The sequence below is a fragment of the Actinia tenebrosa genome, unplaced genomic scaffold (assembly GCF_029948245.1).
Source record: "Actinia tenebrosa isolate PJP-AT-01 unplaced genomic scaffold, QUT_ActTen_1.0 PGA_scaffold5__44_contigs__length_20552954, whole genome shotgun sequence".
Taxonomy (NCBI): domain Eukaryota; kingdom Metazoa; phylum Cnidaria; class Anthozoa; order Actiniaria; family Actiniidae; genus Actinia; species Actinia tenebrosa.
The window spans coordinates 14,750,936-15,324,450 of NW_028292582.1; the positions used below are offsets into that span (position 1 = coordinate 14,750,936).

General features: G+C 37.9%; 48 protein-coding genes, 3 long non-coding RNA genes and 1 pseudogene across 67 annotated transcripts in view; 30 read left to right on the forward strand and 22 right to left on the reverse strand.

The window, feature by feature from the left end:
- The first annotated feature begins 2,016 nt into the window (after nt 1–2,016).
- On the forward strand, nt 2,017–31,404 carry LOC116293934 (putative phospholipid-transporting ATPase IM). The gene is made up of 35 exons (XM_089037479.1): nt 2,017–2,249; nt 7,547–7,722; nt 8,240–8,338; nt 8,683–8,744; nt 9,379–9,451; nt 10,081–10,151; nt 11,373–11,455; nt 12,069–12,175; nt 12,475–12,556; nt 13,574–13,632; nt 14,335–14,409; nt 15,038–15,162; nt 15,868–15,957; nt 16,133–16,187; nt 16,766–16,829; nt 17,920–18,027; nt 18,768–18,835; nt 19,963–20,058; nt 20,305–20,368; nt 20,977–21,056; nt 21,571–21,615; nt 22,010–22,070; nt 22,671–22,703; nt 23,002–23,072; nt 23,298–23,395; nt 23,928–24,066; nt 24,143–24,433; nt 25,002–25,049; nt 25,149–25,244; nt 25,535–25,622; nt 26,609–26,688; nt 27,083–27,226; nt 27,776–27,859; nt 28,439–28,684; nt 29,507–31,404. Exons 1-35 carry the CDS (start codon nt 2,201–2,203, stop codon nt 29,957–29,959), a joined length of 3,663 nt encoding a protein of 1,220 aa, XP_088893605.1. The 5' UTR covers nt 2,017–2,200; the 3' UTR covers nt 29,960–31,404.
- Nucleotides 31,405–31,969: 565 nt separating this feature from the next.
- On the reverse strand, nt 31,970–48,133 carry LOC116294026 (uncharacterized). The gene is made up of 10 exons (XM_089037478.1): nt 48,009–48,133; nt 47,454–47,841; nt 44,007–44,185; nt 43,607–43,855; nt 42,101–42,349; nt 41,378–41,597; nt 40,439–40,757; nt 34,093–39,751; nt 33,383–33,988; nt 31,970–32,833 (listed from the first exon to the last, which is right to left on the reverse strand). The coding sequence occupies exons 2-10, from the start codon at nt 47,803–47,805 to the stop codon at nt 32,450–32,452; spliced, it is 8,217 nt and encodes a 2,738-aa protein (XP_088893604.1). The 5' UTR covers nt 47,806–47,841; nt 48,009–48,133; the 3' UTR covers nt 31,970–32,449.
- A 93-nt stretch (nt 48,134–48,226) lies between these two features.
- On the forward strand, nt 48,227–100,104 carry LOC116294003 (uncharacterized). Its single transcript, XM_031701525.2, has 15 exons — nt 48,227–48,512; nt 73,057–73,300; nt 73,739–85,792; nt 86,057–87,549; nt 88,341–88,983; nt 89,308–89,850; nt 90,051–90,240; nt 90,604–93,940; nt 94,193–94,696; nt 95,124–95,341; nt 95,771–95,925; nt 96,464–96,935; nt 97,209–97,337; nt 98,277–98,585; nt 99,035–100,104. The coding sequence occupies exons 1-15, from the start codon at nt 48,306–48,308 to the stop codon at nt 99,321–99,323; spliced, it is 20,787 nt and encodes a 6,928-aa protein (XP_031557385.2). The 5' UTR covers nt 48,227–48,305; the 3' UTR covers nt 99,324–100,104.
- A 12,514-nt stretch (nt 100,105–112,618) lies between these two features.
- Nucleotides 112,619–118,791, reverse strand: LOC116299288 (histamine H2 receptor-like). Its single transcript, XM_031707917.2, has 2 exons — nt 118,562–118,791; nt 112,619–113,785 (listed from the first exon to the last, which is right to left on the reverse strand). Exon 2 carries the CDS (start codon nt 113,757–113,759, stop codon nt 112,701–112,703), a length of 1,059 nt encoding a protein of 352 aa, XP_031563777.2. The 5' UTR covers nt 113,760–113,785; nt 118,562–118,791; the 3' UTR covers nt 112,619–112,700.
- A 2,300-nt stretch (nt 118,792–121,091) lies between these two features.
- LOC116299276 (uncharacterized) lies at nt 121,092–136,482 on the reverse strand. Of its 2 annotated transcripts, XM_089037943.1 has the most exons (12): nt 135,984–136,482; nt 134,738–134,816; nt 134,335–134,454; nt 129,631–129,747; nt 129,161–129,277; nt 127,630–127,755; nt 125,859–125,975; nt 124,992–125,453; nt 123,801–123,854; nt 123,080–123,251; nt 122,373–122,544; nt 121,092–122,063 (listed from the first exon to the last, which is right to left on the reverse strand). In XM_089037943.1, exons 2-12 carry the CDS (start codon nt 134,802–134,804, stop codon nt 122,052–122,054), a joined length of 1,536 nt encoding a protein of 511 aa, XP_088894069.1. In that variant the 5' UTR covers nt 134,805–134,816; nt 135,984–136,482; the 3' UTR covers nt 121,092–122,051. The 2 variants fall into 2 exon arrangements, 1 of the variants encoding a protein (XP_088894069.1); XR_016121342.1 differs by lacking the exons at nt 121,092–122,063; nt 122,373–122,544; nt 123,080–123,251; ... (5 more) ...; nt 134,738–134,816; nt 135,984–136,482 and having other exon boundaries at nt 129,259–129,277; nt 129,631–134,053.
- An 11,954-nt stretch (nt 136,483–148,436) lies between these two features.
- LOC116299281 (uncharacterized) lies at nt 148,437–151,281 on the forward strand. Its single transcript, XM_089038155.1, has 2 exons — nt 148,437–149,677; nt 151,216–151,281. The coding sequence occupies exons 1-2, from the start codon at nt 148,732–148,734 to the stop codon at nt 151,221–151,223; spliced, it is 954 nt and encodes a 317-aa protein (XP_088894281.1). The 5' UTR covers nt 148,437–148,731; the 3' UTR covers nt 151,224–151,281.
- A 6,432-nt stretch (nt 151,282–157,713) lies between these two features.
- On the forward strand, nt 157,714–166,123 carry LOC148906670 (neuronal acetylcholine receptor subunit alpha-6-like). 2 transcript variants are annotated; one of them, XR_016121237.1, is made up of 6 exons: nt 157,714–158,042; nt 160,776–160,921; nt 162,156–162,200; nt 162,972–163,081; nt 163,628–164,951; nt 165,031–166,123. XR_016121237.1 is itself a non-coding variant. In XM_089037346.1 (5 exons), exons 1-5 carry the CDS (start codon nt 157,982–157,984, stop codon nt 164,682–164,684), a joined length of 1,419 nt encoding a protein of 472 aa, XP_088893472.1. In that variant the 5' UTR covers nt 157,714–157,981; the 3' UTR covers nt 164,685–166,123. The 2 variants fall into 2 exon arrangements, 1 of the variants encoding a protein (XP_088893472.1); XM_089037346.1 differs by having other exon boundaries at nt 163,628–166,123.
- A 1,752-nt stretch (nt 166,124–167,875) lies between these two features.
- Nucleotides 167,876–175,943, forward strand: LOC116299280 (neuronal acetylcholine receptor subunit alpha-10-like). The gene is made up of 5 exons (XM_031707910.2): nt 167,876–168,015; nt 169,877–170,055; nt 172,161–172,205; nt 172,967–173,076; nt 174,516–175,943. The coding sequence occupies exons 1-5, from the start codon at nt 167,880–167,882 to the stop codon at nt 175,576–175,578; spliced, it is 1,533 nt and encodes a 510-aa protein (XP_031563770.2). The 5' UTR covers nt 167,876–167,879; the 3' UTR covers nt 175,579–175,943.
- Nucleotides 175,944–176,204: 261 nt separating this feature from the next.
- Nucleotides 176,205–183,802, forward strand: LOC116299286 (tRNA:m(4)X modification enzyme TRM13 homolog). The gene is made up of 14 exons (XM_031707915.1): nt 176,205–176,351; nt 177,140–177,183; nt 177,271–177,337; nt 177,920–177,982; nt 178,248–178,317; nt 178,629–178,735; nt 179,059–179,137; nt 179,224–179,312; nt 180,068–180,146; nt 180,346–180,420; nt 180,992–181,091; nt 181,487–181,695; nt 182,217–182,304; nt 183,191–183,802. Exons 1-14 carry the CDS (start codon nt 176,211–176,213, stop codon nt 183,366–183,368), a joined length of 1,389 nt encoding a protein of 462 aa, XP_031563775.1. The 5' UTR covers nt 176,205–176,210; the 3' UTR covers nt 183,369–183,802.
- Nucleotides 183,803–183,873: 71 nt separating this feature from the next.
- LOC116299284 (chondroitin sulfate synthase 1) lies at nt 183,874–189,130 on the reverse strand. The gene is made up of 2 exons (XM_031707914.2): nt 188,034–189,130; nt 183,874–186,249 (listed from the first exon to the last, which is right to left on the reverse strand). Exons 1-2 carry the CDS (start codon nt 188,784–188,786, stop codon nt 184,807–184,809), a joined length of 2,196 nt encoding a protein of 731 aa, XP_031563774.2. The 5' UTR covers nt 188,787–189,130; the 3' UTR covers nt 183,874–184,806.
- A 990-nt stretch (nt 189,131–190,120) lies between these two features.
- LOC116299292 (protein FAM219A) lies at nt 190,121–196,079 on the forward strand. Its single transcript, XM_031707922.2, has 7 exons — nt 190,121–190,299; nt 190,462–190,525; nt 192,570–192,642; nt 192,970–193,047; nt 193,448–193,517; nt 193,751–193,794; nt 194,399–196,079. The coding sequence occupies exons 1-7, from the start codon at nt 190,237–190,239 to the stop codon at nt 194,499–194,501; spliced, it is 495 nt and encodes a 164-aa protein (XP_031563782.1). The 5' UTR covers nt 190,121–190,236; the 3' UTR covers nt 194,502–196,079.
- A 794-nt stretch (nt 196,080–196,873) lies between these two features.
- LOC116299283 (SHC-transforming protein 1) lies at nt 196,874–207,956 on the forward strand. Its single transcript, XM_031707913.2, has 13 exons — nt 196,874–197,135; nt 197,255–197,325; nt 198,615–198,672; nt 199,510–199,540; nt 199,789–199,931; nt 200,789–200,840; nt 201,292–201,418; nt 202,149–202,257; nt 202,881–203,013; nt 203,474–203,689; nt 203,921–204,040; nt 204,943–205,133; nt 205,636–207,956. Exons 1-13 carry the CDS (start codon nt 197,001–197,003, stop codon nt 205,759–205,761), a joined length of 1,512 nt encoding a protein of 503 aa, XP_031563773.2. The 5' UTR covers nt 196,874–197,000; the 3' UTR covers nt 205,762–207,956.
- Nucleotides 207,957–210,039: 2,083 nt separating this feature from the next.
- On the reverse strand, nt 210,040–215,220 carry LOC116299289 (LITAF domain-containing protein). Its single transcript, XM_031707919.2, has 2 exons — nt 214,814–215,220; nt 210,040–211,408 (listed from the first exon to the last, which is right to left on the reverse strand). Exons 1-2 carry the CDS (start codon nt 215,038–215,040, stop codon nt 211,231–211,233), a joined length of 405 nt encoding a protein of 134 aa, XP_031563779.1. The 5' UTR covers nt 215,041–215,220; the 3' UTR covers nt 210,040–211,230.
- Nucleotides 215,221–216,814: 1,594 nt separating this feature from the next.
- LOC116299291 (coiled-coil domain-containing protein 87) lies at nt 216,815–234,623 on the forward strand. Its single transcript, XM_031707921.2, has 34 exons — nt 216,815–216,975; nt 217,099–217,168; nt 217,272–217,321; nt 217,426–217,539; nt 217,946–218,017; nt 218,413–218,441; nt 218,540–218,607; nt 219,410–219,491; nt 220,056–220,200; nt 220,506–220,589; nt 220,978–221,065; nt 222,076–222,118; nt 222,663–222,699; nt 223,276–223,354; nt 223,623–223,666; nt 224,059–224,117; nt 224,440–224,509; nt 224,979–225,032; nt 225,506–225,660; nt 225,947–225,971; nt 226,164–226,205; nt 226,649–226,750; nt 227,311–227,427; nt 227,648–227,808; nt 228,453–228,492; nt 229,153–229,263; nt 229,955–230,064; nt 230,442–230,557; nt 231,102–231,316; nt 231,769–231,894; nt 232,336–232,450; nt 233,112–233,173; nt 233,341–233,421; nt 234,214–234,623. Exons 1-34 carry the CDS (start codon nt 216,919–216,921, stop codon nt 234,376–234,378), a joined length of 2,988 nt encoding a protein of 995 aa, XP_031563781.1. The 5' UTR covers nt 216,815–216,918; the 3' UTR covers nt 234,379–234,623.
- A 1,113-nt stretch (nt 234,624–235,736) lies between these two features.
- Nucleotides 235,737–242,010, forward strand: LOC116299282 (ATP synthase F(1) complex subunit alpha, mitochondrial). The gene is made up of 10 exons (XM_031707912.1): nt 235,737–235,881; nt 236,174–236,258; nt 237,139–237,308; nt 237,554–237,894; nt 238,424–238,488; nt 238,679–238,762; nt 239,587–239,738; nt 240,191–240,523; nt 240,969–241,113; nt 241,611–242,010. The coding sequence occupies exons 1-10, from the start codon at nt 235,822–235,824 to the stop codon at nt 241,838–241,840; spliced, it is 1,665 nt and encodes a 554-aa protein (XP_031563772.1). The 5' UTR covers nt 235,737–235,821; the 3' UTR covers nt 241,841–242,010.
- A 1,631-nt stretch (nt 242,011–243,641) lies between these two features.
- LOC116299287 (tetraspanin-3) lies at nt 243,642–249,517 on the forward strand. The gene is made up of 7 exons (XM_031707916.2): nt 243,642–243,801; nt 245,216–245,407; nt 246,106–246,180; nt 246,303–246,401; nt 247,144–247,287; nt 247,958–248,041; nt 248,767–249,517. The coding sequence occupies exons 1-7, from the start codon at nt 243,754–243,756 to the stop codon at nt 248,851–248,853; spliced, it is 729 nt and encodes a 242-aa protein (XP_031563776.1). The 5' UTR covers nt 243,642–243,753; the 3' UTR covers nt 248,854–249,517.
- Nucleotides 249,518–249,964: 447 nt separating this feature from the next.
- Nucleotides 249,965–252,437, reverse strand: LOC116299290 (E3 ubiquitin-protein ligase TRIM45-like). Its single transcript, XM_031707920.2, has 2 exons — nt 252,405–252,437; nt 249,965–251,883 (listed from the first exon to the last, which is right to left on the reverse strand). Exons 1-2 carry the CDS (start codon nt 252,435–252,437, stop codon nt 250,066–250,068), a joined length of 1,851 nt encoding a protein of 616 aa, XP_031563780.2. The 3' UTR covers nt 249,965–250,065.
- A 324-nt stretch (nt 252,438–252,761) lies between these two features.
- LOC116299277 (uncharacterized) lies at nt 252,762–261,261 on the forward strand. Of its 2 annotated transcripts, XM_031707905.2 has the most exons (8): nt 252,762–252,916; nt 253,000–253,070; nt 253,264–253,320; nt 255,404–256,573; nt 256,975–257,055; nt 257,931–258,137; nt 258,451–258,552; nt 259,117–261,261. In XM_031707905.2, exons 1-8 carry the CDS (start codon nt 252,877–252,879, stop codon nt 259,252–259,254), a joined length of 1,866 nt encoding a protein of 621 aa, XP_031563765.1. In that variant the 5' UTR covers nt 252,762–252,876; the 3' UTR covers nt 259,255–261,261. The 2 variants fall into 2 exon arrangements, with proteins under 2 accessions (XP_031563765.1, XP_031563766.1); XM_031707906.2 differs by lacking the exon at nt 256,975–257,055.
- A 783-nt stretch (nt 261,262–262,044) lies between these two features.
- On the reverse strand, nt 262,045–265,549 carry LOC116299279 (fructose-1,6-bisphosphatase 1). The gene is made up of 7 exons (XM_031707909.2): nt 265,477–265,549; nt 265,016–265,185; nt 264,214–264,469; nt 263,804–263,947; nt 263,246–263,386; nt 263,006–263,125; nt 262,045–262,762 (listed from the first exon to the last, which is right to left on the reverse strand). The coding sequence occupies exons 2-7, from the start codon at nt 265,171–265,173 to the stop codon at nt 262,565–262,567; spliced, it is 1,017 nt and encodes a 338-aa protein (XP_031563769.1). The 5' UTR covers nt 265,174–265,185; nt 265,477–265,549; the 3' UTR covers nt 262,045–262,564.
- A 613-nt stretch (nt 265,550–266,162) lies between these two features.
- LOC116299278 (alpha-aminoadipic semialdehyde dehydrogenase) lies at nt 266,163–284,885 on the forward strand. Its single transcript, XM_089037986.1, has 20 exons — nt 266,163–266,396; nt 267,217–267,270; nt 267,790–267,855; nt 268,136–268,216; nt 268,918–269,041; nt 270,049–270,181; nt 270,655–270,699; nt 271,153–271,230; nt 271,710–271,767; nt 272,141–272,180; nt 272,754–272,795; nt 272,920–273,014; nt 273,604–273,688; nt 273,916–273,995; nt 274,248–274,274; nt 274,627–274,743; nt 275,393–275,490; nt 283,543–283,616; nt 283,813–283,888; nt 284,471–284,885. Exons 1-20 carry the CDS (start codon nt 266,196–266,198, stop codon nt 284,523–284,525), a joined length of 1,629 nt encoding a protein of 542 aa, XP_088894112.1. The 5' UTR covers nt 266,163–266,195; the 3' UTR covers nt 284,526–284,885.
- Nucleotides 284,449–312,136, reverse strand: LOC116290229 (myosin-IIIb). Its single transcript, XM_089037985.1, has 32 exons — nt 311,965–312,136; nt 311,713–311,778; nt 311,067–311,197; nt 310,433–310,535; nt 309,819–309,921; nt 309,583–309,739; nt 302,893–302,992; nt 302,383–302,505; nt 301,662–301,770; nt 301,027–301,146; nt 300,616–300,716; nt 300,338–300,424; nt 299,475–299,540; nt 298,599–298,715; nt 298,143–298,254; nt 297,740–297,801; nt 297,417–297,482; nt 296,623–296,703; nt 296,313–296,351; nt 296,099–296,184; nt 295,382–295,477; nt 290,676–290,767; nt 290,251–290,406; nt 289,608–289,699; nt 288,846–288,949; nt 288,582–288,680; nt 288,186–288,275; nt 287,009–287,126; nt 286,332–286,379; nt 285,927–285,971; nt 285,756–285,830; nt 284,449–285,447 (listed from the first exon to the last, which is right to left on the reverse strand). The coding sequence occupies exons 1-32, from the start codon at nt 312,073–312,075 to the stop codon at nt 285,442–285,444; spliced, it is 2,961 nt and encodes a 986-aa protein (XP_088894111.1). The 5' UTR covers nt 312,076–312,136; the 3' UTR covers nt 284,449–285,441.
- LOC148906671 (uncharacterized) lies at nt 291,251–292,792 on the reverse strand. Its single transcript, XM_089037988.1, has 2 exons — nt 292,252–292,792; nt 291,251–292,111 (listed from the first exon to the last, which is right to left on the reverse strand). Exons 1-2 carry the CDS (start codon nt 292,305–292,307, stop codon nt 291,766–291,768), a joined length of 402 nt encoding a protein of 133 aa, XP_088894114.1. The 5' UTR covers nt 292,308–292,792; the 3' UTR covers nt 291,251–291,765.
- On the forward strand, nt 292,846–294,919 carry LOC148906672 (uncharacterized). Its single transcript, XM_089037987.1, has 2 exons — nt 292,846–293,461; nt 293,550–294,919. The coding sequence occupies exons 1-2, from the start codon at nt 293,148–293,150 to the stop codon at nt 293,767–293,769; spliced, it is 534 nt and encodes a 177-aa protein (XP_088894113.1). The 5' UTR covers nt 292,846–293,147; the 3' UTR covers nt 293,770–294,919.
- Nucleotides 312,137–313,058: 922 nt separating the features above from the next.
- Nucleotides 313,059–315,166, forward strand: LOC148906673 (uncharacterized). The gene is made up of 2 exons (XM_089037978.1): nt 313,059–313,550; nt 313,874–315,166. The coding sequence occupies exons 1-2, from the start codon at nt 313,336–313,338 to the stop codon at nt 314,289–314,291; spliced, it is 633 nt and encodes a 210-aa protein (XP_088894104.1). The 5' UTR covers nt 313,059–313,335; the 3' UTR covers nt 314,292–315,166.
- A 148-nt stretch (nt 315,167–315,314) lies between these two features.
- Nucleotides 315,315–318,219, reverse strand: LOC148906674 (THAP domain-containing protein 2-like). Of its 2 annotated transcripts, none has more exons than XM_089037976.1 (2): nt 317,604–318,219; nt 315,315–317,193 (listed from the first exon to the last, which is right to left on the reverse strand). In XM_089037976.1, exon 2 carries the CDS (start codon nt 316,886–316,888, stop codon nt 315,740–315,742), a length of 1,149 nt encoding a protein of 382 aa, XP_088894102.1. In that variant the 5' UTR covers nt 316,889–317,193; nt 317,604–318,219; the 3' UTR covers nt 315,315–315,739. Both variants share the same exon structure in this region, with proteins under 2 accessions (XP_088894102.1, XP_088894103.1).
- Nucleotides 318,220–318,980: 761 nt separating this feature from the next.
- On the forward strand, nt 318,981–321,319 carry LOC148906675 (uncharacterized). Its single transcript, XM_089038095.1, has 2 exons — nt 318,981–319,064; nt 319,560–321,319. Exons 1-2 carry the CDS (start codon nt 318,981–318,983, stop codon nt 320,403–320,405), a joined length of 930 nt encoding a protein of 309 aa, XP_088894221.1. The 3' UTR covers nt 320,406–321,319.
- A 1,766-nt stretch (nt 321,320–323,085) lies between these two features.
- LOC116296790 (alpha/beta hydrolase domain-containing protein 17B) lies at nt 323,086–333,407 on the forward strand. Of its 2 annotated transcripts, XM_031704874.2 has the most exons (3): nt 323,086–323,866; nt 326,423–326,630; nt 328,546–333,407. In XM_031704874.2, the coding sequence occupies exons 1-3, from the start codon at nt 323,220–323,222 to the stop codon at nt 328,576–328,578; spliced, it is 888 nt and encodes a 295-aa protein (XP_031560734.1). In that variant the 5' UTR covers nt 323,086–323,219; the 3' UTR covers nt 328,579–333,407. The 2 variants fall into 2 exon arrangements, with proteins under 2 accessions (XP_031560734.1, XP_088893756.1); XM_089037630.1 differs by lacking the exon at nt 328,546–333,407 and having other exon boundaries at nt 326,423–328,525.
- Nucleotides 333,182–337,247, reverse strand: LOC148906676 (integrator complex subunit 14-like). Its single transcript, XM_089037628.1, has 4 exons — nt 336,151–337,247; nt 335,280–335,544; nt 334,944–335,009; nt 333,182–333,376 (listed from the first exon to the last, which is right to left on the reverse strand). The coding sequence occupies exons 1-4, from the start codon at nt 337,143–337,145 to the stop codon at nt 333,182–333,184; spliced, it is 1,521 nt and encodes a 506-aa protein (XP_088893754.1). The 5' UTR covers nt 337,146–337,247.
- A 198-nt stretch (nt 337,248–337,445) lies between these two features.
- On the forward strand, nt 337,446–345,372 carry LOC116296793 (2-Hydroxyacid oxidase 1). Of its 2 annotated transcripts, none has more exons than XM_089037565.1 (8): nt 337,446–337,543; nt 338,670–338,891; nt 341,350–341,501; nt 342,024–342,303; nt 343,504–343,702; nt 344,346–344,504; nt 344,595–344,664; nt 345,268–345,372. In XM_089037565.1, exons 2-8 carry the CDS (start codon nt 338,746–338,748, stop codon nt 345,330–345,332), a joined length of 1,071 nt encoding a protein of 356 aa, XP_088893691.1. In that variant the 5' UTR covers nt 337,446–337,543; nt 338,670–338,745; the 3' UTR covers nt 345,333–345,372. The 2 variants fall into 2 exon arrangements, with proteins under 2 accessions (XP_088893691.1, XP_088893692.1); XM_089037566.1 differs by lacking the exon at nt 337,446–337,543 and adding an exon at nt 338,456–338,544.
- A 1,173-nt stretch (nt 345,373–346,545) lies between these two features.
- Nucleotides 346,546–357,911, forward strand: LOC116296794 (apoptosis regulator R11). The gene is made up of 3 exons (XM_031704882.2): nt 346,546–346,685; nt 351,124–351,838; nt 353,990–357,911. The coding sequence occupies exons 2-3, from the start codon at nt 351,398–351,400 to the stop codon at nt 354,110–354,112; spliced, it is 564 nt and encodes a 187-aa protein (XP_031560742.2). The 5' UTR covers nt 346,546–346,685; nt 351,124–351,397; the 3' UTR covers nt 354,113–357,911.
- LOC148906677 (uncharacterized) lies at nt 347,917–351,139 on the reverse strand. The gene is made up of 2 exons (XR_016121271.1): nt 350,913–351,139; nt 347,917–350,036 (listed from the first exon to the last, which is right to left on the reverse strand). It is a non-coding gene; the product is annotated as an uncharacterized LOC148906677 (long non-coding RNA).
- Nucleotides 357,912–359,442: 1,531 nt separating the features above from the next.
- LOC116296788 (peptidyl-prolyl cis-trans isomerase FKBP8-like) lies at nt 359,443–370,129 on the forward strand. The gene is made up of 10 exons (XM_089037696.1): nt 359,443–360,500; nt 362,295–362,442; nt 363,703–363,790; nt 364,219–364,338; nt 365,108–365,182; nt 365,533–365,566; nt 366,231–366,287; nt 367,012–367,101; nt 367,990–368,193; nt 368,740–370,129. The coding sequence occupies exons 1-10, from the start codon at nt 359,634–359,636 to the stop codon at nt 368,821–368,823; spliced, it is 1,767 nt and encodes a 588-aa protein (XP_088893822.1). The 5' UTR covers nt 359,443–359,633; the 3' UTR covers nt 368,824–370,129.
- Nucleotides 370,130–374,561: 4,432 nt separating this feature from the next.
- On the reverse strand, nt 374,562–375,488 carry LOC148906678 (uncharacterized). Its single transcript, XM_089038096.1, has one exon. It carries the CDS (start codon nt 375,486–375,488, stop codon nt 374,562–374,564), a length of 927 nt encoding a protein of 308 aa, XP_088894222.1.
- Nucleotides 375,489–376,815: 1,327 nt separating this feature from the next.
- On the forward strand, nt 376,816–382,839 carry LOC116296798 (uncharacterized). The gene is made up of 5 exons (XM_089037893.1): nt 376,816–376,941; nt 378,137–378,867; nt 380,589–380,717; nt 381,064–381,101; nt 382,435–382,839. The coding sequence occupies exons 2-5, from the start codon at nt 378,159–378,161 to the stop codon at nt 382,837–382,839; spliced, it is 1,281 nt and encodes a 426-aa protein (XP_088894019.1). The 5' UTR covers nt 376,816–376,941; nt 378,137–378,158.
- Nucleotides 382,840–382,863: 24 nt separating this feature from the next.
- LOC148906679 (uncharacterized) lies at nt 382,864–384,269 on the forward strand. Its single transcript, XM_089037894.1, has one exon. The coding sequence runs from the start codon at nt 382,864–382,866 to the stop codon at nt 384,001–384,003; it is 1,140 nt and encodes a 379-aa protein (XP_088894020.1). The 3' UTR covers nt 384,004–384,269.
- On the reverse strand, nt 384,021–389,106 carry LOC116296799 (ADP-ribosylation factor-like protein 15). The gene is made up of 6 exons (XM_089037895.1): nt 388,936–389,106; nt 387,627–387,771; nt 387,340–387,399; nt 386,799–386,854; nt 385,715–385,867; nt 384,021–385,014 (listed from the first exon to the last, which is right to left on the reverse strand). The coding sequence occupies exons 1-6, from the start codon at nt 388,996–388,998 to the stop codon at nt 384,853–384,855; spliced, it is 639 nt and encodes a 212-aa protein (XP_088894021.1). The 5' UTR covers nt 388,999–389,106; the 3' UTR covers nt 384,021–384,852.
- A 1,251-nt stretch (nt 389,107–390,357) lies between these two features.
- LOC116296801 (endophilin-A3) lies at nt 390,358–405,113 on the forward strand. Its single transcript, XM_089037799.1, has 10 exons — nt 390,358–390,560; nt 390,750–390,818; nt 393,505–393,577; nt 394,243–394,386; nt 395,435–395,568; nt 399,055–399,121; nt 399,641–399,732; nt 401,035–401,138; nt 401,693–401,889; nt 402,645–405,113. Exons 1-10 carry the CDS (start codon nt 390,516–390,518, stop codon nt 402,776–402,778), a joined length of 1,059 nt encoding a protein of 352 aa, XP_088893925.1. The 5' UTR covers nt 390,358–390,515; the 3' UTR covers nt 402,779–405,113.
- On the reverse strand, nt 396,300–397,648 carry LOC148906680 (uncharacterized; the record flags this gene model as incomplete). The annotated part of the gene is made up of 3 exons (XM_089037663.1): nt 396,300–396,951; nt 397,021–397,179; nt 397,262–397,648. Coding segments are annotated over 3 exons (1,074 nt in total), but the record flags the coding sequence as incomplete, so codon positions are not given.
- Nucleotides 405,114–406,583: 1,470 nt separating the features above from the next.
- LOC116296806 (NADH dehydrogenase [ubiquinone] iron-sulfur protein 4, mitochondrial) lies at nt 406,584–408,827 on the forward strand. The gene is made up of 4 exons (XM_031704902.2): nt 406,584–406,750; nt 406,847–407,025; nt 407,567–407,640; nt 408,650–408,827. The coding sequence occupies exons 1-4, from the start codon at nt 406,595–406,597 to the stop codon at nt 408,751–408,753; spliced, it is 513 nt and encodes a 170-aa protein (XP_031560762.2). The 5' UTR covers nt 406,584–406,594; the 3' UTR covers nt 408,754–408,827.
- Nucleotides 408,828–408,847: 20 nt separating this feature from the next.
- Nucleotides 408,848–412,119, reverse strand: LOC116296807 (uncharacterized). Its single transcript, XR_004197164.2, has 3 exons — nt 412,019–412,119; nt 411,104–411,173; nt 408,848–410,613 (listed from the first exon to the last, which is right to left on the reverse strand). It is a non-coding gene; the product is annotated as an uncharacterized LOC116296807 (long non-coding RNA).
- Nucleotides 412,120–413,597: 1,478 nt separating this feature from the next.
- On the forward strand, nt 413,598–417,174 carry LOC148906681 (uncharacterized). Its single transcript, XM_089037796.1, has 2 exons — nt 413,598–414,173; nt 414,939–417,174. The coding sequence occupies exon 2, from the start codon at nt 414,957–414,959 to the stop codon at nt 415,644–415,646; it is 690 nt and encodes a 229-aa protein (XP_088893922.1). The 5' UTR covers nt 413,598–414,173; nt 414,939–414,956; the 3' UTR covers nt 415,647–417,174.
- A 73-nt stretch (nt 417,175–417,247) lies between these two features.
- Nucleotides 417,248–421,087, forward strand: LOC148906682 (uncharacterized). Its single transcript, XM_089037797.1, has 3 exons — nt 417,248–417,421; nt 418,234–418,669; nt 419,885–421,087. The coding sequence occupies exon 2, from the start codon at nt 418,269–418,271 to the stop codon at nt 418,656–418,658; it is 390 nt and encodes a 129-aa protein (XP_088893923.1). The 5' UTR covers nt 417,248–417,421; nt 418,234–418,268; the 3' UTR covers nt 418,659–418,669; nt 419,885–421,087.
- On the reverse strand, nt 421,086–431,651 carry LOC116296787 (uncharacterized). Its single transcript, XM_089037795.1, has 10 exons — nt 430,374–431,651; nt 429,280–429,514; nt 428,488–428,762; nt 427,473–427,629; nt 426,210–426,498; nt 425,175–425,292; nt 424,647–424,784; nt 423,750–423,863; nt 422,199–423,017; nt 421,086–421,630 (listed from the first exon to the last, which is right to left on the reverse strand). The coding sequence occupies exons 1-10, from the start codon at nt 431,392–431,394 to the stop codon at nt 421,413–421,415; spliced, it is 3,384 nt and encodes a 1,127-aa protein (XP_088893921.1). The 5' UTR covers nt 431,395–431,651; the 3' UTR covers nt 421,086–421,412.
- Nucleotides 431,652–431,980: 329 nt separating this feature from the next.
- On the forward strand, nt 431,981–433,842 carry LOC116296805 (U6 snRNA-associated Sm-like protein LSm6). The gene is made up of 3 exons (XM_031704900.2): nt 431,981–432,151; nt 432,679–432,792; nt 433,394–433,842. Exons 1-3 carry the CDS (start codon nt 432,061–432,063, stop codon nt 433,429–433,431), a joined length of 243 nt encoding a protein of 80 aa, XP_031560760.1. The 5' UTR covers nt 431,981–432,060; the 3' UTR covers nt 433,432–433,842.
- Nucleotides 433,843–434,916: 1,074 nt separating this feature from the next.
- Nucleotides 434,917–436,828, reverse strand: LOC116296804 (uncharacterized). The gene has a single exon (XM_031704899.2). It carries the CDS (start codon nt 436,574–436,576, stop codon nt 435,992–435,994), a length of 585 nt encoding a protein of 194 aa, XP_031560759.2. The 5' UTR covers nt 436,577–436,828; the 3' UTR covers nt 434,917–435,991.
- A 4,494-nt stretch (nt 436,829–441,322) lies between these two features.
- Nucleotides 441,323–459,438, forward strand: LOC116296792 (uncharacterized). Of its 4 annotated transcripts, XM_031704878.2 has the most exons (19): nt 441,324–441,518; nt 441,603–441,941; nt 442,062–442,140; nt 442,302–442,352; nt 442,799–442,840; nt 446,816–446,973; nt 448,202–448,225; nt 449,495–449,562; nt 450,359–450,451; nt 451,049–451,166; nt 451,627–451,656; nt 452,355–452,518; nt 453,364–453,542; nt 454,030–454,136; nt 454,292–454,445; nt 454,959–455,212; nt 456,668–456,711; nt 456,816–457,017; nt 457,293–459,438. In XM_031704878.2, exons 2-19 carry the CDS (start codon nt 441,881–441,883, stop codon nt 457,865–457,867), a joined length of 2,403 nt encoding a protein of 800 aa, XP_031560738.2. In that variant the 5' UTR covers nt 441,324–441,518; nt 441,603–441,880; the 3' UTR covers nt 457,868–459,438. The 4 variants fall into 4 exon arrangements, with proteins under 4 accessions (XP_031560739.2, XP_031560738.2, XP_031560737.2 ...); XM_031704879.2 differs by having other exon boundaries at nt 441,323–441,941; nt 457,296–459,438; XM_031704877.2 differs by having other exon boundaries at nt 441,324–441,941.
- Nucleotides 459,439–462,053: 2,615 nt separating this feature from the next.
- LOC116296803 (uncharacterized) lies at nt 462,054–463,739 on the reverse strand. Its single transcript, XR_004197163.2, has 3 exons — nt 463,642–463,739; nt 463,375–463,552; nt 462,054–463,237 (listed from the first exon to the last, which is right to left on the reverse strand). It is a non-coding gene; the product is annotated as an uncharacterized LOC116296803 (long non-coding RNA).
- Nucleotides 463,740–464,220: 481 nt separating this feature from the next.
- LOC116296786 (ubiquitin carboxyl-terminal hydrolase 3) lies at nt 464,221–474,326 on the forward strand. Its single transcript, XM_089038156.1, has 16 exons — nt 464,221–464,443; nt 464,547–464,607; nt 464,723–464,806; nt 464,945–465,034; nt 465,841–465,910; nt 466,118–466,206; nt 466,486–466,599; nt 467,219–467,332; nt 467,597–467,738; nt 468,494–468,545; nt 468,999–469,073; nt 469,907–470,025; nt 470,383–470,496; nt 470,868–470,932; nt 471,573–471,613; nt 472,054–474,326. Exons 1-16 carry the CDS (start codon nt 464,350–464,352, stop codon nt 472,203–472,205), a joined length of 1,476 nt encoding a protein of 491 aa, XP_088894282.1. The 5' UTR covers nt 464,221–464,349; the 3' UTR covers nt 472,206–474,326.
- Nucleotides 474,327–477,142: 2,816 nt separating this feature from the next.
- Nucleotides 477,143–495,554, forward strand: LOC116296795 (sodium/potassium/calcium exchanger 2). Of its 4 annotated transcripts, none has more exons than XM_031704885.2 (10): nt 477,143–477,255; nt 477,359–477,434; nt 486,083–487,255; nt 489,436–489,541; nt 490,365–490,810; nt 491,255–491,374; nt 491,769–491,888; nt 492,282–492,418; nt 493,138–493,378; nt 494,329–495,554. In XM_031704885.2, the coding sequence occupies exons 3-10, from the start codon at nt 486,410–486,412 to the stop codon at nt 494,335–494,337; spliced, it is 2,025 nt and encodes a 674-aa protein (XP_031560745.1). In that variant the 5' UTR covers nt 477,143–477,255; nt 477,359–477,434; nt 486,083–486,409; the 3' UTR covers nt 494,338–495,554. The 4 variants fall into 4 exon arrangements, with proteins under 4 accessions (XP_031560745.1, XP_031560743.1, XP_031560744.1 ...); XM_031704883.2 differs by having other exon boundaries at nt 477,145–477,255; nt 489,433–489,541; XM_031704884.2 differs by lacking the exon at nt 477,359–477,434 and having other exon boundaries at nt 477,145–477,255; nt 489,433–489,541.
- Nucleotides 491,248–501,663, reverse strand: LOC116296797 (uncharacterized). Of its 2 annotated transcripts, none has more exons than XM_031704887.2 (5): nt 501,416–501,663; nt 500,840–501,231; nt 498,157–498,330; nt 497,579–497,658; nt 491,248–491,384 (listed from the first exon to the last, which is right to left on the reverse strand). In XM_031704887.2, the coding sequence occupies exons 2-5, from the start codon at nt 501,192–501,194 to the stop codon at nt 491,364–491,366; spliced, it is 630 nt and encodes a 209-aa protein (XP_031560747.1). In that variant the 5' UTR covers nt 501,195–501,231; nt 501,416–501,663; the 3' UTR covers nt 491,248–491,363. The 2 variants fall into 2 exon arrangements, with proteins under 2 accessions (XP_031560747.1, XP_031560746.1); XM_031704886.2 differs by lacking the exon at nt 491,248–491,384 and adding an exon at nt 494,604–496,322 and having other exon boundaries at nt 501,416–501,661.
- Nucleotides 501,664–502,916: 1,253 nt separating this feature from the next.
- On the reverse strand, nt 502,917–504,150 carry LOC148906683 (52 kDa repressor of the inhibitor of the protein kinase-like; annotated as a pseudogene). The gene is made up of 4 exons (XR_016121351.1): nt 504,001–504,150; nt 503,602–503,698; nt 503,385–503,524; nt 502,917–503,286 (listed from the first exon to the last, which is right to left on the reverse strand). The product of XR_016121351.1 is annotated as a 52 kDa repressor of the inhibitor of the protein kinase-like (transcript).
- A 6,946-nt stretch (nt 504,151–511,096) lies between these two features.
- Nucleotides 511,097–573,515, reverse strand: part of LOC116305478 (uncharacterized) — a 78,439-nt gene continuing 16,020 nt past the window's right edge. For 2 of the 3 annotated variants that reach the window (XM_089038205.1, XM_089038206.1), the window contains 9 exons: nt 570,058–570,105; nt 558,762–558,809; nt 558,370–558,417; nt 551,491–551,538; nt 551,057–551,137; nt 550,455–550,502; nt 516,684–516,757; nt 513,533–513,653; nt 511,097–513,181 (listed from right to left, as the gene is read on the reverse strand). In XM_089038205.1, coding sequence (XP_088894331.1) covers nt 512,946–513,181; nt 513,533–513,653; nt 516,684–516,757; nt 550,455–550,502; nt 551,057–551,137; nt 551,491–551,538; nt 558,370–558,417; nt 558,762–558,809; nt 570,058–570,105 — 752 coding nt within the window. In that variant the 3' untranslated portion in view covers nt 511,097–512,945. The remainder of the gene's footprint in view (nt 513,182–513,532; nt 513,654–516,683; nt 516,758–550,454; nt 550,503–551,056; nt 551,138–551,490; nt 551,539–558,369; nt 558,418–558,761; nt 558,810–570,057; nt 570,106–573,515) is intronic. The other variant, XM_089038207.1, reaches the window with a different exon arrangement.

Consider the following 573,515-nt stretch of genomic DNA (forward strand, 5'->3'; position numbering starts at 1 on the left):
ATAAGAAAGCATATGAAGAGATAAAATATAATAAAGTTTACAAAAAATATATAATCTATGCAATAGAAGACAAAAAAGAGTCAAAATATCTATTTGGTTTAAATTACAACTGAAACGAGTTGATAAACGCAAAATCCTCAAACCAAAACTTGTTGATTATTTCTGATATCTCCATAGCGAAAAAGAAAGCAGGTTAAACATGTTTAAAAAAAAGTTGGCTGGTTCTGATTTGCACTGAGTATTTTCAAAGGTTGCTGAAAATATCACAGAATTTTATTTCTATAATTTACTCATATTTTTTTTTTAGAATCGCAACATTTTTTTTGTGGTATATAACAGAAACTAAAAGCAAACAATTTGGACATTTTTCAAATTACCTCGTAGCCGTTTTCAGCTGAAATTTTCATTTTATATCTTTAGTTTGATTGCTATTGATTGAAACCTGACGTTTGATGATGTAATTTACTCATATTTTTTCAGAATCGCAACATTTTTTTGTCGTATATAACAGAAACTAAAAGCAACAATTTGGACATTTTTCAAATTACCTCGTAGCCGTTTTCAGCTGAAATTTTCATTTTATATCTGTAGTTTGATTGCTATTGATTGAAACCTGACGTTTGATGATGTTATCGTCACTATGGTAACCGTTATTTTTTAATGTTGAATTTAATCAACTATCAGTTTGAAAAGACTCACTTGAAAAACCGCCAGATAGACCTGTTTTTCCATTAATCACAGCTCATTAATTCCCTAGAGTGTCATTTCTTTGTTTAACAGTTGCACATGGGAAGATGCATGAATATGGATACAACTCAAATCATGTATCCGAAGAGAATGACACGTGATGTGAAATAATGGGAAAACATTGCACCACGACTAATAATTTCTATTACAAATGGAAAATGAAATCTAGAATGAATGGAATATGGAAAATAAACGATAAGAAAACAAAAGTATAAAGTTTAGCATTTTAATTGGACTTCACTGGACTGCATGAAGTGCGTCACGTGATTTAACACAGGGATCCCAATATTCATAGGAGCTCTAAATTAAATTAACTTTTCTAATGCTTTGACAAGGAAAGCCATAAAATAGATAATAATAATTGCTTTTGAATTAGTTTCCATTTAAAAACTAACCCCTAAAAAAATTTTTTTAAATTGTTAATTGTTATCTTTCTCAGTTTTCTTTCACTTTTCCTTCATTCGTTCACTTTTATTTTGTGTATATTTTCCTCTACGTTTCACTTATCTATGTCTTTTTATCTATTAATTTTCACTTTTCTCACAGTACTTGGTAACTTGGTAGAGTGCATTTAGTTACACTGTTGAATAGTGAATAACTTATCTAATTTAGGTGATTTATGCTACTATTCAACAGTTTGACTAAATTCTCTTTAATTCCAAAGATCCAAAGAAAAAATGGTATGAATAAAGAGAGAGAGAAAGAAAGAAAATTCTCATTTCTTAAGGCGCGATTACACATAGCATTTCTTTAGCCTCCTTCGCAGTCGTTCTTAGGGTCGTCACGCAACGTTTCCCTCCCCACGTTGCGTGACGACCCTAAGAACGGCTGCGAAGGAGGCTACATTTCTTTCTGCAACTCGTCACTAAACGGCGTTGCGACATAAGTTCTATTAGCCTGCGTCACATCCGGAATTTTCTTCGTAAATACCGAAGAAAATTCCGGATGTGACGCAGGCTAAAGTTCTAGGAGCATTACAGTGTGTAACCTACAGCGCATATTTGAAAAAAAATGTTGCGAGACAAGTTGCAGTAATTGCTTGCTTGTCCGTTGCACCGTGTAAACACTCTTGCAACTTGTGTCGCAACGCTGTTGAGAGATAAGTTGCAGAGAAAATTGCTACGTGTTAAAAATGTTAGTAATTTATGGATGTGAAATCCATTTGTCAGAAAACAGTGACGTCATTCGACAGCCTTCTTAATTTTACAAATTCACTATATTTTATTACGGTATTCCAGCCTAGAAACGGATTGGCTTATAAAACAAAGCAGCATATATCTATAATTATCGCAATAATAATGGCATATATAAATTAACATTAACATTACAATGCCTTATTTGATGGTAAATTCTTTCATAGGATGTGTGTAACCGTTCATCGTTCATCGTTTTACTCTGACCGACTGCCTGACGGGTTAGATCTAGAAATCTGATACCCAGAAATGCCAGCACTATGCAAGGGACTACAACGCATCGACAGAGAAAAATCCAAGACATACCAAGTAAGTAGAATAGGAAGATTACAGCTAAGTCTCTTAAATTAACATAAAGACGAACCAGGCATGACTACAATAAACAAATATATATGTAGCTAAAAACATTTAAACGGAGTAGTTAATATTTGAAGCTTCCTCATAGAGTTGTATTTAAAGAATACTTCGTACAGAATAATGCTTTTTAGATTTCTTTAACCAGAAAAAAATGGATTAAGATTTCATAAAAGACTACCTGATCTAAAATTTGATGTTCTGTATGTCAAGTTTACGACAACGTTGCTGTAGCAACTGACGTGACTCAAAATTCACAGCAAAACTTGTGAATGCAAGTGTAGCTTTACTAGTATTAGCCAGTTCAATCTTTCTAAGTTGTAAAATTGTTTTTACTACGCCATAGAATGCATGCCAAGTGAGTTTAGGGATGCGAAGGGGTAACAGACACTGGAAATATTTTTAGGGATGAAGGATAGCAACTGAATAAATTTTAGGATAAGGGATACTAACTGGTTAATCATTGTAAGTCATAAATAAGTCATGTTCCGGTGAAAAATGAAATCAAGCAATTAAAAGAAATGATCTTGGTAATTTAAGAGATAAAAGATAACTGTTCTGATAATATCGAAATATGACTTTACCCCCTCCCCCAGAAAGGATCTCAATACAAACCAGTCGTGACCATAGGAACGTGGGTCATCATAGAAACGTTGGTTTCGGCAAGAAAAATTAAGATATGAAAAGTTCAAGAAAGAAAGAAAGAAAGAAAGAAAGAAAGAAAGAAAGAAAGAAAGAAAGAAAGAAAGAAAGAAAGAAAGAAAGAAAGAAAGAAAGAAAGAAAGAAAGAGAGAAAGAAAGAAAGAAAGAAAGAAAGAAAGAAAGAAAGAAAGAAAGAAAGAAAGAAAGAGAGAGAGAGAGAGAGAGAGAGAGAGAGAGAGAGAGAGAGAGAGAGAGAGAACAAACGAACGAACGAAAGAACATAACAACAGGACTCAATATTTTTTGGTGTTTATCATTTCTGTTACGTCATTGACACTGTCGTTCGGCGTAGGTTCTTAAAGCGAATATGAACTCATAAAAACCACAGTAATTGACAAACGGAACTTAATAAACGGTAACATATACCGGCTAACGTTACCGTTACTATGGAATCACTTTAAAGAAACCGAAGACTGTAAATAAAAGCAGAAAATAATCAGACAATTTGGCAACATTTTAGCATTATTAAAGCGATTATTTTCCTAATCCTTTCGACTTCCATTGTCTTCAAGATGGGTGACTTCCGAAGACGGAACTGACTTTTCTTTACTTTTAATTTAATTTTGCCTTGCAAAAAAATGTTGATTCATTTTGATAAATGAAACGCACAGCGGAAAGTGCGACTTACAGCGGGAAAAAAGATGAATTAAATTTTGTATTGTATGATACTTCCTTTCAAATGCCCGAGGTTTGTAAAATGGCTCTCTTGTATTTTTCTTTCTATCGCAAACAAGGGAGCACGTTAAAATTTTGATTGTGTTGGTTTATCTTCGATTTTATCGCACGTATTCTCAGATATAGCAAGCGTTCCTTGTATTTCTTGTTTACGCGCGCGCGCTACACTTCATGGCAGGCGTTCTTTGCTTTAGTCGGGCTAGCGAATTTACTCCGAAAACCGACGAATATTTTTGCGAGGAGCGGAGCGACGTGTAAAAAAGGAGGTCCTATTACACTCGTCATTCCCTTCCTTACATGATCGTAAGCCATTCGGATCGGCCGAAACCAAAACACTACGAGGAACGCCTGTCACAAGATGGATTGCGCGCGCTAGATAGATCAACCAAGAACAATGACCTTCCTTACACAAACAAAATTTTAATGTGCTCCCTTGTCGCAAATATCCCTTTTTTACTAATACGGCGGCCATCTTGAATTATGGGATGCTGAGGGCAGTCTTTTAGCTGTTTATTCGTGGGTGGTGAAAACTTGTTACTTGTGCACTAAGTCTGGGAAGCCTGAGCTGATATAACAAAAATCTAGTGTACACCTTCCCATAGATATGTAAAACTTCAACCACTGTAAATCTAAATCGCCTCTTCAATTTGATTGGGCGTAACGTTTACCCATTTCAGACCACGTGTCATTCTCTCGGAGAATAAGATTCGTTGTTTGAGTTGTGTCCATAAGCATGTGCAATATTCTCTTGGCATCTGATGTGTTATCTCGTGCACCATGATCGGATACAGGCTAGGGAATAACATTTGGTCCGAAGAAATAGAAAACCATTACGTCCAAGCTAAAAGGGTCTATTTACTGTAGCTTTACATAAACTTTAAAAACTGTGTAAATTAATATACGATACTTTTTTCACCTTTTATCATCCGAAATCACAAGCTAAAGACTGAAATCTTCGTCGGTCTTAAAATATTTACGACTTGCTGAACTTAACCGCAAACAATCATTGTGGTCAAGTGGTCATGATGAAAAACAATGGTGATGTAGGAAAAACTACTGGAGAAAAAAAAAAAAGATGCTAAAAAGCCAACTTTATTTTCGTTGAAGAGCAGGGAACAGTTCCTTAGTTTCCCGAGTCTAAAGTAATGTCGAATTGCCAATTTAAAAGCCTGATTTTTGAGAAGGGAAAAAGGACGCGCGGCGAATAAGGATAAGCATGTTACAAAGGAGAGAACCAGCACTAAGAAACTCTTTTGGCTGTATGATGATAGCATGGAGAAAAATACAGATATATCCTTTCGGGGGGACGGGGAAGTGGAAGGACATCTGGTTTATCGAAACCATAGCTACAGCGATAAGAGACGACACCTGTTAGCCCGCTCTACGGCAGTATTTATTGTATTTGATTCATAAGCCTACCTAGCATCGCTTTCTAAATCAAGCGTAACCACAGACACCTGACTAGTGAATAGACTTGTGGAACCTCTGAAATTAAATTTGGAAATGAAAATGTTACCAAATAATTTACTGGTAACGTCACTTGTAATGGGAAATGGGATTGTTGACTAAAGATCTTCTTTCCAAAATCTTTGACGATAATTTCAATGCCTCCTTTCAGAAATTTTCACTGAATAATGTAAAATAAAAAGAAGTGCATGTGTTTGTTTTAACGGCCAGTGGCAAATTCGCCGACGGTGGCCGCTTAACTGTTCTGTACCCGCCCCCTCCCCCCTTCCTCATACAAGCCCCGCCCTAGGTTGAAACCGCCATCAAACGAAGAATAAGATAAGTATGTTCCACGCTAAAAACAAACGGGAATCAAGCTGGTAGCAGTTAGAATACTCACTAAGCTTAATTATATTTTATTCATGAAGTATGAATTTAAAATTTGACAACTAATTAAGTCTGTACAGGGAAAAACACCATGGTTGAGCGGTTGCCGCATGTACTACTATTTTTTTATCACATATTTATTCAGCATAGGTGATGAAAAGAAGGATTTCAAAATTACTTCTCTTTTTATTATTTAACTGTTTCTTCTATAAAGCGTTTATAAATTTGTTCCGATGCAAAAACGACTGCAAAACCTGGATATTCATAACTGCCGTGGATGCTGGGCTTCCTGTGTACGCTCGTTCGTTTTCTTCGCTGTCCTAACGGTGCTTGAAAACCAAACAATCTTTATGCTTCAAAAACCAAGCTAAAAAACGACCTAAGCTAGAGCAAATGCTCACAACATCTCTATAGAGATAGTATTCCTGTCCTGAGAAGAGCTTATAGTGAAAGGGGAAAAAAATGCCGTGAGCTCAGCTTCGAGTTCCTGTTTATCAACTCGGCGAAAATATTCTGAAACACTTCTATTTTAGCAGAAAATAATTCGCTTTAATCCTAAAAACAAAATGCCTAAAGCGAAACGAAGAAGTACACGAAAAGGTAATGCATTTTCATTATTATAATATACTTAGAAATCTTAGAAAGACTTTATTTGGGAGTCATATTTCCTTTATTCAAGCTCGTTTGAGGTTTGTGAGGCGGGTTCAAATTAGAATATTTTGGTTAATAATCCAATCTTAAAGACTTTATTTTCACATTTATAATTGGAAAGGGCTCTAAATATTGGAGTACTTGTGGAGATTACTCCTATATTGAGAGTGAAATTGTATAAAATTCGCTGAAATTCTGAGGTTTAGTGCTGAGGTCACTTGATGATAAGCCATCGCTTAATGGAGATTTTGAGTTAAAAATTTTCAGCCTTATTTATTTAGGCATTTATATATTTATTTAATCTAGGTCTTAAAAGAACTGAGATCATTGACATCTCAGATCAACGATGTTTTACAACATTTTAATGATTTATAGTACGGGTTTTGTGTTATTCTAGTATTGATATTGAGCTCACAGTTTAGGTGAGGTCAGTACAAGAATACATCTAAGATTTCTTTGTTTGTAAATCTAAATTATACACAATACTTTTTATTAATTAAAACCATCAATTACGATTTGGTTTCTTTAGTTTGTTAAGATTCCTTGTCCAGAAAAGTTGTCTTTGAAAGCGGTTTAAGTTAAGGTTTAATTTGCGAATATGTAGACTAAATCTGTTAATATTTTATGGCTAAAGTACTGATACACTTTCATATACACTCAATTGAAGAATCGTTGTCGGGTTCAGAAACATAGAACTTAAAAGCTGAGACTGAAATGGCACATGGGAAGTACGTTAATTAGATGCATGCTGTGACCAGCAACCCGTGGCATCATCCACTGTTTTTAATACGCGTTTGGCATTCTAAACCGACTGCATGGATGGCGCAAATGAATAAATTATAATATAATTATGTCATTTCCCATGTGCCATTTTGGTCAAAGCTTTTATGTTATATGTTTCTGAACCCGACAACGATTCCTCAATTGAGTGTATACACTGTAAATGTACCGGGACATGTTATGCAATTGTCATGAAACCATATATACATAAAGGCAAAGTCTTTTCAAATTTTTGTATCATAATATTTCAGACTCCTATTTAATTTATTGTTCACAATTTGAACAAACCCTAAATAATTCAAAAATCTTAAAATGTTTTTGGTTAGAACTATGAAATCCAATACAACAATTTACTTTTTTGCACAATGTTTTCCCATTTCAGACCAGGTGTCACTCTCTTGAAATTGAAATTCTTTGCTTGAGATGTATCTATATTCATGTGTCTTCTCATGTTAAACATTATTCAACAAAGAAATGATACTCTAGGGAATGACACATGATCTGAATAATTTGGGAAAACTTAATAATTTTCACAGTTTACCCCCAAGCATAAAAGGGTTATTAGGACGGTAGAACTGTGAAATTAATTTTTTTCTACTTTCTTTCATCAGGACAGGCTGGTCGTGTTCTTCAGATCAACAACAGAGAACACAACGAGCAGTACAAGTATGCCGACAACTTCATCAGGACATCAAAGTACACACTACTCACATTCTTGCCTATCAACTTGTTTGAGCAGTTCAGAAGAATTGCAAACATGTATTTCTTACTGCAGATTATAATTATGGTAAGAATGGCATCTATATGTATTATTATAGTAATCCTTTTTCCATAAAAAGATTAGATTATGTGAGTGAAGCACAGGTTGCGTGCGTAACCTGTTGCCAATGCAATCTTGTTTCCATTCCTGGGCTCTTTTGTATATGAGTCAGGGTCATTTTCAATAGAAATAGTCCTTTTGTTGGCTGATACACAGACAATGATCGGCCAACTTACAGTCAGCGGATTGTCGACTACCACATGGCAGTTGGTCATAAAGCACACTATTACCCCTACCACGTGTCTATTTTTACTCTAATTTTTCTTATTTTAACAGGATGTTTGCAAAATGGCATTGACCTCTACTACCAGACTTCCTTGCGCACTTTATTTTGTTTGGTTAATTTGCACCAATTGTCTTACTATTCTCATGAGGGAATACTAATTTAAATACAAAAAGAATATTCACAAAGCATTATGGTAGTATTTGTCAAATGATGCCGTTATGCAAACGGCCTATAATGATGTAATTTATTGTCTTTCAGTCTATCCCTGCCATTACTGCATTAAAGCCAGAATCAACCGCTGTTCCCTTGTTGTTTGTTCTTGCCGCTACAGCTGTCAAAGATGCATATGATGATATTGTAAGTTAGAAACAAATTTGGCATCTAGAACCTCAGGTTTTCACTTGCAACAGAATCAGAGTTAGAGGCAGAAGCATAGTCGGAAGCAGCTTATGAAGAAATAAATTGGAATCACAGTCAGACGCACATTGGAAATTGAAAGGATTGAAAGGCTTTCTTTCCTTGGCTTATGCTTACGCTTATGACAAGCAGATTTCACTCAACAGTTATGAATGAACTGTTTCAAACTCTAATTCCAACTGGCTGATTCTGTCGCAAGTGAATACCAAGCTCAAGTTGATGGCTAAATTTACAGTTAGAACATTGCCAAAAACTTAGTCAAACTTTTCCACCTCTTCTATTAGAAAAGACACAGGAGTGACAAAGGAGTCAACAATAGGAAATGTCAAGTGTTAATAAACAAAAGGTAATGACAATCAACTTTGAGTGTTGACGTATACTCACCTTATCCTGTTTTACCATGGGATAATTAATGTGCAGATAACATTGAGGGGTGTGGGATTGTGGGATGTTGGGAGTTAAGTAACGAGGGCAAAACAATTGTCATCTCACGGGACCCGATTTAGGGTGGAGGGGTGGTGTTACCCGGTACCTACCACCTCTGGAAGTGAAATCTTAGATTTTGTCCCCAAATATCTCCAAAACTAAAAGCCAAATCACAAAAATGAATGGACTGTCCAGTCTGCATGCATGCTAAAAACATATTTGTTTACAGAAATTGCCGCTACAGACCCCCAGTACCGAGCATTTGAACAGGTCTCTGAGGGGGAAGGGGGTATATACCGGTACCCACCACCTTAATTCATAAAATCGGGTCCCTATTTTGGATGATTGTTTTGACCTCGCCCCTAACTGCCTCCTTCCTGCAAAAAAAAGCATTGGGCATTGTTTAATGGATTTAGTCATTAGAAATAAAATTTGCTATCAAAATCAGTCATAATGGCTTAATTGCAGCCAACTTCAGCCACGTTATTGTTAGGTCAATATCATTGTATTGTGCTGTTTTTCTAATTAATCTAAGTTCCATTTTATCATTTTAGCCTTGAAACAAAGAAATGGATGGAGATTCATGTAGGAGATATTTTGAGAATAGAAAACAATGAGCAAGTACCTGTAAGTTATGGTGCTAGGGAGAGACCCACACATCAAACAAACTTAACTGTGCTTATTAAGGGGTGGCTAACTCAAAGATTTAACCCAGAAATAACCTTTGGGCTGATCTTTGTCAGGACATGGCTAACTCACAGATCGAACCCTTAAACAACCTCTGGGCTGATCTAAGTCAGGGCTCTGGAACAACCCTGGAACAACCTCTGGGCTAATCCTGAAAGTCAGGGCATGGCTTACTCACAAATGTAATTGGAATTCAGGTTGTTAGGTTTTGCGGGGAGAGGAAAACCAGAGAACACAGGGAAAACCGTATAATTGAGGGAAAGGTCTAACAAATTCTACTCACATGCGATGGCAATTCCAGGAATCAAACCCCAGAGTGCCACTATACATACAGTACACTACATACATGTAGTTTATCAAATCAGTGAACTTGGGCTTGAAATACACAATGATGACATTCATTGCTGCTGACACATGCCATGGATACAACCAAGCACAATGGTTGCACAGAAAAATGCAGAAGATTCTGTGTATATCTCATGCACAAACAATAATTATTACATAACGATATGATGTTGTACCGTATGCACATGGTAGGATATCTTATTCACTTATATCCTCTTCTTCAGGCTGATGTAATTGTTCTTACTACGAGTGAAGAAAATGGTTTGTGTTATATTGAAACAGCAGAGTTGGATGGGTAAGTCCTGTTTACTGTAAATACATAATATTCACATTGTACAAGAAATAATTCTCTTTATTTGTTGTTGATGATAATGCTTTAATAATTTTCCCTGTAGCTTAAGGCTCGATTGACATGGCACAATTTTTCCTCACCACTGTTTCATTAATGACTTTTTATATAAATTATCATTATGGTTATTGTGTAGTTCCAAAAATTATCCATACCCCCCCCTCCACGGAGGAATTTTTTAAGACACCCCCCCTACCCCCCAGAAATTCCAATTATCTTCCATACAAACTCTGTAATTTTTGTTCTTTCTCTGACCCCCCCTACCCCCCAGAAATTCCAATTTTCTTCCATACAAACTCTGTAATTTTTGTTCTTTCTCTGACCCCCCTACTCTTCGGAAATTCCAAATGCCTCTGTGGGGTGGGTATGGATGATTTCTGGAACTACACATTATCATAGAAATGTATTCCATAAATTTTATTTGCTTATATCAAATTGTTAACTAAACTTCTGTTGTTCAGTGTTTTGTTTTCTCCATAATGAAGCATGCTTATTCAAGGTTCAAGGTTTCAAGGTTTTTTTATTTCCCAGAATGAGAATTTTATACTTTACATCACTATTTTAAAAAAATTAACTGGGAGGAGCAGAAGAAAACAACCCAAAAGGGTTAAGAGAATATTTCTGCACCTTGAAACTATATAACACTTTCAAATAAGAACTTATATGGGGGAAAGTAGCAAACTAAAATAGATTCAATACACATAAAAAGTTATAATAAAGTGAAGTTTGAACTAAATTAAAGTAGGAAATAAAGTTACATTGAAGCAAAACCTAATTAAAATCAAAATTCTAAAGCAACATATGTTTTTTAAGTTTATTTTTAAAGACTTTATGTGTTGAACTGGTTTTTATATTATGTGGTAAATCATTCCAGCTTGTGACAGCTGCATACTTAACACCAAACTTCCCATAATTCAGGTTTACTGTATGTCTAGTGTTAGCTTTCTCTTACAGAAGTAAACAAGTTTCATCAGCATGCATGTTGTGTGTGACAACTTTAAGGAAAAATAGTATCTTGTAAATCAGCCTTTCTAATACGAACCAGTCACCCTTGTTCCATGAATGAATCGGAGTTTAGAAGTAAATGTTTGTTGATGGAGGAAAACTACAGAAACCAGAATATATTATTTATTATAATAATTTATATTTATGGAATAATATTTTTAGTGAAACAAACTTGAAGTGCAGACAACCTCTTCCTGAGACAGGTGAAATGGGTGATGATGAAGATTTACTAGGCAATTATCAAGGTATGAACTAATGAACCAAACAAACTATTTATACAAGTATATTGCACCCTATAGTTCTTCCTATACTACTACCCGATCTTTCTTGAATTTTTGTATGTTGGTAATAGGCCTTTAGCAACAACAGGTCATGTGACCCTACCCCCGTAAAGAGAGGTGTTGTGTCAAAATGAACCAGAAATGGAAAGAGCATCTCGATATTAGTAAGAAGGCAAAGTTTCAGCTTAAAATATGACCTAATCAGGGCTTTCAATAACATTTGAAGTAGATGGATGAAACTCAGTACACGTCTGTTTCCACAAATTTTACTTCTTATTTATTAAGACTAATTCGCAAAATAGCCGGTGGTATGAAGGTAAGTACCCGGTGATAAACCGCCGGTAGCCGCCTTCTATTGAAACCCCTGCCTAATACAGGTGAAATGGCTTTAAATACAAAGTTGAATATTTTATAAGGATTTGTATGGGAAAATGTGACAAGTAAGCCTTGATTACATGCTCCAGTGATTTCCGGTTTACCACCTATTTTAATTTCATAACCGCCTACCAAAAATTTTATTGACAACCCTGGCTTTGTCATAAATATTGAATGTCATGATTATGTATTACATTGACAGGAGAAGCCAGCTGTGATCTCCCTAACAACAGACTAGACAAGTTCCATGGAAGACTGGTTTATGAAGGCAATGACTACTCATTGGATAATGAGAATGTTCTTCTCAGGGTAAGTTTTAACATTTTCCCTTGGTCAGTGTTACATGTAGACTTTCCATTGTTAACTCGTATTAACATTGCCATCTGACTGAATTAAGAAACTTGTAGCATGTGCAAGATACATCATAACCACCATCTTGGTTGACGATAACTAGGCATTCCTCATTACGTATAGTTCATCTTGTTTGGCTCTTGGGATCCCTGTGTGATCTACCTACCACAGGTATCCCGTCAAAGAAACAAGCGATGATCCTCAAAGCTAGTAATCATTTTGGTGTGGTTTATTGATAATGTTGTATGTACTTGTAGGGGTGTGTATTAAGGAACACAGACTGGGTGTATGGTGTTGTAGTGTATGCTGGTCAAGACTCCAAGCTCATGATGAACAGTGGTATGATAGTCAAATATTGCTACGATTTTAAGAAAATACACAATACACATTTTAATATGTTTGGCAGACATCATCATCACTATTACCACCATTACTACCACCATCATCAACATCATCATCAGCATCATCATCCCGCCAACTGGTTGGCTCAGTTGGTTGAGCATCAGACTTTCGTGCGGGAGGTCATGTTTCAAGTCCCGGCCAGACCAACACTCAGGGTCTTAAAATAACTGAGGAGAAAGTGCTGCCTTTGTAATTACATCTGCAAATGGTTAGACTTTCAAGTGGCTCAGATGACCACTTTAAATGGCGGTCCCATCTCTCCACACATATCATTACTAACCAACATTGGAGGGACATAAAAGAACCACTGAGGATGTAAAGAAACCCTGGCAATGACCACCCTCAGTGCCCACACCTCATACTAACCATCTCTCATGCTTGTAAATTGCATAAAAGCAATCTGTTATTCACAACTCAACGTAAAGTGCCTTTGATTACCATCATCACCATCACCATCATGATTTTCATCATCACCACCATCAACACCATCATCACCATCATCATCGTCACAATCATCATCCTCATCGCCATCACCATCATCATCAGCAGCAGCATCACCATCATCATCACCATCTTCATCATCACCATCATCATCACCATCTTCATCATCACCATCATCATCATCATCACCATCTTCATCATTATCACTATCATAACCACCATCATCCTCATCATCCCCATCATCATCACCAACATCCTCATCATCCCTATCATCATCACCATCATTCTCATCATCCCCATCCTCATCGCTTGATCAGAATCATCATTAACAATATTTCTATCCCACCACTATTATCATCATTTTCACGGTCATCCTTAACATATAGTTAACCTTTAACTTGTGGTCCATCAGAGTATTTCACTGAGTTGTATCACTGAATTGGTTCAGTTCCCATTGCTTTGGAAGCCTTAAAGTATGCATGCTGTAGTTCAACATATTTTATTTGATTCCAGGTGTTAGTAAATTCAAGAGAACAAATCTGGACAAACTTCTCAATAAACTCATAATCGGAGTAAGTAGTATAAAAGATGTAAACAACAAAGACTTTAGTCTTTAGTTACAACCGACATCAGGTTTCATTTTATTGAAGAAATAGAAAACGTGCGCGCGTGCTGTGTGCTGTCATAAAGCACGCGGGGGTTGGCAGAACACGAGAGAAGTATTAGTTTCTGGACACTTCTCGAGTGTTCTGCCAATCCCCAAGTGCTTTATGACTGCACACAGCACAGCAAGCAAGTTTTTTTATTTCTTTTATAAAATACAAATTACAATAATAGATAGGAATGACGCAACGGAAAGTGCGCGCGCGTGCAATGTGCTCTCATAAAGCACGCGCTTCAAACCAATCAGAACACGACATTCATAACAGTTATTTTATAATTAGTATTAGGTACCCTGTTTAAAAAAATTCCATGGTCAATCCTTCAGTGAAGTTGATGCTAGAACCTTATGATACTGTACAAAGGAACTCGGTATAAGTCGTTAGTCATTAGTTGCGCATTTTTACGTGGAAAAAAGATCGGAAAAAAATTCCAACGATCCAACATAGCTTGCGTGGCATGCGAACTAAACACTCGTTTTCTTTGGCTGCTCAAATATAGGTTTGATGACATACGGTTCCTAAACCCATTTTAGAAACTCTTGTCCATTGCATGTGGAACAACGCCCTTGTGCTATAACTCCGGTGTTGAAATTTTTACTGATGTTTTTGCAGATTGCCATCTTGTTAGCAGTTATCTGCGCTCTTCTGTCAATTGGGACAACTTTATGGGAGCATTTTATTGGAAAGGTAGGACCTATATCATCTTCTCTTTGTGACTGGTGATGGTAACGAGTGACGGTAGCTAGAAACTTGTGAACCACATCAGAAAGTCTTATTCTGTTGGCTCACAATAGACCTATCCCGACTTCACTTGACTGACCACGAAACAATGGTTTGAAGTTGAGACTGAACTTGATTCTTTTATTCATCAAGTTCAACCTCGACTTGAAACCATTGTTTCGTGAACAGTCAAGCAAATTCGGGATAGGTCTATTAACTCACAGATCGGATTGGAATCTAGCGTGTTAGGTTTTACTGAGAGGGAGAAAACCGTTGGTGGGATTTTGTGAATCGCAAGTAAAAAAATGTATGCTTCTTTCCCAACCTAATTTTTTTTAACGTGGTCCCCTTTTAAAACATGATACTGAATTTTTAAAATTAACTTTCTAGCTAGCTAATTTTTTTTGGAGTGGCCTCCTTTTAAATGCCATATTTTTTACCTGCCTCCCCAACCCCCCCCCCCCCCCCCCCCCACACACACACACACACTGCCCCCCTCCCAAATCCCACCAGCCCTCCCATGTGTGTAAAAAAACGAACGGGCCATTGATTCCTACAAGGGTGAACTGAGGCGTGCATAATTTTTTGTTTATAGAACTTTCAAGTATTTCTCCCGTGGCCATCTTTTTACATGGATAATGTCGTGTTTATCGGTATTACACACTGGCCGTCATTCGTCATGGTGTTAAACACTCTCATCCCTATATCTCTGTACATCAGGTGTGTACGTATAACGTGTTGCTTTTGTATGGCTTGGTAACGGCATGGCCAAATTGATGATTTTATTTGATCAATCACAGCGCGAAATCACTGCTTATCCAATGGAAATGCTCGATACAGTGCCATCACGATCTTACTGAACGCCTGTTTGCTGGTATTTTTCAAATGATTCCGTTTGACGTTAAGAAAAGTTGTCGTTGTGATGCGACGTGCAGTGGCCGTGAAGGTGCCACGCCCATTTTTTAGAGTTGATTTCGTAAGACTGAAATCTTTAGAAAAATTTTTCCATAGTACCTTCACGGTTGCGGCAGCTACACGAAACCTGCTATAGAGCAGCTTTTATATATTACTCGGGGAAACACATGTGGTACGGATTTGTCGTGCCGTGTGAGTGCCGTCTGCCTTTTTTTTTTTTTTTTTTTTCAAAGTCGCACATAATTTACTCCATGAGTCTTTGTTTTATTATCAAATTATTATTAAAATAAACTGAAGATGCATCCCTGTCTACCTTAAATAGAAACTCATCCATCTCAATATGCGTGAAACAACCCTAGAAAAATCGCTTTTTCTCTCATCCATAAATAACTCGAAAATGTTTCTGCACTGTTTTTCCGCTTAAGGTTCTTAACTCAGTATTGTGATAAACATACAGTATTAACCAATGAAGTACTTCATTGTGGTTTGCAAACGTTTGTGATTTGACAGTGTTGAGGTCATAAGAGTTGGACAAAGCTTGTGGATCAACTGGGACAAGGAGATGTATTATCCCGTGAAAGATTCTCCAGCAAGAGCAAGGTACGTTCATCTTAATTATAAGTTCCCACTCTTTTTGAATTCTTGGTGGCCGGGGCAGACGCGCGTACCCTGACCGGAAGTCAAGTTTCCCGCTCTTTTTGTTTGAAAGACTCGGGTACCTTTCACAGTAAAATTGCCATGGTTAGTAATGCATATTTTGATTTGGTTGTCTTAGAACTACTACTCTCACCGAAGAACTTGGTCAAATTGAGTATATCTTCTCTGACAAGGTACTTGTGGTTGAAATTGCTGTTGTTGTTGTTCCTTTTTCTTGTTTGGTGGTATTATTTTTGATTAATGATGATGATGATGATGATGATTACGTTGTTGAATGCAGTTGTTATTCATGTTGATGACAGTGATTATGTTTCAAAATCGTCCCACCCCAACAACAGCTTTTCCGCACGGTGCATTGTCGAGTTATCATCATTAACCTATAGACATTTTGCACCATCACGTGCCGGTGCCCATAATACAGCTTGGACTGCCTGTGGTTAGATAGCAGAACAATATAATCCCTGTGCTTTCGGGAATTGAATTCTTTCTCATGCCTGCCGTCACGTGATGGTGCAAAACCTCTATCAAAGAGTTTTCAGTTTTTGACATATTTCCGGGTCCAGCAATAAATATTCTCAATGATTAAACCTTCACCTAAAGCTATTCTAAAAAAACTTTGTGGAACAAATCCTGTCACGAAGAAAAAGTAAGAAAAATCTTTAAGGAACTGCTTTTCGTTTTGGACCCAGAAGTCGTTTGTCCATAATGACGTCACGCTCTATACTAATTGAAACATTGTAACGGTTTGTAGACGGGTACACTAACACAGAATGTGATGACGTTCAAGATGTGCTCTGTTCAAGGCAAGCTTTACGGTAAGCAAAGATCGTTTGCATATTTATGTAAATTACTTCATATATACATTTGATTACAGAAAGGTTGTAGTATACATTTATACAGATACCTAATGAGATGCAAGATATCAAATGAGATGCAGAACGTAAAACATGCTTAAATAAAATTGCTTAGCCACTACATTTTGTAGAAAATACTCTTTTAACTTGACTCTTTGCAATACTTAATGTGTATGATACAATAGAAAATAAATAAGACCAAATAAGCTTTTTACTTTCTGCATCTCGTTTGATATCTTGCATCTCATTAGATATATGTATAAACGTATACTACAACCTTTTTGCAATCAAATGTATATATAAGTATTTGAATATTATAAATGTAAATTTAATATAAACATAAATTATAAAAATATAAATTTTAACAGATAACTGAAAAAGTATTAACAAGGATCTATTCATAATTTTTGCTTAATACTAAATGCGTTTTTAAAATATCGTATTAATATAATTACTGTATGTAAGGAATTAAGATGTATCTTATTTACACATCTGCATATACACCGGTGTATACGACTGTATGGTTGTTTCTGTCTGGAAGGTTTTGGCTGAGTGATTACGCAAGGCTATAATTTTAACCCTAAAATCTAAATAAGCACAGTAAAGAACAATTTGAATTTCATTAAACCATTATAAGATATTAATTGGTTAAGTAATTAATATAAATAAAGAAATGAAAAAATGATAAAACAAAGGCAGGAATGAGTGGATGGATGAAAGGAAGAAAGGAAGGAAGGGTGGATGCATGCAAGTATGTATCCTTGGAAGGACGGACGGACGGACGGACGCATGCATGCATACACACATGGATGCATGGATGCATGGCATGGATGGATAGATAGACGGACGGATTGAGTGAAAGATGCATTAATGTATGGATGGATAAATTCAATGAAAATAAACAATTAAAGTGAAAATAAATTCTATAAAATTGTATATTAATGTATGCGTTAAATTAATATGCCTCCCTATAATACTATCGAAACAAGCATGGCTTTATTTTCTTCACTCCTTGTGCACCATGTATACCGTATCACTTGCACTGTATCAGGGAAATCCAGAACCACAGCTGATCCACAAGTCTCTACACCACTCACCGTGCCGTGCAGTAGCACCACGTGTCCTTACCATAGCTGCTTCTTTCACTGTCCATTGCATGGTAAATACTTCCTGTGAATTATCAAAACTAATAATCCAAACTTTTATAATATGAAACTGCAATATTAATTGTGTAGAATTTTCTTTAAAAAAAAACTTTTTAAATATTGATCGTATACTAAAACAATTTTCCGTTTGTAAACCGTTTTGAACTGGTGAAATGTTTTTCCCATTTCAGACCATGTGTCATTATTCCCTAGAGTATCATTTTTTGTTTAAGGGTTGCGCATGAGAAGACACATGAATATGGATACAACTCAAACAAAGAATCTTATTCTCAAGAGAATGACACGTGGTCTGAAATGTGAAAACATTAGGCCTAAATTAAATCTATTTTAAATTATTAAACTGTTTAGTCGAGTTAAACATCTCTGGCAGAAATAACAACTGAGGATAAATAATACTGATTAAACTCACTGTTTTTCCTTCCGTTCCATGGAAGGAATTCGTTCAAGAAATGCTCCATCGCTGCTGGTTTTTGCTCTAGAATCAGTTAAAGCGATTTCTGGCTAAAACACAAAATTGTTGGGCTGAATTAAGAGATGTGAGATGGCGATGTTCGGTCTCGTCCCCAATTAAAAGAGAATCAATTTCAGCTCCACAAACTGTGTAGCCTTTTTAGCAAGGCGTTCCTTGTAGGGTCGGGGAAGATTAGGCTGGAGCCTACGCAGCCTACACTAACAGTGCGTCACCCAGACGTATTTTGAACTTTTGAAACATTGAATTCTAACATTTATGTAGGGCGGGGAGATGAACAAGAAAACGAGCAAAAGACAGTCCTGAGTGAGAGCACATCACAAAACTCAGAGGTAATAAAAGTGTGCGTCGTTATTTGACATCATGGGTTCCTTGTCATTTTCTATCCATCTTTTTTCTTCTTTGCTTAATCTGTCTTTTAATTTTTTTTATTTCTTTGTTAACTGAACTGCAACAACAGGGACCGCTGATGGGGAAGTCACTGGGTGGGGGAAGTCACTGGGTGGGGGAAGTCACTGGGTGGGGGAAGTCACTGGGTAGGGAAGTCACTGGGTGGGTAAGTCACTGGGTGGGGGAAGTCACTGGGTGGGGGAAGTCACTGGGTGGGGGAAGTCACTGGGTGGGGGAGGTCACTGGGTGGGTAAGTCACTGGGTGGGGGAAGTCACTGGGTGGGGGAAGTCACTGGGTGGGGGAGGTCACTGGGTAGGGAAGTCACTGGGTGGGGAAGTCACTGGGTGGGGGAAGTCACTGGGTGGGGGAAGTCACTGGGTGGGGAAGTCACTGGGTGGGGGAAGTCACTGGGTGGGGGAAGTCACTGGGTGGGGGAAGTCACTGGGTGGGGTAAGTCACTGGGTGGGGGAAGTCACTGGGTGGGGGAAGTCACTGGGTGGGGGAAGTCACTGGGTAGGGAAGTCACTGGGTGGGGAAGTCACTGGGTAGGGAAGTCACTGGGTGGGGGAAGTCACTGGGTAGGGAAGTCACTGGGTAGGGAAGTCACTGGGTGGGTAAGTCACTGGGTGGGGGAAGTCACTGGGTGGGGGAAGTCACTGGGTGGGGGAAGTCACTGGGTAGGGAAGTCACTGGGTGGGTAAGTCACTGGGTGGGGGAAGTCACTGGGTGGGGGAAGTCACTGGGTGGGGGAAGTCACTGGGTAGGGAAGTCACTGGGTGGGTAAGTCACTGGGTGGGGGAAGTCACTGGGTGGGGGAAGTCACTGGGTGGGGGAAGTCACTGGGTGGGTAAGTTACTGGGTTGGGGAAGTCACTGGGTGGGGAAGTCACTGGGTGGGGTAGTCACTGGAATGGGGAAGTCACCACTGATGGGGAATTCACTGGGAAGGGGGAGGGGAGACTTAGCAAAACTGGAGCAAATTTGATGTAAATGTACAGTTTGTTTCGGGTGTATGTCGCAGTTTGAAGAAGATTTTTCTAACATTTTTATTTAATCGTTGAATCTCCAGGGGTCAAAAGTGGACTTATCAGGCAACAAGTACTACGATGGTAAATTCCAGTTCAACGACCAAATGTTGTTGGATGACATCACCAACAATAACGAGGTACCAATTATCTTCAGGACTATTTTTTAATGGAGCTGGAGAAAATAAATTAAGGGCACTGCTAGCTCGCAGATCAAACCCTGAAAGAACATTAGAAATCCCTAAAAATGGGGAGGACGGAGTTGGAGGGATAGAAAGGATTATCATCAAATGCGCTCATCTTGGGCTGCCTTTTTGACATCATTTGTTACAAGTTGGTAAAAATATAAACGCGATTTATTGGGTATTTATTTTGCCTACATGCAGGGGTGCCATGAGATAATGCGGTTACTTGCTGTATGCCACACTGTTATGGTACAGAACAATGATGGTAAGTACACATATGGCTTTTATGCAATCGCTTGTTTTTCTGCACACTCATACAGTGCGCGCTCTACGCTATTTGCTCATGTGTTCTTGAAAAAGACAAGATAGCATGATTCTAAAGATAGCATCAAAGATTCTAAGAATAGCATCAGATTCTAAAAATACCATCAAAGATTCTAAAAATAACCTTTTCACAATTTTAATGCGTCCCTTCAGTTCATAAGGGCTTCCTGAATATTGATTGGCACCAAAACACAATGCTTGAGACTCAAATGTGTGCAATAATAATGTTAGAACTAAGACTTGGTTTGAAAAATCTTCACGTTATCCGTGTACATAACTGAAATCAGTTGCCTTATTTGTTGCTATCAATAGACGTCACTTCCGGTCATAACTGCGTTTTTAATCTGGTTTGATGTCGTGAAAATAGTCAAATACAATAGTTTGAGGACTTATTTTTACATGTTTTGACTTAACATCCGCTAGTTGCCCCTCAGTCAACCGCTTGTTTGCCCCCAGTCAACTCCAAAAAATCACGTGATTGATAGTAAGATGACATTTACTTTTAACACATTTTGATTAATAAATTAATGAATAAATTAATTGTGTCAGGTGAATTACAGTATCAGGCCCAGTCCCCAGATGAAGCTGCTCTGGTTACTGCCGCAAGAAACTTTGGTTTTGTATTCAAAGTGAGTATATCTAGTCGATGGATATTTCATCATATCAATAGTGTCGGTCTGTCTGTCCTCTGTTCTTTTTCTTTGCTCTATCTGGTTGTCTGCTTTGTGTGAACTGTCTCAGTCTTTAAGTCATTCTGAGGGCAATTATGAATACCTGTGTGTCAGTCAGTCAGTTTGTTTGTCTGTCTGTCTGTCCATGCCTGAGTCTTTGTCTATCTGCCTATTTGTAAATGTCTGTCTTTGTTTGTCTGTGTCTGTCTGTAGTGTCTGTCTGTCTATTTTTGTCTGCTTGTCAATACCTTTGTGTCTGTCTGCCTGTTGGTTTGTCTGTGTCTGTCAGTCTATTTCTGTCTGCTTGTCTATACCTTTGTGTCTGTCTGTCTGTCTGTCTGCCTGTTTGTTTGTCTCTGTCTGTCAGTCTATTTCTGTCTGTTTGTCTATGCCTGTGTGCATGCTTTTCTAGTATGTTCTATGCTGTTTCAATAATGATGTTACAAAGTCTTTTATCATCTCGTTTTATCAGGAACGATCACCAACAACGATAACACTCGATGTCTTGGGCACTGAGGTTTGTTCACTAGTGCTATAGAACGTTATAAGTGTTTAGTTTATTCTGGATAAACGCTCATTTGACAAGAATTAAAATTAAAAAATAGATATAAAATAAGACTAAACATGGGTGAATTCCGGGTAAGGATGCAATGGTCTGGTCAGCGGTGAGATTCTTTAATGCCGAATTTTTCCGTCCTTCAGGCTCCCTCTTTCTAAGATTCCTATGTCCGCCCCTGCCAACTGTTTTTATCTAACTTTAATCGTTTTTGCTAACTAAAATATCTAACTTTAATCGTTTTTGCTAACTAAAATATCTAACTTTAGTCGTTTTTGCTATATCAGCCAAAATAACAACCCTTGCTTTGTTGTTAAGTACTCAGGGTTTGAATATGTTTTACTATTTATTTCAGGAACACTATGAGATTCTAGCTATTTTAGATTTTAACAACGAAAGAAAAAGAATGTCGGTAAGTAGAGAAAGAAAAAAAAAAGAAAGGATTAGAGCTACTTGATATATTCAAGTTATTGCCACATGCTTCCATAGACCCCATTAAAGATGATCAATAACACCCTTTATATATCTGTGTATTTCTCTGTTCTACCTGAAAATGAAATGCCATATAATCATACTTTGTCTTGCCTGTTATTGTTTCTGCTGCTAATGTTGTTGCTGTTGCTGGTGCCGCTGCTGCTGCTGCTAATGTTGTTGTTGCTAGTGTGTTATTGTTGCTGCTATTGCTACTATTGCTGATATTGGTGCTGTTGTTTCTGCTGTTAGTGTTGTTGCAGTTGTTGTTGCAGTTGTTGTTGCTTTGTTGTTGCTACTGTGTTAATGGGGCTGTTGTTGCTGTTGTTGTTGCTTTGTTGTTGCTACTGTGTTGTTGGTGCTGTTGTTGGTGCTGTTGTTGCTACTGTGTTATTGTTGCTGCTATTACTGATATTGGTGCTGTTGTTGCTGTTGTTGCTTTTGTACTGACCAAAAATAAGAACAAGATTCTATCATTAACATATTTGACTAGTTCTTGATACACGTCTAATACTAACACTGTTTCAGGTGATTGTCAGAACAAGTGATCAGTATCAGGCTATACTGCAAAGGAGCAGGTATGTTTGTGTAACAGCTACTAAAACAATGCCAGAAATACTTCAAACTCCCTTATCCGTATAAATAGATATCCAAAGTGGTTGTAGAATTTTGATTTGGGACCCATACCAAAAGATTGCGCACGCAGGATGTACAATTTATTGTATTTTGATATGCATTCTTCAACAGGATGGGAAGGTTGTGCGGTAACCCCCCCCCCCCCCCCCCCTCCTATATTCGCCACAAGATCACTAAAGCTCCCAGTCGTATCTATAAATATGGCTCATATCAATATATTTTGTGTTAATTTGTATTTAGATTCTATCGTGTACGAGTTATTGGACCCGTCTTGTAAAGAGTTGATACGCACAACCACTGAACATCTTAATGTAAGTATTTCCTCCCTCCAAGGTGTAAACAGATAGAGGAATTTCTCTCTCCCTTGGAGAAATTCAAAGCATAAGTTGCCCATATTTTATGCTAATTAAAATCACTTATTCAAACCCCACTTGCACTTGTGGTTTTCTTTGTATTGTCCTCATGAATTATTGATGAGTTTGAGAATGTTTTTCAAAGAAACTGTTTCATAATAAATACAATCCTATCTCTTGCAGTTTTTCGCGTGCGAAGGTCTTCGTACCCTGGTCACTGCATACAAAGACATTCCACACGAGGTGTATAAAGAATGGAATCAAAGATTCCACACAGCAAGGTACTGCCTATAAAAGAGCAATTTCCGTGCGACTAAAAAGCTCACAGCACGAACACGCTCATGACACGACAAGGCATACGCCAGACCAATCACATTGCGCTAGAATTACTCTCCATCCAATCAAATGCCAGGAACACGGGATGCGCTCACGGTCACGTCAAGGTCACGGTACCGCTATCGGCCACTTAAAATTCTAGAAAAATATCATGGTAACTGCAAAGTCACAACACTACCAGACCAATCACATTGTACGACAAAAAAATCAGGCAATTAAAATTCACGGTCTCAATTTCACGGTCACGGCAAGGCGCGAATACGGAACTGAGTTTTTCACAGTCATGCAATACTGCTCTAATGCATCTGTTATAGTCCTCTTTACCTGGGGTGTAATGTCTTACCATTTCAAACCAGATGTTTGACGAGATGAAAACGCGCGCGCAAACCTTAGCTTTTTCACACGAGCCTCGAAGAAAAGCAAACGAAGTCCTCTTTGTTTTCATGTTGTATCCTTACATTGTTTGTGACCTTGTAGTATCTCCATGGAGGACAGAGATGAGAAGATTCAATTACTTTATGAAGAAATCGAGCAAAATCTCATTCTTATCGGAGCTACAGCCATTGAAGACAAACTACAAGATGGTGTCCCCAGTACCATAGCAACACTAGCGGCAGTAAGTTATTCTTGTTGTATTTGAACTGTTGCCAGTTAGTTGATTAGTTTGCCTCATTTTCGCTGTGCTTTAACAGGCTGATATCAAGATATGGGTTCTGACAGGAGACAAACCAGAAACAGCGGTCAACATTGGCTACTCATGCCAGCTCCTCACGGATGACATGACAGAGGTGTTCACAATCAATGGTGAAACCATGGAGTCTGTCCGCAATGCTATCACTGAATATAAGAAGAGGGTTAAGCCACACGAGCCTGTGGAAGAAAGAAGTCTAGATGGCTCCAGAATGAATGCTGTGAAGGATGACAATGATGTAGAATTAGTGGCCTTCAAGGGTAACGATGGGACTAATAAACAAGCTAATGGGGTAAGATAATGCCATGTGGGATGTGAATAGATTACCCTACCTTGGGTGCGCGAGATCATCTCTGCCAAGTGCCCAAAGAATGTTGGATCGGAGACACCAAAAAAAACACTAGAGCGAGATCCCCTGGAACTGAGAGTGCCTGGGATACCGGGGATTTCAATAATAGCGACCTTTAGATGCGACAACAATAGGTTCCAATCCTCAGGAGATTGGAATTCTTTTGTTTTTTCCCCCAGATGGAGCTGCTGTGACGTCACATGCAAGCGGTCTATTGAGCTGCTGTGACGTCACATGCAAGCGGTCTATTGAGCTGCTGTGACGTCACATGCAAGGGGTCTATTGAGCTTCTTTGATGTCACATGCAAGGGGTTCTATTGAGCTGCTGGACGTCACATACAAGGGGTCTATTGAGCTGCTGGACGTCACATGCAAGGGGTCTATTGAGCTGCTGGACGTCACATGCAAGGGGTCTATTGAGCTGCTGTGACGTCACATACAAGGGGTCTATATAAGGATTTCTAGGATTGCTTCTAATACGTCTATACTCATTATTGTCTTCTTATCGTAGGGTAAAGGTAACGGTGAATACGGACTAGTAATAACTGGCAAAAGTCTGGTGAGTCTGGCAACACTATTATGTGGATAATATAACTGGAGCTTGACATAAAACTTTTTATGTACTTGCATATTGACGAGATTTTATCCTTAACTGTAGGTTCATGCGTTGGATAAAAGTCTTGAGTTAGATTTTCTTGAGCTAGCTTGTTCTTGTAAAGCCATTATCTGCTGTCGAGTAACACCTTTACAGAAAGTAAGTCAATTATAGGATACTAGTGTATACTAGTGTATAGGATATGATATCCATGTTTAGGTATCTCGGAGAACGCCGTCCGATTTCTCTTCTCTCCTCTTTTCTCTTCTCTTCTCTTCCCTTCCCTTCCCTTCCCTTCCCTTCCCTTCTCCTTCTCTTCTCTTCTCTTCTCTTCTCTTCTTTCTATTTTTTTTTTTGTATTTTGCATTCTCCCTATTTCAGTGTCCAAACAATAAATAGCAGCCCTATTGTTCTATCTTAAATAACTATTTTTCTTTCCCTATTTCAAGGCATTAGTCGTCCAACTAGTAAAAGCAAACAAAAATGCCGTAACACTGGCCATAGGTGATGGAGCTAATGACGTCAGTATGATTAAAGGTATGCGATAGAAAAGAGGATTATTTCTATTCAGGTAGACCTATCTATAACGTGATATCTTTGACTATGGAATAGCACGAAACAGGATGTTCTTGCCGTGAGATTTTCTGTCATCTACCATTTTCGCATCCTATGATACATTGCGGTTCTGGGGGGGGGGGGGGGGGGATACCCATAAATGCTGAAGACTGATCAGAAGATGTTTTAAATGCATTTTATGATATTTAAAGATGTATAAGGAACAACCAGAAACAAAGAGAAAGAATTTTGTAGTTTATAAGTTAATTTAAGTTAATTTGAGCAATTTATCGTCGTGGTGATTTTCCTGGCGGAGGAAGGCTTGGGAAGAAACGACAACCTCACGGCTGAAACCGAGCTTGATTTCCCTCACGCCTTCCTGACCAAATTCATTAGTAATGATTAGACCTGAGAATTAAGAAATGATTAAAGTGTTCTTTTTTGTTACCGCCATTTGCATTGCTACGCGGCCATCCCAGACAAAAATCGCCGCGTGCACTTTGCAATAGACTGCCGTCAATCAAACACATTGACGTCATTTACACGCGTTTGGATCGGCCCGGATTGGCCCGGCGAGTGTGGCTCATAATACTTGCAAACAATCGAAAAGTTTTGGCTCCTTTTGAATCACACACGCGTGTAAATAATATCAACGTGTTTGATTGACGGCAGTCTATTGCAAAGTGCACGTCGCGATTTTGTCCGGGGTGGCCGCGTCGCAATGTAAATGGCGGTAAGGGCCACTGGGTCATCAGTTGTTCAGTATACTGTCATGTGCTACCCTCGTTACATAAATATACTTTCTTTCTCTCTTTCTTAGCTGCGCTAATGGTTTTGCTATCAGTGGTAGTTTCGATGACGAGGGGGGGGGCTTGGGAACAAACGAAACCCTTCTTTCCTGACCAGATGTTTTAGTAATGATTAGACCCTTCTAAGAAATAATCTAAATATTCTTTCTTTTTTCCTAGCGGCACATATTGGTGTTGGTATCAGTGGCCAGGAAGGCATGCAGGCGGTACTTGCAAGTGACTACTCTTTTGCACAATTTAGATATCCTTTCTGAATATAATAAGCATATATTATGATATATTCTCATGAGGGAATATAATTATAGTGGGAGTCAAATGACGTCATCATGCAAACGTCGCATTGGAATTTAGCGTGTTTTAGCGTGTGTTGGTAAACCGGAGAACCTAGGAGAAAACAATCTCTACTCACATGTGATGATGAGCTGGGAATCAAACCCAAAACCCCAGAGACGAGTGTACTACCGCTTCACCATCCTTGATTCCCGACAACGACAGCAGAACGAAGAACAAACCCTCAGATTTTTAAATTTTAATGAATATCCTGAAGCAACAGCAAAAGTTTTATTCAAAAAAAAACATTCCGTCTAAAAAGCACATGGCATTTTGTTGTTATTTTATCCTTAATTCTGTACCAGATATTTAGAACGTATTCTTCTCACTCATGGACGCTGGTCGTACATGCGAATGTGTAAATTTCTCAACTATTTTTTCTACAAGAATTTCGCATTCACATTGGTACAGTTTTGGTATGCATTTTTTTCTGGATACTCTGCTCAGGTGCGAAAAATAATAATAAATATTTATCTTTATTACAATTATTAGAAATTTGGAAATGACGTCATTTTTTTAATGGTTATTACATTGCATCAAATAGAAATGCTTCAAAAAATAGCAACATTAATAGTAACAAGAATGGACACTATAACGAGATATCGTTATTCAAATTCCTAGGATGCATATGACGTCATAGCCGCCATTTAGGTTGACTTTAACGAAAGTTTCGACCTTCCCACGTCTAAGGCCATTAATTAGGGACTTTAAGATTTGCAAAATTTATGACGGCGACTTCAACCGGAAGTGTAAATAACTTCTCTTTGGGGTTCTATTCGTTGGAGATTTCATTTCAAAACATTGTCTTTAAAGTCAACTCATTCACAGAAAAGACAGACTTTGAAGGCGCAAAGCCTCAAAGTGAAGTTATTTACACTTCCGGTAGACGTCGCCGTCGCAGATTTTGCAAATCTTAAAGTCCCTAATTTTCATGGCGACGACGATCTTTTAAGATTTTCAAAATTAAATCTAATTAATTTTTATTTTAATTTTCAGACGTTATACGATGCATGGTTCATATCATTCTACAACGTTCTCTTCACGTCCGCACCTATTGTTTTCCTTGCCATTTTTGAGCAGGTACGTTCCATAGAAATTAAGGGAGACTTAACGATTATGAACACTGAGAGTGGAGGACAGGGAAGAGACTTGGGGTCAACGACTTGAGAACAATGGCGCAGGAAGGAGGTTGGAACAGGGCGTTTACATGATATAAGGAACTGTATTCTCAATTGAAGAAAAAATTTTTTCAGATAGCCAGATATCAAGGTCGCAAATCACACACAATAGAGGGGAGTCCTACACCCATGCTTAAAAAGACATCTAATACATCTCTTTACCAGCCTTCAGTAATAGGGTTACGACGTTAGGGTGACGTTAATTGACGACCGGAAATGACGTATTGACTGTCCGATGTCGATTTCGTCAGTTTCATCATAAAACTTTATGCATAAACTTTTAGATTTCCCAAAGCTTTTGGATTGTTTTCGTCCCACAACGCTTCATTTTCCACGTTGGTCGTCAAATTTATTCTTTTCAATTTCATTCTTTTCAAACAATTTTCAGAAAAATAAATTTGACGTCAGATTTAAAAGGGTCCTTACTATCTTATTAATATGCAAATAATATCCTAATGTCATATCTTTAACTCTTCTGCAGGACGTCAGTGACAAAAGCTGTGCGAAATATCCCAAGCTCTACATCCCCGGCCAAAAGAACATGTTGTTCAACAAAAAAGTATTTTGCTATAGTTTGATATATGGTACTCTGACATCCATGGGGTTGTTCTTTATGGCTTATGGTACGTTTCATAAGACTGTAGATGTTGATGGCAAGGATACTGAGAGTGTCAAGTTCTTTGGGACTGCTGTTGCAGCGGCGCTTGTTATAGTGGTCAATATTGAGGTAGGTTTCAACATCACCATAGGCCTTTTCCGAGTTCGATAAACAGGATGCATTGTGGTCTAGATTAAGTACAAACAACACCATATAAGGCATGATGTTTGTACAGAAGCTAGACCACAATGCACCGTGTTCGCTAGTTCAGAAAAGGTCTATAAAGAATGTATTTGATATATATATGAGAGAGAGAGAGAGAGAGCGGTTTGAGTAGATAGATAAACCTTAATTTATTCAAGTTAATTCCTTCATCAATGTTAGGGGGGTTTTATAGTAACTTACAGTATGTACACAGCACCACACACCGTAGCACTGAAGTGGCTTTTCTTAGGAATTCATCTAATCATTCGTAAATAAGGTTATGAAAAAGAGTTGGTCAGATAGTTATATAGATGTCTTTATTTAAATAAGGTGACTCCTTCAGCTAATTTACAAAAAATACTGTTATCAATGTAGGCCTTATTATACAGTGCGGTTACAAATATGATAATATCAGTATTATCGTCAGTCTCAAAAATATACTTGATTTTGACCGCTGTAGCCAACTGTTTGAGTATGCGCAGTGCAGCAATCTCGCGTTTGACATTCGCGCATGTGCGTAAGGATCCACTGGCTCGTGACTTCTCGAATCTTTCAGAGGAGAAAATCGAGCTAAATTTTGAATCAGTGAAAATCCTAAAACACCTACTAGCAATCCAAGGAGTTGAAAAGGGCAATTTAAGATCAGTCGAGGTAGATACTTTTTCAGAGAAAAGAATTTCATAGTAATTTTTTTTTCTCAAAATGTCTTTTTTTGCTAATGTTTTCTCCGCATGGTCTTATTTTTAGATTTGTTTAATGACTCAATACTGGACTTGGATTAATCACTTTTTCACCTGGGGAAGCATTCTATTCTATTTCATTTTCTATTTCGCCTTCTACTCCGAATTCGTCTTCTCCTATTACCCTCAAATGCATTACCATGGAGTGCAATACCATGTGTTTGGGAACCCTATGTTCTGGTTGTATTTAGTCCTCGTTACCATAGTAACAACTCTTCCGTCAATAGCGACGAATTTCGTGCGTGCAGAAGTGAGTCCTCGGTACAGCGATGCTGTCAGACGAAAGGAGCAAAACAGGGAACCCACAAGGTTAAGGCCGAAAGAATTCCGACCGAAGATAAACCTGCGAAGAAAATCTGTTCGAACGAACTACGCATTTTCACACCAAGAAGGGTTTGGTAAAATTGTCATGACACCTAAGTCCTTTTTTAGGAAAAAGTTTAAAGTAAATCGTAGTTAGTTGCCGGGTATCATCTTAACAAATTTGGCGTCTATCCAAAGGCTTCGCGTTCAAACTATCTGTATCTTTTTCGAATGGGATCCCTGTGGCTATAGATGGAAGTTTGCGAGTTGAAGCCACCTTAGCTAACCCCGCCTAAGGAATAGTCAAGAAAATCTCAAACCACATAGCGGCCTGCGGGGAAGGCTCATAAAAATACAAATTTAGGGATATAAATAATTGTGAAATCTAATTTTTTCATTAGCAATAGACAATTAATTTTATAAAAACAGTTCAATCCTAGCATATGTAACCACTTAGTAATGGCGTGTTGGAGGTTAATAAGCTGAGAACAAGTCTAAGCCTAGAACAATTTATGTGTGAGTGTTCAACATATAGGAAACTAAGATATTAGGCCTTCCAAGGTTGAGGAAAAACTGGATGGAGTTGACATTTCAGAGACATTGTGAGACTGTTTTAGGGGGCATATTTCCAAGATGGCGTCCGTTTAAAAATGGTTAATATAGTGGTACCTCTATTAAGCGAACGCCCTTAGCTAATCATGGGTGCCAAAATTTTTTCCCATATACTACAAAAATCACCGATGTGTGGAACAGGGCCGAGTTTTCTTATGACAGTAACGCCTAATTTGGTGTGATTGACCCACCTATTTTTATTGATAAATTACGAACATCCGACGTCAGTCTTTAGAATGCATGCCGACATTTTGGCTCCCTTTTGATCACATATATATGGATTGTTTGGGCACCCTTTATTAACCGAACACCAGGCAAGGTTCTGAATAGCTGACTTCTAAGCCTTCGCAAATGAATCAAATGCAAAACTGGTGCATTCTTTTCACCAATCTCGTACCCAGAGCCTGCGTTTCTTCTTGTCTGCGGCAAAGAACGAGGGCTCTGGCATATTCCATTTTTTGGGACCAGGATTTCTTTGTCTTCCGGTATAAGTGCATGCGCTCAAAGACTTGCCAAAAATTAAAATAATATGTTACCGACTTTAAAGCATGATTTTCATTTATTATAATTCACTACCGGAAAATTGCGCATGCGCCAAAAAGTGGATTATATCAGAATCGTCGTTTTTCGCCGCAGGCCAAAAGAAATGCAGGCTCTGGGTACGATATTGCTGTCCCACAGGACTACTGTAGTTAACCTTCCTACAGAGTGTTCGACATTCGTCTGTCATTTTGATATCTTACCTTATACACCAACTCACTAGTCCATGATCGCTATTTGTTTATACTTAAACCTGTAAACCTCACTAATTTGGTCTGCAGTCCTTGGTATACGTATATTTGTATTTTTTTGTCAATGTAGAACAGAAACGAAAGGGAAGCTAGCAGGACTAGTATGTGCAAGATAATCTGATTTTTCTATGACCAGAATAAATTACCGTACTTTTATGTATTTTTATAAAACACTGAAATTAAATCATTTCTAAAGAAATATGGCTGTGAGACTGCTATCTTTTGCTCGGCGGTCTGCGGTGTTACGAAGAAGGGGGAAAGGCGCAAAACTCTAGACCAGCGAGGGTGTGGTCATTTGTTTTTTAAACCTCATTGATTTGGTCTTCAGGCGCATGTTATGATACCACATTGAGCTTGAGCTATTTTTGAAATGTCAGTCTGTTAACCCACTACACCCCATACGAGAAAAAGGGCATATGATATTTTTCTCGTAAGGTGCGCAGTGGACAAACTGACTCATATATAGATCCTTTAGATAAATCCCACAATGCTTTTCCCCTGTGTTTTTTAATGACATAGAACGTTTGCGTAATGGGTTCATTTGACTTTTCTTTATTATTTAAATTTTTATTCCTTCATGAGAATAGTACGATAATAGGGTCTAATTAAAGTGTGCAAGAGAGTCTGGTAGTAGAGATCAATGACGCCATCATGCAAACGTCCTATTGAAAAAGTGAATTTGATCTCAAGCTCTGGAAAAAAAGAGCAATATGGGATTTATTAAAAGAGTCTATATGAGACACAAGTATGATAAAATTGTAAGATTGAAAGAATGGTTTTTTCTCTTTTAGCTTATTTAATACTCTAAACAAGACTAAGCGTTTTATACTCAAACTTGCACCTTTGGAGTAATGTTACACAAAGTGGATGGGTGTCTACGTACTCTACTAAATTACTAAATTTAGCTTAACTAAATTTCTAAATACTCTAAAAATAGACTTTACTCTGGAAAAGCGTTCTGCGCATGCACGGAAAATCAGCCAATCTTTTTTTTCATTTTTTGAGGATTTTTTTGTTTTTTTCAAAATAACGGTTTGTTACCATACGTAGCTGTTTTCCCCTGGTGTAGTCCTACGTCATGCTCGGGCTTACCAGGCTGAAGAAAGAAGAATCGTAACACAGGTATTCCAACCAGACAATTACTGAGCCTGGTAATAAGCCTGTTGTCATGTGTCCATACTAAGGTTTCTAAAGCTTCGTCGTTTGCGTGTGTATGCATGATTTATATACAAATGAATCCTCTATCAAACATCCAAGCAGAAGAAATCTCCTTCCACTTGGTATAGGTCACTCTCCGCTGACACAAGTCTCGTGGGCGCCGATACCGCCTTGGTGACCAGGCCTGCTGCATTAGTTGCCTCGACCATCACATATACAATGTCATCAGAAAACACGTTCTGAGCTTTGCCTATATCTACGGTATACCCAGTGTTTATTCCAACGTCCACAAATGATAAAACGTTTGTGGAATTTGGTTGTCTGCCAATTGCGACTCGGAATCCAGTGATGCTAGACTCGGTGTCCTGAAAACCTGACCAATGAATGCGCATTGTTGAGTTGTAAAGATGACAACTGGAGTGGATGCCGTAGACATCGTGTGTTCGGTCAGGACTGACGATCACTACACCCTGGGAAAGAGAAATATTAGACTTTAAGTGTTTTCGGTAACGTATTTGCCTTGTAATAGACCATTCCCGAATATTTGCTTGTCATGACTCACAAAACAATTTCAAGTCGAGATTGAACTTGATGAATAAAAGAATTCAGTTCAGTCTCGACTTCAAACCCTTGTTTGGTGGTCATCCAAGCCAATTCGGAAAAGGTCTATTGGGGCAATTGTTTTCCACGTGTCATTCCTTGAAAATTATTGAAATTATTATGGAAAGCCCAACGAAGTAGCTCAGACAAGAAATCTTTATTGTAACAGAAAAGACACGAAGCAACAAATCAGAAAGCTTTACACTAGACTGCACACTTAACTCAGTTAATATGGACTTTAAGATTTGCAAAATCTGCGACAGCGACGTCTACCGGAAGTGTAAACAACTTCACTTTGGGGTTTCGCGCCTTCAAAGTCTGTCTTCCCTGTGGATGAGTTGACTTTACTGACAATGTCGCCGTCTTAGATTTTGCAAATCTTAAAGTCCCTAATGAATGATCATTACTGTAAATCTTACCTTCTTCGGTGGAGTCACATCAACCAAGACACCATCAGAGGTGGCGTTTGTAGAAAGTCCAGCATTATTAACGCATCTTACAATAGTGTAGTACCGCTGACCTGGCATGAGAGTAAGACCACTGGCTTGGACATATGTAAGCTGAGTGAAGTTAGTAAAGGGTACGACATACTGTGAACTGTTCGTACGTATCGCAAACTGACAAATACCCAAACCACTTTCTGGGTCGATGAAGCCACTGACGTTGGTTAATAGAGTACAGTTTCGTAAACATGAGATGACGTCATCACGAAGTATAACCTGTCCGGGGAGGGGTGGGGTCAAGTCAGCCTGGACTCCCTCAGTTGTGTCGATAGAATAGAGCCCAGCTTGATTCCATACTCTTATCGTCACGTAATATTTGACTGAATGAGTCAATTTGCACTCAGTACACGTTACTTGTGTACTGTTTGTAGGAAGTGATTTCATTGGTTGGATTTGACATCCATTTGGGGTGGTACCAACACAGTATTCAGTGTTCTTAACCGAGCTCTCCGGATCACGTGACTGCCAGGTTGCAGAGATCCTATCGTCAGGGCCAATCCAAGCTTTGCTACCACGTGTGAGCTAAAGAAAAGAAAAATATTAAATCAAAAATCTTCCTAAAATGGAAATACAAACATATGGAAGAAAATCCAGATTATAAGTTGAGAAAGTACTTCTTTCTTTACCTTCGAAATTTCAGGAGGAGTGACGTCAACCACGAACCCATCAGACCATCCCTGTGACGTCATCCCTGCTTGATTCTTTGCTTCTACAGTAACATAATATGCGCCAATGGGAGAGAGACTAACATTTGCTGCAAACCCTTGTCTTTGCTTGCCTACGTCACGGAATCCAATGACGTCATCTTTCCCAGGAGAGGTTCCTAATGCCCATCGATAACCCATAATACCACTTTCGTCATCCTTGAATCCACGCCATATTGTTTTGACTTCAGTGCCTCCAGACATGAAATCGATGTCGTTGGAGACATCATCTCCATCAACTACAGTTCCTGATGTGGGTGGAGTAACATCAATAATGACACCATTGGACACCGATGTAACAGTAAAACCGTCTCGATTAGCACAGGTGATCTGGTTCAGGTACCGAGATCCAGGACTGAGGCTTAATCCATGACGAGTTTCACTTCCTCGTGAGCTGACTGTTTCTTCAAACACTATACTGTCATTACCGAAATAAGACCCATCACTTGAAACAGATTGCTGTATCAACTTCCACGTGCAGTTCTTGACATTTGTATCCCTGTCTTCAAACCCCGCCCACTGAGAGGACATAGTGTTCGTTACGTTCATGAAATCTACATCACGTCCAGTCCCGTCAATCACTTGACCACGTGACGGAGGTGATGTATCTATGATTATTTTTCTCGACGTCAAGACTGAAGCAAGACCTGCCTTGTTTCGCACGATCACCAAAGCGTAGTAATTGGCTAATGAAATCGGTGTAAATGACGACAGTACCGCTATAGTTTCACGCCCAACAGAATACCTTTCTGTTAAACAGTTACCAGGTGTTGTTCCAACACAGTATTCTGAATCCATTATGTCACTCTCGTTGTCACTAACACCTGACCAATCAATGCGCAAATCGACCTTGCCTGCTGATTGGTCAGAAACAACGAATGTGACGTCAACATCTGATTTGACTGGTGGTGTAATGTCTACAGTAAAACCATTAGATGATCGAGTTGAGGTCATTTCACTAGCAGATACTGCTTTGACTGTGATGTAATACTTCTGTCCCGTATTTAGTACGTCAAGGTCAGGTTCATCAGCTGCCAAGGTTACCTTATCGTGTAGACTCAATCCTGCACTCTTGTACTTCATCACATCTTCACTACCAGGCGCTGTTCCTATCGCCCACATGTATTGAATGACAGGGTCGTGTTGATCAGCTTTGAAGGCGTCCCAGTTTGCCCCAACGTCTTTTGTGCTTGTAATGTAATCAAGATCTTTTTTCTTCGCATACCCGTCCCGAACAGAAGCAGGTATGGGCCACTCAGACACGACACGGAATCCATCAGAACGAGACACAGCATTTAGTCTTGCACCATTGCTACATTCGATCATGTTATAGTACAAGCGACTGGCATTAAATGGCAAAGAGCTGTAGGCTTGTTTAGCAGACAAACTTTGCTTTTGCCCCAGTTTGAATGGCCCAGATATGTTTACGGAAAACAGTTCTTTGTCTTCATAGTCTACTATGCTCCACTTGCATTGCTTTACACCACTCTCTCTGTCTTCAACGCCTTGCCACGTCACCGTAACAATCCAGCCAAACAATGCGGTATCGACGTCATTACCAGAAGGGTCATCACCATCGATGAGTTTGCTAGTTACAGGCGGAGTCGAGTCAAGAAGCATCCCATTGGACGCTTGAGTCACTGATAACCCAGCACCATTGGTAAGTTGAACTGTAAGATAAACTCGTTCTCCTGGATTGACCTTGCATTCTCTGCAGGTAAACGATGTTTTGTTCCCTATATCAACCATATCTTGGATTTGACATCCCAAGGGCATGAGTCCTAAGCAGTATTCACTTTTGACTATGCCACTCTCGGGGTCAGATACCTCTTCCCAGTGTCCACTAACTGGTTCCTTTGGGCTGAAGAAATCCCAATCCTCACCACCCGATCCATCCTTTATGTTTACATCAGATGATATAGCGGGAGTGACGTCAATACGTAGAGGAAGAGCTTGAAGAGTAGCATTCAAACCTGCAGCATTCACTCCATAAACAGTGATATAGTAGATAACGCCTTGGGCCAGATTTAAGTCAGTTCTTATTGACTCTGTTGACAAACGATTGTTTGACATGGGTACAACATTGTCTCCTAAAGGCGAAGTTCCCACCGCTATCCAATATTCTTTTATTGGACTTTCCTGGTCATTGAAAGGTTGCCAGGTGATGGTGATGCTATTGTTGACAGCTTGATACTGCATGGTGTCATCACGCGAATACCCAGCAGAAACCGGCCCTTGAGGTACAGGTGCTGATACATCGATTATAAAAGAGTTGGATGAATGAGATGAAAACAGTTGTGCATTGTTGAAACATTTAACAAGGGCCTTGTATTCCTGTCCAGGTACAAACACTCTATTCGACACGCTGGTCATCCCAGTTGACATGTTCAGCACTTTGTTGATAAAAATGGTCGATGAAGTATTTGTCACATAAATATTGCAAAAATCAACACCGCTTTCATGGTCTGTAAAGTCGTTCCAATAAATATGAACTATCTCAGATCCAACGTACTTCTGATGTTCGTCTGCACGGCCAACGTTAACCGAGCCAGCATTAGGCGGTGTATTGTCCATTAGCATCGCATCTGAACAACTGCGAGACAATAAGTCAGCCTTGTTTCGTGCAGTCACAGTAACATAATACTTAACGCCTTGCCGAAGGTTCAAATCGGACATCGAAGTATTCGCAGTTGTCGATCCACCAATATTAATGAGTGGCTGTACTTGTGTTCCACATTTTGAGGTACCAATGGCCCATTTGTAGAACCACACTTCGCTTTCTGGCTCGGCAAATGCATCCCAGTACACAAAAATGTCGGATATTTTTGAGGTGTAGAAGGTGTTGTCATTCCTGTTATAAGTCCAATCAGTGTTGCCAGGAGATCCTGGATATATAATGCTTGGTTGTGGAGCAGTGTTATCAACGGTGACACCATCTGAGGTGATTTGCCTTACTGCTCCAGCATGATTATAGATCTTCAAGTGTACTTGATAGGTTCGTCCGTTTATCAGCGTAAGAGGGTTGTCGTTTTTAACATGTGTAGCAAGACCCACATCGGTAAAGGGAAGTGCTGCATTACCACTGACGTTGTCTTTGATTGCCCATTCAAATCTCTCTATCTGACTTTCTAAATCCCATATTCCTTCCCAGTTTGCAGCCATGCTGGTCAACGAGGACTGATATTTTAGATCTGGTTCGAGGACTCCATCGTTGACAATTCCCTTGTTTGGTGGTGTAGTGTCGATAAAAACACCATCCGAACTTAAACAGTTTCTTAGACCAGCATTGTTAACTGCACAAACTATAAAATAGTACACATCTTCGTGTAAGAATAGCCCAGTCGCACGAGCATTTGTCTGTAAGCCATTTTTCTTGAATGAGGCAACATCTGGAACGCCAGCTCGGTTCCTACTGATGCCATATTCATAGTATTTGATACCTGATTCAGGATCGCTAACGCCTTCCCAACTTGCTGACATCTCTGTCACGTTACTCTGATAATCAATATCTGTCTGTGTCACACCATCGATCACTCGTGCTTCACGAGTAACAGGAACTGTAACATCAACCATAAAGCCATCAGAAGAAACCTCTTTGCTGAAGAGTCCAGCCATGTTCTGTGCTTTGACTTTGGTGCAGTATCGCTGGCCGTTGACTAGATTAATGTTTTGAAGAAAGAATGACGTAGATGATGCTGGCGTCGCCTTAATGAAACTATTACCCGTCACGTGATAGTTGCCTTGGATACAGCTTCCAACAGCATAGTAATATTGTCTGACGCCAGTGTGAGGTTCTTTGAATGCTGTCCATGTTGCTTTGACATATACAAGGCTTTCTTGGTAATCATAATCTGAGCCAGCATTTGAGCCATCAGACACAACTCCAGCTTGTGGCGGGGAAGAATCGGGGATGACAAGAACAGAAGAAGCGTCTTTATAAAGAAGAGCTCTGTTGTAGGCACGTATTACCACACGGTACGTACTTCCATCTGCCATGGTGAGACCTGAGAACGATGCAGTTGTTGTCAAACTTGATCCAGATACTCGCGTAAAATCTCTAGCAGTAACATTTCTTGATGCTGGAATGACTGCCCATTCGTAGTGATTCAGCCCACTATGACCATCCGAAAACCCGTTCCAAGTTACTTGTAGATTAGTTTTACTTGATACATACACACACGCAGTTGAATTGATGAAGTCTTTGACTCCTCTAACCTTCACTTCGCCTGTAAACACAGGTCGTGTTGTATCCACTATGACTCCATTACTCTTTACTTCGGTTGCTAGGCCAACAGCGTCAACTGCTTTGACAGTAACAAAGTACTTTACTCCACTTATAAGGGAGAGTCCACTATGGCTTATTGATGTTTTCATTCCAACTGAAGTCCATCTTATGACATCATTATTCCTACTGTCAGTGATCTTGTACTGATATCCTACAATACCACTACCTTTGCTGCCGTCACTAAAGCCATTCCAGTTAGCTGATATAGTTGTACCATTGGACTGATGCTGGATGTCATTTGCATCGCCATCGTTTACACTTCCTGCAAGCGGAGGATCACGGTCTATCAGAACGCAGTTCGATGATGATTCTATAAACAGTTTAGCCTTATTGTAACCTTTTACAACAGCACAATAACGTTCTCCTGAAACCAAATTGAGTCCAGAAGCTGAACTAGAGCGGTTCAATGCAGTTTTCATGTAAGCTGTTATCAGGCCAGCTCCATCTCGTTTAACAGCCCATTCATAGTACAAAATTCCACTGTGAGGGTCTGTAAAGGCAGCCCAGTTAACACTGAATGTGTTGGTCCATTTAGCATACGTAACATCAACACCTGTTTGAGAACCATCATAAACTCTTGCTGCTATTGGCTTAGACAAATCCACAACTACTCCGTCACTTGTGCGTTCACTATAGAGGCCTGCCTTGGTATACGCTCTAACAAGCACTTTGATTCTTGATCCATCAGCAATATTACTAAAGACCTTGGAGGCACTGGTACTTACTCCGGTACTTGTCAAGGATAGAAGTTCCACCGTGTTACTACCACCAATAGCAACGTAACTGACTTTCCAATCGTATTTTTGGACACCGTTTCTAATTGTAAACCCTCCCCAGTTTGCTGTTATGGTTTTAGTAGACTGGTAGTCGATATCTGCTGTAGAACCATCTCGTACCCAGCCATTTTGTGGGACAGACGTGTCTATGGTTATAGCACTGGTACATACTAATGGTCGTGTGCCTCCTCTCATGTCCACTGCTTGTATCGCTAGCTTGTAGGTTTTAGTGTCTTGGAGTGTCAACCCAGTAATTGACTGCTTTGTGTTGGTATTTGACAGCTGTCCTTTGGTGCTTGTGGCAGTATTGCAAGCAGATGAACCGTCTAGTAAATACCATTTGAATGTCATACGTCCGCAGCTGATGCTGAAACTATTGACCTTAAAGTAGAGGACATTGGTGTTGTGTTGGTACGAGGCAGAGGAAGTGTAAGCCGAGTTCTGAAAGTCAACTGTACCAGTTGTAATTGTTATGGGATCTGTAACCGCTGCAGGGCATGAACCAAGTCGACCATCACATCTGCAAATGTTAATAAAAAATACTGTTTGCCATTGGCATCTTATAATTTTCCTTCCTTAATTAGTAATATATTAATAACCTAGCCAAAGGATATTAGAATCCCTGCATTCCTTTTTGCGTCGCTACTATAGGTCTATCATTCAAAAGCCCAAAGCAAAAGCAATGGAAAACAATGAAAAAGCAACTCATGGTTTTTGCAACTTCTTTTGCCAAATTTTGGGGAATGTCCAAGGATTTGATTACTTCAGTTCTATTACCGCATAAATTAGCAGTTTGTTTATTGCACTAAGGTGAAAATAAGTCATTTGCAGCCTGTTCTTATTGTTTTAAATAAAAACCTTATAAAACTCTTTGACTGAGTCCCTAGAGGAATTGTTCTGGTGGGCAAAACGATGGAATTTTTTTGTTTTTTTTGTTTTTGTTTTTTTGTTTTTTCGTTTTGTTTTGTTTTGTTTTGTTTTGTTTTGTTTTGTTTCGTTTTGTTTTGTTTTGTTTTGTTTTGTTTTGTTTTGTTTTGTTTTGTTTTGTTTTGCATAAGAAAAGACGGCCTATTGCTTTGTCCCCCTGAAAAATTCCTCTAGGGAAATCAACACAAGGGGTCTATATTAGCACATATTTTAAATGACAGTCGCTAACATAGATATGAGCAGTCGCTAACATAGATATAACATGAACAGAGTGGCTCACCTTTCTGGTTGGTCACAGATATCCTTTGCAGCTTTACAGATAGTCCCTGCAGACCTGTAAATATCCTTACATCTTCCATTACCTAAACACACAGACGTACTAATACAGCTTGTGCTTGGGTAAGATGATTGACAGCTGTAAGGCTGACCAACGCATCGTCCTCGAGTACACATGTCTTTTTTGGTGCATGTTTTCTTGTCGTCGCAAGGTACACTGGGACGGTTTGTCCAAGTTCCTGTTGACTTGCTTGAGGCATCGTACAGATCACACCACTGACATTGTTGGGAAGGATTTAACTGCTGATGATTATAATCCCTGCCTAGAATTGAAAGTAAGTTATCACAAGTTTTAGAGTGCAAATAATATACCCGTGAAATAGATAGCTAGCTAACTAATTACTAACTTTGTGCTATTGGTTGCCTAAATCTAATTAGTTAAAGAAATAGGAAAGCCGTGACGGGTTAACTAGTGCATGTGTGTTACTCGTATTTTTAAATATTTTTAAACACACTAACAAAAACTGAAACAATATTTTATTGTAGATGCTTTTCCTTCATATAATTTTACATGTTCGCATTTTCGTATCTATTCAATTGCGTAATGAGCTGTCACTTTAATAAACACCCGTGCCCTTGTCATGCCTCACTGAATTCCTATGTCTTGTCTAATTAAGCACTAACTATCTCCTATTTCATCTAACTATTTCACGGGTATATTATTTGCACTCTATTATTATCAAAATCATGATTAATACATAATGGTAATCCAACTTCGTGTCGTGCAATTCAGTTTGAAATCGAACGAGTGGTCATTTTTACTCTTGATTTTAAATATAGTAAAAAAAACCTGTCTTTTCCCTAGAAAATCCACTTCTTAATGCATTGTTTTGGGTTATTTTGTGTGTGTGATATGATTGATCAAATCACTTTTTTTTCATACCTCCTATCTTGCAAGTACATTTTCCATTGACAAACCCAAATCCAGTTTTTTGACTGCAGTCACGACCATTACACGTCTGGCAGTGTGAGTTACAAGTAAATGCTGTACCAGTACAATGACCATTGGTACACGTGTCTGATCGGGTGCATTTGTTACCATCATCACATGATACTCGATTTCTGTTAGTCCAGGTACTCGTGCTAGAGGATGGGTTACACCACTGTTTTTTTAAGAGAAAAATAAATTTGTCAAAAATTGGAGTACGAATAAGAAGATTCCTTTTATAAATTTGATCATAAAACATTGTGATGTTAAGTTCTATATTTATAAATTTGAGTAAAACGTAATTTGCTAATTTACACGAGGAAAGTTTTGTTTTTGTTTTTATTTCATTAGCCTTTATTTCGTTTGTTTTTCCGTTTGTTTTTATTTATTTGCAAGTTGCTTTTTTATTTGTCTGTCTGTCTGTGTCTTTACTTCAGCTGCCGGTTTTTTGTTTTTTGTGCATTTGTTGTATCTATGCTTGTTTGTTGGGTTCGGTGAGCATTTTGTTCGTTTAATTTTGTAATATTTACGTATTTTGAACTAGACATTTCTTTGTTAAAGTTTTGTTTATAACATTTGTGGCGACAAATGTATTTGTTTGTTTTTCTGTTTCTTTGTTTGCTCATTAGCCTATCTCAGATTTCTACTTTTTTGAGTGCTTTTAAAGAACCAACAAACCTGGCAAGGATTCCCTGGCTTCAGTTGTTGATTCCCAAAGCAAGTCCTCGCCCCATTATGCTGAATAACACAGTGACCATTTTTTAAAGGACAACCTCTTCCATCATTGGTTTCACATGGGAGGCATGAGTAAGGTGTACCACGACATGCACCGTTGACACAACGATCATCTTTGGTCTTGACGCTGTTGTCACTGCAGGGAAGGTTGTTGTTACTTGTCCATTGGTGGGGATTATTACTATTACATTGCTGTTAAAGAAACAAGTAAAAAAAACGTTTGAACATTTTCATGTTTCAATACAATGACCGAAAATTTCAATTATCCAACCAAATTTATATTGTCGTTCGCTTGGGATCCCTGTGGTTTTAGACGTTTTGGGATTCCTATGTCAAAGGCCAGGTTTCTAAGCCAAATTCAAGATGGCGGACAAATTCCAAGTGTTTCTTCGCTGTAATATCTGCAAGTTTTGATGCATATTTTCGACATTTTAAAGCTTTAAATGGCGGAAACATTACCAAAAAGATATCTATGCTGACTTCCAGATAAGGTAAGCTTACCAAATATGAATGAATATATTAAGTAGAAGGCCACACGAACGGCAAGTTTATTTGGGAGAAAGTTTACTGTTGAAATATTAAACCCTTTAATAGTGTTCTCTCCTTTTAATAGTGTGCTCTTTTACTCCGACGAAGGACTAGCGTCCGAAACGTCAGGACGTTTTTTTTTCAACTTTTCACGGTGTTAAATTTACCTTTTTTTCATTATTGTTTCATTAGAAACACCTACGCAGCTCACCGTGACTAGTTTTTAGCTAGTTATCTCCTTTTAATGGTGGCCGTAAGCAAATTCAGTATATATACTTGTATACTCCAATTTGGTCCACTTTCACTCATACTAATACATTCAATATCCTATGCTTACAACTCACATGTTGATTCTAGCATACAGAGCATTTTCAAATTAGGCGTATGATGCATCCGACTTCTTTTGCCTTTACTAGCAACCAATTTAAGCAAATTTATAGTCAAGCATTCGATCTTTTGGTAGCAAAAGATGACAAACATTGCCAAGGCTCGCGTAGAAGTAGTACACTCACCTCTGGGGTCTAGGTTAATTCCAGGACCAACCATAACATGCGAGCTGAGTTTCTTAAGTTTCTTCCTTGATTCGAGAGATTTCGACTATGTATTTTCTGCTTTTCTGTTTCTCCCCAAAAGACCTTAGTAGCTACAAGCTCCGATTCGATTTATGAGTTTGCCATGCCCTAACTTCATGGGCTGAATTTGAAAATTTAGATCACCGGGAAGGTTTTTTCAGGGTTTGGTAGAATTTGATTTGTTTTTGTTTTTGTTTTTGCTTTGTCTTTGTTTTTTTGTTTGTTGTTGTCTTTGTTTGTTTGTTTGTTTGTTTTGGTGATTATGCTAAGTAACCCTCAAATTTGAAAAAAAAAAAAAAGATAGAAAACTTGGACACGATACAAAACATCTAATCATATAGACAAATACCTGGCAAGGAAATCCTGGTCTCAAGGCAGTATGGCTGAAACATTTTTTTATTCCATTCACAGTAATAGTACAGAAACCTGGCTTGACTGTACACGTGTTCCCGTTGCACCGTTCACATGATAAACACGTGAAGGGTGTGCCTACACATCGTCCATTAACACAGTGGTCTGCTCGTGTACACAAGTTACCATCACTACACGGAAGAGCGTTGTTATTGGTCCAGGCTACTTTGTTTGCGCTGTTGCAATCCTGTTGGATTTGAACGAAAAAGGCAAGTAAGTAACACGTGTAATAAAAACTGGGGATTTTAGTGCGCATGAGCGGATCGTTTACTGTTACCGCTGATCAAACGAAACAAAGGCTCTGAAAGGAACATAGATAATTACATATTAGAATATACCTGGCATGCGTTGCTAGGGTTCTTTGTACCATATGCATAGCAACGACCTCCAATGCTGCACTGTCGTAGATCACAACGCGTACCAACTTTAGTGTAGCAAGCACGACATCGACATGTGTAGCTACCAAAGGTATTGATACAAGTATGCTGACAGGGTCTATTTAAACACTCGTCGACATCTGAAATGAAAATCATCTTTTAAAACTTTGTTTGGCATTATTTTATTTTAAGGTAAAGACTGTATTCCGATGAGGAAGCTTTACGGCATCGATGCTGTAATGCAGGAAAAATACTGTTTTTGCTCGAAAAATAATATGGCTACCTTCCGATCTTTCTTATATTTATAATTAATTAACTTAAAAGAAGAATAAAAATTAAAACTAAAATGAAAATGAAAAAAAAAATTTAAATTAAAAAGAAATAGAAATTAAAACAATTAAAATGAAAACGATTAAAACTATAACAATTAAAATTAAAGAAGTTAAATTAAAAAGTTTAAATTTGAATTTCCCAAAGAGAGAAAATTTATTCAAAGATGCATGTTTTGGCCTGCAACATCATGGCCGCCATGAAAACACTCAATAAGAAAAGTTTTGTACTGAAATTCTTGTGATAAAATTGAAGATTGGCTTCGCGGATATTATCCCACCAGGATAATTACTGTTTAGAGTTGCCTGCGTTTCTCGCAACACCGCAGACCGCAAAGCAACGCAGGCTAGGTTTAAAGTACAACCTCAAGATTTTTGCAGAGCTAAAGAAAAATACTGACTTAAGAATCCGGAGAGAAACCCTAGAAAAGCAATAGAGTAGAACTGTTCCATTCATTCACGTTTTCTTGAATGACCCCTTATATTCAACTCGAGCCTCAGTGATTGGTCCCTGATCGATTCAAAAAGGGGTGATATCTCCAAGTTTACTTTTACGACCCTCTTATTTGGGCTAAAAGGCCCCCCTCCCCCCTCCCCACCCCCGTCCCCACCCCTGCCTCTACGGTCCTTGTATCGCTGTTTAGCATCAAGGTGATAAGTCTTGAAATAATAGACCCTTAGCCAAAATGGCGCCGGAAAATGCGTAAAAATTAGTTAAAATTAAACTGAGCGAAAAACAATACCAGCACTGGATAGAGCACCTTTACTTTTCTATTATCGAAAAGTTCTGATTTTTCTCAACATCAGAAAAAAAGTTTTTCGAAAACAAGAAACAACTCATTTCTGGAAATTAATCTAATTGACGATTTGTGTTGTTCTCGTAATCTAAAGAAATGTTTGTAACCAAACTCAACGTGTGTCTAAACACGTTTCATCACCGTCTCAGCGATCCTACGTCACTAAGTGAAGAAGTTTTAACAATAAACAAAAGCACTCTCCACTGGTAAAAGAGATGAGTATGCATAAAAAACAACCTTTAACTAATGCCCCTGTGGAATAATGCTAAGGGGATTTTCCTACACGGATGAATTTTTATATTATTATTATTATTATTTTATTCTTTATTACCATCCTTTGGAAAAACTTTGCCACCGCCAGAAAATTGTTGGGCAATCGCGTTCGTAAATGACAACTTTCAATCAAGATAGGTCCACGATTCATTAAATTATGGTCTGATTGACAAGGAGTCATCAAAGTCGTTCGTTTGGTCGTCTGTCACGTCAACGAACCTTATTTGGTCGATTTGCCTAATACACTTTAGTAGACCCTAATTCCATCGTTTTCTTTTGTGTCTATTTGACATTACACGTTTACTAGTTTTTTTTTTTTTTTTTTCACGGGTTTAAATGCCTTCTCTCTAGCCTTACAAGAACACTAGCTGTACTATCTCAATATTCTATCTAAAATATTTGACCAATTTTATTTTCAATAACTACGAGAAGACACAGTTTAGAAATGTTAAATAAAGAACTGCGCACATGTGGAATGCAAAATAAATTTTAATCTCTTTTCACTCTTCTTTGAAGCCGAACAAAAAACTAGAAAGTTCAGGATCTCAATCGATTTTGGGGACAAATGCGCCGGAATTTTAGATCAAATGCAACTTTGTAAGCTTCAAATTTTGTTAAAAAGAAGCAGCTATTTTAGTGACTTTAGGCATGTTTGTGTAATGTTGTCTACATTAGTGCCAGAGAAACAAACTCAATACTGAGTTGCGCATTGCTTTCTTTTCGGGCACTGTTAAGTTTGTTCAAGGGACTCACGGGCTCCGAAAAAGGGTGGGGGAGCCTTTGAATCTTGCAGGATGACGTTGAACTTATTTTCGAAAAAAAGAATCATATTGAAAGCCGTAAAATTGGGTTCCAGCTCTGGCAGGATTAAAATGGACCCTTCTCAAGATTATCGTGGATGCAAGGCTAACATGAAAATACACAAGAAATCACATTTCTTTTGTATTTCCACGCTAGCTTCGCATCCAAGATAATCTTGAGAAGGGTCCATTGCATTACGTGAAGATGTTTAGAAAATTTACGTACTTGAATAGCCGTGCATTCAATAAGGAATCGTTGATTATATTTCTGTGCATTAGCCGTAACGATATATTAAACATCGGATGCGCCTACTTAATTTCTTAATTGTTATTTTGCTGATTTGGTTAAAATATATTTATGACATTTGCTGAAACACAACGTCAGTTAATCGACTTCCGGTGTTAGCTTACCACGTACCGTCAAACGAGCACGTTAAACGGAAGTCTGTTTTTTAAACCTTATAGGAAATTCTTACGCCAGTCTCGACAAGTCAACGGTAAAAACAATTTACTCGCGCTGTAACGGAATGAAACGTCACGCGTCACGCATGATTACAACACGTGAGTCATAAGCGAGTATAAATGGAGTTTCAATGTCATCTCAGCGAATCTCAGCTTGGATAACTAAAGCTAAAGGCACGTTTACATATTCTCATCTTTGAACGTTTACATTATCAATTTCGTCGCGTGACTTCAATATAACGCAACATACTTCATTGCCCATTGACCCCATACACTTTTCTCAGACACCCGTGTAATCAAAATTTTGAAGATAAATGACATTCATAAAGTTTCAAGTTATAGAAAGAATTTTTTTTTTGTTATCGTTAATCATGTCCAAACCAATCCGCCAAGGTTTTGTAACACAACATTTAATAAATGTTCCAATAAAGAGTTGACGTCGACATGAGATATATCGGGGATATAAGTCTGCACAAAAGTCACAATTAATCAGTTATAAAATAGATTAAATTAATGTCAATTACTGATACTGCCACTCTAGTCTAACATTATATTTTCTATGTCACTTGGTGATAAACGTTTTGTGATATGGACATACAGAAAATACATGAGCAAAAATATGTGTCGCGTTTCAATATTATAAAAAAGAAAAGTAATGTCTTAGATAAAACATAAAAATTTGAATAAAACTTGCAGGAGCTATAAAATATAATACTATATTTTACATGTATGAATATCAGTTCGTACCTCGCTCGCAGCATGTTCCCGTATATCCGGTCCTACAACCGCATCGGCCCGATAAAGGTGTCCCTCCGTTTTGACAAGCATTTCTGTTACAGTTTCCAACTTCTCTAAAATGAAAGGGACATTTTCCTCCCGGACAGGCTTCAGGACGTGTCTTGGCTCTTGTCCTGTACTGCGTCCCAGCGTTACCACATCGGTGCGAGCATGCTGACCATGCCGACCATGGACCAACTTGACAATTACGAGGAGGACATGGCGGTGGTCTTCGTCGTCTACGACGCCTTCTCCAGGCTTCACCATCGTGAAGAAGCATAACAAACAGCAGCAGTAACACTAAACAATGTTGTGCTAACATTTTGTGCAGTTACACGAGAAATTCGGCTGCACGAAGCTAAAATAAATCCAAAAATATTAAACTAGCATTAAAAATTAGCCTTCTACGATGTTTTCATTTTTTAGAGACCACAACTCGCTATGAAAATACAAGTCAATGAGCATCGCATACAGAGATCTGATTTGCATTATCAAAATTATGAATTAAAATCAAAATAGATTTACCGTTTAGTAAAAGAATTTCTTGCTTTTCGGCTAATGGACAAGATTTCAGTCACCTTCCAGTTCTTCCAAAGTAATGTAGAAATTCCGGATCTGTTTGTTGTTAAGAAATGTGGCAATCAGTATTTTGACAAATGAAAGAATTACGTAAATTGTCATCCCTTTCTGTGGGCGTTATTATCTTGGCTCATTAATGCAAATGCTGACACCTCTTCCGGTCGCGTTTCAGTTTAGCAAAATCTCGTAGCTGCAACGAGCAGTTTTTGAACAGTCTACTGACTGCTAAGATTCCAAGACACTATGCCTTGGTTTCATAACTTTTATTTATTTTTTCTCCTGCAAGGAGTTGTTCTAGTAAGCACCTACAAGATTCCATCCCTACGAGACAGTTCTACAAAATTGTCATTTGACTTGGGGAGATCGTGTACCTACTCCTACCAAGTGGCAATCCACACAGCCCGTGGTTCTCACTCTACGGAAAGCCAAGGACACGAAATTCACATGCTCGTGAGTATTTAACTTTAAGTAGTTTTATTTGAGAACTTCAAACCAAAAATACCCAATCTCATATCCTTTCCAGAAGGGCTTACATCCCTCTAACTTCAAAACATGCTCAAAGCGTATTGCAGGCGCACAGACGTTTTACACCAGAACTCTGTAATATTACGAACTTCGCTCCAAATTTCTTTGATTTTAACAACACCATTTCATTTCTACGATGGAATGTAAAAACTTTTGAAAAATATTATGTACTGTAAAAAATACTAATGACTGATTGTTGTGGTGTGACAAGTTGTATCATGGAGGGGAGGGGGTAGTAAAAAAATTGACAAGTTAGTTTTGAATATATTCATTAATGCGATGCATGCACCATTTATTACACGATTCTTAGAATTCTCTGATATAATCTTCAGTAAGTATTTGATATCGTTTTCTGAATAACAAAAAGAAGAATGCAATTTGTTCCGCGCAATTAACCAAACGGCTTCTTTTCGTAATTTATATGTTACGCATAAATATTTATGAATGATATATATAGAAAGATAGATATTTGAAAAATACCAAAAGACCTGTTTCTACAATTTCACTTTCATTTCTTTGAAATAATTTTTGGAACCTTTTTTGTTAAATGCATGCAAACTCACGCATGAAGAAGGAAAGATCTCTAACTGCCAACAAAACGCAATAACAGATTATTTTTTTTAAGTCTCTAGAGATATATCGGCTTATCTAATAATATATATTGATTCCAGAGCTATTCCACTGCAGTTCTCATTAAACCGTCAGTCCAAGGTCTTGATAATCTTAACATGTTCTGACAGCTCCCTTTCTCCGTAGGAACCGCAAAGAAAATAAACAGCTCTTGTTCTGGCGTGAAATATGCCAAAGGCTGTTTCAATATTGACAACTACGCACGAAAAACTTTCTAGTGTTTCTGAACTTATACAAAAATATTTGATGCAAAGTGAAAGTATTAACCAAACTATAGAATTTAAGCTTCGCAAGCTTTGGCATTAGAATAAATCGATTTAGGTATTTGATTTGAGTCAGGGAGTTAACATTCATTGCGCAATCTCAGATGCCACACATTCTTCGTGCTTAAGCGTTGTCCTGGAGACAATTTTATGTGGATATTTTCGTAGCTGTAAAGCACACAAATATTTTGATATGATTTTTTCCAAGTCTTTCAATAACAGCGAATGACGCAAAACATACCTATTGTCAGACCCTGTCAGTTGTTTTGTTTACAACCAGCTTTGCAAGTTTTTGTTCGAAGAAGTGAGGTGTGCATGTGCTTGAACAACATAAGATTGTGCTGATTAATTAAATTAAGTGATTTTAATAGTCGCTCACGTCATTTGGAAGCTGGTGTTGCGAAATGGCGCCAACATGCGTTTGTGCGGTTCGTGACAAAAACCTAAACCAAAATGGATTTGATTTAACTTGTTGCATTGCTTACTGCCAGTTAAAAATAAATGAAAAAAACATTTATCCAAGATGTTCCACTGTCTTTAGCTAAATGTCTTCGTCAGTTACCACGCATTCAATTTTATTAGAACAAAGGTTTGTGGAAATCATCCATTGAATGCTGGCGCACTACATCGATCAATAGATTCTTTAATAAAGAGTTTATCAAGGATCCTATGAAGCCGTACATACACTAGAGTGACCACAGTAAATCCGTGAAACTTTAGTAATACTAAATAGCACAATTTCATGCAAATTCCATTGTTTTCTATTGTTTAACTAGCACTATTTTGTACTATTTAGTATTTAGTGTTTATCACGGATTTACTGTGGTCACTCTAGCCATGCATGCAGCCGTAAATTAGTGTCTTCACTTCACCGAGTCTGACATTACACTCTTATGTAACTTATACCTTTTAACTTCTTTTAAACTACGATATCGATATAATTTGTTTCTACCACGTATTTTTATTTTTACCGAGTTTTCGCACTACTAGTGCATCATCAGGGCTAAAGTAATTCGTACTCGAGATATTGCAGATCAAATTTATATTTACATTTAAATTAGACATCCTTTTCCTTTTTTTTTTTTTTTTTTTCTTTCTTAGTTCTGGAAGAGTTGATTCCAAATTCCGCATTCCTTACCGCGTGAGTCACAAAAATATAACCGTCCACTCTTACAACAGTCTCTTATTTTCTAATCCGATGTTTTGCATTTCGTCACCATCCTTCATATTTTTTCCTATTATTAGCTTCTCTAGGATAAGAAACAGTTTGTCGCAGGCTTGTCGGCAGCAGGCGCCTACGCATCTAACTCTATTCGGATTCCTGGTTTTCCACAATCGTCTGGCTATAGCTTAGCACTTGGACTCGCCCCGCTGTAAAAAAAAAGCCGTAGACTGCAAAGTAGTATAGGGAATGGGGGTTCCAGCGCAATCTCAACACGGGCAAGACCCGTGTCAAAAATCCACCTACGGAAACAACCCACTCCAAGTGTGGTTGGGGGCAACAGCGCAAATATGTTAGTCTATATATGGAGTGCGAAGATTGTAAAGAGTTTGTTTATGATTTCTGTGTAAAGTGCTTGAAACCCAAGTTTGTACCTACTAAACCAAATAAGTATATTTGTTGTGGTAAGAAAATGCAAATAGAAGACGACACGTCAGCACAGTGTTACGAGTGCGGTAAAAATATTCGTAATGCCGTGCCTTGTGCTACCAGGAAACAATATTATTCCAACGGAGGTCGTAAGAAGACGCCATACAAAAGAATAAAATACTTTAGGGACTGGATGAGTCATATCCAAGGTTATCGACCGGTATATTTAGACAACGAAGTAAAGAAGAAAATCATAGACCATTTAGAAGAGCCAACCCCACAAAGTCTACGGAAGACATTGAAAAAATTAAAACTAGGGAAATATTACAAAGCTATTCCCTATCTTTTGTCTGAAATTACCGGTAAGTCTATTCCCGAGGTTTCTGATATGAGCAGAGCCGAGTGGATGTTTTGTCGGCTGGATAAGGATATTCCTTATTACCCTGACGTAATTTACGAAATATTTTACAAGATAGACCCCAACCACCCCCTGTTAGGATGGATTCCAAGAAGATAGTGAACGATTACGTCATATGTTTTCAGCCAATCAAAACCTTCACAATTTTCTTTCACATTTGTGAAAACGTTTCACATTTGTGAAATAGATTTGTGAAATTAATTTGCATATGAACCAGACAGCCGGCGTTCAATATGCAAATAGAATCCTGTCTTGCTTTTTTCAAAGCAGATGTTTACTGAGCAAGCTTTCTTTGAAGCTCTTCTTTTGCCTCCTGGTAGATCTTTTTGCGAGATTCCTCGGAAAGATCTCTTACGACTGTTTTTTTATTCCTTATGTCCGTCTTTAATTTCTCGTACTTTTCCTCTTCGGCTAAGATAAGCGAGAATTCTACGTCGTCTATCTTTCTGTCACGCAAAGCCTTTGAGACAAGGTCAGTGATCGTATTTACTTTAGCCCTTGACAGAGCTATTGTCGTGTCGTGTTTTGATATTTTGCTTGACAACTGTTTCATAATGCCCGTAGCAACAGCCGAAATAATACCACAGGCTGCCCCAACGCTGGCCAAAGGAACGCCAACGACTATTCCGGGTCCAGTAAGCGAAGTAGCAACGCCGGAGCCCGTTAACACAACAGATATGGACCCTGAAGTTATCGAAATCTTATGTAGCGTACTCCGGGCTCTGACGTACTTTTTTCTAACTTTTTCATAGTGTTTTGCCTGCCCTTCCAAGTAAGCCAGGATTAAGTTCGCTTTATTAAGCCTGAAGTTTTCGGCGTTTAATTCGTTAGGTTCCTTAGGAAGTTCAGGATAAAGTGGAGGCGCTGATGGTATAACATCCATTATATATACTAATGTACGACGCTTTTGGGAATGATATTGAGGAGCAGCCACATCACGATAATCGAGATTACTGGAATTGGAGAGCATTTAGGAAGATGTTTCCGCACGCGGATGCTAGTAAGTTCGAAAGAAGGCCCGATGGTATTTACTATAACGGCTCCAGAATGTACAGTAATGAGGATTTGAAACCTACGCTGGTTAATCAGATAGACGATCAACTGAAGAATTCTGGTTATGTTGAACATAAGCCTAAGCCAACATATGTTGAACATAAGCCCGCGCAAGGTTGGTCAAAGGAATTATTGCTTGGTACCAGTACTTATCCGATACCCGCAGTTTCATTTGATAAACACCCAAGCTTGGACCTAACGCTGAACATGCGGATTTCTAACAAGCATTCCTTTCCGTTAAAGGTGCGGGATATCTTCAAAGACGTACCCATTAATCATACCACCGCTAAGGAATCTCATGAATGGTTAAGCGGTCCTAACATGCGTTATTGGCCGCAGCAACTAAACTTTGCAGTTTGGTGTGCCACTAGCGGCTGTGGTGTAAGCGCAAGCTTGATGAAGAATTCAATATTTATGTTTCATTTTCACTTCACGGTTAGAAGAATACTGCATGAAATGGGTGTTATTGCGCTGCCGGGAGATGCCACGTTTTATCCAAGAGATAATAAATACAGCGTGCCGGCTTATGACAGACTTTGTAAGGAGTTTGACGTTGTAGGGAAGGATTTCCGATGCACTGCCGGCGCTAACAATGGTCTGGGGCATATTTGGGCTTATTGGGGGATTGGTGGACACGAGCTAAGTGATAAGGAAGTTCATGCGTTGAATCTACGATGGAACACTGGGTATCACAAAGAAACTCACGACAGTAGCACCTTCTTTGAACCAAACGCTAAGGCCACTAAGGAAGTTAGAGACGGACCTTTGTTCAAAGACGAGGGCGGTAAGTATGCAGGGGCTAATCCACTGATTATCAAAATTACCAACGACGAGCAAACAAAGCAATATCTTAATTTCATACCCCCAGAAGGTAAAGGACTAACCAAAGCCGGCCTTGCCCGTTTGAACCGCAGCATAGAAGCTTACGTGTATTCCATCCTTGGAGCTCAGGTAAACACCCGATCGAGTATAGTGGGGAATACTGGCGCCGCAGAAGAGACGCGAGCCGAAGCCTTGATCTTATTCGAAAGTTCAATCTTGGAGGGTGACATTAGCAAGGGCGTACAGCGTTACCAACTAGCTATACAAAATTCTAAGGCGAGGTTGGACTATGCAGTAGCCCCGGGTTGTTGGTTAATGCCTAGTAATTTATCTATAAATACTGGTTCTGTAGTAGGATACAACAACAAACTTCAACGAGCTACTAAGGATATGAAGTTTGGGGTGAATGACGTGAACTCTGACACTCTTAGGAACATTCCTCACTTCGTGGAGAAGCCAAAGAAGGTACACGCAGAAAGACCAATTCCCAAGCCCACAGCCCAAAAGAAGGTCCTGCCTACGATACCCGAGGAATATGACCATAACTTACTAAAGGCCGGCGTAGCAGCTGCAAGCGTTGGTCTAAGCTATTATATATGGCGATGAACAACCCCTACGTAACTGGAGTAGATTGTGTTTATACGACTTACACAGGCGAGAAAAAATACACCCAGGCATCTTGGGTTGATGTCACGGGCATGTCCGTGAATTTGAATTACTCAGGAAAGAAATTGATATTATGCAGCATTTCTTTGGGGGCCGTTAGCAGTGCGAATGTAGGATTTCGTTTCTGTGACGACAATGGAGTATTGCAACCCATGCGCGCGAAGACGAACAACAGAGAGCCCACGCATTTCTCAGTAGAGCCGCCAACGAATAGCGCCGAGAATCTTTCCGTTTGGACTTTCCACATGGTTGCTGATTGCCACGGAAAGGTAAAGCTGCAGATAAGAGTAGATGACACCGGGAGTGTTTGCATAAATAGCATAGAAAATCAAAGGAATACTGTCTATAACCACATGACCATCAGCACTTTGACGGTAATGAGCCTCTAGAAGGGAACTTGTTCCCTGTAATATATGAATCCATACGTGAGGGAAACGCGTTATACCCACCGCTTAGATGAAGAGGGATATGACAACGGCGCTTGGCATGACGTTGGACTGTGGGTTGAGGTTGGGGGCACTGCATTGGTCATTTGCACTATTAGCATTAATGCAAATACGCATGCGAATGTGGGGTTTAGGCTTATCGATGAGAATAATAAGCCCCTGCTTCCTTATCGAACTTCAACGAACACCAGGAAAGTTACCCATTTTTCGATGGAGCCCTACACTAGGTCCACTGAAGACCTAACGCCAGTGACTTTTCATATGCTAGCCAATTGTAAATATGCTAAGTTGCAAGTCACTTCTGATGACGGCAAGTTTGGGATAAATCGCATAGGTCGCAGGCCCGCTAATGCAGCCTGGAGTCATAAGCCCATTTCTACCATGAGTGTGTTGCCGTTGGTTCCAAATTACCAGGGCGGTGCTAATACCGTCTTTCATTATCCTCAAAGCAGGACACCGTCCGATGAGAAGATCAAGCCTTCATCTTCTTCAGGAGGACCACCCCAATAGCTACGACTAATATCCAGATGTTATTCCCTACAAACTTCAACAGTTCGCCGCCGGCCCTAAGTGCCAAGGAAACAACTGAACCCAGCAGCCCAGGAAGACCGGCTGCCATCTTTTTTCCCAAGTCCGTTAGTCCATTGCCTAATTTCTTTACGCCTGCACCTGTAGCCTTAAGCGCGGATAGGATAACTCCTACTACGCTTGAAATAGCGACCGCAAATGCCAGCGGAATGCCATACTTCAAAAGGGCTCTTTTTACCTTTTCCTTGGTGGTAAGCCCCAATTCTCTTTCCAGGTTGTCCTTTTGCGCTTGTAATTCCGCGACTCTTTCCTGAAGGGCTTCTAATTCCCTTTGTGCTGCCTCCCTTTCCTCTTCGGGACGAGTTTGGTCATTAATTATTTCCTGCTGCCGCTCTATTTGCCCCTCCAGGTCTTCGATGGCCTGATCTCTTTGCCGGATTTGCTCCTCTTTAGTGTTGATTTCGGTAATCAACTGCCGCCGTTCCTCCAAAGAGCCGGTTATGATAGTTTGCAAGTTTTTGGCTTCCTCCTTGCTCATATCCAGGTTTTGCAGGGCAAGCTCGAAGGCCTTTTGGGCTTGGTCTCTTTCGCGAAGAGAAATGTCTCTTTGTTCTCTAAGTTCTAATATGCGTTGATTCTTGTCGTCAAGTTCTCTCTTTTGAGCATCAAGGAGTAGTCGGTTTTGCCGCATATAATCTGCTTCCCTTTCCTCCATCGCTTGCTTTAGCTCTTCTACTTCCCTTATCGCCTCAAGACCTTTTTGTTGCCGCTGCATTATGGTCTTGAACTTTTCAAAGGCTTCGCTGGTGTTTTCATCGTTTTCTCTTAGTCTTTCCACCAAATTAGGTCTTCCTAATGCGTCTTTGATTTCTTTTGGGAGATTACTGGTGAGCCTGTCGGAGTCTCTCCTTTGGTAGAGATTATACCACTTATCCCTTCCTTGATACTGGATTTGAATTTGCCCCTTATCTCCGGTTTGGAAATTAAGGCGGGTCAAGTCCACATTTGGAAATTTCTCCCTTACGTCGTCTAAAAGCCCCCTTAGCATTTCAGTTTTTAGGTCCGTGGAATCCAAGTTTTGCAATTCTAAATATTCTGGAATAGATCTCCCTGGGTTCCTTGATTGCCACTTATCCTCTAAGGAACGCCAGGCCTCGCGGGCCCTACTTCCGAACCTATTTCGAAGCCTATCCCAAATATACTCGCGGGACACGTTGTCATTTGGGATTAACGTATCGTATTCTTCGTCGTTAATATCGACTTGGCCTTCTTCGGTGGTGGGGTCAAAATCCGTTCCTTCTACTTCCATTATATATGATAAGCTCAAAGTTAAACCCCAACGTATTACCTAAGCAGGTTGGCGGACTGAAAGCAGAACGCACCTTTCACCGGGTCACCTTTACCCCCAGCAGCGCTAAGCCAGGGGAAACCCTGTACGTAGGCGTGCCCCGCCTAACGGATAACCTAGTGTTGGTTCCTGGCACCCTGGCGCTAAGGTTTGACCTAGCAATACAACCAAACACTGCGGACGTGCGTTACGTCGTCAATAACGTGGGTAGAAACCTCGTTTCCAAAATACGCGTAAAGTTCGCCGGGGAATCCTTGCTGGACTTGAACAGGTATGATTTGTATACCACGTACAAAGACTTATGGTTGACTGCATTTGACCGCGCGCAAAGGATAGAGCAGGGAATCGCCAGTGATGCCATACGCAAGGTAAGAAGCGCAACCTCTGGCGCCTCAGGAGAAGACGAAATAAAGACGGCTTATGGTACTAAGCATGTAGTTCCATTAGATTTCGAAGTTATCACGAACCACGGCGCATACTACCCAAGGCAGCTAAGCGAGCTGCAGTTCGAAGTAACCCTAGCAGACACTACGAACATCCTACAGGGAAAGGACGTAAGTTCCTCAGCCGTCCACCCATACTCCGCTACTAACTTAGAGCTGCAGTATGAAACGGTATACAGCGAAGACTTAGCACGTAGCGCCGGTATGGAATACAGCTCCGGGAAGGCTTTCCTTTACGATCACGTCGTGATGTACAAGACGTTCAGCTTTACAAATAACGTCGAAGAGGTCATCAACCAAAGCATTAACCTTCCCAGGCGCAGCCTCACAGGGATAATGTTGCTGTTCGCAAAGACATACACGGCAGGAGTGCGTGACTCCGAGGCGTTCTTTAATCCTAACATCACTAACGTAGGCGTTAGCATTAACGGAGTGCCTAATAAGGTTTACTCACAAGGGATAAAGCCCGCGGATATGTACCGGGAAGTCGCACGTAAGTTTGGCGACCAAATTAGCCCCGAGGAATTCTTTAAGGATAAGTATGCGCTGTGGATCGACATGCGCACGACGAACGACGAAGACCTACATGGACAGGGATTGCGGCTGGTAAATACCCAGGACGGTATTACGTTGGAGATCAAGCGCACCAAAGACGCCAGCGACACTACTAAGATCAACGCATATATCTTCGTAGTCTCAGACGCGCAACTGAGTGTAGAAATGAATCAGCTAAAAAGCGTTGCCTACTAGGCTCGCGTTCCTTGAGCCAAGGATAAAAAATATTCCTTACGTATAATATGCTCCGCGTATTCGAAAACAACGAAACTAAACTGCAATGCATAGTGCAAGGCGATAAGCTGTACTTTAAAGCAAAGGAGGTAGCAAAGGCATTAGGTTATGCAGACACCAAAGATGCTATTAAAGCCCACGTGCGGGACAAGCATAAGAAGAGACTTAACGAGTTGGAGGTGAATCGCCTCCCTTCTGGTTCGCACCCCCAATCCCTGTATGTGACGGAGGCTGGTTTGTATCAATTGATATTCAGCTCCAAACTGCCAACGGCAGAGTCGTTCCAAGATTGGGTCTTCGAAGACGTCCTACCAACGTTAAGGAAGAAGGGGAAATACTCGTTGGATGGCCCAAATAAGTTGGTCATCAAGATCGAGGATGAGTTCGGCTTACATAAGAAGGTCATCGATAAGATACGCAGGTTTTACCCTACGCTGATATTAGCACCTGGACTCGGGGAGTTGCAAGATACCAGCAGTAAAAGGATAAAGTGCTGGCAAAAGGGCTACCAGGCAGGTCAACCCGACATCCTAATCCTTAACTCCCATAAGAAATACAATGGGTTCTGTCTGGAACTGAAGACGCCAAAGGGTAACGGCGTATTGTCCGACAAACAAAAAGCGGTATTGGCGCAATATGAAATGAATGGATACTTAACGATGGTAAGCAACGATTACGATCTGATCTGCAGGGAAATCGACCGTTACGTCGACGGCATTCGCATACCTTGCCCTTGGTGTGTTAAGGCTTTCAAATCGCATGAGACCTTACGAACGCACCAAAAGATATTTCATAGATATAATGATTCTTGAACAAACTCACTGGCGCGACTTGCTACATGGCATTTCATACGAAATAAAAAATTACGTCGTCTTCGAGGACATTAACCGTTTAAGGTTGGTCCTCTTAGACGGCAGCCAAGAGTACAGTCTTTGGGCACCCGACTGCGTACGGTACGTACTGCAAGGTGAAGAATATACACACCTGCGTACCTATGGTAAGGTTAACGGTCGATGGAAGTTTGACATCGAACGTCGCCCGGAAGCTAATCCATTATGTGATTGATTAGATATTGGTCTGCTTCGGCGGACCTCATTTTTTCTGTTATCTGGTAAGCGGATACGGTAATCAAGGCTCCCCCTATGAACGCTGCGATTTGAGGAATCATATATCTTCCTCATTTTTCCAAGCCTTTCGTATCGCCAGGTAATGGTCTAAAGGCTTGGGACCTTCGTACAGGCAACACCAAATATGTTGACCGCTGCGTTGACAACCACATTTATCGCAGATGCCGTCCCAATGTTCTCGGTTCTCCCATTTTACTCCTTCGTAGTCGTCAAAGCATACGAAATCTTGGTCTATTTCCTTCTTACGTCGCGTGAGCGCCCGGCTGGTTTCAAGGGGGCAACATCGCTCTGCTAAATCGCCGTGGGTTTCACAGACAACTTCTTCGAGGTGGTAACGCCGGCAGCGGTATTTATGCCAGTTCTCTTCAAAGAGGGGTTCATCGCATCGGTGGCAATGGCCTTTAAGGCAGACTCTATGCTCGCGGTGATATCGTAGGGTCTGTACAGTGGACAATTCCTTACCGCAGTCACCGCAAACAGTGCTGATGGTCTTTTGACAGACTTTCTTGGAAAGGTGGTATTGTAATCGTTGCTTGGAGCTGAAAGTTCTATCACATTGCAGGCACTTCATTATATAGATCTTATTTTTTATTGTTAAATTGTTAAGATACGGTAAGAGACAATTACATAGATCTTATTCTTTATTGTTATTTTGTTAAGATACGTAGGTTTTATTAGTATGATGAAAGACATAAACCATTCCTTGACGCCATTTAACAAAATAACAATAATTATCAAGACCTACCTTTAGAGTATCCTGCAGCCGCCTTAACAAAATAACAATAAAAAATAGATCCCTACTCGAGACCTCTTTGCGGCGCTTAACAAAATAACAATAAGAAATAAGGTCTATGCTAATTCCTTTGGTGGAAATCAGTAAGACCTTCCGACCTTTTCATTGAGCATCTTCTAAAGTCCTTTGTGCTTTAGTATCCGCCAAGCACCAATGTCCAACGAAGGATCCTTCGACGAATACCTCGTTACAATGACGACAGGTGTATTCTTTACGTGGCGTTGCGACTATACAGTCATCGGATGGTTCAGTAGGCTCCTTAGGAGGGAAAATGCAGTCGGTAGGTATTTCACACGTAATGCAGTCCATATATTGAAGGTCTTACAGCCAATCTAAGTGATGGTTTAACTCACTTTGGGTTTCGAATGCTTGTCCACACTCCATGCAAATGTAATCCATATATCTATGGGGGATATCGAATGAAGTCCTTAATGGACTCCTTAGCCCAGCCCGCCATTGTCAAAAGCGCGCCAAACCGTTCTGCACGCTTCAGACCGCACATTTCATCGTACAATTCCTGCACGCGCTCTTTTAACCGGTCTATCTCTTCCCTTTGCATTTCTATGGTGTCTCTTTTATCCTTTGCGTCAGCGGTAATCCTTCTTACTGCTTCCACTGGTTCCATCTATATATGAACCCAGATCACATACCTTGTAACGCTCTGATAGTAGGACCCACCGGCTGCGGAAAGACCCAGTTCATCGTGGAGCAGCTATTAGGACCCTTTAGATACCGTTTCGACTACATAGTGCTGCTTTGTCCCACCTACGTGAATAACCGCACCTGGGAAGGCATAGGAGTGAAAGACGACGACTTCTTCGTAGATATCTTAGACCCTAACGAGTTATCCAGCCATTTGAAGTTCTGGCACAAGCAATTCCCTAAAGATACACAGACTTTACTCATATTGGATGACATTGCCTGTGGGGACGACGCAAAAAGGCGCACCTCCGAATTAGTGAAGCTCGCTTTCAGCGGTAGACACGACAATATCAGCGTTTGGTTGCTTTCCCAGCAGCTTACCAGTGTCTCTAAACCCTTCAGGGAAAACATAGGCTCCCTGGTCGTATTTTATACTCCAAGTAAGTCTGACCTGGAAACCATCTTAAGCGACTACGGCGGTGAGATATCCAAGGAACAGTTACACGAATACATGCGGCATTTAAAAACGCACCAACATTCCAAGATGATCTTCTCTTTGAGGTTTCCGTATTCAATAAAGATCTCAGATCTTTAACTCCTAATGTATATGGAGATTGAGCAGCTCTTAGATGAAGTCCCCACACAGTTAGACGAAAGTAACCTCAAGGAACAACTTAACATCCTTGTGTCTTCGGGAAAGTGTAAAGAAATGATAGGCAGGGAACTTACCCATGAGCAGGTTAATAAGCTGTCGGAAGAGGAAGTCAAGAAGTTCCATAAGAGGTATGAGGCTGCCCTTGCAAGTAAGACCACGGACGCCGTAGCATACTCAGCCATTAAGTTCGCGACTAAATTGCTTGGACTTGCGCTGCCCATAGACGACGTGGAGCAACTACAGAAGGACATAAGCGAGGACTATGTTATCGCCCAAGAACTTAAGATAACCTGCGGCTGGTTGTCCTTGAAGTGCGGTAAGTTAATGGCAGTCGCCTCTGCGGCACTTCACGTAGCTCAGCATGTCGACTTGAAGGAGGTACTAGGTTCCTTCGGAACATCTTGGAAGGACTTCAAGAAGGACAGAGAAGTCGAAAAGGTCTTCCAGGCGGCACTTGCTGAGGTACCTGATCAAGTCGCCTCAAGTACCTAGTCAAGTCGTTGTCAAGTCACCTCAAGTACTTAGTCAAGTCGTCCTTAAGTCATTCTCAAGTACTTAGTCAAGTCGTTGTCAAGTCACCTCAAGTACTTAGTCAAGTCGTCCTTAAGTCATTCTCAAGTACTTAGTCAAGTCGTTGTCAAGTCATTGCCAAGTCATTGTCAAGTCGTCATCAAGTTACTTGTCAAGTCCTTCAAGTCCCTTAATATAAGATGAGTGACACCGAAGAACAACCACCCGTAGAAGATACCAAGATTACCAAGGCTAAATCTCCGGGCAGAGTCGCTGCCGGAAAGAAGCTCGCGGAGATGAATAAAAAGAACAAAGCAAAGAAGGAGGAAAAGGTGGAGGAAGAGGAATCCTTTATCAATCCTGGGTACGTCATTGGCGCGTTAGGAGTCGCTATAGCAGCAGGCAGCCTCTACTTACAATGGCGGGCTACGAAGCCAGAAGTAAAGTGGGAGGCCCCAACATATCGCGCACCTGTGGAGGTTAGAAAAAGCAAAATCCCTGAAATGGAGTAATAACCTTCTCGCTTTGTAATATAATGTCGACCGCGTTGTTGAAAACTGTTGAAGAGGCAGCTATCATTACTTCCATCGTTGCGGGTATTGGTTGGGTAGGTAAGAAAGTGCTCAAAGAAGACTTTACTGAAGACCCAAGCAAGAGCTTCGCTAACTTTGCTAAGATGACCGCTGCCGTAGGCGGGGCTATCATGGTAAAGGATTACCTACGGAAGGAAAAGTACCTGCCTAACATATAATGGTTAGCTTAGTCGCAGGTGGAGTCATTGCAGCTTTAGCATTTACAGGGGCTAATTATGGTGGTCAATATTTGGATAGATTAGTTAGAGGCGACAAAAGCGGTGCCGCCGAAAGAAAAAGGCACGACTTAGCGCTGGAGAAATATCAAAGGGACGTTGCAGCTTGGAATGAAAAAAGACAAGCTTACAGGGATTGGTTGGACAAGAACTACCAAGACAAGATGCAGGCAGACAAGAACTTCGAAAACACAGACTACGCCTTCAAACTTTATGCGCAAGCACACCCCGACTTTAGAATGAAAAAGCCTCAGTTCAAGAATTACTACCAGCCTTCTAAGAAACAAAAAGACAATGAATTGGTCTTTGTAGGAGTCGCAGGGCTGGCGGGAGGCGTGGCCTTGGCGTATCTAATATAATGATCGTCTTTTTGGAAAGCGACAAGAATAACTTTACTACTTATCTGAATCCTCCCATCCGCGCGGAAAGGGTTCGGTTGGTTAGTTGCTCTTTGTACAATTCTTGGTATAATTTAATTAATGGCTTTGTCATCGTAACTTCCGGCACCAAACAAAAAATACCAGATTCCCAATACACACCTATAACACTGGCTAAGGAGCTAGCAAAGCACGGATATACTCTTACCACAGGATTACCCCATGAAATGACATTTAAGAAAAATAATGGGAGCGCCAATCTAAAGGACAGTTCATTGGTAGAACTCCTGGGCCTTACTAGTACCACGATAAATAGCGGCAGTACATATGATGTAAAATGGAAAGTCGCATCCTCTTACGAAGTCTATTGCGATTTAGTCCATAGTTACAACAATGGAGAAAAGTCTTCTCTTATGTCTAAGTTCCTGCCCAAAGGTAATCCATTCGATCTGGTAGAATACACCCCCATTTCTTTAAGCTATGACTTGTCTAATTTGGTAGAAAGCATAAACATCACCATTAAAGTGGACGGAAAGACGGTGGATTTTAACGGACGTAAGATCAATCTTGTTTTGGAATTCATATAATGGGCCGCGTAGAGGACAAACTCAAAAGGATTTACTATGGGCCTGAGGGCTATTGGAGAGGAGCGTCAGCCATCAAGAAACTCGCGACCGCGGCCAGGGTATCAGAAGAAACGGCTAAGAACTGGCTAAGAAAACAAACCCTCTGGCAGGTTTATCTTCCCGTGCCTAAGTACATTCCCAGGCCCAGCTTCACCGTAAATACCCCCAATGAAGTTCATCAGGCGGATTTGCTTTTCTTGCCGCACGATAAGGTGAGAAAGAAGACCTATAGGTACGCTTTGACCGTAGTTGATATCGCAAGCAGATATAAGGACGCCGAACCCATAACCAGCAAGGATTCTGGGGAAGTCGCAGAAGCCCTAGGTAGGGTTTATAAGCGCGTCTTGAAATGGCCTAAGCTGCTGCAAGTGGATGCGGGGACGGAGTTTATGGGCGTGGTTACTAAGACCCTGAAAGACCACGACACTAAGATTAGGAGAGCTGAAGCTGAGTACCACAGGGGTCAGAGCATCGTTGAAAGATTCAATAAGACCCTGGCCGAGCGTCTCTTTGGGTACCAGTATTGGAAAGAGCTGGAAGATCCCTCCAAACGCAACAGGGAATGGACTCAGAGGCTCCCCCAGGTCGTCGCGGCTTTAAATAACGAGGCGGCCAGGGCTACGGGAATGAAACCCAAGGATGCCATAAAAAAGAAGCACGTGGAACACAAATCCTTCGTCAGAAGTTCGAGGGCGGTCTTCCCCCATGAAAAAAAATTAGGTAATGTCACAGTCCGATATCTCTACGGACCGGGTGAATTAGAAGGAGGATCCAAAAGAGCTACGGATCCTAATTGGTCTTTGGAAACTTACCAGATCCGAAGTGCGATAGCTAAGAAGGGTCAGCCCATCTTGTATTATCTTCATGATGGTCCCACGCGTGGGTTCGTCAAAGAAGAACTGCTTATCGTGTGATGTCCGAATGCTATCGTATGCACTCCGTCATCACACATCCATCGCTTACCGTCAAATGCAGACAGTGACACCTTCTCCTGCGTGACGTTATGTATCTGATGACCATAGCTGCGCAGGCTGTTCATCTTATGCCGCTGTTCCTTGCGTGTTCGTAATACGTTGAGGTAGGACTCGTGCGTAATGTCCTTCTTAACCACGTACTTTTTTAAGCCTTTAGCTTTCTTTTCTACACCGTCTAACTTTAGCACGCTGTACATCTTTGGTTTCAGACCCACGTATTCCACGATGGGTTTTCCTAACATTTCGTCTTTCATCTTCCCAATTACCTTCTTATTCTTCGCAGAGTAAAGGAAGTGCTCCTTCGGGTAACCGCTGGTGTCGTACTCGTCTATGTCGGGGAGGCAGTCTTTGTAAACGTCTTCCGTTTGCACTTCTAGAATTAGGGAGTCGGTGTCTGTGTACAGGAGGCGACAGCGGTCTCCGTACTTTGACTTAAGCTTATCGTAGTAGAACTCGTACATAAGCAGCTTCGATAGATCCAGCACCGTAAAGCCTGTGTAAACGGGCTTGTTTAGTAAGAGGTTTGCCCTTTTCATGTGAATCACGTAGAAGTTCAGCATTTCTACGTATCTAACGAAGCCTGGCTGTGATACGTATGCTTCTGCTTCCTCTTTGGTGCTGACTATTTTTACGCTTACGCGCTTGCGGATGTTCTCCATTGTCTTTCCGAACACGCTGTTGTTCATCAGTTTGAAGAGATTTTTCTCGAAGTCATTTTTCGCTGCGGTACGCTTTTGCGTGTTAAAGTCAATGTAGGGGCGCATCCAGGGTTCCTGCGTGAATTTTAGGACTCTGTGGATCTTCTCTACGCGCATTCCGTGTCGCACGTAGAACTGCAGGTTGCGGTAATGTACCACATACTTCTTCTTATCCATCAGGTTCATAGTTAGTTTCCTGTACGGTTTGTAACCAGGGCACATTTGCTTTTGCAGCGGACTTAGCTGCTTAAATGGTATCTCTATCGCTTCTGGTGCTAAGGGGAACTCATTGTGTTCGTCGTGCAGGTGCTCTGGGTACTCCAGATCCACTTCTAAGACGTAACCCTTGTCTTCCTCCTTTCCTACCTGCATGTAGAAGTCTATCGGCTTCACTGGATCCCATTCGAAGTCTCTCACAGGTAGGTACTGTGACATTGCCCAACCATAAAGGTTATTCGCATCCAGGTAGTAAATGTATGTGGTTGGTTTCTCTGGGTCGTGCTCTACTAAGGGGTTGTTTGCGCGGGCGTAACGTCGGCTGGGTCCGCATACGCCGCCACGAATACCGTCTTCCATAAACCGATACATGTCGTACTCCGTTAGGAGATCCAACTGCGCATTTGTCTTCTTTAACAAAGCACTCCAGCTGAGCCCAGGAGCCGTGTAGAAATTAGCGGGATCCAACCCGTAGTATTCCATTGCCATCTTTCGAAAGCTTTGGAAAACATCTGCGAGCAGCACTACGTCAGACCTTAGGTAGATGTCGTGGTATTCTCCCATATTCTCACAGGAGTACTTTTCCCACACATCTAACGCATGCTGGTACTCCTCGTCCTTTATACCGGACTCGTTTAGGGTGCTGTAGAAGCGATCTTTGGGTGGTAGGGGTTCTTTGAATCGATCCCAGGAGTCCATGTATTCGTATGGGTAGACTCCTTTCCTTTCCGCGCCGTATTGACTGGAAATGGGAAAGTTGGTGTTATACTTTACGAGGTTTGCTAAGGAGTCCGCCATAAACTGCTGCGAATCTAAGAACTTTAGCTTACCCACAGTTACGGACATGTAGCGCTCTTTGTTGTTGGGTATGCATTTGACGTCGGAGCCGTCTGTTCCTTGTAGTAGCAAATGGGAGTCGTAACCGCGGAGGTTGTGAAAGAACACCGGAATCTCCATGTCTGGATTTACTTCGAAGTTTATATTGCATTTCCAATGAGCCGCTCCTCTGTATTTACCCGTGATGTGGCAGTGATCCCTAACCTTATCCACATAGAAATCCTCAACAAATGCTTTGTGACAGTGAATGCAGTGCGTGGAGGGCTTTCCCGGCTTCTCACCTTTCTTAGCATACTTCCCGCATTTAAAATGAGCTTCTCCTAGATACTTTCCATCTTCATCCCACGCTTTCTTGGCTCGTCTTCCAAACTGAAGAAGCGTATGTTGGCAAATGTGGCATTTTTTTGCCTTGTTAAAAGCCTCCTGGTTCTCTTTGGTAAATTCCATCTTCTTTGGACGTCTTAATTGTTCTCTTATCTCCCCCTCCTCTTCTCGCAATGCTTCTAGAAACTCATTAGCTGCGTTCTTACCTCGGTAAATCACAGGAGGGTTTGCTTTACCATCTGATCTGACTACTATGTAACCAAAGGAGCAGATCTCGTGTAATCCTACCTTATTCGTGGCGCCACGTTTCTGCTCTTCCTTAGTTATCAACGCTTCGAAGTCTGCATATATCACGTAAGGCACTTGCATCTGCTTTTGATGGTCTGCGTATGAAAGCTCTTTGTTGGTGGGCATCTGGATCCGTTGCGCCACTTCTTCGACTCCGCGGCAGATCTCATCGTGTTTCTTTAGGGCATTTAAGGATGTAAATGACAGCAAGCAGCAGTCGCAGAAGTACTTTTTGCCTTTGTGCTTAGTATGTCTGTAGAATAGTCTGCTAATGTGTTTAACCCATGAGTAGTGTCCGCCGTGGTAGAATAAATGTACGCGCTCTCCTTTACTTTTTGACAGAACTAACGGTACTATCGTCTGCTCTCTGACTCCGTAAACGTTAATTGCTAGATCGTTTATTTCCTCAAATATGGGGATGTCTATCAACTGCATGGGAAATTCCACACCATCCCACTCTAAATCATCTGTGGGATACTTACTTGTCCTACAGGGATCCTTCTCTGCTGGATACAGTGCAGACCTGATTGCCCACATAAAGCATCGATTGTCTTCATTCTTCACGTTTACAATAGCCTTCTTCCTTTCTACCCACGTTGGTAGCGGTACGTAACTCCCCCCTCGTATGGGTACGTACCTGGCTATACTTATCTCTATTCCTTCAACCTCCTCTACTGTCCAACCCGATCCTTCTTTCGTGTAGTTAGACAGCGACTCCATTATTGCTTCTAAGGCTTCACTGAGTGACCTATCCAGATTCGTGGATTCTAATATCACTAACGACTTTGATCGCAACATTGCTGTCGTCATTACCTCGTCTTTTGACAAACTTACTTCTACCATTATGCTCGCTTTCAGGGCTCCTAATTCTTCTATACCTTTTCGGAGAGTCCTTTTAACCTTCCTTTCTGACTGACGCCAAAACTGTCTAACGTCAATCTCACCGTTACCGGGTATTGACACCGTGCTGAAGTTGCTTTGGGATTCCATCTATATAATAGGAAATATTTTATACCTAATACCAAGCACTTTTTAAGTCGTCGTAGTCGTACTCACAGTCCTGACAATGCCAAAACAATTTAACCTTAGTCTCAAACTTCTTACCACATCCACAATCATAACTGCTCATACACTTCGTCTTCATTTTCAAATGCTTTTTCAAATCCGCTTCTTTCTTAAAAGTTCTCTTACATTCTTCGCACTCCATATATAGACTAACATATTTGCGCTGTTGCCCCCAACCACACTTGGAGTGGGTTGTTTCCGTAGGTGGATTTTTGACGCGGGTCTTACCCCGTGTTGAGATTGCGCTGGAACCCCCATTCCCTATACTACTCTGCAAACTTGCCCCCCTTAGGGAGACCCTCCATATATGCTAAGCCTGTTATGGTGACCTGTTAGTTCACAGATCTAGAGTTACACAATATGATGAATATTACGAAAACATATTTTTACCAGAGATCTTTTAATTGAAAAGCCGTGCAAACTAGACATTGCATATAGGGAAAGATAAGCAACTACCTATTTGTTTGAAGTTAGTTATAAAATGTAACTGAAAAAGCAATGATCTAAAAACGAAGGATTCACAATATAGTTCGAAGAACAACCAAAAAGAGTCAAACCATGTTTTAAAGCATGTTTCTTCACTTCACTGAGTCTGAGATATCCGCGTTCCACTCTTATGTAAATTATGCCTTTTAACTTCTTTTAAACTACTAAATAGAATTTTTGTTTCCACCACGTATTTTAATTTTTACCGAGCTTTCGCACTACTAGTGCATCATCAGGGATAAAGTAATTCGTACTCGAGATATTGCAGATCAAATTTATATTTATATTTAAATTAGATATCCTTTCCCTTTTTGGTAGTTCTGGAAGAATTAATTCCAAATTCCGCATTCCTTACCGTGTGAGCCACAAAAATATAACCGTCGACTCTCACAACAGTACCTTATTTTCTGATCGAATGTTTTGCATTTTGTCACCATCCTTCATATTTTTCCCTATTATTACCTTCTCTGGATAAGAAACAGTTTGTCGCAGGCTTGTCGGCAGCAGGCGCTACGTATATAGCTCCATCCCGATTCCGGATTTTCCACAATCATCTGCCTAGATTTAGATTTACCCCGCTGTAAAAAGCCGTAGACTGAAAACCTGCCCCCTGGAGAGAGACTCTTTATCGCTTACATATGGTCAGCTCGGGGTCTAGAGATACACAATATGATGAATATTACGAAAAACTATTTTTTACCAGAGATCTTTTAATTATAAAGCCGTGCAAACTCAACACTGAATATGGGTAAATATAAAATACTACTTATTGGGTTTGAAGTTATTAAAGAGAAACTAGAACTAATGTATTAAAATATAGTTCAAAAAGGTACCGAAACATATTTCTCTCGAGTCAAGAAATCCAATCAACTAGTACTGAAGTTGCATTATTCTTTCTTTCTCTTGCCTAAAAATTGCAATAGAACGTTCGGATCGTCTCTCAACGTCATATCTTCTTTCTTTTTGTCAAAAAAAAAAAAAAAAAAAAAAAAAAAAGGAAAGAAAATAAAATCATAGCATGATTTATTTTTCTAAAACCATTTCTAAAATATTCTTAAATGTTGCTTAGGAGAACTTAAATATCTATCTCGACGACTTAAAAATTTAAGTTTGTTTGGAAGTAATTGACTCGAAGGATTGTCGATGACTCCCGGCGTATTAAAAAAAGAAAAACAAAGGGCTGCAGGATGTTTGTCACGAGATAAAGACATCAGTTTATTGATGTGAAGATTGAAGATTGGCATTTGCAACTTCGGTATTTTCGGAGATTTTTTTAAGTCCTTCAAAAACAACGATTGACGCATTTAGCAATTCATGCTGTCAAATGATTATTTACAGTATTTAAGCGCAGGGTTTTGTTGCAGCGTGTTCCCATAAACGAAGGTATGCCAATTAAAGGATGATTTTAGGGTTGCGAAATCTGGAAGAGTGTACGTGATAAACCGTAACATTATTACATCAACCAACCCACAAACTCTTACAGCGCAAACGTGCAAAATTACGACCACACTTACTGCAATGTTTACATGCGAACGCTGTGTGTCCGTGTTGCAGGCTGAAATTTAGTTTTTCGCTGCCGCCAGTCAAAATTAATGGAAGACACCGACTGATTAGGTTTGATTGACGGCAGCGAAAAACCAAATTTCAGCCTGCAACTCGTTGACACAGAATTCGCATGTTTATGAAAATTGCAGTATAATGTTGGATGACGACATTATTCATTGGAGTGTTGACCACGTTAAACCGGAACATTGCGATGCGAGGCTGGCTGGTTTAATCACTAAATAAGGCGTAAACGCTCGTTTGACAGCAAAAAAGCCCGTGCATAGAAGTATGCGAATACATTTGGTCAAAATTTTGCGCGTTGCCCTGCAAGTGCCTAGTAAAACTGTGATGAAATAAAAAAATAAAAAAAACTAAGAGAGATGCAAAAAGGAAAAGAAAAAACCGTAAACAAAATTAAATTACACCGGAAAGTATGACAACCGAAAAAGCTTTTGCCATTACTAACAGCAATGAGAGAGCGGGACTTTGACGTACAGAACGAGAAGTTCCCAAAGTAAAATAAACATCTGAAAAACATACCATTATTGCTTAGTTACTCAAATGCTCAAAATAGGGCAAACGCAGTTTATTTAGGTTATCGTGAGCTCGGTTAAGAAAATAGTCTTTTTATTATTTTTCACATTACTCAGCATATATTTCTACCCCATTAAGCTTCGCTACTGAATGCTATACTTTTCCCCCCTGGTTTTGAACATTTTAAAAAAATAGTTTTCGAAGCTATTTTTTGCTTTTGCATTGACAACTCTCCTTTAATGCCTTTCCATCCACGGTAAACACCTTTAACTCTCATTACAATCAAGCTGCGGATACTTTAGTCCTTTTACTGAAAACTTGTTTTACTTGTTTGTAGCCAATATATACTGAATATAGAATACTTTAATTTACTTTGTATAGCAAATTGCAGCTCGAATCGTCGAGAAATTATAACGAGAGTCTTGTAGAAGCCAAAACCAGGCTAAACAAACATGTTTTTCCTATTTTAGTCAATGCATTTCTTTTTTGCTTTTTTGTTTTTTGTCGAAATAATTTTTTTTCTTTACATAAAGAATGTTTTATTGGAGCTCCAGTCATCGAGAGTCTAGTCTTTTAAAAGTCAAAAACAACGAAAAAAGTTAACAGTCACGAATAAAAAGGTACCAAGCAATGTTTTTTTCTTTTCGTGACTTTTGCCTTATACTTGAACGCAATAAGGCACTATTGAGTTGTCAATATTTGTCGAAACAGTATACATACATGGCGAATGCATTAGCGTAAGGATTTAGCTTTCAAATGTTATCATGTTTACTGATCGATTTCTTGTTTAAATCGTGTCGCCTAGTTTTCAGACTGCCCCATGTTCTGGAGTCCGGACTCCAGCTTGCCAATCCAGATTTTCACTTCCAAACTTCATAAATTTAGGTTTGACTATGCTGGATGATCTGGAATTTTTAAACGGATACTTTTATAGTTTTATAGGTTCGATTCCCAGCGAGGTCGGAAATTAATTTTTCCGAATTTAATTCCAAGGGCTTTCGACCGGAATAACCTCGTTCCCAAGCACTATAACTTATCTATATTTCTATATCTTTTATAGTTTTGTCCATCATCACAGCTAAAAGCTTATTATAAGCTAGAAATAATAAATTTATGTATTTATATGAAGGTCAAAATCAGTCTGAAAACCCTTGAAAATCGGCCTGTCTAAAAGACCTCAGTGTGTTTTTATTAAAAACAACATGCGGTAGGTAACATATTGGAGACCTCTTAGTCCGATCATAAATCGATCATTTGCATTGTGCCGGAATAGCGCTTTAGACTGAGTTTTAATTGGAACTAACCGTTTAGTAACATCAAGATTGTTCCCGCTAATACGACCACTTGAAATTTTGGACTGTCAAATACGACCATTTAGAATGACCACTTTAACAAAAACCGATTTAAAAGAATTCGCATCAGTATCCAGACTTTACACTTTATAATGTGACCACTCCATTTTTAAATATTTTGATCCATTTCTCTATCCTCTAATGGTATTTTTGATGCCAAAAATAGCTAAGATCTTCACAAAAACAGGAACTTGTTCTTGCTCATTACCCACATAATTGCCGTTAATAACAGTCAATGTTAATCTTTTGAAGCGTAAATGATATCATAATATATAAGCTATATGTAAGCTTATAAGCTTATATTAATCCTTTGAAGCGTAAATGATATTATAAGTATTTAACTTGGGAAAGTCATTTAAGAACATGTTATAACGGATACCCAAAACCATATCAGAAATATATATATATACACACATTTTTTTCAAGTGTGGACCAACTTCTAAATTGATGTAACACTCAAATAAAGAAATATTTCACCATTCAACTATTCACTTCATGTACATGTAGAATCACGTAGAATTCAAGTATTTATCGCACTGAGCAGTCTCCCGATCCCTGTTCTCGCTTGCTCTTGACGACAATTGAAAGAAATCTATTTTAGCTTTGATATGATCAAATAAGGAAGGCAATGAGAACTGAAGTCCGCTGAGTACCGACATATTACAGCACATACCGACCAGACAACCAAATATCATAAGGATTTTACAACTTTGGTCATTATAACAAAATAACTTAACGACCAATTCTGCTTATTCTGTATGACACCAAACTAAGTACAAGATCTTATAACATTCAGAGTGTCGAAAAAGATGGTCTCAACTTAGGACCTAAGTAGTATTTTTGGTTAGGAATTATAATAAATTCAAACCTCACAAATCATTGCTTATTTATTTAGATGTTTGACTGTTTCCATGTTTGGAAGAAAAAGGTGGAGGGGGAAACATGTCCCTAGAGGAATTGTTCTTGGGGTCAAAACAATATTTTTTTTGCATAAGGAAAGACGGCCTACGGTTTTGTCCCCCAGAACAACTCCTTTAGGAATTCAATGCAAGTGGTTTATTAGTCTTTGCATTCTAGTCTATCTAATAAACTTGTTTCTACGTGTATTTGAGTTTTTTTAAACGGTGCCCAGCATACTGCTTTAAAAGTTTTTAAATATAATATATTTTTTTTAAAAACCTTTCTTATATTTCATGAACATTCACGTGCAAAAAAAGATACCGTCGTCAAATTTAAAAAAAAAGCATGATAAGAGTTAATCATACTACAATGGTATTTTTGCAAATTATTTCTCTTATACATTCACCTTTATATGTTTGCTATGCTGAGATAAAGACAGACAGATAGACAGAAAAACAGACAGACAGACAGACAGATATGGACGGACACATATGGACTGACTGCAGTGAGGCATTCAGTTAAAGCTTATGCGTTTCCACAACGTCGCACGCGCAAACAATACAAAGCGCGCGGGAGCATTTCTAAAACAATTAACTTTCTGAAACTTCCGTCTTACTCAGACAGATAGAAAATGTACCAAGTCACTGATTTGACATGCCGTAAAAAGAATCCAAAATCATTTTTAACATAAAATCCTTCTCCTTACTTCCTTCAGATTGATGTCATTGCTGTTGCAAGACAAGGCAACGACAGTTCACTTCACATCAACCAACTCAAGGTTTACCAACCTCGTATTAGAAGACTACGTGGTAGTCATGTCGTGGTCAGGCATCCTGTCAACGAGGAACTTGAAAAAAAGTTGTCCAATCCTTTCTACTTTCGTCAACACGATCATGGAACAGTAGTTGATGCTTTGTTTCCAAGAAGCGACGAACCAAGAGTTATAGCTCTCAAGAAAGGTAAGAAAAGCTAATATACAATTAAATCAATTATATAAGATCAATGCCTTCAAAACACAGAACACAGTAAGTTTTAGTTGGGTACGGGCTAAATAAACCCTAAAATACCCCTCTAATCTCAAAGCACGGTTCAGTAAAAGATTGGGTTGCGTGTGCTGGATGTTGCTGATCAAGAAAGAGACAATAATAATTACCAAAACAAATATCATCAACCCATATACAATCTCTGGATTAAATCAAATAAAAGAAAAGAAAAAAAAAAAGAAAAGTAGGTAGAAAAGTAGCTCATGGATCATATTTGTAATTTAGGATCCTCTTGTAAATTTCATTGCTACCAAGGTCAAAAGGTTATGCAGCTTATGTCTTTTTCCTTTGGACATATTATTTATTTGTCAAGTGTGACCATACTTTTTGTTTCATATTATCAAAACCAAACAGGTATTGCTGGAGCTTTTCAAGTCCACCTCAAGTCTGTAGGATATGAAAGCTTGGCACCGATTGAAGAGCATGACGACTCTGGTGTCTACAACACAAGGTATACTACCCTTCTTACCAACGATTCTCATACAACTGTAAGAAGAGAATGGACCAATAATGATTACTTCGAGTTTGCAGACGGTACTCCTGTTGGTGGCGAGCACAAGGCAAAACAAAAGTATTTAAGTACAGTGCACATAAAAAATGGGAAGATCCACAAGGTAGATCGACAGCACCTCGGGATATTTGAATCACAAAAAGGACACCCAAGAGCTGAAAATAAAAAAGAGTACCAAGAACAAGACCAAGATATTCAGGTTTCTACGACTGGTTACAACAAACTCAAACTGGTTCGTTGTGACGATGTTCGCAGTAAGGAAGGACACCACCGTTCCAGACGCAGCGCTCAAACACCAGACAACCTGGAAAAAGACATACAGGGACTTCATCAAGAAAATCTTGTTTTCAGAGACTCCCATAAGATCGACTGGAAGAAAGTTGGTGGTGATAAAGTAAAGTTCAGACCCTTTTATGAACTCATGCGGTGCTTTACTGACCCAACTGTGAAGAACAGAGAAATAGCGGAGTGTTCGAGAGAGATGCATAAACTGGCAAAACACGATAAAGCAGCGTTCAACAACATCTGCAATTTGGTTCTACAGCGAAATCTTCAAAACGTGACTTCCTGGACGGTGCTTGTCAATGTGGTGGCCGGGCGTGGTGGACATCGAGCACAGAGTGTTCTAGCACAGGCCCTCATGTCAGAGTATCCACGCAGATTGACTCTTGATGAATACGAGACTCTGCTAGAAGGAATCTTTTACATACCCAAGGGACCAATACATAGTGAACTGTTTAATGCTCTATTCACACAGGCAGCAAGAGATTCTAATCATGGTCATAAATCGTCCATGGCAATGCTGGTATTAGCTGGACTTACCAAACGTGCACAAACAGCTGGTTATAATTCGACTCTATCAGATGTGGTGGCAGCGCTCATTCATGACAGCTATCACAATAAGTCCAATGTTCATGACCCTGACAGCGTGGAACATGAGTCCTACGTTAGAGACCATATATGGGCATTTGGTAACCTCGGTCATTCATCTGGTCTACAAGTCATGCTTAAACATGCAGACCACGACAGCTCAGGTGTGAGGTCAGCGGTTGTCTCGTCAATGCGTAAGCTACCTGCAGAAAGTACAAACAGGTTCTTGTTGGACACATTATACAATGATGAACACAACGATGTCAAAGCAGCAGTCATGGATGTTTTTATTGAACGACACGAGGACCTGACAGATGAAACCGTCCAGGCACTCGAGCATGCAATATGGCACGCTGAAGATGGTGATGCGCTCGACGCATCCGTTCAGGAATTCCTAGAAAACCACCACAATCACCCGAAAACTAAACATATCAGAAAACGAAGAAGCATCTTACGGCGACAAAAGCGTGCTTTGATTCCTGCTCTTCGCCCACGTGAGATCCAACTGGGTCCAGATAAAAGATGGACAAAGAACTTTGGAGGAAAATACCTTGGAGCAGAATCTCAGATCCAATTTCGCAACCAAGTAAAACTCAGAATTGGAATATTTGGAGGGAATTTCGAGGTAAACCTTGACAATTACGCAAAGATAGAGGCTCAAATTTTGAAATGGGGCTTTGATATTGTGAAGGGTAAAGCTGCTTTCAAAGCTTCTGCGAGTTTCAAGAATGACATTCCTAAAGATCTTATTCATGCCATCGCTGATGCAGGTGACGATATTCTCTCAAAGATCGATGACATCACCAGTATAATTTTTGAGCAGATTTCAAAATTCAAGAACAAACTCAAGACAAACATCCCACTTAACATTCAAAAGCTTGTTGACTTCGTAAGCCAAATAGTCAAGTTTGTCCAAAATCTGTTCAAGCCTTTAAAGCCAATTAATCTGATGAAGAAGATACTCACTTTTGTGAAAAAGGTTGTTGAACGGCTGAAAAACTGGAAATGGATGCTAGATAATGTGCAGAAGATACAGATTACCTTAAACAAACTGACTCTAGTGGATGATTTATTTAGACAAGTGATTGCTGTTTTGGACCGAATCCTAGATATCGTGAACCGCATTACTATCAGACTTCCTCATAACCTGCCTTCAGATTTCAAAATAGAAGACCTCCTAAAGTGGCTAAAGACAGCGTCTTTAGATCTGCAAGACATCAAGATCAAGGAGTTCTTTAAATCTCTTGGATTCTCTGTACCTGGAGGGTTCAAGCTGCAGTTGCCATTCAGATTTACTCTACATTTCTCTCTTTCCATGGAAAAATTTACAGCTATTTGTATGCGACTTGTGAATTTTGCTAACAATTTCTTGGACATATCATCTATCTTTGATGTGCTGAAAAACCTAGCTTTACCACGACTGAATCTTCCAAGACTCGAAGGAAAGTTTCCTGCCATACCTTTCAAGTCCTTTAACTTTGGTCTAAGCTTTGACTGGAAAATCAACTTGAATTTCAAACTAAACCTAAAGGAACCAGGGTTCTTAAAGCTAATTAACATCCTTGGCAAACTCAGTGATTTCTTCAAACAATTCAAACTTCCATCGTTCGACTTGGAAAAGTTTTTTGAAGACATAATGCCTGGAAAGGATATGGATCTAATTAACACTATTCAAGAACTCTTTGGTGGAAACTCTAACACTACAGCTGTTGGCAAGGGGCCTGATGATATTTTAGAAGACTTTGTGAATCAAATCTTGAACTTCCTAAATTCATCCATGCCAAATATAACTGCCATCAGTGACGTTACAGACTTCTTTCAAGAACTTGGTCCGGTCATGAAAGATTTTGCTGAGAAAAGTACCAAAAAGATTTGCAAAGTATACAAATTTGCTTTAAATTCATCAAAAGATTTCAAAGACTTTGGAGAAAATTTAGAGAAAAAAGGAATAGTGATTCTCAAGAAAGTTGACGAAACTACTCAAGGAGCACTACAGGAACTAATGAACTACACAATTATGGTTGACGGCTTGATTGACGAACTTGAGAAAAACTTTACAGTTGCATCTCGTGGATTTGTTTCAAAATCTCTTCAAAAATTATCAAAGAGCTTAAAGGATATCCAGTTGTTAGCCGACCAGGTTGTGGAATTTGCGAATGGAACATCTTCTAAAGTGACTGGAGTATGTATGAAGGGTGCGGACTTCTCTGCTGGTATTATCGATGAAGTTCAAAATGCTTCACGCGACGCATTGGCAGAGTTGACCAAGTTTGTTGGCCCTGTTGCAAAAGGCATCAGAACTATTGGAGAAGACTTGAAGACAACAGTTACTAAAGTCGAAGAGTGGTACAACGAAAACATGGCTGTACGTGTAGGTAAAATATCCAAGATAGCCCAATTACTAGCAGATTTTATGTCAATGTTAAACACCAACAAAGGATTTTTAGGCAAAGTTCGAGAAATCGCCATCAAAGTGAATAATGTTTTGACTCACATGCGTAACCTTCCGTTGTATGCCAATAAAGCACGCGAGACCGCAGATGATATCATACAGTTTGCTGATCGAGCTCAAAGCTTCAAGGATGAAATTTTAAAGCTAGACATTAGGAAAGAATTTGGCATCGATTATGACACAAAAGTCCGTGATCTTTGCAACAAGTTCAAGGCCATGGCAAGTCAAACACTTAATAAAATTGGAAGTTATGATGTTACTGCAGAGGTGAACAAATTCTTCACAGTCGAAGCTGATAAACTAATCAATAAAGCAGTAACGAAGTTTAGAAGGATCAAGGAACCTATTCATGAGATCCAAGGCGAATTGAAAGAGATATCATCCATGGTTAGCCAAATCATGGACGTCCTGATCAATCTGAAGCCCTTCACATCAAACTTTTCTCCAATACTTTCAACAATTAATAAGCTACCAGACTGCCAGCAAACTGTTACTATATTCAAGGAAAGCACAAAACCATGTGTGCGAAAAGCTATGATCGTTGGAAAGTATGTCATCGATCAGTACAAAGAATTGCGCAAAGAAATTGAAATCCTAAAAGACATGATATCAGAAACGTGGAGAAACTTCAAGATACAAAAGTGCATCAAAGGGGGAGCCTGTATATCAAAAGCTTTTATCGATCAAGCAAAAGGAATTAAAGAAAAGGTCGATGTCTTAAAGGACACGTTTAAAGAAGCCAGTGGATACACTGACATGCTTGAGACTTGTAAAGCTGGTGTTGAGAACATCACAAAGATTATCGATACAGTCAAACTTCTCATACAGCAAGTGAAAGACTTTGATTTGAGAGACGATGTACAGAAAGTTAAAGATGTACTGCGTCGGGTAACTGGAAGAGATGTCACTGAGGATTCACAAGGAGGCAGGGCCAGAAGAAGTATTAAAGGAGCTAAGGAGAAAGTAAAGCGAGTACTAGACTATATAAGAAAGGCAAAGGAAACAAAAGAAAAGTTAGAAGGCATCTTACAGAATACTTTTAAGGCCATGAAAGCTGTCTATAACGATGCTGTAGTGGAGCACGTGCAGAAGATCCAGGATGTGCGAAACAAGCTTCAAACTTCTTATGATTTATGGAAGAAAACTAAAGACATTAACACCATCATTCAAGCTCTGGACAACATAATCAAAGAAGCATCAGACTACGCTAAAATAATGCAGGGAGTCACGACCAAATTTTCTAACCCAGTGGTGAAACTACTTATGGATACTGGAGAACTTAGTGATGTGATCAAACCACATATGGACAAATATATTGGTAAAGTAAAAGAAGTGACGGACAAGGTAAATAGATTTTTCGACAAAGTAACCGAGTTCCAAAACAAAATACAGCTTCGCCAGAGAGGTCTTGATCTTTCACAATTTAAAGAATGGAGCGCGTATCCCTATTGTTCTGCCGACGTTTGTGTGCGATCTCTGAGGAGATCTTCATCCCTTTACTACAGCACAATCTTCACATGGAAATTTCCCCACCTCGATGACCTTTCGTCAATGAAAGATACCGGAAGATGGCTGATTCCTGGTTTGTTTGGCGATTACAAAGTTGAAGGCATCACGCAACTATCGCAGTCATCAATAATACTCGGGATGTACGGGGTCTCCGCGAACAAGGGCAAGGCTTCAATTTTAGTTATTACAACTCCTGGCAGCGGTGTACGAAAAATAATTCAACTAGGAAGTCCGCAATCTCCATTTACCGAGGAAATTGGTGGTGTTTCAGTGGCGCGAAACAGTATTTGGATCGCTAGTGGCACTTCAAACAAGATTCATCGCATCAACAAAGGATCGGTTACTGGAAGCATGTCCTCTAGTGGTCCATCTTGGATAGGCATATCCAAAACTTATAGAGTTGAGGGCACTGCCACTTCTGTATCATTTGATGAAGCTAAAACAATGCTATGGGTTACTGATGGTGTTGCTGGGAAGGGATACGGCTATCGATTATCGCCTGACGGGGATCTGCTATCAAGCAACATAGCCCCTGATCGAGTATTAGTCATCAGAGAAAAAGCACAGGGTATGGCAATAGTACGTCAATTTAATACTGAATACGTAGTCGTATCAAGATGTGCCATGCGCCCTGGATTTCAGTGCAAATTGGAGTTCCACGACTTAAGTGGGAGCGACGAAGTTGGCGAAAACACTTTATCAAGAGTTGTCCGTACTCCATCAGGATTAGAATCTGTTGAAAAGGTCAGGAATGATCTGATCGCCATCGTGTTTTCCAGCGCAACTTACAGCGACAGAAGTAACATTGAAAATATCGGAGGAGACATTGAGGACAGGTACTTCAGAATGAAGCTCCCAATCTTAAAAATGACTTTCGGAATCACTGAAAACTGCTTATACTTCAAAGTCATGAAGGACTGGATTATAACACCACGAAGGCTAATTCCTTTTGGTGACTTACGATGCGGGGCTTTAAGAAAGCGAAGTATAGAAAATGAGCTTCTTGAGTCAGATGTTTACTCACAGGAGCTTGAAGAAGTTCATACACGTAACAAGAGAGCCACAGGTGAAATGCCAGCTTGTTTGACATTGATGAGGGGTAATGTCAGAAGAGGATATCAGGAATTCATGCCGGATTGGAAGCAGGTCATCATCGTGTTTGGCATTCCCGTTACACTTTTCGCAGGCGCCGGTGGCTATTGGTTTGTTGACTACCAAGCTCAGTTATGCATGAGGGACCGAACTTTCAAGGTGGGTTTGATTCCTGGTGCTTGGATTGCTGTGCACGTCGGAGCAAGTGTAAGCATTTGGATAGTTGAAGGTGGTATCACCATCGAAGCTATACTATTGGAAACATACCTTCTTCCTGAGTTGACAGTCAAGATTGACAAGTGGCCATTAAAAGCATGCATTGAGCTGAAGATGAGAATGACACCATTGAAGATACGCGTGTGGTTGTGGTATCGATTCCGTCTTTGCATTAGAATCCGATGCAAGTGTTTCAAATGTAGTATTAAAATAAGGTGGTGTAGCAAAAAGACATTCGCCGAATGGTGGTGGTCCGCGAGACAAATTGAGCGCACTTTGTTTTCGACCTGCAAGGAAGACGTAGATAGAACTCCACCAATAGCAGGAACATGCAGTGCGAGACAAGTTGGGGAGAAAATGTATTTCGTACAATGGCATGGATTCAAAGAGGACACATCAATCAACCATTACTGGGTAAAGATAGGATCCATTGTGGGCTCTGGTGACGACTATGGTGCAAATGTTGGAACATCGTTGAGCACCATCGTTAGAAATCTGCCAATCATGCACGGAAGGGACGTCTATGTTAGTGTGAGAGCCACTAACGACATGGGGATGGACAGCAGACTGGCCTTATGTCCTTTCTTCAGAGCAAAACGAAGAGGACCGCAAATACGCTATGTAAATGATGGTTCTGAATTAGGCCAAGACAAGGATTATCAGTCAGATGATTATGAACTAGGAATGAATTTTGCTTGGGCTAAAGGTGCTCAAAGTATACTGGATGTAAAATGGGGTATTTCAACTTCTTCAAAATGCACTCTTGATGAAAAGGAAGTGGACGTCTACGGATTGATGCCGGTTGGTGAGACCAACACCATTCAAACATCGGGTTTGAGTCTGAAACATGGGCAGAAATACTATACAAGGGTTGTTGCTACCAACTCGATTGGATTAAGAGCGGTCATGTGCAGTGATGGCATTGTGATAGATACAACACCTCCTGTGACAGGTTACTTGTATGATGGGTCTGGAGAACAAGATGCTGATTTTCTTCCGTCAACGAAACGAGTTCGAGCCAAGTATCAAGCATTCGTAGACAACGAGAGCCCTTTAGCTAAGTATGAGTGGAAAATAGTGTTGTATGAAAACTCTCTTGATATTACTCCGTTTGTGAGCATACCACTCCCGCAAAGAACGCCTCTTATGGAGGGACTGAATCTAAGCCCAGGGCAGAAATACAAGATTGTTCTGCGAGGTACGAATGCAGCTGGTTTACAGACTTCTGTTGAATCCAATGGTTTCGTACCGGACAACACTGGACCTGTTTGTAACGTACCTTCTGATGTACTCTCTGAAAGCGATGACCAGGATGTTGACTTTGTTCGAGAGCTCAAGAGCATACAGGCAAAGTGGAAATGTTCAGATTCTGAGAGTGGAATCAAGAAGCAGTTCCTTGCTGTGGGAACTTACCCAGGAGGCGATGATATCAAATCGTTTGATGCAGCAGAGAAGTACGACGCTACAGTTCTTGAAGATGGGAACACTTTTGTGCAGCTGGATGGCTTTGACATTGAGCCAAGAGTAAGATATCACGTGACAGTAAAAGTACTCAATGGGGCTGGAATTCGTAGAACAGTTTCATCTGATGGTATTTTGATTGATACAACACCACCCGCTGTTGCACCTCAATTCATCAAAGACGGCTTGGAAGGCAAAGATCAAAACTACACAAAGGAACGTTTCACGTTTAGTGTTCATTGGGAGCAAGCTTTCATTGACGCAGAAAGTGGTTTGTCTGAGTATCACGTTGGGTTGGGCACAAAACCCGGACTCACAGATACTAAGAACTTAATATCTGTTGGGAAAAGAAACAATGCAACGCTTACAGGACTGCTGCTTGAAAGTGGACGTAAATATTTTGCCACAGTTGTAGGATGTAATGGAGTACAGATGTGCGTGAATGCCAGCAGTAATGGTGCTATTGTTGATTACGTTCCTCCCCATACTGGTAACGTCATTACTGGCTATCAAGGACCACCTGTTTTCTTTCAATGGAACACTAAATCAGTATGGGCGCGATGGAATTGGTGCCCAGCAGACGAAGTAAGGACCTCTACGTTCATAGACAAAAGAAAGTGTAGTAACGAAAGTTTCTATGACGTACATTCTGGTATCGATAATTTTGGCTTATCAGTCACTTCCTTGGTAAATGAACAATTACTAGCTGAAGTGAAGAAAGTTGGGCGAGTGCGCATGAGTGGGAGATCTATTGAATTAGAAGATGGAATATATTCAGCCGTGGTCCAGGCAACCGACAAAGCTGGAATGAACTCTAATGGATATTCAAATACTTTCATCGTAGACAGTTCTCCTCCCGAAGTTTTGATTATCCAACATGGACATCGTGGAAATATGATAAAGTACACAAGAGAGAAGGACTTAATGTTTAAAAGCTACTTTGAAATCGAAGATGATCTCACTAAGATTGTATCGTACAAAGTTTCTATTGGAAGTTATAGCGGAGCAGATGACGTTGCCAGTTCTAATACTATTGTCTTACCACAGCCAAAGTATTCAATAGCGGTCAATTGGACTGCTGAAGGACCTATCAAGCTTGAAAACAACAGAAAGTACTACGTTACCGTGCAGGCATTCAACAGCGCAGGATTGACGGGGATTGGCTCTTCAGATGCACTTCTCTCAGATTCAGAAGCTCCGAGAATCGCTTTTGTTATGGATGGATGGGGAATGATGGATGCCAAGTATCAAAGCTATGCTTCTATTTACCGTGCGCACTGGCATGGCGTTATTGATTTTTCTGGAATACATTCCATATATCTTGGACTGAAAAGCACTTACAGTTCCAGCGCATGCGATGTCATCCCATTAGAGCTGGTACCAAACAAAGCAAACTCTCACATTTTATCTGGACTAAGTCTTAGATCAGGATCAAAATATTTTGCGTGTATAAAAGTCGTCGACAACGCTCAAAACGAAGCGCTTTTCTCTTCTGATGGCGTTATAATCGACAGCACTGCCCCACGCACTGGTACTGTAGTGGATGGAAAGTCAGGTCAAGACATTGATGTGCAAGTTGAAGGCTCGATCTTGTGGGCCTCGTGGTCAAACTTTACTGAACAAGAAACACAGATTGTCGGATATAAGCTGGCTTTTGGCACGGCACCTGGAAAAGTAGACATTCAAGAGTTTACCGACGTGGAACTCGTAGAGAGAGCTGCTAGTACAAGGATGAAGGTGTCTGAACTACGAAGTGGTCAGCGGTACTACGCAACGGTAGTAGCTGTCAATAACCTCGGAATACCAAGCGCTAAAGTATCTTCAAATGGTGTATTAGTTGATTTTACCCCACCAGAATTCATCAGACCAGTAACTGATGGTGGTATTACAGGAAAAGATGCTTCATATACAAACCAGCAAACTTTATCGTGTTCTTGGATTTGCGACGATCAAGAAACACGCCTGCAATCTGTTGAAGTGGCCTTCGGACTGCAACCTGGAGTAACCAACGTGAAAAACTTCACAAGAGTTCCAAACAACCAGAGAAAGTATGTCTTCTCGACAAATCTTCGACCAGGAATTAAATACTTTGCAATGGTCAGATGCACAAATAGAATCGGGTTTACTTCTATATCTACTTCAAATGGGGTAGCATACGATAATTCACCTCCCCTAGCTCAGTTCATCGACGATGGAGACTATCACAATTCTACGAACAGAGTAGACCTAAAGTGGAAATTCTACGATGTCGAAAGTGGAATCAGAAAATATCAAGTTTTCGTACATCTTGCCGATAATTCAAGCAGACAAGGTCCATTTGAGTTTTCGGATGCCGTGACGTCGACGACAGTAAACCTGGACTCTCCTCTTGCTGTTGGAAAAAAATATTTTGTAACTGTTACAGCCTTCAACGGTGCTGGTCTAACAGCGTCTATAACATCTGATGGATTTAAAGTAGATGACACCCCGCCTCTGTGTGAAAACGTTTGGGATGGAGATAAACCACCAAACGCAGATTTACGCTTCATTGGAAAAACAAACAGACTAACAGTATCTTGGAACTGCTCTGATAGCGAGTCACCATTGATCAAGATTCAGTTTTCTGTTGAGGAGGTAAATTCACAAGCGGTTATTCTGCCCTTCCATTCATTGAAACAAAAGCTTAATTCAAGTGGTACTACTATTATTACCGGTAATGGCAGATGGAATCCACGATATCTAGAGGGTAAGACCTACAGAGTTGGGATAGAACTGACCAATGCTGTTAAACTTAGCTCCCTTTACTGGACCAATGGTGTACTTGTTGATACTTCTCCTCCCGTATTCAAGGATCTCAGACTCAGATTCAAACCAATAAATGATGAGTTATCAGCGAGCTGGAATGTGAAGGACGAGGAAAGTGGTGTTGATAAGGTCCAATGGGGCCTGGGTAGCAGTCCGGAGAAAACTGATATTTTGAACCTAACGTTTATGGACAAAGCCATCAACAGCCTCACAGTTTCTGGTTCACAAATACGACTACAACTTGGAAGAACCTACTTTTTGACTCTTGTCGCAACCAACCTCGCAGGTTTAGCAAGCAGAACGGTGTCAAATGGAGTTGTGATTGATCGTACTAGGCCCGAAGCTGGTGTTGTGACTGCACAATACGTTTTACCTTTGAACTATGACAGAAATAAGAACATTGTTCCCGGGTCATCATTTACGGTGTCTTGGACAGGATTCGTAGATAAAGAAAGTGGAGTTTCTCGATACAGCTGGGCTACAGGAAATAACTTACAATCGCTTCTAAATCTGGATGACAATAAATATAAAAACATTCTGCTCGACGAATCTGTTGGCGGCGTGCAGATTAAGAACGTAACTTTGGTTGGCAATACTACATACTACGTGTGCATCAGAGCAACCAACGGCGCAGGCCTACAAACAACGGATTGCTCACCAGGAATGAAAGTAGTCCTGGGTAAATTCTCGGCTGGTGTGGTTAACGATGGTCCAAGAAACTCAAAGCAAGACCTGGACTTCCAGCTTGACGATAGAGCATTATGGGCTTACTGGAGTGGATTTGATGATCCTGTTTATGGAGTGTCTTCATATGAATGGTGTATCGGGGATCACCAACCAAGTCAATCAGACAGTAGTGTATGTAAATGGCCTTACATGAAAGTACCCCTGTTAAGGAACTATGCACATCGTTTCTACAATCTAACACTTACACACGGCACGACGTATTACGCTACCGTGAAAGCTATAAATAGTCGAGGTGAAACAGTGCACGCAACTTCGGATGGTGTTCTCGTTGATCGTACCAGTCCTGCGGGTGGATCTATAAATGTTTGTCCCTCCATTGGTAAAGATACCCAGTACATGACTTCACTGTCTGCTCCTACTGTTACTTGGGAGATGAAAGACAATGAAAGTGGCCTGAGTCACTTTAGAATTGGAATCGGTTCTTTTCCTTTCCAAGACGATCTTCTGGATTTCAGGAAAATTGGAGCTCTTGAAAGATCAGTGGATTTAGACGAATTCAATTTTACAGCAACAAATGGCTTGTCGTACTTTGTGGCGATAACAGGCGTTAACATGCTTGGACTTGAATCGTCACTGATCACTCAACAAGTGGTAGTGGACACGACCCCTCCATCTGTTGGTGTGGTAGTGGATGGTAACAGGACCAGTGAAAATAAAGATCTGGACTACCAAACGAATAACCAAGTGTTGGCAGCTTATTGGTATGGATTTGAAGATGGTGAAAGTGATATTGTGGAATACCAATGGTGTATTGGTTTACAAAAAGGTAAGTTGTGTTTCTCAATTGATCACCCAAACATGTGAATTAGAGATATTTACCTACTTCATGATAGGTATTGGCCTTTGCTCCACGTAGTGGAACCGAGGGGCCAATTTTGTGGCCTGGCTCATGCATTAATATCGAATCATTACCATCGCCATTGCCACGTACAAAGACAGGCACAATTACGTATGATTTTTCGTCTAAAAAAAAAGATTGACAAAACTGTAAACATTTCTGATCGTTGATTTTGTTTGTTTCTTTTGCCAGGCACTTGCAACTTGAAAAGTTTTTCATCATCCGGGCTTTCTACCTTTGGCGCAATATGGTCCAACCTAAGGGAGGGAGAGCGGTACTACTTTACCGTACAGGCCATAAATGCAGCAGGACTGATACAAACCTCTTCATCTGATGGTGTTACCATTGATACAAGTGCACCAATCATTAGTGGAGTCACCTTATCGAGCCCGTCTGATGACATCTCTTTGGTAAAGCTTGGAAACGTCACAGCTCAGAGCAGTGGAAGAGTACTTAAAGTTACTTGGGACAAAGTGACGGATACTGAGAGTGGTATTTCCAGCTTGATGTACTGTGTTGGAAGAACGATCAATGAATGTGACATCATCGACTGGACCAATCTAGACGTGGAAATAAACTTTTTTGTACAACATTTTGAAAAGCCGTTGGCTGCTGGGACGGTACTATATATTACTTTACAAGCTACTAACGGAGCTGGATTAAGTGTGAATGCGAAAACAGATGCTCTTCTTATGGACTCTTCTCCTCCAAGTGTAGGGAGTGTAATCGTTGGAAACGTACCTGGTACCAAGTATCTTCAAAAGGACGAGGCTATTGAAGCTGATTGGGGTGGATTCGATGACCAGGAAAGTGGCTTACACCATTTTGAATGGGCAGTGTGCTCAAAAATGGACGGCAAAGAATGTTTAACTCCATTTATCAATACAGGATTGTCTTCACAGATGAAAACCGATCAACTGGAATTGAAGCCTGGTGTTGCATACGTTCTTGTGGTGCGGGCTTATAACAAAGTTGAACTGCGAAGTGAGGCAAAATCCAATGCCTTTGTTCTTGAGAACAAGCATCCAGTACCAAGATCCGTGCTCGATGGCATTTCGTATGGCAAAGACATTTCAATACAGAGCTCAGTCAACACCCTCGCAGCAAACTGGGAACATTTTATTGGCTACAACTCAAGAATAGCAAGCTACGAGATATGCGCGGGCAGCAAGCCGTTGACATGTGATATCAATCCCTACCAAGATGTGGGAATGACGCTCAAAGGGGAGATAACAGGACTCAGACTTGCTCACATGAATACATACTACATCACCGTTCGTGCTACTAACGAAGCTGGCTACAAAGCAACTGGTTCCACAAATGGCGTCAAGATTGACAGCACACCGCCTGCGGGAGGAAAGATACGAGATGGATTTGGCGAGGAAGACATAAATTATCAAGCTGATGACTCCTTCATTTCAGCCAACTGGGATCCGTTTACAGATACAGAGTCAGGAATAGAGAAGTACATCTGGTGCGCGGGTACATCCAAAGGATCATGCGATGTCATCCCAGAGACTGAAATACCAGAGAGCACACAGAGGGTTGCACGACAAATTAACCTACCACTCAGCTCAGGCGTGACTATTTACATGAAACTGAAGGCGATAAATAATGCAAGAGGAGAGACCACTGTATATTCAGATGGAGTAACAATAGACAACACTCCTCCACAACTAACAGAGGTAATTATGCCATTGTGTTGTAGGAAGAATAAATAATTCAGAACATGTATTGCAAATTGAAGACACATGATAGTAAACTTAGAAACAATCCCAATCGAGTCCCAGATGGGAATCGAACCCATGACACTTCGTATACTAATCGAATGCTCTACCATCTCGCATTCATTTTTTTAATACCTATATTATTCAGAACATGTAAATTAAAAATAATAGAGAGTTTTAGATTGACTTTTTTTTCTCCCCGCAAACGGCAAACGTGACCACGTTTTCATAGTTTTCGTGTATTTTAGTTTACCTTTTACTAACCTTCTCACCAAGCGCAAATTCTCTTTTGTTTTTCTACTACTTGGACTTTTTTTGCGATTCTTTTTCAGTAATTTAAAAGAATTTTTTACTGGTCAACTGACGTTTCACGTTTGCCGTGAACGTAAATCTAAAACTCTCTATTAATATTTTTTCGACCCCGGAACCCCCTCTGGGCAGATCTACGTCAGGGCATGGCTAACTAACAGATCGAATCCAGAAACCAACTATCGACTGATCAAAGTCAGGTCACGACTGATTCACAGATCGACTTGGGGCTTAGCGTGTTACGTTTTATGGAGGGAGGAAAACCGAAGAACCTATAGAGTTAAACTCTCGCGATTCAAGGGAGACAACTCTCATCACAGGAGACAAACCCTAGACCCAGAGGGTAGAGGCAGTGCACTACCATTATAACACCCTTGATTCCCTAGTAAATATTGTTTTAGTTGCATGCAATAATAATATTTCATTTTATTTTTTTTTAGGTGAAAGATTTGCAGTCAAACAGCACGCTACAAGATAAAGACTTTATAACATCTAAAGTAGAGTACTGTGCAGCCTGGACTGTTCGTGATTATGAGAGTAATATCAGCAAAAGTGAAGTATCTGTCTGCTTGGACCTGAACCATAATGATTGCATTGCCTCGTCCATTGATGTGGGTAAGAAGACTCTTGTCTGTCTGTCTAATCTGAAGTTAGCTGAAGGTGTCAAGTATGTGACCATCGTACGCGTAACGAACAGCGTGGGACTGAGTACTACTCGTGTATCTGATGGTTTTCTATTGGATTCCACTCCTCCAGTCACAGGTGAAATTAGCCACATCACAAATGGGTCCAATTCTCTTGAGAGTTTTGGAAGAAGTTTCACCAGCAAAGATATTTCAGTTCGTTTGAGTGGTTTCTGGGACAAGGAATCTTCCGTTTCAAAATATTACATTTGCCTAGGCAAGTACTCTGGAGGATGCAACATGGTCAATTTTACTGATATTGGTAATCACACGGAATACAAGTTCACAGGAATACGTCTAGAGCATAATACTATGTATTACGTATCTGTTATTGCTGAGAACGAAGCACGTCTGCGAAGTGACATCGCGTCATCAGATGGAGTCTTAATGGACGCAACAGGTAAAAATAAGTGTTTCTTTGCCTACACAGTCATATCCTTACCAAAGCAAATTGTATTTCTTGTCCGCAAATGAGCAAATACAGAAAATAACAGGAAAAAAAGGTATCGTTTTAAGTGTTCTGAGGTTGACGATAACTGAAATCAACAGTTAAGATATAAACATTCAAGAAGAACTGATGCTTATAAATTGGCCTTTTAATTGTATTGTAATGTAAATGTATTGGTCTCTTTTACTAGTCTTATAAAGATATTATTATTATTTTTTTTTTTTTGCTAGAAAATATAAAACTTTAATTTGTAACCAGATTAAATTTTCTCCATAGCTCCTTTAACTAGTGGTATGCTTAACGATGGTGACACAGTAGGCAAAGACATCAACTTCCAGCAATCAACCACTGACATCAAAGCACACTGGACATCGATCGAAGACCCTGAAAGTGACGTTGTAAAGGTTACGTGGTGTGCAGGTTCAGTTCGTGGAGTATGTGACATAGTACCAATGAAGATCATATCTCCATGGGTACATAATGTACATACCATACTAGATTCACCCATGAGAAATGGACAGAAGTTTTTCGTGTCGGTAAGGGCAACAAATGGTGCAGGGAGAACAACAACGCTGTCTTCCGATGGCGTGACAGTCGATAATACTCCACCTGAATCGGGTGTAGTCGTAGACGGCAACTCTTCAAAGGATATCAACTACCTTTATGGAGATGACGATGTGCAAGCAAACTGGTCAGGTTTTGCTGATAAGGAAAGTAGAATAGAGCGATATGAGGTTGCTGTTTGTGATGCCAGAAACCTAACTGTCTGTCCACAACCCTACACCACGGTCTATAATACAACGCAAGTGCGATTTGCAGGTATTTATCAATGAAATTATTTTGTGTACATTTTTACATGATGTGGTGCCATGATGATGAGGAAGAGTGGAAGTGGGAAAGAGGGAAAACCGTTTGTGCCCATCCGTTGAAAATCACAGTTTATTCCTAGATTATCTCTAAATGAAAAAATGGTGATAATTTTTTACTATGGTAACAAGGTCGATCTTTGGTATTTACAGGATTGGATCTTGATAGTGGAGCCATGTACATAGTGTTTGTCAAGGCAACCAACTTTGCTGGTCTGCAGACAGTTTCTACGTCAAATGGATTCACAGTCGACTTTAGTCCACCAAAAGAAAAAGAGGCTTGGCTGGGACCGGGGAACAAACACCAGCTTTTCCAATCCAGAGACAATCAACTTCATGTCAGGTAATATAGCTAAATAATTACCAATTTTTTAAAGATCTTTCACACTTATGGAAGTGGAATAAAAGGATCACGACTTTTGTTGAGCATCGTGATTTCCACCGAACGTCCTGGATCTGGGGGTGGGTGTGATCGTTTATAGGTGTTAATTTTTTAGGAATTCTAATATGTAAGAGGTAGGGTGGGGTGAGGTAGCAAACCACTTATTCCCTTATGAGTCTACCCTCAACCATCCATCCCCATAAGTCCAATCTGCATCAAATCCTATGCATCGCTGTGCTATGCATTAATAAGTAAGAAGAAAACAATTCAACAAATTTAATTGGTACTGATGGATTTTAATACACAACATTATTTTTATTTTAGATGGTCGCCGTTTGAAGATTTCGAAAGTGGAATTGTCAAGTATGAAATTTGTGCCAGCGTGTCATCCATTGAATGCAACAAGACGAACTTCGTGAACGTTGGTCAAACCACCAGTTATGTACTTTCTGGACTGAAACTAGATCATGGGAGATCCTACCATGTGACAATAAAAGGCACGAATGGTGTTGGATTGTCTGCCACGGTAAAAACAAAACCAATTCTAATAGACACCACCCCACCTAAAGTCATTGACGAGGTTCAAGATCAAAATACTTCTGACAATAGACCAACAGTTGCACCAAATGGATTCAATAACAATAGTGTGCCAAATGACTTATTACAAATGCCAAGTTCAAGTCCAAGCTCTTATATCAGGTTTACTTGCACTGAAGAGCTGCTTAGTGTAGACTGGGACGAGTTTGATGATCCTGAGAGTGGAATGTGGAAGTACGAATGGTGCGTCGGCACCAGAAATGGAGTTTGTGACGTCTTACCTTTGACGTCGGCTGTTTTGAGTTTAAGTGGCAAAACAATAACGACTCGAATATCCTCAGGAACGGAACTCTTTGCAACGGTCAATGTAGTAAATAATGTTGGATTGAAAACTGTTCTCAACTCTAAAAGATGCTTGGTTATAACTGTCGCTCCAAAAGTGGTTGATGTACTGGATCTGGGGGTCTCAAATACAAGTGACCCCACAGATGTGGATTGGATGGCAAACATGAAAAGTCTGACCTTGAAATGGAGTTTGATTGGAAAGTTTCTGGACGATATTTCACGCATGCGTCTTGAAGTAGCAGTAACTTCCACTTCTCGCAACAGGAGTTTACCTAGACTGAATAAAAGAGAAGGTTGGAATGGCGAGCCTTTTGCTCAGGACTTCATGAACGTCCATGGATCGCAGCGAAACGTGACTGTTGAGAGTGTACAGCTGCAACCATGGATACAGTATCGTGGGGTGGTACGGGTTTGGAACGAAGGAGGAATCTATGATGAGACTAGCAGCGATGGTGTTCGTGTTGAGCCCAGAGCACCTTTAGCTCGTCAACTGTTTATTCGGGACAATTCACCAGAAAACGAGCGAGCAAGATGGCTACCAAATCTTCATTTACCTCCCATCAACGAAAGTGCGTTGGACAAAGAAGTCATCTATATTTCTTCACCAAGTGAACTTTCAGTTGCTGTGAGCACTGGAATTAATGCCACAAATTCATCGCAACTAGCCCTTGAAGACGATCTTCTGGAAAGTGGCCATTTCAGTCCCACTCAAGAATTCAAGGTCCTCGTTACCAGAGTAACCTCAGATTCTAACGAAACTAACACTACAGAGAATAGTTTAGAAATGAAAACACTACCTGGTTTCTCAAACCCTCAAGGTCCATGCTGTGCCAACTACACATCAGATTCCCCCAATATGTTGACAGACAACCACTACAAGCCTACTTTACCAACACAGAAATTTGGGTCATCTGTTGCTTTGCTCCCTCATGATTACATAGCCGTTGCTTCGTCCGACAAGTTCTTTATCTTCTCGTCCAAAAACAGGACACTGAAGAAGGAGGTTATAAAAATGACCTCGGCTACTGCTCTTTCATACTCTAAAGATCGGCTTACTCTAGCGTCTAATGGAATGATAAAAGTTTACCGATACGATTTCTCAGAGAAAGGGGACATAAAACTCCAACCCGAGGCAACTATTTCGAGCTGTAAGACAAACCCTTGTGTTTCCAACGAAACGTGGCCAAATTTGGATGGCAAAAAAGTTGTCATACAGAAAACGACCATTGCGGCAACAGGAAGAATAACATCCTCGAATAACAGCGTGATTGGGATCTTCCGTCAAATGAATGGAGCATGGCAGCTGCATCAGGAATTGGGAACTGCAGAGAATGATCAATACTTTGGACGAGACATCGCAATGAATGACGGCGTGTTAGCAGTGTCAACAGGAGGTCTTGCGTTACCCAAGGTTGTCATTTATTCGATGACTGACTTCAGTGTCATCATGAAAATTGATCTCAAACACTCGAGTATTAACATGGTGGAACCATCTCTTCGACTGACGAAACAAAATGAACTGGTTATGGTCTCCAAGGCCAAAGCAAAGTCTGTCGTTCTTAGGCTGAACATTCCATCCAAGTCCTTTAACTTACTTTGCACGTATGTCCCTCCAATTGAAATTCAATCGCGACTTAGCGGTAGTTTTGACTTGATGGACAGAGACGGTGGGACTATTGTTGCACTTGGGATGCAAACATCACAAGGTCGTGATGGAGTTATACTTATAGCTTTCAACGGTGTATTCGCATATGGTCCAGACCATGACCAAGGCAAGTGCACTGGATTAGGAACAATTCTTTCAAGAGAAAATCACCCTCGAGTTGATGATGGGATTCCACGTGCTAGCGTAGCCATGTACGGATCTAATATCGTGTTTGGGACTCCAGGGATTCTTACATGGCCTAATGTTAGCGTAAACTATGGGACAGGTCGGCTTTATACGATCAAATATTGCCCTAGAAACTACAAACGAGTCAAGATATCCAAGGTGAATGGTGGAATCGAATCATACCAATGTCAAGCCTGCGAGGAGGGTCGCAGGTCACTCGGAGGGATCACATCGATTTGCACAGTTTGTGAAGGACGTAAATGCGTGTCACCTCTTGTTGACGATCCTGTTCATTTTACCACCAAAATGTGCGACAATCAATTGTGTCCTCTCAACGAACAGATCATCAACAAGACCAATGGAATTAAGATAATCCAAATGAACGGTACATTTTTCGAAGAAGGTGCAGTCAACGAGTACACTATAAAGTTAGTTGAGACAACTCGTGCAGGTATGTCAACAACATCTGAATCAGAGCCGTTTATTATCGATACAACATCTCCAGTGGTGGGTACTGTGTATGATGGCCTAGGAAGCGACCAAAATATGAACTGCTCAAGTAACGAAACGTTCGGCGAAGATAGTCAGTGTTCTACACGTAGCTTCCAAGATACGGACATTGATTACACTAATAATACCTCCGAAGTTCACGCTCGATGGATCGACTTTGCTGACAACGAGAGCGACATAGCAGAGTATTTCTGGTGCGTAGGATCAAAACCCATGCTGGATGACATTCGGCAGTGCGAGAGCACAGGACAGAGACAAAATGCCAGTCACTATGGACTGGACTTTCAGCAAGGTGACACGTACTATGTTACCGTGGTTGCATGTAATAATGCTCAAAGATGTTCAGCAGGTCATTCAAATGGTGTGACAATTGATACTACTCCACCTACCATGCAGTATGTACGAGATGGTGTACTTGGTCCTGATATGGACTACCAGGTGAGTGAAATCTATCTAGATTACGTCTTTTTGCATTCCCCCTTTTATAGCCTTTGAAGATCATCGTGAAATGTGTTGAAACACAAATGCAACTTGCTTGAATAGTCCACTGTTTGATTTAAAATAGTGGACTATTGCAAATCCCAGAACCATTTTCATGCGAACCGTTTTCATAAGAACATGTCTTATAACCATTTCAACTCTTTTGGTCGGTATCTATTTCTAAATGAAGTTCTTTTGTTCATTTTCTAGGTGTTTCTGGACATTATCTTCGCATACTTCAAAGCCTCTGACGAAGACAGTGACATAAGCTCGTATGAAGTGGCCTGGGGAACCGCACCTAATCTTACAGACGTGAAAGACTACGAAGAAATTGGAAACACAACTACCTGGTTTGCCCAATTCAAGGACAACACGCTGGAGAAGAAAAAGAAGTATTTTGCAACCGTAAGAGCATCCAACAAGGCTGGTTTATTATCAGAGCCAATGTCGTCTGATGGCATAATCGTTGGAAAGTCTGAGTACATATTTGACAAGAATGCTTCGGCATCGTTCTTTTTTGACACGGTCAACATGAACCCTGATGGAACCAGGAAAGATGGTGGTGTTGGGAAAACGTACGGGACATTGGATGTTCCCGAAGGAGCTGTAGATGGCGAAGTGAAACTTAAATGCTACAGTCTGGATGATAAAATGCTTCAGTCCAATGCTTCTGAAGATGGTCCTGTGTCAAACCCTAGCATTACGAAACCAAAGGTATATTCATATCTGAAAAACACACAATACTCCTTTATTTTTAGAATCTTTAGAATTACACTCCATGACACGTGACACATGGCAAAGCCCTAAAATAAGCAACTGATTTTTACACCTTTGTTCTGTGGTAACCTCTGAAAAGACACCTTTAAAAAGTAGATGTAACTGAAGAAAATTAATTTAATTCCAAGAGAGAAACGTAAAACATTACACCCAACGCAAAGCGGACAGTTGTATTGGATAAGATAACAAAATGCTGGTAATACTTGGGCTACCATCTTATCGAGTTAGAGAATCGAGTTTTAGTCACTTTATACCTCAGAAGCAAGAGCTAAGTAGTAAACAGCAACGCTTTTGAACACACAGGGACCTTCCAACACCTTTTCTCTTGTACCTATTGACTCCGCTGTTAATTTTTTATTTGTAGCAATTCATGCTCGGCAATTACAGCTTCCAGATCAAAGCTATGGATCCCTTAAACGACACTGTTCAAGAGGGATTTAAGTTTGCTAAGCCGATCAAGATCTCTATGTTTTATGATGTGGACAATTTAGTGAAAGCCAACAAAAGAGTGGTGAACAAAGAAGTCAATAAGGAAGACATTGATCCTGTGCTGTATTTATGGGATTTAAAAAATAACACATGGTAAGAGTATTGGTAGAAGTTTTGAAATTCATTTTCTTTCTTTCTTTCTTTCTTTTTCTTTCTTTCTTTCTTTCTTTCTTTCTTTCTTTCTTTCTTTCTTTCTTTCTTTCTTTCTTTCTTTCTTTCTTTCTTTCTTTCTTTCTTTCTTTCTTTCTTTCTTTCGTTCTTTACCTTTTTCTTTATTAAATTTATTGCATCCAACGGCAACTTTGAAGTGTTGTACTTCAGAACTTTTTGATTTTTTTGCCCCCTTTTTTCTATACCGTTTTTGTTTTTCTATCATTAAAAACGATAAACGTTTTTTATTTTTCTAATTTCTACTTTAACTTAAGAAAAGTTTAAGTCACTTATAATTCTCCTCTCTTATGCATGATTTTTCATTCTATTGTTCGTTTTATTCAATTTTGTGCTTCTTACTTTATGTTTTAGGATGGATGCATCTCTGACTTGCCCAGAACCTTGGCAGCACGTCAACCGTACCATCAAACTTCTTACTGTCCAGATCTGTCATTTGACCCAATTCGCTTTCTTCTGGTCGTTCGAGGCAGAGAATGGATTGATGATGTTCGACAAGAACACTTCAGGTAATTTTGTTCTTCTAAAAAAAACTTTGTCATACCTTAATAAGATGGTCCGCATATTAATTACAAATGTATTATATTCATATGTAATTATACAGCTTCTCATTAATCCCATATAGGCAACTGTCCAATTATTTTCTTAATTAGACAGGTCTGTCGATATGGGATTAATTAGGCAGCTATATAATTAATAGGTAATGGGATTTCATGCTCCCCAATCAAGAATAATTAGACTCGAAAAATTCCTGCCTACGGCCTCATCCAATTTTGCCAGTCCTGAGAATTTTCCTCGTCCAATTAAGGCATGGAGTCCTATTACATATACTAATTATGAAATTGGGCTGGGAAGAAACATGTAAACAAAGTTTAGGAAATTTCATATCATTGTGACATTTCGCTTGTTCAATTCACATCGCCCATATTTCAGTTCGTGCATGTTAGATGCAAAAGCAATATTTAAGAAAACGTTCACCAACCTTTCCTGACTGTTAGCTGTATATCTGGAGCCAATTATGTGATATATGGATTGTTTGATTTTTAGTTTATAATGAGAACGGCGAAGTGAGCGTTCAACGTCAATCGAGAGTCCAACAGCTCGACCTTCCCATCAAGCGATCTAAAGGCGCTTCAGGAGACATCGACGTCTATTGGTCTTTACACAGTAACGAATCCATTGATGGCCTAGTGTGGCCCAATTCAGGGCGAATAAGTTTCTCAGAAAGTCAATGGAATGCCTCTCTCCGAATTTATGTTGCCAGTGATGAAATAAAGGCAGCGGAGAAAGTGATTTGGGTTCGAATGGAAAATGCAACCGGTGGCGCGATTTTGGCATCACGTGATGTGACTAGCAGTAAGATGGTTATTCAGTCCAATCTAGTCTTGGAGCCTGGTCGGAACTATATGTGGATTATCATTGGCGTCTGTATAGGAGTGCTTCTGATACTTATTGTACTTATTATAATTGGTATCCGAAAAAGACAAAGGAACCAGAAAGAAAAAAGACTTCATAAATCGTGAGTATCAATCAAATGAAGATGATGATGATTATGATTATGGTGATGATGATGATGATGATGATGACGATGATGGTGAAGTGGTGGTGGTAGTGATTATGATGGTGATGATGATGATTATCTTTTTGATGGTGATGATGATGACGGGAATTAACAGTGGGGTTCAATGCAAATCACTCGTACGAAGCAGAATTCAACTTTTTGTACAAATAATGCTCCAACTTCTCGTACGAAGATTACCCATTTTTTAAACTTTATTTCTATATTTTTCAGAGTGACAAAGAGAAGTATAAGATACAAAGTAAACTACGCGGATGATTCGATAGACAATCTGGAGATCGAGGAGATTGAAGACGATGCGCTGCAATATCCACCAAGTGACCTAGTACTTCATGAACTGAGGTACATGTCCATTTTTTAAGTTGGCATAAAACTAAAGCATTTGCTTGTAGAAGACCATTTTTGAATTCGTAAAGAATCCTAGTCAACTACGATGCACTGCACCCCTATGTTATTATTTACATCGTTCGCCAACAACGTTCACGAAAATCTTCCATGCCCTGGTGATGCAAAATGTCTTTCAAATTCACTATGCAAAAGTCCTCAAATTTCCAAAGTTTTCATCCTTTTCATTCCACAGAAAGCATTGTTTCCGGTGAGCAGTGCATTGTAGTTGACTCGGATTCTTTAAAATACCATTTTGTTCCTTGGTTATAGACTCATTTTCTCAGGGTAAGCCTCATTTCACCCTCAGAATACTCACAATTACCAACGGTAAAGTAAACAATGCATAACTTCGGCAATGCACACCCCACACCACAGACCCTTGCAAGAGCACATGAATATTCTACACAAGAAAGGATAAACTTTAACACCCGGAAATAGTGCAATTTCACATTCGGTAAATACCGCTGTGTTTTATGACTAAAGGCTCATCTACACAGGCTTTGCCTCGTTTAAGAACAAAAGTTTACTGTGATGTAAAGAATGTACAATGTTTTGAAAAATCTCACGTACTCTTAATGGTATTTGTGAATAGCTGACTAATAAAGGAGGTTAAAACTCTACAAATGAGTATTTGACCTTTAAAGACAGTAGTGTGGATTGAATGTGAAACTATGTATTGAGGCTATGTATTGCACTGTCACGTGATGACAGCCATGACAGGAGGCACTGCAGCAATATAATCTATCTTCCCTGGGAAACTAAATTATATCTCATGTAAATCAGATTAGAATAGATTCAATTTGCCAATGTCCTGCATAGGCTGCCATCACATGATGGTGCAAAGCCAATATTCACCGATTATGCCTATTCAAATCTACGTTTTTTGTTGTTTAGAAATCCTTTGACTAAAGAAGTACAAGGCCAATCTGATAACGCATCAAGCACGTCAGTATCCGATGACGAGCAGCAAAAGATCAAAAAGCAGCCATCAAAAAAGAGAAAATTTTCCATCAAAAAGAAACCAATAGATGATCACCATGAGTTTGTAAATCCTTGCTATGGCGGTAATCTTACTGATGACGAGCTAGAGATGCAAGAGATTGTGCCTGTACCTGGTATTGTCACTGAGATGGCCTATGCTGACGTCAAACCAGATAGTTCTGGCCAATCAGAGGTGGAAAAGACAGGCGCTAAGGAAGATGAGTAAGTGAATTTTCATCATTTCACTTTATTCTTCTTGCCTTTTTTACTTGTTCCATTACTTTTTGTTATCCTCTCTACTTTTTTGTTCTTTAGTTCGTTGGTTCGTTGATTCGTTCGCTCATTCGCTCGTTCGTTCGCTCGTTCGTTCGCTCGTTCGTTCGATCATGAGTGCGTGCGGGCGCCTGTTCGTTCGTTCGTTCGCTCGTTCGTTCGTTCGTTTGATCGATCGTTTTCCTTCCTTGGTTCCTTCGTTCGTTCCTTCGTAGATTCGTTTGTTCGCTTGTTTGCTCGTTCTTTCTTTTGTTCGTTCTTTCGTTTGTCCCATCCTTCGAATTCCTTTTTCCTTCCTGCTCTCTTTTCTTCACTTCTTTGGTTCTTGCTTTTGCTATCTCTTTCTATTCATCGTCGTTTCTTTTATTCATGCATCGTCAATCATTCATTCTTTCCAGGAAACAGAAATCTGGTAAAGTCTTCAAAAGGTCAAGTTCAAGAAGTTCAAGCAAGCGCTTGCGTCCTATTAAAGCTTGGGAACTTGCCCCCAGCGTCAGCACAGAAAACCTTGTTTCTTCCGGTGAAGAAAATGACCAACCACCTCCTCCAAAACTCACTGATTTTGGAGATTCTGAGCCCGAGCTTGAAAGCAAGGAAGTCAGCGGTTTTCTTGCTCCATCACGCGGTGACTTCTCGGCCAGTCTCCCAGGAAGCTCAAACGTTAGCTCGGACGACGAAAACCAATAGAGAATGATGACAAGAGTCTACTAAACGTATTTTGCTGATATTTTAACCTAATAACGTAGTATTGATAGTTTAAGACGATACATTTAGTTTAGTGTGTATAATAAATATGTAAAGAGCGCTTATTAAGACGACGACCATATAATTTCGAAGTTTATAGACAACAGAAAAAATGCTTTCCACAATTCATGCTGATAAATATATTATCTTAGTACTTTTGTTATTTTTCTACTTTTCTAAAATTAGTCTTACAAGTTTATTTCTTTTGATACTCTTTTTTGCTTTTTTTTCAAATTTAATTTGGTTTTGTCTTATACTTTCTTTTTGATACTCTTTTTTGCTTTTTTTTCAAATTTAATTTGGTTTTGTCTTATACTTTCTTTTTCTGTTGTTTTGTGTTATGATTTCGTTTTTATTTCCTCTTTTACTTTATAGTTATAATATTTTGAAACAAATGATAATGAAATAAACTGCACCAAACGTATCTTCTTTCGTAACATTCACGGAAAACAATTTTATTCCATTTTCCATTTAATCCTTCAAAAAATTCATTCATGTCATTCATTCATATCGCCAATTACCAAAGGTAAAATTATATTAAAAACGAATAAGCTCCATTGTTTGTCAAAAAAAATTATTTGCAGTTATAACAAAACCTACACTCAAATGCGTTTCGCACCACAAAAAAAACAACTCTCATTAATACTAATCAATAATAAAACAGCTTTATTATGTAATCGAACAACCTCGATATTTTTGAATAAATACATCTTTCAAGATATCATTCTTTACCATTCATTAATATCTTTTCAAATCGTTTCACAATGGTCCAAAATTGATCAAAACCATGGGCTATAGTCCATGCTTCTTCCCCAAAAATGCCTCAAAATGACCTAATTTGCATTTTTTATAAATAATGCATATCTTATAAAAAGGTGTGAAAATGGCAAAAAATTGATCAAACCTATGGGCTATAGTCCATGCTTTTTGCCCAAAAAATGGTTAAAAATGACCTATTTTGCATTTTTCATAAATAATGCATATCTCATAAAAAGGTGTGAAAATGGGCCAAAATTGATCAAAACCATGGGCTATAGTCCATGCTTTTTGCCCAAAAATGCCTCAAAATGTCCTAATTTGCATTCTTTTTAAATGATGCATATTTTATGAAAAGGTGGGAAAATGGTCCAAAATTGATCAAAACATTGGGCTATAGTCCATGCTTTTTGCCCAAAAATGCCTCAAAATGACCTAATTTGCATTCTTAATAAATAATGCATATCTTATAAAAAGGTGTGAAAATGGTCCAAAATTGATCAAAACCATGGCCTATAGTCCATGCTTTTTACCCAAAAATGCTTCAAAATGACCTATTTTGCATTTTTTTTATATAATGCATATCTCATAACAAGGTGTGAAAATGGCCCAAAATTGATCAAAACCATGGGCTATAGTCCATGCTTTTTGCCCAAAAATGCCTCAAAAAGACCTAATTTGCATTTTTCATAAATGATGCATATCTTATAAAAAGGTGTGAAAATGGCCCAAAACTGATCAAAACCATGGGCTATAGTCCATGCTTTTTGCCCTAAAATGCCTCAAAATGTCCTAATTTGCATTTTTCATAAATACTGCATATTTTATGGAAAGGTGTGAAAATGGTCCAAAATTGATCAAAACCATGGCCTATAGTCCATGCTTTTTGCCCAAAAATGCCTCAAAATGACCTATTTTGCATTTTTCATAAATAATGCATATCTTATAAAAAGGTGTGAAAATGGCCCAAAATTGATCAAAACTATGGGCTATAGTCCATGCTTTTTACCCAAAAATGCCTCAAAATGACCTAATTTGCATTCTTTTTAATTGATGCATATTTAATGAAAAGGTGTGAAAATGGACCAAGACTGATCAAAACCATGGGCTATAGTCCATGCTTTTTGCCCAAAAAAGCCTCAAAATGACCTATTTTGCATTTTTCATAAATAATGCACATCTTCTTAAAAGGTGTGACAACGGCCCAAAATTCATCAAAACCATGGGCTATAGTCCATGCTTTTTGCCCAAAAATGCCTCAAAATGACCTATTTTGCATTTTTCATAAATAATGCATATCTTATAAAAAGGTGTGAAAATGGCAAAAAATTGATCAAAACTATGGGCTATAGTCCATGCTTTTTGGCCTAAAATGCCTCAAAATGACCTATTTTGCATTTTTCATATATAATGCATATCTTCTTAAAAGGTGTGAAAATGGCCCAAAATTGATCAAAACTATGGACTACAGTCCATGCTTTTTGCCAAAAAATGATTAAAAATGACCTAATTTGCATTTTTCATAAATAATGCATATCTTATAAAAAGGTTTGAAAATGGCCCAAAACTGATCAAAACCATGGGCTATAGTCCATGCTTTTTGTCCAAAAATGCCTCAAATTGACCTAATATGCATTTTTCATAAATACTGCATATTTTATGGAAAGGTGTGAAAATGGCCCAAAATTGATCAAAACTATGGGCTATAGTCCATGCTTTTTGCCCAAAAATGCCTCAAAATGACCTAATTTGCATTCTTTTTAATTGATGCATATTTTATGAAAAGGTGTGAAAATGGCCCAAGACTGATCAAAACCATGGGCTATAGTCCATGCTTTTTGCCCAAAAAAGCCTCAAAATGACCTATTTTGCATTTTTCATAAATAATGTATATCTTATAAAAAGGTGTGAAAATGGCCCAAAATTGATCAAAACTATGGGCTATAGTCCATGCTTTTTACCCAAAAATGCCTCAAAATGACCTAATTTGCATTCTTTTTAATTGATGCATATTTCATGAAAAGGTGTGAAAATGGACCAAGACTGATCAAAACCATGGGCTATAGTCCATGCTTTTTGCCCAAAAAAGCCTCAAAATGACCTATTTTGCATTTTTCATAAATAATGCACATCTTCTTAAAAGGTGTGACAATGGCCCAAAATTCATCAAAACCATGGGCTATAGTCCATGCTTTTTGCCCAAAAATGCCTCAAAATGACCTATTTTGCATTTTTCATAAATAATGCATATCTTATAAAAAGGTGTGAAAATGGCAAAAAATTGATCAAAACTATGGGCGATAGTCCATGCTTTTTGGCCTCAAATGCCTCAAAATGACCTATTTTGCATTTTTCATATATAATGCATATCTTCTTAAAAGGTGTGAAAATGGCCCAAAATTGATCAAAACTATGGGCTATAGTCCATGCTTTTTGCCAAAAAATGATTAAAAATGACCTAATTTGCATTTTTCATAAATAATGCATATCTTATAAAAAGGTTTGAAAATGGCCCAAAACTGATCAAAACCATGGGCTATAGTCCATGCTTTTTGTCCAAAAATGCCTCAAATTGACCTAATATGCATTTTTCATAAATACTGCATATTTTATGGAAAGGTGTGAAAATGGCAAAAAATTGATCAAAACTATGGGCTATAGTCCATGCTTTTTGCCCAAAAATGCCTCAAAATGACCTAATTTGCATTCTTTTTAATTGATGCATATTTTATGAAAAGGTGTGAAAATGGCCCAAGACTGATCAAAACCATGGGCTATAGTCCATGCTTTTTGCCCAAAAATGCCTCAAAATGACCTATTTTGCATTTTTCATAAATAATGCACGTCTTCTTAAAAGGTGTGAAAATGGCCCAAAATTCATCAAAACCATGGGCTATAGTCCATGCTTTTTGCCCAAAAATGCCTCAAAATGACCTATTTTGCATGTTTCATAAATAATGTATATCTTATAAAAAGGTGTGAAAATGGCAAAAAATTGATCAAAACTATGGGCTATAGTCCATGCTTTTTGGCCTAAAATGCCTCAAAATGACCTATTTTGCATTTTTCTTAAATACTGCATATTTTATGGAAAGGTGTGAAAATGGCAAAAAATTGATCAAAACTATGGGCTATAGTCCATGCTTCTTGCCCAAAAATGGTTAAAAATGACCTTATTTGCATTCTTTTTAATTGATGCATATTTTATGAAAAGGTGTGAAAATGGCCCAAGACTGATCAAATCCATGGGCTATAGTCCATGCTTTTTGGCCTAAAATGCCTCAAAATGACCTATTTTGCATTTTTCATAAATATTGCACGTCTTCTTAAAAGGTGTGAAAATGGCCCAAAATTGATCAAAACTATGGGCTATAGTCCATGCTTTTTGCCCAAAATGGTTAAAAGTGACCTATTTTGCATTTTTCATAAATAATGCATATCTTATGGAAAGGTGTGAAAATCGTCCAAAATTGATCAAAACCATGGGCTATAGTCCATGCTTTTTGCCCAAAAATGGCTAAAAATGACCTAATTTGCATTTTTCATAAATAATGCATATCTTATAAAAGGTGTGAAAATGGTCCAAAATTGATCAAAACCATGGGCTATAGTCCATGCTTTTGCCCAAAAATTGTTAAAAATGACCTAATTTGCATTTTTGATATATAATGCATATCTTATAAAAAGGTGTGAAAATGGTCCAAAATTGATCAAAACCATGGGCTATAGTCCATGCTTTTTGCCCAAAAATGCCTCAAAATGACCTATTTTGCATTTTTCATAAATATTGCACGTCTTCTTAAAAGGTGTGAAAATCGCCCAAAATTGATCAAAACTATGGGCTATAGTCCATGCTTTTTGCCCAAAAATGCCTCAAAATGACCTATTTTGCATTTTTCATAAATATTGCACGTCTTCTTAAAAGGTGTGAAAATGACCCAAAATTGATCAAAACCATGGGCTATAGTCCATGCTTTTTCCCCCAAAAATGGCTAAAATGACCTATTTTGAATTCTTCACAAATAATGCATATCTTATAAAAAGGTGTGAAAATGGCCCAAAATTGATCAAAACCATGGGCTATAGTCCATGCTTTTCCCCAAAAATGGCTAAAAATGACCTATTTTGCATTCTTCATAAATAATGCATATCTTATAAAAAGGTGTGAAAATGGGCCAAAACTGATCAAAACCATGGGCTATAGTCCATGCTTTTTGCCCAAAAATGCCTCAAAATGACCTATTTTGCATTTTTCATAAATTATGCATATCTTATAAAAAGGTGTGAAAATGTCCCAAAATTGATCAAACCTATGGGCTATAGTCCATGCTTTTTGCCCAAAAATGCCCCAAAATGACCTATTTTGCATTTTTCATAAATAATGCATATCTTATAAAAAGGTGTGAAAATGGCCCAAAATTGATCAAAACTATGGGCTATAGTCCATGCTTTTTGCCCAAAAATGCCTCAAAATGACCTATTTTGCATTTTTCATAAATAATGCACGTCTTCTTAAAAGGTGTGAAAATGGCCCAAAATTGATCAAAACTATGGGCTATAGTCCATGCTTTTTGCCCAAAAATGGTTAAAAGTGACCTATTTTGCATTTTTCATAAATAATGCATATCTTATGGAAAGGTGTAAAAATCGTCCAAAATTGATCAAAACCATGGGCTATAGTCCATGCTTTTTGCCCAAAAATGGCTAAAAATGACCTAATTTGCATTTTTCATAAATAATGCATATCTTATAAAAAGGTGTGAAAATGGTCCAAAATTGATCAAAACCATGGGCTATAGTCCATGCTTTTTGCCAAAAATTGTTAAAAATGACCTAATTTGCATTTTTGATATATAATGCATATCTTATAAAAAGGTGTGAAAATGGTCCAAAATTGATCAAAACCATGGGCTATAGTCCATGCTTTTTGCCCAAAAATGCCTCAAAATGACCTATTTTGCATTTTTCATAAATATTGCACGTCTTCTTAAAAGGTGTGAAAATCGCCCAAAATTGATCAAAACTATGGGCTATAGTCCATGCTTTTTGCCCAAAAATGCCTCAAAATGACCTATTTTGCATTTTTCATAAATATTGCACGTCTTCTTAAAAGGTGTGAAAATGACCCAAAATTGATCAAAACCATGGGCTATAGTCCATGCTTTTCGCCCAAAAATGGCTAAAAATGACCTATTTTGCATTCTTCATAAATAATGCATATCTTATAAAAAGGTGTGAAAATGGCCCAAAATTGATCAAAACCATGGGCTATAGTCCATGCTTTTCCCCAGAAATGGCTAAAAATGACCTATTTTGCATTCTTCACAAATAATGCATATCTTATAAAAAGGTGTGAAAATGGGCCAAAACTGATCAAAACCATGGGCTATAGTCCATGCTTTTTGCCCAAAAATGCCTCAAAATGACCTATTTTGCATTTTTCATAAATTATGCATATCTTATAAAAAGGTGTGAAAATGTCCCAAAATTGATCAAACCTATGGGCTATAGTCCATGCTTTTTGCCCAAAAATGCCTCAAAATGACCTATTTTGCATTTTTCATAAATATTGCACGTCTTCTTAAAAGGTGTGAAAATGACCCAAAATTGATCAAAACCATGGGCTATAGTCCATGCTTTTCCCCCAAAAATGGCTAAAAATGACCTATTTTGAATTCTTCACAAATAATGCATATCTTATAAAAAGGTGTGAAAATGGCCCAAAATTGATCAAAACCATGGGCTATAGTCCATGCTTTTCCCCCAGAAATGGCTAAAAATGACCTATTTTGCATTCTTCACAAATAATGCATATCTTATAAAAAGGTGTGAAAATGGGCCAAAACTGATCAAAACCATGGGCTATAGTCCATGCTTTTTGCCCAAAAATGCCTCAAAATGACCTATTTTGCATTTTTCATAAATTATGCATATCTTATAAAAAGGTGTGAAAATGTCCCAAAATTGATCAAACCTATGGGCTATAGTCCATGCTTTTTGCCCAAAAATGCCCCAAAATGACCTATTTTGCATTTTTCATAAATAATGCATATCTTATAAAAAGGTGTGAAAATGGCCCAAAATTGATCAAAACTATGGGCTATAGTCCATGCTTTTTGCCCAAAAATGCCTCAAAATGACCTATTTTGCATTTTTCATAAATAATGCACGTCTTCTTAAAAGGTGTGAAAATGGCCCAAAATTGATCAAAACCATGGGCTATAGTCCATGCTTTTTGCCCAAAAATTCCTCAAAATGACCTATTTTGCATTTTTCATAAATAATGGACGTCTTCTTAAAAGGTGTGAAAATGCCCCAAAATTGATCAAAACCATGGGCTATAGTCCATGCTTTTCCCCAAAAAATGCCTCAAAATGACCTAATTTGCATTTTTCATAAATAATGCATATTTTATGGAAAGGTGTTAAAATGGTCCAAAATTGATCAAAACCATGGGCTATAGTGCATGCTTTTCCCCCAAAAATGCCTCAAAATGACCTAATTTGCATTTTTCATAAATAATGCATATCTCATAAAAAGGTGTGAAAATGGCCCAAAATTGACCAAAACCATGGTCTATAGTCCATGCTATTTGCCGAAAAATGGTAAAAAACGACCTGTTTTAAATTCTTCATAAATAATGCATATCTTATAAAAAGGTGTGAAAATGGTCCAAAATTGACCAAAACCATGGTCTATAGTCCATGCTATTTGCCAAAAATGGTTAAAAATGACCTATTTTGCATTTTTCATAAATAATGCATATCTTATAAAAAGGTGTGAAAATCGTCCAAAATTGATCAAAAACATGGGCTATAGTACATGCTTTTCCCACAAAAATGCCTCAAAATGACCTAATTTGCAGTTTTCATAAATAATGCACGTCTTCTTAAAAGGTGTGAAAATGGCCCAAAATTGATCAAAACTATGGGCTATAGTCCATGCTTTTTGTCCAAAAATGCCTCAAAATGACCTATTTTGCATTTTTCATAAATAAGGCATATTTTATGAAAAGGTGTGAAAATGGCCCTAAATTGATCAAAACCATGTGCTATTGTCCATGCTTTTAATCTGAAAATGGCCAAAAATGATTATTGAATATATAGAAACTTGTGTTTACTAAACTTATTGATCAAGATTTTTATTATCAACCATAGAAATATCAATCAGAAGCATAATGCACCTATCAGCGGCTTCCCCGTGGGGTAGACCCCCGGGCTGACCAGGGAGATGGGTGGGAGAATATAGGAGGATCGGATCCAGCTATTCCCCCTGGGGTTGGGAAAATTTGCGACATTGGTTTTGTGGTTAAAAACTGAGGTGGGGGATTGTAATGAAATTATTTTCATTGTGGAGATTATCAGGGGGATTGATTTTACTCTCTAGTAAAAGGAATAGCTCCTGATTTTAAAAATTTTAAGACCACGGACGTTTTTGGTTGTGCTGGGTTACCTGTGTTATTCACCAATACCCAGATGCATCTCTACTCGTCAAGATGGCTGACGAGGTGAGAGAATTCCACTGTGAAGTTTGTTTTTTGACATTCTTTGTTGTTTCATAGATACGAATTCGAAGGCAACTTTATTTAATTTTTACTTTTAAATGTGAATTCTTCAATTGACGAGATTTTTTTCCAATCTTTTCAATGAAAAACTACCTGAAATATCGAGCAAACTGTACGGCTTACGCGTTGAGTTCAGTTTTCAAAATACAATAACAGTAATTTCAACCAAAATGAGGGAGATTGTAGATTTGAATGCCTCGACCAGGGGACATTGAAAAGAACAACTTCCCTACCTCTGGGAAAAATGATCAACATTGTTTATGAATTTTTACAATCTCCCTGGTCAGCCCGGGGTCGACCCCACGTGGAAGCCGCTAATAGGTGCATAAGATATATAGAGGATATTACATGGGCGCGCGGAGATACGAAATTTATCTTCGAGTGTTGAAAAGATCTCTCACAAGTGAGCGCAGCGAACGAGTGAGAGATTTTCAACACGAGAAGATAAATTTCGTATCTCCAAGCGCCCATGTAATATTCTGTTTATTATATAATTATCAATGAAAGTATGTTTTGGCTTTTTCAGGTAATTCTTTTCGTGTATTTTTGAATAGTCATCGCAATGGTGTTATTTTCACACGTGAAAATAACATGTTATTTTCACGTGTGAAGATATCAATTTTTCGAAATAGAGAAAAATAGATATTTCATTGGTAATTATATAATAAAGTGGATTTTCTCGCTATTGGGAACATAAAAAACGTTTAGCTTTTCACTCTAAATATGCACAAATTTTATCATCCTTTGCTTAAAGATATAGTTATCAAATCAAGGTATTTTTTTATATGGCGCTGTAGGGTTAAACACACACATGTCTCAACTTCATATGTACTGAATTTGATTTATTCATCAAAAGGTTTCACAGGTACCCGATACACAGTAAAATCCTAAAACAAAGAGCATTACATTACGATGGTACAATACTGCAAGCAAGCAATGGCAAAGAACTTACCAATTGATGAACAAACTTATGGCAAGCCAATGGTAGCAATATTTAATACACAAATAAAATATTTAATCCACGAATAAAATATTTAAATCATGGCTTAAATATTTAAAAGTGTAAAAAATATACTTAATTTAAACTTTAATTTTTTTATTTATTCCTTTTTTAATTTTCTGAAGTTTAAAATTTTTATTTAATTCTACAGATTTTTATTTAAACTTCATAAATATCTTTAAAATCAAAATTATTTATTTAAACTTTACATTTTCATTTAATATTCCTGGGACGGGCTCGGCCAAATCTGTCTGGGAACGAGAATCGAATGCTAAAAACAAAAATGGCTACGATACCTGACCGATACTATTTTTAATGACCGATACTATTTTTAATATATATCAACGATCTTCCAGCTTAACTACAGTCCAAAGTTCGACTATTTGCGGATGATACTATTGTGTATATGACTGTGGCTATTGAAACTGATGCTGCCACCTTACAGAAAGATCTTAAACTTCTTGAAGAATGGGAAAATAAGTCGCAGATGTCTTTCCACCCTGACAAGTGTAATGTGCTTTGAGTCACATGGCGTAGGTCTGCATCTTTTTCCTTAAGGGTCTGGTTGTGTAGGACGTAATCATAGATTACAGGCTTGAAGCTTAAGGAAAAAGATGCAGTTAAGCACCTTGGTGTCACTGTACATCATAAGCTCTCTTGGAATGAACATATATGCTCTGTATTCAAGAAAGCAAATTCATCCATAGGCTTTCTGAGACGGAACTTGCAAATTCACCAAAAACACATCAAGCTAACGCATACAAAACCCTTGTTCATCCTCAAATTGAGTATGCGTCTACTGTGTGGGACCCTTTTACCCAAGTGAACCAAAATAAGATCGAAATGGTTCAGAGAAGAGCAGCCAGATTTGCTTGTAACAACTACAGCCGCGAATCAATTGTACCGCAATGTTGGAAGAGCTTGGTTGGCGCAGTCTTAAGCAGCGCAGAGCTGACCAGTGATTAGTTATGCTGTACAAATTTATAAACAACTTAGTTGATGTAGATCTCTGTAATGAACTGATACCCTTGACAAGAAACTCAAGAAATAATCACAACAGATCCTTTAAGATTCCTCTCGAGAAAAAAACATATATACAATACAGCTTTCTACCATGGACAATAAATCAATGGAACAATCTACCCGCTGAATTAGTCACAACCCCAAATGTTAATGCATTTAAAAGTGGGGTCTGTAAATTAGAACACTAACTTTGATCCTGACCTACCCGAGCACTTAAGCCTCGAAGAGAGGGCGTGCTTGTAATTTGGTAAATGTAAATGTACCAATGGCGTAAACAGAAGCGAAGAGAGGAAAAGAGTTTTTCTCCGACCTTTTCCCTCTCTTCACTTCTGTTTACGCTGTCACCCATGGTAGCCATTTTTGTTTTTAGCATTCGATTCTCGTTCCCAGACAGATTTGGCCGAGCCCGTCCCAGGAATATTAAATGAAAATGTAAAGTTTAAATAAATAATTTTGATTTTAAAGATATTTATGAAGTTTAAATAAAAATCTGTAGAATTAAATAAAAATTTTAAACTTCAGAAAATTAAAAAAGGAATAAATAAAAAAATTAAAGTTTAAATTAAGTATATTTTTTACACTTTTAAATATTTAAGCCATGATTTAAATATTTTATTCGTGGATTAAATATTTTATTTGTGTATTAGATATTGCTACCATTGGCTTGCCATACAAACTGCACGAGAACATAACATATGAAGCTGATGATCACATTACACTAATACTACAAATTACAACGTGCACACGACGTGACGCGACAGCGACATTAACTGGTTAGCGGACCCACACTGCACAAAACGGGGGGGGAAGGGGAACAGGAATTCTATACTGTTGAGCTAGTGGCCTCAACAGGCGCCGTCATATGATCCAAACTCAAGTGGAACCTCGAGCGCGGCGACAAGCATTGTATCTTATACGTATTAATAAATTAAACTAATGGGTTACCGGTTTTTGGGATTTTGTTGAAGTAATATTGATATGATATATATTTGATCTTTGGTTATTAGCACCATTACCATGAGTACCACCACCGTCACAATCATCATCATCATCATCATCAGCATCATCAGTATTTTCATTATCATCAACATCAACATCATTATTATTATCATTATCATCATCAGCTTCATCAAGAGCGCCATCATCATCTTCAGCACCAGCATCATCGTTAGCAACACAAACAACGCCATCATCGTTATAATCATTATCATCCCCACCATCACCATCGCCACTATTTTCATCACCACCATTATCACCATTAACAGCACCATCATCATTATAATCATCATCAAAACCATCGCCACCAATATCATCGCCATTATTCTCATCATAATCATTACCACCGCCATCATCTTATTATCATGGTCATCATCGTCGTCATTTTCATCATCATCAATACCATCACCATCACCATCATCATTAATATCATCACCACCAACATCATCATCATCACTATCATCATCGTCGTCGTCGTCAGCAGCAGCAGGACATGCAGCGCAGTAGTATAGAAACAGCAGCACAACCTATCATCATCATAATCATCACTACCATCATCATCATCAGTTATCTCCACCACCACAACCATAAGTGTCATCATTTCCTTCATTATCAACTCCGGTTGGCTCAGTTGGTTGAGCATCGGTCTTAAAATAACAAAGTATAATAATGAGGTTAGTACTTCTACAAATGGTTACACGTGTGACTTCATGTGGCTTGCATGATTGCTAAAGGGTGGTGCCGTTTACCCGCACTTTATCATTACCAATCAAAAATAGGGGGACGAACAACAACCGTTGACGACGTAAAGAAACCTTGTCAGTGACCACCCTCAGTGCTAGGGCCTCCACTTACCACCTCCACAGTACTTATCACCTCTCCTGATTATAAGCACTTTTGAGTACACACCAAATTAAAAAAAACGTTGTCGTGTTCAAAAGGTTCAATCATCGAGATCGAAAGGTTTGTGGGTAAACAGTTAATGAGGCTAATATTATGCACAGTGCAGTCCTGATGTTCTGCAAATCTCGAAAATTGGTTCAAGTTACCGAACAAAGAATCTTGTCACTCCTCATGCGTGTGTCTGTATCCAAACGCGCTCCAAATGCCCATGATATCGACTACCCATAATACCCCTCGCTCTTAACTTCGATGAAAAACTTTGTTCGGTATTTTTGATTCCGGTGCATACATAAAAAGGACGTTATGATAATCATTTATGATCATACACCATTATTCTCACAGAGGAAAGAATATTCTTAGCGGCATAATTTCCCCAGAAATAATGTAGTTAACTTAATACGTAATCAGCATGCCATCTTACGGCAAACTCCAATTCGCTTGGAGAGTGTCCAGAGACGATCCAACGACTTCATACATCGAGATTTTGACTCTCCCTACAGCGTCTGCTTAAAGCGTCGCAACCTATTTCCTCTTTTTTTTTTTTTACTGCCTTGAAACCAAGGACCGAGTTTTCTTTTTATAAATTCTATAAAGGATTTTTTCTTTTTCTTGGGCGTCGGGTGTGCGGGAGGGATTTCTGGCGGGAGGGGGTGGGAGGGGGGCGGGGTTCTTTTGGCGGGAGAGGGAGGAGGGGGGTGTGGGGGAGGGGAAGGGGGGAAGGGCTTTCGTCTCGGGGGGGGGAAGGAGGAACGGAAGGAAGAGGAATCCTCCTTCGGGCTTTACTCTAGGCTTTTCTTTCGCTTTTTTTTCTTCTTTCTTTCTGTCCGTCTCTTCTGTCTTCTTTCTTCTTCTTCTTTCTTTTCTTTCTTCTTCTTTCTTCTTTCTTTCTTCTTTCTTTCTTTCTTTCCTTTTCTTTTTTCTTTCTTTCTTTCTTTCTTTCTCTCTCTCTTTCTTTCTTTTCTTTTTGTTTTCATAAGTACTAGTTACAAAGCTTATAGATAAATAAAATAATAAATTAGTTCAAAGCGTGTTTTAGTACTTTGCTTGTCTAGATATATTGTCAAACCAATTCAGTTTCTTAGTTTTCCTGGACAGTCATCCGCCGCTCTCCGCGACTTTGGTTCCCGCCATTTTGGCCATTCGTCCTGACGACAGAGACAGCAACTCTGCTCTCTTGCAAGCCACTGGCATCTACAGACTCGTTGTCATAGAAACGAGGAGATAACCACTGCATGACCGCGTCCACGACTGCGCTTTTTAAATGAACGTTGGTCTTGAGTAAGATGATGGGGTTTGCTACCGCATTGGCGTATAGTATCATCTCCATCCACGGGCTGGTTATCAAGAAGTAGTTCTTGTTGTTGGAGAATCGAATGGCGGACACGACAAGAAGTGGGAAGTAGCAGATAATCAACGCCAGGATGACGTAGAAAACAACCATGGAAACTGAGTGTTCTAAGGCGATTTGTCGCTGCTGTGAAGTGCTGAGATCAGCTACTTTCTTCCCATGTTGTTTGATCCCTCGGTAGACGTCGAGCTGAAGGACAGCAACAATCACCATTGTCACACCAAACTGGATGAACACAAGCTGGTAGCGGTGTTTGGGCTGAATGACATAGGTAGCAACGAAGCTTATAGACATGCTGATCAACCACACAAGTGCAATCGAAGCAATAGTGCGCTTCATTGTGAAGAACGTCCTGTAGTAGGAGGGACGGTGTATCGCAAGCCAGCGGTCGAAGGAGATTAGCGCCATCGTTGTCAGCGCAACGCTACGGTACAGGAAAATTAGATAGGACCTCAGGCCTTCAATCGGCGACTTAGCACAAAAGTTGTTATTCAAGACCAAGAAGAATGACCTATAAACAGCCATTGGCTGGAGAATAGACACCAAGAGTAAATCTTTCAGGTTAATACTGCAAAGAAGCAGCCCTGATCCCCGACGAAGACGGCGCTTCCTGTAAACAGCGACCACGACGAGGAAGTTTAAAATCGTTGACATCAGGACACAGATGATGTTCAATGGCGAAACCACTAAATGAGACTTTTTCAAGTATTCGCTCTGGAAATGAGGCGAGATCTCGGGAAGATAGCACTTGACGTTCTTGGGCACCTGGGAAGAGTTTGAGGCTACCATCTTGACTTCTTGTTAATCTGTAAAAACTGAATCCAATCCAGAAAGAAATTTTTATCATATGGGTTTAACATCCACAGTGTTAATCCCTAGGAATCTTGCCAGAATACGTAATACGGGCTTATCAACTCTTCCTTTCCTTTTTTATCAAGTTGAAGGACTGGAATAACAGGACAAAAAAACAACTAGCCGTTGCACCGATCGAGTTGGCGCCGACAATCTTCAACAAAACGATGGGGGCACAAAACACTTAGCAATATAAGTCGTTCGTAACAAACAAATGCTCTTTCGACACTTATATATTGCTTAAATACATCCGAGCAAGCCTCACAATTGAAAATTTTTGATTGTTTTCTATCACGTACGGATATAATATTTTGAAAGATTGATTTAAAACTTTTCGATAGATATGTCAAGCAATCATTCCAGCCGTTAGAAAACTAAAAACATTTTATGTCATTCAAAATTCTATATATTACATCACTACTTATATCTAGCATACGGGCAATATATATTAAGAGAGGAAGTTTTTTTCAATAATGAGCAATAATGGCAAAAAGTGCCATAAACTAGACCTTTGTATGAGTTCTGATCCCAATGTTCGTTTTGGGTTAACACTCAAAACCTTTTTTTAACATGTCTGTTTGAAGCAGTATTTTCAACAATTGTACAAAGATGTTTTGTTGCATTTGTGTTAGAATGTAGCTTTGTCAGACTTTTTTTATAGAAAATATATGGGAAATAAGCAAATGAAGGCCTAAACCTCATTTTCGAATAAAATTTTTGCTTTGGGTTAACTATTTGATTCCACTTTCATCGGTCATCTCCACTTCCAAACAAGTTAAACTTTCTAAATTAACAAGATTTTAGCCTTGTACAACAGCCTTTCTTCAAGAAGATAGTTTTTTGGCGCTCACTGCTTGAATACGAAAAGAATTCTCTCTTAATACATATCGATATTTACTGCTTACGAAAAAAGGCAGCAAAATATAAATTCAATGGTGTGATTTTTAAAAAGAAATCTTTAAGAATCTCATAATAACTGATTGATTTGATTTTCTTTTGGGTATATATCAGAATTAATTTTTTGTCTCTTATTTTCTTCAATACTGAGCATGAAACTAGCAAATATTTTATCACAAAATGCAGAGAAACGCCTTCTTTGTTTGAGTTGTATCCATATTCATGTGTCTTCTCATGTGCAACCAAGTGCAAACCTTAAACAAAGAAATGATACTCTACGGAATGACACGTGGTCTGAAATGGGAAACATTACGCCCAAGCCGAGGAGGTATATTGTTAGTAATTGTTTTCGATAGAAAATGTTTTTTAGAGCGACCTCATTACTATACTAATTTCAATTTATTGAAAAATCATTTGTTGATATATATTTCAAGAGAAACGTGAACTGTAATTGCAATATTGATTTTGTAGATGCAAAACAAATTACAGATCGGTAATTTTGTGAAGAAATTTGAAAGTGTTTTTCTTAAAGCTCTCATAAGATATTGGTGATGTATTATTTGTTGGCTATATAGGATTGCGTTTTTGGGGTTCTTTAAGAGGTCCTTTATCTTGTTATTTCCGACTGACTATCATAATTAACTCTTCCTGTTGGTCAATTACAATATTTCTCCGCCATTTCAGAAAACCTGAAAGAGTCTCTGTCAAAAAAGTTAGTGAATAAAATAAAGCTGACCAAGAGAAAATGAATTAAGAGAAGGAATCCCCGTGCCCCCTCATGTGCACATTTTGATGCTATTTTAGAATGTATTCTAAAAATATCATCCAATGATATCATTTATTTGATCGTTTGATTTTCTGCACGCGCATAGTACGCGCGCGCTCTACGCTGTTTGCTAACGTTTTCTTGTGCTTTTGTTTTATGTTCAAATCTTCCCTCAAGATGACGATGTAGGTCGAAAGCTTTGGAAAATAAATGTAAAAATGCTCCAGAAAGTTGAACAAATTACTACTTCAATTTCCTGTCGTATTTGCCGAGCTTTCGACGTGCACATTCATATTCAGGCCAGATTCGAAATAACGGAAAAACCCCAAAAACGTAAGCAAACAGCGTAGAGCGCGCGCAGTAAATGCGCGTACAGAAAAACAAATAGTTTTAAAATAGCATCAAACTGTGCACATGATGGTTACAAGGCTATGTAGGGGGGATACCTTCTGTTAGTTTATATTCTCTTGAGCTGACTCCATACCCCAACCGATCAAGTTGACGTCAAAAACACAAGCATTGCTCACATTAGTGCAATATGTTTGATATATAGGTTAAAAATATAATATATCGTGTCGTGATTTTGAAATCTTTATATCAATCGGAGAAAAATACGTATTTTAACTGTTTTAACACAGGCAGTAGACATATAAAAAAATTCCTAAAGGAATCAACAAATACACTAGATAGTAAAATATTCATTTCGACAAGGAATATTCATTTTGATAGATATATCGTGAATGGTAAAATAACGCACTACGCATGCGCACGGCAGTGCAGAAAATTGGTGTTTGACTTGAATTCAAATAACGATTTGATTACGCGCAATAACCACGACAGATCTATTATTAGATCACTAGTCCGTGCGAATCCGGAACAATTCTTCACCGAAAACGAATTTTTTCGAATACGGTCTCCAGAGAGGAACAATTTGAAAACGCCGGCTAGCCGTATTAGTGTGGACGGATAACATTTCGTATCCGAAATTTTTCGAATACGATGGCGTCATGATTGTCATGGGAACATTACGGGAAGGCTAAGAATTCACCGCGGGCTCAATTTCAGCTTCGGGGCACGTGCTCAGATGTGCAATGAAGCGTTTTTGTCGCCTCTGATCGGACTAGTGTGGACGTGAAACATTTTATTCGTTTTCATGTGTGGACGTAAAACTTTTTCGGTTTCGGTGTGAAAGTTACGGATTCAAATTTATCCGGCATAGTGTGGACGGGGCCTGAATAATTCTAATTTTATTCTAAATTCAAAAGTAACCCATGGTAAGCTCGTGAAGTTTTTTGAGTACCAATGAACTAAAGATGATATCGGAGTTATGTTTTGTGCAAACAAACTGTTGTCTTTATCAATTGAATTATTGGCTTCTTATTGGCTAGAATCCTTTCTTTTCCGATTTCTCGTTACGAAATTTTTCTACGATTGAGATTATCTGGACCAAGTCTAATGGATCCAATATATGACAAACCAGGCTGTTTTCGGATTCTTCTTCCAACGTGATGATAAATACGACAATCTCATATCTCAAGGTCCAATAAAAAGAGCACAAAGTAAACTAAGAATACTCAAAATATGCTGCTGACTATGAAGTGATCGAAAATCCAAAATGGCTTCCACTGCAAACAACATGCGTGGATTCTTCCAGTGACGTCACTTGGCGAATACAATGGATTCCATGGTTACGGGAATTACCCAAAACGATTGGCTGAGAAGCGTTATCCGAAAAATGAGAAATCTAGCCACTCCAATAGCTCTTCACGAGCTAAAAAGAGCTCAGTTGGGGAAAAAATGTCAACTAGTTTCGCATTCGATTTGATTACTTCCACTGAAAATGTATGTTCATTAATTCTATGAGTCAAGTTGACTTTTATTTTTAGATAATCATGGTTGAGTAGAAACTCGTTAACAATGTCTAGCGACAATATTCTGGTCATTATTGAGTAATTGTGTGTCCCATTCACTACACTTCAGACAAGAGGGTGTTATATAAGTAAAAATGAGATTTAGCAAAGAAAAAATCGATTAATATAAAAACATTTTCATAACGAGTATCTCTAAGCAAACCAGGCTAAGCCAGCATGTTTTCACTATTCTAGCCAATACATTTCTTTTGGTATAAATACAGAATACTTTTCTTTACTTTGCATAGCGAATTGCAGCTCGAGTCATCGCGGTAAATTATAACGACAGTCCTTTAGAAGCCAAAACCAGGCTAAACCAACTTGTTTTACCTATTGTGGTCAATACTGACATCCCATTTTTGTAGAAATACAGAATTCTTTTCATAGCGAGAGTCTCTTAGAAACCAAAACCAGGTTAAGCTAACGTGTTCGGGAAAAAAATTTAATCGCAAAAAAAGTTAAGAGGCAGTCCGCGTAAGGATCGAGCAAAGCTGGAAATGGCCCAAAAATCGCGCTACCTCAAACTTTGCCTGAAGAAAGCCTACAATTAGCCAGTAGTACACAGGTATAATTTATCTTGGAAAAAATTCATTTTTAATTTTTTAGAAGCGAAATTTGAATTTCGCTCTTTAACGGGACGCGAGAGGGTGAAATTAGTGACCTTCAAAATTCGCTCCAAGAAAAACCAAAAGGTCTTTTGTAACCAAACTTTGAACGATTATTTTTTGTGTCTTTTCAGTGAAGTATTAAACTATATATTTTGACTAGATTTATTGGGAGATAATCTTCTCTAAATTAGGCATAGTTTGTTCTTTCATATAGAAGTGCAAAATAGCCGAAGTTCAAACAGTAGTGTTCTCAAGATACTTGGTTTTGGACTATTTGAAGTCAAATAGCACCAACGGGAGAACTCGATGACGTGCAATCGAAGAACAGAGAATATCGCAAAGTGCATCACCAAAGTGCATCTGTATTTTACTACGAAAAGAGATTTATTAGCTATACAATAGGTAAAACATTGGTTCAGCCTGGTTTTGGCTTCAAAAAGACTTTCGTTATAGTTTACCGCAATGACTCGAGCTGCGAGTATTCAGCATTCACAGGCATTCATCCCAACTAATCTTGCTATCTAGGGATCAAACCACAACTGAACAGAAATCACTTACCCCTTATAAAGATGACACTGAGCCCAAATTTATTGATGAAGATCTCGACCAGCTAACTCCATGAAGGTTGACTGTAAACTGATGCCAATATGAAAAACTAATGTTTATTAAGTGTCAGTTAATCGACGCAAGTATCCGTCAAAAGTGAGGTAGATTTGGTCATGAATTGCTCAAGTAATATCCTGAAAGGACGAGGCAACTTATATTGATTAAAGCTAGATGTTTGAGCGAACAATGTCAGATTCGTTGAGTGACGCACGCGCGAGGTAGCATATACAATGATTTCATCTGCGCGGTACAAACATCCAGATGATCTGAAAAGCCTAAAATAATTCGTTTCAGGAAGATTTACACATAAATAAGCAACAAAAAGCTATTTTCTTCAATTTAATTTTTATAATAAAATTAAGCCTTTCTGTAGAAGAAAGCGCAATCTTTCTTCTTGAGAGCTAAATTCTCGAGAAATTATTGCATCGAAAACCTGACCGGAATTACAGCTTGAGGCTTGCTCTCGCTAGAAAGAAAATAATTGTATTAAAGAGTTCTATAAGTGGAAAATAAAGAAACGAAAGAGAGTCTGTGAACGGTCATTGTTAATAGAATAAGTCAGTACGCAATTGGTATAGTATGTACAGCAAAAATAAAAACAAAAACAAACAAAAAAAGAAAAAAAAAGAAAAAAGAAAAAAAGAATTAAAAAAAAGAATTTTTTTTAATTACAATTTTTTTTAGATGCCCTCGAGCAACCTGGATTAGAAACAAAACCTAGAAAGATTTTCGCAAAGAAATGAAAAATGATAGCAATTTACTTCAAAGATAACCTTTATTATGAAAACTTGATTAAATCGAATTTAGTTTTGGCCGATAAAAAAATATGAAAACGTTTTGCAAGTAAATGTTGATTTTATGATTTAGAACATTTAGATGACCGGCCGAAATGTAGGCACTTTCTTCCCCTTTTATTTCTCAAACGTTGTTTGAAAAATTTTGATTTAGAATACCTAAATGATATAGATACAGGAAAATGTTATCTTTAAAGAGTTTTTTTACTATCTTTATCTCCTTTTTCTTTCTTTCTTTCTTTTTTTATTTTTTATTTTTTATTTCTAATTTTTTTTTAATTAAAATTTTTTGTTTCTTTCTTTTGTTTTTTCTTTTTTCGTTTTTTTGTTTTTTGTTTTCTTCTTGGGCTTTTTTTCTCCTCTTTCTTTCTTATTTCTTAAACGTTCGTAATGATGCCGTTTGTTGTATAACATTAAGTACACGACATAAAACTATTTTCTTTAAATTTTCTTTTAAGTTTTTTTTTTCAATAATAAAATTAATTTAGTTGTTGAAATCTTTTAAAGTGAAAAAAATTTTTTTTAGTATCTTAATAAAAGGTTTTCAAAACCATTGCCACAAGCAAATAAAGCGGAAATTTATTTGCAATTTAAGAATTAAATCATATTTTTAATTTAAGAAAAAAAGTTCTTAGGTGATTTATTAGTGATCGAGGAAGCTTTCAAACACGTTCACCGCACATTTCTCGGAACTTCACACCTGTTCTTACAATAAGAATGACGGACGTATTTTTTTTCAAAAATAAATTTTTTAAGAGGTTTTAAAGCAGACGTATGTGATTAAGCTTGAACTTAATGAACCGGACAGGAAAATTGAATATCGAAAAATAAATCGAGAACTTAAAAGAAAATTGAGCCCATTTAAAACTATTGTATTAAATTGGAAAAATAAAACGTGTTGAATAGACCTCCTCGGCTATGACGTAATGTTGTCCCATTTCAGACCACGTGTCATTCCCTGGAGTATCATTTCTTTGTTTAAGGTTTGCGCTCGGTTGCACATGTGAAGACACATGAATGTGGATACAACTCAAACAAAGAATATTATTCTCAAGGGAATGACACGTGGTCTGAAGTGGGACAACATTACTCCGAGCCGAGGAGGTCTATTGGTTCAATCATTAAGGCTAAGACCGTATTGTGTTCTGGGTAAACCGATAATGACGCTAATATTGCTTTCGAGCCTTGATTCAAGTTACCGAACAAAGTATTTTTTCACTCATCATTCAAGTGTCTGTATGCAAACACTCTCCAAATGCCCATGATATCGACTACCCAGAATACTACTCGGTCTCAACTTTGAAAGCGCGATTCCAAAAATACAATATAAAAAATAAGCTCAACGATAGCATGTGGCTACTGCAAATGTTTACATGTATGAAATATCGAACTGGTCTCGAGGGAAATAGTTTTGTTTTCCCGAGAGTCTCGATGGGTTCCCAAGGGGAAGCCGAGCTTTATTATATGGCAATCGAGAAATATCGATAACTTGGCAGTTTACGAAATAAGAACTTTATTGATTAAGTATAAGCATGTTATTTAAATGCACGAAAACTACAAATAAAAGTTCACATACGGTCTATTTTACTAACAAAAAGCATTTTTTAGCCGCTTTTTCTCGTATTTTCCGAATCCTTTTTCTTACTGAAAGTCTGTATTTCTTCTGTAGAAATTTCTGATCTTTTTTTTTTTTTTTTTTGCTTCGAGCTCCATTTGTACTAAAAAAATTCCTGCTCCCGCTATGTTGTTTGTGATTCGTGCAAAATATCACGTCTCCAGAAAATGTACACAAGTAATGTTCCTTAGTGAATTATTTTTTTTTTTATGAAAAAAGAAATTGTGAGATGAGTTGATCGTTTGTTCGAAATAATCACGAATAAGGTAGTTCTTTTCACCTTTGGAGGGATATTTTCCCATTCAGACCAAAGTAAAAAGATTTTCCTCGATTAGATTCAAAGTTTCCTTTACAGCAGGCGAGAACTTCTGCAAAGAGCGACATCAAGAGCTCGATACAATTGATAATTAATGTTTAATGAATTCCAATAAATGACTAATAATAAGCGTTAAAATGATGGATACACAGAAAGATAATGTTCAATGATATATAAATAGAATTGATTTTGATGCTATCATCAAAATAAGAGTAAGTATATTGTTTCAAAAAAGATAACCTCTGGTGTGCCCCAGAGATCTCAATTGGGGCCAGATTATTATAACGACGAAAACACTGTTAACTCACAACGACTTCACGAATATTTCACGACTACTACATGGATCACGTCATCAAGCACAAGAAAGCGAAGCTCATACAAGTGTTTACTTAGCTTATAAACTTGAAACTCCGGATCAGGTTCTCGTGTCAAGCACTAAACACATGAAACATTAGACGTCCTTTGCAGAAAGTGCATAAAGTGCATAAAGTAGACAATGTTTGTTCCAAAGAAAATCGTGTTCCTGTATTATAAATTCTGGAATAGTTGACAAACTGCGTATAAATAGTATACATCCAGAAATATCTGGGTTTTTTTCTTCTCCCCCCTTTTCTCCTTCTCCGTCTCCTTCTTCTTCTTCTGCTCCTTCTCCTGCTCCTTTTTCTTATGGTCCCCGTCTCTTTCTTCATTATTTTTGCTTCTTCTTATCTTACTTCTTTAAAAGTTCCACTAAAAGGAATCGCGCAAGAAACACGAATAACTATTTGTATATATATTACTATTCTATTGATATGAACACTAAAATAACGATGAAATATATATAATAGAACTCTTTAGCTTGGGCGTAATGTTTTCCCATTTTGGACCAGGTGTCATTCTGGAGAATAAGTTTGTTTGAGTTGTATCCATATTAATCTATCTTCTCAAATGAGGTGTGAAATGGGAAAACATTACACCTGAGCTATTACGACGCCTATAAAGACGCATTAACGAACGATCAAACCGATCTAAGTTACATAATAAACGAATGAAACCTACGTGAGCATTGTAGCGTAGACGGAATCCTCTTTTTCCGTGGTTATGATCGGAATGGAATTCTACAATAGCAACATGTCCTTTGATGTCTAAAACTTTTGGTTGAACATAAGATCCACAATGTCTACAACCCACTTGGTTGTACAGTTTGTCTAGAAACATTAAATAGTCGTATCTGTTGAGGAAGGGAAAAATAATAATACTATACTGGAAACAACACAAAGGAGGAAAAAATCGCATCATTGGTGAAGCAGCAGCAGCAAAAATAATGGCAACAGTGGCAACAGCAGCAACAACAACAGCGGCAACACTTTAATGCTGTAAAAACAGCAACAACAGCAGTAGTTACAGAAACAGCAGCAGCAACAACAGCAACAACAACAACAGCATCAAGAACAACGGCAACAGTGGCAACGGCAGCAAAAACAACAGCAGCATCAAGAACAACGGCAACAGTGGCAACAGCAGCAACGGCGGCAAAACCAACAGCGGCAACATTTTAATGCTTTAAAGACAGCAACAACAGCAGCAACAACAGCAGCAACAACAGCAGCAACAACAACAACAGCAGCAAGAAGGACAAACAGTGACAAACAGCGACAAAAACAACAGATTCAACAATTTAATCACTACGTAGCAAACATCAAAGATAGCAACAGTGACAACAGAAAACATCGCCAATAAGAGAAAAAGACAACACTGGTACTTACGCACAATTTTGATCCAACTCCAGAAACATGGTTTCAATAAGAATGGTAATCACATGATAGACTTTCGGCAAACTGATAATCCATTTACAGTCTGAGTTTCGAGGATAGGGTTGAGGGAAATTAGGGGATTGTATAACCCCTTTAGATGACGTCAGAATGCCTCCGCATCTAGCTGAGAAATAAGTATCAGAAATAAGCATATATACGACTTCAAGTCAGAATTAATACAAGGCATAAGCAGCAATAACAACAGCAGCAGCATCAATAACAATTGTGGCAAATACAGTATGTCGTCACTATTCAGGATCAGGTTGACCTTTGTTTTTATACAGAGGCCAGACTACCATGCAAGAGAACTCCTGCATTAAAACCTTTATCAAGAGATACCAAAAAAAACACAATTTTCATTAGTGCAGTTTTCGTATGACTGTGAAAAGTTCACGGCACAAACACGGTCGTGACACAGCAAGGGATACGACAGACAAATCACATTGCACGAGAATTTACTCTCCATCCAGTCAAATACCCGGAACACGGCATAAACACGGCGCGGACACGGTCACGCCAAGATCACGGCACTTTTAGACCAATCATATTGCGCGTGAAAAAATCAACCAATTAAAATTCTATAAATCATCACGGTCACGGCACGTTACGCTTACGGCACTGAGCTTTTCACAGTCATACGAAAACTGCTCAAATACAAAACCGTAATACTTACGCTCCTTTGTAGGTGAAGGATAAAAGTAAGTAATTGGTATACGCTGTTTCGAGCCTGTTATGATGTAAAAAAAATGAGAAAAGATTCGGAAATTTGAAAGGTTCGGAATACGATTGAAGCCTCTCAAATGTGCACTTTTGTTTAGTAGAGACTATATTTTTCTCGCATCAGAAAAAATATATGTATATAGCCGGCTGAAATGATAAATCAGCAAATTGTATTAATTTAAGGAATATTTTGAAACTGTGCTGTGATATAAACACGCTGGGAGCGGTAGAGCAGGAGAAAAGCAAGTTTAGGATCAGGAGACGTAGACAAGTGCTCTCATACTTTCCTGCTCTACAGCTCCCAGAGTTTTTATATCACAGTACAGAGACATAAGCAGCCGTTTTATATTGCTTTTATAAATTTTTTGAACGATTTTGCGCGAGCGTGTCTCTATCCTCCTATATAAACACGGTAGCCATCTGAAATATTTTATTAAAGATTATTAAAAAATCAAGTGTCTTTTTTCCAAACAAAGTTGTTTCAACTATGATACTGAATACTGCATATGGAATTGCTTACTATCAAGCACGTGACTTTTTGGAGTTGACTGGGGGGCAAACAAGCGGTTTCTGGGGGGCAACTAGCGGATGCTAAGTCCAACCATATCAAAATAAGTCCTCAAACTATTGTATTTGACTATTTTCACGACATCAAACCAGAAAACAAGAGATCAAAACAACCTCCAGGATTCTACAAGCCATCAAAAAAGAGCTATTACCGGGAGTGACGTCTATTGATAGCAACCTATAGTCCCCTTCACAGTTCCCTGCGCCATCTTGAAAGGTAGCCGTGCCTTTGCATAGAAGCGAGACCAACGGTGAGCTTGCAATGATAGAGACCTTTTTTAACACCTTGGACAATTATTCACATGTAATGGCACGGCTACCTTTCAAGATGGCGCAGGGAACTGTGAAGGAGACTATTGCAGCTTGAGTCATCGTGGCTTATTTTAACGGGAGTCTTTTAGAAGCCAAGACCAAGCTAAACCAACCATCTCTTTTTGTAGAATACAAAATACTTTTCTTTACTTTTGCCTCGAATCTCAATATGGTAATGCGTTATGCACTATGGAGTATTCAGTAAAACAAACTTGATTGAAATAGCTGTAAAGGTACAATATATCAAATTTTATTTTTGACTCACTCAAGATCCTGAATGGAGCATGCGTAGTAGTCGTTGTAGATGATGTTGTTCTCCGTGTGGGGCCTACTATGAATTTTACTGTAGCATTGGTTCGTGGATTAAAGATTGTGACATACTTTGTAGTTGGTCTAGTATCTTCTGTTATTCTACTAGTTGATGTAGTTGTAGTTGGTCTAGTATCTTCTGTTATTCTACTAGTTGATGTAGTTGTAGTTGGTCTAGTATCTTCTGTTATTCTTCTATCTGATACAGTAGTTGGCTGTGCTCTTGTATGTGCCTCTACTTGTGCTTGTGCAAGCGAGCCATTTTTTGCCGTTGGTTTTTTCCTAAAAACAGTTGCTGCCGTAAACTTTTTTGTTGCTACAACAATAGTTTTAACCAGCAAATTTTCCATTGTCGTCGTAGCATACTTTGTTGTCCTCCCCTTGGTAGTTATTAGAGACTTTTCGGTAGTTTTGAAGTCTGGAAAACATGTGCACAGTTAAGATACGCAATTTTTATTATTCAATTCATTTTGGCGCGCACTTTGATTGAATAATGGCAACAAGGGTAGCCCTTACGCAGACGTTCTTAGTGTCTGTCACGCAACGTTTCCCTCCCCACGAAACGTTGCGTGACAGACACTAAGACCGTCTAAGTAGGGGGCTACAACAAGGGTGGCATAGGGATAAATAATTTGCTTTTCACCACTGTGAGTCCCACGGCTCGGGTCATGGGTTAAATTCCTATGGACGACACATGTGAAGAGTATTTTTGAGCACACGCCGACTGCTTTCTCTCGTGTCAAGAAATTTGAAAATCACTTCATATCGTGCAAAAAGAACTTGTGCGCGTGCGCAAAGACAACACGAAAAAAGCCATGCTTACCGCAGAATTCTTCGTCGCTTTTATCGCCGCAGTCATCAGTATGATCACAGTGCCAGGTCGAAGGTATGCACTTGTTGTTCTTACACGTAAAAAATTCAGGAGAACAAGTTGGTGCCGCTAAAGATGAAACAAAATAATCAACCATTAGAATCCTTTTTGGCATCGCTAAAAACAGCTCCGCCATGTTGCGTGTCCAGGTTTGGCGGCTAAGATAAATTACTATTCAGGGTGGTGGTGAGTTGTTAGGCAAAGTATAAGTCATCGCTGGAGGCTTAAACCAGCCGTGGTTGTTTCAGGGGTCGATAAAATTGATGTTTAAAAACCCTACCCTGGAAAATAAAGAAATGGACAAAAACTTGAGGCTGGAGGAAGAGGGATGGTACAAAATGAAAGACGTCGCTCTGGAGAGAGCTGTGGCGGATTTAGGGGGGTTCATTGGGTGCAAATGAATCCCCCTACCGGCTGGTACCTTGGATTTTTTATATATTTTTAAATAAATAAATAAAAGTATGGTAAGTCCGCTTTTTGATGGATAGGTTATCCTTATCAGGAGCGCCCCTAGGCCAGTGATGTGCCTCATGGGAAAAATGATGATGCAAGAGAACGTTATTGTTGTGACGAGATTTGCAAAAATTAACACCCCCCCCCCCCCCCCCCCTCTTAAAGTCCTGTATCCGCCACTGGAGAGTGCGTACATACGCGTATTAAGAGATGTCGCTGCATGAGGAGAAGGATGATACAAAGTCTATACAAAGAATCGTCTCGGGTGTTGGGGAAGGTGGTCTCGAAGTAACCCTAGCTGAGGAAGAGGGAGTGCACGAAGTAAAAATTGTCGTTGAAGGAAAGGTACTTGGAAAGGAAAGGAACTTGGAATAGCCCTTATCATAGTTGAACACGCCACCCCAACAAACCAGCGGTTTCGTGATGAACGTAGCATCAAAACGAGACTATCGGGTCGAGTTTCGGATAATTTGCTAAGAAATTTACTACAAATCTTCGAGAGATCACTACATTTTGATAGATATCTTTGATATACAAAGACTTTTGTAGTCTTCCTAACTATGGTCAAACACTATATATCTTTTGGATGTACGAACAGAGTTTTGAAGGCAGAAGGCAAGGAATTCGATCGGCATTTGCCATCGAGCAAAGTTCGTAATTTGCCGCAGAAAAGCCACTGAGAAAGAACACTCCAAGTAACACAATGTCTTACATTTGTAGCAATAATTTCAAAGCTAAATGCTTTTTAAGCCACATGGAGGATAGGGAGATTTGTTAGAAGCCAGTATCTATGCCACAAAGTTCGCTGAGATAGAAACGAGTGACCGTTCGTACGGCATAATAAACGTAAACATATTGTAATATACATCCAAAAGCTATTTAGTGTTTGACCATAGTTAGAAAGACTACAAAATACCTTGTATATCAAAGATATATATCAAAATGTAGTGTTCTCTCGAATATTTGTAGTACATTTCTTAGCAAATTATCCAAAGCTCGATCCGATAGTCTCGTTCTGATGCTACATTCATCACGATGCCGCTGGTTTGTTGGGGTGGCGTGCTCAACTACAATAAGAGCTATTACCACGGTAGAGGGAGATGGGTACTTAGAATTACCGCGGTAGAGGGAGATGGGCACAAAGAATCACTGCGCTTATGGGAGGGGGGGGGGGGGTAAGGACAATCAAGAACTAGGTAGGAGGGGGGTAAGGACAATCAAGAACTAGGTAGGGAGGCTGGAAAATAAAAATCTTCATACCCAAACTTACAGCAGCCTACGAAATATTCGTCGCTTCCATCATCGCAGTCAGGATCTCCATCACAAACATATGACTTCGGGATACACTTATTGCTGTTTTCACACTGAAACTTTCCTGCTGTACACGAGCTGTAGGCTGGAAAAGTAATGATAAGAACATTAATCACTATGTCATAGCTTATATAGTATGATTGGACGAAAACTGTGCTGTTATACGCGCATTTGATCATATTATACATGCTAATTTGCGCGTTAAAAATAATAAAATTATTATTATTATTAAATGAAATGAGCACGTTGATGACGTCATTTGCTCGTGCGCAACCAAATTTGCAAAGAACTGAATATGTATGAAAATAATAATATTAATGATAATAAAAATAGTAATGATAATAATATTTTATATTGAAAAAACGTTTTTATAAACATGATTTCCTAAAAGGACCAAAAAAAAAAAATTGTTCATAAATCATTCGTCATCTCCTCCAGGCCGTACTACGAAACAGAACATGGAAATAACTATTTTATATATTCCTTAAATAAAGTAATCTCAAAAATATTCCTAGAAAATACGAACGGTTTGTAAATATGTTTGCGATAATAGGAAGCAGTTCTTACCATAAATTTTTGAGAATGTTGTGAAAATTTTGAGTTATTTCAAGATATTCAACGTCTACAACAATCTTTAGTTTCCCATCCATAGCTGGTTGATATGTTAACGTTTACCTACTCATCTCTTCCGCCAAATGCTTCTTCCAATTGCACAAAATATTTCGCTCTCACACACATATTTTGAATCGTTTGTCGATATCTTCTTCCATTCCTTAGAAAATTTAACTACTTGAAGCCATCAAGCAGACGACTTGAAATGTTTGAAGCCAGTACCGAACGATAATCAAATTTAGATTATTCAGATTGTGCATAATTAATCTTTATTATAGTGTTATTCCCCTGAGTATTATTTCTTTCTTTGCACGTAATGCTCGAGAAGATACGATATTTTAATATGGATAAACTCAAAAGACAAAATTTATCAAGCAAATTGCTTCGTGCAACAAATTATACCGTCTGCGTTGTTACAACAACAAAAAGCCCTTTAAACGTTACGGCATGTCGTATCGTGTATGTGTAGTATAAGTCAATACCGTAACCGTACTAAATTCTTAAGGAAAGCCAATTTATTGTCAAATAGCGTTTTCCACAGACGACTTCATAATTGTGTAGCATGAGATTGAAATGCGGAGTCCACATGCTAACATACTTCAACAATGTTTCGTAGTCTTCTTGTTTCCAATTCATGAAAGAAATATGGTTTTTCGACTATTTTTTCTTTTCCGTGAAATCGAAGCCTTTGTTTGCAATGTTTGTCGGCATTTCGATCCCACAAGGCTTTGCGATATCTATTTTTAGTAGACATGGAAAATGTTATTCAACAGCATGTCGTGCAGTGAAAGGCGCGCGCTTTTTTTTTCTTTTTTCTTTTGTCTTCCTCAAAACTCAATAATAACCGCGTGATAATAACCATTTGAAAGACATCTTACCGCAGTCGGCTTCATCGTCTCCTTCCTTACAATCCTTGGTCCCATCACACACCCATAATTGTTTAATACATCCTCCCTCTTTACATCTGTATTCGTCGGGTTTACATGTCGTGGCCGCTGCAAAGGCAACAAAAACTCAGACTCAAAAGAAAATAAAAGTTGTTAGAAAAGATGATTATTATCAATATTACATACTCGATTCTGATTGGCTGCTGTGTTATTCTTAACCAATAATACAGCAGAAATAATAAATTTGCACTACAGTGTTAATGTATATTATCAATATGGTTTCTCGTCCATTTTGGAATTAATTTTCAAATTTGTATTTAATTTTCGCCTGAACTGGCTCACACTAATTTGAAGCTTTTTGAAAAACCCTCTTGTGCAAATTAATTGCAAATTGCACTCCAAGCCATTTATTTTGGGGGGGGAGGGGTCAAATGTATAATCCCCTCGATACAAATACTTACAACAGTCTTCTTCGTCTGCTTCATCCTGACAATCAGCGTCACCATCGCATACCCACGTGGACCTGATGCACAAACCGTTAGGGCACTGGTACTCATCCGGGGCACATGTTAGAGTTACTTTTTATAACAGAGAAAGAAAGCAAAACTAAACTAAATAGAGAATATTGGATGAAAACAAAGAGGTTATTAGAGTACTTTGGTATTTAAGGATGACGTATGTGGTGTATTTTGTGTTTATTATTATACGATCATCATATATAATTACATGTCAATCAATGCAAATCTAACATTTCCTCCCTTCTTAGTTATGAATCACTGTGATAGAAAAAAAAAACTCAATAATAATGTCTCTGAATGTTCATCTCTTATGACTGTCCTAATATTGTTCATACATATAACGTTTTGGTGGGCTTCTGTGCCTTGTTGGGTATCGATGTCCTTTGCCTTGTCCTTCTTGCGCCATATTGCTCTTAGCGGGGGTAACTGTCTTGCTTGTCTGGGTTGTGCTGACTGATGACTGTTCTACGTCTGATGGGCAGACATCTTCTGCTGGTCTTGGTTGAGAGTTGCAGTGATTTTCATCATGCTTCCTTTCTTGGATTTGGTCTGTGTGCCTTCTCCAATAACTTCCAGCTTCTGTTTTGACTTCTTACATCAATGGTCCTAGTTGTGTGTTGATGGTTCCATTAACCCACTTGTCTTGTCCTCTGTAGTCTCGAACTGTCACTGGCTGTCCATTATCAAACAAGCGTATAGGTGTCTTCTTCTCAAGTGCTTTCTTCATTTGTTTCTGCTGCACTGTGCTTTTTACATCTGGCTTCATCAAATCCAGACGTGAACGTATGTTTCGACCAAGGAACATTTTGGCTGGTGTTTCGTTAGTGGTAGCATGAGGTGTGTTGCGGTACATCAGTAGGAAATTTGCTATCTTCTTGTTTAAAGAGGCTGATTCTGATTTCATTGCCTTCATACTCTGTTTGAAGGTTTGCACGAATCTTTCTGCTTGTCCATTCGTTGCAGGATGGAACGGTGCTGATCTAAAATGGTGAATTCCATTGCTCTTCATGAATGTTTGAAATTCCTCTGACGTGAATTGCGGTCCGTTGTCAGAAACGAGCTGCTGTGGTACGCCGTTTCTTGCGAATACTGAGCGTAGTACCTCAATAGTGCTTGTTGCTGTGATCTTGTTCATTGGAAACACCTCTGGCCATTTAGAGTGTGCGTCGACTATAATCAAAAACTGTTTGTTCATAAATGGTCCAGCAAAATCGATATGGATGCGTTCCCAAGGTGAACTTGGCCATTCCCACGGGTGAATGGGTACCTTTGTTGGGTTGTTTCGTACTTTGTTACAACCAGAGCAGGTTTTGGTTATCTGTTCAATTTCGGAATCGATTCCTGGCCACCAGATGTGACTTCTAGCGAGGGCTTTCATTTTTACTACTCCTAGGTGAGTCGAATGGATGACCTCCAATACTTGTTTCCTTAGGGTGTCTGGAATGATTACTCGTATTCCCCACATGAGACATCCCTGATACGTTGTGATTTCATCTCGACGATTGTAGTACGCCAGTAGTACCTTGTCGTCTGGCTTAGTTGACCATCCAGACATGGTCTGTTCATAGACTCTACTTAAGATCTTGTCTCTTGTTGTCTCTCGTCTGATTGTTGCGCTTGTCACTGGTAACTGTTCAAACTGACTTAAGTGGAAAATGTCAACAGCTTCTTTCTTTTGATGCTCTGTGGTTACTTCGAACGGTAGTCTTGAAAGGGCGTCAGCGTTAGTGTGTCGCTTAGTGTTCCTATACTCTATGTCGTAAGTATAGCCTGATAGAAACATAGCGTATCGCTGTAGTCTTGTAGCTGTGGTCACTGGTATGCCTTTGGTTGGGCTGAAGATGGTTACTAGTGGTTGATGATCCGTAACCAACGTAAACTGTCTTCCGTAAAGGTAGGTGTGGAATCGTTTGATTCCAAAGATGATTGCTAATGCTTCTTTGTCAATTTGAGAGTAGTTTTTCTCTGCTTTCGTTAAGGTTCGAGATGCGAATGCTATTGGTCTCTCTTGTCCATCGATGATATGGGACAGAACTGCGCCGACTCCATATGGTGACGCGTCGCATGCTAAGCGGATAGGCTTCTTGGAATCATGATGACACAATACCAAATCTGACGTGACCATCTCTTTTACCTTCTCGAAGGCTTTGTCACATGCTTTCGTCCACTGCCATGCTTTACCTTGTTCCAGTAGCTGATGGAGTGGTCTCATTACCGAGGCTAGGTCTGGTAGAAATCTGTGGTAATAATTTACGAGGCCAATGAATGCGCGAAGCTGAGTGACATTCTTTGGTGCTGGAGTATCACGCACTGCTTTAATCTTCTCCTCTGTCTTGTGTATTCCGTGCTTGTCTATCTTGTGTCCACAGTATTCGATCTTATCTTGGAAGAACTGGCATTTGTCTAGGTTGACCTTGAGTTGGTACTGTTGCAGACGGCTCAACACACTTTCCAGATTGTTAAAATGTTCGGTATTGTCCTTACCAGTTATTATCATGTCATCTAGGATGCATTGGACTGATGGTATTCCTTGCAGAATCTGTTCCATAGTCCTCTGCCATATTGATGGTGCAGACGCGATTCCAAACAACATCCGGTTGAACTGGTATAGACACTTGTGCGTATTCACAGTTAAATACTTCTTTGAGTTTTCTTCCATCTCCATGTGTAGGTAGGCTTGCCTCAAATCGATCTTTGTGAACTTTTCTCCATCTGCTAACGATGCGAACACATCTTCTATCCTGGGTAACGGGTACTGGTCCACTGCAAGCTGGGGATTAACTGTGAGCTTAAAGTCTCCGCAGATTCTTACTCTTCCGTTTTTCTTGAGTACGGGAACTATGGGTGTGGCCCATTCGCTTGTTTCCACTTTGGATATTATTCCCATTTTCTCTAGCTCGTCTAATTCTCGCTCCACCTTTGGTCTCAAGGCATATGGTAGTTGTCTGGCTTTCAGAAATACTGGTTGTGGTTCATCTTTGAACTTTAATGTCGCCTTGATGTCCTTCACTTTTCCAATCCCTTCTTCAAAGACTGTTGGATATTTGTTTAAGATATTGTCTAGTGCGTTGTTGGTACTTGCAGGTTCCTTATTCAGTGTTAACACGTTGTTTATCTCTTTCCATTCTAATTGTATCGCTGCTAACCAATCTCGGCCAAACAGTGCTGCTGTGCCTCTCTTGACTAGATATAATTCGAGGTTTTTCTCTTGATTGTTGTACTTTACCTTGACGCGTGTGATTCCTAACGGATGAATTTTCTCTCCTGAGTAGGTTTTTAAAACAACTTTTGTGGGCTCAATTTTAGCCTTGCCGACTTGCTTCTCAAATTCATCTTTAGACATAACTGAAACTGCTGATCCTGTGTCAAGCTCCATTGATACTTTCTTTTCATTAATATTTAATGGTAGTTGAATAGCCTTAGTTTTCTTCTCTTTTATCGAATTAATGTCTAAGCTTCCTACGGGAAGTTCATTGTCACTGTCCGACTCGTCTTCGTTATCGGCATTGTTATCGAGGGCGTGTACATTCCGGCGTGTATAGCGGCGTGTTTGTTGTCTGCGTTTAGCTAAACATGCTTTCTCGATATGTCCTTTCTTCTTGCAAAAATAACATGTAGCTTCTTTGTATTTACATGAATTAGATGAGTGACCTGGTTTATCACATCTAAAACACGCATTATCTCTTTGTTTAAGCTGATTTTCGGTTGGTTTTCTAGGCTTTGCTTTAGCTATCTTGTTTACACCAACTTCTTTGTGCTTACCTTGTAATTCAATGGCGTCTTTCGCGGCCATTTCCATTGCTACGGATATTGCGATAGCTTTTTCCAATGGTAACGTAGATTCTGAAAGCAATCTTTTCTGTATTCCGGTATTACGGATTCCACATACTAATCTATCTCTGAGTGTGTCGTTCAGGTTATTGAAGTTGCAGTGAATCGCCAACTTCCTTAGTTGTGCTGCGTAGTCGTTTATAGTTTCTCCTTCGTCTTGCATTCTTGTATGAAATCGGAAACGTTGAGTGATTACAGACGGTTTAGGCGATAGTTGTCTCTCCAAAAGGTGTACGATGGTATTATACTCAAGCTCAGAAGGCTGTTCTGGGGCTGCTAAATTCCGTAAGACATTATTACTTCCAAGTAGCGTAAGAAGCGCGGGAACTTTTCTCTGTTTTGATCTCGTTGACTGTAAAATATTGTTCCAAACGCTCGATGTAGGCACTCCATGTTTCTGTAGCTTCGTCGAATGGTTCTATTCTTCCAATAAAGGCCATTTTTGTTTGTGAAAACCAAGGAAATCTCACATTATTTCAAGAAGAAGTCCTCCGAATTTTTACAATGTGGCCATCCTCGTCGCCAGTAATTGTGGTGTATTTTGTGTTTATTATATAATTACATGTCAATCAATGCAAATCTAACAACGTAGCGGTACTACACTCGTTCTCGTACCCAGACCCTTCTCACCAAAACATCGAAGGCTCTGGTAACACACAAACCGGAAGACCCAGATTCTAGGTCGTCAGATATGCGCATGCTCCACTTATTCATACTTCCGGTATAAATTCAAACCGTTTTTTTTCTTCAAAAACGAGGTAGCTAAATTAAAGTTCCCTTATTCTATTTTATATTGATCGATGACGTAATACTTACGACAGTTTTTCTCGTCACTTCCATCTCCACAGTCATTCTCATAATCACACACCCAAGTCATCGGGATACAGTTGGAGTTTGCACATCTGAACTTGTTGGGTTCGCATTCGAACTCTTGAGCTGCAAGTAACAGAATAGCATAAGCCCAGTAAAGAAAAGAGGGAAAGACGACGCGTTAGCCGCGAACGCCACCCATGCTACCCATATAAACTTTGGAAAGAAAAAACATCTACTATGGGTTTTACCAAGGCAACGAATAGCGAATTTGCGGAAGTTCTCTAGCACTCCGCACATATAAATCAGGAAAAAAATGGCCGCTTGATTCCAAGTCACACACATTTCAAAAGAAACAAATCGCGGTGCATCATGGTATTGTTTAAGTGGGTTTGAATAACTCTCTTACCCGACGAAGATGACCACAACAAAATTCCAACGACCATGAACATCGTACTCTTGAACCCTGGAGCCATATTGAGTCACTTCTGCAAAGTTAACATAATATAAAGGTAAAGGTAAATGTAATTTAGTTTACTTCAACGCGCACGGGGGGGGGGGGGGGGCAGGAGGGGGGAAGGGGGAAGGGGGGAATTGCTCTCGAGACAGGTAAAAAAGTAAAAAAAGTAAAGTCGTTTAACGGATTCACTCCTTCTACTACACTAAACACCCTCGATTAAAATCTAGGTTAAAACTGTAGTACTCTATGACACCACATGCGCAGTAGAGGTCACAAAATCCAGGCTTCCTATTGCTTGAAATTAGTTCCTTTTGTTCTCGATTTTTTTGATGAAAAAAACGATTTCACTTTTTTATTTGTTCTTATCATCGTTGTTATCGGAAATATTGTCTGGGTAAATGTTGTGATAATCGTATTCACCATTTTCCACACATCGGTTCACTGGTCAAACACAAAGCGCTCAAGCGAGGCGTCAAGGTTCTTTCAAAGGATTATTCAAATTTGAACCTTGCAACCCCGACTGAATGCTTTGTGTTTGACCAGTGAACCGATGTATGGAAAATGGTGAATATGGGGACCGAAATTCGAAGTATTAAATTGAAATATGCGACGCCATTTCAATCGGTTTTAATACTTCCGGTCAGCGGCTAGACCATTTGACTTATGACCTCGCTGTCTCGACATGTTAGTAATCACTCTTAAGCTGTCTCTAAATTAATACCAAAAATAGGGCATATTTCTTCCTATAATTAAATCAATTCAACTTTAAAACATTCTTAAATGATTCACATTCGAAAAGCTGTCCTTCATAAAACGTCAAATGCATTTTGGTGAAACAAAAATATCCTCGAGGCTGGCGGTGTGTAGTTTGTTTACTATCGAGCATGAAGTGTAATTCTCACTTCTCGAAGTACAGAGCATACCATCACATGAAGATTGACCTTGTAGTTCACTAGATGAAAATACAACCTTGCTACAACTCTCTCTGTCACATACGATTAAAAAATGATTGCTTTATCTACTTTTTATGTCGTTAATTCACAATCTTGGATTATTCCTATGAGTGGTATTTTATAAGTTAGAATTTATTCGCTTTTATTGAGAATTCCTTAATATCGTGCAGTGAAACAATACCTAAGATTCAAGACAAATAAGAAGCTTAAAGGCTAGAGCAACAGTTTGGAATTAAACATACCTGTTAATCTAAATCCAGTAGTTGAAAACCAACTTCGGAAAATTCCCCTTACGAGTGCACAAAAGCAAGGCTAGCTTGTCCTAGCTATGGTCTTTTCTTTTCTTTTCTTCTAGTTGTATTATCCTCAGTAATAAAAAAAGCCGACAGCATTCGATTCTGTGGCCCGTACGGTAAAGTATCAATCAGCTACTTGCTACAGATGAGAACTATCCGTCATTCAAGGTCAAGACTTCATGTGTGTCTAGCAGAAGTGATAACCCGAGCGAAGATTCGCGCCAAGCCGAAATGAGAGGAGCGATTGTCGTCTAGATGTTGGGTCATAGAGATATTATATTATCCTCTTGATGTGGAACATTACCTCGATTATCGCCTGGTTTCACTAGCAAGCTGCACACGCACACACCTTGATAAACTTTGAGTCAAGTCAGCCTAACATCAGTGTTCAAGAAGTAGTCAACTGTTCCCATCAGTGATATTTTTTTTGGCCCTAAAGTTTAATATATGCGATGCGTATCGGCTATACATTCTTAGGTAATGCGCGCGCGCTGATTGGTCGAAAACTTTGCTTTATTAGTGAACGGAGCATAGTGCCGACGCCATCTGCGTGCGCGAAGTGCTGATAGATCCTGTGACCGTCTTTCTTTTTGCGTAAAAAAAATTAATTCAATATCAAAATAAATTAGTAACTATATAATAAAACGAATAAGACAGCTTTTTATGTGCTCTGTTCAGTGATAAAGCACTTAGGATTCGCCGTAAGCACTCAAGAAGTGTGCTTCTTTCGTACTTACGTCACTTCTGCGCGCTGTATTACTGAACGGAGCACGGAAAAAGCTGTTTTATTTGTTATATATATATAAACAGAAAGGTTGTCATCAAAAGTGGCTTGTTGGTCACGTTGTACCACGTGACCAGGTCCTGCAAAGAGCTTATTCAAAAAACAAGGTTCAAAGCAACAAGTGTTAATAAAAGGTTTCAGCAAGGTTTTCTTCGCACGCAACCTCAAGGGCATGACAAAGCCACTCTTGTCTTACCACCCCCGAGGGGGAGGAGAGGCGGGTGCCTGTTTTTGCGATACTAGAGGCAGGGCTCGTGGTCAGGACCTATCTAGACCTGAAAATTTGAATTGTAACATTAGGTTTAATGCGTTTTACCCAACCAAACTTTATAACTGATTCATTATTTGTTTCTTTATAAATTCAAGCTCAATTTATGTTTATTATATGCTAACGAGCAAAAACTGTCAATCATCGATTGCCCCTCCCCACCCCCATCCGATGTAACACCATGGCTCCTCCAGCTCCCTCCCTAGATACTTTTTCTTCCACGGACACCAATATAGAAACTATTTGCTGCTGTAGTTTAGTTCTTAGATTTCGAAATAACGTCTGGCAAACGTCCACCATCAATGGCTAATTGTATACACAACTTGGCCACCCAATTTTTCCTCCATTGCTCTCTTACCCCGGGAAAATTGCTTTAATGACAACATGTTGTGACTTTTTGATAATTTGTTATATATATGTTGTAATGTGGTGTTATTAACTTGTATTTTCATTATATAAACAGTCGAGAACATTTTTAAACGTTCAAACAAGTGTTATCTCAGACCCCTTAGGCAAAGTCTAGAGTCCTTTACTGATCTATTTATCCGTCTGGAATGCTGTGGTCTTCTCGACAAATTCTGATCCCTTTTGATTAGAATATAATTAGATTTTAACAAACTTCGAATTTTTTGTTGGTAAGAAATTTTCCGTTAAATCAAACTTAACAGAAAAGTTGTTCAAGTCATGATACTTTCTATGCCCTAATTGCCATCAATTACCTGATAATATATGGAGATTGAAAATTTGCGGTTATTAATATAACATTCGATTCAATGTAACCTTGGTGTGTGCATCCGCTTTCTGCGTTACATTGTTTCGTAGTTAATTTTTAATTTCCAATTCTGGTGTACTATGGAAAAGTCAATAAATGTATTCTTTATTGTTTTACAAAAAAAGATGTACAGTGGCCGCAATAGGTAAAACATGTTGGTATATTAGGCCCAGTTGAAGCGTCGGATTTCATGTGTCGAATCAAATGCAAATGACCAAGACCTATTGTTTGAATGCACTTGTATTAAATTCGGCACATGTAAAGTTGGACGTTTAAACTGCACTTTAGCCTGGTTTTGGCTTCTAAAAGCTCGTTAGAATTTACCGCGATGACTCGAACTGCAATTTACTATACTGAAAATGCTGAATATGCAATATTCACAAAACAACCCTCTTTTATAATTGCTGTATAAATTTAAAAATTCAGTCAAAAGTATATATTCACTGGGAGAGGCTTCGCTTGTTTTGCTGTTCTTACCTGGGAATTCTTACCAGACGAGTTGAAATTAAAGGCATTAAAGAATAACCATCTTGTTTTTAGTCATAAAAAACATTTTGTGGTTTTATTTTAGCGCGAAATGATCTGTTTTGCGGTTTGAGATCACTTAGTAAGGTTTCATAAAGTGATAACAGTTGGTCAAGAACAGGAATTTGATACTGTATGATATTTCAAAATCCGGTAAGAAATCTAACGCTGAGGTGGTCTGTGGGCTGAGAAAGAAGTCCACTATTTCAGAACTATACCTTCACCAACTTCATTAATGAAAAGAAAATAATTTCAGATTTAAAAATGCATAAATGCATAAAGAAAAAAAGAACGTGATTAATAAATATCAACGTGTGTGAAAAACTTCGAAGGAATTTTGAAAGCTGTTAAAACGCGGTAAACATGAAAGAAAAATGCAGTAAAGTGCTTGTTTTCCTTTTTCCAAATTGAAGCAAGAGGTCGATAAATAACATTGTCGTATCCAAATCCTTCTTAGCGAAAAATCGATTTTTCGTTACGAGAATGAATGCTCTAACATAGTCTATCAATTTAGTCAAATTTACTACCATTCCATCTATTTTAACTTAACGCCACTGCTATTACCTTTAGTACGATATCTTTCTTTAATGATAAGGTTCGAGTAGTTTTTAAGAAAGAATCACACTTGAATATGACGGGAACTGAAATCTTAATTCCCAGAAATGTGGAATGTGAAATATAAAGCCCATTTTTCTTACCAGGGGATTTTTTTAGCCAAAGTGTCAATTTAACAAAATCAAATGATGATACCTACTAATTATATGCGCAGCTCGGCGGTTAGACCAAACGTACACTATAGCGCCACCTGTACTATACTAGTGTTTAAACACTACAAGAGGAATAAAGATTGCAAGACTGTTTTTTTATGTGTTATGTAACGAGTGAATATTTGAATAGGGTAGAAATCTTCTTGGGAACCAAGAGTGGCGTAGCGTTAATATACTTTGCGCGCCTTTCAACTATGCTGTCTAAGGTTCGATTCTTGGACTAGGCAATGCCGTCACATGTGAACAGAGTTTTGATGTCTCTTTCTCTCTACATTGATTTGAGAGATTTTTTCCCGTTTTTTCTAGCTTCGATATGTGAGTTTGCCTGCCCATGACTTAGAACAGCCCAGAGGTTGTTTCAGGGTTCGATCTGTGAGTTAGCCATGTCCTGACTTAGATCAGCCCAGAGGTTGTTTCAGGGTTCGATCTGTGAGTTAGCCGTGCCCTGACTTAGATCAGCCCAGAGGTTGTTTCAGGGTTCGATCTGTGAGTTAGCCGTGCCCTGACTTAGATCAGCCCAGAGGTTGTTTCAGGGTTCGATCTGTGAATCTGCCGTGTCCTGACTTTGATCAGCCCAGACGTTGTTTCAAAGCATAGATAAAGAGTTTTGAATCAGTGGCTGGTAAAACTTACAACGGCCTCAATATTTGAATTACCTTTTGAAGAAGTCGAATATAGGTTAAAATACAAGCTTTAACAGCGTTTCAAGGATCGTTTAAAAGGAGTTAACTGCGGCTTAAAAGTAAAATATCTGGACCAGGTTTCATCTATGCGCTTACTTTTATCACGCAAGAATTTCTTATTTGGTGTACGCCGCTCAGTCTCACCAAATAAGAGTAAAACTATCTCTTTGTGAGCCAAAACCTATTGGATCAAAGTGTTGCAATAAAATAGTATTAAATAGGTTTGAGATTTGCACTCTAATTTCTTACCAAAAGCGAACTTTTAAATGCCTTTCGTGAAAGTTTAACAAATGGAAAATAAATGGCTAGTGCATGAGAATGTTACTTACCTCTCTTCTAGTCGTTTCTTGTCGCTTTAGCACGAGCTAGCTCCAGCAAAACAAGTGACAAAATGCCACCGCGAGCTACACCACAAAACGCTGTACCTCTGTGTAACTTTATACCCAGAAAAGAGTTTATATATAATGGCCCTTTGCAGTTAACGGTCACGTGTCTGTACTGGAATGCAAAATTTTTGTTTTCATTTTAAATTGGTGATTCTTTTTAGCTACTTGTAAAGAACTGAATGAAAACACGTGTATCCAGTGTGCTACGAAATGCAGTTTTATTACGATCTCTCGAAACAGGTTGTAGAAAGTTTGTTTGCAGTCCAGTAAATTTCACCCATGGGAATCAAAATGTTCATTCATTTGCTCTCAGTGAATTAATCAGCACGTGATTGCTTAGCTGCAAAGGGCCTTAATAGTCCCCTCCACAGCGCCCTGCACAATCTTGAAAGGTAGCCTTGAACGGTGAGCTTGCAATGATAGAGACATGTGAATGATTGTTCAAGGTGTTAAAAAAGGTCTCTATCATTGCAAGCTCACCGTTGGTCTCGCTTCGATGCAAAGGCACGGCTACCTTTCAAGGTGGCGCAGGGAACTGTGAAAGGGACTATTATCAGCCTACAACAACAAAGAAAATAGCGAAAGAAAGCGTAAAAATGTTGTGCAAAAAGCAAGAAGCTCACAGTGTTGCAAGATTTACTGCATGTACATGGTACAACATCAGTTTTTTTAAACATATCGAAAAAAGATAGGTTTTTGCGCATGCTCCCTTTATATGCAAATTGTATATGAAAGAAAAAGTATAAAAATCTGATTGATCTAGTTAATTTAAGGATGATAGAAAAACTAGTTCTTAAAGCTCTTTTAACGCGGGGAGTGGTTGCCCAATTCTCCAGAGCCAAGGGCTCATGTTTAATGCGCTCGAAGGTGCGCCCTCTACCCCCTCTTACTATCAGTGCTCCTTTTTACGGGTATTTAAAGCTACACAGAACAGAGAGAAGTCAAAACAGACGTGGAGTTCCTGAGGATCGAGCTATGGACCTCTAGCTAGAAATACTGAAGGCTTCGAAAGTCATCTTCACAAACCGACACGAAATTTCTCATCTGAAACACAGGAAGACCACAAGTGCAAGATTAGTGTTGCAGCAAAAACATCATTGTCTTACTCATGACTTATAAAAAGGTTATTGCTTGATTCAATTTGAAAACGATGAGAAATAAACTCAAATGCCTCCTATGATGTCACACTCATTAACATATTGGAAGTGTAAACCTAGATGCATCACTCAAATCATGTTAAAATATTTTACCACTTAACTATTTACTTCAAGTAGAGTGAAAAAGTGCTGAAAATATTGATTTAGGTGTCATAGGCACTTAAGTTTATATTCAAAGTCACGGAATTGGTCGCTGATCCTCCCATCTTAGCTAAACGGCTGACTAATTCTTTTGATAAGAGTTCTATACTCTCACAATGTAAATGGTAGCTCACGTAGCTCAGTGAAACAATGACTTGCCAGTTGAGAGGACGACAACCGTATCCATGTTGTTTTGCACAAATGAACCTTAGACAGTGCGTGTCATGAAGACATTCAAATTCAAAATTCTTTGACAATTTAAATCTAATGAAACGGTGAAGCATCCTTTGATTATATGATTCGTGTCTCGCTCAGATTACAGATCGGCCCGGGTAAATACGTATCTACTGATTATTCAACATATTCAATGTGTAGTTCTAGAAAATATCCATACCTCCCTCCCCCACAGAGGGAATTTGTAAAAGAACCTCCCTACCCCCAGGAACTTCCAATTTTCTTCCATACAATCTCTGTAATTTTGTTCTTTTTCTGACCCCATTGTGGAAGTTGGGAACTTCTGGAACCACGCAATATAGGCTTTCATTTGGCTCAGTTTTAAGGTAGCAAGGGTGAAGAAGCGATAAAATATTTCTCCTTTACCACTTTCGAGTCGGGTTGTGCACGGGTGCGATGCCGTAAATAGACTTCGGGTACGGAATGTGAATTCCTTTGTTTTTTAGTGAATGCGTGCATATAATTTCCCTTAACAGTCTTTTGTCATAGAGTGATATTCATAAACCCGTGAAATAAATATAAGCGTAATAATCATTAATACAAATTAATTACCCATTAGACTTTAAACAACGAAGTAATAAAATACAGTCAAGCTTTCACTGCAATACTTAGTTGTCTCACTAATAACCTCTATTACACATTAATATGCGTTAATAGAAGTTAATAGCTAAATTTTGTTTCACGGGTTTATGAAAATCACTCTATCGTGCTTCACTTGCTTTCTTGTGTTAGTGCCGGAGGGATACAAGATGTTCAGCATGCTTAGTTAGTATAGAAAATTAAACAAAAGGGATTTATTTAGTTGCACGAAATTCAAAATTAGTGGTAAAGAAAACTAGGTCTAATCAGATTTGTTTGATAAGTTTTTCTCTCTCCCTTGACACTAGATGATTTTTCTTACTAGATATTCAACAAATGTTTACATGTTGAACTGAAGCAATTAGTTAAACTTTCATTAATTCGAATTTGAAACGGTTCAGTTCTTTGTTCATAGGGCTTGATTTCCCATATTGTCTTGCTTACTACGAATAAAAAGGCTTTATCTAGATACACCCTGGGATTTATCAGATACATACCTTGAATACTATGTTATAGTCTTTGAATGTGTAATGAAGTCAAGCGTTGGACTTGGACATTCTCTACTATAAACTCTTTATGAAGAAAAAATCTTTCAATAAAGGAAATTAGAACCTAGCAGGAATCGAATAACCCAAGACCTTTGGCTTACCTACATCATACTTTATACCCTAAACTGCATAGCTATCTCATGGACTTTGTTGAACAAAATATGTTATATCTGTTTTCATGAAGATCATTCCTCTTCTCAATCATATGCTGTTTTATTTTTAATAGCGATGAATTTTCAAATATACACATTTGAAATATAAATCCATGATAATTAACCATCTCTTATGTACGAAAACCTTAAATTTATACGGCCCTAGGGCTTTATATGGTTTATTGCCTCCGTTCTCGTTACTTAACTCTAACTTAAGGACGTTCATGGGGAACATCTCCCATGGTCAGATTTTTTTAAAATTTTGCATGTAGAAATGAAATGAAACGAGGGGTGTGCCCGACTTTTTTTATTTTTTTATTTTCATGATATTTTGCTTATTAAAACATTGGAATGACGTCGTTGAACAATACAAATCTCTTATGAAATTGCTGTATATTTATGCACTTATTTATTGTATCACAATTTGCTCTTTTAAGTAAAGCACGCAGTTGTGAATAATGAGGCTTGTGCTCCCAAGGAGAAATAAAAAAAAACAATTAGACATAAATTTAGACAACAAAACTAACAAAAAAGTTGCGGGCAAAAAGGCAGAACGTTATGCTCGTTTGTTGAAAAGACGGAGAGATTCGAAAACGAATAAGTAAAAACCCTTAGCAAAACGGTTGACTAATTCTTTTAACTTTGACAATGTAAATGGTCACGTAGCTGAGTGAAATAATGACTTTCCAGTTGAGAGACAACAACCGTTGCTATGCTGCCTTGCACGAATGAACCTTAGACAGTGTTATTTCAAAATAACATATTTCTAAATGCCCTTTACCATTCTAAAAAGACTTCACATTTTTTAAATTTTAAATAACCTAATGTGAAGACCGTAAAGAGATGCACCAGTAAAAGTGTTTCCTCTGGGACAACACCGTGATTCTTGCATTCCACATCCTACATTTAAAATTCAAAGTCAGTCACTGAATCAGTCATTGAGGACAGGGCAGAGAAAACGGTTTTTGGCCTTTCGCCATAAGGACAACTTTACATATTTAAGCTCAATATTTTGTAAACACGTTCTTTTGGAGCCAAATAGCAAAATATCGAATGCGACCAAAATTTATTGAATGCGTATTTGAGATATAAAGCCGTGTACTTTGGGAGAGGTGATATTTTGATCAGCACAAAAACTGACATTTTCGTGATTACTAATAAGTAGATTTATACTCTAATTCGACAAAATTTCGATCACAAGTTTCGAGCAGCAGTGACACAAATGAAAGGCTTAAAAATTTGGAGTATTAAACTCAGTTAAATAAAAAAATCGTGAAAGTAGCGGGCTTGTCAATTTTCTGCCCTGTCGTCATTGAGCATGTCAAAGGGCGGTCACACGGTTAGTTAATCTATAAAATAGCACTACCCGGAGAGTTGCTCAGTCGCGTCTTCGAATCTAGTGAGAAGCAAGTTCAAGAAATCAGGTAATTTGAGTAGTGTATTCTCTGGGTTGTCTCCGCAATACCTAACACGCGTACCCTAAATTCTAATTCAATCTCTGAGTTACCCATGCTCCGACTTTGATCAGACCAGAGATTGTTTCAGGGTTCTATCTGTGAGTTGCTGTGCCCTGACTTAGATCAGCCCAGAGGTTGTTTCAGGGCTTGATCTGTGAGTTAGCCATACCCTGACTTAGATCAACCCAGAGGTTGCTTCAGGGTTCAATCTGTGAGTTAGGTCAGTTAGCCATGCCCTGACTTAGATCAGCCCAGAGGATGTTTCAGGGTTTGATCTGTGAGTTAGCCATGCCCTGACTTAGATCAGCCCAGAGGATGTTTCAGGGTTTGATCTGTGAGTTGCCGTGCCCTGACTTTGATCAACCCATAGGCTTTTTAGAGGTTGCCTTTTTGAGCACTATTTTTTGTTATGTTCTAAAAGCGATTTTCATAACAACGATACTGTAGGTCTAAGAACAATATTCGTAAATTTTCCGCTAACAGAAAGTGGAGGCACTGGTCTATTATTAATTTTTGCTCAAACTTATGGAACCATTTTTTAGCAATGATATGCCTCCACACTAGCTTAATTAAGCATCAAGTTTTAAGAGCTAATCTTGAATATTAATTAATTCCTCTTCTTTATATTATCTAATTAGCATTTTTTTAATAGTATTTATACTCTTTCTATCATTATTATTTAACCTTTCAACATTTATAGATTGTTATAAGTTATAGGCTTATGTAATTTTTCTAGGAGGGAAAAAACTTGTAAACCACTTTATTGCGGATACTGATATCCTCAATTAAGACTAGCATAACTTAGATTGTTTCAGAGTTCGATCTGTGATCCGTGTCCTGAATTAGATCAGCCCAGTATATGTTCCAGGGTTTGATCTGTGAGTTAACCACGCTCTGACAAGCAAAACGGTTGCTTCAGTGTATCGATAAAATTTGAAGGTTTCTTTAAAGGCTTTATAGCTTCGTTTACGTTCTTTTTTGACGACAAAAATACGTGGGGAGTTTCGAGGCAATGAAGCGGTGACGCATCAAGTCTCGTGCAGACTGATGATTGACACTTATCACGCTTGTGTGACATTATAAGATATTTTGATTTATCGGAGAAAAGGAGTTTACTTTCAAATTTGTCACATCGATAATAGTAAAATTGCGAAGTTTCGTAATGATTGCTATTTTAATGCCGAAGATATAAATTTTGAAAACTAAGAATTTTAGTGGCCACTTTTGCAAAGAAGTGTATGTGTCTACTCTGATAACAAGGCTGTTAACGCATGCAATAGACTGGACAACGAACATCAGAAATGAAAAGAGCACCTTGATATATTAGTAAGAGGGCGAAGTTTCAGCTCAAAATGTTGCCTATAGGAGAAATTTTAACGAATAAAAAGAATACAATATCTTATGGGGATTTGTATGGGAGATACCCTGGTCCCAGAGGCTCGACGATTTTTCTCCCGGCCACGTATATTTTGAGCCGCGAAGCGGTGATCGAGCTGCGAAGCAGCGAGGCCTCGTCGGAGCCTCTGGTAGGAACCGCATAGTTGATTGATCAGGCCGCACCAATAGAATTACAGATTGCTCAAAATTGTTCTGGTTCACTGATTGGCTGATTTGAAGTCCAGTTTGTGATTGGCTAAATTATTTGTAATGAAGGGTAGGGAGGTACAAGTATACATTGCTCATTATCTTATGTCAGTTTGTTTGTAATGTCAAGAGATTTCAAGGTGTTATTTTATAGTTCTAGCTACAGTGAACATTTCTCGATGCCACATTGTATATCCGAAGCGCTATTCGACGAAATATTGTCAACAACGCTTGAAAAACGGTTTGAGAACATTGAAACGTTATCGGAAGAGCAAAAGACAAGGAGAACAAAGGTCATTGACGATACTAACTGAACAGGGTACAGAGGTTAGCTTGATAATTTCACGCAATAACCATTGAAAGCCGATTTTAAAATCAATATCCATTATAGAGTTGGTGAGTGTGTGTAGTCATTTATACGAGTTTCTTCCTTTGACTACCGATAAAATACAATAAAAAATACAATAAATATCTACAAGGCCTAGACAACTAATCAGTAACACAACGGGTGTCGATCACATCAATATCACGACATATTGACAGAAATTTGACAGAGCATTTGGTCTTTAACTTTGTAACTTCGTAACTCTGTAACTTCGTAACTTTGTAACTTGTAACTTCGTAATTTGTAACGCCAAAAAAAAAAAAAAAAAAGAAGAAGCCAAAAAATTCAGAAGGTCCGTCGTGAACGTGAACCTCGGCATCGAGAACAACAGCTAGTCGTTTCACAAGATTTTCGTTGCGAGACTTTGGGCCAAAGAGGTGAATTCTTGGTCTTCCAGACGTAATACTACATTTGCAAAGTCGACAGGACTTTGAAGGATGTGAGATTGCGCTTTTCAATGGAGTATTTTTGTTTGAATTTCGTTCACAATTGGTTGCGATTCGTGTTGCTGAATGTAAACACCGGACTGTCACTTTGACATATTTGGACACGTGTACATGACAAAAGCACTTAGGTGGACTCCGCAAAGTTATTTTGGTCAACTACAACCTCCCCTCCCTAAATACCAAAAGCGCCACGGGGATCTCTTGTGTGATTGGTTAGTTCTAAATGATTGATTGACACTTTGATTTAGCATGGAAATGAGGTTGTATGCGGTTCCTACCAGAGGCTCCGACGAGGTCTCGCTGCTTCGCAGCTCGCTCACCGCTTCGCGGCTCAAAATATACGTGGCCGGGAGAAAAATCGTCGAGCCTCTGGGACCAGGGTATATGGGAGATGACAATATCAATGAAAACAAGACGCTCCTGGATCGTGCACTGGGCTGCCCAATGTGCTGGTATGATGGAGCTTATTTAACACCTAATCTTACTTATGTACCGTTTTTTGGGAGGATCTGGTACTTTGGAACATTTTAGGTGTATTTTTGTTTTTGTTTTAGTGGCGTCTGACGAAATAAATATATTTATTACATGGCCAAATACGCGACATAAATTCGTTTAGAAATATGTTTAAATGGTTATTTGCTTTTCGCTAACCGTTCTGAAGTTCTCGATCTCTCCATTATTGATTATATTCTTCAAATATTGTTTTTTTCAAATATCTAAACCAGTGAAGTGGAAACGTGAAACTCGGTTAGTAAAAGAATTCAATACTTAGCGAAAAGTATTTTCGGCCAAAGTTACCACCTCTATTACCGCGTAGTATTTAACGATATATTTATGTATATGCCTTCAAGATTAACTAGAGACTGAAAGCCGTATTTTCCTTTAAGCTCTACTAACCCACGATTGAAGCCAGAATACTGCCGACTGGGTAGCTGTATTAATACTAATAAATTTCTGATCTACAATCCTAGAAATATTCTTTTACTGCTCAATTATATTACTTCTAAGCCCGGAATTACATCCTCAGCTGCTAAGCCAATCTATGAGCCCAGAATCTATGAACGTCATTCAAATCCATATATGGGTACTCTAGCGCAAGAATGCACATTTCGCGAGAAGGAAGGTACAAAAAAAAAAAAAAAGGCATTTTACGACTGGGCTACCACAGGCAACCCAGTAACAAGGAGCTACAAGGTTTGCTTGTGTCTAGGAAGGATAACAATGTCTTCGATGAAATTAACTGAATCATTGAATTAACAGCGATATCGTTAACAATCATGTCCAACCTCATCCTGCTAGCATTTCAATTTTTAAATATTTTAAGGTGCGTTTATCATTTTTATGTGTCTAGTTAGAGTTTCGATAGAAACCTAGAAGGAGTTAATCATAACAATTCGACATTTTTATAGATGGACAAAGCATTAAGCAATAGAAAACGAACTTGACATTCAAACTTACCGAACATTAAAGAGGAGTCCGGACCTCTGATATAGAGATCAGTTTCTTTTTTTTTTTTCCCTGACAGAGAAATGTGGTTCAAGTGGGGATGCGCAGTGTTTCTTGTGGTGGGTATCCATCTATCAGTAACAGAAGCAGCAGCTCGTAGGAGTAAGCAATGCTCTTATTCTGGATACGCGCCCGGTGGCCCTGTCCCAAAAATATCGAGCATAACAGCAAAGAAACCTGAACAATTTGAAGAATCTGTTCTGGAGAAGGCGCTTGAAATTGGCGAAACGGGAGGAGAGGTCGTTGAAAAAATTCTTGAGTTGCACAAGGTATCCCCACAGCTTGCATTGACGTTTGGAGCTATATCGATCGCTTTAGGAATGGCACAGAATGAACCATCCCCTCAGGATATCTTGGACAGAGCTCACGAATCCGTCCAATTTCTTGCGGATGACGTCAATGAACGATTGAATCAACTACAAGATTACGCCGATGTCAAAGACTTGCAGCTGGAAAGAAGAGTGATGACCAGAAATTACAAGGAACTTTTCGACCAGTGGCAGGAATGTCTGACGTATCAAACAAAAAGAGAAGCTGACGCCTGCCAAGGTCGTGTCGAGAGAGCCGTCAAAAGCGCCCGGTATCAGTTCCAGCCATTGCAGTCGATGTTTGAACGAAAGGATGACAAAGGAAAGATATTGTACGACCCGAATTTCTACTATAGATACGTGGGTACTTGGCAATGGATGGAAAAACATAAAGGAAAAAACGTTTTTTACCCCAGCTATGACGAAGTTAAACGACTGGAGATCGGGCTCATCCCATTCCGAAATTACGTCACTCTCCATCTCCTTGTCCTCGAGACACTGATTAGGACACAGGAAGCTATGGGAAACGAAGGATGTAATGACTTAAAATTCTATCTGCAAAGAATGGTTGAGAGGTCTGATTACTACATTGGTTATGTCAAGTGGGCCTACGAATGGATCTATATTCGACAGTACGAAGAAAATATGTTTTTTGGAATACCTGGAAGAGGTGGGGGACGTTCTGCATCCCAACGTGCCGAAGGATTCCTTGGTACTGAGAAATGTTCAGGAAGAACGTGCACCGTGGAATGTTCCCAGATAATAAAAGACAACGTCTGTACTTTTAGAAATGGAAGCCCAAAGGATGTTGAAGCAGAAACGAAAAATATCTGTGAGACACATTTAGCCCAAGTTAAGGAGCAGCTCAGTAAATTCTGGAAGGAGCAAATCTTAGATTTGACAAAGATGTGGGAAAAGTACGGTCAGCAAGCCAAGAATAAATTGGCTTCAATCACATGTGAGTAGACAACAGCTTGTTACAGCGTTTAGTTGTCATAAATACGTATACGCTAAATAGAATAATAGCCAGTATTTTAAAGGGGCACTTGGATGAAAACACCCAAATTTTTGAGTCCAAATAATTGAAGTATTTGAGGATAATATGAATCAATTATGACTTTGAAAACCAGATTAGTAAAAATTTTAGCCTGGGAGCTACTTGCAGTTGGGAGAGAAATTTTGGATTAAAAGCGAAAAGAACAATAGGGTTGAGTAAATGCCGTCATTTACTCACAATTTAGATGCTGAATGAAATTGATAATTTTTACCCGCCACTTTTGACTGTGAAGAAAATATGTTGCTTGGCTACTATTGGGGCCATATAGATAAGTTTAACCAAGTTTCAAGTCATTCCAATTTTCATCTTTTTTTCATCCAAGTGCCCCTTTAAAGAGGGTAAAGACGATACAAGGACAAGCTGGCTTCAATCACATGGGAGTAGACAATAGCCTGTTACAGCCTTTAGGCCGGATATTTGGTCATATCGCCCCATGTGAGCGAATCCGGACTTATGGTGGATTCCAGATTCCAAGTGCTGGATTCCGGATTCCAAAGCCTAAAATTTTGTGGATCTCGGATTCCGGATTCCCTTACATGGGACGAGTCATAAATACTCAGAATAGAATAATAGCTACTATTTTAACGAGGGTACAGAAGTAATAACCAGGAAGAGTTAATGAGGATCTAGAATTGTTGATTTCAACAATCAGGAAAAGCGGAGGACCTGGCAGAAACCCTCGTAGCATTGGAGAGGACTATACATCAAACGAAATCAAATCATCTGGCACCTATTTAAAAAAACGTTGTCGGTCTGAGCCTAAAAAGAATTTTTGCGCTTTTATGTTTTCTGGCTAAAATACGAACAATCCTATTTCTAACATAAAGGTCATGCTCCATAATTCAATCTAAAAGGAAGCAACATTGTTCGGCTTTCAATATCTTACATGTTTTGCAGTGTGTTACATGGTCTCAGATTTAAGATTTTCTAATCTCCGACCGAGAATTTTTTTTAATGGTGTATTCGTTTTTGCGTTTTCGGTTTGTAGGCGAACACGTTTACGATAAATTTAATTGAGAATCAATCAGCCAATCACAATAATATTTGCGTCAAATGAACCAATCAATCAACCAATTGGCTACTCTTAGGGCACTGATTTATTTAAGATAGACGGTGATAATATTGAGGATGATGTTGATGATGATGATGAACTAGGGGGGAGCACAGGGTGCACGTGCACCCCCCTCCCCTCCCCATAAAAGCATAAAGTCCGCTCATCCATCTCCTTTTTTTTTTTTTTCTTTTTTGTTCTGCTTTCTTAAAAAAACGATCAATGGTCCGATTATATTCGATGTGCACCCTCCCTGTAAAAGTTCGGGTTACGGCCCTGGATGATGATGATGATGATGATGACGATTATTATTATTATTATTATTATTATCATCATCATTATTATTGCGAGATTAACTTACTTCTTTCTTTTTCTCTCTCTTTCTCAGGCAGCTGAAAAGGAATTTTGTTCAAAGGTTAAAATCCTCTATCGCTCGAGGAAGCGTAACATCAGGGCCGGGTTGTTCAAAGCTGGATTAGCACTAATCGGGCTTTGAACAACTGGGCCCAGAAGTTAAAATAGGCTATCAAGTAACTACAAAGAAACTTTTTTGTTGTGTGATAAGTAATGGTTATCGATAGAGAAGCCAGGGAGGTACCATTTCTCAGGTTAAATTTTAAGTCCCAATGATGAACCCTGTAGAAAGCACATGCTCGTGCTTCTGTTTCCCCTTGGCCCTGTGTCCTTAAGCAGTCCCAGTGATGAACCCTGTAGAAATCCCATGCTCGTGCTTCTATTTCCTCTTGGCCCTGTGTCCTTAAGCAGTCCCAGTGATGAACCCTGTAGAAATCCCATGCTCGTGCTTCTATTTCCCCTTGGCCCTGTGTCCTTAAGCAGTCCCAGTGATGAACCCTGTAGAAATCCCATGCTCGTGCTTCTGTTTCCCCTTGGCCCTGTGTCCTTAAGCAGTCCCAGTGATGAACCCTGTAGAAATCCCATGCTCGTGCTTCTGTTTCCCCTTGGCCCTGTGTCCTTAAGCAGTCCCAGTGATGAACCCTGTAGAAATCCCATGCTCGTGCTTCTGTTTCCCCTTGGCCCTGTGTCCTTAAGCAGTCCCAGTGATGAACCCTGTAGAAATCCCATGCTCGTGCTTCTGTTTCCCCTTGGCCCTGTGTCCTTAAGCAGTCCCAGTGATGAACCCTGTAGAAATCCCATGCACATGCTTCTATTTCCCCTTGGCCCTGTGTCCTTAAGCAGTCCCAGTGATGAACCCTGTAGAAATCCCATGCACATGCTTCTATTTCCCCTTGGCCCTGTGTCCTTAAGCAGTCCCAGTGATGAACCCTGTAGAAATCCCATGCTCATGCTTCTATTTCCCCTTGGCCCTGTGTCCTTAAGCAGTCCCAGTGATGAACCCTGTAGAAATCCCATGCTTCTGTTTCCCCTTGGCCCTGTGTCCTTAAGCAGTCCCAGTGATGAACCCTGTAGAAATCCCATGCACATGCTTCTATTTCCCCTTGGCCCTGTGTCCTTAAGCAGTCCCAGTGATGAACCCTGTAGAAATCCCATGCTCGTGCTTCTATTTCCTCTTGGCCCTGTGTCCTTAAGCAGTCCCAGTGATGAACGGTTTTTACACTTGGTCACTTGAGGGAGACAAATAGAACCTCACTTTTTCCATCCTACTCTTAAATAGATGTGTCATGCTACTCATAACCAGTACCTTGGCACTGCACGCTTACTGTCATTTATAACAAGCAGCACAATTTTAGGGCAGTTAAAATGTTTATTTAATATTTAAGCAATAAAGATAAATTCCTTTGAATTGCATGAACGTAGTAGTACTTGCAAAGGTTAGATGTGTGTATATTCCTTTAAAAAAATCATGGGGCACGGCACGGCACGGCACGGTGATTCTCGCGGGCAAATGCAAAGTTGCAATTTGCCAGTTGTTAAAACAACTTAAAAAACTCATGAATAATTCATGAAGGAAATACAATAGAAATCATGACCGTGAAGGAGGTTTTATATCTGATATAGATTCGTCTTCATTTGCATAAACTTTAACTTGGATTTTCTCTATCAAACTTGGTTCATTTCGTAAAGAATTCGGTACAGTATGAGAACATACATCAGGAGTTTTTTAAGCCGTTTAATAAACTCGCAGATCGTGTTTTATCGGGTCTAAAACCACTCGGCTACGCCTCGTGTTTTATACCCGATAAAACACTCCTGCTCGTTTATTAAACAGTACATACAACACACACACAATACGCCCATAAAAATAGGGGGTCACCGTCCAATCCTGCGAGTAAAATGCCTTAGAAGTCCATCATTTTGGCAACTATCGTTAGCTACGTGACGAGTCAAAGATGCTCAGATCCTCAGATGCAAAGATCCTCAATTAGTGAAAACAAAAAATAATTCCAGTAAGAAATTTATAAATTGTATTTGTAGCTAATCTGCTTTCAAAACATTTTTTTCTGCAAGGCATTAAAACTGACATACACTCTTTTTTGAGGGAAATTACATCTCGAACAAAACTGTCCTTTTTTCTCGTTCTTTCGGGTCGAGATGCAGAAAATGTCGTGTTTCAGGTGCGATAAATAAATTTCGTTTTTTTTTAACTCTGGGAAACCCGGAGAAAATCCCTCGAAGCACAAGAGAGAACCACAGGAGCCTGGTAATCGAACAGAATCGTATCTATTGATGAGAGACAAGCGATCTTATACAGTTACCAGTCACTTTATAGGTCTTTAAAAAAAGCCTGATAACAATTGTAGCTTTTGATCCATGTATATAAAGTATTTACTTGTATGTATTTTCATCCAAGTGTCCATTGAAGATTCATGATTATCAAAATAAGATTATTATCGTTGACACGACGTCTCGAGATCCAAGAGTGTTTTTTAGAAAAATCTCTCCTCAGTTCATCAGTTTATTTTTTGTCCTATATTTTAAGTGGCACCGATGCCCTTTCTGTGCTATTAGTACAATTAAATACATGTCGAATTAATTCTAAAAGGAATTTTTAATTAAATTTTCTATTATTCTATTTGAAAAAATGAAAGAGGGGTCAGAATCTTTCCGCATGTTTCGTAGAATGGCTTATATTTTGATATAAAAACAAAAAATAAAGGTCATAGGGACTTAAAAAAGTAGCCCTATTAGGGCTCTATTATGCCACGTTTTTGTTGACACAACTACTATAAGTGCATCACCAAACCAACTGGTAAGTGCGTGTGTGGATTAGCTTAGCGTGGGCACCACTCGTGAGCAGAGGTTGTTAGGTCTCTTTCTTAAATCGACGTTTCCCCTGCGGTTTTCCGGTTTTCCGTCCTTAGCAGAAACCATTGCCCTAAATTCCCAGACATTCTCAGACGTAGATCACCCAAGAGGTTGTTTCAGGGTAGCAATAAAATTGAAGGTTTTGTTGCCAAGTTGTGGCAAATTTGTCATTGGTTTTTAACAACATCAACCAACATGGTGGCCACGTCTATTACTGCTAATGATCTCAAGCTGCCCATCTTGATAGCGTGAGCTTGCGTCACTCGTTAATGTATTCCTATTAACACCTCTTACAACCACTTAGTGGTTTATAGTCGAAGAAGGAAAAAAAAAAAAACACGAAAACTAACTAAAAACTGTCAATTAAGCTTGCCTTTTGGTGACACCCGCTAACTATACATACTTCAGCTGGCAATGGTTTTAGAAATGAATTATGATAAGGAACTTAAGAAGTTTTAAGACGGTTCGAGGTCGTATATCTACAGTAGGGGCGGATCCAGGAACTTGTTAGGGGAGTATCCAAAATGATTAAATGTATATAGAGATATTATGCATCGCTTCGAAAAGGCGTAAAGAACTGTCGTGGTACAGTCAACTCTCGTTACAGCGGACACCCTCGGGACCGTCACTTCATGTCCGTAATAGCGAGCGTCCGCAATAGCGAAAAATTATTACGGCCATTTCTTTGTCAATATTTTTGTCGGGGAATTTTCTTCTGTCCGTAATAGCAAGGTGTCCGTAATACAGGGGTGTCCGCAAGGCGAGAGTTGCATGACCGTATATTATTTTATATTGCAAGAGCTTTCAACCAATCAAAATACGGACAATTTTTGATAAAAAGTATTACTAAGTCGATATCGTCTTGTATTTTTGCATATCAGTTTTTATCTTTGTTTGTTTGTTTTATTTGGTTGTTCAAGTCATTTTTTGTTCACTTGTTGTTTGTTTGTATGTCAACTGTTTGCTCATTTATTTTGTTTGCTGGTTCATTTGTTTGGTTGTTTGTTTATTTGCCTGTTCATGCGTTTATTTGTTTGTTAGTGTCTTATTGTGAGTAATTAATTGCTTGCCCATTTGCTTATTCATTTGTTTGTTCAATTGTTTGTTCATTTGTGGTGGTTTGTTTCATTTGCTTGTTCACGTGTCTGTATGTGTGTAGTCATGCCATGTTTTTTGCTCATTTGTTTGTTTGCTCATGTGTTTGTCTGTTTGTTCACTTCTTACTCTATTTGTCTCATTTTTTTGTTCGTTCGTTCGTTCGTTCGATCGATCTCGATCAGCGTATACCACTGACTAAATGAAAACCGTGGAAACGTAACGGAGTGCATATTCATGCATAAAAAGGAAAAACGTCATGGCAAAAGAGAGGTATGACCTAATCTCTTCAGTCTCCGCCTAATCTCATCCGGCCAAGACTTAAACAAACATGAACAGAGGATCCTTGAATATGAGTCCTTTTTCCAGATAAATGAGGACAAAGTATAAATAAATATTTGAATTTTGAATTTTTTTGTCTAAGCCGCAAAATAGACGCAAAGTTAATATGGTATTATTTATTCAGGATCAAACAAGATTAATGGCTTAAAAATTATTCTAAAAACACTGTACTGTCGTTCCCAAATAGGGTGGCTGTTTAATTTTAGCGACATTGTTACAAGATAATAATAATAAAAAAAGAACAACATACGGCATAATTACTTCCACCAGTGTACGGGAGATCCAAAAATCTAACCAGCTCGAATAGACCTCTTTACCTAGAGTATCATAGTCACTCAGTCACGTCGTTGGAACTTCGATCATGGTGCCGAAAAACATGGTCGCCATAAAATTGCCATTAGCCTCGCCGCAAAGAAGTTAAGCATTTTATTTACGTTAAACGTGCCATTCTTATTTGACAAGTGGAAAATCAGTGGAAATAATAATAGTAATAATAATAATCCCCATGTAGTAATTAAATAAAACAATATTTGTCTTTGTTGAGAGGTTTTGCAAAAAGGCGTTAAGTGAAGAAAGATATACAGGTGGTCATGTCTGCGGTTGGTGTTTTTTTCTTTTTAATCTGTTTAAAATTGCAAGTGTAAATGGGCTTTTAGTATCATGATCTCCCACAATTTAACCACAAGTATTTTTTTATTATTAAACCACTTAATATTTGTATCATAGTTGAAATCCTGAAACAACTGACCCATTAAAAGTGGACCATCTTTCATTTGTAGCCGTACGTTTTCTCTCCTTTATATCTAAGTAACAATAATAATATTATTAAATACGAGGGTGCCAATGGGGTCAGAAGTTAACTGAAAACTGGCCAAAAAAATAGTAGTTAATTGCAAAATAGCCTAAAAATAGTAGTTATCAGTTAAATGATATTTCATTATTTTGGTTAATATTATGACCAGCGCTCGTGAAATTATTGCAGTTAACTGACATTCGGCCGAAAAATTAGTAGTTAACTGACAATTGGGTACTAACCCTATTGGCACCCAGTTAATGCCATGTTCATCCAACAGACCTTTCCCGAATGCGCTTGACGTAGTGCTCTCTAATGTGTTCAGACATTGCCTGTATTTATAGATAAAACCATTAAAAATGGGATTTAACAATGGCATTGAATTTCCACTGAGTGTGGCTCTTCTGAATTCCAATTAGGATTTAGAAGTTCGATAAGTCGATAGACCTAATCGGCTAACGTGTTGCTATGTACGTTACCACCCAATTCAAACCTTCTGGGAATAAGTTTCATTGTTCGTTATATTTTGGTTTCAGAGTTGAATTCGCAGAGCAAACGCTCCTATTCCCAGAAGGTTTGAATTGGGTGGTAACGTACATAGCAACACGTTAGCCGATTAGGTCTATTTGCGGTGAGAGGAAAACCGGCGAAAAACCCTCGAAGCAACCAACAAATGAGACTAAGCAAATAGAAAAAGCAACGGCTAACAAGAAACTCTTCAAGCTCAATCTTGGCTTGGAAATATGTTTCAAGCAAATTAGTAGGAATTACGAAGAGCCAATCGTGCAGCCGCTATAAAATATTGATAAATGTGGAAGAAAAACTGTAATGGTCGATCAGAGCACAGATCTTTACAATCTTTATTATTCAATGAGATGTATTTAAAGCTAAAAAGAATATCAAAAGCAAATTAATGAATTGAGCCATATTTTCAGCCAATCAATATATTTACAAAAGATATTGATGAGGAAGACAAAGTAGCGGCTATATTACCATATTTCATAAGTCACATTACTTCTAATATTTAAGTGCAGATTTTTGCGCTGATTGATGTTAAAGCTGAGATTTTCTGGTTTCCTTTTGGCAATATTTCGCATGGGAGGACTTAATGTCTCGTTAATATCAATAATGAATGATAATAATGAGCAATGTAGGTGGCTGGAAGGCCTGTTTTAATTTCAGCCAAGGGCAAAGTTGCAGAAGAGTACGTTATAAAATCATATAAACGCTGATAAAATTATTTTACCATTGAACTATATATTCACTGAATGCATGGATGGACCGACGGATGGGTGGATGGACCGACGGATGGGTGGATGGACCGACGGATGGGTGGATGGACTGACGGATGGTGGATGTATCGATGGAATACTATTATTCAGTATATTTTCATTTATAAATTAGCTCTCGAACAGCAGACGAACAGTCTAGTCCCCAAAGACTAATTACGTTTGCAAAATTCCACAAAGGTGAAGAGGGCTTTTGTGCATTTAGCCTATCATCAATCTGCTGGTTGCATCGTAATCACTTATTAACAAGTGCAGACAAATATATCTTACGTCTATATACAGTAAGACAACGAAGAAACGAACAAAGGTTTCAACGGTATACATAGAGGGATCCCATATATTGTAGAATTGTTTCTGTTCTTAACCAAGGAACAACTAATAGAGAAAGAGAAAAGAAAGGATATAAGAGAATGAGAATTGGAATTAGCATTACTTTTCTGTGCGTATTAGTTCTGCAGAATGGAATCGAAGGTAAGGGTAAAGTTTTTTTGGGTTAAGAGCAATCAGCTGAAAAAAATTGAACGACATTCAAACGATCACATATCAAAGAAAAACAACTCAAAACGATTTTGATAATATTTTCAGCATCAACTTCAGCCACAACCTTTCGGCTCATACCACCAAGTAAACGTTTTCAACAGATCGTGGCTCGAAAAGTTTCAATTTATATCAACTTCAAAATAAATATGTTAAGTGTATGCATATAGATATAGATCTTTACCGAGTGACAAAAACACATTTCATAAATTCAAAATAAATGTTTGCTTTTGCACTGATTTAAGCATTTTGTTGGCAATACACGTTGCCCGCCTTTTGCGAGATTATACCAAAACTCCCCTAGTGAGAAAATAATTGTGTTTTTAAGGATCGCTAAATAAACTTGTGTCCAGAATCGTTAGATAAATAATTGGTGTGATATATATTATATAAGCGTTAGCGTGTTGATTAAATAGTTTCTCGTTTTAATCAGGAAGTGACAAAAGACCGAGGCATCCTCACGCGCGCGATGAAGTGATTTCATACCTCAAACAAAACTCTGTTTAGCGAATACCTAAAAAATAACCAGGAAAACTGTGAAGGATGCATGAGAAATTTGGCCAAAAGCAATTTTATTTATTGCGTTTACCGAAATTGGGGAAATGTTTTGCATCTTTGTATTGAGTTATATAGCATATAGATCACAGTGATATTGAAAACTTGAGCTTGGATTTCCACGGATCAAGCGTCAAGTGCTTTTGCGTGTGAGGTTCAGACAGACACTGAACAGAACAGATTGAACTTTAATAGTAATGTTTGCTCTTGAGATGAATTCAAATTCAATCTTATTTTTTTAACAAAGAGTTCTTAAAACCTCAACAAGTAATATGATGTTTGGTGGATTATATGCCCAATTTCAACCCACAGATGAAAATTTATCAATAATAAATGTATCTCTCTACACCACCTGATAATGAATGTTCAAAACTATTTATTTTTTGCATCATTTTGGTCTGGGTCAGATTCGAAGTTCGCTTGCATTTTTTGGATATTGCGTTTGAATGCATCACTGATTACTCTATAGAATGCTTGGCAAAGAGTAGGCAAGTGGTGGAAAGATGGAGAGAGAGAGAGGAAGAGAGAGAGGGAAAGAGAGCCGGAGAGGGAGAGAAAGAGAGAGAGAGAGGAAGAGAGGGAGAGAGATTAATTCGATTATTTTTCAATATAGAAGAAAACCAATGTATAAAACGGGGGAAATATCTTTTCAAGCAATAACTAATGACCAAAAAATCATTATAATCAAAATGATATGTCCAAAATTTGTGAAAAAAATTATAAAATAAAAGTATTGAAACATAAAGAATTGACAACTTCTTCGTTTGTTAAATTAAAGATTATTTTTAAAATGAGATCAAGCTATGGTTTTCTAAGATCAATTCTATGGTTTACTCATTCAAAAAAAATGTCGTTGTGCTTAATGAATAAAAGATCAAATTTTCTTTTTCTAGAAAAATCATTTTAATTATAATGACAATTAACCGAATCTTATAAACCACAGCGCCTCGTAAAACCTTTTTTTAAATTTCTGATATATATTGAAAAAAATAATAATCTGCACTTTATAATTACGGGTTTGGCAATTATTTTTGGTCCAAAGTACAATTAAATTGCAAAAATACAATTACGAAATAGGTTGTCTTGGAGATGTTCTTTTTAATAGAAACAATGGTTTCTTCTTTCGCTTGTTTGTCTACGTTTATCTTTCAAAGCGTGCGCTTACCAGGCAAATTACCCTAAAATGGCATCATTATTCGCACATCAGTCATGAATTTCGTGTGTTTTTTTCTTTCATCTTTTTTTTCTTTCTCTCGGATTAAGGCAATTAAGGCAAATGGATCTGATGGAACTGCATCTAATAAAAGATTATATCCATAAATGATAAAAATGGCAAAATAATTATTTAGTTTATGATAATATTGCCTGAACAAACGCTCGAATACCTCCGTGGAAATGTTGTTTACAAAGCTATAAGTTGTCTGTAAGGTTTTTTTTGAAAGCAAGATAAGAAATACGGCGCGTTCCAAAGAAAAGATGTACGGTTGCTTCTTGATTCTTTAAATTTTTCCCACCCTGCGAACTTTTGATCTGTTGCCACGAAGAGCATACTTTATTTTTTTCACAAGGTTAAAAATTGCACGAACACATATCTTGCACGCAATGTTGGATGTCACGTTATTATTATTATTATTATCATTATTATCATCATTATTATTATTATTATTATTATTATTATTATTATTATTATTATTATTATTATTATTATTAGAACTACAACCCAGATCAATCACATTTGCAACGTGTACCTTTCGCACGCAATGGCGGGAATGTTCTTGACTAATGGAATACGAAGGAATACGTACGACTTTTTGGTGCCTTCAAATTATATTCAACACACCACGGAGTCGCAACTAGTAACCACTAATCCTTATCAATTTATCAGCGGAAATCATTGATCATTCTCTCTAGAATACTCTCCCACTCGTCCACTTTTCGTTTTCTCTTTTTCATTTTTTTCAACTATGAGTAATTGGAGAGGTTTATATAACCAATACATTGACCGCTAGAAAATCATTGGTCATTCTCTCTCAAATTCTCTTAGCAATTCTCTCCCACTCATGCACTTTTCATTTCCTCTTCTTTTTTTTTTTTTTTTTTTTTTCCAAATAGGATTAATGAAAGAGGATTATCATTTAATGCTATTACGTAAAATCACGAAGTACTCGCACCTGGTTCGAGAAATTATCCCCTTAAAAAACGATACAGATCCCATCGTTGTTACTTTTGACATCGCCTACAGCCAGCTGGTAGAACTGGTGAGTAAAATATCTTCTTTTTTTTTACAGTTTTATTGGGTAATAGCTATAACTAAGGTTGCTAGTTAACTGATAGACGTCTTTTGTGAAATTTTTACTGGGCTGAATGGCAGTTTCTTAAATTCATTCATTTATGAATGATTGAGCATGGAGGCCGTGTTTCCCCTTCACTGTAGGCTGGTAGCGAAATTTGTGAGATCTATTCAGCTGATTAAGATGTAATACAAACAGCGAAGCACTATAGTGTAGAATTAGAACTGAGTTACGTTCTGTGAAAAAAAGTATTTGTCTTTGAAATACAAACGCGTTAATTAGGATTTTTTATGGAACGATGTTGCACCCTGCCCAAAGTTTTTGTTTGTTTGAAAAATTGATTGTTAAAAGTTTGCAATTGGCGCACGGTGAACAAGATTTTTATCATATGACCAGTAAAGCCCTGCTCGCGCGCTATAATAAAACCATAAAAACTGAAACAATAAAATGTCACGTGATTGGTGCTGCACGGGTTGACGTGAGTGGGCCGGAAAAACCTGTCCAGCCCTCCTCGGTTGTAGCTATTTTTGGCAGGATTTTTCAGCCTTTTTTTACAACAGAAATTTTGTCATATGGTATAATGCTTATTAACTGAGTTAGGTCGGGCCGGACGCCACCCACTCAGTCACTAAGTACATAGAACGAACGAACGATCTTTAATCTCCGCCTCGGGCACTACATGGTGAGCTATGCAACCATCATACGAAGTCTTCTCTGTCGCGCGCCTTCGTTATTGCATTTATGAACTCAATAACTCGATTCTGATTGGTACAGGGGAAGTACAATTAAGTTGCTCAATTTTGTTGAGTGTATTATAAACAAAAAATCGCAGAAATTGAATAACAAATTCGTATCCACCAGGTATATCGCTAGTCTAAGGGACGGACCATTAGATTTTAGATTTTTGAGGTGAGGGAGGGTGGGGATTTTTTTTGTGCAGGAATTTTTTTTACGCCTCATAGCTGTGCAGGAATTTTTTTGGACATAATTTGGAAATTTTTTTCTGCTAGTTTTCTTATGCACGATTTTTTTTTTTTCAATCTTTAAAGCTGTTTATTTTTGGTTTGTGCCCAACCCCCCCCCCCCCCTCGAAAATCTAATGGTCCTTCCCTATGATAAGCTCTAGTCTTATAGATACCTTATAAATTGTAAATAAGGATGGTAAACATACTGAATCTTTGTTGATTGATTTCCGATACAGGATAGCAAAAACCAGATCTTATCCAGCTATATCTGGGTCCGTCAGGTATGATATTCATAATCTGTGGTAGATAGAATGGGATAGATGGAATTAATAATGATGGAAAGGGATGGATGGAATATTATCATTATCTGTGGTAGATAGAATGAGATAGATGGAATTAATAATAAGGGTGGAAAGGGATGGATGGAATATTATCATTATCTATGGTAGATAGAATGATATAGATGGAATTAATAATAAGGGTGGAAAGGGATGGATGGGATATTATCATTATCGGTGGTAGATAGAATGAGATGGTGGAATAACTAGAAATAGGGTGGAAAGGAATCAATGGAGTATCATCATTATCTGTGGTGGATATAATATGGTTGGAATGATAAGGATGCGAAAGGGGATGTATAAAAAATGAAATGGTATTGATTGTATAAGAAAAATGAAATAAAACAATGAGGTGCAAAGAGGTGGATATTAAATGGAATTTTACTGCGGTTTTCCATATTCTGCGAACTCAGACATTTCAATGGCTTGTTGTGAAATTGGTTTTTACTGCCGCCAGTCAAAACATAAAAGATACCGACTGATTATTTTTGATTGAGAGCAGCAAAAAAAAAACAAATTTCAGTGTGCAGCTTGCAATTACCGAATTTCGAAAACTGCAGTAATTGAATGAAACCTTAATTTTTTTAAATTGAAATTAAATGAGGATAAATATAATGGGATTGTTTGATTAAGAATGCGTAATGAAATGGAATAATTGTTTTTGTTATGAAGATTAACCAATGACACTTATAAATAATTTCAATTTTCGAACAGTTTTGGACCAATCATCGACTAAGTTGGAATCCAGAAGATTTTGGCGGGATAAAGTCCATACACGTAGAACCAAAGCTAATCTGGGTACCGGATATCGTTCTCTATAATAAGTAAGTTGCCTAGAGTAGCCTGTTCCGATTGAATAGCGAGCAGGTTTCGCGGCAGCTATATTGGAGGGCAAAATAATAGAAGTTTTCTCCCGTAGGAAATAAAATATGTATGCATTTTTACTGGTTTTCTCTATAGTCTTGATTAGTTTTAGCGCTTGCGCTAAGCTAAGCTTGACATTATAAAGTTGTAAAGTTATTCTAAAGTTATCCCCATCATTATCACAACCATTACCATCACTTGCAATATCATTATCACTATCATCATCATCATCTTTGTCGTCGTCTTCATGCATCATCATCATCATCACCATCATCATTACTATCATCTCCACCATCATTATCACTATCATCATCATCATCGTTGTCGTTGTCATCAGCATCATCAACCTCATCATCATCACAATCGCCATCGTCGTTATCGTTATCATCGCCGCCATCGCATGACAACTTCATCGTCATCAAATGAAACTAAGAAAGACTCTTTCGGGGGGTGGGCTGCAGATAAGTTTTGCCACAATACGTTAAACAATGTTGTTCACTCAACAGCATCAATGAGAACACGATCGGAGAGATGTTCAAGTTCGACACCAAGATCATCATACGCTACGATGGCTACATCGAATGGTACGCACCAACACTCATCAAATCCATCTGTAAAATCGATATCACCTACTTCCCTTTTGACCGACAGACGTGCAAGCTCGTGTTCGGTTCCTGGACCTTCACCAGCGAGTATCTTCTGCTTGAAGTCAAAGGCAACGAGCCTGACCTTTCAAAGTACACTCCTAATGGTGAATGGGACTTGATCAAAGTCACTAGAAAGAAAAATGTTGTTAAGTACTCGTGTTGTGTCTACCCTTATATCGACATCACTTATTCGATATACATCCAGCGACGGCCCATGTTCTACGTCCAGAATCTCATCATTCCTTGCATTCTTTTGGCAACCCTTTCAGTGCTTTCTTTCTCGTTGCCGCCTGGTTCTGGAGAAAGGATCGCTCTAATGATAACATTATTGCTTGGCTTGACAGTCTACATGTTGATATTTACCGAAAACATCCCCAAGACATCAGAAGTGGTTCCACTGATTAACAAGTTCTTTGTGGTGGTTCTTTTCGAGGTAGCAGTTTGTCTGCTTGCAACTTCAATCACCCTCCAGTTTTATCACTATCACGATCCTGAGCGAGATATTTCAGGTTGGCTCGAGTTTTTCATATTCTCTTGTCTGGCTAAAGCACTGAGAATGAGAATCAAGAAACAAGCACCGTCCAGATTCAATGCTATTTCGAATCAATCCCTCAAGTCATCGCCCGTTGAGCAAGCCAGTCCTATATTGACTCGCATTCACAATAAGTGCAAATTCTGCAATATGTCACCCGTTATTGGCTCTGGCTATAGGCCAACTATTCCCAAAGATGTTATCGAAGATAAACTAGACAATATCGAAGGCAAGCTTGATGAGATTCACAGAGACGTTTCTATAACAAGGAATCAAGAACGCTGGCATTTCGCCGCCATGGTTCTAGATAGGTTTTTCTGCGTCATTTCTTTTCTTATTATTTTTATTTCTCTTATGTCGTTTTATTTATTGATTCCCTACTAGTATGAAAACAGCAAATATATCTTTCAAGATTTTCAATCCTACCAAGGGACTGATAAAATAAAAAAATACACGGCAGACATGTTGGATGATAAAACATGAGACTAGTGACGAATCTTTTGTTAAATGAACTACTTCGACGATACGGCGTCCATTTTGGATCGCAAGGCATTATGGGGCATCCAGTGGACAAATAAAGTTACAGTTAAGACGTCGATTGATATTAACATCGCAACACAAGAAAACTAAAACAAAAGATGAATCAAGAAGGTACATAGATCACCTTTACCAATAAAAGAAAGATAAACTTTATATATTTTCCGTCATCTTTGTTTTATTTTGCCCCTAGCAAGATGTCCGCCGTATTGTCGAACCAGTGCAACCATGCAAACCAGTAATCTTTAAAACAAAAGGTAACAAGACATATGATAATGATACCCAAAGCTAAAGGCAAACCAGAACGACGTTGCCATTGAAGCAGGTTTTCATCCCATAAAATCAATAACTTTATAATAGAGCGTTTTCGCGTGACGTCACAGCGGCTATTATGGGGTACCAAAACAATATATTTTCTATCCTCCGGGAATTGAACTCCATTTTTTATGCAAATACTGTGCAGAAAGTTTCTATTGTTTATGGTTGCCTTCTCACGTGAGTGAAAACGCTCTATAAAAAAGGCTTGAAAATAAATTAAATGGGCAGGGCTCCATTTGCAAAATCAAGTGACGGGAGCCAGATGGATGACTGACCATCCAAATAACTTATTAGAAATTATAGTAAATTTCCAGCCTTCACGAAATAACAACGTCCCTTGTGATTGGTTAGGTTTAGGGGCGGGGTTGGGGAAAGGTCATTGTTTTCTATTTTTCTACACATGTGTGCCCTCTAATGGGATCACATCTTGCAAATTCGTGAAGGACGACCCCCGTACGGAATTGATGACTTCCTTTGAGCCAATCACCGCTAGTTACGGCACATTCATATAAGGAATGCGCATTAGCCATCACTATAGCAACATTTGCGTATATGCCTTAAACCACGTGATCTCCAAAAACGCGCAATGCATTATTTCTAGTCTTCTCAAAATGGCGGTCGTTGTGAAAGAAGTATAACTACATTACTGCTCAAGGCTATTTTTCGGAAATGTTTTCCAAAAAAAAGTTGCGTAAAATAAATAACGCTTCAAGATAGAAAAATCGGCACGTAAAATGAGCTTCAAAAGCTAAACATTCTTGATAATTTACTTTACTTCGACGAAGGACTGTCCAAAATCTCAGCATATTTTCCAACCTTTTTTTACAAGTGGTTTACGTTTCCTTAATTTTTTCTAATTTTTTCCTATGTGCTCATTATATTCAACACACCATAGCCCCTGCTATTAACCACTACTTATTATCAGTTTTTTGACTGTGAGTAGTAATACCAATTCCTGTTTACATTGTATCTGGCATATATATTTATCTAAAGGCTTATGTATTGGATAATAAAATAAGCTTCTTAGTAAAAATGTTGATTCGCAGGTTCTTGAATCTAGCTAACTCACAGATCGAACCCTCTGAAACAGCCCGGCACTGCGCTGATCAAAGTCATAAACAGGACTAACTCACCGATCGAACAACTTGTCGCGCAACATTTACTTTAGTATTCAGTCCACGCGCTGCCAACTCACTCACGGCTATCTTTTTTTCTTCTTTTCTTGCTTTTATCATTTTTTATCAACTACAAAAGTTTTATCTTGTCTGTTTCAGTAGGTTTAGAAAATTTTTTGCAGTTGCTGTACTCTTTAAACTTACTTCTTCTATAGTCGGCGCCGTTTTGTTTGCGCGTCAAATCGGCGATGGACATGTTACACACATCGATTTGGTGAAAATTCGTCATATTGTGTTGCAAGTTTTTGAAGCCAGATCAAAAACTTGCAACGTGGTGCAGATAGAAAAATTGCGCGAAAAATCGTCCTCGGCGCTATGTTACACGAAAAAATTTTTCGTGCAACAGTGTTGCGCAAAAAATCGGCGTTGCAAGTTGGTCCGTGTAACACCACCTTAAAGGCGCGATTACACGAAGTAATTTTCTCTGCAACTTGTCTTGCAACTGGAGAATCGTTCTCATTGATAAGCACCACTAGTTACCGATGCACGACATTCAAGACTTGATGTATTTGCTAGTGACGGTACGTGATGGGTACCACAATGCAGAAAATAACGTTTTCGCAATCTTTTGACTCAACTTCCTATAATTTGCGTCACCTACATAATTTTTTTGTATCTTATTCCCCAACTCATGTAACTATAAGAAACAAAACGCAAAGTCTTAAAAAATCGCATGATTTGGAAAGGAAAATGCGAAATTTGATTATCGCCATCAACAGACTTGATTGAGAAATGAAGAACAGTGCTAATCGTTGTGTTATATCACTATTTACAGGATAAGAAATCGCTTTACGGTAAACCGATTATTTTAAAGCGAGCTTAACAATTGGAATCATCTTAACGTGAGTGGTTTTTTAATCCACATAATGAGCGAAATGAAGAACCTTCAAGTTAAAACGGATACAATTGTGGAGCAAAGTCAACTAACTACGCTCAGTCTGAAAATTATTCATTAGTGGCGGGTTTCACTTAGCGCACAGACCAAACGTGCCCTAATTATGCATATTTTAATCAAACCACAGAAACATATGGGGCTAATGATAAGAAATACTTCTTTATAGATATATAACTTAAATTGCTTTATATAGACCTATGAATGCGTGTTAATGCTTAAAAAATGGGACAAAAAAATTTTAAGATGAACTTGAGGCAAGTAGAATTAACAAAATTAATGGCATTCCAAACAAACCATTAGATGTTGGTTTGACTTATGATTACTAGTTAGAGATAGATAGAGAGATAAAACATTAGCAGGTATGACGAGTTTTTCAAAAGTCATTCAACAGTGTTAAAGGTGGCTATCTTTTGGAGCAAAGCGACTAGTCAGAGCCACAGACCTCAAAGACCTTGCAAGTGTTAGGTAAGCTCGTGTTGGCCATTTTTTACAAGTGATTTAACTTTCTTATTTTTCCCCTTGCGTTTTTACCAAAGGTTTCCTGAGACAAATGAATGATAAATCCCGTTATCGATCAACCCGAATTAGTAATTTTTGTTTCAGAAGCGATAATTTTCTTTATCAAAAACTTTCTGCTGCGTTCTCTTACTCTTTATGCCCGACCTACTTTTTAGTCTTCAGTTAGAAAAACACAAACCGTTTGGAATAGAAAGCGAGTCAATGGATCTTAAGAATACAGTTGGTATAGCCATTATCTGTCTTCTGGGATGCACACTTCTACAGATAACAGGTAATGATCTATGGTCTTTTTATGTTTTCCGAAATTTCAAACAAGACGTCGAGGCGACAAATTTCTTATCCAAAATATGTGCTTGCAAGAAAAAATCGTCATTTAATGATGACGGCTTTTTAATCTAATCCATATTGTATAGCATAGTCATATATTTGAATCGCCGAAGTTTGAGATTCGAAAAATAAACTTTGTGTTAAAAGTAATCAAAGAAAGAAGTTGTTGCCAGGAAATCACACATGGAAATGGTTAGACAGGCATCCTGGAATGATAAGGGCATCGCCATAGCTGTGCATTTGAATAAGGACAGGGGTTCAGATTGGGATTTTCCAACAAAGCAAAAATATGGGTTAAGGTTAAAGACATCAAAGAAGGGAATGTTTTAGGAAATTACACGTGGGAATGCTTAGTCAGCCATCCTGGAATGATAAGGACACTAGTGGGTGTGTATTTGAGTGACCGAAGTCGAAGGTTTAGGATTTCCCAAAGGAACAAAAGTATGGGTTAAAATAATCAAAGAAAATAAGTTATGGCCAGGAAATCACACCTGGGAATGGTTAGACAGCCATTCTGGAATGATGATAAGGAAACTAGGCTTTCCCAAAGGAACAAATTAAGTATGGGTAAATAAGTTATGGCCAGGAAATCACACCTGGAAATGGTTAGACATCCATCCTGGAATGATGATAAGGACACTAGGCTTTCGCAAAGGAATAAATTAAGTATGTGTTAAAGTAGTCAAAGAAAATAATTTGCAGCCAGAAAATCACACCTGGAAATGGTTAGGCAGCCATCCTGGAATGATAAGGGCACTAGCAGTTATGTATTTGAGTAAAGTCGAAGGTTTTGGATCTCCCAACAGAAAAAATGTAAAAGAGGTAAACAAAGAAAAGCAAGTCAGCTATGAAATCCAATCGGGAAATGGTGAGACAGGCATCCTGGAATGATAAGAGGTATCGCCAATAGCTGTCTACTTGAATATGGTTGGAGGTTTGGGATTTTCCACCAAAACAAATCTAATATAGGTTTGAATAGTAATCAAAAAAATTCAAAGAAATTTTTTCCAGGTAATTAAACATAGAAATGGTTGGCCAGGCATCGTGGAATGATAATAACGCCATAGAGTTTGAACATTCAAAGGAAAGGGATAGATTTAGAGAGTTAGATTTGGAGATAGATCGAACGCAGGGGCGGGTTTAGGGCTGGTTCACATTTCAACATGAGCATAAAATAAGCATAAGAAATATAGTACTATTGTAATTCTTATGCTTATGCTTATGTACGCCCGGTTCACACTTTGGATTTCACAAGCATAAGCATAAGCATAAGAAAATGGAAAAGTTTCCATTCCTTATGCTTATGCCGGCTCTGCTTTGTGCAAGCCCGGTTGCGTTTATTACGCTTATATTTATATTATGTTTATGCTTATGCTTATGATTATGCTCATGCTTAAAGTGCGAAACCTCTAATCAGATAACAGCAAAAATAAAGCCATAAAGTCCTTCGAAAATGTTTTGCTTTAAATTAACTAATCCCACATTTTGAACCCCCATTGCGCCTAAAAACTGAATGCGCCCGTCCGTTTCCTACATCTGCTTCCTTTCTTGAAAGCAAGTTTGTTTAACGCTAATTCGTTTAGTTATTGTTATTTTTTATTTATATTTATTATTATTATTATTTTATTTTATTTCATTTTTAGTTATTTTTTTCTTGCTATTTTCTCATTGGTTTGTTTTCTTCCTACACCACTATATCTCCGACGAAGGACTAAAGTCCGAAACGTCGGTCTACTATCTTTCGTACCTACGGTGATAAAATTATCTACTACGACACATTTAGTTATTTTCATTTTACTTTGCAGTGAATGGTAAAGAAATCGTACGACCAGCAAAGAAGAATGTGGAGGATCACGAGTTAAAGCTATTACGTTACATAACGAAGAGGCACAAACTAGTTCGTGAGATTGTCCCTGCTGGTGCAAACCACAACTCTCCTCTAGCCATCATCTTCGACATTGCCTACAGCCAACTTGTTGACTTGGTAATATGTTTATCTACTATGTTTACCTTGCTTATTATTATTATTATTATCATTATCATTATTATCATCATCAGTATCATCATCACCAGTATCGTAATCATTGTCACCGTCATCATCATCAAGATCATCATCATCATTTTTTCTACTGAGTCCATCTAGTGATCTCTGAGAAAAGTTCAAAAACTTATTTTTTGTAAAGGTTGAAAAGTTGTTTTTTTTTTTTGTTCGGTAGTTCTTCTCACCAGAAGTTAATAACTTAGGATTAGTCTTTAAAGTATCTTATCCAATACTCCAAATGATAAGTACGATTATTTAAATGGGTTGGTAAAATTAAAAAATTGACAAAACGTATAACCTCGAAGGATCGCGGATTCTAATTATCCGAAGTATATACGGAGCAATTCCTTTAATACTTATATAACTAAGCGAGGCATATCAAATGATCATTAAAGCGTTTTCAGTCAGTTCATTTAACTACAAAACAGGGAATAATCCTTCTAATCGGCTAGATTTTAAGGCATTTTAAAATGCGTACACCATATATCCGTAAAAAAGTTAACTAACAAAATTGTACAAATTAGTGGAAAGTTTTGTAGGTCTACTGAGTCTAATGAGCTTACTAATTTGTGCAATTTTTTTACAAAGGTTTTCACGAACGGTATGCACTCTACTCTATTCCGTTTGGCGCTGAATTTCCTCTTTTGAAAAGATATCTATCAGTTACATATAACCGGAGGCCATTCAAATCAAAGCGTTTTCAGACACGGTTTATTAGCTTGACTGCAGCAATAATCTATTTAATGCATCCGACTAACACATCACATTCTTTCTTATCCGCTCTTAGCTCGGTTCTTTTCCATCTCCTATCTTGAAAGTACTTGATATCGTTTTAATAGGTTCTTGATGACGCCGATTACATCAGTTGCTGTTCATATTCAGTCTCAAATCAAGTGATTGAAAAAATCCTGAAGATCCGACCATGTATTATGTCATGACAAACTAGTTGTCAAGATTCAGTTTTACTTCTTCGAACCTAAAACATTTAAACCACTGGCTTGAGATTAATTTTATACACTATTTGATGTATTATTTTTTAACGATATTAAAACTGAACAACGTCTCGTTACTTTTTATCAATCAATGACAAACTAGTTGCCAAGATTCAGTTTTACTTCTTCGAACTCTAAAATATTTAAACCACTGGCTTGAGAATTTTATACCTTATTTACATTAGTAATGTATTATTTTTTAACTAATTTTAATTAATTTTAATTTTAATTCATGAGACGTTCAGTTTTAAAAGTAAAACTGAACGTCTCATGGATTTGTATCAGTCAACGCGGACAGACTACTGTAGTTGCAAATATTATTTACTTCTTTGAACTAAAAATATTTAAACCACTGGCGTTTGTTGAATTTTTTACCCTATTTTAATGTATTATTTTTTAACTAAAGTAAAACTGAATGCCTCATGAATTTGTATCAGACTAGTTGCGTGTTATCTTAAGGTTCTAGTGGTTTGTAGCAGGGTTTGTCGACGTCAACAGATGTTGAGCAAAAATGGATTGAAATGGATTAAAAGGTTTATTCAATTCATATAAGTAAGAGGATAATTTCTATTTAATGGACTTCAAGATAAACTGGCTCTCATTAGGATAGAATCTTGACCTATTAAACACGGCATCTAAAAATTATTATTAGGTGCTATTTGGTTGCTAGTTTTCGTAACTCATGTTATGGATAGATGGACAATTGGGTGGGTCAGTGGGTGGGTCGATGGGTCGGTCGGTCGGTGGTTCGATGGGTGGGAGGATAGATGCACAGACTCGCGGTGGAACGGTGGGTGGGTAGAGAGATAGATTGAAGAATGGATGGATAAATGAATGAATGAAAAACTGTACTATGAATCAAGATGAAAACTAAAAAAACTGAGGAAAACATCGAACTTGATATTCGATATGCTCTCTTTGGTTGAAAGAAACGTAACTGCTCACTAGCTTTCGACAATGAGCATCCACAGAATGTATGCGTTTAACATTTTTTTCTTCTAATATATATAACTTGTCATTAAAAACCAATAAAACTGACCCCTTTTTGTTTCACAGGACAGCAAGGACCAGATCTTAACCAGTTATATCTGGGTTCGTCAGGTAACAGACTTTATGACATAGCGATATTTTAGAAATAGTGTGCGATCATAAACCATAGCTGCAGACCACCCCTTCATCAGTCAATGGAAAATTGGATAGCCCAGTCCTAACCCCCACCCCAGCACCACGGGCAATGGTGATGCACATCCATTCCAGCGAGAAGAAAAGAAGGAAAGACGTGGCCGCCATGTTGGTTGACATGACAAAAGACACCATTACGCCAAGATTTTTTCGTCAGTCAGCCATGACGTCACATACGCCCCACGAATTCGTCTTTTGAACGCTAGTCCACGGTCACCAAAAGGTTCGGACATCGTTCTCGGATTCCCATACAAATTCTCTGAATTTTAAAAGAAAATTCAGATCGATTTTTATAGTTACTTTTCCAAACAGCAGTAAGAAAAGCTTCAATCAAATTAGAAAAATGATATTTTCTTGTATTTAGAGAGCTAACTAAACAAACCAAGTAAAGAATTTGTTTAGAAAGTTAAATGTTAACTTTATTTAACCAGGGTAGCCTATTCATTGACTATCAGCTACGAGGCTGGTATCCAGCGGCGCCCCAGTGCGGCCTTCAGTACATTCGTACAAAAATCCGAGAACAAACTCCGAACTTCTTGGTGACCGTAACACAATCCAACACGTTTTATACCAGCGTAATGGCTAGCGCTAAAAGTAAAGCCCACAATGGACCTTTTAAAGTCCATTGAACATTTATATTTTGATCGATAGTTTATATTATTGAATTATTATCCGAACAGTTTTGGAACAACACACGTCTGGCATGGAATCCTGCTGATTATGGAGGAATCAAATCTCTGCACATCGATCCTAAACTATGCTGGGTACCTGACATTGTCCTTTACAACAAGTAAGTCAGGCTTATTTTTGATCCTTTTGATCCTCTTAGGAATGGTTGAAAACCAGAAGCTGAAAACCACCTATTTTCGTTGACCTGTTTTCGTTATGGCGTATGATTTAAAATGATATTGATTTTTCGTGTTTTGATGTATTGCATGTATAGGAATTTTTATATGAGGCTTAGATTTTTTTCAGCTTCACAATGTTTTTGTTTTGTTAGTAAATATGAAGTACAATTTTTTTATTGACGAGTTTTTATGCCATACATCACACGAACTTTCGAGTCGCTCGATCCTCGAACGAGTGAGTGATAAATATAGCACAACAAATCGATGGAATAGAAAAATATTTGAACTCTTAACGTGTAATAATTTCTTTATTACACATTTAAAAGCATTAAATATAAGCACAACATGAGAAAATACTAAACTAAATGAGAACAGAGAGTCTAGCTACTTACTTCAATAGTCGAGCAGAAATTTCTTGAGCTTCAATACTGACTTTAAAATGGATAATTCCTTGTCGTATGGACTTCTTTGACCCTTCATAAACTTTCTACATAATTTTGCGTCTTGGGTCGCCCTTCAAGAGTGTTTTTGTTTTCGTTTTCTTTCAAAAATTCCGAGATAACTTCGTCTAAACTTATTACAAATCTTGAACTTGAACGCTTGAACCGCCATTTTCCCCAAGTTGTTTAAAAGAGGCGGGAAACTAGACGCGCTTGCGCATGGTCTGCAGAAATGTAACAATGATTGTGATTGGTCAGAATTTTACCTCCTGATTGCTCATTATCTTTTCTTAAATTTTTTGAGTGAAAATTAGCAGTTAATTCAATTTGATTGGATGGACAGTGGTTTCCCTTGCTTTTAGATCCATTGGGATTTGGCGGGCAATTTATTATACATCATTTCACACTACATGAATGTTAAATTCCATGCCCTGTCCCGGGGGACTGGAGGTAGGGGGTTTAATAGCGCAGCGCAACCGTGACGTCATAAAAACGAAGACAAAGGCGAAATTCGGACAAACAAACTTACAAGTTTACTTTCAGCAGATAATTTTCACAGCTGATCGCAGTTGATCTTAGTTTACATGGGTTATTATTGTTACTTTAAGTAAAAATAATAAACTCGGTTCGTATAATCCTCGTAGCGGTTAAACAGAATGCAATGTTTGTCCGAATCTTTTAGCTATATTTAGAATCACTGCGCTACGCTATTGACTAGTGCATAAATCGGCATGGGCAGCATACTGCCGGCCTAGCCTGCGTAGCTCGGCTCTGGGGGGAGGGGAGAGGAGGGGAAGAGGAGAAGAAGGGAGAGCCTGCCCGCCCAAAGACACACTCAAAATTTCTTGTAGTTAGTAGAGGGGCATGATTTTATTTCATAGTGACGAGAAATTAGAAGGACAAACGTTGATATTTCTAAACGAATTTATCTTTTCCCATAGCATCAATGAGAACACGATCGGAGAGATGTTCAAGTTCGACACCAAGATCATCATACGCTACGATGGCTACATCGAATGGTACGCACCAACGCTCATCAAATCCATCTGTAAAATCGATATCACCTACTTCCCTTTTGACCGACAAACGTGCAAGCTCGTGTTCGGTTCCTGGACCTTCACCAGCGAGTATCTTCTGCTTGAAGTCAAAGGCAACGAGCCTGACCTTTCAAAGTACACTCCTAATGGTGAATGGGACTTGATCAAAGTCACTAGAAAGAAAAATGTTGTTAAGTACTCGTGTTGTGCCTACCCTTATATCGACATCACTTATTCGATATACATCCAGCGACGACCCATGTTCTACGTCCAGAATCTTATAATTCCTTGCATTCTTTTGGCAACCCTTTCAGTGCTTTCTTTCTCGTTGCCGCCTGGTTCTGGAGAAAGGATCGCTCTAATGATAACATTATTGCTTGGCCTCACAGTCTACATGTTGATATTTACCGAAAACATCCCCAAGACATCAGAAGTCGTCCCTGTGATTAACAAGTTCTTTGTTGCGGTACTCTTTGAAGTGGCGCTTTGTCTTCTCGCCACGTCAATCACTCTGCAATTTTATCACTATCACGACCCCGAGAAAGAAATCCCTGTATGGTTACAATTCTTGATTTTCTCCTGCTTGGCAAAGATTCTAAGAATGAAAATGAAAAAAGCGTCTCCAAATGAACTGATAATGTCCAGCCAATCAAAAAGAGAATGCCAGTCAATGAGTCCATTGCTCAGCATCGACCATTCCTCCAAGTGTAAACTCTGTTGTATGTCCCAAGGATCGGTCTACAAGCCTGCGCCACCTTCTAACAGTTCTCTGCTTCTAGATCGTCTGGATGGCATACAGTACAAGCTTGATGGTCTTTATCGGGCTATGAGCGAAAAGGTGGCCTTAACTACGTTCAAGGAGCAATGGCACTTTGCAGCTATGGTGCTGGATAGATTTTTCTACATCGTGTCTGCTACCATTATCTTCGTATCCCTTGCTTCTTTCTATGTTATGATTCCTGAATGACTTTGAGGATCATTTACTGACCATTTACGGCAAGGCATCACGGTATATCGATCATCATTTTTTCAATATATCACATGGTACAATGCGCGTCAATTAATTAAGTCATGAATATTAAAACTAATTTAGGCAGGAAGCTTAATGGACCTTCTTAAAATTATCCTGGATGCAAGACCAACATGAAAATACAAAAGCAAAACGCACTTTCTCTCGCTGGAATTAGTGGCATGTGCCGTGTTACTCTCGCATCCAAGAAGGGTCCATTAAGTTAATTAATGATTTCAAAGCAAATTCTGAAAAAATGTTTTTTTTTTAAAGAAACTTATTTAAAAATTTCTGAACTAGAAATTTTTTCATGATAATTTGTCTTATCAACCATAAATTTTAAGATTAAATTTAGAAATTTTTTGTTATGTTATTTGGTAGTTTAATGTTGTACCTGATCTGAAAATAAAAATCGTGTTCTGAGAAATCCATAGTCACTCATCGTATGTGGTAGTCCGACTCGTGGTCTTCCTTCCTTCCTTCCTTCCTTCCTTCCTTCCTTCCTTCCTTCCAATCATTTCGAAAATGAACTATTACTGGTCAGCGTAGATTTAAAAATTGACGCATGCGCACCCTGAGGCAAATTTAAAATGGCGGACGAAGTGGAAAAAGAAGTAGAAACTACACGATGTGCATTTTTCATGAAAAGAAAAAATCGGTTTTGTAAAATGATTGTCGGTAAAGGCAAGAAGTATTGTGGTGAGCATTCCCACCTTGGCGGAGAAGACAAGGTAAGATAGCAAAGAAAATATAGAGTGATACGAGTAGAAAAGTGTTACCATAAAGCTAAAATTAATTTAAATGATTTCAAAAGAAGCGTATAAGGAACCAGGACTTGAAAAATGAATAAGTATTGTATTATGATTTAGCTGACTCAAGCTTTGAGCTTATCAAAGTCAGGGCACTGCTTTATACTCACAGATCAAACCCTGAAACAACCTCTGGGTTGATCTAAGTAAGGGCATGGCTAACTCACAGATCAAACCCTGAAACAACCTCTGGGCTGATCTAAGTCAGGGCATGGATAACTCACAGATCAAACCCTGAAACAACCTCTGGGTTGATCTAAGTAAGGGCATGGATAACTTACAGATCAAACCCTGAAACAACCTCTGGGTTGATCTAAGTCAGGGCACGGCTAACCCACAGATCAAACCCTGAAACAACCTCTGGGTTGATCTAAGTCAGGGCATGGCTAACTCACAGATCAAACCCTGAAAAAACCTCTGGGCTGATTTAAGTCAGGGCATGGATAACTCACAGATAGAACCCTGAAACAACCTCTGGGCTGATCTACGTCAGGGCACGGCTAACTCACAGATTGAACCCTTAAACAACCTCTGGGCTGATCTAAGTCAGGGCTTGGATAACTCACAGATTGAACCCTTAAACAACCTCTGGGCTGATTTTAGTCACAGCATGCATGGCTAACTCACAGATTAAACTCTGTCATCATTATTAATTGTAGATTCCTATGTTGTGATATAACTTGGATATGTGATTCTATTTTCCTGTTCAGGCTTCTGGTCGTACTAGAATACCTTGTCCATTAGACCCAAAACAGTAAGTTCAACAAGTTAGATTATGTAGGTCTATTCATCTTAAGATCATGGGTTGTTATCAAATTTGTCACATTTATTTCTTTCAAAGCACAGTTTTTGAAGATCAACTACAGAAGCACCTGAAGTGCTGTAACGTAACCAAAAAAATAGATGTGGTAAGTTTTATAAATATCTACTAAATATAGAAATTATACTCATGAAGTGTGTCAGAGGGAGATATTATGCACATTACAGGCTGCTCATCTTGATCCTATACCTCCTAGGATCATCACTGATGTAAAATGTAAAGAGCAAGCTATAGCGCAAATTTGGTGGTCATCATAAAACAATTTAATAATAATAATAATAACTTTAATATTTATAACACGCATATTCCATATGGATATGCTCACATGCATAGATTTAATTATAGATTAAAGACTTATCAACACAATTCACAATCAACACAATTGTATTTGTATTATATAAGTAGGCAAAAATTAATGATGGTGTACATGTAGGCCAAACTATTGAAACATTAACCAGTTGTTTTGTTACATGTTAGTTTTGATACAGGTCAGTTAATACATTGTTATATGTGTATGTTCAGTTAATAACATGTATATGGTCATTTCTGTACATGACTATCTAGGATACAACCACCCTCTTTGAAATCCTCCTAAATGTTATCTGCTGACACCATCTGACTTCTTAAATTTATCCTTAATGATCATTATATTTTAATATATTTATTATAGGCTTATTATCAAAAGAACATTAATTCTGGTATACCAAATTACCAATTATCTGACAATGAAAAGGTAAAATGAAATAGAACATATATACATACAATAGTAACAGTACATAATATAAATATAATGATTAAAAAATATTGAATGGATGAATGAAGGGATGAATGAATGGATGGATGCATAAATGAGTGAATGGATGAATAAATGAATTGAATAGTTTGAATGAAAAGATGAAATTGTAGAAGACATGAAGTAAGAAATAAATTAATGCGTGAAGTAATAGAATGAAATGAATGATGATGATAATGATTATCATTGTTACTGTCATTACTAGGTTTCCTTAGTTGATGTATCACTTGAAAAAGTTCAAGAAATAATCGATAAAGTAAAAACAGCAAACAAAGGTATGTAAATATGTCCTGCTAATGATGTAACAATTATCATATAGTACATCATAAAAATTCCTCCTCTTTATCAGTAATAATAATTACATAAAAATCATGAATTAAATTGTTAATGATAATGAATCATCTAGTATAATTCTGTGGCTTGCAATCATTCCCAAGAGAGTGGAGGGGAGGGGGGGGGGGGTCATGTTGGTTGACATACAGTACACCGTAATGAGAGAGATAAATAGCAAATCCTTAGTTTAATTTAACCAAGATGGCAGCTATGAAAACAGCAATAGATTTGTTCAAATCCTTTTCCTTCACAGAGCATTGTCCAAAGATTAAAGAAGAGATCTTATCCCACACTGTTTTTAAAGATGAACTTGACAATGATGATTATGGCATATCGGCACTGAAACACCTGAAACAACAGGTAAGGAGATGGGCATATGAATGGACAGATGTTTATTAAATGAATTAATGGAAGACAGATGGACGGATGGGTGGACAGATGGACAGATGAACAGATGGGTGGACGGATGGACGGACGGATGGATGGATGGGCAGACGGATGGACGGATGGATGAACGGGTGGATGGATGGATGGATTGATCTAAAAATGGAAGGAATGACTGAAGGAAGAAATAAATGAATGAAAGTAAATGAACAAGAATGAATGAATAAATGAATGAATGAACAATATGTAGTAACTAACTAGTACATACCCAACTGACCCAAATCTGCTCTCATTTCCAGGCATCTCTAGTTGGTCACTTACAAAAGCTCAACCTTCTTAACTCTGATACTGTTTATCTTGAATTTGGAGCCGGAAGAGGTTAGAATTGCTTACTGTACTTCCTTTTGTTTCCTGTCTATGCTACTTTGTTTTGTTTATTTCTCAGTTTATTCGTTGTGTTTTAGGCAAATTATCTCACTGGATTCAACTCGCTCTCCCAAATACAAACAATACAGATTTTGTGTTAATTGACAGAGCAAGCAAAAGACACAAGGTACAAACTAAGCTTGGTGTATGGTATGGTCCAACATATACTGTATTTGTATTGTTCACGGTGTGGAATTTCTGATTTGTGGGGAGGGTCTGAGGAGGGTGTATTGTGTAGTTCTAGAAAGTATCCATACAGCCTCCCCAAGAAAGGGGATTGGAATTTTCAAGGGGGAGGGTCAGAGGAGGCCTTGCAGCAGGTTAGAATGCACTGCTGTATTTCAAAGTGATGGCAAAACAATACAGGTTTCCAATTCTCAGGAGATTGAAATTATTTTATTTTGTCTTATAAATTGAGCTCCTTTGATGTCTATGGTGTAGTTCGAGAAATTAAATGTAAGACATATACACATAGTATGGAAAACATGGGTGGTATACATGTAGCAGTGAGAGCACACACCTCTCACCAACACGACCCGGGTTTGAAACCCGCTGAGCTCGGTGTCGTATGTGAGTAGAGTTGCTCATTGGTTCTCTCCTGTGCTTCGAGGGTTTTATCTGGTTTTCCTCCCTCTGCAAATATCAACTTCTAAATTCCAATTGGAATACACAGTGGAAGAAGAGACACTCTGTGGAATCCAATGTTAATCCCATTATCATTATTTATTATTATTATTATTATTATTATTATTATTATTATTATATTTGGATTTTCTATAACTACCATAAGCATTTTATTCCTATTTTTTAATGCTTTCAATGGCAACATGAAAAAAGTATTGTAAATAATTGAATTAATAATTTCATGCTTTCTTTTATTAGTTTGATTCTTGTCACAAGCGCAGTGGACAAGGGCCAAACTTTAAAAGACTTAATGTTGATATAGAACATCTTAACTTAGGTGGGTGAAACACTAATAAAGACAAGTTTCAGCTGAAAAATTCATGCACCTGAAACTTGAGTCAAAAAACAACAACTTAACAAGAAATTGTGCAGAATAAATAAGTTGCTCTCATCATAATCCAGTTTGAAACAAGTTTTTTTCAATCTTTTTTTTAAAATAATTTTTAATAAGTGAACTTTATTACTCAACATCGTAGGTAAAGTAGAATGTGTTTGTGAAGGATCAAGAGACATTGTTGCAGCCAGTAAACATTTGTGTGGAACAGCAACTGGTGAGTTTTACTCCATCAAATAATTTTTTAGAAATATTTGACTTTTCAAAGATGATTCATCGTGGAAAAGCAAAAAGGTATTGATGAAGACAGAGCCAAAGAGCCTGAGTGAATAGACCCTTGCAGCAGGTTGGAATGAAGCTCAATTTGGAGAACATAACAATAGGTTTCCAATAGTCCCTTTCACAGTTCCCTGCGCCATCATGAAAGGTAGCTGTGCCTTTGCATTGAAGTGAGACAAACGCTGAGTAAGCAATGATAGCTACCTTTTTTAACATTTTGGACAATTATTCACGTCTCTAACATAGCAAGATCACCTGTAGTCTCTTTTTGATGGAAAGGCACAGCTACATGTACCTTTCAAGATGGTGCAGGGAACTTTGAAGGGGACTATTCTTATGAGATCGAAGTTCTTCTTTTTTGGCCAAATTGAGCTGCATTCACGTCACATGCAAGGGGTCTAGTCTGACTTTGTCCTCAGCATCATTCAATATAATTATGTCATGTGTTGAAACACAAAACTATGCAGAGATAATCATCATTTTTTTACTAACAATTATCTTGTTGTTAGATTTAACCCTAAGATGTCTGTTTGAAACAATTGATAAACAAACTTCCTTGTGGAAAGAAAAAGCAGAGGAGGAGAAGTCCAATGAAGAGTTGGTTGAGAAGTAAGGAAACCTCTATTTTTCCCCTTTGATTTTAGCAGTTTGCAGAGTCATAAAAGTAGCTGTATCAATATAGTTTTTTGATTGGATGAATTGCACAAAATCGAGTCGTGTAGTTTGCAATAGACTACTGTCGATCATTCATGTTGACGCCATTTATACACGTTTGGATCAGTGAGTTGGCTTTTCTATCAAACTTTCTCAGTCAGATATCACGAAGGAAAGTTCCGAAAGAGATTGCAAAGAGTTTGAGTATGTCCAAGTAGAATGAGGCGTTTGATTGACGGCAGTCTATTGCAAACTACACGACACGATTTGTGTCTGGGGTGGCTACGTAATAATGCAAACGGCGGTAAGTTTCATACAAATAAAGTAATGATGATACTTTTATCTTACAGCAGTAAATGCAAAAGATTAAAGACCTCACAACACGTGAAGGGCATTGTAGTAGCATTATGCTGTCATCATCAGTGTTACTGGCCTCATTATGTTGGTAGACCATTTCTTGAAAAGTTGGGTTTTACACCATCAGACTTCCATGTTGTCTGTAATATGACAAGCTGGGCTACCTGTGGTATCAGGCCAACAAAGGGAGACAATACCTCAGGTGATTAAGAGGGTCAACATCAGGAAATTATTTTCAAAGATTGAGGATTTATTGCCAGAAAGAATTCAACATTGCCTAGGATCTCAAACACGAAGGATCAAGAATGAATAGTTGAATGGATGGATAGAGGAATAAATCAATTAAGTTAGTGATCAATTAATTGTGTGTGCCTGTAGCAAGGTCAAAAATATCCAGGGGCCCTATTCCAAATACCTCAAAGTATTTATTTAGTGAAACACCTAACCTTTTCAGTGTTCAATAATCATAAAATATGACAAATTAAAATTATTTGCCCCCCACCCCCCTCCCCCTTGCTACTGGTTTGTTGTGTGAGTGAGTTAGGGAGGAAAGGAGTGAAAGAATGAATAACTGTTGAATCGATGAATAAAAAAACCTTCACTGGTTATATAGCATGATTCCCTGTTCAAAAATTTTATTCAAATTCATATTTTTACGTGTTTTAGATTTGATATTTTTGATGACATTGTTGCATGCACTAAAATTAGGATTTTTATCTTCAGTCGATAAAGGAAGTGAAGACTTTGAACACAATAACCCCAAGAATAATGAGACTGATGGGGATAAGGAAGCTACAAACACTGGCCATAGGTAACTACTGAATTAGGTTTCAATTTCTGAGGAAAGATCATAGATCAACTAACATGTACATTCATTACATTCCCCACAATATATTGCAGCTTTGGCGTAACCAGGGTTGTTAAGTCTGTAAAGTCAATACTCCCTTTTCGAGTTGCTGAGCTTTTTGATCTTCCAAATGTGGGAAATAAACTCAGAATGAATTAATAAACGGCATGAAAAAAAGCAGTTATAACTGATACAGTCAAGGACAGCGGAACAGTTTTTAAAGTGGGAGAGCTGCAATCCTCTCCTCCCCTTCCTATCCCACGCACCCAAAGATTAGACAAAATAAAAATGTAATTTTCACAAGCCCCCCAGCATGGATTGTGTAGGCTGCTAACGAGCTGTAGTTTCACCACTGTGGTTCCAAAGGTTTGGATCCCTGGTTTGATGGGGTCCTCTGTTTTTTTTTACTCCAGAAAGATCAACGTGAGTTGAGCGTTGCGTGCATAGAACATTCACAGGGGAAAAAATGGATTCCCAAATTGGGAAATGTTGGGAATTTCCTTGAATTCCCAATTCGAACACCAACGTTGGGATTTATTGTTGGGAATTTCCTTCTAATACCTAATAGAAAAACAAAATTCCCAACAAACTAACATTGGGAATCAGTGCCATGTTCCCAATTTCGTTCTCTCTGGGAATTGGATGGGAATATGTTGGGAATTCAAGGAAATTCCCAACAAATTCCCAATTTGGGAATCCATATTTTTTCCTGTGATTGAATGTAGTGGTAGTGTGTGTGTGAGTGAAAAGCGTCCCCAATTAGTGTAAAAGCACTAGAAAAATGACTAGAAACTTAAATAAAGGGTTTTGAAGAATGAAATTAGGTTGCATTATTTTTTTAATTTTTCAGGGCTTTAGGTCTTAGTATAGCTGAAAGGGAAGACATAGGACGTCAGTGCAAGAGGCTGATTGACATAGGTAGAATATGGTACTTAAACACTAATGGAATGACAACAAACTTATCTTACTATGTGGACCAATCTACGTCATTAGAAAATGTAGTTTTATTGGCCACAGCAGAAAGATGACAGGGGCGGATCCAGGAATTTGATCAGGGAGGGGTGCTGTGCACAAAGTTAACCCAAGGAGGGGGTGCACCCCTTAGAATCAAAGGGAAAAAACATTTTGTATTGGTTATCTTTGAAGTAGGGGCACAAAGTTGAACCAAGGAGGGGTGTGCACCCCCTGCATCCCTACCCTGGATCTGCCACTGGATGATACTATAGGGATGGGGTAGGGATGGACAGTATTCCACAGAGGGAGTAGAATAAGGAATCTTACTATTGAGACCAATCTTTGCCATCAGAAAATGTTGTTCTATAGACCAAGGTTTCTAATTCTCAGGAGATTGACATTCTTTTGTTTTTTCCTCCAAATTGAGTTCCTTTGACGTCACATGCAAGGGGTCTATTGGCCACAGCAGAAAAATGATACTATGGGGGGAGGGTAGGGATGGACAATATTCCACAAGGGGGAGGGGGGAGGGAAAGAAAATGACAACATTGAGTTTTATTTTTAGTGTTTCTAAAAATTTACTTTTTATTTTTTGTCAATAAAAACTAAATCCTACTTCCACAAATTATTTTTATTTAAGCTATAATTTTTTACCCAATCAAAACATAAATACTGTTATGAATTCTATAGAGTTCTTTTCATGTATCAACAATCTCAACAACTCATGAAATTATGTATGGATTTATAGCTTTAATAACCTACTGTTGATTGAGAGAAATGAACATGCTCACAGATAAGAATAACAGCTGCTCAATCACCAACATGTGACCAGTCAGCGTGTCCAGTGACAAAGACTGGCCTGAGAGATATTTGGCCAGAGAAGATAATTTTGGCTGGACATTGTCTGTTGATTGGCCATTATTTTTATCCTGGTACAGTGTCTGAATAGACCTCCCCAGCTTGGGCATAATTTTTTCCCATTTCAGACTGGTCAAGTGTCATCCCTTGAGAGTAAGATTCTTTGTTTGAGTTGTATACATATTTAAAATGTCTTCTCCTGCACAACTATTAGACAAAGAAATGATGGCTAGATGACAAAAAAGTGGTAAATAAGGCAGAAAACTGGAGGAAATTGTTTTTTTAACCATGAAAAATTAAAAGTTTTACTAAGAAAACAAGGGTAAAATTTGATCATCATCATCACCATTTTTTCAAGCCCATCTTGTGAGCTCTGAGAAAAGTTCCAAAACTTGTTTTTTTTTTCGTAAATATGAAACATTTTTAGGATACATTGCTTGAGTCGTATCCATGTTTATGTGCTTTCTTGTGCTCAACCATTAAACAAAGAAATGATACTCTAGGAAATGACACATGGTCTGAAATGGGAAAACATGTACATTACATCCAAGCTAAAAATATGTATTAATTAATAAATATCCAAAATTGATAAATTATTACAGATAAATATAAAACTTCATTACCTAAGTAATCAGTATTACATTCATTAGTCTCCTAACTTTCAACAAAACCTTTGGAAATTAATAACTTGAGTGTGGTAGACTGAGAAGCAAAGCCAGCTGCTTTGGATGACTGGCACATTTGCCACTGTCTGTCAACAAGATGAGGGTCACACAACACTGGATGGTAAACGTGTATGAGTCCAGGATCTGCAGCTCTAAACACATCAATTTCATCATGTTTGATGAATTTCTCATAAAGTTCAACATCTTCGAGACCCCATCCTCTTATCGTGGTGTCAAAACCACCAACTGTGTTGAGATCATTCTGGTACATGCATACAATACCAAAAGCATAAGTTCTCCAAAATCCAGCATTTTTGCCCAAATTAAAATGGTTGATGGATTGTGGATTGGGGTACGTCGCATTCGGATCAAACTGACTGAAAACCATAGGGTAATATACTTGTTTTCCTAATTTCGTGTTACCACGGCAACGGTTAAGGAATTCACCATCGAACAACAAATCAACGTCACAGAAAAATAACAAAGATGTTTTGTCAAACTGATTTGCTCCCAGTGTCAGACCCAGTCCTCTTGAGAAGTCTCCTAATGCTTCTATCCAAAGGAGCTCAGCCTCTGGGTAGAGCTTCTGATATCTTTCTATAAGTGTTTTGTGTTTATTTGGAGCTTCTATAGATGGAAAATATACCACAAGAAGCTTGACATTCTCTTGCGACTTGAGACAAACCTTCTCAAAGTTTTCCATGAAGCGAACAAAAGTGTTGTAGCGTCCAGCCAGTGGAAGAGTGAAATGTACAGTGGGAAAAGTCTCGATAGCTGGTTCAGAGTGATAAACAAGATTTCCAAAAGGTTGTTGCAGATATGCATGATGCCGGACATGGACTGTCATGCGACGGCGGTTGTGCCCCAAGTGCCGATGATACTTCATCAACATATCCATCATATACTGAGCCCCGTACAGTGGATGCACCCTAATATATCCATGATTCAACTTTTTAAATTCCAAACTCCTGTGTAGGACATTACGGGCCTCTTCGTTAATAAGACCCATTGTCTGACCAAGAACGTGGTTGAGCCCTTCCTTCAGTGGGTCACGCATTCCTGTCTCCGGAGGCTGAAGTGTCACATCAGAGTAAAACTTTGTTGCTGTAAACATGTCCCAGGATGAAATGTGGTTATGGTGTAGCTGTGAATGAAAATCTTTTATATCTTGTAGACGGACTTTCTGGTCATCAGTTAAAGGACCACGACTTGCATTCAACGAAATGTCCATGTTTCTAAGGCCTCGTTGCAGTTTAACTGCCTTGTGTTGTAGATTTTGGACATCTAGGCTCATAAAATGTGAATGTAGACGATACATGTATGGGGGGTTCTTGATAGGGTGGAGAGTGATGGCTTTACGTACTGATTTGGTGTCAAGGTTGCCATGAAATGCTTGATTCCTACTCTGATTATGATAAAATATAGCTTGCATCTGAAAACAAAACACATTAGATAAATTTAATCTGCACTCAAAACTTTCCTTTTTAACAGGAGTTTATAAACTATTTCCTTCGTTTACTTATTGTAACCTGCTTCCTGTTTCCTCCCAGCATTGATTTTGTTAAATGCATTTTAAAGACCTCTATATTATTATATTACATTTGTGTGGTTCCAGGAAATATCCATCCCCCCCCCCCCCATGGAGGAAATTTGTAAAAGGACCCCACTACCCCCAGGAACTTCCAATCTTCTTCCATACAAACTCTGTAATTTTGTTCTTTCTCTAACCCCCCTCCCCTCCAGAATATCTAGTTTCCTCCATGGGTGGGTATGAATATTTTATGGAACAGCATATTATTCAGAATGATGTCCATTTAACATATTAATTATTCTTGTATACTTGTTCTCAACATTCCAGGGGGTGGGATTTATCTGATAGGAAAATAGCCAGGGATGTCTGTGCCTTTTAAGGTATGAAATCTGTGATTTGCTACCTCTTAGGATGCCACAGAATTAAAAGGGCCATGAGAGAGTAAGCGGGTTTCTCTTAGGAAGTTTGTTGGGTAGTAAGATACCCTGCCCTTCTATATATGGGAGTACCCCCCTCCCCTCTCTGAGTCAAAATTATCTTGGATACTAGGCTAACATGAAAATATAATTAAAGAAATGTCATACTTTTCACAATGGAATAAAATTTGTGGCATTCTTTTTTCATATTCCCATGTTAGCATTGCATTAAAGATTATTTTGATAATGGTACATCATGAGAACCAAACTAAACAACATGATTTAATCAAAGATGTCTGGGTGGTTGGCTTCCATCAATTAATAGAACTACTTTGACAATGCAGGGCCATCTTGAATTGCAAGGCATTATGAGTCGTCCAGGGGGAAAATATACAAAGCTTTGATATTTTTAAAGGCATCAATAGACAACTTGAACTAACAGGTCAAATGACCCTACCTCCCTTAAAATGACCAGTTGTGTGAAAACGAACTTTAGAAATGAAAAGAGCACCTCGATATGAGAGTGGATGCAATTAAACTGTGAAATAAAATCAAACTAAATACTAACTAATAGTATCTATTTAGTGACTAATAGTTGCTAGCACTCAACCAGAACATTCATCATACAAAGACAAATAAACAAGAGACCATTTGTGTCTTTTGTTTAATAAATGTTCTGGTTGAGTGATAGCAACTATTAGTCACTAAATAGATACTATTAGTTAGTATTTAGTTTGATTTTATTTCGCAGTTTAATTGCATCTGCTCTAGTAGGGTAGCAGAGTTTTAGCTCATAACAAACAAAAAAGGAGAAAAGGCATTAAATATAAAATCAAATATTTAAGGATTTGTATGGGAAAATGTGCTATGTAGATAGCAAAGGAGCCCCCTTTTACTCAAATTGCCATTCATGAGCTACCCTACCCTTACTACCAACAATCTACCCACCCCACTCCCACAAAACTGCTTTAATACGTCCTATTCTTCTTAAAATTCCTGAATTCCTAAAAGCTGCAAAAATAACACATCTAATAACTTGCTGTTTGCAGGAGATTATGAAAATTAACCAAGAACAATCAAAATACACCATAACTTGATATCAAAACTGCTAAAAATGTAAACAAATTCAAATTAATTCTCGGGGTAGAATTTCAATGTATCCAATAGAAGAATAAATTTTTTTCTTTCTTTTTCCTTGTAATATATAACTGAAAATTGGCCGAAATTTAATTAATTGATCGGGAGATGATAATATTTATAAACATTTACCTCAAAAGACCAGGTACAAGAGACTCCAACAAATTTCTTGATGCACCGTCCAACTTCAACATCTTCGTGGTTTGTGACTAAGTTTTTCAGGCAATATTCGACGTGAGGGACTACTTTCTTTAGGACACTACGGCTCATTATAACTCCCGGACCTCCCATACAAAAATTATCTCCATAACCAAGGCCTAATAGGCCTTTCTCGCCCTTAGTTCCTGTGCCAGCCTGCCCTAAATAAATGTCTTCAGAACTGTTTAGAGAGAGTAGGAAATTTGCTAGTTTATCGCTTCGAACATAAACATCATCATCTGACCTCATGAACCATTCATAATGATCAATATAATGATCGTGCATGTATTTTAACATCATCATTGACTTCCTCTGTGGCGGATAAGAATCATCTACGCCTTGGAGACTGACGACCGGCAAACTTGGATTCTCTTTTGAGCCGACGCTGGAAAAAAATTCAAGTCTCCCAGGGACTTTCTTTCCCCACGTTTCGTAGACGGCCTTGGCTCGCGTGTTGAGAAATTTCTCTGCAGTCATTACTCCGATGAAGATGAGTTTACGGTTTCCAAGCTCTTTAGAAATACTTCGAGGTCGAAGATCACTTTTAAAATTGATATGGCAACGTCTTGTTGGCATGGGTAGAAGATGATGTCGTAGCATTAGGGCAACACTGAACCCCACTATAAGCCCTCCGAGCAACGTGAAGACCGCTCGAACACTCATGTTTTTTGATTTCATTTTAGCCATCGATCTCGAGCTATATTAATAGTCTCCGAATAATGTATTTTCGATCTTAAATCGCCTTGGTAATGAACTGTGGCTTTAAAAAAAAAAGTTGAAGTCTTCGCAGCTTGGTTTAATTAATATCGCCATAATGTATATCGTCACGTGGACCACGCGTGCTAAACATTTTTAAACCCTCAGTTCGTCGCCTAGCAAGACTCGACGAAGAGAAAAATATCTCACATTCAATATTGACCAAGATTTTACGACCTGAACGCTATTTTCACGTCTCCAATAAATAAACCTTGGCACCAGAATTTGTTTTGTAAATCAAAGCTTCGTCGAAACAACCTTGCATAGAGCTTTAACAGTGACTGTGCTTAAGTTATTAATAAATTATTTCTATCAGCTGATTCGAGCTGATTGGACGTTATTTTTGAGAACCTGTTGCCCTTTTAGTATCCTGCAAATCTTCTCTAAGGAATAAAGAAAATAGGACGAAAATCTTTTGAAACAGGGGTGAAGCCACCAGTCCGGGTCCATTTTTTTACGATCATAATTATTTTGTTAAAATAGTAAAAATTATTTCCTTACACACTAGGATCCACAAGCTAAGAAGAAAAAATTTGAACCATTTTTGTTTTGAAAACCGGACCACTGTTCAAATTTCTGCTTTGGGCCTGTGAAATATATCGTGGACTCGTGGATTAACAAATGTTTAGAAGAGTAGACAAAAAATGGAAAGGAAATGTTCAGCAAAATGAAGGGAAAAAAATTTTTTTTTCGAAGATAAAGTTACTCCATTCATTTTACAGAACGTTTTTGAGAAGAGTCAAAATTTTGATCTATTAATAATTTTTAAATTTTAGCTAAATACTTTTTATGACATTTTTGAGTGGAAAAAGTTTTTAAAAAGCCATTTAGATGTAATTTGGTTGTGACATCGAAATGGCTTCCAGATGCAATAAGAAATGTACCTTAATTAAGTAAAATTCAAAATCGTGATATATTATGTTTAAATTTTAGTTAATTACTTCTTAAGAATTTTTTTAGGGAACAAAAATTTAATAATTTTAATAATGGCTTTTTTAAAAAAGCCATTTAAATGTAATTGAAGTCACATTGAAATGGCTTCCATATAAAAAAAGCGGTAAAATTTTTAAGGGACTCAGCGGGCGCAATAAAAATAAATGTGCCAAAATTTTAAACTCTTTTGAAAGATCTTAAAATGTCCGCTTTTTAAAAGGTGGCTATCTTATTGGAGTCTAATTTTACAAAGCTTTGACGTAAAGGACTTTGAACTTACTTATAAACAACTTCCGGTGATCACGAGCGCTGACATCCGCGTGACGAACTCACAGCCTGGTAACTAAGATCAGAGATCATTGACTTTCGTTCTTCTGTTAATCATTTTGCCGAAAAAAACCTTTAAAATTCATGATTTCAACATTGTGACGACCCTTTTTCGGCTTCAATGTCAAAAGCAGCTTATAATGGAGCAAGCTATGTAAAAACAAATGGATTTTCTAATAATGAGGTAAAATTTTTAGGGGAATTTCTAAAGCTATTGATTTCAAACACTTGTAATTTCACAATTCAAATTTGATATTTTACTTCTAGTTTTCAACATGAAGCTTATTTTGATCGCGATATTTGTAATCTTTAAGTCTAAACATTTATAAACTCATTTCGTTTTTAGGAAATACTAAAACAAGATGTACAAAAGCAGAAAATTCAAACATCGCCTTTACATATCAAATTAGGTGAGTAAGATGATTTACGACCTAATTTGAAAAAATTCACAATATAAAAACGTGTGTGTCAAATATGTCCAGATTTTTTTGCTATTTTATCAATTCTACGTGTTTTAGATATCGTAGCCGAAACCGTTTAAGTAATTTCAGGTGTGATAGCTAGTTTTGTACAAATAGTTTAGGCTATAGACTCACAGAATAAATGCATGCTGTCAGTATTTTATTAATATGTAGTACGTACGTATACTCTACTAATTGGCTAGCACTTTAATATAAGGTATTGAAAGACAGACGTAAATACATTAATATGATTCTTGACAGCATTAAGTTATTAAGATCTTTATCCACGAACTGCTCGTTCTAAAATAGTAGTATTTCCAGGACTCGGTATTCTTTCGAAAAAGTAAACGAATAATCCCAACATTCATTTACATATTTTTGTATTTCATTGATGGGTTGCAAGCATTCCCAAGAGAGTCAAAAGAAAAAGACATGACAGCCATTGTGGTGCCGTTAACAATGGATGCTAATGAAAAATCTTTTGTTAAATGGCACCAACATGGCCGCGATGATGTAACGTGCAATCGAAGAATTGGCCATATGGAATGAAAAGTTGATATAAATTGAATGAAACACCTAAGCTTTTATGTGATATAGATATATGTAATTAAAATATGATTAGTTGTGGATTAAATCTTTAGTCTTATTAAAATGATAATAATTTTGTGTAGAACCTTCTAGGATCAGCTGATCAATGTCAGTACATCTTGTCCAGACTTAATTAATATTTTTATTAGGTTTGCACTCTACTGTAAATTTGATAAAAAGTTTTATTACACATTTAGGGTCGATATCAGTGTGACAAAGCCGTGAATAAAAACCATATCGGTGAAGTGATACGATATCACTTCACAGTAAACTGGAAACTGTAAATTAATTTGTCATTTTATCGATCGTAAATGTGTAATAAATGAATTGTTACATGTTAAGAGCCTGATATCTTTTTTATTTACTCGTTTTCTATATTATGATATCACACTCTCTCACAGACTTGCTTGTTCGCGATATGATATGGAAACTCGCGAATAAAATAAAAACAATAATTCCTTAACATGTGATAATCTTTATTGAATTGATGAGTAAAAAATATGCCAATATAAATCTGTCTACTTTGAGCAGTTTCTGGGTGATATTTTGAGGTTAAAACAAAAGGGGCTTAATCATCAGGACATTTGTTTTGTTCTCCCAATTGAAACAGTTCTATAAAGATTTTAACTTTGAAACTGAGGATGGCATATTAACTAGCTCAATAGCTAGTACACTCAATCATCTCTCACCTGGGGTCTTGGGCTCAATTCCTGTACTCTGTGCATGTGTGACATGTAATGAGGAGAATTTGTTGGATCTCTTCCTTGCATGATTCAGGAGTTTTCATCCCTCCTATACTGACTAGCAAGCAGAATTCAAAATCTGTGAATTTTTAGCTATACCATGTGGCTTAGATCAGCCCAGAGGTTGTTTCAGGATTCAATCTAGATCTGTGAGTTGGGGCTGGCTTCAATTTTGTACCCTTCACATGCTACAGTGAGGTTCCTTTGAATCTCAAAGTTATCCAAAAAACCATCCTTTGTTCACGAGGGTAGCACTTAATTCTGTGATCGAATTGGAATTTAGGAGTTGATTTTTGCGGAGGGAGGAAAACCGGAGAACCCGGAAAACCCTCGAAGCACAGGAGGGAACCAACAAACAACTCTACTCACATACAACACCAAGCACGGTGGGACTCAAACTCAGGTACATTGGTGAGAGGCGAGCGCTCACACCACTACGCCACCCATGCTTCCCATCATATTGTTGATATTGTACATTCTTTTACTTTACTGTTGGTCTTTTTGAATATTCTTGTGAAATGAGGCTAACCCTGAGTAAAGGAGTCTGCATGTAATTCAGGAACACAGCAGTATTGTACAAATTTGAAAAAGGGCTAATACTCTTTTATTGCTTTAATATAAAAATAGAATGTTTCTCATGTTGCTTTTTCATTTTTTTAAAGAAGAGCAACTTCAAAAGGCAAGAAAGAGTAATGGTAAAAATGGTGTTATAACGTCACAGCCCAATGGACATGGGTAAGATGCTTGTGGTTTGAGTTATAATGTGTGGTTAATGAATGTTGGTCAGATTTTTGATGTTATTTATGCATGGAATATTTTATTTATCATAATTGATCAGCACTGAGTCTTTGGCCAAATGCTATTACAATGCAATCAAAAATGAATATATTCTCATTCTCAATCTTTTATTGCACCCATGTATCAATACATCAATACATCCATCCATCTGTCTGTTCATCTATTCATGTATCAATACATCAATACATCCATCCATCTGTCTGTCCATCTATTCATCCTTCTATCCATGTATCCATTAATCTATCCATCTGTCCATCCTTCCAGGATTGCAAGATATAAGAATAATAAGACAAGACGGCACAGATCAGACCATAGACCTCTTTTTTCTATGGATTCAGACAGGTATGATGATGATGATGATACTGCTACATAGTGACGATGATGATGCAGCTAATGATGATGATGAAGATGATGATGATGCAGCTGATGATGATGTTGGTAATGATGATGATACAGCTTATGATGATGATGATGATGATTGTAATGATGATACATGGTGATGATAATGATGCAGCAGATGTTGGTGATGATGATGCCACATGGTGATGATAATGATGATGGTTATGATAATGACAATGTTGGTGAGAATGTCAATGATGATGATGTTAGCAATACCAATGATGATGATTATGATCATGATGATGCTGATGCTATGGTGATGGTGGGGATGGAAATAATCATGATCATGATGATGCATGTAACATTATTGACTAAAACATTTTAAATGTCTTTTTGATTGTAGTGATGAAGAATTAACAATAACAAAGTATAACTCCAAGTCCCCTAATGTATCAATTACTCAAAACTCAAAGGTAATGATAAGGTGATTCTCAAGATTAACAAGCTCACATTCTCATTATGTCACCAACGCCAGCAGTCTTTCTAAAGACTACTCTCACATGGTCAAACTCAGAACTCAATAATCATACGATTATAAACTGTATAGTTAATTAAATGTTCCAAAAGCCTCAGGCCCTTGTGCTTTGCATGTTCATTTTAAAGCTTTGTTTACTTTGGGTTTTGAATACATTGTCTATATTTACAGGAGCTTGCAGAATGTGAAGAAAGATTGCTTAAAGATGGTTACAGGTATTTATACTGGATCTTCATATATTTGTTGGTAATGGTGTTGATCGATGCTAGTCTGCTGTATGTTGGTGATAATAGTCATGCTATAAATGGTGATGACTGTTGATGGTTATGATAATGATACTGTAATGTTGATGGTTATTATTGATGATGCTGTTAATGTAGATGATGGTAATGCTATTGATGCTGATGGTGATGCTGTTGTTGATGATGATGATAATGTTGTATGTTGATGGTGATGATCAATGATGCTGTTAATGTAGATGATGGTAATGCTATCGATGCTGATGGTGATGCTATTGATGCTGTTGTTGATGATGATGATGATGTTGTATATTGATGGTGATGATCGATGATACTAGTATGGTAATGATAATACTGTTGATGAAGATGGTGATGATGATGTTGTTGATGGTGATGGTGATGATGCTGTTGGTGATGATCATGGTGTTAACATTGATTGTGATGGTGATGGTGATCAATGCTAGCACTGTAGATGGTAATTGATATGGTGACGATGGTGGTATAGTGATGATGTTGGTGATGCAGTTGATGGTGGTTGTGATATATTGATACATACTAATTCTTTGGTTTTAATCCTTAGATTAGATGAAATGTCAGATGAAGAAGACTTAGATCTAATACCACCTCGTCACCTCGATAATCGATGTTGTAGCACAGTGTCTCATAGCTGTACTATATCGTAGCTGATCTTTATTCATATTATTTAGAGCATTTTTTATATTTCTGCAAAAACCACCAAAACCTTGGTGTTTTAACTTCCTCTTAATTTGGTAAGAGATGTTTTTGTGACTTATTGGACAACTTTGATCAGGACATCTTTATTTTTGACTACTCGGTCAATCAAAACTTTGCTAACTCAGACGGTTGCAATTTTTATGCAGCTATCTAGTTAAAACACACAAAAAACTGTGTTAGCTGCATCTGTAGTATCATAGAAATGTTTACCACTCTTTTCACTGCTACATGCTGATTGAAACAGCAGTTGCAACAGGGAAATTGGGCAATACAGCTGTCCCCAATCAGAGAATATTAAAAAATGTAATGTACCGACCAATTTATTTGATTGACGGAAGTGCATTGCCCAATTTCCTTGTTGCAACTGTCGTTTTGATCAGCGCATACAGTGAATAGAGTGGTAAGCACTTTGAATCAAAGGCCATAATTTTTATGTCCGATGTGCGGCAGATGAAAGTCAAAGCATCAAGTGTGATGCTTGGAGTACGCTTTTTGTCTCATGATCAGTTGCAAAAACGTAAAAATTGCTATAATTATTTAAATAGTATTTTTATAAAATATACAGTAAACGAATGAACAAAATAGAATTGAATTCAATCAAGATTCAAATTTGGCATGTACATTATGTATTGGAAACAAATATGCATATATATACATACATTCATACACATAGCTAGGCAGAAAAAATTTCCAATAATTTTCTCATCTTAGAGTACAAACACTAAAAGTGTGCAACACTTTGCACTATTTAGCAGTGGCGGATCCAGGATTTTTCAAAGGGGGGTTCCGTTTCTTAAACTGTGTATAATTCTCTTTTGTTTAGTCGATGTTTGACAAAAAAATTGGCTCTTATCACCTAATTTACTATCTAGTAATGGAACTTAAAGGTAAATTAAACATTATAACAGCAAATATCTATCATTTCGTGTTCAACATTATCTTTGTGGATACTTTTAAGCAAAATTTATATAAGACATATTTCTATTACCTAAAAGATCAAACCTTCAAGGGGGGTTCCGTGGACCCCTTTGACCCCCCCTGGATCCGCCACTGGTTAGTAGTAAATAGTGCTGATTAAACAATAGAAAGCAATAGGATTAGCATAATTTAGCAGTATTTAGTGGTATTTATGTTACACACTTATAGTGTTTGTACTCTAGTAAGAAAATATCTAGATATGGTCATATTATAATAATGATTTATCCCCAATTTCTTTTAGATGATTGTGCAATAAAATTGTTGTTTTAGAACATCACCAAGTCTTGCATGACTGCGTACAGGAATGGTAGAATACCTCCTGCATTCTGATTGGCTGTATTTTTGATGGTGTAGGATACTAGACATGTTTGATTGACAGCTGCTTTTCATTGTTTCCTTTAATTGCGCTATTTATTAGATTTGACTTTACAGCTTTTTTAAAAAAATTATAAAGTCATTTGATGTCTGCAGGGTGTTTTACAATGTATGTATTATCATTTACAACTGAATTTTGAATCAAGACTTGAATAAAAGATGCTATAACTTTATTAGACTTAGTTTAATTTGTATTCCATAACTTGCATTATATTGGACCAAACTGCATCCCTTCAGTGGTAGCCTCGTGGGGTACTCTTGCCTGTTTAGGGTAGGGATGTGCCGCTGAGCCCACTGAACCCTGACCCTGTTCCAGAGTAAAATAGCTGAAATTCATACCCTGTTCCAGAGCAAGATTGCTGAAAACCATACCCTGTTCCGGTATTGCGAACATAGATACCCTGTTCCAGAAAGGAGAGAGTGTTATTTCATATACCCCGTCCCAGAGTGAGCGTGATTTATATAACCTGTTCCAAAGTAAAATTGCTGAAAACCATACCCTGTTTTGTGGCACATACCGGCATAGCAAATATAGGGGAGTACCCCCACCCCCCCGAGGTGGTAGCCTTCAATGCTAACATTCTTTCACATCCTAAGGACATTTGTATTAAGGAACATTCATTCATTAAAAGAGAAAAAAGAAACATGGCTAATTTTGCACCTCTTCCCTCTAAATAATGACGTCCTTAATGTAAAACTGAGAAATATGTCCAGGCAGATTTTCGTGATATGATTACTGAGGGGGGTAGGGTAAGTAAGCATTGTAACTGATAACTTGGAAAACCGAATTACTTCGTGATATACTCTTAAGTGGGGATAGTGTGAGTAAGTATTGTTACTGATATCGGGAAATATTAAAAAACTGACCTACCTTAGGGGGTAGGGTAAGTGAGTTTTGTTACTGACAGCTGGGCTCCCTGTGGTAAGGAATGCCGCTGTCCAATAATCCATGCAGGCTCTAGTTTTTACTTCCTTCCAAAAAAAATCCCAAGAGGTTGAAGAAAAACAGTCGTCAAACTCCTGCGATTTGACCCTAAAAAAAACAAAACCACACATTGACATGTAATATTCCATACATCCTTACATCATTCCTAATGTTCGGAAAGAAGAAAATCGTAGAAACTGGCCAAGAATGGACGAAAACTGGAAGTTTTATGAACAAACCCGACAGAGGTTGGCTTCATTCCGAAGAAAGTCTTCGAGAAGGCGGCGTTTGTTATGCAGTTCGGGTAAGACAAAAAATAAAAATCAGAACTGCTTTTCCATCCGATTGTATCGTTTTGATAAAACCATGGTAGTTTAGTGAATGGTTGTTAATTTAGAGCGGTTTTTTGGGTCTTGATTGCAGTATGTTGGATGCGTTCAAGTGGAGAAGTCGATGCGAACTCTTCAGTATGATATGAGACAGCAAGTCACAAGGTCAGAAAAAACTCCAACCATTGATATTGTTAATCTGCTTCTTTTACTTTACACAAACCTTTAATTCGTTAAACATCTGCTCTTCTCGATATCGCGGTCGTCACGCTAATCATTTTTAGCATATATGTATTATTGTAAAATAGGATAATTTTTAACTTCCAAATCTCAATTATTCACTCAAAATTTTTACTTAAATTGAATTATCTTAAATCTTAATAAAGGAGTCCTTTACTCTTAATCTTTTCTTTGTTTACGCTATTCTATTGTTTCAGAATAATGAAAACGAAAGACGTTTTACTTAGCTATTTTTTTTTCGAAACTACATTTCATTGTAACTTAATTAATAACATTGCTTGATAATTGTATATTCGTATGCGTTTAAATGGATTATGAGTGTATTCCAGTTTTTAAATATGTATTATTATTTTCTAGAAAGTTTACAGGTCGTTGATCAGCATTATTATCATATATGTTGCAATAGTTATAATTAACCTTTTATTCATTAAATAATTATGCAAGAATTATGCTATATTATATATGTTCAATTACATCATTAGGCATTCAGTTATTTTCATAATTATTATTACTGTAAAAATACCTTTAATTTTTTTCAATACCATGAAACAATAATTGTTTCATGGTATTGAAAAAAATTAAAGGCTAACTCACAGATCAAACCCTGAAACAACCTCTGGGCTGATCAAAGTCAGGGCACAGTTAACTCACAAATCAAACCCCGAAACAAGTACCTCTGGGCTGATCTAAGTCAGGGCATGGCTAACGCACAGATCGAACCCTGAAACAACCTCTGGGCTGATCAAAGTCAGGGCACAGCTAACTCACAAATCAAACCCCGAAACAAGTACCTCTGGGCTGATCTAAGTCAGGGCATGGCTAACGCACAGATCGAACCCTGAAACAACCTCTGGGCTGATCTAAGTAAGGGCAAAGCTAATTCACAGATGGAACTCTAAGACAACCTCTGGGCTGATCTAAGTCAGGGCACAGCTAATTCACAGATGGAACTCTAAGACAACCTCTGGGCTGATCTAAGTCAAGGCATGGCTAACTCACAAATCAAACTCTAAGACAACCTCTGGGCTGATCTAAGTCAGGGCACAGCTAACTCACAGATTATACCCTCTGGAACATTATCTTTTGATTCAGATACCATTAAGAGGTCGGCAATGCATAACGATACGGCACAGCCAATTCATAAATCACTTCATCAAGACAAATTTAATCTTTGGTCCTAAATTTCATTAAAGGTTGTTTGTTTTTTTTTACAGAGAAGCCATTCTAAAGTGTTGTGAAGCGGCAGGATACCATATTAACAAGCGAAAAAAGGTTACTATGCCCTCTTAATGCACTATAATTATCAAGCATCAACCACTGGCCTTTAGCTCATGATCCAGCTCAGGAGCAGGCGTAGCTTGGTTGGTTAGCTCGCGACCTTCAGAGCTTGAGGTCCATGGTTCGATCCTTAGGATCTCCACGTCTGTTTCGACTTCTCTCTAATCCGTGTAGCTTCAGCTTTAAATACTGTTAAACAGAGCACTGATGGAGAGAGGGGGTAAAGTGCGCACTGTCGGCTTCCATTGATAGCAGTTGAATTTCAACTGAAGGAACTACCGACGTTAAATATAGGTACTTTACTTTTTTACTTTTTTATCCCTTGATAAGAGTGCAAGGTTGTGTGGTCTAATGCCTTCAAATTTTATCTATACCCTGACATAACCTCTTGACTGATTAAAGTTGGAGCACTGAGCAAACTCACAGTTTAAATTAGAATGTAGCATGTTAAGGTTTTGTGGAGGGAGGAAAACCAGAGAACCTAGAGAAAAACCCTAAAAATGAAAGGAGAGACCTAACATGTGATGCCAACCGAGTCTGGGAATCAAACCATAGACCCAGGGGCGGATTCAGGATTTTTTCAAAGGGAGGGTTGTAGCATTGATTGAGGTACTTGTTTGGCCGGAAAGTATCACGGGGTTCCCAAACGGAAGTAGGCCCCAGAGGTGACGGGCAAGTGAACTACTGGTACATCACCCTTGATTTTCCAAGATCTGAAAGAATTGGAGAGAGTGCATGACTAGGAGAAAAGTCTACATAGATTAACTGTAGGTATAATATATTATTGTTATTTTATACCCTGGAACTAATGTCTTTGGTATTCGTTCTCAGGCCAATAAGAATGTTGTGAGGATCCTCGGAGGTAATATATATGTAAAGCCATTATTTTTATATTTTTATTGTTATTATGGTATCTTTATTTTTTCTTTGTTTTCTTATGTTACAACAATGTGGGCTCCTCCGCCTAGGCTTTGATGTTTCTTGATTTTTGAATATTGCTTTACCATGAATTAATATTATTATTATATTTTATTATTATCTATCATCTTTCCGGTGGAAATCAAACCAGAAAATTATTATTAATTTTCCTGTGGTTTTATTCATTATTAGATATACCAAACATAAATTATTCGGGTGCCAACACCAACATGACCATAACAGCCACTGGTATAAAACTGACGGCAATAGATACCGGACATAAAATAGGATATCATGACATGCAGGGCATATCATTCGCAAGCGGAGGAGAAAAGGTTGGTAAAAATATATCAACTAAATATACTTTCAGGGTGCACACAGGTCTTTGAAATCTTGACCTTGAATTTGACATTTCCTTGAAAAACAACTTGAATTTGAATTTTTTTGGTTAGTTGTCCTTGAAAAGGCCTAAATGTTTATGAAAATGTCCTTAGATTTGCAATAATTATCCTTGAAAAATAAAACAAAAGTAGAATAAAGTCCTTGAGAAGTCCTTTAAGAAAAAGAAACCATTAAATGTTTTAGTCAAATCCAAATAGTCGGTCAAATATATAGATGCAAACTTATGAAAACTTTTGAATCAAAGTTAAATTTAATGTTTTGGTTTTCAAAGCTGCTACAAGTAAGATATAACTTATACCCTAGTAGTAGCTCATCCAATCAGAACACAGCATTGATGATAGATCACTATTTGACCATAGTTAATAGAGGGGAATGGTTATGAAACCTATTGTTATAGGTCTTTGTTCGCTTTTGATGTTGAACCGGTCTTGACCGTGCACAATGTTTGATTTATGCTCATCCGAAATTGTAAAATAAGTAAACAAACTTTGTCTATGGGATTGTTGTAAGGAATATTCAAATATCTCTCATAAATCTTTAAGTATTTTGAACTACTGTAGCTGCCAAAAGAAAGATTTTTGTCTGTTCACTCAGCCATTGCCAACGATGGTAAAACAAAGGATTGTGCAGGGTCACGCTTGAAAAAAGTGAACAAAAACATATAACAATAGGTTTTATAACCATTCCCCTCTATTAGCTATGATTTGACTAAAAACAGTTAGCTCTTCAGCCTTGACTGTGGCACGGAAGTCCTTTTTTGGTAGTTAACTTTATCCTTCAATGATTCCAGGATTGTATAGACATGGTTGGTTACGTTGCTAAAGATGAGGTTAATGGAAGAGGTTAGTAAAAGAAAGCAAAAAATCAGTAACTGATCAAATTGTTGTTCACCGAGCTTGAAATGTATTATGTAGAGGTTTTGCACCATCACGTGCCCATGCCCTTAATACAGTTTGGGCTGCTGCCTGTGGTTAGGTGGCAGAACAATAAAATCCTCTTGGGATTTGGATTTTTTTCTTATGTAAAACAATTGTATTGTTCCTGCTATCTAACATTGTTGCCATAACGCGATGGTGCGAAACCTCTATTGATTTTATATGCAAATAATCAGCACAAGAGGAAAGAATATTATCACCAGAAAAAAGTGAAGACAAAGTTTTGATAGAATTCTATATCATTGTGACTGATTCATTTCACCCATAGTTAATTTTGAGCATATTGCAATGTGCGACATGCAACATGCTACTCTGTTCGAGAGAGCATTGCTTTTTATGATTTGTTTTCTATTTCCAGCCTGCTTTGTCGTTGACTGTGGTGGTGGTCTTGCATATGACGTCATCAGTACTATTGGACAAGCATTTGAAATACGCTACAAGATGTTCCTGGAAAATCCGCCTCAAGCCATGCAAGTCCCTGAAAAGTAAGCACTAATGCCACATCATGGGTACATCATCATCATCATTATCAACATTAATCATTACTATCATATTTATCATTCATTGTCATGGCCATCTTTATCATTACAGTTATTATCATGAGCATCATTGTCAATCATTGCTATTGGATTCATTTTTTCACCATCATTATGTTTATTATCAACATCATAATCATCAGTCAATGATACCATCTTTACCACCAATCATCATGAACACCACCACCACGATCATCATCATCAATCAATCTATCATCATCATCACCATCATCATCAATCATTATCATCATCATCACCACCATCATCAATCATTATCATCATCATCATCAATCTATCTATCAACATGATCACCATCATCTGTTATGGACACCACCATCAATATCATTATCATCATTATCATCATCAATCATTATCATCATCATCAATCTATCTATCTATCAACATGATCACCATCATCTGTTATGGACACCATCATCATCACCATTGTCATCATAATCATCATCAATCATTATCATCATCATTATCATATCATCATCATCATTATCATAATCATTATCATCATATTCAATCTATATAGAAGTTTTTAGTGCTGGCCAGATAAAGAACTAGCTAGTATTTTCAGTTTTTCTTTTCTATATACAACAGATTTTTTTCACAAAGATAGCTTCCTACCACTGAGGTCATTATAAGCTGACATATTTGCTGTCTTTGATTTCAGGTTTTCAGAAACATCAATTTTTGAAGAGATTGGTGAAGCTCAGTATAATGAGATCCAAGATTGGGAGTATGCCGATCCAAGAAATGAAGGTCCACCGGCAAACAGGAAGGTAAAAAGATATCCCAATAATGGGGCAAAATGTTTTCTCATTTATGTATTGAAAATATGATGCCCCAGGGTGGAGGGAGAAGGGGGAGAATCTATATATATAAACCAGGGATGCTTATTGGAAATGTTGAAAATGACTCCTTAAAGCAACCTCGTTCCCAGGGCCCTCTCACGCAGAGGAGAGAAGACCCTGAGAGTGACAGGAGTCAGATTATGTGAAAAAATAGTATAATCTATGGTGTCTTTAAGAGGTACCAGCATACTCTCTGGTGGTCCTTTTAGATTTGTGACACTCAAATAGGTTCCAAATTGTAGATCTGGAACCTTGAAAGGTACTGTAGGATGAACATCCCCACCCCCCTTCCCCTGGTAAAATGCTTTGTCTTCTCATGCACACATCCGTTACACAAAGAAACAATGCTCTAGGAAAAGACACATGGTCTGAAATGGAAAGCTTGTGCGTAATGTTTTTCCATTTCAGACCACGTGATATATAATTATATATAAAAGAGGTCTATCTTCATATCTTCATACACCTATCTTCATACCTACTCCAATAATAACAGAATCCTCTGTGAGAAATAATCCACTTTTAACTATTATATACTCATCCATCCTTGTTAGGTTTCTTCAGATTACAAGGTTCCTAAACCACAAAATGTTGCTATTTATGCATCTTTACGAGGTGCTGGTGGACAAGAAGGACAAAGGAATGCCAGGTCTATCAGTGACTATGATGTACCTAGAACAAGCAGCTGTAAGTAGATGGCAGAACTATTGAAGATACATTTTATTGAACGCTGAGAACCACCTCTGGGCTGATCTAAGTCAGGGCATGGCTAACTCACAGATCAAACCCTGAAACAACCTCTGGGCTGATCAAAGTCAGGGCATGGCTAACTCACAGATCGAACCCTGAAAAAACATCTGGGCTGATCTAAGTCAGGGCACAGCTAACCCACAGATTGAATGCTGAAACAGCCTCTGGGCTGATCTAAGTCAGGGTACAGCTAGCTCTCAGATTGAACCCTCAAAAATCATCTTTGGTTGATCCAAGTTAGGGAAATAAGAGAAATAATGATGAATCAAAAGAGAGACCCAACTGAAACTTTACTCACATTCCGAGTCCATTAATCAAACCTAAGACCACAGAGGTGAGGGACAAGTGCACTTAACTCCTTCATTACCCAGTAATTTTACCATGTCAAATATTTCAGCTGCTTCTGACTATGACAATCGTGGAAGCTTGGAGTTTGGTGCTGGGGCTTCTTACGGGCACCCCAGGGATGCTGCCCAAGGTTTAGCCTTCTACGAAAACCCTCTGGCTTCAAAGAAAGACTTTCAAGCACCTCAAAGAGTAGACAGCTTGACTAGGAATATCATGGATGAGCCTGTTCCCCGTGGGGATTACTCTTTCCCTAGAAATGGTGCTGGTAAGCTATCCATTTTTTTCGTTCATTTTTTTATTTCTTTTATGCTTCCTATAACTTTTTCTCATTTCTTTCTTTTTTCCTTCCTTCCTTCCTTCCTTCCTCCCTTCCTCCCTTCCTCCCTTCCTCCCTCCCTTCCTTCCTTCTATCCTCCCCCTCTCCTTTCCATTTCTCTTATTCTTTAACCTCATTCCAAGGTTTCAATACACCATTAATCTCATAATATCCCAACAGGTTTTCAGCCAGCACCACCACCACCGCCTATGGCCACTCACCCTGAATTCTCTTCAAGCAGCCAACCCTCCACACCACCGCCCAAACCAGTCCCTTATGCTTTATCCAAAGCTGATAAATGTAAGTGAAGGGTGTGAATAAGGATGAGCAGAGATGGACCTAGGGGTGGTTAGTGGGGCTCGTCTGAAGCCCCTCAACCGAAAATGAACCCACTAAATTAGAAAGACGACCCATGCTCATTATATTGAAGCCCCTAAAAGACAATAATGAAACCCCGATATAGCATTATGTAGTATGTAGTATGTGTTGGCGTGAACGAAGGTAGGCAAACCAACCTGTAGCATTTCTTTTTGTTGACCAAATTTGTTTTCCGAACCTCTTTACCCAAGGCCCCTGCTGAGGTTTTTTAAAGCTAGACAGTAGATTGTATGACGCAAGTGACGGAGTGGACTTTAAAATAGGGATATGCTAATCTGTCGATCCGTTAGAATTAATAGCCGAATCCGTCAATTCGTTAAAATCATACTCTAAATCATTAATCTGGAATAAATTATTTGTAAAATCCGTCGTGGATCCGTAAACCTATCCCCCCTCGTGGAGGTTTTCCTCTGTGGCATCTGATTATTGTTTTTCCGTCCATTGGTATTAGCCATTTCGAAGGTTAAGAAAAAAAACCGGGTCGAGTTGGCATTGCAGTGCCTTGTGCGATCGATTAATATTTCTAAGATGGCGTCCCCTAAATCAGCCCCAAAATGCACTGCAATGCCAACTCGACCCAGACTTTAGTCTCCCCCACAGCCGCTTTCAGTGTCGTCACGCAACGCTTTCTCTCAGGGGAGAAAGCGTTGCGTGACGACAGTGAAAGCGGCTGTGGGGAGATTACCCAGACTTTGGTTTGTCATTGACATTTTCACGTGAAAAAGTAAAAATCATGTTTCTGATTGTTTGCTCCACCAACATTCCAAAGGTTATTAATTCCTTGGTAACACTGTAAAATCCTATTATGTTTTTGTTTCCTGCAGCACCTAGTGAAATACTTGCAGAGAAAGAGTGGTTTCATGGTAAAATATCCCGAGGAGAAGCAGACCTCCTCTTGGAGGATGAAGGAGACTTTCTTGTCAGAGAAAGCAAAAGCCAGCCAGGACAATACGTGCTGTCAGGAGTCAATAATGGCTCCAAGCGACACCTGTTGCTAGTCGACCCAGAAGGAAAAGTTAGTAGCATAAATAGAGCAAATATCGTTTTACGTTAAATTATTAGTACCAGCTGAGCGGTGAATTAGCGGTGAATTAGTCAATCACAGCGCGTTTAGATGTTTTGCCGCCAGCCCTTATTCCCAGGCCACTGTAACCCAACTTTTGCGTATTTTTATGCTTTCTTTTGACTAAAGTATGATATAAATGCCTACAGCAAGCAGAAATATGGAAAGGAAGAATAAAAACAATTTCACTTTACCGCTAGGTTTGCTTCGTTATTTCAGCTCCAAAAATGTCCGATCATGCTTTGCGCGCCGCGTTCACCGCTTAGCCCGTAAGAACTGTTTTCTCATGAGTGGGAAAGGAATGGCAATGACCGTAACATTGAAGTGCTTATCCATTGTCGTAGTTACGGTTATGGTAAGATACAGTACAGCTACACAACCACAACTACACACAAATCATGACATAGTTTGAGATCATACATGAAGTAATATCCTGTTGTATTTTGATTGAAAGGTGCGGACTAAAGACAGAACGTTTGAGAGTGTAGACAAGCTCGTCTCCTACCACCTATTGAACAAAGTACCAATCATATCATCAGGAAGTGAAGTGCTGATAATGAATCCTGTTCTCAAGGGGTAGGGTGGAGTAGGTCGCTAATGTGTGAGAAGGGTGGGGACAGGGAAAGTGGGGGAGGGGTGGGAGAGTAGGGCAGGGCTAGGTAGGGTAAGGAATACAGTGAACCTTATACTTAGAGTAGGACAATGGGAAGTACAGAAGGTAAGCTAACGTAGGGGGAGTTATAGTAGGGTATGGCAGGGTATTGTAAAATATGGTAGGGCAGGGTAAGGAATAGTAAACCATATTAGAGTAGGGCAATGGGGAGTAACAAAATTGATCTATGGCGGTAGGGGAGGTAGGGTTAGCTATATGTCATGATAGGAGAGTAGAAAAGGAAATGGTGGAATATGACATGCAGGACATGGTAAAGTAAATAGTTGAGTATCATATGGGAGGGCAACGAAAGGTACAGTGAACAGCTATTTCAAAAAAGGGTTGGTGAAGGTCTCCTTGTTGCATGTTGCATAACAAGCGCGAAATACACTATAGGCGATGTGAATGCAATCAGGTATACAGCCCTTTGACTAAACGTTGTCGTTTGATCGGCTTCATCCCTACTCGCCTAGACCGAAAAGGATCATGGGGATAATTAATTCACAGTTACTAACAGCTACTATCTAACACGTCTTGAGCAAGTTGTACTGGACTGGAAATACTAAATTTTTGGCTCTTATCCCCAAAGTAACGTATCTCGTCTGAACAGCGCTCAAGCAGATAGTCTTTTAGCACCTGCATGTTGTCGATATTTGGGACATCCTTGATGAAATATGATGTGGAACGGCTCTTGTTTTCCTTGCATAAAACGCGAAGGCAAATGTGCATTTTGCTCTCCATTGTGCTATTGTCACCTACTGATAGAGGACAATTAATTATTCATGTTAATTTACCCGTTATCCTTTTCGGTCTAGGCGCGTAGGGATGATCCGATCAACGACAACGTTTAGTCAAATATATACTTATACTTATACTTATCACCAATAGCAATGAAAGCTCCCATTCCATTTTCGCACAGTGAGCCCAATTTATCGATTGTATTTTCACCTTTCACTTTTACACTTTTTTTAAATTGGGCTCCCTGTGATTTTACTCGCCGAAACCTCCACAGTCTGCCAAGAAACGAAAGATTCTGATCGAATATAGGAGACTGGGTCCAGCTTTTTATTGTTTTTTTTTTTTTTCGATTATTTTTACGTAGCCAATCTAGTAAATGTGAACACATACTCAGATTATTTTATTGCTTGCCGCTGATCGAAAGGAACGAGGGCGCAGAAAACGAATTAACTAGTATACTTGTACAGCACTTAGCAACGATAAGTTTACAAAAGTCCCCTTCACAGTTCCCTGCGCCATCGAATGGTAACCGGGACTTTGCATCGATGCAATGATAGAGACGTGAATAATAAGCCTGAAGCGAGATGACGTTTTACCCCCGTCTCTAGACCATAATCCTTTTCACATTGCTCTTGTTCTTTAATTATGACTAATGTTCCTGTATTCTCTAAGGAATCAAAATTTTTAATATGAAAGAATTTTAAAAACAATTATGATAAAGAGTCGGGGATAAAACGTCATCTCGCTTCAGGCTTATTGTCCAAGGTGTTGAAAATGGTATATCATTGCAAGCTTACCGTTCGTCCCGCTTCGATGCAAAGGTACTGCTACCTTTCAAGATGGCGCAGGGAACTGTGAAAGGGACATTTCTCAGGAGATTGAAGTTCTTCTGTTTTGTCCTTCAAATTGAGCTGTATTCCAAAGTGGAAGGGGTCTATAAAAATGCACCATTCTAGTTTTATATTTTTGCACCAAAATAAAATAATGCTTATCATATTAGACGAATTTATTAAGAAAATTGAAAATGTAACAAAAATATGTATTTGAATTGAAGTCACTTTTTAAGTATATACGAAGTAGTTTGTCGTACATTTATTGATTGTTATAAAAGCGTACTATTTTGGCCTGTATTTCAAATGAAAAATGCCGGCTCTATAAAAAAGAATTGTTTGAAATTCAAAACATTTATCTAAATTGGGCCTCCTGTGTTGATAGTAAATCAAGCCGAACTCACCGCAACGATATTGAATGAAAAACCACATCAGATAAAGATAATCTTTATCACATTGTTTTTTTAAATTAAATTCTTAGTTTCACGGTAATTTACTCGGCATCAAAACTAGATGTAGCCATGTTGGTTCATCAATAAACATCATATCATCCAACATGGTGGCCGTGTCTTTTGTCATATCATCTACCATGCTAGTCTCCCCCACAGCCGCTTTCAGTGTCGTCACGCAACGCTTTCTCCCCTGAGTACAGGGGAGAAAGCGTTGCGTGACGACACTGAAAGCGGCTGTGGGGGAGACTACTACCATGCCGGCTTTTCTCATATAGTCCAATATGGTGGCCATGTCTTGTCAGTATAACATCCAACATGGTGGTCATGTCTTTTGTTATATCATCCAACATGGTGGTCATGTCTTTTGTTATATCATCCAACATGGTGGTCATGTCTTTTGTTATATCATCCAACATGGTGGTCATGTCTTTTGTTATATCATCCAACATGGTGGTCATATGTCTTTTGTTATATCATCCAACATGTTGGCCATGTCTTTTGTTATATCATCCAACATGGTGGTCATATGTCTTTTGTTATATCATCCAACATGTTGGCCATGTCTTTTGTTATATCATCCAACATGGTGGTCATGTCTTTTGATATATCATCCAACATGGTGGTGATGGCTTTTGTTATATCATCCAACATGGCGACCATGTCTTTCGTTACATATATTGTTCTTTTTTGGGAGGTGATCGAAAACGAAGAAAGAATGCTGCATATAACTGCGTGTCTTATTAGAAGCTTCCAAAAACGAAGGTGATACCTGGAGAGACGATGCGCGTGCAGTATTGCTACGCCTCTCTTTGTCACTGCAATTTTCATAAACATGCGAACTGTGCCTGCGAGCTTCAAGCGAAATTTGGGTTTTCGCTGCTGTCAATCAAAAATATGAAAGGTACCAACTGATTAGGTTTGATTGACGGCAGCGAAAAACCAAATTTCAGCGTGAAGCTCGCAGAAACGGAGTTCGCATGTTTATCAAAATAGCATTAAGTGGCTTTAGGAAATTTATCCCGTAATTTTCGCCGTCATATATATTCTTTGCCGAACCAAGATAACGACTGAATATTGATCACCAAGGCGCGGTAAAATTGGCATCAAATGTTATCTTAATGTGGCAACGAACGAATGCGGACATCTGCGGGTCGATTTTGTTCAAAGAGAATCGCCGAATTATGACCGGTTTTGTTAAAAGTGACTTGCGTTCACAAAAACGACCACATATCTTAGAGATAAGGGTTTTTATATTTTTTTATTATATTTTGTATTGCATTATTCATTTTGTCATCCTTCGTTTTAAGGTATTAGGATACGTTTACGACCACTATGCGCGCAAACTTAAATAACGCGCTTGCTTTAAGTATAACACAAACAAAGTATACATTTTCTGAAAGCTGAATAAACATAGTTTATAAAGCAATCTTCAAAATACGATTTTTTAAATTGTTGTTCACGTTATTGTCCTCGAAGCGAAATTTGACCATGCCTCAGTAAAAACGTTAACGGACACGTACATTTTAAGCTATGTTTGCGAAAAATGTCTTAACATACTCAGGAGATAATAAGTTCAAAAAGGGTGTCCCAGATTTTTGATATCTGTTTTATATCTCTCGCTATTTTTGATCAAAGTTCGACGATTGCTTTTGGAGTGTTGTGTAGAGTAAAAAGCGTCATAACTTTGGAAAGAAATTAAATTTCAAAAATCGGAGACACCCTTTTTTGGATCATGAGTTACTTTATAAACTCTCCAAATTTTAGAAAAATCGAATGAAATCCAAGGGCCTTTTAGCTTTTCGAAGTTGAAGTTTTAGCGGCAAATAAAGTTCGAGAAAATTGCATTTCTTCGTTTGGAGCCGGAAGCTGCAGGGAGCCACGATGGTGTTGGTCAAAACACCTTCAGCCTTCCATTTTGTCATCACTTGTCAAATTATCTGTTGTTCTGGACGATCGCAATGTAGGATCTTTTTACAAGGACAAAGGAGCATTTGGACTCAACGGTATTGCAAGCGATGGGACATTTCCGGTCTTGATAAAGTCACGATTTCGATTTGTCTCAAAATTTTGGTTTTTCCAATCAAATATTGCAAGAAGTTTCACTAACATATGAAAGACAAAAGTTTAAAGTTACGAAATTTCAGAAAAAAATTTTTTTCGAGCAAATCGTCATTTTTCGTATCCTAATACCTTAAGGGTTCAAGTTCAACTTCACAAGTGGTCATCAATTAGGAGAAGAAGATTAAGAATGAAATCATTTTTAATCATCTTTTTTTTTTGTTCCCTTTTTTGGCCCTTTTTTGTCCTCCTCTCCCTCTTTGTGCCTCTGTGTTCCTCTTGTACTTTTGTTGTAGTGACCATTTTGTATTTTAAATATTGACCGTTTTTGACGAAATAGAAAAGATATCGCATTACTGTTCACGGTACAAAGTCAACGATATCATCGATCAGAACCAATCACAGCGCACGTGATTGCTACTCCTGGTCAGCCAATGAAAATGTTCCGTCACGTTCTCAGTTACGGCACACCACGTGATAAGTCAACCACACTTGCCGCTGACCACTCGTCAGTGGAAAGATATAAACACTATTCCATCACAATCAGTCTTTCTGGTATAGTAACGTCGTGACACCATCTTTTATACCCCGTTGGACAGACTATTTTTCAGTCTTTCTTTCTAAATTTTTAATATAATTTGATATTTTCCCATTGTATTTATCAGAGTATAAGTAATACTCTTACTTTATTCCTCCATCCAGTGTATTCATTCAAATAACCATTAAAAGTAGGGTTTATATATCTGAAGCAGACATACTTCAATTTTTCATTTTTGTTTTCTCGTATGAGACGTTGCCCTCTATTGAATGAAACTGTGACGTGGCAACCCACAAACAATAATACAATTAAAAAAACCCTAATACATTAGTCCTCTTATAAAATCCAACTTCAGCATCCATGCACAGAAGGTAGGCTCTTCATGTCCTATTTCACCAGCAGTGTTCTTCATCTATTTATATACACCTAATTGAAAAAACGTCGCGTTCAAAAAAAGGTTATGTCATCAGAGCTAAGACCGAAGGGGAGCATGGGAAGACACAATTATGCTAATTTCATGCGTATTGCAGTTTTCCCTTCCTGTGCACATTTTATGCATCATGGCTTTGGCATGTTGTTAATCTAGGTCGACCGACTTTGCTCTACTGTGCATTTTTACATGTCTATATGCAAATATAATACACATTTCGGAGTACCCAAAATCCTTTTCGGTCTTAGCTTCGATGATATGACCTTCTCGAACCTGACTACGTTTTTTCAGTTAGGTGTATTCATATTCTGTCTTCAGCGACATTAGCTAGGTAGAACGTACATGGAGTATCTACCGAGCAGACGCGCTGTAATGGTGTGCAGCTTGTCTGTGCTTCTTTTTCTTCTTCCAAATTCGGTCAATTCTTAATCTACTATACTCGGCCAGTTTTTCTCCACACTTTGGACACGTGTGAACTACATTTTTAAGCCCGTCTAAAATAAATGGTATCCAAACGCAGCAGTAACATCTGAAAGAAAAAGAAAATTGTTTTGAAAATCTAAATTGAAAAATAATTGATATTTTAATCTACTGCGCATGTCAGTGTGCCATATAAGGCGTGAAAGGCGGCATTACCTAAAGAAGCTCGTTTCGCGACCATCTTGGAAAAATTTAACAATTAGTTTTTTTTCCCCCTTAATATCAACCAACATGGTAGCCATCAGACCTTTAGACTCTTTCAGGCTCTTGAGAAGAATGAGTGGAAAATAATTTACAAAACTATGACGTCAGCCGGGTTTTTATATTAGATTAGGCGGTTAGTTTTGCTTTGGCCACATTTTCAAGATGGGGCCTTCTATAACGCGATGCGTTAGTTTTAATTTCAAGCCTCATTTATAATTAAGACTCATTATGCACTATTCAACTTTCCGGTTTCACAAAAAATATGTTTTGTTCTTTCTTTCTTTTTTTTTTTTTTTTTTTTTTTTTTTTTTCCTGTTTCCCTTCCTTACCTTCCTGTGCCATTTTAAGAAACAGAGAAAACGTTTTTATAAAAGACTAATATGATGATATTATCTCAAGTTTTTCACGTACTTTAGTACAACAACTTTATTTCAATATTAAAAGTACGCTAATCTGCAAACTGCATCCATCTGTCATCTTTATAAATTAAATTGAACGCTCCAGGCAAAATGGATTTTGGAAATTTCTTAAATCGGCAAATAATAGAAATACTTGAGTTCATATGTTAAGCTGATAAGAATCGTAGAGGTTCATTCATTTGAAGATTTCAATTATAAACTAACTCATTTTTCTCGGTAGGAAATCAATCACTTTGTGTCGAGTGCGTTGAGAGTTTTGTAATTACAGGATATTCTGTGATAAAAGACGTATAAGTACAAGGTGGCTCTTATCGCACGAGGTTTAGACTATGCATGTTGGTGTTTCACGGCGCACGTTAACCGTCTTTACAATTGATTTTTGTTGAAATATTTCGTTGGAAGCTCAAAAAGATAAATGCGAAACGAAAATGTGACCCTACTTTAATTATAAACATAAAACAGCTGCAAACGCTTTTATGTACACACTAACAAAAGAAAAATCCATGAAGCCATTTTGTTTTTCAAAACAAAACAAAATAACTTAAAACTTGAACTTTAAAGTCTTTTTAAACATGTTATTTATTTTCAAAATCATTTTAAATTCTTCTAATCATAAATGAAACATTTTAAAAGACTAATTCAACCTTGAACAATCCACGTGGAAATTCTAAATAGACGCAAACGTGTTTGCCAAAAATGGCGGGAAAACCAAAAACCACAGAAATGGGAAAAATTCTTGAATGCATTGGAAATAATTCTATGTAACTTTGTATTCTTAATTCAGTTAAAAGTCTTAAAAACAAGAAATTCTCTGCCTTGTACTCACAATAAAGATGGCTTGTGCGATTAAATGTAACTGAAAAATATATTTCTTTGAACAAATATAACGTATTTAGTATTTGAAAAGCAAATGCAAACGCTAGAACAACAAACAGCGGCAACAAAAACGGTAATAAATGGTAGAGCCAACGATTTATACAGCCATGGATATTAAAAAAGAAATGCTAAGTAAGCCATGCTCTAAATCCTTATCGTATCAAGATTATTTTGGACAATGACTGACGTCTAGCGTCTACTTCTATTCCTTAATAAACTTACAATTCCTTTTATGCATGATTTATGAAGATATCTAATGAAAAAGAGTGTGAACGTTTTAGTATAATCTACTCAATGCCGTTTTGTATTCAAACGGAATTACTAAATAATATATTATTAGTTGTTTTTTTTTCGAGACCATCACTTGCGTTGAAAATTACTTGTGTGTGGTTTATATTTATCTGTTTTTATATCTTGTGAAAATGAGTATTTTTATGTGAATTTGTGCTTTTATATTTATTCTATATGCGAACGAAGAATATTAAATATAGGTAATGAGGAAGTGTTAAAAAATGGGATGCCGTTATAATTTTGCTAAAATTATTGAAAGACGTTTGGTTAGATTAGAATAGGAAATAATAATAAACAATTTACGGAAAAGAAAATAAAGTTTTCCAACGATACTGAAAAAAGTAGCTAAGATCCACCATGCAAACTTATCAATTTCCGCGATTCACTAGTTCTTCCTTTAGTAATACCTATGAATTCCAAATTACTTAATTTACATTATGACCGGACATCTATTTTAATTCAAAACAGCAAGGCTTCTTTGTCAAAATTTGAGGATTTCCTCAGTGATCTTTCTTTCAGTTTCAGCATGCTTTTTTCGGCGTGAATGAATTTGGGCAATTAATTTTCGCTCAGCAACTCAGTGTGTTTGAATTTTTTTATTTCCACCGAAAATCCGTGGTTTCAGTTTCATCGAATGCCGACATAGAAAGGCTTTCTTTACATTATATTTTGGTTTTTGTTGCCTATCGGCGAGCATGTATTCTATTGTTTTTCAATCCTACTATTTTTTAATAAATCCCCACTATAAAACATTTCACAAACACCCAGTATAAATCCAAGAATAAATATGTGGAAAAAAAATCTTTATTAAGATATTTACTCCTCCAGTTTTCGCTTGTTTTATTAGCATGTTGCTAGAACAAAGTCCAAATAGTTGGAGAGCAGTTTTTTTAAGCCGAGGATTTTTCCACTACAATTGTATGGTCGAAATACTGATTTTAAAATAAATAAGCATAACTGAAAACTCGATGGTGCTGATGATCATAAATGACAAATTTGCTATCAATATTTAGTAACAATCATAACTCAAAAAGAATGACAAAAACAACCAAGATATAGTGAATATATTTTATCTACTTTTGTCCTTGACGTATTTCAGATCTTGATAAAAACAATTCAGTCTGGAGAGGTATAACCTCGAGGCAAAACTTCTAGCGAATATATGAATATCAAACATATTGAGAAATTAATGTAATTTCATTGAGTGAAGGAATTTTCCATTGCACTAGATGGTTTATAAAATTCCCTCAGTAGCGACTAAAACTTGGAAGCCAATTCAAAGCCGTTATTCTATAAATTCAAAATATTGTTTTTGTTTGTCGAATTTAGTGTTATGGCCATTTAAAATTCTGGTGTTCTACATGCTTTGAAGTTCATGGTAAAATAATGAAGTATATATGTATTTCCAACAATGTTTTAAGTATATTGTATAATTCATAAAAAGCATAACAAATATAGCTCCCAAATTGAATACCACATTTCGATTGACAAAACAAAATCATTGTTGCAGAATCGATGTTGAAAAAAAAGAAAAAAAACACGAACTAGCAGCCTTTCTATCTATGAAAACCTAATTGAACTAAGTGCGGCTAAGGTAAACCATTTCAACTGCATTTATCTGTGGAATTAATAATTTCGTTTTGATTTTTACCCGTAATACTCACTGAAAAATACAAAGGCACGCTGAAGTCCAATATGTATATTTTCCCCTTTTAAAACTGGTTCTTGTCACAATTTTTTCCTTGCAATTCGGGCAAGTTGTATAAACAGGAACGTCTTCAAAGAGTAACTGGTCTTCAATGTTTTCTTCATTATTCGCAGCCGAATCGTCAAACTTAGACGATGAACCATCAGCATTGCCGACAAGACGTTGTCTCTCCTCTTCAGACATTAGCCACGCTTCTTGGAATTCAATTTTTGAGCGCTGATTTTTATGAGGGTTTCCCTACAATGTACTTGTGTGATAAAGCCGCTAACACTCCAGCGTCAACCCTATTTTGTTTGCATGAGAAAGCATGGCTATGCCTAAATATTAATGACGGAGTAGTTTCTACGCAATACTGGCTCTCAACTTCAGATGCCTAATTTATAATTCTCGTTTTTGTCTTAAATTGTGATTGGTTGAAATAAAAATCAGCATAGGTTGGTCGTTACGATTGGATCTTATCAACGAATGGCTGTCAGTATACCCAATTACGCCGTGTCTATAAAATCCAATTCTGAACTGAACATAGATGAAATAACAGCACCAAAAAAAGTAGTCTCTTTTTCCTCGATATTTTGGAACGCTATTATTAAAGTCGACTGGTTAGTCGGCTTTGAGGGCTTCGGCTTTTCATCATTTTCAGGTCATGCTCCTAAAGTATCCATATTCAGTTCCTTCTCTTGATAGGAACATTATCATCGGTGTTTGAAGAGCGACAATAGCCTAGTAAAGATTTCAACATCAATTAGTTCCTTAAGTCGGGAAATTGAAATGTTCACAGAGCGCGAAATAGCTGTTTCTCAGCGCTATCAAAGAGTCCATCAAAAATCCAACTACCTGAGTGAATTCTAATGATTTATTTTTAAGATTTGTACCAAGATACAACATCGAAACTCTTCTGTCTTAAGTCAATCGCCTATGACGTACGTACGAGTGAACAGAATCAGCTGCTATGGAATTCTTTCATGCGCATGCGCAAACCTGAAATCCGATGGAAAAAAATAAATGGAATTAAAAGGCGTTAAAAAAAAAAACCCAGCACGATCCATTCGCCAGTTTGATATATTTAGATGCTTTTACTCCACTAATACAAAGTCTCTATTTCGAAATTGATACTTTTAGTATATATAGCCGATCAAAAGCTTTGCACCAGAGCGGCCGTAGTTTATCTGCAGGTGTGTGTGTGTGTTTGTGTAAGTAGCTAGTTTCCTATCTCTTTATGAAAAGCACCGTTTGAGCGCTTTGAACTTTACGATATGACTTTGAGTAGGGATCATTCATTAAATCTAGGTAGGTAGCGATGAAGCTACCAAGTGTCATTTCTGTTCATTCCTTCGATATCCTGTGAAATGCTGACACTTTTTCGAGATATAAAATAAACCTTTTTCAGGGAGGCTATCTGTTGTTTCCAGAGTATCTGCCTTTTAGGAGTGTCATTGTTTTGAGCCTGTTTCACGTTCATTTACCTCCTTTTAAGACCACAAGGAATCTAACCCCTGGAGAGAGGTAGATCTTATCGGTCACGGAATATTTGTAAAAAAAGTTAGAAATCGTAAAAGAAATTGAGCACTATAAATGATGAAAATGAACTAAATTAGGGAAACAGTTATCGTAGATTGATAAGTCTTACACCGTAGTGAAAATAGGAACTGACGTTTCGGACGTTAGTCCTTCGTCGGAGTCAATTAGGGAAAGAAAGAAAGAACGGACGAACGAACGAACGAATAAAAAGGAAGAAAGGAACTAAAAGAAAAAAGGAATGTGTAAAGAAAAAAAGTTTAAAGGAAAGAATAGGAAAATTAAGCAAGAAAAAAATTAAGCAAAAATGAGAGAGAAAGAGAGAGAGAGAGAGAGGGAGAGAGAGAGAGTAAAAAATAACAGGTAGCCCAATTCAATCTTTCTCAAACTCATATCCAGTCTACGAGGGGCTTCGTTGTCATAGTAACAGTAAGGCGCCATCTTGTTGACTGGGTTGTGTAAACTGTACATATTTGTATTTTTATGATCCAAAATAACTACAAATAATGGATATTATACAATTGGTAAGCTACTAAAAGTGTACTAATGATGTCTACTGCCAACAGTGGGATTTATCAGCTGGAAAATCTACCATTTTCGTCGGTAAATTTTGACTTTTATTACGACAACTTTGACTTGTAAAAATGACTTCTTGTCTTGACTTTTTGAAGTTTTCTATTTTCTTTGCTATCTTAATTTATATATCTATTTTCCTCGATGTCATAGAAACAGTTCCACGATAGATTTTCTCGTTTGGCTGGTCCCTTGAGCCTTTACGATGCTGAAGACAACCCGGGTAAATATCTTCTATGAGTAGACAAGTCATGGAAGCGTTTTTCAATTATTTAGACCATTCACCAACTTTAACTTAATTTTACGCTTCTACGTTTATCTCACAGAGGTCGGAAATGAAAATCCAGACGTTGAAAGACCCTTAACTCCAGTAGAAGTATGTAAAATAGTAAATATTGAAGTTTTTTTTTTGCTCTCTGTTGTGATGTGTGAATGTGTGTTGCTTTTTTTAAAATAAGCTTTTGTGGTTTTGATTTACAGGAAGCTATAAAAGGACCTCCAACTACATTCAGTGCTTTTGCTAAGCTGATACGCCCACGTCTGACACCAAAAGACGTTATTCCTGGACTGACTGTGAATGATCAACAAGAACTTGTAAGTTGTTGATCAATGATGATGTTTACAATGATTGCGATGAGCATGATGATGATGATGATGATAATGATGTCTGGTGGTGATAATGATAGTGGCAGTGATGTCAGTGAAACTTAATTACAATTTCATCAGAGTAAGATGTGGCCTGACTTAGATCAACCCTGAGATGTTGTTTCAGGGTTTGATCAGCTGTCTGTCAGATGTGTTGATGGTTTGATCTGTGAGTTAGCTTTGTGTCTTGACTCGGATCACTCAGTCTAAAGGTTGTTTCAGAGTTCAAGAGTCTACGTTTATTTTTTGGTGCTGATGTTGGCAATAAATACAGTATAAATATTTTGCTCATTTTTTAAGAAATTCAGCTCTAACTTGTTATGACTGCAATATGTATATATTTTTTAATTTTCAGATAGGAGTTATTATGAATGAAATCAATAATATCTGGGGAGATATGAAAAGAATGCCACCTGATCCTTTCCTGGTAAGTTTACTATTAATATTAATTATAACATGTAGCATGATATAACACATGATCTGATTGGCTACCTTAAAAAATAATTAGATGGAGCACAAAAACACTTGGTCGTGCACACATACTCAGTCACAGAGGTCAACAAAGATTTTTGGTTCAACTTTTCTTTGGAACATAAAAACTATCTTTCAGAAAACAAAGCATTTCCAAACTTTGTTAAAGGAAATTTTGAATTATTTCACCTAATTCTGATTCTGTGGCATGGTTAAGTTTAGAAGAAGTGAAGTATAATTATTTGGATAATTTTTTATTATGGATATAACTATGGATAATTAATGGTATGTTAAAAAGCAATGAATGCTTGTAACCAGCTAAACTTTTAATTTCTTGGTATTCAATTCCAGACAACCCACCAAAACATGGAACTACAAAGGTAAGATCATATTACATTGGTAAACCAAAGACCCCACCTTTATTGCATCAATTAATTTATTTTGAGATTAATACTGTAATAATTATTTTCTGCTGTAGACGTCTTGCCATTGAAATTGTCACCCTGGCTCAAGGATTATTTGTTAAATTTCTGGACAAAGCACAACGTAAGTCATTCAATACATTTCAGGGGCTATAGATAATAACTTTTCAATGTCTGGACATATAATAGTAGTGCTACCTTCTTATTCAAGGTTCAAGGTTCAAGGTTTATTTTTTCCATATATTCACATAGCTATTGATGCTAGTAAAAAAGACAAAGAATCGTGGTAGAGTGCAGAAATACAACCCGAGGGGGTTAATGAAATTTTCTGCAACCTATTCATAGGTAATTCAATTAAAGATAATGGGACGGAAGAGGGAAATTAAAATGCATAAGTAAGTTAAGAACAGTTCTTGGATTGAATATGATATGGTTCTCCACATTGTTTTCATGTGTTCATCCAATCAAAACAGGCAGTTAAAGTATGGCAAAAATTTATATGGTAAAAATATGGTATAGTTACTAACTATAAAGCTATACATAAATTTGCTGTATTATTCCCCAATCTAGTAAATATATAGAATTCTGTAGTTCCCGAAAATATCCATATCCCACCTACTATAAAGAAATTGGAAATTCTGGAGGGGAGGGAGAACAAAAATTTGTATGGAAGAAAATTCGAAGTTCCTGGGGTTAGTGGGGTCCATTTACGAATTCCCCCATGGGGGGGGGGGGGGGGGGGATTATGGATATTTTCTGGAGCACATCATATGATTTATATAATATATAAATACAATATATATACATCTGCTCAGCATTGTCATCTAGAGTTTCTCTTCCTTTGTAAATTTATTAGTCAAAGAATCAAGAATTACAAAATTGTAATATCTGATATCAATTATTTGTTTCTGTTGCTTTCATGTTAGGGCTTAATAGTCGTGGTGTGTTTAGTGGTATTGCTAACATGAGTCGTCTCAAGACACAGTTAGCATTGGAAGCAAATAAAAGGTATTAATGCAGTAATTAATGGTAGTGTGGTTAACATGGGTCATGTCATGTACATTTAGCAGTGAGATCAAAATTTGCCTGGTTCACACAAGCAACTCAAATGCAAGCACAAGCAAAATTACATGTGAAATACAGCAACAATATATAATACATGGAATGGAAGTTTTTTCATTTTCTTGTGCTTGCATTTGCATTTTCGTTAGCATCTTTTACATGTGAACCAGAAAAAATTCAAAGGCAAGCAAAAGTACCTGTGGACTACAATAATGCAAAATTTGCAAGCAAAATTATGTGCAAACTATAATAACACAAGTGCAAAACACAAGAGCAAAAATGTTTTTGATGTTAACAAGCTACATGTAGTTGTAGTACCTTGTAAAAGTATGTAGATGATGGCTAGTAAACACTAGCGTGTTTAAAAGTGTGCACCCTGTTTGAGTTAGCATTTGCTTTTGTGTTATTCTTGTAAACCAGACTTTAGACACAAGTGTCTTCATTTGTAATCATAAATAAGATATTTCAGAGCCAGCTATTGAAAATGTCTATGAATTATTTCCTTCACAGCTTCAATGTACTCAGTATACGTAGGAATCTAGCGATGGACATGAAAGCCCCATCAGATGGCAGTACCATCTCAAGCATAAAGCTATCTCAATTCAAATTTACTGGTGGTGTAGGTCCAGTACCAAAGACATACAAGCCTTTAGTAGTAAGTGTCTAGTGGCTGGAATGGTCAGATGGTAGCTAAGAACAATAAGGATTTTGAGATTAATAATATAAGAAACGATACAGGCAGTAACCCACGACATTTCGAGGTCATGATGCTGACCTCATTATCAAGTGTGTTTAATGGAACTAAATCTTGACTATTTATAAACTAACTCTGTGGAATCCACTGTTAATCTTATTATTATATATTATTATTATTAATATCATTATTATATTTATAATTAAATGACAATTTAACATTCTTGCAAGTACCTCACTTCACCACCACCAATTCTTGCTTATTAGGTTCGACAAGAGGAAGAAAGGGCCAAACTCCGCCTATCAAAGGAAGAAGCATTACAGCGAAAAATGGAAAATGAATTAAATGATGTAAGTTAATTTCACATTCAATTCTCCCATCTCGTGTTGAAATTTGTGTTGATTTTGCTGCTATCAATCCCCAGGGGGGGGGGGGGGGTAATCCTTAATATTCGCTATAGGGGTAGATATTAACTTTATCGACGGTAGATCCTTCAGGGTACGTACCAGTATGTCCAGCAGCATTTAGTTTTAAACCAGGGCAAGATTTAAGGAGGGGGGGGGGGGGGTAATTGAGTTTCTTCCGTCAACACAACGGAAAAAAATTAAAAAAAGCATCTAATTCTTCAGTTTTTTTTGTTTTGTTTTTTTCTGCTGGGGGGTGGCTTCAGCCCACCTTTGCCCCCCTGGATCCACCCTTGCTGGGATTGTTAATTTTTCTTTTTCTGTTTAAAAACAGCTTCAGAAGCAAATGCCAATTGTGGATGCTGAAAACTATTACAGGATGATCCCATATGAAGCTGTAGCAAAGAGAAAACCACCCTCTGGTAAATGACTGTGATAAATATGAATTATGTATAGTTTAATAAATGATCCAGGAGTATTTTAGACCTGATAAAACACGATCTGCCAGTTTATTGAACAACTTCAAAAATGCATGAATAATTAATGAGCTTTTAGGGTCCTTATTCGTGACATGCTCAAAATCATTATATAAAGATATCCATGTTGAGCTATTATCAGGTATAAAGATCCGTGCATGTGATGGATTTGAAGGTTTAAATGCTCATTAATTATTCATTTGAAACGCATTTAAAAAGTAAATTAAAGTACAGATTTCTTTAGCTTTAGTGCACAGTGAGTGCAAGGTTTCCTATTTCAAACCATGTGTGATTCTCTTGAGAATAGCATTTCGTTGTTTGAGTTGTCTCCATATTCATGTGTCTTATTCTCATGTGCAATCATTAAACAAAGAAATAATACTCTAGAGAATGACACGTGATATGATAATGAAATGGGAAATTATTTAATCCAACCTAAAGAGGTCCTCTAGAACAGGGAATATAATTAACACCTTGGTATTTCTAGAGCAGTTTTTGTATGACTTTGAAAAGCTCATGGCATGAACACGGATGTGACACAGCAAAGGAATACACCAGACAATCACATTGCTTGAGAATTTACTCTGTATCCAATCAAATGCACAGAATACGTTATGAACAAGGCATAGACTTGTTACGTCCAGGTCACAGCACTGCCAGACCAACAAAACACAATAGAAATCATGAACATGAAGAGTTTTATAATTCTGATGCAGAATCATGTTCATTTGCATAAACTTTAAGATGGATTTTCTTGGCTAGATTCACTTTTATCTTGAAAATTTTAGTGAAACACAAAGGAACTAACCTAGACTGAGTCGTTAAGCAATGTACAATATTCATGTCCATGTTGTATACAATATATAACTTCTCGGCTACGCCTTGAGTTCATATATTGTATACTACACGGCCACTCATACTATATAATTATATTAAATAAAGGACCTTTGAAATAGTTGCAGGAACTATGCAAAGTGGAATTGAAAAGGACCTTGAAGTGTAAGTACAGTATTCTCTATTTGCAAGTAACTTTATCACTGCCAATAGATGTTGGTTGTATTTTTAAAAAAAGATTTCTCATTTTGTTAATACCACTAACTGATTCAGGGGGGCATGTGCAGGGGGGGGGACTAGATTTTGGAGTGGAAAATAAAAAGAATAAAAAGAATATTAGGTAAGACCTAAAAAGGACACTGTGGTGCCTTTCTAAGTTAATCCCCTTAAAATCATCCTGGATCTGCCAATACATGGCCTCTCTTGGAAATAGCTGCAAACCATTAGTATTTGTTACTAGTCTTTAAGGTGGCACCTCTTGCTGCAGTAGTAGTACTGTCTTTCAATTTGAAGCATATCGTAATTTAGGCAAAGTTAAAGTCGATGCATAGCTGCTGACCAGCGGTTCACGGGTGTATGTGCGGGTGCACAGCACAGGAAGGTTAATCAGGGGTCAAGCACATGCTTTCTGCTAAGCATTGCAGATAAAATGGTGATTGAAAACTGATTATTAATAATTTATTACTCAAATGTCTCTTATTTTCACCAGTTCTAAAAATACAGAGGATTATTTCTTTCTGGAAAAGGTAATCTAGTGCTTTAATGTTGCATGATGATTTGATAGACCATGTTGACTGGCTTACTAAGGGACCGTTCATTTTTTATCAGGGAGGGGGGGGCCAGTGGAAATCTGGAGGGGGATGTAAAAAAATCCAGCTTATAGAGGGGTGCCACATGTAGAAGAATCAATTTAAAAAGGAGGGGCCATTCAGGTATAGAAAATGAGGGGGACCAGCAGATGTCAACAGGAGTATAGAGGGGGGGCTAGTTTTTCTTGTATGGGCTCTTACTGGAATTCCATTGCCCCCCCCCCACCTCCCTGATAAAAAATGAACGGTACCTAAATAACCATTTACTGACAGACAGTAAGACAGATAGATTGAGTATCTGAATTATTGACAGAGAGACTGATCACTGACTGACCAAATGATTGGCAGACAGCTGACTAAATAACTGCACTGACCAATTGATTGAAATTTCGCTATAATGTCTGCAAGTAACTCATTTAAAACAGTCTTCTTTTTAGGCTAACACTTTTATTTTACTCCAAGATACAGCCAGCATGCTCTATTTTAAATTCATATTAATTTCACATGTTCTAGAAGTGTCCATCCGCACCATATCTACCAGTAGGAGAGTCGTTACTGGATGAACTTGGAATCCTGAGAGAAGATATCATAGGTATCCAATACTACTCAATACTTTTTAATTTCTAAACAGATTCTTACCTCAAGTCCACTAGAGGGCCAAGGGATTAAGGGGGAGGGAGGGGAGGGAAGGGGAGAAGAGGGGAGGGAAGGGGAGAAGAGGGGAGGGGAGGTTAGGGTAGACATATCTTGGGCTGGGCTGTATTTTTATCTTATTCACCCATACAAATGACAATTTAGGGTATTCTTTGATTTTCTTTTATATAAAATGATTAAGTATTTTATAAATAATTTTCTTACAGCTGAAAATGGTTTCGTTAGATCTAACAGTGTGGACAAGCTTCAGGTAATAAACATAAAGATAGGGTCAATATATAGGATTATATATTTTGTTGATGTATGAGTTGGGATTGCAGTGCATTATGGGACTGGAAATATATCCCCTCAATCAATCCCACAATGCACTGCAATGCTAACTTGGCCCCATTTTTTCCTGAATCTTGGAATAGCTAATAATTAAGGGCTGGAGTCATTAGCTCTGCTTTATAAACTGTTGGATTAATTTTATTTTTCATCATTACTTTAACGCCGTCAGCTATGATTGCCATCTTCATTACCACAGACATCTTATCACCATCCATTATTAATTTCCAATGGCATCATAATCATCATCATTACAATGTTCATCATTATTCACTTAATCTAGCTGTATACCAATCACTTGAATTGATCTTTCAGGAAGCTCGTCCCTATGAAGACCAAGTAGAATCTGAAGATGCAACAACCAAAGAACCAATGTATGTATGCTAAAGAAAGTCAGTATTGAAACACCTTCAACAGTTTTGTAAACAAAAGATATAACTAGCTAAAAACTAGTGTGAGCTGCGTCGGTGTTTCTAATGAAACAGTAATGATGAAAAGGTAAATTATACACCGTGAAAAGATGAAAAAACTTACTGACGTTTCGGACGCTAGTCCTTCGTCGAAGTAAAAGAGGAAGTCCGACGAAGGACTAGCGTCCGAAACGTCAGTAAGTTTTTTCATCTTTTCACGGTGTATAATTTACCTTTTCATCATTACAGTTTTGTAAACACATTATTATTATTATTATTTTTACAGAAAAGGCTCCAGTCAGTATGCAGCATATGACTTGAACAGACTTCTCACATCTAGAGCTGGACCTCCATTGGTTAGTATACAACAATGAAGAATTTTCAATCAAACATCAATCAATCAATCAATCAATCAATTATCAATCAGTGAATCTCATTATTAAAGTAGTCTGTAATGACACTCAAACAATTATCCTGCTATCAACCAGAGAGTGCTGGTATTCTATTGTCTGTTATCAATCAGCTAAATTGATCTCATTATCAGCCTACAATGACAAGAAACACTGCCTGTCATGTGCTATCAACCAGATTGTATTCTATTGCTTGGTATCAATCAGCTGAATGAATCTCATGAATCTCATTACCAGCCTATGATGATAGGCAACCACTGCCCGTCATGTGCTTAATCAAACAGAGAGTATTCTATTGCTTGGTGTCAATTGGCTGAATCAAGCTAATTTAGTCTAAAGTGACAGCAATTTCCTATCATCATTAACATTCAATCATTCATTATTTGAGTTTTCATTTATGATTTATTCTTTATAGTTTGAAGACTGCAATGATGAGAAAGAAAATGGCAATCTACCACCTCTCCTTCAGGTAATGTTTGCACCTCAAATCAAAAGGCTCTATTCACAACTCTTTAAAATACCATAATTTCTAAAATGTGTTAGCTTAGCTTTGAATTCAGGAGTTGCTTGCTTTGTTGTTCTGATTTCTGCTTTTATTTTCTATGAGGCTTAAGCTGCACATTCTGAAAATTATGGTATTTTTAAGAGTAGTGAATTGTGAACTTGATTCGAAGAAATCAATGTTGACATCAGCTTTCAGACATCCCAAGAGGCTCAGATGTAAAATGGCGGTCCTGTCTCACTTAGAGACGTTAAATTAAACATACAGAGGCCTGCAAGTTTGTAAATTGCTAAGCTGGCAACTGTCATGTGTCATCGTCTCTAAATAAAGGCTCAAAGGGTCAGAACAATCACAATCACTTACACCACCACCATCATCACCGCCATCACAAGCATCCTTAACCACTCATAAGCATTCTTAACCAGTGTCGTCATTGGCAGGCATTGGCTTATCACAGTAGTAAGAAAGCAAAGAAGATAGAAGACCACTCCCTGAAGGATAATAAAGAAGATGACATGAGTAGTGAGACAGGATCAGTGATTGGTTCATCCAAGGCATCCTCTGTTGCTATGGATCCTAATGTAATAGATGATAGGTGAGTTACTGGGCAAATGAAAGAAGTAAAACCTGATTGAATGAATGAGTTGAGGGAGGAAAAGAAGGAAAAGAGGATAGGTGGGTGAGGTGGTGGGTGTGTAAATGGATGGATGGGTGGGTGAATGGGTGGGCGAACGAACGAACGAACGAACGAACGAACGAACGAACGAACGAACGAACGAACGAACGAACGAACGAACGAACGAACGAACGAATGAATAATAAATAAATAAATAAATGAAAAATAATAAAACATTTTAAATATTCCTTTGTTTGTATTTTAGCATAACAGAGTTTACCGGTGAAGAGGTGAGAAGATTTCAATTTTTCCTTTTTCCTCTTATTTTCCTTATTTTCCTTTTTCTATATTTTCTTTATATTTACTTATTGTTTTTCATTTAATTTTGGTTTCCCTTTTATCACTTCTCCTTACTTTCATAAACGTTTTTGGAATATTTCTTTCATTGAATGATTATACTATTTTTTGATATTATTTGACAGCACCCTCAGCCAGCAGTAGTTTCTCTAAGACTACCAGACAAGGTAATAATAAAAACCCTTCATTATCAGTCATCACTGTCATCATCATCGCCATCCATCTTCATCATTGTCACAATCATCATCAACTACACCATTACCATTGTCACCACTATATTATCATCATCATTATCACCATAATCATCATCACCATCACCACCACCTTCATCATATCATCACCATCATCATCACAACCTTCATCACCATCACCATAACCATCATCACTGTCTTCATCTTTACCATCATCATCACTATCATCATGACCATCATCACTGTCTTCATCTTCACCATTATCATCACTATCATCATGACCATCATCATCATGACCATCACCATGACCATCATCTCTATCATCACCGTCCTAGTCATCACCAGTCATCATTCAGTCAACACCACCATTACTGATCTGACATCTTGTATTAACCAATCATTATTGTCTTCTATCACAGTCAGTGGTCCGTACCTCAGACGTCCGGGTGTCTAACAGAGTGAACAAGTCATCTGTGGCTCTGACCCGATATCCTACCGTCTACAATGATCTCACCTCAGAGGTATTATATTCAAATACTACTTCTATTAATGGGTATAGTTTTTCATTATCTGTCTTCGCTTGTTGCTACTGCTGCTGCTGTTGTTGTTGTTGCTGCTGTTGTTGTTACTGCTGCTTTCTTGTTGCTGTTGTTGTTGTTGCTATTGTTGCTGTTGCTATTTCTGCTGCTGCTGTTGTTGCTGCTGCTTTTGTTGTTGCTGCTGCTTTTGTTGTTGCTGCTATCGTTGTTGTTGCTGCTGCTGCTGTTGCTGTGCTGTTGATATTTCTGCTGTTGTTGCTACTACTGCTGCCCCTGTTGTTGCTACTGCTGCTCCTCTATTGTTTTTGTTGTTGTTGCAGTTGTTGTTATTTCTGCTGCTATTGCTACTGTTGCTGTTGCTACTGTTGTCTTTGCTGCTGCTACTGCCTTGATGGAAATCATAACAGGCTGGAAACTAGTTGCTTGTTTTCAAGTTAGTTGCTCTTTCGTGCCTTCTTTCGCTTACTGCTGTCTGTCATACGTGCGTGTGATCATTGGTATAATATAATATTATATCATATGCTATTTGTTCTCTTGTTTAGATCGATGCTGTAACTGTAAAATGGCTGGATAGAAATCTGTTCATTGGTGAGGAGATCAAAGAGGTGTACCAAGAGGTCATCAGAACCATGAACACAGATCACTTACTCTTTGATAAGGTAAGGAAAACCTTTTAAGGTCTACCAGTCATAATTTGTCTTTTCTTATGCAGCTTCAATTCCTTATGCACCAATCAGAGCTATTTTTATGTCTACCAATCAAAATTCTGCGTAGACCATCCACCTATAATATCGCGAGCTGTCATTGGTTCAACTAAGGATGTCTATCCTTACCGTAACCGTGCCGTGATCTTCTTTCTATCTTGTATTTCATGTACAGGATTCATACGTGCAAAATGCAGCTACCAACATTGACATGTCTTGTTGTACCTCGTCTTCTACTCTCCTCAAACCAAGGAGCGAGCGAATCATTAACGAAAACTTACGGGGAAACAACAAGCCACCTTGGGGGAATGACGGTGCAGATAACTGGAGAAACAGGTTAGACATCTTTGGTCAATGTGCTTTGACGGGTTTGCGTGTTCTTAGCTGTGTACTGTTTTCCCACATGAGACCACGTGTCATTCCCTTAAGTTCTTATTTTTATTTACTGGTAAAGCTTAGGAAATAATTAAACATTCAGTTATTCAATAGACCTTTTTAGCTTGACCGTAATGTTTTCCCATTTCAGACCACGTGTCATTCCCTTGAGTTCTTATTTTTCTTTACTGGTAAAGCTTTGGAAATAATAAACGTCTAATTATGCAATAGTCTTCTTTAGCTTGGCTACAGCTACAAGCTTGGGTAAACCTAGAATTTTTTAATTGGTCTGTCCCATTAAGAATATTTTCATTTGCTATTCCCCACATTTTCAAGTAATGGAAGTCACTTCAATCACCTAGGCGTATGGTTTTTCCATTTCAGACCACGTGTCATTCTCTTGAGAATAAGATTCTTTGTTTGAGTCGTATCCATATTCTTGTGTCTTCTCATACGCAACCGTTAAACAAAGAAATGATACTCTAGGGAATGAAAAGTGGGCAAAAAGCCAGATGCAAGACCACCCAGTAAATGTTACCTGAATACCCCCTATAAAGTATCTACCATACTAAAGTGTCTGTCTGTCTGTCTGTCTGTCCTTGTAGTCCAAAGTTTGGAGGCTTGGGAAGAGAAGATATCTTACAGGTATTAATTCTTGGTTTGCACATGATGTCATAGCCGCCATCTTTGTTGAATTTAGCAAAATAGTTTTCAATGAATAGAGGTTTTGCACCATCACTTGCCGGCGCCATAATCCAGCTTGGACTGCCTGTAGTTAGATGGCAGAACAATAAAATCCCTGTGCTTTCGGGAATTGAATTCTTTCTCATGTAAAACGATTGTATTGTTCCTGCCATCTAACATGGCTGCCGTCACGTTGTGGTGCAAAACCTCTATTATTTTGTTATATCAAACAACATGGCCGCCGTGTCTTTCGTTGTTTCCCTCCCTTGTGAATGATCGAAAACCATCACTAGAGCACAAACTAGAACCATATATCTAGAGCATCGCCATCCTGTATACATTCTTGCCCTTATCTGATCCAGTAATGATAAAAAGGTAAATTTTACACCGTTAAAAGATGAAAAAACTTACTGACGTTTCGGACGCTAGCCCTTCGTCGCTTTTTTTTTTTACTCCGACGAAGGACTAGCGTCCGAAACGTCAGTAAGTTTTTTCATCTTTTAACGGTGTAAAATTTACCTTTTTATCATTACTGTTTCATTAGAAACACCGACGCAGCTCACACTAGTTTTTAGCTAGTTATATCTTCTTATCTGATCCAGCTCTCTTGTTTTATTCCAGGCCAAGATAGGTAACCGAGAGGAGACTGGTAGCAAGTCCTATAACTCCTGGTTGGCTTGGTGGAGATCTACTATAACCTATGACGATTATCTTAAATACATCTCTACTCAGGTTAGTTTCTTCTGCGAAATGCATAAGAATGAAGGGGTAGCAAGGGTTCTCATTAAGCTTTTAAATAATATGAGAAGATCATGAACTAGCCGGAGAGTCCTGGCAGGTTTTCATTAATTTTTGAAGTCATAGAATATCATGGTAGTTCAAGCCGGAGGATTTTGCTCAGTTTCTTGAGCTTCTCCGATCTATCTATTTATCTATCAACATTTTTTATTGCTGCTTTTCAATCATTCCCAAAGGAGTGAGGTAACAAAAGACACGGCGGCCATGTTGGATGATATAACAAAAGAATTCAACATGGCGACTATGACGTCATGTGCAAACGAAGAATACAGAGGTGCCCAGCTCAGCAAAGCTGGTTTTAATGGGGCTCTGTTTAAAATAAACTTACAGACAGAAAATGTAGTACAGAATACAAAAATTAAAGTTACAAAGTACTAAGATTAAAACACTAAACATGTAGTATTGCATGGCACACAGGGTTAGTTTTTAGCGAGATCTAAAATGCTTTTTAAGTCCAGGCTTGAATCTTGTTAAGTCCTGTACCCTCCTCAGGTCCAGCGGAAGGCTGTATCAGATCTTAAAAAACCCTGGTCGGCACAATATGAAGTTGATCCAAGATCCAACATCAATTTTTATTCCATTGAACTCCCAACAGCTTCTTTATTGTTTGTCTTCTTTTTCTCAGGAAAATGATTTTTTGTCGGTGATATTTCATCTCTATGACGCTGATCGTGATTTTGATGAAGAGTTACTGGAAGAGAATAGACCTGACACTGTACAGATGCTCTTGAACAGGTACAAATAGACCATAACCTAATAGCGGTCTATCACAAACCCCGCGCTCTGATTGGCTGAGCTACTAGTGGTCTATAAGTTATAGACCATGCATTAGAAGCAAAAAGAGCTGGTTTTGAAAACCCAAACAATGGCGGCTAACTCGCGTTTTCAAAATGATTTCAATATTTTTTTTGTCCATTCATTTGACCGATTAGTAGGTTTAGACTAAAACAAGTAGACACCTTGTTCTTGACTCGTAGACCATCCGCGTTTCGGGTATAATTGTTGATTAGCACCAGTAATACCATGTCGTTTATGTGGTAATACAAAGATGGAGCACTGTGTACTGATGAACGCCAATATATCTGATATTATTAAATCACCTAATTTTCAAGGGAACGAGAAAAGAAAGTAACAGAACTCAAACACCAGAAGACAGAATTTACATCTGGTGTTTGGAATGTTAATGCAGTGCTTCTTGGTGGCCTTGGACAAGACCCTGAAGTTGAAGGTTAGTCCAGCAATACCATCCGTAACACATCAATGATCATGCACCTAATTCAAAAAACGTTGTCCTAGCCAAAGGCGATAGGCAATAGGCGAAAAGCAATAGGAGGTAGATCATTCCAATATCCAAGAATAGCTAAGAATGTCTTGTGTTTCTGCTTCTTATTCTCGTCAAGAACAATGACCTTAATATTGAGACGGATATTCACTGAGACTGAGACAAATAATTGTTTTAGTATGAATACACAGGTGATTCTTTCAAAAAGAAAAAAAGAAAATAGAAAAAGAAGATAAAAGACATTTTTTTCCTGTAGCGGCAACAAAGGGGATGGCCGCCATTTTGGATTATCGCTGGAGGTGATTATCGTGTGATAGTGTGAGTTTCTCGACCAATCAGCGCGCGAGATTTTCAATAATCACCTGTGTATTTTTACTAATTGTTAGTAGTCGAAGAAACCAAACGTTCCGTCCAGAGTGGATAGATAAGCTGGATAAATAAATAAAATAATTTTTTACGTTCTTCCTATTTTGTATTATTCTGTCATTAGACGAAGAATTACTCTCCAGCTTGGAAAATATCGTAGTAGATCAGAGCTCTAGCTCTGAACGGCGTGGCTCGACACCAGTCTCCCAAGTCAGCAGCGTGTCCGCGGACAAGCGATCATTCAAGTCATCTAAAGGAGACCCTTCGTCTAGAGCATCTCGCGTTCTGGATAGACGATCCGTTGCAACTACTGTACAAACAAGATCTGAAATGAGTAAGGTAAATAAGTATATATATGTGGATGGAAATGCTGGTCGTCACGGAGTACGGACTTGTAAATTTTGGTTTAAAAAATAAATTTGAACTAATATGGGAGACAACTTAGAGTCTTTAAGAAGGGAAAATGACGCTTTAAAAGAACAGCTTAAAATTATTATTTCTTGATCTTCAATCATTGGTTAGTATCATTACACAAGTTGCAAGAGCGAGGAGGCAGTTGGTAACTAATAATAATGATAATAATAATAATGATAATAATAATAATAATGATAATAGTAATAATGATATCATCATCATCATCAATCATCATCATTATTATTATTATTATTCAATTTTTAAAGATATCTTAGACAAAGTCAGGGCACGACTATAACGCATAAGCTTCAATGTAATGCAAAATTCAAAGTAATCTGTCTAATATATTCTCTCTAATGATATTGTGTTTTTATCAGGAGCAAGTGGTAGATCTTCAGGATAGACTAGAGCGGCTGTGGACGTTGTTATGTATGCCAGACGTACAGCGACTAGATATGGCCATCAAATACAGCAGCGAACCATACAAAAATAACCTATTAAATGTGAGTACACGAACTGTTCCAATCAATAGAACCTAGTTTTCGTATGTCTTCGTAAAAAGTCACGATACGGACGTGCCGTGTCGTGCCGTTGATGGTTCTGTGTGTGAGGATTCTCATTGGATGAATGGGGATCTCAAGCTCTGTGTTTGGTTAAACAGATGTCAGTACGTACCGTGACCGTGCCGCATGTCGTGATATTTCCAGCTGAAATCCCCAGAAATAATGCCATTTGTATTTTCTGTAAGTCAGTACCGTACGTTTCAATTTTAAATGATAACCATTCCTACGGAAAGCCATTACAATGATAAAGCATGTCGTACCGTGTACTTGCTGTAAGCCAGTTCCGTACGTTTCCCACTCATACGATAACCATTCTTATGGGAATCCATTTCTAGGATAAAAAATTAAAAGCGCTCTTATAAAGCTCTTTCTCTTCACCAGGCTCTCAGTGCTTGGGAAGTTGCTACAGAGGCAGTTTTACAACGAGAAAGCCTGTTGACGAAACTGGAAGACTTCGAGAGAAAAGCTTCAGATCCGAATCGCTTTTTTGAGAGAGGTAACTGTCGATACTAATAATATAAACCATTATTTATAAAAAAGGAAACTAAATACTTTTTGTGTTTGTTGGGGGTTTACTGGGAATCAAGGGTGGCGTGACACGGGTAAAAACGCACTGCGCATGCTCGAAAGTTCGGCAGGAAATTTGCAGAGGCGTCGTGTTTACAAATAAAACCATTGGAGATTTACCAGCTTTGGTAACTCTTTAAAGTTAAGACCGTTTGTGGAAAATTACTGCTTGTTTTCCCCTAACACATTACTATAGTTGTTTTCTTTCCCTGACAAATAATACGAGAGAAAGTCGCATACTGTAATACAAAACGCCGGTAAATCTTCGATGTTTTTTTGTAAACACGACGCGTCTGCAAATTCCCCGACAAATTTCCGAGCATGTGCAGTGCGTTTTTCATCACACGTGTCGGGTGGCGTAGCAGTAACATATTCGCCTCTCAACCCTGGAATCTAAGGTTTGATTCCTGGACTCTGCTTCACATGTGAGTAGAATTTGTTAGGTCTTTCCCTCGTCTCGAGGGTTTTTTTAGAGTCAAAGCAACCTACTTTTTTCCGCCATTGATACAAAAAAGAAGAAGAAAAGAAGAAGAAGCAGGAAATGAGAGAAACAAAAACGTAAAACTGGTATTTATTTATTCTATCAATAGGAGCAGGAAGGACTTCACTGTCAAGAATACGAGAGGCGAAAATACGAGACGCATTTAACAAGGTATGACGACAAAGTAAAAGGGTTTTAAGTCAGTCATGGGATTTCATGTCAATTTTCTCCTTTGTTAAATGATATCTCTTGTCAAATAACTTGGATCGTTTTCTTCCTCCCCCTCCTTATGAATTGTCTACTGATTTCAATAAATATGTCCCTATTTTTGTTGACAGAAATTAGTTGACCTTGATCGTGAAATGAAGCGCACCGTAACTCTAGTGAAGAAACAGTTCAAAGATGATGTCACATTCCAGGTAATTTTTTACTACTTCCGGCTATAGAGTAGACTGTTGAACCAATCACAGGCCGCATTCACTACCCATCCAATGAAAATGTTTGGATACGGCACGGTCAAAATTACCGCACAACTCCTTCATTAATAAGAATTGTTTTACAGTCGTGAAATCCGCTCTACATTCCCACGAAAGGAAATATATTAGTACTCAGTTCGGATGCAATATAGATGCTCTTTTAAGTACAGTCCGGAAATTTTCTTCCTAGATTTACCGTAAAACAAACCTCTATTGAGCGGACACACAAGGTGTACGCTCGATTAGCTATTCCGAGGTCGAGGGAAAAACTGGGTCGAGTTGGCTTTGCAGTGTATTGTGGGGCTGTTTTAGGGGACATATTTTCAAGATGGCGTCTATTTCATCTCGTAAAACAGTCCCACAATGCATTGTCATGCCAACTCTAACCGATTGTCCCCTCAATCACAGAATAGACCTCTTGCAGCACTTCGGAATGCAGCTCGATTTGGAGGACATAACAATAAGTTTCCAATTCTCATGAGATTTAAATTCTATTGTTTTGTCCTCCAAATTGAGTTCCTTTGACGTCACATGCAAGGGGTCTATACCACTGTATCCATAGAATATTGTGAATAGCACCTAAATAACAATAGACCCTTTTCCAATTACAATCCCCGATGTAATATTTAACAACTGACGCACTTGCACAGAGACATTATTTCTAAATTGTCAAAAACAAAAAATAGCACGAAATAATGTTTTATTAAGCTGAAATTTCTATTTTCCTTTCGCCAGGGTCGATCATGTCTTGAAAAGCTTCGCTATGACCGAACAGAGATGCTTTATTGGCTTCAACAAGAGAGGAGACAAGAAGCCATAAACAAAGAACTGGTCAGAGGGAAAGAAATCCCCTTCAATTCTCTTAGTCTGCCTCCCCTGTCAACTAATAGTCTCCTATAATCTAAAAACTAAGTATATATATATGACATTCAAATGTCTATATTATTTGTCACACTTTGCCTGGGAGGGGTGGGTAAGTTCTATTTTGGCTCCACTTTCTTTCGGGACTATCCCAAAAAATTTAAATATCAGGAATGGTGAACGATATAATCGATTCTTGTCTGTATAAATATTTTCTACGATTTAATTAAATAAAAGTAAAATTATACATCTTTTTACAAATATAAGTGAAAAGGTTTGGAAAACGTTTTATTCGTCTTGTGCTTGGAAATTTTTGTGTAAAACGATCGCAAAAAATGTGAACACACCGCTTTTTCTACGAGTAAAACCCATGTCATTTTTTTCAAACTTTGTCAAAAGCTTCTTTTTTCAGATGTACCCTTTCGGGAAAGCAAAATTTGGGAGTTTTGTCCTTTTGAAGTTCAAAACGTGTATGGCTACTCAATAAAATTTTGAAGGTCATTCAGTTTTAGTGCGCGCGCACATCGTGGGTTCACTTTCGTGGGCTAAAATAATGGAGCGTGCGCATTAGCTTCATTTTTAGACCTTGGTAGACCTTAAATGTTAATTCTGAATATGAGCGAAAAGGAATCGGGTAGTAACTCCTTCTAAAAAGACATCTTGCCAAATAATAATTTGCTTTAAAAAAATAGAAAGTCTTATCTGGATACGTTGGTGATCGACCCACTGACAGACATGGAAATTAAAACAAAAAACAAAAAAAGAACGACTCCACTTTGCCATACCCCCGAGACATCCGCAGAGCTGAGGCGTCGTATGGACTTCGGACCTGACGGCGATTAAATCCTTCTGCCCTTGGGTGTACGAATTACGCAAGAAAATGTTCTAGCCGAAGTATCAGGGGAGAGACCAGCCGGCCCCCAGACCATATCGGCTAATCCCTTGCATCTCTGCCACGCACGGAATCGGTTGAAAATATTATGTTAAAAAGTCTGGTCTATCCGGTAAATTTTTTTCACGACTATTGTTATGCTGATTCAACTGGAAGACGTGGTCCAGTGGAAAAAACGTGGGCTTCCATGACACTGACTCAAGTCCGGTTGAGCGAAGTTAGCACCTGGATGGGTGACCTGTTCTTTTGCGAGTTTTTTTTTTTTTTCTTCTTCTTCTTCTTCTTCTTCTTCTTCTTCTTTTTTGTACACTCGTGTTGTACACTCCATCAAACATTTGAACATCAGAATGTGATCTTATCTAAAAATCTCGAAATTTAAGTGTCGCAAAAGCATAACCTCCGAAATCGCGAAATTGATTATGTGGGCTTCCTGTGTCCAAGTGAATGCAAGTTCAACGACCAGCGGTGTCCAATGATATTTTACCCACAGTTCCTCACGGTCAGTTTAAAGTGTACCACGTGACGCGAGTGGTTTGCTGGTCCTCGTCCTGGCGGCAGCGTGGAAGTTGTAGACTTGATTCAACATAACCATGCTTTCTTTAAGATTATCCACCTCTTTGGCTCGAAATGTTGCTAGAAATATCCCTAAGGTAAGGTCCAATATCTAAAGCAACTACTACTGCCTTCAATTTCAGCCAAGAATCCGATTTTTTATGACTTATTTTGATTCAAAACCAAGGCACTTTGAGAGCCGGGTTTTCTGAATATTTCACCGGCTTTTCTCTCCAACTCGAAAAATACAGAATGTTCATCATTTGGGGACTTTCTATTCCCTTTTCTCTATTACTTGAATTCAAATTGATTCTAATTTAGTCATTATTGATAGTATTACATATTTCTGAGATGGAATAGCTGTAAAAAATCTTTGTTCTTGTCATTCAGTTCTACAGAGGCTCTCTTGGAGCTGCAGTGACTGCCTCTAGACACCTTACTACATCAAAACCATCTTATGCAAGCGCTGGTGCTGGTTAGTGTTTAATAAAACTACTTTATGGGAAGGTTTTTGATTACTTCTATAGATTCTATACTATCGAAAATCACATTTTTCATTTCTATTCGGTGTACTAGGGGAGTGGTACTGGTTGGGTATAGAATCCTGTACAACCATTAATATTATGTTGTACATTTGATAATCTAAATAAAGTAACTGTAAATTCTACCTTTTTTCTATACCATTCCATAATGTTTAACCCAGTCAACCAATATTAAATAAAATTGTCTATGATTCGATTTATTTTTTGAATTATTATTGATGCACACTTTGATTGATGTATTATTTGATTACATCATTGCGGCCACTCAGGGGAGCGTTGGTGCCATTTAACAAAAGATTTCTTATTAGCATCCATTGTTAAGAGCACCACAATGGCCGCCATGCTTTTGTCTCTTAACTTTCTCGGGAATGCTTGCAACCCATCAATTGAGATGAAGACATGGCGGCCATGTTGGTGGCAATAAAATTAGATTGTAATAAAGTCTTTTGTTAAATATCACCAACATGGCCACAGGGAAAGAATTTGTCTTAAAAAGAGATAAAACTGTTGTAATCAGAATGTGCCTGATTTTTGTTTATGGCTCTGGCATTGTTTCACATTTAAAAAATCACTTTTCTATATCTTTATCATATGACCTTAAAATGATATACACTTTCATAGGGTTTTGATGAAAGTTTTGAAAAAAGGAAATTTTAAACGAAACTCACCCCTGAAGGTCTCCAGAAACCTAAAACTAAATAATAATAACAACTTGCACATGGGGAATGGAATGGATGTGTTGAATGAGAGTTATCTCTGAAAGCTTCATTATTCAACTTCAGAACTTTTATAAAATCTCGTAATTGAATTTAGGCACAGCAGAAGTCTCATCCATCTTGGAAGAGAGAATTCTGGGTACTGTGCCCAAGGCCGAGCTAGAAGAGACTGGCCGTGTACTGTCTATTGGTGATGGTATTGCTCGTGTCTATGGCTTGAAGAACATCCAGGCTGAGGAGATGGTGGAATTTTCTAGTGGACTCAAGGTTTGTGAATAATTATTATACCTTTTGGTGCAAATAGTCATGGAACACCAAGATAATAATAATAATAACAACTTTATTTAATGAGGGCGGCACTACATAGTGTACTACACTATTAAACTTGTGGCCCTCAATATAAAACTACTAATATTTACAAAAGATAGCACTTCATTAACTGATAGCTGTCTGATTTATTGATGTTTATTTGTGGAAAATTTTAATTCATGTTTTCTTGATTATCATCTAAGGGTATGGCCTTGAACTTGGAAGCAGATAATGTTGGTGTTGTAGTGTTTGGTAACGACAAACTCATCAAAGAAGGAGACATTGTCAAGAGAACTGGTGCTATCGTGGATGTCCCTGTTGGAGAAGAATTGCTAGGCCGTGTTGTCGATGCTTTGGGTAATGCTATTGATGGCCATGGGCCCATCACATCATCAACAAGAGCTCGTGTTGGTGTAAAAGCACCTGGTATCATCCCAAGAACATCTGTCAAAGAGCCCATGTTAACAGGAATTAAGGCAGTAGACAGCTTGGTACCTATTGGACGAGGACAGCGTGAGCTGATCATTGGTGACAGGCAGACTGGGTGAGGGACAGGAATAATTTTTTTATAGAGTCCAGGGAATGGGTCTAGTTTTCATGGGGCTAAAGGGGACGCTGGCCAGCGGTCTTCGGTTGCTGCGGGGGCGCCTTCAGGGGCTTCATAGCACATGGCATGCTACATTTGTAGATCGTCGTATATCATAACGTTGCGCTCGATTGCTGCTTTTTATTCCTACCGCCCACCCATCATTGGTTGGCTTTATCAGGTAAGTATCATTCTCCACTGACTCGGTCAGTGTTACTGGTGCCTGGAGGTGGACCGGGTTGCATGGCAATGGTTACCTCCGCTATGAGCAGAAGTGCGACCTGACACAGTTTTTAGGCACTTCCTTCCAATTCATCAGTGCCAATGAGTTTAACAGAACTTTGCAATCAGAATGACACACAGCATTTCTTTTCTAATGGGAATTTTGGTTTTCTGGGTGAATGAAAAGCCCCCAGATCATACCTGCATAACCCTCGAAATAAAAATCTTTTTTCTTTCTCATTGAGTTATTGTACTCTGTTTACAGCAAAACAGCCATTGCTATTGATGCTATCATCAACCAAAAGAGATTCAACGAAGGAACTGACGAGAGTAAGTCTTGTTATCCATCCAGCCTTTTCTGCCCTAAACTCCTAAAAACACCTACCTCTTCTGATTCCAATTCTATTCTCTTTCTGATTGTGATTTTCTGTTTCTGATTCTGATGCCTCTCTGACCTGAGTAAAAAAAAAATTGTGTCACCTGTTGTATTATTAACTGGAGTACATTATGATATCCACAGAAAAGAAGCTTTACTGTATCTATGTTGCTATTGGACAAAAGAGAAGTACAGTGGCACAGTTGGTAAAGAGACTAAAGGATGCAGGTATGGTCTATACTAGAATCGGTCCATTTAACCCATCTTTGTTTTCCTATTCCAGACATCACCCTATGAGACATGAAGAACAAAAAATGCTTGTATCCAAACTAGACCACAATGCACCACACTCACTATCTCTGAAAATAGCATATATTATGGATGCATGCAAATGAGATGCAACTGAGACAGCAAGCATTGTATCGACCCAATAGCCTCACTTGTATGATTTTTACTGCAATAACAGCTATTTCAATGTTTCCCTTAATGACAACATTCTTTGATTTTCATTAACATCCATATTCCCCTGAGTGTTGCTGGTAAACAAAGAAATAAATGAAATGATACCCAACAAAATAACTGGTGATACGAATTGAAAAAACAGATGACAACAACTAAAGCTAGAGTGCATACCACATGTCTGTGAAAAAGTTAACTTACAATATTGTACAAATTAGTGCAAAGTTTTGTAGGTCTACAGTCTACTGGATTTACTAACTTGTGCAAATTTGTGAAATTTCTTACAAAGTTTTACACAGATATATGGTATGCACTCTACCGAATGTTATCATACAAAAATCCAATTTATCTGCCAGATGGCTTTCCACTTAGATCAACTCAGAGTCAGACTGTTTCATAAATGTTTGGTTAAGTTCAGTTTGGTATTCTAATAACCAAGACAAAATCACTATGTATCTTAATGGGGCATGAGTAGTGTGTAAAGTTCTTAGTGATTCAAAATATTGCAATAGTCAGAGGTTACTTGAGTTTTCTTCAGTGTTAAAATGCAGTTTATTTTGTCCTAATTGTAGTGGGTTTTTTTTCATTTTCAGATGCATTGAAATACACCATCATTGTGAGCTCCACTGCCTCTGATGCTGCTCCATTACAGTATCTTGCACCATATTCTGGATGCGCTATGGGAGAATACTTCCGTGACAATGGAAAGCATGCTTTAATCATCTATGACGATTTGTCCAAACAGGTACTGCCATTCAACTGACTATTTTTTATTTTCTTCTCTCTAATAGTTTGATTTATTTAAACCAAATGATTGTTTGATATCAGGAGACCTTAACTGCCTACCCCATCTCTGTTATTACGAAAATTTTATTTATTCCCCACCCCCTACCCCCACCCAAAAATTAAGTACAGCTATTTCAGAAAAGGTTGACGAAGGTTTTGTTGGATGTTGCATACCAAGCTCAAAATGCACTATGGGTGATGTGATAGCAATCTACCAAAGGTCACAACAATATGGATTTTTTTCAAACTTTGTCAGCACATTTTTCTGGAATAATTTCTTGTTTGCCAACATTATTTACATAATCATAAATACATTAATTGCTCTAATATACAAAAAACTTCACCAAAAAATAAAAAGTAATAACCATGTTATTGAAGTATACGCACTGATAATTCTATTTATATGTTTAGGCCGTAGCCTATCGTCAGATGTCTCTTCTGTTGCGTCGTCCACCTGGTCGTGAGGCCTACCCTGGTGACGTATTCTACCTTCATTCACGTCTTCTAGAACGTGCAGCCAAAATGAACGATGACAATGGTGGTGGCTCTCTCACTGCTCTACCAGTCATTGAAACTCAAGCCGGTGATGTGTCGGCATACATTCCAACTAACGTCATTTCTATCACAGACGGACAGATCTTCTTGGAGACTGAATTGTTCTTTAAGGGTATTCGTCCAGCTATTAACGTTGGTTTGTCTGTCAGTCGTGTAGGTTCTGCTGCTCAGACTAAGGCTATGAAACAGGTATTATACTGTACACCTATCTTTCCTCTCTTTTCTTATTCCCTTTAAACATTGTATGCCTCTCTTTTATCAGGGACATAGTAGACCCACCCCCCACCACTTTTTGAGAAAAATGATTTTTGAAATGAACCATTATATTCTAAAACAGTCACGAATTATAAAACTAAATTCCAATCTTCAAAAATAATAAAAATTTAGCTTTTGCTTTGCTAGCTTATAACAATCAATGTAAACTTGCTAAACAACCCAATTTTCATTTTAGCCCCTTTAATAGAAATTATGCTTCTATGTCCCTGTTTAAATTGTCCATTTTTATGACCCACTTTTGTGAGGCTTGTTCCTATTCTTCCTTTTTGTTTCTTATTATCAGCTAACATTTTGAAGTTTGAAATCATGGAGTAATGTTGTCAAAACATCTCAATGGTTTGTTATTGTATTTTTATAGGTTGCAGGCTCCATGAAGCTTGAGCTTGCTCAATACCGTGAAGTTGCTGCTTTTGCCCAGTTTGGCTCTGATCTTGACGCAGCTACACAGGCTCTTTTGAACCGTGGTGTGCGCTTGACAGAATTATTGAAGCAAGGACAGTATGGTAAGTTTATTAAAACTATTAAAATTTTGTTAGTACTTTCCCAAATTTGCTTAGATGACCACAAAACAATGGTTTGAAGTTGAGACTGAACTTAATCCTTTTATTCAACCTTGTCTAACTTTGACTTGAAGCCATTGTTACGTGACCAGTCAAGTGAATTTTGGGAAAGGTCTGTTGCTTGGTTCGACCCTGGTTTTGAATCAGCTAGAAGAATCTCTAGGATGTTGTTGTACATGGGTACAATGATTACTGTATAGACTTGTTTCGACCACATTTTATTATTATTTTTTACCCAGCTTTCACACTACTAGTGCATCATCAGGGCTAATATAAATATTGTAAACAATGATTCAAATAAACTAAAAGAATCTCATTACCAAGGCAAACACTACCCTCCAAAACCAATCATCTCTGTGCGTTCCTACTAAAACTTTACATTTACCAAAAGCAATTCTTGTCAAACCAAAAATTGACATGTATTCTTCTGTGTATTTTAGTTCCTATGGACATTGCCGAGCAAGTAGCTGTTATTTATGCTGGTGTCCGAGGCCATCTTGACAAAATAGACCCTGCCAAGATCACTAAATTTGAACAAGCTTACCTGTCCCATATACGTAGCACTCAACAAGACCTTCTCACCAGCATCTACAACGAGGGTCAAATCTCAGAAGCGAATGATGCCAAGTTGAAACAAGTTGTAACAGATTTCTTGTCTGCCTTTGATTAATACAGCTTTCTAAACGCTATCTCAGTTTGAAGTGTTTATATGAAATATTTTTTAATTTGTGCTGTGGAATCTGATACAGAAAAAGAAAGAAAAAGTCAGATGTGAGAACTTGTAATGTTTGAGGCGAGTGCCATTTAAAGGGAATTAAAAAACCATTATTAATATTGAAATTGACTATGTCTTCATTTTAGATACCCTCTGTTTGTGTGTGTGTGTGTAAACTTCTGGTTTTCCTTTTTTGTCATGATATGCGCAGTTAAACAAACATAATCAATTTCAGCATGTTTACCAAAACTCTGAACTTGTGCATCTGAGTTTTTCAGGGTCAGGGAGCATATGACAATAAAAATGGTGTATTTGGTATAGAAAATTTGGGGATTAGAGTGCATGCAGTAAAACCATGAAATAAAAACAAAGTTGGTACTGACTAATAGTAGAGTACAAACACAATTAGTGTGTAACATAAATACCACTAAATACTGCTAAATTATGCTAATCCTATTGTTTTCTATTGTTTAATTAGCACTATTTACCATTAAATAGTGCAAAGTGTTGCACACTTTTAGTATTTGTACTCTAGTTATTTAGTTATTTAGTTATTTAGACTAATATTTAGTTGCTAGCACTCAACCAGAACTGTTCATTATACAAAGACAAATACACAAGAGACCATTTGTGTCTTTTGTGTAGCAAATGTTCTGGTTGAGTGCTAGCAACTATTAGTCACTAAATAGCTACTATTTGTCAGCATCAACTTTGTTTTTATTTTATGGTTTTACTGCATGCACTCTACAAGTCTTAAGACTTTTTAGCTTGGACTCGATTTTTCCTCATTTCAGACTTTGTGTCATTTCCTAGAGTATCATTTCTTTTCATGAGAAAATACATGAATATGGATAGGACTCAAACAAAGAATTTTACTCTCAAGGCCAAAGAAATGACAAGTTATGAAATAGGAAAACATTACACTCAAGGTAAAAGATCTTTTTATTAAGACTGATTACTAAGACTTTGAATAGGCGGGGGGGGGGGGGTGGGGGGAGGTTTGCATTTGTCATTTTATGGTAAAGTCATGCTGAAGAGAGTGGTTCGTTTGAACCTTTGAGCCATCCCTGCTACAGGCCTGCTACCCTTAGCACCCATTCTGGCCTCTCACTGCAGTCCTGAATGTGTGTTGTCAACAGTTCTTACAAAAAATTAAATCTACATTCGAAAACAATCTGCAAAAATAGAAAATATCTTTCAAGGGATAAATACTTATGACAATTGACGACATCTGACGTTAAACACTGACAAAAACACTCGCAAGTAATCTTGGCAGAGATTAAATGGGTTCAATTTGGATTCTTTTCAATTTCTGCATAAGGCCTCAAAAGTGAAGTGGCAAAAAAACAAGTATCTTGTTCAGTTACACTTGAAGTTTACCAAGATGCAACAGTGGTTTACGTATTTGCAACATTTAAACTCCAACCCATAAACAGAATCTAGTCGAGTCTGTATAAAAGCCCCTGTACTGATAGTTTGAGAGACAAAATTATGTAAAGATGGGAGGGGAGGGAAAGGTCATTGTTTCACAATGTGATTTTCCCATCTGAAAAGCAATGTTTTTCTAAGCTGTTTCGTATGCGAAGCTTAACGAAATCTCTTTTTTCCCAGAAAGAGGTTTGACAAATGCCTATTACATGTAATACTTTTCTAATAATATAAATGATTCGCGTGCACGTATTCGCATGCACGTGATGATTACTTATGTAATAATTATGGAAGTTTCTATTTTTAGCGTATTGTGTGGTAACCCTGTGGCAAGCATATTAGTTTACGACAACGTTTGAGCTTGCAAAACACTCTCGAAGGAGATATTCGTCTTCAAGAATAAAGTCCACTTCTTACAATTTTAAACCATTTCTCCAGCCATGGGCAATGCAAAAGCATTCCTTTACCTTTTTAACTTCATATATTTGGTAAGTGTAAGGCGAATTTGTTTGTTTTAACAGTTTTTTACGTCCAACTTTACGAAGAAAGATGCGAAGCATACTAATAGCCAAAGCAAATTTGAATAATCTTCGTCAAAAATCTCTCGAAAATATAACTTTTATAAACAAAATTATTAACATTTTCTTGTTAAATCATTTATGATATGTATATTTGAAGCTAGAGTTCTTAGTATTCGATTAGGAAAGCTTGAATAGCAGAGATTTTGCAGCTGTCAAAAACGTCTTTTTAGCTGCGTGGTTTCGCTTCTTCTTTGAAGGCGGAAATCCTTCCAGATGTCCTCGAGTCAAAGCGTGATGTCATTGAACAATTAAACCATTACTTTTAATATGTTTTATAAGGAGTATTGAAGGAAAAACTTTACGGGCAGACTTCGATATTGTGCTGATATCCTTTGTGTGATAACACCTTAAAAATGGTTTCAATTATGCTTTTTGAACATCGCTGTAAGATTCTATAATGAAACCTAGAAAGAGAGAATTTATACGATTAAGTAATTTAGTGGCAAACTCTTTAAGGGTATGGACCTTTATCACACGGCAGCCATGTTTATCCTCATGAGAAAAAAAACCCTTTGTTTCACCCGCATAAACTCATTCTCAAACTCTTGTATGCGTGGTAGAATGAATCTATTGTTCCAACCAACATGGCTGCCGCGTGAAAAAGGCCCGTTGAAGCTTAACTGGCTTATGAAAACTGAACAATGGCTATTGTATAATTCAAATTTTGTTAAATTCTTTGAAAAAAGTAACATGTTGTTTTGCAATCATGTGGATCTAATCTCCTTCCATTTCCTTCACCTTTTAATTATATCCTTTCTTTTTTCTTTCTGTTATTTGTTATTTCTTTCCCTTACATTCACTACTTTCTTTTTGTTCCGGGGGGGGGGGGGGGGGTGACTCCAGGAGAAAAGTACTGGGGATGCTCGTCGTATCTCTTAGGGGTTAAAATTCACGATTTGGTATCTTTTAGGGTGTTAAATGCGAATATTTGAAAATCAGCATTTTCTGGTATCTCTTAGGGTGTCGGAAAAGGAGAGAAGCACGCATCCATATGGCTTATCCTAGGCGCTTTTTATATAAAATTTAATATTATTTGTTGTGGTATCTCTAAGGGGTTAAAAATCATTCAGCCACACCCTTTTTTAAAGACTTCCGGTATCTTTTAGGGGTCTTTTTGAAAATTTCCGACGAGCATCCCGGGTACTTTTTCCCAGAGTCACCCCCCCCCCCCCCCCAGGCTTTTTGTTTTCATCCACACCTTAAAGGCGTGACACAATATTGCAGGCAATCTTGCTGAAATAAATTGCGTTGTGTGACACGGCTCACAATCGATTGCCTCCAACATTAATAGATTTGCTTTGATTTGATATTGTAATCACAGGGTATATCTGGTTTGCTGATCTATGTTGCGGTATGGTTGATTAAATCCTACCGTCATTTCTACGACATTACATCAAATACCTATACGGTGGTACCTGCTGGCATCATCATTGGTGTTGGTTGTCTCGTACTCCTGACGGCAGTCATTGGATGCTGTGGAACATGCTATGAAAACAAGTGCTGTCTTTCCTTCGTATGTATTATTATTTAATCTTCTGCAAAAAACAACGCACTAATTAGCCTTTAATTTCCTGAGTTGCAGAACGTGTTGCATCTCGGGGCTGTTTCAGGGGATGCTTTCAGGCCCGTCGCTAGGACCTTGAAAGGGGAGGTTCATTTTTCAATCGATTTTAGTTATGCCATTTCTTGAAAAACTAAATAGCTAGCACAAAACATTAATATATATTCCTACACAGGTGGAGGGGGAGCGGGGAGTTTGTTAGAATGTTTGAACCACCACTAGCCACAAGCCTGGCTTTAATATATATATGGTGTCTTTTTCAATAGCTGATAATGTAAAGTGATAGGAATCTTTAATAATTGTTGACGTGTTAATACACTAATCATAGGTGCCTGTTTGTTATAAGGATATATATGGGAGCTATATTAGTTCTTATTTAATTATATATTATTTTTTTGAAATTACTTTGGTTTCTTGGTGAATAAAATGTTTAATGACAAATGAAGTGTCCCTCAGAACAGCCCCACTGTGGAAAGGCTAATTTAAGCCATGCACTGGCTTAGATCAGCACAGAGATGTGGCTAAAGCCCTACCACTATTTAGCTTTCTGTGATAACATTTCTTGCTTTTCTTGGCCCTACTGGTCACTTTTTAGGACTGTACTGTCCATGTATGGCAAAAATTGTAAAGATGTGTTTCTATTTCAACAGTTCTTTTTCCTACTACTGCTTGCCTTCTCACTGGAAATTTCTGCTGGAGTGCTGGGTGCTTTGTACAAGAATGAGGTAGGAACCATGTTGTAACCCTTTAATTCATCCTCCACGCCCCCCTTATTGCACAATTTGGAATTTGATGAATGCAATACTCTTTTGATTCTCTCACTTCCTATTTTACTCATTAATCACAGGCAAAAGAGGATGTTCACAAGGGTCTGGATGCAGCCATCGAACATTACAATAACACCAACACTGGAACTGATAAAGTCATTGACTATGTGCAGCATAAGGTAATGTTTATGCCTGATATTCTTAGTGTTATGCTTTCCTTCTGACGTGATTCAAGTACAGACAGACAGACAGACAAACAGACCGACGGAAAGACAGACAGACAGACAGATAGAAAACTTTATTTAACCATGGTAAAAACATCAGCTACATTACTATTTTACATGTTTGATGTGTGCAGGGAAAAAAATATGGGTGGTATGCTGTGGTGTGCGCTAATAATGTGTGCTAATACTGTACGCTACTAATTCCTGAGATGCTTTGTGGTTCGCTCCTGTGTGTGCTTCAAGGTTTTTTTGTGTGCTTTTAAGGGTTTTTCTCCTGTTCCCTGGTTCTTCTGCTTCATCCTTGATGCTTTGTCTTAAAGACCCTAGGGTTCCCAAAACAAGAGAGTTAGTCCTCGTTAGAATACCCTACCATCTTTTAAAGAGAGCCTGAAATATATGTGTTAAAATATTTAGGGAGGCATGGGTTATTTGTACCACAAATGCACTGTATTTCACCAATGGGACCAACATTCCTGGGCTCATTGTTGTATGTGAGTAGAGTTGTTTGTTAGTTTTTTCCTCTGCTTTGAGGGTTTTTTACTGGCTTCTCAATTTTTCTTCCCTCCTTAAAAATCAACTCCTAAATTCCGAATTTGATCTGGTTTTGTAAAGCTTAAATACAAGCCTCTGCCTCCCTTGAATGCTGACAATCCCTCCCTGTATGTTAGACATAATAAATACCTTTTTTACCTTTCAGCTGAAATGCTGTGGGGATAATACTTACCAAGACTGGCTCAAATCTGATTACTACAAAAAATATAGGGAGCTGCCACATTCCTGTTGTCCCAATGAAGGAAGTGCCTGCAGAACATTAAATGTTCTTAATAAACCCTATACAGATGTGAGTAAATTTTAAGTCCAGGGCCCAGTCGTATGAAGGGTGAGTAGTGCTATCCAATGGATAAATCCTTATCCAGTGACTAAATCCTTATCCAGTGGATAAGTCGATGCTGGTATCCAATAAACTCATCCACAGGATAAGATTTATCTGTCGGAAAGCTCAATCCACCCTCGTTGCTACTGGGCCCAGTACAAAAAGTAATGTTGTCTTATCCTAGTAGTAGGTTCATTTCGTTCCAATATATTTTCCCTTCCTTTACCGTTTTTTCTTTCTCTTTTTTTATTCTGTGTTGTCGTTCACTCTCGTCTCTTCTATTTCGAGAGGCTATGCGAGTCGTCTTCTCTCTTCTTGCTGGTGCCAGCTCACAGCCCTCCATGATCCTGAAGGCAACCAGCCTTGCCCGCTAGGCCTTCCATTCGTGTGGGAAGGTCATTCTTTTCTTCTTTAATTCCCTTCTCTTCCCTTCCATTCCTTCTTTTCCTTTCCATTCCCTTCTCTTCCCTTCCATTCCCTTCTCTTCCCTTCCATTCCCTTCTCTTCCCTTCCACTCCCTTCTCTTCCCTTCCATTCCCTTTGCTTCTTTTTCAAACTATTTTGTCAAGTGTACATCACATCAATTCCTAATTTCATCATATTTCATCGATTTTTGTTTTTGATTTTCTAATTTTAGGGGTGCTATGAGCAGCTGCGAAACAAGTTTGATCACTACTTGACTTACATCATTGGTATTGGCATTGGCTTTGCTATTCTCCAGGTAAATAGGCTAGAAAATTTGTATAGCATGGGTGGCAGAGGGAGGAGAGCGCTTGCTTCTCACTGAGGTGACCTGAGTTAGAGATTCCTAAACTCAGTGTCATATGTGAGTAGAGCTCCATGTTGCTTCTCTTCTGTGCTTTGAGGGTTTTTCTCTGGGTTCTCCAGTTTTTCTCCCTTCACAAAAATCAACTTCTTAAATATTTCCAATTGAAATTCAGTACATGAGCAGTCCCACGTTTTCCTCCAGACATAGTAAGGACAAGTTTTTTAGGATTGCTGTGAACGCACAGAGAGGTTTTTGACGTTCTCCAATTTTCCTCTCTGCAAAACCCAAAACACTACAATCAAATTTCACCCCTGAGTTAGCCATGCCCTGACTTAGATCAGCCCAGAGGTTCTTCCAGGGTTTGATCTGTGAGTTAGCCGTGCCCTGACTTAGATCAGCCCAGAGGTTTTTTTAGGGTTTGATCTGTGAGTTAGCCATGCCCTGACTTAGATCAGCCCAGAGGTTTTTTTAGGGTTTGATCTGTGAATTAGCCATGCCCTGACTTAGATCAGCCCAGAGGTTGCTTCAGGGTTTGATCTGCGACTTAGCTGTACCCTGGCTTAGATCAGCCCAAAAGTTGTTTAAGCAATCAACCTGTGCACTCTGACTTATATCGCTGCAGAGATGGTTTTTTTTACCAATAGAATAATATGTCATCTCTTCTGTTTTATCAACAGCTCTTCGGAATGATAGCATCTTGCTTCGTCATGTGTAAAAGTGGAGACATCAGCTATGCTCCTCTCCATGGAGGAACATTCGTGTAGAGCATTGCAGTCACAGTACTTCTTTTGTACATCTAGCAAACCTACCTTTGTATACAGCTCCTTCAGTATATGAGCTCTAGTTTATATACACTAGATTTATATATATCAAAAACGCATATGTTATAACCTATATCTTTAAAGAAAAACTTGGGTTGCACAGCTTCATTAAGTTTTTTGTAGAACCTTAAAACTTTAAAACTGCTTAAAGCATGAAAATTTTTAAAACAATTACCCATGCTCCCCACACGCTGCACCCCCACCCCTTCCCCCTCCTCTCCCCCCTCAACCCCACCCCACCCCACCCATGCTACACCTTTCCTTAGTTGTGTGATATCTTTATCTTAGAATATTATCTTAGAAAAATACAAGGCAAATGAGGCTTTCTATATTTCATTGTTTAACACAATGTTGTATCTATAGAAAAGTCGTTCTTGCCTTGGCCTCCTCAAAGTTAGAACATATAAGATTAGCAGGGTTATCTTCGTTAAAACAATTGATTATAAATGGATCATTTAATTCTAAGATAGAAGAATAATGTCTTTACATTTTTAATAGTCGCTGTCAAGGAAATCGTCAGGTTTTTCGCTTAAGAAATTAAAAAATAAAGAGTAATTTTAGAGAAAACGCCCAAAGTATTTAACGAATAAAAGACAAAATTTCTAGATTTGATGTTGTTTTAACTACCAATCAGAATTATGGGAAATGCTCATTGCATTAGCCAATCAGAGTGCTTGGTTTAGGAAGCCATTTAGAAGTAAAGCTATAATTTTTATTTTCTTAACTAATCGTAATCAGTACAACAAATTTATTCTAAATTCCCAAAAATGACTGCCATTCTTCCTTTCTTGTTAGTTATTTTCAGAGTCTAACTCTGACAAAATTTTTCGAATTTGAACGAAATTATTGGTGAAGTTTTTCAAACTAAAATTAAAACTTCACGAAAAAATTAAGTCTTCCCCAAATTTTTTGTCATGCATGTTTAAAGAGTGCATATATCTGTGCAATACAAATTACTAGTGCTAATAAAATAGTGCTAAATAAACAATAGAAAACAAAGGATTTTGTACAAAGTTGTGCAATTTTGTTTTACTAAAGTTTCACACATGCTGTTTGCACTCTAGCAGAGTTTGGAATTAGAAGGCATCGTCTTGAATTGTTGGAGAAGTTCCTCCAACTGGCCAGGCGCTCTCTCTTTTTGTTTGGCAGATTTCTTCAGTCCTTAAGGAACGGCCGTACAGGACATTTTATATTCTCAATGCAATCTCCCTGCTTGCTCTCCCTGTTGTAAATAATCAAAGTTCTCTTAACAGGGTTTAAAAAGAGAACAAAGATGTCGCCATCTTCGAAGGTGGTGATGTTGCTCTGTGTGCCTGTTGGTTCGTTAGGGCTGTAGCAGTATCCATCACACCAAAACCACGCATCTTTGGTCAATTCTCTCCAGTTACTGTAGATCGATCCTCGAGAAGATGGAGATTCGATACACGTGCTTGCAAGAGAAGTTTCACTATTCGTTAAGCTACGCTCACATTTTTTGACACCAATTTTACACCCTTGGAAGAACGACTGCTGAGGACCTAAATGCGAGCATGTTCTCATCATCATACTCGAGTCGCCGATGAACGATGAGTATAAGTTGATGTTGCTACGAAACTTTACCCGCCAGGAAAAACAATATCCACCGTCTATCACGATGTCGTCAATGGTAGTCGAGTTCCCTTGATACATTCTGGGGTCACTACTGAATGAATAATCCAAACTGCACTTGTTAATATTTACAATCTTCTGGCTCACATACCAGCAGAATGGACTGCCTTTTATGTTCTTACTATCCACCGCTACAGCGAGGACGTACTTCCCTGGGAATGCAGGCAAATATGATAAACTATATGTACCATTGTCGTTGTCTTTGACGTCGAGAAATTTCATGGCTGTAGCCCAGATTTCTTTCTGTGCGAGAGGACAGTCGGTGATGACGGCTTGAACTCTGTTTCCTCCTCTCAGAAGTTGTTGGCCAAAATGATCTCGCACTGTTATTACAAACTCGCAAAATTGGCCACAAAACGTGGTGTATATGGTGTCCGGTTCTCCACCAATAACTTGAAGCGAGCATGAGGATGGCACAGCTGTAGAGCTATCGATTCTAACAAGTTTTGGCATTAAATCTCTCAACGTCGTTTCGCTATCAATGCGTAATACTATCCCATCATCTTGAGACGGACTTGGATAAATCAGCTTCTCAGAAAGATCAGCCAAACGAGTAATGATCTGACTTTTAAGAGACAAAATTTCACTCTCACTACCATTACGGATAGCCTGTCTAGCAAAATGAACGCCATTCTTAATATTTGCCAAATGTTGTGAAAGATGATCTTCCTGTAAACGTATCGAGCGAAGTTTTGCCTTGCAAACTGTCCCTACTCCTTGCTTTAGCTCCGTCCGAATTTGCTGCAAAATACGAATTTGTGTATCGATAAAAACATCGACATTCCTTTCAGCAGCTGTCCCCTTTTGTTTGATTCTCGTTTTCATGAGTTTGACTTCCTTCAAAGTGTTTTCCAAAGTAGGTACTTTTTCAACTGCATCTCTTATAGCGATGAATATTTCTCGACTTTCTCTTTCTATAACTTCCTCAACTTTTTTAAATTCGTGTTCTCGGTGTTCAAAAATTGTGCAGTCACGACAGATGATTACTCGGCAAGCTTCACAGTAGAGTGACAGAGATTCATGCTCGTGTTTTCTGCAAAATATCTGCTTGGCTAAATCGTGTGGCTCTGCTCTTTTTACAGTTTCTAGTGTCACGACTCGATGGTGCTTGAGTGATTGTATTCTTTGGTGAGCTGCGATACAACAGCTACACATGAAAACACAACAATCGTTACAACGAACGACTGCACCTTTTTTCCCATGACAATTCTCGCAGTCAATTTTCTTTCCTTTTTGCTCGCTTCCTAAAGAATGAAGCTTCAAAATTGGCGTCAGATTTGTGATGCTGAAGTTCTGAGGTAGTTTTGCAATATCTTCTGGAGTCCACTGAGAAAAAGAAAAGAAAAAAATAAACGAATTAACTGCGATCGAACCTCACCTTTTTGTTGTTCGATAAAAAAATCAAAATTTAAATTAAAATATTTAGAAAAGCGTTGTGTTTACTTTAAATTTCGTGTAGCAAATCGGACAAAATGTTTCCAGTGACTTTTCTTCTGGTTTTCCGTTGAAGAGGTTATCAATACATTGTTTACAAAAAGAGTGTAAACACGGCAAGACCCGAGGATCTTTGAAATCATCTTTGCATAATGTGCAAAGCGTTGCCATACAGGAAACTGTGTTAAAAACAAGAAAATAGTCTCAACTACCCATGGCGATATGAAAATACAATCCTGAATAATTGCTGTCGGAAAAAAAGCTGAATTTTTTTCAAGTTCTTCGTCATGATGACGGAAGCTTCAGCGCGCGCACATCTTGGCGTGCGCGTGCTTTTGGGATACAACTGGAACTTTTTATTGTAAATTTATTCTGTCTTGCTTGCTTGCTTCTTACTTGCTTTTTCTTTTCACCTGGCTCCCACTTCCTTGTTTTTCTTGTCTCATTTTTTATTTTTCTTCTAGCTATTGAAAAATAAACAGGATATATATGCTTGCTTCTTCCTTGCTTGCCAGTCTCTATTTTATTTTTGATCACAGTTTCACACAGTCGCACTCTTTCCTCGCTAAATATAAACATAGCTTAAATGTACAAAATATAGAAGTGATAAAGCATTTATGAGTTTTGTTTTGTTGTTTAGCTGGCAAATAAATCCTAAAACGATTTATTATTTTTAAACAAGCCAGAAATATATACCTTGGGCTGGGTTACCTGTGTTGTAGGGGTTTGGTATCTATTGAGAAATGACATCATTGACCAATAGTATTCAATATGGACGACTAACTCGAGTGAATAAGCAAAAATTCTGCTTTCAAAGCACTATTTTTAGACCTTTACATCTTCCTTTCCTTATTCCAATGCCTCAGACGAGAAATTAAACATCTAATGGACTTCAAACATAAGACTTTTCGCAAATGCGGTAGCCGTAAGTACCAAAAATCTCCGCGGACAATTTTGAGTGTTTTTATATTCCTTCTTATATAATAATTTTCCTCCACTTTTCATCAGATTATAGCGATTTAGGAGCTTTAGATGGCGTTGAAGTCAAAATAGGACAAAATTTTCAGCCTCCTAGAAAGGTATTTCTTTATATGATTAAAAAATATATAATATTCAGTGCTTTTTGAGGTACAAATTTCTATGAACGATTCGCCCCTGCTTCCTTCCCATCGTTCCTTCACCTGGACTTCGACGTAAAGATTTAAGGAAGCATTTTATCATTTGACAGCTGCTCTAAAAGCATATGTTTTTTACATATTTTATCAATTTTAGGTTGCTTTGCCTGTTGGATTTCAACAGAACGATCCATCAGAGGTTCTAAATTTGACTGTGAGTACATTTAAAAAAATATATTATTCTGTATGATATATTATGCTTCAAAAATAGAGGTTTAACTTACTCATTTTTTCACTATTTTTTCAATTAATAATTTTATCCTTTTTTGGGATAGCTTACTCACTCTTATAATTATTTAGACAATTCTTGTGAAATAATTAGAATTTTCGTTTTCTCAAGGTTGCATGCACACCCAAATTTAAGGGACTTGACGGGCCACGATACCAGAACAGGAGCTTTATAATGAGAATTATCCTGCATTGCTATGAATGTTTTTGATAAGAATTCATAAAATTGATTATTCTCCTCTTTAAATATATACCTGGCTTCTCTCAATTTTACTGAATTCACATTTTTCAATTTTGTGGGCAGTCAAGTTCAATGCGCGCGCAACCTGGAGAAAACGGTTTATTAGATCGCAAAGCAAGGCCACTGGTTTATTGCCCACTTTAGAAACGAGTTGAGGACTGGGTACGAGTTTTTAGAATAGACCCTTTTCGAGTTCCAAATTACCGCTGTGTTTCTTGATTACAGACTCATTTACTCAGGCTTAGCCTCGATTTTGTGTAGAATATTCACGTGTTCCAGTCAAGGTCCATCAAGTTTCAAAGTGTTCGTATTGTTGATGTTATGCATTCTTTACTTTACCGTTGGTATTTGCGAGTAATCAGACACTGATTCGAGGCTAAGCCTGAGTAAATGAGTTAACAGATCAAAAACAGTTTTCCATGTTTGATACTCTGATCAAAACACGTGGGATGTTGAGAGAACACGAGAGGAGCATAGGAAACCATGACGCGTAGCGGAGTGGTTTCCAGCTTCTCAAGTGTTCTCCCAACATCCCAAGTGTTTTGATCAGAGCATCAAACACGGAAAACTGTTTTTGATTTGTTTTATAAAATAACAAACACGCGAAAAGATCGAAAAAAAGCAAAGTATAAGTAAATTCTCCCTACCTGCCGTCTTATTCCAACTGACCAATGAGCGCGCGAGATAGATTAAAATCTGCCAGTTGCAATACTCGCGCGCGCTATAATGACTATAGCGTGTTTTGATACTCCCATCAAACATGCTTTTCAACCAATCATAGCGTGCGTAGTGTCCCAATTATTTTATAATGTGTAATCAAGAAACACAGCGGTGTGTAATCAAGAAACACAGTGGTAATTTGGAACTCGAAAAGGGTCTATTAACCTAGTTAAAAAATAAACACCTTAACAAGAAAGAGTACATCAAAATTAAGTAAATTTCTGGAGTTTCAAGATTTTGGGATTCACCCCTTTTGCATAGCAACCTCCCAAACATCTCAAAAATTACAAAGAAATAAATGGTGACTGGGGACCCTTGTCCCTAGTAAATATATGTTTTTTTGTATATAATTTTTGATGATGTTTTTGATTGCTTATGATTTAGAAATAAATGGTGACTGGGGACCCTTGTCCCTAGTAAATATATGTTTTTTTGTATATAATTTTTGATGATGTTTTTGATCATGCTTATGATTTAGCTGTTACTTAGCCAATAGAAGCCAAACTGCAGAAACCCGTTAATCTTAATGTACTCTTTCTCGTCATGGAAATATTTAATAAGATTAATTATCAATACCTTCTCTATACTTGTTCCCAGTCCTTCACTCGTTTCTAAAGTGGCCAATTAGAGCTTTGCATGTTTTCCTCCTAACACATCTTTTTCCTTTTCAATGACAATGATTTAATCATCATTATTTATGATTTATATAGCATCCTTTCTATTTGCGCATTACATTAAGTTGTGAATTTCAATCATGAGAGGTGGTTAGTATGAAGTGTAGAGACTGTGTTTGCTCAGTCACTGTCAGGATTTCATTAAAGCCTTAGCACTTCTTCTAGTGTTGATGAAGTATGGAGAGACAGGACTTCCATTTACATGTAAAATGATCATCCAAGCCACTTGAAATTCTAACCATTTGTAGATATTATTACAAAGACAGCTTTTCCCTCAGTTATTAAACCCTGAGTGTTGGTCCAGGCATTAAACTTACCCAATACTCTGAATGCTCAAACCAACTAAAATGTTGATATTCAAATTATTTTTTCAGTATGATTTTGCATTGGAAAATGAAATCATATCAAAAGTGGAAGAATTAAAAGCAAAACAATTACAACAAAAGGAAGAAGAAGAAGAGGCAAGACAAGATGCCGCAGCCCTTGCTGAAGAAACTGTTTCAGCCACTACCAGTTCTTCGACCAGGAACATTTCTATTTCAACAGGACAGGAAATATTCTCAACAGTAGGAACTGATATTTTACAACCAACAACTTGCACGACAGTGGGACATAAAAGAAATGAAAGCTTGGGAAAGAATCCTTTTGATCTGTCAGACTTTGAAGCACAGGACTCAAATCCATTTGAGCTTGTTGAACTTCAGACTATAAATGATTTAGATGAGTTGAAAAGTGTCCTTCAATCAAGTTCGCAGGCATCACTTGCAGAAGGAGCTCAAACTGTTGCTGTATCTTCAACCAAGGGCCCTACAACAGTCGCAAGCTCTGAGCAGGGTTCTTCAAGACAGCCTTCACAGCCGTTTAACTACCTCGTAAGTCAGACCCCTAAAGATAGCTCCGTTTCTCAGCCAATCAAGGCTAATATTAATTCAAAACTATCTAAATCTGTACCTGATCTTGCAAGCAATCAGTTAGTTGATATTTCAAGTGGAGAAAATGTTAATGATAACGTCGTAAACCCGAGGAGTGTCTCACCACCCACTCTTCAGAATGGACAATTTTCACTACCCAGTGCTGTTCCTACCATGGGGTATGGAATACCTTCTCGACCTTTTAGTTATTTACATGGTGTGCAGAATAATTCTTTTTCGTCACCAACTGTGCAACAAAATAATCCAGTTTTGGTAGATGTTAACAGTTCTGTCCCAGTTTTGCAAGTTTCATTACCTTCGTCATTACCTCCAATAAGCACTACCCCATCATCGTTAATCAGTGGTAGTCAGACTGCATATCCTATGGCTGGAGGGAACATCCAAGAGCCATCAAACATTAGACTCCCACCTTTGAGGAAACCTCCCCCAATACCTCCACGACTTTCAGGTCGCAAAATTGAACCTAGTAGTATTGACAATGTAGGAAGCAATAGTCAAAATGCCGTCAACGTTGGTGTTTCTTCATCATATCTTGAAAATACTGAAGTGATACCAGTTTCTGGAAGTAGTGGTCAGGATATGGCAAGATCTTCTCAAACTTCACAAAGCAAGGTAAAAGGATTGTATATAGTTAGTGTGGGATGTGGGTAGGTTGGTGGATAAAGGGTGGGTCATATTGCAGAGGGAATGATAATTTATATAATGTTTGGAGGGAAAGGTCTTTGCATCAATCCATCCGTCCATCTGTCCGTCCGTCCATCCATTCATCCATCCACGCACCTGTCTGTCTGTTTCTCTGTCCGTCCGACCACGCATACAAGCATCCATCCATCCATCTATTGATCCTGTTTGTTCACTTGTTCATCCATTTATTTATTCATTATTTATTTATTTCACCTGTTTACTATTGATTTTCTATTTATAATTTATTTCATTTTGATTATCATTTCATTTGATTTTGTTTTTGCTTTTTGTTTTCATTTTTTTTTTATCATTTATTTGGTTGATTCAAGCCTGATGTTGAATCCAATTCATCACCAAAACATTCATTAATAAAAAGACAACCTGCACAAAGGAGAAATAAGTCCAAAGAGGTGAGATGACCATCTTAGCACCAGAAAACCTTGAATTCTCTTTTCCATTTTGAAGTAGTTTTCAATAAGGGAAATAAAATAACCTTATTTAATGTGGAAAGTACACACAGCTGACCGCTACTTTACAGTGTAGTCCACAAATTAATAAACTGAAATGAATGATCAAAGAAACCTAAAGTGTGTTAAGAATCCCAACTGGCAAGGAGGCAAACCAGTTGGCTATTTGGAAGCATGAACTAATCAGAAATCAGGACAAATACGGTCTCAGCTAGTGGCTACAGCAGGACTCAAACCAGGCACCACCAGATTGTGAAACCGATGCTATGACCACTCGTCCATGCTGCATCCTCAAATGACCAAAAAAAGCCATCCAAATTAGTAGATAAATTTAGAAAACAGAGTAATGTAGCAACAAGAACACAATATGATGGTGAATGTGTTCTATTTAGCAATTATTAGTCCTTGATTCGGAATGGGCGTTGAGTCAATAGTCCATGAGGCCAAAAACCGATTGATTCATAGACCACAAGGGTGAAAGGACTAATTGTTTTAGTCAAATCCAACTAGTAGGTCAAATGTATAGGTGCAAACAAGTTTTGAATTAAAGTTAAATTTAATTAATGTTTTGGTTTTCAAAGCCAGCACTTTTCACCACTAGTAGGATATAACTTATATCCTAGGGAGGGGGAAGGGGGGTTGGAGTTTTCTGTGGGACTTCAATGACCCTCCCCTCCCTCAATACTTTCAATATCTTGGAGTGACAAGGACAAGAGATGTTATGAAAGTCCTTTAAAAACACATCCACCTTGAAACATATTAACTCTTTCCTTCAGTCTATATTAGTGTTACTTATTCAAACATTCTTATTGTTATAGGATAGCTCAAGGCGTCATTCTACTCCCCTACCACCCATTCCTAGCTCTAGCCCCCCACCACAACCTAGTTCACAGTCAACGTTACCAGATCCCACACCAGTATTAACAGAGTCTGAGAAACGCTTTGTTGATTACATTGGAATCATGGGCTTTCCTATGCCGAGAATTGCAAGGGCAGTACAGAGACTTGGTGAGAAGGATAAAGAGGTGAGTGTGTTGACAGTAATGATGGGGTGGGATCCCTGTGGAACCACAAGGGCACTTCAAGGACGTGGTTCGACAGGGCACATAATAGGGAAAAAAATATGCCCTACCAGTCCAGTAAATTTTCCCTATCATTTTATTATCCATTAGGCAGTTGATCATTATTGTTGTCTGCCTAACCTGGTCATTGGCCTGCCATTTGGCTTTTATTTCGAGCCTTGTTAGGATGAGAGGAATAGTTGAATGTTCTTCACATCCAGTAGATGATTTCCTTTCACATTTTTTAAACATATTAAGTCTGGTATATTTAACACAGGTGATAGATTTCTTGGTCATCGTAGAGAAACTCACTGAGGAGGGATTTCCTGATGATGATGTAGAAATAGCACTTAGTCTTTTTGATGATGATGAGAAAAAGGTGAATATTATTATTTTGTAAATTAATTATCGATTGTAATTATCAATTGTCTTGTCTATTCATTCTGGAAAATTTTGTCTCCTCCATGGAGAGTTTTCTGAGAGGTTGGGAAGGTCAGACTGCAGGTGGTATTTTACATAGTTTCAGAAAATATCCACACCTACCCCATGGAGGGGGTATGAAATTTCCAAGGGGTGGGGAGGGTCTGAGGAGGGTATTTTGTGAAGTTCCAGAAAATATCCATACCTCCCCTGCAGTGGAGATTGGAATTTCCAAGGAGTGGGGAGGGTCTGAGAAGGGTATAGTGTGTACTTCCAGAAAATATCCATACCTCCCCTGCAGTGGAGATTAGAATTTCCCAGGGGTGGGTTGGGGCCTAATGAGGGTATAGTGTGTAGTTCCAGAAAATATCCATACCTCCCCTACAGTGGAGATTAGAATTTCCCAGGGGTGGGGAGGGTCTAATGAGGGTATAGTGTGTAGTTCCAGGAAATACAGTATGCTATATTTAACTGTTAGCATTAACTTCAGATTTTGAATTTTCTTGTTTTGTTTCTTCTTTAGGCACTGGAATTCCTTAAACTGTCTGAAAGTTTCAAGCAGCTGGGATTTGAAGAGCCATACATCCAAGAAGCATTGAAAGCAGCTGATAACGATCATGATAAGGCATTAGACTTTCTGACCTCAATCTCTGCCTCCTAATGAATAGTTTAATTATCAAGCGGAATTAATTTATTGAGAAGCAAATTTTGTTCAAATTATATTGCTAGTTTGTGTATATGGAGGGCGATGTGGGGAGGGAGCGTGGTGGGGGTGCTCAAAATTGCACTCCACAGAAATTCGATCATAGAACGAGGGCCACTTGTGGTTAGCCAATGACTATTACCTCAAAGAAACAAGAACCGTTTTATTTATTTTTGAGGGGAAAATCCAACAAACTGAGAATCTGCAAAGAAAATAGAAAACCATTTAAAAAAGTTGAAAATCCCCACTTCTAAATGAATTCTCAAAAAAAAAAAAAAAAGATCTGAAAAACCATGTCTAAAATTTTCCAAATTCAAAAATCCTCACATGCCCCTCTATGCATAGCCAGTACTTTAAGCAATCCTTTGTATCATTCTCCCAAAGAGAAGTAGAGGTAGTGCCTCTAGTGGTTATGGGCTCAAATCTCAGGTTTGCCATCATGTGATTAGAGTTGTTTGTTTGTTCTGTCCTGTGCTTCAAGGGTATTTCTTTAAGCCCTCATGTTTTAGGGTCTATTTAGAGTTTGTTACTGTTCTCTAGCTTTTCTAGTTTTCTGGCTTTGCTCCCTTCTCAAAACCTAATTTGCTGAATTTCAATTTGATCTGTGAGTTTCAGGCCATAATAAACTGAGAGTCAAGAGTTTTTGTCCACCAAAATAAAAATCATGTTTACTTACTGAGGGATATCAATGAAATTTTAGACAATCCAAAAGTCAAGCACTCTTCATCATTAGTGAGGTGCATCATAACATTGACAGTGACTGCGATTAAAGTATTAAATTTTATAACTTGGTGGGGCCAAAAAAAAAAAAAAGTGTGTTTCATGTTGCACAACCAACCCTAATTTTCTCGCCGATTTTTTCCGACCCTAATATTTTTTCATTCACAAATGCACCACAGGGTTCCCAAAAAGCTCATTTCCACTGTTGTATCAGTAAAAAAAATCTGACCTACCAACCCCAATTATTTTTCTCATGCAAATGGAAACACTTATTTTTTTGTTTGGCCTGGTCATATTATTCTTCAAAGAAGGTGTTAACCTAACTATAGTTTCAATAGAGGCTTGTTTCAAAGGAAAGTCTTGCCAAGTAGAGAGCAAACTTGCTATTTTTACTGTACTAGTACTAAAGCTGCAATGAAACTGTGTTAAGATTGGGTAATGCTCAAGAAAACATTAATGGTAAGGCATTTCTACGGCATAAGTACCGTTAATGTAAGTCGGTATGTACGTTTCGCACTAATGCAAAACTCTCTATTATTGTCGTTATGCTTTCAAAGCCCTAAGCTAAACCTATAGGTATATATTATGGATTTAAACTACTACTGATCTAGACTACCCCTAAAATTATTATTATTATACAGTTAGGGGTAAAATGAAAATTTTCTAAAGAAATATCAAAATATAAAATTTTCTTTAGAAATGGTTTTGTAACAAAATCTGCAATTTTTTTTTAACTTTTATTTTTGGCTTTTTTTGTTCAGCATTAAAAATAATGAAAATTTTATCACAAAAATTGATTATAATGTATAAAGTATGTTTCAAATATTTACTAGATATTATATTATGTACAGAAATTTTAATTTTTGTTGTGATTGTAGCATCATAAAGAAAGAATAATAGTTTTGATCAAAGATAATTAATTTGATATTATCCTTTATCTATAAGACCTTTCCTGAATAGACCATTTCACAGATCCCACGGCTCAACCTCAGCCTCGTCAGCGTGTAATATATTCTTTAGAAATTGCCTACAACCTGTGAAATTCTTAAGTGTTTCAATTGTTTGTTGATGTGTAAATTCCTTTCATTACTGCGGACTGTAGTCAAATTCTAAAGAATAATTACACGCTGACGAGGCTGAGGTTGAGTAACGGGATCCGTGAAATGGCCTATTCACTTGACTGGTCATAATGGTTTCAAGTGGAGGTTGGATGAGGTTGAATAAAAGAAACAAGTTCAGTTTCAACTTCAAACCATCGTTCCGTGATCATCCAAACAATTTCAGGAAAGGTAGATTGCTGGGTGTCATCTTGACATCATTTCTTGTCTTGCGCAGAATATTCATCAGTTGAATCACAAGTTTCTGGCATAACGTTACTGGTCAAAATGACCAGTATCCTGGTTGGACATTGTCCAGTAACTGGCCTTTAATTTTAGCTCTGCAACCTTACTAAATCAAACTATCATCCTTCATAGAAAAAAAAACATCCCTGAGCTACATCAAAGAAATTTTTTCCATTTTTCCTACCTTTCCTCTTAACAGGATTCATGCTACTCCTTAAACTCCTTGAAAACTCCTTGAATTTATTTCAGGTTTTCAAGGGCACTTGAAAAGCTCTTGAATTTCACAATGTTAGCGAAACTTTTTAAAAACTCCTTGGATTTTTGCTTTGATCATTACTTGCATGGTTCTTAAATAGATCTCTTTGGAAATATTGGAAAATCTGAAAGTTGGCCATGTGCAACCACCATGTAAAACCTTGGCATAGTTAGCTGGACATACTCCTTGAAAATTCATTTTTGGGTCCTTGTATACTCCTTGAATAGTCCTTGAATTTTAAGTCGTTACCTCAGTACGAACCCTGTCTTAATTTTGCATCATTCCACACAGATTTTTACCACGACAAGGCTCCATTTTGACCAACTGTTGACGTCATATCATGGTAAATAAGAGGACATAGATTAAACTTTCAAGTTTTAGCCTCAAAAAATTTAAAATCTACATACCGTACTGATACATACATACAACTGATATAAAATAATTTTTTATTCATTTACTACCCTACAATTCATTACTAAGAAGTTTAAGCTTTAGTCAGTAATTGTGTCCTTTAATACTAGCAGGTTGACATGTCCCAGTTGGCTGGTTGTTGAGCAACTCTACACTTGTTGGCTGGCCACAAAGAATATTACTGCCTCTACCACCATTTTCATAAACATGCGAACTCGGTACATGTAGCTGCGAGCTGGCGCATGCTGAAATTTTTTTTTCCGATGCTGTCAATTAAAACATACCTTATCACTCCGTACCTTTCATATTTTTTAACTGGTGGCATTGAAAAAACAAATTTCAGCGTGCATCTTGGAAACACAGAGTTCACATGTTTATGAAAATGGGGGCAAGTTATATTTTTATAAATATACTGACTGGTACTATGAATTCTTTAGAAATTTCATTTTTGGCTGGGCTTCAAAAACGAGTGCTGTACAGTTTACAAAATTAAATCCCTATTAACAAAAACAATCAATTCCTAATGTCCCCCAAAAAATTATTTTTGTTCCTTGTTACACTCCTCTACACATTTTAAGTAGTCCTTGACATCCTCAGAGGATCCAATGAAAATTGGTGATCTCTGATGAAGAGATGTGGGAATAATATCTAGGATGTTCTGTATGCCATCGGTGGCCATGCCGCCAGCTTGGGTGATGATGTAAGCCATTGGATTACATTCATATAACAGACGAAGCTGATAAAGAGAAAAAATGATATAAAAGGTTATAAAAAACCCTGAAATAACCTCTGGGCTGCATGGTCAAAGTCAGAGCACAGATTAAACCCTGAAACAACCTCTGGGCTGCGTGGTCAAAGTCAGGGCACAGATTAAACCCTGAAACAACCTCTGGGCTGCGTGGTCAAAGTCAGGGCACAGATTAAACCCTGAAACAACCTCAATAGCATGATTTCAGGGATCAATTATATATTATCTTACCTTTCCTTTGGGACTCTTGGTATTGGGAGGGTACATAAAGATTCCACCATACACAAGGGTTCTATGCAAGTCTGACACCATAGAACCAACATAACGAGATGCATACGGCCCTCTTGAATCCTAACAGAAAACAACAAGTCAATATCACATATGCTGAGTTTATCGATAATCACCACCATATACTGGTCAGCCAATAAGAGAACAAACAAACAACAAGCAATCAAACAGAGGTGAACTTACTGTAGGGTTTTTGATCATTTCTAGGTATTTTTTCATTGGTTCAAAGAAGTAGGCTTGATTGCCTTCATTGACGCTGTAGATAAGCTTGCCTCTAGGCTTCATTTTGATGTTTGGATTTGTCAATACAAACTCTCCAATTGACTGGAATAAAACAACATCAAAGAACAAACATCAAAATACAACCAATTTTCTGATACTTTGTACACAGAATTTCCTAAGGGTAGTGGGGTATGTCTAATCTTAACCCCCCAGGGGAGGGTGGTGGAGTTCTTTTTGTTAGTCTAATTTTCAGCCATTCTTAGTATAAGTACAACCAATTTTCTGATTATTTGTTCACAGAAATTCCTAAGGTTAGTGGGTATGTCTAATCTTAACTCCCCAGGGGAGGGTGGTAGGGTTGTTTTTGGACCTCCATTGGAGTTAGATTTGTTTGAAGGTTAGTCTCATTTGCAGCCATTCTTAGTATCAATCACCAACTGCCTCCAGGAACAAGGACAAGAACAAGAGCAAGGTATAGCAAGAACTAATGTAAATTGACCGATATGAAATTTCACTTACGGGATCCAATGTAAAGCAGTTCACTCCATGACCTGTAGACAGGACAACAACAGTCGCACTACCAAACAAAGCATAGCCAGCAGCCACCATATTTTTGCCTGGTTGTAGACCATCTTTCTGTGAGGGAGGGCCATTATCTGAGAGCTGTAATCAAGTAAAATATATATTTATAAAATAACTGTTATAAATATTGTGTTCTGATTGGTTTGGAGCGCATGCTTTATGAGACCACATTGCATGTGCGAGCACTTTCAGTTGCATCAATCCTATCTAAAATAATGTTTATCGTTTGTAGAACAGATTTCCTGCATTGTGATTGGCTGTATTTTCAAAAGTGTGCGATGATAGGTAATAATTAATATTATGAAATGACATATTATTATACATTACATATTGCTATTTGACCATACCTTTTTAGCTATTCCAAAGATACTCCCAATAGATGCAAGACAGTCGATATTTGATGAGCCATCTAGAGGGTCAAACCACACTACATATTTGCCTTGTTTCTCAGTCTCTACTTCAATGACTGTCTCATTCTCCTCTGATACAAGTAGGCATGTCGTATAAGAAGATTTTAACATATTTATGAACAATTCATTAGCCATCACGTCTAACTTCTGCTGGGCATCTCCTGAGACGTTGGTATCTCCAGCAATTCCATATCTAGAATGGAAATAAAATTCCTTAAAATATTATTTACTAATACCATTTAAAAGTTAACTGAAGAAAAAGCCTGAAATAGACCTCTTTAGCTTGAATGAAAATTTTGCCATATCAGACCAAATGTCATTCTTTTGAGAATAAGATTCTTTGTTTGAGTCAGTAGCCATATTTGTGTGTCGTCTCATGTGCAATCAATAAACAAAGAAATAATACTCTTGGGAATGACACATGGTCTAAAAATATGGGCAAAACATTATGACCAAGCTAAAGAGGTCTATTAAGGGAGAGACTAACAAACTCTACAAACAAGCAGAGATTGTAGGGGGTGGTAGAGCCATGGAAGGTTACTAAAATGAAATGATGAAATAAAGAAATGAAAAGTGGAGGGAAGATAAGCAAAAGAAAAAGAACGGGAAGAGAAGAGGATAAAATATAAAAAGAGAAAAATAAAGGAAAGGAAACAAATGAGATATCAAAAGAAAATGGGAAGAGAGGGGAGAGGAGGTGTACTTCACTTTAAATTATGCTATTGCAACAAGTCCTTACAGTCTTGCGATTCCAGCTTTCCTGACAGCGGATGAAGTAGCCTTAACTGCAGTCATGATTGCATTCAGTAGCTGAGTCAAGTCTCCTGTAGCACCTTCGACCTTTCGCTGTTCACTGAGCACGAAGCGAGTCAGTGTAACTGCGTTCGTGTCGACCATATTTGCTTACAACTAGCAAAACAAGATAAAGTATTACATTAAAACACCTTAATTCGCACAGAAAAATGATGAAAAATTAATATGCCACATAAATTGTCAACGTTTTTGAGTCTAAAATGGAAAATAAGCTTTAAAAATTGGTGCATAGTTGACCCAGATGTAAATCTAATCCCAGCTGAAATGCTATTATGTCACAAGAAATAAATACGCCACAGTGACATTTCTGGTTATTCTGGGTTCACAAATATCTAAACTATCTATTCTTGTTCTCTGAGTATTACGAAATGTTAAAAACTGACTTACTTGGAAGATTTTTAAGGTAAAGAATCTAAGTCAAAATTGAGTTCAACAAGAGGAACGTCGAGTATAACAACGTGGCTTCTGGGGCGGGGCTCAAACGTGTACAACTATTATGTCCCTCATGAATCTAGCCAATGAATGAGTGTTCCGTGGCTACGCCCTTGGTACGCCTTTTTAGTGGGAAAATAGGATAAATAATAAGATAAAAATGAAAAAATGAAATAAAAATGGAAGGACAACAATAATATTTTCCCTTGTGAAGCAAGTCAATCACCTAGCCTTTTATAGCTTCAAATTTCGTGCGTTTTTCTTGTGGAAAATAGAAAAAATTAAAATAAAATAGTAACATAATAAATTCATATATGTATAAATGTATGTATATTTGTAAAGTTTTGGTTAACAATGCAGTAGTAATATAATATTCCCCGTTTTTTGCAATGTAATTATTTGTAACACCTATTTAGTCAAATTTGTTAATGGGTTTCCTGTGTTTTTGCTAGAAAGGAAATCTTAGAAAACTTTTATTCCCGTATTTTTATTTATCGTATGGCATTACTATAACAAATTAACTTTCAATTTTTAAGGACTCTTTGAAAATGAACTTTGAAAGCAATGTTATTTGAGGGGGGGATGGGCGGGGGGAGTGTTTAGGAAACCACAGGGTTTGGGTTGCCTGTGGTTCTTGTCTCGTTAATCGTTCTTCTCGTAGAACAACAGCAAAAATGGCGCTATTTAATGCAAGGGTATTTTCTCGTGTCTCTCGTTATCGTTGCGTACTGAGCATGGCCTCAAGGGCTTGCCTTTCTACTACGCAAAGCGAGGACCTCTTGATAAACAAGGAGAAGTATTCTTTTATAAAAGATCTTGGCCTCAAAGCTGACAATGATGGCGTCTTTAATGGAAGTTGGGGAGCAACTGGCGAGGTAGAATGACTTTTTACACAAATGAAACGAAAACCCGGCTTAAACTGCTAAGAAAACTTCTAACGCGTAAAGCAACAGACCTCGCTTTAGCAAAATTCTGGCATTTTATTTGCGTTTAACTACTTTATCAAGCTAATGTTCAGTTGGAAGTTTTTATAAATATAGGCAACTTTGAAGTCAATCGTATGCAAAAAAAATTCCACGTGGATTCATGATATGCTTGGTTACCCTGCTCGTAGAGGTATTTTTCTGCCCTCCGTTCTGGCTTTAGGGGACGAAAAACAACCTTTACTCGCAGGGTACAGTTTTTAACCTAACCATGCATTAAAAAGAGTTAATGAAGCAGAGATCTATACAAAAACCTGTTTCTGATTGGTTGATTACTACGTGCAATATAAGAAATATCAGCCAGGGAGGGGGGGGGGGGGGTATGCCACTATACTCACTATACAGGTACATGTCATCAAGCATATTATGGTTTCAGTGATTCTACTCAGGAACAACTTATATAAAATTGCATTCGCTCTCTGGAACAGGGTATATGAAATTACGCTCCCTCTATTATCTTACTCTATAATGATATTTTTTCTTTATTCTGGAACAGGGTTTGAATTTTAGCAATTTCTGAAACAGGGTTAGGGTTCAGAGGGCTCAGCAGCACATCCCTACCCTAAACAGGCAAGAGTACCCCCTGGCTGGGAATATCACCTATTAAATACCTGGGGGTTAGATTGAAGAAGTAAAAAAATATGGTACTTCAAAATTACTGTATGTTCCTGAATGTTATCTAATGATAGCTTAATTGTTTATTTTCTATCAGGTCATTGCCTCCTATTGCCCGTCAAATAATCAGCCTATCGCTCGAGTTCGACAGGTAAGGAACTTGGAGACAGACGTTTTGTCTTGGCGTGAACTATCATAATTTCTTGGCTCTGCAGATGACTCACACTTTTATCTTTATGGACTCCCTGTGTCTTTAGAGAAAGGGGAAGATAAACTGCAGCCCTAGTCTCTTTCCTCAGTTTTTACATAGGGACCCCAAGCTGGGATGATATGGGTTGCAAAAGGGAAAAGAGAGAGTGCATAAACACAGGAGACGAGGTGTGATTGATATGACAGGGCTTTCAGAATAAGCTGGTAGCTTCCAGTGATTGCTTCAAAGTTAACTTCTGGCCTTCTGTTCCTCGTATGGAATCACAGCCAGCTACTTCAGACTTATGACCACCTACTCCAAAACATTTCTGAAAGCCCTGCTTAGAGATCAATGTGTTTTTGGAGATGTATGGAAGGGGGGGGGGGGGGGGGGGGAGGGGGGAGACAAGTCTCAAAGTTGCAAATCCTGATGTTTTGCATTAAGCTTTGTCTATTGATTGCTGCATAATTTGACCAACAGGGATCTCTAGAGGATTACAACAACTGCGTAAAGACTGCTAAAGAAGCTTGGAAAGAATGGGCCTTGGTAAGCCATATTTAACGAAACGTCAAGAAAATTGGAGTAAAATTTTCGCCACAAATGTCATAATTAATACTTAAAAAACGAAATGTTTCAGAATTAACACTCTGCTACGCCTCGTGGATCCACACTACTTTGACAATGTGATGACGCAATCAGACACATAATAAACTGATGTCTATTTGTTTATTTCAGCCATGCCAAATGAGCCAATAAAGTTTTACATTCCACATGAACTGATTTTCTTTATTAATCCTGATCCTATGTTGTGTCCCACTTTGTTAAGGTTACTGCACCAAAACGAGGAGAAATTGTTAGACAAATTGGTCAGGCTCTCAGAGACAATATCAATCCTCTTGGCAAGCTGGTGAGTGGATGGAACTTGTATTGATCATTTTCTGGAAAAATGAATGACACTTGAATAATCTGAATAAATGGATGAAATTTGGGAAGAATGAAAAATGTATGATAAAACAAAAAATGAAGAGAACCGTAATGAATAAATAAATAAATAAATATCTTTGTTTATAGAAGATAACACTTGACAGTAATTCAGCTGATAAACTTGTGGTCCTCTGTTAACGTCTCTAGTTAATTAGGGACGAGACCACCATTAACGTGATCATCCGAGCCACATGACGGTTTTCCTCAATTATCTTAAGATCCTGAGTGTTGGTCCGGCCGAGGCTTGAACAACGACCTCCGGTAAAACAGACCGTTGCTCTTACTAACTGAGCTAGCTGGGTGGCGGTCAAATGTGAATTGTGAATTGGGTCCCACGAGCTTCCCCTGTAACTATACATTCTTTGTAAATTTTTCAGACTTTTGAAGTTTCGTAACTTGTTCTTTATATCCAATCATGTTCAAATTTGCCAGACATACTAATGTTGAGATGCTTTATCAAATGACAAAATCCTTTTGCTGACTAGATTAAAATTCAAAAGTCGCTCCAGTCTTTTGCTCGTTTCTAAGGTGGCCAATTGAGCGACTGAATGAAAAATAGAAATTGATATACAGACAGGGTAACATTGAAGTATTATTTCTTATTTTGTGACAACAAATTTTCAGCTTACCCTTGAAGTTGGTAAAATCTTACCAGAAGCTGTCGGAGAGATCCAAGAGTACGTTGATATCTGTGATTTTGCTGTAGGATTGTCGAGGATGGTTGGAGGGAAAGTCTTGCCATCAGAGCGTAAGTCGTATTCACCTTTTACTATGATATATGCTTTATAAACAGCTATTTCAAAAAATTTTGAATACTGAATACTAAATAATGTGTCCAAGTCCCAAGACCAAATAGCATTGTGGCCCTTTTTTTGCATTGTGGGTCTTGTTAATTTGAAATACAGCAATTTGCTCTCAATATGTAGCTAGTATATTTCGGACGGAATGCACAAAATAAAATATATAATTATTATTTATTTCACTTTAATCAATATTATGTAAGACCCAAAATGCAGTTCGATCTTGAAAATACACTATCAATAATAAATAGTGTATGCAGTATTCAACATTTTTTGAAATAGCTGTATATCTTTTGTCGGCCTGGTATATTCACACCCTCCATGGGTGGGTAACGGATTGTAATTTCTCTTGAAACAAACTTATTAGAACACATTTATTATTTAATCTTTAACCATGAATTTATTAAAACATCAAACTTGGGACCATTTCATAGAACTTGAGCAAAAAATAGTCCCTTTCCTCATTTCCCTCTTTTACTCCGACGAAGGACTAGCGTCCAAAACGTCAGTAAGTTTTTTCATCTTTTCACGGTGTATAATTTACCTTTTCATCATTACCTTTCCTAATTTGGTAAATGCCGCTATGTTTTAAGACTACAGACTCATTTGTACAGGTTTAGCTCCACTTTAAAGTAAATCATCTGCAAAAGTCAACCGTGATCTAAAAAATTTGCAAATTGAACAATACCAATGTTTTAAAATCCTGCAGACTCTTAATGGTATCTGTGAATGGTATCTTTTATCATAAACAGGGTCCACAAATTTGAGCTTTTTTATCATAAACAGGGTACCCCTTTCCAGCGGAACACCCCTACCCAAATTCTGGCGGAGTACCCCCCCCGGGTCCAGGAGACCTCACCCCTTCCCTCTGAATGTGGTTGTGACAATGACAAAAATTTGTTTTGAACTTATACTTAATTAAGTAACATTGTTTTTATTAATGATTGTTTAATAGGTCCTGGCCATGCATTATTGGAGCAATGGAACCCTCTTGGCTTGACTGGAATCATCACAGCCTTCAATTTCCCTGTCGCTGTATATGGTTGGAATAGTGCTATCAGTATGGTCTGCGGCAATGTTAATCTATGGTAGGTGGGGCTTGTTGTCTTATCCAAGCTTTAGTGCACTCTCTGAAGTTCAAATGGATTTATTGGATATTTTTTTGAACTTGGTTATTGGGAGGCAAAGGTGCCGTAGCTATGAGAGCGTTTGTCTCTCACCAATACAACCCAGGGTCAATCCTTGGACTAGTCATATGTCAGTAGAGTTGTTTGTTGGTTCTCTACTGTGCTTCCATGGTTTTTTCCCAGGTTCTCCAGTTTTCTTCCCAAAATCAACTTCTAAATTGGAAGGGCCTAGATATATATTTAATTGTGTAAATCTATACTAGTTGCCTTACAAAAGTGTTTATTTTTTTTGTATGGTTTGAAGTTTGAGTATGCTAGCAATAAGCATGGGAGTTTTAGGCAGCATGGTTTGGAAACTGGATCGGGTTAAGTAATGTGAAACCGACTGTTACAAAAAAAAAATCTAAACTTTTTTATTTGTTTGTGACTGACAGGAAAGGAGGTCCAACTACACCACTGATAAGTATTGCTGTCACCAAGTAAGAAAATAAATCTAACTTTTTATCAAGCATCTATCCGCATCCTTTGTCCTGAATTCTCTAGGTTCTCATGAAAAATACATACAAAATAAAAAATCTGTTCCCACAATAGACCCCTTACAGCTTCCTGCGCCATCTTCAAAGGTGAACCTGCCTGTGTGTGTAAGCGAGAGAACAGCAGTGACCTTGCAATGATAGAGACTTAGATAGTTGGAGGGGCAGATATGTCATTTAAAATAATGTCATTGGATATTCCAACCTGCTGTTGTTAAAAGTCAAAGGATGGTCATCCTTTTATATCCAGAATTTTTTTAAATTCTCCATTAATGTCTGGAGGAGAAAAAGAATATATATATATACATACATAGATATTTATATATTTACCAATTTATGATTACATAAATGGGAAATATGATTTATTTATATAATTTTTTGTTTTGTTTTTGAATAAAGAATCATTCAGTCTGTCTTGGAAGCAAATAAGATACCAGGAGAGGTTTGTTCCATGATTTGTGGAGGAGCTGATATTGGGTAAGGATACTCATTCATTCCCATCATACTTTGTGAGCTTACAGTATAACATGCTTGAGGAGAAAACAAAAGGAAGTACAAAAAATGTCTTTAGAGGAGCATGGGAAAGAGTACTCATATATTCCCATGGTGCTTTGAGAGCAAAGTAGGGTGAGGGAGAGGAATGAACTGTAGGATTTCCATTTTATCGATCATTGGCTCGAAGACTCTGGTCTCGGTAAATATTCTCCGATATTCACTGAGGCTGAGGCAAATTTAGTATAAATACACAGGTGATTCTTTCAAAAAAAGAAAAAAAGGAAGATCATTTTTTTTCTGGTAACAGCAACAAAGCGGCTGGTCGTCATTTTGGATTATCGCTGGAGGGGATTATTGTGTGATTTTCTTGACTAATGAGCGCGCAAGATTTTCAATAATCACCTGTGTACCTTTACTAATTTCTAATATTGTAATGGTTTTTCTTTGAATATTCATCACAGACAAGCAATGAGTGAAGATGAACGAGTTGACTTGGTCTCATTCACTGGAAGCATACCAGTAAGCAATCTTACTTAACGGCTTTGAACTGCCGGCTACTTTTTTTTAATAATAAGCATCAATAATCTATTGGATCACAGCCAGATACTTCACATAGTGTCCTTTTTAAATTTTACCTTATCTTGTATTCATACATTCTTATCATTTTTCGACTCCACCCAATCCTAACTAACACCCACCCCTCCCCCCTGGATCTGCTCTTAACCACAGAATTCTTGTCCAGATAGAAATATTGTTCAGTTGACCAATAGGTAATATCATATTATATAATATAGGTAATAGTATAATATTATATTGTTTTCATATAATATATTATTTCATTTATTTTTTTTTTTATATTGCAAGAATCAGCTCAATCTGATATATTTCACAGGTTGGACGGAAAGTTGGAACCACCGTTCAGCAACGATTTGGTGTGTAAATTATGCTTTCTAAATTAATACAGTGGTATCTCTATTCTGAGAATACTAATACAGGTCCCAAATATTTCTCGCTATATTAACTGTACACGTAAAACCAGCCTGTATTCAGACTATCTTCAAGATTCTGTTTTATTCCTTCTAAAATTAATCAGTGTACAAGCCAGGGATAAAGTGGAAATCCTGAGTATGAGAATGAACCTTAAGTGATACATATATGTTATTTAAACTGTGCCCAAGGTCTTGAATATATGGACCGAGGCTGTTAGGGCGAGGTCCGTTTTCAAGACCAAGGGCACAGTTTTTCCCTATCCGGACCAACTATAGGACGGTAAATAACTTATTTATTTTTTTCTCTTATTTTTTTTACTTGTTTTTGTAATCGTTTTATTTTTTTGATGTTTAGCGGTAAAGGATATTGGACAGCAAGCGCGGGCAGATACTTACAAAATACCACCAGCTCAAATAGCCAATCAGAACACACGATTTTTTAGGATAACAGACTGGGAAAAAATAAATATAATTAATATGACTTTTTTTTCTAATTTGACTTGATTTGTTTTTTAGGGAAAAAAATCTTGGAACTTGGTGGAAACAATGCAATCATAGGTCAGTCTTCTTACTTAACGAAAGTTAACTTTTATCACTGAAAGCCAAACTTCAATCATATTTTTATTATCAAACTGAATATTATATTTACCCAAACTAACTTTTTTGGTGCTGTGTGTTGTAGTTATGGATGACGCAGATTTAAACCTTGTTGTACCATCTGTCCTGTTTGCTTGTGTTGGTACAGCAGGTCAAAGGTGTACCACTACAAGAAGACTGGTAAGGAGTCCCGATCACCCATTAAGTGTGTCAGTCCCCTTCTGTGGGGGAGGTGTGGATATTTAGCTACACATTATACCCTCCTCAGACCCTCCATACCCCTTGTAATGTCAATCCCCTTACCCTCTGTGTAGGAGTTATGGATGTTTTCTGGAATTACCAATCAATCTTTATTTCGTACCAAATTTGCAAAATTGCATATGATTTGTAAATTACATATAAGAAGTCACCCGTGAGTCGCCAGCAGTCGTGGTTCGGTCGCTAAAATGCCTAACAAATGTCTTATAAAGCTTTACTACTGTTTAATAAGTTGTATTTGTGTTATTGGTTTGACCATTCACTTGAGTAGTGAACAGACTTCAACTCCAGGCATCTGAACCATGTATTACGGGTGACTGAACCATGAGTTCGGGTGTCTTGAGTCTAGGCAACCGATCTCACATGATCTCACAGGTGACTTCATTGGATACCACCTTCCTCAGTCCCTCCCCACCCCTTGGAAATTCTAATCCCCTCCATGGGGAGGTACGGATATTAGTGTACTCTTAATCATTGACTCTTGATTGACTTTATATTTTGGTTTGTTTAGATTCTCCATGAAAAGATTTATGATACAGTCGTTGAGAAGCTAAAGAAGGCGTATGGTCAAGTCAAATATGGTGATCCTTTGGAAGGTATTAAAAAACCGCTCATTTACTACAAATACCAGAATCCCTTGCACACTTTCTTTCGCTCAGTTAAATTATATCTTATATTTCTGAAGCATTATTGTAGTAATCACTTATATCATATTAACAAAATGATGCCACAATGCAAATTCCAAGGGGAATTAACGTGTTATTTACTATTTGATGATTATTAGATATCTATTAATTAATTTTTTCTTTTATTCTGTCTCCAGAGGGTGTTATTTATGGCCCACTTCACTCTCAAGCGGCAGTCGATATTTACAACAAGGCAATAGAAGGGGCTAAATCCCAGGTAATAAGGGGCCACTATAGAAAGAGCTATTGAAATTCATGGGTTTTTTGAACGATCTAAAATCAATAAGGTTTAGAGATGTCTTTCATTCCTTCCCATTGTTGCATTCCTTTCCTTTTCTGCCAAGGCTATTTAAATTTCACTTCAGGCTGATCATGACAACCAAGACATAGTTAGTGAGCAACTCTACAGTGAGTTAGCAAATACAACTTGGTGCAAGTCCATAAACTAATAGTGCTTGTTGTTTTGTAGGGTGGAACCATAGAGTGCGGAGGAAAGGTATTCGTCAAAATATTTATATTTTAGAAGTTTTAGAAAGTTTTAGAAATTTTAGATAGTAATTGAGCAAAAACAATACAAATTGACCACTTCTGCGCTAGCTATCACATGGTAAAAATTTTATTGAATTGTGTTACGATCACCAGAAAGTTTGGATATTGTTCTTGGGTTTTGGTACGAGCCTGTTATTTTCAAATGATCAATAAATGATTCTAAAAATAGCATCTAAGATTCTAAAAATAGCATCAAAGAGTGCTCTTGATGGGGCGCAGGGATTCCTTCCCTTAGTTTATATTCTCTTGGTACGTGTATTGCTCATTATAGAATGGATCACATCTTATCAATATTTCAGGTCATCGATGCACCTGGTTTTTATGTCGAACCAACAATAGTATCTGGACTTCAAATCGATTCTGAAGCTGTCCAAACAGAGGCTTTTTGCCCGATAGTTTATGTCTTAAAATGCAAGGTATGTGAGAATAACGTACTGGGAATACATAGGAAGGAAATTGTTGATAATAAAACAAAGGGTACATCTCTGTTCACATTTTGAGATTCATGCCTCACGTGGTTGACTTAGTGGTCTAATAGCTGGCCTCAACCAGCCAATTTGTGAAAGGAAGGAAGGAAGGAAGGAAGGAAAGGAGGAAAGAAGAAAGAAAGTGAAGAAAAGAGTGAATGAAGGAAAGGAAGAAAGGAAGGAAGGAAGGAAAGCAAGGAGAAAGGAAGAAAGAAAGAAAGCAAAGAAAAGAATGAATGAATGAAAGGAAGAAAGAAAGAAAGCAAAGAAAAGAAAAGAATGAATGATTGGAAGGAAAAAAGAAAGGAACGAACGAACGAAGAAAGAAAGAAAAGAAAGAATGAAAGGAAGGAAGGAAGGAGGAAAGATAGGGAGAGAGAATAAAAGGGAAAAATAAGGAAAATAGACCATGCAGAGTAAAGAAATGTGACAAGTTTTATTATATTCTATCCAGAAATGAAAGAATTTTTACAAAATGTTTAGAACTGTCACTAGAGGGAATTCAGAAAAAGTCTTAGTCCAAAAATAAGTTATCCCATTACATATTTTGTTCCCATTGTCATAGTGATGTGTATTTGTTTGATGTTGTTGAAAACAGAGCTTTGAGGATGCAGTAGCAATGAATAATGGTGTCAAACAGGGTCTCTCAAGCAGCATATTCACCACAAATTTTGCAAAGGTCTTTGAATGGATGAGGTAATTATTGTTTGCTTCAAAGACCAAATCAAAATTCTCCCTTTCCTCTTCTCCCCTCCCCTCCCCTCCTCTCCCCATTCCCCCTCCCCTCTCTCCCCAACCCCCCAAGAGCCGTTATGCAGGCTAGAAATATGGTGACCAATTTGAATAACTATTCTTCTACACTGACTAATGACTGACTAGTCTCTCATATATGTGAGAATGCTATGTTTACATGTAAACATGAGGCTAGTCAGTCGCTAGTCAGTGCAAAACAATAGTTATTCAAATTGGTCACCATATTTTGATTCAATGCATGTATCCACAAGGTAACAGTTACATTCATGACAATTGCCCAGGCAGTTTTTCTCAGGCCATACCAAGATTATAGATGGTTGGCCTGGACTAAAACCAGATCAGAATGTAATTTGTTCTTTAGTAATGACTTTAAGCCGATCATAGTGATGATGCTGTTGATGATAGTGATGATGTTGATGATGATAGTGATGATGTTGATGATAGTGATGATGATGATGGTTATAGTGATGATGATGGTGGTTGTGACTGTTGCCATAAACAGTCGTGGAATGTTTAAATAATTATTAAGTATATAATAAGTACATCATTATTTTGATCTCAAATTTCAATTGTCGGTCAACGGACCACGAGGAGCGATTTGTAAGAGCAAGTATATGGCTAGACAAGTTTTACGATCAAATTAAGAACTATTAAAGATTGTCAGAGATCCGTATAAAACCCTAGCCATGGTTACGCCGGTAGCTACAGTAAAACTTGTCTTAAAACTTGTGGTTTAAAAGACTGTGAACTAGATTTCGCACGCTAAGCTAAGTAAACGAGGCTAGTATGGAATCGTCGGATCCTATAAGCCCGATGAGACGAAGTTTAAGCGATGCAAGGCTCGACGGAGCTGAAAGCGAACTTGTACCCGACTTTCTGAGTGAAAGAGAAACGACTGCAGTCGTAAATTTCAAGCGTACACGAACGTTGACCGCGAAAGGTCAACAATATGTAACATCATTAAAGGAAACAAACTTAGACAAAGCTCTCAAGGAGCTAAAGAATATCATGAATAACATTGAGCTGACGTGGCTCGATCACGGCTCAGATATTTTGCGAAAGAACAGACATAACCTTGAAAAATACCGCAATAATCTACAAATATTGCAAGAAGATCTCAGAAGGATAGCATCAATCGAATCCCATCACGAATTGATTAACTCTTGCAACGAACAAAACAAAGAAGCGCTCGAATTACGTAAACGATTAGGAGAAAGAATCTTCGAACTAGAAAGAGAAGAAACCCGCTCGCGCAGAAGTGTAGCAACGTCTCAAGCTACGAATAAAAGTATCCAAAGGATGAAAATTCTTCTCGCCCAAAAGGAAGTTGACCTAAAATACGCCCGTTTGCAAGCAGAATTCGAACTAGAGCTACAACGAAAGAGATTTGAATTTGAAGAGTTGCAAAGAATGAAGAGTTACGAAATGGCGAAGGCCGAGAAAGACCTGATGGAGGAATTCGATGATAGATCATGCTTATCCGAAGCAAATCTCGGTCGACTCGAAACGCAGAGTAAAGATGATAACGTCCGGCGTTACATAACATCGATGCACGGTTTTAAGCAAACACATCTCAGAGGTCAAAACGACGCAAACATGAAAACCGGAAATCAGATAGGCGACGTGATTGACGGCTCCAATAAACCAAACGATAACGAACACAACGCAGACATCAAGACCGGAAACGACGCGATTGACGATTTTAATACGCCAAGTGATAACGATAACGAACTGAACGGAAATCAGAAAGAAAACGATGAACATGAGACCTCGAATCAAAATGTCAACAACCCAATTGACAATGGAAATATACCCATCGAAAGGCCAAATAAGGAGATCGCGTCTACTGGAAGTCATTATTTTGGTGGAAATCGCGAAACTTACAACAAAGGTGGAAGCAAGCAGCACGAAAGGGACCTTGTACCAGGCACAGGAATCTCGAAGGATATCATACCGAACACAGGAAACCCAGCCACTCCAGGTAATCGAAATACTCGCCATCCAATGCGTTATACAGATAACGACAACGTAAGTCCTCAAGAACGCCGAACTCTGATTCCACCAGCAATATTCCGCCAACCTCCTATCCACACTTCAACTCCTCAGATAGTACCGAAGGGCGAAAATCAACAATCTCATGCCAGTACTGCCTGCGATGGAGCTAAAGAAACCGTTAACGCTTTCTCAACGCCTCCCCACGTGCCAGGTTATTCCCGCGCTCATCAGTATTCCATACCAGTTCATCAGCCATCGGTTCAAGAATTCGGCTCGGCGATTGCAGAGAGTATGGAAGCAGCTCGTCTGCCAACGCCCAAGCTTAATGTCTTTAGCGGTAACCCGTTAGAATGGCCTACCTGGAAAGCTGCCTTTGAAGCTGTAATTGAAAAAAGAGTAACAAACGTCAGTGAGAAGATCCTTTACCTACAACAGTATCTCGCCGGAGAACCAAGGAAAATCGTGGAAGGATACCAATTTGTTCAGACAGCTGAAGCATACCAGGAGGCCAAGAAAACGTTAGAGAGACGTTTTGGACATCCGTCTGTCGTTGCTGAAGCCTTTAGAAACAAGCTGACAAACTGGCCTCGAATCGCCCCCAAGGAAGGAAGAGATTTGCGTGAATTTGCAGACTTCTTGAAGACATGCGAGCTTGCAATGCAGTCAGTAGAAGATTTAGAAACGCTGAACAAACAACATGAGAACAAACAATTACTTAAAATCCTGCCAAGCTGGATGCACCCAAAATGGGGTACAAAGGTGAGGGAATTTCAACTCGCACACGGTGACTCGAAATTTCCTCCCTTCAAATCATTTGTTGAATTTGTGGCCAGTACAGCAGAAGTCCAATGCCTACCTGTGTTGACTGGACTTAGCGACACAAGCAAACCGTCAAGGGTAAAGCCCAGAACTAACATCCTCAACAGCGCTTCTACCCTATCTACCGAAACTAAAGGCACCTTAAGCAATGATCACAAGACCCCACTATGTCTGTGGTGTAAGAAGGGTAATCATCACCTAAATGCTTGTTTCGAGTTTGCAAAGAAACACATTAAAGAGCGAACAAAATTTGTGATCAGAAAGGGACTTTGTCTCCGTTGTCTACAGCACGGTCACATGTCCAAGGAAAACAAATGCAAGGAGATCACTACTTGTTCCCGATGTAAACAGCAACATCCCACTTGTCTGCATGTCGATGACGAAGGTCGAAGGGAGCAACAGCATAAGGTCGAGACTGCAAAAGCAGATACAGCAGCAACAAGGTGTACAAGCGTTTGCAAGGTTGAAGGTCAGCAGTATGGACAAGATCAGAGTCTCATTGTTCCAGTGTGGATATCCTGCACAGAAAAACCTCAGCTTGAAAGGTTAACATACGCGTTGATTGATTGTCAGTCGAATGCAACTTTCATCACCGAAAGCCTTAGATCAGCACTGAACATCGACGGAGCAAATAGTCATCTTCTTCTCTCAACAATGCACGAAGAAAATGAGTTAATACAGTGTAAGAAGATTCAAGGAATCAAGGTGCAAGATTACAAGCGTCAAGTCTCCATCACACTGCCAAGGATCTTCACGAGACCAGTCATTCCTTGCAAGCCATCCCAGATTCCAAAGCCTGAAATCGCGAGACAGTGGAAACATCTCAATCGAATCGCAGATGAACTGATGCCCTACAGAGATGATATCGAAGTCGGCTTGCTGATAGGCACGAACTGCCCTAAAGCCATCAAGCCTCGAGAAGTCATAGCAGGTTCTGATAACGACCCGTATGGAATAAGAACCGACCTTGGTTGGGGCATCGTTGGACGTGTGTGTAAGAGCCCCATCAATGAAGAGTCACCAGAAGAATCTGATACCAACAATTGGGTCAATGCGACAACAGCTGATCACATTTCCATGGTGCGCGAAGAGCAAAATGATGCCAATAAAGCCACCTTCACGACCGAAACTCACGCAAGAGAGGTCATAAGCCCTGCCCAGGTGAGGGAGATGTTCGAGAGAGACTTCCACGAGAAGCCAGATCCCAAACAACAGCCCATGTCAGCAGACGACCGAGCATTTCTGACGGAAATGAAAAATCAGATTCGCCAAAGGAAAGACGGGCACTACGAAATGCCTCTCCCTCTAAGGAACAAGGATGTTTGTCTCCCAAACAACAGGTCTCAAGCCCTGAGACGCCTCGCACAGCTCAAAGCGCGTCTGAAAGGGAATGAGAGATTAAGAAGAGACTATCTCGAGTTCATGCGAAAGACGATTGATGAATGTGCAGAGAGAGTTCCGGCCGAAGGCGGCAGACCCACAGGAGGACGTATTAACTATGTTCCCCACCACGGCGTCTACCACGCAAAGAAACCAGATAAGATTCGGGTTGTCTTCGATTGCAGCGCCGTCTACAGAGGCACATCATTGAACAAGAACCTTCTGCAAGGACCCGATCTGACAAACAGCTTATTGGGTGTTCTTTGTAGATTCCGTCAGGAACAAATTGCCTTTTCATGCGATGTGGAAGGTATGTTCCACCAGTTCTATGTCGATGAAGCAGACCGAGACCTTCTTCGGTTTTTCTGGTGGGAAGATGGGAACCTGGACAGCCAACCGATTGAATACCGCATGAATGTCCATCTATTTGGTGCAGCATCATCTCCCGGATGTGCAAATTTCGGTTTCAAGCAAGCTGCGAACGATGGAGAAATTGAATTTGGCCAAGAAGCTGCCAACTTCATTCGTCGAGACTTCTACGTCGACGACGGCCTCGAGTCTGTAGAGACCCCGGAGAAAGCGGTAGAAATTATAAGGAACAGTCAAGCCATATGCGCGAAGGCGGGTCTAAGACTTCACAAGATAAACAGTAACAGCAAGAAAGTTATTCAATCCATCCCAGTTGAGGACAGAGCTAAAAATCTTCAAGACATAGATTTCAACCAAGATCCTCTACCAATCGAACGAACTCTCGGTGTCATGTGGTGTATCGAGACAGATTGCTTCCAGTTTAGGATAATCCTCCAAGATCGTCCTCTAACTAGAAGAGGTATTCTGTCTACTGTTTGCTCAGTATTCGACCCTCTTGGATTCCTGGCTCCCGTGGTCTTGGTCGGAAAACAGATCCTTCAAGAGCTGTGTCGGGAAGCAGTCGACTGGGACGATCCCATAAGCGACAATCTTCGTCCGAGGTGGGAAAGATGGCGCGACGAGCTGAGTACCTTAGAAAATATCAAGATACCACGATGCTACAAGCCAAAGGACTTTGGCGAGGTAAAGCACGTTGAGATACACAATTTCTCAGATGCTAGTCAGAGTGGCTACGGGCAGTGCAGCTATCTTCGTTTGATAAATGATGAAGGCCAAGCCCACTGTGCTCTGCTGATGGGAAAGGCACGCGTGACGCCACTCAAACCAGTCACTATTCCACGCCTCGAGCTTACTGCAGCAGTGGTATCAGTCAAGGTTGGTCAGTGGTTGTGTCAAGAGCTAGAGTATCAGGACATTCAAGAAGTGTTTTGGACTGACAGCCAGGTGGTCCTAGGCTACATCAACAACAGCGCAAAGAGATTCCACATATATGTCGCCAATCGCGTTCAGCAGATCCATGAGCATACAGAACCCAAGCAATGGCAGTACGTGCGCACAAACTCCAACCCAGCTGATGCAGCATCACGAGGTTTGATGGCCAAGGAACTCTTAGAGCATGAGACGTGGTTCGGAGGCCCAGAATTCCTCCGCAAGTTTGGTCAACATGACGTCCACCAACGTGAAATCAATGAGCTCAGTCCTGATGATCCAGAACTCAAGAAGACAGTCACACTGACCACGCATACAGACGAATTCAAGTCAGGTCATCTTGAGACGAGCAGGTTGAACCGTTTCTCAAACTGGTTTACAGCAAAAAGGGCCGTAGCAAGGTGCATACGATACAAGAACCTGTTGAAGAAGAAGGCCAAGCTCAAACTGTCATCAGATGCCGACAGTCCAGATAATTGCTTCTACAGCGACCGCGCCATCAGCGTAGAGGAACTGCGTCAAGCAGAAAACGTCATCATCCGCAGTATTCAACAAGAACACTTCCAACAAGAAATCAAGACCTTGAATTCGCTAGATGTTAAGGGCGAATTTGTCAACAGAGAGTCAACAAGACTTCGTAACATAAGTCTAAAGAAATGCAGTAGCCTTTATCGTCTAGATCCCTTCATCGACGACAAAGGTGTCCTGCGTGTCGGAGGTCGCCTTCGAAGGGCTAGCACGTCGGAAGAACTGAAGCATCCAGTTATATTGCCCGGAAAGGCCCACATATCCAAGTTGGTTATAAATCATTGTCATCTAGCAACCAAGCATCAAGGCCGAGGAATGACTTACAACGAAGTACGTCAGCGCGGATATTGGATAACCGGAGGATTATCGGCAACAGCGTCGGCTATCGAACGGTGCATAACATGTAAAAGGCTAAGAGCTCCTTTGCAGCAACAAAAGATGGCGGACCTCCCAAATGACCGGCTGGAACCAGCACCTCCCTTCACCTATTGTGCTGTGGATTATTTCGGCCCATTTAGTATAAAGGAGGGAAGAAAGGAGGTGAAACGCTATGGCGTTTTGTTTACTTGCATGCCCTCCCGTGCCATACATCTAGAGACCGCAGCGTCGCTGTCCACCGACTCATTCATAAACGCACTCAGGCGCTTCCTAGCAGAGCGTGGCCCAGTACGTCAATTAAGATCTGACTGTGGTACCAATTTTATCGGAGCCAGTAACGAATTACGGGAAGCCCTAGATGAAGAGAAAGTACGCGATGAGTTACTCAAGGAAAATTGTGAATGGATCACCTTCAAGATGAATCCGCCTTCAGCAAGCCACGCTGGAGGAGTGTGGGAGCGGCAAATCCGGAGTGTGAGAAACGTCCTACGACCGCTTATGCAAGAGGCTGGACATCAGCTCGACGACGAAAGCTTCCGCACTCTGATGAAGGAAGTTCAAGCCATCGTCAACTCAAGGCCTTTGACGACAGTAAGCTCAGAAGACCTGGAGCCTTTGACACCAAATCACCTACTGACAATGAAGTCAAAGGTACTGATGCCCCCTCCAGGTGTCTTTTTAAGGGCTGACTTGTACTGTCGCAAGCGATGGAGGAGAGTGCAGCATCTAGCCAATGAATTTTGGAAGAAGTGGAGAGGAGAGTACATGCAAACACTGCAAGTACGAAAGAAATGGGACCGACCTAGCCGAAATGTCAAGGTAAATGACATTGTTATTATTAAAGACGACAATCTACCAAGAAGCGATTGGAAGCTTGCTCGTGTCTACGAAGTTCTTCCAAGTGATGATGGTTTAGTGCGCAAGGCACTCCTCGCCCTAGCTACCTCCCAATTGGACAACAAGGGAAGACAACTGACAGAGACGAAGTACCTTCAACGTCCTGTACAGAAGCTTGTAGTGCTCCAGAAGGCACAGGAAGACTAACATCCACCATCGAAGGGCATCGAAGCATCCAAGTAAAACACACACTACGTGTATATGAACATTAAGTCACAGTGACATTTATATTTGTTTATGTTCCAAATATTAAAAAACAACAAAACAATGATTCTCTTTGATTGAACAGTGGTTCTCCACCGACTGTTGGGAAGCCCTGTGACTGTTGCCATAAACAGTCGTGGAATGTTTAAATAATTATTAAGTATATAATAAGTACATCATTATTTTGATCTCAAATTTCAATTGTCGGTCAACGGACCACGAGGAGCGATTTGTAAGAGCAAGTATATGGCTAGACAAGTTTTACGATCAAATTAAGAACTATTAAAGATTGTCAGAGATCCGTATAAAACCCTAGCCATGGTTACGCCGGTAGCTACAGTGGTGATAATGATGATAATGGTGATGCTGTTGATGATCGGTGATAATGATGTAAATGATGTGATGGTGATGATAAGAACATTAATTTTATGATGATGATGATAATGGTGGTGGTAGTAGTGATAATATATAATCTAATGCATTTTTTCGTTATAGTGCAAAGGGTTCAGACTGTGGTCTAGTGAATGTCAACATCCCAACTAACGGCGCAGAGATCGGAGGAGCTTTTGGTATGTGCTTGTTATCTATAAAAGGAAGGGAAAAGGGTCCCAAGGCAGGGGAAAGAGGGACATAGCAAACAGAATGTTTGTAGGACTGGGATGGAGAGGGGAATCCAGAAGGGGAGGGGAGGGGAGGAGAGGAGAGGGAAATATTTTGTGTGTAAGTAGAAGAATAAGACTAAAAAATCCTGGTATCTGTCTATAGGTGGTGAAAAACAAACTGGTGGCGGACGAGAGTCTGGTAGTGATGCCTGGAAATCTTACATGAGGAGATCAACATGGTATGTATATGGTATTGAAGAGTAATAATAAATGAATGGATAATTGGATAGATTGGGTGGATGGATGAATGGGATGGTTGAATGGGATGTTTGCATGTTTAATGGATGGGATAAATGGATGACTGATGATGGTTGAATGGGATGTTTGGATGATTGATAGATGGGATGGTTGAATGGAATGCGTGAATGATTGATGATGGATGATATGGTTGAATGGGATAAACGGATGATTAGTGGATGGATGGGATGGTTTGATGGAATGAATGTATGATTGATGATGGATAGGATGGTTGAGTGGGATAAATGAATGATTAGTGGATGGATGGGATGGTTTGATGGAATGAATGCATGACTGATTGATGGATAGGATGGTTGAATGGAATGCATGAATGATTGATGATGGATGGGATGGTTGAATGGGATAAACGGATGATTAGTGGATGGAATATATGGATGGGATGAATAGATGGAATGGGATGGATGGGTCTTATGGATTGGATGAATGGGATGAATGAGTGAATGAATGAATGTTTGGGCACTTAGATAATAGAATACCTGAATGAATTTCTCATTTTATTACAGCACCATTAACTACAGCAAAGATCTACCTCTTGCTCAAGGAATTAAATTTGGTTAAGCACACCTCCACTTGCTACTTACAAAGTAAGCAACATATTTTACAAAAAGAGTAGAAAACCAGGCCACGGCTATATTGTGCACAAAAATGTTTGAAAAATAGCTGGACTTTCGTCACCTAGTGATAGAATTGTTTTAATTTAAACAGTTTTCATACGAGTTGCAATTGAAAATAATGCACTTTGAAATGCACTGTGGTTGGTTGGTATAGTATTTGCTAGGTGTTGGAAACCATTTGAGAGTTGAGAACTGTGGTATCTGTTTCGCAGGCTATGTCTGACGCTAATGGAAATCTAACGTATTGAATACACTGCGTACTAAATATATTCCTTAACACTAATAAAAAGCACTGTTTTTCAAAGATCATCTGTCATTTCTTGGACACTAGGAGTGCCAGCTCTCTTTAGAAGCTTGATCAAACCTTTTAGATAAATTAAGTGCACTAATAGTCCAAATGTTTACCCCCATAGAATTAGTTATGCGTCCTGAGGAATGGGCTATAATATGTACTGTGGTGTGCCACAGGTTAAGTTATGGGCCCTTAAGGAACCAATCTGTTGTTTGTACTGTGGTGTGCCACTGGTTAAGTTATGGGCCCTTGTGGAACCAAGCTGTTGTTTGTACTGTGGTGTGCCACCGGTTAAGTTATGGGCCCCAGAGGAACCACGCTGTTGTTCGCACTGTGGTGTGCCACCAATTAATTATAGGCCCTTGGAGAACATGCTGTCTTCAGTCATATGGCACTCCACAGGTTTAGTTTTGATTCCAGGAGCCAGCCAAGAAAACTTACATTTTTAACCACTCATTTTTACTGTGAAATTTTTATAAGTTTTACGTGCATTTTTTTTTTTTTTTGTGAGATTATTTCTTTATCTTCTGTTGAAAATCTGTAAGCTTTCAGAAGAGCCATCAGTTTTTCAACGCTGAAAGAAATAAGAGCAAATGAATATAAGTCAGTACACTTTCACTGCCTCTTATGTCCCTAAAATTTACTTTATTCCTTTGAAATATGTTTTTCCCTCGGGAATACAACCAACACCTATGCCAAAATTTTTCATTTTCCTTGGAGGCTTGAGTTACTGGGATTCAACTGTAGTACAAAATAGCACCAATGAAACGATTGCAAACAAAAGAAATAGACGTGTTGAGTGCTATTTAGTTTTTATGCTATTTCACGGATATATAGTTTGCACTCAATAATAGCCTAGTCTATTTTGTGTCTTTGACTTACATGGACTGTAGATTGCCTGTAGCGTCTCTCTGGTAACGGAGGAGCGTTGTCCCCATTACGATGGCGTTTTTCACCCTAAATGTGCGATTAAAATAATGAGAATGAGAATAGGAATGAGAATAGGAATGAGAATAGGAATGAGAATATTAAAAAATCAAATTAGGCACTTACCATTACTTTAAGTAGATCCTCATAATCTGCTTCATCTTCGTCTTCCTGCAACCAAAATGTCACGACAATGATGAGGATAGTGATGATGGTTGGGATGAGGATGTGATGAAAATAAAGTAACAAATAGACCTCTTTACCTAATTATAATCTTTTCTCATTTCATACCATGTCATTCCCTTGAGTAACATTTTTTTGTTTAACGGTTGCTCATGAGAAGACACATGAATATGGATATAACTCAAACAAAGAATCTTATTCTTAAGAGAATGACACATGGTCTGGAATGGGAGAACATTACCCCCAAAGTAAAGAGGTTCTCTTGCACAAGAGAGTTAAAAGCTCAACACCTGGGGTAGTGTGGGTCGAAGGTAAAAAACACTTTATATAATTAATAGAATACACAACCTGTCCACATGGCATTGTTAGGAGATCTCCCTCGGGATTGATTTCATTCTGTTGAAACAAAAATGAGAATAGAATTATTCCTTCCTTTTCTCATATATCCGTTTATGTGTTCTATCTTGCATCTTGAAAGGCTTCAGGTCAATAATGACGAATCTTTTAAGGGGAGACAATTGCAAGCAGAATAGAGTAAAGTTTTATGACTAAAATGGAAGGTCACGGTGTGGTTTGATGTCATCCATTAAACCAATCATGGAGCATTGTATTGAGCATCATCCAATCACAATGCTAGATATACAGCAAGAATTTTAAGAGTCACCTTTTAATAATAATAATGATAATAATAACTATGCAGCTTCTCGTTAATCCCATATAGGTAACTGTCCAATTATTTTCTTAATTGGACAGATCTTGTTGATATGGGATTAATTAGGCAGCTATATAATTAATAGGTAATGGGATTTCATGCTCCCCAATCAAGAAATAATTAGACTCGAAAACTTCCTCTGACTGCCAAATTGGACTCAGCCTATGGCCTCACCCAATTTTGTCAGTCCTCGGAATTTTTCTGGTCCAATTAAGAGCATGGAGTCCTATTACATATACTAATTTATTACTTACATAACCCTATTTACAATAGAAGATCAATCGCGCTTTACACAAATAAATCACTTTAATACCTCTTGATGGTAGGTGACCATCTCATCGAGGGTCTTGAACACTTTCGGCATTCCTACGATGACGTATTTACCAGATCGTGTCTGGTCAATCATGTAATGCTTACAGCGATTGGCAACCCTGGAAATCAAACATGAATTGATTGTATTCTAGACTGGTAAATCCAAGGTCATTAAAACAACCAAGTAATGTCTTTCACGTAATGCTTGGATAGATAGGTTACACAAAATATAATGTAGATTTCAAATGAACTAGATAAGTATAATTTAAGTAGATTTATATATATATTTTTTTTATTGATTTTATTGATTTCGTTACCAAAGAAAATACGCACATTATGCATGAGAAATTACAATCAGTACAGAGGACAAAAAAAAAGAAAGAAAGAAAAGACGGGCATGTGACAGGAGGCAGTCACAGGACAGAGTCCCAATTGACAACCGCCCCCTTACGGTAAAAGGAGTAAGAGTGAAAAAGTAGAGACAAAAGTATAAAAATTAAATATGATGTAGAAGAGATAACTAGCTAAAAACTAGTGTGAGCTGCGTCAGTGTTTCTAATGAAACTAATGATAAAAAGGTAAATTATACACCGTGAAAAGATGAAAAAACTTACTAACGTTTCCAATATAATGTAGATTTCATATTAACTTGCCGCATAATTTAATCCTATAGCTTTCATAAGGGAGTCAGTCTGACTTTGAAACATAGGCTTCTTTCGCTTGTTTTTACTTGCTTAAAGATTTCATATGACTATAAAATGTCACATCATTTATAATTCAACCAATCAGAGCCCACAAAATCTCTTCTCATCCAATCAGAATTTATGCCACGGACTATCACTGTCAAGGCTTGGCTCTTTTGTACAGTGAAATTTTGAGTCGCATAAATAGAGCTCTATGGTACGGTTAGAGAAAGTTCATTTAAAATGCCGAGAGAGGGGGGATGAAGATTTCTCCTCAAAAACCTTATTTTTCTAAAAGCTCCCTCTTAGGACTTAACTTAATTTACGAAGCCCCCCCCCCCCCCCTCCCAAAAAATCCATGAAAAATTTCAATTTCAAATTGAGAGCCCCCCTTGTATGCATGCCCCCACCTGTGGCATATTAAATGAACTTTCCCTTACAGTAAGAATTCAAATTCAATTCTTTTACTCATGAAAACTGTTGTACTCTACTCACCGAAAGGTCAATGAATATCCAAAACGACTCTCGCTGACTCGTATGAGGAAACAGCCTAGTGGCTTGTTGGTTAGAAGCCGCTCTGCTCGCCTGTGAGTAAGACAAGAGTGAGAAAATAAATTGAATAGAATCCTTTGCAATTCTTTACACTATCATTCCATGCCAACAATTATTTTGTCAATACACACTTCCTTCCAACCTAAACACACGCATTTGTCGGTCGGTCCGTCCGTCCGTCTGTCTGTCGGTCGGTCGGTCCGTCTTTCAGTTCTTCTGTGGGGTCCGCCTGCTTGTTGGTCTGTCTGTCTGTTGGTCCATCCATCTGTCTGTCTTCCGGTCCTTCTGTCGGGTCGGTCTGCTTGTTGGTCTGTCTGTCTGTCTGTCTGTCACATTTACCTTCTCGTAATGACACCATGGAACCAATCATGGAACACACCATCAGCCAGCATACCAGCACCTCTTGGTGCTTGTGTCTCCTTGTACCACTGAACAGCACTGGAAAAGAATTTTGAAATTCAAATTTTAAAAAAATTTAAAGGGACTCTGAGGTACCTGACAGATCATAGCTTAAAATGTACATCAAACCTTGTCGATTTTGAAAATCGAACATATGCCAAATCTTTCCTGGCCGTTAGGCGGTCTGGTGTATTAAATACTCACGTTTCCTTGGTAGTGATAGCACCGAATCTTTGTTGGTTGGGGTCAGGCTCCCGTACGAATTCCTCTTCATCGATACATCCATCACCAACACCCTCGTCTACGGTCTAGAAAGTATTAATATGACATCAAAAATACTTGAATGACGTTAATAGTCATTTCAATATTAATGAAAGACGTCAATATTAATATGTCATCAAAAATACTTGAGTGACGTCAATATTAATGAGTGGCGTCAATACTAATATGTCATCAAAATAACTTGAGTGACATCATAACTGCTTTGTTATGTCAACCAAAATGGCCGCCATCTTTTGCTAAATGCCGGATAACCGTGATAAACGATGCCATGAGATGTAATGGCCCAAAGTAACGCAATGTATAGTAATCAAACAGCATGTAACTTTGGCAGCGTAACGCAACCTATTGCATTAGGATGTAACATGGTGTAACACAATGCAAGGGAAACCTATCGGGATGTAACACCTTGGACAACACAACGCATTGCATCGGAATGTAACAAAGTGTAACGTAATGCACATGAATTTAAAAGTATGTAGCTTGTACAACGTAACGCAATGTAACATTCTGGCGTAAGGCAGCAAGGGCAGATCCATGAATTTTTGAGAGGGGGTCCTAACATATACACCACACAAAATCTAATTCAAAACTCTGGCAAAACTACATTTTAGGATCAAAATTATTATTTGAACCTTAGGTATGACCTTAGGTGGACCCCAAAACCCGTGACAGTCTTTTACTAACCTGCTTTCCAAAGTTAGCGGTTTGGGTTCCCATCTGATCAAAGCGAAGCGAAGCATATTTAGTTGTTTGATCCCTCTTTGGCTTGGGAAGATCTGAACAAATGATTTAACAGTCATACAAGGAAAAGATGGAAAGACAATACTGAAACCACAATTGTTGAAAGGGGACTACCTAACAAGATGGTGATGATGAAGATGATGATAAAGATGGTAATGGTCATGATAATGATGATGATGAAGATGATGGTTGTGATGATGAAGATGATGGTTGTGATGATGAAGATGGTGGTGGTGATGATGATGATGAAAATGATGGTGATGACGATGGTGGTGATGAAGATGATGATGATGACGATGATGGTGATGATGATAGTGGTGATGGTGGTGGTGGTGATGATAATAATTTTAAACAAAATCTATGACGAATTATAGGGCGCCAATGCCCGAAAGCTTGGGAATTTTTGGTCAAAAAAATATTTATTTAACCATGTACAACCATGATGGTGATGGTGATAACCATTTCAACCATCACAAACGGCAAAGTCAAAAGTACAGTAAATTAGCGAAATAGGTTAAACCAATCTGGTTCAAGGGGACAAAAAGACCGTGTCATTTACAGGAGCCACTAGATTACCGTTCCTTACCAAGTTTCTTCTTTTTTCTAAGAAGCTCAATCTGTTTATCAATCTCATGCCCCGGCAGGTGGATTAACTGTAGACAGGTCTTTGCTGTGAGTTTGTCTGTTTTGGAGGCTTTGCGAAGTCGCTTGTAACGACGACGGATCAGAAAACCACGAACAGCTGAAAGGCAAGAATAATAAGCAAATAACACCCAGAGAAGGTGATCTTTCCTTGGTATACACAAACATGAAAAACTCCTTTTACGAAAAAGGTGCATTCTGGTCTAGTTTGGGTGTTAACAGCACCAACAAGGTGCATTCTGGTCTAGTTTGGAAGTTTAAAACAGTGCCAACAAGGTGCATTCTGGTGTAGTTTGGGTGTTAACAGTACCAAAAAGGTGCATTCTGGTCTAGTTTGGGTGTTGACAGACATACCATTCTGACACTTACCTTTCTGCATGTGAATCACAGACTTGTTCACATCTTCAAGCATCTTGGCCAGTTTCTCTGTCTGCCAGTACTTCAGGAAGACTTTAGTTTTGCTGAAATGAAAAGGAACAAAAGCTATTTTACACCGATCTAGTATGAAGCGGCTGATTGCCAGATCGAATTGGCGTTTTAGGTCTTGCAGAGTGAGGAAAACCGAAGACCAGTAGAAAAACCTTGAATCATAAGAGAAAGACCTAACAAATCTACTCACAATATGATGCAAAGTCCAGGAATTGAGCCCAAGACCCCCGAGGTGAAAGAAATGTTATCAGAAACACCAATCCTGCTTCCCAAAGCCCTTTTATTTGGTTAGTTGCCCGCAATTTTTCAGAAATTATTTTACTTTTAATAATGCTATACACAACAGGTTCACTAGACAAAGCAATATGTTACATTTACCAAGGGTAAATGTCCGAGTTGGCTGAGAAATCATTTTACTATCATGGATGTATAATTTTTAATAGGCTACGATCATAGTTGATGGTTGTTGGACCTTTCCCGGATTCGCTTGGATGCTCGCGGAGTGATGGCCACGGGTCGAGGTTGGCTTTGATTAGACATTTCCGATTTAGCGGCATAGGGAAAGTATATTCCGCATTCTATAATCCGACCGGAATAGCATAAATTAAAAAGAGCTATCATCATTTTATTCCAGATTTAACCAATAGAATTTTCAAAACTCCTTATCTTACTGTTTTCTCAGCTAGTACAATGTATTATTAGGTAAATAACAACTGCGTAAGAAAGTTTGTAACTATTGTTACTTACGTTACTCCTTCGTCTTACTACTATGGTCCTTAATAGTCAATCCTCTTACTACGAAGAACTAATGTCCCAAACGTCATATACTTATGAACTTTATTATACACCTGTTGTATTCAACGCACCAAAACAGTCACAACTGACTAGTAAAGGCTAGTAGTATCAACATATCTTGAGATTTGTTTACAGTATTAAGCTAGGAATTTTTCTGCTCTCACTAATATAAACATGTGTTACGCCAGTTTGTTTTACTTTTCCGAAAAGTATATCAAAAAGAACATATATAACATTACAGTGTTTTTAGAATTCTTTTCCTTCTATTAGCAAGAGCACCACAAGTTGCTATTACAAAGGGTTGAAATGGCCTTATGTGTCGAAAAATATCCGAGGTCGCTGAGTACATTTTCAGGAATCCAATGGCGTGCTCTACGCGGATACGAAGCGACCTTAGCGCTCTGTTGGCATTCTGTTGTCGTCTGTTGTAAGCAATACGCCTTGGAGGGATAAGAGGTGGGGCGTTAGCGTATCCCCCATCAACTAGCAGCCTTGCTCGTCGTGGTAGATTCCTTCTTCTTCCATGGCCTATAGCAGGAAGTCGTCTGTATGACTCCGCATCGTTCATATGCCCCGGAAATCTGCAAGACGTTTGTTTACTATGAATACGTGTAGTACTAAATTTTGCTTATGTTCGTGTTTGTTTATATATGCAGTAAAATAGCAGCTAGATCGAAATACTTAAGCACAACATGACAACGCTACTATATAGCAAACGTACCCAGCTACAAGGAGTACTACCAAACCATCTGCGTCAACAATTAGTTGTGTACTCATAAAATGGTACTTTTTGTCACCTCTATAAGTCAAGATTACAAACTCTTCTTCTACCTGTAGTTGGCACCCGAGGTGTGTGTCTTGGACTGGTAACTTCTATACCAATTCTTCGTACGATAGCATCAAAGGATTCTAGTGTTTCCCCGGTCATGTACCAAAAGATGTGTGGATGTCTTCGTGCTAAACAATAAACAACTCTGCCACTGTTACGATGGTTAAGCAGCTGATTGCCAAAAAGTCGGGCTAGGAGATTAGTTCCCGTTGGTGCCGTAGAGACAAGCGCAACGAGTGTGATGAGCAGGTTCCCTATTACATGCATAGGAAATAAAGGGACCAAACGTTGTGGTCTTTGAAGACTCAGTTTTATAGCTGCAAAGATAGACAGCAGGGTTACTACAATAAACATTGGGAAAGGTGGGACATCCATTGCTGACTGACGCAAACAGGTAGTGTATTAAACATATATGCAACTTTTTCGTTCGCAATCACGAAACCAAACAAAAATATTTTTAAAAAACATTACGACCAGTGCACGTGTGCAAATTTTTAGGGCTCTTTTCACTTTTCTTAATCCTGTGAGAAAGGCGCGATGGACAACAACAAGCAAAGAAAACCAAGAAAAAACTACACTCAAGTCGAAGATACTCTTCTTCTTCAAGCTGTGCAAACATGTGGAAGAGAGTGGAAAAGCGTTTTGAGTTTTATGAGAAGGCATGTTGAGGTTTTGGGAGAAGCAGGTGATCAGTATTTGGCAGAAGGAAATTCCAACAAAGTGTTGCAGGAGCGATTAAGGAAGAGAGGTACTAAACTGCTTAACAACGCTCTTCCTTCAAGGTAAGAATGCTGTTGACCAAAGAAGAAAGGACTCTCAATAACGGTATTATATGGAGTGCGATGATTCTTTTATTTCCTGGTAGGAATGCCAGTGAAGCAAGCACGTCAAATAAAATAATTGATGAAGAATACTCGTCCGCATCCAGTGTGGAAGAAACTTGTAATAAAGATACTGAAGAAGTTGAAGACATTTGCAGAGCTATCAATGATCGCGAAACAAATTATGTGTTAGATGCAGAAAAGAACGAACCAAATGACGACCCTGCTGACATCCTTACACGAATCAAGAAAACAAGACAAAGCGAGAGGATGGAAGACAGGTAATTTATAAGCAGACAGAATTACTTTGAACGTTTCTCAAACCTATTTTATAATAAAACCTCGTTTATTTTGCTATTATCCTTTAAGGAAAAGACCTCTCAATGAAAGCTCAAAGTCAAGTAAAAAGCTGAAGTCATCTAGGAACTCCCAGGTCACCAGAGAGAAAAAACTGGACAGCTTACTCGAAGCAATCCCCACCGTTCTTGATGCGGCTCAAAGTGCTGCACGAGAGCACCAGAAAGCATTAAAAAGCTGGAGGGCAGTCCATGGTCTTGACGTGACAGATTCTTCGTCAGATGAAGACTAGCACCTTATAGGCTTTATGAGTTCTGTTCACGTTATTAATAAATAGACATTAAGCATCACGTTTTTTCTGGCCGGCATAAGCAGGTTTTTGTTCTTTCCCTGTAATTTAACTAGTACCTTTTAGAAACCTTCTCAGCAAAGACAAAGGTTATTTCATTATTTATCTATTGCTTCTTGAAAAGATTTTCAACTTCTTTTTGCTTTTTTTTCGTTTGCGTAGCACAAATGTTTGTCGAAAACACGAGATGTTTACTGAATCTCTCAAATATCTTGTTTTGTTCTGAATTTCAACGCATTGGTTATGTGCACAGCCTTTTCCACTGTAGAAGAACTAACAGAGAACTTGAATAAAATCCTGTTTTTTCCCCGCAGAGGAGAGGGTACAGAGTTGGGAAGTAAGTGTTTACAGGCAGTGAACAATCTCAGTAGGCATCCACATTTCAACTATATGTTAGCGATACGTACGTGTCCATGCAGAAGGAAAACTTCTCGAAAATAATAACCGTCGTGGTATTCTACATTATATGCTAGCATTCTTAGTCCTTTTATAAATTTAAGGGCCAGCATTTACATTAGTATATTATAAACGCAACTTTTTTATATAAATGCGTTTCAACGGGACGAGATCTTATTCTCGAGCACACTGCTCGTCAGTTAAGCTAATAAAACAGGTTGTGTTAAAGATATTAATTGTGCAATACCTTAAGTTAAATAGAACAGGTCTACTGAAAGCTGTTTCATTATTTGATTGAATTTTCTGGTCATAACGATGATTCTAGCCTTATTCCGCTGGTTTATGCTTATCCGCTAGTATATGCCTATTCCGCTCATATGCCGCTAAATCGGAAATGTCTATTTGGTTTCGGTCTCGGCTTTTGGCCTTTGTTCCGTGGGCGCCCTGGCGAGTTCGGGAAAGGTCTAATAACCCTTTATATATTAGCTTTTAGGTACTTACATTATTAGATTTAGTATTGAAACTATATTGTAAATAGTATTACATTTTAATCATATTAGCTCTTTTTAGTTTCTATTTATTGTAAGTTGTGTATGTGTATTTAACAGGGCTCCTTTTGATAGCAGGGGCATTTTGCCACTGAATGGACTACCCTGTTTTTTTATACTTTTTTGTTTAAATAAAGGTTTCTACTCTACTCTACTCTTTATTTTGTACCTCAGGAATTTTTTTTGTTAAGGTAATTTATTTTACTTGGATAATGTAGGGATTGGTTTCCCAAATCTCCCGAACTAGGAGCCCATGCTCAAAGGTGTACTCTACCTCCTCAAACTATCAGTGCTCTTTATTAAGGGTATTTAAAGCTAAAGCTGCACAGAACAGAGAAGTCAAATCAGACGTGGACAACCTAAGGATCGAACAGTGGACCTGTAGCTCTGAAGGCCGCGGAGTAACTAACTGAGCTACGCCTGCTCCTTGAAGACTCCTTAGGAATAAAATGTAGTGTTTGGCCTTGTTTCTGACATCAGGACAGATTTGCGAAATTTAAAAATAAATGGCGTAAAACCCTAGTATTTGACTGGTATCTGACACGAAATGAGATGCTATGTCAGAGAGTACGACACCCAGTTGTGAGCAATGGACTGTCTTATCAACTTACCCAATATGCCAGTCATTCAACTTGGACTTCTTGAGGATCTTACGACAGCTTGACTCGCTTGGCTTGAGGAATGGATCATACGCGATCATCTTAAAGCTGGAATAGACATGTACGAACAATCCACGTGTAGAAATAGTTTATGATTACGATATTTAGTAGAGGAAGATTTGGAAGAAAAAAAACCAAGCAGTAGCAGCAGCAACAACAACAGCAGCGATGAAAACAACAACAATGACAATAACAACAGCACCAACAACAGCAACAACAACAGCACCATCAACAGCACCATCAACAGCACCATCAACAGCACCAACAACCGCAACAACAGCACTAACAGCACCACCAACAACAGCAACAACAACAGCGATGAAAACAACAACAGCAATGACAACAAGATCAGAACCAACAACACCAACAACAGCAACAACAACAGCAGCATTAACAACAGCAGCAGCAACAGCAGCAACAAAAACAGCAGCGATGAAAACAACAACAACAATGACAACAACAGCAGCAACAACAAGAAAAGCAGAAATAGCAACATTTACTATTGCTATGCAGAATGCTCGTCTGCTAAAACACAAGTTGTATATAGAATTCTTTGTAGTTGACAGCAAATGGTGGTCAGTGTTTGACAACACATTTGAAGCAGATCATGAGATTCAATGACTTTAATCAGCTGCTTGAAACCCAGCAATTAGATAGTTATTTCTCTACCTGTCAACAAACTCGCTGAACGTCGGCCTCACAGGGTACCCTTCACGGCGGATACGCGTAGTTTCCAACACACCGGTATACTTCAACTATAAGAGAAACAAACGACTATTCATTATACAAGCAGTTATGTTTGCCAGAACCCCACACCCCTGCCCCATAACCACGCCCCTGCAGCAGGCTCTAGAGCAAATAAACATTTTTATTCTTTACAAACCTGATCTTCAACATATTTGTTATCGAAGTCATTTGACACCTGAAACACAGAACCGTGAGAAAAAATTAAGAATAATAATCAAATTGAGAAGCATGGATGGCGTCGCGTTGAAAGCGCTCATTTCTCACAACCTGGCATATGAATTTTGAGGGTGTCGTAGTTCGAGTGTTGGTACTCTCGCCTCTCGCCTATGGGGTCTCCACTTCGATTCCTGAACTCAGCATCACATGTGAGTAGAGTTTGTTAGGTCTCTCCCTTGATTCAAGGGTTTTTCTCTGGATTCTCTAGTCTTCCCGACTCCCATGCCTACCTTGAGGTGATTGGGTTTAATGCAGCGAATGAAATGAGGGTTGGCAGCGGTCAACTTTCCCATCAAGATCGTCAGAGAAGTCTATCATAAAAAGAAGCATTTGTACAATGTGAAGTTAGATGATGGTGGAGATGGGGATAAATAATTGATGATGATAATCGTGGTGGTTATAATGGTGGTGAAGGGCAGAACATGATGCTGATGACGATGATGGTGATGCTGTTGATGATGGTGATGCTGTTGATGATGGTGATGCTGTTGATGATGGTGATGCTGTTGATGATGGTGATGCTGTTGATGATGGTGATGCTGTCGATGATGGTGATGCTGTTGATGATGGTGATGCTGTTGATGATGGTGATGATGGTGATGCTGTTGATGATGGTGATGCTGTTGATGATGGTGATTCTGTTGATGATGGTGATGCTGTCGATGATGGTGATAATATTGTTAATGATGAATGACTGATGATGGGAGTGCTGCTAATGATGGTGATAACAATGCTGTAAATAATGAATGATAATATGATGGTGATGATGTTAATGATGAATGACTGATGATAATAATGATGAATGATGGTGATGATGTTGAGTGATGAATGAAGACGATGATTGTTGATTAAACCAGTATGTTAAAGCAACTGTCTTGCTCACCTTCAATTAACTGTATCGCATGGTTTAGAGCTTGCAATCGCTTGCACTGCTCACCCAATCAGAATACAGACAACTGCACCGTCACAGTAACGGTTCGCAATGTCTGCGAAGTGCGTTTCTACATAGTTAGAAAATAGTTACCCTAAATTGACTAGAGACTGTTGCTTTCTTGGCAGCTGGCTTCCCCTCTCTCGGCTTACTGACGCGCTGAAAAAACAGCCAAAAAAAGGCTCATTTGCAAGGTACAATTTTTCCTCCATAACGCGTGCAACCGCCCCATGCTGACAACATTGTTTAAATCGACCATAAAACCTGCAAACGACTGTAAATGGCAGCTAAAACGTGGCGTAAGCATGTTGCGCGCGACAGTTGTAAGAGAAAATTGTACCGTGTAAATCAGCCTTTAGTATTATATTGCTTGCATAAATAAATAAAACAAGGTAAAAATATAAAACAAGGCTTACGCTCTTCCTGTTGTCCAGTCCGTGTTTACCAACTGTGATTGAACCGGTCCTAGTTATCGATCCTAAATAAACATTTAATCGTTATATTGATAACCTGTAAAGACATCTGGGCACTGATCAAAGTCAGAACACAGCTAGCTCACAAATAGTTCTTGGTTCTTGGCGTAGTAAGATGGGGGTTGGCAAAATCACATTACAAACATCACCCAACCCCCCTTCCCCCTCCATAGCAGAATCAACAATTGCATAACTCCCCTTTTTAATCCTGCAATAGTCAAAAAGTTGTGATAGCCCCCCCCCCCCCCCCAACCCCTTCTCAAAACAACGTAACCCGCACCCAATTTAGCCAACCCTCCCCCCCCCCCCCCCCCCCCCATGTGCTAATGAATGAAAGCCCCCTTACCTGTGAAGATGGTGCAAATGAGTTCATTGCCACTCTTCTGTAGCACCTCTGTTACACTGTTTGGTAACGTGTCTCGGTTTTTCTCCAGGAAACCAATGCTGTCGTACTCAACCTAAAAACACAGACAGACAGACACAATACAATACCATCAGACAGACAGACAGACACGATACCATACCATCAGGCGGACAGACAGACAGACAATACAATACCATCAGGCGGACAGATAGACACAATACAATACCATCAGGCGGACAGACAGACAGACACCATACAATACCATCAGGCGGACAGACAGACAGACACAATCAAACAGATAGACACAATCAGACAGACAGATACACTTCAACATATTATAGTCTAGTAGGTTTGACACAGTAACGTTGGTGCTTGTTTTCAGCTCGTAAGAATCTTAGCATTAGCACTAAACTCCTAGACACCCTGTGAAGAACATACCTTGCCAGCGTAATGCAGGATAGTAAATTTTTCGAGTCGTGATTTGTTTGAGGTCACCAAGTGCTTGCTTTTTCCACAGTTCTTGATCAGCTTCTGCACAAAGGTTTGGTCTGTACTCTAGGATAACAAAACCACAGATAAAAGTGTTAAATCAAAAAGAAATTCCAGTGGGAAAAAATGCCTTCCCCCCCCCTCCCCCCCCCCCCCCCCAAACGTTTTGACTGATCTAGTTCCTTGACAAAATACCACTACAGCCTACTTAGTTACTCCTGTAACAAGTTTGTTTTACTTGTTTGCAGGGGTTACGTTAACTAAATACCTTTTTACCTTGGGCATAATGTTTTCCCATTTCAGACCATGTGTCATTTCCTACAGTATCGTTTCTTTGTTTAACGGTTGCACATGGTAAGAAGACACATAAATATAGATACAATTTAAACAAAGAATCTTATCCTCAAGAGAATGATATTTGTTCTGAAATGAGAAAACATTACGTCCAAGGTAAAGAGGTTTATAGACCCCTTGCAGCACGTTGGAATGCAGCTCAATTTGGAGGACATAACAATAGGGTTCCGATTCACAGAAGATTGAAATTCTTTTGTTTTGTCCTCCAAATTGAGCTGCTTTGACATCACATCCAAGGGGCTATTGAGATACAGATACGATGAAATGTTTGTGTGAATGGTCGATGCATAAACCTGCGTCCCTTAATGCTGCATTTCTACATACTATACATAGTAGCTCATCCAATCAGAACGCAGCGTGGATGATTATAACCACTAGTTGGATTTGACCAAACATAGAAAAAATTATTTTATTATTCAACTATTCACTTTAAGTAGAATCAATCCTGAGAATATTGAATCACAAACTTACCTGTGGGAAGTGACTTTCTTCGTCCAGAAGAGCTAGGAGGCCAATTGGTTTGTTGAGAAACAAGTCCTGGAAAGAAAGAGGCCATTTAACATATACTGTATTTCTTTAATGTTTTATACTGCTGCGAGGTAAGCGACCGCAAATGAACCTCAGTCCTTTCCTTTTTCTAGACGAATTTTGACAAGCATTGTTGAACCTAGTCCAGGGGGCGCTTATCATTTTCCCGGAAAAAACGGAAATTCTGGTTGGAAGACAAATGGTATATATCATTCCGTTTGGAGAGTTCCAGAAAACTCAGTCTTCAGATTGAGGTAATCCACTTTTCCCGCTCTTTTCTTATAATTAGCAAATGAATTTTTTAACCGGATGGATTGGTTTAAATGGTAAGCTCCACAGATATCGACCAATACTTTTCTCAATCACTAATTATGCCTAGGTATGCGGCGTGTATATATTCCGAAGAAAATTGAAAAAATTTAAACTTTTATTTTTACTCGTCCCAGTTCTCGTTCAGTTTACTTCGTCGCGCACTCGAGGAGATAAAAGTGGGTCCAGTTCTGGACTATGCTGATCAAAAAAAGGAACTTGTTTTCACGTGCTCTCGTTCGTTCGAGGGGGGGGGGGGGGTTCGAGGGGGGGGGGGTATGGGGGGTTTCGGGGTAGCAATGGAATGTAAACTCGCGTATGTGTCATTGGCTTTCCCAAAAACTTTTTAGGTTAAAAATGGTTTTAAAGTTAGAGGCAATCGAAAACATCGCACAGATGCACAGAAACATACAGGGGCTTTTTCTATTTTGTTTGTTTGTTTGTTGTTGTTGTTGTTTTTTTGGTGCAATGAGCGAAGATGGAACAAAAGATCTTACCAAAACAGGTTTGTTGTCTTCGAACGTGATGGTCGTCCAATCAATTTCTTCTTTCTTGTACTCTTCTTGTTCCCACATGAAAATATGCTGCAAACCAAATGCCAACACAGTTGGTAAATAAAAATATAGGACTTACGGCTTGTGCAAGTGGCTTTTAGGAGTCTTAATTGCGATGGAATGGTCAGAAGAAGAAGCAGCTTATGAAGAAGTGAAAACCAGAAAACGGAGTCAGAATTGAAAGCAGCAGAAGGGTATATAATTCCTAAGTCACGTGATACCTGATTAAAGAAGAACTGTAACTGTTCATTGGCCAGATTAATGCATGACTGCTCGAAGCTGTTGTGCTCAAAATGCTCAAACCCAAAAATATCCAAGATTCCTGAAAGACAATGACACCTTAAATTGCTACGATCATTGAAGTGCGACCCACAAAGCTCTATGTCTCGTTTGCCGACTAGCATTTCAGTGACTGTCAATTAAAGAACTAGTTCTTTGACTGATGGTCGTTGAAATGCTAGCCGGCAAACGAGACCGGGTCGCACTTCAATGATAATGGTAGTAAACAAGTGAATAAAACATTTTCTAAAATGAAAAATACTGATCGAGCTAATTTTAGAGAAAAGGGAATCCTAGGTCAGGAAACTTGAGAAAAATTAGATGTCAAAGCACAGGGTTCATCATTATATTACCTATTTCCATGACCCTTGTCCCTTGGGCCAATGCAGGTGGCGCTAGTAGATGGTTGATCTTGTTGACTATCCAGCTGAATAGGCGACCATACAGGGCTTTAGCAGTGGCGTCTCGCACATCTATGACAAAAAAAACACTGTTATATTCTAAAATAGTTGCTATGAATAATACTATAAAAATGTGAAAAATGGGAGGGAATGTTTTGGTGAGAAAAAATGAAAGAATGGGAGAAATGAAAAAATTGAAGGAAAATTTGATGTCTGACAAAAAAGCAAAAAAATGGGAGGGAAATGATTAATTTCTTTACTGAGAAAAAATGAAAGAATGGGAGAAAAATGGACAGACCGACCATCTATGAAAGAGCTTAATAGACCTAATCCAATGTTTTCCCATTTCATACCACATGTCATTCCCTAGAGTATAATCTCTTTGCTTAATGGTTGCACATGAGAAGACACATGAATATGGATACAAATCAAACAAAGAATCTTATTCTCAAGAGAGTGACATGTAGAAATGGGCAAAACATTTCGCCCAAGTGGATTTGGTCAATACAAAAGTTTCCTAATAGGCTCCCTGTGGAATATGCTCCAATCCACAGGTAGCCCACACATATCAGATGTTGCTGACCCACCTAAAGCTTGATGCTTATGAAGCCTTCTTCTGATAAGACTTCCACGAGTTACAGTCGTGGTGGAGGTTAATACACTGCTGAGCTTCTCCGGGTCTGTACCCAGGAGTTGCTAGAAGATAATCGACAGGAAAAACGATTTGTAAAAAAAGAGAAAATTTTCAAATGTAAGTGTCAGTTGGTATCATTTTTGTTACCAATCATGCTGAAAACTTAATATTCTAGGTAATTTGATTAGTAAGTGTTATGGCTATAATATTTTACATTACTGTAGATATTCATTTTAAGTAGTGATGGCTTATAAATATTGCTTGTAGCAGATGAAGTACTGCTTGTCTTCATTTGGAAGATGGAGGCTGGTTTCTGTTTCTATTGTTGCAGGCAATACATTTCTGCTATTTTTGTTGTTGCGGATGCTATTGATGTTGATGCTGTTGTTGCTGCTGCTGCTGCTGTTGCTGCTGTTGCTGTTGTTGCTGTTCCTGCTGCTGCTGTTGCTGCTGTTGTTGTTGCTGCTGCTGTCATTGTTGCTGCTGTTGTTGCTGCTGTTGCTGTTGCTGCTACTTTTGTTATTGTTGCTGCTGCTGCTTAGTCAGCTAATATTCACTTTTACAATACTCAGTTTTGGCTGACTACATTAAGACTTGATAGACAATGCTTTCATTGTTGCCACTGGCATTACCATAACAACAAGTGTTTTTATTCTTACTCATTCTGTACTTACTGCTGTTATCTTGAGCTCTTCCTGTTTGTCCATTGTCACAGCTCCATCATCTTCTCCTTCTTCTATCTCAATATTTCCCATGTTTAACACCAGCGACAAGATCTGGAACATGTTAGTTTGTTCCTAGCAAAACATTAATAAAAAATAAATAATAAATATAGGCTTTAGTTTTAAAAAAACTAATTTATTCGCATCAGTGAGTGCAAAAGGAGATATTGAGGTTAGCCCTATCGTGAATATCTCCTAGGATCGAATTAGAATTTAGTAGTTGGTTTTTGAAGAGGAAGGAAAACCGGACAAACTGGAAAACCCTTGAAGCACAGGAGAGAACCAACAAACAACTCAACTCACGTACAACACTGAGCTTGTTGGGACTCAAACCCAGGTTGCATTGGTAAGAAGTGAGTCCTCTCACCGCTAGTCACCACTCATGCTTCCCTTAAGAGAAGGAGAAGCAGAAGGATGAGGAAGAGGATAAGGAGTCACAACACATCAGCTATGTTTTCTTACCTCTTCCATAAACCCCACCAAGTCAACAGCATTCATGAGTGTGTCATACAATTCTTTGTTCTTCTTAACATCTTTATTTTTGAAGCCATTAGTAAAGAAACTGTAAAGATTTAACAAAAAATCAAGCATTATAATTGACAATTGATTGAGATGAATTTGATGAGAGCATTAAAGACTACAATGATGTTTGATGATAATTATTAGTGACGGACCATTAGATTTTTGAGGGGGGTGGGCAATTTATTTTGTGCAGGAATTTGTTTTTATGCCTCATGGCTGTGCAGGACATACCTTGGAATTTTTCTGGCACTTTTCTTATGTGACAGAGTCAAAAGACACTATTTTGGGCAGTAATTATTTAGTCATAAATCTATATTTTTAATTAGGAATGCCTCATGTACACATAGGAATGTAATTCTTTAGTTAACTGTTTGCGTGGAAAATGCGTAAGCAAGAAATAATTTCCGTACGTAATTACATTACAGTGAGTCATGCCTAGGTTTGGCGCTTGTTTACGTAAGTTCGTGTTTGGGACATCCTGTTTGCGCCTAGGGCGTGCAACATTGCGTAGGATGTGTAAGGTCTTAAGAATGCAGGTTTTCCCATAAAAGTAGGCCCAAACTAAGCTTAAATCAGTGTAGTAAAAGTTCTTGAAGACGTTGCACATATCAAGACAAGGAATTCTCTACGATGTAAAGAGATATCCTGTAATCTCGTTCCCGTTTTTTTTTTCATGTATTGTAAAGTTGTGTGAATTTTTCAATAAATTCTTTTGTCAAAACCACTTGCAATCTGATTCATAGCTGAGCGCCTTGCCGCCGGTTACATTTTTGGTGTCAGAAGTGGGATTGCAAGAAAGTTGACATTAGTAGTTACTGATTATTTACCAACGGGAACGAGATTGAAATCATGGCGGAAGAAGCTGTGGCTGCACTCACAGAGCAATTGGCTGCACTCAAGGCACAGCTGGATGGCATGCAGGCTGAAGGAGGACCCCCTGCCCAACCTGTTCCTGCACCAGTGGTACAAGTGACAGTGCCAAGGGAGAAGAAGCTGAGAAAGTATGCTGGTGGCAGAGACGACAAGGTGCTTGAAGACTGGATAGCGGATGCACAGAGGTCTGTGGCTGCCCAGAAGTTAACTGATCAAGAGGCGGTGGATTTCCTGTACCATAGCTTAGAAGGTGCGGCTCGAGATGAAGTTCGACTAAGGCCTGTGGATGACTGGACAGACCCGGATGGCTTCTTCAGGATTCTAAGAGACGTCTTCGGGGAGAAGCTCACCAAGACCCAGCTTCTCCAGAGGTTTTTCGCCAGAAAACAAGGTGACAGAGAGCCCATCCAGGACTTTGCCCATGCCCTGATGTCAATGGCGGAGCACATAACCAGAGTACACGTAGGAGCCCTGGAAAACAAGGACCAGAACCTCAGAGACACATTCGTTGAGAACTTGCGTGACAACCTGTTGCGCAGGGATCTCAAGCGCTATATCAGAGAACATCCCGAGAAGACCTTCAACGAGGTGAGGCAAGAGGCCTATCGTAGCTCGGAAGACACAGATAGAGGAGCACATCGCCATGCAGCGGCCAAGGAGGTGTTGGTGGAGAGCAACCAAGTAAATGCCATCCAAGAGCTTGCAGCAGGACAGAAGGCCCTGGTGGAGAGGCTCATGCAGCAACAAAAATTGCTGGATGAGCAGCAGAAGCTGCTAACCCAACTTACCATGAAGTTAGCAAGCCCATCACCACCACGAAGTCCCCCACGTGGTCCGAGGAGATGTTACAACTGCCACGAGCTTGGACATCTTCGGCCGAACTGCCCAAAGCCCCTGAAAGACAAGGCACCAGCAGCACCACAGAAGGAGTCAAACTCCAGCTCTCCACGGCAGTGAGCCACGCCGTGGAGAGGAACTGTAGTGGCTCTAATTCTCTTTTTCAGAACGAAAAGTTTGTCGGGACAAGTCCCACAGTGGTGGCGAGGATTGGCGGAGTACCTGTGAAAAGCTTAGTGGATACGGGCTCCATGGTTACCCTCATCACCGAGTCGTTCTACAGGGAAAAGCTACAGCCAACCCTAGGAGACCTACACCCTGAAACAAGATTACTGCAGCTGCGAGGAGCTAACGGTTTGGACATCCCTTACATTGGATATATCGTCGCTACAGTAGAGATCGGAGGAGTGGTGGTCCCTGGGTGCGGCATCTTCATCACGAAGGACACAGCAGCCACTACAGTAATGCAGAGGAGGGTACCTGGCCTACTGGGAACCAACGTTCTTGGGCAGGTGCCCCAATACCAACAGATCCTGCAAGATGAAGAGAAGAAGAGTAAACGTAAAACTGGGTTCGTGAAAGTAGCCGGCTCAGACAAAGTCTGGGTCCCTGCTTTCACAGAATCTGATATCTTGGTCACAGGCCCATCATGGGGCACTGATGCTGTGATCGAACCCCTTGGTGTACCAGTAGAAGGAAACCTCACCGTGGCCAGTACTCTCGTGGATACTACCAAGACGTGTTACTATGTCAGAGTTGCCAACCAGACGGCAAAGGACATATGGCTAAAGCCGAGGACGCGGATTGGAATTGTGCGAGAGGGAGAGATGGTCAAGAGAGGAGAGCAGTTGGAGTTCCTACACGAGAATAACATGGTGACAGTGTGCTGTAACCTTAGTGCTGACCCTCAGATGCCACCCCAACGGGAAGCTGTGGGCAAAGTACGTTGGCAAAGGATACAGACACCCCCTCACGGGATTACCCTGGAACATTTCCCCGGGACGGAACTTCAGAGGGAGAAAGCTCTCCAGATGTTCGAAAGAAATGAAGAGGTGTTCGCTTCATGTAAGGAGGACCTTGGCTGTACAAAGACAACATATCATCGCATCTACACAGACGATGATGTGCCTGTCACAGAGCGTTACAGAAGGATTCCTCCAAACCAATACCAGGAGGTGCAACAGCATCTACAAGACTTGCTAGAAAAAGGAGTGATATGTTCAAGTGAGAGTAACTATGCCTCCCCAATAGTGCTTGTACGAAAGAAGTCTGGAGCCTTGAGGATGTGCGTCGACTACCGGAAGCTGAACCAGAAAACCAAGCGTGATCAGTACCCCCTACCAAGGATAGAGGAATCACTGGAGGCACTGCGTGGCGCAAAGTACTTTTCCACCATAGATCTGGCATCAGCCTACAATCAAGTTGAAGTCCATCCTGATGATCAGCACAAGACTGCGTTCACAACGCCCATGGGTTTGTTTCAGTACACTCGGATGCCGTTTGGACTACAGAATGCCCCAGCGACCTTCCAAAGGTTGATGCAAGGAGTCTTCCGAGAGGACATACTTCGCACCCTGATGGTCTATCTGGACGACATCATAGTCTTCTCATCCACCATTGAAGAACATCTTGAGCGGTTGGAAACGGTATTCAGTAAGCTGAAGCATCATGGATTAAAGGTTGAACCAGCCAAGTGTCAACTCTTCAGAGATCGGGTGTCCTACCTGGGGCACGTGGTCTCTGCTGACGGTGTCGAGACAGACCCTGAAAAGACAAAGGCAGTTAACGAGTGGCCAGTTCCCCAGACAGTGCGCGATGTGCGATCATTCCTTGGTTTCGCGTCTTACTACAGAAGATTTGTCCCCAAGTTCGCTCAAGTGGCAGGTCCGCTGCACAAGTTAGTTGCTGAGCTCGGGAGCGGAGGAAGTAACATGACCACCCGGAAGCAGATTGGCGTACTGTGGACAGAAGAGTGCCAAAAGAGCTTCAACAAGTTAAAGAATCTACTAACCTCAGCACCAGTGCTGGCCTACCCGGACTACACCAAGCCCTTCATCCTAGAGACGGATGCGTCCAACGAAGGATTGGGAGCCGTGCTGTCCCAAGAACAGGACGGAAGAGTCAAAGTGATCGCTTATGCCAGCCGAGGCCTGAGAGGTGGAGAGCGAAACATGGAGAACTACTCATCGAGGAAGCTGGAACTACTAGCCTTGAAGTGGGCTGTATGTGAGAAGTTCAGGGAGTACCTGCTGGGATCGAAGTTTGTCGTCTACACAGACAACAACCCGCTGACATACCTACAGTCAAAGAGTAAGCTGAAAGCTGTGGAGCAGAGGTGGGCTGCAGAGTTAGCAAACTTCAACTTCACCATCAAGTATCGCCCTGGACGTCACAATCAGAATGCAGATGCTCTAAGTCGCATCAACCGAGATGAAGAACCAACCACAGTTGAAGTAAGAAGCACCCTAGCCTACTCTACCAATACTACAGACCTACCAGAAGAGGTACGTCAACATTTGATGGTATCAGCAGCGTTCATAAGCAACACAGAGACAAGTGCGCTGGAAGAGCAAGCAACCTCATTCCCAACCACACCTCTCACAGAGATCCAACGACTACAGCAGGAGGACCCATGTATCAGTCGTCTCCTCCACTACTGAAACCTTGGACGTCGGCCAAGTAAAAGGCAAAGCCAACAAGAGACAAGGGATACAAGGAAGTTGCTTAGTCACTGGAACAGGATTGAGGAAAGCCATGGAGTTCTCTACCGCCGTACAGGAGTCGGACAGGGAAGTGAGCTTCGGTTACTGCTACTCCCCACATCAATGAAATCACAAGTACTGAAGGGTGCGCACGATCAATGTGGACATCAAGGACAAGACAGGACAGAACAGCTCTTGAGGAAAAGATGTTGGTGGCCCGGTATGCAAGGAGATGTGAAGCAATGGATCTCCAATTGTGAAAGATGTGTCATTGCCAAAGGATCCTACCTTCCAGTCAAGACACCGATGGGCAGCCTACTAGCTACTAGGCCATTGGAAGTGCTAGCGATGGATTTTACCTTGCTTGAGCCTGCAACAGATGGAAGAGAAAATGTCCTCGTGTTAACAGATGTGTTCACAAAGTTTACAATTGCTGTACCTACCCGTGATCAGAAAGCTACAACCGTAGTCAAGACCCTGATTAAAGAATGGTTCCTTGTGTATGGAATCCCCCAAAGAATACACTCTGACCAAGGCAAGTCATTTGAGGCAGAACTAGTCAAGGAGTTGTGTGCAGTGTATGGAATTAAGAAGTCAAGGACAACCCCCTATCATCCTCAAGGAAATGGGCAGTGCGAAAGATTCAACCGTACACTACATGAGCTTCTAAGAACTCTACCAGCAGAAAAGAAAAGAAGGTGGCCTGAACACCTGAAAGAGTTATGTTACGCCTATAATGCTACGCCACATGCAACGACTAGATACTCACCCTTCTACCTGATGTTTGGTAGAGATGCAAAGCTACCTCTGGACATTCTACTTCCTGATGATGACAGACAAGTGACAGTAGACAACCAGCAATGGATTACCAAGCACCAGACTCGTCTACGAGAAGCTTATACCACTGTGACACAAAACTTGAAGGAAGCTGCTACCGTCAGAAAGAAGATCCATGACCAGAAGGGCAGAGCACTGGCCGAACCACTACAAGTTGGAGAGCGAGTACTCCTTCGCAACCGTAAAGTCAGAGGAAGAAACAAGATTCAAGATAAATGGGACAACCAAGTGTACAAAATCGTCGAACGAAGAGACAACAATACATATGTCGTTGAAAGAGCTGATGGACATGGAGGAGATAAAGTTGTTAGTCAAGGAGAAATGCAAGTGTGTCCAAGACCAATGCTGGAGATACGAGGACGACACAAGCAAGCTGACAGGTCTAGACAAACATGTACTGCATCGCCAGAATCATCAGATGAAGAAGATGACATTGGAGGAATGACAATCGCCTTTCAACCAATGACAGAACCAGCTGAACCTGATGATGATGATAGTGATGATGCGTCTGAGGAAGAACTGGCTGCACCTGTACTCCGACGTTCCACAAGGACAACGGCAGGCCAACACAGCAACCTCTATAATCTTCCAAGATCCGCACTTCAGCACTGACGAGTCCACCTGCGTATCATTGTTCCTGAATTTGCTCGAGGACGAAGCAAACAAAAAGGAGGGGCAAGTGTGACAGAGTCAAAAGACACTATTTTGGGCAGTAATTATTTAGTCATAAATCTATATTTTTAATTAGGAATGCCTCATGTACACATAGGAATGTAATTCTTTAGTTAACTGTTTGCGTGGAAAATGCGTAAGCAAGAAATAATTTCCGTACGTAATTACATTACAGTGAGTCATGCCTAGGTTTGGCGCTTGTTTACGTAAGTTCGTGTTTGGGACATCCTGTTTGCGCCTAGGGCGTGCAACATTGCGTAGGATGTGTAAGGTCTTAAGAATGCAGGTTTTCCCATAAAAGTAGGCCCAAACTAAGCTTAAATCAGTGTAGTAAAAGTTCTTGAAGACGTTGCACATATCAAGACAAGGAATTCTCTACGATGTAAAGAGATATCCTGTAATCTCGTTCCCGTTTTTTTTTCATGTATTGTAAAGTTGTGTGAATTTTTCAATAAATTCTTTTGTCAAAACCACTTGCAATCTGATTCATAGCTGAGCGCCTTGCCGCCGGTTACACTTATGTACGATTTTTTTTCACTTTTTAAAACTGTGCTCACATTTTTTGGGTTTCTGCCCAACCCCACCCCTCCTCAAAAATCTAATGGTCCATCCCTTAGCTATGACAGTAATTAATGACAATGGCCGATGACATTGTATAAAGTGATATGATGATGATGATGATCAAGGTACTATATGTAAGGATACCTACTTGTATTTATTGGGAGATCCCAGATGGTAATTCTGTAGTTCTTGTTGGGATAAACCAGCAAACATGTAGTAGAAAATGTGGAAGTTTTCTTCGCCAGTATTCTGCATGGCCACCCTAGACTTCTCCAGAAGATACTCAGAAATCTTAGCACCAATAACTGTTAAGATAGATAACATAGATCAGTCATTGATGTTTTCTTCTGGGATATTTTATTGATTTTATACATTTTCGTTTACCTGAGCCATTTATGAACTTTATTTGTATGTATTTCCCAAATCTACTGGAATTGTCATTCATCACTGTCTGAGCATTGCCAAAAGCTTCCAGCAGTGAGTTCACCTAATATATAATGATAAGTATGATCATTGTTTTACTTAATTATTATATTCTGACTTCCATCACATGGGTGGATCCAGGAGAGGGTATACCATTTTACCATTTATGATCAGGATATAAACACAAAGGATTAACGATACAGTAGATCTCAGCTCATCTTTGGGGAAGGGGGGGGGGGTTCTCCCCTGCACCCCTTACCTAGGTGCACACCTGCATCAAACTTCCAATTATAGTCTGTGTGTATTGATTTTTGATCAAAAAACCAGACTCTGGAAGTTATTACATGGCCGGCTGTAGCCACCAATCAGACTGTAAGTAGTCCAGTTTTTAAAAAAGGTGTGGTCCTGTTTTTTCTTTACTTGTGTAATGAATATTTTTTATAAGGGGGAAAATGGTTCTGAAGTTAAAAAGTAGTGTGGTTGAAACTGGACCAACCATACTTGTGGCTACGGCCCTGATGGAGGTAGGTGAAAGAAGTATGAAGATAAGAAGTATGAAGATACTAGTGCAGTACCTGTAGGATCTGCTGTTCAAGCTGAGTGTTCCCTTGTGATAGTTCAATAATTTGGCTGATCAGGAACTTGGTAGATTCTGTTTTGCCTGCTCCACTTTCACCACTGTAAACAAACAGAAGATAACATGACATGGAGAAAAGAACTGGTCAGGGAGGGGTGGATGGGGATAATATAACAGACATTCATAGACAAAAACTGAACTGGTCAGGGAGGGGTGGATTGGGATAATATAACAGACATTCATAGACAAAACTGAACTGTTCAGGGAGGGGTGGATGGGGATAATATAACATAGACATTCATAGACAAAAAATGAATTGGTCAGGGAGAGGTGGGGTGGGGTGGGTGGGAAAAACATGGCATGGACATTCATAGATGATGGACATGTGTTGCCAACAAAAAAACTGGACAGGGAGGGGTGGGTGGGGAAAACATGTCATAGACATTCACAGATGATGGACATTCATTGCCAACAACAACAACTGGTCAGGGAGGGATGGGTGGGGATAATATGTTATGGATATTTTTGCAGACAATTAGAGTAGTCATTGGTCACTACCCATGAGCTATATATACTACAAACTATCAAAACCTTCAAGGATCAGGGAAGGGAGGCTGAGGATAGATTGTTACCTGATAACACAGCACTGGTGTTGTGGTTTAGCAACACCTTTACCGAGTACCGCCTGATATGCTGCATCAGCAACTGCATAGATATGAGGAGGCTCTGATGATTTCACAATTTCTTTGTACTTGTTGGAAACCTAATTAATCATTGCATCATAATGAATTTTTTTTACTTGTATGCACAAGTATAGGAACATATATTATTTAGGGACCAAATGTTTCAGTTATGTTGTGGGGGGGGGGGGATGGGTTAATTTTAGAAGGGGGTACAATTTTCAGAATCAACTGAAAGTCATTTTTTGCAATTTCAAAGTATTGGCTCTGAACTGAGCTTTATAAATAAGGAAGAAGAAGAAGAAAGGATACATTTTTAAGTTACATATATTTAGGAAGTTTCAAATTGCATTGTGTCTTTTTTCCAGACTTAACCACTGCCCCCCTCCCCCTGCGACATGTCAAACGATCGGTCCCTTATTACGATTAACTTGATGATTAATATTTTAAAAATTCAAGCATAATTTTTTATCTTTTCTTTCCACTAACACTAAAATCAAATAATATCAAACCCAGCAAACATATAAAGCTTACACTAATAATATTCACAAAGGACAATCACAAATATTTATCTTTAGTTAAGTTTACTTTAACTCACCTTTTTATTATAAATATCCAGAGTCTTGAACGGATTGACAGCAATCAAAATATCTCCAACATATGTCTACAAAAAAATTGTCAAAATATTGAATTATTAAACGACAAATTGGCACAAACTTGTTCTTGAATATTCTTTTATCCATCGTAGTAAAACTAAGCTCAAGGTCGGGAAGTTTATAAACTTTTTTCACGCCCTCATCTCTAAAAACTACTTAAACTGATTTTCTTTAGATACAATAGTAGCTCTTACATAGATTTTATCCTGCGAATAACGTTGTCTAAGTTCCTGTAAAATTATTTGAGCATCTAATTTCGGCAAAGTCGCCAAATCGTCCGCCTTCCCTCCAAACTTCGACGCCATTTTGAAGGAATGAAGTATAAAATTGGACTTTTAAAATAGTTCCGCTCAGGTTCAGTGAACGATTCCACAGTATTATGCAAATTTTTAAGTCTTGTTTTCATTGACATCATTGTTTTTTTGGGAAAACGCTATTAATTATTCTCTTTTAAAATGAGTTTTGTGACATCCTCTGTTGAATCTAGTCAGCCGTGCGCGAATACACTGAAGTGATGCTGCTTAAAAGGGGAGGGGAGGGATGGGTCAAGCCTGAATCGAATTTGTTTTGAAAACAGTTAACAGAAGCTTAAAAAGCAAAATAAATTGCTTTTACGATGCATGAAAATCAAAACTTTTTCTAAGTTTTTGGATAAGAATGCGGATAAAAAGTTTAACAAAATATTTTTTTGTCTCGACAAAATTTTCTCCAACCCCCCCACCCCCGACATGCACATACACAGCAGACAACCCCCGCCCCCCACATCACACACACGACAGACAAAACTGAGAAGCGAGCAAAGGAAAGTAGAAAAGAAATAATTTGTTGGAATGTTTACTATAGTAACTGAAAAGCAAGTAATAAAACAGTACAGAGGGGCGGAGGTTAAAGCCAAATCTAATATACGGGTTACTCGGCATTTCCCTGAGTACTATCTTTTTCTCTAAAGTATTTCTCTAACTACAACTGTGACGTTTAGAAATAAGGAAATATGTTGTTGTAGATATTTTTGATAGATATTTATTTATAAAGAATATAAGAACATAAGAATTAACTTAAAGCGGAAAAAACACAGTCAAGTCTCGTTTTTACGGCCGTTTTGAATCCCGCCCGTTTTAAATTGAAAATTGTACGTAAAACTACAGTGAGAATTTTTATTTTGATGACGTAACGAAAAGGCCTGTCGCGCGTCATCTTTTTGATTACTAAAAATAACTCAAAAACTGTATAGCAAAAAATATTTTCATCGTGAGTTAAAGGACAACTGACCCTCCAAAATGACCCATTTTTAAGAGGAACTACATCATTTGAGAAGTCCAAAAATCCAGTTTTTAAAGGGGATAGAGCATCCATTTTTCTAAAACAATTTTTTGAAAACATCGCATATATCGCTCTGGTGGCCGCCATCTTGCGCTTTTATCGCGGGCTCAGAAAAATAGCGTAATGACGTCACAACGTCACAAGAGTTCAAGCTTCCAGTTGTTTGCCTGACTTCTTCCTCAGTTTCTTATACGTTTTACTCAATATTTTGCGAAAAAATACAACTTGGTCATCAAATTAAAGGCATGTCAGAATCTAATTCTTCTTCCGAAGGCTCGGACAGCTCGGGAGACGATTTCGCTCAAGAATTTTTCGGAATGGACGACGAATTTGGTTTACGGCCATATCAGTTTGAACCAGAAATAGAAATCTCCTCAGATGAAGAGTTCAGAGAAGGATCTGACAGTGACATTATTGAAGACGATGAACAAGAGAACAATCGACTTACAAATTCAGATTGGTAAGTCGTACTTCTGTCTTATCACAAAACTGAACTACATATCCATTTTATATAAAATCGTATCTTGCCACTCGTGTTCTTGCAATCTGTTCTTTAGATATTGGTATGCATGAATCCAGTTTGCAACCAAAAGCAATACCAACTTTCACAATTTTAATTAAAAACATGTTTAAAAACATCGCTTGATAGTCAATAAGTTATATACTGCAGGATATAGATACAGGGATATAGTTGTGTCACAAGTTGTGTATGTATATTCTCACTTGGGACAATCGTTGATAATGTTCAAAGATACTAAGAATTGTTTTATTTCTGTTAAATAGGTGTACCTGTGGTAGCTGCCAAATTATGGATTCAATATCTGAATGCATTTGTTGCCAAGAAATCGAAAAAGTGGTTGCAACATGCCAGTTTGTTGTTGAAGATGGAGATGCTGATGAACCACCACCATGCATTACTCAACATCCTGGATTCTTACCTGTTTGTGCCAATAAGTATGTTCTTCGAACCGCATGGGCTCAGTACAAACAGCAGTACAGTAATGCGTATGAAGGCCCAGAGCACAAGCAGTACAGACACATTGCATATAGGCAACTAGCAAGATGGTGCTGGGGAGTTCTTGGAAAGGAAGTTCAGGTTGTTCTGCCCTCTTGTGCTGTCATGTGCATCAGAGCACACTTCCCTCCCCCTGGACTAGAGGAGGACTTTGAATTTGAAGGTTTTCACTATGCAGATGATTAGCTTGGCCTAAAGTTACATGGAGTTATTATATACATTTTATTTATTCCTTACTTCATTTCATATACACAGAGTGGATTTTTTTCTATCAGGATTTCTGAATTGATAAATTGAAAAGGAAAACATGGAAAGGCTGAGACCAAAATGTATAAGAGTAGTCATGAATTTATTTTTAGATGAAGTACATATAGAAAGTTGTTTATATAAATGTTTTGTAGGTTTTGCATATTTTATTATTTAAAAACAACTACACCTAGACAAAATATCCAGCTGAATAGAGAACCTAGTGTACAAAGCACTAGTGGACAAAATCATGAGCTAACCAAGCAAATTTTGCAGTTATACTAGACATGGATAACCAATATTTCCTGGGCACCAATTTGTCTGAAAACAAGGCTAGTCAGTATTGTTTATAAAGAATTTGCCTTGAAGTAGCATGCTATAATGGATTCAAAAATTGTGCTAAATGAAAAAAATATTCTCTTGGTGATAGAATCCCACCCCATCTTAGAATCTTGGTACTGACTAGTCTCATTGTCAGACAAATTGGCACTAGGAAATCTTGGCATCCAGGCTTGTCAGCCATTCATGGTTCATATTTTTTTTTTCCAGGCAAATAGGCCCTTTGCAGCTCAGTAATCATGCACTGATTAATTCACTGAGCAAATGAATGAACATCTTGATTCCCATGAGTGAAAGCGAAAGTCACTATTCAGCTGGAATTTTTTCTATACTACATTCATACTGGGAGAGACCCCATATATAATGGAGCGTAGATAGTTAAAGAAAAGACCTCTTTTAAGATTTCATTTAAAAGTCAATTCGTTTCCTAAGTGGTAATGATATTTTAATAAAATTTTCATCTGAACATCTAAAAACTGCAAACTTATCTACCACTTTAATCAGGTCCCCTTCACATTAATTACATATTTTGTTTATAGCAGTTTTACTGGGTCTGTCAAGTACCTTCCCATTTGTAGAAGCATTGTAATTATTACCAGTAATGAACACAGCTGTTCAAAGATGAGGGGGATTGGGACGACAGGCTTACTTGACAGTTCTTTCAAAACAGCTATTCACTAGAGTACAATCACTAAAAGAGTGCCAATGATGCTTTGCATTATTTTCTACTAAATAGTGTTAATTAAAAATAGGAAATGGTTAGAATTAGCATCACTTAACACTACACATTTTAGTGTTTGTAGTCTCTACTACATTCCATTTAAATTAATTACCTAGAAAATCTTGACCGGTGTCGTTCAATCAATTCCTGTTTGTCTGGGGCAGGAACACTAGCAATGTTTCTTGGTAATTCGACCTCTTCAATTGGGTCAACCCCTGCAGCCTCCATGCCACCCTCACAAATTTCAAGTACTTTCAGTTGTAGCTCAGGGAGGAAAGCATAGCTTTTTCTTTGTAAGACTGGCTTAACAACCCAGCGCTTGTGCATCTTAGGGAAGCACTTGCGATAACGAGCTTCTCCACTCCTTGGGCCTTTTTGAACAATTGCGGGTTAGGGGAGGATGGGCACACTTTTTGAATACCTCTGCATCCTTCCAGGAATGCTTGTTCACGCAATGGTGAACAACAGATTTCCACTTCTCTCTCAAAAGTTGTACATCCCCATTACATGTAGCAGCACACCACCAAAGATGGTTTGAAATGGATTGTATCCAGGGTGCCAGCTCTTGGTTTTTCTTCAATTTTGCTTTCTTGTTCAGCTTTTTTACAATTGACTTGGAAAGATGCCACACATCATACTGGTGTTTGATGTGGCTAAAATCTTTTGCCATAGTGCTGGTGATGGATGTGTGTCTGTCAGTTGTGATACATTTTATACTGACCATGTCTTCTAAAGTGTTCAAACACCTTAGAAACCCCTCTTTCTCCATAGCATTGGAGCTGGTTACTTCAGAGACTTGAACAATGCTGAAGGTGGCAATTTTCCCTGTGCTTGTCTCCATCATAGTATATGTGCCATATTTAGCACTATGGCCAGGACTGTCACTTCGGCCATCACCATTGAGATTTACTATGTCCTTATTTGACAGCTCTTCAATTACAGCAGCCTCCTCTCTCTTCCAAGCATCATTAACAACAGGAAATAGGTAACGTTCCTGATGTCTGTAAAAGACCCTCTCACTCAGAAATTTTAGGCCAAGACAGGATGCAAAGTTTTGAAGTCTGGTAAAAGTATTACCAGTAAATAATATTGATGAGGAAATCAACAAGTTCCCAATAGCTAAGCGATTTAACATTGGCTGTGAGTACCATGTCAAAGCATGTTTCATACATGTAGTTGTCACAATAAGTAGGCTGCCTTGACATACAAAGTTGACATCAGCGACAGGTGCTCCACAGCTTCTACAAAACTTGAATAACTGCTGCAAACAAGAGTTAAATACCAAATATTTAGGTTCTTTGATATGGTTTTCAAGAGTTTTATTGCAGTCTTTGTTTTCTGGCTCTAATTCACTGTCCGTTGTTGAAACTGTCTCTTGCGATGAAACAATGAAACCATCATCATCGTCACTTAGTGGGAGTCCCTCTTCCTCTGAAAATGAAGACTTTTCTGACTTTTGTGGAGACACTGTTGGCATTGACTTTACTGGTGAGGGGTGATAGCTAGTACTGTAGCTGTGGTCGTGGAAGCTCACACTGAGTATTTCATCTCTACTGATGTTTGGTGAAGGGGAGGGATTGTAAACTGTTGTTGTGTCGGCATCTTTATAGTATCCAGGCTCTGTCTGTGAGTTGATGCAGTGGATGTTACAACATATCTACAACCAAGGCAACACTGAACACCAATCTCCTTACAAAGTGGTTCAGGAGAGAACTCTGGTGTTTCCATACTTGGTGGATCTTCACACGAGGGATTTATTGTGGCACATAGCTGCTCCACATTCTTTGAAAATACAAAAATAAACAATGTTTTCAACAATACTATAAACCATTCTTCGAGGCCTACTTTACCTTAAATAATACAAAATAAACATATTAACCAACAATGCTATAAATTATTCTTCCGTGGTCATTTATCCAAGCAAATTTGGAATATTACGGCAACATTGTTATGGTTTACGAATAAATATCAAATGTAAACTAAACACGTGCAAATAACCATTTTGAAAATTTCAAGTATCGATCAAATATTACTAGCTATACTTATGATTTTAAGCAACATTTCATCTATGAAAGCATAAATAGCTAATGATTGATGACTCGCTTCGGTATGCATTAATAAGTCTTTTTCATGAGTGATTATTTCGAAAAACAATGTAAACTATGTTATGTATAAATGACATGTTATCTCACCTCTTCGTTTTGTTTGCGTTTGAGCCGGTTCTCTGATGTAGTTCTTCTTTTAGCTGGCTTGCAAAAATTGAATACTGACGGAACAGCATCGCTCTTTAATCTCCTCTTCCTTTTTATCCCGGTTAACTGCTCCATCAGATCCACTTCAAAGCATGAATCCTCGAAGTGATCGCTGCAAACGTAGCAGTTCTTCAAAGGCGGCAGGTTCTCTCTCTTTATCCGCGCTATCCATGCCTTCTGAAGAGCTATTTTGTTAGGAATTTTGTGGTAGCTAACAGACTCAGTTTTGGAACAATGGTTGGTGCATTCTGGCACACAACAATGGCCCATCTGGATTAAGAAACTTACTCTAACTTAGACTATTAAAAGATCGACTAGCACTCGAAATATACAAACTCAACAAGTTTGGAATGCAAGCTTCACGTTGTGACGTCACGGCATTAATGCGGTAATTTATTGCGGGCTCAAATATGGCGCTCTTCTATTGCTATTTTTCGCGAATTGATTATTTCTTTTCGGCGACATAGAAGCTGTATCAGAGTTCAAAGTTGAATTTATGTGATCTATGTACGTTGTAGTTTTATATGAAAAACGGCAATTTTTGGGGTCAGTTGTCCTTTAAAGTTATTGGCAAAATATAAAAAATGAATTCGGACCGGAATGGAATGGAAAGAAATATTCAGGAAAATCACTAGAAATGCACTAGAACATAAGAGCGACATCAGATACCATAGGGAATTATATATATGGGAAAACAAAGGCGCGCGCGAAAAAAAAATGTTCTAGTGCTCTTTTTAATCGACTTTTTTTACTCTTTCGTATTACGGAGGACATTAGGGACTTTAAAATTTGCAAAATCTACTACGGCGACGTCAACCGGAAGTGTAAATAATTTCTCTTAGGGGTTCTGTTCATTGGAGATTTCATTTCAAACATTGTCAGTAAAGTCAACTTATCCACAGGGAAGACAGACTTTGAGGGCGCGAAACCTCAACGCGTAGTTATTTACACTTCCGGTAGACGTCGCCGTCGTAGATTTTGCAAATCGTAAAGTCCCTATTATCTTGACCTCGACTTAAAAGAATAATGGATTATTTAATTTTTCCAATTTTATTCTCTGAGCCATACGGAACATTATGACCTTATTATGCGTACTTTCTTGCGCATGCGCAAGGCGCCCACGTTTTAAAGATCCATTATTATGCAAATTAAGAGACAAGGTATATAACCACGTGCAGAGCCAAGACCAAGCCTCTTCTTTCTTCGTGCTATCGCACTAGGTAAGCCCTCGTTTTGCTCTCGCTTCGTTTCACTTAAGCGAGTTTTTCCTAAACCATTTCTGTCTTTATTCTGTATATATTTTGTCAGCCGATGAGTATGTCTACTGACAAGCAGAACACCAGTAAGTCCTCTTCTCCAAAACGAAAGAATTTGCGAGTCACGCAACACCGGTGGACTCTGGTCAGTGAATGAAACTGACCTACACATTAATTACCTTGAAACACTTGCAGCTTTTTTCGCTCTTCAGTGTTTTGTTCGTGAGCGCCGCTCAGTTCATGTCCAGCTGCGCATTGATAATACAACAGCTGTTTTTTACATCAATAACATGGGTGGAATTAAATCTCCCTCCCTTAACAGTTTGGCTCGAGAGATGTGGCAATGGTGCATTTCAAAGGATATTGTAATCTCTGCGGTGCACGTTCCGGGCCTAAATAACCAAAAAGCTGATTTTAATTCTCGTCACTTTAATGACAGAACTGAATGGAGCCTTCACCCTACCGTATTTGGTTGGCTAACCCAAACCACGTTTAACCCAGATATTGACTTGTTTGCGTCCCGCCTAAATACAAAGCTAGAACGCTTTGTTTCGTGGTCGCCCGACCCCGACGCTTATGCGTGTGATGCCTTCTCGTTAAGATGGCACGACTTAAATGGATATGCTTTTCCTCCTTTTAGCCTAATACCCAGAGTTCTAGTGCATGCACGAGCGGACAAGATTCCTCGTCTCCTGATAATCACACCTGTGTGGCCTTCTCAATCCTGGTACCCGACAATGTTAGAGATGTCAATCGCTCGACCCATCCTACTCCCCAAGTGGCCGAACTTGCTTATTTTGCGCCACAACAATCATCTACATCCATTACGAAACCAACTCCAGTTAGCCGCTTGGACTATATCAGGCAAAAGCTCAGCAGTCAGGGAATTTCAGCAGGGCCTGCCGAAGTTATCTGCCAATCATGGTCCAAAGGAACTGAAAAACAATATAGTTCAGCCTGGCGATCCTGGTGTAGCTGGTGCAGTTCAAAATCGCTGGATCCTTTTCAAGCTCCTATAGAAGGATTTCTGAACTTCCTCTACAAAGTTTACAATGACGGTAAAATGTATAGTACAGTCAACACCTACCGTTCAGCCATATCTGCCACTATTGAATCAGTATCTGGTCGTGCAATTGGATCACATTACTTGGTCTCACGATTCATGAAGGGAATCTTCATGGGAAGGCCTCCGAAATCTAAATACAATACAACTTGGGACGTTAGTATTGTTACCGCCTATTTAAAATCTTCAATGTCACCGTGTTCGTCACTTAAATTGAAAGACTTGACCCTTAAAGTTGTCACTCTAGTCGCCTTGTCTACGGCCCAAAGATGCCAATCTCTTCACAGCCTTAACCTTTCAGACATGAAAGTTCTCGATGACAAAATCGTGTTCGTCGTAAAAGACCGCCTCAAGACTTCACGTCCAGGCAAACCTAATTTACGTGTTGAAATTGCTGCTCTCGCTGAAGACTTAGACTTGTGACCGAAAGCACATTTACTCTCCTATATCAAAGAATCGCAGCCCCTGCGTTTCGCAGGACAATCTGTAGTAAACCAATTATTTATTTCATATATCAAGCCCCATAAGGCAGTCGGTTCTGCTACTATAGCTCGTTGGCTTAAACTAGTTTTGCATAACGCTTCAATAGACACGTCAATTTACAAAGCTCATAGCTTCAGAAGTGCAGCGACGTCCAATGCCCTTTTCAAGGGAGCATCACTAGTAGATATTCTCAAACATGCAGACTGGTCTTCAGTCAATACGTTCAACAGGTTCTATAATAAACCTATTGTTCGAAGCGATCAATCATTCGCGAATTTAGTCCTTTCATAAGACTAGTTTAACTATACAATTCGTTGTAAGAATTCAGATTTCAGATTACAAGAATCTCAACATTTGCAATCTAATAAAAGTAATAGATGATGAAATGCAAATCACATATGTCTTATGCTATTTATCATTTGGCATCATTCTTCGAACACGCATAATAAGGGCATAATATGGAGTATGGTGAAAGAGAATTGAAAATTAGACAAAAGGTACACTTACCTTGCAGGATAATTGTAATTCTCTGAGCCATACGGAACATTATGACCTTATTTTCCCACCCGGTGTTATGATTACCTGGCTTTAGCTTTACTACCGTACTTGGCACTCATGGTAGTCCTCTTGACCCACCCTGATCATGTTTGATGCCAAATGCTTTTCCTTCCTCACATTTACACAAAGAAAGAAGAGGCTTGGTCTTGGCTCTGCACGTGGTTATATACCTTGTCTCTTAATTTGCATAATAATGGATCTTTAAAACGTGGGCGCCTTGCGCATGCGCAAGAAAGTACGCATAATAAGGTCATAATGTTCCGTATGGCTCAGAGAATTACAATTATCCTGCAAGGTAAGTGTACCTTTTGTCTAATTTTCAATTTTCACCATTCTTTTTAATCTAAATTGGGCTCCCTGTGCTAATACTTGCAAACATTGGATTTTATTGAAAATATGACGTCATCATAAAAATATGGCCGCCATTTTTAAAACTCCAATATTTTTGAAGGAAAAAAATATATTTGAAAAATGAAAGTTGCATTTTACTTCCGTATTAAAGGTCTATCAATCCAGGCAAAAAAAGAGCATCTCAGAAATTTGATCGTAGTGGCATTTTGATAGGTTGGGCTATCATGTATTACAACGTGTTACTAGCCTCATAATCAGGGCCGTAACCAGGGGGGAGCACAGGGTGCACTTGCACCCCCCCATAAAATCTTAAGGTCCACTCATCCATTTCCTTTTGCCTTAAAATTGCATGTAAATGTTTTTTGATTACATGAAGACCACTCTCCCTCTGCATATTATAGCATTTTTGGTTACTTTTTTCTCTCTTTTTTTTTTTTTTTGGTTCAATTTGTTTTAATTTGTTTGGGCTGCAAATCATTTCCTGTGCACCTCCCCAGCAAGATCCCTGGTTACGCCCCTGATAATGCTGTTTCATACTGTTTGGCATTGGCCTTAAGACCCTATGGAGCTACCTTAAAATCAAAATTGTTAAAATCTGTGGGGGAAAAAAATTCCTGCATCGACAAAACTTGATATTTTTTATTATATTTTTGAATAATGCACAAAGACAAAAGAAAATTTTTGGTTATTTGAAGCGTGCGGTGTTTGAGATTTGTCCTACACAGCGCCATACTTTTTCTCACGTTTCATCTGTTTACTTGAAGCTATTCTTACTAAAAATAGTTCCAAGTCAAACAAATAATGAGTTAGGCATCGAGAAAACATACACAAGGACTCGTTCCTTAGGTTCTTCCATCCTCCTCTCTCGATCTAGCTAGGTTACAAGCATCCAGCTTAGTCCCTTTGTCCCTTTCTGGTTTTCTGCTATTTTTCCCTTCCTTCCTTCCTTCCTTTCTTCTTTCCTTCCTTCCTTCTTTCCTTCCTTCCGTCTCTTTCTTTCTTTCTTTTTGCCTTTTTTCCTTTGTGTCTTTGTTTCTTTTTTTGCCTTCCTTCCTTCCTTTCTTGATAATCCGAGTTGAACTGACTGTTCGACTATCTGTGTAAACGTGATGTTTGATTTTATTGATATCAAAACACTGATAATTCATATGGAAAGTATGTTAAAAGGCATGGTTATCTTCCTAAACGTCGCTATTCTCAGCAGGATAAGCTCACTTACAACCCGTAGTTTGCAAGCTCGCTAAAACAACAAGTTTGACCGAATTCAATCTGCCAAAAATTTGGCCGCGAATTAAGTCGTCGCAATTCGTGTTTTACAATTATCATAATCGATTTGTGTAAAATGAAAGGACTCCATTACGCAGGAACGAAACACAATTAAAACTTGTTTTTTCGATAAATGCGAAAGAAACGAATACTAGGTAGTTCTAGAGTTTCAAATGGAATCATAATTAATGACCGTAGATTGATTGCAAAGTACGAAGATTTTTTTCAATTATAGATGTGTTATCTGAAATTCAAGACAATATCTATACAATCTATCAGTTAGATTGGTGTTCTGGCGACATCACCCCCTAGGTTTTCAGTCATTTTGCGAAGTTAATAAGAAAGAAAAACAGAAGCTTAATAAAATAAAAGTTATTCAAAACAGGTGCTTTCGGTTATGACGTAATAGATCAACTAGGTTAGAGGCATGGGCCCGAGTTCTTGTCAAGATTCGAGTTTTTTCCGCCGAGAGAAGCGAAGACGGCGATGAAGTGAGGACCAAACGTCAGCGAATTAACCCGAATTTTAACCACTTTTAAGCCACTTTATTTAGTTCTAATTTTTACCAAAGCTTCACAGATGAATGGGTTATCGTTTTCAGAGATTTGCTGTCTGTTTTGCTGTCCTCCTTGCCCGTCGAAAATCGCTGCAAAGTTAGCGTTCCTTCCTCCCGAAGCGACCTACTCTTTTCAAGACTTGTCCGAAAGCGGAAAACAAGCGCTCCATCTTTCTGAAAAAGCCGAATGGCAATATGGACAGAAAGAGCTAGATCTAATCGAAGGTTTTACTACTAAAAGCAGCAAAGGCAACCAGATCGCCTGCATGTATATACGATGCTCGCCAACTGCTCGTTTTACGATTCTCTTCAGCCACGGGAACGCAGTCGATTTGGGGCAAATGTCAAGCTTTTATGTTGGTCTCGGGACTCGAATTAACTGTAATATTTTCTCTTACGATTATTCTGGGTATGGAGTTAGCCAAGGGAGACCTTCGGAAAAGAATTTATACAGTGATATTGATGCTGCATGGCAGGCTTTACGTACAAAATATGGAATCAGTCCTGAAAATATCATTCTGTACGGCCAAAGTATAGGAACAGTTCCAACCGTTGATTTGGCTTCTAGGTTCGAATGTGCTGGAGTTATCCTTCATTCTCCTTTAACATCGGGAATGAGGGTAGCTTTTCCCGATACCAAAAGAACTTGGTGTTTTGATGCTTTTCCAAGGTACGTCCTTCCTTGTTTTTAAATTTTTGATTTTTTTATTATTTTCCGATTTTATTTGGTGGTTGTATAATTTTTTCGACCATTTCGAACGTATTAGGATCAAAGATGGCTTTAATTTGGTTATAGGTAAATCGAACGTTCGATCATATGATTTTAGTTTATTTCATAAACCTAGAAATCTATATTTTATCGTTCAAAACTATTTTTTCGTCGATTTTGTTTGGTGGTATTCTGAAAGTATGATCAAAGATGGCTTTAATTTGGTCATCGGTAAATCGAACATTTGATCATATAAATTTGGTTTAGAATCTATATTCCATCGTTTAAAAATATTTATTCCTTATTCTACAGAATTTTAGCTATCCAACTAAGAAATGCCAAACTGAATCCCTCGATATTATTCCCGATAATGTATCATTCCTCTCTCTTTATTAGCTAGCGATCCAAAAATTCAGAACAACAAATCTGGACTCGCCCAGTTTTGAAGTCTAACTCAAACAATAAATACCCTCACACTTTTAAAAATCCTGTCATAATTGAAAATATTTTTGGTGATCTCTTCCTAACGATGAAAAATTCCAAAGACAATTTCACTTTATTTTTGCATGTTTGAATAAGTTATTTCTTTCTTTTGTATTGAAATTTCGACGGGAGATTTTTTCATTTTATAATTTTACTAAAATTGCACGCAAATATTTAGTTTCTTGGACAAAATATTTTCTCATTTAATCAAATAATACTCTTTAAGATTTAAATTATACGCCTTTGCAAAACATATTTATGCATTCTGTATTGTAGGCCATTATTTGAAATTTTAAAAAAATTTAGCAATTTAAAACAAAACAAACAAAAAAATTCATATTTGACTACGTTATCTTGTTTTAAATTAACATTATTTCCTTGAAAAATTTCAAAGTATCCCCTTGAAAATTTCTGTCTAAGTGGAATTATTTTCTAGTTATTGCATTAAAAATAACACTATGCAAATTTTGACCACTTACTCAAAACAGTTAAAAGATAAACTTTGCAAGCTTCGTTTTACCGATTTTTAATTTATGCAAATAAAAGAGTTAACAAAATTATAATAATAATCTTTGATTTCGTTAAAGCAGAATGATTATTTTAGCAGCTTTTGTTGATGTGGACCTGCTTTCACTCACACTCACTATATTACCACTACGTTTACTACGGTTACACAATGCTCGACTCACATAGAACTCACAGAGATACTGGAGAAAAAAATTTCATAATTGAATATGGCATCGCTGGGCTTGAACCAGCGACCCGACCTGTTAAACTGGTAAAATGATGAAGGATTAGCAGAGTATGCCACCCATTCCCAAGCATTCAATACATCTATTTTTTTACACATTTAGGGTTAATATTCATGTGATAAAGCCATGAATAAAAACCATTAAATTAAATTTTGTATCACTTCGCATGGTAACATGGAAACTTTGAATTTTGTCATTTTACCAATCCTAAATGTGTTATAAGCAAATCGTTGCATATCTATGGTTGGTATCTTTTATCACTCTTTTTCCTTCGTGATATGATACGGAAACTCGTGAATAAAAACCAGGTCAAGCTCTTAACATGTGACAACGTTCCGTGGAGTATTATAAGAAACTGAATTAACACAACTTTGATAAGATTTTTTAAGTTATTAATTTTTTTATTTGTCGTTTTAGAAATGTATATGCATAAATGCTGGTCAAGTGTTTATGCATGGTTCAAACTTAGACTAATTCAAAATATTTCTTAATGTTAATTAAAATTTGTTGTGGTTTTGTGTTACGAGTATTAGGATGTTTCAACAAACATTTCAACAAATTGGCCTTTATACTAGATACGAATAATGCATCAAGACACATAATGCATCTATTACCTTATGCATCTAGTGTAAAGACAGGCAAAATATAAGGAAAATTTGACGATCTGATGCCTGCTGAGAGCACTGGGAAATGGGCCTGGCACTAGCATATTCAATAGGCAAAAATTCTAGGCTTTGTTCTATCTTTGTCTGTTGCCCGTCTTTATACTGTCAGACCGATTATACTTTTAGATGACAAACTTCAAATAATTCGTCATTCAAGAGGCACTAAATAAAGCAGTGTGTGGAATGTATAATGCGTCTTTTGCCCATCTTCATAACCTACAAACTTCGCAAAAAAGTTTGCCCAACTTCAGTCCAGGCACATTATGCTTCTCTAGTATAAAAATAGCCAATGACGGTGATGGTGTTAATGATTATGATGATGGTGGTGTTGATAACGGTGGTGGTTGCATGTTATGAGTATTCCGTTATGAGTATTGAATGTTCCAACCATTTAAGTTGTATTATATTAATGATAATGGTGGTAGTAGTTGTCGTGATGCTGATGCTGGTAATGATGATGATGATGATGATGGTAATGATGATGATGGTAATGATGATGATGGTAGTAGTGGTGGTTGTTTTCATTCACTGACCAAACAAACAAACATTACAATCTAAAATTTCAAGACAATTTGAAGCTGCCTTTAGTTGCTAAATTTTTATTCTTTTTCTTGCAGCATCGAAAAAGTATCTAAAATAGTCTCTCCCGTTCTTGTAATACATGGAACAGAAGACGAAGTTATAGATTTCTCTCATGGTTTATCTATTTACGAGCGCTGCCCAAGGACAGTCGATCCTCTATGGGTAGAGGGGGCAGGACACAACGACGTTGAACTTTATGGACAATACCTTGAAAGACTCAAGCAGTTCATTCAACAAGAATTGGTACATAATTAGTTCATTGGGGTCTAATTTTGTGATTGAAATTTAGGAAATTTAACTATTGTCATGTCGTACATGTATTCATCAGCCAGCTGAGTTGATCTTGACTCAAAACCTTTACTGCCATTACAGATAATAGGATTCTAGAATTCCAACAGATATGTCAGTAAAGTCAAATAAATTGAGCACCTCAATATCATAAGTAAGGCAAAGTTTCTCATCATAAAATTTGACACATTGACACACAATAAATGATGTACTATATTTTCTTCAACAATAATTGAAACTTTGCCACCTTACTCGCATAAAGAGATGCCCTTTTCATTTCTCTTTTGTTATTTTGACACACCTGCTCGATTTAAGGGGATAGGTTCACATAACATGTTGTTGCACGGTACAAGTTGTTTATTGTTATCATATAAGGAACAACTGCTACAACAAATAGATTTTTTTTCTCTTCAAGATTCAAGATCAAGTCAATTGGAATCATTTTGAAATTGAACTGATGTTCAAACAATTAAGACTCAAATATTATAATCATTTTCCAACCTCTGAACATTCATGCCAACCACGTATGAAGGCGCAATTTTGCAGTGCAATTTTCTCTTCAACTTGTCTCGCAACGGCATTGTGACACAAGTTGCAGCAATCATGAAAAGTAGAATTTGTTTCTACTTTTGAAAGCAATTGCTCCTCCATTGCACAGTGTAAACACAATTGCAACTTGTATCTCAAAATTATCGCTCCATGTACTTGCGCCTTAAGACAATGTTCATTCTCGAAATCATTAATATTTCTGTGGACAGAACCCATAGCTTTGCACAATGTTATTAATATAATATATTTTATTGTTACTAGTAATGATCCTATGATTTTGAATTTCTCAGCGTGTGGGATTTGTTGTGTTCTTAGTTTTAATAGAGTCCTCAAGTGAGATGCTAGCGCTGCTAACTTGCTCTTATTATTTGCCATTTTGAAATTTAAACCGAAAATACTTCATTTATAATAACTTAACTCAACTTAAAGTGCTACTATGACGAAAATCGCTCAAACTTGGATTCAGCTGAAACTTCCTAAGAATACTCTTTAAAGGTCCAATAATCACTGTATGAAGTGTTTTCTCGATATTCAGGACGAAAGTATGATATTTTTACGATTATTTTTTGGAGTCTGTGACGTCATACACTCAACATCAAACATTCCTACATATATTTCTTTGTATATAAATCCTTAATTTATTTTATTCCTATGAAGCCCAAAGGGTGGCTAATGTGCTTATTTCACATTACTTGTGACTATAATTTATATTTTGGGGGTGTTTGGGTATTTCTTTCTCCCTTTACTACTGATATTTTGATCATAAACTACAAAGAAATGTATGCAGCGATGTTCGATGTTGAGTGTATGACGTCACAGACTTAAAAAAATAATCGTAAAAATATCATACTTTCGTCCTGAATATCGAGAAAACACTTCATACAGTGATTATTGGACCTTTAAAGAGTATTCTTAGGAAGTTTCAGCTGATTTCAAGTTTGAGCGATTTTGTCATAGTAGCACTTTAAAAAGACCAATTCATTTGGAAAAACACATTGTAATAGGTTAAAATTAGGAATCTGTTAATAATTATTATAAAACAATTTCAAGTTAACAGAACTATAGAGTTAAGAACTAAAAGATTAAAAGACTTTGTATTGAAAAGTTTATGTTTGAAGACCAGGTTTGTTGCTACTTTGGACTTTAAACTCCAGATTCTCTGGCAGCAGCATGATAAAGTGAAATCATAAAGATTTTTAAACACTTTGTGACATTCACACTTTAAGACTCTATATATGTATGCTCTTGTAACAAAAATTTTTATCATCAATATGGATTAAAAGATAAAATAACATATAAAATGTATTTTTTCATTTACCAGGCCAAACCTTCAAAGTCCATAAGTGTTGTCTGATCTGAACAACCAAACAAACATCATCTGGTCAATCAATCGAGAATCAATTCAAGTGTAAATACATGCACTTTTTTTTATCCACTGCACATGAATTAAGTCACAAAAAATTGATATCTATAAAACGAGTAGAGGATGTTAGTGCAAGTTTATCAAATTCGGAATTTGGTTAATGTCTAACAATAACAAGTCAATTTTGTTTTATGGGATAAGTAAATTATTCTAGCAGACTTTCGAGGTATAGAAGACAAGACATTGAGAAGATTTGGTCGCAGAAACAAGGCAATAGTAATTTGCACTCATTCTGTTGTAACACTTCATGCTTGTTTTGAATGACTTGCACAGGTTTGAAGTCATATGGCAACATAGGTTATTGTTGGATGTCAATCAAGGTCTTTACACAACATCAACAGGATTCAAATGCCTTGATTGTCGGCATGTGCCCTTGAAAATTTCAAGGACGCATGCCGGCCAGGCTGTGGAATGTCACAGAAATGCCTTGTTCCACCTCCAGTAAAACCTTCTTTGTCATGACAGCCAATTTCACGATTCATCTCATTCTAGAGAACTAAGTTGAACGTAAATCACCCGAATATACTAAATTTACCAAGTAATAATAATCTCTTAAGGCTAATAATTTACATAGTACACAACTGTCATGCACAACATGCCTACGTTAATTTTTAGCTGGTCAACAGTTGCAAATCACCCTTAATGTTGCCTTCTGCAGCATGTCAGTAAATGGAGTCAGGGGAAGCCTGCTGCCAAGGACTCTGCACTCAATTCGTCTAAATTGGCCAATTTTCAAACTTAGAAATATCTAACATAGATTCTACTCATCATCTGCCTAATTCCATAAATTATCAATTTTGACACATTTATTTGCCGAAAATCATCCTCCCTACACGACTTTCAAAAATGGCCGCCAAACTTGGTTTGGACTAGGGACAATTAAATGGAAGCAAGGTACGTAAGGCCCAATTCGTAAACAAAGTCTACTCAGTATGATATTTTGTGTCAAAGTCATTCACCCTTATTTCAATAGACGCTTAAGAGAACTCGAATTGGTGAAATGAATGACTTTGACACAAAATATCGTATTGAGTAGACTTTGTTTACTAATGAGGCCTTACTTACCTCGCTTCCATTCAATTGTCCCTAGTCCCAACGAGTTTGGTGGCCATTTTTGAAAGTCGTGTATGATGTACAAAATAACCTAGATGGGTTTCAGAGGCTCTCTCACTTCAGTGAGAAAGGTTACTAAACCTACAAGGCACTGGCATGAGAGAACCTGACCTGGAACCCTGGGGTATGTGTATTACACGGCAAATTTTTGTCCAAGATAGACATTATTTTATTAACTTTATAAGTTTACATTCATTCCCTTCTCTGTATAGTGTGTCATATTAAAGTGTTGGGGAAATTCAAAAATGGGGAATTTCTTAAACTATTTTATAGTTCAAATTAATAAGTAGAGTAATGTAGTTGGGGTATTTTGTTTTTCTTTTAAAGGTCACTTCACATTGTGTAGTTCCAGAAATCATCCATACCCACCCCACAGAGGCATTTGGAATTTCCGAAGAGTAGGGGGGTCAGAGAAAGAACAAAAATTACAGAGTTTGTATGGAAGAAAAATTGGAATTTCCAGGGGGTAGGGGGGGTGTCTTAAAAAAATTCCTCTGTGAGAGGGGTATGGATAATTTTTGGAACTACACATTCACTGCACTTGAGTAATATTAGCAAATACTTCAGCGTGGAATTCTCCGTTGAACAGGGTTGGCCTCAATTTTGTACAGAATTATATTGAATGTTCATGTGTTCCAGTTAAGCTCCATGGAATTTCAAAGTGTTTGTATTGTTGAAGTTGTGCATTCTTTACTTTACTGTTGGTATTAGTGAATATTTGGACACTGAAATGAAGTTAACCCGGTATAAACAAGTCTGTAATCAAGGAACACAGCAGTATTTGACTAATTCAAAATATTATCAATTAAGGGCTTCATATTCAAATATGTTTTACAGAGTGCAAACAATATAACCATGAAACTTTAGTTATACTAAATAGCACAATTTCATGCAAATTCCATTGTTTTCTATTGTTTAATTAGCACTATTTTGTACTATTTAGTAATTAGTGTTTCACGGATTAACAGTTTGCACTCTACTCTTATTTATATCTACATACTTATATTTATATAATGCAAAGGTATAGTGTTTTATTACACATTGAGGTTCAATATCAGTGTGATAAAGCCGTGAATAAAAACCATATCATTGAAGCAATATGACAAATTATTACCTGTTAAGAACCTGAAATTTTTTTATTCGCTTGTTTTGTATATCATATCGCTCGCTGGCGGTCTCCCTCTTTCACGATATGATATGGAAACTTGTAAATAAAAATGATATCAGGCTCTTAACATGTGATAATCATTAGGTATGTGTAAAAGCTAGTGAAAGGTGTTTGTTAGTGGTATTTAAGTACCATATATGATGTACTACTTGATGCAAGGCTTGAAATTTGGTAACATATCGAACGTGCTCTATCATAGGTTGGATGTTCTAAATATGGCGACCAATTTGAATAGCTATTATTCTGGACTGACTAACCTTTCCTACGTGTAACAGCACTTCTGTGTTTTCATGTGAACTCAAGGCTAGTCTGTCTTGGGGGAGTACTCTGCCAGAATTTGGGTAGGGGCATTCCGCTGGGATTCTGAAAGGGGTACCCTGTTTAGAATAAAAAAACTCAAATTTGTAGACCCTGTTTATGACAAAAGATATAATTAATTGCACTGAGTTCCTGTTTCAATTATCATGTCATCTTGCGTGTCGTTTTTTTATGACCATAATAACCAGTTTCAGTCAACAGGAAATGAATATGACAGGAAACTAAGGAAGAATTTAGAACTTGAAATTGCATACCCTGTTTATGACAAGAAGCTCAAAAAACCATACCCTATTCAGCGGATCATCCCCGTATAGTCCATATATGGGAGTACCCCCCCCCCCCCCCCGGTAGTCTGTTCACAACGATAATTATTTAAATTGGTTACCTTATTTTGATACAGTGTATGACATAATTTATTTTGTTTAATTCAATGAGAAATCTATTGGATATCCGACGAAGCAAACTGACAAAACTTTTTGCTAAAATGGTTTGCACATTACCATATTTAAATATTGTATGTTCACAACAAATTAATTAGCAATGAACCTAATTCACTTGGGCGTAATGTTTTGCCCATTTCAGACCATGTGTCATTCTCTTGAGAATAAGATTCTTTGTTTGAGTTGTATCCATATTCATGTGTCTTTTCATCCCCAACGGTTAGACAAAGAAATGATACTCTAGGGAATGACACGTGGTCTGAAATGGGAAAACATTGGATTAGGTCTGTAGATTACCATCAGTTAAAAAATAATTATTAATAATATAATAATTATAATGATTTATAATAATTATAATTATAATAATCAATTAAAAATTAATTTGATTGACAGTAGTCTATGTACTGTTTAAAAGACGAGCAGGAGCGTTTTATCGGGTGTGAAACATGAGGCGCAGCCGAGTGGTTTTAGACCCGATAAGACACGATCTGCGAGTTTATTAAACGGCTTAGAAAACTCATGATGTATGTTCTCATATTGTACAGAATACTTTACGAAATGAACCAAGTTTGATAGAGAAAATCCAAGTTAAAGTTTATGCAAATGAAGACGAATCTATATCAGATATAAAACCTCCTTCATGGTCATGATTCCTATTGTGTTTCCTTCATGAATTATTAATGAGTTTTCTAAGTAATGTTTAATAAACGAGCAGGAGTGTTTTATCGGGTATAAAACACGAGGCGCAGCCGAGTGGTTTTAGACCCGATAAACCACGATCTGCGAGATTATTGAACGGCTTAGAAAACTTATGATGTTTGTTCTCATTGTGTACCGATTTTTTTACGAAATGAACCAAGTTTGATAGAGAAAATCCAAGTTAAAGTTTATGCAAATGAAGACGAATCTTTATCCGATATAAAATCACCTTCATGGTCATGATTTCTAGTGTGTTTTCTTCATGAATGATTAATGAGTTTTCTAATGCCCAATAAGCAATGAAAAAGCTTTTATAAAGGCTTAATGAATAAGTCTTTGGTGGAAAGAAACAGCATTATGTATTGAATGAAAAAGAGGACTTTTTCATGCTAATAGATAGGCCATTTCACGGAATCCGTTACTCAACCTCGGCCTCGTCAGCGTGTGATTATCCTTTAGAATTTGACTACAGTACGCAGTAATGAAAGGAATTTACACATCAACGAACAATTAAAACATTAAAAAATTTCACAGGTTGTAGGCAATTTCTAAAGAATATATTACATACTGACGAGGCTGAGGTTGAGCCACGGGATCTGTGAAATGGTCTATTGGGGGGGGGGGGGATGAATAGCAGCATCCTCACCATCCTTTGCAGCTATTGTTATTGTCAGTCTAAAGTTGGGCTGCAAAGGAGGCTACTAAACACCCCACTTTATGACGACCCTAAGGACGTCCTCGTAGGAGGCTAGACAATAGTCCGACAGGGAAAACATTGATCTAAATTTGTGATTATTTATTCTAAAGTTGGTGTAATGGAGTTGTTCAGCTCATGATATGGTGCAGAACGCAAGCAGGCTGCGGCATGTTGAAGCTGAGTGATGGCGTCAGGACCCACTTTGGTGCACTCCTTCTCCAACAACACAGCAAGAGCCTCCAGTAAATCCAAGAAGCAAAAGCAAAGAGCTGCACGCCGTAGCCTATTTAATTCCTGAAATGAAATTAAAGCAATTTTTTACCTATTTTTGTTAGCTGTGGTGCAATGTATGCTGGTCTCTCAAATATACTTCGTGTGAAACTATGTAACAGGGGGAGGGGCTAAACTCAATTTCAGCTAAAGCGTACCCCTGCATCCCTCACTAAGTCCCCCCTGAAACCACTCTCACAACAAGGATTGCTTTTCTCAAATGTGCAAATCTTTACTCAAAAACTTAAGGTTTTGCAAGTATTCCCAAGAATGTCCAAAGACATGGCGGCCACAGTTGGTAGAAAGAAAGGTAAGGCGAAATCCCACGAGTATTAGCTGTTCCGAGGTTAAGGAAAAAATTGGTCGAGTCGGCATTGCAGTGCATTGTGGGGCTGTTTTAGGGGAAACATCTTACGTACGTAAGTTGGTGTCTATTTCATCGGTTATTACCATGATGCACTGTAAAGCCAGCTTGGTCCATTTTTTTTGCATCCTCAGAATGGATAATAATTAAGACAGCTTAACATGCAAATGAAAAATATTATTGAGGGAAGGGGGAGTGATAAAACTAATCAATCACCAGCTGAATTGACCACCTTTCCTGAAAGAGATTATGGGTCAACTATTTTTGGTTAGTATTTTCTTAGCAGGGGATGAGTACAATGTAGATTTTTCACGCTGATTGAACTAGAATTCCACCATATGAGTTCAACTAGTAGCATTTACGATAAATTTAAAGAATGAAAAATTCATATTTCATGAGTTTTCTTGGCAGAAGTATATGGGAAATGCTAATCGAAGAATATTGTTGAATTCTCAATTCTGATTAGTTGACTGTGAGTTTGTTCTAAAGGTCAACTCAACTGGCAAGAGAAAGCATAATCAGTACCTCGGCTAGTCTCATAGGCGGTTAACTGGGGAGCACAGGTGGTGTAGCAGTGAGAATGCTTGCCTCTCATAAATGCGACCCAGGTTCGAGTCCTGCCAGTCTTGGTGTTGTTTGTGAGTAGAGTTGTTTGTTGGTTCTCTACTGTGCTTCAAGGGTTTTCCGGGCTCTCTGGTTTTCCTCCCTCCACAAAAATCAACTCTTAAATTCCAACTTGATCAAGGAACAAAGGCCACAGGTTTGTTAAGTGCTAACGTCATTAAAACTACAACAGTGTTTTCTTAAACAGTCCTTCTTTCCCCTCCAAACTCAGTTTCGTCAGGTTCATTTCCCATCTTCCCGTCAAAGACAAGACAAAACCTAGAGGGACTGTTAACAGTCAGCCAGTCTTGATGTCTTGTAGCCAATTTTCATTTATCAGTCTTTTATGATACTGTGATATCTGAGTTGTTTATAACTAAACTGGTGATCAGGTACGTCTAGGCTTCATTGTTTCTGATTGGCTAGATTAAATTGCTTCCATTGTCTAGTGTGAATAACTAAGGCCTAGGGCAAACGTCAAACTTTCCATGCACCGAACTTAATTACATCAAAGAATGCCGCCTCATTATCGCCCGATATCCATTGTTTTTAATGAGTTTGGTGCATGGAAAGTTTGATGTTTGCTCTAGACCTAACTATTTCTTATTGTTTGGTGCAAAATACCTTGAAGAACTGTGCTTGTTTGTCTGGAAGTCGTTTGGCATACCGAAGAAGTTTCTGCACATCGGACTGAAATAAGAAATAAAAAATATTTTAACTCAAAGAAATCTTACCTGGCCAGTGAAATAATGGTCAGTGTTTGATCACCATTTGGAATAGCCTTCGTAGCGGCCCAAATTGGGGGAGGGGGAGGGGGAAAGGTGTGGGGGTCGTGTGTTTGGGCCGCTATGCAGGCTACATTTGGAACTGTTAATGAGATTTAGAGACTTTTATCAGCTGATTGAAGCCCAGCAACTTTCTAAAAGAAGATACTTTGATTCATTACTAATTTTTATTTACCTGTAATCCACTTGGCTTAATCCAGGCAACATTTGCTTGCGAGTTGTAACTCCTCCTTTGTGAAGGTGGAATAGGAAATGGTGTTTCTTCTGTTTCTTCATCTTGCCCAAGTTTATAAGGGTTTGTGTTCATTTCAGCCGAAGGTCCAAGTCGATTAAAATCCCCTAGCCATGAGATGTGTGTTCCAGGAGCAAATGTCACAAGGACGAGGTTGGACTTCTTCTTGCTGTCGGCCCAGGATTGTAAGAAACCAAACCAGTCCGTGCTGGAAATAAATAGTGTGAAACATCAGAGGCAGATCTAGGGAAGGGGTGCAGGGGGAGCAAAAGCTCCCTAGATAAGCTGATATCCACTGGATCCGCCCCTAAACATCATTGAATTTTACATTAGAATTTTTTGCCTAGATAAAATAGCATCATTTAACAAATGGACATCATTTGTTTATGTGTCTGTCCTCTTATTGACGATAAATTGCATCATCACATTGTCAAAGTAGTGTGGATTCATGAGGCGTAGCCGATGGATCCGCATACTACTTTGACAATGTGATGACAAAATTTATCGTCATTAAGAGGACAGACACACAAAAAAACGATGTCTATTTATTTTTTTACGATGACAAAAACGATAAAAACGTCTCATTTTTAGCAATCAAAACGACCAACAGAAAGAATTCGTGCTGGTTGACATCAGCTTTATCGGTCTGTCCTCTTATGGATGATAAAAAATAACCAATCAGTGCACAAGAAATTTGCAAGTTATTGTAAAAAGACACAATGACTAAAGGTACAGCAAAGGCAGTATTCTTTAGAAGAATCTCTTAAAAAATGAATATGGAGCTGGAAAAGTTCTTTCACAGCTGGAGACTTACTCTAACTGAACAATAGCAATCATCTTTTCAACTTTCAAGCTTCCATGCAGTAGAACACAAAATGACGGAGCTTTTCCACTGTCTAATTCTTGTTCCTTGGAAGCATCTCCATTAGCGACAGTATTTCCAATTTCTGTTCCAGTTATCGGTATCACAAGATGCCGCGACATACATGGTGGACTGCTCGCATCCATAATGTCCAAAAATCCGCAGATTTTTATCTCATTTGGAAACCTACAAAGTTTTGCGTTTGTTTTTTGCTTCCTATATTTTTCGAGAATTAAATTCCAAGAAATTGAGAAATCAGGTGGAGGTGAAAGCATAATATTCGATTTCAAATGCCCACAGCTAAGAACACCTTCGTAGTTCATGTAATGAGTTTGTGCAAGCCTTGTAAAGCAGTTCTGTACAGATTGCACTGAAAGGGGTGCATCTGGAACATATACGCTGCCACCGCCTCCATTCATGTCGCATAGTTGCTGAAAAAGCATCAAGTTAGGTGCTAGTTCTGTCTGTGTATTGATACACACGACATGAAGTTTACTGGGAAATGGAAATGGAAGTGGACATGGAGTTTCTGTCATCCTGTCTGCCTTGCCGTCCAAGAGATCCCTTAGAGAACCATACCCCGACCCAATAGATCCGTCAGTCACCAGAATAACTTGAATGGGCACTGACGACCCCCATTCCTCTACCACGTGACCGGCCACACCCGTCAACGCATTTTCATAGCAAGTTTTATCATAAGCATCCACAGACATACAACCTTGCTTGAGCATTTCATAATCTCTCGTGAATGGCACCACAATTTCCCAGAGCGACGAGAAAGCGACCAAAGCTGTAAACTCCAGCTTGAATTTACTTGACAAATAGTCGAATAAAGTATACAAACCGCGAACGGCAAGATGGCGTCGCTGTTGGCTCTCTGTCTCATTCGGCGTTTGAACCTGTCTCATCATGGACAAGGAAACGTCAAGCAACACTACAGTAGGCATATTTAGCGTTCTAATTCAACTACTCGGCCCTATTTTTACGTTATTCTTTACAAAATACAAACTTTTTCAAGTTCTCAAACGAAGTTTTTTCTTTCCAACGGAGTCTAGCGGAGTACTTCATGGACTCGTTAATCATCAATACTTTTTAAAATAGATAAAGAAAATAAAAACCTATGAAGTATTAGGCTGATGAGTAGGGAGAGCCCGCTTTCCAAGTTTATCGCGGGCAGCCAAGTCGTTTTTACACTACAAAAAAAAACACAGGGAGCCCATGCTTGGTTCTTGTGCCATTAAACAAAACCTGTCGCGTGGAATGGAAAGTCTGGCACATCTTGCCGCATTGAAACGGCTACAACTTCGTCTTGAATAACTCGATCTGCAAGCACTTTTCGCACAATGTAAGGAAAGGATGAAAGGTTTCAAAAATGATAAATTAGTTTAAAGTGGCCTTTTCATTATGACGTAATGATGACATCATAGAAATCGGTTACCGCTTATTTTCTCGAAAACTAGACGTAAACTTTCAAAGCGACTTGCACCAGAATCCTTTGTTTTCTATTGTTTAATTATCACCTAGTGCTAAAAATTAGTACACATTCAATACAGTGTTTTGGACATTTATTTACGCAATACAATATAAGTATATTGTGCTTTTACGATTGTACATTTTCAAAAACAAAAAAGTGAATTTATCCTTGAATGTGTTCTCTATTTAAACATCTTGGACGATATGTTTGCATGTGGTTGTACCATTTTATGCATTTCTGTGGATCTTCATAGGCCCTCACAAGACGCTATCTGACTTCATTTGGAATTTGGTTTATTCGTTGAACCATTGCAACATCCGAAAAAAGAGGGATTAAAAAACTCAGAACTGACTTAATATTTATACCTAACGGCGCTTTGTTTGTACGAAATCATATTCACGGCTTGTAAAAAAAAAAATGAAAAGACAGTTAAAATCCTACGATTCCTAGTGGAAAATATACTTATATTGTATTGCGTAAATAAATGTCCAAAACGCTGTATTGAATGTGTGTTGTATTTTATTGTCTGCACCAAAACGCTAATGAAAGTTTGAAAACGTTAATGAATCCACGCAAACATATTCATGATTGTCAAATTCAATGTTAAATTTCTTAATGAACGTTCCATCGCACTATTGAGACTCCGTTCGCCTTATTGTATGTCTGTTCGCTCTAATGACAAGGCTTCTTCGCTTTAATGAATATTCCTTTGCGGTTAATGAACAGCAAAAGGTGTATTTGTTTCACGGTTGAGGTCTTAGGCTGTTTATCACTAAAAACATCTTTAACTCTCTTGCGCGAAGGGCAATTCCAACAGAAGCACAAGTAACACTGAAAAAACTCTTGCAAGAGACAAAAAAGGTTGACTTGGCGTAAGTCTAGCATATATCAATTAACTATGTTTTTTTAGGTCCGCCCTAAAGGACGCCTGCTAAGGAGGCTAGGTCTAATGCGGTTATTGTGTGAAAAGGCAATAATTTATTCAGTTTCATTTCAGCCCCTCTTGGCATATACACAAACACCGCGAACCGTTTGAACTGAGCCAATGGTAAAGCATCCAGCAAGAAGAAGCCATGTCTAAAGACTATTCTGGGCCTGTTTGCTTGGCAGACATCGAGGGACAGGCGAAAACGTGTCTGCCTGAGAGCCGATCTTGCTTTTTTGGAGGGGGAGCGGATGAAGAACAGACTCTCATTGACAACATCGAGGCGTTCAGGAGGTACAACATATAGTGGTTTAGCCAAATCCAACTAGTAGTCTATCATGCAATGCTGCGTTCTGATTGGATGAGCTACTAGTACTACTAGGCTATAAGTTATAGCCTACTAGTAGCGAAAGGTACCGGCTTTGAAAACCAAAACATTAAATTTGACTTTAATTTAAAACTTTTTTGCATCTGATATGTTTGACCGACTAGTTAGATTTGAGTAAAACAATAGACAGATCCCGGCTACGCTTGAGTATCCAACCAAACAATGCATGCATTCTAAGACATCAATTATAAGACAGACATTTACAATTTTCAACAGTCGGTGCCTGTTCCATGCTGTATATCAAAATGAACACATTTGAATTGCACGTTACGTCATCGCAGCCTCTCGGGGAGCGTTGGTGCCTTTTAGCAAAAGGTTTCTTATTAGCATCAATTGTTAACGGCACCACGGCCGCCATGCTTTTGTCTTTTAACTCTCTTGGGAATGCTTGCAACCCATCAAAAGCTAAATAATAATAATATAATGTACGATCAACTTTGCTTTGTTAAGGCCATTTATTAAAGCAGACAAGGAAAACTACCAATTTATTTTTTTCTTCTCTCGAATTCTGAAACGACCACTGGGCTGATAGAAGTCAGCAGAGTAACTCACGCATTGAATTGGAATTTAACGTTTGTAAAATAGTTAGTTGTTTTTATTGATTCTATCAATTCGCATTTTCAAAGCATTAGAAATAGGGAAAATTGATTGAAATAATACGTTCCTAACTTAGTAGATGATTAGTAACTTTAAATATTTTTATATATGATTATTGTTATTGATAAATTGAAGTGTTTGCAATACAAACATTACTTTTAACCTTCATGATTTGGCCACCACCAAGATGGCGGACCCATACATTTCAACTAAATTATGGGCACAATCGATGGCACGTATCTTCGTATCTAAAACTTCTTTTAGCTAGAATTTTGGCTGAGATAAATAGGTTTCCCAACCTACAGCGCAATTTTTAAAACGTTGCGAGACAAGTTGCAACAGTCGTTGCGAAAAGTAGAATTCGTTTCTAATTTTGGCAACGATTGCTGTTGCAAAACAAGTTGCAGAGAAAATTGCTCAGTGTAATCGCACCTTTAATGCACATAGCGCACATACCAAAATTGATTTGTGAAAATATAATGCAAAGGTACGATGTAGCAAGGCATTCTAAAATCTATCATTCATTTTTTAGCTCCTCCATAGTCAACCCTTGAGAAAAGACATGCAGTTATCGTATAATTTACGAGGAGAGCAATCCTTAGCAATACCATCTGTTAATACCACTAAATATGTGGTGCATATTCATCAAGATACTTTGCAACTAAGCTTTGGAATACTTTACGAAGAAGTGTTCACAAATTATCATTTAGCTGAATTGAAAGCCACAATTATACTCGCTTTCTTCGAAGCGCTACATACAAAAAGTTTGGTTTTAATTGGCTTTCAAGCAAACTGTTCAACTGTTTTCCTAAAGTGTGCACGTGCATCTCGGAAAAATCTTGATCTTTACTTAGTGCTTGAAAATGGTTAAATTCTTCTGGAAAAATAGGACCAAATATGAAAAATATATATAAAGTACAAAAATAAATGTATTCAGTATTCACGACTTTTGCACAACGGTTCACTTGGCACAGACTGAATTAATTCGAGACTGCAAGAAGTTTCGTTGCCAAGAGTTATTCAAATTAGCAGCTTGTAGTCTTGGTTGAATCCTCCCAACCTCGTTCCCAGGGCCTTCTCTTCTTGTTTTTTTTTTTTTTTTTTTTTTCCAAGATGGCGGCGCTAGAAAGGGAATCCTCCTTGTTCTTCTAGCCTCCTGCATAGCCGCTGTGAGGAGTCGCCTCCGGTTCCTAACAAGTCCAACAACAATAGTTAAATCATAGTATTAGAGGAATTCCCTCGTCAGCCAATGAATATTCCCCTTCACAGTTCCCTGCGCCATCTTGAAAGGTATAGCCGTGCCTTTGCATCGAAGCGAGACGAACGGTGAGCTTGCAATGATAGAGACCTTTTTTTAACACCTTGGACAATTATTCACATGTCTCTATCATTGCAAGCTCACCGTTCGTCTCGCTTCGATGCAAAGGCACGGCCACCTTTCAAGATGGCGCAAGGAACTGTGAAGGAGACTATTTTACCAACATGGATTCCACATGGCGCGCGCGATATTAGTAAGTTAACGTTTCCCTCTCTTATTTATATGCTCTCTTGATTTTAATATGGGATATTTTTAGCCTCAACAATAGCTGTTATTACAGTTGAGCCCGCAATGAGAAATTCATTTGTTTTAAGAATCATACAAGTGAGGCTATCGGGTCGATACAAACCTTGTTGTCTCATTTGCATCTCATTTGCATGCATCCATGATAACTGCTATTTGTTAAGATGCTTTTTTTCTAATTTATTATTCGCGGTAAATGTATACAGGTTAAGACTGAGGCCCAGAATGCTTCGTGGGATATCAGAAGTAGACATGTCTACGACTCTATTGGGACAGGCAGTCAGTATGCCGATATGCGTTGCACCATCTGGACACCAGACGCTTGCGCATCCAGACGGTGAACGAGCTACTGCGAAGGGTAAGTTCATCCAATCTGATTCAGGTCCATTCTTATTCCTATACGTTCATCCAATCTAATTCAGGTCCATTCTTATTCCTATACGTTCATCCAATCTGATTCAGGTCCATTCTTATTCCCATATACGTTCATCCAATCTAATTCAGGTCCATTCTTATTCTCGTATACGTTCATCTAATCTAATCTAGGTCTTATTACTTTGATGATGATGTCAGAGGCATTGAAACTTCTAACTTTTTTCATCTTTAGTTTTATTTTACTATTAAATGGATACGTAAAGTTTTTTCTTATCAGAATCATGAATTATTATTCAGTTATCAAAAGAGCGTTTTCACTCACGTGTCAAGGCAGCCATATTGGTGTACCAAACAATAGAAACTTTCTGCACAGTTTTTGCATAAAAATAGAGTTTACTTTCCGGAGGATAGATAAATCATAGTACACCAATATGGCTGCTGTGACGTTATACGTGAAATTCTTTTCATGTTCATATCTTTTCTGTTCATATCTATAAAAATACAGCTTGTTCTAAAGCCAATACATGCATGGTTCTCAGCATCTCGTCTAACACAAGACTAGAAGATGTAGCACTTGCTGCACCGAGTGGACTGCGATGGTTCCAGTTCTTCGTATTGAAAGACAGGGAATGTACGAAGACTTTGATTCGTAAAGCAGAGCAGACAGGATACCAGGCGTTGGTTCTCACAGTCGATGCAAGTGTCCTTGGGAAAAAACGTGCTTTTAAAAGATCAGGAATTGAGAAAACACTCGAACGAATAACTGTTCTTTTAGACGTCAAGGAGTAAGTTGTAGAAATAATTTGTTTTGAAATGGTAAAGAGGGTAGCCAAGTTTTTGTTTTCAGAGCTAATTTGCTCGTAAAACTAATAACCAAAAAAATCCAACCTCGGAGCTGATCTAAGTCAGGGCATGGCTAACTCACAGATTGAACCCTGAAACAACCTCTGAGCTGATCTAATTCAAGGCGCGGCTAACTCACAGATAGAATTGAAATTCAGCGTGTTTGATTTTGCGGCTGGAAGAAAACCGAAAAAAACAACAACCTCTAATCAAGGCCGAGACCTGACAAAATGAAACTGCTACTTACGTGTGTAGCCGATAAGGAATCGAACCGGAGACCTCAGCGAGAGGTGAGTGCGCAACCAATACGCCACCCTTAATTCCATAACTTTAACTTTTCTAATGATTTTTACATTTAGATGCTCTTCACATCCCACTTCAAATTAGGAAAAGTTCTTCAATCCAATTATTTAAAAATTAACTGAAAACTCATTTGTTCAAGAACTTTGTCTCCTCTGGTTCAAAGTGAACATCAATGAACTATGACATTTCATTAATATTGTAACATACGTCTGTTATTTATTTTATTTTTTATTTTGAAGCGCCATGAATTTTGATATGTGCGCTATATACGTTCGATTATCATCATCATCATCATCATCATCATCATCATCATCATCATCATCAATATCATCATCATAGTATATAGTATATTTTATTATAGTTTTTCTTTTTCTCTTTTTTTATTATTATTTTTTATTATAAATAGATATATTTTTTATTGTAGGATATGATCATCATCATCATCATCATCATTATTATTATTATTATTATTATTATTATTATTATTATTATACAGCTTCTCACTAATCCCATATAGGTAACTGTCCAATTATTTTCTTAATTGGACAGTTCTTGTTGATATGGGATTAATTAGGCAGCTATATAATTAATAGGTAATGGGATTTCATGCTCCCCAATCAAGAAATAATTAGACTCCAAAAATTCCTCTGACTGCCAAATTGGACTCGGCCTACGGCCTCATCCAATTTTGTCAGTCCTCGGAATTTTCCTCGTCCAATTATTTCTTAATTGGACAGCATGGAGTCCTATTACATATACTTATTATTATTATTATTATTATTATTATTATTATTATTATTATTATTATTAAAGTATAAAACTCGTTTTATCATTGTCAGAGGAGCCTCGCGTCGTGATCTATGGGAAGGGAATGTTTCCTGGGAGATCATCTCATGGATCAAATCTATCACCAAGCTTCCAGTGATATTAAAAGGTATTCTAACAGCAGAAGATGCTAAACTTGCTGTCCAACACGGTGCTGATGCTATCATCGTGTCTAATCATGGAGGAAGGCAGTTGGATGGAGTCTTGGCAACGGTGAGTCAGTAGCTCCCCATCCATGGCTACACAACTACCGGTTGCTTGACGGCCACGCGAGAGGGAAAACCTAACGGTTCCATTTGCTTTGCGTAATATATTATATCAAACAACTAAAACAGTTAGGCACAGCGCGAGTATTGCAGCGCACTGTATCTGACAGGCTCAAGCTTACTCATATTGTACAGCGGTAAATAATATAAAAATGAAAGATAAGTTTCTTACTTCTGCCCCCTGTGCACCCATTGCATTGCATTGTACTGTAATAGACCTGTTTTGAGTTGCGCGAGCGCTGTCAAATGTATCGCGTTCTCAGAACCGAAAACGAAGCATTTTCGTTACGTGCGCTATATAGGAAACACACACAAAAACTTTGAAATTATATGAATAAAGGGATGCTTCGAATTTTTTTATTGCCGTTCAGAATCAGGATTATGACACTTTAAAAATATGTAGCTCACTTCAGACCAAATCATCTCTTCAAGGGTTTTATAAATTGCCTATAACTCTATGGTTTCTAAAGCTTTCTTGTGAACACTGCCCGAAAATGACTCGTTTTCATGTCTGCGCCTGCGATATTTATGAAAGCGTTCGCGCATATCAGAAATCGTCTATTGTCTACTCAGTTTACTGTTTGTGACAGATTGATGCTTTGCCAGAAGTTGTATCAGCCGTCAATGGACAAATTGAAGTGTATATGGATTGTGGAGTAAGGCTTGGTACTGATGTACTGAAGGCGTTAGCATTGGGTGCACGTGCTGTATTCATTGGTCGTCCTGTGGTATGGGGACTTGCTTATCAGGTCAGGTGGTGAATTGTCTCTGCTTTTTATGCTGTATGTTCTTTTCATAAACGTTCTTTGTGCTTATTAGTTGTTTTCGGTTGTATAAAGGGAGAAGAAGGTGTGCTGAAAGTACTGGAGATACTTCGTGAAGAATTTAGGACCGCCATGATACTAATAGGTAATACACCCTTTACCAAAATGGCGACCGCAAATTCGAATGAGTTCGCAACTTTACCAAAATGGTAGTGAAAAACCAATACCTTTTCTGGAAAGAGCACCTTTACTTTAGTAAACCTACGAAGATTCATTATGAGGTGTTATATCGTCAGAGAAAACTCAAGTCAAAAATTTGATAAATTTAAGGTTTTGTTACACTGTGCAATTTCCTCAGCAACTTCTCTCGCAATGCTTGAAAATGTAGCGTTGTAAGTTGCCGACGTGAGGTGCTACACTATAATGCAATCTCAGCCACTTGCAACATTTTTTGGCTCCTCGGCCGGGAAGAAAATGAGAAATGTGCACATGCGCTCTTGAAAAGAATATGCCTTTAAATTGCGAGAAAAGTTGTTGGATAGACCAAATTCAAAACTCGCACCGATGTGAGGCTTAAGTTGTGAACAAAGGGATCTGGCGTGATTCAAAGCAATCTGGCGTGACTCAAAAGTCACGAATCATGCCAGATCCCTTCGTTCACAACTTAAGCCTCACATCGGTGCGAATTTTGAATTTGGTCTATGGGTGATAATTTTGTATATTAATTTGATCCGTTATATGATTTCAGGATGTTCTTGCCTGTCAGATATTTCGCCATGTCTTGTAACTCGTCTGTGCAAGTGTAGTTTATGAAGTGAATACTGCAAATAAAATTGTGAAAATGTCCAAAAAAGCTACTTTTACATCTGAATCGTTTGCAGAACATTAAAAATGAAAAGAAGATATAACTAGCTAAAAACTAGTGTTAGCTGCGTCGGTGTTTCTAATGAAACAGTAATGATAAAGAGGTAAATTACACACCGTGGAAAGATGAAAAAAATTACAAAATAAATAAAATAAGACAAAAGAAACCAATGAGAACAAGGTAGGCAAGGAAACAAAAACAATCCTATTCTATCATATATACACACTCCTTTCTACCACCTCTTTCTCTTTTACTCCGACGAAGGACTAGCGTCCGAAACGTCAGTAAGTTTTTTCATCTTTCCACGGTGTATAATTTACCTTTTTATAATTACTGTTCATTAAAAATGAAACTGAAAGCATGAGGAGACGGTATTGAGAGAATTTAAAGCCGTTGTACCAAACAGGAGTTTTTGAATATGGGAGATAAGAAAGGAATTGGGTATTTTGAAAAATTAGGGAAAAACGATTTCTTGTTAATCAACCATTTTCAAGGGTATCAAAAGACAAAAACATGGCGGCCATACTAGTGGACAGGTACAATTAGAAGTCTTTTGTTAAAGTCTACCAGATGACTAAATGTGAAAACGAAAAATAGAGCAGTTTTCGTATGACTGTGAAAAAGTCGGTGCCGTATGCGTGCCTTGTCGTGACGGTGATACTTTCTAGAATTTTGATTGGGGTATTTTTTTCTCGGGCAATGTGATTGGTCTGGCATTGCCTAGACCTTGGCGTGACCGTGTCCACGCCGTGTTCGTCACGTCGTGTTTCGGGAATTTGATCGGATGGAGAGTAAATTATCGTGCAATGCGATTGGTCTGGCGTATCAGTGCCTTGCCGTGTCACGACTGTGTTCGTGCCGTGAGGTTTTGACAGTCATACGAAAACTGCTGTACTGTGATATACCTACACAAAAGTCCAGATTGGGCTTCCTGTGTCTTCCATCGTTATATCGAGTACGTTTAGCAAGTATAGTAGTATTGAAAGTATCACAAAAAATACTTCCTACAAATCTATAATGCTACTAGAAAACTTTTGAGCTAAACATGAAGCTTTCGTTGCTGCGTTTTGGAAAGGAGGCCGGGGTTAGGAAAGTTACACAGAAACCCACCTTAGGCTACCTGTGTGTGTGTTGCTGACCAGGAGAGACGCAGGCTCTAAGGAAGAGGTCCATTGATTCTTCTCCAATTCTTCTCCAAATCCAGTTTGCTTGGCAGACAAAAGAGGTGGAAAAAATATCTCTGGAGAAGAATCTATTATGGGGGAGAAGCAGACGAAGAAGCTACATTGATACGCTCAAAGGTACAACTAACGTTTACACTATGAGTATGAGCAGCCGTTCTGTAAGGGCATTTACAAATGGCGATGTGCAGACGGATTTGCTTTAATATCCTTAATCAAATGTCTAGATAGGAGTACAACTTAATCAAATGGATGTTCTACTAAAATTTTTAGGACTGGAGGGAGTTTGTCTGAGAAAATTGATGTTCATAGCATGGTATTAAGAAAAGTCGATTTTTCATCCTTTTCATCGAATTCGTAAATTTTTTTTACGTCTTACTCTTAAGTCTTTTTAAAAAACGTTTAAGTTTTAAGTTTTTAAAAGCATAATAGAACCTGTTCGCCTTATAGATAAAAATATTAAATTTTAACAAACTCGAAATAGTCAACCATAAACTTTATGATGAATGAATGGACAGACAGACAGTCAAACGACAGACAGACACTACTAAAGGATTGATCCATGATAAGCGTGCTTTGGGTGATTGTGGCTAGCAGGCTGCTAGCACTAAGGAAGTGTAAGTGCTGCACGAGGTGTATCTGAGTGTGATTCTAGCTTCTTGAGGGCTGCAAGTGAGGTACACCAAAATGGCAACAATTTTACCAAGGATCAAAAGCATGTTCAATATTGTGAATACCTTATTTTCTTGATAGAAATATTCAAATCGATATAGATCATTATTTAAAAAATCACCATTTGAAAGGTATTTGCCACATTATCTGGCTTTATTATATAGTTTGGATAGTGTGAGAAGCACTCGCCTACGGTTCGTGCTTCTCCTTACACTTCTTTCGTGCTTACGCCACTTCCTTCGTGCTTTATTACTGAATAGAGCACGGAAAAAGCTTTTTTACTAGTTAATTAGAAAATGCGTGACAGTGTTGTGGGACAAAAATTGGCTCACGATTTATCAACGAAATGTTCAACAAACGGTTTTGTGTGATAAATAGTTTAGTTTTAGCTTTCTGATGACGTAATGCGAAATTGATCTATATAGATGTTGTCATCTAAGCACCTGACAAGTAGCATCTAGATTAAGGTTTAGCACTACTCCACTTTACAGTTCCATTCAGTGACCATGAATAATAGTTCCAGGCCAAGGCTGGAGTTGCTGCGCATTATATAAAGTATAGTTTTGCTATGCACAGAATCTCCAGCCTCGACGTGGAACTATTATTTGTGGTCACTGAACGGAACTGTAAAGTAAACTGTAAACTTTTCATAGACTCAGGCAAAAAATACAAGAAGTCATTCACAAAGAATAGCAAAAATATATTCCAATTAATATTTGGCTAATTGTACAAAAACATTTTATAAAGAACTAAATTACTGCTTTGCAGTGAATATTTGCATAAAAATTCTAATAAACTAATAACTAGACTAATAAACTTTTTTTGAGATTATTATCAAAAATATGATACTTGAATTCACTTTTATAAATAATTTTATCTTTTTTTCAAAATTAATTGATATGACTTGAAATTTTTTTTTCTTTGAATAGAAAGTTATTAGGTTTTAGTGGTCATTAGGCCACACAATTCCTGCAAAGAATGGTTCATTTTTGCTGCACGGCCATCAAACAATATCTCCTGTCTGAAGTACATGTATTATATAAACCAAAAAAGGGGGGAAAAACAGCCAAGGTCTTGATAATTTACGATATCATGTGAAAGCTAAATTCAATAATGAAAATTTCATTCTTCCTTTGAAAAAATAGCAAACATATTTCAATTATTTCCATTGTGAACTTGAATGAACTTGACATGGTATACATATTAACTGCAGAAAAGCCTATGGATATACTACGTTTATCATGTCAAGTTCATATGATAGCAGGGATTGGCTGATAATTTTGCTGCCATTTTTAACTTATTTGCTTAGTTTCTATTTGATATAAAATTCAGTATTCTGTAGAGATTTCTAAAATATAAGCCCCCAAAACTAGCCCCCAATCCAAAGCTGGCTCCGTGGTCCGTGCATCATCAGCCAAAGTCTCAGCTGCCAGATGGTTTTTTTTAAAACTAAAAAATCATTTTATTTATGCATGTACTTCTTAGGCCTAGGGCAAACGTGGAACTTTCCATGCACTGAACTCATTAAAAACAATGGATATCGGGCGATAATGAGGCGGCATTCTTTGATGTAATTAAGTTCCGTGCATGGAAAGTTCGACGTTTGCCCTAGGCCTTAGATACTTATATAAGTCTGTCAACCTACAAGGAGGTCACATATGTTGATTAATAACTTTCCATTCATTTACGAAAGGAATACAGATAAGATTATGCATAGGGCCATTAATATACTCAGTATTCTGGAGTCAGAAGTTAAGATCTTTCAAGAGTCACTAATAGGCCTTTTGCAACAAACAGTCACGTGCTGATATATTACTTTGATAACGAATCAATAGACCAGTTTTGAATTCCAAATTACCGCTGTGTTCCTTGATTACAGACTCATTTGCACAGGGTTAGCCTCGTATCAGTGTTTAAATATTCACAAATACCAATGCTTAAGTAAAGAATGCACAACTTCAACAATACAAACACTTTGAAACTCGACGGACCTTGACTGGAACATGTGAATATTCTGCACAAACTCGAGGCTAACCCTGTGCAAATGAGTCTGTAATCAAGAAACACAGCGGTAATTTGGAATTCGAAACGGGTCTATTCAGCTCAAGGTCCCCTGGGGAAGGCTCTGCTGGATGGCAAACAAACTTTAAAATGCTTTGCATCTTGAAATCGAAAGTATATTATAAGGGAAAAAAAGTATTTTTGAAAAGGTTTTGGATATGACATTAGTAATCCAGTGAAAAATATTGAAATAAAGGAAGTCCAATTTTTTTTGCCATCCAGTAACAATCATGTGTCAATCTGTTGCAAAAGGCCTATTACCATTTGAAGATGACTCCGCATATTTATAATATTGTCCCAGATTTTAGAACAATGTCGGCTAGTTACCAATGAAAGCCACAGCAGTAGCCTCACCAGGATGCCGCAGGTATCCAAGGGATACATAATTGTATTTTAAAGTATAATTATTTTCATTATTCTTCTCTGCTTTCATTACTCTGTGTGGAAGCCCTTCTTTGAACACTGTCACCAATAACCTGTAACATGTGAGCTACTTCTAGAGCTGCCTTAGCATGTGGATTGAGGTGAAAGTTTATTATTGCCTTTCGTCTTCGGAGCTGATGTCTTTGTCGTGGTAAAGTCGTAGTGCTGTGCTCTCCACTAACCCTAGCAGGGATCCTGTCGTTATGTTGTCTTGTTTGTCTTTGACTTGGTTGCTCTGACGTCACTGCTTGTTTGTTAGGCTTTGAATGAAAACCCATATTCTTCTTTTACAAAGAAAGCTTGATCCTTGAAAATCTGTAACAAAATTTATAGGAGAAGCTGTAGACTTTTCTTAACTATATAAGAACAAAAAGCAGGACTGATTTATTTTTGAAGAAAACTTGTTTGTTTTAAATTTTCATTCATTTTCTTATTTTGTAGAATAATTTTCAAAACAGGATGTTGCTTGATAATTCAACCATATCAAAAGCACTCTCTCGTAAATCTGAATGAATTTTTAGTCCTTATGAATCTGAATGTTATCAAGATTAAGACGTTTATACTTGATAGACTTTCATAAAGTGCATCTCAAAAATTCAAATTTACGAGAAAAAATTATTTTTGCTGAATTTCTAAAATCATTAAATAATGTTATATTGAATGTTTTCATGTTTATATTTTCAAGGATTAGTTTTTATGCCTTTGAAGAGAGTCGTTATTCTGTTTATTAAGTATTCCGTAGCGTGACCCTCCCCACCAAGTGTCGGATCAAAATTATTGTTTGTTGATTTACCGTATTTAGTGTACAAATATTCTTTCCAAAAGCAAAACGAAATTTCAAAATTTTAGACTCAATTACAATAAGTGGTAAGACTCCGTACAGCCATTATTTAGTATACTTTGAGCTATTTTCCAAGTTATGTGTTTGAGATTTAAGTTTTTGTCTCAATCAATACAACCTTAGGACAATAACATTAGGATTTATAGAGTCGTTTCCTTTAAGGTATTAAAACAGTATTTATCCATCATCAGCAATTATGACTATCCGAGCATTTTTGAAAGTATTAATCAAACTTTAAAACTGAAGAAAATTATAGATTTCTTCCTTAAGCAATATAGGTGAATCGCGTCTGTATCGACTCTGGAACAGATAGTATGTTCTATGAACAATATGTTGTGCAGTACTCTTACCCTTATGACGCTTCTGGTGAATTTTGAAGTTTTGTTGTAATAATTTTTTTTTGTAATGAAGTTTCACTTTCCAAGCTCCCAACAACTCTCTTAAGTCTTCCTCTAACTCTTAGCGGAATTAGTTTGGAAGTAGGTGTTCATGCTGCATAATAAGTAGTGTTACAAATGGTTTCCCCCCAAGTTGTGACGATTATCATATGTTTATTTTTAGGTACTGCGTCATTTGAAAAAATGCATTACACCCTCTGGCTGGACCAATCAAAAGGTAGACCTCACTTCAGCTCATTTCCGGTTTAAGGACCTTAAATAAAAACATTGCCTGTGCCAGTCTTACCTTTACTTTGCGTATCGCGTTATTGGTATAGAGAAGATCGCAGATCAGCGTAGGAAAACGGTTGAATGAAAAGCAAGCTAAATTTTTCACCAATGCCAGTCCCTTAGATTCAAACGTAGAGAGAAAAATAATCAAGATTTTGGATTAGTATATGGCTTCAGTGCTCGCCACAAGTATAACTATAACGAGGCATCGCACACAACATATGGCCGATGAAACGCTTGCACTAACTCGGTACATTATTCTGAGTCTTATTAGAACCAATGTGGATTGTCCGTCGACGTTAGCATGGAAATTTAGAACCCTTGTTTCTAACGTTCGAGATGAAAAAAAGTTACTACTCTCCGGTAGTTGTCATCAGATTTCATTGACGAATGATAATGCTCAAGCTACGTTTTTTGCCATCGCCGATGAAGTCTTTGAAGATGCGATCAACTGGGGACGAATTGTAACTTTTTATGCCTTTGCAGTGGAAGTGGCTGAGTATTTCGAACGTCAAGGAGCTCCACACATGATAAATCGTGTGATCGAATGGACAGCTCTCTTTGTAGAGCAAAAACTAAGCACTTGGATCAAGCGTGAGGGTGGTTGGGTAAGTACTAGAACATGAATATTTATTATTAATCGTAAAAGTACTAGTTACTACGATTTGTTTACTATTAAAAACTCTCTTCAAAATACCTTTAAAAATGACGAAAAACGCTCGAGAAATGCTTTGAAATTTCCAACACATCACTCCCCATTATCTGAAAATAAGCTTTTTATTTTCATTCCTGAAATTTTCGACCTTGAACGGCCTCTCGCTTTCTGTAAACAAAAAAGATCATGTCGACGAGGAGAACATCGTAAAATGATAATTTAGTTCGGCATTGATCAGTTTGTCTCATTGGTGCTATTGGCCACCCAGAATATAAATTGAAAATATAAGTTTCAGATTCTTAATACTAGTATTGTTACGTTATTATGGATATTTTCTCGGTAATTGGAACTTAGTTTTTGACCATCATTAACTGGTGACTGCGTATCTTGACTCTTTTAGCATTTGTATCATGATTTGTGTAAATAAGAACTTCTCTTATTGCAAAACAAAATATTTTCTACTCTGTGTGGGGAGGAAACCTCTCGACTTTTCTCTGGTTTGGCTGGAAAATACTGGATTTCACGCCTCAAGCAATCTGCCCCAAAGTTATGGCGAAAAAATTCTCATATTTTTCTCAGCTGCACGCTGACTCATCTATATTTTGTGTACGATTGGGCCAAAATCATATGATTTTAGGTAATCCAACAGTTGATAAAGCTATTCTAGTCAGCACATTTTCTGAATTCTTGGATTTTTGGTCAAAAGTGCCAACACAAGATTCTAACTGTTCAGTTATGTTCTGAATGTGAGCAGCTTCTGTGCAAAAGAATGCAAAATTGAGACCATTTTCATTATCGAAATTAAAAGATAAATGTGTCATGTTCTCTTTTCACTAGGAAGAAGTCTTCCTGTCACAAGGATTGTCCTCTGTTAGTCTGATTTCCGTTTCATATGTTATTTATTCTCTCGCATATCCACAGTCAAACATATTGAAAACTTTAAATTCCAAGGAACGACTTGAATTTGCAAAATTTTGGGAGTGTTGCTTGTCCAACCGGCAAATCGGCTTTCTGTGTGACTTTCTAATCCAAGATATTAAACACGATAAAAAGAATTCGACGAAATTCAACCACCGCGAACGGCTTAAAATTTCTTCCTTTTATGTCAAAAAAACAACATTCCATTTAAGATTTATACTTACATGGGCATTGATTCCAAATGTATTTAAAATATGCCTTCTGACGTAATGTTCATTTATTTCTTTGTATTTGAAATTGAGATTTTTTATTTCGTAAAATCACGCGAAGCAAAGCCAGCCGCTCAAATTTTCTTGAACGCTTTACAACTGTAAGTTTGGTTTCCCAATTCTTTCTAGCGCTTACAAATTAGAATCATGTTTTCTTATCCTTCCCAACCAATATTTTTTCCTATATATGTTTTCCCCTATGTGGTTTTACACGTAATAGTTTTCATAACAATTGGGATAAACGGTAGTTTTTGCGCCGATTTGACGCCGGTTGAACGAACCGCCAGTATTTTGCGTTCAGTACGGAAAGTCTTAGAAATAAAACTTAGTGTATTCCTAGTACAACCTAAAGAAATTTGATAGATTATTTGCTTGCTATGACAAATATCCATTTACCCTGTCATTTGTCACGATTAATCTACATTCCATTATTTGTTTTTCTTACATCATATATTAAATTTTCCCGCGCGGTGCATAGAAATTTTTTCTTCGTAATAAGCACTATAGTTACATTATGAAAGGGCAAATTGGGCTTTCATACGTATTTTTTTTCTATATGAGCATTGGCATATACCCTGAGCGTGGCTAAACAAATATATTTCTCTGAAATCATTTGCAAGTAAAAACTTCAGAAAATGCAAAAAAATTTTCATGGAAATTTTAAGTCATTTAATACGATTGGATTTTCTCCAAACTTCACACCCATATTGTTTTATAAAGTTCTTTCACGTGATGTGCCCTTACAACCTTTCTACACCACACCCTCGTAGGTTAAATATTTTCTCCTTTAAAAAACATGACTTACTTGATAAACTTATTTACGGTTATAATAACTTGCCATTACCCGTAAGATGGCTTAATTAGCTGTTATTTTGTATAAATCATCTGAACTCTATATTTGTATTTTATAATTTCAGAACAAACTCGAACATTTGGACTTTGCGTCTAGTCCAACTCAGAAACTTCTTTGGAAAGGTTTGTTAGTCACAGCCACTACTCTTGGTCTTGGAGCGTTTGCTGCAATAGTTTATACAAAATAAATTATTATCGACTATTTTAAGAGGAATGAAGATTTCGCAAAGCTATAAATGGAGATTCTTTCCTCTACGTGCTGAAAATCGAAGGGCGAAGAAATATTGATAATCTCCCATCGAAAGTATACTCGAGATTTTATCTTGTTATTTTGGAAGTTCCGTTGTCAAATCCCTTTGAACTTCAAAAGATGTAAAAATATATCTGACAAAGTTGATGCTTGAAAGAAAAACGTGTTGCATTAGATGGTAGATGGTCACGCTTGAATGCGAATTCCGTTGCTTTTAGTGTTTGGAAAATAGTGCTTCTCAATACAATATAAGAAAATCGTACCTACACTGAAGAGGCCACGTTATATTCTATTCGATTTATAATTATCAATGAAATATCTAACTTTGAAGTTTTGAGTAAAGAATGCACAATAAGCTATTTTCTGAAAGTTAACAGTTAGTGTGAGTCTTGCTTATGGAGAAGAGATAGATATTTTATTGATAAGTAGAAATAGTTAAATGATTATGGACTGTAAATACTGAACACTGCATATCGAATTGCAGCTTGAGTCATCGTGGTTAATTATAACGAGAGACTTTTACATCTCTTTTTGTAAAAATACACTGAATTGTTGAAATAACTTTTTACCTCAGTTCAGTCTAAAACACTATGCAGTATTCACTCGATGTAACCTTTTTGAAACCAGTTTATATTTTGCAAGTATCTGCAAAGATTTTCCATAGTCGTTTTTTACAAGTTAAAGAAGTTATACTCAGAACTATGAACATACTTCTGGGTTTGTACGTAAAACTATGCATTCAACCACATTGGTTCAAGTCAGTAACGACAAAATAACGTATTTAGTATTGATTAAATATCGATTAGAATGTAACCATTAATTAATTATACATTGATTGGATGGAGATTTGGTTTTGATGTATGCAACCATTTATTCATTCACGGTGTGTTCTTAATTACTGAGTATTTAGTGTTTGTAATGAATTATATTAAATGTAAAAAACACAAAGCCAAATATATATATATATATATATTTATACCTTAATATTTTGAAAATAGTTTTAACGACTTTAATAGTGGTTATTAGTATATTATTAATACGTATTGATAAACTGTATTAAGGTGTTCAATAATTTGAGTTATTTTCTTTTACTTGGAGTTTTTCTCAGTGATGATTTGTGTAACGATAATTTATATTTCTATTGAATTAAGTAAAAGATTTGTTCAAATTAATGATCTTAGGGTAGTTTTCTCGTGTTTTGCTTTAAATATGAAATATTGGCTCAAGTTGATGCTTGGCTGATGACGTTAGAGACAAATGAATAAATGAAATTAAAAAAATTATTAAGAAAAAAAAAAAAAAAAAGAAAGCCAGATTCCTACGACTAACAAAAAGACATTGTTTCATTAGGTTACCAGCACCAACTTGAATTTAAGAAATGCATTTTGATCTACAATTTACATTTCTGTGAGCAAATTTAAGACGGGGTTTTTAGGAATGAATATAACACGGCAATGAGGCCACGCACGGTCCATTTGGAATGTTCCAGGACCTTATTGGTGAAAATTTTTTTTACCGTTATCAATCGATCGTGGTTGATAATTAGGGATTTATACATCATTATCGCATACATCAAATACTTAGAACTTTCTGTCCGGATATTTATCTTACTGTAATAACATGCATTGTATTCAAACTGTCCAAAGATTTCATCAACGAGTCGGAGGTTTATCCTTCGCTTGTCGAGACTTGCATAACTTGCATTTACACATACCACAAAAAATTTACTTTTTTTCGGTAATTGTTTCCTTCTAGATTTTAATAGTATTTTTCTTAAGTAAAACTTTCGCTCTTCTATCAGGTTTCGACTATTTTTCCCCTTTTGTCATAGAATGCTTTATTATTTTTGCCAGAAACTTTAGACGTTTAATTTCTCATTTCTTTCAAGCATTTAAGTATTTTGTTTATTATATTTCCTCTAAAAATAAACTTAGCAAACGAATAACTTCGAATGAAAACTTTTTGTTTCAACGCATCTCTTCCACAAGTATGCCGACTATTTGGCAAAAAAAGCGACTTACAACTGCTTATTTATTCAGCGAGCTTTCAATTCGTAATCTTATTTTTTCAGTATTCTTTTTTTAGACTACCATATTTTAGGAACTCGTATCTGTTTTCATCGAAGAATTGAGTGTTTTTGGAGGTCGTTTTCGGAGGCCCTTGGTCTCGCTCACGTGCAACAGAGCGGAAGCATTCTTTTCATGTCACATGCCGTTCACGAGTTTTGTAATTCATTCGTAAAAATCCGGTTTAATGCTAATGTAATCCTAGTCGGTTGACATTTCTTTGGAATAAAATATATAACAGGATGCTTTTGAGCATTCCTTTTTTTCTTTTTTATCGTCTGCTTTTGCTATTTCTTAGTTGATTAAAGTGTGTTCTGGTTTGTTTGAGTACTTGGTCTCGTACAGTTCTTAGTCACTTCCGTCTTCAGTCTTTCCGCTTAATTCTCCTTCTTTGTTTTTTTTTTCTCTTGTTAACGCTTCTCTAGTTTTCTTCCCTACCCCCTTTCCTTTATTACTGGTTTTATCGTGTTCTTCTTCAAAAAATATTGAAAATCTAGTCGAGTTAATTAGTTTTGCGACTGATATAATAACTTAGTCAAATCACTTCCTAGAAATGCAAGTAATCGCATTCGTGTCTCAAAACACTTCACTGTATTTATTCCTCAAAATGTGTTGTTTTAAAATCTGTGAAAGTTTCCTCTAAACACTTCTAATAACCTACCCAGAGACGTGGCTCTGAAGATGTTTAGTTTTTAAAGAAGGAGAAAAAAATGAGATATATTTAAAGTCTGTTTGAACTCATTTTTATTCTCAAATTATTTTTGCATTAATAAAAATAGTTATATATTTTAGAAACCCCACGAAATCCTAAAAATAAAAAGATCAATAAAAAATAAAAAAGTTCATAATATATTATCATAAATTTATAATATATATCATATTAGATTAAAAGGGAAACTGTCATGACAATTCAATGACGTAATTGTTATATTAGAGTTGCCCTAATGATTTATGACGCAATATGTGTACTTAGACGTTTGACGTATTCCCGGTTCCAATGAAGCAAAAAAAAAAAACGAAATATTTTGAAGGGAAAAAATTATAGAACGAATTCATAATAAATCCAAAAAAGAACAAACTTATCTTAATTTTTTCCCTTTCAGATGGAACCGAAATTACATTTTAGCAAGCGTCTAGGCCTAGTATGACTTTGTATACTTTATATCAATGATCACTGTTTTGATCCACTTTGTAGCCGATATTTTTCGGCATTTTGAGAGATATTGCCTTAGATGTTCTAAGGAACTATATAAACATTTTCAATCCTACAAATTGTTGTAGAATTTTGCACGTTCATAAAGGTAATTAATAAATTTTCATTTAATTCATGGGTTGGGAGGGGGGTGGCTATGTGAATTTTGGGTTTTAACTGAGCAACATCTTATTGCATCTTGTAGCACCCCTCCCTCCTTTTACAGACGTATATTTATTTGTGCCCACCACAAAAGGAAAAATATCATCAATATGAATAATATAAAATGACCACCATCTTTTAATAGCCCCCCTAAATTTTGACTGAAAAAATAGTGCCCCCCCCTCCCCCCCAAAAAAATACCGCACATAGCCACCCCCTGCAACCATGATTTATGAATTGTCCCTAATTTAAGATTATGTCATTACTCAATTTTGTATGATATCCAGTATCACTATTAAAGTTTCTTCATAAATGGGGTCGTGGTGTCGTGTTTTATCATGTGAGAATCATGCGATGAGAATAAGAATACAATAATAAATGAGGCACAACTAATGAAAATGCGTAAAAAACTTATGAGACGGAAGTACACATAGATATGGAGGTTTCAGCGTTACACAAAATTTTCTTTGTTTTCTTTATTTCTTTCCTTTTTATACTCTATGAACCATATCTTATGTTTCTCTCGATTTTGTGACAGTAAAAAGATTCGACGGCCTAAAATGAAAAGCCGTGCTGTTCTCAGAAAGTAGAAATGCTTCAAATTTGCACGTGTCATATCCCAAAATATATGTCTATAATGTCGTAAGGTTTGGGATATTATTAACACGTCCACCACCATTTATCTCTAGGTACCCAGTCACGTACACAAATGTAGAAGTACACACAATTAACAAATTATGTTCTTATGTCCTTAGAGTGCATACCATATATTCGTGAAAAACTTTTTAAGAAGTTGCACAAATTTGCTCAAATGAGTAAGTTCAGTAGACCTCAGTAGACCGTAGACCTACAAAACTTTGCACTAATTTGTACAATATTGTTAGTAAAATAACTTTTTCACGGATGATGCTGATACTAGTACAACTGACATGGAGTTCCTTTTCAACCAATCACAAATTAGGTGTAAGAGAGGGGAAATCTATACAACTGACTAATTCTATTATCAAATCGCTTCCTTCTCAGCCAATCGAAATATAAAAAAAAACCCCAGAAAATAAAAAAACTTCTAATATGTCAAATTTCGGCATTAATATTCACGTGCAGTGATATGATTTTCCCGGTATACTCTGAATCGAAATATGGCGTGCAATCATGCAATTTGAAAAACTATTCGTCTGGACTGAAGAGCCTCTCCATACATGTGAAAACGCATTTATGGTTGCACTTGAACGCAAGGCTAATTCAAATTAGTGTCGTGATATGTCGATCCTGCATTTAATACTCACATTTCCCAGTATATCCATTACGTTTATTTTCTCAGTGGTCAATGACGTAATGACGTTACGTGCAGTGTCAGTCAAGGTCGTTCAAGTTCATATTCTGAAGGTCGTATGAATCAGTGTCGTTAAAATACTTTTTGCTGAATCTACACTTTTAGTGACTGCACGTCCAAATAATATTTACTTTTGAATGATTCTCAAAGACCGAATTACTTTGAATTTATTTATAAATTTTTGATTTTTGATTTCGTTCATTCATTCATTCACCATCCATCCATTCATCATCCATCCATCAATCCATTATTCATCCATCCCCTTACATCCATCTATCCATTCATTCATCCATCTGTCTGTCCGTCCATCCAACCATCCATCCTTCAATCCCCTCATCCATCCATCCATATTCTTTATTCAGTTCATGGTATAACACGAAGTGATAAAAATCCCAATAAACTTTCTCTTCTTTCCATTCCTTTCTTCTTTTCCATTCATTTGAACACTTTCATTTATCGTTAGTCCCAAGCCATCAGGTGTCAATGCGCGGGCTACCTGTGGCCTGACACACGAGTAACCTTGAGCAGCCGCAAGTCAATGGCCTCTCATTAATTTGTTCACCTTTTTCGCTTCAATTTAATCGAAAAAATATTAAATATTCAGTCTTTTCCATGCTGGTTTGGTCAATGGTCTTTAATATTGGGTCGTGGCTGTGAAGAAAACCCTAATATAAGGTATACTTGTACGAAATTGTAATGCTTCAATATGGCGACTGTTGAGTCAGAATTTTCAAAGCAAGAAAACAAAGACTTCAAGCACACTTCAGCAGAAGCTGTTCAAGATAATTTAAAGGAAAAAGACAATATATCAGGTGATATATTAGATACAAAAGAGTTTAAAAGCAAAGTTAAAGAAAGTGGCTTGGAAAATGGTCAAGGTATTACAGCAACTAGGACGACGAATGGCGTTGAAAAGACGTTGAAAGAACCGATTCCAGTTCATCAGGCTTGCGAAGATTTAGATATTGGAACTAAAGGAAGAACGAACGGTGTCCACGAAAGAGCTGGAGTTTCAAAAGATAATGAGGAAAAAGCTGCCAGCCTTGAGCAAGATAGTGAGAATATGAACACACAAAATACAGATGAAAAAGTGGGAAAATGTGTAACAGAAAAAATGGGATATGAAAAGGAACAAGAGAGAGATTCAAATGAAAAAGTCTCACAAGAAACATTTAAGCCTCTTTTGAAACAAAGAAAAAGTCCTAATAATGGAAGCCCTGAGCATAACCATAAGTTCTTTGACAAAGAATCTAAAGCAGAGTACCTAAAAATTAAGTCTGAAGTCACAGGAGAAGCAGAGACATCTGAAAGTGAAGATGATGGTGAGTTACCCGATCTGGAACCTACACATCATGGAAGCCACCATTCACCAGATGCTAAAACAAAGGCTGAGTACAGAAAAATAAAGTATGAAGTGACAGGAGAAGCGCTTACTTCAGAAAGTGAAGACGAAAATGTTTCAGAGGAGGAAGAGGAGGAAATAAAAAAACAGGCCACAGAAGCAAGGGAAAAAGACTCTTCATCTTCTAATGAGTGGATTGACATTCTGGGAAATGGATTACTGAAGAAACGAGTAGGTGTTGATTATAGTAAATTCATAATTTGATAGAGCGAAGTTATTAAACCCGTGAAATAGATACAGTATTAGACTAACACACTTTAGTAGACCCTAATTTCATTGTTTTCTTTTGTGTCTATTTGACTATTACACATTAACTAGTATTTTTTTATTTCACGGGTTAAATGCCTTCACTCTAATAAGCAAACTAGTGTCATAACTGTTGTTCGTATTGTATTGATTGGCTTTACAACTACAAATCAATACTATAGACATTTTTACCTAGATCATGTGTAATATTTTCCCATTTCAGATGACATGACGTAATTCTCTAGAGAATAAGATTTTGCTAGTGTGAATACAGCCTATAGTAAGATATTTTGTTTGAGTTGTATCCATTTCATGCAAAATCAATTAGTGAAGAAATTCTACTCCAAAGAATGACACATGGTCTAAAATGGTTATATAACTTTAAAAAACTCATTAATAATTCATGAAGGAAACACAATAGAAATCATGACCATGAAGGAGGTATTATATCTGATATAGATTCGTCTTCATTTGCATAAACTTTAACTTGGATTTTCCCTATCAAACTTGGTTCATTTCGTAAAGAATTCGGTACAGTATGAGAACATACATCAGGAGTTTTTTAAGCCGTTTAATAAACTCGCAGATCGTGTTTTATCGGGTCTAAAACCACTCGGCTACGCCTCGTGTTTTATACCCGATAAAACACTCCTGCTCGTTCATTAAACAGTACTAAACTTATATTTTACAACCACAACTCCACATACGGGGCTCTTCCATGAGGATCCCCCCACACGCACTACCACTACATTCTATATTTACAACATACAACACTCAACTCACAAGTTGCTTTTTACGGAGAAAGGAAACCGGAGATCCCAGAGAAAACCCTCCTGGCATGAGAGAGAACAACACATCAAACAAACTCAACTCACATATGATTCAGTGTGAGCCAGGGCTCGAACCCAGACCACAGTGGTGAGAGGTGTGCAGTAAATGACTACACCACCCATGCCACCAATGGTTGCAGGGCTATAATGAATTCTGAATTTTAAAACAAATATTTTTGGTTGACCACTCTTTGCAAACCTAATACTTTTTCAGTGGTTACAAGGAAATAAGTAAATCACAAAAAGATAGTGAGTGGAGCTTGTTGGGTCTCTCCCTTGACAAGAGTGATGTTTCAGGTTCTCTGGTTTTTGCACCTTGAATAAGGAAGTGATCCAACAAATTCTACTGGCATGTGATGCAGAGTCCAGGAATTGAACCTAAGACCCTTGAGGTGGGGATGCAAGTGGAAAATAACTGTTAGCCTGTGATTGTTAGTAAAGATAATAAGTTTATTAATCATATGACCCATATCTGCCCTGGCTAGCGCTCTTAAAAAAAACTTTGGGAAAATGGCGTGAGCAGGGCCATATGGCTAGCGAGCAGGGCTGTACGAATCCGTACAGCCCTGCTTGATACCTGCAACTGTATTGACATAATTTGCAACTTTTAAAATATCTTTTTTATTTAGAGTCATATAATGAAATGCTTATTGACTCAGTTTGGTCAGGCCGTACAGGAAAATATTTGGCTCTCGGTCATTTGTACAGACCTTGCTGCGCTCGGTCCATACAGCATCACCTCGAGCCAAATGTTTTCCTGTACGGCCCTCTCACTCAGTCAATAAGTACATATTATTCACCTCACAAACCTCTTTACACTCAGTTGCACATTTGGCCTTGACACTAAAAATCATTAAATTACTGATATAATTTTTCTTCTTACTTTAAGACATTACTTGCTGGTAAAGGACGTGACACAAGGCCTGACAGAGGACAGATTGTGATGCTGAGGACAGCAGGAAGACTGGAAGATGGTACAGCTGTGGACTGGAATCAGTGCTTTCAGTTTATTCTTGGAGAAGGGGAAGTCTTACAGGGTTGGTATAAATATGATAATAACATATTATTAAAAATACACGTTATTATCGAAAATCTCGCACGCTGATTGGTCGAGAAACTCACACTATCACATGATAATCACCTCCAGCGATAATCCAAAATGGTGGCCGGCCGCTTTGTTGCTGTTACCGGAAAAATTGTCTTTTAACTTCTTCTTTTTCTTTTTTTTTGAAAGAATCACCTGTGTATTTATACTAAAACAATTATTCGTCGAAGGCGAAGTGAATATCAGGGAATATTTACCTTGCCGCTTGAAGACTTGCGTCTCGGTAAATATTCCCTGATATTCACTTCGCCTTTGGCGAATAATTGTTAAATATAGAACATCATAGTTTATAAAGTCTTTTAAGCAATCTTAAGGGAATAAAGTAAGGGTGGTGCAGAGGAACTGCTCTCGCCTTTCTCACTTCTCAAGGTCTCTGATTCAATTTCTGGACTCAAATATTAATCATTTTGAAAAGTTTTTGGTGAATACCCGAATACATGTATATGCATGATAATTTTTCCAATGTTTGATAACAATAACAATAATTGCATGTGAGCGGTGTCACTGATAAACTTGTGGTGCACTTTATGTTTAACGTCTTTGAATGAGACAGGACCATCATGATACATAGAAATCTGAGTCCCGACAAAAGGTCTAACCATTTGCAGATATTTTAAGAGCAAAGGCAGCGCTTCCTAGTCAGATATTTTACAACCCGAGTATTGGTTTCGGCCAAGGCTTTAAATCTTTATATATATATATTGTAAATTTTTATAGAGGGATACAAATTCAATATATATTATACTGTTTTCCAATTTGACCCACTGTGGCTCACAAACAAATCTTCTATCAATTCAACTCTCAACTCACATGTTGATTTTACGGAGGGAGGAAAAAGCAGAGAACCTGGAGAAAACCCTTGTGGCACAGGAGAGAACAGTTTAACCCACAACTTCCCAATAATATGTTGGTTCCAACAAACTCAGCCAATTGGCAGATATTTTATGCTCCTATAATATAAACAAGCTAGTATTGTACCATTACATTTGACTTGTGTTCTGATTGGCAAACTTTTCTTTGCAACTGCTTTGAGTTTATGAAATGTGTTTTTGTCACTCGGTAAAGATCTATATGTTAAGTGTATGCTACATCGAGTGTATAAGCAGATTAAAAAATCTGATTCAGTTGGGTTCTCGCGGGACTTATTTTTAGCCCTGTTGCTAGGTTATTCATTTTTTGGGTGTTTGTTTAGCCTTTGACATAGGTGTGGCTCTCATGGAACTCAATGAAGTATGCGAACTTGTGACTGATGCCCGATATGCATATGGAGAGCAAGGAAGGTCAGGAATATTTAGTACTGTCTTTATTACTATACTTACTATATACTATATAGTATTGTCATTGTGTGTTTCACTTTAAAGTCGAATGCAAATGAGGGTGATTCTGTTTCCGATTTATAGAATTTTTTTTGATGACTGATTTTTTTGTTGTTTACCTCATTAATTATTGATAATAATCTGATAGTATATGAAACCATGACAATACTCCAGTGTCTTTGCTCAGCCTTAGTCTTGTTTGTGTGTTATGATATTCAACCAAAAGCCGTGGCATTTTAATCAACTCGTACTGTTCCGTAGTGCGTACATTTCTTACTGTACAATGGGCCTTAATGAAAGAAAAGAACACATTTGTATGCTATCGAGGCTAAGACTGAGCAAATGCGAACTCAAAATGGGAATATTAACTTATATATACTTATCTTTGAAAGGGTGGAAGGTGATAATCCAGTCCCACCAAATGCTCAAATCTCCTATGAAATTGAGCTGTTAGCAGTACGAGATGGACCTGATATTGAAACCATGAGTGATGAGGAACGAATTAAAATCAGGTGAGTCTGAACAAAGTCTTTAAACTGGTTTTCACCCTTTGGGTAGTATTATCATCATTATTTATTTGTTATTTAACACTTATTCACCGAAGGCAAAGTGATTATCAGGGAATATTACTGAGACATGAGTCTTCGAGCGGCGAGGTAAATATTCCCCAATAATCACTTCACCTTTGGCAAGTTATTGTTTTAGTATAAATACACAAGTGATTCTTTCAAAAAAAGAAAAAAAGAAGATAAAAGACATTTTTTTCCGGTAACAGCCACAAAGCGGCTGGCCGCCATTTTGGATTATCGCTGGAGGTGATTATTGTGTGATAGTGTGCGTTTCTTAACCAATCAGCATGCGAGATTTTCTATAATCACCTGCGTATTTTTACTAAAGTTACATATTTACAGTGCAGACTCTCTATAAACTGAGAATACTTAAACTAAAATTAATTTAAGATTAAAAAAAACTTTGGCCAAACAGGAGAGAGCAAAATCAGTATCATCAGTATTGGAATTAGTATCATTCCCATGGTTGATGATATCATCAAAGTTTTTCCCCTGAATTCTTATTTCATATGGTCGTTAAAGAATATTAATTTTTCTTTCATAATATAAGTTGTATTGATTGTATTAATCCATGATATAAGAACTTTCTTGCTTTTCATAATCATATCTCTCCCTACGTTTGTTTTTTATACGAAATGCAAAACTGTTGAACATAAATGATACTGAGTTCTTATAACCTCTAATTATCTTATTATTTTGAAATCTAATCTAGTGACAAGAAGAGAGAGTTAGGGAATGACTTGTATACCAGAGGGGACTATTCTGCTGCTATCAACTGTTACCAAAGGTAAATTTTTATTATGATTTGATTTGATTTGATTAACTTTTCCCACGAGGGCAGGGACACAACACCTACTTTTACCAAATTACTGTGGTCCTTGTAGTACTGTGGTGTTAAGTGTGACATAATTCAACCTGGATTACATTATTGAGACAGGTGGCGCATTAGTAACGCACACCACAGTTCTTGATCAAGGGGAATTACTGGTTTGAGTTCAAGATTCTAAAGAGTTTGAGATACTAAGGTTCGAGCTTAATGTTTGTTAGACTTGGTCCCCCTCCCCTCCCCTCTTCTCCCCTCCCCTCCCCTCCCCCCAGTACTTTCATGGCTGTAGTTACACTGTATTGTATCCACAGGGCAATCAAGTATCTGATGCCTTCATCTTCAGAGGTAAGAAAGGTGGTCACTTGATAATAGAAACGATTTCCTATGGCAATGCAAAATACATAGTAAAGACATGTTCTTTGGTCATTAGCCATTCTGAAGTTGAGGAAAAAACTGGGTCCAGTTGGTATTGAAGTGCATTGTGGGACTGTTTTAGGGCACTGGGTCCAGTTGGTATTGAAGTGCATTGTGGGACTGTTTTAGGGCACTGGGTCCAGTTGGTATTGAAGTGCACTGGTGGGACTGTTTTAGGGCACTGGGTCCAGTTGGTATTGAAGTGCATTGTGGGACTGTTTTAGGGCACTGGGTCCAGTTGGTATTGAAGTGCAGGTTTAGAGCGCATTCAGTGTGAAAGCAAACAACATGTACATGTTCTTTCCATTTTTAATCCTCTAAATTGTATTTTTGTAAAAGAAATTGAAATCTTTGCTTTGCTGTGAAGTTGGGTTGCACTTGGGTTTTGGCAGAACACTCGAGAAGTGTAAAATAGCACTCTGCCATGCACCCTGCTTCTCTCAACCTGTATCCTTTATAACTGCTTAACAGAACGTGCTCACTTTTTTCATTTCTTCACTAGTCTGTTAGAAAAAGTAAATGGTGATTAATTGTGCCCTTCCTTACAGCTTTCTATTTACCAGTTCAATATTCTTTGATATTTTCACATTTATAGAAAGTTCAAGATCTTAAGGTGAAGTGTTGGAATAACCTTGCTGCTGCACAGCTCAAGGTAAATATCTCTGGCATGAGCATCATCATTGTCATCATCTTCAATCATTGTCATCATCAATCATTATCATAATCAGTCATTATCATCATCAATCATCATCATCATCAATCATTGTAATCATCATCATCATCAATCATTATCATCATCAATCATTGTCATCATCAAGCATTGTAATCATCATCATCTTCAATCATTATCATCATCAATCATTGTCATCATCAATACATTGTCATCATCATTATCATCATTACCATCACCATCATCACCTGCACAGTGATCATACATGATGTTTATGCAGTTGTCATCATTGTCTTCACTATCATTGTCATCATCATCATCATCATACGCTATTGTCACACAGTTGTTATTTTCTTGGAGTTTAACAGGTCAAGGGTCTTACATCATAAATGCACAATTGTCATCATCACCATTATCATCATTACCACCACCATGAGGACAGTTACGTTTGTCATGTACAGTCATGTTTTTCTATGCTTTTTACAGTGTGAAGCTTTATTACTGCAGCTCTCATATCATGTGTGCATCATCACCACTATCATCATTGCCACCATCAACAGCAATCATCCTCATCATCATCATAATCACTATTACTATCATCAACAGCAATTATCATCACTATCATCACTATAACTATTGTCATCACCACCAACATCATCATCAGTGACTTGTCATACAAAATGCGTTCTTTCTATGATTTTTACAGGTCAAGGCTTATACTGCAGCTCTTACATCATGCACTAATGTTCTGAACATCAATCCTGATAATGTCAAAGCTCTCTTTAGAAAAGGCAAGGTAAGGGTGAGGCTTTATCAACAGCAAAAATTTCAATTGACAAATGCCATAAACTCATAAGAATTATGTCATGTATATCCTTGAGAGGAGGATATTTCAACATGGTCAGTAGGGCAAGTCTAGTTAGGGTATGTTGGTGGCTTGTCGGGTGTTGGTGGGCTGTCAGTAGGGTGTTGGTGGGTTGTCAGTAGGGTGTTGGTAAGTGGTCAGTAGGGTGTTGGTAGGGTGTCAGTAGGGTGTTGGTAAGATGTCAGTAGGGCAAGTCTCAGTAGGGTGTGTTGGTAGGTTGTCAGTAGGGTGTTGGTAGGTTTTCAGTATGGTGTTGGTGGGTTGTTAGTAGGGTGTTAGTAGGTTGTCAATAGGGTGTTGGTAGGTTGTCAGTAGAGTGTTGGTAGGTTGTTAATAGGGTGTTGGTAGGTGGTCAGTAGGGTGTTGGTAGGTGGTCAGTAGGGTGTTGGTAGGTTGTCAGTAGGGTGTTGGTAGGTTGTCACTAGGGTGTTGGTAGGTTGTCATTAGGGTGTTGGTAGGTTGTCAGTAGAGTGTTGGTAGGTTGTCTTTAGGGTGTTGGTGGGTTGTCAGTAGGGTGTTGGTAGGTGGTCAGTAGGGTGTTGGTAGGTTGTCAGTAGGGTGTTGGTAGGTTGTCAATAGGGTGTTGGTAGGTGGTCAGTAGGGTGTTGGTAGGTTGTCAGTAGGGTGTTGGTAGGTTGTCAATAGGGTGTTGGTGGGTGGTCAGTAGGGTGTTGGTGGGTTGTCAAAAGGGTGTTAATAGGTTACCAGTAGGGTGTTGGTAGGTGGTCAGTAGGGTGTTGGTGGGTTGTCAATAGAATGATACATTGTTACCCAACAACTTACCAACACTTTTCAAAGGGTTGTTAATCTATCTTCCAGGTGCTTGCCTCACAGGGTGATTTACAACAGGCAGTCACTTGCGTCAAGAGAGCTGTCCACTTAGAACCCACCAACAAAACTATACGTTCTGAGCTTTCCAGTCTGAAACAATGTCTAAGTTCTCAAAACCAAAAAGAGAAAGATATGTATGAGAGAATGGTGGGCGGCCTTGGAGGAATGGAAAAGAACAAATCCAAGCCTTCTGTAAGTTGACATTAAATTATTATTAATAATTATTAGTCTGTAAAAAAAAGAAACCTTAATTATTGACCTGTTTACTTTTGGAGAAATGTTTACCCATTTCAGACCATGTGTTATTCTATTCAGAATAAGATTCTTTGAGTTAGCTTCCATATTTATGTTGTCTTCTCGTGTGCAAATGTTAGACAAAGAAAAGATACTCAAGGGAATGACACATGCAGGGTTTTTGAATAGCACAGCACAAAAATGATGTCATAAAAACGAAGACAAAGGCAAAGATCAGACAAACAAACTTATACTTTACTTTAAGCAGATAATTTTCACAGCCAATCGCAGTAGATCTTAGTTTAAATGGGTTATTATGCTAATTTTAAGTAAAAATAATAAAATCGGTTCGTATAATACTAATTGCAGTTAAATAGAATGCAATGTTTGTCTGAGTTTTCAAGCTATTTTTAGAATCTGCGTACTGCGCTATTGTTTTGAAGTAGGTGGTCATTCATTTTCCATTAGGTTTACAATTTTCCTATTTCAATGCTTCCTTCACAGATTTTCCCATGGTCACTAGTGTTTGGTGCTACTGTTATCGTCCTTGGAGGGATTGTCGCTGCGTTATACTTAAACAGACATTAAAAAAGTTTGCTGCAATGACAGCTTGGGAGAGTCAAAAGAGAGATCAATTGAGGCTAATACTTCATGTATCATCCCTCATGATTGTTAGCTGGAAAGTTTTATATCAAAGTTATTAGCTTAAATGTGCTAAATTATAGTCAAACTGTCATGTTTCGCAGCCACTGTTTATAAACTATAAATGTTTGATCAAAGGCCCTATACTAAATCTAGTTTGTTTTAGTACTTTCTATTTCTAACCCTGTGGTGTTCCCTTGAATATAGTTTCTTTCTTCACAAGCTTTTGGAAAAATCATGAAATTCTACATTTGTTGTGAAGATAAAATAAGGTTTTGGTGGGCGTCAATCAAAGCGTTTCATTGACATTGTTGGAAAACACTAAAATCTTAAAGGCCGCATGCTTTATGTAATATAATGAAAATGCTTTTATTGATGCCCAACAAAAACAACTGATCAGGTCTCTTCTCTTCAAATTGAGCTGCCATTGTTGCATCTCTGCACATAAGCAGAGTGTTATTCTTACTAGGTAGTTATTCGCATTGAAGTGGTCGTCTCTCAATCAATGAAAATCCAGAAGAAAATGATTTGAATAGGCAATGTGTATCAAAGCTCACAAAGTACTCTGGGAAGCCAAGTGCTGCAAAAATAAAACAGGGAAATCAAAGGAACTATGAGGAAAAAAAGTCATTTTCATCTGTTTAAATACTTAGATTTCCATAGAAAATATTGAAGGAAAATTGTCAGATGAATTTTTTAGAGACGGTGAAAAAGCACAAATACTCAGTTCTGATTCATGTTTGTGCACATTGGCTATTATAAGTTTCTTTGTTTGAGTTTGTTTCATATTAACAAAGCTCGCAGCATTTACTGGTAAACAAATGATAATACTCAAGGGAATGGGACGAGGTCTGATATGGGGAAATATTCCCCTCCAGCTATTCTATTCCATCTACAAATTAGAAAAATACCAATGCTTCATCAGGGCCGGGTTGTTCAAAGCTGGATAAGCGCTAATCCAGGATTAACTCTATCGGTCTTATTAAGAGTCAACCCAGGATTAGCACTAATCAGGCTTTGAACAACTGGGCCCAGTTGTGCTTCTAACGTAAAGATTACCAAAACAAAACAAAAACAAAAAATTACAAAAATAGAAAACCATTTGATTCCTAAAGTATTTATTAATAATGATTTCTTAAAGTTGTTAGCTTAAGTTGAAAATTATTTATACATAATCAAGATGTTTTTGGTTAAATCTATAAATGTTTAAATGAAAATTAGACTTGTTTAAATATATACATTGTACATCTTTTGTCAGCTAAATGATCCACTCAAATTGCTTACATGCAGAAAGCATTACAGACTTTTTATTTATTTTTTTCTCTGTCTTTTTTATTATTTATTAATATATGAGACACAGAGTTATTTACATGTATGGAGAGACACACGAAGTGTGTTTCTCTAGATTTATACTAGGTGCTATATATATTTACAGATTTTTTTTTTTTACACATTCATCATGGAATTTTATTTGATACTTTTACAATTGTTCAGATTTTTTTTTCTTGCAGAGCTACTTTTAAAGAAGTAGAAAAATTACTAAAGGAATGATAAACAAAAGAAAAGAAAAATTAACTAATTTGTATTGAGCTAACAAGAATCAAAGAAGAATAAAACAAACTACATAAAATTGCAGAAACTGCAAATTACAGAAGAAAAATACAAGAAAAAATTACAATAGCTTGGTATCATGGATACCTTTTTGAGCATTACAGACTTGTGCTAGTGAAATATATAACACTCTTATGGCTTCTTGTCTTAGCCAATCAAAAGGCACAACAAGTAGCGTAAATGAACCAATTAAATTGCTCACACGAAACATCATTACACATGTACAGTTCTGGCACTGAATATTTCCTAACATCTGGTTCAATGCCTTTCTCTTTATAGTATTTACAATGCACACATCACACTCAATTCACAATTTACATTTTCATCAAACAAAGTCACCTTGTGTGATGCCCAGCCCTGAAGGTTGAACTTAAAACATCTTGGGGACAATGGTGGAGAGATTTAAGACATTTTGCACTTCACGTTATATCTTTTCCACTTTTTTCGATGATTATATTTAACATGCTTACTACAGATATTTTCACACCTTTTTCTCAGGCTTTGTCTTCTTCCCATTTTGTTGATTCTATTTCCGATTCGCATTTTTTTAAGTTGCTCCCTCGGCCTGACGGATGTTATCTTGTATAATTTTTCTCACTCCATTCAACATGTTGGCAATGGATTTCTGTTTACATAGACTTTGACCATTTAGCTTCAAGTAGTTCATTGATTCCCGTATGTTTTCTATTGCTCTAGAACTTATCTTATTTTGCTCTTTAGAAAATTGGTCGTATGTACATGTGATGTCCTTTATCTCATCAACCAGCTTCTTTAAATTCTCATCCTGTATGATATCATTGCCCTCAGCTACCTCCAACTCGAAAACATGTACCGCATGGATAATATTAGCATTAAGGTGTTCTTCCATACTCCAGTCAGGTATGGGAATCTCTCCTGTCGGCGGTTGTTGGATGTTCCGCATCCAAATTGCTTTGATGATTTCAACGAATCTTGTTAAATCTACGGTTTCAGTGAATTTTTCGCATAGCTCAGATGTTATGGATGTCAAATCAACGATTATTTTACGTTGGTTTTCATTTGAATCGGATAGACCTTTGGTGTCAAAACGAAACTTTTGATCGTAATACGTTATAACATGTGTTAACACGGCCGGCCAAGATTCACCAAACGAAAGGTTCTTCACGTAGGGAAGTACTCTTCTTATTTTCATATTAAATTCGTCATCCTTCTCTTCTGACCTAACGTCTTCCAGGCCAAAATATTTTAAAACTTCGGAAATGGCATCTTCTTCATTATTCGACCGCCTTGCTGGGCGGACAAAAGATCTTGCTATCTTTGCTATGTTTGCTATCTGAGTAATCAGACAAATCAATGGTCTTGATCTGGATCCTAATAGTGTCTGTGTGTTAATACTAGTAGGATGTGGTAACTCGATATGCAAGGTCTGGAACACTTCTTGAACAGCCTCTAAGTCTTCCTGGAGCTTTCTCAGTGGCTTGTAGTGAAGAATATACACGATTAAGCCGTGAAAGTAGGCTTTATTCAAGTAAACCATGTGCTTACACAAACATGGCCGTCGTTACAAAACGTGAGATTCCGCTGACCTAAGGCAGGCACTTACACAGGTAACCCAACAACTAGTAATTACTAAAGAGTGTTTTTGTTAATGTTTGGTACATTAATCACTATTATCAGTACATTCACCCCTTCCTAAAGATTAAGCCTATCAATGGGATGACTTCCCCGCTGAGAGCGTCTCAGTACAATGGGGGCCTGTTTACTTTCATGGGTAGTTCCGTGATTGGCACCGTTGTCAGGTAAGAGTGCTTCAGCGGGCGGCGTTGTTGCAGGTTGGACTTCAGCCGGTTGGGGTGTGGCAGATTGTGCTTCAGCTGGTGTTGGTTGCACAGGTGAGACTTCACTTATCGGCTGACCTCGGGGAGCGAGACTTCTCGTAGACACTGTTGTCTCCCGCCCATCAGGGTAGCGAACATGAGCATAATGTGGGTTCGCCTGGAGCAGGTCAACCTCATCGACGAGGGGGTCCATTTTGCTGTTTCGAACGTTACGCTTGATGTATACAGGACCAGGTACAGACAGCCAAGTAGGGATGGAGCTGCCAGTAGAGGACCGACGAGAGAAGCCCAGAAAACGCTCATGAGGCGTCTCGTTCGTTGCAGTACACAGCAGAGAACGGATTGAGTGTAAGACATCAGGGAGGACATCTTGCCAGTACTCGGCTGGGAGGGTTTTGGACTTCAGGCAAGCTGTAACAGCCTGCCAGACAGTGCCATTGTATTTCTCCACCTGTCCATTCCCGGCGGGGTTGTAACTTGTAGTGCGGCTCATCGCAATACCTTTGCTAGTCAGGAACTCTCGTAGCTCTCGACTCATGAATGATGCTCCCCTGTCTGAATGCACATAGGCCGGCATGCCAAAAAGAGAAAACAGCGTGGTAAGACACCTCACAACGGTGGGAGTGGATACATCAGGACATGGGAAGACAAACGGAAAACGAGAATACTCATCAATGATGTTTAGAAAGTACCTGTTCTTGTTGTTGGAGGGTAGAGGGCCTTTAAAGTCAATGTTTATTCTTTCAAATGGCTGGGTAGCCTTAATGAGATGAGCTTCTTCTGGCCGGTAGAACTTGGGCTTACACTCACAGCAGACAGGGCAGGCGCTTACTGTTTTCTTGACTTCTTCTAGTGAAAACGGTAAGTTTTTCGTTCGAACATAATGCCAGAGTCTGGTAACGCCTGGATGACATAGTGATTCATGAAGCTTGTAGAGGGAATCGTGAGTAGTCGTAGCACAGCTGGCTCGGGACAAGGTGTCTGGTGCCATATTCTCTTTACCGGGTCTGTAGACTATGTCAAAGCTGTAACAACTGAGCTCGATTCTCCAACGCATTATCTTGTCATTCTTGATCTTCCCTTTCTGTCGTTGGTTAAACATGTAAGAAACTGATTGTTGGTCAGTTTTTAGAGCGAAGTGGCGACCGGTGAGAAAATGTCTCCAGTGTCTTACAGATTCAACGATAGCTTGAGCCTCCTTCTCGACAGCAGAGTGCTTTAGCTCACTTCCTTGCAAAGTACGCGAAAAGAAGGCCACTGGTCTCCCATTCTGGTTGAGAGTGGCTGCCAGTGCTACTTCCGAAGCATCTGTCTCAACTTCAAAGGGGATACTTTCATCTATGGCTGAAACAATGGCTTCTGCGATGATCTTCTTTATTCCTTGAAATGCCTCTTTGGCTTCCTGAGGCAATGGAAAGGATTTACAGCTTGTGATGGGCTTTATTCGATCAGAGAAATTTGGTACCCATTGTGAGTAATAGGAGAAAAGTCCAAGACATCTGTTGAGGGATCTTGAATTGTGTGGCAGAGGAAGCTCTTTCAAGGGCCGTAACCTTTCAGGATCAGGACTAATGGTACCTTCTTCAATGACGTAACCAAGTAAAGGAAGACGGCGCGTGGAGAAGACACTCTTGCTATCGTTGAACTTAAGATTGGCATTTCGTGCAGCATCCATGAAGGATTTCAAGTTGATGTCATGATCAGACTGATCCTTTCCACAGATAGTTATGTTATCCAGGTAGGGAAATACTCCTTTCAGATTATGGTCTTCGACTAGTCTCATCATTTCTCTTTGGAAGCATGCTACCCCGTTGGTTACTCCAAAAGGTAACCGGGTAAACTGATAGAGTCTGCCCTTAGCTTCAAAGGCAGTGTAAGGCTTGTCTTCGTTTTTCAACGGTATCTGGTGGTAGGCACTTTGCAGGTCAAGGGTACTGAAAACTCTAAACTGAGCGATTTCGTTGATAGTGTCACTGATTCTTGGCAATGGGAATGCATCAAGCTGTGTGAATCGGTTGATGGTCTGTGAGTAATCTATAGCCAGACGTTTCTTGTGGTTCTCGTCTTTAGTTACAACTACTTGGGCTCGCCACGGAGACTGACTGGGTTCAATGATGCCTTCCTTTTGCAATCGATCCACTTCTCCACTGATGAATGTGAGATCTTCTGCACTGTAGCGTCTGGATTTAGCAGCAACTGGATGACAATCTGATGTAAGGTTTGCAAAGGGTGAGGGCGGGTCGATGTTTAACGTAGTTAGGCCGCAGACAGATAGGGGTGGCTTTGTTCCACCATACTCAAACGTGACATGGTCATGTTTGAATTGACTATAACAGTAGCAGATGAGGCCTTAAGAGCTTGCGGGGTCCCAACTGAGGCAAGTGATGGTGGCCAGAGGGCCGCAGAGACGTCACCAGGCTTCGACGGTTTCCCTCGACAGACTTGTGCAAAATGCCCCTTCTTCTGACATTTATGGCACACAGCATCACGAGCTGGGCATTTGGCACGGGGATGCTTAGTATTTCCACAGAAGAAACATTTGGGACCACCGGTCGTCAGTGTTGAAGCTAAGAGATTGGGGTCAGGTTGAGATGACGCTGGCGATGTGGTTTCAGGTGACACACCTACGGCTGCAGCATTGAATGGCTGAGAAACTGCGTAGCTTTCAGAACTTCGCATGGCAGAATCAAGAGCTCTAGCTTGATCGAACATTGTCTTTAGATCAAGAGTTTTATTCTCCAAAAGCCGCTGACGAATTTGATTTGATTGCAACCCAGTAATGAAGGCATCCCGGACGTTCTCTTCACAGTATTTAGCAGCCGTAACAGATTGGAAATTACATTCCTTGCTGAGCACCTTTAGAGCTTGTAAATACTGGTCCAGTGTCTCTCCAGGCTGTTGTCGTCGAGTTGCAAGAACGTGTCTCGCGTAAATTTCGTTAGTTGGTCTAACGTAAACATTTTGAAGCGATTGCATAGCGGATTCGTAGCTTGGATATCCTTCGATGTACTCAAAGACTGCAGGTGAAACGAAATTGGTTAACACTCCGAATTTATTGAGACCTTCATCGGGCAGCACTGAGAGAAAATTCTCGAAAGTTCGTTTCCAGTGTATCCACGCTTTGGATGCTCCAGTATCACTTGGATCGACGCCGAAACGTTCAGGACGTAAAACTTTATCCATTTTTGGTTACTTGAATAAATTTGTAGTGAAGAATATACACGATTAAGCCGTGAAAGTAGGCTTTATTCAAGTAAACCATGTGCTTACACAAACATGGCCGTCGTTACAAAACGTGAGATTCCGCTGACCTAAGGCAGGCACTTACACAGGTAACCCAACAACTAGTAATTACTAAAGAGTGTTTTTGTTAATGTTTGGTACATTAATCACTATTATCAGTACATGGCTCACCTTTAAAATCGTTTGGATTGAGAAGCATGAACCTTAAAACATCAAGGCCAGTGATCTTTTCCTTTCGCTCACCAGTTTCAGACACAGTCCCATAAAACATAACCATAGCCTCAAATTTCTCTTTGCATTTCCCAAGGTTCTCATGGATGCCACGTTTTCGGATCTTGTCGTATTCATCCTTAGTAATATCAGTGATTTTATTTCTTTCTTCCAGCTCTAAACGTTCTTTTTTCTTTCTTTCTTTCTTCTCTGAACGTTCCGTTTTGTCTTTTCTATCCTTGTTTTTGATTACATAGTTCACCCAATACAGACCAGCCGCTGTTATAATGGCCTGAGCCAATGCTATAATAATCTGTAAACTTGAAAACACCAGATATGCGGTGTCTCGGTCTGACCCAAACGTGCAGGCACTCGACGTTTCGCAGACCACAGGTTTATCAGTTGTGAAGTTGGTGGTGTAGCTCATATTTATCGCCATCATTCTCAAAGCGTGCACTAATAAATCCGCGTCTGTTTTACTAGTGTAAACTAAAGACCGCGTGTAGTGTCGACCTCGTGTCAACTGATTCTAGGAAAATTCACTGCAGGGAAGTTGTTGGAAGGCATGCGCAGTCTCGAAAACAGTGATTCAAAAACATCATTCTATCATACATGCAAACGGAATGTACGCATTTATGCAATTTGACTTTTTTGGACATATTTGACCAGATACCACCACTTTCGTAATTGTGATTATTATTATTATTATTATTAGCGGAGCTTCCGCGCGCGGGCCGAAGGAAATGGCAATGGTATAAAGACCCCCACCCTCCCCCTCTGCCTAGCTCGCTTATTATTTTTTTAACAGCTTTATTGGGAAACTAATATTACAATGTGTTGAATAGAAAAATAACTAATAGCTAATTAGTATCATCATCATCATCATCTTTTTATTATTTATATCATCATCATCATCATCATTATTATTGTCATAATGTCAGTCTCAAGCTTCCAGTTTAGTGGCTTAATTAAGTGCTAAAACAAATGGTTGAAAATATTCGGAGAATTTTAACATATCTTTTCTGGTTAATAAAATAATTCTTGGAAATCGTGCTAAGATGCGCGCATGCGTTATTAATGCGTACGAAGTTAAGAAAGATCGATATGAGACTGTTGTTGTTCGAACTGAGGCCTTGAAAGTTAATCTAGTTGGCTTAGCTCGAGAACAGAGCCGGTCTGAGAGGTAAGAAATAGTTATAATCTCACTTTGAAGTTTCAAGTTTTTGTCCTTTTAAATTCCCGGTCTCGATGTTTCGTACGGGAAGTTTTGAATTCCCAGCTAGCTAGTTAAATCAGCTTTTTGTCAAAGAAAAACTAAAAAAATTGCAGTATTTTGATCGTTAAAATAAAACTTAACTCGTTAAAAGAACGCTACTAATATAAGGTTATAGTTTGCTTAAAATAAAAGTAAGAAGTACACACGCACCGATCGAACGAGTAAGACGCTGAATCGAATTAATCTGGCAAAAAGGAATCCATTTATCTGGAGATTTAGGAGATAAAAATTACAATATAGTTTTAATAATGCCAGTAATTAATTGTGATCCTTTGATTGATTGTCGTATCGTTAATCTGCTTTAAATGATATTCTGTACTTTAGCAACATTGTGTTTACATCGATCCTTTGGAATGCAAGTGCCTTGCGTTATGTATGTATAGCTTACCATAAACCACGAAACGAAACGAAACGAAAAGAAACAATAAAATGCGAAACGAAGATTTCGCATTTTACAGATCTTTAAAATGCGAAACCGTCATTTCGCATTTTACAGATGTGTAAAATGCGAAACGACAGACTGTAACCTGAGGCTTTGCGATCTCATGTTTAACTGTAAGCTTATTCACGAAATTAGATGAAAACTGTGTAGCTCCATGTCTTAGAAAATTAGAGATTACTTTGAATCTCAGTGGGAAGAACAGTGTAAACCTTCCATGTACCAAAAGCCACAAATTTATAAACTATATTGAAATACTTCAACTCCTGTTGTTGTGGCGCCATTTTGAATGCACAGGGTTATTTATCATATGAATTATTGATTTATATATTTTACCCGTTACCCATTACCCGCATTCTAGATACGCCGCTGAAATAAGGCCCAGTCGTGAGCATTGCATAAATTGACCTTGGCCATTACAAAATGGCAGCTTTTGTAGAAAAAAAAATATTATGTAGATACAGCTACCCTTTGTGGCAACAAAATGGCAGTGTTTTAGGAAATATACAGTCATTTGAATTTTTTTCTAAGTTGTGCAAAAATAAAAGAAATGCCAGTCTTTTTTTTTTTGGTTCGCCGTTTTGGGGGCCCAAACAACATGGCGAAATTGCAAAATCCTTGCTATGCCACTGACATTTTTGGGTTTATTTTAATTACCTACAGGTTTTCTGAGAATTAAGCCATCATGTACTCACCTTGGGCGCTCAATGGAACTGAAGGGACAGCAATTTGCAGAGTGACAGTAGTAAATGAAACAAATGGTGGAGAGAATATGAAACCTCTTCAGGGATGCATAGTTTCGTCTAAAGATGAAAATTTAAAAGATTTAATAGGACTATGGAAAAATCCAAGTGATGACCAAAATATATTTTCAAAGCATAAGTATTTTTTTTACTCACCAAATGGTGAGATAATAACCAAACAAATGAAAACAACAGTCAGCTATCCAAAGACTGGAGATAGTACACATCATAAAAAGGAATATAAGTTGAAAAGAAATCTTAGTGCTGTTGTTGTTAATGAGTGCCATTTATTTCTTTTGTGTGAATCTAAAGAGCTTGATAAATGCTCTTTTTTAAAGAAGCATAGAATTAAAGGAATTAGGTTGAATCAAACCCTAGGAAATGAGGTTTATGGACTAGGTAATTATGAAGACCATTTTGGTTTCATCAAGTTGAAGATTGAAAAATGTAAGGATCAGCCAAGCACCAATGAATATAAGGTTCAGAACCTGAGTGATGAACAATTTAAAAATCTGTTGGATGTGCCTGGGCCAATTATTGTGGAAGAACAGGAAGAAAAGACTAAAAAAACATTTAAGACTTTAGTTGGGTCATTTGTAAAGGTTACTGGGAAAAGTCGCAGAATTTCCTGTTCTGTTTTTGAAGTACCAGGTAAATAATAATTGTTAATAATTCAACTGAGCTAATTCTTAAAGTTGTAAGAGCCTTTTTAGGTAGCATCGTGGTGTATGGTTTAACCAAGTGTGTGTCATAGGTTTCTCTTCACTTAGAAACAAAATTCAGTTGCAGGCAAGATTCGAAGCCGGCAATTTCCTTGGCACCAAATGATGCTTATCCCAACCCTATTTTAGCCACAAAGTGAATTCGCTGGGATGCTTTCTGATTTTTGTCATATTTAAAACGATGCTTCATTATTGTGTGCACAAAAATATTTATTATACTATAATATATGCTATCGTAGGACACAACTGCTAACCGAATGAATTTGCATATTGGAATTGGAATTTGAATAGAATCCCTCTGACAATATTATTCCTGTACACCACGATATATATACAACGATCATAATATATGTTTCATAATTTACAGAGAATTTTTTTTATTATTATAGACCTAAATTAATTTTAACCATTGAAGTTGATTTTACATTGTAAGATGATCCTTTTCTGTGGTTTTCCGTGTGGCTGCTCTGATCCGAACCTCTAGATCCACTTCCAGAAAAAAATTAGGAATGCTTCCTTGCTCGAACAGCAGTTTAAATCAACACTCAAGACTCTTAATATTCCCAGATTAATGAGCCCCACCAATGGGTTTTAGGGAACAAGGGGACAGGAGCATTTATTTTCAGGGAACAGGAGATATCGTCACATAATTTTCGGGGAAATAGTGCAAATAATATACCCGTGAAATAGATAGCTTAACTAATTACTATAACCTTTTTTGGTTGCATAAGTCTAATTAGTTAGAAATAGCCGAGCTGTGACGGGTTAACTAGTGCATGTGTGCTACTCAAGGGTGCACATTTTAAAATATTTTTAAACACACTTACAAAAGCTGAAACGATATTTTGTTGTACATGCTTTTCCTTCATGTTTGCATTTTCGTACATGCATGCCTCACTGAATTCCTATGTCTTGTCTAATTAAGCGCTAACTATATCCTATTTCATCCTAACTATTTTACGGGTAATATTATTTGCACTCTATTATTATCTACATATTATATGTAGGTTCATTAATGACTCCAATTTTATGTTAGCAAACTAAGTGCACTGAGATGTTAGTAGTGTTCGCTATATAAGAATTGTATTATATATATGTCTATATTATTATTATGGGTCACACAATTTTAAACCAGTATAAAGGGGGGGGGGGGGGGGGGGAGGGGCTGGGCGCTGTCTATAAATTAAACTGTATGTACATTAGGGGTGGGTCATTTGAATGTCATTTCTTTGACCTCCTTTAATACTGCAAAAGCAGCTCCTTCAAATCGAACTCTACCCCCAACCCAGGCCATGCCACTCCACTTTAACTACTTAATTAAAATGACCAGGGCCTTACAGAACTCTTTGTATGAGGATTAAATGAAAACTTTTAAAACATCATATAAGCATGAGAAGCAAGCTTAGGAACATGGAGCAGTATGGCTGAGTGTTCTCAATCTTGTCTTTCAAGTGCTCTACAGCTCCCAGAGTGTCACCACAGTACAACTTATTTTCGAAAGCACTTTTTTGAGCTTTTGTAAAACATTTGAAATACATGTACAGTACAGCTTATTTAAAAAAAACATTTTTTGAGCTTTTTTGCACTTTTGTTTTCAGTTTTGAACTTGCAATTTATTGTGTACTAAATATTTATTTTTATCAATTAAAGGCAGAACTACTGATAGATTGGGAACCAGCACTTACGGGTCAAAAGTTGATGGGGATAGCGATAGTGAGAAAGGAGGCAATGAACCATCAGAGAATGTAGAAAATGTTGATGGCATCAATCCAAAATCAGGTGGAAGTGATTTTTCTATAATTTAAAGTGATAAATAAATATCAACTGAGCTATACATAGCATCTACTTTTGTTTGTTTGTTTTAATGGGGGAGGGGAGTAAGGGATTTTTTTATAGCCCTAATATAAATTTTTCTCATCTATATTGAATTGCACAGGGGCAAAGGTAAACAGCGTTATTTCAAAGAACTGAATGAGTCGTTGCAAAGGATAATTTTCAACCAAAATCTCGTATTAATAGTTATTAATATTTAGGATGTTTTTTAATATGCAAGCCTTTAAATTAATGTAGATGAAGAGGTGGTTATAATATATATTGATTATATTTATTTCATTTTGCATTTCAGACACAGCAAAGGTTAATTCTTCTCTAGAAGATGTAGATGTATGTAACTGTAAACGTTATGCAGTGCTTACATATTTAAGGAATATAAAACATAAGTGCATGTCTCTGTACTGTGATACGATCAGAGCAATTGAAGCAACATACATCTGCTTATGATGAGCACAAGAAAAGCAAGCTTAGGAATGGGAAGAAGTATTGGACTCTGTTTCTAATGCTTTTCAGGTGCTGTACAGTACCCTGAAGAGTACTAGTTATCACGTACAGAGACATAAGCAGTGGGACTGAGTAGCACTCTGCAATATGTAATATTAAAAGCCGAACAATATGTTGCTTCCTTTTAGATTGGATTATGAAGCATGACCTTTAAGTTAGAAATAGGACTTTTCGTATTTTAGCCAGAGAACATAAAAGTGAAAAATTCTCTTTAGTCTCACATCGCCCATGCATTTCAGATCATCTCCGACCGACGTTTTTTGAAATTATGTACTGTTTAATAAACGAGCAGGAGTGTTTTATCGGGTATAAAACACGAGGCGTAGCCGAGTGGTTTTAGACCCGATAAAACACGATCTGTGAGTTTATTAAACGGCTTAAAAAACTCCTGATGTATGTTCTCATACTTAGTACCGAATTCTTTACGAAATGAACCAAATTTGATAGAGAAAATCCAAGTTAAAGTTTATGCAAATGAAGACGAATCTATATCAGATATAAAACCTCCTTGATGGTCATGATTTCTATTGTGTTTCCTTCATGAATTATTAATGAGTTTTTTAAAGTTGTATAATGGCTGCTAGCAGATAGAACACAGAACTTTAAGGATAGATTGGCAAGACTAAATATTCCCATAGCTCCTCAAAATGAGTGCACTGACTGCAGCAGCAGGTCCAGGACTATTTCCTCCTGCCTACTCTTTATTACAATATATCATTTGAGTGTATATATTTGTATATTTAACACCCTTGATATATGTATAGTGTATTACAGTACCAATCCAACTGGCTTTGGAAAATGAACAATCAGTTAATCAATACTAAGTCACTGTATTAAGGACCAGTCATTATTAATTTTATAGGTTGGTTGGGTTAATGGTGCAAATAAGGAGGGGGTCACCAATTTTTATGCAGGAAGTTAAGAGGGGGGTCATAAATATTTGCTAGCATCTGTTTCAGTATTACTTATGGGAGGGGAGAGTCAGAACAAATTGTGCCTCACAAAAAGGAGTGTCAGAAAAAAACAAATTTAAGATGGCATGCTCACTGTTGCACCAGCCCCCCTCCCTATGAATAACAAGTGGTCTCTTTGTGCTATAAACTTATAAACAGTAAAATACTATTAGTACTAAGTACTGTACTGTCTCTTATTGTTTCAGGATGAAATAAAAAATGATGATCGTGGAAAAAACAGGAAGGAAACTAGTAAATTTCCCTCTTCAAATAGCTATGTATCGCGAGGAGAAGAATTAATTAAACAAAAACAACAACTGAATGAGATGCAGGAAGAGAGAAATAAACAGTTGGAAAAACATCAGCTGAATGAGAAGCTAGAAAAGAATAAAAGACAGCTCCAGAAACAAATGAATGAGAAGCAAGAAGAGGATAAAAGACAGCTCCAGAAACAAATGAATGAGAAGCAAGAAGAGGATAAAAGACAGCTCCAGAAACAAATGAATGAGAAGCAAGAAGAGGATAAAAGACAGCTCCAGAAACAAATGAATGAGAAGCAAGAAGAGGATAAAAGACAGCTCCAGAAACAAATGAATGAGAAGCAAGAATAGTATAAAAGACAGCTCCAGAAACAAATGAATGAGAAGCAAGAAGAGGATAAAAGACAGCTCCAGATACAACTGAATGTGAAGCAAGAAGAGGATAAAAGACAGCTCCAGAAACAAATGAATGAGAAGCAAGAAGAGGACAAAAGACAGCTCCAGAAACAAATGAATGAGAAGCAAGAAGAGGAAAAAAGACAGCTCCAGAAACAAATGAATGAGAAGCAAGAAGAGTATAAAAGACAGCTCCAGAAACAACTGAATGAGAAGCAAGAAGAGGATAAAAGACAGCTCCAGAAACAAATGAATGAGAAGCAAGAAGAGGACAAAAGACAGCTCCAGAAACAAATGAATGAGAAGCAAGAAGAGGACAAAAGACAGCTCCAGAAACAAATGAATGAGAAGCAAGAAGAGGATAAAAGACAGCTCCAGATACAACTGAATGAGAAGCAAGAAGAGGATAAAAGACAGCTCCAGAAACAAATGAATGAGAAGCAAGAAGAGGATAAAAGACAGCTCCAGAAACAAATGAATGAGAAGCAAGAAGAGGACAAAAGACAGCTCCAGAAACAAATGAATGAGAAGCAAGAAGAGGATAAAAGACAGCTCCAGATACAACTGAATGTGAAGCAAGAAGAGGATAAAAGACAGCTCCAGAAACAAATGAATGAGAAGCAAGAAGAGGATAAAAGACAGCTCCAGAAACAAATGAATGAGAAGCAAGAAGAGGACAAAAGACAGCTCCAGAAACAAATGAATGAGAAGCAAGAAGAGGATAAAAGACAGCTCCAGAAACAAATGAATGAGAAGCAAGAAGAGGATAAAAGACAGCTCCAGAAACAACTGAATGAGAAGCAAGAAGAGGATAAAAGACAGCTCCAGAAACAAATGAATGAGAAGCAAGAAGAGGATAAAAGACAGCTCCAGAAACAAATGAATGAGAAGCAAGAAGAGGATAAAAGACAGCTCCAGAAACAAATGAATGAGAAGCAAGAAGAGGATAAAAGACAGCTCCAGAAACAAATGAATGAGAAGCAAGAAGAGAATAAAAGACAGCTTGAAATGTTTTTGATACCTTTTGCCATTTGTGTAACCATCACTCAGGTACTGTTTCTTTTAAGCCTTGGGATTTTGGCTTGCTTTATATTTCATAAAAATGGACAAAATCCATAACAAATATAACCAAATAATTCAATTAAACAGACTCTATTGTTATTATAAACAAAAAATGAGATACGACACTTGATATGGGTAAAAAGCAAGAAAGCATGCACAGATAATATTGCCCTGTTGGCCGACTGTCAGCTATGGTCAGCTGACATCCCGCCATTAATAGTATAGCTACCTATTAATCCCATTTAGGCAACTGTCCAAATATTTTCTTAATTGGGCAGTTCTTGTAAATTAAAAAATAAAGTGGCTTATACCTCTTGGATTAATACAGGTAGGTTGCTATATAATATATAACTGGTGCATGCCAAGGGGGCCTAGCCCCACATTCTGAAATTCTACTGACAATACTTTATATTTTTACATGCAGTTTCTGAAAATGCCATCACAATACACTTTTTGCTGTTCATTAACAGAAAATGTACATTCATTTGTGCCAATAGTTGTATCAATAACGTGTAATGTGCTTTAAAAAGTCTTTAAAAAATTGTTTTGTGGCTTCATCACTTGCTATACTTTCCCGAATACTTCTTTTCACCGTTCCGTTCAGTGAACACCAATAATAGTTCCAAGCTGAGGCTGAAGTTACCATGCATGACAAACGAAAGTTTTGCTATGCGTGGAAACTGCATCCTCAACTTGGAACTCTTATTTGTGGTCAATGCATGAACGGAACTGTAAAAAGGAGTATTCACTTCAGTGACTATGAAACAATTTTTCCAAGTCAAGGTTGAATTTGAAGCGTGCACACATTTACTCTCTTTATCAAATTCAAACTCAACTTGAAGCCATTGTTTCATGGTCACTTTTGTTAATAAGCAGATTCAAGAAAAGGTCTATTAGCTGTGGTGTTTAAAGTCTGTTATCTGGCTGTGTATCTATGACAGGACCCGTAATCTTCTCCACAAATGAACTCAATGCTTGACGCACATCATCTATTTTGTCTATAGAGCATGGCTTAATAAGCCACTGCCGATTTCTTGCTAGAGTTTTCAAGTCTAAAAGCTCTTCCAACTAGGAATAAAAAAATATAAAAATTAATAAGCACATAGTACATTGATTTCATGCATATCGTACAGGGATGGGAACGGTGGCATTCCCAGGCGAATTGCTAGAATTTTTGTTCAAGGGCAGAAGCAGGACTGGGGGGGAAAGGGGGGGGGGGGGTGGGGAAGTGCTCTGTGTAGTGGTAAAACTTTGGCCTTTCCTCACTGAGTCCTACAGGTTGGGTCGCTGGTTCAAGTTCTACCACTGCCACATGTAAGTTGAGCTTGTTTATGTTTTGTGTTCTCCCTTTGCAATCTTGGAAAGAAATCTCTCCTTGGAAAGAAACGAAAAAGGTACCATGTGTTCTTGAAAAATATGCCTTAAAATTGCAAGAAAAGTTGTTGGAGATGCAAAACACTGTGCAAAGGCATTGCCAGTTGCTACAATACATTGTGAAAAGTAAAACTGAGGTCTACTTCGTGTAACACTACATGCAACAAAAAAATTCCGAGGCAGCCCCTGTTACAAGTGCCATTCTCCAGCAACTTGTCTCGCAACTGCATTGCAAGACAAGTTGCTTGGAAAATTGCACAATGTAACAGGGCCGTTAACCTTTTTCATCCTATTGCAAACCAGTCCCAAGATTGGTGCCAAACAAAGAATATTCTGGTTGATAGCAGAATTACTGGTAGACTAAATATAATACTTTTCTTTCAAGATAACTAACCTTTTCAACTGATCTTGCTTCTTTTTCATCCTGCTTATTGGCCAGCACAAGGAGTGGTAGATCTCTCAGTGCAGGATGCGACAGGGCAGACTGTAGCTCTGCCGCAGCTAGTTCCAGGACTTCCTCACTACTAGTGCTATCTACAACGAAAATCTTACCAAAAAAAAACAAACAATTATCATCAGGGTTCCCAGCCATTTGGAAAATAAAAATTCCATGACATTTCCCTGACTAAATAACAGTTTTCACTGACCTTGTTGGGCCGCGTGGGCGAGCATGGGCCACATGCCTAACTTTTACCTAGGCCTCGCTCTTATCATATTACACAGGATACCCAACATAACTATACTGTCTGGCATAAATGACACTAAATACTTCAATATTTTTTAAATTATTTGAACTGATTTATCAGTCTATTTGAAAATTGCAAACAGTATGAGTATTACACAGATATTCATGGTTAACTTTAGACAAAATTCCCTGACTTTTCCCTGACTTTAGGTGAAAATTGCAATTTCCCTGACTAAATAAAAAATTGACTGTGTTTTTCCCTGACTTTTCCCTGACCCCTGGGAACCCTGATCATTTGAATTTATTTAACTAATTAATTAATTAATAATTTAATTACTGAGTACGGCTGCTTATTGGTTTGTTTTCTCTGGCTTTCTTCTCTCCTAAAACTTCTTAATTCTAATTTGATCATGTAGCTTTAGGACCACATGTTTGTAAACTAACCACACGAACATGCAGTGATGTAAACATACATGTATGAAGTATATAGAGGATATTACACGGGTGCACGGCAATACAAAATTTATCTACAAGTGTTGAAAAGATCTCAACGAGATTTCAACACAAGAAGATTAATTTCGTATCTCCAAGCGCCCATGTAATATTCTGTTTATTATATAATTATCCATAAAAGCAACTTAACAAGCTTTTTATCATTATGAAAAGTTTTTATTTATAAACTAATAGCTTAAATACACATGGCAACAATATCATATCAGTTTTTCAAAAAGGAGAAATATAGGTATTTTATGGATAATTATTATATGATAAAAGTTTATTATGCTGAACTTACCACTCCTTGGGATCCATCATAATAGTGCTGCCAATATTTACGAACACCATCACCACCTTAAAAATAAACCATTTTAAAACTTCAATCTCTAATGGAAGTGTATAAATCAATACCCCCTGAGGACTCGGACTTCCTGGTCTCGGCTTTAAGGAGAGTTTGTTAGGTCAACTTAGATCATCCTAGAGGGTTGTTTCGTGGTTCAATCTATGAGTTAGCCATGCCCTGACTTGGATCTGCCCAGAGGTTGTTTCGGGGTTGGATCTGTGAGTTAGCCGTGCCCTGACTTAGATCAGCCCAGAGGTTGTTTCAGGGTTCTATCTGTTAGTTAGCCATGCCCTGACTTAGATCATCCTAGAGGGTTGTTTCGTGGTTCAATCTGTGAGCAAGCCGTGCCCTGACTTGGAACTGCCCAGAGGTTGTTTCAGGGTTTGATCTATGAGTTAGCTGTGATCGTTATCCTGACTTACATCAGCACAGAGGTTGTTTCAGAGTTAACATTATATGAAATTAGTACAGCAATTATTTTTTAATAATTAAATACCTCCAAGTTCCTTGACATCCAATATTGCACGGGGAAGCTGGACAGGTTTGACAGAAAAACCTATTAAATATAAGACAAATATGAAATTTACTCACAACATTCTGCATATCTATCCTATCCTTCATTGTCAAACAAGTTACGGTTGCACTGCATGAAGGGCGGATCAAATGGGAGGGCCCTGACATGATTGGTTAACTTTCTTCAAGTGGTCCTGGTTAGTGTCCAGACAGTAACATATTTGTTGTTCTATCAGGCCAATGTGAAATATTTTATAATGCTTGGTATACCTTGTGTTGGCTTGATATCATCTGTACTCTCTGATCCCAGTCTTGCTAACAGCACTGATTTACCAGCCTGACGGAGTCCAATCATTAAAACAGAATACACTGGTCTTGGCACATCTGGTTGCTTGCCTTTAATCTTTAGACAGCACTAAATACATAATTAGATACATATACCTTTATAAGCAAACACCTTTTCTCAGAGTCACGATAAGGGGTTTGAGATCAGGGATCACAAGAATGCTTAGGATTAGAGATATCACAGAAGATAATCGAAGAAGATCCTATGATTGAATTCAAGCATAGTTAATGGAGCAGAATGGTTGGGAAACCTATTGTTCTAGGTTTTTGTTCAACTTTATCCATTGTTATATGACGTTGACCCTGCACAGAGAAAGAAATGTTGCTCCGTTTGTTCACAGTATTAGGGAATATAGAAGTTTTTAACCCTGAAAAATGTTCTAAAATACTAATTATTTGTTAATTAATCTTATATGATTAATATTAATTGTTTATTGAAAAGGAAATTGCCTTTTTTCATGCTTTCTTATTTATCATCTAGTAACTTAACTGTATCTGCGTGGAAATATTTATTCGCATGGTTTTTGGTCATCGATTGAAAGTTTGCACTTTCAAAATGTTCATACATGAAAATAATAAGGAAATGAGTATTTTCAGCTATACTTGCTTTGGTTCATTGTGCAGGGTCAGTATCACGTCATGGTACGGTTCAACATCAAACGCAAAACAATAGCTTTGTTCTATGGAGTTTCCAAACCATTCCACTCCGTTAATTCAAGATCAAGGAATTATTTCTGGGATTGAAAGGAATCGATTGAAAGGAATCGTTATTTTAAGATTTTTGTGCCAAAGTGTTTGAAATAAAGGATCAAAATTTCGTGTACAAATTCAAAATCAATCATGAAACAATGGATTCGTAAGTAAACTTATTTACCCTAATTTTCCCCCTTCTTAATGCTTAATTCGTTTTAGAATACGATACCATGAAGTTTCGGACAATAAACTTTCAAATAACATATCATAAGATCTTGAAAAGGAATAAACAAATAATTTAAGTTTAATTAAGTGGGCAATGATTTGGTAATGGTCCAACAATACATTTAAAAAGCATGGCTTTTGTTAAAAAACAATAATAAAATGAGTTCTTTTCACACGAAAAGAAATCGTTAGCGTTTCAAAACAAATTTTAAATTATAAATTAATGTAAAGCTTACACTAGTACCTTGGCAACGATGCAAACAAGTTATTATTTATATATATATTTTTTTATGGAATTATTAAGCCATTGCCTTACCTTATAACATCCAATTCGACAGATAGCGAAAAGTAGGGAGCAATTTTCACACATTGAGCACATAATCTTTAAAAATTTCTTCTAAATCATCGCTGTAAGTAGAATATAGAAACCAGTGTTTGTCTAGACCGCCATCTTAATTACCGTGAAGGATGGAGTAAACACAGGAAGCCCAAACTTCCAGTGGTGTTGGTTTACGATATCTGCTCCTGTCTCAAAAAAACTTTAAATGTAAAAGCTGGGTGTATTCCTTCAAATTTACCTTGATGATCATTGCATGGATGTATGAGGCGTCCCTTGCATAGTCCCTTCGTAAAAATTGGTGACCCAACCCTCTATATTTGCACCAGCGCCCCCTCCCCCCTAAATAGTAATCTTTGCCATCTGGAAGAGGCTCTTCCTGAGGTTTGCTCCACTTACTTGAAGACTAACATGCCACTACATTCGCTATTTACAACCCTAACTCATTTGTAGCTCCGGTAGGGAGTTAAACCCGTGACCCCAGGCATAAACTACACAGCGGCAAGAGGCAGCACCGAAACAGAGCGTTCCATTGCTCCCCGGGGGGGGGGGGGGGGTACTCTTGCTAGTTTAGGGTAGGGATGTGCCAATGAGCCCTCTGAACCCTGACCCTGTTCCAAAGTCAAATCGCTGAAATTCATACCCTTTCCCAGAACAAGATCGCTGAAAACCATACCCTGTTCTGGTATTACGAAAATAGATACCCTGTTCCAGAGAGGAGAGAGCGTGATTTCATATACCCTGTTCCAGAGTAGAATCGCTGAAAACCATACCCAGTTTGGCGGCACGTACTCGGTATAGCGAATATAGGGGAGTACCCCCCCCCCCCCCCCCCCGGACATTGCTCATAGTGAAGAAAGAGCGAATGATTGAAGGGAAGATCAATCGACGAACAAACGAATGAGGAATTGTCTTTAATAGTGTGACTGGGTCCACGAATGAATGAACTGAATAAAAGAACGAACAAAAATGAGGGGCTTACTGGCTGGATGGATGGATGAATGGATGGATGGATGAATGGATGGATGGATGGACGGACGCACGGATGACCGATGGACGGAAGGCTCGGAGAGGGGGTTGAATATTGTTAGTATAGTAATATTTTGCCTGTTAAACCGGGAGACAGTCGTCCCATGAAAGGAAATGAAATTCATACATGTACATACAGTCAACTCTCGTTACAGCAGACACCCTCGGGACTGTCACTTCATGTCCGTAATAGCGAGCGTCCGCAATAGCGAAAAATTATTACAGCCATTTCTTTGTCAATATTTTTGACGGGGATTTTTCTCCTGTCCGTAATAGCAAGGTGTCCGTAATATCGGGGTGTCCCCAAGGCGAGAGTTGACTGTACATGTATTAACCACGGGCTACCTGTGATATGTCACATGACTAGTCCCAATCTTCATTTCGGAAGTCTGTGCTACAGGGGAAGAACATCTCGTTCCGTAGTTAACTGGAAGAATTTCCGCCGTAAAAAGCCAATTTTTTACCCAAATTCCTTCATCTTCCTTACCCAGAAAAACAGTACAACCTTTTTAATAGGACAATAAGCCACCATGTCGCTTGCTGGCTTCAGAAAGCAAATAAACAAAGCAAACCAGGTGAGAGAATATTTGCATGTGCACTAACGGCTGTGTAACTTGAGTATAAAGGCTTAATTTTTTTCAAATTAAAATGCCTTTAGTCTTGCATAAAAAACCTCATAACATTGACTCGAATTTCAGAAGACTTTTATATCTTCTTACATAACTATTCCTCCATCTTTAAACGCTGTTATTTTGCTTTTTCAGTACATGAGCGAAAAGATTGGAAGCGCCAAAGGTTCCAAGTTGGAAGACGATTTTATCGAACTTGAAAGGGTGCGTAGCTTAGTTCATATTTCTTAAGGTTTCTTTCACTCTTTATTTTCGTGATCTAATAAATAATTCCTGCTTATATATTTAGAAAATATGTACATTTAATTCAGTATTCATAAAATTTGTAAACGTGAGTTGTATTTTTAGTACTTGATGTAATAATCGCGGGAGATTATTGTATTAAACAGATGGCTAGATTATAATAATGGAGGGAGGGAGGCTTAGTAAGCTTAATTACGCATCTTAATTTTTAACTATTTTCTCAAGTTTTGTTTATCTTTTTGATGCAAAATAACTCGGCTTTCTGATCTTTGATCTTGAGTCTCAACGTTTGAAAACTGTGTACTTGGTTTGTCATTCTTTGTGGTTTGAGCTTTTACTTTTTTCGTACTTAATGTATTGTTCATGGATGTTGTTTAAGTAGTTTATAATTATGTTGTTCTATTGTAAAACGATATTCTCCCTGAGAATCTAAAGTCAAGGACTTATCAAGTATGATAAACTGAATTCAACCAAGAAAACAAAAAATTAAAGTTTCCCATTTTACTAGTTTTCTCATTTTGAAAAATAAAAAAAACATTCACACTTTGCAATTATTCCAAGTCTTCCTTAAAAAATCTATCTTGCCAATGAGTTGAAATGCTTATGTGATAAATATATTTCACTAGTTTTGAAAATTACAAAATTAAAGTGCTGCACAAATCGTACATTTATCCTATGTAGACAGGCCCCTCTCATCGGACCCCAATGTAAACTACTGATTTCCTAGTAATTGTGTATATCCAATAAAGTTGTTGTTATTATTATTATTATTATTATTATTATTATTATTATTATTATTATTATTATTATTATTATGTGCAGTACTAAAACGTATAGATGCAAAAAATCTATGACCTGTATAGGGCACACAGCGTAACCTATACAGTCGAAAAGGAAACTAACTACAATAAATTTAAATAGATGTCCCTATAAAATCATTGTCTTTAAAACGTTTCGGAAAAAAAAATATATATATATATATACAATCAACTACAATAAATTTCTAGCAACAAAAAAACCCTCTATATTCTATAAATCTGTAACAGTATCCTAAGATTATTTTTAAAAAATTCAAGCTTATATAACAATTGCTTTAAATGTTCGTGCTATGTGGAGCGAGTAAGAGATGATGGCTTTCTGCATCTTCTCCAAAACACACTTTGATTATTATTATTATTGTTATTATTATTGTTATTGTTATCATCCAACTGAACAATTACCTAATGGCAAGCGCATCTACTAGTGATGAGTTTAATCCTATATAGACCCCTTGCACTAATTCCCTATCCGGGGGTCAAAACAATTAAGTTTTCTTCTCTTGAGATTTGAAACCATTTCTCATGTAAATTTTTTACATTGTTTTTTTTGCCCCAAATTGACCTCCATGGCAAGGGGTCTACTTCATAGCATCACAACTGCCATGAGTGGGGAATAATAAGCCAAATTTAATTAATTTATAGTTTTACCATTGCTTTCCCTTAGAATTAACTTCAAAATATAAATGGGATGCATTTTGAAGTTGAAGTTTGATTGTGTATGAACTTAATGCTGTAAATATAGATGTAGTCATACATGTATTAAGCAGACACCTTTAGGAGCTTAACTGGTGTCTGCTTACTAAAGGGGGTGTGCTGGATAGAGGTTCAATTTACAGTGAATACAGTGTTAACTGTGGTGGGTACCTTCAGTACCTTGCTTGGTGCTCACTTAATAGAGGGTATCTGCTAAGTAGAAGTTCGTCTTAGAGTTAATACAGTGGTGATTGTATAAAATGGGCCACACCTTTGGAACCTTCCTTGGTGTCCAATTAACAAAGCATATCTGCTGAATAGAGGTTCATTTTACAGTAAAAAAAATGGCCAATGCGACTATCCATTTAATAAAGTGTCTGCTTTTATAGCGATATGACTGTATGTGAAAAAATACTTTAAGACATAAAATGCGTGTTATCAGGCCATGTAAAGTTTTTACAAAAATATGCTTTTACTTTTAGTTTCATGAGTCGATAGCTATTTCATAACAGTTATTTATGTAAATAATGAATCGAAACTCAAGTCTTAATTATGTCGATACTCTGAAACAAGTTTAGGGTAGATCTATAGGTCAGGGCATGTTTAACTTACAGACTGAATCAGAATTTAGTGTGTTGGGTTGAGAGAGAGAATGTATCTTTTAAAAAGCTTAAAACTTGTTAAGTAAATACATTGTACATGCATTGTACAACCTGATTTTGAATAGGCTTTTTTCTCATTTGGTAAATATGGCTGCATTATATGAGTAAAGACTCATCTGCACAGACTTAGCCTTGTTTAAGAGCAAATCATTTCCAAAAGTCAACTATAATGTAAAGATGTGCAACTCAAACAATACCAATGTTTTAAAATCCCACAGACTTTTAATGGTATCTTTGGATAGCCGACATATAAATGGGGCTAAACTTGGAAAAAACAGCGAAATGCATCAAATGCGAAACTGGTGTATTAGCAATATATGTACAGTGTATGAAACCATGAGGTTGTTGCATGTACTTGTTGACTGATAGGTTTTATTTTCTCTTTCATTTTATTTTTTTAGATTTATTTTTTTAAATTTTTTAAAGATTTTTTTTTGATTAAAATTTTTTTTTTGTCTTTCATAATAATGCTAGAAAACTGACGTGACTGCTAAACTTGTGGAGGATGTATTACACAAAACAAAAGAGTATCTTCAGCCCAATCCAGGTGATTAAAAGATTAATTATTATTATTGTTATTAAATACATAAAGTACTAAGTATTATAGTACATCCTAGAAATACCATTCAGAGCTTTACTAACCACAGATGATATAAGTACTTGAAGAAATATTTGAAAAGTCACAAGGTTTTGAAGTTAGAAGGAGAAAGGGAATGGGAAAGAGTTTTTTGGATGTTTTTGGCATATTGAGGGCCACTTGGTTATCAGTATGATTTAAAAAATCATAAAGTTCATTCATTCTTTCTTTCACTCATTTATTCATTCATTTACTCACTCATTCATTCATTTATTTGTGTATTTGTTTATTTGTTTTTCCATTTATTCACTTATTCGCTTGTTCGCTTGTTTGCTTGTTCACTTATTCACTTGTTCGCTTGTTCGCTTGTTCGCTTATTCACTTGTTTGCTTGTTCGCTTGTTCACTTGTTCACTTGTTCATTTATTCATGTATTTAATTGCTTGTGACTCTATGAAAAAGTCCCCTAGGAGGCGTATCACCCTAACACGAAAAACCCTTACTGGGTTGCCTGTGACTGTAGGGTCTCCAGATGCCTACAGGCAACCCAGAGAACACCTGAATGCTATCTAATTTTATAGGCCTATTCTTCCCAGAATGCAAAATAATAAAATTTAAAAACAAACCATCTTTCAGCTGCCAGAGCTAGGCTATCCATGCAAGGGGCTGTCCAGAAGGTGCGCGGAGAAGCAGCAGCTTTTAAATATCCACAACCAGAAGGATCTCTTGGTGAAACTATGGTGAAGAGTGGACAGGATTTAGGAGATGATTCCTCATTTGGTGAGTAGATAAACACTAAACACTAAACACTAGCGACTAAACACATACCCCTCAACCCATCCCCTCACCCCCACGCACACACACTCCCCCACTATAATAGGAGGAGCTTCGATTTTGGGGTTAAAAGTAGGAGTTGTTCAGCCCCATTACTCCTGGTCATTTATGACCTGAGACCTGTAAAGGTGAGAGGCAAGTGTACTAATGCCTCTGGCCTAGCTCAGTTAGTTGGGCAATGGTCTGTTGTGTGGGGAGTTGTGGGTTCAAGCTTCCACAGCCAGACTCTAGGATCTAAGAATATCTGAGTAAAAGGTGCTGCAAATGGTAAGACATTGGCTGTAGTTTGGATGTCCACGTAAAACGGTGGTCTTGTTTCATTCAGAGACGTCAAACACAGGGGGCCACAAGTTTATCATTGCTAAGTTGTGACTGTCACCTGTCACTCTCTCTAAATAAAAACCAATTATTGTTGTTGTTGTTATTGAAAATAAATAAATAAAAAATCTTTATTTAAGTTTCTAGTTATTCTAGCACTTTCACACTAATTATTGGGGACACTTTTCACTCACACACTCTACCACTACATTCAATGTTCTATGCACACAATGCTCAACTCACACATTGTTGCATGTTGATTGCTTGTAGTTCATGATAGTTATGATTCATCAGCTTTTTAATTATAAATCAAGCCAAGCTTTCGAGCATCTTGCTCTTCATCAGGGCAAACGGTTGTGACAATTTTACAACAAAACACGCAACATAACAATGTGCGCGTGCTAAAGTTAAATGTATCAGTTGCTAGGAGTGCGCGTGTTACGAAGGGAGAATTAATTGCGCACGCTATTTTTTATTTTTTATTTTTGTCTATTAAGATACGCTATATGATCTTAATTGCTTATCAAGCTACAATAGCTATCAGGCAATGTTCTTCCACTGTCTCTATTAAAGAGAGCATGTGATTCATTAGCAATCTTCCATGCCTCCAGCCATTTCCTCTGGTGCCATCGTGCTTGTAGTTGGTTAATATTTTTTTCCTGTTTTTCTGTTACAGGTCAGGCAATTGTTGAGACTGGAGAGACGTTTCATCAGCTAGCAGAAGTTAAAGACGCATTGGATAACACTGTCAAACAGTCTTTCTTAGATCCACTAACACTACTAGAAACCAAAGATATTAAAGAAATTATGGTATGTATAGATTATCAGATAAAGTCACAGCGAATTAGCACCTTTGCCGACATGTCAACCATTTGTCTGTCAACCAGCCTTTGACAGCGGATAATAGGCTAATGTTTATGTATACCACATGCTCCACACTAGCTAACACTATCTCTCTCAACTAGTTTTAATACGTATATATCCTAATTTTATAGTTTTATAGTTGTACAGCACATTAGATCATAATTATATACAATGTATTTTGCGGCTTCACGATTATTTCGCCTACGCATCATTTCGCCTACCGAAGTTCGCCTACGCTTTATTCGTTTCGCCTACCAAAGTTTACTTAGCTATAATTACACTGTTTCTTTTCGATTTCTGAATAAATGTTTGTTTGTTCACACTATCTTTAGGAGGGGTTTTAATGAAATATTATGAGAGAAACATAAGAGAACGTCGCGAATGACTACAAGACTTCGTGACAACAAACCCGTGACTAACAACAGTGTACTTCGATCGACAACTCGTGCTCGTCAAACCATTAGATTTTCGAATAAATCTTTGTTCCCTCACCAAAATCTTTATCAAAAACACGAATATCTTATCTTTAGGAAGGTTTTTAATGAAATATCTAGGAGAGAAACATAAGAGAACGTCGCGAATGACTACAAGACTTCGTGACAACAAAATAGTTCGATCGACAACTCGTGCTTACATTCCATTCATTATTATACACAGGCAGTCGATAATCAACTCAATTTGTAATAACTAACCAATTTTATTATCGAAGATTCTTTACAAAATTTTGATTATTGACATTTATCAAATGTATTAAGTTTATTTCTAAAATATTCCTTATATAGATATAATATCTATATGGGTTTATTGACTTCTAGAGGGGCCATTCAGGGCAGAGCAGGCTTTCAACAGTTGGACCGCTGATTTTTCATTACTTTCAAATTTCTCCCATAAGTCAAATATTTTCCTTTGTAGATTTCGATACTTTCTCTTTTGAATTCGCTTGAGCTTGCCACTGCTGATCAACTTGACGCTGAGTTCACATACCCTAGCTTCGTTATGGAGTAGCTCAACTAACTCATAAAAGGGAAGGTGACTTCTCCCGGCCCGCCGGTTCAAAGCATGATGCCATCCTTCAAGGTCATTATTGGTCCTAATAGGCTGACCAAAAACACTCCACTCTTTGGGTTCGTGGATGGTCGAAGATATCCACTGATCGTCCACATACTGGCATAGTTCTTGTAGGGTTCTTCCGTTAGCTTGCGTCTGCAGTCTATAAAACTGGCGAGGAATCTCGTTATGGGGCAGGAAAGGAAGGGCCATGATCTTTTTCAAGTACTTGTAGATAAGTTCGTTTTGCTGGTATGCGGGCTGAAGACCAAGTTCTTGTATCTGTAAAAACAAAAGAATAATAAGTAAATCTATCTCAAAAATATCGCATTACTATGATTTCACTTTTACCTTTCTCCATATAGCCTGCGTCCAGTGGAACGCACATCCTTGAAGCTCTACTTCTGGTAAAACAATCTTCAGGGCTGCCCATACTGCTTTTTCAAAATCTAGTGTAACTTTTCGTACAGATGGCTCCTGTGGCAAAAGGCCGATAATTTCTTGTAAAACCTACAATGAAAAAAGAAATATGTTTAGTTCGAGTCAATCATTGACGATATTTGTCATGTTTGTGTTTCACAATCTGATATACCTTTTTGTAATCCTTCTTCTTCTTTCCCGACATAACAACAAAAACCAGGGGAAGCTGTTTTGCGTTGTCGCCGGATTTGACGAAGGCATTTATGGATAGGAGCTGAGTGAATGGCCGACGGACGACTTTAAATGTACCATCGATATACCACGTCCTTGCAGATGATAGGAATCGAAGTTGGGCATCTGAGGCGAACACCAAGTGCCGACGATTCCTTAGTTTGATGTCAGCTCGAAGGAATTCCTGAGGAAGTGCTTGGAGATCCAATTCAAGATCCATCAGGTCTTTGGGATCAGCTGGTCGCAGGCTCTTTCTTAGACGATTCGCTGCTTGAGCAATGTTTTCTGGTGCTGGGAGGGCTTCGCAGGGACTGTCTGTTAACTCATTTAGTTACGAGTCTTACAGGATTGTTCTCACAAACAATAAGACGTTCGCGTCTGTCTTGTAGTCATTCGCGACGTTCTCTTATGTTTCTCTCCTAGATATTTCATTAAAAACCTTCCTAAAGATAAGATATTCGTGTTTTTGATAAAGATTTTGGTGAGGGAACAAAGATTTATTCGAAAATCTAATGGTTTGACGAGCACGAGTTGTCGATCGAACTATTTGTTGTTAGTCACGGGTTTGTTGTTACGAAGTCTTGTAGTCATTCGCGACGTTCTCTTATGTTTCTCTCCTAGATATTTCGTTAAAAACCTTCCTAAAGATAAGATATTCGTGTTTTTGATAAAGATTTTGGTGAGGGAACAAAGATTTATTCGAAAATCTAATGGTTTGACGAGCACGAGTTGTCGATTGAACTACACTGTTGTTAGTCACGGGTTTGTTGTCACGAAGTCTTGTAGTCATTCGCGACGTTCTCTTATGTTTCTCTCATAATATTTCATTAAAACCCCTCCTAAAGATAGTGTGAACAAACAAACATTTATTCGGAAATCGAAAAGAAACAGTGTAATTATAGCTAAGTAAACTTTGGTAGGCGAAACGAATAAAGCGTAGGCGAACTTCGGTAGGCGAAATGATGCGTAGGCGAAATAATCGGATACCATTTTGCGCTATAGAAATATTAAAATTATCATCGTCATCATTATTATCATTAACTCACATGTTGAATTCTCCAGTGTAATATGATTTATACTGGTCTTCTGCTATAGAAATATTAAAATAATAATAATAATAATAATTATTATTATTGTATCATCACTCTATAATCCCATATAAGCAACTATTGTATTATTTTCAAATTCTCTTCCCTGTCCAAATTAAAGATTAATTTGGATAATTCCATTCCCATTCTTTCAAGGGAAAATTATGACTTATGGAATCAGTCTAGTATAGTTTGGGATGACATAATTAATCTGCAATAGGACTACATGCTGTCCAATTTGGAAATAATTGAATTCAAAAAATTCCTCTGACTGCCAAATTGGACTCGGCCTATGGGCCTCTTCCAATTTTGTCAGTCAGGAATTTTTTTCATCCAATTATTTCCAAATTGGACAGCATGTAGTCCTATTACATATACTTATTATTATTATTATTATCATCATCATCATCATTATTAACTGACTGGTCTTTTGTTATATACATTCTGACTCATTCTATAGATTGTAGAGGTTGTATTGTTTTTTGGTATTGAGTTATTGAGTTGTCAGCTGTGCTGAATAGAATAGATTACACCGGAGATAAGCCAATTTTGCAGAGGGAGTAAACTAGAGGACCCTGAGATAATCCTCTCGAGAGAACAAATCTTCAAAATAGCTTTATACCTGTTACTGTGTTATTCATTACAGCACCATCGGAAGAAGATGCAGGGCAGGAGACTTGATTTTGATTGTAAGAAAAGGAAAGGAAACAAACGTAAGTACTCACCCAGGAATAGACTGCATCTTAGATCATGATTGTTCCCTTGTGGTGTGTGAGAGGCTTTCATTGGTTGCTACAGTATGTATGCCAATAAACTTTAGCATAATAACTAATGGACTACTTCGATGATATGGCAGCCGTCTTGGATTGCAAGACATTATGGTGCATCCAGGGGGCAAAATAAAGCTTTTTTACAGTAATGACGTTGGTTGATATTAACAGCTCAACACCGCAGAATACGACAATCAATTACCTTTACCCTTAAAAGATTGTTAACGTTAAAATTGTTAGATTCTGTTGTTCCACTTTAGAATACTGAAGAAGTGGGTTTGAGTCCCACCAAAGGAATACAATATTTTTCTTGTAAGTTGCATAGTGGACTAACAGACTGACTTAATAACAAAGTCAAACAATGAGATCTAACAATGATATTTAATATTATATCAAGGTAGAATAAAATCAGAATTCCTTAGATTATACATTCATTCATTTCTATGCATTTTTCTATTTCAGTTCCAATCGAAGAACTCAGGATTGCAGAAGAAAAGTTTGAAGAATCTAAAGACCTATGCTTGAGCAGTATGATGAATCTCCTGGAAAATGATGTACGTCAAGTTAATATCAACCATTAATTATTAGAACATTATTGAACCCTTAAACAACCTCTGGGCTGATCTAAGTCAGGGCATGGCTAACTCGCAGATAGAACCCTGAAACAATCTCTGGGCTGATCTAAGTCAGGGCATGGCTAACTCGCAGACAGAACCCTGAAACAATCTCTGGGCTGATCTAAGTCAGGGCATGGCTTACTCACAGATAGAACCCTGAAACAACCTCTGAGCTGATCAAAGTCGGGCACAGCTAACTCACAGATAGAACCCTGAAACAACCTCTGGGCTGATTTAAGTCAGGGCACGGCTAACTCACAGATAGAACCCTGAAACAACCTCTGGGCTGATCAAAGTCAGGGCATGGCTAACTCACAGATTGAACCCTGAAACAACCTCTGGGCTGATCTAAGTCAGGGCATGGCTTACTCACAGATAGAACCCTGAAACAACCTCTAGGCTGATCTAAGTCAGGGCATGGCTAACTCGCAGATAGAATCCTGAAACAACCTCTAGGCTGATCTAAGTCAGGGCATGGCTAACTCGCAGATAGAATCCTGAAACGACCTCTGGGCTGATCTAAGTCAGGGCATGGCTAACTCGCAGATAGAACCCTGAAACAACCTCTGGGCTGATTCAAGTCAGGGCATGGCTAACTCACAGATTGAACCCTGAAACAACCTCTGGGCTAATCAAAGTCAGGGCATGGCTAACTCACAGATTGAATCTTGAAACAACCTCTGGATGATCCAGATGATGAGAAATGTTTATGATGTGAATTAAACAAATCATAAGTAGAACCCAGAGAATTTATCCCCCTCAAATCAAGGGAGAGCCCTAACAAACTCAACGCACATGTACTGTAATGCCAATTCCAGGAATCAAACCTGAGACCCCAGAGGTGAGAGGTGAGCGTGTTTACATGGTAATAGTAATTATTAAATGCATTGAAAAAGGTCTCACATACCAATGATTATGCGCCAACAACTTACTGGCAACTCACCAACATCAAATCGACAGTTGGTCGACATCTCACTGAAGCACAACCAACAAATGGGCAACTGTTATTTCTCTGACAAACTGGGGACAAACGGGCAACAAGCAGTCGATCAGTGGTCCACAAATGGTCCACAAACAGTCGTCAATCGGTCAACAATCGGTCAATAGGGGACCAACAGTCAGTCAACAGATGGTTTGGGGTGCTTATGTTAGTATTACCTATTAACATTGCATCACCTTTGATTTTATTTATGGGTAACAGTAATGTTCTGACAGTGATCAAACTTCTTTTTAATAAAGGTGGAACAAATTAGCCAGTTGTCAGCATTAGCTGAGGCAGTTCTTGACTACCACAATCAATGCTCGTCTATTATGCAGAACCTTGTTACAACACTCAAGGACAGGTTAGAAATATATCTGTTGGCTTTACAGCTATTTTCATAACAAGCGACCTCGGTACTCTTGAGTTTCACGCTGAAATTTGGTTTTCCGCTGCCGTCAATCAAACCTAATCAGTTGGTAATTTTCATATTTTTGACTGGCGGCAGCGAAAACCAAATTTCAGCGTGCAACTCAAGAGACCGAAGTCGCATGTTTATGAAAATAGCTGTAATAGAATCCAGGGAGAAAGAGCTTTGGGTGCAAGGCTAAAAAGGATGCTTGCTCAATGACGTCTTTCATGGATACTAAAAATAGATATCGCAAAGCCTCACGGGATCAATATGCAGACACTTTGTAAACAAAGGCTTCGTTTACATGGACAAGAGGAATAATATCAGTTTAAAAACCAGGATAGTAATTGAAAAAAAAGACAAAAAAATTTTGTTGCTGCATAATTATTAGCATGTGCGCTAGGTTTGGCTTGCCCACATTTCAATCTTATGATGGGCAGACATGATGGCTGTGTATATTAACCTACAAAGCTAGAACCTTAAACTTTTTTTGCATCAATCTACAGATTATCTGAAGCTGCATCCAAGCCACGAAGTGAAAGGAAACAAATCAGCCGCAAGTATAGTGACGATGAAGATAATACCAGTGTTGGTAGCGGTGGAGGTGGTGCAGCAGCAGCATTTACCACACCCTCCCCTCCCCCACCACAGTCTAACCAATCCCAACAAAAAAGATATAAAGCTATATATGACTTTGAACCAGGTACGTTCTTCTCTTGCCCTTATTTTATTGCAAAAACACAGCCTATTTATACAAAATCAAGAAAACTTGACTTTCAAGTTAAAATAGACCTAATCCATTTTTTCCTATTTTAGAGTATATGTCATTCCCTTGAGTATTATTTTTTGTTCACCAGTAATGCAATACTAGATATTGATGAAACTTGCAAACAATGTTTTTCTTAGGGAATGACACTTGGTCTGAAATAGAAAGAGTATAGTGTACAAGAGATTGGTTGTCTTTAACTTTCCCGTTACCTCTAACCCCTCTACTCCCAAACCCTCTAACTCCCAGCCCCTATACCTCAGACAACTCCACCCACGATCCCTTTACCCCGACCCCTCTACCCTCAACCCTTACCCCTACTCTTCTACTCCCAACACCTATACCTCCACCACCTTCACCCACAACCCTCCTACCTTAACCCTCTACCCCCAGTTCCTTTACCCCGACCCCTCTACCCCAATCCCTCTACCCCTGCCCTCTGACCCCAGACCCCTCTAACCCCAACCCGACCCGTCTAACCCTGACCCGTCTACCCTTATCTCTTTACCCCTGACCCCTCCACCCCTGACCAGTCTACCCCTGACCCATCTACCCCTGACCCTGAACTATAAAAGCCAACCCCTGTAGCCCCACCCTTCACTTGGAGGAGGGAAGCACAAATACAGTGGGTCATTTTACATAGCTGAAACTGTGCTCAAATACATTGTTTTAAAAACTTGTTTTTGTTTTAGAAAATGACACTGAACTTGGATTCAATGAGGGTGACATCATTAGTGTTACTGAGATAATTGACGAAAACTGGATGGAGGGAACATTAGATGGAAAAACAGGCCTGTTCCCTTCTAATTATGTTGAATCAGTCTAAGAAGACTAGGTTTTTAGTGATAATAATAATAGTGTTACAGCAATTCATTTTAAGATCAAAACAACTAAACTTTAATTGGAAGGTAGTTGTTGGTGAAAAATGTGTAATTTCAGAAAATATTCATACCTTCCACAATAGAAAATTAGTGACCTTTAGATCTGACGACGAGTACAAGATCGAGTATGAGTTTTAAAGTTGGTTCTGTGCACGTGGTTAACGCTAAATCGTAGTCGATTCCCGATTTTTTACAATGTGAAGTTTCAATCTACGTACACGACCACGACTACAAAAAGATATATCCCCTCTTTAAAAGTTAAAAACTGGTACTCGTACTCGTTCTAGTACTTGTCATCGCATCTAAAGGTCTCTAATGATACATTCCTCCAACCCCTAAATACCCAGAAGTTTATATGATTTTTGTTCTTCTATTGTTCTAAGACCAAAAAGGCATATTTGGCAAATATAAGACCAGGGCTTATTTTCTGAGGTTTATAACATGTAAAGTATCCTTGTTGTGGTGGTGGTAGTATCGACACCTAACAAAGGATACAGAATTAGTGCTGCAGGTCCATGCCACCCTCAAGCCCTCCCCACCCCTTACGAATTTACATCACTGCAGTGGGACAGGGTCTGGAAGGGGGTACTTCCTACACCAAAATCCTGCATCCCGCGAAAAATCAAAAATCCGGGGAAAAATCAATAAGAAAGCAAAATCCCAAATCCCAGGCATTGAATTTGGCAATTTCAGAGTAACAGCTGATGTAAATTAAATATCCCGAATCATGTAAGAGTTTTTTCTAGTTTCCCAGATCCTGTCCTATATTTTATCTGTTTCCCAGCTTCTGGGAATACCCTGCCAGACCCTGTGAGGAGGTATGGATAATTTCTGATATATAATATGATTCTATAATGGGAATGTATACGTGCTATTCATATATAACTAACTGAAGATTCAAAAACAGAATTTATCATGGCGATAACATTTGTAAATTTGGTATTGCCGTAAAATGTTTGATTACAAAACAGATAAATACTATAAACATGAATAATATGGTATATTCAAGAATAGAAACTAAGGAATACCCTTAAAAGTGGGGCAGCTTATATTTAGAAAATGAGTGGACTAGCATATGGGTGTGTTTAACAAACTAATAAATAATTAATGAGTGAAACAATAGAAATCATGACCATGAAGAGGTTTAAAATAGGCCCTTTGCAGCTCAGTAATCACGTGCTGATTAATTCACTGAGAGCAAATGAATGAACATCTTGATTCCCGTGGGTGGAATATACAGCTGTTGAGCAAACAAAATTTGTACAACCTGTTTTGAGAGATCGAACGCACTGCTTACACATTGTTTCAATCAGTTCTTTACAAGTAGCTAAAAAGAATCGCCAATTTAAAATGGGATAACAAAATTTGCTCACCAGTACAACCACGTGACCGTTAACTGCAAAGGGCCTATTCTGATACAGAATCATGTTCATTTGCATAAACTTTAACTTGGACTTTCTTGGGCAGATTTACTTTTATCTTGAAAATTTTAGTGAAACACAAAAGAACTAACCTAGACCTTTGTTAACAATATACAATATTTGTATCCGTGATGTATATGATGTATAAACTTGCCTATGCCTTGAGTTTATTATCATATACAACATGGCCACTCGTACTGTATATATTACATAAAACCTTGATTTTAGGGGTCTGAAACTTTAAGATTTAGTGGATATCAGTGAGGAGTGGAGAAAATAAACCCCTACCTCCCCTCCCTAATTTCCTCTAAACTTAGGTTATTGGGAAGGAAGACAAGGCAGACAGCTGCAGTTAAAACCTAGGACAGAAAATATACCTCAAATAAATTCCTTGTATCTGTAAATACAGTAAAAACCTGCGAATAATAAGTTAGCCTAAAAAGGTTCTTAGAGTGAAGTCATTAAACCCATGAAATAGACATTAGCTTAATACAGTTCAGTAGACCCTAACTCCATTTCATGGGTTAAATGCCTTCAATCTATATAAATGGTGTTTACTTAAAAATTAGGCTATTAAGGTTCTTAAATAGGTTCTAATTTTCTGAAGAAAAAAGCTACTCATTTTTGATAGGTGTGGTCTATTATAAATAATATTAGACTTAAATTTATTATTTTAAAAAATGTTCTCCAAATGACAGCAATCTAAGCAAAATTAAAGCACTAGAACAGTAATGATAAAAGGGTAAATTATACACCGTGAAAAGATGAAAAAACTTACTGACGCTTCAGACCCTAGTCCTTCGTCAGTGCTTTTCATCTTTTCATCTTTTTATCATTACTGGTTCATTAGAAACACCGACGCAGCTCACACTAGTTTTTAGCTAATTATCTCTTCTCACACTAGAACACTATTTGCACTTTAAAGCTAAACTGTGTGTAATTTACTTTATAGAGTTTATTTCCTTTGATTTATAACCTTTTAGTTTTGAATCTATTTGATAAAATAAGAACCTGCTTTGAAATTTTAATCTTAAACAGGTTCTTATGTAAAGGGAGTCTAAATGGAAAAAAATTATTCTAACAGTTTCTTAAATCCTAGGTTCTCATAAGCGGGTTTTTACTGTGACTTAGTCAACCATTCCAACTAAAATCTCAGTTTTGGCTTTTCATATACTCCACTTTCAAATTCCCTTTTGCCCAGTATTAGTTTTGGTATAGAATATTCAAGATGTGTTTCAGTGAAGGTCAGAGTGAAATTTCCGTGTTTTTATTGTTAAAGTTCATGCATTCTTTCATTCTTTGATGCTGAATTGGAGTTATTTTTGACTGAGTCTGTATCAGTGTATAATATATAGATGACAGCAGTATTTTATAAAATCAAAAAAAACTTTCAACATTAATTTTGTCATACCATTAAGGGGTTGAAATCAACATGGCTTCAACAGCTTTTTTAATACATGAGTACCTTTTATATTATATGTTATTATTCGATTATTATATATCTAGGGATCATTTTTAAAACAGACTTCCAATAATCCCTACCACTTTGACAAAGGGAGTACCCCCTCCCCCCTCTGGGCACTTAAATGGTACTGCTTGTTTCTTTTTATGTATTTGTTTTAACATAACATTTTTGTGGGTGGGCACCCCTTGAACGCAGAACCCCCTCTTAAACAAAATCCTGGGACCACCCATGGATAGGATGAAATGCTTTAGTGTTTCAGGGCAATGAAACGCGGCTTCAAGAGATTGTTGTGAGATGGACTACCTATGACAGTAACTGATCCTGGATGATTTCACAGCTAGGCTGTTTCCTAAAAATCAAGTGTACAGTTTCCTGTTCAATTTTTTTAAAATCCAAAGTAGAGTGGCTAGCCTTCCCACCTATCTTAGCCTGCATTCTGCGTTCAGAAATTATATCTCGAAATATTTTGAGAGAAATTATACCTGCTACACCAATCGTTGCACAAGTATTTTTTGTAATTTCATAGTTCTGAATCATAAGTCCTCAATACTTTGGTATTGTTCAAAAAATATACAAGAGAAATTTTGCAGACCTTATGTGCAAATTAAATTAGTTGTTGATCTTTATAGAGAAAAGTATAATACAAAAGGGATTGTATAGAAATTTTGAAACATTGATATTACAAAATTTAAAAAATACAACGAAAGTAGCTATTTGGATGCATTAGTTATAGATTAAAAAAAAGAAATTCAATTAAAAAATAAAGTGGATAAAATGAATCGAATAAATAAATGGGAAATTGGAAAAATTTTAATTTCGTGTTGTGGGTTACCTGTGGTACCATGATACTTTGCGCGCGGTTGAGTATTTCCAAAATGGCGTCGTTTTTGCTTTCTCGTTCTGTAAGACCGACTTTTAGCGCATTTATTCGTCCATTTGTAGCTCGTTCTGCCGCCTACACGACAGAAAAAGGTCAAATGGTTGCTGGACAAGGCGAAACATCTGTTGATACGGCAGTAGATAGCGAACAAGTAAGTTTTTAGACCACGATTTGTCGAGTTTTCTATCAAATTTTCTTTGCCCATCACTATTAAAAATCTTAACGCTCTCTGCGTTGTTTATCCCAGTCAGGGAGGATTGCTGTGTTGTCTGGAATACCAGAGTGGCATCTCAAAAACCGTAAAGCCAGGATATTCTTCCCTGCTAAGAATGCCATGCAGTCGGGGACTCAAAGTTTTCGTACTTGGAGACTGGAGTTTGAAAACATGGAAAGATGGGAGAATCCTTTGATGGGCTGGGCTTCAACGTAAGTAACTTTAAAATCTCTTTTATACTTAAACAGTTTTGTATTTTCATATAGCAAGATATAGCATTGTATCCTATTATTAAGGAAAAATGCATGACATAAATTGGCCATTACGATTTAAATCACTCCCTATCCCCACACAGACACACACACATACATGTACCCTCAACCAAATGATTTCTATGTTTTTTTTCGATTCCTTAGTATCCCACCCACACCCCACCCCTCCCCCACAGGTTTATAAAATAACTAAATAATTATTTCATATCTTGCATTTTGATTGGTTGAGTTGTAGAGCTGTCACAAGAACAGCTGGAACTTCAGAGGCTTTGCACCATCATGTGATGGCAGCCATGACAGGAGGCACAACAATAGAGCCGTTTCCCCCCTGGAAAACTGAAATCTTTTTCATATAAATCAGATTAGACCAGATTCAATTGTGCGAATGTCCTGTGTTGGCTGCCATCCCATGATTGCCTATTGTACGTGAAAGTTTATCTAAAGAGATGAATTGTGCAGTAAGCCAATGTTTTTTCTTTAGTGGTGATCCCTTGTCTAATGTCACTGTTGACTTCCAATCTAAAGAAGATGCCAGAGCCTTTGCAGAGAGCCAAGGTAATTATCAATAAACATTTTTTAAGTTTTAAATTACTGCTGTGTTCCTTGATTCCATGGTTAGCTATGAATCAATGTCTAAATATTCATAAATACCAATGGTAAAGTAAAGAATGCTGAACCTCATCAATACAAACACTTTGAAATTCCAAGAACCTTCAGTGGAGGACATGAATATTCTGTACAAAATCAAGGCTAACACTGAGCAACAGAGAACTCGAAACTAGAGTATTGTTATAGGAATACAAGCTCAGTTTAGGGATGATCAAAAATAGACTTCTTTAAATTGGAAGTAAGGTCATTTCAGACCACATTATTCCCTGGATGTTTTAAAAAATATTGGAAAATTTTAAATATCATGTCTTTCTTTAATGAGTGTACGTAAAAAGATATATGAATATGAACACACCTCAAACAAAGAATCTTATTCTCAAGGGAATAAAAAGAGAAAACACTACAGCTAAACTAAAGAAGCCTGTTTAAGTGCATGACTCCATGCATGACTCCAAGTTCAATATTTCTGTCTCAAGTGAAAAACAGGGGAAACACTTCCAACCATGCATTGATGTCATGGCCAGAACACTTTGCATTTTCGCTACTCCAATGGAACAACCACCCCCAGGGGGTGTACTCTGGTGGGGAACATGACGGGGGGGTCCGACAGAGCTTCATATTGCAACCCCAAAAAATACTTAAACCTGAAATTCTACACCCAAAAAAATACATAGTATCAGTATGTTTCTTTACGGGACTCACTCACGCCTTGCTGGAAAAAAAATCAAACAAATAATTTTGTGATACAAAAATCGAACTCGGAGATGTGATGACCCAAACAAATACGGGTTTCATTTCAAGACCTAAAAAAATATGTGGCTGGTCTCTTGACCCATAAAAATACCGGGAATGAAAATTGTCAACCCAAAAAAAATATGTTGGACCTCCCCGTCATGTTACCCACCCGAGTACACCCCCTGGACAACCACCCCTAATCTGTATTTTGGATTTCCAGGGTTTAATTATGAAGTGGATGACCGACATGAAAAGAAGGTTCTACCAAAATCTTATGGAGCTAATTTTTCATGGAACAAGAAAACTAGAGTCTCTACTAAATGAGTCGTTTAATTTTCAGTTTGTTTCATTTTGTAAATAATTTGAGTAAAAGTATTAAAACTTTGATTAACATTTAACCTTTGGTACTGCTCTTTATTGTACATTATTTTTATAGCTTTATATTTACAGAAATATTTTACTGAATTTTTTATCAATTTTTCATTATTTCACTCCACATTAGAATGGTTTTCATTAACCAGTCAAATACACTTTAGTTTATTTAGTACTATTACACAATAATTCTTTTGTTTTCTATTGTGTTTATCAGACTATTTCACTCTACAAAATTACTAGATTCTGATTGGACAAGGGGAGTACAATTAAATCCCAAATTGTACTCTGTAGAGTCCCAATTAAGTTGCTCAATGTTTTGAGTGTATTATAAACAAAAAATCAAACAATATTCTCATACAATTCAGAATTTATAGATGCTCGTGATATTTTGAAAGTTCTCAAATCAAACTCGCCTAAAGGCACTTCCAATTTTGCAAACATTTTAAATACATCACTAGTACCTATAAATTCCGAATTGTACTCGAGATTGTGTGATTTCCTATACAATTAAGTAGACTTTGTTTCATGGGTTTATGAAAACCTCTCTAACAACCAACATTATGGTTCCTTGGGCAGGGACGGCAGAGTAAGGCTTTTTAGGGATTTATTCTATTCATTTATTATTATTTATTATTATCTTTAATTTAGGGGTATTTTATTATATTTCTTGTGAATATCCCTTATATTCCCAGACAGGAAAATTCCTCTTGTCAAACTTTTCTTATCTTCAGAGATGAGATACTTTGATCACTGAGATCAAGAGAAAATTTTGAGAATCACATTTGTCATTGTTCGTTTTTCTGCATGCACATACTGCACACGCTCTACACTGATTGCTCACGTTTTTTACGAAAAACATGAGAAAACTTGAGCAATCAGCAAACAATCAAATCAATGATTCTAAAAATAGCATCAAAGATTCTAAAAATAGCATCAAAGAGTGCTCATGATGGGGTGCGGGGATTCCTTCTCTTAGTTCATTTTCTCTTGCTGAGATTTATGAATCAAAAATTCTGGATATGAAATAAGGTATAGATAGATGGATTCGACCATAAGTTGTAGTTTACACTCAGTTAAGGTAAAGGGTGCAAACATTGAATCCATGAATAGGAGCTTAATTAGTCACTATCATATCACTTAACCAGAGCAGCACTTAATAATATTAATGAATCCCTTGCAGTCTGTCGGAATGCACTCGATTTTTTCAAGTGTCGCCAGTAAATAAATGATTCTCAAGAGAGTGACAAGTGGTCTGAAAGTGGGAAAGAATTGTGCTAGCCTGATATTAGAGGTCTATTGTGACTCTTGAGTGAAAATACTTTCGTTAATGATGATTTTGGGGCATATTTAAAATTATTTTTCCACCAGCTTACCTGTAGTTGGTGGTCATTTGTACGTTTTTTAGTTCATTGCACGCTGCATAATCTCATATGGTCCTTACAATATGCCACTACCATAGCAACTATTTATCATTTTTAACAATTAAATCCTAAAAACATTATGTAAAAATATTCTCTAAATTTTCATCCATCACTTTACCCAAGCCATTCTCATCGTATTCGAATGACAATAATTGTAAAAGCCATAACCATAGCAACCATAAACCAATTGAATTGTAAACCTAGTGCTGAGCTTTGGATTTCTTCTATGGATAGTTTTGTCTCTGCTTCTTCAGGTAATGGAGCCAATGCGACAAGGGCAGCTGTGATGTTATGTTTAGCTAGGACTACTTGTTTGGTTGTCATGGAGAGGAAAGTAGCCAGAAGAGTTAATATTAATGGCCTTGACATTTTTGTGAACAATGGAAACCTTAAAAAATAATGATAATTAATGATCTGGGCTAATTTAAATAATGACAGAATTTCAAGGGGGGGGGGGGGGGGGTTAAAACTTTTTTCCTGCCCAAATTTTGGTCCAAGTGATGAACCTTGGAGAACTCCCATGTTGGTGTTTTTGCATCCCATTCCCTGTGTCATTAATCCTGGTCCCAGTGATGAACCTTGGGGCGCTCCAGACGCATTACAGTTTCTTGTGTTTGACCTCCGTCCATCAATTTGCTAATGTCTGAGTATAAGAATTTTTCCTCATTTCAACATATTTATCTTTACGATCCCCTCACCCCAATCTTGAGCGGCAATTTTTGATTGACGGACAACCAAAACCCTGGAGTTGTGCGAGGTTACAGAAACTTGTAAAGTGCTGTAAAATTGCTGTCATAATCGGCATAGCATTTTGATGCAACTGTTTGTTTAGAAGTCCACAATGAACACGAAAAATAAAGCTTCGTACTCATACTTACCAGAAAATTCTCACTATGCAATTTATGCACCTCTGAGTCCTTGTGCGACGATAATTTTTTTAAAAAATACCTAAAAATGTCGAAAGAGAAAATTTTAGCAAACAAGTTCCGTCGTAAACGTTTAGATTTTCAATGAAAATATTTTAAAGAGTTTTGAGTTCGGCTTCAGAACTATTTTATTCCTGTAAGCACCAATTATTAATTCTTTCATTTTTTGTATCATATAAATTTATCATAATTATGTCATTTTTTGATAACGTTTTAAATTCCTATTGAGCGCACTCTATACGAGTATTTGAATACTAAATCAGTTGATAGCTAAATATTTTTGATTTTAATATTATTTTACGGTAAATATGGTGCGCACTCTAAAATTAGGAGAGAAATGAACAACTAGGAATCTGTGGATTGATTCAAGCGAGTTTCAAATTTTTTGTTCACTGATCTGCTGCTATAATTTTTTTTGTTGGAATTTTATTGATAAAAGCTACGATTTTTTGATGCTTTTTCTGAGCCCCAGAGAAATTTTATTTCAAAGAATAAACTGATCTATTCTGTTCATATGAGTGAATCGATAGTGAGATTTACCAAAGAACTCGCGCGTGAAGTTGAATTCGCTTTCGACAACAGGTGAATGCGCGCTTCAATTCATCGTGTTCCTAAACATAATTTCACTCAAACATTTCATCCTAAAATTCAGCCTTATAAACAAGTCATTTTTTCCTGAAAATTCATAATAAAATTTGATGAAAACGGAAAAGAACCGGGGCCTAAACATATTATTCAAGTCAAATGTCGTTGAGGAATTACTCGTTATAAAACTTAACGTGTTTGTAATTATATTCTAAAAGTTAAAATCTTATTTTCTTTATGGATTTTTTATTTGGTACGTTAAAACTAACTAATTATACTTACTTTTTACGGCGTTTTTAGGACTCCAAACTCGTAGGTTTAAAATAATTTCTAGTTTGCTGGAGTTTTCCTTTACCGCTGTGTAAAGAACATTCGTATTTCCCGACCACTTGGTCGAAATTCCATTCATTTTTTCAGTGTTGATTTTTTGATCGTCAACAGCCAATCAAATGTAAGGATTTTATTATCTCCATAGCTGCTTCCTTGGAGCTTCTTTCAAGCGTAATGGCAATGACATCATTGACCATTTGTTGATGTTTACGCGATGATGTAATGGGCTTCAATACTTAATAACCTATAGCTTGATCCATATAGTACTAATAGTGTTGTTCAACAATGTGCAACATTAACCTGTAGGCCATAGCACGGATCAAGCATACCCCAATAAACTCAAGTCACAACAACCAAAAAAACTACAATGAAAAATCTTCCTGCATATCTATCTCCTCTCGATCTAGGCTTGAACGGTAAGTATTGGCTAAGTATTAAAATCTTTAACCATTTTTTAATATTCTAAAATATAAACACCTAACGTTAATCCAAAACTGCATTTTTTGCCACACAGTTTTGAAGTGAAGTAAATGATTTGCATGATAAATGGATAAAAGTTGGAAAATTTTCGCTTTATCTAAGTTGGTCTGCAAAATCATTGCCAGGTCCAAAACATAGATTATAGAATATTTGAGATATATGACACGCGCTAATTGGCTGGCTACCGTGTTTATATCATGAAGACAGAGACACGCTGCCGCAAAATTGTTCAAGAGTATTTTATAAAAGCAATATAAAACGTCTAATTATGTCTCTGTACTGTGATATAAACATTGTGGGAGCCCTAGAGCACGAGAGAAGTGTCGCGCGCGTTTTATATTCCTTAAATGTAGAAGCTAAGACCAAAATGGTGCATGGGAAGTAATTAGAAGTATCAAGTGATACAACTCGTGTTAGGATGTTGCATTGGTTTTATATTGACTGTGTATCTCAAATGAATACATCAGAAGATAACGATATCATTTCCCAGAATACCTTTCGGCCTCAGCTTCTATGTTGTAGATTAATTGATTTTGCAAATTGCATTATCAACTCTGAATGAAAGCTGTATCTATTGTGATATTTTCTTATTCAGATAATGAATTCCCTTGTTCTTATATTTAGAAATCCCATGTCATGTCATTTGTGTTTGTGGTATCCCTGTCTCGCGCTATTTTGACTATCGCTAGGAAGGGATGCCGGGAACAAACTTTGACATTATTACTTGACGCTCAGTGACCTCGCCATCGTCATTCTCAAACCAGAATGATCTTGACTTGACGTAATTTTTTCTTTGCTATTGCTGTTGTTGTCGTCGCTGTCGCTGTTGCTGTTGCTGCTGTTGTCGTTGTCGTTGTCGTTGTTGTTTTTGTTGTTGCTGCTGCTGTTGGTGTTGGCGTTTTAAACAACAGCAGGAGTAAATTAGCATCGCATTTAGTTTATATTTACATTCTCTTGAGTATAATTGTTTTGGTTTTATGTTATTTCGATAAAATATGTTCAAGTTAAGCAGAAGCACTAGCAGCAACTAGTAGCAGCCAACGACAACCACAGTACTGGACATTGCATTTTGCGTTCGCATTCCCTTTGGTATCATTTCTTTATTTTCTGACAATATTTGGTAAAACTCCAACAAGACACGTGGTCTATGATGGGCAAGGTTCACGCCCGAGCTGAAAATATTCAGTCTTAATTGTCTTGTTTCATTTATTTATTTAACCTAGAGTGCACGCCATATAGTAGTCTATATCCGTGAAACAAATAGCTATCAGCTACTTTAGTTGTAAAATAGTTAAGAATTCAATCAGGCATGAACCAAACACAGACCCATAGAGGAATTTGCTTTTGTTTCCAATGTTCTGCTTCAGGTAAATTCCACTATTCTGTACAAAAAATATAGCAATTAAACAATACATTTTTGGTTTCACGGATATGGCGCGTAAAATAACCTCTGACCCATCGGGCATTGGTAAACACCAACCCCTCTGTCCCAATCCTCTCTCCGGGTATTCAAACGCATTTGACATCAGCTCTGGTAGAAGTCAACAAGCCAAGCTTCGTGTAAAACAAGCCTCATAAATCACACTATTGATATATTTACTGCCTACTTATCCTGCTATCTTTAAAGGTAAGTCCTAAATTGTCTCCTATATGTAGAATAAACGCTGTTTATTCTGTAGTTCATGGTTTTTTTGGGGGTTTTATACGTCGAAATTCGTTTCAAAATTCTCGAGTTCTCAAGCGGATAAAAAATTTCACAGTTGCTGCATTTTTCTGATGAAAAAAACGTTATGCTGTAATAACGACGGTGAAATTTTAAGAATACTGCAGAATAGAAACTGATTTTTGTAATATTTCCGCTTGCAAGGAGATTGCCACGAGTTTATATGCAGTCGCTACGAGCTTTATTTTGCATATTTACTGTGAAAAAAATCTCAATTGCAGTCTTTCCTCGCAAATTATCGTTTTCCCGGAAAGCTATAATTTCACCGGATCTAATATTTATTCATGAAAATATTTATTTTGAAAGAGAAATATCTTTTTGACTCTAGTTTAGTAATTTGTCATCGACAAGAATGACCTCTGATCTTTTCCTGGAATTTTATTGGAGTCACGCGTCACACAAGACTTTTCAAATAACGCAACAACAGTAAAGGGCAATGTTTTCAAGTATTGTATGTTTAGTTTGTTTTTTTTTAAGTCCTCTTTTCTATAACTTTCTTCGTCAGCGGCGAATGAGAAAATAGACCGTTTTACTTTGGGTCTAATGTTCTCCCATTTCAGCCCTCGTGTCATTCCCTTGAGTATTATTTCTTTGGAGATTTACAGGGACTCAAAATCTTCCTTAGTTCCACTTGCCAAATTTCCCTTGTAATTTTGTTTTGTATTTCAGCAATTCATTTATTTAAATATGGCCGCCAAGTCGTCCAAGGCGCTTCGAAGCCCTTTACGCAATAAGAAAAATTTCCCGCCATTTTCGCGCCTTGTCGGTGAAAATGAGATCGACGAAACGTACTATAAGACCCTTGATGGCTTCAGCTACCAGAGACGCAGACATTGGTGCTTCGTTGGAGAAATTTTCAACGATGAAGCTTCACAATTTCCATTCTTTAGAAATCGTATTTGGGTGAAAGATATCGAAGGGAATACAAATATCTCAGTAGCATTTTATCCCGAGCCCGAGCAAAGTCGAATGTTCTTTGATTTCACGGCTTTGCGGAATGGTCACACTTTGTGTATACGCTACGCTGAAAAACACTTTTTTCTTGATCTAACTGTCGGTTTTCGAGTGGAATCTCTGGAGTTTGTCAAAGTTATGAAGTGTTCTCTGGATACTTTGTTGGAGATATCGGATCTGAACCCTGTTGAACGACCACGACTATGTTGGGCGTGTAATGCAAGCGAAAGCGAATTTGATGCGAAAAAGTTGCTTTCTTGTCAACAGTGCAAGTGTGCGAAGTATTGTGGAAAAGATTGTCAAAAAGCTGACTGGAAAAAGCATAAAAAACTTTGCAAGTTTATTCCTGACTACTGTGTTCTTGTGAGTTTGGAGGGTGAGAAATATCGCGAGCCAGTACCTTTCACGATAACGCCGTTCTAAAGGCCTGTGAATTGTTTCCGATAATAAACTATATCCAATCAGAAGGTAGAATCTGATTGGGCCAATGAAAGCCGTGGTTCAACTTTACTTTGACGAAATCTATAGGGTTTATAGCAGCACAAATGACCTACGAATGGGCCAATAATAGGTCTTGTTAAGTATTTAATCATATCCTTTTTGTAATCACTACCAAATCCTGTAATCTGATTGGTTCAAAGGAGTGCGATTAATTCCCAAATCGTTATGAGCTCTTAATCGCATCTTTTTGAAAGAACCAATCACAGAACAGAATTCTTATATAGAGCCAATCAAACAAGCCTTTTCAACGCGTTTGCAAAGTGTTTTTCTCTGTGAATTGGGACATTTTCATACTTTGTGATAGATTTTATCATGAAAAAGCATTTAAAAAAATATTTTTCATGTAGTCATGTAGTCATGTGTATGATTACAAAAAGGATATGATTTAGTGGTAATTGAACTTTGTGTCGTGCAATTTTGGACCAAAATCATACTTGTGATTAACAAATTGCACTCCCGCTACGCAGTCGTGCAATTTTGTAATCACTTGTATGATTTTGATCCAAATTGCACTCCACTCAGTTCAATTACCATCATTAATTTCTTTGAGGACATTCTTCTAGTCACAAGGTAGGATCTATAACTGTTGTCAAATATTTGGGCCAATGAGAACCCTGAAACAAACTAACTTTGATGAAATTGAACCAGTCACAAGACAAGTTGTTGGTTTTATTGTTTTTTTCATCGTTGAGGTTATTGTTCTATAAACTTTAACTTCATTTTCTGTAACAATTTATTCAATTATTTGTCATGCATGGTACGTGTGAGAAAGCATTTATTAATGTTAATAATCGTTTATAATAAACTTAATGGTTAACGCCTTTCTTAAGTCATCCACATGTTAAATTATGATTTTAATGATGACGATTTTGAGTGAACTGGGATTTTTTGTTTCAAAATTTATTGTATTATTTTCTAAATGTTTGGTTAACGTAGAAATTTCACCAGTCGAGCAAACGTTGCTTTACCATTTATCCAAAAACCTTGCATGTTTTTCATTGTTGAAACTCTAATTTGTGAAACGTCTAAAAGATATAAACGATAAAACGCACAACGATCTATGCAAGAATAATCTACACTGAGCGCGCAGAGGTTGTTTTGCTAGGGTAATGCAAGAACTTCAGCTAACTTCATGCAGTGTACAAAATAATTTCATTTGCAAATTCAAAAAATGAATTCCATAACTCTATATTGGTTACTGTGCACTGTAAGCCCTAAACCTCCAATTCTCTGTACGTAAGAATTTAGTATCCTGTAGTGATATTAATAAAAATTAGAACAAATTATCTGAACTCCAAAAATCAGGCTACCTGCTTGTAAGAGATGACCGTTTTATAAGAAAAGTTCACGCCTTTACAGGTAACACAAAAATGTCAAAAAGAAACTCTATACTCACTGAGAGAAATCATGTATTTGTTCAATTACCTATAAAAATATAGTAGGATGTGAATTATTTTGAAAATATTTAGTTTTTGCTCATATTTTTTGTGGAAATGTTTGTCGAAAAGTCTTTTTTTAAGTATTTGATGGTTTTAGGAGTGAGTGTCGTTAGGTGGCTGTATTATTGCAGTTGGTTACGCCATTATCGTGGGCAGTGATCTATAATGTAATCTTTATCTTAACCAATATTGTCTGATCTTTTCTCCTGTAAACACAAACAAAGGTTTAAGCTCTCTACATTTACCCCTTCTTTCCAGGTAAGTTCAACTTTCTCTCCTATTTTTTTTCCAAATTTCGTTTAAAATTTGTTTGGATTCAAATCAGTCGACTGTTTTCGTCGTAATTTATTTCGACGTATGGATTGCAGAATAAAAAGCAAACCTGAAAAATTGGATTTCTAACAAGTCTTATTCAGAAAAAAATTCGATAACCTAGTGGTTTTGTTAATCCGAGGAACTCCAAAATGAAGTCGAATAGCATTTCCCCCTCTTGTTTTTATTCACGCGACATCGTCACGGGTCGATTTTGTAAATAAAGCTGGTCGTTTTTCTTGTTTTCGAGTTTTACTAGTAAGTCTTGCAGCTTTTGCCCCGAGCACAGGTACCTGTAGAAACCTTCCAAAGACACACAGACGAACGAGAAGAAAACTCAAAACAGTACAAGCAAAATTCAAGCAATATTTGACACCTTTTGTGGTTTCGTAGCCCAATTATATTTTTTCGTATTTTTGCTAAATATGCCAAAACAGGACAAAACAATTTCGTTACTTCGGAAGAACTTTATGAATTTAAACCATTAGAAAAATATAGGTCTTTTTTTTTTGCTTTGGTTTTTCGAATAGAAATAATAAATAAAAGCTAGTGTTTTGATCTTTTGATGTTCATCAAACCATGAACAGGCGATTCCTTATTAATTAATAATAATTTTCACTTGTTGTCGTACGAAACTTTCTTTCTTTCTTTACATTAATCGATATTGGCAGTTTATGAAAAGGAATTCGCCATAAAATTATATTTAAACAGCAGGAAGTAGATTTTATTCATCTGAATTCGCTTCTCGTGATCTTCAGGTTTGGACGAGAGCAAGCGAAGTCGACTGAGAAAGATGAAGTTCTCAATTATATTGTTGCTTTGTGTCTTGATATTCGTCGAGCAATTGTGTGCTGCTCCGACCAAAGACAAGAAAAAAAGCGAAAAGAAAGACAAAGTTAACGACAAGTCTTCAAAGAAAAAAGACACGACAGAAAAGAAAGACAAGAAACAGTATATCCCTGGAATGACAAGCACTTCATATGGAAGTCCTTATGGAAGTTCTTATGGAAGCCCTTGCGATAATACATTTTCAACAGGATATCCTAGTAGCAACCCTTGTAATACACAAGTCAACCAACAAGAGCAGGAAAATATTTTTAATTCGCCAGTAAAGTTAGTACAAATAAAGGATCTTAAAATAAAGAATGGTGTTATAAAGCAGAGTAATGTGGTCGAAGGATAGGACTTTCAATGGTGAGTATCTGGTTCCAAATTTAGGCAATGAAAGATTTTTGTTTTATTATGGGGAGGGGTAGAAACAAACCTTTGGTCAAAAATAAATATAGTTTCATTTAAACTTAGCTTTAAGAAAGAATGAAAGAAAGAAAGAGATGGAGAGAGAGGAATGAAGGAACTAGGAGAGATTTAAAAAAGGGGGCAAAGGAACCGAGGAAGGTAGAAAACAAGAATGAAAGATAGTATACGAAAGTAAGAAAAGTTGTTTCGTATAAATTTAGTAAAGATGTCTCAAAAATAATATTTTAATTTTCGAGTCAAAACGGACCTTTTTCACGCGGCAGCCATGTTGGTTTGAGCAATATATTCTACCACACGTGGCCTCACATTCAAGTCCTTGAAAATATATTGATGCAGGTTAAATAAAGGTTTTTATAGTTATTCTGTAGTAATAAACATTGCCGCCTCGAGATAAAGGTCCATTGTAACGTGATAGGAGCGCGCAGTTGTATTAAACGTAGGAGCATGAAGCCCGAGTAAACTGACCCAAGTCACCGACCGGTCACTGAGTGGTGGAGAACCCTGTAAACTGTGAAGTGGCGCTATTTTAGACTTTGTTGCAGTGTCTATCATGTTCATTTTACACGTGGGAGTTTCCAAAATGGAGTGCAGAGAAAAGTTCATAAACTGTTTTTAAACTTTCTGGAACATTTATTTGTCACGCGGAAAGTTTACTGTGAACTAGTGTACTTCGACGATACGGCGGCCATCTTGTCAAGGGGGCAAACAAAAACAAAGATGACGGAAATATATAGAGTTTCGTGTGTTTGTCTTTCTTTTATTGGTAAAGGGGATCGATGTGGCGTCTTAATTCATCATTTGTTGCATTCTCTTGTGGTGAGCACTTAATACCAATCGACGTCATTAGAGTGGTTTTCCTTAACCCGTGAAATACACTTCAGCGTATTAAGCACTACCTCACGATGATTCTTTTGTTTTCTATTGTCATTTTGTGACTAGTACACTCTAATTAGTACACTGTTTTACGGGTGAATGAAAACCACTCTACTATAACAAAGCTTTATTTGCCCCCTGGACGCCTTATGACTTGCGATCCAAGATAGCTTACGCGCGTTTCCTCGAAGTAGTCCATTAGTCATGATCAGCGACAATGTAAAAAATATAGATATGCCAACGCAGCAAAATCTAAAATGGGGTGTCATTTATTTGCAGGTTTAACTCGATGGACAACGATCAACTTGTTTTTACTGGATAAACTTAAGGAACTTTTTGCACGGAAGAGACGGCAATATACGCTTTATACCGACAATGAGTGCGCAAATCATGCAATTTAGAATATGAAATGTCGAAGAAAATCGACAGAATTTTGACAGACCCCAAGGTGCACCTAGATACATTCTTCAATGATGGAACAAATCCACGAGTGTAATAGTTTCGAATTGAGTCGTTTTCAGTGCGTGAAAAGATGTTTTAAAAAGGAATTTAGCCCCATAATAATAACTATAATAACTTTAATATTTATAACGCGCATATTCCATATGCATATGCCCACATGCGCGCAATAATCACAGTCATAACGACGTAATGTTGTCCCATTTCAGACCACGTGTCACTGTCTTGAGAATAAGATTCTTTGTTTGAGTTGTATCTATATTCATGTGTCTTCTCATGTGCAACCGTTAAACAAAGAAATGATACTATAAGGGGAGTGATACGGTGTGAAATGGGAAAACAGTGGATTAGGCCTATTCAACAGTCGTATAATCTGTATAATTTGTAGATATAGAAAAGTTTTAGCTATGGTATTTATTCATGTACATACCTTATCATTATTATATCGAGAGATGGGCTTTACTTAGGCCATCTTGTAGTCAAAATAATTTAAACTAAGGTTTTATTGCGCGATATTTTATATGATTGTGTCCTCCAAGATGGCCGTGCCCTCTAGCCGCCATGTTGGTGGTATTTGACAAAAGATTTCTTATTGTTCATGGCACCAACATGGCCGCCATGTCTTTGTCTCTTGGGAATCATCATCAATGCAGCTACTATGGGGAAAATATTATATTGGTATGACACAATCTGGATAGAGAAGCCAAGGCAGTAAGACTTCATGATACTCCAGTAGTCTGGGTTAGCCTCAACTTTGTGCAGCATATCCACGTGTTTCAGTGAATGTCTGTGGAATTTCAAAGTGTTTGTATTGTTGAAGCTTATACATTCTTTACTTTACCGTTGGTATTTGTGAATATTTAGGCACTTGATATGAGGCTAGCCCTGAGTAAATTAGTCAGTAATCAAGGAACACAGCGGTAATTTGCAACTCGAGGCCAGCCCTCATGTAAAAATTGACGTCATAAATGAAATATATGATTGCCTGTTTTGTCAATAACATTAAAAACTTGAATTTGGCCAGATTTATTCCGTATTTATTAGGAATGATAAATTATTTAATTTATGCTAAGAGTCGTCAGTTTTTTTGCAGGCTAGTTTAAAATGGAACCTTGTGATATGAGAAATTACAATAAAATTCAAACTTGTTCAAACTTCCGCAATAATAACTTGCCCTTTTCCCGCCAGTATTAACCAACTGACCATGGTGTGGGGACCATTCATTATTTATATCTTGAGGAGAGGGGGGGGGGGGCTGCAATTCTCAACTATTTTTCTCCAAGATTGTAGATGAGTTGGCTGCCCTTTCTTTTCTGGTGGACGATGTGGGACAAGCAACAATCACAATTCACGTCCAAGTGTTTTTGAGTGACATCAAAAGTTCTGAGAATTTTTCTGTTTCGTAAATAGTGGCAAAAGATAGAGATATCTTCAAGGCCTCATCTATTGGGAACCAGGAACACTCTTCGTGTTTTGCACCTTGGACGATGGGAGACTGGTACCTATATGGGTCAGTTGCTGTTGGGGTACTAGTGCCAGGCTCTTGGTGGGTATTATCAGGTTTATCTGTAAGGAAAGGAGAAGTAAGGTCATGTCGTATGAGTCATGTACTATATCAAATCACATCACAAAACACCACCTCATCAGAACACATATTTACAGCATTTCCATACCACACGACATGTTACATCATACATACCATACCATACCAAGCCATGCCACACCACAATGTTACATCATACATACCATACCATACCACACCAAGCCATGCCACATCACATGTTACATCATACATACCATACCATACCATACCAAGTCATGCCACACCAGACATGTTACATCATACATACCATATCATACCACACCAAGCCATGCCACATCACATGTTACATCATACATACCATATCATACCACACCAAGCCATGCCACATCACATGTTACATCATACATACCATACCACACCATACCATACCATATCCTACCATAACATACCATACCATACCATGTCGCACCAAGCCACACAACACTTTTTATTATATTATAAATACATACCACACATCACACCAGCTATTCCACACCTCACCACACATCAAACCAGACCATATCTATTATCATCAAGATCATATTCCCTTACCATCTTCACCTCCTGATTCCTCATCCTCAGATGAACCTCGTTTTCTCTTTTGTCCTCGCTTCTCCTGGTCTGTTCTGCACTGAACATCAGTGGATGCATTATCATTTTTAAAGAGACTTAGTTGTTCATCATCAGCTATTCCCTTAGCTCCTAGCTCACTATCTTCCATCAAGTCTAACGTCTTGTTATCTTCTCGAATGTCATCTTTTATTTCAGAATTTATGTTAAATAAATTACCTTTGCAAGGCATTGTGGGATATATTGGGTCTGATTTACTAATACAGGAAAAGTTAGAGTCCTTCGAAGAACAATACTCTGTTTCAAAGTCAGTGTTTAACGGTGTTTTCTTCTTGAGGCTTGATGATGTAGTTGCTGCTGCTGTTGTTGTTGATGATGATGAGATGGAAGTACAGGAAGTGACACATGGATCTTTAACAACAGAAGAATCCAAAGACTCTTTTCTGCTTTCCTTTACTTTGGCTAGAATGGTCTTCTTCTCTGCTTTCAATGGCAATGGTGATGGTGGTGATGGAAGTGCAAGACATGTCTCTATCTTGGGTTTCTTGGTGTTGGTGTTGGAGGGTTTTTCTGCTGTTTCTTTTGATGATGAATCAATTAGTTTTTCTGACAGTGAAGCAATTCTTATATTTTCTTCTCCGGTTTCCTGATAAGATTCTATTAAAGTCGCGTGAGCAGCATCACCACTCTCATTAGTAACACATTCAATCTCTTCATCTTTTCTTTCAATTGGTTCTCTTTGAACTAAAACCGGCAGCACTGCATCTTTATTAACATCCTCACAGGCTCCCACACTTTGGTCTATGAAATAAAGAAAAACAAAATTGAGGATGAATGTTGAAATTTGCAGCTTTTGACATATTATTCCAAAGTGTAGCCCGGGGGAGGGGGGGGGGACTCCCTTATGAATGGGGGTGGGGGTCTTCGTCGTCCCTTTTAGGGTTTGAAATCAGGTTTTGGTCCCGCTAAGGGTGATAACGACAATAAAAAAATGCCCACAACTGAATTTTGTGGTCCCTTTTAGGGTATAGGATCTACAAAAAGGCAAGTGATTTGTATATGACGGCTGCCGTCATAAATTTGTTAGAGCAGACGGCGTTTGATGCAAATAAAATCGAGAAACCAAACAAAAAAAATGCTGTTATTGATTGGACCCTCATAGGGGTAAAATTTCATCACTGCCACGCCCACCATCCCAAAATACAGGTCCCTTTTAGGGGTCATTTTCGGAATTTCCGACAAGGACCCCCGCCCCCTTTTATAAGGGAGTCCCCCCCCCCCCCAGGAGTGTAGCAACATATATAAGTAATATAAGAAAGATGGTGTTCATAATAGGTAGCTAAATAATATGTATAGCAATACCAATATTAATTACATGATAGTGATAATGACGATGAAGATGGTGGTGGTGATGATGATGATACAGTTTATGATGATGCTGATGATGGTGATGACAATGATGATGATGATGCAGCTGATGATAGTGATGATAGTGATGATGATGATGATAACATATTAATTATATAACTTTACCTGATTGTAAAACAGCTTCTGACTGAGTGTTAGACATATCATTGTCATTGGTACTAGAGCCAAGATCTTCAATTATTGGGTTGTAAATATACAGAAAATAACGGGCCACATCACCTAAAAACACAATAAAATCTGCTATTTTCTTTGAACAGTAGGACATGCTGGTATAGTGAGAGTCTTATTATTGGGTAGGGTGAGCATGTGCATTTTGGTATGATTGTTCTTTCAAAATCCAGCCATGTTTTGACTTAGATCAGCCCAAAGGTTGTTTCAGGGTTCAATCTATGAGTTAGCCATGCCCTGACTTAGATCAGCCCAGAGGTTGTTTCAGGGTTCAATCTGTGAGTTACCCATGCCCTGACTTAGATCAGCCCAGAGGTTGTTTCAGGGTTCAATCTGTGAGTTACCCATGCCCTGACTTAGATCAGCCCAGAGGTTGTTTCAGGGTTCAATCTGTGAGTTAGCCATGCCCTGACTTAGATCAGCCCAGAGGTTGTTTCAGGGTTCAATCTGTGAGTTAGATTTGCCTTGACTTAGATCAGCCCAGAGGTTGTTTCAGGGTTCGATCTGTGAGTTAACCATGCCCTGACTTAGATCAGCCCAGAGATTGTTTCAGGGTTTGATCTGTGAGTTAGCCATGCCCTGACTAAGATCAGCCCAGAGGTTGTTTCAGTGTTTGATCTGTAAGTTAGCTGTGCCCTGGCTTAGATTAGCCCAGGTGTTTCAGAGTTCGATCTTTAGACACCTGTGTTCTAACTTATATCAGCTCAACGTTTGTTCATTTTCAAGTTCTCCATGGTTTTCTATCCTTTTAATATTTTATGAGTCAGACAGTACAGATATGCAAGAAATATGAATATTATACTATCTTAATGTACAAAAGTATCCTGTGCCTACCCTTGTGGGGGTTCAGATTGTCATCCTGTGGTATGTCCACATAAGAGATCTTTTCCAGATCGCATGGATCTACTTGGATACCAGTCTCTTCTCTCAGCTCTCTTGCTGCACATTCTGAGGGCTTTTCAATGTGAAGACCTGTTATGAAAGTACCACACTATTAATAAAGTATATTTATGATTAAACATATAAAATGTTATTTTACATTAGTATTCATAGACACGTGAATATATAAATCTGACGCACTATTGGTTACTTATTTTTATTTACGTCTTATGCTGCCATATTCACCTTCTGCAGGTGATTATAACATGCATGCTCATTTGTCAATTTGTGCCACTTGCAAGATAAATAAAATTTGAAAAAAACTCTCCGTTATTTCTCATGTTCATTTGTGTTTAAAATACTCGGTGAATATCAGGGAAAATGCTCAGTGAATATCGGGGAATATTTACCTTCCTGCTCGAAGACCTGCATCTCGATAAATATTCCCCAATATTCACTTTGCCTTTGGCAAATACTTGTTACCTGTACTTAGCATTCTGTGTCGAAAGTTCCCTTTTGGGAGTCCCCAAGGATAGCTGCTTGCATCATCAGTATTGGCACCACAGGATATACGACGAGAAAGTTCTTCCTGAGCTCTAGTCTTGAACATCAAAAATGCACAATCATGATTTATAAATTATTCAACACCATGTTAGACCAAACCATACCAAGTAAAAACACAGTGTACCACATCATATCCAACCAAACTACAGTACATTAGACTACACCACTTTCATCATCTCAAACCACATCACATCACATCACACCATACCAAAACACCACCCCACCTTACCATATGAAACCACAACCCACTCTTACCAAACCACATCAAACACAGCACTACAACCTACCCACACCACACCACATTGCACCCCACTCCTACAGCAAATCCACATTGCACCACACCACTACAACCCACTCACATTGCTCTACACCACCACAACCTACCTATATTTTACCACACCACTACAACCCACTCACATTGCTCTACACCACCACCACCCACCTATATTCCACCACACCACTACAACCCACTCACATTGCTCTACACCACCACAACCTACCTTTATTTTACCACACCACTACAACCCACTCACATTGCTCTACACCACCACCACCCACCTATATTCCACCACACCACTACAACCCACTCACATTGCTCTACACCACCACCACCCACCTATATTCCACCACACCACTACAACCCACTCACATTGCTCTACACCACTACAACCCACCTATATTCCACCACACCACTACAACCCACCTATATTCCACCACACCACTACAACCCACCTATATTCCACCACACCACTACAACCCACTCACATTGCTCTACACCACTACAACCCATGTATATTCCACCACACCACTACAACCCACTCACACCAAACCACATAAAACACATCACAACACACCACTACAACCCTACCTACCCTATCCCACTCCATCATGGCATACAACACCACAACACACCATGACTTTTAAAGTTACATGACATCACACCATCCTGTGTACCTGTAAATCTTTCAAGTCATTTGGTAATGACGGCTCCAGAACGCTACACCAACTGTCTTTGAACTTCCAAAAGTTTAGAAACACTTGCTGCATGGCAGGCACATCCATTGCAGCAATATATGCAACCTCTTCTAATGCCCACTGCTGTATGTGCTCAGTGAGGCTTGTGACAGGTAGAGCTAATGGATGACCAGACACTGCACGCCGAAAGAACTGTGCTAATGCTGCTTTGACATTGATGAATGCTTGACTGTGGGTGTAGCGTTTGAGGAGAACTTCAGTGTTGGAGCTGTGGAACAAGAATTTCAAATGATAAGGACATAAAAGGTCTGTAAACTGTAAAACACCCTACTGACCACCTACTAACACCCTACTGACCTCCTTGAACACCATACTGACAACCTACCAACACCCTACTGACCACCAACCAACATCCTACTGACCACCAACCAACACCCTACTGACAACCTACCAACACCCTAATGACAACCTACCAACACTCTACTGACAACCTACCAACACCCTACAGACAACCTACCAACACTCTACTGACAACCTACCAACACCCTAATGACAACCTACCAACACTCTACTGACAACCTATACCAACACCCTACAGACAACCTACCAACACGCTACTGACAACCTACCAACACCCTACAGACAACCTACCAACACCCTACTGACAACCTACCAACACCCTACAGACAACCTACCAACACCCTACAGACAACCTACCAACACTCTACTGACAACCTACTAACACCCTACTGACCTCCTTGAACACCCTACTGAAAACCTACCAACACTCTACTGACAACCTACCAACACTCTACTGACCACCAACCAACACTCTACTGACAACCTAGCAACACCTTATGACCACCTACCAACACCCTACTGACAACCCACCAACACCCTACTGACAACCTACCAACACTCTACTGACAACCTACCAACACCCTACTGATCACACCTACCAACACCCTACTGACAACCTACCAACACCCTACTGACAACCTACCAACACCCTACTGACAACCTACCAACACTCTACTGACAACCTACCAACACCCTACTGACCACCTACCAACACCCTACAGACAACCTACCAACACCCTACTGACAACCTACCAACACCCTACTGACAACCTGATAACCTATCAACACCCTACTGACAATCTACTGGCAACACTCTACTGATAATCTCAGCAACCTTATGATAAACAAGTAACAGAGCAAAATAAATCTTGAGTTCTATACCTGTTATTTGGATCTAAATGTAAAACAACAGCACCACAGCTGATCAACACAGGATCAGGTGTTTCAGGCACCTCAATATCTGCACAACTCTTTGACTGCAAGATAAGACGACCTTGTCTTTGTACCAAATCAGCATCAAGACCAATAATGCGATAACCTAATGACAGACAAAGTTTTCAGCTGGGTTTTGTTAAGGGAGGAAAAATCAAAAAAGGAAAAAGAACAGATTTTTTGCCTCAACATATAATGTCCTGTTGTCGAGTTCCATATTGATTGGATTAAATCTGGCATTTGACTTACAAACCCTGGCATTTCCTGTCTCTTATATGTGTCCACTATGGCATAACTTTTCATTATTATTTTTATAAGTTGCATTACAGTCAACTCTCTCCTTGCAGACACCCCAATATACAGACACCTTGCTCAGGGTTATCAATAAAATTTTTGGTAGGTGGTTATGAAATTAAAATGGGTGGTAAACCAGAAATCGCTGGAGCATATAATCAAAGCATACTCGTCACCAGTTTCACTCTTCTCACAAGAATTCAAGATGGCTGACAACGATCGTTGTAGTTTCGATTACCATTGCGTTGCAGTTTTCGTAGTACAGCAACAAAGATTGGATTAAAATTTATTTTATTCACACGTTTTGCTAGTTTAAAGAACTTTAATCAACTAACTTAAATCGCTATTATAGACATGAAGTGACGGTCCCTATGATGTCCACTGTAAGAATTGATTCTATATAATATATTCTTAGAAGGGCCTCTAGATTCGAGCAGTGAATTACCCTTTTGAAATAAAGTTCATCTATCTACAGTCAACTGTCATTACTGCAGACACCCTCGGGACAATAACTTGCTGTCCATAATATTGTATATAGTGAATGTACATAACCCACAGTTATTTTTTGTCATTATTTTTCACCAGGGATTTCGCTTCTGTCCGTAACAGCAAGGTGTCCATAATATCAGGGTGTCCTCAAAGCACGAGTTGACTGTATCTAAAATCTCACCTTGTCTCAGCTCCACGTTTTCCATGATCCTAGTGTTCAATATTTGAAGAGAACCATCAACCCTTGTGCAGTGCAAAACAAATGAAGTTTTATCATTCCCGATAATTGCTACATTTTTCTTTTCTTTCCATATTTCTCCAACGCTCAAAAATTCAACGTGACCAAGAGTTTTTTGTACCAGAGGACTTTGTAGCTTGAGGTTTTTTGTTGCAAATGGGCTTTCATCTAGACGTCGTCTCTTTCTGAGTCTGGGATCCAAGTTTGGTGGAGAGTCCCTGTAAGATAAAGCAATATGGAAAACTGATCAATCATGATGGATGGACGGACGGACAGACGGACGGATGGATGGATGGATGGATGGATAGATAGAACGATGGATGGATGGATTGAATGGGATGGATGGATGGATGGATTGATAGATAGAACGATGGATGGATGGATGGATAGAACGATGGATGGATGGATGGACGGACGGACAGACGGATGGATAGATAGAACGATGGATGCATGGATGTATGGATGGATGGATGGACGGACGGACGGACAGACAGACGGATGGATGGATAGATAGAACGATGGATGCATGGATGCATGCATGCATGGAAGGATGCATGTATGGATTGAATGGGATGGATGAAATATGGTAAATGGATTGATAGGAATATGTAAACTAGATATTAAAATTTAGGGGTACAATTTTGTTTAGTTTCAAAATTTTAAAGATTTAGCTTCATCTTTCTGAGAAAATTCAAATTAAATCATGTCATATATATTTGTTACATAATTCCTTACCAAAGGAAACCCAAATCTCCAGGACCTTGGAAATGTTTTCTCTTCAAAGATCCCAATTTTCTTGTTCTGTCTTTTACTTTTCTTGAGGTGCCAAGGCTTTCAGGTTCTTCAACACCAAGATCTAATAGTGCCTGCCTTGCAGCCATCTGCTCTGCTTGTTTCTTGGTAGAAAACCCTTGGTTGCATTCAATGAATTTACCACAAAAATGGACTGTGGATTTGAAGAGGCCAAAATCTGATAATAGGACAACATGCATTAATACTCCAGTTTCAAGTTCTCTGTTGCTCAGGGACTAAGCCTTGATCCTGCACAATATTTATAGTACCAGTATGTGTTTGTAATGTTTAAGTAGTGCATTCTTTACTTTACTATTGGTATTTGTTTATACTGATGCTGAAATGAGGCTACCCCTGAATAAATGAGTCCATAACCAAAGGAACCACAGAAGTAATATGGAACTCCAAAAAAGGTCTATTTTATCATCAAACACTGAAACAACCTCTGGGCTGATCAAAGTCAGGGTATGGCTCAATCACAGATCAAACCCTGAAACAACCTCTGGGCTGATCTAAGTCAGGACATGGGTATTTCACGGATTCATTTCTGAAACAACCTCTGGGCAGATCTAAGTCAGGGCAGGGCAAACTCACAGATTGAACCCTCTCAACACCTTTGGCTGACCTAAGTCAGAGCAGGGTATGGCTAACTCAGATCAAATCCCCGCCCCATCCCCCTAACTCTCAGGAGGTGAAAGCAACCACTGTACCATCCTCGTTCCCAGTAATTTGTATCATAAATTTGCTCTCCAATAAAGTCTGTAGTCAATATACAACAGGACATTTTTTGGTAAATAAGTATGACTGGTTAAGGAATACATGTATGTTATTTACCGGCCAGGAGGTCCGGATAGGGAAAAACTGTGCCCGAGGTCTTGAATATATGGGCCGAGGCCGTTAGGGCCGTTGTTTAGCGGCAAAAGACACCGGACCATGAGCGCGGGCAGATACTGACAAAATACTGCCAGGTCTCAAACAGCCAATCAGAATGCACAATTTTTTAGGATACAGGACTGGAAAAAAATTAATGTACGTACCTGACATGGATGTCACATATTTTGGACCCACAACTATTCCTCTTTGCTGCATGTATTCCTGAAGTAGATTCTTGAATGACACAGGTGATGGCTGGCAAACTGGTACACTTGCATTTTGAACTCCAACAGGTGTATTTGGCAATAATTCTACCGAAGCATGCAAACCGGAAGACGAGGGTCCAAGCAAATCAGGAGAGAAACCTTGAACATTCATCTCTACTTCCGGATTGTCGGACATAAGCTTACAAGAATTATCTTGTGAGGTACAAGCACTGGGTACCATACCCTTATTCTTCTCCTCCAAGTTACAAAATTCCTGTCCACTCGATTCCACAACACTACTTGTCGCATTCCCATAACCTTTCAATGGATCTTGTATTAATACTTTCAAGGCCTCTAGTGCGGCAGTTTTCTCAGCTTCCTTCTTTAATCTACAACTTCCATTTGAACAATAAGTCGCACCATTGAATGTAACCCGTGAAATGAACCCTACGCCATCTGCCTCTGTTCGATATGACGGTAGAGCTATGTGCAATTTCTGTGCTCTTTCATTCAATATATTTTTTGCTGTAGCAAGTGTGGGAAATATGCTTTGCTTTGGTTGATCAACTGTTTGCACTGATGGCATTAAAACTCCCTCAGAAGTAGATGCTATAGTCACAGCTACAGTAACATTACTATTTTGAACTGTATTTTTACTTGATGAAGTCTCTTCAGTGGAAATGCTCTCAGAAGCACCACAACATGTTTCTGAGACATTACCTTCAGTATTTTGCTCTCCAGGGCCAGCTGCTTGTCCTAGAGCAACCAGTGCATGCTTTGCTGCGTCCTGCTCCGCATTTTTCTTGTTGGTAAAAGGTCCTTTGCTTACAAAACTGGCCCCATTAAACAGCTTGACATTACAGCTATAGCTTAGAGTTCCTGCAAGTGTTTGGACTGGTTTCGTTGAGTAAATTGGCAAAGAAACGCGTGCCTTTTGACAATATTGGTTGAGAAGACTTTTAAACGTTAGGCCATTCATGATTATTTGAAATTTAAGGAATATTAAAACGTAAGCTGCTTTAAATGATACTTCATATCTCACAACAAGCTACTTGAAAGTGAACTGACTCCAGTAAAAACTGCTCTGAATTTTCGAGGTTAGATGTTGCTTATAAAAGCTCCTAAGTGTAAAATTATTGCCATTTGCGAGAAAAACAATCTAATTGGAATAAAAAAATTGAATCATTAAAAATGAAAATACAAATTTGACTCAAGCTACTCAAACGTCCGCCATGTTTGATAGCTAGGTACTTCATGTAGGATAATTTTCTCTTTATTTTCTGTTTAATTCTGTGAGAATTTCGTACATGAAGTACTAGTCTATGGTTTAACCGAGAGAAGCACACCACAGGCAGCCCAATCTCGTAAGATAAAATAAATAAATAAAGATTTTAAAATATTATTAACTTATAAATGGCACCCAAGATGTCAAGAAAAGATTATTACTTAACATGATTCAAGATTTAGGAGCTTTACATAGTTGATATATTAATATGCAATATATTGTTGTAAAAACGTAACGCCAGAACTTGAGATTGGGCTCCCTGTGGAAAGACTCATAAAGGCGCCATATTGGAAGTAGCGGCTGTCGAAGTGTGCTGAAGAACGTCCAGAATATCTCAGAAAAAATAGCGGTATTTTGACTATGAGTAGAAAACAAACCCCAAGCGACTTCCTCAAATTAATTATTGGTCGTCCAGTAGTGGTAAAACTAAATAATGGCATGGATTATAGAGGTAAAAAAATATATATTTGGAGCTTTTCTCCTGCATGCTTCCTTACCAACTTTATTTAGGGATCTGGGTTTCTTGGCTTCTGTTAATCAAAAGGTTATTAGCTCACACTATGGTAATTTTAAATCAAAAGAACCTGTTGTATTGGTCGCAAAATATAAATAGGTGCTCAAACTTTTGATGATTTGACTTCAGTACGTTTATATAGATGGTTGTAAGGTAGGGGGGAGGGGGGGGGGGGGGGGGGGAAGGCTGGGGGTATGACTGCCAAAACTTGTAGTTTTATTTCAGCTTCAGACCACTAGTCATCTAGTCATTCCCCAGAGCATTATTTCTTTGTTTAATGGTTGCACATGGTGACACATGACTATGGATACAACTCAAACAAAGAATTTTATTCTCAAGAGAATAACATGTGGTCTGAAATGGTAAAACATTACACCCAATGTAAAAAAAATCTATCACAAGAAGCACAGGCTCCAATGAATCACGGTGATGAACTTGAACTGTTATTCTGTTCACATACATAGGTGTACTGGCTTGTTTGGATGGATATATGAACATAGCAATGGAACAAACAGAAGAGTATGTTAATGGTCAGTTAAAGAACAAGTATGGCGATGCTTTTATTAGAGGCAATAATGGTAAGAGTTTAAGGCTGTGCAATTGCCAACTTTCAATATTCTGGTTGAGTAGTCAAGCACAAGAGGCTCTGGGGAAACAGTAGTGTAATCGTAATTATTATTCTTTTGGTTCCGCAAAGCCTCGACTCCAAAATGATGTTTCTGACTAATGAACCAGATTATGAAAGTTACTTCTGGGACCTCTAGTTCAATTCCCTGACTTGGGATTTCAAAAAAAGAGAATTTCTTGGGTCTTTTAATCTGGTTTTCCTCTCTCCACAAAACAAAAGCCACTATGTAAGTTCAAATTCAGTCAGTGAGTTAGCATTGTCCTGATTTTGATCAGCCCAGAGTTTGTTTCAGGGTATCAATGAAATTTGTGAAAATATGAACAATTTGTCATCCAGACTCACAATATTATGGCCAGGCATGGTTCAGAGATTTTTTAACCTCAGTCTTTTGGATCCATGTCTGTTAAAATAGGAGTTCAGAAAGACAGACAGACAGATGACATAGGCAGACAGATGCAATTTGAATGGCTCAATAAATGTTATATTTTCCATCCTAAAAATAGGGAATAGTTACAGACACATTTTCTAAATTGGTCATTTTTGTTTTCTAGTTCTTTACATTAGTACACAACGAACTACAAGAAGATGAATCCTGCAACGTAAAAACTCCTACTTGACTTTCAACTCTTTCATAGACGTGAGCACATCCTATAGCATATACATATTTCATACAGTCTTTAATTTAGGGTAACTTATTCAAATTCAAGTATAAAGGAACATTTCTAGCTGTCAACTATTACTAAGTACACACCAAGTGTTGCCAAGTAATTTTGGACTGATTACTGATGACGTTAGAGCAATACAAATTTATCATGTAGATTTTTCATAAAAGCCAAATAACCAAGCCCATACAGAGCAGAGCTAAGAATAATGGCTGTCCAGTGGCCAAATGTGATGACAAACCACAATAGAATATGTACTTTGATGATCTGGTGACCATAGTGAATCACAAGGCAATATAGTTTGCCCTTGGGCAACAGAAAAAAGGACACTTTCCTCATGCTAGTGTTTGTTGTTTTTAGTTCACGCATGGTCGTTGTTTGTTTGTACACGTTATGACTGTTGAAGTCGGTCATTGTTCCATGATAATGGACAATGAGCCTGAAAGCTCAGTTATTGAAATCCTATAATTACCAAGGTTGTTGATATGGTTAACCAATAATTATGATACCAACCTACAAAGAAACACTTAAAAAAAGGTGCTGAAATGAAGACCCTATGATATTTGACAATTTTTTTCAGTTGTGGAACTGTGTATTTTTCTTAAATTCATGTCTTGTCAAATAATTGTCTTGATATGCACCGTAAATGTCAAACGACATCATTATTGTAACAAAGCTTTGTCTATTTGCCCCCTGGATGACCCACACTGCCTTGTCATTCAAGATGGCCACTTCATTGTCAAAGTAGTCCATAGACTGACCAATATGTGACCAGTGGAGAAGACTAGCTGAAGAAGCATTTGGCCAGATAAGGGCCAATTTTAGCTGGGCATTGTCTATTGACTGGCTGTTGACCACTGACCCACTATTTAGAGCCCTGCAGAGCTCTGCGACTCTTACTAGACATGCTCAACAACATTTCAGAGGTTCTTAAAAACCCTAGCATGTGGTAGAATGGCTTTGATTCCTGGAACTAAGTATCTTGTAGAGTTTGTTAGGTCTCTCCCTTTATTTGAGGGCTTTTCCTGCGGGATCTCTAGCTTTCCTCTCTCAACATGACCTAATCTCCTCAGATGCTGCATTCCTCATGGTTTAATTGATTGTTTTCGATCATTTCCAAGGGAATAAAATAAGAAAAGAGACGGCGGCCATGTTGGTTGACATAACAAAAGAATTCATTGACAAGTCCTTTGATAAATTCAAGATGGCGGCTATGACGTCATGTGCAAACGAAGAAAATCATGAGGAATGTAGTCTGGGGAATATGTTGCTTTCATTTGGACACAAATACCCATAGAAGATTGACAAGAAAGATGGAGGACGTTATTTCAAAAGGAAGACAAATAGAATACGAATATTTTTTCTTTTCCCTCAATCTTCTCAGTACGTGTCAGTATGCACCAGACAAATCATCAGGCATTTATAATCTTTAATTAGACAGTCACTTTGTCTTAGACAAGGTCGGTCACGATAAAACATTTAATTCTGTAACACTTAACCTTTCCTAAGAATTGTACTTTTGTTCTAAACGTTGGAGAGTTTAATGACTAGACATTTTTTCCAGTAGCCTGCGTGTAGCCGGACTTTTCTCTCGTATAGTCTAAACAGTTAGTTAGTTCGGCTTTACGCAGGCTTTTTTTTCCAGGTGCTGACTATGAATTTTGCTATCATGACCTTCCCATTTTCCATTCTTTTATTGCTTTCGGTTTTACGGCTTAATCAGGCAGGCCTCCTTGAAAAGATGTCTTGGATTTAAGTGCAAGTCATTTTCGTTTTGACGGTCGCGATTCAAGAAATACAGGTCTGACAGCATTGATCATGACTTGTATTACATCACTCTTGCTTGCACTGAACTTATTTGGAATGCAGAGTGCAAACCATTTTACATCCGTAAAATAGCACAAAAACTAAATACTACTTCATACATTTGTTTTCAATTTTTTCATTGGTGCACTATTTAACGGATATATAGTTTACACTTTTGCAGGAATTACTGCGACATTCTATAACACTACATTTTGATTTCGTATAATTTTCGGGATTTTTTTTATAACTAGCGAATCTAAGATATTGACTTACAGCACGTACAGCTGTACGTGGTACAGGCATGCCATGACATCGAAATGGCTTCCCATTGTTGCCCACCCATTGCTGCCCATTTAATGGCTGTCTAATAATTTTTTTTCGTTCGATTTGTCCAATCCTAAACCATGAGTTGCGATTTTGAGCCGCTAATGCCAATTCGTATTAACGTTGGACCAACGCCGTCATTATATGAACCCGTGTTGGCGACTTAAAACCGGAGAATCGGAGAATCGCGATGAAAAACACCGTACTCAGTGATGGGGGTCCAAATTTGCTTCTTTTTGCCAACTCATACGAAATCTAATCTCTACATTAAGCGCAAATAGAAAACGGTTCGGTTGAACTTAACAATTTTTCCTCCGCATTTACTCTACCTAAAAAGTTTCAATTCTTTCTAATTTATTAATGCTGAAATAAGAAGACCATCTTCGTCATGTCAGTCCATGTTCTTGACGACGAAATATAAAATCCATCGCTCACCGGTCCTGTTTTTAGACACTGACTTAACCTCTTTTTCAAGGCTTTTCGCGTCTTGGGACTCATCTTGCATTCTTCAAGATAGCCATATTTAATATGACTTATATTTGCTCCTTTTTCGATCAACAACAACGCACAATCGTACTCCCCTTCATAGACGGCTACGTCGAGTGGTGATAGTCCATCTTTATCATACACTTCGACCGCTGCTCCTTTTTCGATTAGGAATTTTAGACAATCCATGCTTCCCGTCGTAGCTGCTCGATGAAGAGGATAGAATCCGTCTGTTCCTCGCTCATTGATGTCGACTCTAGCAGACTCCACTATTCCTTTGACTGTATCAATATCATTTCTACTAACAGCCCAGTTTAGTAAGATCTTTTCGTCCATTGATAAGCTTCTTTGTCTCTGCCTGACGGCAGGAACTTCCAGACGACGTTTGAGAGTTGGCGTCCGTGGCATATTCTCATTGGCCTTCTTCCTCATTACATTTTCTCCGAGGATATTCATCTTTGGATTTTAATACTTCTCTGGACTGCAGCTCAAAAACGTCATAGTTTTCTTCGCTGTTTTTGACTTCAACTGACGTTGTTTACATGAAAATCGGGTTTGTTTGGCCGATGTATCAAGTTTAAGAACCCAAACTTAGAAACAAGAAGTTCAGAGGGCTCGGCTTCTGAGTTCAAACTTTCGAGGAGCAGCGAATCGAAAAAATTAGATTTCTCTCGGAGAACTGTTACTTATATCATCGTTGATAGATAGTTATCATACTTGGTCATGATTGACGTTTTAAATATAGCATTCCTCTCGTGAGTCTTGCGTATTATTTCCACCCATGGTCCGTATATATAAAAAGTAGAAAGGTTATTTCATCGCGACATTTATCCTGCTTAACGATAGGTCTTAGGCAAGGGTTTTAATTAAATACGCCGTCAGATTTGACCAACAAACCTGCGCCAACAACAGAAAAAGCTGTTATTTTATTATTGAAATATTTTTCCCGCGAGCAGTCCAAAAGTCTCATGACATCTTGTTTATGTTTTTAAGTCCCCCTAAGTGGAACTGAACAGCCGGAAATAATTCTACGATCTCAGAAAAAGATATCGAAGATAAAAGACGAGACTCACAGAACAATTTGATTAGCTTGTTCCTCTATCATTCGAGCATTGCTCAGGTCATTCTACTTTTTTTCTGCGATAGCAATTTTGTAATTTTCAACTTGTTTCGTTTTTTTTTTTTCAAAATGTTTGTTTAAGTTAAACATTTTGAAAAATATTTATATCCTCTCGTGTTGAAACACACGGCAGAAATATTGGCTGACCTGTAAACTTTTAATTACAGATATTAGATAATCAACTGAAATCTCGTCTTTGCATTTCGTTAAGGAATCTCTGATGTTACAGTGGAATCAGTTCTAGACACGAAGATTAGTGGTGTAAAACAGTTCGCCATGCACCCGTCCTAAAATTTATTTCCATTTTATTCACTAAATTCTTATATGGCCTCATATTGACGGAGTGCCTGGTTTTGGCGGGAACTTTCGCGCCAAAAACGCGCGCCGCCTCGTGTCAAATTTGGGACTTTGAAAACCAACAGGACATTTACATTATGGCGTTTTATAAATTAACTGTCATGAATGTCGCGTTCTGATTGGTTTGGAGCGAGTGCTTTATGAGAGCACATTGCACGCGCGCGCACTTTCCGTCGCGTCATTCCTATCTATTATTGTAATTTGTATTTTATAATAAAATAAAAAAACTTTCTCCGCTACGCGTCGTGCTTCTCCCAACACTTCTCTCGTGTTCTGCCAACCCCCGCGTGCTTTATGACAGCACACAGCACGCGCGCGCGTTTTCTATTTCTTCAATTAACTACAAATACCAGAATTCCTTGCAAACTCAATTTTGTTCAATGTCTTATTTGAATAAAAAAGAAAATCGCGAAGCATTTTGGTTAGGTGTAATCAGAAGCCATCACGCAAGCGGCATAAATGAGATGAATAAATGTAGTTTAATTGTATAAAGAGTACTCAGTAGATTTAGATAAGGAATCTTAAAGAATTTGTAGCATTTCGGTCTCAATTTCAGACCACTTCCCTTAGTATTATTTCTTTTTGCGATAATGTCGATTACCAATTGACATGAATATAATTCAAGCGAAATACTTTCTAGAGATTCCTCTTTAATTTTTTAAACATTTGTTTTCGAATTTCCATTTCTGACCACGTCGTTTTATTGAGTTTTATTTCTTTTTTATCGATATTTATTCATTTCTCAAACTTCCGTTAAGTAAATTAAAGTAAAAAAACAACAATAAACATCTTAGTATAAGCTAAATTAAACAATAGAGTGACAACAGTAAATCCGTGAAACTTTAGTAATACTAAATTGCACAATTTCATGCAAATTCCATTGTTTTCTATTGTTTAACTAGCACTATTTTGCACTATTTAGTAATTAGTGTTTCACAGATTTACTGTGGTCACTCTATCTTATATTGTAACTGAAGTTTGTAATTTAAAAAAACCTATTAGTTTAAACTGAATTCAGAAATACCAATCAATTTTTTTAAATAGCAAAATAAATTAATAAAAGATATCATAATTGTGTCCTATATGGGCACTTAGGAAAGCAGAACGCTTTCAAAACTAAATATTTGAAAGGTTAATATCTTCAAGTGCGAAAAATGTTGATAAGGACATCTTGACACTTAAAATATTTGAAATGACTTTTCTCTACGCTGAATTGCATCCGGTACACAAGTTTTTATGATAACAGCGTAACCATGGAAACTCATATCATTAGAACTACTAAATTGAAAGTATACATTAGCAATACTAAGGTATCTTCTACTGTCATGTGTTTGAGAACAGACCAGGAATGAGAGTATATAACATTCAGTAGAACGACCAAGACACCGTCATGTTGGATGAATTTAACAAAAAATTCGCCATTAGTCTCTTTTTTATATCATCCAACATGGCCGGATTTTTTGTTATTTCGTTCTTATGGAATGATTGCAAACGAGAGATATGAATTTTTTCTTTTTGTAACGAATTCCTTGAAAGAACCCTCCCTCCCTAACCTATACCTACACACCGAACGCACATCGCTATTGTTTTTTAAGTCTTTTGGGAATAAAAAAGTTTCGAATGGATTACTGTGGCTTTAACTGCCCATTAGTCCGTCATTGGACGGTAGAGAGGATCGTGACTAAAACTACACACGAGTACATACGAGTAACATCGGCAAGTACTGGCATACGACCACACGGGTACACACGACTACATACGAGTACACATAACCAAATACTACTCGTATGTACTCGTGTGTAGTTTTAGTCGAGATCCAGGAGAGAGGATTAAAAGGAATTAGCTGAGATCTCTTTAGTAAGGATTGACTGTTTAAACACACACAAAAACGGGACGGATCAAGTTATGACATCTGCCGTTACGGTAATAATTAAATCAACACAGAAAAACAATCGATACTTGAAAAGAGACTACTGCGCACTTTGTAACTTACGCGAGAATTTCAGGTCAAAAAAGTAAAAATATTTCTACAAGGACGGTTAGCAAAGCAAAAGCACTCAAGATCGAGTGGGAAATAATACGACAAATCCATAGCCCGTACTGTATCTTACCTAAGCCATGCCCACGCGATCTGACGTGTGTCATGCCATGGAACCCCCCTTTTGCCGTGAGATCTTGTGAAGCCAATCATTAGCACTAAGACGCTCAGTAGAATGAAATTGGATCCCACTTTTTGAGAAGGCAATCTTACTAGCATTTTCTGCGTTGCGCCCTTTATGGAACCCCTCTTTTAAAAAACCTGGATGTGCCACTGGTTACAGCATGGCGTATCATGTATGTGCAGTAAGGAAATGTTTTCCACTCATCCAATACTTGCAATAAAACACGCAAGTAATAAAAGTAGTTCAATTTCCTTTTTTATGGATCTGAAAGAGACGAGATACTATTTAAGAAGTATTATCGAATTTATAGCCATATTATTGGTGCCAATCAATGAGCGCGCGTTTCATGCAAATGGAACGAAAATGGGAGATTCCCACTATTCACAGCATGAGACACCAAACGGACAACGACCCGATCATTCCCGCCTTGAACTTCGATGGGGTTTCAATTTGTTTGTCCACAACTTCCCAAATTAAATAATATGTATACGTTTGGTGAACATTCTTTGCTGGAAAACAATCAACATTTCGCTTATTTTAATGACTGAGCTCTTCAACTACAAACTAATTATCCATCGTACACAACCCCTTTTCTCTGAATTTGAGACCCTCTATTTCGTAAAAAGCCGTTCTAGGCGTCTTTCATGTTATGGGACTCATCGTATCCCAGTGAACAAATAATGTTACAAAATATATAGCAGAAGGAAACAATGGGTGAAAGTACAATGGAAAGAAACTAATGTACTAATTTAAGATTGACATGATGTACTTGTTGGTTAAGTGTTTGCTTAAGCCATTGAATATAATGCATTCTTGAATTTTTTTCCTGCTATATGTTTTGTAATCTCATTTTACTTTACCATCACTGATGATGGCAGTCGAACCTGCCGAAACATATATGATTTAAAACCGCCAAATATCAAAATTGTCGCTATCTGCTTAAAACTATTTATACGATTGGTATTTAAATGACTACTCCCGAAGCAAGGCGCTGTATTACAGGCCAGCAGCTTGAGTCTACTCGCGATTGATAAACGTATCCAAGCCAAACTGCCCCAATTTGCTTAATAGTGGATCATCAGTCTTAGTTTTAGTTCTTGAAATTAAAGGAATTTCTTAATGGAAAGCATTGAATCATCAAAACATACTGTTTAATTATACAAACTTTAGTTTTTAAATCGTTGATAAAAGAGACTAAAAAAGGTGTTATAAAACAGGTGCTTGGTAGACTTGGAATAAAGGACCACCTTACAACGCCCGTCACTGGTAACACGTTAAACATATCATAAAATCTGTTAAAACATGTTAAAATATTTAAGAACGGTTTTATTCACCAACTGTTGCGCCCCTAGTGTTTTAAAAACTAGATGTACAATTTTATTAGTAGTGCTATCGTAATTAATCTCAACGGTAGTTGAACCATGTTATAGAGGCAAGCCACTGAGCACGTCTCATAACATCACGTCATTCCGGAAGTTACGCTCAACTCTTTAGTTAGCTTACAGAATTAAAATAGGTCAAGGTCGGTCACCCCAGAGATTGTATAAGCTACCACGATGCGATATTGTACTTTCAGTTTATCAGTACACAAGACTGACCAGTTTGTTTTACAAGCTAAAAAGACAGAGCGAAACCAAAATATTGGAAAGTAGGCGTCACTTTAGTTATTGTCGGTCAGGAGTCTGGCGTTACTTACTCGGTTATATAACAATTGATTTCATTGGAGGTTCAAACAAAAGGGAACCTAAAGGTGCTGATGGTAGGTGTTATGTGATTGGTCGTGAGCGTAGGAGTCGTCGACTGACCCAAGTTACATTGTCTGCTTCTCTCCCGTTATTTGCAGCTTACAGCGATTTTCTGCAAAATTCGCTGCGTTACGTCGAAAAATATCACCTCTTTTTACAGCTGCGTTGAGTTTTAAGAACCAACGCTGTTCTTTAAGCTTTGACCTATCGTTTATTAAAGTTCAGAGCTGCTTTTTTGTGGAGTTTAAGGCCGTGGTCCGTGAATGATAATCAAGTCTTCGAAAAAGACATGAGCACTTCGTAGGACGAAAGTTGTACTATCGCTTTTGCATTTATACTAATTATTTTATACATGGTGGCTTGAACGACACAAAATATGGATCCTACGGAGAGTTTTGTGTTTTCTAATGATGGAGTTGATGATGGTCTGGATGAATGTAAGTAGAAATTCTTCTAGGCCTCTGGACGGGTCGACCTTCTAGAGGCTTAAAAGATGGAGTACGTCTAGACTCAAATACAACTGGATTGAGAGCGTTTCGACTGTTTATATTTTGCAGACGAGAACGACTCCGGCGATAAATCTTCTCATGGAAGGTTAAGGAAGCGTAAAAGCAACGTTTCATTACTAATGAAAGAGTATGTATCAAGTATTTTGGGGTAAAATGTGTTGTGGTTCGATGGAGACACGAGATATCTTTATTTCTCGCTTGTCTTCAAATTTTGGCTATTGCTTCTTCCGTTTAGCGCTTAGACTTGCTATAATAAAAACTAATATCCCTACCACCTCTTGTTTACAGCGAGGAATCGGACGATGATGATTCTGAAAAGCCAGAAAGTAAAATTTCCAGGTAAAAAAGCACACTGACCCGGACATTGTTTGTGTTAAGCGCTGAAAATCATGTTCAACGTAGCGGGGAATAAACCTCTGTATTTTAATATAATTCCTCGTTATACATATTCTTTTTCCCTATTAAACAACAAAAACAAATTACCCGTCTTCTAACCAGCTCGATTAGGTTGAAGTTTAAGGGATTTTTGAGGCAAAGGGCAAGTATTTTTGGACTTTGGTGGTCGTTGAGTCTAGTTTGTTTACGAGAGATTTTAGAACCCCCTATCTTGCTAAATCCCATGGAATAACTCTCTCAACTCCATTATAGAAATGCGTTTTAAGAATAATTCCAAAACCAACATCCTTTCAATAATATAGGCTATATTTTCCCCAATACTACAAACTACTAAACGATACTACTATTTCATAATATATTCTGATCATATAATCCTTTTTTTTTTCTAGACAAGGTGGTGATTCTGATAATATTAAGGATAAATTTGCAAGGTAAGTACTAAGTCTTTTCTTTTTACCATATTTCCTTATAAAACGGTTGGAATATTAAACGACTGAAATGGAACTTAAGGGACTTTAGATTTATTGATGTACATACATACTATTTGAATCAAGAATACTTTACGTTTTGAAATTTTGAGTTAATATTTATTTAACAAATTCAATGTTTTGCTTCGAGTTCTATTCCTCATATTGTCTATCCCCAAATATAATTATACCTTTAGGTCTTGCTTTAAATCTACATTTCCTGGCGTTTTGTTTTCTAAAAGATATTTTTGAAGGAATAGCATTAAGAGGTGTTTAAAAGAGCATTTTTGATGGCATCAAAGGCACCTTCCTGGAAATTACATTTCCTCAGGGGGCACGTTGCGTTTGGTATTATACATGAACCACAGGAAAAGAATAATCTACATAACGCTATAAACTATTTCATTGTATGAAGAAAATTATGATGATCATCTAGTTTCAACATTTCAAATTTATAATGCATCATTGTTATTCTCATTGCGTTGTCCTGTATTTCAAAGCTTTGCAATTATTACTGGAAAAGGACCAGACTTATTTACTGGACCTTGTCGTACCTTTAGTACAGCTTGTCACACCTAATTCCTCTGGATAATAAATTCATTCCTATTGTTATCTTTTTTTGGTACATTTGAATTAATTTTGCTGTCCGACATCTTAAGATTAATGTTGCTCGGTAAATCTCAAGATTGCCTATGTTACCTTGTATACTTTTTCCAAACCATCGTATATATTTTTGAACCTTGGTAACAAAACCGACACCTTGGTGTTGAAACCACACAAAATGGTTTTTGTAATATATGATTAAGCTGAATATTTTAATACCTATTGTTTGGGAGCAAGCTTTACTAAAATGTCTCTGTTATATTAGCTACAGCAATTTGTCACAAGACAAAATTGCTAATTAATTTTGCTTGCTGTTATTTGAACTGAGGTCCTGTGTCTGGCTTAGGATCAAGTACTTGTCTATCTATACAAACTGGGTACTTGGAATTAAATTGATTGTTTTCCTGTTTTGACTCTAAAAACTGAGTGAAATTTAAAACCAGGGAGAAATTTTTATCACTTCAAAGCTTATTATTGACTTGCAAAATAATAATCTTTCCAAGTGCTTCTAGTATTTCCATCACTAAAGTGACTTCCTTAATGAGGTAGATCTAGAATTGATTTGAGCAGAGATAATAGATTCTTTTGTTAGATATCTATTATGAGATGTTCAGTAGTATGGCTCTAGGTGGAAAGCTATATTGTAAGGTAATATATAGGAGATCAGACCCTTTATCTTTTGGCTTTGGTATTGTAGTTAATGTTGTAATAATGTTCAGGACACCTGGTCGAATGTATGGAGAATTTGCCTGTGTTCAGTAACAATGGCTTTAATCCTAAATGTCTTTATCTATGCCACAAGTCTTGTTCAGTAAAAATTGAACTATCTAGAACATCCAGTATTAATTATTAGTTTTATTATAAAGCCATAAGTATTGGTTAGATCTAGGTGTTTGTGTCTTGTGCAGTTTTTGAAATACTTTTTGATTGTCCTTCCTTTTCGAAATAACACATTCTCTTACAGATTTGATTCAACTCAATTTGTAAACAATTTGTCCACATCAGGACTTAAGTCTTGCGTCTGTAAAACCAGCATAACACAATAGAATATGAATTTCTTTAGGATTCATAGTCCCAGTCACATTCTAATCTAACCCCGTACCTCTACTTTTATGACTGCCATATTCTACTTTGTGTGAAGGATATTCAAAATAAATTAAGAATCAAAAATAATAAAAATAAACTGATAAGAAAATCAGCTGTTAAAGTAGAGAAATGAACCTGTTATCAACATTGGCAAATAGATGACAGGTTGAAATGTCTGATAAGCTATACTTTGGGGTTTTCAAGTTGCGACAGTATATGTACTGTACTTCAGATCCTAACCATATGGCTCTAATTAACTTAAAACATCACAAGTTAAACAATATAAGGTCAGCCACTGTGGTATTTTTTTTTCCAAAAAAAATTCATTGGTAGTGAAAATATTTCAACACACATGTGGTTGGCCCATAGTGTATTTATAAGTTTAGGAGAACAATGTAGATAACAAAAAAACCAACCCTCAATGCAATGTAATTCAATAACGACTTTAATCCTATTGCACTGTACATGTCAGGTGTGCTTGGTATTGTCCAGACTCTGTTCAGACAATTGTATCGAATGCCTGGAATACCCGCTATTACTAGATGTTTTCCAGACATACCAGCTAATTTTGGTGGTCAAATTTGATCCAGTCCTGAATGTTAATTCATTTTGTACTGTTAATTTTGAACTTTTGATTATTATTTTTTGGTTATTATGATGTATTCGCACTGTAATATAATAACACTAAAAAAAACTGATATTTTCACATGTGAAAATAACATGTTATTTTCACATGTGAAATATCGTTACCATGTGTATTTAAGCTATTAGTTTATAAATAAAAACTTTTTATAATAATAAAAGCTTGTTACCCTAAGTTGATTTTATGGATAATTATATAATAAACAGAATATTACATGGGCGCTTGGAGATACGAAATTTATCTTCTCGTGTTGAAAATCTCTCACTCATTCGCTGTGCTTCACTCATGAGAGATCTTTTCAACACTCAAAGATAAATTTCGTATCCCCACGCACCCATGTAATATCCTTTATTTATTAAATAGCTTTTATTATTGACTTATACCTTTGTGATAGAATTAGTTTGAAAACCTTTACAGCTCAAAATTATATATTTGATCACATGTATTCGTAATTGGCTCAGTAATTTGAAAATTTTGTGAATTGCATCTGAAAAGCTCTTCCAACGGAGATCCAATAAAGTTATTGTATTGTATTGTTAAAAACTTATACTGTCAATATACTCCAGTAACAGAAATGATACAGAAATAATACAGTAAAACCCCACGTATAAGAACCTAAAATTTAAGAACCTGTTAGGCTGAAATTTTCATTTTAAGCACCCTTCACATAAGAACCATTTCAGGCTGAAATGTCAAAGTAGGTTCTTAATTTTTGGTAAGAAAAAGAGTACTTGTATTTTCATGCTAGATACATGGAATATAGTAGAGTGCAAACATTAGTGCTAAGTTATGCACAGATTTACTTTATATTTGGAAATTAAAAACCCATTTAAGAACCTAGATAGCCTGATTTCAAGTTAAGCACCATTTATATAAGAACCTGTTCAGGTTGACTTGGAAAAATCTAGGTTCTTATACACGGGGTTTTACTGCATTTGTTATTTTGTGCATAAAATAGTACTGTAAATGTAGTGGTATTGAGTGTGAGTGAAAGCAGGCCCATGTCAGTGAAAGCTGCAAAAATAATCATTCTGCTCCAACAAATAAAAGATTATTATTATTGTACTTGTAATAATTTAAAACTTGACTGCCCATGGTACCAGAACAGGAGCTTTATAATTAGAATTATCATACATTTTTTAGACTTTTCAATAAGAATTCGTTCATTGATTATTCTCCTCTTTAAATATGAAACTGGCTTCTCAGTTTTACTGAATTTACGTTTTTCCGTTTTGTGACCCATCAAGATTGGATGTGCCTGCAACTTTGGTCTATTCATGCTAATCTAAAGCTTCATCCAATAGCTACTGAAGCCTTGTTACTGAGTAAATTCAACAAGGTGACATGGTATTGAAGTGTGACAAGAAAGCCACACACTAGGGACAAACGACAGACTGCTCTAATGAATTACCAACAGCAAGTAACACAAGAATATTCTAAAATTGCGACATGGGCAGTTTTATAATTCAGATGGAGGACATTCCTACCCCCTTTCACAACAGGGCCTCTATTTCAGAACAGCCATAGTCTGACCCCAGCTTAAGGCAAATATATATGATGTACTATGCATTTAATATTATTATTAATATCCATCATTATTATTCCAGAGAAAATCACAGTGAAATTGAACGCAGAAGAAGAAATAAAATGAATGCATACATCAATGAGTTGTCAGACATGGTACCGTCGTGTACTGGACTGGCCAGGAAACCCGACAAACTAACAGTCCTGAGAATGGCAGTAAATTACATGAAGACTCTCAGAGGTACGCACATTGGAATTAATATGAAAGAGAGGTTGTTGGGGGGTGAGGAAGGGTGATTTGTCTACACTAGAATCCTTTACTTAGAAGATATTCCATGTACAAGTGGAGCCTATGGAAGTTTGGTTTTGAGTATTTGAACCCTAACCCTAACCCCTGGCCAAAATTCTAGACTTACCATATTTTTTCTTTACCATTGGCATTACGAACATTTTGACTCTAAAATCAGGCTATCCCTGAGTAAACGAGTCTGTAATCAAGGAACACAGGGATATTTGACTTGTACAAAAATCATCTATTGTCTTACTATTAAGAGTAAATGGTTTGAACCCAGGTGTTGAATTTTGTTGTGAAATGTGATTGTCCAGGTGAGTGTCTTGAGAAAGATTGTTGTTGTTGGTGACTGACATTTCGACAACCTGAGCGGAAGTCATCTTCAGAGTCCAGTGAGAAAATGAGAGACAGTCAATGGTATTTATACCTCTGTTTCATTCCTAAAGTAAACGGTAATTAGTCGGTATTGTTATGTAAAGATGTGTGGGTGTTATCATAAGTTGCTGTCTTTTGTTTGAGGTAGTAAATGAGTCTTTTGTAAGGTGCTGGTAATGTTGACTTTGGTTAAGTGGTTTTTGTTCTAAGTTTGTATACCAGCTTTCAAGTGTAAGGCGTTGATGGTAGTTGGTGTTACATGTAATACATGTGGCAGAGTCCTAGTCCATGTTGTGTCCAGTGTTCTTGTGATGTTCAGCGATGTCATTGTTAGGATCTTGTTTATTAGTGGACCGTTTGTGTTCAGTGAGTCTGTCATTTAAGGTCCTGCCAGTCTGTCCAATGTAAATGGAGTCACCAACAACACAGTCTTTCTCAAGACTACACTCACCCGGACGATCACATTTCTCAACCAGTTTCTTACTATTCTCATGAGAAAATAGAAATTCGAATAATAAAGAAGTTTGCAATGCATTATGGTAGTTGTAGTAAAATGATGCCATCATGTAAACACCCTACAACTGTCTTGAATATGTCTCTCCTGTATCATGTTTCTTTGTTTATCTTTTGCAAACACTTATATTTATATTCAAGATCAATTGTAGTTATTGTGATTGTTTATTTTCTAGAAAACCCAGCTAACCTAATAACATATTCCTAATATTCATAAAGTCATAATTCTCACAAGACGAACCCAAAACTTTAGTTATGTTTAGTTGATACTTGATTTGTTATTCTTTAGAGACGACAAAAGAAGAAAGATTAGGTAAAGATTACTTTCAAAATCTTTTCAACAGTTAAATCAGTGAACATCCTTAGACAGCATCCAGGGGATATTCAGTTGTCACTCTCATGTCTTTGTACTAATAATTATTGGAAAGATATGAATTTGTTAGGACACAGGTAGACAGTATAGTAGTTTAAAAAGATTGTGATTCTTCTGTGTTTTAGTAAACTAGACAGAGTCTTTTAGAAGCCAAAACTAGGCTAAACCAACATATTTTACCTATTGTAGTCAATACATATCTTTTTGTAGAAATACAGAATACTTTTCTTTACTTTGCATAGTTGATTGCAGCTCGAGTAGTCATCACGGTTAATTATAAAGAGATTTTAGAAGCCAAAACCAGGCTAAACCAACATGTTGTACCTATTGTAGCCAATACTGACATCCCATTTTCGTAGAAATACAGAATACTTTTCTTTGCTTTGCATAGTGAATTGCAACTCGCTATTGTCAGTGCTATTGACTCCAGTATCACAGGAGAATACATGACCATCCAAGTATATATTGTGTCATAACACACCTATCACATGACTGCTAAAGAATGATGATCTGGAACTGATATTCTGCAAATTCCTAAACTAAAGAGATGATGTTGTAGTACAACATACATCATACCTTTTTGCACCGTCTATTGCCTTTAGTGATTTTCTTGATCATCATCAATCTAAATAATGTAGTAATTTGGACTAATTTTAGAGTTTGATGGGCAAACAGGCATAAAGACAGACAGACAGACAAACTGAGCAACAGACAATCTGACTGGCTGACAGACAGAAAGGCAGACAACCTGAGCAACAGACAATCTGACAGACAGACAAACTGAGCAACAGACAATCTGACAGACAGACAGACAGACAGACAAGTAAGTAAACAGACAAGTTGGCAGACAGGCAAAGAGACACAATACAAACTGAGCAACAAACATTCTGACTCACTGACAGACTGACCTAGAAAGGCAGATAGACCAGGCAGGCAAGCAGGCAAACTTAGCAACAGACAGTCTGACTAACAGACTGAGAGAAAAGCAGGCAGACAGATAGACAGACATTGAGTGACACTGATACACCCCTTGGGTTAATCTAAGTTAATACTAATGATAAATACTAACATAATAACAATTTCTCATATTTAATTACCTAACGTAAAAGCAGAGTAAAGAGTATTTTCTATTAACTTTATTTATTTCTCAATTACAATTGGTTTGTATATACTGTTATGTTTAATAAGGGGTTTATTTTTCCCCTTCAGCTCCTCAGGATGTGAACTACAAGCCTTCCTTCCTCTCAGACCAGGAGCTGAAACACTTGATCCTAGAAGTATGTTTAACCTACTTTTATTCATTGAGTTTGAAGCTTCATGATCCCATGGACAAAAACAAAAAAGCTAGGCTTAGCCTGCATTCTAAGGTTGAGGTGAAAAAACTAGGTCAAGTTGGCATTAAGTGCCTTGTGGGACTGGTTTGGGGGACATGTTTCCAAGACAGCGTCTATTTTGTCTCCTTAAAAGCCCCACAATGCACTTCAATGCCAACACAACCCAGTTTTTTCCTCAACCTTGAAATGAAAGGGTTACCTTTCATTACTCGAGATGGCGTAGTGGTAAAATGTTTACCTGGAGTTCAAATTTATCCAGTTTACACTCAAGTTGAGTTGGTAGTTGAATTGGTTGGTTCACTTTCTGACTCCCAGGGTTATTCCAGTCTTGGTTTTTTCCTCCCTCTCTCAGACCAGCCCTAACTAATTCAAACTGGCTGGATCTGTGCTCTGGGGTCATGCATAGACTGTATAGTGGCTGCCAAAGGTGGCTTCTCATTCCTTTCAGTTCCATCCTGTTGAGCTTTGCCACTGTATACTTGCATTGATGTATAGCGATAACAAAAATAACAAGTGCAAATTGTAGATTTTCCCCTAGAACTACACGATATGAGACTCTGTCAGAAATCTGGACATTTGGAAAAGCCAATCTCTTTCTGTGATTACCCCCTTGGGACTTACACATAATTTATACTGGAGACCCTCTTCATCTGTGGATAAAAATAATCCCTCTCTGTGAGGGAGGTATGGATACCTTGTAGGAGATATAAATTATTAATTTTGTGGTTATTGTTTGTAGGCAGCAGATGGTTTTCTGTTTGTAGTTAATTGTAAAACAGCAACAGTTGTTTACGTATCTGATTCCATTACTCCCGTATTGGGTCAAGCACAGGTGAGACATATTAATTTATTAATACTCTTGGATTCTTTGCAGCACTTTGGACTGCAGCTCAATTTGGAGGGCAAAATAATAGGTTTCCAGTTGGCAGTAGATTGAAATTATTTTGTTTTGTCCTCCAAATTGAGCTCCTTTGACCTGAAATACAAGGGGTCTATGTATAGGATGTTTTGGATAGTATAAGGAAGGCTTCATCCTCCCCAGGGGTAAGAGGTGGGGATAAGTAAGCTCTCCCCGGCGAACAGACATGGGGTTGAGTAAAGCTCTCCCCAGGGAACAGGGGTGGGGTTGAGTAAGCCTGTCAAGTATTCAAAGCTTTAGCTACACAGGTTAAAGAGAATTAAAAAGAATATTTAAACATGAGTCAGACCCGCCCTCCATGTATTTATATATATGTGCATTTGCATATACAAGCTTTCCATGATACTTTTAATTTAGCCTCTGATGATGACAGTGACGTCAAAAGCAAAAGGCAAATAAAAAGATCATACAGTAGTGTTTGGCCTCACTCAATTCATATCTACACATTTCACAACTGTGTAAGATTATTCAAAGCATTTTGCTTGACCTTGCTATTCTTATTGATTGCAGAATGCTTGGATGAACCAGTCATTGTTTGATTTAATCCATCCTGATGATATTGAAAAAGTAAGGGAACAGTTGATGTCCACAGATTCACCAGATGCCGGTAGAGTTCTGGATATTAAAAGTAAGTTTCCACAGTTGGAAAAAGTGATATTTAATCCTGGTTTAATCCTTGCACACCACCATTACATTAAATATTCTATGGTTAAAACTTTCATCTCACGTGGTGATTTTCATGGAGAGAGGAATTTTAAGACAATGGGAGTACAACACATGCAATAGTCAACTCAAATGTGAGAAGCATGGTCGGCACAGCTGTGACCTGGGATCTAGTCCCACTAGGCTTAGCGTCGTATGTGAGTAGAGTTGTTTGTTGGTTCTCTTCTGTGCTTTGAGGCTTTTTCTCCAAGTTCTCTGGTTTTTACCCCCTCTGCAAAAATCAACTTATAATTGCAATTGGAATCCAGTGGATGAAGACCTGCTTCGTATAAATGGTGCTGTGAAATCTCTTTTTTTTTTTATAACATTCTTAAACATATCTGTTTATAAAATATCTAATTTTTTTTTTTTAAATTATTTTCCAGCTGGAAATGTGAAACGAGAGGGACATGGAGGTAATGATTTTAGCTAAGCCTTACTGCAATCTTCATAAACCTGTAAACTCTGTGTCTGCGAGCTGCAAGCTGAAATTTGGTTTTTCACTGCTGTCAATCAAACCTTATCAGTCAGTACCTTTCATATTTTTGACTAGCAGCAGTGAAAAAACAAATTTCAGCATGCAACTCAGAAACCCAGAGTTTGCATGTTTGTGAAAATTGCATTAAAGAAAAGCCTCTGGTTCATGAGACTTGGTAGTCTCTTTTCTTTGAAGAAAGCAATTGTTTTATCATAAAGCTTTGTTTTTATTTATTCCTTATAAAATTTAAACTGGGAGCCAATGTTACCCAAGGAGTTTTTTAATGGGCCCTGCCAGCTGATCTGAGAAAAATATTAACCAATCAGAATGGAGAAAATTTGTAAACCTGGTGTGTCATTTTTCTTCTTGAAGTTCTTTTCTTCTTGGATTCGCAAGCTACCAATTATGTAATAAAAAAAGTTGCTGATAAGCGCTATTTTCATTCCAGTGGTGGACACGCTTTTATTTTTTGCTGGCCGATTTTGCAGGCTTCATGACACCTCAGTTTTGCAGTGACATCATTTTGCATCAGTTTTTTAGATCAACTGGTGCCATTTACACTCTGTAAAATTAATGTAACAGAACTGTGATATTTTTTATGACTGACCTTTCTTTTTCTTTATATTTCTTTCTCAGGACACCAACGTACACAAGTAACATCCAGAAGAAATTTCATTTGTCGGATGAGATGTGCAGAATTACCTGAAGAACAAGCAGCAGAATCAAGGGGTAAAGAATCTTTCAAACTACATGCGTTGGATGAAGAGTATGCTGTGGTACACTGCACTGGATATCTAAAGGTGAGTGACAGCATGGTGAATGTATTATACATGATGATGATGATGACTAAGGTTGATGATATTGATGATGGTGATGATGAGGAGAACGATGGTGATGATGCTGCTACTGATGATGATGATAATGATGTTGATGATAGTGATGATGCTACTGATGATGATGTTGATGATGCTACTGATGATGATATTGATGATGCTACTGATGATGATATTGATGATGCTACTGATGATGATAGTGATGATGCTACTGATGATGATATTGATGATGCTACTGATGATGATATTGATGATGCTACTGATGATGATATTGATGATGGTGATGATGAGGAGAACGATGGTGATAATGCTGTTACTGATGATGATGATGATGTTGATGATAGTGATGATGAGGATGATGGTGATAATGCTGTTACTGATGATGATGATGATGATGTTGATGATAGTCATGATGTTGCTACTTATGATGATGCTACTGATGATGATAGTGATGATGCTACTGATGATGATATTGATGATGCTACTGATGATGATATTGATGATGGTGATGATGATAATATGATGGCAAAGACTGGTAATAATTATTGATGATGATGATTGATATAATTAATGGCATTGATGATGATTGTAAAGATTGCTGGTGATAATATGGTAATGACTAATGATGGTGATGATTGATGACATTGATGATGATGTGATAATTGATAATGATGTTTGGTTCTGGTGATTATGATGGTGATGATGATGATTGATGATGATGATTGATGACAATGGAAGTTATAGACAATGTTGAAGATTAATGATGATGATTGATAGGATATATTAATAGCATTGCCTTTCTATTCCCTCAGAATTGGAACCAAAATGGCAACTATCCTGGAGACGACAATTCATCCATGTCATTGGTCACGATTGGACGGCTGCAGCCTGCTAGCATACCTCAGAGTACTGACCTTGTTGACACCCCTACTGTTACGGAGTTCATCTCAAGGCACAGCCTAGATGGCAAGTTTACCTTTGTCGACCAAAGGTAAGGAAATTGCAGGGTTTCTACAGCTGAGAAAAAGACTTGGAATCCAGGGGCAGACTTAGAAGGGCTGTCTGTGTTTAACATCTTTAAGTAAAAAAGGATCTTGGACTGCCATTTGATGTGGTCATTTATTAATAAACCTTCAATAAATCTATCTGTGACTGAGGAAAATGAACTTAACAAATAGACATCAGTTTTTTATGTGTCTATCCTCTTATTGATGATAAATTGCGTCATCACATTGTCAAAGTAGTAAGTATCATCAATAAGTGGACAGACACATAAAAAACTGATGTCTTTTTGTTTTTTACAATAACAAAAACAATAAAAACTTCTCATTTTTAGCGACCAAAAAACCAAACAGAAAGAGCGAGCGCTTGTTGACGTCAGCTTTAACTTTCTGTCCTTGTTAATGATGATAAAAATAACCAATCAGCGCACGAGAAATTTGTAAGTTATTATAAAAATCTGTTTTGTTCGTTTACAGGGTGACAGAAGTCATGGGGTATCAGCCTCAAGAACTGCTAGGGCAGCTCTGCTTTGATCTCTTCCATCCTGAAGATCTAAAACACATGACAGAAAGCTTTGAACAAGGTGAAGAAAACTATGAAGAATTACCTGGTTCTGCTGACAGACTAAATCTTGTTTATTGACTGCTGACTCATTGACTGATCAACCTGATCAACCCTCAATCAACTTTCTTACTCATTGAGGATGTGATTAATATTAATGTATTTTTTTTATTCTAGTTATTAAACTAAAAGGTCAGACACTATCAGTTCGTTACCGGTTCCGGAATAAAGCTGGAGAATGGGTTTGGACCAGGACAAGTTGTTTTAGCTTTCAAAATCCATATACTGATGAAGCAGAGTACATTGTCTGCACAAACAACATAGTGAGCAAGTATGTTATTTAGGCTGTATAGACTGTATGTTAATGTTGTTGCTGTTATCTGTTTGAATGTCATCACTTTCACCATTACTCATCATCTCTATCATCACTCATCATCATTGTCACTCATCATAATCAACATAATTCATCATCATCATCGTCAGTATCATCACTATCATCTCTCATCATCATCATTATCATCATCATCATCATTATCATCATCATCATCATTATCATCATCATGCATTAGCTTTTGGAGCTAGAGGTCCACGGTTCTATACTCAGGATCTCCACACCTGTTTGACTTCTCTCTAATCTGTGTAGCTTCAGCTTTAAATAGTCTTAAAACAGAGCTCTGATGGAGATTGGGTAACATGCACACCACGGCTTCCTGGAATACCAGCCTTGTAGCTGAAGGAACTGCCTCTTTTAACTTTATAGTGCACTAACATCCTTTAAGCATTACATTTGAATATCACCAATCAAGCTGGGGAGTTTTAACTTGATACATACCACTGATATCAGCTTTCAGATAGAGACGTCATTACCACAGATCATGGCAAGCCCAAGCTTGTCATCCAGGGGAAGTAATGGTCCCTACAGCACCAACAGTGCTGGCTCTGATTTCTCTCAGCTTTCACCGGCAAACAGTCTTACAAGTCCTGAAATACAACAGCAACAAATCCTACATCAACAGGCATTACAGCACCAGAGAAGTGCTGCCAGTCAGGCCATGCCTGGCGAGGACAATATTTTTCACTTTCCTGGACAATCTAAAGGTGAGATTCCTGGTCATTTATTTCATGGTTGCAAAACTTTTGTATGGAAAATACCATTATTCATGGAGGATTAACTAATTTAAGATTCAATGACCATAGACTGGATGGAAGTTACTTTAGGACTGGAACAATACAATGGGCTTCTGGTGTCGCACTGTAATGAGTTCAAGGCATTGTGTTAAAGGTTTTGATCAACTTTAGGACAATTTAGTTCACATTTCATGTGATTTTGGGATCAAACAAGGATAACACTTCAGTGTCTGTTGCCATAGTGTCCTATCTATCTTAAGGATGTTCGCTGGAAAATGAAGTTGCAATCAGAATTTTTTTAAACTTGGCATAAACATACCCAAACATATTCTTTTTCAAAAAATGAAATAAAAAAATGAGGTAACTGAATTATTTTTTGCTAAATGCTGAGGAAATATGGTATTCATCAAGGGAAAAACACACTCTATAGAGTAACCTGAGGGACCAAAGAAATCCTTGAAATAAGATCAAAAACATCAAACAAATTCATGGCCATCAAATATGACCTTGTTTAACATTTCTGAATTAAAAGCATGAGAGTAAAGGTGATAACACGCTGTGCAACATTGCACGCAACATTGCAAGCCAAAAGTTTGAATCAGGATGACACACATTGCAATGAAATCATGCAACATCACTTGTGTCAGCCTGCTATGTTAAGATATTTGGACAGCAGTTATTAATGTGGAGAAAGCTGATTGGCTGGAAATTTCAAAATGTTGCAGGTAATGTTGCAGCTATGTTCACATGAAGAAATTTGTTACGTTGCGCGCAATGTTGCAAGAGTAGAGTGCAATTCAACTTCAGATTAAATTGTTGCATGCAACGTTGCATGCAACAAGTTTGGGGTAGACACGCTACAACAGTCCTGTTGCATGCAATGTTGCACCGTGTGTCAGCACCTTAAGAGTTAGTGATAAGGATTTATGAGACTTTCAGTCCTTGCGATGCAGTCAAAATGCGTACAATTTGAATTCATTAACAGGTGGATTTTTTTCCTAAATTCCTTGTCAATCAGTCCCTTGCAATCAGAATTTTTTTAGATTTACATATTTTGTAGGTTTTGATAGTATCTTTATTTTAAGACAAAGAAAAATGGGGGTCACCAAACTGGTTTCCGAGATATTTTGCCGTAAAGAAATGAGAAATGGGTTTTCTTGATACTTTGCTTATCAAAACATTAAGATGACGTCATCATAATGAGCGCGTGCACTAAACTCATCCATAGAAAGTCTGCTGGCAAACAATGCCCATGAACGTCCTCTAACTTTATAATTATTTACACTTTTGACATCTTTTGTTTTTGTTTTGCCCCCTGGCAAGATGGCTGCCATATTGTCAAAGTAGTGCATTAACCAGAGGGTTTCTTTTTTTGATTCTTTGATGTGTGTGTTTAATATAAATAGCATTTTTTTCTTGATTAAGGTGCACATCATGTATCAGAGAGTGGACTGGATGCATTAGCAAAGGTATACATATCATATATTAATTATTTACATCATCCATTTGACTATAATAATGTAAGAACTATTAGAAAAGAATCTTTGTATTTTCATATTTTTTGGAACTTTAGGCTGGTGAACTTAGTGAGAAAAGAGGTTTAACGTCAACGATCAAAGGAAGTCCTGTAGATATCTCAGCCAATCAAATGAATCAACCCAACATGAGCTATAAAGAAACAACCCTGAACCGTGGTGTTTCCCAGGAAGGACCTGGACAAAATGGTACAGGGATGCTTCCACCAGGTGTTGACCAAGGATCCAAGAATACCACAGGTAGATAGACCATTTTCTACTTCAGTTAAATTTGATCCAGTAGAGTGTTTTTTTTTTTGCTGCTGCCAATCAAAAATAATCAGTCGGTACCTTTTATGTTCTTGACTGGAGGCAGTTACAAGCCAATTTGACAACAAGGCATTGGAATGTCTGAGTTTGCAGATATCAAAAACCACAGTAAGGATTCATATAGAATAGTTAAGCAACATAGACTATACTTTTCCTTTTTCTTATCCATTCTTATTCCTATTTCCTACTTGTTTTAATCCAATCAGCAGATTTAGACAAGACATTGGATTTCTCTACTGGCCAGGCAGGCAGCTTACTCGCTGCCTTAGTTCAGCGCCGGCAGGCTTTGGCAGCAGCTTCGGGCATTTCCACAACAATAGCTACCTCCACTATTCCTCAAGCAGCACTCTACAGTCAGCTTATGTCACAAATGAACGGAGGAATGACTATGTTGCCACCAGGAATGGGTAGAATGATGCAGCAACAAGGAGGAATGGGACAAATGTCACCAGTTGACATGATGAGAGGGCAACAAGCTGCTAGTGCCGCTGCCATTGGTGACTTAAGTCCTGGCACATCTATGCCATACAGTGGTGGTGCTAGAAAAGTTGATTCCAGAGACATGCCACAGGTATCCCAGAAAGGGTCTTATTCCCATCTTCTGTCAGAGAATATGAATCGTAGTGTCTCCTCAGTACCTTGGCCTGGAATGCTCAGTGGACAAATGGAGGGCAGCTCGTCTAGTAACAGCCCTCAGTCTTCTGGTATGTACGGTCAAGTTAACGCTCCAAATACTTCCAGTGGCCGCAGCACTGCAAGCAATTATCCCTACTATCAGTAAGAATTGAACATTGGTACCTTTCAAAGTTTTTTTAAGATAAGAAACACCTCATTGATGGCTGTATAGAGAACTGTAGACACAGCAACAATTCCAATTATGGCTACTATCAGTAAGATTCAAACATTGGCATCAAGTGTTTTTTAAAGATACAATACACCTGATTGATGGCTGTGTATAGAGAACTGTAGACACAGCAACAATTCCAATTATTGCTACTATCAGTAAGAATCAAACATCAAGGGTTTTTTAAAGATACGAAACACCTGATTGATGGCTGTGTATAGAGAACTATGGACACAGCAACAATTCCAATTATTGCTACTATCAGTTAAAATCAAACATCAAGGGTTTTTAAAGATACGAAACACCTGATTGATGGCTGTGTATAGAGAACTATGGACACAGCAACAATTCCAATTATTGCTACTATCAGTTAAAATCAAACATCAAGGGTTTTTTAAAGATACGAAACACCTGATTGATGGCTGCGTATAGAGAAAACTATGGACACAGCAACAATTCCAGTATTTTATATGAACAATACTATTTTATCAGAAATCAAACGAGGATGTTTCTGCTTTACATCGACAGCCATCATAAAAACCATGGTGTATAGTCACATTGAGCACAATTGTATAGCTCCCTACTAATATGGGTAGTAAGTGCCCACAGAGCTCTCCTTAAGGAATAGACATTGCTATCATTCCATAGCAATCCATAGTATAATGACACAGACTGGATAGAGGAAAGCATTCATGTATTGCAGTCTTCAATAGTCAGGCATTTTATTGCTATTTACTATTAATATTTCAAGTGTGACTACAGATAATAAATCCAATCCTACGGGTGTATCAAGAACCTGTCAACAATTCTTAACAATCTTCATATGAATACTCCAGTTTCGAGTTCTCTGTTGCCCAGGGTTAGCCAGCTTAACTTTGTGTAGAATATTCATGTGTTCTAGTGAAGGTCTGTGGAATTTCAAAGTGTTTTTATTGTTGAAGCTGTGCATTCAATACTTTAATGCTGGTATTTGTGAATATTTAGATACTGATTCGAGGCTAACCCTGAGTAAATGAGTCTGTAATCAAGGAACACAGCAGTAATTTGGTACTTGAAAATGGTCAATATAAAATGGCCAAGAATCTTTGGTTGGTGTTGACTGTGGTGTTAGTGTTAGTGTGTAATTATGTTATCACTTCTAAATAATGGTTCTCAACTGCATTGACTTGGTGGTGCAAACAGGTCCTTGAAAACTCCTTAAATTTGTCATGGGGGTGTGAATAGGGGTATGCACTCAATTGGTCTGCAAAAAAATGTTCTAAAAGCTAAATCCTCCTGAATCCTTTTTCTCAGCCAACAAAATAAGCTTAAACATTTCTGTCAAAGGTTTAGATCCACAGTTTAAACTTGATAACGAGCAGAACACAAAGTTTTGACAGAAAAATGGATAACTCCACAATCCACTCATTTGCAGGATCTGCTAATCCAGACAAAATTATTTACAAAATCTGTTGATCCATAGGCCTATTCAGCCCCCTCTATAGTCCTATTAAACAACTTGAATATTATTTTTGTAGGTTTTTGTCCTTGAAAAGTCCTTTTCTTTTGTGTGTGAAAATGACCTTGTATATGCATTAATCATTCTTGAAAAACAAAGCACTTGTCATACTGGGTTTTAGAAATAACGACCACTATAATAGTATTTATTGCATGGTCAATTTATTTTATATGATGTGGGATTTCTGATATCTTCTTTATGAAACTGTCCTTGAAAACATTGTTAAAGAAAGTTCTTATGAAGGTTTATATTCGAAATATTAACCTTCATAACTTAAAGGCCCGACATTGAAATGACGAATTATTTTTACAATCAACTATTCACTATCTAAAGATGAGAATATGTGGACCAGGTAGCACTTATGAAATAACTTATCTATATTTCTATATCTTGTATTTCACAAGTGCTACGCGGTCCACATATTTTCATCTTTGCATCATAATTACTGCGACCAAACATCTATTTCACTCCAGCCTGCTCTCAGTCTGACCTTTAGCTCAGCTGGTAGAGCATCGGTAGTACAATTCCGCAGGTCGTGGGTTCGATTCCCAGCGAGGTCGGAAATTAATTTTTCTGAATTTATTTCCAAGGGTCTTTCGCCCGGAATAACATCGTTCCCAAGCGCTATAACTTATCTATATTTCTATAGTATTCAGTATCTAAAGAATCAATAATTCTGAAAAAATATTGTGTAAAGGCTTATATCACTTTAGGTGTCCTCGACAAAGATTCAAGATTATTATTAATTTTATTATAACGCTTCTGCTTTCAAGATCATTAGCGAATGCCTATGTGCACCATGTCAGCTTTTTCATTCAAAAAAATACTCTACCATCAGAGGATGGGATTTCTGAAGGGAGAAAAGATAGGGGAGGGGAGGGAGGGGGAGAGTCTGTTCTGTAGTCCCAGAAAACAACCATACCTTTCTCGTGGAGGATTGGAATTTTGAGGTTTTCAGAAACAGGAGAGACATCTTCAAGTAAGGTACTGCAAAAACCTCTTTGGGACTTTGACAACTCATTGTGGCTGATATATAGGGGTAGGCTGGTTGAAAGATTTTTAAAATAGCACTTGTATTATGAGGGTTGCCCAACTACAAGAACTATTACTGTCAACGGCATTCCTCCTCCCAGATCTATAGTGTTTTTTACTTCATATTGAACCTTTTTAGTTGACTAAATAGGTTTCTTTTTAAACGACTGTATGTATGAAACAAATAAATGTAGTATAGGCCTCTACTGAGTTCCATAAACATGATGCATGCTGGTCTGGATTGGTTTTAACAAATCCATATATGGCATGGCATCAACTAAAATTAACCAAGTTATCCCACAATGCACCATGTTGGCTATCATTTATAAGTTTGACAAGCAGATTGCATTGTGGTCTAGTTTGGGTACAAACAACTCCTTATTAGGCATGATGGAATTAAGGATATTGGTTCCCAAGTTAGCCCACATTGCACCATGTTGGTAATCATTTCTGAGTTTGATAAACATGATGCATTGTGGTCTACCTTGGGTACTATTAACACCACATAAGGTATGAGGAACTATAAGATATGTTTGTACCCATACTAGACCACAATGCATCATGTTCACTATCTCTGTTAATAAAGGTCTATGGACTGGCATGTATTTTCTCAACTACTGTAAGCCTTTGAATAGACCTATCCCGAATTCACTTGACTGGTCACGAAACAATGGTTTCAAGTCAAGGTTGGACTTGATGAATAAAAGAATCAAGTTCAAATTTGGTAGACCTCAGTAGAACTACAAAACTTGGCACTAATTTGTACAGTTTTGTGAGTTAACTTTTTAACAGATATATGATATCATCACTCTACTAAAGGTAAGTATTGTGTAGTTAGTGGTCACAATACGGGACCCACAATTGGTTAGATAGCTGGTTTTTCCCTCCCTGCATCTGCTAAATGCTTCATAGGTAGATTGAAATATCTTTTGAAGGCTGATTACAGTCAGGGCATGGTATGAAAAAAAAATGGAATTTAGCATGTTAGTTTCTCCAGTTTTCCTCCCTCCCCAAAACCCAACATGCTAAAATCCAATTTGATCTGTGAGTTAGCTGTGTCCTGACTTAGATCAGCCCAGAGGTTGTTTCAGGGTTCTATCTGTGAGTTAGCCATGCCCTGACTTAGATCAGCCCAGAGGTTGCTTCAGGGTTTGATCTGTGAGTTAGCTATGCCCTGACTTAGATCAGCCCAGAGGTTGTTTCAGGGTTCAATCTGTGAGTTAGCCATGCCCTGACTTAGATCAGCCCAGAGGTTGTTTCAGGGTTTGATCTGTGAGTTAGTCGTGCCCTGACTTAGATCAGCCCAGAGGTTGTTTCAGGGCTCACTGTGAGTTAGCTGTGCCCTGACTTAGATCAGCCCAGAAGTTGTTTCAGGGTTCAATCTGTGAGTTAGCTGTGTCCTGACTTTGATCAGCCCTGAGATTGTTTCAGGTTTTGATCTGTGAGTTAGCCGTGCCCTGACTTAGGTCAGCCCAGAGGTTGTTTCAGGTTTTGATCTGTGAGTTAGTCATGTCCTGACTTAGATCAGCCCAGAGCTTGTTTCGAGGTGTGGGCACCTTTGGAATTGACTTCGTACATTAGTAACAAAGATCATAAAAATAAAGAATTCAATTTATTCTATGAAAAACCAATGATACACTCAAAATGTTATAGTAGTCATACATTTAGATATTAATATTAATGATCCCAAAAAAATACCTATTCCTCCAATACAAATCTGCCAAATCTTCTATACTGAATAGTAAAATGGAGTATTCTGGCTATTAAGCCCTGGATTGACTCAAAGGATTTGGACCCATACTTTGGCATGCACATATTATTCTTTTCTCAAATGAAATGAAATGAGATGTAAGCAAATGTCCTTGATCTCAGTTTTTTTAGCAGAGACTGGAAAAAATGTTTTGAACCAAGAATCAAAAGGAAAAACCAAATTTCTCAAGACTTTCTCAAGACGTTCAAGATAATGATAGAGGTTTTGCACCATCACGTGACGGCAGCCATGTTAGATGGCAGGAACAATACAGTCGTTTTTACATAAGAGCAAAGGGATTTTATTGTTCTGCCATCTAACCACAGGCAGTCCAGGCTGTATTATCGGAATAGGCACATAATGGTGCAGAACTTCTATTGAATAAGCCTTTTCATAGTTTAAGAATCGACTCCACTGCACATGCGATTTTATCCCGAATTTCTCACCTTCTTTTGTCTAAACCTTCTTTTGTTCTTAATTAAACAAAAGAAGGTGAGAAATTCAGGATAAAATCGCATGCGCAGTGGAATCGATTCTTAAACTATGAAAAGGCTTATTAACATAGATATGAAAACTACTTGTAATTCCATATACTTTGCGATTTACATATGATTAAATATTCTATAAATAATTGATGTCTTTTTCAAAACAAGCTGATAACCAAACTTAATGATTAAAATCATAGCCTAAAATCTATAACCATTATGTAATATCTGATGGAATATATAAATTTTGACCAATATCTCTTCCTATGTATTCCAAGTATGTCTGTCTGTCTTTACGTAGTTTGCAATTTCCTCCAAAAGGTTTGTCCACTTCTTAAAAACTGCTGTGTTTTTTTCTCAAAATATCATAAGATTAGTACTTTGGAATATAATTTTTCAACAATAACACAATAAGTTTTCTAAATTTTGCGAAATTCTTGGGAAATATCAAATGCTTGTTAATGGAACTTCTCAGTTTTTGGATTCGTTCTTTGAAGATTTGCCTCATTTGGTGGCCGAATAATTGTAAATAACCAGTATCCCTGAGGTAAAGTTAAGGCAAAAAGGCAAATAAAACTATATATTGAAAATAACTTTCATTATTAATAAGATTGTAAGAAAAAATTTCGAGGTCAAATATGAGTTTATCTTGATGTGAAGTGCGAACTAAAAAGGATACGAGTGCTGCAACATGTAATGCCACTAAGACTATTACACCATAAACCACCAAAGCTGCATATTCATTAGTAGGTTCCATTCCAAATATAATCCTCATTTCTAAAGTAATCTGGCCTCACACGTTGGTTAAAAAGTGACAAGAACCTCTTTGTTTATGATGTAAACATTCTCTGGAACAACTACAATCAAGAAGCATGAAAATTATTAAATTAGCGCACTTAGAATTATATTTCAAAGCTCGAATATAATTTTTCTAGCTTTGACTTACCTTGCCAATCTAGTTTTTTATCTTACTGTAAATATATACATTATATAATAACGAAAATAACAGAATAAACAGCAGTTTTGTCAAATATTGTCTTCAAAGCGTAGGAAGAAAAAACACTTCCAACAAGGCGTTCGTCGTCTGTGACATTCCAATATGATGTCATAGATTATTATTTCTAAAAACATTTCTTATTTGCTGTAAATAAGACCTCTTATCTAAACTTTCATTTGATTGGTCAACTAATTATTTAGTGTGCGTGACAATTTGATATCCGTGATGTCATAGATTTGTATTTCTAACATGAATTATTATTTGTCTAGAATCTAAAATACCATCTAAGCATGAATTTGATTGGTCAACTTTTCAGGCGTTCCTGACGCGTGACAAGCACAATGATGTCATAGTTATTATTTCTAATACGCCATATCATTCGATAGTACGAAAATTCGAATTTAACTCTTTTCTGATTGGTCCAATGAGTTTTAACTTATTGGCGTTTTTGATTGGTTTAAATGGATATCCGGTTTTGGAGAATTTAACGAAGGCTGTGATTGGTTGAAAGGGTTTGTAACCGTTCGCAACACCGCGCGCGCATATCCACCACCGTCGCACATTTTGCAAAATTTCAAGAGCAAAGGGGAGAAAATAGGGTCAAACTTGGGCTAATTCTCTCGATTTTAATCAAATTTTCTCCCCAAACACTATATTATGGAGTGCTCACACGTGGAGCAGTCGGTCAAAATAGGCCCACAGCTTATACATAAGATAAGAACAGAAAAAGCATCCCATTGGACTTGTTCAGGTGAATATGAGGACAGCAATGAAAACCAAAACCTTGTTTTCAATGTATGGACTCTAGTGAAGGGGGAGGTACTCATCTTTGAGGTTTTTATTCATTCTTTTAGTCTGCCGGTCTACAAAGAGTTCTTGGATCTGTCTCAAATGTGGTGCCGTCAATTGTGGAAGGTAAGAATAAATACTACATTAGTGTGAAATAACGTCATTGAAATATGTGGGATCAAAGTCAACTCTACGTTTATTGAGCTTCAGTATTTGGTGTAATGTAATGTTTTTCTTTTAGATATGTCAATGCTCATGCCAAGGTGCACCACGAGAAAAACTCCCATCACTGCTTATGTCTTGATCAAAGTTTGGCTGCATTTTGGTACGTTTTCCTACGGTATTTGTACTCTGTGATCTCTGGACTACCCACAAGTAGAATTCAAATTTTGAAGTGTTATGACTTAACATTTATTATCTACATAGCAATGCTACAAATTGATATTCCCTGTCTTGTTTTCAGCTATTCCTGTGATGAATTTGTGATTAATGATAACAAGAGCGGAGATATTCAACGAATAAGAGACATGATAGTGGAGCAACAACAAAATAGGTGAGGGGTCTTGCACGAGACTCTCAAAAACCGGCCCTCGAAAATATATCGACCCATGTCTAATACCTTATGATTAGCCACGTAGATCGCCTTATTTGCTATTGATATAAGATTTAAGGTAGAATTAGTGGTTATAGTCAGTGTATTTGTGGGTTTTATCCGTCTTGTTTCGTGTTGTGTTGTGTTTTGGGGGATGGTCGGCCATGTTGCATTACTAAACCATCATGCGTTGGGCTCCTAGATCGTGTGACGTCAAAAAATTATGACGTCAGACTTTCTTAACCACGTTAAGGCATGGAAAGGAAATCAAAAAGATACCAAATGTTGGGAAAATTTTATATTCTAAAATCTAAAACTCTACTGAGAGAAAAAGCTTTTGATAGTATGGGCTTCCTGTGGAATTGAGAACACAGGGAGCCCAAGTGCTACATTTTGGTATCCAACAAAACATCTGCTTTGAGAGTAATTTTAAGATTTTTGTTAAAGAATTCTATAAAGACCTCATGTCCAGCAATTAAACATCAGTGTATTTTTCTGTGTATGTTTGGGAAGCACAACTCACATAACAGTGAGAGTGGTCGCCTCCCATCAATATAACCCTGGTTCCATTCTTGGACTCGGTGTCACATGTGAGTCAGATATGTGCTCATTGGTTCTCTCCTGTGCTTCAGAGCTTTCTGTCTGGGTCCTCCACTTTTTCTTTTTCCACAAAAATTAAATTTTAAGTTAGTTCTAAATTCCAATAGAAAGAATAATTGTGTTTCTATTTAGTTCTTGAAAACATATTTTAATGGTTCTTCTTAAAGTCCTAGAAAACGCAAGATAGAAGATGAATGTAAACACCACACAAAGTCTAAGAGGAGCTCCAAAGATGATGTAAGTTACTTGTATTTTCACTTGAATTTGGTTTTTAACTCCTGGAAAAGAAAAGAAAATTGCAAATGTTCTTGTAAATTAACAAAGAAATAATGGGAAATAATGTTATGCTTCACGATGAACCTTTTGATATGCCAAACCCAACTGAAAAATGTTATCTGAACTTAATTTTATGTTGTTTTTTCTTCTATGTTTGTGACTATATAGCAAGAAAATGTTGGCAGAGTAAAGGAGCTACCAGGACTTCGAAATCTTGGCAATACCTGCTTCATGAATGCAATATTGCAGTCGTTGAGGTTTGTAAGCTGGTAATAAGTCATTAAAGAACTTTATATTTAAGAGTGCAAGTATGAGATTTAGTTGCAATAAAACAGCTTTTTCCCATGCTCCATTCAAAAATACAGCATACAGAAGGTGAAGAAAGCTATTGTCAAACACGAGTTTTCTCAACCAAATATGTCATTTTCTATCACCAAGTTTTCGGGCTTATAATCTATCATCAGAATTACAGATGTAAATTATAAACAGCAAAGTTTGTTCTTTGATTGTTTTTGTTTCTTTTGTTTCTCTTTTAGTAACATTCAGCCCTTCAGCTGCTACTTCAAGGAGCTCCCAGCTTTTGAACTTAGAGCAGAAAACTCTCTTAACAAGATGCCGTACTTCACAAGGAGTAGAAAACCAGATGAAGGGTAAGAAAGGGATTAATATTGGGGATAAGTCTACAGGAAGTTTACTGGTGGCTTGTGTAGGGGGAAAGCTAGAGAACCCAAAGAAAAAGCCTTGAATCAAGGGAGAGGAATAAGGAACTTTACTCCAAGTGATGCCAAACCCAGAAATCCATCCCAAGATCCCAGAGATGAGAGGCAAGGAATCGCCAGGGCACGGGTTCCGATCCTGTTCAAGACTCAGAATTTTTTCTGAGTATTTTGATTTGTAGCTGCATAAGTTGCTTCACATCTGTGAGGATCAGCTCAATTTAGTACATGAGAGGCAAATGCACCATTCTTAAATTAATTTATATACAGTCAATAACTGACCTTTCTTAAAATGTTAGAATCAAAAACAGTGAAAAATTATGATAAATTTCTTTCTAAATCAAATGGGTCATTGAAAATACAAAACAATTTGACCAAAGATTGGAAACCGCTAACTCACAGTAGAGTTGGAAATTTAGCATCTTTGTGTTTTGTGAGGAAGCGATGCTAGAGAAAAAGCCTCAAATCAAGGGAGCATTTATTTTTTACCAGTTAAATTTAATATGTATCTATATTTATTTTTGTATATTAATTGCTGATGATTTATCAACAGGTGCTTAGTAGAAGAGCTCCGCAAGGTACTCTGTGCGCTATGGCAGGGTGGCGGAGTTAGTCATTCTCCTGAATCGTTATTTCATGTTGTATGGAAAGTGGTACCAAGGTTTAGGTAAAATTATAATGAAACAAAACAATAACTTTTAATATGTTTATAGCTGATCATCAAAGCCATTGATCAGCTGTTATTTATAGCCCTGGGCCCACTTGTGCGAAGGGTGGATAGCACTGTCTGACAGATAAAGAAAAGTAGATGTTGTTGCCCAATCAATTTATCCACTGGATAAGATTTATATGTCAGATACCATTATCCACCCTTTGTACAACCCTGTGCCATATACCACCATACTTAGTAACATGTGTATTTGTATTTTAGGGGCTATCAACAACAAGACGCCCATGAGTTCATGCATTACTTATTAGATAGAGTGCACACTGAGCTGCTACTATCGCAGAAGGCATGCTTTGGCAAAGAAACCATAGTAACTGGAATATTTGGAGGCATCTTACAAAGTGAAGTAAGATTTTATTTTGTTTCTGCTTCTCTTCTTCGACAAAAAACTCAGAAAGTTGCCTTCTTTAGTGCTGGAAAGTGCATGGTAGACATTCTGGAGGACAGAAACTGTTTTTACATAGCAAGATTTTATTCCCTAAAGGAGATCATTTGTATTCTTTTTCTCAACGACATGGCTGCCTTGCACTCTCAGTTAACTGCAATAAAGTATTATTAAGTGTTTTTTCTGTATGACAAGAGATTTTTTTTTTTCCAACTAGGAGAAAATGTTAATTAATTTGACCATGAACATGGTTGCCTTGAAACCCTTTAATGATATATTTCAATTGTATTTTATCATTACCTGTATATATCCAGTGTTTATTATAAAAAGATTTTAAACATAGAGGGCATCGTATTCTGTAATGTTTTTTACTTTCCGATTAGAGGACTTTACACATTGAAGCCTTGAGGACAACTGCAAAGCCAAAACAATGATGTGACCATTTTTAAAAAATGTCTTTGACATTGTTGTCTGGCTAGAATATCAGTTGCTTCTTTTTGCATCTTAGAGAGAACAGCAACAGCAAGGGCAACAGTGCATGCCTGAAAAACAATTTGAAAATATGCTTGCATCATCATCCTAGCATCACCTTCCTGGTCTTACCATCCTCTTGTTTAATGTCTCTATTACTTGATGTTGAAGATGTTATGGTTCCTTCACGAGAACTAACATTTTGGTGTAAATCCTTGATAAGTTTTGTTTTTCATTTCTTGTAGGTAACTTGTCTCACTTGTATGACAGAGTCAAAGACACATGACCCATTTTTAGGTAAGTTACATTCATATTACCATAATAATTATAACTCTTGTATTTAAATTTGGAGCAAATCCATGTGTCCATCAGTCTGTCAGTCTTTCTGTCCTTCCTTCCATCCATCCATCCATCAGTCCATCCATCCATCTTTTTGTCAATTTTTGTCAATTTTGGTCTTTGATAAAATACGACAATACAAAAATAAACTGCTTACTGGAAATAGTTTTACAATGGTCACAAGTTGCGACCAACACCCATCGTATTCATCAGGGCCAAATGTACAAAGGAAGAATAGCGCTATCCTGCAGAAAAATCTTATCCAGTGGATAAGTTTATTGGATAACAGCATTGTCTTATCCACTGGATAAGGATTTATCCATTTGATAGCACTATTCGCCCTTCGTACAGGCAACTGATTGTTTGGCATTGATGCAGGTTAAATCAAATTTATATTTTCATCTCTTGCAGATCTTTCTCTTGAAATCCCACCTGAATATCAAAACAGAAAAGGAAAGTCTAGAGAAAATCCCTGCCAGTTACAAGGTGAATTAAATTATATCTTGCATTTTTTACACACCCATAATACTTTGCAGCTTGGGGAGAGGGGAGGGGGGAGTAACCAGAGGTAAAAACTGCATTCATTTTGCTTAAAACTAAACAGAAAACGTTAAAAATACCTTGTTTGATATCCAAATATGAAATGAAACGGAAAGAGATAGAATGTTAAAAAAGTTTAAAGTAGATTTTAAATATTTCTTTGTAAGTTAAAACATTTTCTGTAACGCCAAACCTCTTGTTGCTCTGAACATGAGAAATTAACTCAGAATGAACTGATAATCAATATTGTTCAGATAAAACTTAGCAGGTATAGTGTTTATTCAAATTTAAAGAATGTTTCATTTTGGGACAGTGTTTTGAATGGTTACCTCCCCCCCCCCCCCCCCAACCCCCACCCAAAGACACTAATAATGACTATTATTTCAAGAGCATAAACACAAAATAGTGTACATATGCTAACAAACCTGTAAAGGGCAGATCCAGGGAAGGGGTCCAGTGGGTCCATACCCCTCCATCTGCAACTTGTTGCTTATGTGTTATGTGTATGTGTTACGACTGGTAAAGTGTATGTATGACGTCAAAAATGACATCACTTATTGAGTGTAGGTTTTGGACCCCCCCCCCCCCCCCCACCCCCCATTCCTCAAAATCCTGCATCCACACTTACCTCTGGTCCTAAAAAACATTATAGGGCAAGTGAAAGTAAACTATACCATGAAACCAATGATGCCGTTGTTGATGATGATGCGGGCAGTGATTATATTGATGATTTGAAGTAAACTTACATGCACTTCTAATAAGGTCTTATTGTGTTCCAGAGTGTATGACCCATTTTGCAGCTCTAGAAAACTTAACAGAATCTGAATTCTACATGTGTCCTAATTGTAATAAGAAACAGGAATCAACAAAGAAGTTCTGGATAAAAAGACTACCTAATGTAAGTTGACCTTGAAAAGGCTTATGATGCTATGTTTACCTATGTTGACATAGAAATTAAATTAATGCAAAACTGAGGTGTCAAAGCCTGCAAAAATGACCAGCGAAAGATCAAAACCTGTCAACCATTGCAATTAAAGAAATGAAAATCATTAAACTATTGTGGTACTGATATCAATCTCTTATTAGCAACTTTTTTCCTTTTAGTCTGGTGGCCTGGAAATCTGTGGGGGGATAGGTTTCTTTGTCGACACCCTGTGAAGTTTACCCAATCATTTTGCGTCAACTAACTAGTTTTATCACAATCAATTCATGTCGGATTGTGTTTGACTTCCCTTCATATTTTTGTGCCGTTTAGGTTCTTTCCCTTCAACTCAAAAGATTTCGATTTCAGTCATTCCTACGAACCAAGCTTGAAACATATGTACAGTTTCCAATGCGAGGGTTAGATATGTCACCGTATGTACTCCAGGTCAGTGTAGTTTAACACATCTTACTACTAAGTAGATCATTTTATTATACTGTCAAGAATGGCACAGCAGTAGGCCAAAGCATCATCAGTGCGTTATCAACTTGCGCACTGCGCTCTTTCTGTTTTGATGGTGTTTTTAAAAGAGTGTGTGTTCAATTTGATGACACATGGGAGTAGGGTTGGGCAGAGTTTAAACTCCATCGGTTTCTAAAAATAGCCCCACCGGGAATTTACATGGTGTGCGCATTATTAAGACTTGAAGCAAGTTTAAGGTCAAATCTATGTATAGTACATTTGGACTCTCGACAGAAAAGTAGTTGACTCTGTTAATAATGATGATGCTGTATTTAAAAAAACATTTGTGCTACCAGGACAAAGAGTCTAAGAAGCCTGTCCTATATGACTTAGCAGCCGTTGTGGTGCACCATGGCAGTGGGTGAGTCAGTACTTATTTATTTATCACTTCTCTTTAGTTTCCCACGTCCCTCCCCCCCCGCAAATATCAAGGTACATTAATAAATATCATCTGTTGTAAGATTTGTGTAATAATGTAATAACTTGAATATTATAAATAAATAATAATAATGATAATAATAATAATGAATATCAATACATTATTTCCATTTTGATTCTTAAAAATATATTTACAATAATAGAAGTCAGTTCAAAAATATCTATGTACATTGATAAATATTAAATTATCATTATTATTATCATTATCATTATCATTACCATTATTATTATCATTATCATTATCAATAACATTATCATTATTATTATTATCATCATTATTATTATCATTATCAATATTATTATTATTATCATCATTATTATTATTATTATTATTATCATTATTATTATCATTATCATTATTATTATTATCATCATTATTATTATCATTATCATTATTATTATCATCATTATTATTATCATTATCATTATTATTATTATTATCATCATTATTATTATTATTATCATTATTATTATTATTATCATCATCATTATTATTATTATTATTATTATTATTAATTAGAAATTTTGCAGTTACTAAGTATTTCTCTTTGGTTTGTGTACAGGGTCAGTGCTGGTCACTATACAACCTTTGCTTGCCACGAAGGTAAAATTTATGTAAGCACATTTTGTTAAACTGTGAAAAAACGTACGGTGTGACCGTGACCGTGACGGTACCGGATCTCGGCCATGATTCTGATTAGATGAACATTAATCTCGCGAGTTGTGATTATAACGGATATCACAAATTCCGTACCGTGACCGTGACGTTACGGTGTCCGTTTCACAGTCATACGAAACCTGCTCTAGAATTAAAATTTTTATCAAGCGACGTAATTACTGTGACAAAGCTTTATTTGCCCCCTGGACACCTTATAATGCCTTGCGATCCAATATGGCCGCCGTATCATCGAAGTAGTCCATTAAACTAGCATTACAGCTAGCATAGTCCAGTGGGAGTTGGAAGGAGACGGGTGCTACATGGGCCTTGGCTATAAATGTAGGTTCCCTGGATTATCATGATCTTACCAATTCTTCATTTTTTAGGAGCCTGGTATAACTTTAACGACAGCAACGTCACACGAACAGACGAGGATCACGTGTCCAAGGCTAAAGGATATATCTTTTTCTATACTCGACGTCATCCCGACATGTCAATCATCGAAAAACTCCAAGTACAGAACACTATACTAAGATAGATATCTGATACTTTAGATATCTTTACCTTGGGCATAATGTTTTCCCATTTCAGTATTCAGACCACGCGTCATCCCCTTTAGTATATTTTTTGTTTAACGGTTGCGTATAAGAAGATACATGAATATGGATGTAAGTCAAACAAATATTAAGAGAATGGCACGTGGTCTGAGATGGGAAAACATTACACTAAAGATAAAGAGGCGTTAAGCACGGAATTGCATAACTTTTCAGGCTTCTGGGACCCTGACTTCTTCGCTTGTGGAATCGGTTTCCTGTAGTTTTCCGGGTTCCTTCAGTTAAGGGATAAAGTCAACACGATTTTCATCTTATGGGACAAGATTTACGAGAGAGGGGAGAGGTTGTTTGTAGCCGCCGCCTCTGGAAGTGAGATCCAAGATTTTGTCCTCAAATATCTCCAAAATTAAAAATAAATTCGCCGAAATGAATTCATTCAACTTTAAATGTTGGAATCATCGGGAGAGAGGGGTATTAGGGAGAGAAGACAAGTGAAGGAAGGATGGGATGGGATAGGACGGAATGAGATGGGATGGAAGAGAGGAGAAGTGAAGAGAAAGGAATTCGAAAAACTAAAGGCTTCCATCTCATTCCTTCCTTTATCTTCCCCCATTCTAATTTTTCTCCAAATCCCAAAGTTTAAAGATCTTTGTTACCAATCTATAATAGGCTTAGTAAGTTCAATCAACTACACCCTAAATACCCAGCGCCTCAAAGTCGTCTGTGTCGCAGAAACCTGAAAAGAGTATAGGGATATCTTATGTACAGAGTTTTTGACGGCATAGGACCGTTTATTTTAAGTCTTTGATATTATTTTTATTACCAAAACACCACAAAAACCACACCGTTCTGGCAGGGCCTGACTATTGTTCGTTATTGAAGTATGCGTATGTTGAAAATTTGAATTGAGATTATGGGTAGTGGGACAATGCAAAATCACTAAGTTTTGTCGAGCTCGCGACAGTCTTGACAATTACATTATTCATGTCTTTCCTCTCTTTTCTCAATGAATAACACTAACGGAATCTTACCGTTTGTCGTACGACAAAGTAGGTTTTGGTGGATGTCAATCAAAGTGTTTCCATGACATCGTCGGGTAACCCAAAGTTTTAAAGGGCACGTGGCTATGAGATATCTATTGTTGTGACGCCATATTGTACGATTCCTGGCGTGTGTTATTGAGAATGAGTGAGTTTATGCGTTATAGTAAGCAGCTCGTCTATAACAACTAACAATTACACGGCTCAGAAAATTAGAAATGAGTTTAGGCTGGTATCCTTTGAACAACGAAAACTACTAAAAACTGAAATGGCTTACGATACTGGCTTACAGTACATACACGGTACGACATGTAGTAACGTTAAAATGGCTTCCCATAAGAATGTCTATAGTATGAGTGAGAAACGTACGGTACTGACTTACATCGTGTATACGGTACGACATGCCGTGACATTGAAATGGCTTCCCATAAGAATGGTTATCGTATGAGCGTAAAACGTACGGTACTGACTTACATCATGTATACGGTACGACATGCCGTGACATTGAAATGGCTTCCCATAAGAATGGTTATCGTATGAGCGTAAAACGTACGGTACTGACTTACATCATGCATACGGTACAACATGCCGTAGCACTGAAATGGCTTACCATAACCATAACGCATTTTTTTCTCACTCATACAAAATGTGCTCCATTACCATAGTTCAGTTACTAGATTTTTTCTCAGACGAACCAGAGTGATAAAAGCTAGACTTGTTGCCAAACCTCTTTCGTTAGGACTGAGTTGTAGCTTTGAGAAGGGTGAAAAGAAGAGATATTGGCATTCATGTCGTGTCATGATATCAAGTTCGTTACCAGGCTCCGCTCAATTTAATATGGCATCAAAGTGGCCTAGGTAAGAGATAACAAAAAATCCATTGAATTTTCCTTTCTTTATATAATAACCTTTCTCATTCACGAGAAATAATGTTGTAGTCAACCTTTATTGTATAAATAATTTTGTACAGAATTGATTAAAAGATAACATTCCCGCTTAAGGGGGGAAACGTCCATCCAAAATTCAAGCTTCCTTTCTATATAATATAAAAAGAAAACTGTCATAACTCGACGACACTTTCTGAAAACATTTTGGCGGGAACCTAAGCACCAATTTTCTCGCGCCCGCCCGTTTGTCTGTAAGTCTCGAACGACTATACGCCTCTGATTTCGTTAATCCTGTTTTCGTTTTCCACAGTAATTAGAGGGGGGGGGGGGGGGACAAACAAAAAACAAATAAACAAACTTGAAGAAATATTAAATTTGAGGTGGCTCCCTAGAGTTTTCGGTAGTTCCAATAGTAGTCAATGCTAAAGCATTCGTTACAACAATTTCAAATAATGCGAAATCTTGAAATAGCCGAATAAAAAAAATTCCACATTACCGCATTTCTAAATATTTCGACAACAGTTTAACCTTTACATGATAAAAAGAGTATCGAATTTTGAAGACATTTTACCGTCTAGTTTGGGAGTTATTTCAGAAAAAAGATAAGGGGTGAGAACGATATTTTCGTGACGTCATCAAGATAAAAATTCTTCAAGCTCTGGTTCTGAGCATGCTCGTGCGAGCTCGTGCACAACCTTGCGCACGCGTGTACAAAAGCTAAATTATTTCTTAGCAATCTCGTACCCAGAGCCTGCGTTTCTTCTGGCCTGCGGCGTAGAACGAGTGCTCTGGCATAATCTATTTTTTGAGACCAGGATTTCTTGGACTTCCGGTATAAGGGCGCATACGTTAAAAGACTTGCCAAAAAAAAATTTTCCTCATTTTTAATTCTTATTTTGATCGAAAGTAAATACAGAACTCTGTTTGAAAGCAGGTTTGAAAGTATGATTTTCATTGATTATGTTTCACTTCCGGAAAACTGCGCATGCGCCAAAAATGGATTATGCCAGAGCCCTCGTTCTTCGTCGCAGGCCAAAAGAAACGCAGGCTCTGGGTACGAGATTAATTTCTTAGGAACAGATTTCAAATGCTTCTCAAAGCAAGAAATTCTGTCGAAAACTGTTCATAATTGAGTTTACGAAGTTCTTTCGACGAAAGGTAAAATTGTTCCTTTACGCCGGGCTGGACTTGAAAACTAATGAGAGGAAAACATAAATAATTAAACTCTCCTTAGACTTGCCAGCCATTGATTTGCTCTCGAGTCTGAATATAATCTTATTAACGGACACAGAAATTCGGTAAAAATAAGTTCAATTAATCGTTGTGTGAAAAATAATATTTTCACACAACGATTGAATGCAGTATTCTTACGAGTTGAACATAATTAGAGCAAGTGGTCAATATAAGTGTTTTTAATTTTTATTCAAGGATTTTATTTGTGTTTATTGTATAAGAATGTCGATTATTATATCTTTCGGACACTAGTAAATAAAACAGATTTTTATTTTTATATTTACACATATCAGTGGATAAAGATAAATTTGAATTTTATTTTTCTAACTTTGCTTTGAAGACCTGTCTATTATAATTTATTTAGTTAATTACTCCTCTGCGATCCTTATTTTCTTAGCCAAAATACTTTATTGTTGGAGGTTTTTCGGGGAAAAGCCTTTATTACTCGAATGTATAAAAATTAATAGTAAAAACTTATAGGAAAGTTTCGTGAAAAAATAAAACTTGAAATACTTGCTATTTTTTAAAAAGTATTCAAGAATTAGTAAGTTTTTTGAAGTTTTAGTTTTATTTTTCATTTTAACGAGATAGAATATTGGGAAATTGTCAATTTTGACAAATATTCCTTTGCGCGCCTTTCAGAAACTTTGTATTCTTGAGCAGCAAAAAAAATTGCCATTCCTTTGCAACATTTTTGCAACAATTTATGTAATTTCATGAAGCGAGACTTCCATTATTGTGTGACACTTTTATATATGATTCTTCGAAAGATTCAGTGTCAATTGGAAGCGCTAAAGCGAAATTCAAAACGAAACTGAGCTAAAAAATTGAGAAGTGTGAAGCACAAAATCCTGGTATTTCTCATAAGTTCTGAAATTGAAAAATAAATTGCTGAATTTTACTTTAATTTCGTAAATAATTTATCAGCGATTAACAATAGTCGAGTGACGTTAAAAATTAAAACCCGGTTGTCAAATAAAAGTATTTCCAATTTCATTCTATTTTCTTAAATAAATTCCGCTTATTTTACTACCGGTCAAAAATGCATTCAATTCAGAAAAAAAGCCCACTTCATTAATGACTTATTTCAGTCATTCTTATCTTTATTCTTTATTATTCTGTTAAAGGGATTTTTTTGTCTGGCAAAGAGAGTGCTTTAGTCAGAAAATATGCCCAATTCTAGACAGCCAAACCTATACATCAATGATAACATATTTTAAAGTCGATAAGTCTATAAGTCTATAAGCTGAAATATTCTACTGAAAAGCAAATTTCCTTTTTATGTTTACATAACACATTTAAATTTCTTTTTATTTATTAATTTGAGGCTTTTCATAAACTTTGAAGTCCAAAAAGCGCGCGTTTTTCACTTAAGCTGCATTTGTCGAAACCATTACAGACATGGACTGCTTTTACTCCAATTAATAATTCAACGAGTTTTGTATAATTCCTTGGAATCATATGCACTAACAATACTTCTGTGTTTGTGCCAAGCTATTCAGCCCGAAATTATTTATGGTTTTGGGTTTGATTAAAGTTAAATAATTCGTCATTTTCGATACCTTGATTAGGAAAATCCGTTCCTGTTCACTAGAATTTAAATAGTAAAAACATTATCTTGGAACGAATCGCTCGGAAACAACATCTGATATTTTGTGTACAAAAGTCTTACTTGACGAGCCACAGTCGGTGATTCGATACTTTTCTTACTCTGCAACCATGCTTTCTGTTGTTTTTGAAACATCCATTTTTAAATGGAATAAATAATTCATGCCGATATTCGTATTTACATATGTGGTCAGCCGTACGAACATTCTAGACTTCGCTCTTAGAGCTAATCCTCGGCCATCATTATCAAGTATACTTCAAAACAAGGTAAGAAGTAGTGGAATCGAAGTATTATTTTCCAGTTGTCTTTCTTGAAGTAATTAATACTCACAGAAACAAAACTTAAAATTTCCCATCTCGACTGGTTTAGGAAAAGTAGGAATCGTTTTTGTTGAAACTACGGCTGGAGTCTGAAATATACGACTGAAATATTCCCAAGAACACTGGTGAGCAAAAAAATCTTATCCCTTATCGAAAAAATAGAATTTATGTCTTAAAATTATCGAGTTTATCATTATTAAGAATTTAAGAATTATTTATTTGATGTGCGCGCGAGTGGCAATTATAACTGTAAAGGATGAAGAAAACTTAAAGGCCAATAAATTGTTTTTACCTTTTTTATTCATAAGTAATTCTCCATTCCATTCTAATATATGAGAGTTTTAAATCATTTTGGTGACACAAGCATTGAAAATTTGAAGAGATCGTTATTGAGAACTTGATTTCAATGTCAAATTTTGGTTGTCAAGCTACGTCGTTAATACAAAAAAATGAAATTCCTTAGGAACTTAATATCGAAAATTCTAGTCTCTTTCTGACCACATTTTTAACCAACTTCATCATTTTATTTATTTCTTTACAAAGTTATGAAAATAGAATATTGTATGAGTTCATTTTGTGTCTTATTTTTACCCAAGTTGTGTAAATATCCGGACGCAAGTAAAACGTTTTTGTGACAGTTTGTGAGGATATAGCTCTGAGAATGGCCAGATTATGCCGATCAAGTAACTTTTCAACACTTTGAAAAGATTATCCTTCAAAATTCCTTGCTTTAGCTATGTCGAGCGAATCCATAAGCATTTTATTCCGATTTTATTTTGCTCTGATTTGTTAAAGTATCGATATTATCAGTACAATCTCAGTCTCTTTTATATCAGCTTTGATTATAAACGTGAAAGGTTTCAGTTCTAAGTGCTTAGACGTTATCCTCTTGGCTTGAATCATATTTTTGCTTTCATCGTTTTTTCTTTTGAATCTTTAATTCTTTTTTCTTTCTTACTTTCTTACTTTTTCAGTTTTCTTATTTTCTTATTTTCTTTCTTCATTTTTTCTTTCCTTCGATCTTAGTCCTTTCTTCCTTTCTTCCTTTCTTCCTTTCTTCCTTTCTTCCTTTCTTCCTTTCTTCCTTTCTTCCTTTCTATCTTTCTTCCTTACTTTTTTTATTTTAGTCTTACCCTCTTAACATTCATTTTTTCTTCTTTTCTACAATTTTTTCCCTTTTTTAAAGATTATGCCTTCGTCGAAGAACTTGAAGTTCTCAGATATCAAATTTAAAATAAAAACATTACTTCCACAATTTCCAAAATATTCGTTTCTTATGGTTTGTTCATGTTTGTTGCTCGCATGAATTCATCCAAAAGGACGCTATTAAAAAAAGTACAGTAAAATTCATTTTTAATTAATTGTATTACCTGGGCGCTCGCTGTTTTTCCTACATTATTAATATAATTATAACTTTAAGCCAAATTTTCCTTATTCCCAGCCTTTACACTGTAGAAATTTAAAACTGGATTCCCTGCAGTGTGTAAAAGAGGTTGTGAAGGTGTTTAAGGTTTACTCAGACCGATTTGATGAATTTATTTGTCCTTAGCAATTGAAAGTGATATGAAAAACTTAGCAAGCCATTTTGCACCTGTCGCGAAGGCCGCACTGTAAACTTTCAATCTACTGGCTCAGTTATAATTTTTTTTCCAAATTGGAAGCACAAATTACGACATTCATTTTCGGTTTTCGTTTGATAGTTTTCTCGCCCAATAAGAAACAGGAATTACGACTTTTATTAAGCTTTTTTTGCTTGAGATTATTTCTTCAGTTATAGTCAAACTTGAACTACCATTTTTCGTTACTTCTATAAGTAACTAAGCATTAAAAACCAAAGATTTTTACGCTATAATGGCCAAACCGTCATTACAATATTAACAACACTCGGAGCTCTTATACTGACAAACCTCCTTTTTCCTTAAAAAAATTGAAAGAATTTGATGTTACTCTGTGAAATTTAAGATTTCAATTATCAAATATCTTCTAATGTTACCTCTTTAAAACGGTAAAAATATCTGCTTTATTGACAAAATTACTAGTTTCAAATCTTTCGACCCAGTATCTGAATAACATTGAAAAATATAAAATAATTCGTAAAAATTGAAAATTTCAAAAAGTGCAAAACATTAAAAAAATTATTGATTTAAATGACGAAGGAAATCGTCCTATAAATAATACAAATTTTGCAAAACAATTTATCTCGACATAATTAAAATGATAGCTATACCTTAATGTTACAAATATATCTTTTTGTTTACTCGCAACAAACTTAATATTTATTTTACCCGATCGTATTTCGTTAGGTAAACAATACTGTTTTATCTTATCTCTCTACTTATTAAATCACGTTTCCCTGACGGATTTTTCATCTTAAAAGTTCACCATTAGCCTGTTTTATAACATATCTATAAGATGTTTGGAAAACAATAATTTTAGTTAACTAAAGTTACATTCTTTTTAATCGAATCCTATTTATAGAAAACTGAAAAAAACCTGCCAACATTCAACAGATAATTTTTTCTCAATTATATATCCTGTCATTCAAAATCAGCATTTTTCAATAAGGTTGACTTATCAGAGTTTGTTGACCCCAAATTGTTGCCAAATTTTGTATTATTATTCAGTGTGTCATTCATAAACTTTTCAAATAATAGTTTTGACTAGAATTATACGATACAAAAAATCCCAAAAATGGGAAAGTCTTCATTATGCAACTGTTTCCTTTTTATATATCTTATTCATCGTTTTTAGTTCAAAAATATATTGGGTTTTGGTTTCCTGAAGCTACTGTTTCAGCGTTATCGTCATGGCAAACCTGTACACTACAACTTTAACCTACCCTACTCCCCATTCATCATCCTGTATCCTAACTCTGTTCGGTTTGTTGTTCGGTTTTAAATAATCTTTAAATATTTTTTTTGCGGATCTGTATCCTATACTTATGACATGTATTTATTTATAAATATACCAAATTACGTCCAAGACGTCCAAGTATTTATTTATATATATATATACCAAATTACGTCCAAGACGTCTAAGATAACCATATCCATGTTACGTTCTGGTTGTTCGGTTTTGAATAATCTCTAAATATTTTTTTTGCGGATCTGTATATCCTATACTTATGACAAGTATTTATTTATATACCAAATTAATGAACAGGAAAACTAAAAAAAAAACAAAAATTCGTAAGACTGTGTGTATCCCCCCCCCCCCGCGCGCTGTGATTGGTTTAAAGAAAGTCATAAATATCGTACCGTGACAAAGGCGTGTGCTGTGCCGTTTCAGAACATCCTCAAGCAACCGAATCTATTTTTCGACAAATGCTGTTTGCTTTTCGAATGCGCATGCGTATCGTAAATTAAATACCGTTGTCAAAATTACCTTGAACTTAAAAACCGGACAGCTAAATACAAACGAAATTCTTAAATTTTGGATTAACACGTAAAAAAGTGGATGGTTTTTAATGTATTTTTCTCCGTTGCCTTTACGAACTTAGAAACTGATTAACTGACATGATAACCGACTGAAACTGCACTGAGGAAATTAAAGATTTGATGCTATAATCAGATTAACCAACTGGCCTTCACATTTAGAGCACTTTCATGCGTATTTACTAGTTCAATAACAATAACCAACTTATCTTCGTCAAAAAAAACTCATAAACTTGAGCAAGCATCAATTCATTCTAAGAAGTTCGGCTCGCGGTTGACTGGTCTGTTTGTCCTGTGTTTAATTGTATTAAAATAGTCATTTTAATGGGGTATTTGCATGCCAAAAGTATTAATTTGGCGAAAATTTGTGATTTTCCCCAGGACCAAAGACTTACCTAGCTACCTACATTATTAAAAGGTTTTATCAAATAAGCAAAATCCGGATTAGTTTATATAACTTATTATTGGCCTGGCTTATTTTATCATATTCATCAGTGCTATTTATATTATTTTATTTTGAACTCGAAATTTCAATTTAAATCTTTAGAATTGAACTTGCATAGGATTTTATCCTTCTGCATGGATATGTGGCTAAATATCGCTCTCATAGCTTCAGATACAAAACGTGAATTCATTTCCAACATTTTGAAGCAATATTGGCAAAAGATTGCTTAATAAAAAATCCGTCTTTAAGACATGTTTGATGAAGAATTTTTTCCTAAATACTAAATGTTCTGACCCATTTCTTTGATGACATTGGTAGCGACAGATGTATTGTGCTTTATTTTTGCTTGACCAGTGATCGAATTGTAGTTTTTCCACGTATTTATTGTTAATATTTTTTATATTACTGGGCATCTAACTTACACTTTAATACGGTAACTGCAACCGTCTAATGACTACTCGACGCTGCCAGGAATTCATTCAAATCCAAGGGAAAAAAACCTTCAAATGTCAAAATACTAAAGTTAAATCCTAAATAATATTTTTGTTTATTTACTTTGCATGCAAAAAAGGAAGAAAGAAAGAAAATAAGGGGGGAAAATGATATATGTTTGTCCCCTTTTTTGTACTGTACTAAGTCGTAGTCTTTTTGTTTTATTATCATTATTTTTATTATTATTATATTATTATTATTATTACTATTATTATCATTATAAAAAACATATATTATTATAATGGCATTGAGATTATGAACTTTAAATCCTATAGTTTTTCATTTTATTTTTGTTTATCATTATCTTAAAATATTAAGCATTGGAACTTTAGTAGCTTTGGAGCGAGAGTATTTCTATTTCTATTAAGACATGCATAGAATACTAAGGTTTATTTAAATAAAATTATTATTATTATCATTATTATTATTGTTATTATTATTAGTATTATTATTATTAATCATTATTATTAGTCTTTTGGGGGGGAAGAAAACCATTTCGTGTCATTGGTCATCGATTTTAGCTACCATACTTCCTAAATGTCAACCGGTGGCGCTATTCAGGATATTGTTGTTATCAATGTATCTTTATGTAACAATCTCCTACAAAAACAGGAAGATATTCTAAGTCGTCTATCCTCTTTAGGTCTCATTGTCAACACTACATAAGGCATAGATTTACGGCTAGTATAATGAATAGTTTTTTAAAAAATCTAAATATTTTTAATATGAAAGCTCGACAATATAAAATAAAGAAGGTAAGTTCTTTTTAGGAACCTGACAGAAGTTCGGGTTAAAATTGTATCTTTGTCTTCAAAAAAAAAGAAAGAAAAAAAAGAAGATTATCCACCAGTTGCCATGGCAAAAGACTATTCCTTTTCCGCAAACAATATCTGTCGTTCACCTGTTACGAGTAAACAGAATATTTTCCCTGGATTTAATTTTCATCACATTCTTTCTACTATCCTTTGTTTGATTGGTTTTCTGCCTATAATATTTAGTTATTAAGGCTTTTCTCCAAAGTATCAAGCCGTGTTAACAAAGCAGGCGCATGAAAAATAACAATAAAAAAAGTACTTGCATCTATATTTTAAAAATTCATCTGTCTCTTGCAGTTTCAGCTCAATAGAACTTTCAAGAACACCGTTTCATTTTCCATAATCGCTCAAACAGTACTAAGAAGTTCAGCACACACATACACGCTTTTTTTTTTTTTTTTTTGAAAAAAAAAACAACAACAACTTCGTCTTACAACTCCAATATCTACGAATATGCTTTAAGTCTAGCTGAATGATTTTACATATATTTATACTATATTTTTTTAATTGGCAGTTTTCATTACCATTCTCACAGCAAGCCATTACCTTGAGCATTGTATCTTTCGCTCGAAGGAAAAAGATACATTAATAAGTGATACAAAAAGAGAAGGTTTTTTCAGTCTTAGTATTAAGCGCCGAAGTTGGCTGTATTTAAAAAAATAAAGAAGTCTTGAGACATACGAGAGTGACTCAACACTAAATGGGAGAAGTGTAGCACTTAATATAAGTTTAGTTTTATAGGACTTGACGACATTCTTAAGGCTTTGAAATACAAAGTTTACCCGACCGTTCACAGAAAATAGCGCCTATAGAGGGGCGATTGTCACTTGGCTATATCTCGAGAATCACATCTATATGGTATAGAAGTAATCTATGGATCTCTCGCTTTGCTAGGACGATTAGGATACCATATCTACTACGATAACGTAACGACTTGCTCACGTACCGTGTCTGTGTAGATTCCATTTTGAAAACACTAACAAATAATCTAATTGATTGCCTACAGCACTGATTTCAGAATGAACCAATCAAAAGGCTAAAAAATATGAACCGTCCAATCACAATACTTCAATTTGAATTTGTGGATGAGGGAAATCTAGGTTGAAACAGGTGATTCAGGAATCTAGGCGCGCAATATTTGCAATTTGAATGCTTATAATATGTTGTGAAATGTTTAATAATATTGTTGAGTATGTTTATATCAGCGTTTTAAATAAATAAATAAAATTTTGTAATGTTTTTAAAATCATGTTTTTTTCAGAATATTTAAGTATTTTTATATTTTATAGCAGTAGGATAGCGTTAAATTTTTAAATATTTTTGAGTCTTAAATTAGCGCTATATAAAATATTATTTATTATCATTTATCATTATTATTATTATTATTATTATTATTATCATTATTATTATTACTATTATTATTATTATTATTATTACTAATGCATTGTTTGTCACCGCGAAAATTTCCAAGTGGCTTTCTAACAACTCATGTCAAAACGAAATAATTTCCAAAAAAAAACCTATTTTTAAAAGATATTGTTTTTATCTAAAAGCTGTTGTTCATCGACTGCTGAAAACCTAGAATAAGAAATATTAAGCTTTGAACAAAGTGTTCGCTGATTGGCTAACTCGTTCTGGCTGAGAGAAGCCATGTCGGGATATCAGAAAAGTGTTATACTGATGCGATGACTGGGTTCTTGTTTCAATAGCCTCTTCGGCTTGGGGTAATGTTTTCCCATTTCTGACCACTTGTCATTCCCTAGAGTATTATTTCTTTGTTTAAAGTTCGCGCTCGGTTGCACATGAGAAGACACATGAATATGGATACAGCTCAACAAAGCATCGTATTCTCAAGGGAATGACACGTGGTCTGAAATGGGAAAACATTACCCCAAGCCGAAGAGGTCTATTAAATGCAGGTTATACCAATTCTTTATATTTCTACTGAAATGAATATCGTCGAGCATGCACATAAGAAATAAGGGTTCTGGCTACGAGATTGGTGTAGTGAAGTCGAAACTGCTTTAAAACGTTAAAAAAATATTTAGTAATTTGTCTATCTAATATCCCTGTGTTTTTTTACAACATGAGGTCTACATCCAATCCAATCAGACGGCGGTTTTGTCATTAACAGTAAGTTATCACTCTTGCGCAGTCTATAATACTTCATCGTATTCATTCTGCAATGAAGCAGACAGTTTGTTGTCGCTAAATGAATGCGTCATATGATTTACACTGAACGAAAAAACTGCAACCCCTTGAAAACCTGATTCTGAACTTTTGTTATATTTTTTCAAACATTAATGAATCGATTCGGTCGTTAGAGGTTTTGGGATTCCATAATTCATTATGTAAAAAAGCTTCTGCGATGTCTATGATATTAACCGTTTATAAGTTTTGTAATTTGTTTTTGGTTATTCTTTCGTCTGGTTCCTGTTTTGCCCTTTCTCCCCAAATATTTTCTTCTGGAAGCCGATTGTGTTGCTTTAAGAACAATTGTGTAAATAGCACATTCAAGGTTATACTAAACTTCCCCACTTTGACGCCACGGAACGCAACCAAATCGAAGCTTATCCAGCTTATCGAAATCAATTAGATCAGATTTATTTTTCCTGAAAATAGGATCCCGATTCATTCATTACGCGATGAAAAACCCATGGAAACCTTTTTTGCTAACAAAGATCGTCACCATGGAAACCTGACATTGAACAAGTTTACTAATGGTATTTGTCCATCGTAATCGCGATGATGGAATCGAAAAGAATAAACGAAAAAACCTCTTACAATGCTATCAAATTTTACTTTCCGTCATTGTTTCTGTGGGTAATTTGTCTCCAAATAAAGTGTCACAAAAGAAGGTTCTAAATGCAAATTGAAATCAAGCGGCATTTATTATATAAGAAACTTTTTCTAACCAAAAATGTGCATTTAGGATTCTTTCATATATTAGTGAGTGTTTGGAATTAAAACAAATTGTATATATAATTCCTTTTTTTTTTTATAAAGATAAACTTAGAAATACTGAATCCTTTGTAGTCTATTTTTCTTCGCCAAAGAGATTGACGTTCAAATGATGTGAGCGTTTTTCCTCTCATCGCCATTCAAGTTTGACTTTATGTCAGTTTATTTGTCACGTCTTCCGTGCAAAAGTCAAAGCACTGGTCTTAATTCACATTACTGCTTTTAGTTTTTAAAAAGCATTAAGGATATTTTTGTTAATCCAGTTAATCCGATGGTTGGTAGCCGATTTATTTTCAATACCATTTTACCATCGATTTGGTTTCTCTCTCTCTCTCTCTCTTGTTTACATAATTTTTAAAACCTTGGAAAGAATACTATAAAGACGCTTAATTTACACACATGTTAAGAAAGTACTTAGGGAATTCAAAAGAGTTTCATGCAGCACACGGTTAAAAATGCGCGAATTCGGTCCGTACTCGGGCGCGCAAAGCATTATGGCCTTGTGTATATCTTAGTTGCTAAGATGAAAATAGAATGATCAGAGAGCAGTGTTTTTTGAATAGCACGAGCTCTATTTATGTCCAAATGTTTTGATCTATGCCTTATAATCACTGTATTCATTTCAGATTTCCCAAGGAGACAAGTTAACCCTAAGAGAATCTTCGAGGTTCACGATTCTAGTTCCGTGGTTGAGTGGAATATTTACGATCGCTGGATCTATCTACAGCTTGACATGAGAACGTCGCAACAGCAGTGAAAAGCACGGAATCTAGCCCTAGAGAACTATAAGCCGTGATTTCCAGTTAAAGAACATGGGAAAGACCCTCAAATATTTATATTTTTGCCAAATCTATTTAAGTGCAAGAGGAGGAGGAAGTCAACGTGACGTGCATCGTTAGTCCTGACATATTACTATAAAACTACCGTGAAAGGCTACGAAGGCTGGACCCAAAATGCGTATTTTAACTTGTAGAAAGCTTAACAGAGTGTATAGAACTGAGCGTAGAAAGGTTTCTTCGTATATAGTGCCAATGGTTTCGTTGGTTGTGTGTGTGATCCTTGGAATACTGGTGTGTTATCTCGATATAAGTACGATGACAAGTGAGAAGAACTCTCTCACATACCAAGGAATATTTCACCATCGTTCACTACTAAACGCGTCTGAACCTACTGAATCACCAGGCGAATACCCAGAGGATATGTTCACCTTAGAGCAGAGGAGAAAAGGCGCCGTAATACTACATATTATTGGCATGTGCTATATGTTTCTTGCCATTGCATTGGCTTGTGATGAATTTTTCGTGCCCTCGCTTGTTGTCATCATAGAAAGACTTCAAATCTCCGAAGATGTTGCTGGAGCTACGTTTATGGCTGCTGGAGGCAGCGCTCCAGAGCTATTTACTTCTTTTTTTGGTACTTTTGCAGATCCTAACTCAAATGTTGGTATTGGAACGATCGTCGGGTCTGCTGTTTTTAATGTCTTGTTTGTAATTGGGATGTGCGCGATGTTCTCAAAAGGGGTTCTCGAGCTAACTTGGTGGCCGCTTTTTCGAGACTGTATGTTCTACAGCTTCTCTTTACTCCTGTTAATAATATTTTTTATCGGCGATTGGATCCAATGGTGGGAGTCGTTGCTGTTGTTGTCTTTCTTCGTCTTCTATGCTATTTTTATGAAGTACAATCGAACGATCGAACGTATAGTAAAAAATTTCCTACGATCGAATAAAGTCAGTAAAGTGGATGTTAGGGATCCAGGATTGGCGAATCCCGGAGTCCACAGAACAGAACATTACCTAGAGGTAAGATAATTCAATAATTTTTTTCCTTAAAATTATACAAGCCTTAAAAAAATTAGTATACGTTATTTAAAATCGCCAATGGATTAAAACCTATGATGAAATTGAAACATCGTCGTTATCAGATTTAAAATTCCCACAAATATTGCTAGAACAAGATACTTTATATATATTGCTTTAGGCAAACTATACCATCGATAAGGTAATGTATATGTAACGATAAGACTCGAAACATGAGCTCAATATTATGATTTTTTTCACCTCCTGCTGAAAAACAAATCAATTATTATCTTTGTCAGAATACCACAAACATTTTTTCCTTTTTTCTTCATAATTAGACGGCAGACTTGTTTTGTCCGACCGTTCAGTTCATGAATGCTTACTACACCTTCAAAACGTTTTCATATTCGGGTTTTCAATGAAAATTTCAGTTAATTAACCCTTGGGCCACCTGGATGTTATTCTCATTGTTTGTTACATGAAAAATTGTAAAGCTTGATATTCTTAAGTTTGCTGTTGATATTACAGTTAAATGTCTTTTTCTTTCTTCCTACACGTTAATAATTTTATCGGTTGCTAAGTGACCATGTTACTTTTCATATATCAGTATAGCTAGATATTGATCTAGTCTCAGTAAGCTTCTCAGTAAGCTTAAGAAAGGCTGTATCTGTATTATGTCATCTTGCTGTAGTATTATATACTCGTTATGTGTTTTTTTCTGCTTTGGAAAAATTATCAGCCTAGTGCAATAAAAATTCATTTACTGATTGAAATAAAGTCACTGAAGTATCACTAATGAGGCCTGTTAGTTTCAATGTGAGTTAACGAGATTTATAGTTATTGCACTAGAGAGTGCCGTCAACCATGCTGTAATAGCATCGTGGTCTAAAGACTAGATTTTAGGTCTAGCTGGGAGAGTTAAGAAAGTCAATAATCATTAAAAGTGGCCATATCATCAGTATAGGTAACTGAACTGTTGTCAAAATGGAGCTTTATTATCATGAAGTCCTTTTGTTTGGCATGATTTGTGTACTTTCAGGACCGGTCAAATTATGTCAACAAAAGCCCTATTTTAATGAAACCTAAAGCATGAGTTAAGCCAGGGATTAACTAACTTACTGTTATAAATTTATGTGTGGGGGCAGATTTTTCAACTTTCTGATATGCAAGCTGATCTTCATGCAAATGAATTATGCAACAGAGGAACAGACTAATGAACTTGAAACGATATTATTTGTGTATGCAGATATTTTGACATCTTTAGGATGTGCAGTGCCTCATGCTAAAAGTATGTTTTGTACTTGTCAGTATATCTTCATTGTTCATTAATAGTACAAATAAACATGTTGAAAAACATGTACACATTTTTATGCAAATAAATTTTGCTTCAGACAAATATACTAATGAACTTGGGAGGTTATTAATGCATTGTTTGTGCCAGCAGATATTTTGACATGTTTGGGATGTGCGTCGCCTCATGATTAACTTTTGACGACTCTTAAAACTCTAGTGAATGCGAGCTTTTGAATCCAGGAGTTGCATGTTTCGTTATTTTAATTTCTGCTTTTGTTTACTGACCTCAGAAGTGAGAAGAAGCCCACATACACTGGAGTTTTGAGAGTCGTCGATATGTTGTACTCTCTACATTTTTCATTAATAGTACACTTGAACAAGTTTAGCATATCTACAAAGCTTTTCGCGGTTGTATCACAGCTTGGGACAATCACAACAGAGCTACTGTATAGGCTCCAAACTAGGTGAAAGCCCAAAGATCGAATTAGAATTTAGAAACATCACATATAAACATCAATTGTATTATCCTAAAAGCTCAAGAGTTTAGTTTATGTATTAATAATAACAAATGTAGTTGTATTCTAAAAAATTACTTATGGATTTAATCAGTATGATGATAGATAAATTTCCAACAAATTTTGCTGGGGGATTGGATTTTGAAGCTATCTATCCTTGTTTTATGAGAGGGACTAACACTTAAAAGCCAGTGACTAACGAAATGTGTGTGTGTAATTGGGGAGTCAAAAGCTACTGTACACTATTGTCTTGCTACATGGATTTGTTATCAAGAGTTTGCTATTTTAAGGACATTTTGGCACATTGCAATATATTAGAATATTGGTATTTCTCTCTATGACAGTATTGTGATGCATTTTATTTTTTCCCAGAAGGCAATAGAATATCTGGGCTCCAATGCCAAACAAAATGCTGAACGCCCATGCTTTCACTATGGTGCTTTTCAGCTGGTTGTTAATTCGATGGATCCTTTGTGGGATGGTAAGTCGATAATAATTATTTATATAAGAACATCAAAAAATTAAAGTAGTGGATCCAGGAATTTTAGAAGAGGGTGACTATTATGAAGGTTTTACCAGGAATTTTTCAAGTGGCTCGGATGACCACTTTAAATGGTAGTCCCGTCTCTCCACACTCATCATTACTAACCAACATTGGAGGAACATAAAAGGACCACTGAGGACGTACAGAAACCCTGGCAGTGACCACCCTCAGTGCCTACACTTCATACTAACCATCTCTCATGCTTGTAAATTGCATAAAAGCAATCTGTCGTTCACAAAACTCAATGTAAATCGCCTTTGATTATGTCCATATAGAAAGGGTGCTAAATAAATCATAAATCATTATCATCATCATCATCATCACCATTATCATTATCATTACCATTACCATTACCATTATCTTTATCTTTATCTTTATCTTTATCTTTATCTTTATCTTTATCTTTATCTTTATCTTTATCTTTATCATATCATTATCATTATCATTATCATTAATTTGAAGAAAGAGGGGTGGCTTACTCAGGATTGTTCTATAATGCAATCTCCACGCTTCATACTATCTATTTGTTAATTAGTCCTGGGTGCAAGAGTACCTTGTTTTACCCTCTTGGGTTGTCTCTCTTGCACCCTTCACCTTTCCATTTTTTCTTATTGTAATTTATGTATTATGTATTTGTGTAAATAAAAACCTTTGAACCTTTTCAGCCAATCAGTACTGAGATGTGTGAGTAAAATGTATAATAAAATAGAATAAGTTGGTGTTTTGAGAACTGAGTTTTGCTTGATATTATGTGTTATAGCATCTATAGCTGTGAGAGTAAAACATATCAAACAGATGTCAATGACAGCTGATGAAGCACCTGAAAAGCAACAAGACCAAGAGCTCAAATATTCAACAGTAGACCTGCAGAAAAAACCCTCATCTTCAGGTTCTCAGCACCTAACAGAAAATGGGACAACCCAAACTGATGTCGACTTTCCAGATGGGATGAAAATGTCAAATGAAGAAGACCATTCGAATGGAAACATTCCCGACAGAGATCTTGGGAATGGATCATGTGTTAATGAACAAGACTTTTCTAGCAGCTACCATGTTGTATGTATAGATTCAACTATACCTGGCATGTGCGCAGATAATAATAATAAAAGAAGGGCATCTGATTCATCCAAAGTATCTCAAAATGCTGTTACGACAAAAATGTCAGAGGAAGAATCTGTGGTTGAGGAGGCTGATAGCATAGACGACGTAAGTTGATCAGATCAGATTCATTTATGTTGTTTGTCTCAGATTATATGCTGAGTATTAGTCATTCTTATGTTGAGGAAAAACTAGGTTAGGTAGGCTTTGCAGTGAATTGTGGGACATTTAGGGGAAGATAGATGATATATTGAAAGCACTTGTTTTGTCACTTTTATTTGATACATACTGTAATCATCCCTTGAGCCAATTGATTGGGAATAAGATTTGTTTTGATAATTCGGTGTATTTGAACTCAATGCTCCATTTTATAGGGTTTGAAATTAGTAGAAAGTTCAGGAAGTAATCACAATTTGAGTGTCCTTGCTGTGCTCACAAAATACTTGACATTAGTCTTTTTTGTTTTATTGACCAACATGGCCACATGTCTTGTGTTATTTCTTTCTCAATATGGTATTGAGCTTGTTAGCTTCAATTCCTGACTGTTTTTAGTTTGACGACAAGCCTATTGATCTCAGCTGGCCTGAGGGATGGAAGGAACGCCTGGTGTATATTATCAAAGCTCCTATTATGTTTCCACTGTATTTTTCCATGTTTGATGTTAGAAAACCAGTAAGTGCTCCTAAAATATTATGATTATTATTATTATCGTCATCATTATTATTAATTGTTATTTATTATTATTTCCATTTATTTAATTATCCATCCATCAATCTATCCATCCATCCATCCATTCGTTTAATAAAACATTCATCCATCCATCCACCCCTCCCTCCTTCCCTCCCTTCCCTCCCCCCTCCATCCATCCATCTTCATTCACTCATTCATTTACTTATTCTTTCATTCATTTGTTACTTTGTTCATTTTTTTGTTTCTTCATTCCTTCATTCATTCATGGCCAATTTTTAATCATTCATTCTAATTCCTTCATTATGTTACCCAACTTATTATATTAATTAGTGGTGATCGGATCGATATGGTGTTTAAACATACTATTCTGTGTTAGGAAAAATCGAAGTTCTACCCGTGGACATTTATAGTATCAATTTTCTGGATTGGGATATTCTCTTATTTAACACTCTGGTGGGCCGTTGTTGTTGGAGACACATTTGGAATTCACTCAGTGGTAAGTAGGAGTTACATATTTGCATGATGGAGCATGGTGTGCGTGTCTGTGGGGGTGGGGGTGAGGAGAGTACATAGCTTGAACTCCAATCCTTATATCTAAAAAATTGAATGATTAAGTTTTTCTCACTTAAATATGTTGGAAATAATGTGATCTTTCCAAATTTTTCGAAAGAAAGAAAGAAAAAAGACAGACATCAAAAGAAAGACGGAAAAAGAAGCAAAAAAACCCCACCAGAATGAACCCAGTTATTTTCATTTTCAATTTTTTTTCTCAGTACTAAACGAAGCTATATTTGACTCTCCTCAATCACTATTCCTTTTGTTATAATTTAGACATAGGAAAATTAACTGTGTTAAAACTTGATCAACCATTTTTCTTCCTTGTTTTTAGATAATGGGATTGACAGTTTTGGCTGGAGGAACCAGTATTCCAGACTTGATAACCAGTGTACTGGTGGCCAGGAAGGGATTCGGAGACATGGCCGTGTCTAGCTCTATTGGTAGCAATCTCTTCGACATCACCGTTGGGTAAGTTAGTCATATCATTGCGCAGAGCTTCAGTGTAAATAAGTGGTTAGCTTTCTGAATTCTGTGCGAAATAAAGTTATTATTATTATTATTATTATTATTATTATTATTATTATTATATCTTATTACAGCCAATTGTTTTAGTCTGTGAAAAGCTCATTGTATGTACGAATGTATTGTGCCGTTACTGTGACCGTAACTGATTATTAAGCCATAGTTTTCTCCATACGCTGAGCCCTTTTCCCGCCAATTTATCCGTACATACGCGTCAGAGTGTCTACGCGTCAGGTTTTCCCCCGCCATTTCGCTAGACATACACTTCAGTCTTTTTCCCGCCAATTTCTCTAAACATATGCGTCAGTCTTTTTCCCGCCAATTTCTCTAAACATGCGTCAGTCTTTTCCCGCCAATTTCTCTAAACATATGCGTCAGTCTTTTTCCTGCCAATTTCTCCAAACATGCGTCAGTCGTTTTCCCGCCAATTTCTCTAAACATGCGTCAGTCGTTTTCCCGCCAATTTCTCTAAACATGCGTCAATCGTTTTCCCGCCAATTTCTCTAAACATGTGTCAGTCTTTTTCCCGCCAATTTCTCTGAACATATCCGCCAACCATTTTTCGGCCAATTTCTCCTCAGAACATTCGCGCCAGCCATTTTCCCGCTTTCCAGAACTAAAGATAAGAAGCAAAAATAATTTACCCTATTTAATTCTTTTTTCAGTCTTCCTCTTCCTTGGCTTTTATACAGCGCCGTTAATTTAGGAAAATCAGTAAATGTGAGCAGCGATGGACTGTTGTGTTCGATTGTTTTACTGTTTGGTATGCTCATAGCGGTGGTACTATCCATTGCTATCTTAAAATGGCGAATGTCTAAATTACTTGGAGCTGCGATGTTCTTGCTATACATCGTCTTCATAATCATGTCGCTCCTCCTGGAGTATAAAATAATTCCATGTATAAAAGTAAGTATGAGGTAATTGTTGACTTATCAGTTTACCTACACTCTTTTGAAACTTTCTCGCATTGTTTCTAAGACGGAAAGCTATAGTACGTTTTATTCTGCTCCGTGATTTGGTCCATGTAATAGTACATACAAGGGTTTTGTTGGCAGTCATGTTGTTTGACTTTTAATCGAACCCTGAAACAACCTCTGGGCTGATCTAAGTCAGGGCACGACTAACTCACAGATGGAACCCTTTAACAACCTCTTGGCTGATCTAAGTCACAGGGCTCGACTAACTCAGATCGAACCCTGAAACAACCTCTTGGCTGATCTCAGTCAGAGCACGGCTAACTCACAGATGGAACCCTTTAACAACCTCTTGGCTGATCTAAGTCACAGGGCTCGACTAACTCACAGATGGAACCCTTTAACAACCTCTTGGCTGATCTAAGTCACAGGGCTCGACTAACTCAGATCGAACCCTGAAACAACCTCTTGGCTGATCTCAGTCAGAGCACGGCTAACTCACAGATCGAACCCTGAAACAACCTCTGGGCTGATCTAAGTCAGGGCACGACTAACTCACAGATGGAACCCTTTAACAACCTCTTGGCTGATCTAAGTCACAGGGCTCGACTAACTCAGATCGAACCCTGAAACAACCTCTGGGCTGATCTAAGTCAGGGCACGACTAACTCACAGATGGAACCCTTTAACAACCTCTTGGCTGATCTAAGTCACAGGGCTCGACTAACTCAGATCGAACCCTGAAACAACCTCTTGGCTGATCTCAGTCAGAGCACGGCTAACTCACAGATCGAACCCTGAAACAACCTCTTGGCTGATCTATATGAGGGCATGGCTAACTCATAGATGGAATTTGAATTTGTTGAAGCATTTAAGAATGAGGACAAAGGCCCTCGAATCGACGGAAATAAGATACTTATGTTCAAATCATTTGATTTTTAGATTGTATGACCATGAAGTGGTATCCTGTAAGCACAGTGACCCAAAACAACACGTACTATGGACCATGGAAATCCTTACTTGTGGTCAAATATTTTCAATGCAATGTGTGTCAATGCACGATGATTCTTTGGGGGTAATTTCTCTCCACCTTGATAAATTCTCTCATTTTCCACAGTCACTTCGAATGCGAATGTTTTGGAAACAAAACACAACGAAATCAATTTTCGAACTCTTATTTAAAAATAACACACACAAAAAAAATTATTATTGCACTCTCGTCAATATCAACACGTTTATTTCGGATGTAAAATATTTTTCAAAACAAGACGTGATTGAGATAACAATTCAAAATGTTTAGTTGTACAATGACAATCTACAATGCATGTTGAAGCTGGATGAACAGTGCAACATTTTGCCCGTTTAAAAAAGGTATCGTCTCTATATTGGGCTTGCTGTGGTAGTACTGGTGAAAACTATTAAAAGCTCTTTTTTCTGTTTCAAACAAGTTTAAAAGGGTATTTTTCCTTGAACGTTTTCTCAAGGTTGCGTGCGCATTCAAATTTAAGGGACTTGACGGGCCACGATACCAGAACAGGAGCTTTAGAATTATCACTGACAAAGGCTTGATTTATGGCCATAGATTGAACTATTTTAGGTGAATATTTCAAAAGCCAGTCGTTATTTTACATGCATACACTTTTCTTTTTGTAAATATGTTCATAAAGAAGAGGATTTTGTAAGATATATTTATTATTTGATGTAAATAGAAAGAATTTCCATTCGTGCGATTTATAGATATTAATATGCGTTCGTTATCAATAATATTTATATATACTCGATTGCAAAATCATTGCCTCGGGTTCAAATTATAGAATATAAATGCTGAAAGGTATTCTGGGAAATGAAAAACTCTGATGTATTCAATTGAGATACACAGTCAATATGAAACATGCGAAAAGCCTCCATGCATGATCTCTGTCATTGCAACGTATAAATATTCCACAAGTTATATGACTAGATACATCTTATCAACATACTTCCCATGTACCATTTTATTCTCAGCTTCTATGTTCTATGTTTTTGAACCCGACAACGGTTTTGAAATTGAAAGTATTTGTTTAACGTTTCTCCGAGAGGCTGATACATTCATTAGAAGTCTCTTGGTGCTTTAACTATGATTGAGACTGAAATACAAAAGCAATAAAATTTCTAGATTGTGATGTTAATTTTTTGAAGTTTATTCTTAGAGACGGTTTAAATCTTACCTTGGAGAGGGCTGTGGGGCGATTCGCTTGCCCGGCAACCCATTACGAGAATTAAATTTGACCCCTTCTCCCTTGTTGTCTATTCTGTTTGTTGTAAAAGTGATTAAAAATAAATAACCTGTGTTGTATGCTATTTAACGTCATTCTGAGTTGTTTTTGAATGACGTTAAATACCATAACAACAACACAAGTGCAAAGTATGTTCAAATTTTTTTTAATTACATATTTTTCCGTCCCATACATTGACTGTAAATGCTATCATATACACCACAAATACATTGCTTGGGCTGCCTTTGGTGCGGGTGAATTTCACTGCTCCAGCCCCAGCCGGAGTGTTTTTATCGGGTATAAAACACGAGCTGTGAGTTTTTATTAAATTTCTTAAAATTGTACCGAATTCGCGAAATGAACCTAGTTTGATAGAGAAAATCCAAGTTAAATTTTATGCAAATGAAGACGAATCTATATCAGCTATAAAACCTTCATAGCGTCATGATTTCTATGTTGTTTCCTTCATGAATTATTAATGAGGTTTTTAAGAGACTTTTTGAGAACACTGAAAATACGAAATATGACAAATCAATGCACACAACTGTGGTCATCATTCACTGTGTTCTTCCACAGCACTAGCGCTATCAGATTTCTTCATTCATCCGATGTAGGGCAGCCAGGCAGGCAAAAATCTCGTGTGCCATTATCGAAACGATTATTCCCTCCACGCCCGCCGATCTAATATAAATGAATGAAAAAAAGTTTAGTCGTGCAATCTATTGACTAGTCCAAACACTGAGAAACAGAGAAACTATGGAGCTATTTCAAATAAGTTTTGCTGCATGTTGCTTGCTAAGCTTGAAATGTATTATATTCACATTAAAAAAGTGTCAGCACAGGAGAAACTATGCCGGAAAAACGTGCAGACAAAGTTTAATTAGAAAAAGTTCATATCTTTGTGACCTTTCCCTGATTGAATTCTGTATCCCTGTTGCAGTTGGCAGATTAGTTGTTGAGGTAGGAAGTAAGCCTCCTCCTCCTCCTTCCCCCTCCCCCTCTCCTCTCCCCCCGATCCCATGAGAAATTCAGTATACTAGCTGACGTCCCATAGAAATGTTATTCTCGAACTGTTCAACGAATCAGAACACTGATCAAGACCCAAATGATAGGCAATCGGAGTCCAGATTAAGATCTCCATGCGAGATTTTGGTATCTTAATTTGCATTTTTACATCTATTCCTTAAAAATCTGAAAACTTATACAGTCAATGTCATTAACGTTGTCCACCGAAAAAAGACATTTACACATTTACATATTTTAGACTAAAAGAAATATCACGTGTTTCATTATATATTCTTTGCTTCGTGTGCGTCAACCTGAACTTTAAATGTAAAATTCAACTCGTGAATCGAAAATCCAGAATGTCCCGAACATTTAGTGAGGATTTAAGATGGAGAACGGTACTTCAGCGTTTGTTTTATGCCCGAACGTTCGTGAGAACACGTGATATTTCTTTTGGTCTAAATGTCTTTTTTCGGTGGACAAGGTTAAGGTGGCACGGTATTTTAAAAGATTATCACAATGGTGAATTTAGGTGAACTTTCTGTAGCGGTATTTCAGCGCCAAGGAATTTCTTTAAACTTGGCCAGGTTGTGTGTTATGTTTATCTAAAAGGATGCCAAAATTTTCGCAAAATCGAGTTTTGTGAAAACAGTGCATTTGCTTAATCGCTTACATCTTACAAATTATTAAACTGAAATGCAATCAGAATATACCATATTATAACTAAATGATTGTTTTAGATGTTAGTAAAGTTTTATGGCAATTGCTTAAAGGGCGCAAACGTTATGAGTCCAAAATCGACATAAGCGATTCGGCCATTTGGAAATACCGAGCCACCTTAATGACATTGACTGTATATAAATCTGCAGCTTGCAACGCAACAATGTTCATTAACAAGTTACACGATTTTGTTGCCCGTATTAATACCGCACCTTTACATGTTGTTCTGTTACTGTTATTGTGCCATCCTTTCTTTCCACAGTCAGATTACGTACGAAAGTCACAGATTGTACTGTATTTAGAAAATAAATTAAAAAAACATATTTCGTATACTTTTACTAGGACTAAAAACAGGACCTTATTCGCTTCCAAAACCTTCACTGCTTTGAACTTAGATGAATATCAAAAAAAGATCACGTTAATTAAAGCAGAATTTCGCTAAAATGTCATGGTGCACATTAGAGAAAAGGGTTGCGCAACCATACGTTTCAGCATGTTTTTCAAGGAAAATTCAGTAATGTTCGTTTCCACCGAATATACAAAAAAAAAATCGTTATTTTTCAAGTCCATTTTAGGCAAGTTTGAAAATTTGGCTGTATTTCTGACTGAAAGTATATTTTTTTATTAAACGTTTAAAGAAATAATTACTGATCGTAAGTGGTCATTTTTTAAAATGAAAATCGATTTAAATGCTTGCCTTTCTGATTGGCTGATTGATATGTCGACAGATCAGGCGTTGCGATATTTATTATTAGAATAAATATGACTATGATGTTATTATTTGTATTACCTTGGTCCTCCTGTAGCTTCCACTTCTTCCTCACATAATAGCCGATCCCCGATATACCGAATAACACTGCACAACAACCGAATGCAATCCCTAATTCACAGCCAATCGAGCATTTCTTGTCATTCGACTCTTGTGATCTTGTTGGATTCTCCTTACCTTTTGGTTTCCTTTCACCTGATTTTAAAAATGTGTAAACCCTCAGTGTAACCGATAAACTTTAAAATTTAGAAAAAAATAAATATAACTGCTGGCGTTTTAGTGTTTTGAATTGAATTGAAGTCCAGACGCTCTACCTTCTCCTTTGCCGCTCCGCTTTCGTTTTTGGGCTTCCTGTGTCTTAGAAGGGGAGGGACCCTCCCCTTCCGCGACACAGGAAGCTTAAAAACAAAAGCGGAGCGGCAAAGGAGAGGGTACAGCGTCTGGACTAAGCTCTTTCTAATCGAATTAGAATTTATAAGTTAAGAATGGAGGGAAACGTTGATCGCAGCTGATAATATTCAAAAATAAGCACTATTATTCGAAAGAGCAAGCAGGCCGACGAAATATGTATTTTTTGAAAGTTTTATTGCTATGAATACTACAGAGGATTTTATATGTGTTCAGTCAACTGAGGACTGACTAGTCTTTCTGGTGCTTTCCACATATTTGATCCTCATAACTGAAAGTGATTTTTATGCTTTTACAAAATAACTATTGAATTGAGATAAAAATTGAAAGTATTTGATGATGGAACTATATGTTCTCCTTAGAATGAGCTAACGAATCGGAACCAATCACAACGTTTGTTACAATCCATTCAAAAGTTGACGAACAGCAAAGCAACTTGAAGCAAAGCTGCACGAAGGACACGAAGGTAAGGAAATGATTTAGTTGGAAAATCTCGCTAAAAAGTCCATCTGCATAACGAAGAATTTCTCATTCTCGTACTTCTCAAGCTTTAAAAATGTCAAGCGCAAGTCTTTTATTCAAAAACTGAGCTGGAAATACTTTGTGAAAATATTTTGTGACTTGCTTAATATCAAGTGTGCAAGACGAAATCATTCTAGCAAGGTCGCCTTGTAAGCTTGTTATTTGATGTTGTGTCGATGTTATGACATTTTGCTTTACTTTATTACCGTTAAAGGCTTAGTTAAACTAGTTAAACATCGCTGGAGTTGGTGAATTAAGCTGTTTGGCGTTCGGGTGGCTGTAAGGTAAGCTTATAGTTTTGAGAAGATATTTAATATGTAGCCATGGCCACATTTAATGTATTTGCATACTTCTAGGCACGTGCTTTTTGCTGCCCAACAAGCATTTACACGCCTTATTTGGTAAAACTAGCCAACTTCGCATTAAAATGCGCCGTCGTATACATAGAAGTATGCTAATACATGCGTAAAATGTAGCTTAATTAATGTGGTAATTAGTTTTACCGGCGCGTTGCGCTGTTACAATTTTAAAGATTGATGAACAATATGAGAATTTCATATTCTTCAATATCAGAAATATTGATGTTGAAGAATATGACATTCTTCAATATCAGAGATAAACTTTTTTTAACAACTTGCATTGTTTTGTTCTTGTTCTTCACATTTCTTAAGATTATAAAATATTTAAAATATAACGCACGCGCTGATTGGCTGGCTACCGAGTCAGAGTCTCCAAGTGTGCTGGATTCCAAAACTCTGTATTGAATAGTCTTTATTGTAAACATGAATTTGATTAGAAAGTCTATTCAAATCCTTAATATTTGAAGTATATTTAACCAATCATCGATTTACACAAGTAACGTTGTTATACTTGAAGAGTATTTTTCATGGATCTATTTTCTGACCTCCCTGGTCTGATACGTAAATTCATACTCTAGCTATTTAAAATGGCACGTGCCCGCCTTTCCCCCCAGTCCCTGCGCTAGTGACCTTTGTGAGAAATTTCTAGCGAATGAAAACGATTTTGTAAATTACTGATTTTCCGCTCTTGAGCCTTCATGGTGTGACTGCTTGTCACCCGTCTCAAACTGACTGAATGACCCGTTTTGCTCGTATTCTGTGCCGTAGCATTCGTAGCCCCCAATCCCCTCGCCCCCCAATCCCCTTGCCCCCCAATCCCCTTGCCCCCCAATCCCCTCGTCCCCCAATCCCCTCGCCCCCCAATCCCCTCTCCCCTCAATCCCCTAACCAGACGGCGCTGCGCCTGCTACCAGTGCTGAGGAAAGACAAACGCGTCCGGCAAATTTAAATCTGATGAGAATCACTGGATGATTCTTTACAAAGATAGCGAATACTTTGAATCCATAGAATTTGTTTCAGTTGTTTTAGTTGAGAAATCTTCAAAACTTAAAAATTGCCAAGAAATTATTTTTTTCGCTTGCCTTTTCAACTCGTGGATACACGAAGTGTAGAAACGAATTATCGTGAGGGGTCTGAATATGCAGACGATCATTAAAAGTTTAATAATCGTTCTGCTAAGGACGCAGTGAGCCCAATCTCTGGAAAGTGCAACTATTATCCACGTACCAAAGGTTGGTTTGCTTAAAAATAACACTAGGGGCATTTCATTGACTTGTTTTTTGTTTTTTTTTGTGTGTTTTTTTTCGATTATTTTTTTCTCAAAAGGTGTAAAAATCGATTATATTTTAGATTATTTTGAGGGGGATTAAAATTTGCAGTAAGTAAATATGAAATATAAATATAAATGTACTTACTCATGAGCTCGCAACATGTTCCCGTATACCCAGTCCTACAACTGCATTGTCCATATGAAGGTGTCCCTCCGTTCTGGCAAGGATACATGTTACAGTTGCTCTCTTCCCTGAAATTATAATAACATGTTCCTCCGCAGGCTTCATCAGCTGTCTTAGTTCTTGTTCTATAACGAGTTTCCGCGTTGCCACATCGATGCAAACATACTGACCAATGTGACCATTCGCTGAGTTGACAATCACGGGCATGACATGGTGGCGGTGCTCGTCTTCTACGACGCCTTCTCATCCAGGCTTCGCCATCGCGAAGAAACATAATCAGCAGCAGCAGTAACACGAAACACTGTTGTGCTAACATTTTTTGTAGAGATACCCGAGAATTCGGCTTCAAAAGGCTGAAAAGAAATCCCAAAATCTTCTCAATCTACGAATTAGCAATGTTTTCACTACTAACAATGTTATCGATGTTTTCAATGCTTCGCCGATACAACTCCCTAAGAAACTACCGGTCCAGTTTCATGAACATGACATACAGATACTATTTTGCATTATCGAAGTTATAAGACCAAATAGATTTACCGTTTCGTAAAGAAATTTCTTGCTATTCCATTGAACAAGTTTTTCACTTCCTTGCGAGTTCTTTCAAAGCAAAGGTCCACTGCAGGACTTGGTCACGTGCTTAGATACCACTTAGCAACGTCTTGCTAGTTTGTAAACAAACCAGCATCATATACCAAGTAAAGTTATACGAGGTCAAATTCATCTCTTAGATTTCTAGGACGTTTTCGGTGAAATCCAGATCCAGACTCAGAAATGAAGAAGAAAATTCGCTTGCTCCTCTAAAACACAATATCAGCATGTATTTGAGGTAACTCTGGATAGGATATTGGCTTATTTTTACTTGCATTCCAAAGGACCGGATGCGTTGATACGAACCCATGTTGACTCATTCATGGGCTCACTGTCAAGAATTTTGTGAAATATGTCGATATAGCTGACGTCAACGAGCGCGCGCTCTTTCCGTTGGTTGTTTTGATCGCTAAAAATGAGTTTTTATCGTTGTTGTTATTGTAAAAAACAAATTGACATCAGATTTTTATGTGTCTGTCCTCTTATTGACAATAAATTTCGTCATCACATTGTCAAAGTAGTATGCGGATCCACACTACTTTGACAATGTGATGACGCAATTTATTGTCTATAAGAGGACAGACACATGAAAATCTGATGTCAATTTGTTAACCACTTCTCAAATGGTTCTTAGTTTAGACAGTTCCATTTGCATTGCATGTGCACCCTTCCTGCAAGAACCCTGGTCACGGCCATGAAAATAAATATGAAAAGTGAACATGACGTTTCGGACGGCCACTCCATGTTATCAAAGTATAACTCGAAAAGGGATATTAAAAACAAAATGCAAACATTTTACTTAATTCACTGGAAAATTTAAGTCGTTATCAAGCCGTGATGCTTAACCTTTGAGTTTTCTAGACAATCGCCACAACACAAGAGTGAAACATTTCTCAGTTACAATACTAATTCTTACAATAGAGATTTTTAAAAAAAGTAGTGGTTTTGTAAAGAGAAATTTTGTCTTGAGAATGATGACATGAGGTCGTCAAAACGTCCAATACTTTTGTCTCTAATTTTTCTTTTAAAATAGAGATTTACTTCCGTTTTCTAGGAAATATCGAATTACTAGCTAATGTGCACTTATACAACTTGAATACAGGCCAATGTTTTCCCTCATACATGACCTTAACAGGCCCGTAGCTAGGAATTTTGTTGGGGGGGGGGGGGGGGGGGTGCTAATTTACAAAAAGTGGACCAACCATATACTTTATTTTTTTAAAGTCCCATAGGACGCATAGGTATAGATAAATTATATACTGAACAAACAATAGTTTAAATCGTGCAAATCTCCCTTTGTCATTATGGCTCTAATCAGAAACTCATAAGGTGATTAAAACGGGTAGCAAAAGTGTATTTATTTAATCAACTGATTGTTTGATTAGCAACCATATTTGAAGCAATAAAAAAATATTTCTGACCAATAACAGCCTTTTACCACAGGAAGTCCAATATTAGAAAGGTTTATTCAATATGAACCATGCTATGAGTTTATGCTCTAATCTTTAAGAAGTGTTAGCTCGAGTTTGCGGGGATGCTTTCTAGCAAACAAATCTACAACATCGTTTAATACGATGGGCACATCGTAATGGATGTGCATCAGTGCCAGGGACGACAATCTCTCTTGCCCCATGCAGGCTCTATGATATGTATGGAGTGGTCGCAAGGCACTGGCACTTCGCTCACATTCGCAACTTGTGGCTGGAATGCAGCAACAGATCGTGAGCAATTTGTGGATATTAGGGAACATCTCCTTATCCACGTCCTTGATGGCAGAGGCTGGGGTGCTAGGCCTATCTTGTGCCGGTTTAGTGTCATATCTAGAATGAAATAGTAGACTGGTTAAGCAGATTATTTTTTAAAATTTGATGTTAAAATGATATCAGGAAATTTAATGCGCGTTAGAATAGTTATGCACCTAATTTTAAATCTGATAGCTTCTTGGTGACATAGCTCTGGTGATGGCAGGTCATGCTTATAGTATTCTGCCAGTTTATCTATCTTTACAAAGTACTGAAGGGACGAGACAGTGAAGACTTGATGCTAGTGTGGACAAATCTGTAAAAATAAAAAATAAAAAAACATATATTTCACTGTTTGCTTTTCTATCATTTTATATGCACAGTTATAAGTACCGGAAAATTGCTCATGAAGATGAGTTTGGATGTGATCGACAAAAGACACAGCCACGTTCCGCCGATAATACTCCTCTGGTGTAGCACCCGGGACGTCCTAGAATATGCATTCACATATTTTGAATGGTATGGGTGAAATAATGGACGAAATTTTAAAAAGCGCAAGGTTTAAAAATTACTTTTGAGAGGGGCCCAGTGTGCTGAAAGATACTCAGTCCCTCTAATTACCCGAGATGCATTGCATAATTCTACACATGATCACTTGCATATATTTACTTATTAAGAAAGTACGTGCTCAAGATTCTTACAAGTCAGTTACTAAGCCGATATGAGGGCGAAAGCATCGATATTCAGTGTGGATTTTGTAATTAGAATAAAAGTATTACCTTTGCAGTGCACAGTATTGTTAATCTCAGGTGTTTCTTCAGGTGCTTTTTCAATCTCGACAGGCTCTTCTCTTGGTGCTTTAGCTTGCATCCACTTGTGAATGGATTGACATGACTTCGCAGCGGCTTTTCGTTTTCCATTTTCTTGTTCACGTCTTTCCATTTCTAGAGTTTCGGTGACTTTTCAATGGGATTAGACTAACAATTGTTGTGAATACAGTCGATTGCTACTACCGTCCACTGACTCTAACATGTTAATGTCTGTTACAGTAAACTTAAAAGCAAAACTTGCTTAAACTTCAAAGTTCCACCGTCTATTATTACTTATAATTAGTTGACAGACATTTGCTAATGAGTTTAATAGGCAGTGAAACTTTGAAGTCTGACTTTGCCGAGAAAACATGTTCTTGTCTAGACAGTGGACGCTTAGACGGTAAAATTGGGAGCGAACAAAAATCAAGGAAATATACGCGAATAGTGGTTCTCGCTGCGGGTTTTATTTCAGTCGCATACTTTTCTAATAATCAACCAGAATCTGTATAGAGAAGCGTTGTTGTATCATCAGATGAAAAAGTAAAATTGATTTTTTTTTACTTAGTTTTACGTGAAAATATCATACCAGCCAAAATGTCACTTGCTTAAAAAGCGGACCTTTAGCTCGCGTGGGGGGGGGGGGGGGGGGGGGTACCCCCTACACCCCCCTACACCTCCTAGCTACGGGCCTGACTTAAGGTGGCTCGACCCCCTCACGCTTGACCGCTACCTTCCACTTTTGGAACGCTAGTGCATAAACGTCTTTTATCCGATTGCAAATGTTTTTTGCACATAAGTCACATAAAGATTGAATTAATGTTTGATGCAGTTTTTTATGAGATCGGACGTCATAACACGTGATTATGATGAAATATTTGATTTCGTTTAGAAAATAATTTTAGCCTTGTAGAGCGTTCAACACTAAAATGCTTCGTACCACATAATTATATACTAGATGCCTCCATTTGTAGGGATTTTTGAAAAAATCTATCTAGCTAATAATGAGATATTTGAGATTATTTAAATATAGTGCATAATCTACTTCAAAACTAAACAATGGATTTCATACGGCCGAAATTAATATTTCAGAGCTATATATTCACAAAAGTCATTGCTCATTTAGTTTTACTCTGTATCTAGTTTTAAAAGGAACATTTTGAAGGTAATCGACTTATGCGATTTTGTGAAAACGTATAGTGCAGAAGACGGGGTAAACATTTGATGCGCACTTTTCATCGCAGTTTTCTAGTCAATCTTACTAGATCTTCCATTATTCTAAAATTCGCTGATCATTTCTCTCAAAATTACGTCAGGATACAAATTAGAACTTAAACTAATATTACACAAAATTGCAAGACTATTGAACTCATTTAAAGCGATCTAAAGCGAACGAGAAATACAGAAAACATTGATCGTTTCCCAACGATTTGATGCTCTGGGAATTCTATTGTTTGCTAATTATCATAACACCAAATTCTTTCGCACCATGCACGGTCTCATCTCGCTTGGCTGCTTTCCGATTTACTCCCGAAGTATGGTTCTTTATCTAAACTCAAAAGTCTTGCTCGCTTCTTTCTTGAAGTTTTAATTTGAGGCATGCTCGCCGATTCTATTCACTCACACTGACAAAGTACATCATGACAAACGTCCCACGTTTGAATAAAAAAAACCAACTGTTTGTTACCATTCTTCGGGAGTAAATCGGAAAGCGGCCAAGCGAGATGAGACCGTGCATGGTGCGAAAGAATTTGGTGTTATGGCCATTAGCAAACAATAGAATTCCCAGAGCATCAAATCGTTGGGAAACGATCAATGTTTTCTGTATTTCTCGTTCGCTTTAGACCACTTTAAATGAGTTCAATAGTCTTGCAATTTTGTGTAATGTTAGTTTAAGTTCTAATTTGTATCCTGACGTAATTTTGAGAGAAATGATCAGCGAATTTTAGAATAATGGAAGATCTAGTAAGATTGACTAGAACACTGCGATGAAAAGTGCGCATCAAATGTTTACCCCGTCTTCTGCACTATACGTTTTCACAAAATCGCATAAGTCGATTACCTTCAAAATGTTCCTTTTAAAACTAGATACAGAGTAAAACTAAATGAGCAATGACTTTTGTGAATATATAGCTCTGAAATATTAATTTCGGCCGTATGAAATCCATTGTTTAGTTTTGAAGTAGATTATGCACTATATTTAAATAATCTCAAATATCTCATTATTAGCTGGATAGATTTTTTCAAAAATCCCTACAAATGGAGGCATCTAGTATATAATTATGTGGTACGAAGCATTTTAGTGTTGAACGCTCTGCAAGGCTAAAATTATTTTCTAAACGAAAACAAATATTTCATCATAATCACGTGTTATGACGTCCGATCTCATAAAAAAACTGCATCAAACATTAATTCAATCTTTATGTGACTTATGTGCAAAAAACATTTGCAATCGGATAAAAGACGTTTATGCACCAGCGTTCCAAAAGTGTAGGGTAGCGGTCAAGCGTGAGGGGGTCGAGCCACCTTAAACGTCTCCCATGCAGGCCTGCTGTCAACATACGATTCATAATGACAAATTAGAAGAATTGCTGGGTTTCACTCAGCTGATAAAAGTTTTTGAATCTCATTATCTGCTCCAAATGGTGGTCAAACACTGACCAACATGTGCTGTAAGCCAGAAAGAATTGCCCTATTTCACTATGACGTCACTGCTTGTTTATGCGGGGGATAGAATCGCCAAATCCAAAAGAAAATTCAACAAAATTTACTCCTTTCGAAGCAGTTTAATCTAAAATGGCCTGGTTTTCAGATATAATATGTTAATATGTACTAAAAAATATTCTGAGCGTTTGCTGGCTATTCTACTTCTCTTCGTGGATCGATACGGGTTTTAGAACAATTTTAGGTGAATTTGCGTTGATTTGACCCCTTCCGACGACCATGATCCCTTGCGTTTAAACAATAGGTTGTTTTGATGTGACGTCATAGTGAAATAGGGCAATTCTATTGAAAACGTGCGATTTAGCTGATTAACATTCCGCACGAGACGAAATTACGTCATTAGTGCTACTCAGCAATACGGATACGGATTTAGTTCTGACTGTTGTATTCACGATTATCCTAATGTTACTGTTGTGATTGTACTAGATATGTTTCGCTAAACTTTTGTTTGGTTTTTTAAACTTTCAATGACAACTGCTATCTATTCTATATCTTCTAGAGTTACCTCATTCAGTGCAATCAGCCGTGAAGAAGGAGAATGGTACAGAATGGACGTGAACAATGGGGAAAAATGCAAAACTACAGCGAACTCAACTTTTGATGTTAATGTTAATTGTAAGTATAAGCAACGTTAAATATAATGGTGAGCGCTTCAAATAGCGTGAGAATCGAAGAGATCATTGAGCAACAATGTTAGACCTAGGCTGGGAGGTTGAACATGTTGAATGAGTATCCTGCACCAACTTCATTGACTCCTATGTCTCCAAATGCTGCGATAGCATCTTTGAGCAGGTAAACTATATTGGACCCCTAAGAATGTGAACCCCAAACTCCATCATTATCTCGCACTCGGGGTGAACCACAAGCTTAAGACTAGACATCCCCCCTCCATTTCAGGCCACTTTCCTTTGCATATTATTTTTAGTAATGCTAAAAATTAAAGTGCAATAATGCTATTCGGACGAAGACTAAGAATTGGAATTGAAAACCCCCAAAATACGCTAAATGGCTAAAATGGTCCATGTACTTTTAGCTTTGTTTTTTCTTTCATGAGCACATTCATTTTCTTTTTACCCGGCAGACAAAGTTAAAAATTGCAAGTGGACAAAGCAAGAGTCTTCGAGTCTTTAAATGGTAGCTGCTACGCACATGAAATGATGAGTGGATGGATGAATGGATGGATGGATGGGTGAGTGGGATGGGATGGGATATTTTCAATCAGGCCAAAAATAATTTTTATATAGTCATTATTGAAGGTCACACTGCGAAAAAAATATTTCATGACATAGCCACGATATAACGCGCGCTCTGATTGGTTAATTAGCGTGCGCGAGCGTACATCCAGATACTTAGAGGACTCTGACGTGATTGAGTAGCGCGAGATAAGTAATGAAGATTTCGTCTTAACAAAATTTGATTTTTTTTTACAAACATCTACTCTAAACTTTTGCTGCTTCTGAAAACCGGGTATATTTTGCCGTTCTTTCAGTCGTTTCAAGGCATTATTAACTTCGATGTTCATTAAAAGTTTTCAAAAAAAAGATTTTTTGTCGAAATGAAGAATTATTATAATGAAATGCTTTATTGCGAGGTCGAATACCAATCTCGTTCAATACTTCGTTGTTCCATACAAAGCCATCAACGATCAAGCCGCTTCGGAGCAAACTTATGAAATTCAGGTACTTTCCTTCGACATTTGCATCGTAAACGACAAATACCAATACTGATGAAAGAAAAATACAGAAAACTTTTGAGGCTCTTAATCCTGCAGAGGACAACAAAACTGAATCAGAAAATAAGAGTTCTGAAGAATTACAATCCTTTGGGTCGATCAACGAGACTACCGCCTAAAGAGTGCATCAATTTAGGAGCAAATTTCTGAAATCCCTTCGACACCCACAAAGACCAAAACCAAGAAGCAAGCCAAAGACCTTGTATGTAGTTCTCAAGTCGAGACAAAAGATACACATCTATAACAAGTGCACAGGGGTGAGAAGCGTACATTGGCCTCATCGATCAAGGCAGTCTCTTTCTATGTCTTTGTTCTGTCTCATAGAACATAGAGACAACGGGTTGTCTGTGGTAAAGCGCTCATAAAATACCTTTGTGTTTTTCCATCCTGATTCCTCCCCTACAAAATGGACATGTTGCACAATAGTACCCTGGAGTCTTCGGGACCTTACCCAAGAGACCTTTGCGGGCTTCTGCTAAAGGGTTCCGGTCTACAGTCCTAGCAATTAGCCAACTGTCAATCAATATCTTTATGTTGCCGGGTGATTAAAACGTGACGTGACGTAAATTAATACCTACGCATGCTCTTTTTCGTTGATTGCTGTAAATAAAGACAGCCGAACTAGAAATATTAATTTTCTGTAATTGTAAACAAGAATTTTTAGCCAGATGATAAGGACTTCTAATAAGCGAGGATTTCTAAGAATTTTCAAACTTCATGGGCAATAGATTATTTTGGTCAACTATTCATGCTTTGATTCAGCAGTGTTTTCTGCAATTGAAGATCAGTTCTAAGGGATAAATTAGTTGTGTTAAAGAAGTACGCGCCTGATAAATGGCTTCGACTTTTAATTTTTTTTTGCAAGCTGACTCTTTTAATTAAGTTCGACTGGTTGATTCAAACATCGAACTTAATTATGTCGATCTTAAAACAAATAAAACCAAACAAATCATGTTTAATGTTTTTGCAGTAAGCGGTTACACCATCATAATGACGTCCATAATGGCAACTCGCCGACTATGAAAAATGAAAAATTTCAGAAAAAGCGTGCTGCTATGCAAAAATGCATTGTATAAAACAGAAGAATTGCTCTCCCACGTGTCTGTTTTGTAACTCTTCTTCTTTTGCTGTCAAGGATCAACAAAGTTGTGTATAATCGATCATAGGAACGTGTTTCATGTAATCTTGGTTGGTTTAGCAAAGTTTGGAATATATAATAACAAGGCATCCTTTAAAAAAATGTTGACGGCGCATGCGTTGTGATAAAGAATAATTAGAATAAGAGCAAAACTTACTAATCTCACTTTGTGGCATGTTTTTCGGCAAGAAATTGCTTGCAAAGTTTTAACTCTGCAACGTAACTTTACCATCAGTCGGATTGTGACTAATCTCACTGGCTTATTTTATAGTCTCTGTTTCTACTACTGAAGATGATAAAAGATTCCCCATGAAAATAAAATGAAAAAATAAATAAAAAACAGGTCAAAGTCATAATCACAATTCTCGGTTGCCGTCGATTGAGCTGACATTTTTGATCTGAGGATTAAAAGAACCTCGAAGGCCTTAATGTGATTGGCTGATAAGAACGTAGTCATGGCAACGGTCATATCTTCTCATGTGACGGATATGATATCTTCACTGAGTAGAATGTACGAGATTTTAGACACCGGATAAATCCTGATATTTCATCGATATCTTTTTAATAAAAAGTGAATAGTCTGTCAGGGTAGACACATATATTTCATTGTAAAACTTCCACAAAGATTTTTAAAAAATTGTAATTCCGAGGGGGCAAACGTAAAATGATTTTATAAAGCATAGCATAGAATGCTGGGGTTGCGTTTTCAAATAAGTCTTGATGTATCGCATATTGCTCCAACTACCTGCAAATTCAATTGCTTTTTAGATGTGCTTCTCATTGAAAAGCGTAACTTGATGAACTGGAAATCCGCGATTTCAAGAGAAAAAGTGACACCTCAGTTTTGCAAATTTTCTCTCTTATGATTGGCTAAAAGTTTTTTAAATCAGCTGGAAAACAATAGAATTCAAGTTGGCCACCTTTCATCGGTCTCAAAATAGAGACAGTCCTTGTCAACACGTAAAACTGACTTCGACTACTTACGTATACCGTAGCAGCTGGAGTAAGAAAATAAACTGGAAGAAGCATGCGCAGAAAGATAATATCAAAAAGTAGAGTATGAGGACATAGATCTATTTAAATGATTGACAAAACAAACACAGAGTATCAATTGAAGCTGAAAGAGCCTCTAGTGAAATATATATATACAAATTCGAAATAAACTTAGAACTGGGATGGTGATTTATCTATAGTTAATACCAACAGAATTGCAGGGAGAGTTTTGTCATTAATGTCACCTTTACTACAATTTGTCTATATAGTCAACGTTTTAGGATGATTATCAAACTCACTGAAAGTCATATCAGTGATGTAGAGAGTGGACGTGCGTGCTTTAGTGAGGAGTCTAAGTACAAGTTGCTTATCTCAATATGGTCAGGTATGAATATATATGTCTCTAGTCAAATGCAATAAGCAGAGATGCAATGATAATAATGATGATGGTCGGTATAGCTATATCGATTAGTCCAAAAACGTACTGACCTATTTCTAATTGACAATGTTTATTATGTTTATCAGCATAGTGCGTTACAGGATTTCCAAGGAACACGATTTGTTCACGTGACTTTATAGAAAGTTGGTGTTTGCCACCACGTGATGCACCCTCCTCAGTCGATATAAAAGGGGGTTCAAATGGTAGAGAGTCGCGGCGGTTATAGACTATTCAAGTTATAAAATTATATTAAATGCAAGGCTAACAGGGAAAAAAGGAGACACACTTTTTCCGATGGAATTTTGGACATTTCTTTTGCCGGTGTATCACGTGTTAGGCTTACATCCAAGATAGTTTCGAAAAGGTGTCTATTATATTACTATATTCTCTCCCTAAGTATAAGCTAAAAAGCAAATATTGTTGACTAAAAAAAATCTTCCTAAGTATAAGCTAAAAAGCAAATATTGTTGATTAAAAAAAATCTTCCTAAGTATAAGCTAAAAAGCAAATATTGTTGATTAAAAAAAATCTTCCTAAGTATAAGCTAAAAAGCAAATATTGTTGATTTAAAAAAATCTTTATCGATCTTTATTCAACCCTTACCCACAAACAAATGTTGGTTATTAGATCATACGGTAATCAGCCAAATTCGCTATCTATTAATAGTAGACGGCAGTTCAGAACTAAGTGCAACAACGACTAGTAAAACAAGGTGTCCCATGCGTAAAAACAGATTATGTAAAGATCTTTGCGTCTTCTCAATCTAACATATTAACCAAGACCTCTACCCCTAGAGCAATGCTATCTTAGTTTTGGTCGTCGAACTTTTGCCGCGTCGAATCTAATTGTCTTTGAGGACAATGGCTTAAGGTGACTGCCTACTTTTGGAAATTGATTTAAGCTTTTTCTAAAACTTCGATCATTTTCCGAATTGAAATTTAATACTGATTCCAAATCTGGAAAGAAAAATAGGGTAACTTGAGCTCGTTTTCGAGATAATCAGCATTTAATGGAAGCCTACGCACGAGCTTTTGGAGTAAACATTGCGCCACCGGAAGTGATTAGAAAAAAATAACATTAATAAGATAATAGTTATTTGCAGACTTTATGATTGTCGAACAAAAATCCCTACAAAAATCTATTTTTTCATGTGTTCCTGATTTAAACTTTTCCTAAAATTTCGATATAACCTAGATTTTTAGGAGTTTTTTCGAATGAGCTATCAAAAAATATAGAGTCCCGTGCAAAATTTGAGGGTTTTGCCCTGTTGAAGCCCAAAACGCGTATGGTTCTTCAATAAAATCTTGTAGATTTTTCAGCGGTTTTTGAGCGCGCGCACATCGTGGGCTCAAATCGAACGTTCAAAAGTAGGCAGCCACCTTAAACGCTTAAAATCTTATAACACATCGAAGAGATAACCAGCTAAAAACTAGTTTGAGCTGCGTCGGTGTTTCTGATAAAACAGTAATGATAAAAGGGTAAATTTTACACCCGTGAAAAGATGAAAAAACTTACTGACGTTTCGGACGCTAGTCCTTCGTCGGAGTAAAAGAGAGAGAGAGGTGGTAGAAAGGATTGTTTATATACTGAGAATAAGACAAAAGAAACCAATGAAAACAAGGTGGGCAAGGAAACGAAAGAAACAATCAAAAGACAAAAGAGTGGGTTAGGTAAAAGCAAAGCGTTCATTAATCCCGTTGGGTCTAAGAGTGCCCAATAGGTGAATAAGCCGCATTTGTTTGGTCTTGCGACATAAGACATCGGTTCTTTTGCTTAGCGCCAGAAGACGGCATGTGTTATGTTTGGTATAAACCTTCTACTAGTTTCAAGAAAAACGGCGCTCCATACCTCATAGGCATATAGATTTGACGCGGCAAATGCAAGTCGACGACTGGGCCGATCTTAGTCCCGTTTAATGATCTCGTGGCAATAGTTTCTGAGGTCGAGACCATCCTCACCCTTGTATTTGTAGACATCACGGGAGCCAGGTGCTTTGTCTACTTTACTAGTAGGCAAATCGATTTTAACAAAATTCTTTACTCTATCGGGGTTTGTGGAAAGAAGAGCGCTATCATAGTTGTTTTGTAATATTTCTTCTTTGCTATGCTTATCAGGATTCTTCTTTGTCAAGTAGACCCCTGGATCAACAACAACAACAACCACAACATTAAAAACTAAAGGATTAGCCATTCGCTGTCAATAAAGTCATATTTCTAAATTCAAAAAATATCCGACGCATCCGTAGCTAAAACTAGCGAGTAGACATTTTTTTGTAGCTTTGTACCTTCCAAAATAGACTGTAAACGTCTTTTGAATGTCCTTTTCAAGTCAAAAATTAACTCGTTTGCTATGAAAATTTTAGAAATTTAAAAGTAAATAAATAAATAAATAAATTTTTAACATATAAAAAATTTAACCTGTTTAAAAACTGCCGTGTAAGTTGTTACATCTTTTATTACATCTTTTATTATAATTATGTTTTTAAATACCTTTTCCGATCATCATGTCTCTTGGGTCGGTAGATGGTCTTATTGTTTTATCCCTTGTTATCCCTTCAGCGCCTTTGTCGTCGGTGTAATGGTAAAACGTGTCGACTTTTTCAGTACTTTCCTAGTAGAACACCAATAGGTCAGATATGTGAATAAAAATCACTAGATCATACCTCTTTCTTTTCAAAATTATAAATGATATCATGCACATTGCTAAACCAACTGATTAGAATTTTGTTCTTTTTGAAACTTTGCTAGACTTGCTTTATAAAAATGATATTTCTAGAAATAGAGATTACTTCATGGTTACTTCATGGTTATTTCACGATTTCAAGAATGAAAGACAGGGAGAGTGAGTCTTTCAGTGTGCCACTAGGCTTGGGATATCTTAATTCCTCGAAATTGTTCTCTCCCATACTACGAGGGTTTTCTCCGGGTTCTCTGGTTTCCTTCCTCAGTAAAAATCAGCATGTGAGTGGTATGCATAGAACATTTAATGTACTGGCCTTGGTAGTGCGTTTACATGCGGCTTCGCATAAACGCTCATCGTTTTCGCATCGTTTTCGACTGTTTACACGAAAACGCTCCATCGACTCGGAAACGCTTATAGGAACTAAGTGAGCATGCGCATAGTTCCTGAGCCTGGGATCTCCTTTGTTTAGTGACGTCAGCGTTTACGAAAATATCCGGCTTCGAGTGTTTACACCGAAACGCATAGCCAGCGTTTTCAAAAATATCCGTTTTGAAAAGCGTTTTCGAAAAAAGCCGGCTAAAGACCGTCTCCGAGTAAACGGTAGGCCTAAACGGATAAAAAAATATGCGTTTACAAAAATATCCGGCTTTGTGTAAACGGGGCCTATGACTGAGTACCGTCAAAATTTTACCTCCTATTATCAATCTACATTTTTTAGGCAAATTTGACTGATATAGGGTTTTTATAACTTTTTAAATTTACAAAACTCAGGATTGTTTCTTTGAATGCCAAGTACGCATCACGCTTCACGTCCAAACAATTAAGAAAGATTTTATTTATAAAATATATTTTAGTTGTCGTTACCTTGGTGCCCATCTTAAATTGTTTAAAACTTTTATCAGTAAGGAATCGTTAATCAGTAGGAATTAGGGATTGTGCAAATGCTTATTAAAAAGCTTATAATACGATCCAGCATTTTAGCTGCGTCACTGTCTTATTTTAAGACTCGGAAAAAAATATGAGCCTTGAACGGGATTTGAGCCCGTGCGAGGGAAATCACTCTAACAGGATCGGAAGAAGAGTCGACAACTCATTCGTATCAGCTAGCTTTCAATATTTCAGAGGAACGGATCAGAATGGTTTTCAGATTCATATTTTATAGAAACGTTTACATAAAAATAACCTTTATAATATACCCCAACTTCAAATCAGTAATTGTGAAAAACATGCAATACCATACAGTTATATTCGTTTCAACTTCAAGTGAAGTATGACTAAGGTTGAGTATAACATCCATAAAAAATGTCTTGTATTCGCTAAGGAAATAAATATTCCTTAAACCAAATTGTTTAACTAGTAAATTAACATGTCATCCTACCTTGGACAATAAGCTGGGACATTGTTTTGGATTATCTTTGGCTTCTTATTCTTGCTGCCGAATGTCGAAGTGACTTAGGGACCGGTCATTATTTATAGGGAGGAGGGCATGTTTGCTTTTTCCTGACCCCCCCTTTTTGTGAGGCACAATTTGTTCTGACCCCCCAGAAAGTAGTGTTGTTATAGTGATGATAAAGATGATACCAACAGCTAAATAACGATATTTTCACTATAAAACTTTTATGTGGGTCAGGTATTCTGAACTCTAGATTAGTTCAGAATTAAGTTTTAATAAAAGTTTCAATAAAATTTTATAGAGGTTTGCAACGTTTGTGAAAATAAAAATTTTTTAGCATTAGATAAAAACTATTTTCATCGTGTCAACTAGGAAGCTAGGCTAGTGTTAGTAATAATAGATATGGCCTACTGATCAGGGCCGTAGCCAGGCTGAAATGTTTATCGCTGAATGCGGGAGCAACTAGAGGGGCTAGGGGACCTGCTCCCCCGATAATGTTTGAAATTCAGACCCTCGGAAATGCAATTTTTAGCCTTTATGCTAAAGGTTCAGAAAATTTGAAGAAAACCGGAGAGTAGCCTGCGTCACATCCGGAATTTTCTTCGTAAATTTACGATACCATAACATACCTATATGTTTTATGTATTTATTCACAAGATTGTCTTGAAAGGTCTGGTGAACCTTACTGCGCAGGACCATCCGGAATTTCTGGCCATGGCCAGATATACGAGAATTAATTCGAACTTACTTTCATCAAGGTTATACAAACTACGAAATATTAGGGTTTCTAGCCGTTGTTCATGGTTTTACAATGGGACTTCGAACTGTCAAACGTTGGTTTAAACAAAAATTAATCTACAAAGACCTAGTTAGTCTCTTTCAGTTTGGTTTCTGCATAAAATCATTTTGACAGGTCTGACAGCTAATTATCGGTAAAGCATTTCCCTTAGTTACTCACTCCTCCTCTAACGCAGAACTCGGAATCCGAAGTCGGAACTCAGAAGTCGGGGTTGGAAGTCGGAAGTCGGAAGTCAGCATTCGGAACTCGGAACTCAGAAGTGGCCCTTCTCGGCCATCGTAACCAAACTTATGCCGAAACTAATGGAATTTTTCTGATTTCCATACTAATAACCTTCAACCCCTGTTGGGAATTAGCCTGCGTAGCGGCCCTCAATAAAATCCCAACCCCACGATTTATTGAGGGCCGCTACGCAGGCTAGTTAGAAATAATCCTATCTGATCCGTCCTAGTCATTGAAGCTGGTGCCGATATTTTATACGAGCCCCAACATGCTTATATAACTCAACACATAGAGAGGACTTGTTTTTATTTGAAACAGTAATGATAAGTTCTTTGTCAGAGGGAAGAACTCCCTTTTTCTTAGTATATCAACACTCCTTTCTACCAGCGCCCGAAACGTCAGTAAGTTTTTTCATCTTTTCACGGTGTAAAATTTACCCTTTTATCATTACTGTTTTCATTAGAAACACCGACGCAGCTCACACTAGTTTTTAGCTAGTTATATCTTTTTGTTTTTACTTGGTTCGTCATGGATATATACTTACCACAGATATATACTTATGGGTATTTTTTCTCTTTACTGTTGTCTCATACGGCTCATAGGCACTGAACGTTGCGTCTGAAAAGAAATCAGATTTCCTATTTTAATTGCTCCTACAAACTTCTAATTTTATGGCAGTAAATCACTGTTCTGCATTATATCAATGGTTATAGATGCAGAGGGAAAGTCATCCAGACACACTGCACTGTACTTTTCGCTTTTGCTTCAGAGGGGGGTTGGGGTAAACAGTAAAATATTGAGCTTTTGTGGATGGTGAAACCTTTTTAATTTAAAGTGCCTATAACCCCTAACTCAATGTTATCAGCATTGATTCTACATGAAGTTAAAAGTTAAATAGTAAATTATTTCTGTATGATTCGAGTGATGCATCTTGGAGATATCAAGGTTTATACTTCCAGTATGCTTATGAGTGTGATGTCATAGTAGGCATTTGGGTTTATTTGTCATCATTTTAAAATCAAAACACTGAATACAATAAGGAAATAAATTTGCAATAACCTTTCTATAAACCCTGAGTAAGTTAATTATATTTTATACAGGATATTTTACTACCCCCAGTAAATTTTCGTATATTTAAAAATGCCTACTATGTTTGTGCAGAATATTCACGTGTTCCAGTCAAGGTCCGTCGAGTTTCAAAGTGTTTGTATTGTTGAAGTTGTGCATTCTTTACTTTACTGTTGGTATTTGTGAATATTTAAACACTGAAACGAGGCTAACCCTGTGCAAATGAGTCTGTAATCAAGGAACACAGCGGTAATTTGGAATTCGAAACTGGAGACATTGCAGATATTGCAGACATCATCAAAAGACATAAATTGCAATATCATTTATATGCTGATGATACTCAAATATATGTATCGTTCAAAACAAGTTGCTCCAAAGATCTTGAGCATGCACAGTCCTCAGTCGAACGTTGTGTTCAGGATATTGACTGCTGGATGACTAGAAACTACCTTAAGTAAAACCAAGACAAGACTGAACCGATAGTGATAAGCTCTAGGTTTCTTCCTAGGCCTGATCTTGCAAATATACTAGTAGGAACTGAAAGTGTAGCGCCCAGTCATTCTGTTCGTGAATTAGGTGTATTATTTGATAACTCACTTAGTATGGAAGATCATGTTAAACAGATATGTAAGGCATCGTTTTTTCACTTAGGAAACATTTCTAAGATTCGTAAATTTCTTAATCAAACTATTTGTGAGATCTTGGTTCATGCTTTCATAAGTGCTAAACTTGATTATTGCTGAATTCGTTACTTTGTGGTATACCTAAGTTTCTTGTCAATAGGTTACAGTCCGTACAGAATGCAGTAGCTCGTGTTGTTACATTAACTAAGAAATTTGAGCACATAACTCCAGCTTGTACATCAGAGTTAATAACTCTGGTTACATTGGCTGCCTGTACAATATAGAATTACTTTGTAAGTTACTTTTAATTGTATATAAAGGCTTTAAAACGGTCTTCTACCATGCTATTTATTTGAGTTATTAAGTTATCAGAAGTACTCTAGATCATTACGTTCCACTAGCAAAGAACTTTTATCTATACCTAATAGCAATCTTAAAACGTATGGAGACGATGCTTTTTGGTTGTTGCTGGACCAAGATTGTGAAACAATGTACCGCTAGAAACACGAAAGTCTCCATCTGTGTCTGTTTTTTTTAAAAAATTCTAAAGACACATTTGTTTAAGTTAGCTTTTAATTTATAAATACAATTTTTATCGTTTTGTTTCGCATACCTTTTATATCTTAGTTTTTAAGAGTGACTGTCTGTAACCATCGAGCAAAACGTGGCAAACTTTGAAAAATCGATTTCGCTCATACTTTCAAATTAGATAGGGTAATGTATCCTAAGAATCGCTGTATAGTTGGTTTGATCAAATAACGCTTTATTATGGAGAAAAATGGAATTTTTCAAACACTCCCGAAAACGCCGTTCGCGACAGTAAATTTTGACTCAACTTTCGCGGATGTTGGACAAAAAATAAGCAACACTGGGAATAAAAACAACCCATATTCTTGAAGAACAATCTATTGAGTACGATATGCGTGACTTTGGGATCAATTGTACAATTTTAAGATAACAAAATAATTTTATTCGCTAGACGTGTGTTTAGAGTATCAAAAAGTAGGTCTTACAAAAATATTCATTCTGAATGTGCTTAACCTCTCAGTCGCGTGAAACTTCGCTGGTCGATTAGTCAGATGTTGGTCTTTCTAGTGATGTAAAGAAATCTTTGGGCAAATGATTGTGTGTCACGCAGTATGTCTTCAAACTTTGGTCAAATTACTCATTTCTGACCTCTGGCCGCTTTCTATAACAGACAAGATACTAGTGTTTATAAGTAAAATACAAACTCAAAAACAAGCCTAAAACACTTTTATAGCCTTAAATAATGTAGCTGTTTAAGAATTCTTACCTGGCAAACTCTGAAACCTGGATTTTTATGAATGTTTTTAGACACAACAGCCATCTGGTTTCTTTCATTACCGACTCGAACTTGCAAACCGCCGAGTGCCACAGGGAGCCCAACCTTTCTTGTTGTGGTGCAAAACACAGGAAACCCAGATTGATTAAAAAATCGTTTTAATTTGTTGTAATGATGATGCAAACACACACAATAAAAAATTTCACAACTATTCCAGTAAAACTTACTAAATTACATGATAATCTATAATATGAATGACTAATAAAGAGGGGGAAAAACTGCAGTAGAACCTTACTAATCAGTGGTAACAGTTCTAAATTGATTCTAAAGAAGTTGAACCGTATACACTACATGCAATTGTTCTGCTCGGCATGTCATCATAAATGATCACCGGCCTCTAAGGTTCATAATTAGTACCGAACAAATGTATGTTAGTAGATGCAGAACATGAAAATCTTTGGAAAGTTTTTACGTATCCTTCTTCGGAACAGGTGAACAGCGTGTCATCATCGGTATCGCTGTTATCCTTGCGAGAATCTGCAGTGGTCTTTGGTTTATATTTCCTACTTTGTCTAGGTATGACATCGCAGAAATCTGGAACCTGGTCATCAGAATACTCCATCTTCCTAAGGGTGGGTAAGGCTAGAGCTGACGATGTCTTCGTTGTTTCAAATTTCGTGTTGGGTATCTTTTTTCCTTTTCCAACGCCGTATGCTCTCCAAACCACAATGTTACGCTTTTTGAAGATAACATCATTGTCAAGGCTTACGCCTTCCCATTTCTCTGTGGGATATGTCTCGGGAATCTGTAAACCACACAGTGCTACACTTAGGCCACGTACGCCACCATGTGATTCCATAGCGGTTTTCATCTGTACTGCGCTCGTGATGTCATTAATTTCCAGAGTTTAGATAAGTGTGCATGTGATTCTTCAGTACAGCAGCTTTGCGATCGCAAGGACCTTTGCCTCCTTGAGGATTTGAAAATCCATGCGCACGTTCACTTTGTGCTTGCTGGAGAGCCTTTGAACTCCAGCGTTATCTTGAGCGTTATCTTGTCTAAAGCTGACGGATTTCAGGTCTGGCATTGCACGTCTCAACTGGAGAATGACGTCAACTATAACTGCTATCACAAACAAGCTATCCTGGTTGCTTTTGTGAACACGTGCACGAGGGTTAGGTTTTGACATTCCTCTTTTGACGAACCAGTCGTGGGTGCCTCTGTCACATACATTTGTTCGGTACTAATTATGAACCTTAGAGGCCGGTGATCATTTATGATGACATGCCGAGCAGAACAATTGCATGTAGTGTATACGGTTCAACTTCTTTAAAATCAATTTAGAACTGTTACCACTGATTAGTAAGGTTCTACTGCAGTTTTTCCCCCTCTTTATTAGTCATTCATATTATAGATTATCATGTAATTCAGTAAGTTTTACTGGAATAGTTGTGAAATTTTTTATTGTGTGTGTTTGCATCATCATTAAAACAAATTAAAACGATTTTTTAATCAATCTGGGTTTCCTGTGTTTTGCACCACAACAAGAAAGGTTGGGCTCCCTGTGGCACTCGGCCGTTGACAAGTTCGAGTCGGTAATGAAAGAAACCAGATGGCTGTTGTGTCTAAAAACATTCATAAAAATCCAGGTTTCAGAGTTTGCCAGGTAAGAATTCTTAAACAGCTACATTATTTAAGGCTATAAAAGTGTTTTAGGCTTGTTTTTGAGTTTGTATTTTACTTATAAACACTAGTATCTTGTCTGTCATAGAAAGCGGCCAGAGGTCAGAAATGAGTAATTTGAACAAAGTTTGAAGACATACTGCGTGACACACAATCATTTGCCCAAAGATTTCTTTACATCACTAGAAAGACCAACATCTGACTAATCGACCAGCGAAGTTTCACGCGACTGAGAGGTTAAGCACATTCAGAATGAATATTTTTGTAAGACCTACTTTTTGATACTCTAAACACACGTCTAGCGAATAAAATTATTTTGTTATCTTAAAATTGTACAATTGATCCCAAAGTCACGCATATCGTACTCAATAGATTGTTCTTCAAGAATATGGGTTGTTTTTATTCCCAGTGTTGCTTATTTTTTGTCCAACATCCGCGAAAGTTGAGTCAAAATTTACTGTCGCGAACGGCGTTTTCGGGAGTGTTTGAAAAATTCCATTTTTCTCCATAATAAAGCGTTATTTGATCAAACCAACTATACAGCGATTCTTAGGATACATTACCCTAACTAACTTGAAAGTATGAGCGAAATCGATTTTTCGAAGTTTGCCACGGATTTTGAATTTTGCCTGATCGTTACAGACAGTCACTCTTAATTAGCTTAGTTAATTATGTATTATTTTTTTATTAGTGACCGCTTTGAGCAATTAGTGGATTTAGCGCTATACAAATAAATATTATTATTATTACTATTAAAATCAGTAGACCGCGGCACCCAGTCTTTTTTTGGTCGCGCTGTCACTTACCAGAATCTGTCACGTGATAGCTTTTTTACTTACCACGATGACACAATTTTCACATCACGTGATATCGTTCCTGCTGAATTGCCGCTGCTTTTTATTTCACTCTTTAGTTAATAATAATAATAATAATAAACTTTATTACTGTGTCATGTCGTTCTAGCTTATTACAAAATATACTAATTGGGGACACCTATCTAGAACCCTATAAAACCAATAAAAATCTTATCCCATGTTTCCAACCCTTAAAACAACCCCTATATGATATTTACAATTATCTAATTTACGGTAATATCCCACCCCTCCGACTAAATATACCCATTATTCTTACACTTTTGTGTAAACTACAAGCTAAATCCTTACCCCACCCCATAGTAACTGTAAGATAATTCCCACCCCCAACTGATCCTAATTTACATGTGTTCGATACTCAGATCGATACGCTTACTAGGTAGCGCATAAGAGGCAGTTTTGGCAATTATCACTCATGAGGTCACCTAAGTTAAGTGTTCTTATGTGTCTTTTAAATTTACTTAGGGTATCTAATGACTTAACGTTCCTCTTAAGCTTAGACCATAAAACTGGTCCGAGATATCTTATGCTGTGTTTTCCGAAATTGACTGTATTAACTCTTGGTATGATGAAGTCAGAATTCCTAAGATTATATCTGCAACTGGACTGATTAAATAAGTCAGTAACATAGGAAGGGCTTAAACGATTTTTAACTTTATACATAAGTATAGCTATATCTTGTAATCTACGATCGTTCTGAGTACTTAGGTTAGCCCATTTCAAAAGTGTTGCATAATCACTAGTCCTATTACGGTACACAGCTCTTAGGGCTCGCTCCTGAACACGCTCCAACTTTCTCCTATCCGAAGCACGACAATGATGCCATACTGTATGACAGTAGGTCAGTATTGGCAGTATGGCAGTCTTGTATATCTTTAGCTTTGCTTTTACAGGTAACATGTTACGAAGACGAGTTAGGACACCGACTCTCTTGGCAGCTCTTTTACACACTGAGCTAACATGATGACTGAAATCCATGTTCTCATCAATGGATACTCCAAGTATTTTCAGCACTTTGTCTTGCTTGATGCTTGTGTTCATCATTGTGACGTCCAGTACTTTATCCTGTTGTTTGGAACCAATGCTCAGCACTTGATATTTCGTAAGGTTACCTTTCAGCTGATTAACCTGGTACCAGTCAGATATAGATTTGCCCTCTTCGTTAAGAGTATCTTGAACTTGCCTGACATTCTTCCCGGTGGAATAGAGTTGATGGTCGTCAGCATACATCATCAGTTTTCCCTTGTTGACACTGAATGGTAAATCATTCTGAAAAACATTCCATAACAATGGACCAAGATTGGACCCTTGTGGAGAACCTCTTTCGACCTCGACACACTTACTTGATGAGGATGTAGTGATACACACTTTGCATTGTCTTTCAAGGAAGTAAGATCGCAGTAAAGAAGTAGCATCAGCAGAGAATCCATAAGCTTCCAGTTTACTCAATAATAAGGGATGGTGTAGGGAATCAAAAGCTTTAGACATATCGGTTGAAAGCACCCCTACAGTGCCCTTATCATCCACAGCTTTCTTCCAATCTTCTACCAGGGCAATTAGCGTTGTTTCGCAGCTGTGACCTTTTCGGTAGGCAGTCATGGTCTTACAGAGACGAGGCTCCATAAAGTTTGATACTTGATTGCTTATAAGCTGCTCAAAGACTTTGTCTATGGCACTCAACAATGTTATTGGTCTATAGTTCTTGACATCTAAGTGATCATCTTTCTTGAAGACAGGTACCCAAATACCTTTCTTCATTCTAAGGGCCAGCACTTGGACTTGATGCATGCATTGAATATGCTGGTTAGTGAAGGTGCTAGTACATCACTTGCCATCTTAAGAACCTGGGGGGGTATTAAGTCATGTCCCATACTTTTCTTAGGATTCAATGCATTGAGTGCTTTGGTAACCTCAGCTTCGTTGATTTCGCTGAACTCGAATGCCGGGCCATTGACTACTCTTTTGTTGTCTTTTATACTCTGCACGCTGACGTGATCTTTTAGTTGTTCTTGTGCGAGCGAGAGCGTTTGTCTATCACCAATTTCAGTGGCCACTGTAGCAAAATAGTCTGCGAAATGATTAGCTACTTGGGTTTGATCTTTCATGATGTTTCCATCGACTTCCAAGTTAATCACACCGTTATCAGTTCCTTGGCTCTTACTATCGATAAACGGCCTAAATACTTTGTAGAACTCTCTGGGATTCTTATTGAAGTCTTCCGTCTTTACTTTCCAGTATTCCTTTATCGCCTTGCGTCGAAGCTTGGTGGCTATGTTTCTCCATTTATTTCTCTCTCTATAATTTTCGTTCGTGGGATTCCTTGCAAATTCTTTCGCGTATCTGCGTTTTTTTCTTATAGCACGTTTCCATTCTGTAGTCATGTAGGGCACGTCCTTGGCTCTGACTTTCATCCTTTTAAGGGGTGCATGATCTTGTAAGATGTTATTAAACAGGGAGTTCCAGTACGAATACTGGTCATCTACTGACTCAAATATCTCCCCGACATGCCATGGTGCAGCTTGCAAGTCCTGATGAAAATCGTCCACATTGATGTTCTTGAAAGACCTGAAGGAGATGGTTTTACTAGGATGACGAATAGCGGCTTCAGTCATAAGACTATATACCAGTGAATGATCACTGATTCCAGGGTTATAAATTCCACTCTCCTTGAAGAGATGAGGTTTGTTAGTAAGGATGACATCGAGCAGTGTCTGACTGTTCTCGGTAATTCTGGTTGGCTGATTTATTAATGAGGTGAGTCCCAATAGATCTTCCAAATCACACAGAATCTTTCCTTCCCTAGTGTTTGGTCTTAGTCGATCCAGGTTCAGATCGCCAGTAATGACAATAAACTGCTTCTGAAGGGACGCCCATGTAACAATATCGTGAAGTTCTTTTTCCAGTCGAAGGTAGTAGTCTTGGCCAGACGCCTTTGGAGGTCTGTATATTAACAGCACAACCACATCATGACTGCCAAACTTAGATTCGATTGCAAGAGATTCAATTGTGGTGAATTTTCTTGGTAGTTTTAATTTCTTTGATGGTAGATTAGAAGAAAAGTAAGCCATAATCCCTCCGCCTCCTTTGGTTCGGTCGTTGCGATACATATTATATCCTTCTATTTTAAACTGGCTGTTGGGATACGAAGAGTCTATTTTGGTTTCTGTCAACAATGCTACTTGCGCTCGAAAATCATGTTGAATTAGAGTTTCCAGTTCTTCAAATTTATTTTGCAAGCTGTTCACATTTAAATGCAGGATCAGAAGGCCGCGACTATCCTTTTGTCTAGAGGTGATGATGCGAGGTTGGGAGTCCACAAATGAATCTTGAGATGAATTTGAATATTGTACTTCTTGGTTATGAATATTAATTGTAGAAGAATCTTGTACAATTTCCTCCATGAAAGAATCACTAAAAGGAAATACGCAGTTAAAACACCTCCATTCCACTGGCTTGGGATTTTTCTTTCGACCAGTATAACTTAAAGTCGCACATTTCAAGTGGAACTTCTGCAGGCAGCCATCACATCCAATATCTTGTTGATTCCTTCTTATAGTTTTCTCACAAATAGTGCACTTCTTCTTGTTGACTGGACCAGGATTAAATTGTATATCATTGGAAATTAAAAGAAATAAAACGAATAAGTACTTATTCATAGGAACAGTCACCAGACTCGGTCTTCTCAGTGTTCTGAACACAGCTCTCGACGGGATAGATCCATAAGGAGTGAGCTTCGACAATATTTCTTGGCCAAATTGCATTCCCTTCACTGATATCGAGGATATTTCACCCCTCAACGGTATCTGGTATCCTAAGGAATCACTATCTTCATATGAATGATGAAATAGTAGAAGATATAAACTAAGAAAGGTAAGAGCGAACAAAGCACCTCTTAACCCCATCGTGACTCTGTGAACGTTGCGAACTGATGATTCTCGTTTATATTTTTTGAGTTAAGCTGAGCACTGAGTAAGATAATGTTTCAGTTTTCGATGTATCATCTAAAAATTAAGTTAGATAATGACAGGTATGGTGTCTCTTTTTGTTGGCCCCGATGAAGTTATCAAATTTGATTACAGTTCACTGGTTGAGAGAATTCGCGCCCTTTCAAAACGCTACAGTTATCTACAGCCTGAACAGCTCCGAGTGCAATACTGTGACGATGAGAAATGTTTTGTCGATCGCGCTCCAAATAATCCATGTGCTTTGGTGGAAATGTTTAGATGTGCTTCTCCGGTAGAAAACACAGACTTTAAACGAATTACCCTTAGAGTTGAAGAAGCTAACTCTCCCACGTTTAGCCCACCGACGAAAGTTAAGCGACAAGAACAAAGACCAACTTCTAGTCGAAGCTCACGAAGTTTATTTGCTGATCTTCCTCCTTCAGCCAAAGCAGGACCAGCCACACAATTGTTGTCTCAACCGTCCACAAGCGGCTTTACATGTAAACTAGATGCACCGAGTAGCTGTCAACCAGTCACACCAAAGTTGTTTTTCAAGTCTCCCTTGGAGAAATATATTGATAACCTAAAAGAAAACTTGCGAGATGCTAAAGAAAGAGAACGAAGAGTCTCCGAGTGGCTGCAAGAACGCTCTGAAAAGAATAAACAAAGTCAAACTCAACGTGAGGGACCGATGTGTAGCAATTGTCACCGCAGGGAAGGACATAATCGCCTGAATTGCCCATACCAGAAGTGTAATACTTTGTTTCATTGTAGAGAACTGACTAAACACCCTGAAGTAAAATCAGAAGTAAAAGAGGAAGATCGACAGCAGCGAGATCTGGTCAAGGAGATTTCATCCATTGAAAATGATTTTAAAAGTAAAACAGGCAGCTTCTGCTTCGATCAAAGAACGGTATATTTACAAAGTCAGGACTTCTCTCATTGAGAGCGATCCTACCAAATACTTAAGCGTCGGTGCCGGTGAAACACAGGAGGAAAATTGGTTTGAGTTGAACAAAGATCCCAAAAAAACTTGAAAACATTCTTAAAGGCAAAATTCCACCTCCTGAGTTTGATATACAAAAGGCGCTATATGAAACTGACCCAACTTTGAATCAGTCTGTCCTTCAAAGCGGGAAAACAAACGTACGAAATCCATATCATAGGCTTTGGGAAGATCTTCTCCACGACAAAATGGGAAAGTTGCGCAATAGTACCCAGGGGTCTTCAGGAACGTACCCAAGACCTTTGCGGGCATCTTCTATGGGGTTCACATCAATAGTCCAATCAATTGTCATGTACCAGATGTCAATCAATGTCACTATGTTGTCAAGTGATTATGAGAGGGCGGAGCTAGTTGACCACGTGGCAGAGGTTCATGTCTACGCATGCTCTATTTTGTTGACTGCTGTAATTCAAGACAGCCGAACTAGAAATATTAATTTATCAATTTCGTCAACAAGGATTTCAAGGCAAGAAGATACCGATGGTTTCGAAGCGATTATTTCTAAGGATTTTCAATGAACTTCATGAGCAATAGCTTGTTTTGGTTAACTCTTTATGATTCATCTACTCGAGCAGTATTTTCTGCACGAACGAGCGAAGATCGATAAGGAGTACAGGGTTTCAAAAGTCAGAACTTATACGATAAGCGATACTGCAAATTCATTCAGCATGACAACATATAAATTCTTATAGCCTACATTTATGTTATTTATATTAACTGTTTTGGCTTCAAAGTCTACTCACAAAGGAACATGAGGTACATAGCAATATTTATTTTAAGATTCTATTTGATTTAAGAAGCAAGATAAATATTGATGGTCTAGCTGTCTTTAAAGCTTCAATGAAATCAAGATCTTGTTGTTGTAGACGAGGTTCGCAACATTGTTTCCATAGCTATTGAACGACCATTCGACTCAAAATGAAGTGTTTAGCAACTTCAGTAAATGATCCTTGAAAATATTCCGTAATTACATCTCCACCTCTTTTAACAATATGGTCAATGATACTAGTTCGAAGTTCCATACCTAGCAGCAGTAAGGGGGACTCGCGGTCACCATTCGGAATTGCCCGGGAATTACCCGTGTTTACGCACTAGCGTCCCCCGCGGGAATTACCCGTGTTCTGTTATATGTTGCGCGAAGATTTCCTTACTGCTGCTATGTTTGCGAAGGTTAAAATATTTGTGTCGCAAACGGAGGATAAAATATTCCTTAGATATAGATGGACACCATCAAAAGCATTAGTAACAAGACTGTGCGCCGACTGCGAACTCAGGTGCTGGACCGCTTAGACGCCGACTTTGCCTTCACAACGTTTATGGAGGGAGATACAGATGAGACGATGAGCGAGGAAAGAGCAGAAAGGATAATTGACTTAATGCCCGAAGGTAATTACCGCCTGGAGTTGACGTTTATAAAGTATTTAGACGGCGAGTGGATAATAGAAAAGGGCAGGAATCCAATACGGGCGTCTGGCAGGAAGGACCTGTTCGTTTTAAACAAGGACACGCGTCCTGGGGCGCTGGTGGGCATCGACATGTTGTTCTACGAAGTTGCTTACCCGGTCACCGTGGTTATTTACGGTGCGTATGAAATTAAGAACCCGGACGTTAAGAAGCTCAAACCAATGCGGCATCCGGGTAACTGCGTGGGTAAGTTAGTTAGAGAGTTCTTCGAGGATTCCTCTAGGGGAGGTAAGCTTACGTTGAAGAGAAGAGAAGCCATCAGGAAATGGGAGCATGCTACTCGTAGGGCAGGAGCCACCATTGAAAACATCAAGAAGTTAGAGGTTGCTTTAGAAAGGCGCATACACGTGAAAGACATCACCGACGGCTTCATTTACTCCGGGACGCACAAGTATGGGGGCCGGGGTGCGCCTATCGTAATTTACCAGCATAACGCACATGCGTGGAGGGAGTTAAGGTTCCCAAAGAAGAAGGAGACGCGCGTTTACAAGGAGTCGCCGCTTGCAGAACTAATGCACGAGAATTCTATTTGGTTAATGGATGCGGAGGGAAGTCAATTTATGACCCAAGATGGTACTTTGTATCGTCCTGAAGTGGAACAGCTGCGCATTCAAAGCGCCTGTGAGACTTTAGGAGAAGACTTCTCCGACGAAGTGCTTAGCAGTCGCAGTTTGGACTTCTTAGCCGCAAAGAAAAGAAACGGTTGGAAATCCACGCCGGAGGAGTTCAAAGACATAGCTAAAGCTTGCGTAGAACACGGCCACGGCGGTCTGTGGAACATGGAATACGATGAAGACGAATACGTGTCGCTGGATATGAAACACTGTTACCCCGCAAGCTTCAAAGGCCTGGGAGACTGTAAGGAATATTATGATAGATACGGGCATCCAGACTCGCAATTCTTTCGTGTTGCGTTGGATGGTCACTACGACGCCCCAGCAACGGGGTTCGTACGGTTGACCACCTGGAAATTAGCAGCGGGTCTGCACCCCATAATCTATGCGTGGTATGGGAAGCACCTGCAGGAGAAAGAATGGATACCGGCGCCCCTATTGAAGTTCTTTGAAGAGCGCAAGCTTTTAAAATACACAGCGCATGAAGCCATACTTTGTCACAGCGCCTTCACGCAATGGTTACCGGAGCATAACCCCACAGCGCAGGTGGTCATAGGCAAATTTACCCAGGGCGCTAAGGAGGGCGAAAAACATATGCAGCGGCGCCTAATAACGGACGAAGGTGAGCTAAGCTTCCTCATCAAGCGCGCGCATGACAAAGGAACGATGGTGTCTGTAGAGAAATGGGACTACCTTGTCGACGATAAACTACATGAATGGAATGCGCTGTGTTATTACCAGGACCATCGACCGCAGTATTACCATCTGCGTGCCAGTATGCTTGCATATGCGCACATTAACCTTCTCGCAATGCTCTTGCGGTTTGACAAAGAAGACATTCCACGCGTAGCCACGGATTCCCTATACGTGAAACCGCACGTGTTGGAAAAGATGAAGGAATTCTACACTGCCGATGAACTCGCAGAAAGTGGCCAATGGCGCGTCAAAGATGAAGAAATAAAAGCCTGGAGAGCGCGCGTGGAATATCATGGAGAACACACCCGGGGCACCATAACGCCCACTGTGGAGCCTCTACCTTCAGTTGCCGACCCTATTTCCTACCAACGCTTCTCTTACCTCTACGGTACGGGAGGTAGCGGTAAGACGACGCGCGTGTTAGAACTCTTTCCTAAGATAAAGGTGCTAACGCCAACGCACCGTTTGGAACGAGAACTCTGCGAAATGGGCCACGACGCGCAGACCTACCACAGCTTCTTCCGTTGGAATGGACAAAAATGGGTACCAGAGGCCATCCATGACGTACCACCAGTAATACTTTGGGATGAGATTTGCACCGTGCCTTTGGAAATCCTCAAAGAATTCGTAGACTTCCTCCGCGGGAAATGTCAAGTAATATTCGCCGGAGATCCCTGCCAGCCTCCTCCAATAGCCGGAGAGATGCCCCACGAATGGCTGAAAGATTTCGTAGACCATGCGGAGGAAATTAACACCGACTACCGCAGCAAGGATCAAATAAGAAACCTGAAAGCGGAATTGAGGGGCCTCAGTGACGCCGAGCAATGCAAAACACTGCGCAAACGCGTACGAGCGAAGAAATACGAGGACTTTCTATACGCCTGGCACCCTAAGGATCTGGTGCTAAGTAGTAAGCGCGCGGCACAGTCTCGCATACAGAAAGACTTACTCAATATACACCGAGAGCGCTTCCCTACGCATTTGGTGCCCGTTTCTTACAAACCCCACGACACCCGCATGCAAAAAAGAGACGTCTGGGTACCTGGTACCGACATCCAACTGCAGAACGCAGTAACGCATGATAAAGCCTGGGTACCCATAGAAAAGGTGGAAAAAATAACCTCCCATCCAGACTGGCGCTTGGGCTATTGTATGACAGTCCACAGCGCGCTAGGGCTTACCATAAAAGAAACCTTATGGATCATAGACCAGCGGCTGTGTTGGAGCAACCTTATCTACACCGCCGTAAGCCGTGTGGAGTATGCCAAACAGTTAAAAAGAGCCTAGGGTCCGCAATTGCGCTACGATAAGACCCCAGAAGACGTAGCCAAAGAGAACATTGCTAAGAAACTCCTTCGCTACAAGCAGCACGACGAAGAAAAAGATATGACGTTCGACCTATGCGTGGACGACGTCTATAAGAAAGGGGCACGGTGTGCCAAGTGTAACATACCCCTACTATGGAGGTTTGACCCAAATGACGATCAGCAGTTCTCCGTAGATCGCATAAATAATAAACGCGGGCATTGCAGAGGCAACGTAAGGCTGACATGCCTAGAGTGTAATCGGGCGCGTGGAGCAGCACTACTTTGAGTCTTTGGGGACTATGAGCAGCTCTTCCATGACAAATCCACGACTTGGGCCATTTAGGTAATACAACACGGGTTGCCCTTCCTTGGTGACGGACTTTGAAATCTCATACGTTTCCAAAGACCAGTTAGGATCCGTGGCTTTCTTACTGCCACCTTCGAGTTCCCCCGGCTGATAGAGGTATCTGACCACTATGTCGCGGGGTAGCTTTTTTTCCTTCAGTCCGACCGCCCTCGAACTTCTGACGTAGGACTTGTGTTCCACGTGTTTCTTTCTTATGGCATCCTTGGGTTTTATTCCCGTAGCCCTGGCCGCCTCGTTGTTCAAAGCCGCGACGACCTGGGGGAGCCTCTGAGTCCATTCCCTGTTGCGTTTGGAGGGATCTTCCAGCTCTTTCCAATACTGGTATCCAAAGAGACGCTCGGCCAAGGTCTTATTGAATCTTTCGACAATGCTCTGACCCCTGTGGTACTCAGCTTCGGCTCTCCTAATCTTAGTGTCGTGGTCTTTCAGGGTCTTAGTAACCACACCCATGAACTCCGTTCCCGCATCCACTTGCAGCAGCTTAGGCCATTTCAAAACGCGCTTATAAATCCTACCTAGGGCTTCTGCGACTTCTCCAGAATCCTTGCTGGTTATGGGTTCGGCGTCCTTGTATCTGCTTGCGATATCAACTACGGTCAAAGCGTACCTATAGGTCTTTTTTCTCACCTTATCGTGCGGCAAGAAAAGCAAGTCCGCCTGATGAACTTCATTAGGGGTATTTACGGTAAAGCAGGGCCTGGGAATGTACTTCGGCACGGGAAGATAAACCTGCCAGATGGTTTGTTTTCTTAGCCAGTTCTTAGCCGTTTCTTCTGATACCCTGGCCGCGGTCGCGAGTTTCTTGATAGCTGACGCTCCTTTCCAATAACCTTCGGGCCCATAGTAAATCCTTTTGAGTTTGTCCTCTACGCGGCCCATTATATGAATTCCAGGACGAGATTGATCTTACGTCCGTTAAAATCCACCGTCTTTCCGTCCACTTTGATGGTGATGTTTATGCTTTCTACCAAATTAGACAAATCATAGCTTAAAGAAATGGGAGTGTATTCCACTGGGTCAAATGGATTACCTTTGGGCAGAAACTTGGACATAAGAGAAGACTTTTCTCCATTGTTGTAACTATGGACCAAGTCGCAATAGACTTCGTAAGAGGATGCGACTTTCCATTTCACGGGTATGGCCGCGTCGGTAATTGTCTTGCCTGAGGCACATAATAAAGATCCCAATGGGTCAAGCTTTCCAAAAGTTACTGAATAGTTTGGCATATTATGTTTGAGGGTCATTTCGTGCGGCAATCCTGTGGTGAGCGTATAACCGTGTTTTGCTAATTCCTTAGCAAGGGTGATTGGTGTGTAATGTCCATCGGGCAGCAATACGCCTTGATAATTGCCGCCGCCTTTATGCTCAGTGACCAAGGCATTGACTAAATTATACCAAGAATTGTACAAAGAGCAACTAACCAGCCGAACCTTATGGGCTTTGATGGGGGGATTCAGATAAGTGGTAAAGTTATTCTTGTCGCTTTCCAAAAAGACGATCATATATTTCAGGAAACACAGTTTCCTTCGTTAGAGCAGATACGCCAAAGCTACGCCTCCGGCCAGCCCTGCGACTCCTACGAAGACCAACTCATTGTCTTTTTGTTTCTTAGAAGGCTGATAGTAATTCTTAAACTGAGGCTTTCTCAACCCCGTTAATGCCGCGGGGTGTGCTTGCGCATAAAGTTTAAAGGCGTAGTCTGTATTTTCAAAGTTCTTATCCGCCTGCATCTTGTCTTGGTAGTTCTTATCCAACCAATCCCTGTAAGCTTGTCTTTTTTCATTCCAAGCTGCCACGTCCCTTTGATATTTCTCCAGCGCTAAGTCGTGTCTCTTCCTCTCAGCGGCTAATTCTCCGCTTTTGTCGCCTCTAACTAATCTATCCAAATATTGACCACCATAATTAGCTCCAGTGAATGCTAAGGCTGCAATAACTCCACCTACGACCACGCTAGCCATTATATATTAGAAAATCACAGGGATTTTCACGAGTTACGTCGTAGGTAGGTACTTTTCCTTCCGTAGGTAATCCTTTACCATGATAGCCCCGCCTACGGCAGCGGTCATCTTAGCAAAATTAGCGAAGCTCTTGCTTGGGTCTTCAGTAAAGTCTTCTTTGAGCACTTTCTTACCTACCCAACCAATACCCGCAACGATGGAAGTAATAATAGCTGCTTCTTCAACAGTTTTCAATAACGCGGTTGACATTATATTACAGAGCGAGAAGGTTATTACTCCATTTCAGGGATCTTACTTTTTCTAACAGCTGGTTCCACAGGTGCGTGCACGGGCGCGTGATATGTTGGTGGTTCTACCTTTTTCGTTGCCCGCCATTGTAAGTAAAGGCTGCCTGCTGCTATAGCGACTCCTAACGCGCCGATGACGTACCCAGGATTAATAAAGGATTCCTCTTCTTTTTCCTCCACCTTTTCTTCTTTCTTTGCTTTGTTCTTTTTATTCATCTCCGCGAGCTTCTTTCCCGCGGCAACTCTGCCTGGAGATTTAGCCTTGGTAATCTTGGTATCTTCTACGGGAGCCTTTTCTGGTTGTTCTTCGGTGCCACTCATCTTATATTAAGGGACTTGAAGGACTTGACAAGTAACTTGGTTACGACTTGAGAACGACTTAATAATGACCTGACTAAGTACTTACGAATGACTTGACTAAGTACTTACGGTGACTTGACTAAGTACTTACGAATGACCTGACTAAGTACTTACGAATGACTTAACTAGGTACTTGAGGCGACTTGATCAGGTACCTCAGCAAGTGCCGCCTGGAAGACCTTTTCGACTTCTCTGTCCTTTTTGAAGTCCTTCCAAGATGTTCCAAAGGAACCTAGTACCTCCTTCAAGTCGACGTGCTGAGCTACGTGAAGTGCCGCAGAGGCGACTGCCATTAACTTACCGCACTTCAAAGACAACCACCCGCAGGTTATCTTAAGTTCTTGGGCGATGACATAGTCCTCGCTTATGTCCTTCCGTAGTTGCTCCACGTCGTCTATGGGCAGCGCAAGTCCAAGGAGTTTGGTGGCAAGTCGGATGGCGGAGTCTGCGACGGCGTCGGTGGTCTTACTTGCAAGGGCAGCCTCGTACCTCTTATGGAACTTTTTGACTTCCTCTTCTGACAACTTATTAACCTGCTCATGGGTAAGTTCCTTGCCTATCATTTCTTTGCACTTCCCAGAAGACACAAGGATGTTAAGTTGTTCCTTGAGGTTACTTTCGTCTAACTGTGTGGGGACTTCATCTAAGAGCTGCTCAATGTCCATATATGTTAATGGAATACGGAAACCTCAAAGAGAAGATCATCTTGGAATGTTGGTGCGTTTTTAGGTGCCGCATGTATTCGTGTAACTGTTCCTTGGATATCTCACCGCCGTAGTCGCTTAAGATGGTTTCCAGGTCAGACTTGCTCGGAGTATAAAATACGACAAGTGAACCTATGTTTTCCCTGAAGGGCTTAGAGACGCTGGTAAGCTGCTGCGAGAGCAACCAAACGCTGATATTGTCGTGTCTACCGCTGAAGGCGAGCTTAACGAGCTCGGAGGTGCGCTTTTTTACGTCGTCCCCACAGGCAATGTCGTCCAATATGAGTAAAGTCTGTGTATCTTTAGGGAATTGCTTGTGCCAGAACTTCAAATGGTTGGATAACTCGTTAGGGTCTAAAATATCTACGAAGAAGTCGTCGTCTTTCACTCCTATGCCCGTCCAGGTGCGGTTATTCACGTAGGTGGGGCATAATAGCACGATGTAGTCGAAGCGGTATCTAAAGGGTCCTAATAGCTGCTCCACGACGAATTGGGTCTTTCCGCAGCCGGTGGGTCCTACTATCAGAGCGTTACAAGGCATGTGATCTGGGTTCATTATATTTTAGAAAATCACAGGGATTTTCACTAGTTGCCTTTTCTCGAAGGGAACTTGTTCCCTGATATATATGGAGCCAGTGGAAGCAGTGCAAAGAATTGTCGCCGACGCAAAAGATAAAAGAGACACCATAGAAATGCAAAGGGAGGAGATAGACCGGTTAAAAGAGCGCGTGCAGGAGTTGTACGATGAAATGTGCGGTCTGAAGCGTGCAGAACGGTTTGGCGCGCTGATAACGATGGCCGGCTGGGCAAAGGAGTCCGTAAAGGACTTCATGCGATATCCCCTGTAGAATGTTGACGTTTAGGTTAAATCTTTGTTAAGGATGCCTGGAAACTATTTAAAAAGTGTCTTAGAATGTTGACAATAAGGTTAAATCTTTGTTAAGGATGTGCTATTTAAAAAGTGTCTTAGAATGTTAACAATAAGGTTAAATCTTTGTTAAGCATATATGGAAAGCCCGTAATGGTTAGTAGGCGGCATAAAATAGTAAAGTAGGGTTTGCGCAAAGAGTCTCAAATCCCATTTTTATTTTTATTTATTATTATTAAGAATAATTAAGGATATTTAATAATAATAAATAAAAATAAGAACCCCTTTGAAGGGCACGTCTTAACAAAGATTTAACCTTGTTGTCAACATTCTGAGACACTCTTTGAAATAGTATCCAGGTATCCTTAACAAAGATTTAACCTAAACGTCAACATTCTGAGACACTTTTGAAATAGTTTCTGGCCGTTAAGGACTTCATGCGGTATCCCATATAAGGGCTATTAAATCCTTATTATATATGGAGTGCACGCGGTGCGACAAGGAGTTCAGCAGTAAGCAAATGTTAAAATACCACCTGGAAAAGAAGGTATGCGCTAAGAAGGCACGCGAAAGGCGTTGTAAGGAGTGTAATCGCCTCTTTAGCAGCGCGCAAATGTTGGATTACCACGTGGATAACCGTGTCTGTCTAAAGAACGTATGTGAGCGCTGCGAGGAGGATAAAAATGATGAATGGCACCAACATCGTTGCCGCGGTAATTATAACCTACTGAGCGTAGCCTGTGAGGAACACGGCGACGTTGCCGCCCGATGTTGCCCCACGGAAACCCAAAGGAAGTTAACGCGCCGGAAGAAGGAAATTGACCAGCGCTTTGCGGAGTTTGACCTCGTAGAAGGCGTAAGGTGGGAAGATAGGGAATATTGGGAGGCAACTTGTGAGCGCTGCGGCTGTCAAAGAAGTGACCAACATGTTTGGCAGTGCCTCTACGACGGCCAAGGCGGCTTTAAAGAGTACTTAGATCGCTTCGAAGCTTGGCATGCCAGTAATGAGGCTGCAAGGAAAGCCCGTAGAAGTTAGAAAGGACCTAAGATAGTAAGATAGGGTTTGTGCAAAGAGTCTCAAATCCCATTCTTATTTTTATTTATTATTATTAAGAATAATTAAGGATATTTAATAATAATAAATAAAAATAAGGACCCCTTTTAAAGGTATATGCTAGCCTACGCAGCTGCCTTTCTGGGAGGCATTCTAATTACCCTTTCAATATATGGACTGTATTACTTGCGAACTACCTGCCGACTGCATTACCCCTTGTAAGCCGCCGATACCCAAACCGCGTAAAAAATACACCTGCCTTCATTGCGACAGGGTATTCTCCGAAGGATCCTTTGTGGGGCATTGGTGCTCCGCGGATCCTAAAGCGCAGCGGACTTTAGCAGACGCGCTTAACTACAAAGAGGAGATGGAGTGACTCTTCTTTCAATGTCAAACTTCCATCGGCCATTTACCTTACCATAGCTGCGTAAGTGGGTGAATTCCTCGCCCTGAATTACGTACCGCACGCAATCCGGCGCCCAAAGGGAATATTCCTTGCCTTCTAAGTCTTTGAGGACTAACCGTAAACGGTCGATGTCTTCGAAGACGACGTAATTTTTTATTTCGTATGCTTTACCGCAAATCAGGTCACGCCAGTGTATTTGGTTGACGATCATTATATCTATGAAATATTCTTAAATGCGTTGCCCTTGTCTCCGTAGTCTTGAAGCGTTTGCAGCACCACCGACAGGGAATACGGATGCCTTCCGCGTAGTTGCTAAGGGCACGACAGATGACGTCATAATCGTTGCTAACCATGGTCAGGTAACCATTCGCGTCATACTGCGAAATTATCTTGCGTTGGTCTGCGGAGAGTATGCCATTTCCTTTCGGCGTCTTTAATTCGATGCAAAGCCCTTCATACCTTAAATGCGCGTTCAGTATTAAGAGGTCGGGTTGACCCCTTTGATAACCCTTCTGCCAGCATTTTATGCGTTTGCTGTCAGAATCCTGCAATTCCCCTAAGCCGGGCGCTATGAGCATCTGTGGGTAGAAGCGGCGTATGTAGTCCACGACTTTCTTATGCAGGTCAAACTCATTTTCCATTTTGAAGACTAACTTGTTAGGACTATCGAACCGCCTTTCTATTTCATACTTACCTGTCTTTCTCAATGTGGGAAGAACGTCCTCGAGGACCCAATCCTGGAATGTCTCTGCCGTTGGCATCTTAGAGCTAAATATTAGTTGATACAACCCAGATTCGGTTACGTACAGGGAATTAGGCTGTGAATACGAGGGGAGGCGATTCACCTCCACTCTAAGTTCGCTAAGCTTTACCTTATACTTTTCACGAACATGCACCTTAATTGCATCTTTTGGGCGTTCGTAACCCAACGCAGCCGCCACTTCCTTTGCTTTGAAGTATAGTTTATCGCCTTGCACTATGCATTGCAGTTTGGTTTCGTTGTTTTCGAATACGCGAAGCATTATATACCAACGATATTTTTTTATCAAAAGGATGACGAGTGGATCAATAGGCAACGCTCTTTAGCTGATTCATTTCTACGCTCAGTTGCGCGTCAGACACGACAAAGACGTAGCAGTTTATTTTGTCGCCGTCGCCGGCATCGGTGTTCTTGGTGCGCTTGATCTCCAATGTTATGCCATCCTGCGTATTTACTAGACGTAAACCCTGACCATGTAGGTCTTCGTCGTTAATGGGGCGCATGTCAATCCACAGCGCATATTTGTCCTTAAAGAATTCCTCGGGACTAATTTGGTCGCCAAACTTGCGCATTGCCTCCCTGTACACGTCTGCGGGCTTTATTCCCTGCGAGTAGACCTTGTTTGGAACGCCGTTTATGTTGACCCCTACGTTAGTAATGTTGGGGTTGTGAAAGGCCTCGGAGTCGCGCTTACCGGCCTCGTAGGGCTTAGCAAACACCAACATCAACCCCGTAAGACTTCTTCGTGGGAGGTTAATGCTTTGGTTAATAACCTCATCCGTCTTATCCAGGAAGCTGAACGTCTTATACATCACTACGTGGTCGTATAAGAATGCCTTCCCGGAGCTGTATTCCATGCCAGCGCTACGGGCCAGCTCTTCGCTGTACACCGTTTCGTACTGTAGCTCTAAGTTGGTAATAGAGTATGGGGTTGTTGTGGTAAGTGCAGTGCTTAGCCCACCAATGATGTTATTAGCATCTGCTAAAGTTACTTCAAACTGTAGCTCGGATAACTGTCTTGGGTAATACACACCGTGATTCGTGATTACTTCAAAGTCCAGCGGTATGACATACTTGCTACCATAGGCGGTCTTTATTCGCTTTGCGTCTGCCACTGCGGTTTCTCCGCTGCCGTCAGTAGGTTGCGTTTTCGTAGGTGTGCGGACCTTACGTAGAATGACACTACCAATTCCTTGTTCTATCCTTTGCGCGCGGTCAAATGCCGTTAACCATAAGTCTTTGTACGTGGTATACAGATCGTACCTATTTAAGTCCAGCAAGGATTCCCCGGCGAACTTTACGCGCATCTTAGAAACGATGTTGCGACCCACGTTGTTAACGATAATCCTTTCATCTGTGGGGCTTGACTGTACCGCTAGGTCGAACCTTAAAGCCAAGGTGCCGGGTACTAAGACTAGGTTATCCGTTAGGCGGGGCACGCCCACGTACAAGGTTTCTCCTGGCTTTGCGCTAGAAGGTGTGAATGTGACCCGATGAAAGGTGCGTTCTGCTTTCAGCCCGCCAACCTGCTTAGGTAATACGTTGGGATTTAACTTTGAGCTTATCATATATAATGGAAGTAGAAGGAACAGACCCCGACTTCGATCCCACCACTGAGGAAGGTCAGGCTGACATTAACGACGGTGATGAAGAACCGCTGCTTCCCACCCAACAAGTCGACGATTCCCTAAGGGATAGGATTGCAAAGGCCCTAAGACATCCCAAAGCACGCAAGTACACGTTTCCGCGTGAGCACATAGAACTTCAAAACATGGGCGAGCCGGAAGCAGCCGCGCGGGAAACCGTAGAGTGGGCAGCGCGGGAGCTAGAGCTGCGCTACGACAACTTTGATGCTGACGACGTAAAGCTCACGGAAAAGGGAAACAAAGTCCTCATAAGCGTCCAAGACTTAAGATTTCCCGACAAAGACCGCTGGACAAAACCGCAAAACCTCTTTGATGAGGAGGGCAACGTTAGGGGTGACGTCTTGAGATTAAGAGGCTTTCAGCGTGCTACTAGAAGCCTGTTAGAAAGGCTGCACAACTTAACCGAAAGGACCAACGCGGAAAAACGTGCCGCGGATCTGCAAAGGGAGTTAAGAGAAAAAGATGTAGAATATGCAAAGCAAGGTCAGCTACTTGCCGATGCTGAAAAGAAGTCCGCCCATCAAGATGAAAGAATAAAAGAAATAGGAAATCAGGTGGATCAGGCCCTGCGCGAATTAGACAAAGCACGGGAGGACTTAGGAGAAGCCCAAAGCTCTGGCGCCTCAGTGGAAGCACTGCGGGAAACGTTGGAAGAAAGGGAGGAGGAATACATGAAGCAAAACCAGCGGCTTGCCGACGCGCATAGGAGGGAGGTCGAATTTAAAAATCAAGAAATAAGTGAGCTGGTAGACCAAAGAACCCGAATTCGACGTGAAAGAAATCAAACTCAAAGGGCTCTTAACCTCGCCCTGCAGGAGTTGGATCTAATTAAAGACGATACCGATAACCTACAAACCACCATAGCCGGCTCTTTAGTGGAACGGCGACGGTTAATGGCTGAAATCAATACTAAGGAGGAGCAAATCCGGCAAAGAGATCAGGCTATCGAAGACCTGGAGGGGCAAATAGAGCGGCAGCAAGAAGTAATTGCGGACCAAGCTCGTACCGAAGAGGAAAGGGAAGCAGCTCAAAAGGAAGTAGATACGCTCGAAATACGCCTTGCGGAATTACGGGCGCAAAAGGAAAACCTGGAAAAGGAGCTGGGGCTTACCACCAAGGAAAAGGTAAAAAGAGCCCTTTTGAAGTATGGCGTTCCACTGGCATTTGCGGTTGCTATTTCGAGCGTAGTAGGAGTTATCCTATCCACGCTTAAGGCTACAGGCGCGGGCGTAAAGAAATTAGGCAATGGACTAACGGACTTGGGAAAAAAGATGGCAGCCGGTCTTCCTGGGCTGCTGGGTTCTGTTGTTTCCTTGGCACTTAGGGCCGGCGGAGAACTGCTAAAGTTTGTGGGGAATAACATTTGGATATTAGTCGTAGCTATTGGGGTGGTACTCCTGAAGAAGATGAAGGGCTAATCTTGTCCTTGTATGTTATGTCGGGCTTATCGTCGTTGGGTGTCCGAGGCGTCCTCGACTGGGGATAAGTAAAGATAGTATTCGCACCGCCTTGATAATGCGGAACTAGTGGTATGGCTGTTATAGTAGAAATGGTTTTATGATTCCAAGTTTCATTGGGGTTGTTAGGTAATTTATTTATGAAAACCGTGCGGGTGCTAAGCCTACTATCTGGGAAAAGTTGTAGCTTAGCGTACTCACAATTAACCACCATTTGAAACGTCAACACGTAAAACGCCTCGGAACTATATCGATATGGTTGCGCCGAGAAATGAGAAGGCTCTCGATTATTAGCCGATATCCTAAAGGGCGCCAAAGGCTCATTATTCTCATCTATTAATCTAAGTCCTATATTAGATTGATACGCTGGGGAAAAGTTAATACTACAAATGATCAGTGCAAGACCTCCAACTTCAACCCACATTCCAATATCACGCCAGCCGCGATGCTCAAGAGTCTTATCTGTTAAGTAATAAACATGGTGGGTTTCCCTCTGATGTGGATTCATATATTTAAAGACTAAGCACTGTCAAAGTGCTAATGGTTAAATGGTTATAAGCCGTATCTCTTTGATTTTCTATGCTATTCACGCAAACGCTCCCTGAGTCGTCTACTCTTATTTGTAGCTTTACCTTCCCATGACAGTTAGTGACCATATGAAAAGTCCAAGTCGTAAGATTCTCAGGGCTATTCGGTGGCGGCTCTACGGAGAAATGCGCAGGCTCCCTGTTGTTCGTCTTCGCGCGCATAGGCTGCAGTATGCCATTCTCATCCAGGAACCTAAAGCCCACGTTGGCATGGCCGGTCGTGCCAATGCAAATACTACAAAGGATTAACTTCTTTCCTGAGTAGTTCAAGTCTACAGACATGCCCGTGACATCAACCCAAGATGCCTGGTTGTATTTTTTCTCGCCTGTGTAAGTCGTATAAACACAATCTACTCCAGCTACGTAGGGGTTGTTCATCGCCATATATAATAGCTCAGACCAATGCTCGCGACTACTAGGCCAGCCTTTAGTAAATCATGGTCATATTCCTCGGTAACCTTCTTTATTGGTTTCTTTGGCGGCTTTTCTACATACACCTTTTTTAATGGTTTTTCTGCGTGTTCCTTTTTTGGCTTCTCTACGAAGTGAGGAATGCCCTTGGCCATGTCAGAGTTCACGTCATTCACCCCAAACTTCATATCCTTAGTAGCTCGCTGAAGTTTGTTGTTGTAACCCACGACGGAATTGGTGTTAATAACCAAATTACTTGGCATTAACCAACAGCCAGGCGACAAAGCGTAATCCAGTCGCACTTTAGACTGCTGCACCGCTAATTGATATCTTTGCGTCGACTTGGATATGTCATTTTCTATTATTGCGGACTCAAACAGGGGTTAGGAATTCTTGTTGCGTTTCCTGTGAAGCGCCTTGGGAACCAACAATGGGGCTGCGGGTATTTACCTGCGCTCCCAGGATGCAGTACACGAATGCCTCTATGCTGCGGTTAATCCTAGCGAAATTCCTTAAACCTTTTCCTTTCATTAACACAAACGGATCCCAAGTGCCGGGGTAGTTCGTTTGAATTCTAGTAATTAATGAATTATTGCCCTTATCACCACCCATATCACCGAACTCTAACTCATCACTTGGGTATTCCTGATGCCCGTAGTCGGCTGGCTTCTCACCATTGGCACCCCAAACGTAAATTATACCCAGCCCATGCGTCTTACCCTCCTTATAACGAAAATCTTTTTGCTGTGGTTTGAACTCATTAATTAACCTTTCCAGGGCTGCGACGTCATAGCGATTATTCATTGGATCAAATGCCTTATCTCCCGGTAGGGGTACGTTAATCTCCTTCAACAACCTCCTTACCGTAAAGGCAACGTGAAACCGCATAAATGAAATGTGAAACATGTCCGCGGCAACACCACAACCTTTAGTGGCAGCCCAAATAGCAAAGTATAACTGCTGCGGCCAATACCGCATGTTGGGTCCTGCTAACCATTCCCTGGCCTCTTTACCTGACGTATGCTTCAACATCGTATTCTTATAGATATTTCTTACTACTATGTTAAATGATTGTTTACCCACTGAAATCTTCAGGTGCGTTACCAATTTTTCGAAGTTGTTTACACCACCTTCAGCGTCGTAAAATGGATAATCTTCCTTGGTCATTAATAGATTCCTTGGAAAATTAGGCGGAGCTTCCTGATGTACCGGCGTAGGCTTGGGTACCGGCTTTGGCTTTAAGTCCTCATTGCTGTACATCCTGGAGCCTTGGTAATAAATCCCATCGGGTCTCCTTTCGAACTTACTAGGGTCTGCATGCGGAAACATCTTCCTAAAGGCCCTCCAGTTGTCGTGATGTGGCTGCTCCTCAATATCATTCCCAAAAGCGTCGTACATTAGTATATATAATGGATGTTATACCATCAGCACCTCCACTTTATCCTGAACTTCCTAAGGAACCTAACGAATTAAACGCGGAAAACTTTAGGCTCAACAAAGCAAATTTAATCCTGGCTTACTTGGAAGGGCAGACAAAACACTACGAAAAAGTTAGGAAAAAATACGTCAGAGCCCGGAGTACGCTACATAAGATTGCGATAACTTCAGGATCCATATCCGTTGTGTTAACGGGCTCCGGCGTTGCTACTTCGCTTACTGGACCGGGAATAATTGTTGGAGTTCCTTTGGCCGGCGTTGGGGCAGCCTGTGGTATTATTTCGGCTGTTGCTACGGGCATTATGAAACAGTTGTCAAGCAAAATATCCAAGCATGACACTACAATAGCTCTGTCAAGGGCTAAAGTAAATACAATTACCGATCTTGTCTCAAAGGCTTTGCGTGACAGACAGATAGACGACGTAGAATTCTCGCTTATTCTGACCGAAGAAGACAAATACGAGAAATTAAAGTCGGACATAAGGAATAAAAAAACAGTCGTAAAAGATCTTTCCGAGGAATCTCGCAAAAAGATCTACCAAGAAGCGAAAGAAGAGCTTCAAAGAAAGCTTGCTCAGACATCAGTTTTGAAAAGAGCGTGACAGGATTCTATTTACATATCGAACGTCAGTCTAGAAATTATGCAAATTAAATATAATAATTTTCACATACATAAGCGTCCAGATGTGTCTGGCGTTCGCTGGTGATCGCGGACTTTGGAGCTGGGGAGGCCTAAAGTCCCGAGTTCGAGCCTCGCTGTAGACGCATTTGGACCGGTTGCTGTGAGTGAAAAAAAAAGCCTCCCCCACTCACAGCAACCGTGGGGGGAGGGGTGGAAAGTGCGATTCAACCCCGCGATGGGGGGTTTCGCGATTGGAAAAGTCAGGGGGTGTCTCGGGACGCTGTCCGGAGTTCACCCTCTGGTGGGTCGTAAGAAAGATATATGTGTATGTACTAGAGGGCCTCTGGCGCGGGATGAAATAAGCCCCGTAAGCCCAAAATGCAAAAAACCCCACTGGGGATAGCTTGGTGTTCTGCGCGATGCATTCCCCAGTGGGGTTTCTGGCAAAATAAACGCCAGTTTTGCATTTTTATTTTCTCGGAATCCATCCTAACAGGGGGTGGTTGGGGTCTATTTTGTAAAATATTTCGTAGATTACGTCAGGGTAATAAGGAATATCCTTATTCAGCCGACAAAACATCCACTCGGCTTTTGTCTATCAGAAACCTCAGGAATAGACTTACCGGTAATTTCAGACAAAAGATAGGGAATAGCTTTGTAATATTTCCCTAGCTTTAATTTTTTCAACGCTTTCCGTAGGCTTTGTGGGGTTGGCTCTTCTAAATGGTCTATGATTTTCTTCTTTACTTCGTCGCTTAAATATACCGGATGTAAACCTTGGATATGACTCATCCAGTCCCTGAAGTATTTTATTCTCTTATAAGGTGTTTTCTTACGACCTCCATTAGCGTAATATTGCTCTCTGGTAGCATTTGGTACGGCATTACGAATATTCTTACCACATTCGTAACACTGTGCTGACGTGTCGTCTTCTATTTGCATTTTCTTACCACAACACCAGAAACCCTTGGGCTTGGGTATGTTAACTTTGGGTCTTAGACAAATTATACACAAGTCATAAACAAACTCTTTACATTCGTGCATATATAAGACAAATATTCCTAACATTCGCGCAACATATAACAGAACACGGGTAATTCCCGCGGGGGACGCTAGTGCATAAACACGGGTAATTCCCGGGCAATTCCGAATGGTGACCGCGAGTCCCCCTTACTGCTGCTTACCTAGCGCTTTTCCCGAAGCATAACTGCGGCCACTTTTCGATTTAATCATGTTTTAATATCAGAAATGCACTGTTCTAGAGGTTAAAATTCTCTGGTTCAAATAAAAAAACAAAAACGGCGGCAATTCGGCAGGAACGATATCACGTGATGTAAAAATTGTGTCCAGACAGACAGACAGACAGACACCTTTATTTGAAAACGATAGTTCCATAAGTAAAAAACTTCTTTACATGGAAGTCGTTATTGATTAATAAAATATAAATATATAATCCTAAAAAGTTGAAAAATATTAGAAATGATTTAAATAACAAAGAGAAAAATCCTACTGAGAACTGACAGCACGCCATCTCATCAGACGCTTTTTAAATTCATTCTTTGTTGGAGCAGATATAATTTCAGAGGGGAGAGAGTTCCACATCTTAGCCCCTCTGTAATAAAAGCTACTCCTGAAAAAGTCTGTTTTTGGGATGTATGGTATTTCAATTTGATCGTTCCCTCTTAATTTAGATTTATAGGTGCTCGAATCCGAGGACCTCATATTAAATAAATTGCTTAAATACGATGGGCAATTTTCATGGAGAACGTCAAACATGAATAAGCACAGTCTTTCCTCTCGTCTTTCTTTCAATTTGTCCCAGTTTAACTGTTGCAAAATGTCAGCAGACCTCACATCATAACCCTGATAGGTTATGATGCGAGCAGCTCTGTTTTGAAGCTTTTGAAGACGTTCTGCTTGACCCTTGTTCAAATTGCTCCAAACAAGGTCGCAGTAGTCAAACTTGGGCTGTATTAATGCTTTATACATTGTAATAAGGGTAGAAATTGGAACAAAATCTCGAATTTGTTTTAAACCGTAGATCGACTTGCCAACCTTCTTACAAATTTGTTCAATATGTGTATTCCAATTTAGGTTTTGGTCAATATAGACCCCAAGATGTTTAAGTGAACTAACTTTCTTGATGCCTGAACAGACAGACAGACAGACAGACAGATAGACAGACAGACAGACAGACAGACAGACTTTATTCGTCCTCTTTAAGGCTTTTCAGAATAAAGGGCCTAATTAATTACAATTAAAATAATACTATATATAATTATATAAGAAGCAAAAAAAAAAAAAAAGATCAAAGAATAAAGTAAATAAATAAATAGATAAATAAATTGTACATTTAAATTACATTAAGGTTTTAAAAAATCTGAAATAAGATGTTGTTTTAATGTCCGTTTAAAGTCTTTCACGGTTGGGCTTAACTTAAGGGCAGAGTCTAGTGAATTCCACAATTTGACAGTTCTATGGTAAAATGATCTTTGTCCAGTAGTCGTTCTGCAAAGAGGTATCTGCAGCTTTTGCGAGTTTCTTGTCGTACGCTGCGTGATGCTTGATCTTGGAATAAATCGCGAGCATAAGGAATCAGGGGCACACCCAGTCATGCATTTGAATGCCATAATTGCATTACGGTAGTGTAATTGCTGTCTGACGGGTAACCATCGTAGCTCTTTAAGAATAGGCGTGACGTAATCGTACTTTCTTTTGATGATACGGCATGCGAAGTTCTGCACAGCTTGGACTTTGTTCAGGTTACTCTCAGTGGTTTTGCTCCACACATAGAGCAATAGTAGAGCTTGCTGAAAACTAAGGCATTTATCATGGTTTTTAGAGTGTTTTGATCAAAGGCATGTTTTACTCGGTTAATCTGTCCCAAACGCGACATGCAACTAGACACTGTCGATTCTACATGATCTTTATACGTCAAGTTGGAATCAAGGAGAACTCCTAAATCCTTTACTGAATTGACAGGTATAAGTTCTTTTCCCAGTAGCGTTAGAAAAAAATCTTCAACTTTAGCAGTCATCACTTTGCTCCCAAAGATGATAAGTTTAGTTTTGTCGGGATCTAGAAGTAGGTAATTGTCAAGAGTCCAATTAGTTATTCTGAAAAGGTCTTGATTAAGTCTTGAAACAATGTATTGCTGGTCCTGGAGATTGAAAGTAAGCAGCAATTTGGTGTCGTCAACGTAACATTGAGTAGTACAATGTTCAGGAACGCTTGGGAGATCGTTTATATATATGCTAAAAAGCAATGGTCCCAAGATACTTCTTGTGGTACACCACAGGTCATAGGCAAACGGTCTGAGACTGCAGTTTGGATTCTGACGACTTGATAGCGTGAAGTAAGATAGCTGCGAAACCACTGAATGGCTAGAGGTGACAACGTCCTGCAGTTTTGTCATAAGGATTTTATGATCAATGCTATCGAAGGCCTTGCTCATATCGAGCAGCACAGTAACAGTAAGTTGTTTTTTATCGATGGCCTCGAGAATAGTATCGGTTGTTTGGATGACAGATGTCTCGATTGAATTCCACTTTTTATTTCCGCTTTGCTTGGATGTTATTGAATTGCTCTGCCAAGGCGTTAACTTTCTCAATTGTATTTGTGCCGACATTTGCTAAGAAAATATTAAATTCGTTGGCTACGATTTCGTCATCCTTTGAATATGTTTTCTGAGAGGCAGACTTTTTGGGGATGCAACCACGAATTGCTTTCCACATGCTGTTAGTGTTGTTCTTGTTTTCTTTAATTTGTTGTGCCACAAACTCTTTCTCCGCCATGTGTATTTCTCTTTTGACCTCGCGGCTAAAATTCTTATACGCAGACCAGGCAAATGGGTCTTTAGTTTGCCTGAAATTACGCTTCCAATTATCTCTTGCTGCCATCAAATTGCGAATCTCATCAGTAATGTAGGGATTTGGTCGTCCTCGCATGCGAATTGTTTTCACTGGCGCGTGTTCCTCTAGGATGTCATTAAACATTGAGTTAAAAGCGTACAATTTGTCATCAGGATCGTCGAAAACATCTAGGACTGACCAGGGTGCGAGTGCAATGTCATTCAAGAATTTATCCGGGGAATACTCTTTAAGGGTCCTCGTAGTGACAAAGGTGGCTTGAGTGTGCGGCTTTTTCAAGCCCAGCTCAGCGTAAACAAGGTCATGGTCGCTTATCGATGAAGATAACACTTTGGTGTCGAGAACATGTTTTGCATTTGACACAAGAATTACATCGATTAAGGTTTCGGTGGAGTGAGTAATACGAGTAGGTTGAGTGACTATCTGATTCAAGTTGTAGGTAGAACAGAAGCTTATCGTAAGTGCTTGGGAATCATGCAGGTCGGACTGTAATAGGCTGCAATTTATATCTCCAAGTATGTAAATTGGTTTATTTAGTAGCAATGCAGAGATAAGGCTTGGTCCTAAGTCGTTGTCAAGGCAAGAAATTGGAGATCCAGGAGGTCGATAGGTTGTGCAGACCACAAAGGACTTAAAACTGCGTACCTTAATTTCCATCCAAAGTTGGTGTAGCCCACCATTTGATATGCCAGAGCAAGGGCACTAGGACACCGAATGAGGTTGGATTTCTATAGTTTTTTTTTCTTTTCGATTATTGGAATTAAATTAACGTTATATACTTGTTTACTTATCTTGTTTCCGTGTTCCTTTGTTCGCTGTTGTAATGCAGACGTTTTCATTCCAAAGGTCAAAACGGTTTGAATAGCCTATGACACAGGGAACCCAGCTATATATTTTTTGCTTCTTTTAGAAAAGTAACTTTGCTCTTTGTGGGTTTCCTGTGTTGTGATCGGATGTAATCAGATCTGCGCTGTAATCAGATCGGCGCTGTAAACTGATAGCCGATTAAATTCAAATTAATAATCGTTGGTAACGCACTCTCTAGTAAACACTCAAAGGAGGAGAAGGGATGCAACAAAGCAACTTTTATGGTATGATCATCACCTCCAGTTGCTCGGACCAGCTACTTTAGTACAACCAGCAGGAAGTCTTGATTATTTTTATGTTTCGATTGCGTCATGTTGTTCGAAAATGTTCAAAATGTAAAAAATCCTGTAAACAAGGGAATTCAAATTTTGTGTTTTGGTGAGTAACGGCTATTTCAAATTTAAACGTTTTTCAACTAAAACAATTGTATTTTATCAGTTCTAATAAGAAAATGTTTTTTTTTGAAAAACTTTTCGGTGTGTAAAGAAGGAACAGTGCCAGTATCTCAAATCTTGAAGATGCACGAGTAGACTTCAGATAAAGAAAATGTTTTGCCTGAGAATGAATTCGGCAGGATAACTAAAGCAAGTTTTCCCTACGAATACTCTTCATGATATATGGAAATTTAGATCTCTCTGTCAACAAGCTGTCAAATTCTTTTGTTTCAAATTGGACGTACACCAGATACATCCTGTCTCATAAGTTAAGCGGTCCGAGCAACTGGAGGTGAATATATAACTAAAACTTAGCTTTTAAATATCACTTTCTAGGATCGTTACTTTTACGAGTTCAACAAAATAAAACATCCCGACCCAAAGTTTGTTCATTGAGAAAACATTACGTGGATTTTTTTATTAATAAATTATCTTTATAAATAATTTGGACAGGGGTTTTAAAATCGGACACTTGCTTTGTTGTATCCCTTCTCTTCTTTTGACTGCTTACTGGAAAGTGCGTTACACACCACAGGCAACCCATAAGAAACAAAACATCAACGGTTATTGATTTGAATTTAATCGGCTATCAGTTTACAGCGCCGATATGATCACAGCACAGATCTGATTACAGCTTATGTAATAGGAAACCGATCACAACACAGGAAACCCACAGAGCAAAGTTACTTTTCTAAGAGAAGCAAAAAAATATAGCCGGGTTCCCTGTGGTTCCGTACTTGACTTTGTTCGTACTATACCAACAACAACGCGACCGCGCGATGCTCCTTACGTCAGTAATATTCAACCGTCCAGAGTTAATATGGTTAATCAAATTCACCTTAAGTTCCTTTTTTCGAATACGATGACGTCATGATTGTCATGGGAACATGACGGGAAGGCTAAAAATTCAACGCGGGCTCAATTTCAGCTTCGATGCACATGCTGAGATGTGCAATGTAGCGTTTTTGCCGCCTCTGATCGGACTAGTGTGGACGCGAAACATTTCACTCGTTTCCATGTATGGACGGAAAACGTTTTTTTCGGTTTCGGTGTGAAAGTTGTGGCTTCAATTTTATCCGGCATAGTGTGGACGGGGCCTTAGTTGATAATCGGTTGAGCTTGGTCTAACTCTTGAAAAAACATATATGAAAACAGGGCCTCATTAGATTCCGAATCTGCACTGCTTTACACGTACGCCTTGCCTCCCGATAGACTCCCGATACTGGGAGACCGACCAAGATATCCCTAATGTTTATTTTAAATGTGATGTCTCATTATGTCTATTGCCTAATAATGTTAAAAGTTAAAACAAATACACTTTAAAAAAGCCTGGACTGACGTCAGAATCAATAGTGAAACTGGGCATAAACCTCCATAACTTAAAGGCGCAATATTCAAATGAAGAAATATTTCACCGTTCAACTATTCACTTCATGTAGAATCAATACTGAAAGTATTGTATTAGGGATTAGCTGCACTTATTTGTAATAATAATAAGCCGTTTTAATTTTAAAAAATCGCAACAGGATGCCCAACCAACACTGACACAAAATGGTAAGCTTGTGGTTTCTTCCGAGTTGTTAAATTTTGCCGACTCATGCAGGAATGGCTCAAATAAAAGAAGGTACTGTAGAGACTTACCCTGCTGACGTGCTAAATATTGCCTTGCATCAAAATCCCTTCTCGGGTCTGAGATAAAAAATGGATAATTTGGTTTAACAATATCACTGAGCCGCACCTTCAACGAAGGATGTGCCATTTTTGGCGGATCTTACAGACCACATGACCTTTTTGTTCCACGCAATAGTTTCTCTGTTTTTGACTTACTTATATTTACGAGGCAGCGCTTGGATTTGGATATTTTAGATGACAATTTTATACCAAGGAAACGTTTTGCACCAATGACACATTAGCACTGAAATTAGTTTGATAAACGAGCCAAAACATATTAGGCGGCAAAGCCAAGGGTACCGTAGCACCTTCACTTTACAGAGGTTGGCGTGCGCATCATCAACACTTTTGGGCTATAAATTCGACGTCGTATTTTGTATAACGAAAGTAATCAGACATGCATGGACAACGATGAAAAGAAAAATATGACAAAATAGTTTTTTCATTCAAATATTGTAAATACAATGTTCTCAATGTTTTTGAGAATCCACCAAGGCGCATATGAAAGTACAACAAATATTTGATGAGTCATTCATTGTGTCCAATTTCAAGACAAATTTGGGATGCCTCACCTCTTGGTTTGCAGTATATAACAACCAACACTAATGTAACAATGATGTCAAAAACTACGTGCTTGTCACCCGACTCCTCGTCTGTTGAGGAATATCCTAAGTATTAATTATCGATTTCAAAACAAATGTGAAGGTTGAGTACATGTACCCAGTAAACCCATCCATAAGAGCGATAAAACTAAATTTTCAAAAAAATACAATATTTCACCATTCAACTATTCACTTCATGTAGAATCAATACTGAAAGTATTGTATTAGGGATTAGCTGCACTTATTTGTAATAATAATAAGCCGTTTTAATTTTAAAAAATCGCAACAGGATGCCCAACCAACACTGACACAAAATGGTAAGCTTGTGGTTTCATCCGAGTTGTTAAATTTTGCCGACTCATGCAGGAATGGCTCAAATAAAAGAAGGTACTGTAGAGACTTACCCTGCTGACGTGCTAAATATTGCCTTGCATCAAAATCCCTTCTCGGGTCTGAGATAAAAAATGGATAATTTGGTTTAACAATATCACTGAGCCGCACCTTCAACGAAGGATTTACCCTGCGGACTTTCTGAAGATGGCATTAGATAAGAAGCCATTGTCGGATCTAAGATAAATCAAACCGCCATTTGGCAAACTCCTGGATACTAGTTGCACTTTTCAGAGATTAGGCTCCCTGTGTCCTTATGCTTGTTGACATTCGAAGGATTCAAAGTATTTCGCTCGATTTCATATTTTAAATACTCGATTTAGCTGGTAAGATGATAAGTCGTCCTTTTATTTTCCTTTTAACTCCTAATTTGTTTAGTTCTTTGTTGAGTTTATGATTAATTGATTGTAAGAAGTTACTTCAATTTTATATACGAAAGACGACTTCGACGGACTTCTATTTGCTTAGTCTTCTAAGTAAGGTTAGCACATGCCACCTACATCTGCTAGCGCTGGCCCGCTTCTCTTGGCCCAACACGCATTTGGTGGCCCCTAAGCCATGATATGGTAATGATACTTGGTAGCATTGGTGAGACTTGTGTTGTCAGTCATCTGACCACGTGACATGGCGTGACGTCACATACCACGTGACTTACGAACAAAACATCGCCGATTTTAGCCAATAGTCATTACAATAAATGCTATGGTAACGAAACTTGTTATATTGGCTAGCCTTGTGATGTGAGTAGTCTTCTGAAAAACAAATTTTGTATTTTGTTTTAAATTTTAAAGTCGGGCCGAGTGCTTTATTTTAGGAATATATAAGACTAACAAAAAGCGTTGCGCTATGCGTTACTACTTATCTTGACCTTCAAGGGTCACGGCGCTTACAATCGACTTGTTGACTGAAATTTTAACTTGAAACACTTTATTTACACTGTGAAATAAGCGAATATTTTGTAGAAACTCATTTAGAAATACTATTTCATTTAACTTCATCTAAGTCTGTAAACTACTGATTATTTATTGGAGCGAATCCTCAAATATCGTTAGTAGTCTCGACCTTCGCATTTAGGCAAGAACATTGCTTGGGCTGTATGTGATGCCCGACGATCAACCTACTTTTTATTCAGAATGGATTGTTTAGATGACAAAACTTGCCGAACTTTCTTCAAGACTCCATGACTCTCATTTTGAAATCTAATGAAAAGTTATTTTTTCGATGAATCCGTCTCTACCTACGAGTCTCGTAAAAAGTCTAAATATATTGACAATGTTGTACATAAGCGTTTCTGATTTAATACTGCAACACATCAGCAGAAAAAGGTTTGACTCATTGGAATTTTAGTTTAGGCGTTAATCGTATTATTTTACTTCAACTTACATCGTTCCTTGATTCTTTTGATATAAGTAATCCGAAGATAAAACTAAGTGCGAGTTTGCGCATGTCCAAAGTGGGTCCACAGTGCTAGAAAGTATCCCACATGAAACAGCAGTTCATTTCGTCATATAAATAGTGAAAGTAGTCTATACTGAATAAGAGCTTTGTGCTTGTCAGTGTCGTGTAACATTCGTAAACAGATGACGTAAGACGATCGCTAAACGTTTAATTATCGATCTGCTAACATCTTAGTGAGTGAGTGACACATTTGCATATTCAGACCCCTCACAATAACTCGTTTCTACGCTTCGCGTATCCACGAGTTAAAAAAGATAACTTGGTTTAACAATAACACTGAGCCGCATTGCATCTTTAACGAAGGATGCCTTTAACGGCAGATTTTGAAGACTACCTCACCTCTTTGTTCCACTGACCACTTTGTTTATACCACTTCTAATGTTGTATGTTAATTGTATCAAATGCACTCGCTGAAATAACGACGCAGCTCACACTAGTTTTTAGCTAGTTATCTCTTCTTTTTGTTCCACGCAATAATTTCTCTGTTTTAGACTAACTAATCATAATGATATCTATTTATATAGAATAGAATAGAAACTTTATTTTCAAAGAACATACGTCGATAATTACAATAGATAGTATGATAAAGATAAAATAATACTAATAGAAACAAATCAATTGCTATTAAAAAGACCTCTATTAATAAATCTTCTTTTAAAACGCTCAGTTGTAATATGCGGTAAAATGTAGGGATGCCCCCTATCTCATGTACTATATAGCGCTTGATAAAGCTGCTTAGTTTTTAACGCTATCGTGAAATTTTCGCCATTGCCCTTGATCTGAATTATTTTTTAGCTTTCTACTTCACTTTCTACTTCATAAGTTCATTTACTTCTGGAATATAGTATTTTACTCAAGAAACTTTCTCTTATCACGTTGCTTGTGGTGGAAACCTTTCACCGGCATTCAAGACATTCAAACTTCCCGCCATTGTTTGGTTGCCGATCATCATTCTTCGCCATTTCCTTTGGATTGCTCGACCTGGAATAGTTTAAAATCTTTTGGCCTCCTTCGTCGCTTCAGGGGAAAAAGAGGTGGTCGCTTTTTATCAAAAGATGTTGGAAATCGGCCGATAAAATTGGTTGTTTCTCAACGCTCTCGAGGTTTAATTGATATTCAAGATCACTTTCTTCGTTCTGCCTCGATGGCTACTACTCAAAAATACAATTCACTGAGTGACGTTAACAGAAATAACCTTTCCTTTCCTCGCCGTATTCCTTTTTCTCCAGATACAGCTAAACATTCTAAACTTTGCCTTCTAAATAGCAGGTCAGTATGTAATAAAGCTTCCATTATAAATGATTTTGTTGTTGAAAATAACATTGAATTATTGTGTTTAACTGAAACTTGGTTGAATCCAACTAAATTAAATAATCAATGCATAATAAATGAGCTCACTCCTAAAGGTTATCTTTTTGATCATGTTCCTAGAAATGGTAGAGGTGGTGGTGTTGGAGTTCTCTTTAAGAAATCTTTAAATTTGAACAAGATTTCTTTGTCTAAATTTAAATCTTTTGAGGCTATGGGCATATCTTTTAATTCCTCTCCTTTTATGATATCAATTTTTGTTATTTATAAACCTCCTCCTTCAAACCGTAATAATTTTTCTAACCAAATGTTTTTTGATGAGTTTTCACACTTTCTTGAACAGTTTGCAATTAACTCTGGCTCTTTTCTTCTGGTGGGAGATTTCAACTTTCATGTTGAGGATCCTACTAATTCTTATGCTCTTCAGTTTCTTAATATTTTAAATCTTTTTAACCTCTCTCAACATGTCATAGAGACTACATACAATGGAAAACATGTACTTGACCTTATTATAACTAGAACAAGTGATACAATAGTAAATCAAGTTACTGCTCTTGATCCAGTCATCTCTGATAATTGTGCAGTTTTTTGTGACCTGCTTATCAAAAAGCCGTCTTTTGAGAGGATCCTTTCGAAATGTCGTAAGCTCAAGGCTATTGACTTAGAGTCTTTTAAAAAAGATGTTGTTGACTCCGACTTGGTTACCTCGCCTGTTGGTGACCTTGTTGGCTTCATCTGTCAATATGAGTCTGTTCTATCGTCTTTACTTGACTCTCATGCTCCTGTCAAGGAACGCATCATTACTTTACGACCATCAACACCTTGGTACACAGATGAGATCAAGAATCAGAAAGTTAAACGCCGCAAGCTTGAACGATCCTGGCGAAACTCGCATCTAACAGTTCATCGGGAGATGTATCCTTCCCTGCTGCTCCAACATCTAAACATCTTGCTAACTCTTTTGCTGACTTTTTTGTTAATAAGATAAAGGCTATTCAAAGTACTTTTGATTTACAGTCATCATGCCTGGATATCCAACCTGCTTCTGCTCCACGAATCACCAGGCATTTCTCTTCATTTTCTGAAATCTCACCTTCGGATCTTTCTAATCTCATTCTTCCATTGGTCTCAAAGTCTTGTGATCTTGACCCCATACCAGGCAAGATCCTGAGGAGTTGCTTTGAAACCCTACTACCTTCCATCACTAAAGTTGTTAATTTTTCTTTAAATACTGCAACAATGCCTACTCATCTAAAAGAAGCAATGGTGAGACCCATTCTCAAGAAACCATCCATGTCTCCTAAGGAAATTTCAAGTTTCAGGCCTATTTCAAATTTAAAGTTTCTTTCCAAAGCTATTGAAAAGATTGTTGCTACCCAGTTAATAGATCATTTAGAGCAAAATAAACTTCATTCCAATCTGCTTATAAGAAATTTCATAGTGTTGGGACTGCACTTTTAAGGGTTCATAATGACATTCTCCAAGCTTTAGATAATCGATGTGCAGTGATCTTGGTTTTACTTGATCTATCAGCAGCTTTTGACACTGTTGATCATGGTATCCTGCTTGAGAGGCTCTTTCATAGGTATGGCATTAATGGAACAGCTCTTCAGTGGTTTAAATCCTATCTTGGTGATAGATCTTTTCGGGTCAAGGTCCAAGGTTGTACATCTTCAGATCATCCTCTTCAATGTGGTGTCCCACAAGGATCTATCCTAGGCCCCATCCTATTTCTATTGTATACCTCACCTATTGGTGATATAATGAGGAATAATAATATCAATTTCCATTTATATGCTGATGATACACAGCTGTATCTTACCTTTTCTATGTCATCCAATAAGGAATTTCAGGATGCGAAACAGCAAATTGAAACCTGTGTATCAAAAATTGATAAATGGATGACCTTTAACAAACTAAGATTAAATAACGACAAAACTGAAATTCTTGTTTTTGCTAATCCACACCGTCCTCGACCACCTGTTGATTTTATTAACATTTCTGGCTCTGACATTTCTCCATCACCATCTGCTCGTAACATTGGAGTTATTTTTGATGAAGTGTTGTCTCTTGACGACCATATACTTACTGTCTGCAAAACCTGTTTCTTCCATATCCATAATCTTTGGAAAATTCGAAAGTACTTGAGCTATAAAGCTTGTGTAACTCAGGTTCATGCCTTCATTTCTTCAAAACTTGATTTTTGTAATGCATTATTATATGGACTTCCCAAAGGCTCTCTGCAAAAGCTTCAGCATGTCCAAAATGCTGCAGCAAGACTAATAACTTTTTCTCGAAAACAAGATCACATCACTCCTATCTTGTGCAATCTACACTGGCTACCCGTGGAACAGCGCATAGTTTTCAAGATTCTTTTACTTACATTTAAGGTCTTGCATAATCTAGCACCTGCATATCTTGTTGACTTGATTAAACCTTATGCTCCTTCTCGCTGCTTAAGATCATCTTCCTTAAATCTTCTAACTAAGCAATCGGTACAATCTTAAATCTTATGGAAAAAGGTCATTTTCTTTTGCGGCTCCTGAACTTTGGAATGCCCTTCCACCCAGCATTAGATCTTGTCACTCAATTTCACAGTTTAAAAGGGACATAAAGACATGGCTCTTTAAGCAGACCTTTTATTAATTTCTTTTTAATAAATAAATTTATTTTAACCAGTATCTTTATTTTGTCTATCATGTGACTATAATGTTTAAATGCCCTTAATCTTAATCTTAATCTCAATCTTAATTTTGATTTTGATTTTAATTAAAAGTTACTGAAAGTTGTTTATATAACATTATTGATACATTAATATATGGTATTGAAATATTGTTAAATTATTTTTAAATTAGTATTGTTAAACTGTTTTATTATATTCTTTTAATTATCATCTTAATTTCTATTTATCTATAATGAATATTTTTTGTATTTTGTAAAGCGCTGTTGAACCGCTGGGAATTGGCGCTCAATAAAACATTATTATTATTATTATTAAGCCCTAGTTTTCATAAATCACTCAAAGGACTATCTGAAGCAACAACAACTTTCTAGAGCTGCATATCAGAATCATGTAAAATATTTTGTGCCGGAGTAACATGTTTTATATATCCAATTTCCACAGCTCTCTTTTAAAATCTATCAATAAGACTCATATATTTATGATAACTCGCTGAACCCCATATACTGAGATACCAGATCTAAAAACAGACATGATCAAAACATGAAAAAGATGATGAAGATGATCTAAAGAATAACCGTAATTTTTGCAAATACGCAAAATATACATTCGTTTACCAGCCTTGGTTGATAAATGATCAAATTGGGAATCCCAGTTTGTAGGGTCACCATGGAAATACTAAAGGCGCAAACAATATAGCGCTCTTTTCCATATGCATATGTTCAAATGCACTTCACGATGAGTTTTTTGAACGAGAGCTGGTTAGTATGAAGTGTAGGCACTGAGGGTGGTCTCTGCTAGGGTTTCTTTACGTCCTCAGTGGTTCTTTTACGTCCCTCCGATATTGGTTAGTAATGATGAAGTGTGGAGAGACGGGACCGTTAAAGGGGTCATCCGAGCCACTTGAATGTCTAACCATTTGCAGATGTAATTACAAAGGCAGCACCTTCTCCTCAATTATTTTAGGACCCTGAGTGCTGGTCCGGCCGAGGCTTGAACCACGACCTCCCACACAACAGACTGACACCCTTACCAACTGAGCTAAACGGATGGCGGTTAAAATATTTACGAAGCAGCGCTTAATTGGATTTGGATATTCTAGAAGACAATTTTATACCAAGGAAACGTTTTGCACCCAAAACACATTAGCACGGAAATTAGTTCGATAAACGAGCCAATACATATTAGGCGGCAAAGCCAAGGGTACCGTAGCACCTTCACTTTACAGAGCATCAACACTTTTTGGGTATAAATTCAACGTTGTATTTTGTAACGAAAGTAATCAGACATGCATGGACAACGATGAAAAGAAAGATATGGCAAAATAGTTTTTTCGACTAAATATTGTAAATACAATATTCATTGTGTCCAATTTCATGACAAATTTGGGATGCCTCACCCCTTGGTTTGCCGCATATGGCAATCAAAACAACCAACTCTAACATACCAATGTTGCCACAAACAATGACTACGGTCTTGCCACCCGACTTTTTGCCTGTTGAGGAAATATCCCAAGTATTAATTATCAATATCAAAACAAATGTGAAGGTTGAGTACATGCACCCAGTAAACCCATCCATAAGAGCGATAAAACTAAATTTTCAAAACAATACAATATTTCACCATTCAACTATTCACTTCATGTAGGATATTAGGGATTGGCTAACTTTTAGGGATTAGGGATTATTGTAATAATAATGAGCCATTAAAATCGCCACAGGATGCCCAACCATCACTGACACAAAATGGTAAGCCTGTGGTTTCTCAGTTCCGAGTTGTTAAATTTTGCCGACTCATGCAGGAATGATTCAAATAAAAGAAGGTGCTGTAGAGACTTACCCTGCCGACTTGCTGAAGATAGCATTACATAACAAGGCATTGTCGGATCTAAGATAAAAATGAGATAACTTGGTTTAACAATATCACTGAGCCGTATTGCATCTTTAACGAAGGAGGCCACTTATGGCAGATTTATGACACTACCTCATCTCTTTGTTCCACGCAATAAGTAGTATACAAACACCGGTTCTGCATCAGGATCAGGCGGATTCATTGCGGACAATCGATTAGATCCGGATTTTCCACTCGGTCGCCTTCGGATCTTGGATTTCGGATTCATAGGGGTTTTGAGATCATCTTCTATTTTTAGATTGATAGAGGATGACATCATGATTATTATTCAAGGCAGGATGAGGGAATTTTCTCTCTCATCGTATTCAATTTGCGTGACAGCTCGATTTGTTATTCCTAATTTATTGTATGTCTACGGATTGTTTTTTTGTTCTCATTATCTTCTCATCTGTCTGATTGCCAGTTGGATTCACCTCAGTGCAACTGTCGCTGTGATATATGCAAATAATGAATAAACGTCATGCATCATGAGAAGTTTGATTATATTACATTTATTTCGATTCGTGAGAAATGTTTGACAATATTTTAGTCATACTCGAAATTTTCTAAGTCGCCCAAAATCGTAAATTATGGCCTCGATTCTGCAGTTTGCTATTTCTCTGGTCGGGTAGAAGATCATGCAGACAATGATTATCATCAGACGTGAATTTGTTAAACTTGCTTAAGTGTTCATCATATTATGTGTAACATATTGTCGAGGTTCGCTGAATGCAGTAAATATTGACCACAAGTGTTTTTCACTCAAGTTTCTTTATTTTGCATATATAACTTTATTGGTTTACAGTTTAGCCATTACTTTTGAACACGTTTACAACTGCTTAGAAATTTTCCCACTTGGGCAAGGACTTCGCGATTGCTCTCAATCGTTCTGAACGTCGTGGAGGCTTTACTAAATCTTTATATTTATGAGCATCTTGATAACTTATCCACTTGACTGGTTTTTCTTTACTTGGTAGTGGAGTGGGTAAGAAATATGGTGGGGTGGTAGGGTCTTTGCTTTGGGAGTGCTGAAGGATGCATTAGGAGAGGGTTGATCAAAACTAGTAGTGGGTTTTAATGGAGTAGGAGGAACCTCGGTCAAAGATGATGATTTCGCTCGACTGGGTTCGAAAGAAGGAGTCCTAATTTTCGACGTTAACCTCTCTACAAAGGAAGGGGTCTTAGGTTTGGGAGTTACATAGCCACTGTCGCTGGCGAGACTTGTTGAGGGAACGTTTTCTGGAGTCGTAAAACTAGGGGATGGCATTGAATGACTCTGACTAGTCAAGGGCGGTAGCATGGTTTCCTGTTTGGGTCTGTATACAACAGTGCTTGGAAGTTGCTGTTGTAGATTGAGGTATCGATTGTAGAGTCTAGTGTATTCTTTGACCTTCAGTTCCGCGGGAGCATTGGGTTCCATAAGAATGTTTTCCATCTGTTCCTTTAAATTCTGTATTGTTTTGAGTATGGGTGGTTGTAAATAGCTTTGACGTTCGAAATAGTTAGTCATGGATGTCATAGTGGCATCATACTCTCCACCATACTGTGATAATGTTGTTGTAGGATTCGGCTGGAAAGCAGTCTGATCACTGGGGAGAACATTAGTTCTGAGTCTACATTCTTCTGGTGTGTTTGGCTTCAGATCTACGAAAAGATATCCATAAGGGCGTTGTACAGCGGCCTCGTACTTTTGAATGAACTGTTCTGTCTTGCCTGGATACATCTGCTTTCCCAAAGTCATCATTTGTAGTTTATCTCTTGGGTTTTTAAAAAGAACGAGGTACGCAGCATTCAGACTCAAGGTGCGCATAATTTTTCCTTGAAAGTAAAGATTCTGCATAAGAAAAATGACACTCAGGTTTCGAAGATGAGATCCTTTGGTAAATAGGTTCATGATTCTCTTATCATTGGACGTCTCTGTCATTTGGTCGTCAATCACAATCAAATTGTTGATCTTAGGGTTAAAATAATCATCTTCATCCAGGTCGTGCGGTATGCCTTTTACGAACTCGATCCCGGGAATGGTTTTCATTGTGTGGTCGTAAGCAGATTGCCACTGAGCATAACTCCATACGATGCGCTTTGGCGGAGGACTGATCACTTGTGTTGCATTTTCGAGCAAATTCTGAACCCAAACCGTTTTTCCGGAACCGGTTATCCCTGCCACAATGGCTGTGAAGGGATGGAGTAACTGAAACCTGTCACATTTCGTGTGATCTTCAACATTTTGAGGCAATGGGTACGGAGTGAACCGATGGCTGCTTTTTCGCATTTGTTCTTGACCGATCCAATACTTTCGTTGCGAATTGTCCAACTTATGAGTTCGACTTAAATGAGTGTATAAATTCTTTTGCTGCTTCTCGCAAATAGGCCAGGACCGTGTCATCGTGCGTGTTTCGAAGAATGAGGCGAATTCCTATAGGGAGCGCTATTTATGCGAATCCAGTTGGCAAGCGCAGGAATTCTAGTCTTCATAAGATGCTAGTGTAGATATAAGATTCTAGTGTAGATATAAGATTCTAGTTTAGATAGTAGATCTAGTGTAGATTCTAGTGTAGATTCTAGTGTAGAATATAGTGTAGATTCTAGTGTATGGTAGATTCTAGTGTATGGTAGAATCTAGTGTAGATTCTAGTGTAGATTCTAGTGTAGATTCTAGTGTAGATTCTAGTGTAGATTCTAGTGTAGATTCTAGTGTAGATTCTAGTGTAGATTCTAGTGTAGAATCTAGTGTAGATTCTAGTGTAGATTCTAGTGTAGATTCTAGTGTAGATTCTAGTGTAGATTCTAGTGTAGATTCTAGTGTAGATTCTAGTGTAGAATCTAGTGTAGATTCTAGTGTAGATTCTAGTGTTGATTCTAGTTTAGATAGTAGATCTAGTGTAGATAGTAGATTCTAGTGTAGATTCTAGTATAGAATCTAATGTAGAATCTAGTGTAGAATCTAGTGTAGATTCTAGTGTAAATTCTAGTGTAGATTCTAGTGTAAAATCTAGTGTAGAATCTAGTGTAGAATCTAGTGTAGAATCTAGTGTAGAATCTAGTGTAGAATCTAGTGTAGAATCTAGTGTGGATAGTAGGCAGCCAGTTGTATAATAAATACGATGGTTCTTTCCGTTATCACTTTATTTGAACAAACCATTCCGAGAGAAAACATGTCACTATTTTGGTCAGTAAAGGTGTTCAAAAAAATGTCACGCTACTGTAGTTATGGTTTAAAAATTTGTAGCCCTCCCCATTTTGATGCTCAAAATATCAAGACCCTTCCCCTTGAAGTACTTATTGAAAAAACAACGGAAAATGCTATGATATATTTAAAATACACCCCTTTAGTGGATATAAAATGTTAATGAAGATATCAATATTTATAAAGACAAATATATTCTATATACACATTTATGCCTGAGACAACGAAATCGAGTTTAAGATGTCCTCGCCAGCAGTCTTTCCACTTAGTATGTCATTCTCCCCAACATCACTATCACCTTCATCACTGTTTTCTTCAATCACTATATCATCATCTTAAACATCCGTTTCCTCATCTTCCAGTTCTCCCTCCTTCTGTATCACATTCTTGGAAATTTGCAACGATTAAAGTAGTTTAGACCCCCGTTATAGCGCCTAGAGGGGTAGGGGTGGTCTAAATTCCTAAATATCGCTTAAGAATGTAGGGGGAGGGGTAGTCATGAAGATGAGCGAACTATTTTAGGGAATTAATGCCATGGAATGTAGAACAGGGGTCAAAGTACGAATTCCAACCACCAAGGCGGGAATTTGAAATATGAAATATGAATACATTTTTTTATGGAGAGAAAAGTTTAAAAGCCCGATCAAAATCAGCAGAATCACTTGCTCATCACCTTCACTCAGCTATAATCCAGAGTACGGATAGATTAGTTAACATGTCATCTGGAAAAGTAATACAAATAGGAGACCGTGGATACGTTATTTTTGTGAAGGATGTTCGAAGGGAGAAAAAAATATGTATCCGCAAACAGAAGAAAGATTTATCGAGCAGGAAGACGGTTCTAACTAGCTCAGGAGTGTCTTTGACTTTAAACAAATGGACATCACTCCAATTGGCAATTGAAGCAGTGGACACGGAGTTAGTGAACAATGAGGCAACTACTGCATCCAGTCAGTCCAAAACCGCCGATCTTCACGATCTTCCGCCGTCATAGAAAAAAAAATTATACCAAAGACATATTGTTATTGTTTTGGATTTGCTGTAGCATTTATTTAAAAGTGAAATAAAACTGATATTTTGTTTCTTACAAATCAAGTTGGTGTCATAATTAATGTATATGTTGATATGATTTCGAGCTCTAGCATTGCAGTGTTGACAGGCACCATCATTTTTAACTGTCAAATAGTATGTACGTTTCTATTCACTGGCAATGAGGTCAACCAGATTTAGGCTTTCAGGCCAGGTACAGGACAATACAGGATTCTCAAGACCGGAGAAACTTTCACGAGTCCTGAAAAGGATATCCGCAAAGCTTTTTTACTCCACAAGAAATGTACTGAAAATAGTCCTCATTCTTACCAGTCCAATGGGCTATAAGGACTTTAAACATGAAGACCAGATTGTGGTTATTATGATGTACATTATATTCCTTCCTTCGCAAGCACTTCAGCCGCTGCTTTCGATTCGCCTTTTTCCATGTACTGGTTTTCCAGAGTTTCTATTTCAATCTTATAAAATTCTTTGAAATCTCAAAAAGTAGTTTCTTGGTTAAATGACTCGCATGAGTCGAATGAATGAGTAGCACTGCAAGTACTCATGAGCCAATCTGAGCAGCACAGAAAAGCACAGGAGTATCGCATTTTTGTTACTCATCTACTCATTTCATGAATTTTCAAGCACGTGAACGAATGGATAGATGAATAAATTGAATTTTCAATCGAAAGATGAAATGCAGCTCTAAGCAACAGTCAAAACTAAACCGATCTCTGTTCCACCAGGCTTATTGTAGATAAGATTAAGCCGGTTAAAGGAACTACACCTTAATTCTTGTACTCCATAGAATACCAAGCTAATTTCGTACACATTACACAAACCATGACTTTCTTTGGCTTTCTTTTATTCTTATTTTTGTCATGACTGTGATGTGTCATGCGTATTTACTATTGAATTCAACTGAACAAACAAACAACCTTTTTGACACAAATTATTAGTTTTTTCTCTCGTCCTAATTTATCGTTAACCATCCTTTTGATTTCCTATGACTTCGCTTCTTTTTGTCTTTGGTTTTTGTTTTGAAAGAGGTTGCACCCTGTTTTACTTTAGTCTCTGTTAGTCTCTGCACCTTGTGTTGTCTTGGTTGTGAATATTCATACTTTCTCCCTTGTACATGCGTCAAGTTTTTGTCATTGTTATCATCAGTTTTGACACTAATTGGATTCAAAACGAATTTTACTTTCGGTTGCAGTTTAGCCTCTTGTAGATACTTTCTCCGATGATCGCTATCCAGCAAATGAACATCCGACAGATGGTTTGCTAATCTCACGAGATATTTTGCACCACATCCTGCAATCGGGCAGTCTCGACAAACTCGTTTAACCATGTTTACAGTTCAGGAAGAGTTAACTAAAATTATTTTTTTCTTCCTAATTTTGGTTTATATATGGCCTTCAGCCAGGCCAATAAGGCCATACCAAGGCCAAAAAGGCCAAAACCAGGCCAATCTCGCAGAAAAGGGCAAAAAGGCCATGGGCAACAGTGACGTTTTTTCCCCTAAGAATTGACTGATTGACACCTGACTCCAGATCAGAAGCAAGGGCGGATCCAGGGTTTTTTTGAAGGGGGGGTCTCAGGGGTAATTTTTTTGGCAAAGGAATCCCAGTCGCATTTTTACCGCAGGAAGCCCATTTGACCTCAAGAATGACAGGGGGGTCGCGACCCCCCCGACCCTCCCCCTGGATCCGCCCTTGAGAAGGTTGTTGGTTCAAATTATCCAAAACAAGAAAGAAAGGGGAAAAAATGCTTCAAGGTACACTGCGAGTAGAGATTCTTTTCATGAGTCCTTAGGAGTATTTAATATGAAGGAGCAGTCTGAGATCATAAGGAGCAGCAGGGAGCATATAAGGAGCAGTTAAGGAGCAGGTTGAGAGTAGTTCAGGGAGGACATAAATTGCGGCGAACTTTGAAAGGAAACTCATTTGGTATTAGATCCAGTAGCAAGACATTCTCCAAAGGTTCAATCTAAAACGTCACTTGGACAATCATATTTGCAAAATGAACGATATAGAGGAAAATGAATCAACATATGATGAAGAGACGTCAAGCGAAGAAGTTGAAGAAGGCAGTGAAGTAGACACGAGTGAATCAGAGTCATATGATGGTCCTGATGATGACGATGATGAGCCTGAAGAAGACTGCTGGTCAGTGTTGATAAAAGAAACCATGGACCGACACGAGATTGAATTAGAAACTCTGGAAAACCAGTACATGGAAAAAGGCGAATCGAAAGCAGCGGCTGAAGTGCTTGCGTACAACAAAATGATCCCTGCATTTCAAAATGAACTGAGAAACGTACTGTTGGAAAAATTGGTATGGATCCGCGCGTTAAGAAGGGATCCTTATTATGGCAAAATGATGAGAACCCGACGAGATTTACTGGACACTGGTGATTACGACTGGATGGAAGCAACCCAGGTTGCTATTGATCAACGTAAATTTCTCTTGAACAATTTATTCACTACACAACATCTTCAAACACAAACGGACGAAGCAGAAGACATGGAATAAGAATTTGTAAAAAGGAATATAATAATAGTTTGTTATTACGGATAAGACCCTATTTGACAGTTAAAAATGATGGTGCCTGTCAACACTGCAATGCTAGAGCTCGAAATCATATCAACATATACATTAATTATGACACCAACTTGATTTGTAAGAAACAAAATATCAGTTTTATTTCACTTTTAAATAAATGCTACAGCAAATCCAAAACAATAACAATATGTCTTTGGTATAATTTTTTTTTCTATGACGGCGGATAATAGTACATTCGAGATCCCCAACTAGGTACTTGCTGCTGTCCAGTAGCTAATCCACTTTGCTGTTCCCTTGTTGTCAGTTCCATATCCGGACCGAGCGCATTAAAAATAGTGTCCAGTTCAGAAGTGGTGAAAATTCTTGGTAAATAATCTTTTCCTTGTGCCTCGTAATTTTGCGCATTCCCATCATCCGGAAGGGTCTGAATGGATCCAGAAAACGTTGCCTCCTGATGAAGATCGGCGGTTTTGGACTGACTGGATGCAGTAGTTGCCTCATTGTTCACTAACTCCGTGTCCACTGCTTCAATTGCCGATTGGAGTGATGTCCATTCGTTTAAAGTCAAAGACACTCCTGAGCTAGTTAGAACCGTCTTCCCGCTCGATAAATCTTTCTTCTGTTTGCGGATACATATTTTTTTCTCCCTTCGAACATCCTTCACAAAAATAACGTATCCACGGTCTCCTATTTGTATTACTTTTCCAGATGACATGTTAACTAATCTATCCGTACTCTGGATTATAGCTGAGTGAAGGTGATGAGCAAGTGATTCTGCTGATTTTGATCGGGCTTTTAAACTTTTCTCTCCATAAAAAAATGTATTCATATTTCATATTTCAAATTCCCGCCTTGGTGGTTGGAATTCGTACTTTGACCCCTGTTCTACATTCCATGGCATTAATTCCCTAAAATAGTTCGCTCATCTTCATGACTACCCCTCCCCCTACATTCTTAAGCGATATTTAGGAATTTAGACCACCCCTCCCCCTTTAGGCGCTATAACGGGGGTCTAAACTACTGATTAATCTTGCTATATGTGCAGTCAGACTAAATCAATCTTGCCTTGTTTAACTGAGTGTACCATGGGGGTAATTGATTTGGTGTTTCTCAATTAAGATATAATTCGAGGCTAGCCACTTTCAATTTCTTTAAATTGCCCTCTCAGTTATAGTCACGATAGTTTTTCTGTTTCTCTTGTTCTTTCAAAGATTTTCTTGACTCGTTTCTCTTTGTCTTCTTCATGTCAAGCTCCCTTAGGTGCTCCAAGTATTGAGCTACCAGCCTTTCTTCGACTATGAATTCCTTGCTGAAGTTTTGCACGACATTTTCTTCATCAAGTCCACATAAGTGCAACAGTTACAAAATTGAATAAGATGGAAGATGATTTAACAGCACACATGAACTCAGTTAACCTAAAAAAGGGTGGAAGTTAAGACCGGTGCGAAAGCGTCATGCCGTTTTGATGAGAACAATATGTGCCCAGTTAAAAATGCAACTTTCCGATATCAACACACAACTCGTTGCTTTGAAGAATCGCGCAGAGGCCATGTTTCGTTTTGATTTTTCGAATCTCAAACGAAAATCTCGTTCTCAAAAGCAGAACAAGCATCGCGCTTTCAAGAAGAAACAACTTCGCAAAGACCGGAGATTGTCTGAGGTGCTGGAGATTATTGCCCCTATGATAGAAGAAGGAACTGCCTGCGGAAGAGCATATATAAATGAAAAAAATATGTTATGCTTAAAAAAAACGAGAGAGACGTTGGGCCAAACAATCGCTTGACTGAACATTACTTTCAATTGATGCAAAACAGCACCTATCAGGGTTAGTTGAGAGTGTCGAATACAACAAGAGTGATAAGGCTGATAACAGTAACGATAATGATGATTGTAGTAATAATGATAATGTTGAAAATGATGATGATGACAATAATGGTGATGAGGATGATAAACTATATTTGTGTGAAGAATTAAAAAATTATTCACTTTATGAATAATAAAAAGAAGTTTGGTGGTATATTCAAAATTAGCTTCAGGCGGATATAAATTCACAACCCTACCCAAAGTCAACTCCAATTCTTTAGCCCCCCGTTAAATAATGACCGGTCCCTTACTTCGTGATAACTTTGGCTATTTGCATCTTTTGACTAAATGCCCAGAGCCTCAGAGGAAAGTTTTGCTTGCAACAGCTACTCCCGAACAAGTACATGTACTCTCTGAGGTCTGCCATAATCTACTGAAAGGAGGCATTCCACTTTCTTACTCTCAAAAAGCAGCACTAAGACCTTATGCTAAGGACATCAGAGCGTTAGCTGACTCAGCAATACCTTTCAAAACGAAGAAAACAACTTTGGCCCAAAAGGGCGGCGGATTTGTGGAAGATATTGCATCGCCGTTGATGTCGGGTTTGAGTCTTTTCCTGGTATAAATAGCCCTTCGCAATCCCGCAAAATTCATTTGCACCTTGTTAAGACTTCGGTGATCATCATGAAGAGAAAGTGGGTTGAGGATTCTGAGGAAGAAGTATCAGACTCCGAGACCTTTACTGAGGAGGAGCCTTTGGATAATGAAATTGATCAGATGGTACAACAGCTTCCTAAAAACCTACCGAGGGAGAAGGCCCTAAATTTACTTCACAGCATGGCCGCTTCTAAGGACATTTTGTATTGGAATTCACACGGAGAAATGATTTTTCAACAACGAAGAATTCCATTAACCAACATGAAGGAACTAATTGAGTATGCTTTACTGCCTTACAACCCAGATGTCAGAACACCTAGAGGTTTAATAACGTTTACCAATGGATTAGTAGAACTTGGGGTCAACAAACATCTCATCAGCAATCAAAAATTGTTGGTAGATCTTGTTGCTACGCAACCGGAAGATGAAGACACGGATGAGAGTGAGACTGAAAGTCAGTCAACTGATGACCAAGAAAACGAAGAAGAGCAGGAGGAAGAAAATACCGTTTATGACGAAGATGGTAATGATGAGGATGAGGATGAGGATGATGATGATGATGAGGAGGAGGAGGATGAAGAGGAAGGAGAGAGTATGGACGAGGAATTGGATTATGATGAACAGGAGCAAAACAAGTGTCACGTTTGTCAAGAACCCCGGCAGTTTTCAAAGATTTTTATAGTGCGGTGTCCAACTTGTCATTGGCACGAAGGTCACTACTCAAGGAACATGAACGAGGTTGTCCGGTGTGACATTTGTGCGAGCGTGTTCCCTGCGAATCAACAGAACACAAAGAAAACGTTTCACTGCTGTAACGACTGCGATTCGATTCACCGGATATCATTAAAATCAAAGAAATTGAAACTGATCGTACCACGTCAAGAGAGCGAAGAAATGGATGAAGAGGAAAACCATGGAATGAACCTTGACTACTTTCCTTTTTTAGCCAACTGGGAACATTATTAAATTGTACTGTCGAAATATGCAAAATAAAGAAACTTGAGTGAAAAACACTTGTGGTCAATATTTACTGCATTCAGCGAACCTCGACAATATGTTACACATAATATGATGAACACTTAAGCAAGTTTAACAAATTCACGTCTGATGATAATCATTGTCTGCATGATCTTCTACCCGACCAGAGAAATAGCAAACTGCAGAATCGAGGCCATAATTTACGATTTTGGGCGACTTAGAAAATTTCGAGTATGACTAAAATATTGTCAAACATTTCTCACGAATCGAAATAAATGTAATATAATCAAACTTCTCATGATGCATGACGTTTATTCATTATTTGCATATATCACAGCGACAGTTGCACTGAGGTGAATCCAACTGGCAATCAGACAGATGAGAAGATAATGAGAACAAAAAAACAATCCGTAGACATACAATAAATTAGGAATAACAAATCGAGCTGTCACGCAAATTGAATACGATGAGAGAGAAAATTCCCTCATCCTGCCTTGAATAATAATCATGATGTCATCCTCTATCAATCTAAAAATAGAAGATGATATCAAAACCCCTATGAATCCGAAATCCAAGATCCGAAGGCGACCGAGTGGAAAATCCGGATCTAATCGATTGTCCGCAATGAATCCGCCTGATCCTGATGCAGAACCGGTGTTTGTATACTACTGCAATAGTTTCTCTGTTTTTGACTGACTAATATTTAAGAAGCAGCGCTTGCATTTGGATATTTTGGATGACAATTTCATACAAGGAAACGTTTTGCACCAATAACACATTAGCACGGAAGTTAGTTCGATCAATCAACTATTCACTTTATATAGAATCAATACTGAAAGTATTATATTAGGGATCAGCAGCACTTATTTGTAATAATAATAAGCCGTTTTAATTTTAAAAAATCGCAACAGGATGCCCAACCAACACTGACACAAAATGGTAAGCCTGTGGTTTCTTCCGAGTTGTTAAATTTTGCCGACTCATGCAGTAATGGCTCAAATAAAAGAAGGTGCTGTAGAGACTTACCCCGTGGACGTGCTGAAGATGACATTTGATCAGAAGCCACTGTCGGATCTAAGATAAAAATGGGATAACTTGGTTTAACAATATCACTGAGCCGCACTGTATCTTTAACGAAGGATATCACTTATGGCAGATTTTTGAGACTACCTCATCTCTTTGTTGCACGCAATAGTTTCTCTGTCTTTGACTGAATAATATTTTAGAAGTAGCGCTTGGATTTGGATATTTTGGATGACAATTTTATACCAAGGAAAGGTTTTGCACCAATGACACATTAGCACTGAAATTAGTTGGATAAACGAGCCAATACATATTAGGCGGCAAAGCCAAGGGTACCGTAGCATCTTCACTTTACAGAAGTTTGCGTGCGCAACATCAACACTTTTGGTTTTTTATTTAAACATATTTATTCTCTGCATTTTCTCCAAAAGCTTAAAGCTCATCCAGGGAGATTACACATATTTAATTTACAATATTTTTATTACAGATTATATTACAAAAATACATAAATTAAGAAAAAATGCATAATAACACGACATGCACAATGAAAATAAACTTAAGGAAAAACAAAATCGCAAAACAATTTGAATAGTTTGCTCTAAGTGAATCTTTTGGTGTCTGTTATAAATTTTTGAACATAGTAGAACAACTGTTGGTTTTGTTTCAAGGTCAAATTTGGATAACCATTTAAAAAGAAATAAACCTTATCAGTATCTGATACAGGCTGTTCGAAAAGCTGTGCGGAAAGTGAAAACAAAGCTCGACGTTGAGCGGCATATCGAGCACAATGTAAGAAATAATGAGATATTGACTCAACAGATACATCATTACAATCACAGAGTGGTGACGGTTTGCACGAAATTGTAAATAGATGTTGATTTAATGCACAATATAATGACCTAGTCGAAGCCTGGCGTGCAAAATAGAGGATTTTCTACTGAGTGTGGCATTATATAGTCGATTGTATTTTGTACAAAACGTATCACGTAGCTTGAATTTAAACTCTTTGCTTGAACAGCAAGTGCGCAGAGTGGTGTCTCGAGGTGTCTAATCGATTCCAATCCGATATAATTGATGGTGCGTGTTTGAATTAAGGAAAAATCTTCTTTAGATCTCAAAGAATATCTCGATTTTTGACCAACTTTCAGTGGAAGAAGCTTGATAAGATAAGAAGGGGTTAAATGATTTAACATTTTAACCGGTTCCAAAGTATTTTGGGATTTTCCATTTTAGAAAATTAGCAGCGATTGGTTATCATCATCGCAGGTTTATGTTAACCATGGCAATCAAATTGAATTTTTTGGTTGATTTTTCAGTACAAATCTTTTTGCACTTCATTTTGAAACAAAAACTTTAGGTATTATCTCCATCATGTCATTTGAAATTTCATTTGAGTAGTTTTTATTGAAAAAAAATGAAGCATTCTGGTGGAAGTTATGTTTCTTGTCATCCGTTTGTCCACGACAATGCTCAAAAATTTTGAGCACTCTGATGGAAGGTCATGCTTCGGTCATTCTGTCCACGGCAATGCTCAAAAATTTTGAGCACTCTGATGGAAGGTATGCTTCTTGTCATTCTGTCCACGAAAATGCTCAAAAATTTTGAGCACTCTGGTGGAACTGAAAGAATGACCAAGCATTTTAAAATAAAAGGTTTAGAAAGTAAACTTTTATATGGATAAACTATTATTGATGTTAGACCCTTCCACGGCTTTTTCAACTTTTACATGGACTAGTTAAGATTCCACCGGAAAATGCTGGAAAAACAACCTCAATTATCAATTTACTGGTTTCACTAGCTTAAAATATTAAAACATGCACTACAATGATATGAAAAGGTGAACATTTATTGAGTAAAACACAAAAAGCAGGAGTAAATTGAAAAGTGTAATATAAAACACTCAAATGCTAATAAGGTAAATCTCCAGGTTAAATAGTAAGCTAAATTAAACTAAAAAACGTTTCTCTCAAGAACTTGTAGATTTCCGAAGTGCAGCACTACTGCCCAACTAAATTCTTTTATTCAAAAAAGGATATCTTTAAAACAATTCCGTCTTATTTAACCATTGAGAAAAACACACCTTTGTTTTACTTTACTATGCATGCGGGCTGAACGAAGATCTTCCTTTTCAAATGATTATATTTCACTGGTATTCCATTCAATTTGCTTGATAAGGCCTTCTTTTGCTTCTGGTTAATGTCACGAATTCAATTTTACGATTAAAGTAGCTTTCAAGTATTGAAAAACGCTGCATTTTGCAGCTAATTTTCAACGATTCAGTCATCACTTACTTTGCAGCGGATGCAACGTCGATCAGAGGTCGATCACGAATTCAAGGAAAACCAGTTTTACTAGATTTTGTTCTTTAGCCAATCAAAAGCTGCGACAGGCTCACGAACTCAAACGACTGATAAAAACTGGTTTTTGAGTTGAAGACATTCAAACTAAAAACTGTGCAACGAAGTTTCAAAACTACTACGAGTGATTACTGGAAAGTTTTGGTTCAAAAATCATCATTATCGATAGAAGGAAGTATGAAGGAGTTCAAGTGGCAAAGTCATAACAAAAAAACTGGTTTTGTGCTACATTTGAGGATGTAAACAAAGCGAATATCATTGAACTTAAAACAAGAAACTTCCAGATCATAACTCAACTATTATTGGAGAAAGTTTCGGAGGAATTTTATTATTGTTTTATCTCAGGGACATTTCTTTTTTTCTACTTTCATTGCGGTAAAAATACGCCCCATGTAAAAACAAGACTCTTCATATAGATAACCAAATATCTTTATGTAAAAAAGAAGTAAAAGTAGGATTAAATTTTGCTTACCATTTTTTAAAAACCAGTTTAAAGTCTGTTTTGCAATGTTGATTTGTCCTTAAAAAGTTCGGAAATCTTCAAAATTTGGATTTTAATGAAAGACATCCAAGGTAAATTTCACTAAACCTGATATTTTATTGGATTATCTGTACTTATCTTTCGTTTTTCAAGTAAAAATAACTAGGAATTCAAAGCGTAATTTTCGTAAACATCCAAATACATAAGTAATTTGTTTGCCTTGAGTATGCTCAAAAATTTTGAGCATTCCCATGGACATACATGGTATTTTTATCTCAATTCTATGGTACCTTGAGTATGCTCAAAAATTTTAAGCATTCCCATGGATATACATTGTATTTCTGTCTTAATTTAATGATGCCTTGAGTATGCTCAAACATTTTGAGCCATGTGGTGGTAAAATTTATCATATAATGCCAAATAGCTTGTATAGGAGAATTTATACAGCTTGTTTAGTAATAAAAAAGCATACAGATGGACGTGAAGGATTAAAAGTGTTAATTTTAAGCCAGTTTTAACATTGCATTTACAAAAAACACTGAACCGTGTCTTCTCACACTGTTTTGTAATAACCATGGCAAGCGATCACTGAAAAACCATTCATTTTGTTTATCCTTATCCAT

Coding starts and splice junctions, on each gene's coding strand:
- LOC116293934 (XM_089037479.1), top strand. CDS start 2,201: ATGCAAGGGACTACAACGCATCGACAGAGAAAAATCCAAGACATACCA. Junction 20,059..20,304: donor ACATCACCAACAATAACGAG/GTACCAATTATC, acceptor GCCTACATGCAG/GGGTGCCATGAGATAATGCG. Junction 28,685..29,506: donor TTATAGTGGTCAATATTGAG/GTAGGTTTCAAC, acceptor TCTTATTTTTAG/ATTTGTTTAATGACTCAATA.
- LOC116294026 (XM_089037478.1), bottom strand. CDS start 47,805: ATGTTAGCACAACATTGTTTAGTGTTACTGCTGCTGTTTGTTATGCTT. Junction 44,186..47,453: donor GGGAACATGCTGCGAGCGAG/GTACGAACTGAT, acceptor TTTTCATTTCAG/ATGTCGACGAGTGTTTAAAT. Junction 42,350..43,606: donor GACCAGGATTTCCTTGCCAG/GTATTTGTCTAT, acceptor TTTCTTTAACAG/CAATGTAATAGTAATAATCC.
- LOC116294003 (XM_031701525.2), top strand. CDS start 48,306: ATGCCTTGGTTTCATAACTTTTATTTATTTTTTCTCCTGCAAGGAGTT. Junction 87,550..88,340: donor CTCCTCCACAACTAACAGAG/GTAATTATGCCA, acceptor ATTTTTTTTTAG/GTGAAAGATTTGCAGTCAAA. Junction 89,851..90,050: donor AACGCAAGTGCGATTTGCAG/GTATTTATCAAT, acceptor TGGTATTTACAG/GATTGGATCTTGATAGTGGA.
- LOC116299288 (XM_031707917.2), bottom strand. CDS start 113,759: ATGGTAGCCTCAAACTCTTCCCAGGTGCCCAAGAACGTCAAGTGCTAT.
- LOC116299276 (XM_089037943.1), bottom strand. CDS start 134,804: ATGGCTCCAGGGTTCAAGAGTACGATGTTCATGGTCGTTGGAATTTTG. Junction 127,756..129,160: donor AGACGATGAAGCCGACTGCG/GTAAGATGTCTT, acceptor TTACTTTTCCAG/CCTACAGCTCGTGTACAGCA. Junction 122,545..123,079: donor GAGTTGGATCAAAATTGTGC/GTAAGTACCAGT, acceptor CTTCCTCAACAG/ATACGACTATTTAATGTTTC.
- LOC116299281 (XM_089038155.1), top strand. CDS start 148,732: ATGGCACAGAATGAACCATCCCCTCAGGATATCTTGGACAGAGCTCAC.
- LOC148906670 (XM_089037346.1), top strand. CDS start 157,982: ATGAGAATTGGAATTAGCATTACTTTTCTGTGCGTATTAGTTCTGCAG. Junction 158,043..160,775: donor TCTGCAGAATGGAATCGAAG/GTAAGGGTAAAG, acceptor TTTTCCAAATAG/GATTAATGAAAGAGGATTAT. Junction 163,082..163,627: donor GATATCGTTCTCTATAATAA/GTAAGTTGCCTA, acceptor TTCACTCAACAG/CATCAATGAGAACACGATCG.
- LOC116299280 (XM_031707910.2), top strand. CDS start 167,880: ATGCCCGACCTACTTTTTAGTCTTCAGTTAGAAAAACACAAACCGTTT. Junction 168,016..169,876: donor CACACTTCTACAGATAACAG/GTAATGATCTAT, acceptor TTTACTTTGCAG/TGAATGGTAAAGAAATCGTA. Junction 170,056..172,160: donor ACAGCCAACTTGTTGACTTG/GTAATATGTTTA, acceptor TTTGTTTCACAG/GACAGCAAGGACCAGATCTT.
- LOC116299286 (XM_031707915.1), top strand. CDS start 176,211: ATGGCGGACGAAGTGGAAAAAGAAGTAGAAACTACACGATGTGCATTT. Junction 178,736..179,058: donor TGAAACACCTGAAACAACAG/GTAAGGAGATGG, acceptor TCTCATTTCCAG/GCATCTCTAGTTGGTCACTT. Junction 180,147..180,345: donor TATAGAACATCTTAACTTAG/GTGGGTGAAACA, acceptor TCAACATCGTAG/GTAAAGTAGAATGTGTTTGT.
- LOC116299284 (XM_031707914.2), bottom strand. CDS start 188,786: ATGGCTAAAATGAAATCAAAAAACATGAGTGTTCGAGCGGTCTTCACG. Junction 186,250..188,033: donor CTTGTACCTGGTCTTTTGAG/GTAAATGTTTAT, acceptor TTTTGTTTTCAG/ATGCAAGCTATATTTTATCA.
- LOC116299292 (XM_031707922.2), top strand. CDS start 190,237: ATGTCAAAAGCAGCTTATAATGGAGCAAGCTATGTAAAAACAAATGGA. Junction 190,526..192,569: donor GCCTTTACATATCAAATTAG/GTGAGTAAGATG, acceptor ATTTTTTTAAAG/AAGAGCAACTTCAAAAGGCA. Junction 193,518..193,750: donor CAATTACTCAAAACTCAAAG/GTAATGATAAGG, acceptor CTATATTTACAG/GAGCTTGCAGAATGTGAAGA.
- LOC116299283 (XM_031707913.2), top strand. CDS start 197,001: ATGTTCGGAAAGAAGAAAATCGTAGAAACTGGCCAAGAATGGACGAAA. Junction 202,258..202,880: donor GTCCACCGGCAAACAGGAAG/GTAAAAAGATAT, acceptor CATCCTTGTTAG/GTTTCTTCAGATTACAAGGT. Junction 203,690..203,920: donor TTTCCCTAGAAATGGTGCTG/GTAAGCTATCCA, acceptor ATATCCCAACAG/GTTTTCAGCCAGCACCACCA.
- LOC116299289 (XM_031707919.2), bottom strand. CDS start 215,040: ATGTCTGAAGAGGAGAGACAACGTCTTGTCGGCAATGCTGATGGTTCA. Junction 211,409..214,813: donor GCGTGCCTTTGTATTTTTCA/GTGAGTATTACG, acceptor TTTTTCTTTCAG/ATGTTACTGCTGCGTTTGGA.
- LOC116299291 (XM_031707921.2), top strand. CDS start 216,919: ATGATGTCTACTGCCAACAGTGGGATTTATCAGCTGGAAAATCTACCA. Junction 217,169..217,271: donor CGATGCTGAAGACAACCCGG/GTAAATATCTTC, acceptor TTTATCTCACAG/AGGTCGGAAATGAAAATCCA. Junction 229,264..229,954: donor TTAAATACATCTCTACTCAG/GTTAGTTTCTTC, acceptor TCTTTTTCTCAG/GAAAATGATTTTTTGTCGGT.
- LOC116299282 (XM_031707912.1), top strand. CDS start 235,822: ATGCTTTCTTTAAGATTATCCACCTCTTTGGCTCGAAATGTTGCTAGA. Junction 236,259..237,138: donor TTATGCAAGCGCTGGTGCTG/GTTAGTGTTTAA, acceptor AATTGAATTTAG/GCACAGCAGAAGTCTCATCC. Junction 240,524..240,968: donor AGACTAAGGCTATGAAACAG/GTATTATACTGT, acceptor GTATTTTTATAG/GTTGCAGGCTCCATGAAGCT.
- LOC116299287 (XM_031707916.2), top strand. CDS start 243,754: ATGGGCAATGCAAAAGCATTCCTTTACCTTTTTAACTTCATATATTTG. Junction 247,288..247,957: donor TTAATAAACCCTATACAGAT/GTGAGTAAATTT, acceptor TTCTAATTTTAG/GGGTGCTATGAGCAGCTGCG. Junction 248,042..248,766: donor TTGGCTTTGCTATTCTCCAG/GTAAATAGGCTA, acceptor TTTTATCAACAG/CTCTTCGGAATGATAGCATC.
- LOC116299290 (XM_031707920.2), bottom strand. CDS start 252,437: ATGAGACAAGAAAAACAAGGAAGTGGGAGCCAG. Junction 251,884..252,404: donor AACAAGGAAGTGGGAGCCAG/GTGAAAAGAAAA, acceptor TCTTTTTCTCAG/TGGACTCCAGAAGATATTGC.
- LOC116299277 (XM_031707905.2), top strand. CDS start 252,877: ATGGACTTCAAACATAAGACTTTTCGCAAATGCGGTAGCC. Junction 253,071..253,263: donor ATTTTCAGCCTCCTAGAAAG/GTATTTCTTTAT, acceptor TATCAATTTTAG/GTTGCTTTGCCTGTTGGATT. Junction 258,553..259,116: donor TTGATGATGATGAGAAAAAG/GTGAATATTATT, acceptor TTTCTTCTTTAG/GCACTGGAATTCCTTAAACT.
- LOC116299279 (XM_031707909.2), bottom strand. CDS start 265,173: ATGGTCGACACGAACGCAGTTACACTGACTCGCTTCGTGCTCAGTGAA. Junction 264,470..265,015: donor AAAGCTGGAATCGCAAGACT/GTAAGGACTTGT, acceptor TTTCCATTCTAG/ATATGGAATTGCTGGAGATA. Junction 263,948..264,213: donor TCTTTGGAATAGCTAAAAAG/GTATGGTCAAAT, acceptor ACTTGATTACAG/CTCTCAGATAATGGCCCTCC.
- LOC116299278 (XM_089037986.1), top strand. CDS start 266,196: ATGGCGCTATTTAATGCAAGGGTATTTTCTCGTGTCTCTCGTTATCGT. Junction 270,700..271,152: donor ATAAGTATTGCTGTCACCAA/GTAAGAAAATAA, acceptor TTTTGAATAAAG/AATCATTCAGTCTGTCTTGG. Junction 274,744..275,392: donor TTTATGTCTTAAAATGCAAG/GTATGTGAGAAT, acceptor TGTTGAAAACAG/AGCTTTGAGGATGCAGTAGC.
- LOC148906671 (XM_089037988.1), bottom strand. CDS start 292,307: ATGAGTACACAACTAATTGTTGACGCAGATGGTTTGGTAGTACTCCTT. Junction 292,112..292,251: donor GTAGTACTCCTTGTAGCTGG/GTACGTTTGCTA, acceptor AACGTCTTGCAG/ATTTCCGGGGCATATGAACG.
- LOC148906672 (XM_089037987.1), top strand. CDS start 293,148: ATGCTGTTGACCAAAGAAGAAAGGACTCTCAATAACGGTATTATATGG. Junction 293,462..293,549: donor AGCGAGAGGATGGAAGACAG/GTAATTTATAAG, acceptor TTATCCTTTAAG/GAAAAGACCTCTCAATGAAA.
- LOC116290229 (XM_089037985.1), bottom strand. CDS start 312,075: ATGGCGTCGAAGTTTGGAGGGAAGGCGGACGATTTGGCGACTTTGCCG. Junction 310,536..311,066: donor CACCAGTGCTGTGTTATCAG/GTAACAATCTAT, acceptor GTTTGTTTACAG/TGGTGAAAGTGGAGCAGGCA. Junction 309,922..310,432: donor TTGAACAGCAGATCCTACAG/GTACTGCACTAG, acceptor ATTATATATTAG/GTGAACTCACTGCTGGAAGC.
- LOC148906673 (XM_089037978.1), top strand. CDS start 313,336: ATGTCAGAATCTAATTCTTCTTCCGAAGGCTCGGACAGCTCGGGAGAC. Junction 313,551..313,873: donor CGACTTACAAATTCAGATTG/GTAAGTCGTACT, acceptor TCTGTTAAATAG/GTGTACCTGTGGTAGCTGCC.
- LOC148906674 (XM_089037976.1), bottom strand. CDS start 316,888: ATGCCAACAGTGTCTCCACAAAAGTCAGAAAAGTCTTCATTTTCAGAG.
- LOC148906675 (XM_089038095.1), top strand. CDS start 318,981: ATGTCTACTGACAAGCAGAACACCAGTAAGTCCTCTTCTCCAAAACGA. Junction 319,065..319,559: donor CGCAACACCGGTGGACTCTG/GTCAGTGAATGA, acceptor TCCTCCTTTTAG/CCTAATACCCAGAGTTCTAG.
- LOC116296790 (XM_031704874.2), top strand. CDS start 323,220: ATGAATGGGTTATCGTTTTCAGAGATTTGCTGTCTGTTTTGCTGTCCT. Junction 323,867..326,422: donor TGTTTTGATGCTTTTCCAAG/GTACGTCCTTCC, acceptor TTTTTCTTGCAG/CATCGAAAAAGTATCTAAAA. Junction 326,631..328,545: donor AGTTCATTCAACAAGAATTG/GTACATAATTAG, acceptor TTCATTTACCAG/GCCAAACCTTCAAAGTCCAT.
- LOC148906676 (XM_089037628.1), bottom strand. CDS start 337,145: ATGCCTACTGTAGTGTTGCTTGACGTTTCCTTGTCCATGATGAGACAG. Junction 335,545..336,150: donor ATTGCTATTGTTCAGTTAGA/GTAAGTCTCCAG, acceptor ATTTATTTCCAG/CACGGACTGGTTTGGTTTCT. Junction 335,010..335,279: donor TTAAGCCAAGTGGATTACAG/GTAAATAAAAAT, acceptor TTCTTATTTCAG/TCCGATGTGCAGAAACTTCT.
- LOC116296793 (XM_089037565.1), top strand. CDS start 338,746: ATGTCTAAAGACTATTCTGGGCCTGTTTGCTTGGCAGACATCGAGGGA. Junction 342,304..343,503: donor GTTCTTTTAGACGTCAAGGA/GTAAGTTGTAGA, acceptor TATCATTGTCAG/AGGAGCCTCGCGTCGTGATC. Junction 344,665..345,267: donor GACCGCCATGATACTAATAG/GTAATACACCCT, acceptor ATATGATTTCAG/GATGTTCTTGCCTGTCAGAT.
- LOC116296794 (XM_031704882.2), top strand. CDS start 351,398: ATGGCTTCAGTGCTCGCCACAAGTATAACTATAACGAGGCATCGCACA. Junction 351,839..353,989: donor TCAAGCGTGAGGGTGGTTGG/GTAAGTACTAGA, acceptor TTATAATTTCAG/AACAAACTCGAACATTTGGA.
- LOC116296788 (XM_089037696.1), top strand. CDS start 359,634: ATGGCGACTGTTGAGTCAGAATTTTCAAAGCAAGAAAACAAAGACTTC. Junction 360,501..362,294: donor ATGGATTACTGAAGAAACGA/GTAGGTGTTGAT, acceptor TCTTACTTTAAG/ACATTACTTGCTGGTAAAGG. Junction 365,567..366,230: donor TGATGCCTTCATCTTCAGAG/GTAAGAAAGGTG, acceptor TCACATTTATAG/AAAGTTCAAGATCTTAAGGT.
- LOC148906678 (XM_089038096.1), bottom strand. CDS start 375,488: ATGGATAAAGTTTTACGTCCTGAACGTTTCGGCGTCGATCCAAGTGAT.
- LOC116296798 (XM_089037893.1), top strand. CDS start 378,159: ATGTACTCACCTTGGGCGCTCAATGGAACTGAAGGGACAGCAATTTGC. Junction 380,718..381,063: donor TGGCATCAATCCAAAATCAG/GTGGAAGTGATT, acceptor TTTGCATTTCAG/ACACAGCAAAGGTTAATTCT. Junction 381,102..382,434: donor CTTCTCTAGAAGATGTAGAT/GTATGTAACTGT, acceptor TTATTGTTTCAG/GATGAAATAAAAAATGATGA.
- LOC148906679 (XM_089037894.1), top strand. CDS start 382,864: ATGAATGAGAAGCAAGAAGAGGATAAAAGACAGCTCCAGATACAACTG.
- LOC116296799 (XM_089037895.1), bottom strand. CDS start 388,998: ATGTGCTCAATGTGTGAAAATTGCTCCCTACTTTTCGCTATCTGTCGA. Junction 387,772..388,935: donor GTCGAATTGGATGTTATAAG/GTAAGGCAATGG, acceptor TTATGTATTTAG/TGCTGTCTAAAGATTAAAGG. Junction 387,400..387,626: donor TGATATCAAGCCAACACAAG/GTATACCAAGCA, acceptor TATATTTAATAG/GTTTTTCTGTCAAACCTGTC.
- LOC116296801 (XM_089037799.1), top strand. CDS start 390,516: ATGTCGCTTGCTGGCTTCAGAAAGCAAATAAACAAAGCAAACCAG. Junction 390,561..390,749: donor AAATAAACAAAGCAAACCAG/GTGAGAGAATAT, acceptor TTGCTTTTTCAG/TACATGAGCGAAAAGATTGG. Junction 390,819..393,504: donor ATTTTATCGAACTTGAAAGG/GTGCGTAGCTTA, acceptor TAATAATGCTAG/AAAACTGACGTGACTGCTAA.
- LOC116296806 (XM_031704902.2), top strand. CDS start 406,595: ATGGCGTCGTTTTTGCTTTCTCGTTCTGTAAGACCGACTTTTAGCGCA. Junction 407,026..407,566: donor TTGATGGGCTGGGCTTCAAC/GTAAGTAACTTT, acceptor TTTTTTCTTTAG/TGGTGATCCCTTGTCTAATG. Junction 407,641..408,649: donor AGCCTTTGCAGAGAGCCAAG/GTAATTATCAAT, acceptor TTGGATTTCCAG/GGTTTAATTATGAAGTGGAT.
- LOC148906681 (XM_089037796.1), top strand. CDS start 414,957: ATGGCCGCCAAGTCGTCCAAGGCGCTTCGAAGCCCTTTACGCAATAAG.
- LOC148906682 (XM_089037797.1), top strand. CDS start 418,269: ATGAAGTTCTCAATTATATTGTTGCTTTGTGTCTTGATATTCGTCGAG.
- LOC116296787 (XM_089037795.1), bottom strand. CDS start 431,394: ATGAATGGCCTAACGTTTAAAAGTCTTCTCAACCAATATTGTCAAAAG. Junction 429,515..430,373: donor ATATGTGACATCCATGTCAG/GTACGTACATTA, acceptor TCCTATTATCAG/ATTTTGGCCTCTTCAAATCC. Junction 426,499..427,472: donor CATTTAGATCCAAATAACAG/GTATAGAACTCA, acceptor CTTGTTCCACAG/CTCCAACACTGAAGTTCTCC.
- LOC116296805 (XM_031704900.2), top strand. CDS start 432,061: ATGAGTAGAAAACAAACCCCAAGCGACTTCCTCAAATTAATTATTGGT. Junction 432,152..432,678: donor TAATGGCATGGATTATAGAG/GTAAAAAAATAT, acceptor TCACATACATAG/GTGTACTGGCTTGTTTGGAT. Junction 432,793..433,393: donor TTTTATTAGAGGCAATAATG/GTAAGAGTTTAA, acceptor TTTGTTTTCTAG/TTCTTTACATTAGTACACAA.
- LOC116296804 (XM_031704899.2), bottom strand. CDS start 436,576: ATGAATATCCTCGGAGAAAATGTAATGAGGAAGAAGGCCAATGAGAAT.
- LOC116296792 (XM_031704877.2), top strand. CDS start 441,881: ATGGATCCTACGGAGAGTTTTGTGTTTTCTAATGATGGAGTTGATGAT. Junction 442,353..442,798: donor CCAGAAAGTAAAATTTCCAG/GTAAAAAAGCAC, acceptor TTTTTTTTCTAG/ACAAGGTGGTGATTCTGATA. Junction 454,137..454,291: donor GACAGAAAGCTTTGAACAAG/GTGAAGAAAACT, acceptor TTTTTATTCTAG/TTATTAAACTAAAAGGTCAG.
- LOC116296786 (XM_089038156.1), top strand. CDS start 464,350: ATGGAGTGCTCACACGTGGAGCAGTCGGTCAAAATAGGCCCACAGCTT. Junction 465,911..466,117: donor AGAGGAGCTCCAAAGATGAT/GTAAGTTACTTG, acceptor GTGACTATATAG/CAAGAAAATGTTGGCAGAGT. Junction 470,933..471,572: donor GTGGTGCACCATGGCAGTGG/GTGAGTCAGTAC, acceptor GTTTGTGTACAG/GGTCAGTGCTGGTCACTATA.
- LOC116296795 (XM_031704883.2), top strand. CDS start 486,410: ATGCGTATTTTAACTTGTAGAAAGCTTAACAGAGTGTATAGAACTGAG. Junction 487,256..489,432: donor GAACAGAACATTACCTAGAG/GTAAGATAATTC, acceptor ATTTTTTCCCAG/AAGGCAATAGAATATCTGGG. Junction 490,811..491,254: donor AGGCTGATAGCATAGACGAC/GTAAGTTGATCA, acceptor GACTGTTTTTAG/TTTGACGACAAGCCTATTGA.
- LOC116296797 (XM_031704886.2), bottom strand. CDS start 501,194: ATGTTAGCACAACAGTGTTTCGTGTTACTGCTGCTGCTGATTATGTTT. Junction 498,331..500,839: donor AACATGTTGCGAGCTCATGA/GTAAGTACATTT, acceptor TTTTAAAATCAG/GTGAAAGGAAACCAAAAGGT. Junction 496,323..497,578: donor TAACAGAACAACATGTAAAG/GTGCGGTATTAA, acceptor CATTTATATTAG/ATCGGCGGGCGTGGAGGGAA.